Here is a 576716-nt window from a genome sequence, read left to right as displayed (position 1 = left end):
TGTCCGACCTTAGGTTTCAAGGATTTCATATTGCGTAGGTCTATGGCTCCAATTTCACTTAATAATTTCGAGATAGCAGTTTGGTTATTACAGTCTCGTGACATAAAATGTACAATGTTATCTCGTCGATAGGTTAGACATTGTTGGCTCGTGCTTACATTATTTTGTAAGATATATTTTGCAGGTCCTATTGAAGAATTCCGCTCCCGGTTTCACTGCTTGAACTCGGGTTCTTATAGTCTTCCGGTCTTCGACATTGGTTAATTGGTCCTGTCGGCGGCAACGGGAAGAATAATTCATCATCTACGGGTGTTTTCGAGAAGTGTAACTCCACAGGGCTCTTGTTTCTAGGGTCTGACTCTTCGGGTATACCCTCAAGCCCTCCGAATCTTTCCATGAGTCGAGGTCCTTTAACCATAGGAGTAATTCTGGCTCCCGGTATTCAAGTCTTAATAGTCGGGGTTACTGATATCTCTCGATATCGTGGCTGCCTTAAGGTTTCTTCAGCTTTCTCAATTCTCTCGGGACTTTCTTCCTTAGTCCTATCCGAGAGACGTCGATTTTCACCTTCATCCGGGCGATCTGTGTCCGAGCCGCTGTCATGTTCTAGATGAGTTTCCATTAATTTTTGCGAATCTTCCACTAGCTTCGTTATCCTATTCGCCATTACCTCATCAGAATCATTTATTTCATCATATGGGTCAAGCCTCCATAGTGTCTCTTGTAGTTCTAGGGGGCTCGTCTCCATCTGAGAAATGAGAAGGCATTTCTATGGTTCGGTTGTCTCACGCAAGGCCCATATCGTCCCAATAGTACGATTCATTATCTAAACTTTTATGTCTTTGCAAACTGGCTTCGAATTTTTCTGCCGATTACCACACTTCGTTTGTCGACAAACTAGTCCTCTGTGCCGGGGCCCGTTCTTCACATCTTTTAGTAAAACTTTCATTTTCTGATAATTCATCGTCTTTTCCAGAGTTCCCGCTGGTTTGAGATCCACTAACTTCTAGCTCTATTCGTTCAGTGGATTCTGATTTATCACTCTGACCTTCATCGCTTGAGTCGTCCCCTTCCGTTTCGGTTTCTCTTCTCAGCCTACTATGCCGCGGATCTTCTATCGGGGGTCTGTCATCCATACTGTCTTGGACATTTTTCGGACCTTTATCCTCCATCCTAGTTGAGGATAACAAGTGTCCCTGAGAGGAGCTTGTTTGTTTCATTCCAATTTCGCTGTCGGAGTCTGAAACACTGGCACTAATGTTTTCCTTCTCCAGTCGATCTAAAATATTCTGTAGCCGTTTGTGTAAGACAAAAAAGTGCAAAAGACGAATCTTTAACGAACTCTCTGCTATCGATCTCCTTCACGGCAACTTCGATGGCAGATTCATCAGTCGACGTTACTCCTTCCCGCTCTGTAACTTTAGGCGAGGTTTCCTTGTCCGATTCACCGGTTTTCAATCCGGGATCATCTATTGCCGCATCCGATGTAGTTTTTCGTAACGCCTTTAGCCTCTTGGGTAAGGGTTTATCCTTGTCTAATTTAGTCTCTTTTTCAATTCCCAATTTGAGTTTAGAAGTGCTGGGTCTGGGCTCATTCGGTAATCGGAGAGTTTTTTCTGTGGTTTTCACAGGCTTCTTGCTTCGGGTTCTTTCAGCAATGGTACTATGATCTAAATTTGGTTTTTCCTTATTCGTCTTGGCCCTAACAGGTCTTCCTCTTGTCCTTGGCTCATTTGAAATCGTATGATCCCTCTTACGTTTACCAATCGATTCCCGTGGCTCTCCTGTCTCTTGTTCGTCAATTTCTTTTCCTCCGATCTTACGTTTTAGCATCATTACCTGAATCTTCGGAATATTTTCATTCAGCTCTTTCTCTTTCCGAGCCTTCTCGTCCAAATACTCCTGTAAGTTAATCGAATTCCTTGAAAGTGCGTCTGCATTGCAGTTTAATTTTCCAGGTTTATACTTGAATGTATATTGGTAATCTGTGAATTTAAACATCCATCTCATAAGCCCTTGTCCTGGGTCCTTGCGATTATGCATAAAGTTTAGAGGTTCGTGATCAGCAATCAGGGTAAATTTCTTGCATAAGAGATAAGGTCTAAACTGATTCATTGCGTATAAAACTGCAACACACTCCTTTTCCGTGGTAATTTAGTTTCTTTCTGCTTTATTTAACAACCTAGAAAGATATGCTACAGACCTTTCATGACCATCCACTACTTGTGATAAAACCGCTCCTATTGCGTAATCCGAAGCATCTGTGGTTAAGATAAAAGTCTTCTCAAAATCAGGAAAAGCTAGGATAGGAGCCTCACAAAGCATCCACTTCAGCCTTTCAAAAGCCTCTTCCTGTGGCGGTCCCCAGTTATATGTTTGATTTTTTTTGTTAAGTCACTGAGAGGCTTGGCTATCTTCTAGTAGTCCTGGATAAATCGACGGTAATATCCGGAGAGTCCAAGAAAAGATCTGACACTTTTCACTCCATTGGGCGTTGGAAATTTCTTTACGGCTTCAATCAATTTAGGGTCCGGCTGAACTCCTTGCGCACTAACAATGTGTCCCAAGAATTTTACTTCTTGACGTTGGAAATTTACCTTGTCCGGTTGTAAGACTAATCCTGCGTCGGTAAGTCTCTCAAACAACTTCCCTACCTTAACTTCATGTTCGTGTAAATTCTTAACGTAAACTATCACGTCATCCAAATACACTAACATTTCTACATTCAGCAGTCCTCGCAGCAACGCATTCATCATTCGTTGAAACGTCGCTGGCGCGTTCATTAGTCCTTCCGGCATTCTGATATAATGAAAATGTCCATCAAAAATTGAAAATGCCGTCTTCTACCTGTCCTCAACTCTTAAGGGAATTTGTTGAAATCCACTGATTAAGTCAAACGTCGAGAAATACATCGAACCTCCCAACTGATCTAGAATATCAGCAATATTGGGTAAAGGGTAGGCATCACCAATAGTCTTTTTATTTAATTCTCTAAAGTCGATGACCATCCTCCACCTTGGTGTGCCATCACTTGCCGGGCTTTTAAGAACAATCCAGAGCGGCGAGTTATTAGGTGGGTTAGATTCTTCGATTATTCCTTCCCTTAAGCGTTTTTTTATTTGTTCCGATATAAATTCTCGGTGCACAGGAGGATGCCTATACTGTTTGGTATTAACTGGTACTCTGTTTTCTAAGTGTATTTCATGTTCTATCAAGTTAGTACATGGTAAAGGTTCTCCAGAGAGTAGAAACACATTCGGATATTACTTCAATAGCCGTTTAATACTCTTGAGCTCGTGCGAGTTAAGGTGTCCTGTTCTAATCAATTGCAATAATTGATTACGCCGTTTCTCGGGTTGATCCATAGTCCGCGATCCCTGAAGGCTACCTTCGTGATCTGAATTCGTGTCACTAGAGAATTCCGACTTGTAATATTCAAACGGAATAATTTCCTTTGGGTCCACCTCTATGGTTACTTCTCTCTCGTGGGTATTGATGGCCATAATCTTACAGGTCTCATGATCGTTAATGACTATGCCTTCCCCAAGAAACACTTTATCATCCGCCACATTTATTCTGGGTAAATACCCTTCCGCGAGCGTACTCTTCAGCAAATTAATCTGTATAACTTGGCGAGTCCTTGGTGCTAATGTATATCGTACCGTGCCAACCGGCAGTCCCTCTTTGCCATTTGTAGTCTTATTATTCACGTTTTCTTTACAACCCAGTTGTTCTATTCCTCGATCTAGGTCCGCTGCAGTTTCAATATCCGATACCTCATCTTCACGAGCTCTAATACTCATAGCTTGTATCAGATCATCTTGTAATCGGTCAATGGGAACATCATTCGGTAAAAACGATATCGGGTTCATTACGTCGCTATTTACCATTAGGCTGTTATGATAATACGAAATCACTGCATTGGTATCGATCAAGTAATCTCTACCTAACATCCCGTCCTCTTCAATAGGAAAATTATTCCATACTATGTGGAATTTTGCGGATTTTCCATTAATCGTTAATATCGCCGTACCTATGGTCGGAACGGTGTGTGCCGTAATACCGCTCAAGGTAGTGACCTCCCTCGGATCAAACCTCGTAGTCCAATTTAATACACTAAACTTAATTAACTTCACGACCGATCCATTATCAACCATGAACACGGTCCACTTTTTACAGGTCTCTGGTATACGAAACCTTACTCTTGTTGGCTCATAGATCTGATTATTTCCTGTGCCAAGTCCCCAATTTGAGGCAACTGCGATGACTGGTTCGTTAATGATTGTGGATTCTTTAATATTGTCATTACTTTTGCTGGGGGTACTCCCGGTTTTTCGGACGTCGATACTTCCTGAATTTCGGTCAAGATCGTCTTCGCATTCGGTTGAACTTTCTCTTGATTCTGGCGGCACGTCTGACAGGGGCCCGTTCCATTTGTCGCTGGGCGAGCCCCATCTAAGTTTAAATTACTTGCATAATTGTGTTGCTGGTACTTTGGATTAGGTCTAAGCTCGCCTCTTTGCTACTGGTCGTAAGCTATCGTTCCATAGCGTTTTCCAGACGGATGATGATAAGAGTCTGTATCTGAGTTATATAGCCATCCTGCGTGTGGTCCACTGTCCTGAGAATTTTTGTAACGAGGCTTCCAATTCCTATTTTGGTTCGGTCTCTGCCCTTGAGATCGACTCTGTTGCTGTCCTTGATTATTTATATACGATTGCTGTCCTTAATTTCTCTGTACAAATAATTGTTGGATTTCTGCGGGTAATTCATCCCATTCATCCTCTAATTGTTCCTCTTGGTCGTTTTGTTGATCTTGAACGAAGTTAACATTGAGGCTGCGCAATAAATTCGTCCATTTATTAGGGTTCCACTCCCCATGCCTCGTCCTTGATTTGTTTCTGATTTCTATACGTAATGCTTCCTTATAAGCATCTTCTAGGTTTCTAGGCTGTTTAATATCTACTAAATCTCCAATTTCTTTTGGCAATCCATCTATGAAAATCTTGATAGTCGAATTGCGCATTGGGGTCATCATCGTCTCGGTGTAGTCTCCTCCGAGCTTTTCTTTCAAAGCATTCTGTGCACAGTTCAGCAAAATGTTTATCCTGTCATGAAAATCTCCAACAGTATTCCCTTGTTTCATACACAGACTATGGATCTTGGAATCGTAGTATGCGAAGTCTTTACAAGGTGCGAACCGTTTCTTTAAGATCCTGATTAAGTCATCGACTGCCTTAATGGATTTTCCATAAATGCAGTCACGTGCGGGTCCTCGTAGTTTAGCAATTAGTAACCGGACAAAATTCTGTTCCTGTGAATCTGTAATCAATGCTCTTCCATTGCAGATATCTTGGATGAAGTCTTTGAACGGCACATTTTTCCCATTGAACTCCGTAATCCCTTGTACTATATTCTGTAGGGTAAAACTCGCCGACATACTAGTCAATAACTGTAGAGAAGCCGACTCCATTTCGTTATGGTCCTATATACGTTGCTATCGTGCTAAGTATCTTGCTTGCTTTTTCTATAAGGTAGCACTAAATTTTCTCGCAATAGTTTATGGATTTCATGTGGCCCAGGGTCTTATTTTTTTTTTTTTTTTTTTTTTAATAATAATAATAAATGAATAAAGTCAATAATATAGTACAATGATAATAATTCCTAACAAGATAATAATTTATTCAAATAATTATTATCAACAAAATACCAATTATAATTATTAATTAATTATAATTAACAATTAATAATTTATTCAAATAATAATTACCAATAAAATACTAATTATTATTATCAATCAGTAACAATTTATTATATATATATATTTATAAGTTTTTATTTTAATAATTAATTTATATTGTTCCATTAACCAATAAATAATTTATATTAATAAAATATATAAATCATTAATTAATAAATTAATTTATTAACCAATAAAATATATATCCCATTAACCAATGTATATCTATCGTTTAGTAGCAAAAGTAAAAGTAAAAATTATTAAGGGAAATTTTAATAACTGAATGGTACGGGATAATGCCAAGTGTCAGTCCCCTATTACAACAGAATAAAAAAAAGTAATAAAATATTTCGCAAACGCAAATTTTCCTAAGCCGCGTTTCAACTTTCAAATATTTTTAAGCAAAGGATCACGTTGCCAATGCTATTCCGTCAACTAATCATGAAATGTGGGAACGGAAAAAGGACGCACCCGGTTTCAGACGCGAAGACTCTAATTACGCTTACGCGACCAAAAAATGAAACTCTGATGAATTCCTGAGCGCCCGATCGCGTGAAAAACAATTTTTCCATGTCTCCGGCGTGGCTTTAGCCTGCTCAAAAACGAGCTTCCTATTCACCCGTATCGCGTTTCGTACAGCACGGGAAAGAAATTATATTTTTCTAATCGTAATTATTACACAAGACTAAGGTGTGAGATATGAGAGGAAAAAAAAAATATTAATAATGATGATAAAGACGGCGGATTAATTAATATGTATTAATATTAATTAATACGCATATATTAACACTATGTAATACTATATATTGTATTTGCCGGGCTGGTCCAGTGAGTGGTAACACCTCACTGGGCAAATGCTAGCTTCCAACGTCCACGACGTGCCCGGTGGAAACGTTGTCCGTCGCGTCAATGCTCTGAGCAGCAACGCTATAACGGACACGGCCAAGAGGAAGATATGGCTCACAAATGACGCAAAAGATAATGGTATTCTGCCGATGTGTCCAACCATTAATCACTCATACACATACACACACACACACACTACGCAAACACTCACACACACACGCCTTCTGGCAAACCGGAGAAGTGAATGCTCGGTGACCCTATAAACGGGTCTTACCGAAAAGCGAATGGTCGGGGACTCCTATAAACGAAGCCGCCCGAAAGCGAGAGAAGGGGATATCTCTAAACGGACTCTCCCCGTGAATGAACCCCGGTTTCGCCTATGGGCACTCACGTACACGCACACACCACGGGGGGGAACACTGAACACACAGGGTAAACATACAGGGGGGGGGACCTCAGGGGCCGTGCGTTGTCCCAGCGCGGTTCGTGGAGTCGCGACCACGAGGGACCTTCAGCACAACGGGACAAAACCAACAATATGAATATGCACAATGAAAACATTGATGTACCTCAAGTGGTAACTCCTTCTCAGGAGGAATCCACCCCGGGTTCCGATCGGGTGAAAGCCCCGGTGGCCACGGGCAGCGGCACGGATTTTGAGGGCCGCACTTTGTGCACGGGAATGGGGGGAAAGACAGTAAAAAACGACAAGAAACTACTGAACATACCGAGACGACAGAGGACGGAGAGTGGGTCAAGCGGCGGCAGCGGGGTGAGCTACGTCTCTGCCGCTGAGGGCCAAGAACCAACGACAGGACGAACACCGACAAGAACTAGTGATACACGAGACGTGACGGTACCGCTGCGGCGCATACAAGTGCCACCTGCGCGGAAAAACGAGGGCTCCGAAAAGCAGACCTCCAACACTGACGCCGACATGAAAGACGTGGACAATGACAACGGACATATGACAGAAAACCTCCAGCTGTTTCGCACGCAGCTCAGGCGCATTGATGCCGCGCTCGAAAAGATGGAGGCACGGACTAAGATACAGAGAAATATTAGTACGGACATAACGACTAGTATGGCTGTAATAAAGGAGGCGGTGGAGATTGCATGGAGTGAATGCGACCGCCTAAATCCCCTTCTGGAGTCCGTAAACGATAGGAGGACAGAAAGACAGAAAAGAAAGAGGGAGGACACGGGGGCCAGCCCTGAGCAAGCCGTGGCCTATCAAAGGGTTGCGGACGAGTCAGGCTGGACCACGGTGAACTCCGCGAACAGAAAAAAGAGGAAGTCTAAACAGAAGACTAATGACCAAATGACGGAGACGACTTCCCTCAAACAGAAGACGCAACAGACTACCCCTGTGGTGGCGCTGGGCGCGCGGAGGGAGAGGCCACTAGCTTCGACATCCGCAGCGGCGGCGCCTATCCACGGGAACAAACGGCCCGAACTAGACAAGAACCGGCCCAGGGCGGCTAGTTCCCGCCGGAAGGGGGGGACCAACGTTATACTGGTACGGCCAAACGACGGACGAACGTACGCGGATACCCTGCGCCGACTAAAGACGGAGATTAATCCCGAGGGCTCTAAAGTGAGTATCTCGGGATATCGGAAGACTAAGGACGGAGGATTCCTCATGCGCTTTCGCTGTAACGCAGACGCAAGACGGAAGTTCCAGGAGAAACTCCAGGTTACTCTTGGAAATGAGGGTAATGTACGAGACATGACACACGGACAGACGCTAGAGATACTAGACCTCGACTGTGTTACAGACACGAATGATGTACAGAACGCATTGAAACGAGAAACAGGACAAGATGCGGACTTTAAGATCCACATTTTCGGACCGAATAAACACGACGTTTGTATGGCAGTGTTCGAAGCAGACAGAGACACGGCCCACAAACTGCTCAAGAAGGGCAGAATCAAGATCGGCTGGGTCAACTGTCGGCTGAGAGAAAGATTGACGGTCCCGAGGTGCTACCGGTGCCTCGGATACGGACATAGACGAACTGACTGCACAGGACCTGACAGAGGACAGTGCTGTTGGAGGTGCGGGGGGACCGGCCATGTCGGGAGAGCCTGCCCCACCAAACAGCCGACGTGCTTCCTATGTTCCGAGGCGCGTGCAACGGAGAGGGCGCACGTCCCGGGAACGGGAGCGTGCGCGGCCTACCGGGCAGCGCTGGAGGAGTACCGGAAGCAGACACGACAATGACAGGAATCTTACAAGGAAACCTGCGTAGGTGCGAGGCAGCCCAGCTGCTTATATCACAGACAGCGAAGGAACGAAACGTAGACATACTGATACTGAGCGAGCAACTGTGGGACTTACGAGAACAGGACGGCTGGTTCTCGAATACCCTCGGTACGTCGGCCATATGGGTCAAAGGCAAACCGGCTAGGAGAATACAAGCGTCTGGCAGGGGGGAAGATTACGCGTGGGTGAGGGTAGATTCCGTCACCTACGTTAGCGTATATTTGACCCCAAACTGCACGATGGCAGTGTACAAGGAAAAAGTCGGTAAGCTGGAAGACGCCCTCACAGGTCTCCCGGGTGACTTTGTCGTCGCGGGAGACATGAACGCAAGAGCGGTCGAGTGGGGTATGACAACGACGGACAAACGAGGAAGGCTGCTTCTGGAAATGGCCGCAAGGCTTGATCTGGTAGTGGTCAACCAAGGGACGACAACGACCTATAGACGACCGGGCTTCGGATACTCAATACCCGATGTGACGATGACGTCAGACAGGATCTCGTCGCGGATAAGAGGATGGCAGGTGACCGAGGACTATACAGCCAGCGATCATCAGCACATCGTCTTTGAGGTGACAGATCAATCGACGAACATACGAAACGGACAAACTAGAGACAGGACTTCAACGTATTGGAACTTACGACGACAAGATAGAGAGCTGTTTGACAAACTGCTAAGGGAGGCACCGTTACCCGCCGAGTCTGTCCCGGCAGAGCTCGGTCTGCGGGAGCGTGCCGAATGGATAACGGACAAGACAATGGAACTGATAACGGAACTGTGCGACGCCACGATGACTCGACGCAAGGGCCGAACGTACAAACGAGCAATGTACTGGTGGACGGACGAGATTGGCCTCCTCCGTGGGGAATGCATTGCCTGCCGCCGGAGGATGAACCGCGCACGGAAAAAGAGCAGACCAGACACGGACGAACTATCGACAGCGTACAAGATGGCACGTAAGAGACTGACTACTAAAATAAAGGACAGTAAAAACCGATGCGCTAGACAGTTGTGTGAAGAAGTGCAGCGGGACCCCTGGGGACTTGGCTACAAGATTGTGACCAAGAAACTGGGGGCCCTTGGCCCTTCTGAACCAAAAGACAAAGACACCATGAAAGCAATAGTAGATGGAATTTTCCCAAACCAACCAGAGACGGAAGAAATGACGAACGAACAAGAGACGACAGTGCCAGAGTTTGTCGGGGCAGAGCTTATTAAGGCTGTGTCCACGATCAAGCCTGGTAAGGCACCCGGACCAGACGGTATACCGGGAGAGATCCTCCAGCAGATCGTGGGCGTACGTCCAGGACTCCTCCTGGATAAGTATAACGCGGTCTTACGTGCGGGCATTTTTCCCAGACGATGGAAGACTGCTAGACTGGTTCTCCTGCATAAAGGAAAAGGAGAGCCGAATAGTCCGTCTTCCTATAGGCCCCTGAGTCTTCTAGACACAGCGGGTAAACTTTACGAAGCGTTATTGAAACCAAGACTGACGAACGCGGTAACTGCAAACGGAGGACTTGCAGGAAACCAGTACGGATTCAGACGGGGCTGCTCAACTATAGGGGCGATTCGACAAGTGACCGACGCCTTTCGGCGGACGAGGCTCGTGTGCTACGGAGCGAGGCCAATAGTACTTCTCGCGACTCTTGATGTCAGGAATGCCTTCAACTCCGCTCGGTGGGGGGATATTCTGGAGGCCCTACAAACTTTCAGGGTTCCCGAATACCTGATGCGGGTGATGAGGGAGTACCTACACGACAGATGGATTCGATACGAGACGACCGATAGAACAGTGACCAGACGAATCACAGCAGGAGTCGCCCAAGGTTCAATCCTTGGACCCGACTTCTGGAACATACTGTACGACGCACTACTAAGACTACCGATGCCACCGGGGGTGGAGCTGGTTACCTACGCCGATGATGTGGCTGTGGTGATAATAGCCCGTACCCCGGAGCTGGCGCAAATGCTTCTGAACCGCACGATGTTACGAATCAATAGATGGATGACTGAACGCGGACTTAGCCTTGCCCTGGCCAAGACAGAACTCATCCTTCTGACGGGAAGCAGGATTAATACCCTGATTCCCATGACAGTCGGAGAGGTATCGCTGCGGACCAGTAGGGCGGTCGAGTATCTGGGGGTGACCCTAGATACGAAGATGACCTTCTGGCCGCACATACAACAGACAGCGAGGAAGGCGGCAGAGAAGACTTCCACTCTCAGTCGTCTTATGGCAAATACATTTGGACCGAGACAATGGAAGAGACGACTACTGATGACAACGACCCACTCGATCATGCTCTACGGGGCGGAGGTATGGGCCGACGCGTTGAGGGTCAAGAAATACTGCAAACGACTGACAAACGTACAAAGACAGGGAGCACTGAGGATAGCCTGCGCCTACAGGACAGTCTCGGCTGAGGCTGTCCTGGTGGTGGCGGGGGTTATCCCGATAAACATGCTCGCCAGAGAGCGGAAACGCGTGTACGAACGAAACAGCGACATGACCAGAACGGAAGCTGCCCAGGACGAAAGAACTAGGACGATGACGGACTGGAACAAACAATGGAGGATGAGCACGAACGGAGCATGGACTAGACGACTCATTGACGACCTGAGACCGTGGACGGAGAGGCAATTTGGGGAAGTGAATTTTTACCTGACCCAGTTTCTTACCGGCCACGGGTACTTCAGGAAATATCTTTTTGACAGAAACAAAGTTAACAGCGCCGACTGTAAATACTGTGGATACAAATGTGATGACGCAGAGCATACATTTTTCAAATGCTCACACTGGAACGACGAAAGGCAAAGACTGGAGACGACACTTGGAAACATCACGCCCAACAACATTGTGGCAAAGATGCTACAAGACAAAGACTACTGGACGGTAACGGCAACGTACGTTGAGACTATCCTACGAGGGAAAAAGGCGGACGGTTGCCTGGAAGTCGAGTGTTAGACGAGAAGAATGCGAGAGTAAATGGTATGAACAAATGGATGAATGTGAATAAACGGACGTAACGAAACGATACAGGACCCGTGGACAACGAGAGGACTTGACGCGGTTCTCCAGCAGGAAGTAATGCTTACGCGGTTCCCCGCTGGAGAATGGTGTAAGTGGACTTTACTACTCTTCCCCGGATGGTTTGAAGAGAAGCGGGATTTGGGCGGTCAGCTGGTCTTCGACCACCCGGAGGCTCCTTGCGTTCGATTGATAGATCGCTTGAAACAGCCCGGTCTGAGAGGATCAGCGAGTCACGTCACACGGCGGGTGGGAGAGTGTAGGTGGGTAGCTTCGGTGAACTGTCGTCACACTCCAACCGTTATGGTCCATGAGGATTTATCCTGTTTTTTTTACTACCATAAAAAAAAAAAAAAATACTATATATTACACACCAATCAATAATATCTATATACTAATAATATAGTGTATTAATACTTCTTATATTAATCAATGTGTATTAATTTTGTGAAGTTATTCACTTAATTATTAAGATTTTATCAACGCGAGAAAAGCGAAAAAATAAAGCCTGAGAAACCACGCTCTGCTACCAATTAATAGGTGACAACTCGCGAGGCGAGTTTGTCCCGTACGAAGGCCTTTTTAACAGCCGAGCGGCCTTAGACTCGGGCGGCAGTCAGGCTTTCGGGCACCCCGGCCCGTTCGCGCGTCAATAATGAAATCCCCGTTAATTATAATTCGACACTCGATATCGTTTTTGTAAAATAAATAATTGAACGTTTATAACGTTTTTCGCTTATTTATAAAAAGGAAAAATGTAATAGCGATTTTCTTTAATATAGTGGGAAAGCATATGGATACACTTATAGGCGTTTATAATTATAATATTTATTCTATTCTTTTTCACAACATAAATAAGTTAAGCAGAATAGAGAGATATATATATATAAATTCTCAGACGCGTAATTTTCGCCTCGCGATGTCTATTATTATTTTGGTTACATAAAAAGTATTACTCACTCTGTATTAATATTGTAAATATAAATTGGTCCAAAATATTATTCGCTTCGTGATGTGGCCAATCACTTTTTCTTTGAATCTGATCAGATCAACTGGTCCAATATATTTTTTTATACAATACTTTAGCAACACGCAAGAAAATGATAATTCCTATGATTTTCGTTTACACAAAATTATTAAAACAATTGTACTCGATACTTCTAATACTTAATCGCAACTCAAACAATTATATTCTCAAACTCTTATTATGGTTTTAACTTCAATAAAAAAATATGCGGCCTTCTTAATTGAGCGCTCGCTCCTAACTGACTAATTCTCTGGCGTGTTGTTTTTGCCGGTTTATTATATAGCCTTTGTCCCTTGCATACCGTCTCTCTCTCGCGCATATGCTTTAGACGTTTACGCTTCTCGTAGCGGCTCGTCTTACCTAGCTAAGCACGCTGACTACAGCATGCTGCCCCAGCATGCTTACGCAGCGTGAATCAGCCTCTGCCGCTCATTCCCACCGAGTCGCGCACACGAATACTGCTAGCTATACTATGTCCGAACGGAAATCTCGAGAGCAAAATATTATTCGATAGTATATAATTGTAACATAATAAGACGTCACGTAACACAAATCATTTAGCAGATAATTGTTTTTAGCATAACAATGGCAGTACGAAATTTAGAAATGAAAGATTCAATAGTAATGAAGGCCAAAAGCCAATGAATAGTCAAAATACAGCCAATAGAGAAAGAATGAGCCGGTAAGTAGTTCCCATGCAAATCAGAACTCTGCATCAAAAAATCAATACCAGGGAAATTTTAATTCTAATGATCGCGGACCAGGAAATGCAAACAGAGATCCGACTGTTTGTAATTATTACGGTATTAAAGGTCACAGGAAAATTAGATGTAATAAAAGAATTTTTGATGAACAAAACAAACAACAGGGAAGTGCCGGTGGTTTCCAGGTGACGGGCGCGACCCAGGAAACGACCAGCCAGACGGATCGCCGAGCTTTAGTAAGGATACAAAGAAATTAGATGTAACGAAAGGACTGGTGTAGTTAAACTTCATTAGTAAGTCACCAACTTTCATTTAGAAGATAAAAATCAAAATATTAGTCTTTTTATCATGCTAGATACTGGTGCTGGACCATTTCTACTGAAATGGTCTAAGAAACCCAACGAAACATATCTAAACGAATTGAATATTTTAGAGTTGCGAGGTATTACATATAACAGTGTAGTAACATTAGAAAAAATAAATATTAGAATAAAAGATTTAGAATTCGAATTTCATATAGTACCCGATGATTTACCTATGGAAGAAGACTGACTAATCGGCAGAGAATGTTTGCGTAAATTCAACGCTAAAATAGATTATAAAAACAATATTTTAAAAATCACTGATAAAGTGTTTTGTTTATCTACAAACAATACAACAGCTGATAATCAATATATAACATCACAAGATGATAATAGTTATTCAAAATCAATAACAAATTGCAATTTTTACGCTGGAGTAGTCAGAAATCAAGTAAAAATTCGTAACAATTTGGATACATTTGCGAGAAGAGATTCCATTAATAAAGAAAGCAATGAAGAATCAAAGAGCCAGATAAAAACTATGTCAATAGAATTAGACGGAGCGGTCACGAAGACAATCGTTTAAATAAAATTAAAGTAAAATTACGAAAATTCGAAATCTGTAAATTGCCACACAAAAAAATCTGAGATTTGTAATTCCGAAATTGGGCTAGAAAAAGCTAGCGAAGTTAGAATTGGTGAACACTAAATCTGTACATTAGAATTTAGAAATTCGAATGTTGAAAATTGTAAAAAATCAGAAATTATAAAAAACAAAAGTACGTACTCAGTTTGTAATTTGGCATTAGCCAACAAAGAATGCGGGAGTGCACGCCCAATTTCCTCGAAAGCTAATTCATTATCTGTTTATAACAATAAAATAAGTATGGCTGAGAAAAGCCATAATGAAAGGAACCTCGATTAAAATTTGGCAGATGATAAAATTCACCCCACGAAATTCTCAATGACAGAAAATAAATTGAGTATACAGCCATATTATAAGTCGAAAGTAATAGCAACGATCACAAAATTGTAGATTGTTACGATAATACTGACGAAACTACCCTATTGGAAAGAGTTAATAAAGGTATTAACGTATTAAATAATACGAATTCATACACAAGTAATAAACCATATTCCGTGAGCAACTTTTTATCAGTAATTAATTCTGCAATCACCCTGCTCGAAACATTGGACGAAATCAGAAATAAAGAATACATTAAAGAATTATTAGAGGGAGTTGCACAAATAACCAGAAAATATAAAACTATCAGTCACCTTCTAAGGTTCAATAAGCAACGAATGGTTTTACAATTTTCGGTCGCCGTAAAGTTTTTATTGAAGGGGAAGACACAAATGCCTTTTACTATTAACGAACACGTGCGGATAGCCTAAATAAGTATAAATCAGAATACGGAAGATAGGGCATCAAGAATAATCAGCATGTCACAATTAGATCATTTGAATTTAAATGAAAAGGAACATATAGTTGATATAATAAATAAATTCAACGACAAATATCACTTACCTGGAGATAAATTAGGATATACTAATCTACTCCAACACAAAATTCCATTATCGTAGAAAGTACCTATTCGCATAAGACCTTTCAGACAACCCCCGGAGTTAAGAAAAGAAATTAATGCTCAAGTTTTAAATATGCTCGAGCAAAGTATAATTGAAAGATTTCTTAGTCCTTACTCGTCTCCAATATTTTGCGTGGACAAGAAAAGGAATGCTGAAGGCGTAATCAAGAAAAGACCATTAATAGACTTCCGCGCAGTAAATACACTGATTCCGGATTACAATTTTCCAATGCCAAATGTAGATGATCAGTTAGATGCGCTAGTAGGATCCACAATATACTCGATGTTTGATCTTTATTCAGAATATCATCAATGCCTAGTTAAAAAAGAAGACAGGTAGGTGACAGCATTTCAATGCGACCAAGGCCTTTTCTAGTTTACAAGGTCTCCTTTCGGATTGAAAACAAGCGCGCCGGTCTTTCTATCATTAATCCACCTTTAAACGACAGGAAGAAAAGTAGTAGTAACCTTATTCGATGATATTTGCGTATATAGTAAGACTATTGAGGAACATTGTGAGAGTATTACTGAATTAATGGAACGTCTAAGAAAAGCGAATTACTATTAAATCCGGAAAAATGCGAGTATTTTAAATCAGAGATAGTATACCTGGATTACGTAATCTCGAAAGACGGTTTACTACCTCACAACGATAAAATTTTAGCCGTCCAACAATTTCCCGCACCGAGAAACCCAAGGAATATTAAACAATTTATCGTCCTACGTAGCTACTATAGACGAATCATTGACAAATTTTCTGACATTGCGCAACATTTAAACAAACTGTTAAGAAAAGATCAGCAGTTCATATGGGTAGAAGAATAACAGAAAGCCTTCGAACTGTTAAAACGCAAATTGTGTGAGTTCCCTGTATTGGTTCACCCAAACTTCAAAAAACCATTCATTTTAACAACAGATGCTAGTGTAAGATGCATTTTATCTCAAAAACAGGATGAGAACAACTTTGATAAGCCAGTAGCTTATGCATTACGAGCATTAAATGATGCGAAAAGACGTTACAGCACCTTCGAGAAAGAAACCTTTTTGGAAATTCTTAAATTTCGACCGTACTTATATGCAAAAAAATTCACCGTCATTACTGATCATAAACCTCTAGTTGGATTAAGTTCGCATAAAGATGAGAGAATGATCACTCTATCGTACGCTGGACGAAAACCTAGCGCTAAATACGAAGAAGCTATAAGCGCGCTGAAACCTAGTAAACAAAAAAAGAGACGAGACCAAAGTGCCAGTGGGTTAACAACACAACAGAGAGGGGAAGACAAGAGGTCAGAAACCTCTGAGAACACAAATGACAACACACCGTGTACGCTACAAATCGAGAACCAAGCAACAGACGTACAAAGCAAGGGGACAGATGTGCCATTAAAAACCAGTTTAGAAACTATCAAAGAAGAGGATGAATGCGAATCAAACGAAACTAAGATCGACGCAGTAGAAGAGATCATAAATAATGAGAATGAAATAGAAAATAAATTACCACATAGTAATATCATTTATTGTCGCGAAAAATTGTTCATGAGATAAGATAATTATCTATATTTTGTCAATGATAAAGGAGAACCTCTTAATGAAGGAGCACGTCTATTAAAAGAAGTAAATAAATTATCAAGATTAGAAAATTTAAAGGTAGGATACCCTAAACTACTTAGAGTCGGAAAAAGATATCATTTAGTGATGCCGTTAAGGTGCGTACAACGAGAAAGCACCGATGATATCATTATTATGCTTAAAGCATTACTCATGAATTTAAGGAACATCATTGATGAAAACAAGATAGTCACTTTTAGCATCGCCAAAAGTGAGAGCATAGAGAACGTGTTATTCAATAAAATTATTAACTGTATACGAGACAAACTTGGAAAACTAGATGTCAAGGTCATAGTATGTACAGGATAGGTAAAACATCCTCTACCTAACGAGAGAGCGGAGATTATACAAGAAGCACATTGTTCAGCAGTCGGGGGACACGCGGGAGTTAATAAATCATTTAATCGTATTCGGCATAAATCAAACTAGGAACATTTAAAGAAGACGTACTTAGTTTCATACAACGATGTGTTAACTGTCAAACAAAAAAATTAGTACGTGAAAAAACTAAACAGAAGATGGTCGTCGCAGATTCTCCCTCAGTACCATTTTTCAAAATAGGAATAGACATTGTGGGACCGATGCCAACGACCTAACTAAATAATCGTTACTATTTAATATTTCAGTGCACGTTTACACGTTTCGCTATAGGTATTCCAATACCTGATCAAACGGCTATGACTATATATTGAGTTTATTCAACTTAATGTTACAATGTTTATTTATACATTTACAATATACATTTCAATTTGTTGAGTGACGTGTCTTGTTTCTTGTTAGTGTTTTGTGTTGTATTTGTGTGTTATATTTGTGTGTGATCGTGCTTTGATGATTTAGTGTTTTTTCTTTTTCTTTGCGCTTCCTTTTCCTCTTCTTTCATCTGTCCGTATTAGGGCTTTTACACCTTTACTGCGGTATCCTCCGCTCCCTCTGCTTTCACTCATGCTTACTACGGTTTTCTCTTACCGTTTTCTTTCTTCTCTCTTTTCACTTTTCTTTTTCTTTCTCTTTTTCTTCTTCTTTTCTTCTTCTTTTCCACTTTAGATCACTCATCCATGCTATTTTTTCTTTGCTCCCAACCATTATTTCTTCCCACTTTTCTCCTTCTTTTCTTGTCATTTCGCATTTTTCTACTATGTGTTTCCAGTCTTCCTCTTCTTTTTGGCATAATCTATATTTCCTATTTTCCTCTTTTTCCCAGTATCTATACCCTCTTGCCTCGTTCCCTAACCTAAACCTCTCTCTTATCTGTAGCCCTCTTATTTTCCCTTCATTTTGTATTTCTATTAGTCTACTCTTCTTCATTTCCTCTTTTATCCCCTTCCACTCTCTTATATATCTTGATTCTTCCATCTTGTCTTCCATTTCTTTTTCTTCTTTTTTCTTCAATTCTTCTCTTACTTCTTCCCAGAACTCTTCTCTTTCATCGTCTCCTTCTTCTCTCTCTCTGTATTTTTTACTTTCCCCTAGTCTTTCTTCTCTCTCTCCTTTTTTTTCATTTCTTTCTTCTCTTTTCTTTTCGTTTCTCTTCATTTCTCTCCATGCTTCTTTCTTTATTGTTCCATCCCTCTCTTCTTTTATTTTATTTTCATATCTCATCGCTCTCTCTATTGCTTTTTCTTTTAATTCTTTTCTTCCTGTTTCCCATTTTATCAGATAACTCGGTGTGTTTCTGTCCAAACCCAGTACCCATTTTATATATTTCATTTGTAGTCTTTGTATTTCCTCGTATCTTTTCCATCCCCATATTTCTGCTCCATACATTATCACGCTTTTCATTAACGCATCAAATAACATCATCCTTAGCTTCCAATTTTCTTTAAATAATCTTTCTCCCAACCCCCATACTTTTCCTAGTCCCATATTTATTTTACCTTCTGTTTTCTTTATATGTCTCTTATTCCCATTATTTTTGTTTATTATGTATCCCAGATAGTTATATTCTTTTACCATTTCAACTTTCTTTCCTATCCACTCAAAACTTTCTTCCTTTCCTCTTCCTCCTCCTTTCTTACATTTCATCATTTTTGACTTTTCTACGTTTAATTCCAACCCTCTTTCCTCTAAGAATCTCCTTAGTTTTTTCAGCATCTCTTTCATCCCATTTTCATTATTTGCCATCATTACTATATCATCCGCGTATCCTATCGTCCAAATTTTTTTTCTTCCTATTACCACTCCTCCTTCCTGAATTTTACTCATTTTATCTTCTAACTCCGCAAAGGCAAGATTAAATAGCGTGGTGCTCAGCGGGCACCCTTGCCTTACTCCCTTTTCTGTGTCGAATTCACCTATTATCTCTCCTCTAATTTTTATTCTGCATCCTGTTTCCTTGTATATTTCTTCTATGCTTCTTCTGATGCTTTTATCTATTTCTTTTTCCTTCATTATTTCCCATATCTTCTTTCTTCTTATCTTGTCAAACGCTGCTTTCATGTCAGCGAAGAAGACAAACAATTTCCCACCTTTTTCCCTGATTTCTTTTCCTATTGCCGTTTTTAGCACGTATATTGCGTCTGTTGTTCCTCTTTTTAGTCTGAAACCCATTTGCGTATCGCTTAGTATTCCTTTTTCTTCTATCTCTTTATCTAGTCTTTTCCTTACTATTTCTGCATATATCTTATATCCTGTGTCCATCAGCGTTATACCCCTATAATTGCTTACTTCTTCTTTTTTTCCTTTCTTGTATATTGGTATTATTATTCCCTTTCTCCATTCCTTCGGGTATCCTTCTCCATTCCATACTCTATTTAGACATTTTGTCAGGTCATTTATTAGGCTTTCAGTCCCAGCCATCCACGCTTCATTTGCAATCCCATCTTCTCCTGTTGCTTTTTTCTTTTTCATTCTCTTTATCACCTCTACTACCTCTTTTACTTCTATTTCCCCTCTTTCTTCTTTTTCCCCCCTTTTCCATTCTTCTCTTTCTTCTTTTTTATTGTCATCCTTTTCTTTTTCTCCCAGCTGCTTCTTGAAGTGTTTTAGCCATTCCTCATTGCTTATTTTTTCATCTATTTTTGCTCTTTTTTTCTTTCCTCCGCTCACTTTTTCCCAAAATTACCTTATCGTTCTATCTTTGCTTATTTTCTCCGCCACTTACCTTCCTTCCTCTTCTTTTGCCTTTCTTATTTCCTCTCTGTATTCCCTTTTTGCTTCCAGGTAACCGCTTCTATCCCCAATTCCTCTTCTTAGTTCTTTCAGAGCATTCATTACCTTGTCTCTTTTTACCTTACATTCTTCTCTCCACCAGCTTTTTCTTGTTCCTTTTTTACTCCTTATTTTCTTTTTTGTTATAGCGTTCTGCACTCTAATTTTTATCTCTTCCCATTTTTCCGTTCCTTCTACTGCTCCTATCCATCTGTGATACTCTTTTATTCCTTCTTCGCTCCAGTCTTCTCTTAACCTTTCTTCTTCTCTGTTTTCTTCTTCTTCAACCCTGTTTTCTAGCTCCACTTCTACTGGTAGGTGATCCGAATTGATTCTCTCTCCCATTTGCATTTTCTTCACTCTCTCTTCCCCTCCTATATTTCCTATTACGTAGTCAATCGTCGACATCCCTCTCGCTCCTATATATGTAATTTCTCCTTCTTCATCTCCCTCTTTTTTTCCATTCATAATCACTAATCCCGTCTCTCCTAGCCATTTAACCATCTCTTCCCCTTCTGCGTTTATCATACCATCCTTTGTTTTTATTTCTTCTGTCTGTCCTTCGCTATCCCATTCTCTTCCTTCGCCTCCTGTTCTAGCGTTAAAATCACCTCCTATTATTAATATTTTACCTCTATTTTCCTCTATTTCTTCGGTTAGGTACTCATAATTTTCTTTTTTCTTGTGCTGCATGTAGACTGATGCCACCGTGCATTTCTCTCTCTCTATCTCTATTTCCCCTACTATGACTTCTTCTGTCCTTTCTTTCTTCCATTTTACCTTTATTCTCCCTTGTCTTTCTCTTACTGCCATCAGTCCACCCCCTATCTCCCTACCCCTTTTTCCTTCCCTTCTCGAGTCCCTCCATTCAATGATATACCCATTCAGATTTCTTTCTATTCCTATTTCTGCTTCTTCCCTTTTCACCCATGTCTCCGTAAGTCCTACTATATCAAAATTTCTAATATATTTCCAGTCCTCTTCTTCCAAGCTCTTTATTCCCGCCACATTCCAAAATAACATTTTTACTGTTTTCCTTCCCTTCACCTCTTCTCTCCTCTCTCCTCTCCCCCCTTTAATTCCGAAACCCCTCCCTTCCTTTCTTTGTCATTCTCTCCTCTCTCTCGTTCCACCTCCACTCTTCCTCCCCTGCTCTTAGCCCATTGTGCCATATTTTTACTTCCTTACCCTTATTTTTCAATTCCCTTGCTTTTCTTCTTACCTCCTCTCTTATTTTCCTTTGTTTCCACGTCCAGTCGTGATCTATATAAATTTTTTTCTCCCCTAATTTACTTTTATTCTTCATTATTCCCTCCTTTTGCTCCCATGAGGCACACTTTATTTGCCACATCCTCTTCCTTCTATACTCCATCCCTTCCTGTCTCTGATTTGTTTCTGATCCTCCTATGCTCCTTAGGCTTATTATTTCCCCCTTTATTCCCATTCTGTCCTTTAACCATTCCTCTGCGTCTCCTTTTTTTTCCCATTTTAGTTCTCTCTCCAGATCTGTAACAATTATATTATTTACCCTATTTTCTCTATCCATCCTCTCCTTCATGTAATCTATTTCTACCCTATTATCTACTCCTTTTACTTCTACCCTTGTCTCTCTTCCTTCTATGTATTTTTTCATCTTATTCATCTCTTCTTCCCATCCTTTCATTCTTTCTTCCCACTTCTCTTGTCTTCTATTTTCTTCTCTTTTCTCTTTTTTCTTTTCCTCTCTATCTTTCTCTAATTCTTCTCTAAGTTTTTCCAAACCTCTCTCCCATTTTGCCTCTCTTTTTTTCTCCGCCTCTTCCATTCGTCTCATCATTTCCTCTCTCTCCCTCTTCCCCTCTCTTCTCAACTCTCTCATTTCTGCTAGTACTCTTTCAAATACATTGTCTTCTCCTTTACTCTCCCCCACCCCTACCAATGTTCTGTCCATTTCATTCCCTTCGTCCCCCTCTGTTTCACTCCCCTCGCTTTCACTTTTGTACCTTTTCGCCTGTCTCACTTCTTCCTTGTTTCCCCCTCTCATGCCCTCTTCACTCTCTCTACCTCTCACCCCCTTTGCCTTCCTCTTATCCCCTTTACCGTCTCTCTCTCTCACTGTTCCTGGTGTTGTAAACATCTCGTTCCTGTTTCCTATTCCTATTCCCCGTCTTGCTCCCGCCTTAACTTTCTCTCTTATTCCCTCTAACTTCGCCTTTATGCCCCTCTCCTACGCTCCTCTTTTCCCGCCTTCTGACTTATCCACCCTAACCTATCCTTTCTCTCTTTATTTCTTTTTCACCTTTCTTCCTTCACCCTTTACCTCGTTCACTTTTTCTCTTCTCCGAACGTCCTTCCACTCCTCCTGCACCTTTTCTCCACTTTTCTCTTCACTTTCTGCTCTCCTTCTCTCCAGAATCGGCCTATATTCAGCACTCACACAAGACACGTCTACTCTTGTCCAAGTCACAATATAACCCCAAACGGCTATTACTATAACAGATGATTTTATTAAACGTGTGGTCTGTGTATTCGGAGCACCAAACGGTTTGCTTAGCGATTGCGGGCAAAATTTTTTGTAAAAATTAATGAAAAGAGTTGCAAAAAGATTTCATATTAAACAATTTCGCACAAGCGCATTTCATCCTGAATCTAATGGAGTAAAAGAAAGACAGCTCTCCTCATTAAACGAATATTTAAAAGTTTTTACAAATAGGTTTGAAGATTGGGATGAATTTGTAGAAATGGCAACGTTTAATTATAACACTAGCAGACATGAAGCTACGCATTATAGTCCATATGAACTGATGTTTGCAGGAGTTGCAAGAGTACCATCAGCAACTCCGCCAGAACCGAAAGATCTTTTCCTACTTATGCCGATTATATGTCACAGCTAATTAACCGTTTGAATACTTTGCACCAAATTGCTCATGAAAAAATTACATTTGCAAAGATTAAGTCAAAATAATATTACGGCAAAAGAATCAATCCCAGTAAAATTATGATAAACGATTATGTTTGGCTTTTAAGTGGTCCCGATACAAAAAAATTCGATGACCAATATTCTGGTCCATATCTGGTATCGGAAGTATGGCCCAACGGAAATGTATGAATTGAGATCAGCAAAAACCGCAGCAAAATTGTACATACAAACCGTTTACGCATATCACATATAAGGTCAACTGAATAATCATTTCGCAAAATTTAATAAACAATTGCGTCAATTGTATGTTCTGATCAAGATCTATTAAGGAATACCTTAAATTTATTGTTTACAGATGATGAGTCTTCTAATTTCCCTACTGCTCTTGGACCTTGTCACCAAGGCGACGGCCTACATTGCTTATGATTGCGCGCAGGAGTTCGCAAATATTACAACTTTTTCTTTGGTAGATATTGTAGACTACGAATTGCCACTACCAATCGTCAATTCTATGTGGATCAAAGTATCATTATTGCAACTCAATGAATATTCGTAGGTGCAAGTGCGTTATTGCAAAATAGAAATAGATAGGGACGCTAAGAGATGCGGCTATAATAATCATAATAAGGAAGTTGGATTAGGAAGAAAATTTTTACGCGAAACATCAAGAGACGAATGCGACAGAATTCATGTACACAGATCAATATCTATAGGAGATCGCCTCTTTCAATCTTTACTAGTGAATAATTCAGTAGTACACGCTACAACTTTCGCAGGATGAGCCGATAGCACGGGTGGATGCAGTAACGCAGGCTATTATATATAATGACCTATATGGCGAATTTCAAGACGTTTTTGGGACAGGTTATATTAAAATTTCGTTCCAGGAACACTGGGAAACGGTATCGCTAGACAATAAAAAAATCACATTATCAACAGGTATAGTTTGCAAATTCAGTAACGATAAATGCGTAGATAACCATCTCGGTTACGCTTTTTGAGACCCAATTCCCATGCACGAGTGTCAAGAAAACAAATTCACAGAATTTCATAAAGGATATGTAGAAAAAGTTATGGAACAGAGTAGCGAAAGACGACCACTATACGTGTTAGATATACAAGGAGTGTCCTTCATATTTAAAGATCTAGGAGCATTACCTAAATATACGGGTTTGTCTTAACCAGAACAGAACATCCGAGAATTTTTATCCTTGAGCATGAAAATAAACATAACTTTCGGGCAATAAAAGATAAAAATATCAAAAACATCGACTTATTTGCATATTTTAATGCAAAGATACTTTTCTTTGAAAAACACGTAAGAAATAGCTTACAAAAATTATATTATGACGTGTTATTTCAACAGTGCGAGTTAGAAAAGAAAGTTATAATGAATGCACTAAATATCGCGACAATTAGTCCGGATTTATTGGCCTATTATTTGATGAACGGTCCAGGCTATATGAGTCTACTCGCAAGCGAGGTAACCCACATAAATAAGTGCTTACCAGTAGACGTACGCAGAAGAAACTCTTCAGAGTGCTATCTAGAACTACCTGTAGACCGTGACGGAAGACCTATGTTTATGACACCACGCACGAATATATTGAAATTTTTCGGTACAGAAACAGACTGTGATGAGACAGTACCCGTAATGTTTAAGGTGGGAAGTGGATGGTTTAAGATGTTACAACGACCGCCCTATTTTAGTGTGAGACCAAGAGTTTTAAAGCCTCAAACAAAACAAGCGTGGAAATATCTAGCACCCATTGACATAACTAACAGCGGAATTCATAGTTTGTAAGATATTGAAAAATGAAAAAGCTATATGATGTTTTCAAACGAACAAGCCGCGATTTTGAATAAAGTAGTGTGACGGTGTAGGCCTATCATGGCCTGCACCGTGTGCTTGCCTCCCTCTCCTTCTTAGGCAAAGGCCCACGGCCGGCATCAAGCGCACGTTATTATCACGTGCCTGATGCCTGCCCTTTTATTTTTCAGCAACGCACGAGAGTGGAAGGAGAAGCCGTGGACGCGACGACGCGATCGAGTATTGAGAGTGCGAGAGAGAGAGAGAGAGAAAAACTATAGTCTAAGTTGGGCTTGGCGCGCGGCACTTGTCGCGACCGGCATTGCCGCGTGCCGCCGATTAGGAGGCGAGTGGTGGGAGAAGGCGTGAGAAGCCGGCTCTCATGCTCTCGCGACAGGAGAGTGACGCGACGCGCGCGAGAGCAATCAGTCGTACGAGCTAGTTGGTGACCATCGCTGCCTGCCCTTTGTTCGGGAAGAAGTCAGCATTCCTCAGCAGATTGGCCGGACGGGACTTCCTCTGCCAGCGACGCAGTAGTCAAGAGGTTTCCTGCAAGAAGCCGTCATCGAGCCCTTTCTGCCAGGTCGCCGGCCACGCAGCAGCCAGGGGTTTTCCAGCCTAGCCGCCGGTGGGACACCTTCAAGGCTGCCAGCAACAGCGACGTCCACCAAAATTTGGTCAGGTCACCGATTCCTCTCTCTCTATATCTCTTCCTTTCCTCGGCGATTCTCACGGTTCGCGTTGCTACGCCAGGCTTTTCCGAGCCGGCGTAGTTTTCGGCAGTGTGTAATTTAAGTAATTGTTTGAGCCGGTTAACGAGGTGACATGGCGCTAACGTGCCGGTCATCTCGTTTAGATTAAGTTTGCGCGTTATTGTTAATAAGTGTTTGTACTTTCGCCGGCACTCTAGGTAGTGCGTTGTAATAAACGATTTGTCGACGAGTTGTGTGTGTGAAATTATTTGCCCGCTGTTCTCCTTCCTGCTTTGCTTGGAGCGATATACCGCCTCCCTTGCCTTCCCCCTTTATAAATAATTGGTAATAGTAGTGAATATATCGGCATTGCACGCCGACGCTATTACAGTAGCAAAAAGTGTATCATTGAACGGACGTCCCAGAGCAGAATTATAATTTTATCATATGCTTGACGAAAAAGCGCTAGAGAAATTAGCTGAATCCATATGGTCGAAATTATGGGAAAGATTTATGAGTTTTGGTTCGATAAGCGCAGGCATTATTTCCGTAATTATACTTTTTCGTGTGATAAAGTTTATATTTGATACAATCATTCATGGATACGCGCTCTATTCGCTTTTCGGATGGTCTATCAAAATAATAGGTGCAGTGTGGATGTTCGCGCCGTTTGCGCTTCAAGGATAAGAGGGAGTTTGTGTGCATGTGTAAAACGATGCTTCGAGAGCAGAAAATATAGAAACAACCGACGATGGTCCGTAAATCATCATGAATGCCGCGCTGGCCTGCATGACGTCTTTTAGGAATGAGTGCGATTAGAGCGTATCGAGCACTTTTGTCCGTTCGCCTTAACAACCCGCGTTGCATATGTCTTTCGTCTGTTAAACAGCTCGAATTGCTGTCCGCTATTTATGATGTTTTCCAAAAATATAAGAGCGAAACACATGTGCGTAATCCGAGCAATTTTCGGTCTCAGCACGCCTGGGCAAACCCGAATTACTTGTTGACCGACGCGCGCCATAAAATCGCTGGTTTCTGATTCGCCCACAGGGAATGGGCCCAGAGAGTAGGAAGGAGTTTTCTGTGCTTCCCTCGGTTCCCTCGATGCCAAATCGAGTATAGTTAGGAAGTCCCGTTTGAACATTCATCAACTAAGCACGGCTAACTCTGCTTATCCTTGCCGGTGCGTATCTCGCTAAGTTCCGCGCCGCACCTGCATCAACTAACGGTGTCTTGGGTGACACCGCTACTTCTTAGTTCTACAACTCTATAGGTGTGAGTGTGCACGAACGCCGAGTTGCTCCTAAACTGTTGTTGGGTAATCACCGAGTGACGAAAACTGTGTGTTCTGAGAGTGATCGAGCGTGATTGTGTCATCAAAGGAGTTGAGTGTGTGGACATCATCGATAGTAAGGGCCAATTGCGTTGGCTGGCGACGTCTGCGCGTCCCTGAGGTGTTGCTCGGGATTTAACTCTGCCCATCAGCTCGGCAACTTAGGTGTTACCGCAGTACGTGTGTGCCCGAGACGTCGGGGCTGCGGTGCGCCCGTGTGTGTGTAGGGCAACACCTTCCTTTCAATTCACCTGCGAGGACGAGTAAGTGTGAAAATTTACCTGAATGGCCATTCAAGCGTGCGAAGCGTCATAGGCTCTGCGAGCCTCAATTGACCACTGATATATGTATACATATAATTATTTTACGGCTCTCTCTACCTGCATTTACTGTGCCAATGTTATTCCGTCGGCTAAATATAACGCATTCTCATTCATTATTTTTCTCTGAATAAATTACAGTCCCTAGTTACATTAAATCTCAGTGTATCTATTATAAATTGCACACGCCTTCCCATCCTAATCTTCAACTTCCTTTTGTGTGTTATTTTATGAGACTTTTAATTAACATCTTATTTATTAGCAATGAAACTAAACAGTGGAATTGACTTATAAATTGACTTGTCCGTTTAGCTAGGACTCCTACAGAAGAACAGGAACGAGATAAGAATCAAAATAATATCAAGTGGGAATCAGTAGCCAACAAGAGTTATACGCCCCTTCAAATTCCCCATCTGCTCCAAATTCCCCGGACGCACCAACATTGAAAGCGAAAGTAATCGAGTGTACCTTTAAACCCGACACACAGCAGGTAGAAAACAGATTAATAGATACCAGACTCTATCCCGTGTTACAAGAGCCTTGCATTCGATCAATTCCTCCAAGGAAAAAACGAGCTCGTTCAGATAGAGACGAGTAAATAAAAAATTGGTATTAAAATTAGATTTGTCATCATGAATGATTCAGAAAAAATCAACGTATTAGAAAATTTAATTTTTATAAAGACAAAATTAATATGTACGGCCCAAATAAATAACGAATTAACTCATAAATTTGGAAAAATAGTCATAAACTTATTAAAATCATATAATATTGCAGGCCATTTAGCTCAGTTATAGTTAGATGAAGTAACAGACACTATGGAAGAAAGAGAACAATCAGCAACAATGTGTTTTGTTCCGAACAATATCTGAACAAAAGCAAAAAAAGATATATGTGTCAATACAAATTTTATAGTTAATTACAGCAGGCAGTTGCGCACGCTGAACAAATTAGCAACAATCTAAGTGAATGAGAAAATATTGCAAACACAGCAGATTTTACAATTAATCAATATCAAAACATTCAACGATCTTTTTTTTAATTACATAATGTATTTGATTCATTAGGTAAAATTTGTAAAAGAGTATTATTTAAGAAAATTAGTAATAACGATAATACACGATCTAAGCCAAACATGGATTAACAATAGCGTATTTAACGTTAATGGTCCTATAATCTTGTATTAATAATATAATTTATTGAATAATTATTGTAATTTATATCGAATTACATTTTACAGAACACACACACACAAAAAAAAAACATGATGAAAAAAGCAGCAATTTGCCTGTATTTTCTTGTCGGATTTATAGCAATCAGGGAACGAGAAGAAAACCTCGTTGTACATTGATTGAAGATAATCCAGAGATTGCGTTTCATAAAATTGAACTTATAGCCTTTACACGTGAAAATTGGAGTTTACTAACAACAATTGACCTGCAACACAATTTTCATTTGGCATAAGGTGCTTACTAATCAAGTAACTAGTCTAAATAGCATTTTCGTACAAGATAATATGTCCAATATAGAAGCAAGTTCGATTATACAGCATGTTAAGGATCATTTGAGAGATATTAAACGTGTCGACGATTCCCCGAATCGTCTTGTCAACACGTTGCATGTTGAGGGGGGAGTTAAAGAAAGTTAAAGAAGTTATAGAAAGAGTAATTAACATGCGTATAAACGATCTATCTTATGTTATGGGCGATGAACCGAACACTTATTTCTTTGACAATGGCCTGAATGAACAAATTAAATCAGTAAACTTGAAAACTGACTGTCTAAAAAGATGTGTGCAACTGTTAAAACAGAACTCGAATATAACAGACAAAAATCAGGCCGCTAATTTCCACAAAGCAATTTCACTCATCAAAGAAATACAACATGAAGGCAAAGAAATTATGTTATTAATGGTTGAAATTTTTAAATGTAACAAATATTTATTAGCTATGTACACGTTACAAGCAGTAGTACATGAAGTTGAAAAGACATCACTAATAAAATCTATTGTTAAACCTAATAATATTAAAACAGCAAATACTGCTGACAGCACAATTACATTTTATGATGTATGAAAAATTACTAATAGTAGAAATAGTACTACTTTTCATAGATGCGGAACAGTTTGTTGTGTACAAAATGATGTCTTTTCCAGTTTTTCAACAATCTGAGACAAACAAGTCAATCGCTGCACGCATTGAACCACAGAATGATTACATTGTTGTATCAGAAACTAATAACTCATATTTCTTTATGAGCTAAATGGCCTTTGAATTAGGTAACATGGTAAAATATTATAGAATATGTAGTTGCGAATTAATAGAAAATACTAAAGCATCTTGTGAGTTCAACATGCTAATAAAGCCAAAAATCAAAACTTTATATAAATGTAATGTTAAATTGAGTCAAGATGAAAATTATTTTCTAATTAAAACTGCTAGCAGACATCTCTGGTTATTTTCCACGAGAGAATATGATTCAGTAAAAATTAAATGCACAAACAAATTGATATCTATTTCGAAGCTTTCCTCTCTCATAATTGAACTCCCAAGGTCATGTAACATATGGGCCGACGGAAAAATATATAGAGGTGCGACCGGCAATAAAGTAATAAAAAATCTAATTATTCTGCCTGTTCGACTAACCCTTTTAAATATAGACCTGCGGTTAGAGAGTACAACTAAAATTGAGATAAAACCGATCAGTACCCTAACAATAAAAGTAGAATAAAAAATAGTGGACTTGTTAACTTGGAACTTTATTTGTATCAGCATTGCAATTTTATGTTTAATTATAAGCTCTCTAATTATGTTAATTGTATATGGCTATGTCAACAAAAAACAAAGTAGAAGAGGCTTTACAGTAAGCGAAACATATATACCAATGTCGAGATTAGATACCAGATTTAGATACGAATTAACAGAGCCACCGTTGTACGAGATACCCCGTATACCTCCTAAGAAGGTTCATGACTATGAAAATACGTGACCAACTCTATTAGAATCAACCCAGGATGAAGAACTATATATATATATATATGTAGAAGTGTATATCTGTTGTTGAGGGAGTTAGCCGGCTAGTTGCAGTTTTAGCACTTATTAACGCGATGAATTATTTGGTTTTGCGGGGAAACGTTATCCGTAGTATTAGGCCAGATGTGGGTAATAAAATTTCCCTAGTGTGACTAGAGTAGGTCGTGGATTGTAATATGGTAATCATCCAGGAACATAAAAGTAGAAAGAGAGAAGTAGGGAATTAGAAAAAATCAGTATTAAAACGAATGGAGAAAGAGGAAATTGGCTAGTCTATAGAAAACACCAGAGCATGCAATTGATATAATTCAGTGGAAAATGTACACTCAGTGTGTTTGCATCAAACTGATAAGTGCAAGAGCATTTTGCCACGGTTTTCTCTTTAACGAAGAAGGTGTTGTGCAACGAGACCCTCTAGGACCATTTGAAACTAGTGAAAACTACTGTGGAGCCCCCGAACCATTCCATATTTATCGGCTGGGAGCTTGCCGCTAGCTGAACAAAACAGCAAGTGAATATGGATACAAAGTGCAAACTGTTGTAGTATAGGTTTAAGAATAAATAAAGTATACACAAATATAACTTCTGTAGGTTTTTATTAAACGTCTAATCTATTCAAGCTCTAGACTTCGACTGACTTTTTCGTTAGAAAAACAATCCACTGCGTCTCTGCGCAACGCTATTCAACTATTTTACAATAAGACAAAAGAACAATATTGAACATTATAATTTTGTTTAAAGCATAGTTCTAACACTATCTCCCTTTATCAAAATTAATTCATTGTAACTAATTTTAACACAAACATCAAACATTTAATAAAAGCATATGAAAGTCGTCTTGATACAAAAACATCAAAGTATCATCTTGAAAATCAATTTGGAGTTAACTGTGATAACGGCTTATCTGTAAAATATATAACAATTGACAGAAATATAATTAAAATTTGCATCTAACATTCAATATTGTTCATTTTTCTTTTTTATTTCATCTAAATTCCATCTAAATAAAATTCAATAAGTTATCTCTTAAATAATTATGTGCATATTTAGGAAGTGGTTTAGTCATTATATCTGCAATATTTTCTTTTGTCGAAATCCATTTAACCAAGACTTTTCTAAAACGTATGATTTAACAAAATCTCCATGAGTATCAGCCATATGTTTCTTACTTCCAGATTTTTCTCTAGCTTCTAACTTAATTTTCATTGCCTCTAAACTATCGTCAAAAGTTTTTAATTTATGGCTACCTTCCATTTGAGTACATTTATCGCCAGCTTTATTATCACACCAAATAGTAACAGGAAATAAAGTCTTGCCTATCATATTTCTAATAGATTTATCTAATGAAAAGAGTTCTTGACAAGCTTCACTCATGGCTAAATATTCAGTTTGACATGTTGATAATGTTACATATGATTGCTTATGACTTCTCCAAGCTATGGGATCATTAAACAATCTAATTACGTAACCACTGGTTAAAGTTGAATCATTCCAATCTCTAAAACTTGCATCAGTCATAGCATCAAGTGAATCGGTTTTTCCTCTAAATATTAACCCTGTGTTTAAAGTACCTCTAAGATATCTGAAAATCCTTTTTACATCTATCCAATTATCTTCAGTAGTATTTATTTGTTTTTTAGATAAGTAATTTACTGCAAAAGCAATGTCTGGTCTGGTAGCCCCAGCCAGATTGAGTAAACTACCTATTGCTTCTCTATAGGGTACTTTCGTTTTTGATTGTAACACTTTCTCAATTGAATTTAACTCATTCTTACTAAGTTCTCTGTTTTTAACTTGTCTAGTAATCATAGGTGTACTCTGTATTTTGCATTCTTTCATGTTGAATTTCTCTAATATTTTCTCTATGTAATCAGGTTGATTTATAATCATTTTTCTATTCACTCTATCTCTTTCTATTTTCATACCAAGAAATGTCTTTGGTTCACCAAGATCTTTCATTTGGAAAACTTGATTCAATTTTAATTTAATTTCGTTTAATTTATGTTTATCATTACTAGCTATTAACATATCATCCACGTATAAAGCAAGTATTGCAAATAATCCATCTTTTCTCCACGTAAATAAACAAGGTTCATGCATATCATTTTCCAAACCTAATTTTAAAGCTTCTTCAGAAAATATTTTGTTCCATTTTTTTGGACTAATCTTTAAACCATACAATTATCTATTCAATTTACAAACTTTAAATTTTTTAGTATTTTCATCCACTTCTAAATCTTCGGGAATTTCCATAAATATTTCATCTTTTAAAATTCCATTTAGAAATGCAGTTTTTACATCCATTTGACAAACTTCTAAATCATATTTATTTACTATTGCTAAAACTGAACTAATCACAGATAATCTAGACACAGGAGCATAAGTTTCCTTTAATTCATATTCTTTGCAATCTTTAAAACCTCTAATAACTAATCTAGCTTTAAAGTTAGGTTGACCATTATCTCCAGATTTAATTTTAAACACCCATTTCGAATCAATTATGTTATTTGATCTCGAAATATAATTTGATCAACTTCTAACTTATTTGACATGAAATATGTAAAGCTAATGTCTACAATCGTATCGCTAACTCTTCGAGCATTTATGTACTCTTTTCTATTTTCATTTAATTTAGCCTTTTGACTAGGTTGTTTAAGTCTTTTGGTTTTGATTTCGTTTACATCTTTCAATTCAACTTTTCGTTTTAATGACTTACCACTGTTCCTATTATTTTTTAATACTTTATTTTCCTCTATAAGATTATATTTAGGACTCTCTTTATCTACTCCTTCTGTCAGATCATCTTTAACATATTTTACTTCTACTTCTACATCATCATCGACAATTTTTGAATCATCTATACCTTTTCCTTTATAAATATCTTTGTAAACCAATTTTTCATTAAATCTCACATGTCGAGATTTAATAAACTTTCCTGTATTTGGATGCCAAAGAATATAACCAGTAGATGAATAGCCAACCAGAACTGTTTTGATAGCTTTACTAGAGAATTTTATTTTTCTAATTGGAACTTCTGTGTAAGCAATACATCCAAACCTTCCAATTTTGTCAAAATGAAAATTTACTTTTGGAACAAACTTCTGAATAGGTATTTCAAAATTGATTGCTTTATGAGGAGTTCTATTATATAAATAAACAGCTGCTTCTGAAGCAAAAATCCACATACTACTCGGTAAATTAGAATCAATCATAAAAGCTCTAATTTTTTCTTGTATAGTATTATTAAATCTTTCAGCAGTGCCATTTAGTTCTGGTGTATAAGGAGGTGCAAAATCACTATCTATATTTTCTCTTTCCATTACTTCTAAAAATTTTCCTCCGACAAATTCTTTGGCATTGTCGCCTCTAATAAAAGAAACTTTGATATTATCACCTATTAAATTTCGTGAAGAATTAATAAATTTTTCTAAACAATTACCAGCTTCACTTTTATGTTTTATTGAAAATGTTTTTGCAAATCTACTATAGTCATCTATGAATGCAATAATAAAACGATTACCTCCAGGTTATGATACTGGTTTAATTGGTCCCATAATATCAGTATGTATAATTTGTAAAGATCTTTCTGCTCTAGTTCTATTATTTTTAAATGGTAATTTTTTCATCTTTGCTAAAATACAAACTTCGCAATCTTGAATAGATTCATCAAATTTTACATCTTTTAATTTAGGTTCTAATTTTTGTAACATTTTTAGATATCTCAAAGAAATATGTCCTAACCTAATATGCCAAAACATATCTCCACCAAGTTTCTTAACAACTGTATTTTTTAATTCAGATAAATTAGTATTACAAATTTCTTTAATTTCATCAAAATCTTCTAAACTATCTAAATCAATAATTTTTCTATTAAAATTGAATTCATCTAAATTTGAATCTGCTTTGACGAGTTCTTCTTCATTCTCCCTCCCAATCACAGAAGGAGATATATTTATTTCATCTAAATTTCGAACTCCCTCCGAATTTTTGGAATCTAAGTCTAATATATTTATCTGTGATTGTTTTAGAAACTCGTCAACAGAAACTATTCTTGCTTTGCAAGAATATTTTTCATATGATTCTGTTTAGGATCAATGCTAATAAATGAGATGTTAATTAAAAGTCTCATAAATAACAAACAAAAGGGAATTTAGATCAGGATGGGAAGGCGTGTGCAATTTATAATAGATACGCTGAGATTTAGTTTAACTAATGATTGTAATTTATTTAACGAAAAAGAGAAAATGCATGAATGCGTTATATTTAGCCGGCATAAAAAAACCCAGTCATGAGTGGGGGAAAAGCCATTTAAATACAAGCCACAATTACAACTAATGATATAACAATTACATAGATGCAAACCGGACAAAATAGTTGATACGCTGGTAAACTATTAACACCTAAAAGGGAATTTCGTGGACGGAATTACATTAGCACAGCAAATTCAGGTAGAGAGAGAGCCCTCAACTGATAAATATAGGTACATACGATGGTCAATTGAGGCTCGCAAAGCCTATGTCGCCTCGCACGCTTGAATGGCCATTCAGGTAGTTCTTACACTCACTCGTCCTCGTAGGTGATTAGGAAGGAAGGTGTTGCCCCACACACACACGGGCGCACCGCAGTCCCGACGTCTCGGGCACACACACGAACTGCGGTAACACCTAGGTTGCCGAGCTGATGGGCGTCACGTTTGACAAAAGATTTTTGCACAAAGTGACTTGGCCAGCCTCGCGGCTGGCCATATGGTGCACTGTGTGCATCATCCATATTTTTGCTAAGCGGATTATAATCGAGCTTCCTGAGAGTGTCGTGATCGCAACCGCCCTAAGCATCTTTCAATCAAAAAGATCGAGCAAACACAACAAACCGAACCTTTAGTCGGCCGTCGATCGAATCACCAATCGTATTGATCGACACAGCTTGCCGAGCAACAACAAAAACGCGAGCGCTTATTTGGTATTCCATAGCACCCAGCCTTGTGCTACGGCGGCTTGTTTTCCCTAAATCACTTTCACTTTTTCAAGCTAAATATCATTTTCGCGGAAAATAAATTTCATTATTAATTCCATTAAATTATGAAATGCACAATCACATTCACACATTTAATCATCTAAAATTACTTCCGGAAGCATGCGCACCCCTTTTTCATCTAAAGTCAACGTTGAACTTTTTATTGAAACGTTTCATGTTTTTCGCGTGTCGACACTTACATCTAATGGCCATTTTTAACATCTTACTTTGATTAATGCTCTAGGTTGAAATGATTCAAAAATCCTCTAGGTCTACTGCTAACGAACCAGATTCGATACGCCACACGTACGCAGCAACGAGTTCGTTCGCACACCGCAGACGGTTCTTTCTCTTAATCACTTGAAATATCGCCTCTAGTTGTCGTCTAGCGCAGCGGAAGCATGCTGGGCCCATAACCTGTTGTAGTATAGGTTTAAGAATGAATAAAGTATACACAAATATAACTTCTGTAGGTTTTTATTAAACGTCTAATCTATTCAAGCTCTAGACTTCGACTGACTTTTTCGTTAGAAAAACAATCCACTGCGTCTCTGCGCAACGCTATTCAACTATTTTACAATAAGACAAAAGAACAATATTGAACATTATAATTTTGTTTAAAGCATAGTTCTAACACAAACCTTCCAGCCAACCAACACGGATGTATTAATCGGGGAAATACTATACAACAATTCATTGGAATTTCAAGAACTATGCAAAAAGTGTGTAACAAAACTAGGATACTGACTGCTAGGTCCAGTAATACCAGGACTCACAATGGCACAACAACAAGCCAGAGGCAGACGCTTTACATTAAGAAGCAATAATGGGATGTTTCAATATCCTGAATATTCCACTGAACCAAACGATAATTTATTCAGGAACCAAAATTTGCTTCTTCTTCCGTCTTAAATAGTCAGTGAAAGTACTGATATGTTTATTCAGCATTTGTTTAAGATCGATTATGGTAGTCTTAATACAGATAACCGACTCACCTTTGGATATTGTGCAGTATGCCAAGTACCGTTATTAGCAGTACGCGATTGTTGTAACTGCACGGCGTTACACTTAAATAAACAGTATAAGGACGTGTTGGTGCAAATTTTAGAGTGTCCCTTTGCGGAACATCGCAAGTCATTAGAAAATGATGACGAAAGATGCCGGTTCCACCAAGAAGGTAGTGAATTAATGTAGGCGTGGAGTAGGTAAGTAGACGAGTTATATTCGGAGAACAATATTTATTGGCTAAATCTGTTGTGAATACAATTTTTTTGGTATCTTTATATAAAAATAGTAATGAGTAAATAAATTATTATTAGAGTGGATTTTTATTAAATACTGCAATTTCCCGGTAAGGCTCCTTCAAAAACAGTTGACAAATAATACGCTAAACTCGACACTTGGTGTTCGAATAAATTAAGTAGTATCTAGCAGTAGGAAAAAAGTAAAATTAGAATTTTATGGCTAGATTAGTGATTAATCTCCCGGTATGAAGGGTAAGGCTGAATAAAAGGGACTTAGTTGTCAGTGAGACATCATAGTGTCAACTAGTCTTTTCTCAGTGGCTCTACAAGTTCTGATGCAACATGTTCACGAGTAAAGTGTTGGAAAAGTTGGAGTCTGCTTTTAGAGAAGGTCATGGATTTTTCATCACCGAAGAAAAAATTATAAGTGATCCATTGAATTTATTTAGTAACAGTCCGGAACTTTACGACAATATGATCTTACCGGAAATGTATCGACTTGGAATCGACATGTGGCTGAATAGTGAAGCAGTAAAGCTGGGGCGACCATCCAGAGCAGTTAACCCTACAAAATCAAGCCCAAGTCCTAGGTCAGATATGTTACGAAAATTGCGAGGACTATTGAAAGGCATCGGAGACTTGCGCTTGCATAATGGGATACGACATACTCTTGCCGTTAGCATCTGGAACAGATGTAACTAACGAACAACTACAGATCATCATGAAAAGGTCGGAGTTAAGTTATGAAAACGATCAATAACAGTATGTAGAATATATTCCTCGACCACCTGAAGGATGTAGTAGAACGGAGATGCAAATATGGATAGATTATTTAGTAGCATAGTTCCATGGAAAACGAATCGAACGAGGGAGGACATATGCAGAATTTGTCCATCTGCCATATGGAGGTAGGGATTTTGCAGATTTATTACTCTACGATAACTGTGTACAATGTTCTCGACCTTTATCTGTGTGGTGTTTCTGTAAACTATTTAATTTAAAATACTTAAGTCATGGACAGAAGGATATTTTTCTCATCTGTTGGGGCTGCTGGTCAACTGCTCGTCAGTATGCCCTTCAATCTGGAGAAAAGTGCCGTATGTGTAAACGCGGTAACATAGGAGAAGAGATTTTTTTACGAAGACTAAACGTAGTGTGGAGAGGTAGTATTTTGCCTTTCAAAAAATAAAGACTATGTTAAGTAATGCTTCGAAGTGTTTCTGGTTTAAACATATATATGTGTAAAATCACTTTGTGTTTAGTACGTAGTGCTTGTTCTAACTTCGTTATGTGCAAGGTATAAATATAATTATGATATTTTGATGTACGAAATTTCAAATAGGCGGGTAGAACTTGCGAGCGCCCTGCGTCGCTAGTCTTCAGGGGTGGGCGTGTTACGTCGAGAACGAGTCAGACTACATTATAGCGGTAAAATTAGAATTTTTTTTATGAAAGGGAAGTTCCCGTAATTAAAGTAATAGTCATTTAATAGCTGATTTTATTTTCACTGACGCACTTACCCCTTCTGGGTTGAACCCTTTATAGATTAGTTTTTATGTATTTTGTACTATAAAAGAGGACGCAAAGCGATAGTAACACTCACTCTGTATTCGACTCTGTAAGACTACAGATCTTCTGCAATTTGAACAATAAATACTTAAACTCTATTTCCATAATAATTTATTATAAACCAGTAAAGACTTATACCTAATTCTATTATCTAGGTTACATCTCTGGCTTCTAACATACGAGTTTCTGGACCAGTCAAACTACAGGTAAAATTATTTAAATTGTTACTTTTCCAATCGCTGCTTTAGATACGTTGTCAACCTGCTCTCGTTTTAGTCTCGCACCTGTGGTAAAGCGCTTACGCGTTGACTGAAAAGATACAGTCGCGTTTGAGTAACTCTTGTCAATTCACGACCGTTACGTGAGGCGCAACAAAAGATTCAAGTAGACCCCCCTTACCCCAGCAGAGTGTAATGGACAGTGAAAATAAAAAATACCATTCGAAATATCTCTAATTGAACCTTCCAAAAATGCTCATTATTTTAATTAAATCCCTTCAGTTGTCACAAAAAAAATTAAAACTATGACAATTTTCTCGATTTTTGCAACTGCGATATCTTTAATAATACTTAATATTTTTGCAAAGAAGCAAGGCAAAAAAATTGAGCCCTTACACGTTTTAATTGCACCCCTTTTACTATTTCAAAATTATTAATATATATGTCAAAAACAGCAATCTAATTTTATTGTATGTTCTTTCCAAATAGATATATTTTTCGTTCAATCATGCAGCAAAATACAGAAAATGCAGAATTCTTTGCTACTCGATTGAGCTAATTAAAATTCTTATACTCTAGCTTGTCAGCCATTTTAAAACTTGTTTGCTCCAAAAATTTTTTATACATAAACGTTTCGATGCATACATAGCTCTATGACAATACACTGTGATAGGTACTAATTCGCGTAAAGCGAATTTGCCCTATAATTCGGAGGCCTTTTCAACAGCCGAGCGGCCTCAGGCTCGCGCGGCTTCCAAGCTTCATGGGAACCCCGGCCCGTACGCGCGCCAATAGTAAGATTTTTACTAATTAAAAACGGAATGCACGATATCATCATCCTGCCACTTCAATTTTATTATTAATTAATCGCCCCAATTACACCTCAATAGTGATCGGATTTACCTATCGCGAGGGAGAATGAGAAATAGTAAGCGTGAGAAAAAAAAATAATGCAAACACTTATAACTAAATTTATTACTTTAATTTGGGAAAGGGTGTCTCATTTTAACTTTCAGAGCTGAATATCTCGGAACAAGCCCGGAAAGCTAAAAAATGATTCATATGAAAGTTGTTCAGGATCCCGGGGGCCATGCGTTAATGAACTTGGATTTGACCTTGAACGCGACCCGTCAAGATCACTTCAAGTTCAATGTTGTTTTTGAATAGGAACCCCTATTTTTGATCACGGATTCGGATTCCTCGTGAAATACATTCAGATCATGTAATATGTGTAACCAAAAGGTTATTTCCAGGTCCATGTTGTTTTTTGAATGGAAACCCCTATTTTTGATCACGGAATTAGGTTCCTTGTCAAAATCTACTTTCAGATAAAGCTACATGTGTGGGGTACGGATGATCACCCTAATAACCCCCCCCCCCCCCAGGTCATTTCAAGGTCAATGTTGCGTTTCAATTGGAACCCGTATTTTTCACTGAAGATTCCAATTCTGCATACAATTCCACGTTCAGATGATATTTCGTAAATGAATAATGAATTGTGATACCTTTATTTTCATACTTTCTAGCATATTTTTTGGCTAAAAAATTACTCTTAATAAAAAGATTCACTTTAAAAAAAGGTTATTTTCTTATTTTCTTTTAAATCGTGCTTTGAAAGGGTTCCAAATTCGCTATTGACCTGGATCATTTTTAATCAGTAGAATTGTGATGATGCGTCATCACGTAAAAACCCGACCTATAGGGCTGACGCGAAATCCTCTTCCAACAAGAGGATGTAGACACCCGATCAGCTGATGCCGTTAGCTGACATAAGAGCATATGATTAGCCACGAGACCTCGCGGAAATATCTCTCAGGACCCGCCTAAATCGATGCGCACAACCTTTACACTCCCAAGAAGCCAGACGACGAAAAAGATCACAGGCGAGATCAGCTGATCCTGCTGGCCAATGCACAGGAAAGCACCGAACATACACACTAACACCACTGCCCGTCCAATTAGCACACCCGAAGGACCGTCCGAAACAAACACACACGCACGGCTGACCTCACGAGCCCCGGGGAGCAACAGAAATATCAGCAATGGAACGCGATGTTAACGCGTGAGCCAACGGCGGTCATATTGCGACACGTTCGTTAGCAAGCTTGAGCTAAACCGAGAGAGGGGCAACCGAGCGTATGAGTGCGAGTGAGACAACTGATAGGAGGGTGACCGAGCGCGATAGAGGGGCAATCGAGCGTATGTGTGCGAGTGATACAACTGATAGGAGAGTGACCGAGCGCGATAGAGGAGCAACCGAGCGTATGAGTGCGAGTAAGATGACCGATAGGGGAACGATCGGGCGCAAACGGGGGGATAATATAGAGCGTTCGTATAAGCGAAATAGACGATACTGATACTCATGTAGGGGTGACCAGTAGGGCTAACGAGCATGTGTGCGTAAAGGATAGGTGATGACGACGCAAGGCTGACCAACGCACGCGACTAGAAAACCGACGCTATCGAACCGTCAAATAAGGAAATTAGGCGCCAAAACTCAACCAGTAGTTAAATTGCGCAGGCTAAAAGATTAATATAGACGGCGCTGATAATCGGCTTGACAACAATTTAGACCAATGAGATAAAAATCCGCGACAGTAAGGGGAGGTAATCGAGGAGAAGCGACGCGACGCCGTGAAACGTCGAGGCACTCGTAGCGGAGCAGCTTGACGGTGAGCAGTGTAGTGTAGCAGATAAGCGATTAGACAAAGGTAAGTGTAGCAAGTAGCAAATCTGGAGTAATCAATAAGAGGATAAAGAGTGTAGCAATAGCAAATCCAAAGTAATCAGACAAAGGGCAGCAGTAGGCATAGTGCCGGACAATAAGGAGTCAGTATCTCTTTTCTTCCTCTTCCTTATTTCGCGTTCGTCCGCAAACCAGATCGCCGTCAACCGACTAGTGCCGCCTGACTTTCGCGCGATCACCGATTTACCCGCGTATTGACGGGAGTGCCGCCAGACCATTCCGTGGCTATCTTTTGTTATAATCTTCCTGCAATTCCTTTCGCTTCCCCATCGATTTTCGACACAAACCCGCGCTCACTTAGAAGGCAGATCGCGATCGCGTAGTGGTGCGCTACTCGCGAAATTCAGTAGAATCTGGACATTAGGTAGACTGCCGTGAGTAGACACCGACGTCAACCGGAGGATCGACCTCGGGCTGACAGGGGGAACTGACCGTGACTACTTAATAAATGATAATTTCCGGTAATAAGTTGTTATCTTTGACTTAACCTTGCCAAAACTCCGCATTCCCCCGTAGCTAACGCGGTCGGGTTACGCGAAACCGGCTAGCGCGTCAACGCCAAGAAGCCATTTTGTGTGTGCGAAAGATTGAGCCCCTCTTACAACTCTTCACCGTTCCCAGATTGCTGATATGGCATCTTGAGGTACCGCTCCGAAGACCCGCTTCTGAAAAGAGTCCCTGCCCCCGACATTTTTACTACCCACAGCCCGTACTTCTTCTCGCACGTATATTAGGTCTTCGCGCCCATTTTACACATTTATAGATGGCCAAAAAGGCCAGTGCGAAAATAAAGGAACCAGTGACTCGACATTCAGTGACCAGTGAACCAGCCGATCAGTAGCGCTACTCGTCCTGCTAACGCAAGAACAGTAGTTGGTGTCGTATTACAAAATTAAAGCTGCAACGATTAGCTGACTGAGCCGCTGGTGGCAGTTGAGGCCGGAAGAAAAAATCAAATAATTTTTCCATCTCCCTCTCCCCTGTCACAGAATAAATGGATGAACTTTAAGGACGTGTATGTTTGAGGGGATTTTTACTTACATCTTTCCATAATGGTGCCGTAACTGCAAATACGAGGTCTGTCCGGAAAGTATCGGGCCTACCTTTATATTTTCGTGCTAGCGTTATTCTTTATCATCTGGTGAATGACATCCTTCAAAGTGTTACGTCTTACGACGCATCCTTTTTGTAACAACTGCACACTCGTGAAATTCAAAGCTTCTAAAACTATTCGCACGTCAGCAGAAAGCTGACGAAACGCGAGGTAAATGATACTCCGAAATAAAGTTGTTACACCTTATGACACATCCTCTTTTGTAACAAATGCATATTCAGGAAATTCAAAACTGCTAAAATATTCACACGTCAGCAGAAAGCTGACAAAACGCGAAACAAATAGCACTCCGAAATAAAGCCACCGAGCACAAGAATGTATATTCAGCAAAAAACAAAATGTCACAATTCGATACTGACCTGAAAATTAACATATAAAAAGCAATGAACATCATTACGAAGAGAGTTGATCAGTAGTCCGTCAGTCTGTCAATAAGTACCTGTAAGACTCAACTCCGTACACACCGGTCCGACAATTGGTGATCATTTTAATTAATAAACTCGCGACTGTTACAAGTAGTATCGTGCAAGTATTATTCAAACCTATCCTATTCAATTCAACAAGCAGTTAAAGCCTGCTATATTTATTCAATTCAACAAGCAGTTAGAGCCTGCTATATTCATACAATCCAACAAGCAGTTAGAGCCTGCTACATTTTATCAACAATTAAAGGTAGTACAATCATCAGACATACATTTCCACATATATTTATAAGTGAGACATATCCGACCACTAGTCAACATATTGGAACGTCTCATTCATTAGCTATTCGTAGTTGATGCACGAGACGTAACAATTGGTTCCGGTACGAAAAATACATTCGATTGAGATAAAGAAAATTATTTTTATACATATTAAAACTTATTAATGAATTAACGCATCAAACGGAAAAAAGAGAGTTCGAAAACCGCGGATATACGAGTAGGTGTTGTATTACAGAAGTAAACAGCACATGTCACTTTCTTTCATAGTGACCGAATTTCAAAAATTGCAATCTTGCAAAATTATGAAACTAAGACAACAGCAGAAATAAGTGACCGAGAAATAATTTTCAGCCAGTAGGTCAAATACCATACGTAGATAGAATTTCCTTTTTTTTTCTTTTCTTTTTCCCCTTTTATTTTTGCCATCTCAATAAGCAATTGTGTTTCCATATACTTCTACCATAATTTTTTTTTTTTTTTTGCTAACAATAATTTTTCTTATTTTATATATTTTCCCTGCTTCACTCTATTTTGATTTTGTCGAATTACCTTTGTTTATTCCGTTTATTACGAAAGTGCGATAAATGAGCAAGAAGTCCAATACAACGAGGACACATCCTCCATAATTAGGAAACTTACGCGATCACAAATCGACAAGAATCCAAAATTAGAAGACCTTTTAGAAAAAGGACTGGATGAAATAGCTTTCAAAAGGAGTAACAAGCTACAAAGATCGCCGATTAAGACCAAGACTCAAGAAGAAATCGTAAGAAAGAGGAAAAAACACAGGAGCAATAAAGAAAATCATACCAACAGTTGACCAATTAGTTGATTTAACAGAAAAACAAACAAATAAACCGACTGCACTGATTCAGACAAATATTCACTATTAGACCAGACGTTTGACACATTTGACTCAGAAAAACACGATAGATATTCAGACATTGGAGGATTTTTAGGTGAACAAAGCCCTAATATTAGGGACACCAAAAGATATATTATTTAGCATAAACACAAACGAAGAATCTGTCTACACAAAATACACATTATCAAAAAACTCTGACGAACCTATTAACCAACAACAGAACATCGAAGATTCAAAAAAAGACATTAGAAAAATAAACAAAACACAATACATAAACAAAAAGGAGAGTGAAAGAAACACTCAGCAAATTCAAAAACAAATTCAAGAAAACCAACGTATCACAAGTCCAGCAACAAATTCCAATAAACATGGCAAATTCACACCCAATCAAATTATCACTCAAAGAATTGGTTAAATTATGTTCCGGACTTCGATGGCAAAAATATGCCACCCGCAAAGTACATCAGAAGACTACGACGAGTAAAAAATTTAGTAGATGACCAAGATGACCATAATGTAGTAGAATTATTGAAAGTGAGAATGAAGGGAGAGGCAGAAGAAGCTTTAGGAAACAGCTGTGTAGAAACAATAGACGAATTAATTACAGCAATACGAAGTCTGTACCCAATTCAAGAAGACATACACGAACTGCGTGCTAGGATACGCAAAATAACACAAGGAACTACAGAATCAGTTATCCAATACACAAATAGATTATGTCAATTGGTATTAGAAATAAAAGAAATATATAGAATACAAGAAACAAATGAAATAGCCAGGAAGAATTTCTACGAAGAATTAGATGCGGACGCAGCAAAATGTTTTGAAAAAGGAATGCGAACGGAAATAAAATACGAACTGGGCAATGAGACAACATTACAAGAAATGTCCAAAAAAGCCATAGAAATTGAAAATGACATAAATATTAGAAAAACAACAGACAATGTAACAATTAATAACACATATGCCGAATACAATGATTACACAGCTCCACAAAAAAAAAATGAAAGTCGAGTGTCAGAAACCAAAACCTACCCTACCCTATGTTTTTCGGGTCGCTGAACACGAATCCGAAGTCCGTTTCACCCCATCAGGTCCTGATTCCCCATAATCTCAAAGTTTAAACTCCAAAAACCACTAAAAATCGTGATCTATGTAATTCTCAAGCATATTTACCCACAGAACAATATAATTAATCAATACACAAACCATAAGCCCTCAAACTCTGAGACCCTGTGTCGCCGTAACCTCAAAACCCGGGACCCCCGTAACGCCATAACCCCTTAACCCCCATAAACTCGTTTTACAGGCATTCCGGAAAAAAAATTCCGGAAACCAAAACCTACTTACCCTATGTTTTTTGGGGCCGCTGAATACGAATCCGAGGACCGTTTCACTCCATCACATCAGGACCTTCCATAACCTCAAAAATCAACCCCAAAACCCCATAACTCGTGACTATGTAATTATCAAGAATATTCATCCACGTGACACACGAATGAATCACAAACCATACGCCCTGAACTCCTTAGACCCCGTAAAGCCGTTACCTATAAGCCCAGTATACCACCGTTATGCCATAACCCCGTGACGCCCATAAACTCGTTTTACAGGCATTTCCCGACAATATGAATATTAAGTTTCAGTGACTCGGTTACTGTATAACCTTATAGCTCGCTTTGTAACAAAGAATTGAGTCTCAAACACTGCGAGGTTGAAATATGCGCGCTACTCTTTGAAGTGTAGTAATATTTATCAGCTCAAAATCTGAAAACTCCCCAACTTTATCATTTTCCAGAGCCGCAAACCCAAAAATCGAAGAACTCTGAAACGTTCAAGCCTAATCAGCAACAGAGATCTTCAACGCGAGGTTGCAACAGATATTTGCGTCTCCAACGCTAAACTAATGTCCTGTATCTTATTATGTGAGGAACTTTATTAGTTTATGATAAGCGAGAAATATATTCTTTTCTCATGTGTTTAATGTGTCTCGATATAGTACCCACATTCAGCCGAGCCCAGGAACGACGACGTGGACATAGCAGGATTCCGTTCCCTTTGGGGTGCTTTATTTTCGTGAGTTCCCCTCGCCTCTCACAGTCGGGGTACTTTATTTTCGTGAGTTCCCCTTGCCTCTCACAAATAGAAATATGAATATAAATTAATAAAAACAAATGTAAGTAGAATAAAAGTAAAGTTTTTCATTCTGTTTTGCATCTTTTATGATATCTCACTTGCTTACTCTCGAAGGATCGACGAAGTGAACGTCGCTTATGAGTTTGGCTATCCACTTGAACATCTCGTTTCAAATTCCAAACGTAATCTGCCATCATATTTACTCCCCAAACTCCTTGGTATCTTTTTTCCATATCTTTGATATCCTGGTGGAATCTTTCTCCTTGCTCTTCACTAAAGTCGCCGAATTTATCTGGAAAGAAATTAATATGAGAATCTAAAAAATGTAATTTAACGCTCATGTTGCAGCCTAGACTTTCAAAATTGTGAATAAGATCACTCACCAGTTCCTTATAATTTGGACTTTTCATATTTCCGAAGAAATTTGTTGTGACGTTGTAAAAACTTATCCATGCAGCTTTCTCTGTATTCGTCATATGATTTATGAACAATGAATCGTTGAAAAGTTTCCGGATTTGTGGACCATCAAATACACCTGCCTCCAATTTTGCATCACTTAGTTTGTTCATTTTCTGTGCAATATACTTGAAACAGTCTCCTGATTTATCAAGAGCTCTTACAAACTGTTTCATAAGCCCGAGTTTTAAATGTAAAGGTGGTATTATGATTTTCGATGGATGTACAAGCAGTTGATTCGTAACATTCACGGATCCTGGTTTTAACGACGATCGTTCGGGCCAATGTTTCACCTTGTAGTGACTATTACGAGCTCTACTATCAAAAAGGCAAAGGAAACAAGGGAATTTTACATTACCACTTTGCATCCCCAAAATAATCCCAATGATTTTTAAGTCACCACAAATCTGCCACTTATGCTCCGAATATTTAATTTTGTTCAAAAGATTCTGAGCATTTTCGTAATTTTCTTTGAGAACTGTGGAATGAGCGATTGGTATTGGAGCAAAGACATTTGTATTATGGAGGAGGACTACCTTCAAACTACGAAGTGATGAGTCGATAAAAAGGCGCCAATCTTTTGGCCTGTAAAAATCAGCTTTTAAACTGTTTATAAGACCAGCGACATCGTTACAATATACTAAATGTTCAAATTCGTCATGTGTAAAAAACTGTCTTAGTTTCGCGATTTCTGTATATCGTTATTTTAGTACCTTGTTCTAAAAGATTCTTTTCTTTTAACCTAGAAGCTAAAAGTTCATGTGCCTCTTTTGATAAACCCAATTCTCGGCCCAAATCATTTAGCTCATCTTGACTGAATTGTTGTGGAACTTTAGTCGTTTTACAGACGTCATCGCTCAAACTAGATTCTTCGTTCGATTCTTCATCTTCTTCAGTGCCACTGGTACTCACGTTATTTTCATCTTGTTCTACCATCGCTTCTTTACTAACGTTGTTTGATTCCATGGGGCGACAGTATGGGGTTTCCAGGAAGGTAGCAGGCGAAACATTTGATGGGTACCTATACTTTATTTTAGATTTATTTTTCGAATTAAATCCCTTGGTTTCCGTTAAACAGAAAAAACAATCATCTCTTGATTCTGGTTTGCCCCATACGACTGGTGATTTGAATTTTGAATTTGATTTGGCCTTAGTTCTGTGGCACGTAAGTAACATTTTGTGACAATAAGTGCATACAATGTGAGGGACCCAGTCTTCATTTTGATTCGACATATTACGATCGAAGCAATAGAGGTATGAACTCTGAATAGCATCTGTTATGGTTTTCCGACAGCTTGGTACGACGAAAAGACCGCACACATAACAGAAATTGTTTACTTTGTTGGGATTGTCGTGAACATGTATCGATACTTTCGTCTTCGTCGATGCTGGTGCACCGACCTTTTTGGAATTGCGGTTGCTTGATGACAACGCCTGCGGGCCCGCTTTCGCACCCTGACCAGCCGCCGATACTGGGGTTTCCAATCCCTGCATCGTAACTTTACTACGTGTGTTTGCCATGACGGCTCAGACGCCGTTATCCAGGGTCTCTGCCGGATGGCGAAACAACTCCGTTGCCTACCGTCAACCACGTGGAGGTGCCCTGGATTGCAAACACGCGTAGAAAATTACTAGATTTGTCTCACTATCAATTCGTTTACGCCAGCTTCCCGACATTCGATTTCAGATTCCGACATTCGGATCAATTGGTCGTGGGCTTCATTTTTGAGATTATGGGAAATCCTGATCTGATGGGGTAAAACGAGCACAAGATTCGTGTTTAGCGACCCGAAAACTATGGGGTAAGTAGGTTTTGGTTTCCGGAATTTTTTTTCCGGAATGCCTGTAAAACGAGTTCATGGGGGTTAAGGGGTTATGGCGTTACGGGGGTCCTGGGTTTTGAAGTTACGGCGACACAGGATCTTATGGTTTGAGGGCTTATGGTATGTGTATTGATTAATTATATTGTTATGTGGGTAAATATGCTTGAGAATTACATAGATCACGATTTAAGTGGTTTTTAGGGTTGAACTTTGAGGTTATGGGAAATCAGGACCTGATGGGGTGAAACGGACTTCGGATTCGTATTCAGCGACCCGAAAAACATAGGGTAGGGTGGGTTTGGTTTCTGACACTCGACTTTCATTTTTTTTTGTGGAGCTGTGTTATTATAGACCTGAATTACCAAAAAAAATCATGATATGTCAAATTTGCCATGACCCCCAACACGAAGCACTATTTTGCCATGCTGCAGCATGCGTCTATTGTAAAGGATCAGACCACTTTTCTAATAATTGTAAAAATTCATTAGACAAAATCAATTTGATATGCAAATACTGCAGCCAAAAAGGACACTCAATAAGCGCTTGCCCACTGAATAAAAGAAGAAATATCCATTGCCAATACTGTCAAGAATTAGGACATGAGGTAGGTCAATGCCCCTACATTGCCGACTACATAAAATGCTGGAAATGTGGAGAAACAGGACATGAAGCCATTAAGTGTAAAAATAAGATCACACAAAAGGTAAATAAATGCGATATTTGTGACGAAGGAAGTCATTCAACGCAAGAATGCCCTGAGGTCTTTTGTAAAAAATGCAATAAAAAAGGTCACTCTATCAAATTTTGCACAACAGGTAAAAATAGATCACCTTATAGAATATGCACCCTATGCCAAGAACAGGGACACGAAGAACAAGATTGTGAAGAAGCGCGAATATATTTCACAGAACAAAGAAATAAATCAAGTTACAAATGCCAATTATGTAATCAATTAGGTCACACAGCAAAGTACTGCAGAAAAATCGCGAATACACAACAATCTGCAAACCCTCAGCAAAATCAGCAAAACTATAACACTTACAATAGAAACCACAACAACGGATACAGAAACAATTTTAACAATGATCAAAGAAAAAAATTCTGCGCTTATTGCAAAAATATAGGTCACATAGCAAGTGAATGTAGGAAATTACAAGCACTAAAAAATTATCCAACTCAAAATATTTCAATCACATGCGAAGGTTGCAACGAAACTGGACATAACATAGATAACTGTGAAAAAATTAAAAGATTACAAGAAGAAAGAATATTTTGCAGAATCTGTAAAGGTGTCGGTCATACAACAGAACAATGTCGCAAACATGGGACAAACTCGGAAAACTCTGGAGCTCCTTTGGGAAGGAACGCCTAAAGAAAGAGCAGACAAAAACGTTCCACGACAAAACACTCACTCTCCCAACACAAACAAAACATCACATAGATACATACAGCAAATATAAAAATTCAAAGAAAATATAAAGGAAATAGAGAGTACCATGCTACAGACAGATATAGCTAAAAATAGTACTGATATTAATCAACAAATTACAAATGATTATACCAAAATATACATTATCAAATTAAAAAATCTGCTCAAGTACATAGAAATAGTCGAACCAAATTCGAATAATAAACTGCAACTACTAGTAGACAGTGGAGCACAACTAAATATTATCAAAAATAGTAGCATTCCACAAAAGCAGTTAAATAGAAATGAACAAATATCTATATCAGGAATCACAGAAGACGCAATAAGAACAATAGGTTCAACACAAATGTATATTGCAGATGAACCATTTGATTTCCATGTAGCACCAGATAACTTCTCTATTCCTTACGATGGAATAATAGGAATAAATGCCTTATCCAAACACAAATTAAGATTAGACAGAGGATACTTGGAAATAAATAATCGAAAAGTGCCATTAAAAGAAATCACTAGCAGAAATCAAACAAACACATTTACAATACAAACCTCAAAAGAAATTAATGAACATCATGACACATGGAAACCTATAGCATTTGATAAAAGACACATGGTAAACAAAAATGATATTGAAACAAATACGATTACACACAGCAAAGAAGTATCAATACATAAAGATGTAATTCAAATCTTAAATATAATAAGCGACATACAAGAAGAAACGAAAAATAGTACGAATGATCAAATATATGGGAATCCAGAAACAAAAATATCTCAACCTAACTATAACTCAAGCGTAACACAATTTATTGGAAACATTAATAAAGCCCTGGAAGACGAATCCAATGAAACCAAGGAGAACTATACTATTAATGATTATTCAAATTTTTGCGACACATTGAGAGATAACGTTGCAGGAGAGATCGATAGAAAATATGACAAAATGACGAACCTTCACATTATAAATGATATAGAAAATAACTTCAAAAACATCAATGAAAAATTCACACCTAAAGAAACTAATTTAAAACTGACACATATATTTACAACTACGCACAACGAAATTACACAAAAAGAGACACAAGAACATGAAATAACAATACGACGAAAGCAACTGATAGATACAATAAATTTAGAACACCTGACTCAACGAAAAAAAGAAAACATAAAAAATTTAATACTGTCATTTGAAGACATATGCTGGTTAGAAGGAGATAAACTTGGCCAATGCAACATAGAAGAACACGAAATTAATTTAACTGATGATAAACCAGTATATGTTAAACAATTTCCTCTGCCATATACACTCAAGCAAATCGCATGTGATGAGACAAAAAAGCTAATTAAAAATAACTTAATTAGACCTTCAACAAGTGCGTTTAACGCGCCAGTATGGATTGTGCCAAAAAAGGGATTAACAAAAGACGGAAAGAAAAAATGGAGAATGGTGATAGATTATCGAAAATTGAATGCAAAAACTATTCCAGATCCATATCTTATACCTAATATATTGGAAATTTTCGATTGCATAGGAAAAAACAAAGTTTTTACCACCATCGATATGGTTTCCGGATTTCATCAACTAAAAATGAAAGAGTCAGATATACATAAAACGGCATTTAGTATCCCTGGCATGGGACGCTTTGAATTCAAAGTATTACCTTTCGGACTAATAAACTCACCTAGAGTCTTCCAAAGAGCACTAACAAAAGTACTCGGAGACCTATTGGAAAAAGGGTTCTGCTACTTGTACATCGATGATATAATTATCGTTGCAAATACAGTTGAAGAACATAATGAAAGATTCAAACTCATAGGAGAAAAATTAAGAATAGCAGGATTAAAAATTGAAACGAGTAAATGCAAATTTTTCCAAAAGGAAGTAGAATTCTTAGGCCACATTATAAGTGAAGAAGGTATCAAAACAGACCCAAAGAAAATAGAAGCAATAAAGAAATTTCCTATCCCGAAAACTATCAAAAATATCAGAGAATTTTTAGGCCTAACAAGCTATTATAGACGCTTTATTGGACACTTTTCACAAATAGCAAAACCTATCATAGATTTACTACAAAAAGAACAACCATTTATTTGGACTGAAGAAAGACAAGAAGCTTTTGAAAAATTAAAAAACGCCCTATGCACAACTCCAGTTCTTCAATACCCAGATATGGAAAAACCATTCATCATTACAACAGACGCTTCAAACTACGCGCTGGGTTGTGTACTCTCTCAAGGAGAGATCGGTGACGACAAACCAATAGCATTCGCATCAAGAATCTTAAAATCAGCAGAGAAAAAATACCATACATACGAAAAAGAAGCACTTGGCATAGTATTCGCAATAAAAACATTTAAGAATTACATATATGGAAACAAATTTACCGTCGTTAGTGATCACAAACCATTGTTATCCTTTAAATCAGCAGACAACAATTCAAGAGTACAAAAATAGAGACTAAAACTGGCAGATTATGATTATGACATTATCTACAAACCTGGCAAAATAAATACAAATGCCGATGCACTCTCACGAAATCCGATAGAAAATATAAAAATAAACGCAGTTACCAGAGCACAAAAAGCAAAACAAGAATCAAAAGAAATAGTAACAAATGAACAAGAAAAACAAGAGGAACAAATCAAAATAATAAGAAAACAAGACAAAGAAAAAAGAAATAGAAATAAAAAGATTACACAAACACAAGTACATATAGATGACGAAAATACAACACAGAAACAACATAACATAAGATTTACGAAAAAACCCATCGAATCAAGAAAAGACAACATTATACATTTTATCGATTACAAACATCAATCATTAGATAACACAACAGAAATTCTAATGAAAATCAAACATATACAAGCAGACAAAAATCTACAGCCCCAAGAAATTGAAATAATACAGTCAAGAACAAAAAACATCTTCATAGCCTGTCTTGACACAAGACAGTCCGCTATAAGGATAAAGGAAAATCTCAAAAGTCTCTTCAAATTATTAAGAACATTAATAATTCGCAAGAGAATAAAAACATTCAGCATCTCAAAAGACCTAATATTAAAAAACATACACTGGATCGAAATAGAAAACATTCTAGCAACAACATTCAAAAATTCTAAAACTAAAATTATCATTTGCCTAAATTACATCGACTACGTAAAACTCACAGACCGAGACAATATATTCGACCAATATCACTCAAGCGCACTAGGAGGACATTCGGGAATCAACAGAACATGGAACAGAATAAAGAACAAATACTATTGGGAAAATCTGAAAACTGATATAGAGAACAGTATTAAAAATTGTGAAATTTGTCAAAGAAACAAACTAAAAAGAATAAAAACTAGACAACCAATGATAATAACGGATACTCCCATGAAAACATTCGACAAAATCGCAATGGACATAGTAGGACCTCTAAACGTTACTAATAATCAAAACAAATACATTCTTTCTATCCAAGACCTCCTCTCAAAATTCATAATAGTTGTTCCACTCAGTGATCAAACGGCAGAAACAATTGCAGATGCCCTAATTAAAAGATTTATATGTATTTTCAGTTCACCAAAAGTAGTCCTCACCGACAGAGGAGCAAACTTTACAAGTAAAATGTTAAAAGCCATTGCTCGTAGATTTAAATTTGCAAAAATAGAAACCACCGCATTTTCACCACAATCAAACGGCTCCCTAGAAAGAGCACACCACCCCCTTTGTGAATATTTGAAAAATTTTTCTAGTAAAAAAATTGAATGGGACAATTTTTTAGAATTAGCCCAATTTCATTACAATACAAGCATTCACAACGCAAATAGATTTACTCCGCATGAACTGGTCTTCGCTTATCCACCACGATTACCATCTAGTGAACCATTAAAAACTTCAGAACAATTGCCAACATTTAATAATTATCTATCCACACTTATACAAAACATGCAGGATATTGCATGCTTAGCGCGGGAAAACCTCATAATAGCAAAAGAAAAATCAAAAAAATATTATGATCGCCACATAAACCCTTGCAATTTCAAAATAGGAGATCAAGTGTGGCTCATTAAAGAACCTAAACCAGGAAAATTAGAAAAGAATCAAAACCTGGATCCTTTTGAAATATTAAACATCACAGACAAATATAATGTAACAATAAATAAGGGTGGAAAACCGAATACAGTTCATGCAAATAAATTAATATTACACAAAAGTATATAAAATAATAAACCTTTCTCTGTTCTAGGACAAACAAATCATGTATTCAAAAATAACGTTATTCATTACATTCTTTCAAATTACTTATGCATACATTGGATATCACTGCGGCACCACAAACACAAACATCACAACATTCTCCCTACTGGACGCTGACGAATGCGACTTTAACACCAAAACCATAAATTCAACAATAGTAAATGTAGAACTTATCCAAGCAGCCGAATTTAGAAATATTCCAGTACATCAATGCAAAATTGAAATCCATCGGACAGTATACCAATGCGGATTATTCGGACGCCTCGAACCTGAACAAAATGGAGAACAGGAATACTTGTATGAATTGAGCCATGAACAATGCCAAACTATCCACGAAACAAGAATTTTTAAGTATGACAATTTTCATACGATTGCCGATTTAAAAATAAACGCCACAACAACCAAGGGCATAGACTTCGCTGGCGATGCAGGAAGCTGCAGCGGCGTAGCCTACGCAGACAGGTTCGGATCATGGAGTAAGGTACTTGTTCAAGGCACAATTAAAATCACATTAATACAAGCATATGCGAAAATTTGTCTGAGTAATGACAAATTACATTTAAGCTCAGGAACGATATGTAAATTTTCAGACACAACTTGCGTAGACTCTGACGGGGGTTATACATTTTGGAACATTTTACCTCAGGAAGAATGTTTTACTAACACTTACGATATTTTATATAAAGGTCCAGTAACAAAATACTTTAACACACACAATGACGATATAATATACATGGTAAACACTAGCGACACGACCTTTGCTTTAACAGCTAAAGATAAAATACTGAAATGCTACAGAGAATTCATAAGAACAGAACACCCAAAACTCTTTATCGCGGAAGAAAACAATAACTTCAACAAATACAAATTCGATAAAGACACTGTTACTAGCAAAAGCAAGGTCAATATAGATTTATTCACATATGTAAATTCTAAATTTGTATATGTCGAAAAGCATTTGGGCAGACAACTGAACGACCTTTATAGAAAAATCATTACAGATAGGTGTGAAATAGAGAGGAAAACAATACAAAACTCCCTATCCCTTGCAACCCTCTCCCCTGACGAATTCGCATACAACATCATGAAGAAACCTGGATACATCGCCAGGATCGCAGGAGAAGCAGTTCATGTCATAAAATGCACCGCTACTGTAGTGAAGGCACAGCACCTTAACGAATGCTACAGCGAATTACCAGTAATTTCAGGCAATGAAACCTGGTTTCTTACTCCAAAAACGCATATCCTCAAAAGAAGAGGTACTCCAATGAACTGCAACTCCATCATACCTACATACTACAAAGTAAATAACAAATGGATAAAACTAACACCGAAACCAATGGAAACAATATCACCACAAACACTCAAACCAAACACAAACATAAATTGGAAATTTGAATCCATAGAGTCATTAGCAACTAGCGGCATATACTCACAACAAGAATTAGATCAACTACAACAACAAATAATGTTCCCCATGGAAAGAGCATCTCTGCTAAATATTATAGCTAAAGAGATATCAGGAGAAGGAACAACAGGGAATATTTTTACAGAAAATACACTTGCAAAATTGGCAGAAAGCACATAGAATCACATGTTCAACAAGCTAGTCATGTGCGGATCAATCTCATCAGTAATCATCATGATATTAATAATACTGCAAATAACAAAATTGACAATTGACACCATCATCAGAGGATATACGCTGCACATGGTTTATGGCTGGTCTATGAACCTACTATGGGCCTTCTTTAGCTCAATAACCCACCTGTTAGTGATACTAGGACGACAAAACCACAACAGTATGACAAAAATTAATAAACAAAATGCAGAAATTGAACTAGACACAATACACACAAACCTGAACGACACAGACGTCAAGATACAAATCTACCCTGATACCCACTGTCCTATTCCTCAACAAAATTTACCTCTCGAATCAACAATAATCAAATACAAACATGACCTATTTTCAACAAAAATCTAATTGTCATGTCGTTCAGTACCCCAAATGCTTTACGTCATGGCCACATTTTAAGCGGGGAGGGAAGCGAGATATTTGCTTTAGGATATTAGGCTGAGATGACAAAGGAATTGAAATAAAAAACAAAGATTTGTTCTTTTTATCTAAAAACAGGAAAAAAATATATATTTATTTTTACAAAATTACAATTTTTTTTTTTTTTTTTTTTCTTTCTTCTTTCTTTCCCGTCTTCTTTCTTCTCCTTTTCCTCTTTTTTTTCTTCTTTTTTCCTTTCTTTCTTTTCTTTTTCTCTTTCTTCTTCTCTCTCTCTTTTCTCGCCAAATGTGATGTTCGTATCACTTATAAATAAAAATAATTCGAACTCTTGTGATGTAGCTAATGAGTAAGAATTTGTTTCCGATGATTTTACTCTAATTTCAAGATAATAAATAAATGAAACAAATATAATCATTAAGTAAATCAAATATATATAAGTAATTGCAAAATATTGAGGAAAGTTAGACAATGCCCTAGTTTCTTATGGTGCGAGTTGTCCCATAAGCAGAGCTAAAGTCTTTCTTGGATAGGATATAATTCGGCCCAAGTTTCTTATAGTGCGAGATGTTCTATAAGTCGAGCTCAAATTATAAGGAAAGGTTAGTCTTGCTTAGTAAATCACAATGAGAGAAAGAACTTAGGTGTTAATCCAAGTTTATTCAAACTCATGCGCTCACTTTGCAAGGCTAGAAGTGAATGAATCTAGCCTGTGCAAAGGTGGGCCTATTTATACACAGATTTTCCCGCTTATTATTGCAGGAGAGATTTCATCGAAAATTCGAGAGACATTCGCGAATTTTGAGAAATGATTTTTCTTAATTTACAAGTAAATAGCCATTAATATTAAGTTTTTAACACATGTAAATTTTACAGAATTAGTTATTTGTTGATTTTATACAATATACAATTATCGCCAATAGTGTCGTCAAAAGTTATTAACTAATAAAGTTAATTAATGTGATATTACATTATTTACAATAGAAAATTGTTAAAATTTCATATAACCTTAAAGTTGATTAATTTTGGAAGTATTTTCCAAAATTAATTATTTAAATTAATTAATAACATTTGAATTAGGACTAATTTTTCATATTTGTAACGGTTTTCTTCTAATCTTAATATGCGATTATTAGATTAATTATCTAAAATTTCTAAATCATAAAATTGTCATTATTAAGTATTAACTTAATATTTTCGTTCTATATATAGCTTATTGTTTAAATAAATTATTAATTGTTTATTTATTAATAACAGTTGTTATTTAGCTGTTATTAATGAAACCATTTCTTACTCATGTTCTATGCTTATTCATTTTACATATAAATTATTTAAATTTTTCTAATATTTCATATGTTAATAAATAAATTAACTTTACATATCGATATTCATTATAAATTTATAATTGAATGAGATATTGTGAATCTGTATGTTAAAATCTATATAATTGATACTTTGTTATATTCGAATTATCTATAATTAACATATTTTTCTCAATATTATGGTTCATTATATCTATGTCTATTATTTGTGACGTCACGCTATTTGTTTTGACTCGACTCTTATTTGTATACAGTCGCGTAAACAGTGAGGCTGCGCCGCTTAATGTATTGTTTTGACTAACAGATAAATACGTTAGACTAGTTGCAGTCATTTAATAAACAGCTCACAGATAGGACCGTTACAATATTTGCAAATATAATCACACTCAGATACAATTGCAATTATACCGGTGGTCCACACTTGGACCTACAATAACATTATAAAAATCACTAAACACTTCTACGCATACCCTACGGAAACCATTGCAATAAACTAACAAACCATAAAAAAATAAGTCACGAAGACCCCAAGTATCTTCGTCTGGCCCATACTCCCCCAGGAAGAAGGCCGTGATCGTCACTCGGTCGCAATGCCGTAGAGTCCGCACCAATTGCCATCTCTGAAACTAACAAAGCAAACAGGAAACAAATTAATCCATATATATAAAAATACCAATATACATTGCAAAATACTTACATTTATCCTCACATACTTCCGGGTTCCGGGTTCCTGCCCGGCAGGATGGGGCAAGCCCTCTCGTCTGGCTTTCTTCACAGCACGTGAATGCCGCCAATCCGCAAACTAAAAAAAAAAAGCATGGCAACAAGAATTACAATCAATCTTTAATACTTACACAGACCATGAAATAACGTTTCCCGAACATCGTAAACTGAAAAACTTGAACTGTACAAAGTCGAGCAACTGCACTCCTTATATACTAAATAAAATCATATTGCAATGTCTTAGGCCCTGGGGTGTTACGTCTTACGACGCATCCTTTTTGTAACAACTGCACACTCGTGAAATTCAAAGCTTCTAAAACTATTCGCACGTCAGCAGAAAGCTGACAAAACGCGAAACAAATAGCACTCCGAAATAAAGCCACCGAGCACAAGAATGTATATTCAGCAAAAAACAAAATGTCACAATTCGATACTGACCTGAAAATTAACATATAAAAAGCAATGAACATCATTACGAAGAGAGTTGATCAGTAGTCCGTCAGTCTGTCAATAAGTACCTGTAAGACTCAACTCCGTACACACCGGTCCGACAATTGGTGATCATTTTAATTAATAAACTCGCGACTGTTACAAGTAATATCGTGCAAGTATTATTCAAACCTATCCTATTCAATTCAACAAGCAGTTAAAGCCTGCTATATTTATTCAATTCAACAAGCAGTTAGAGCCTGCTATATTCATACAATCCAACAAGCAGTTAGAGCCTGCTACATTTTATCAACAATTAAAGGTAGTACAATCATCAGACATACATTTCCACATATATTTATAAGTGAGACATATCCGACCACTAGTCAACATATTGGAACGTCTCATTCATTAGCTATTCGTAGTTGATGCACGAGACGTAACAAAAGTAATCCCCACTTGATTGAATAACACGGTTCCATCGATGTTTCCACTTTTCAAAACAGTCTTGGAACTCACTTTTAGGGATAGCCTTAAGTACACTCGTCGCATTGTTTTCAACCGTTGTTTTGTCATCGAATCGGTGTCCTTTGAGTGGTATTTTTAGTTTTCGAAACAGCCAAAAGTCACTAGGGGCTATCTCGGGACTGTATGGAGGTTGTCGAAGTAATGCGACATTGTGTTTGCTAAAAACTACTGCACAAGATTGGATGAATGCGCTGGCGCATTATCGTGATGGAGAAGCCAGTCACCACTTTCCCAAAAGTGCAGCCGTTTTCTTCTTACTGCATCACGCAAACTTTTCAAAATTTGAACATAGTATTCTTTATTGATTGTCTGACCTGTTGGTGCATATTAGTGATGTACAACACCTTCACAATCGAGAAAAACAAGCAACATTGACTTAACATTGCTCCGACTTTGACGTGCTTTTTTTGGTCTTGGCGATTCAGAAAGCTTCCACTGTGAAGATTGTTGTTTTGTTTCAGGATCATAACCATAAACCCATGATTCATCACCTGTAATAACTTTTCTAAGCACATTATCATCATTATTGACCATTTCCAGATTGTCCAGCACGATTTCTAAGCGAATGTTCTTCTGCTCTGCTGTGAGCAATTTTGGGATGAATTTCGCACACACGCGTTTCATTCCTAAATTTTCGGTTAAAATTTCTGAAATGATAGTTTTTGGTATCCCAAGGTCTTCTTCTAGTTTTCGCACAGTCATACGACGATCTTGTTCGATTGCAAGTCGCACCCGCTCAATATTATCTGCGGTTTTTGTCGTCGAAGGTCGGCCGGAACAAGAATCACTATCGACAGAAGTACGACCATCCTTGAACCGTTTATACCACTCTTTTATTCGTGTTTTGCTCATACACTTGCTTCCGAAGGCCTTTTGCCTCATTTCAATATTTTCCGAACTCGTTTTTCCGAGTTGAAAGTAAAATTTGATGCAAATTCGTTGATCTTGTTTTTCAGTCATTTTTGACAATATCAAAATCCGACGAACGCGAAAAAGGCACTGTAAACAAAGACACGCTGCGCATGAACTATACGTCCGGCAGGTATCAGTAAGTAACCAATAGATTCGTAAGGCTTTACTGTTGACGTTTCTGTCCGGTAGAGGTTGCCCGAACACTGGCGCGAAGATATAAACGTAGGCTCGATACTTTCCGGACAGACCTCGTATTTTTATGAAATGATTTCAAGGAAAATGTTAAGTTTGAAATAAATTAGTCTACTGACTTGGTCAATGCTACTGCGTTGTTTTGAATGTATTAGATAATACAGTTATTGGATTAACATTTAATATTAAAATAAAATTAAAAATTATCTCACATTTCAATATACAGAAATTTTCGAATTATACTATTTCTAAATAGAAAAACATGAATAGGTAACGATTTTTTTACTCTAAATACGAACCATTGCCAGATGTTACAGTTTTTGAAATCACAGGTGACATCTTCCAATATGAAAAGGCAGTATTTATTGATCTTATACATTATCAACATGACGCTATAGTTCATATTATTTCAAGTGAGATAGGGTAAAAGCACTCGTATCTGACACCTTAAGGACGTTTCCCTGTTTCTAAAAGTAATAATAGAATGCATTAAGCTGTATATAACTGTAGGAAGCTACAAAAAATAAAATTAAGGTAATTCTTGCGTCAGGATATTTGAAGCTGGAATCACTTGACAATTTGTTTTATTTATTCTTATGGAGTGGAGGGGATGAGTGAACGTGAAGGAAAAAATCTGAATCAGCGGCATAAAGTTCGACGCGCGCTCTTTACCTCTTCTTATCATCGCTTCTAATTGATCGATTTCAACGTTTTCTTTTTAATTCGATGTAGCAAATCTTCAGGAACTCAAAAATCATATTATTTTTTACGTTTATTAATTTTACATTTATGTTTATTAGTTAATGAGCTGCGATTGGTATAACAATTTTGTTATTCACGACAAACAAAATATTTTTTTAAATAAGTGTCCGATAATATCGAGATGAAATTAAGTTTATCTCACAAAATCATTATAATTTATACATATATATGTGTGAGTATATACATTTATTTTCATTTATATACATTGATATATACTTATATACATTTATATAAATTTGTTTATATTTATATACGTTACCGTCCATAAAGATTTGCCATCCCCTTGCTGAAATCATCAAAACTTTGAAGATTTTTATCTCCCATTCCGCTATTATTAAAAAAATCTGTGACATGTCATTTTAAAGGTTTTTTGAATACCATTCAAATGGTATACGTAACTTACCTGATTTCATTTTTTTGGGAAGATTATGACGTCATTGAATGTTTGCAAAATTTCAATTTATTTTGTAAATTTCAAGACTACGTATTTTTTAAAGGAGTAAACGGCGTATAAAACGGTATGTACCATTTGAAAGCTTATCCACAAAGCTACAAAATCACCCGTTAAGATTTTTTTTATACATGTTTTTTACAGCGATACACGCCATTTTATTAAAAAACACATGTTTTGAAAAATCATACTGTATTTCCGAAAGTATTAACTTTAGAAAAAAATGATAAAAGGAAAAAATGTTGCAAATGCAGTCAGCAAACTAACTGTTCATAAGAAAATTTAAAAAAAAAATTTTTTTCGCTTTTTACAGGATTGGAAATAAAAAAAAAAGAAATTCAAAACATGAATTTGGATTGCAGACATGATTAATGAAAGCAACGGGTCCCAGCATAAGTACATCAGCATTAGTTTTTTTTTTACTTTTCATCACGGAAAAATCCTTATTCTGACTTTCTAAAAAGGTTTTGATTTCCAAATCTAATGTCATAAAATCCACTCATGAATTTAAGTATTGTTCCTTTTGGAATATCATTTTATGCTATCACCATTAAACCTTTGTATTTATCACTTTGAAAACGATTACATTCTACTATATGAAAAAGAGCGTCTACAGAAATGGCTTCTAGGTTCTTAAGCTCTTATTATTTTATCAATCCATCCTACATATAGAATGTTAAAATCAAAATATAGTTTATAAATTTTTACTAGTTCTATCAATTTATTTTTCAATTTATCCAGAATTTCAGATTTAATTGGTCTATATTTCTTCAGTAGTTTCAAAATCATCTGTTTCTGAACATTATCTGAAAGAATACTAGAATTAGACATTTACATAAATCGTCTGTTCGTGTTAAGCTCCCGCATTGCATTTTGGCCCCTTTCTTGTTTTCTAAATACATTTCGTAAATTATTCATTAAAGTTGAGAAAGAAAACACTATTTACTTGAATAGAAAAATTGAAATATATACACATACGTATGCTACAACTATATATCAAAGGCCTACCATACAACTCGCAGGTTTGGTCACCTTATGAGATTTTCAGTGGAAATTTATAAAGTGATTTCTCAAATTGATTATGATTTGTTGAGGAACACATGTCGCCAAAAAGTCTAAGTTAACAAATAGTATAATAATTTTGATTAGAGAGAGTACAAGGCTAGCAAATAATAATCCGCTCATTTCATGTTCTTGCATGAGAAACCAACTCGCAGGTTTGTTTGAGATTCATCATAGAGAAAATATGCGGCGACTTCGCGGAAGCCCACTCTCTCTGCATGTAAAACTTGCGACAGCCTCCGATGAGTACAAGCCCGGCGCGCATTCATCTAAAGTATCATACTCTCAAATTTCTACAAGTTCTGTTATTATTTTTTTCGACATCCTTATTTTCCAAAATATCAAATACTAAATCTATAAGAATTCTTCAGAGGACTCTAAAGAACAGTTCTCATCGATTTAGTTTGTTTAAAAAAATTATCCCCCTTATATAGCAGTGTCTGATACCTTATCTTATTGGACGCAGAGCTCGTTTTTCGTAGAGGGATATCTTTGTGGGAAAATTGTATTTTCCAAAATATCAAATACTAAATCGATAAGAATCCTTCAGAGGACTCTAAGGATCAATCGATTTAGTTTGATTAAAAAAAGTATAGCAGTACTTAAAGTATAGCAGTACTACGCGCCGGGCTTGTACTCATCGGAGGCTGCCGCAAGTTTTACATGCAGAGAGAGTGGGCTTCCGCGAAGTCGCCGTATATTTTCTCTATGATGAATCTCAAACAAACCTGCGAGTTGGTTTCTGGTGCAAGAACATGAAAAGAGTGGTATGTTATTTGCTAGCCTTGTACTCTCCCTAGTCAAAATTATTATACTATTTGTTTATTTTTACTTATTTGAGACATGTTTTCCTCAACAAATCATAATCAATTTAGGAAATTACTTTATAAATTTCCACTGAAAATCTCATAAGGTGACCAAACCTGCGAGTTGGTTTCTCGTGCAATAACATGAAATGAGTGGACTGTTATTTGCTAGCCTTGTACTCTCTCTAATCAACATTATTATACTATTTGTTCATTTATACTTGTTAGCGATACGATTATATCGACAAATCATAATCGATTTGGGAAATCATACGCACACACACACACACACGCGCGCGCGCGCACACACACGCAGACATTTTCCAAAAATGGTGTATTATGATTCCTGAGACCTCAAAACATACTTCTATAATGATTTTAAGGAAATTTTTTTTTTCACGAAAATAAAGCTTCCTCTATGAGGAAGCAAAAAAAGGGACAATGGCTTGTTCTCATCGAAAAAGTGTGACAAGTACTGTGGGATTCAAAGTGGGAGTCAGGGTTAATACAATTAGATTTAAGACATAGATAGATAAAATTGAAATTATTATTTCTATCCAATACAATTCTAAGTTAAAATGTTAATGCTAACAATTGCTAATGCTAACAATTCAAACGCAAAGGGTAAACCGAGTCGTCACTCGGCTGTGTCTCCCTTAAGACTGTCGCTATGGACCCTCAGTCCCTCTTTCGCAGATTCGGGGGTAAGTCCCCACTTTCACTCTCTCTCACGCCCTCGGATACCTCTCTCGGTAGTTTTCCACGGAGCTCTCTCTTGAGCAAACAACCATCGTATCTATCTTTCGCTCTCTCGCACTCATGCATACTATAGACACGTACACCAGCATAATATACTCTACTCCCATAGTACTTGTGATCATCGAAAAAGAGGGACATATACTTGTCCTCATATAAAAAAGTGACAAGTACATGTTCTCATATAGAGAAAAGGCAAGTGCTTCCTCTTCACATATAAATAGCTGTCTCAAAGTGTCTGATTACGAAATACTGCGAAATTCTTAATTTTATTTTTAGGAGCGACTTGAGACAACTAAAGAGGGAAAAAATAGAGGAAGAATGAAAATTAAATTTATTAGTAATCCTACGACTTTTGAAAATAATTTTATTCAATCAAAAACATTTTTTTTTTTCGTGCTTTACATAGCTAGCGTTGTGTTGTTACGTCTCGTGCATCAACTACGAATAGCTAATGAATGAGACGTTCCAATATGTTGACTAGTGGTTGGATATGTCTCACTTATAAAAAATGTATGTGGAAATGTATGTCTGATAATTGTACTACCTTGATAATCGTAGCTTTTAATTGTTGATAAAATGTAGCAGGCTCTAACTGCTTGTTGAATTGTATGAGTGTAGCAGGCTCTAACTGCTTGTTGAATTGAATAAATGTAGCAGGCTCTAACTGCTTGTTGAATTGTTTTGGGTAGGTTGTTGAATAATTACTTGCACGATATTACTTTGTAACAGTCGCGAGTTTATTAAGTAAAATGATCATCAATTGTCGGACCGGTGTGTACGGAGTTGAGCCTTACAGGTACTTATTGACTGACTGACGGACTACTGATCAACTGACTGAGTAATTTGTTCATTGCTTTTTATATCTTTTATAGCTCTTTTCAGGTCAGTATTGCGATATTGTGTGACATTTTTGTTTTCGCTGATTATAAATTCTTGCGTTTTGGTGACTTAGTTTCGGAGTGTGTTTCGACAACTTTTTGCTGTCGTGTGAATAGTTTAGCAGTTTTGAATGTGCATATGTTACAAAAAGGATGCGTCGTAAGGCTTAATTTCGGAGAGTCATTTACCTCGCGTTTAGTTAGCTTTTGCTGACGTGCGAATAGTTTAGTAGCTTTGAATTTCGCGAATGTGCATTTTATAAAAAGGATGCGTCGTAAGACGTAACACCCCAGGGCCTAAGATATTGCAATGTTTGCATAAAAGTACTTCTGAAATTCAAAGCTACTAGCGGTTTATACAGAAATTTTTGCGGTGTGTGCATTTATTTAATAGATGAGGAGCGCGGTTGCTCGAGTTTGTACAGTTCAATTTTTACAATGTTTGGATTTCCAAGGAAGCGTCATTCGATGGTCTGCGAAAGTATTTTACAAATTGATTTCTTATTCGTTGTTATTATTATCATTATATTTCTTTATTCTAGTTTGCGGATTGGCAGTATTCCCGTGCAGTAAAGAAAACCATCGAGAGGGTTTGCCTTTACCAGCCGCGCCTAAACCCGGGACCCGAAAATATGTGAGAATAGATGTAAGTGTTTTACAATGTATGTTTGTATATTGGTATATTGATATGTCTGATTAATTTGTTTCCTATTTGCTTGTTAGTTTCAGAGATGGAAATTAGTGCGTACTCTGAGGCATTGCGATCGAGTGACGCAGACGGCCTTTTTCTTGGGGGAGTACGGTCCAGACGAAGATACTTGGAATCTTCGTGAATTATTTTTTTATGATTTGTTAGTGTATTGTAACGGTTTTCGTCGAGTATGTGTGGAGGTTTTTAGTGAGTTTTATAATGTAATTATAGGTCCAAGTGTAGACCATCGATATAAATGTAATTGTATATAAGTGTAATTATATTTGTAAACAGAATTGTAATAAATCTTTTTTTTTTGTCTTTTGTTTTTTAGATAAGAAATTTGTTTTTAATTTAGATGCCTAAAGCGAATATCTCACTTCCCTCCCCGCTTAAAATGTGGCCATGACGTAAAGCATTTGGGGTACTGAACGACATGACAATTAGACTTTTGTTGAAAATAGGTCATGTTTGTATTTGATTATTGTTGATTCGAGAGGTAAGCTTTGTTGAGGAATAGGACAGTGGGTATCAGGGTAAATTTGTATCTTGACGTCTGTGTCGTTCAGGTTTGTGTGTATTGTGTCTAGTTCAATTTCTGCATTTTGTTTATTATTTTTTGTCATATTGTCATGGTTTTGTCGTCCTAGTATCATTAGCAGGTGGGTTATTGAGCTGAAGAAGGCCCATAGTAGGTTCATAGACCAGCCATAAGCCATGTGCAGCGTATATCCTCTGATGATGGTGTCAATCGTCAATTTTATTATTTGCAGTAATATTAATATCATTATGATTATTGACGAGATTGATCCGCACGTGATTAGTTTGTTGAATATGTGATTCCACGTGCTTTCAGCCAATTTTGTAAGTGTATTTTCTGTAAAAATGTCCTTTGTTGTTCCTTCTCCTGTTATTTCTTTAGCTATAATATTTAACAGAGATGCTTTTTCCATGGGGAACATTATTTGTTGTTGTAGTTGGTCCAATTCTTGTTGTGAGTATATGCCGCTAGTTGCTAATGAATCTATGGATTCAAATTTCCATTTTATGTTTGTGTTAGGTTTGAGTGCTTATGGTGGTATTGTTTCCATTAGTTTGGGTGTTAGTTTTATCCATTTGCTGTTTACTTTGTAGTATGTAGGTATTATGGAGTTGCAGTTCATTGGAGTACCTCTTCTTTTGAGGATATGTGTTTTTGGAGTATGAAACCAGGTTTCATTGCCTGAAATTACTGGTAATTCATTGTAGCATTCGTTAAGGTGCTGTGCCTTTAGTACAGTAGGGGTGCATTTTATGACATGAACTGCTTCTCCTGCGATCCTGGCAATGTATCCAGGTTTCTTCATGATGTTGTATGCGAATTCTTCAGGGGAGAGGGTTGCAAGGGATAGGGAGTTTTGTATTGTTTTCCTCTCTACTTCACACCTATCTGTAATGATTTTTCTGTAAAGGTCGTTCAGTTGTCTGCCCAAATGCTTTTCGACATATACAAATTTAGAATTTACGTATGTGAATAAATCTATGTCGACCTTGCTTTTGCTAGTAACAGTATCTTTATCGAATTTGTATTTGTTGAAGTTATTGTTTTCTTCCGCGATAAAGAGTTTTGGGTGTTCTGTTCTTATGAATTCTCTGTAGCATTTCAATATTTTATCTTTGGCTGTTAAAGCAAAGGTCGTGTCGCTAGTGTTTACCATGTATATTATATCGTCATAGTGTGTGTTAAAGTATTTTGTTACTGGACCTTTATATAAAATATCGTAAGTGTTAGTAAAACATTCTTCCTGAGGTAAAATGTCCCAAAATGTATAACCCCCGTCAGAGTCTACGCAAGTTGTGTCTGAAAATTTACATTTCGTTCCTGAGCTTAAATGTAATTTGTCATTACTCAGACAAATTTTCGCATAGGCTTGTATTAATGTGATTTTAATTGTGCCTTGAACAAGTACTTTACTCCATGATCCGAACCTGTATGCGTAGGCTACGCCACTGCAGCTTCCTGCATCGCCAGCGAAGTCTATGCCCTTGGTTGTTGTGGCGTTTATTTTTAAATCGGCAATCGTATGAAAATTGTCATACTTAAATATTCTCGTTTCGTGGATAGTTTGGCATTGTTCATGGCTCAATTCATACAAGTATTCCTGTTCTCCGTTTTGTTCAGGTTCGAGGCGTCCGAATAATTCGCATTGGTATACTGTCTGATGGATTTCAATTTTGCATTGATGTACTGGAACATTTCTAAATTCGGCTGCTTGGATAAGTTCTATATTTGCTATTGTTGAGTTTATGGTTTCGGTGTTAAAGTCGCATTCGTCAGCGTCCAGTAGGGAGAATGTTGTGATGTTTGTGTTTGTGGTGCCGCAGTGATATCCAATGTATGTATAAGTAATTTGAAAGAATGTAATGAATAACGTTATTTTTGAATACATGATTTGTTTGTCCTAAAACAGAGAAAGGTTTATTAGTTTATATACTCTTGTGTAATATTAATTTATTTGCATGAACTGTATTCGGTTTTCCACCCTTATTTATTGTTACATTATATTTGTCTGTGATGTTTAATATTTCAAAAGGACCCAGGTTGTGATTCTTTTCTAATTTTCCTGGTTTAGGTTCTTTAATGAGCCACACTTGATCTTCTATTTTGAATTGCAAGGGTTTATGTGGCGATCATAATCAGAAAAACCGATTGTATTGTATGCCATACTTTGATTAAAAAGTAACAAGCCAGACCTAACCTCAGAGCTAATGAATTATTCTTTGTTTGTAAATCTCACTCATCTAATCACCGAGCACTGCATTTCTACTTTCTGTTGTTATTTTAATTATGATGCAGTTTTAATTAATATTCAAATAATTTTCAAGACTTCGATTTAAAGACTACAGTATGAGGTTGCTCTCGCTTTGTACGTTATATTTTTTTTGATTAGTGACAGTTTTTTTTACCTGATACATTTCTCTAAAATTTGTTTGATTTTTTGATTTTCCGATCGTCCGCTAATGTTTCAATTGTCTAGCTAGGATGCATTCCAGCTCAAGGCACAGTACTGCGTTTGTTATTCCATTCGCATGTTCTTCTTGCAGTTTGCACTATTCTACACACAAAGTTTACAGAAATATTAACTATTTTCAGTGCGTTGCTGCTGTACTCTCACTCCTATAAGGCTGTATGTCCAGTGTCCCAATCCAAACTTTGGTTAAGGTTGCGTCATGTCCTTCTCCAGATAGACGACTACACAGTTCATGCTGACAACAACGACTGGTAAAATTTTCTTTGATTCAATATCCAACTAACATCAGTCGCTCTATATCTACTTAAGGTGCAACTTACTAATTGTGTAATTACAAAAACTGCTGAGTACATTTCTACTGTGATTACAGCCAGGCTTACTTTGAAGTAATTTGTACTATATGAAATAGCTTCTTACCAGTATCATCTATTTGCACATGAAAATGTGCTTTGTCTTGGTATATTGGTGTGCATATTACTACTTAAATACAAAATTTTTTATTGGTAACTTTTCCTGCAAATGAATTCGATTCTATCTAATAGAGCTGACTAATTGCAAAAGTACATAATTGCAAAAGTATACTTTTAGCATGATCAATGTAGCATAACTACCCCTCAAGATCCTGTTTCTTAATCTTTGATAATAAATGTAAAATATCTCAAACAAGCATGTGAAAATCCACTTTTTATGAATTTTAGATCATCCTGGAAATTCTAGCTTTGGCATAGGTTCTCAGGTTTTTTCTTGGACGACGAGCTTACTCTGGATGCCATTGACTCCTTGATTCGTCCGTCGCATATTCACATTGTAAGTAGCATCATTACTCTCTTCTTTGTGACCATCGCACTCAACAGTATTCATTTGATCTGCGCCTGTAAGACAGTTAAATGTCTGCCGAGTTCAATAACCCAAATCGCAATATCTGGAGTTCTACTCAAAATAGAAAATCCTACAGGTTCGTTGTAAAATAAAAAATAAGTGTTTATAAGTGTACAAAAGTGTGGAAAAATGTATATAGTGTATCGATGAATTAACTCAATAAATGTCAGAATTTTCAAAGAAGTACTCACTTCTACACACTTTTACACATTTTATTTTCTTTTCGCCAATTTTCTATACACTTATACACACTTATATACATCAATAGAATTTCCACCAGGGTGGCAAGAGGAAATCTTCTTTAAGCTATGTATATTAAAATTAAATCCTCTTGCTTACAAGGGGATTTTTCTTGTTACAAGAGGATGGTTTTTTCAGTGTAGACATTTCACATTTCATTGCCATTATTCCTGTTTTATTATTTCTTTTACTAAAATTATTTAAATCCAGAAAAGATCTCTTCACAATAGTACTCATATTCTACATACAAAATCACGTCGAAAAAAAGTATCACAATATTAATAATAGTTCCATGCTCGGAAGCTTCAAAGAATCAAAAATGTCGAATGTGCACGCAGCGCAATTTTTCCGGTCGATGAAACCTATTTATTCAATGATTTTTTGTTGAGCTATTAGAAATTATTTTCAATAATGACATATATGTTTTCGATGTATTTTTTCACGCAGAATACGACGGTGCTATTATTTTTATTTTAGAAACTATCCCTACAGCGTTAGGGGCGAAAACGATTTATTGTCCAATATCCTAGAAACTTGTTGATAACTCTGCAATGAAACACTGATCTCTTTCACAGCGACTGACAGCGACCTTATGCTCCATCCATGGTCTATACGACTGCCAAATGTACAAAATTTTTTTGATTTTTGTAATTGGCCGCGTCTACAATAAGCGCTGACGGTGGTCGTAGGCGCGGACGAACTCGTCCGCGTGTGGTGAAAATACGATCTGCTTTACCGGCATACGTTACCGATTATAATTTTTAATTTGATTAATTAATGAACTATATATTCATAATTAAACAATGCCAAGACACTGTTACTTGCGATTTAGAGTGTTCAAAATAAAAAGTATATATGTAATTGTAAATTTAATCTGATGCAGCAGCTTGCAATTTTGTGCACCAATGGTTCAAGAAAAATTTCAATATTAAAGCGTTATATGCTAGAAAAATAATTCATGAAAAAAAATATTGAAATTTTTACTATTTTTTTATTGATAAAACCCGCTATAATTAATTTTGTAAGACAAATTTTTTAATTTTGAGCCCGGATTCAGAATTAATAGTACACCTAAAAACATAAGCAACGGTACCTTCTATCAATTTATTGTTTCGTTTTACAATTGAATTTTGGCGATTGAAACATGTCCACAAAATTACGTCTTTGGCCGTTAATAAGTGAATCGCGAATTGTTTATTTAATGATTTTTAGATGGAGTAACGTTAGCATTTAATTTTTGCACAATATGGTTTTTTAACACTGATAAAAAATTGCCTACAGAGGTAAAAGATATTGACTTGGCATTTAAAGTATGTATTTCAAAATATATTTTTCAATTTGCAATGGCCTTACTATTTAATCTATTTTCAGAAATTATTCCAAAAAGCAAGTTTTGAGAATTGTGGAATTGATATAGAAAAAGAAGATGAGAGCAAACACAACCTAAGTCCATCTACAACAAAATTAACCTCATTCTCATCAACCAGTTCAACAGAAAGTCCAACCCCAATCGAAGGTGATTTTATTAATGAAATCCTAGATGATACTTTTATAAAGGTAAGTATTAAAATACAATATTAAACTATAAAAAATGTTCTGATCAATAAATCTTTTTTTTTCCTTTCAGTATGTGATCCAATGCTTTGAAAAAATGAAATCAAGCCCACATATCATCGTCATATACGCGCGTAATGAAATATATGATGTTGTCAAGAGACATCGATACATCAATGTATCTACTGTGAATAGTGCTACCTGCGATGTTGTGTTGATAGATAAAGAGACTGAAGATGTTGTGCATAAGATGAAAGAAGGTGAATTTGCTCACGTTTGTGCATTGAAAAATCCACAGAATGCATGGATAGTTCCGCAGAGAATTCTAAACTTTAACGATAATCCTCCATTAAATTACTATACTGTACCACATTTTAAAATATCTAGTGCAGTTTTCTACGAAAAAAATTGATTTGGATCTTTGTAATCTTATCAATTTGAGTCGAAAGTTAACAAGTCTAGAGAGCTTCTACATCGAATTGTATTACAACGGTATCGTTAATTGGGATCAGGATATTATTTCTTTGCGTGATGGAGCAAAGTCAGTTGTTGAGAAAAAACTAAAGCTTTCTAGTTCAGTCAACCTTGAAAATCCAATCTTGTATGAAAATCCACTCTTGCATGCTCGCCAAAAAGTAAAAACTGTACTTGAAGATATTTTAAAAACATTAGCAACAGAAGGGGAAAATCCAGATCGTAATTTGAATGAGATTGATTTTGAACCATTGTACACAATCTTGAAAACATATTTAGAACTATATTTACAAGATAAATTCGATAGAAAAACAAAATCAAATCCAAAAAATAAAGGTAATGCAAAAATTATTAATGAAAGTATGGTACAATGTCACCTATATAGTATATATTTGATGATATTCGTAATTGTGTAGACACAGAAGCATATGCACGCTCAAGCACACTTGATAGCAAGTTATATTTAGACATATTATTTACTTATAAACATCTTTGTATGGTTATCGAATTGAAAACTCTTCAGGATAATTTAGCCCTCGTACAAGCTCTAGTTCAAAGTATAAGGTACGATAACGAAATGAAAAATAAATTATTGAATTGTCTATTTGTTATAAACGTAATGATACTAAAAGGGAAAGTCAAAGTTCAAATCGGATATCGCTTGTCTTGTACTCTCAACGGAAAGAAACTGTTCTAATGTACCACCTGGTAGATTCTGAAAAGTTGGGACTTGAAGTAATCTTCAAACGTGAGAATATCTTTTTGAAACGACTCAAAAAGAATATGAGTTTATATTTTTGTAATGAGTTAAAAAGATCATGAGTTAAAAAAAAGAGAGAAAGTCAAAAGTGATCGATGTGTCGCAATATACTGTATAAATTTTAGTAAGTCAGCCAAATGAAAAATACAATAAACATATATATTGCTCGTAAAAATTTTTTAAATTCTGATATAAAATTGAATTTGAGATTTACTATTTATATGGGGTCATTGTTCAGATGAAACTAAAAATTTAGTGAAGTCTGAGCACTGACTAGAGAGGTTAAAGAACTCCAGTTGTGACTCATACATGTACTTGCGCACCCCAAAATCGATCGACTTTCATGGTAACTCGTGGAGTCGACCATCAACGAGAGATGTACATGTATGATGCGCACGGTGAACGAATCTTATTTCTCGTTTCGAATTGAAACAATCAATTTTTAATTGTTTTAATTCAGAAGCACGAAACATTACTCTATTAGTTGAGAGGAATATCACCTGGTAATCTATTGAGTATAGATTACAATATAAAAGGTAAAAGAGAGTACCAAAATTCTAAGGAATTTATACATACAATGAGAAAACTGTGAGGTTTTTTTTGGTTTGAATAGAATATCTATCTTGAGTTGAGAGTATAGTGTTAAATATAAATCGATTGCAATGATGATCAATAAAAAATATATATATACTAATTTGAGAATGTTTCTTAATCCTGGAACAGATGATTAATAACAATAATGAGGATGCTATGAGGTAACAATATAAGGAGTATATGCGAATGAAGAATAGTTTAGAGATTCATCATACTCGGGATACCCAATGTAAGAATAAAATTTTATTAATAGTCTGTGACGAAGCCCTGACTAGAATAGCCGGCTCTGTCTGGTTCGCTCTCTCTCTCTCTTTCTCGCAGCTTGCTCCCTCGCTGTTACCCTGGCGAGCGTGGTGGAAATTACGAACCAATACGGATGCTCGCATCGCTTTATTTCAGGGCCAATACCTGAGCAGGGCATCGTCATTGGGAGCCAATTAGGAGCGAGAGCGGCTGGGGCAAGAAGAAGAGAGAGAGATTGATAAGTCGCGCGTAGCAAGTAAGCGAGCGGGAGCGACCCGCGGCGATCCGCTCGCGAGAGCGAAGCCGCCAGCGTTGCTCGAGCCGACGCGCGAACAGTCAGGGAGAGAGTGCGAGCCGAGATCTTGAGTCAGAAGGAACGATTGTGACGGTCGAGATTGTGTGCACGCTAGAAGTCCGAATAGTCAAGCGAAGACAAAGAAGCGAAACAACGCCGAGCAGAGTGCAGTCCGAAGAGAATTTTCAGCGACGCCCGAGGGATCGTGGAATTCAACTGGACCTGCCGCAAGCCTGCCTGCAGCTCCAGCAGCGTTTTCTGCCAGCAGCATTAGCAGTATTTCCTGCCAGCAGTATCAGCAGCATTTCTCGCCAGCAGCCTTCACCAGATCAGGCCGTCTCTCTCTCTTTCTCTCTCTCTATTTGCGAGTGCGCGACGCATCGGCGAGGTGCTCGCGATCATCCGTGAGCACAGTGAAATCGGCGAACAAGGTGAATTTCTCCTTTGAAATCCTCTCAATTATTATAACATGCCCCCGTGTGTCTGTCCGTACCAGCGAAGGCACGCGGTCTCAGAGAACTACGCGTAAAACCACGTCGTCGCTCTTTTGATTGTTAAACGTTGGAGAATAAATAGTGTTAAAGAATATCAGGAGTGATCATTGTGTGCGCCCGTCATTCCCTTCCTCTCAAGTCAAAGCCCAAAACGTCAATTTAGTGACAAGGCCCATCGTCACCGTTCAGAGGAGCGAAAGAGCCTGCCTTACCTTCCCCTTTTAAATAATTTGTGACACGACGCTTAGATATGGGCCCTTGTATGGCTCGTGGGAATTATTAAAAATAATATTTCCCCAAAACGCGTTGGTAAATTTAATCATTAATGTCACAAGTCATAAATCTGACTAACTATTAAGAGAAAGCTGTGAATCTTGAGAATTTTTCTGAGTTGAGATTTGAGTAAGAGTAAGGAAGTCAGATCTGACATTTTCTTTGAGTTGAGTAGAATTAATAAACCCAGGTAATAATCGAGTATTTTATTTCATAGCTTCAATCACAACAACGAGTGGGATCACCGCGTATAGTTCGTTGAATATTTCGAGTAATTCCAGTACTGTGGCTAGAAACATGTCTGCCCAATACAAAATAGAACAATTACAACGGGCTATAGCCAACGCTTATGATATTGCTAAGAGCATTGAAATAAATAATCTGGATGAATAGTCAATGAGTAATATGAAGGATGTTGTTGATAAATTAATATCCATCTAAAAAATCAGCTTAGAGTTTGAGAAATCAAGACTAAAAGTTTTAGAATCGGAGCAGAGAGTAAGCCCGATCGCTGAAGTAAAATTAAATACAAAGAATACCATGTAGAGACCAAAAATACAGAGAACATATAAACTGACTTCGAAAACAAGTTTTGAAGTTTGGTTAGATTGTTTAAAAACTGAATTAACCAGCTGTATGTTAGTAGATCTAGTTGGTAATAATGTACCTAGACCAAATGGTTTGCCAGAAAATGATATGATATTAAGAAAGAATATTGTTAAAGATCATATTGAGATCAATCATATTGACAAAAAATATCACAAGAAAATCCTAGGCATGACAGAGCCAATGGAGATATTAAACAAGCTGAAGGACAGCAGAAAAGGTGAAGTCAGCTTAAATCCAACCTCCATAAGAACCAAGCTCTACAATTTAAGGATGAACCCTGATAAAAGGGTTCACACGCTCTGCGAAAGATTTGACCAAATAATTCCAAAACATGAGTTAAGTGACGATTCAATAAAATTAACGGCTCAAGAAAAGAGATCTACCTTTTATCAGGCCATCATTTGAGTAATGCCTGAAATAAGACGAACAGACTCAACTGTTATTATAACAACAGAAAATGAAATAGATATGGATGCTTTAAGAAAATCCATGCGTCGTATCCAAAAAGACAATGATGTTGAGTCTAGAACGAAGAAAAACAAAGAACTAAGTGCATCAAAAGCAGTGTCTTAGAAATCTAGAAGCAGCTCTGGCTGATATAGATGCAATAAGAATGGACATTAGCAGCAACAATGTCCTTTAAAGGATACCAAATACTGGTTCTGCAAGAACTGCCAAAAAATAACAGATCATAAGGAAAGCGAATGTTCTATCGACCGTTAACCTCAAAGACCAATTAAGGGAACCTTCAATAATGAGAACGAGGCATATGGCTCGTATGGTCCACCTACCAAAAAGAGTTTTACGCCTGCGCAAGGCTTAAGAGGCAGAAACTCTGTAAGCAATCGAGGCAATAGAGCTAGAGACAGAGGAACATCAAGAGGCGGTCGTAGAGGCAGCAACAGATGAAACTATAAAGACAGAGGTAACAGGAGAGGTTCGAGGAAACACTTAACTATTAGAAAAGCTGACTACTATGAGGATCAGTTCCAACCAGCCGATCAAGATGAGTATTTGGATAAGGAAGAGAACGAGGAGCATGACGAAAGTCAAGGTAAAAAATCCATTACTAATATTAATCCCACTAAAACAAGGCGTCACACAAGATTTTTATATTTTCTTTTAATTATAAAAGGAAAAAATTACATTAGTCATACATAAATTATTCACATTTTAATATGTAAAAACTCAATTTGTTTTACCATTTTTTAGAGATTTTTCAGAAGAGCTGCTTAAAGAATCAGAAGAATGAAATGAATCAGACGAATCAAAGGAACTGAAAAGCTTGAGAAACTTAAAGCTGTTATTACAATTTTTTTAGGAGATTGTTTTGGTGGAAATTCCTTAGAAAAAAGTTTTGTTGGAGATTTCTTAAAAGAAGGTAAAGGTTTTGAATGAGATGGTCTATTAGAACTCATGGTACTGTTAATTGAGTTAGAACGAGAAGAAAGTTTGTAGTGTCAGGTTTTTGGTTTTGATTGACGCGTAGTCGTCGCGATTTATTATTTTCGTCCGTGTTAAAGCTCTCTTTACAATTTTTTAGGACGATTTTTTAAAACTATTTTTCGTCATAAATCATTTAAAAAATTATAACATCTACTTAACTTACTTTTATAAATCTATTGCCTCGTGTTTAATCGTGTTATGTTTCGATTGCTCTATTTGCTTTTATCTTTCAAATGTCCTTGATTTTTTGTCTTACGTTGTTCATGATTCCATAAATTTTAATATTATAATTCAATTATGGTAATGGTAGAAGAAAAAATATATGGACAAATATATATACAGGGTGTTCCAGACCACCCGTACACCCCCTCTAGAATCCAAAATAATGGATTAATCAAAAACTGCTTCAGACAAAAGTTGCTGGGCTTCGAGGGGGACATATCCGTACGACCTTGGCTTTGACCTTGGAGGTCATGTTTAAGGTCATTTCAAGGTCAACTTTGTTTTTTTAAATAGGAACCCCCATTTTTGACCCCGGATTCGGAAAGAGCGGGAAATTTTACGTCCAAAACGGTATTTTAAAATTTTTTTTCATGGCCTTGAGAAGGTCGATTTAAGGTCAAATGCTTGAAAAACTGCCTAAAAGCGTTTTTTTAATTTTTAAGATATCGAAAAATGACCTCTACAAAATTTGTTCAGAACAGAGTGGGCCACCCAATGCACCAAAAACCTTTGACCTTTAACCTCATTTTGAAGGTCATTTCAAGGTCGAAGTGTTTTTTGTAATGGAAATCCCTCTTTTTGAGCCCGGATTCGCACATAGCGCGAAACTCAACACAATACCTTATCCAAACGTCGGATTTCGCGCTATGTGCGTATCCGGGGGTGTACGGGTGGTCTGGAACACCCTGTATATCTCACGTTGAGATGCAAGCTGAATATCTTTCTCTTATTCATGTTTTTTCCATTTCCGATATTTTGTCTTACTATAAAATTGATATAAGAAATTCAATTATTATCATAGAAGTTATACCTTTTTAACGAGAACGTATTCAGTATCTGACTGAGTATTTTTTTTTGTTTAATTCCTCCCTATATGTTATATCGAAATGACAGGCGGCAACATCACTTTGACTAGCAGGCTGTTGGAAAAAAACACATTACTTCAAGAGCTTCGAATAAATTATAAACCACTTTCCAATTTTCAATACTCACATTGTTAGGTACAATTTGGACTTCAGTGATTTGTTTTGCAGACGCACACTCGTTCCAAACGCAAACTGCGTTCGTGCACGCAAACTGCGTTCCAATCTCTTTAGTTTCAGCTTTGTATAGATGAAGTGGTTAAAATAATAAATAGTGTAGGCAATCTCGATTTGTACAATGTTATTTTCAGACAAATTTCCAGAGTCAATTTTATTTTATGAAACGGTTCCAATGTTGATACTTAACAGATTGTTAATTTATCCCCAATCCCAGAGGTGTGGAAGTTTGTTTAAATAATGCGTCTTGATTGAAAAATTATTTTTTTCGTAATACCTCAACCGATTATAATTTAGATACAAATAATTCAAACCTTTTTTTTCGACCAAAAATCCACATCGAATGAGAGGTCGCTCGTCAAAATCGATAAATAAGATAATAAGTTATTAACACAAAACGATAAAAAATGACATGTTTATCAATAATTATTTTCATTTGATTAAAAAAGATAATTATACTCAAATAAGTTCAAACATTGCATTCTTATCGTAGAAATAAGTGTAATTTTTTTATTTTTCGAAATTTTGAATATTGAATAAGCTATGACATTATTTACTATAACGGGGTTTTGACCCAGCGCAGGTCACTCGTTATATAATTTACGTGGGAGTTAAAAACAGCTCGGAGTGGGCCTCGTAATAGGCTGCGCGAAGCCTAACCCAGCAGCAACAGGAACGGCGTGGTACAGCGTCTGTTGCCTTAGCCCGCAGAGAGCGTCGTGTGGTCCTATGGGCGCTTTTGAGCGATCACGAAATTCAGGGGCAAGAGCCGGACGGAACGGGATTGATCACGATAGGTAAAGAAAGCACAGAGAAAGAGAGCAGATATACAAAAGCATTGAGTTTTTGCGCAAAGTACGAAGATTTTTCGGGGCTGGGTACTCGAGTATCGATGCAACTCGTTCTGGATCGGGGCGTGTGCCATCGCGATTTACCAACACGCCGAGATAACGCACCTCGGTCGTACAAATCCTAGACTTCTTGCGATTGATCGTAAGGCCAGCTTCATGTATTCTTTTTAGAATATGCGTGAGCCACCGGACATGCTCTGAGAACGTTTCAGTAGCGATGATCACGTCGTCAAGGTACGCGAAGGCATAAGGCTCCATCTCGGGTGAGATGAGCTTGTCGGCCAACATCTGAAATGTTGCCGGGGCACCAGCCAATCCGAAAGGCATTCGAACGAATTCGAATAGCCCGATTCCCGGAACGGTGAAAGCAGTTATCGGAATGGCCTTCTCCGAAAGAGGGACCTGCTAAAATCCGCTCGCGAGGTCAATTGCGCTCACGAACTTGGCGTGTTGGAGCTTCCGCAATATCGCGTCCATAAAGGGCAACGGATATGCGCTCACGCGAGTAACGCTATTTACCTTTCGGTAGTCTACGCAGAATCGGTATTCGCCGTCGGGTTTCCGAGTCATCACCACCGGGCTAGACCACTCGCTGCGGGACTTACGAATAATTCCCATTTGCAGCATTTTATGCACTTGCGCGTGCATTTCCTCCTCGATCTTATGCGACACCGGATAGTATTTCTGCTTAATTGGGCGCGCGCTGCCGATGTCGATGTCGTGCTCGATCCATCCGGTGCAGCCGAGCTGCTCGCAGGAAGGTTCGGGCAGGAGGTCATCCATCACTCGATCGATTTCTTGTCGCTGTTCCTTCGAGATATCTTCGATACCCAAGGCCGCCAGCGACATCGCCTCCTCCGCACGAAGTGAGAAGACAATCGTCGGGACTTCCTGATCGCAATCTTTGATCCTTATCGTGTTGGTCTCGGGATCCAAACACGCGGAAAAGGCTCGAACGAAGTCGCTTCCGAGGGTGCACTCAGCATCAGCCTCGCTCAAGACGAGTACGTCGATCGAATGGGTAACACCACCTATCGTAAAGGGTAATTATACATTACCGATGATAGGGACATAATGACCATCGACTGCTTTCGCGCCGGGCCCGACATACAAGTTGACGCGCTTGTTCATCGCGGCAGTCGGGGCAGTCAAGAGGCGGGCGGCCTTAAAGGCACGCGTGGTCACAGGAACTAGCCCACCAAAGGCGCTAGGGGCAATCTCGGCACCGAAGCCTCACACCGAGTGGACACTCGCGTACTCGCAGGAAACCGAAAAGTCAGTCACAAAAAGTCAGTCACGAAAAGTCGGATAGCAAAAGATCGCAAGCACGTGTATAGCGGTTCGTAACACGTCCACGTGCTTCGAAGTCGCCGGTACAAGAGTGAGTTCTTTGCGCGGGGCTTTCTCCTGCCCCCCTCCCCTTCTCGCGCGCATCGCGCCGGCTTCCCAAATTCTCTCTCTCTAGCTCGCCCTCTATTAGCGCTCTCTCTGACTTACCTTTAGCTGCCATACATGTGAAGTATATACATGATAAGTATACATATACATATGAGGATAATTATAATTATGTATAGAGAGAGAGACATAACGAGGGTCTAGCTACTCGTTATATTACATAAAAAAAGATTAATTACAAATTGCCATATCTTTCTCGATAATTATCGTACAATGCTCACCCACGTCTCGTTCACTTCCTTTTGAGTTATAGTTCTTAAATCCTATAAGAAACATTGTTATTTCTATTTGTTTTTTATTAAAAAATTGATCTCAATTTTACACTGCAATTTGCAATAATATTTTTCAATTATAGATCATTCATATTACATATAGCTTAAGCTAACAATGGGCTCTGTAGCTTTATTAGAAACGAATATACGATTTTTTTATCAAAAAATCGCAGCGCGTTTAATTATTGAGATTAACACTAAACCTACCAGAGTCGTCAAATGACCGCTCCTAAAATCCGAAAAATAAATGTTTTTTAATCATTGTATGATAATTATTTTGTGTTTATTGTTTATCCTAAATTTTGTCTTAATTACAATGAACTGGAAGACTATAATTGTTTATTTCAAAAGCGATCATTTGACCACCATTTGATAGAAATAGGTATATATAATATGTCGGTAGGTTTAGTGTTAAGAAACGAAAATACGTTTAACCTACATTTTTAATGCTAAATTTAAATAACCTATACTTGAAACTTAGTCATTTGTTTAGTTATATGGAAAAATCATTGCAAGACCGAGACGCGTCCTCTATACGACCTCAACACCCAGTGATAGGGGAATGCGCTCTAAAACTGAACGCGTACATGTACGGCTAGAGTTCGAAACTAAAAATGATATACAAGCGGAAACAGCTGCATATTGCTTAATTTTACACGATCGTATAATTAAGTATAATCCAATAAGTGGTTACGTTACAAAACTTATATAAGTATATAATATAATATTCAAATATACATTTTTATCAAATAATGTTTAAAATTTCAAACGTATTTAAAATTTGTTGATTTTTTCAATAAACTAAATCTCCATGGGACATGCACATGAGTATGATCGGGGGTAATAATTTGGATAATTCGATCATGGAAAATACACTAACATTGAGTGTCTCAGAAACATGATCAGTCCACGAAGCAAATTATTTTCCACCAATTGAACTAATACCAAATAAAACTATGTACTTGGTCTAGTAGAGTTACTGATATTCAACTCGATACCAAACTGTGACGTCCGGGTCACTATCTCAGGCACGTCTGAGGCGGACGTTATCTCAGGATCTCTTTTTGGTTTGCGTGCGTACGTATAAACCGGGATGAGCAATTGGAGAATCAGAGCTTCGTACTTCGTGTTTCGCGTTAAAAAAAAAAAAAAAAAAAGTTTTGACTACAAGTCTTCCATCATACACCATGATCCAATGGAATCGGGACTTGTATGTGAATACCCCTGACCTTGCTGGAATTATCACATAAAAGAGAATTTAATTTATTCTCTAACGGCGCGATCGTCTTATAAAAGTATCCCAATTTCTGCTGAAATAGTTTTCGAAGACTTAATTCTTTCGAGCTTCGATTTGGCTACGTTAGGAAGAAGAGGAAAAGGAAGGATAGCAATAAAAAAATTTCGTTTTGACTTACTTTTTCCTTTTATTTGACGTAATTTTCTGACACTTGGGGAGTTGAATCTTACTGGACCTGGCACTTGGTCGAACTTTGTAGAACAAGAAAAAACTGGAAAACTGGTAAAGAGAGTGTGTATTTTTCGCTCGCGTACGCCCTTTTAAAGCCTGGGGGTGATTGGGAGGAAAATCCCTCTCTCAGCCCCTTAGAATTTGAGAAGAGTGGAAATGGCAGCAGACTTTAATTGACTGTTTGAGATTTTCCCACTTTTCTCTTTCGGTTTTCGGGCTCTAATTGATTCAGGGGCGTGGTGAAAATCGAGGGCGTGCGTTCAAGGGCCTATCTCGTTAGATGGCTCTCCAAGTACCATTTTCGTTACAAATTTTCTTATAATTATTAATTTATTGTTTTGAATAAATTGTTGTAATTAATTCTTAATAATAACGCAGTTTTCTCAATATCTAAACATATTTTACGCGAAAATATCTAATCCTACGTGTTTACAATGAGTAACTTAAATAATTAACTAAATTTGTTGTTTAAATAATATGGAATGAGAAAGGAGAGATTATGCATTATTTAAAAATCGTATTCGTTTACAAGAAGCTTAATATACAGGGTGATTCAGAAGGATTATAGTTCCCGAAAATGGGCTATAGAAAAAAATTTTCTGAATCGATTGCCGTTTTCAAAAAATTTTTGTCCTCAATACTTTCTGAGAAAATTAATTTCAAAAACTAATAATTTCAACCAATCAGAGCGCCGTTTCGGTCGACGACCAAATATCTCCTCTTTTGCTGTTTTTCCCTCCACTTGGCCATAGCAACCGAAGCGGTGATTGAGACGACGCGGCAACTAATATTGCAAAATATCATTGGTTACTTAATAACGCATCGAAGAAAGAACCGCCTTGTAAAGACTCCATTTTCTTAGAATAAACCGTCTAACAATGTCTTATAATTTATTTTTTTTATAACTTTATAATAAACATATAAATTTAAAGTAATTTTTCTAATCAATAGAAAAGTGACTCTTTTAGTTATTTTTAGAAATACAAATTATGAGCATTTAAGTAAAAATTTAATACTAAGACTTTTTATTGAGTGAGATTAATTGTTCCTCGCTCACCATTTAGTATTACTGACGGTGACAATACTATTCGTGAAACTTTTGCAGACACTTTTGTCGACACTCGGAAAAGCCTCTTACGTTAGCTACATAGCAAAGGGGAAATACGCGCGAACAAGCGTACGAAAGTACGCGACTTCGATGTCGATCTTGGCAATATTTTGCCACTTTTATTCAAATGAAACCTTTTTCATTCGAATGGTCATGATAAGATGTATCCACCAATCTTTTTCCGACGTTTGGAAAAGCCTTCGACATTAGCTACAGAGAAGAGGGTGAATGGCGCGCGGACAAGCGTACGAAAGAACGCGACTTCGATATCGATTTAGGCAATGCTTTGCCATTTCTATCGGAATGAAACTTTTCGTTCGAATGATCATTAAATTGAAAATTTATGCTACATAGCGTTAAATATACTATGTTATTTAATTTAATCATATTGAAAAATATCATATTGAAGTACGAGGTGTGTTCAAAAAGTAAGGTGACTTTTCAAATTTCACGGGCAACGTACTTTCGATTATTGATTTTTTTGTTTTGTTATGTTGGTACACTCTTCCCTAACATCTGTACCAAGTTTCAAGTGTATAGCATTTTTTGTTTGGTTGTGAGAGGCGTAAAGGTTATAAGTGTTTTGCGTGCTCGGCGATTTCTTGCTATCGAAAAATATGGATCAAAGGATTTGCATCAAATTTTGTGAAAAAAATAAAATAAAGTGCTCTGAAACACATGAAATGTTGATGGTGGCATACGGTGAAACTGTTCTGAGTAAAAAAAATGTTTACAAGTGGTACAAACTCTTCCAAGATGGCCGGAAAGATGCCAATGACGAGCCTTGCTCTGGACGCCCAAGCACGTCAACAACTGATGAAAACGTTCAAGCAGTGAAGAAAATTGTTCTGGAAAATCGTCGAATCACTATCAGAGAAGTTGCTGAGGAGGTTGGTATATCGCTTGGCTCGTGCCATGAAATTTTTTCTAACGTTTTGGGCATGAGACGTGTGCCAGCGAAGTTTGTTCCGAAATTGCTAAATTTTGACCAAAAGAACCGTCGCATGAGCATCGCTCAAGAACTGTTGAATGACGTCAACGACGACCCAGATTTACTCAAAAGGGTCAAAACTGGTGACGAATCATGGGTGTATGGTTATGATATCGAACCCAAAGTCCAATCGTCCCAATGGAAAAGCCCAGATGAGCCAAGACCGAAAAAAGCACGCCATGTTCGACCAAATGTCAAAGTTTTGCTCACTGTTTTCTTCGATTACCATGGCGTGGTACATCAGGAGTTCTTACCATATGGACGTACGGTCAATAAACAGTATTGTCTTGAAGTTATGCGCCGTTTGCGAGAAACAATACGAAGAAAACGCCCAGAATTGTGGAAAAACAATTCATGGCTTTTGCATCACGATAATGCCCCTGCTCACTCATCTTTGCTTGTGAGAGATTTTTTGGCCAAAAACAACACCACAATCATGCCTCAGCCACCATATTCACCGGTTTTGGCCCCATGTGACTTTTTCTTGTTCCCAAAACTAAAGAGACCTATGAAAGGACGGAGATTTGCAACGATTGAAGAGATGAAGACTGCATCGCTGGAAGAGCTCAAGGCTATACCGAAAAGTGCTTATGAGAAGTGCTTTGAGGATTGGAAAAACCGTTGGCATAAGTGTATTGTATCTGAGGGGGATTACTTTGAAGGGGACAACATAAATATTGATAAATAAATAAATATTTTTTCTTAAAAATACAAAGTCACCTTACTTTTTGAACACACCTCGTATATTCAATCATATTGAAAAATTATTTTTTCTTTTGTTGTTGGGAATATTCGAACAAATCGATGTCTTAGTAACTGTTAAATATTTATAACCAAATTGCTGATAGCAAAGTGGTTAGTTGGCTATTGTATTTTCTTTGGCTATGGCGGAAAATAAGTATATTTTGGTTCTGTGGAAAGGTGACCCGAAAGAGTATAGTGTTGTGCAAAGCAAAAACGTGAGAAAGAATAGGAATAGAATCGAAGTAAAATTTGGAAAGAAATGGTTTGAAGCGGAAATAATAGAAACTAGTAGTGAGTAATTAAAGTTATTATTTTATTACATAAAATTATGCTGAAACTGGAGCTTTATGCTTTTTGTGGCGCAGTATGTACAAATTACTTGGTTTAATATGGTATCTTCTGCATCATATAAAAAATAACAATTCTATTATTATTTGGTGATATTATCCGTATAAAAATATTCACTCTGCCCTACGAACTAGCAGATGACCCGACAATTGCTTCGCTGTCGCGATTCACCCGAGAATACCGAATCGCAGCCCGCTCTAATGTACCGATGCGACGGCTGCCCCGAGGAAATCCTGGGACGAAAACGTTAAATACTGCGCGTGGCCGCAAGAACTGCACACCATGTCGCAATAATGGCGCGATCCGGCGACTGCTAGTGTTCGCGCGCGAGCGAGAGAGAGAGAGAGCGAAGGGGCTCACCGTAGTTGACGCTGTTAATACTGTTGTTGCTAAGCTATTGCTGAGTTTTTGTTGCTGAGCTGCGGCACTCAGGTCTAGTTGCTCTCTCAGATGTATCGCCCACGATACTTCGTCGTCGTCGTACACAAATCTTGTGTTGTTCGCTTGTTGCTGCGGGATGCGTCTGCTTGCCACTACCGCCGGATAGAGAAGAACATCTCCGCTCGCGGCGGGGACACAAGTAAAGTCGCCCTCAATGCGCGAACCTCGCTGTATGTGCGGGCACCACACATGCTTTTCTCTTTTTCTCTCACGTCTTGGCTTTACCCTCCTCGTCGCCGTTGTCGTTACCGTTGGTTCGTCGCCACATTACCACGTCGCATCTCCAAAATGAAAACACAACGCATCAGCAAGAATTATCTTTGCTCATGACCTTGTGACGACGGACAGGCACGGTGGAGCGAGAAACTGGGCAAGCTCGTGAGCGAGCATTCCCCGTTACATACTTTATAACTTAGATGTATATGAGATCAAACCCGATCAGCGCTTTGATGATTTTACGTCTTTGCAATCTGTAAATTTCATTTGCTATTAGACTCGATTATCACAAAGCAAGTCGACGCCAGAGAGTGCGCGGTTACGGGATTTAAAGTCAATTATAAAAGATAATCAGCGAGCACTTTTCTTTTCCAACTTGAATTTTACTTCGGCAAACAAAACATTTCGTTTCTCGTTTTCATTAAAATCGCGTGACAATTATATTAATCTTGGAGTCGAGTCTTTATCATCATCTTCGGATTTCCGTGACGCATTAATTCGCAAACATTGCTAATTTACAGACATTATCAAAACCCCGTATCGGAAAGGCGATTTGATGCTTACATGGAGATGTTGAGTCCTCTGTTACCCAAGTTAATCGGGTTCGCTGCGTTTCTGGCGATGATGCGATGTTTGAGATGTTGATAAAGGAAACGGTCTTCGTCCGATGTACGTCTTTTGACATAGCTTGCCAATAGTAATACCGCTTCAGATAGCATATTATTTTATAAATACCGGGGTGTTCTAGTTGCAAATGCCTTATCTCTATTAAATCTTTTTCTAATTCGTTTGGGACTATTATGCGCCAACAGTTGTTTTTATTCTCTTTTATAAGTGGTTTGACATTGTACTCGTTGTATAACTGCAAACAGTTATTTCCATTTCCTTTACTTTCTATTATCTCTAAAATCTTTTGACGGGCAACATCATTTTTTTGCATTTTGCCGATGATTTTTATGATTAGTTTGCTGTAATTATGTAGCGATGAAATAACGATTGTTTTCTTGGTGTGTTGATGTAATGTAATTTTACGTCGGGGTTTCTACTAAAACAATCAACTATTGTGTTGTCCTTTCCCCGGGAATGTACAATTGTGTATGTAAATTGTTGAAGGCAAAGCGACTACCTGATCAAACGAGAATTGTGAAAAATCGTAGAGTTCAAAAATTCCAATGATTTGTGATCGGTCACGATTTTAAATTTCTGTCCCATCAGATACATACTAAATTGTGATATACTGTAAATGATTGCTAAAAGCTCCAGCTCTGTGGTCGTCCACCTTGTTTTTGTATCAATCAAACATCTGCTTGCGAGGGAAACTATGCATCTATCCCCGTTTTCGTCAATCTGAAAAAAGACTTCCAACTACACATTCAGCATGACATGACTCAAACAAACGGCATTATAAAGTTTTGCTTGAAAACGTCAAATGCGTTGGTATGCTCCTTTGTACAAAACCAGCCACTATCATCCTTCAATAGATCACGAAAAGGGGTAATAAAGTCGTTATATCTTATCGCAAAACGTCTGTAGTAGTTGCATACGCCAAAAATATGTTGCAGCCGTTGTTTGTTTCTTGGAATTAAAAAATGTACTATTACCTGAATACGATCCGGGTTAGCTTTGATCCCGTGAAATCATAAAACAAAACTGAGAAAAAGGATTTTGCTTAATAAGAATTGACATTTTTTTAAATTAATAGTAAATCCGCTTACCATTAGTTTCGAGAAAATCACTTGCAGGACTAATATTTGATGTTTGAAAGTTTGCGTTCCGATCGCACAGTCATTTTTCAACGTATGTGGCTGATTCTTTGTGAATATTTATATCCCTGGGACTAGCATTGTCTTTCTGGTCTTTATTAACATAACTCTTTAAATCCAGATGTATTTGTAAGATATCGATTATTTTTACTTCTTTAAGTAGCGGCAAGGAAAAAGCGCGAAAACAAGCGCTGCCCGCAGTACTAATTACAAAAAGGACGCGAATTAATTAGTACATTCTACCTTTGAAAACGAACGCTGTAAGGGGACGTGATTGTCCGTCAAGCAGAATCTGCCTATAGCCCATTGTCATATCTACCTATAAGAAAAATTTATATCTGTAAAAAAATTGCATTTTGTCATCTACAATAGGTTGGGCCTCATGATCAGCTTCTAAGTATTTGTTCAGATTTTAAGTGTCAAGACGGATTCGCACTGTGCCATCGTCCTTGCAAACGATTCGGAGCGGATTGCAGTATGGACTTACTGCTGGTCCGATAATTTTAGCTTCCATCATTTTGTTTAGGCACGCCTCGACTTTGTCACGCAGAGCATACAACACAGGATACTTTTGCTTTAATGTAGAATTTTGATTTTTTTATCTCAGTTTGCGCATCCAGGTTAGTCGGAAAATAGATAATCAAACTGTCTTAACATGGTGAAAAAAATCTGTTTTTGTCTTTCGTCAATATTTGAAAAATTTTTCGTGACTGAATCAAGTTGTTTAGAAAGGCTGGTTCGCTCTTCACTTTTCCACGTGCATGCATTTATTCCAACTTTATTTGTATTCATTATCCTGTCTATTCCATTTATATATTCATCAAGTTCAATTGCTTTATTTCCTTGGATAATTCACTATTATGCTCTTTATTATTTATATCATTTAGTTACAAAGTTTCATCCTTTTCACTTCTTTCTTTTTCTGATATTTTTACATTTTCGATGTATCTATCGCAAATAATTATGTACTACTGTGGGCAAAAAGTAAGGTGAATTTGTTTGTAAAATGAAAAATCTTTATTTATTCTTCTACATCAATGTCATCCCCTTCGAAGTAATCCCCTCCCGATAAAATACACTTATGCCAACGTTTTTTCCAATCCTCGAAACATGCCAAATAGTCCCTTTCCGGTATAGCCATCAGCGCCTTCTTCGATTCAGCTCTTATCTCCTCAATCGACTCGAAACGCGTTCCCCGGAGTGGTCTCTTGAGTTTTGGGAATAACCAGAAGTCACACGGAGCCAAATCAGGCGAATACGGTGGTTGCGGAACGATATGCGTCGAATTTTTGGCGAAATGGTCACGAAGAACGAGTGCAGTGTGAGATGGTGCATTATCGTGATGCAAAAACCAAGAGTTGTTGGCCCATAATTCTGGTCTTTTTAGACGAATTGCTTCACGCAAACGACGCATAACGCTCAAATAATATTCCTTATTAACAGTTTGGCGGGGTGGAAGGAATTCATAGTGCACCACACCACGAAAATAGAAGAAAACTGTCATCATGACCTTGATTTTTGAACGACTTTGACGTGCTCTTTTCGGTCTGGCCTCGCCTTTAGCACGATATTCGCTTGATTGGTCGGTTGTTTCAGGGTCGTAAGCATAAATCCAAGTCTCATCTCCCGTAATCATGCATTTGAGCTTGTTCTGATAGTCAGAAAGCATTGTTTCACACACATCAACGCGGCGACTTTTTTGCAAGAAATTGAGCGTTTTCGGTACCAAACGAGATTTGACTTTTCGTAAGCCCAAATGGTCTTTCAAAATTGTTTTCACAGATCCTTCTGATATTCCGATCATATCAGTAAGGTCTCTAACAGTCAACCGACGATTTTCGAGCACTAATTCCTTCACTTTATTGACGTGTTGGTCATCTGTTGACGTCGATGGTCGTCCGGAGCGCTCCAAGTCATCAACACGTTCTCGACCCTCTTTGAAGTCTTTGTACCACTTATAAACATTTTTCTGCGACATGGTAGAATCACCAAAGGCCTTCCGCAACATCCTCAACGTTTTCGCAGCCGAAATTTCATTCCACAAACAAAATTTGATGGCACTTCTTTGCTCAATTAAATCAGACATTGTAAAAATCGAAACATGCACTCTTGGTCGTTTGGTAAACACAAGCGTAAATATATTACTGATGATGACATTGACATGAAATTTGTCCCAGATGTCATTCGCAGTCCTACCAACTCAAGAAAAAAAGAACTAGCCCGAAATGTTAAGCCCGCGAAGTTTAAATTGAAAATTCACCTTACTTTTTGCCCACAGTAGTATATGCGTGTTTTATCTTTTTCCTTTATTATGCATAGTCTCTCTGACACGCCCAGTTCAAACCAAATCGACGAATTTGGTAATGTTTTATTTTTTATGTGTATTGACATATGCCAGCAATTTATGAGCAAGCCTATCGACGTGTGAATATTATTTCCTAATATGATTTAACTTGTTAAGAATGCAACAACTAAAAAGATAAATTCATAAATGGATGAATTGGATTTTCAATTGTGTTCGCTTTTTTATTGTAGTTTATTTCTTTCCTAAAGCCACTGAAACTTGTATGCCTGTTACTGGAAGCTCTAAACATTTTCTTATTTTACTAATTTTCTTATAAAATTCTTCAGAAATAACGCTGATTTGACTCGCTGTATCCATAAGCGACCATACCGATATTTCATTTACTTTGCACAATAAGTGCAGTGAAGGTAGTATTGTTTCTTTCGGCTTTCCATCACAGGGGTTCTTATCGTTCATTCCCATATATATTTCGGAAACAACATCATTGTGAAATTGACGCGCTGACGGACCGCAACTCAACGTGCGTATTTTGTGTTTAAATTATTTTGTTGTGTTTGGACATTACTGGCTGTGTGATGATTTGTATTGTTATGTATTGGAGGCGGAAAACGAGTGTTGGGTATTAGTGAAGATAATGGCTGTGCGATAATTGAACTGATGGATCTTGCTGGTTTGTGTACATTTGAGTCGGATAGTTATGGCTTAGGGGGATCTGATTAAAAACGTTTCCATTCGACAAATTTCGATGATAAAAGTTTCGATTGTATGAACCACGTGTCCAAAGTCTGTTATAATTTTGTCTACCTCTATAATTTGAATTATAATGCTTTTTTCATGATAAACTGGCTAATTTGAATATTTTCTTGCTTATTATATCCACGTCTATCTTGCCCGAATTCATAGTTTCTTATTCTTTCTGTAAACAAATTGTCTAAATTTATCATTGTCTTTATTAGATCATTTGAATTATTGCAGTCGATAAGAACTAAACTTCTTCTGACTGATATAGGGAGTTGCCTGATTATAGTTATATTCTTTTCTTATAACGTCCATATCGGCCTTAGGAAATTAGCCTGTTTCAATTGTCTATAGTAAAATGTTTGTAAATGTGTATCCTCTCTACTATTAAATCTTGTGCTCGGCAATTAATTTTTGAAATCGATTTGAATGTTTGTATTATCAAATTCGTCGTAAAAGCTAATTCAAAAATGTTCGTATGAGTTGAAAGGAAAATATAAATCGTACCAATGTCTATCCTTCCTAATGGTGAAATGATAGAAAACGCTCTAAAGTGACTTTCCCCGTTACAAAGTGAATATTATTTCTTGTACACTAATAACTGAACGTGCTAGTTCGCGGGCGGAGTAAATATTTTTATGTATTAATGGCGCTGAAGAAAATGCAGTTGTTATTTCGAAAATACCACTTCAGTACATTAATATTATTTGATTAAATCAATGTTAACATTATATTTTTTACATAGATAATAAGATATATCTGGAGAGTCTCGAGGTATTTACAGATGGGACTACATAATCCAGTTACCAAGGTTCGTAAACACGTAGTTACATTTATATAATTGAATAATTCGATTTTTGGTGTAAGGTAGGAAAAAGAAAAGAAAAGAAAGAAGAGATAAACAAGAAGAGCGAAGGAGAAGAACTGGAAGAAGAGATGAAAGTAGAAGTAGACGGAGAAGGAATCGAAGAATAAAGAGAAGACATAGAAGGAGGAGAAAGCAAAGGAAATGGAGGGGAAGAAGGAGTAATGGGAGATAAAACAGAGAAAGGAGAATCTATGGAAAAAAGAAAAAAGGGAAAAGACGAGGAAGAAGATAGTGAAGAAAAAAGAGAAGGAAGGGTAGGAATGAAAGGGACAAAAGGAGACAAAAATAGAAATGAAGACGTGAAAGAAAGAAAGAATATGAAAGGATCAGAATATTATGATGAAAATGGAGGTTTGAATCGTATTTTGAGACGAGAGTTTGCGAGTTGCGAACCAAAGGCTGGCAACGTATGTATGAATATACATATATACATACACTAAAACAAAGACTTAAGCACATACGCATACACTTAAACAAAAACTCACCCAATCATAAACGATTATAGTCCTATTACACTGAAAATTACTATATTTTTATTACTATATTCAGATACGATTAACGAAATGCCTAGAAATTTACGTTTCGAAGATGGAAATTGAAGAAATTAAGACAAAGTTTATGAAAAATAGCCACCGTATGGTCAGCAAACTGATGAATTCCTTGATAAAACGAGAATGTTTGATCAAGATGACGCCAACTGGCACAGGAGATAGTGAACCAACCCCAACGTCGATATTCGAAGGAGTTCTTGGTAAGCACTCATACCACTTATCATAATTTATTGTATTCAATTAAATGAAATCCGAAATGAAATCTGAAAATGTTATATTCTTCTAGAGTTTGTAAATGGCGTAGTCGAAGAGGACCAGAGAATTTCAAGAAATAGATACAGGATCCTGCTCACTAAAATTTGCAATAACTTGCGATATCATTAGAATTAAAAAGATGTAATAATTAAATTAGTAAATTTTTGTTCTCGTTTTATTATAAGAAAAACCCTACAGCGTTTGGATAATTTATTATTCCCGTAAAATGTCCTAGTAATATTCTCAAAAAAGTCACCAACAAAATCTACCGAAAAGTTCTCAATAAAGTCCGCGGAAAACTCCTCAAAAAAATTCTCTAAAAAGTCCTCGAATTAGTCCTCAAATAAATCTTCAAATAAGTCCTCAAAAAAGTCTACAATAAAGTCGTCAATAAAATCGTTATAACCAGACTATAGCAAGTTGAATTTCTTCGTTACTATTTTTGGTTGCAAAACATAATTAAATGATGATCGATAAGTACTCGGAATTATATTGAAAGATGCAAGTTGCAATATTTTGAAAGACGCTTTTTTTAAATGCTAGAAGCATTGCCTCAAAGACATTTTCGATGATCATAAATAAAACTTATTGCTCAATGTTTTAAATATATATTTTCATTATTGCTAGATCTTTCGTTGTCGAGAAAGGTTTCATAGGTCTTTAAACCCCTGGAGAGGTTCGAAAAATACTCCAGAGGTATACCCAGTTGTCGATGCGGGCCCCAAAGGTATACTCAATCGTCTGAAGATTCGAGAAATAGTTCCAGAGGGCTTTGCAGTCCTCGAAAATCTGTGCGGAGGTATTCTTAGTCGTCGAGAGATATTTCGGAGGTATTATCAGTCTTCGAAGAATACTTTTCGCTATCGAGAAATGCTCCGTACGTATTAACAGCCGTCAGGAAATTTTAAAAATACCTCAAAGATTTTTTCAGACCTTGAGAAATAGTCCTTTTGTGAGAGAAGGAGGCCTTTTGTGTCCTAGAAAGATACTCCGGAAATCTTTGCGTTGTCGAGGAAGGCTCCGAAGGTCTTAACAACCGTCTGAAAATTTGAAAAATATTCCGGAGGTATCCCGAGTTGTCGAGTGATACTCCGAAGGTTTTTTCAGTTATCGAAAGGGCTCCAGAGGTATTTTTAGTCATCAAAAGAAACTACGAAGGGTCTCTCAGTCATCTAGAAAGTTTGAACTTCACTATACTGACCAAACAGTAAAAAATTATTCTTTCAAGCATGATGTAAATCTCAGATCGCTTAATTAAAAATTGTTCAGCTTTTATAACATCATTGATATAATTGTCGATTGATTAAAGACTGTTTAACAAACTATAATCGGTAGGAGTTTTAAGAACATTTTTGAGTTAATCTTTTTATTCGTTCGGTGGAAATATAAATTATTTTTCTCAGTCCCTGCCGAAAACCTAATCTACCTGCATTAGTTGTTCTTTTTCTTTTAAAGTCGAATAATAAAAAAAAGGACTTTTTTGAAGACTTTTTTGAGGACTGTTTTAAGGACTTTTCTGAGAACTTTTTCAAAGGCTAATTCATAGACTTTTCTGAGAACTTTATTGAGGACTTTTTGGAGAAATTTTTTGAGGACTTTTTCCATGACTTTATTAAGGACTTTTTTTGAGGACTTTTCCGAGGACTCTATTGAGTACTTTTTTAATGACTTTATTGAGGAATTTTTTGAGGACTTTTCTGAAATTTTTTGGGGATTGTTCTGACGAATTGCCTGGGGAGTTTTTCAAGGATTTTCCCATGGACTTTTTTGACGACTTTTTCGAGTTATTTTTCATGGAGTTTGCTGCACTTATTTCTTTTTTGAATAATTATAATGTGGTTCATCAGGCACCCATGTTTCCATAGATGATAAGAAGGTAACAATGGTATCAGATTTAAGTAACGAATAGAGGCCTGCTGATTGATACAAGCACCACTGAAAAAAGTTTCATGTGCCTTGTTCTCAAACACATTGCAAGCCTCCGTCGCTGATTAGCACTAATGGAGCAAAAATAGAGCGACGTTAAATAAAGAAAAAAAAAAGTAACGAATAATTTTCCATTAATTACAATATACAGTATACAATAATAAATTAAATAGTTACAACTTTTTATGCAATTTTTTATGCAAATAATTAACACATTATTTGTACACATTATTTGTAACACATTATATTTTATAACAAAAAAAAGTGAATGTGTAAATAAGGAACAATAATATAAGCAAATAAGTAAAACAATGAAACACTGAATGAACCAAATTAATAAAACATATATAACAAAGAATGAAACATGAAAATCATGAATTAAAGAAAAAATTGAATAAAAGAGGAATAAAAAAACTGTAATTGTAAATCTTCAAAGCTTGTTCCGTACGACCGAGTATAATTTAACCGTGGTTTGCTTGCAACGAAATCAAGATGCTTGTGTCAAAATCGAAACTCGTCCCGACGATAACGTGTGTCTTAATTTTCATGGTGTATTTCTATTTCAAATTTCTCTTTTTGTCCCATGATTCATAGCCAATATACCATACAATTTGTATACGCATACAAAATCCGATAAAGCCTTCGCTCTCGAATCTACGACCGTACAATCAAGTGTCGCCGAGCCGACACTCGAAAAATTCTTCGGAGAAGAAAAATAAATTGCAACGAAATGTACGCGATTATGCCATCTTTTAATATTATCTCTGCGCCTTTTTAGATTAAGTTTGGCTTGTAAAATGGCAGGTTTTTTCCTCTCAGACGTCGAGGTTTTTTATGCCGGCCATTTATTTAAGATTTGTTTAATTTTAAACCGTTGCACGTTTTCTCTGCAATTATAACTTGTAACCTTCGTAGTATTAATCACCTAGACATAAGCTGAATGAGTGATGCAGAATGATGCCAGCCGAGGCGAGTCGAATTATAACAAACATTGAGTAGAATTTGATCGAAAGTAGAACCGTACAATTGCCACATATCATGTTTAAACAAAAAATACGAAAGCTACTGCCACCTGCTCTCAAGCTTGCAACTCGAATCGCATGCACATCCATAGATCAGATGGGAGCTATGCATACCGCAATATATGCAACCTCGAACATTTATCGTGCAAAGGCACACCACCTTCGAATATTTATTGTGCAAAGGCACATCATTGTTGAATTTTTATCGTGCAAAGGCACATCATTGCTGAATGTTTATCGTGTAAAGGCACATTCTCATGTAAGCATTTTTAGCGTGTAACATTACACCATTATTTGAACGTTTGAAAAGCCGTGCAAAGACACACGATCAATTGATAGAGCGAGCAGTATGGTGCGCATAGCTACGTCCAAATGATAAGCTGAAAACGAAAACTGACGCCTTCCACCTCTAGATCCCTTTGAGGGGAAGAAAAGGATGGAGGAGAATAATGCTTTGGTTTCTCGGCTCGTTCGGCAGGCATCATTCAAGTATTAGTCAGAAAGCTATCAGCGAGGCAAGTTGTCTTTTCGTTATTAACTCGATTCAAACACACTTATAATTTCCGATCGTCTAAAGACATTATTTATTTTTACAATTTGATTTCATTTGTTTATTTATAATTAATAAATACTAATAATTTTTTGTCATAATAATAAAGTAGATATAATTTTGTATCTGTCGCGGCATCTGCGCTCCATGTGCGTAGCACGAAAGTAGAGAGTAATAATTTGTAACATTTTTTTTGGTTATTGTAAAAGTGAAAGTTTATTTGGAGATGCGGTCCTTTGTCGCTTAATGTTTCTTTTTTGCGGATGGGGAAAACACAAAATATGAACATGTGCGGCATTTCCAACGGTGCGCGCGCGATGCAAAAAAAAAGGGTATGGTTGTCCAGCAATTGTCGCGCAGGTAAACGTTTGGAGGGAAATTCGGCACTATAATCCAGGCATCTCTAATTGGCCCCACGAACAGGCCCAATGCTGGAGAAAATTCTCTGATCCTTATTCAGGAAGGAGGAAGCAGTCAGTAGTTCTCGAGAACTCGATCCTTGCACCTCGCATCTCTCTGTTACGTCCTGAGACGTAAAATTAAATCATTTTGAGATCAACGGCAATCATGCGAATTGAAAATAGCAAAATAAGCACAAATGTATATCACCTTTTTATTTTACGAAACGCAAAAATTAATTCAGCAGAAAACCCAATTGAGAAATTGAAACATCAACTTGATTACTCGACAACTAAATGTAAGTCAGTAAGTCAATGTGTAAAACAGCGTTTCAATTTTTAGACAGTTGATTCGCGACTCGCGACAATTCTACTGTACCATTTGACTCTGCCACTCATTGAGTGAAATCCATTTATTAAATAAAGTGTTATTAAATATTATTAAATAAAGTGTATCAAGTTCATTTCTATAATTTCCATACGAAATATTCTCAATAATAAAGAAACCAATTTAAGAAGAAAATAATATAAAGGAACAAAGAGTAAGATAATAATTTATCAACATCTTCAACAATATATATAACCCAGGTAAGTCCTGCCATTATACATATTATATCATAACCATACCGTGGTAAAATAAATTTTACTCATACTAAACAAATACATGTCACGGCTACGGAGTCGCGACATAACATCTCTCTCTCTCTCTCTCGGCACCTCGTTGCACTCTCTTTCAGTTACCTAGTTGCTCTCTCAGTTAACTTGCTGCTTTCAGTTGTTTACGTCGTTGTGATAGTTTATCATAATAGCCTTCACTGGTAACGTGTGTGCTGAATGTGAGTGCGAGTTCCTGGTCTTACATCACGTTCTGTGGACAATAGTTGCGTGCGAGCACAGTGTCGTGCCTTTTATCCTGTGACTTGGCGAACCCACGATCGCAACAAGGGCTACCGGCACCGTTGGCCTAGCTGAAGATATGCGTGATATCCTCTGAGGCGTCTCCGACCCTGGGCAGCTCAAACAGCAGCAACTCGGCCCTACTCTTAGGGGTAGTATAGTGCGGCCCGTGCCCGTGACCAAGACGTTTAAATTGTGCGAAGTCGAGATTGCTGCTATAGTGGTTTGTTGTGCGGTTTCTGGTGTTCGTGAAGTTCATCTGTGTCTCTACGATGGTGATGAGAAAATGACGCGCCCCGGCCAACAAGCAGGGGCTACCTGCGCAGCAAGTCCAGCGAGAGGTTGTCGCAGCTGTGCCAGCAGCTGCACCTGCGGCACCTGCAACTCCTGTAGCAGCTCCACCAAGGGAAGTCACCCGCACGAGGTCAGGGCGCGGTGGTGCGCCAAGGGCACCAAGGCCCACCCGCCGTCAACGGAAGCGAACAACCGAGCCACCTGTAGTATCACTGACAGAATCGACTCCATCTGATGAACGGCAACGACCGCAGCTGAGTCCTTCGTTCGAGCCGGAGGTCAACGTCACTAGTACAGCGTCTCCAACAGCAGCATGAACGAGTTATGTGGTCACCAGCGAGGGGAATCGTTAACTTCACGATCAAGGTAGCGCAAGCGTTAGCGATTTTCAAGGCGTAAATTTACTCGAAAGAGCGGTATCATTGTTATCCGGTAGTTTAATCAGTACAGCCAATGTAATCCGCGAGAGCGCAGCAAATAATGTTCTGGCGAGCGATCAATTAGATTATGACAAGCGATTACCGGAGTTTTTCGGAAAGCCTCTGCAATGGATTCATTTTCATAGGACGTACGCCGAGTCCGCGAGTAATTTTAGCGATCGTCGTAACATCGGGCGCTTAGTAAGAGCGTTGAAAGGACGAGCCTACGACCTCATGAAGACACTTTTGGGAACAACCGAGGATCCGAAAGATGTCATAACCGAGTTAGAAAAATACTTCGGGAATAGGTTTATGATAGCTCAGAATTTCGTTCGTGACCTGTATGCGCTGCCGTGTCTGAAATCTGGCAAAGGCAAATTGGTTTCGTTCGCGACTCAGCTGAAATGCAGTATTGACGGGCTAAAGTTGCTGAAACTGAACGAATATTTGCATAGCATGGATTTGCTATTAACCCATTAACGCTCACAGGACGGTTTTTCGAGACCTGAGTTTGAACTATTCTCATGTCATGAATTCTCGTGAAAAAAATTCAGGAACCATTGTTTCTTATGTTTTCGAGTGTCCTCTTTCCAATGATGCTGGTTAAAATTATCGCTGAAAAACTTTTACGGTCCAAAAATCAAAAATAAATAAAAAAAACATGATTTTCTGATTTAATTTTTTTTTTAAATCGACTTTTCGTTCCCTAAGCATTTTTTTTAATGCCTAAAACCCTTATAGATCGCGGTCTCGAGGTTTTAACTACAAGTTACTATGGTTTTCCGGATATGAAAATTTTTCGTATAAACAAAATGGCGGCCGAAGTGAAAATATTTATCTAAAACTTTACAAATTTTTTTCTCGAATACTATAGATTTTCATGAAAATTTTTAAAGAACAAAAATGTCTTAGAATTAGTTATAAAATACTCTCAAATTTTTTCAGAATCATCCGAGAAAATTTTGGGATTTAGGAAAAGTCTCTGAATTGAAAATTTAAAAATTATGTCGGAAAATTTTGAAATAATTTGACAGCGTTCTTTGTTTGTTTTTAAGACATTTCTATTCTCAGAAAAATGTTCCTAAAGAGTATACTTTTCGAGAAAAAAAATGTTAAAGTTTGCTAAACAAATATTTTGTTTACCAAAAACCATGCACTTTACGAAAGTTTTTCTGAGAATAGAAATGTCTTAAAAACAAACAAAGAACGCTCTCAAATTATTTCAAAATTTTCCGACATAATTTTTAAATTTTCAATTCAGAGACTTTTCCGAAATCCCAAAATTTTCTCGGATGATTCTGAAAAAATTTGAGAGTATTTTATAACTAATTATAAGACATTTTTGTTCTTTAAAAATTTTCATGAAAATCTATAGTATTCGAGAAAAAAATTTGTAAAGTTTTAGATAAATATTTTCACTTCGGCCGCCATTTTGTTTATACGAAAAATTTTCATATCCGGAGAACCATAGTAACTTGTAGTTAAAACCTCGAGGCCGCGATCTATAAGGGTTTTAGGCATTAAAAAAAATGCTTAGGGAACGAAAAGTCGATTTAAAAAAAAAATTAAATCAGAAAATCATGTTTTTTTTATTACAAACACGCGACTTCGTTAGCATTGCGCCCGGCCTCGCCGTAAAAAATAATCATCTCCGTATAATCGGCTCCCGTATACGGTGTACCACGACCGACAGGCCTTCCTCGGCCACCCGCACGACCTCCAGCTCGACCTCCACCTCTACCGCCACGACCCCCGCGATCACTCATAATTAATGCCGGAATATAGTTCAGAAATTGCCACTTTTATTCGCACCGTACGCAACTTAAACAAAATTGGTTGCACACTATGATGAAACTTATTGTAAAGGATAGCGCCACCACATGTTTGTAAAAAAAAACTTTAACAACAAAAACGCATCAAATTTTTCAATAAACATGTTCTGATATTTAATTTTAAATACAAAAGTTTCCGTCAAATTCAAGATTTTAATTTATGAAGATTATGTTTTTTTTTGTACTTTGAATTTTTAAAAATAAAAAATTGTTGAATAATTGATTCAAAATATTTTTTATAAACAACAGCGAATGATAAAGAAAAAAAGTTTTATTCCGATAGAAATGGCAAAAAATTTCCAAAATCGACATCGAAGTCGCGTACTTTCGTACGCTTGTCCGCGCGTATTTCCCCTCTCCTCTGCAGCTAATGTAAGAGGCTTTTCGGAATGTCGGCAAAAGTTTCATGAATAGTAATATCACCGTCAATAATACCGAATGGTGAGCGAGATACAATTAATCTCACTCAATAAGCAATAATTGAAAATAAATAGTCTCAGTATTAAATTTTTACTTAAATGCTCTTTATTTGTATTTCTAGTAATAACTAAAAGAATCACTTATAATTTGATTACAGAAATTACTGTTAATTTATATGATTGTTATAAAGTTATTAACAAAAATAAATGATAAAACTTTCTCTCTCTACTCTCTGGTTAATGTCAGAGGCTTTTCCGAGCGCCGGCAAAATTTTATAGCCTCTCTCCTCTATGATTATTCGAATGAAATAGATTTCATTCGAATAAAAGTGGCAAAACATTGCTAAAAACGCGATTGAAGGTGGATACTCACGAGTGTGCGGCCGCACGGCTTTCTCCCTCTCTTCTCCGGTTAATGTCAAAGGCTTTTTCGAGCGTCAGAAAAAGATTCGTGAACACATCTTATCATGACCTTTTAAATGAAAAAGGTTTCATTCGAATTAAAGTGGCAAAATATTGCCAAGATCGACATCGAAGTCGCGTACTTTCGTACGCTTATTACGTAAAATTATTATAAAATTACGTAAAATTATTTTAAATGTATATGTTTGTTATAAAGTTATAAAAAAATAAATTATAAGACATTGTTAGACGGTTTATTCTAAGAAAATGACATCTTTACAACGCGATTCTTTCTTCGATGCGCTGCTAAGCAACCAATGACATTTTGCAATGTTAGTTACCGCGTCGTCTCAATCACCGCTTCGGTTGCTACGACCAAGTGGAGGGGAAAACAGCAAAAGAGGAGAAATTTATTAGTCGACCGAAACGGCGCTCTGATTGGTCGAAATTATTAATTTTTGAAATTAATTTTCTCGGAAAGTATTGATGATAAAAATTTTTTGAAAACGGTAATCGATTCAGAAAATTTTGTTCTACAGCCCATTTTCGGGAACTATTATCCTTCTGAAACACCCTGTATAGTCGATTTAATTAATTTATTATTTAAAAAAGGTGTTTTGTTGCTTTTTTTTGTTTATTTGAGTTTTGTTGGCTCTTTGATTAACTTAATTTCCACAGAATTAATTTAAATATTCAACGTAAAAGGAAAATTGTTAAAAAGTTGTATTTATTATTTTATCTATGAAATTTAATTTTATTTATTAGAAACATAATTTTAATTTATATCGCATGTTGGACTAATATACTATAGTTCATTTATGTAATTGTTTCTTGAATATCTATTAAATTTTCCAACTTATAGCTTCGAAACTTTGGGATATTTTCGTTAATTGTGCGGAAACCACGTCATTGATCAAAAAGTGTGCGGGAGGTTTCAGGAAGCCGCGAATTTTTCCTATCATGCTGCTATTTTCTCAATTCATTTATACAAAAATAATTATTGAATTTTCTTTCCTGTGGTAAAAGTTTTAGCTTCTAAAAGTGGAAACTTTTGGGAGGAATTGTGTAACAGGATGTAGGCAAAATTCCGCGGCTCCTTTACTCTATATATCCAAACCTACTGAAAAAAAACTTTACGATCTTTCGGAGTAAAATTCGGAAAGTGCGCGACAAAGGGAGAGGTATTTTCACGTGTTCTTTTGCCACTTCAGCTGAATGCTCTCCTTTTTCTCATTCACAGAGTTAAAATCTAAGTCACATATTAAATGCATATACACACAAAAACACACACAAAACATTTTGTTGATAATAAACGGCTCGACGTTACACCCCCACTTAAACGGTTACTTAAGGAGCACAGCCAGGCAAAGTAATCGCTCATTAAGATGTAGTTGCAGAGCATGGCAACCAAGATTTATTAACATTCATTGTCGAGAATAGAAACTATTGTTAGTTTGAATTGAGGACACTGGATTTTCTTTTGGTACATTGGCATCTGTTTCTTGTGTCTTAACTGGTATATAATGGGGTATATAATGGTATATAATATCTGCATTGGCATAGGAACTCTACTTATTTCTTCCTGAGATTTTTCATTTTCTTTCTGCATTGAATGGTCTAAGTGGATAAGGAAAGTTGTGAGACTATTCCATATAGCTCCAAAAAGTTGGTAGGACCACCCATAAATACTATGTAATGCCATACCATTAATGAAGATTTCTATCACCTTTTTAATTATTTATATAATAAAAAGGATAGCTATCACTCCTGCACTGAATGTTCCAAACGTCATGAATTGCTCCACATTCGATTCCAAGTGGTATGAACTAAACGTTCTAAAGTGTTCTCATTAAGCAATTTATTAATTACTCTTTCTTGATCTCTCATCGCATGTCATTTGATGTCTCGAGCAACATCATTGATGACAGCTAATTGTTCGAGAGGGTACATGATTCGATTTAGAAGATCCTGCAGATCTTGTTCAGTATAAATACCACTTGTAGCGAGGGTTGGGATATCTTGATATTTCCATGTCATTTGGGCGAAAGGCTTCAGGATTTCTGGTGTTCTGGCGTCTACAGGACGTGGCATAAACTTGTACCAATTTTCGTTGACATAAAAGTAAGTGAACAGTAAAGCGTTACAATCCACTATTGTTCCTTGACTCTTGAGTATATGTGTTTTGGGTGTCATAAATTTGGTAACATTGTTATGGACCACTTTTAATTCTACATAACATTCGGTCCCCGGCGAAATCTTTACATCTACCGGGATAGATATGACAACGTGAACTACTTCGCCAGCTGTTACCGCCATATATCCAGGTCCTTTCATCAAATTGTACGCGAATTGATCAAATGAATACGTGGCTATTGCTAAAGCATTTTTAAAAATTTCACGTTCTTGCCTACAACGCTGTACAACTACATCTCTGTACAACCTATTTATTTGATTTTTGATATAACGCTCGACGTACATATACAAACTTAGAATTAACATATGCGAATATATCTAAATTACTTAATGATAATTTTTTTGCTATAGCAAAGGTTGAGACTCCTCTAGTGGTTTCAAAAATGAATAATTTTGGGTGTTTTGTTTGAACTATTTCATATCCACAGATTTGTCTTTTCCCTTTTACCATTAACGCAATCAAAGTAATATCTTCTGTTATCAATGATTATATGAGATTTTGATGTTCGTCTACTATTTTGTTGGCTATGCCTTCATATAATATCCCGTAATGATTGAATTTACATATGTCTCGTGGTATCGTTTTCCAGAATGTATTACCTCCTTCCGGGTCTATACAAGTTTCTTCGGTTAATGTACATTTGATACCTGAGCGTAGTCTTACTTGATCGTTATTTAAGTCAACCGGTGCAGTATAATCTTGCACGGTTATTTTTACTAAACCTTGGACTACAACATTCTCCCAGGTACCATATGCATCAGAATATACACCACCGTTGCAACTACCATCGGTTTTTGAACTACCAGCTAATGTTAATGGTCGGATTGTGGTCTGGTTAACTTTAATATCGCGTAATATACGTATTTCATCGAAATATATTGTACCGCTTTCACGAGTCATGGCACGCTAGCCATTTTCACGAGTCGCTTCGATAATGTAATTTTTCATGTCATCTGTGAAGAACATTTCAAATAACTCAACATAGCTAGATCTACAAATTTTTGCTTTTTCTGTATTACTCAGCAATAATTCATTTTGTATATCATTGTTGTAAATTTTTTCCCCATCTACCCACTGATATACGTGTTCATTCTCCAATTTTGTTTGATCATCTCTATAGCATTTAGAAATTTTTCTATATGTGTATTGAGAAAAAAGATCTTCAATATTTCCATCAAGATTGCTGCTATGAAAATCCTCATTATCAGATTCCTCATCTGAGTCTCCGGAATCGTCTGGGTTTGGAAGGTCAATGAGTTCAGCACAATCGTGATCAGAATCATCAGATTAGTATAGTTCATGTTGGTCAGCAAACGATTTTTTTCGTTTAGGCATTTTGTAACTTTTTATATAGGCATGAGATAGCGGAAAAAGAATTTACTCTACGTTGTACACCAAAATGTACTAACTGAGATGTTAGCAGAGTATCAATTCAGACAATCAGGCCAATGGTGGTATTATTGCTTGCTAACAGTGTAATGAAAACTATAAAAATTATAAGCACGTCATATGATTTTACATAGGCAGGTCTACAAAAGTATCGAAAACTATTGATGACCGTATCTCATGATTCCGAAATTTCAAGAATTTTTTCCTGAGAATGTTTGCATCTAATCAAAAAAACGCTAGAGACATTTTTGAATCGAAATAAAACCTAGAATATGATGCAATTTTTTTTATACATTTATATTAAAATTTTCATTATGTCGTCCACCATATTGGATCCGCCATTTTGAATTTCTAAAATCCGTTAAAGTATTCTCTTTTACGATATAGCGAATCATAGAGAAACCTATGTAAACTTAGGATTTAGAACTTTTATGAGTGGAAATGTGGAAAAAACAGGTTAATTTTCCAGTTTTCCGGTCGCCATATTGAATCCGCCATTAGGCATAACGTATATTTTGTTGGAAATTACTTATAAAGGTCAGGCAATAGAACTGAGACAGTTTCAGAATAAAAAAGTCATCCATTTTAAGTTTATACATGAAATAATGCGAAAATCCACTGATTTTGTAAAATTTTGGCAATTAGCTGCCATTTTCGTCATGATAAACAATTTGGAATTGACCAAAAAAATTTTTTCCATAAACTATAGCTATTTTGTCCACCTTTGTCCATAGTTTGAAATAGATCGAAGTTTTTTATGTAATTGAAAAAAAAAAAGTTAAAAAAAAAATTTTGAAAATAGCCTAACCTTTTCTAATAAAGTCCGCCATATTGGATTTGGAATGCAGAAAAATATAATTTTGACGTCAGAAATCGAAAGAGCGGACCGAAAACATAAAGTAAAGTAGGTTTGGTCGATGTATATCTCATTTTCCGATTGGGAAGTATGGCTCGAAAATCAGTCTAAAAGTCTCTGGTTTTCGGCGTTAATGGGTTAAGCGGTGTGACTATTCCTGAGTGTGTTAACTGTAACACAAGCCGATAAGGAAAAAAACCCAGAAACCAGACAGTACGTTCCCAAAGGTTTTTGGTGCGCTGAAACCAAATCTGACCTCAGAATTGCTCCATCACCCTAGGTTTTCGAGAAATCCTAACCTAAAAGTTCAAAAAACACGATTTTTCACTATATTTCGCGTAGTATTACGTCGTAAGCCAATTTTATTTTAAAAAACGAGTATTGCTATCTCAAAGTACTACTCTTACCCTTCAAAACCCTTTTTCAGATTTCAAAAATCTTTTTTTTCCATCGAGATATCGTAGATTGAAGTTGAGTGATTTAGCGATTTCGTTACATTCTCCAAATTATATTCAACCCCTGAGCCCTGCAAGTCTGCAACCTCAAACTCCTTTGCCAGAATTTCCTCAATCAGCACTTAAAGCTGCTATCGTATAACCGTACGTCTCTACATTTCAATCCCTTCAATATCCAAGCCTTGTATTCTACGCAGCTTTCAATTACGCGTTTTAAATCTCATTTATTCAGTTTGTGAGTGTTGCATCTGAATATCTGCAACCCTACAGTTTTTCACTTCTTTTTTTTATGAAAACGCTGTCGTTTATCTTGAAATGAACGTTTAAGAGATTTGCGTCTATGATGATCTGTCAATGTATCGTGTCGGTGTAGAGCCCAGCAATAGTCAGCCATCATACTCTCATTCCATCTACCTTGATAATGTTCCTCTTTGTTTCTGAAATCTTAATAAAATCTTTCACCCATTTCTTCACTGAACGCCCCAACATTGTCCGGAAAGTATTCCAAATGTAAAAAACAAAAAGTGTATTTTCAGACTCATCAAACACCCTAATTTTTGAAAATTCTGTAGCATTGTCGACACAATAGTTTTGTATTTAGGGTCCCGGTGGTTTCCGAGAAAATTCTCGGTGACACTTTTGAAACTTATCCAAGCATTTCTCTCATTAGTCGTCATTGTCAAGAGGAATTCATCATCTTTCATAAGTGCTCGAATGTCTGGCCCTACAAATATACCTTCCTTAATTTTCGCTTCAGACAATTTAGGAAATTTGCCCTGAGGATACTTGTAACATTCGCCTTCCTTATCTAGTGCCTTGACGAATTGCTTCATCAAGCCCAGTTTTATATGGAGTGGAGGTAACAAGATATGTTTAGTATCAACAAGGTTCTCATGGACGACATTGTGTGATCCAACAACCATTCCGATTCTTTTAGTCCTTTCTTTCCGAACCTAATGTTCTTCTCGTGCACGACTGTCCCAGAGACACAAAAAACAGGGGTGCTTCGTATTTCCAGATTGCAAGCTAACTAATATATTATCATCTTGAAATCGCCACAAACGAGCCATTTGTGTTCATTGTAATTAATTTTCTCAAGAAGGAATCGAAAGTTTCGTGAGACTCACAGTGGAATGAGCTATGGGAATAGCTGCATACTCATTCCCATTGTGCAGAAGTACTGCCTTGAGACTTTGTACAGATGCATCCATGAAGAGTCGCCAGTTCTCTGGATTATAACCTCCTTGCACTCTATATAAACTGATGAGATGCTTTATATCGTTGCAGTAAACAAGGTTATCCACGCAAGTAAAATATGGCCGAAATTTAATATCTCTCTTCCTGTAAATAGAAACTTTTGTCTCAGGTAATAAAAGATTTCTTTCTTTTAGTCTTGAAGCTAAGAGTTCTGAAGAATCTTTCGGAAGATTCAAATCACGGATCAGATCATCCAAAGAATTTTGGTCGAAAAGTTTGGGCTTTTCTGAGTCAGAAAAATCTTCTTCATCACTACTGCTGCTTTTGTTACCGGAACTTCTATTGGTTGAAGTTTTTTTGGCTCAGAATCAGAATTTTTTTTCTTTCTATTTTTCCATACTAAGCTGCTGTTACACTAGAAACGTTCAGATAAAGGAGAGAAGCTTTGTTATTATGATTAAAACCTAAAGTATCACATTTACAAAAGTAACAGTCATCATGGTTATTTTTAGGTTCACGCCATATTGTTGGTTGGAGAACAACTTCGGCTTTAGTTTTATTCCAGTTTTTCAAACTTCGGCGACAGTCTTCACAAATATATTTAGGAACCCATGGTTTGTCTAAATTCTTCATAGGTGTCTCGTTACATTCTTCAAACTGATTTTTAATGATATCAGTGATTGATCGACGAAGTCGAGCTACCTCAAATTTACCGCAGATATTACAAAAGGAATCGATTTTTCCTTTGCATGGAATTCTACATGCCGACATCTTCAATAACTTATAAGTTAATTGGAAATCACGAGTAATATTATAAACTTATTCTAATAACGAAATGAGTAAATATAATTAAATTTCTAGAAGACAAAGTAATAATAAAGATCAGTAAAAATACTGCACGCAGTGTTATATGAGAAATAATAGAAAGTATTTAATTCCAGTGACTTCTCCGTTAGCCTGCCGCTCAAACACGATCTCTAACACGGATGAAGAGTAGAACACAAAAACTTGGAGTTTTCGAGCAGTGTTAAAACACGAATAATATTATAAACTTATTCTAATACCGGAATGGGGTAATAATAAAATTTCTGAAAAATGAAGTTGTAATAAAAATCAATGAAAGTACTGCACGCAGTGTTGTACGAGAAATAATACCAAAAATTCAATTCCAATGACTTATCCGTTAGCCTGTCGCTAATACGGATGAAGAACGAAGCACAAAAATTTATAGTTTTTGAGCAATGTCATACACGGTTATCCTCAAGTAAGGAAGTGTAGGCCCTAAGTGAATCCGATATCTGCTAACGTAGATACTTTATTCATCGTTAGTAGACCAGAAAAATGTAAGATTAAAAATCCTAGCTGATCGATTTCGCAAGTTATAGACACTTGTATGTAAACGTAAATTGTACTTGTATACGTAAGTTAGATATGAATTTTCCTATCACAGACACAAATTCTTCTACCTTCTTTTACCCCAGAAATTACGTCTATCGTTGTTTCATTGACCCAGCGATATTCCCCGTCCACCAAAGCCGAATTTCTTTAACCCTCGATAGGGCCGGGGGTTATAGCTTCGCAGGTTAAAGGCTCGAGGGTTAAGGAAATTGGGGTGTGAGGGTCGGGGGTTATACCGCAGCAGGTTAAAGGGCTTGAGAGTTAAGGACTTTGGTGTATGTCGGTCAGGGGTTACAGCGTCGCAGGTTATGCGGCTCTAGGGTTAAGGGAATTGAGATTACAGAGTCATTCTGACGTTAAATTTGGATTCAGTGACCCAAAAAACATATAATTACACTATAACTCCTTATTCGGAAATTCGCCACTATTTCGTGCTGTAACGAAATCGCTAAATCACTCAAATTCAATCTACGATATCTCGATGGAAAAAAAAGATTTTTGAAATCTGAAAAAAGGGTTTTGAAGGGTAAGGGTAGTACTTGGAGATAGCATTACTCGTTTTTGAAAATAAAATTGGCTTACGACGTAATACTACGCGAAATATAGTGAAAAATCGTGTTTTTTGAACTTTTAGGTTAGGATTTCTCTAAAACCTAGGGTGATGGAGCAATTCTGAGGTCAGATTCGGTTTCAGAGCACCAAAAACGTTTGGAAACGTACTGTCTGGTTTCTGGGTTTTTCCATTTTTTAAATTTTGTCGGCCTGTGTTATCCATGAATTTCCAACCCCAGTCGGTAGTCTTCATTTTGTCAATAATGGTTTTATCCCACAACCGGAGTTGATAAAATACTCTAAAAGAATGAAATTTCATTGCAGCTTCCGTTGGTGGCAAAGTTGCTAAATTAAAAGTTTTTTTAGCTGAAGATTTTAAAAAACATGTAAATCGTAGCATGTTTAACGATTCATTGTGTTTTTGTTTCGACACATGCATATTTTATAAATTCTGTGCCAGCTTTTTCGACTTCAGCTTTCGTTGCTGTACTGTTGTAAAATATTTTTAGTTGATCGAGCAGTTGCATGTTGTTCCTAAGAAGATCTACAACTTTGAGTTTACCTTGGTTATAAAAAGCAGACGTGGTATCACAGCCGCTAAAGGCATGTAATAGTGACACATAATTTTGAAGCATTGGGTATTTGACGCTGTCGCATCGATAAAATTTTTTCGCGTCTTTACCTTTGCCTAGTTGTAGAAAGTAAATATTAGTTTTTCCATGAGCCAGCTGACTTAATATAACTATAACGTCTACATCCTCAGCAACGATGCAAGCAAATGGATAGTTATTGAAATAGTTTATAGCCGACCGAACAAGTTCTGCATCGACATCTTCTTCTGCTTGGTTTACCAAAAATCCAGCATTGGCAAGTTTTCTTTTCAATAACTAAATAAAATTATTCTTATTCGTATCATTGCTTAAAAAGTTGCGTTGGTTAATTGTTGGACTATCATCAGTAACAGCATACGCAGGTGATGTACACTTTTTTTTTTGCCGGATTCGTTCTACATTTTTTGTTCCCCGGTCATTTACACTTTCAAGATAACCGTCAAAATATATCATGCAAGTGTTACCAATTTTAGCATAATTTTTCTGGATATAATTAACGTACTGATCACCTACTTTTCCATACGTCAAATTCCTATTCCAAACCACTCGATGTAACAAAAAACCACCATCTATAATAAATATTGAGTCTTTGAATGTCGAAGAGTTGACTTCTAGCGTAAAACAATCATAAAAATCTGATTTCTTGTTTTTACGCATACCAGTTTTATCAAAAATCGACAGTGGGTATGGGACCAACTCGTGTTCTAAATACTTTTGCATATCTTCGTCGTTTCTTTTCCATACGCAAATTCTTTGGAATAGTAAAGCAGGATCTATCACAAGCTCATCTTTCTTCTTGTCAGTGTTGTAGCCTTGCAAAGTCACAACTCGATTTTTCCATTGTAATTCAATATCTTTCCAATTGTTGCCGTATGTTTCTTTCATTAATTCGGAGCCTATTTCAATTGCAATGTGGCAATTCACTTGTTCCTTATCTGTGATCAAGCCAGTGCTTATACAGATAATTTCTTGTGTCGGAGTAAAAGGACACAACGCCAAGCAGCTGCCGCCGCACCGTTTGGCCGGGCGACCTATAGGATTACTGTTCTCTTTTGAATGGACTCATTGACGGGAGAAAAATTAAAAATTGTGTTTACGTTGAGTTGAGATTCGACAACCTAGCGAAGTGATCAAAATTTAAAAATTTCAATCAATATTATCACAGTATCTAACAGACTTTGAATTTGTTTATCTCAGCTTGAAAAAGTCGCATCTAAAAAAATTTTTTTTCAAAATACTCGTCTATCGAAGACAAACAAATTTATATCGTGAAAAGGTATTTTAAACAAATTTTTCAACGCCAAAATGAGAAAAAAATAGATGGAAAAATTTTTATTTTCCGTAAATGTTTTAAAAAATTATGTAAAAAAATTTAAAAAATTTTGTTTATGTCATTTATAAAAATATAACTTGCACTCTGCCGATTGCAACAAACCGTTTCTCAATATCGTTAATGTTCATAAATTTTGACGCGATTGAAAAAAAAAAATTTGCGCAGCCGCCATTTTAAATTTTACAAATCTGAAAAAATGTAAATTTTTAGAAGTTTACCCTCTATGTTTATCTATGTTTTGACCTCGATAATAATATTTTATTTATAATTACTAGCCAAAAATATAATTTTCGAAAATTTTCAAAATTTTTGGAAAATTTAAGATCGGAAAATTTTTTTTTGAAAAAACTTTACGTCACCTTCAAGAGCATAAGATTTGCTTCAATTTTCATCTCTACGATTTTTTTGTAAGAACACATCCAGAAATGACACGAGCATAAATCACTTGAATTTTAGATGGTCTGAGATGTGCTTGCAAGCTGCGTCGCAAGCTCCAGTGGAAATTGTTAGATAATCTAGGAGAGTTATGCTGGGTCAATATATTTTCATTTAAAAATGAAAAATTAGTTATGGGAAAGTTTTGATAGTTACAGATTTTTCGACCTTACTTTCCCGGACTACATGTCCATTGAGACGTGAAGCTATCCAGCCTCGCTTGCTCAAATCTGCATAAATAAAAAAAATATTGAAAAAAATATACATAAAGTATGTTCTATAAACAATAAAACAAATAATTATCTATAGTCAATCTTGTTGGAGCTCACTGTAGAATGTTCGTATAACCTTTTTTTTCTTTCACACTTTACACTAGTTCACTCTGGATGCGAATGCGACTGCTGATGAGATGCAGCTCATTTTTATAAGGGACGATTGAGATTTTCCCCTCCATCCTCCATTAAAAAAATTCCATACATGCCATATGTGCCATACATTCCATTCATTCCATACATGCCATACATTCCATAAAAAAAAAATCATTTAATTTTTATGAGTTATACATACACGTGCGCGCACGCGTGCGCGTATGCGTATGTAAAGCATACAACTTGTGGGGAATTGATTCAACGGTCTATGCGAGTGACGTCATTTAAAACTGTCGCATATACGCACTGATTTTTAGAGACATTTTTGTTGTTGTTGTTTTTTAATAACGATATTTCAGATATTTTAATTAAGAAGGAATTACCTGTCCTTTCAGTTCAATTTAATTGTTGACATTTTAAGTATAAATAATTAATTGTCTACATCTAGTACTCTATAAGAAAAAATTAGTAACATTATTTATCGAATTTTTTTTCTCGTAATAATCTTTCGGTAATAGACATACAGGAGAATCGAACCTAGCCTCCTTTGCATCTATACGACAGTACTCTACCGTCTGAGTCATTGTCGCTCTTTCTAAAGATAGTGCATACTAACTGTATATTACTTCATGATTTAGGAAAAATTATCATTTTTTAGTATTATTTTGTACACTGAATTAAACGAACTATTTTAATTTTGTATATTTTTTTAACTAATTAAAAAATACTTACCTTATACTTACCTACTCGTCTCGCAGAAAATGGAGGGGTAAAAAAATAAAGAAAAAACACAAGGCTGAATTCATTCGTAATTTCAAATTGTTATTGTTTTTTTGTTGAAACGTTTGTTTTTTAGTACTTACCTTTGCGGCTACGATATATTTGCGCATACGTTTAAATAGCACTTAAAAGTGCTGATTTAAAAAAAAAATAATATAAGTTTTATTTTATTGAAAATTTAGCACTGAAAAGTGCTGTTTTAAATTTATCTGATCTGATGATGATATCGGTTAACTGTCAGGATTGTATAGCTTCATCAACTTGAAAAAAAAGTGGCCCAGGAAAGGGCCGATCGTTCGTTCACTGCAACTTGTCACTACCAACGGTTTGCCACCACCTACTCTTCGTCCGTTGCGTGAGAGAAAGAGCGTACGTGCCATCGTGATCCTGTATTAATACAGATTGGCGTCTTTCCTCCGCAATAATCACATTTTCTTTAGCTACTCCCACCATTAATTGTAATCGTCTTATACGCGCGACAAAATCAGTGATGTCGCGTAGTCTCGCATCCCTACTCCCAAATCTTCAACCAATGACCGAAGCGCGGCAAGTGTTTCAAAAATGTGCAAAGGGGGGGGGGGGGGAGAATTTGTCCTCGAAACATAGCCAAGTGCGCCACTGCTATGCCCCCTGCGAGTTAATAAAGGGTCCTTTTCCGGTGAAGAAAGCGCTGACTTCCACGGGAGCGAACCTACCGCGATGACGGAAAAGGTGAACAGGAAGAATTGGTATGAATACAAAGAGGCGATCCCTTTTATTTACGCCAACGAAAGTACATCTACGAATATAAATACAAAGGTGATGAGCGCATTCGCTCAATCCTCCAAACGCGACAGCAGGCGGCGGCTAGGAGCGTAATCGCTCAACTATCATACGCGACTAATATATAATATTTAGGAGCGGATTCGCTCAACTAATGATCGCGACAAGTCAATTCGCGGCGTCATACCGGGCGAGAGCTGGTACGTTAGAGAGAATCGCGGAATAGAGATGTAACAAACCCACCGGGTGGCTCCTCCCGCGGCTCGCTGGTAGAGAGCCGGTGACGGCGGAATCGCAGTCCAGCCGGCAGTGGGGCTCGCTGGATCACCGGCGGCGGCTAGTTGGCAACTGGCAGCCGGGATCGGCTCCTCGATCGTCTTATGATGATCGCTGGGAGGGCTGCTCAAACCGCAGTCGGAGACTTGCCACACAAAGACGTACCCTTGTCCTGGGGTTTCTCTCTCCTGGCGCGTGTTCTAACTTCTCTCGCGCCGTAACCTCATTAGCGTACGGTCACTCTCCAACTGTCCTCAATCTCTCCCGCTCTCTTAATTCTTGCGGCGCGAGCCGCGCTTTCCGCGTTCTCGCCTATTCCTCTTCCTCTCTCGCTCTTTCTCACGCTCTTCGTGCTCTCGCTCCTTCTCGCACCGTCTTCTCCGCCGGCCGCGCTCTCCCCTATCCAGGCCCTGCAACGACACGAGCGCGTGAATGCTATGCCAACCATAGCCACGCTCGGCCGCTACATCCGTGCGAGGAGAGTGCCGCGCACAAGGCTAGCGAACATCGCTATCAGCCCTGTCACAAATGAATAAAATTCGAACGCCTTGCAACGTTACGTCATAGTGATTTTTTTTGGTTGGAAAGTCAACTTTAGTGAAGCAAGATGCAGCGCGAAGGTAACAGTGAAGTGAGAGGGCGAGTTCTGCAGCAAAAAAAAAAGAGTTTGCGCCAGACGATAGGCCGTGGCAAGACGCATTGGATCAAGCTATAGAAGCATTTGGCGAGGACGTCGATATTTCCGAAGATGATGAAGTCTTCGGAATGATGTTACCAGTGAATGAAGCAGCGGTGGACGAAGTCGTCGAGCAGCCGCGAACACCTTCGCCGAGGAGAATCGACGACGACGACATCCACGAAGCGGCAACAATTCGGATGCCGCTAACACCTCCACCTACAATAATAATGTAAGTACCTATTTTTTTTTCATTCTCTTTTACTCTCTCTCTCTCTCTCTCTCATTCTATTTTTTATAATATAAAGAACAAAATTATTTAAATGTAAATAGATATGTTCTTATTATTATAAAATTTTATATATAATTAATACCATTATACTAATAACACAATTATATTTAAATTTTATTAATTTATCAATATAATGGTATTAGTTATACATAAATTTTTTATAATAATAATAAGAGCATATATGTTCTTTACATTAAAAAAGAGGTTCTGTTCTCTTTTTCATTGAATAAGGAATGTGAGAGTATGATTAAGCAATTACAAATTTATATGTCTAATAATATTGTATTAATAAATTGATAAATTGATAAAATTTTATATAGACAATTTATCAATTTATTAATGTAAAAGTATTATTCGTTATATAATTTGTATGTACGTGTGTATATACTACAATTTTAAATTTAATGTCCCTTTCTCTCACGTAATTAAAATTTCTTGTTTTGTTTTGGATCGCATTCTTTTTTTTACGATGTCTGGTTTTCATCGTCTCGTAGTCGTTATCGGCATAGTATACTGTTACTCTCACAGTTTTATTATACAGGGAATTTCAGTACAAATACATGTGTTTCCTATTACAGCAGGCATCGGTCGCCACTTGAATTACTGCCACCGTCTCCATGCTCGCGATTGTTTCCAACGGTGAATGTGTACGTTGAATATTGTTATATATATATAGATAGATATATCAATTGGTTTTTTTCAAATAAAGAATCTTTTTTTTTCAGGTCTGATGACAATGACGACGACGTGGAGATGGTCTGTCAGGTAATTGTCTCGCGTCGACCACCACCACCACCACCATCACGACACATGACACACGTCGACCTGGTGACGCCTAGAGCAGCACCCGTGATCGACATCACAACGCCACAACAGCCGCTCTTGGTGAACTTAGTTTCACCAGAGATACAAGAGACGCCCTGCCGCCGACGAGAACAGGTATGATTTTTTTTTTCTCTTTTCTTTTTTCTAATCGGTGGTAGTATGTTCTAAGTTTTTTTTCATTTTTTGTTGTAGGTCGACGATCACGACGACGACAAAAACAACAAGAACAAGAACAAGAACAACAACAACAACAACAACAACAACAACAACAACAACAACAACACCATGCCAGCATGCGATGGCTGGGTGTGCGTATACTGCGCCGGTGGTCGCTGCAGTCGGCAGCCGCAATTGGTGGAATCATCACCGCAGCGCGGCCGCAGGCGGCACGTCGATCAGAATGGGCCGGTCAGATACGTGGTGCGCAGATTATAGTACATCGAGGTCGTGCAGTCCCGAAAGTTCCCCCGCTATCGCCAGCTTCCTTAAGTAGGCCCGCGGGATTACCCACAACGGCGCTCATGCAGGATCTCCACATCACGGGAAAAAGAAAGCGCCTGTGCGTTATGGACAAAACGGTCGACGGCGCCCCGCGCTATAAAGTTGCTAAATTTTTCCCCGCTGATCACGACGACGACGACGACGACGACAACGACGATAACGATGATGATGACGATGATAGCGATGATGATGACGATAACTAGGCGTCAGTTTTTTTATAAATTTTTGTACATTTTTTTATTTTTTTTGTATTTTTTTGTACATTTTTTATATTTTGTTGTATTTTTTATATAATAATAATTATTAATAATAATATGTCTTTTTTTATTTCAGCGATCAGACACACACACACACGCGCGCGCGCGTGCGCGCGCATATTGAACATAAAACATTATTATTCGTTATATACCAATTATAATAAATATTGATGTATAATATTTATTATAATTAGTATATTTATTAAAATTTATTATCATTTGTATGTTGTATGTATTAGCGCTTGGGCCCTCCCCAGCAACAGCCGCCGGTACCGCCGCCGACGCCGCCCCCCACATATCGTGTAGCTAGTATACGAGGTGTGTTCAAAAAGTAAGGTGACTTCAAATTTTACGGGCAACGTACTTTCGATTATCGATTTTTTTGTTTTGTTATGTTGATACACTCTTCCACATCTGTACCAAGTTTCAAGTGTATAGCATTTTTTGTTTGGTTGTGAGAGGCGTAAAGGATATAAGTGTTTTGCGTGCTTGGCGATTTATTGCTATTGAAAAATATGGATCAAAGGATTTGCATCAAATTTTGTGTAAAAAATAAATTAAAGTGCTCCGAAACACTTGAAATGTTGACGGTGGCATACGTTGAAACTGTTCTGAGTAAAAAAAATGTTTTCAAGTGGTACAAACTCTTCCAAGATGGCCGGGAAGATGCCAATGACGAGCCTCGCTCTAGCCGCCCAAGCACGTCAACAACTGATGAAAACGTTCAAGCAGTGAAGAAAATTGTTCTGGAAAATCGTCGAATCACTATCAGAGAAGTTGCTGAGGATCTTGGTATATCGCTTGGCTCGTGCCATGAAATTTTTTCTAATATTTTGGGCATGAGACGTGTGTCAGCGAAGTTTGTTCCGAAATTGCTAAATTTTGACCAAAAGAACCGCCGCATGAGCATCACTCAAGAACTGTTGAATGACGTCAACGACGACCAAGATTTACTCAAAAGGGTCGTAACTGGTGACGAATCATGGGTATATGGTTATGATATCGAAACCAAAGTCCAATCGTACCAATGGAAGAGCCCAGATTAGCCAAGACCGAAAAAAGCACACCAAGTTCGATCAAATGTCAAAGTTTTGCTCACTGTTTTCTTCGATTACCATGGCGAGGTGCATCAGGAGTTCTTACCATATGGACGTACGGTCAATAAACAGTATTATCTTGAAGTTATGCGCCGTTTGCGAGAAGCAATACGAAGAAAACGCCCAGAATTGTGGAAAAACAATTCATGGCTTTTGCATCACGATAATGCCCCTGCTCACTCATCTTTGCTTGTGAGAGATTTTTTGGCCAAAAACAACACCACAATCATGCCTCAGCCACCACATTCACCGGATTTGGCCCCATGTGACTTTTTCTTGTTCCCAAAACTAAAGAGACCTATGAAAAAACGGAGATTTGCAACGATTGAAGAGATAAAGACTGCATCGCTGGAAGAGCTCAAGGCTATACCGAAAAGTGCTTATGAGAAGTGCTTTGAGGATTGGAAAAACCGTTGGCATAAGTGTATTGTATCTGAGGGGGATTACTTTGAAGGGGACAACATAAATATTGATAAATAAATAAATATTTTTTCTTAAAAATACAAAGTCACCTTATTTTTTGAACACACCTCGTACACAATATGGTATTGGCCGTAGTAACAGTGGCTGTAGCTCTAGCGGTAGAGCATCGGCCTACGGATCCGGAGGACGCGCGTTCGATCCCCCGATCCGTCCGTTTTTTTCCGATAAATCTAAAAATTTAAATTTATCACACACACACACACACACACACACACACACACACACACACACACACACACACACACACAATAAAAAATCAAAACGCATAACACAGAACGCGCGCGCACGCGCATCGAGAATACATCAGATCACGAGGAGAGAGAAGGAGAAGGAGGGAGGGGGAAGTGCAGAGAACGCGCGTCAGAGCATATTAGCATAGTATAGGAGAGGGGGGAGTGCGTAGAACGCACGGATATCACAGTGTAGGAGGGGGCGGGTGCGTAGAACGCACGCACAGCACAGTAGAGCAGGGGGAGGGGGGAGAACGCACGCCACATCAGATTAATTCAGTAGGTGAGGGGGGAGTTCGTAGAACGCACCGGTATAACTCAGTAGGAGAAGGGGGGAGGTGAGTCGACAACGCACGAGCCGATCAGGAGGGGGGGGGGGTGACAGTGCTGAGTTGAACATGCACACACCTCAATTCACGCGCTTCAACTCAGTGATACTCCTCTGAGTTGAGGCCCCTCTGGTTTATCTACTGATCGTATTGTAGAATATAATCCAATTAGTGATGATGTTAAAAAATTAATTTAATATTAACAAGACATTATGTAATCAATGTATACAATGCTTTTCAATAAAAATGAAAATAAAATATGTATATTTTTAGAATTTAATACAAACTACCTATAATCATACTATATAAGCTATACAGGTATGGTGACTATGATGCCCTCTACTTTCGAATGGTGAGGTATGGGTTTTATATAGAGCAAACACGTGCATCTACTCTCTTAATGGCTTTGGTATCTCGTAGAGTTCATATTAACTTCTTCATCTTTTCAAATGGATTTCGTATTAGATATTCAAGGCTTTTAAGGCTCAAACGAGTCTTTTGTATATAAAGACCTCGCCTATCTACCTTTAGATATTGATACTGTTCCAATTGTACTTTTCTTTGAACCAACGTATCATTGGTTTCAACTTCCTTTCACGTGTCGTAAAGTGAATAAATTTTTAAAAATATGTCATCATGGTTTATTATGGAGATCTGGCATTATATCATATAAAAATTTAGCACGTGTACTAAACAATCATTTACATAATTCTAAAAATTTATGTAAAAGGATTGAAAAAGAAACAATGGTTACATAAAATTTAACCTGAAAAGTAAGTATAAAAATTATTTTTTCTTTGTTAGAAATTAAAATCATTATTAATTAGAAACTTTTTTCCTTTTATAGAAAAATTTTAGTTCTTGAAAGCGACATGAGATGTCCACCATTCAGAGTATTACCTTTCCCATTAGAAACGATGTGCATATATCATTACAATAATCGAGCAAACTTTGTATGTGCCGTTAAAAATGCACAAAAATTGTTTTCGTGGATTAAAGATAGAAGATCTGAACTCGAAGGTATCGATAAAGTTGACAGTATTATATATAAAAATTCAACTCAATATTTCGAAATAGCAATGTCGACTACTGAAAATAAACATTATAGAGAGACTGTATTATATTCAATGTATAGATGAACAATAAATTAATAATTAAACGAAAATTCTATCAGTTTTATAAATTAATATTCGAATAAAATTAGCTGTGAGGTCGAAAGGTTCCCGAAATCTAGCTAACATTTGTTTACTGAGTACCCTATTGTTGAAAAAGAGTGAGAGATAGGGAGGGAGGGAGAGAGAGAGAGATATTTTTTTAATTTAAATCAATTTATTTAATTAATATTAATATATTTTATTAAATATATTTTATTAAATACAAAAATTTTTTTTTAATTGTTTCTCCTCCCACATGGTTTGGTAGGATGTGAGTTTCCTAATGAAACAGGAAAATACGCTCGGGTCCGTGATGCTTTGTATCGATTTCGCCTTTGGTACCACTTTCTGTATTTTGGTGGTAGCAGTGGTGGTAAAAATCATGCTGTTGCTGCTGGTGGTGGTAGCGGTGTTTGCCCTTGGAAGGGCATTTTCAATGCTACTCATTGGATGCCTATTCATAGCAACAGTAGCATTGTTCATCTAAAAAATAATATTCATTTTTTTTTAATTTAGTTATAAAATAACAAATTTATTTATCTATAATAATAAATAATCTTACCTTAAGAAATTTCGTTTTTTGTGGAAGAGTTGTAAATGCTGCTAACGATACAGAGTTTACACATCTTTTTTTTGCTGCTTTTACAGCTGTCGTTTCGGCCACAGCCCTCGCAGCCTTTTCGACTACATACTTTGTAGCCCTCGCCGTCTTCTCGGCCGCAGCTTTAGCAGCCCTTTCAGTACTTTAAGCCATATATTTTTTGGCCTTTTCGGCCCTCTCGGTCGCGGCCCTTTCGAGCGCAGTTCTTTCGGCTGCAGCTCTTTCGACCGTAGCCCTTTCCCGAGTTGGTGGCTGTCACATTAACCTTTCGCATCTCTCGACATCGCGCTGTAATCACTACGAACAATCACTACGGACGATCGTCGCTGGCAAAAAGTGGGCAACATTTTTTAGCGATTGGCTGGACGGTGGACCGCACTGTAAAATAGCGAAATTGTTCGCTGACAACGACGACAGCAGCAGTAGCAGTTAAGCTTATATGTATATACGAGGTCTGTTCAAAAAGTATCACGAATTTTGAATTTCAGCGGGTTACGTAAATTTGATTTCTTCTTTTTTTGTAGCGTTATGTTGATACTCATGTCTCTTATTTATGCTGACAAGCTCGGCTATTTTGAATGTTTGGTTAATTTTTGACAGCTGTTTTGCTTGGATGTATTTTGGTTCGTCTTCTATTTTTGCCTATTCAAAAAAATGGATCAAAGAATCTGTATCAAATTTTGTGTGAAAAATAAAATAAAGTGCGTGGATGCACTCCAAATGTTGACTGTGACATATAGTAATGTTACCTTCGACCAAATCAACGTTTATCTGTGGTACAAAATGTTCTCAGAGGGCCGAGAAGATGTGAACGACGAACAACGTGTCGGACGCCCGAACATTTCAACAGACGAAAACATTGATAAAGTAAAGAAAATAGTATTGGCCAATCGTCGAATCACCGTTAGAGAAGATTTGGAGGATCTAAACGTATCGATTGGCTCTTGCCATTCGATTTTAACTAATGATTTGGACATGAGTCGGGTCGCCCCGAAATTTGTGCCAAAACTGCTCAATTTCGACCAAAAAAAAAAAACATCGCGTTAATATTGCTCAGAAGACGTTGGAGTCGGTCCGTGATGACCCAAATGTGCTCCAGAGGATCATAACTGGTGATGAATCATGGGTTTATGATTATGATGTGGAAACCAAAGTTCAATCATCCCAATGGAAGCTGCCGCATGAGCCAAGATCGAAAAAAGCGCGCCAAGTTTGGTTAAACGTGAAGGTTTTCTCGCAGTTTTCTTCGATTACAGGGGCGTGGTGTATCATGAGTTCTTGCCACAGGGTAGTACGGTTAATAAGGAATATTACCTGCAATTTATGCGCAATGTGCGCGAAGGAATCCACCAGAAACGTCCAGATTTGTGGAAGAACAATAACTGGCTTTTGCACCATGATAACGCCCCTGATCGTTGCTTGTGCGTGAATATTTGGTCAAAAACAAATGGTGCCGCAGTCACCATATTCCCCAGACTTGGCTCCCTGTGACTTTTTCCTGTTCCCAAAACTGAAGAGGCCCATGAAAAAACGACGCTACGCCATGATTGAGGAAATAAAGATGGCATTGGAGGAGGAGCTGAACAAGATCAGAAAAAATGATTTTTTTAAGTGCTTCGAGGATTGGAAAAAACGTTGACATAAGTACATTATATCCGAAGGGGATTACTCTGAAGGAGATAAAATAGATATTCATGAATAAATAAATAATTTTTAAAAACATACTAAATTCGCGATACTTTTTGAACAAACCTCGTATATATTATATAATAGTTGTTCACAATAAGATTTGGTGTGAATAAAAAATTATTTCAAAAATATATCTATTTGCGTAATTTATTGATTATAAAGAATAATAAAAGGAAGTCAAATGGATAATTGAACTATTATAAATTTGCAATTATAAAATAAACAATATTTGTAGACAATCGGAAAATTATAAGTACACGCGTTAGTCTATGTAATAGCAACTTACAATTTGTGTCGCTGGTAGCCAAAAGCTTTCTGACTATACTGAATGATGCCTGCCGAACGAGTCATGCAACCGAAACGTTACTCTCTTCCGTCCTTCTCTCCCCCTCAAGGGACCTAGAGGCGGAAGGCGTCAGTTTTGTTTTAAGTTTTTCTTTTAAATTATACACGTAGCCAAACACACCATACTTCTCGCTCTATAAATTGATTATATGTCTTTGCACGATAAATATTCAGGGATGATGTGCTTTTGCACGATAAATGTTCGAAGATGGTGTACCTTTACATAATAAATATTCGAGGTTGCATATATTGCGAGAATTTAGATGAAAAAAAATGTTACCATCTTTGGTAGATAAGACCCAAACACACACACACATACACACAAACACACACACACACTATAGAATGAAAGCGTGTAACGCAAAATGCACGGGCATCAGAGCACATCAGCTTAGTAGGGGAGAGGGAAGGGAAAGTGCATAGAACGCACGGGCATTAGCTTAGTGAAGGAGGGGGGGGGGAAGTGAGTCAACAGTGAAATGCACGGTCACCAGCTCAGTAGGGGGAGGGAGGGTGAGTTGACAGTGCTGAGCTGAAGATGCACGGGCATCAGCTCAGGCAGGTCATGAGCTCAGTGAGCTGATACCCCTCTGAGCTAAGGCCTCCAGTTTACCTACTGCGATTTTCAAAAGTATAATGAATTGGTCTCTAAACAACACCAACTCCTTGACTTTCAGCTATATTTAACTGAAATGTCTGAATAGTTCCACCAACTTTTATGAAATTATTAAATTGTGTTTCTAGGATAATCAAGTGTGTAGCACAAGTTTAAACTCTTTGTAGTAATGCTCGAGATACATTACTCAGCTTCAAATATCGATTAATAGCAGTGAAAGTAAAATTTGCTAAAGTTTTCAATTTGGACAAATTCATCTACGTCGACTCCTTTCTCATGAGATTTATTAATAGGCTGACCATAGATCTTTTACAGTTTTTTCAAAGCATGAAATTGAAGACATTCTTAGTGAGATGCTCGGTAGATTACTTTGCAAACTAATAGTTATCTCTAAGCTATTTTAAGAATTATACAGAGTCTCCAATTACTTTTTCTAACTATTAGTAGTCTCTATAGACTACAGTTAACTTTACTAACTATGGCTACAGACAGTCTTTACAGACTATGTTCTTCCTTACTACGAACTAACTTTTAAAATTAGGCGGTGACACTGTTCGGCGCTGTGAACTAAGGAAGGGTTAGCTTATACTGAAATGTGGGGAGGCGACTGTAGACATATCTAAATAAATAGAGTATGTATTGAATTCTAACATTCTTACTTAATCATTTCTATGCTAGCTATTGTATTGTTCAAATACGAGGTCTGTCCGGAAAGTATCGCGCCTACGTTTATATTGTCGCGCCATAGTGTTCGAGCGACCTCTACCGGACAGAAACGTCAACAGTAAAGCCTCATGAATTTATTGGTTACTAACTAACACCTGCCGGACGTATAGTTCATGCGCAGTGTGTCTTTGTTTACAGTGCCCTTTTCGCGTTCGTCGGATTTTGATATTGTCAAAAATGACTGAAAAACAAGATCAACGAATTTGCATCAAATTTTGCTTTCAACTCGGGGAAACGAGTTCGGATACTATTGAAATTATGCAAAAGGCCTTCGGAAGCGAGTGTATGAGCAAAACGCGAATAAAAGAGTGGTATAAACGGTTCAAGGATGGTCGCACTTCTGTCGATAGTGATTCTCGTTCCGGCCGACCTACGACGACAAAAACCGCAGATAATATTGAGCGGGTGTGACTTGCAATCGAACAAGATCGTCGTATGACTGTGCGAGAACTAGAAGAAGACCTTGGGATAACAAAAACTATCATTTCAGAAATATTAACCGAAAATTTAGGAATGAAACGCGTGTGTGCGAAATTCATCCCAAAATTGCTCACAGCAGAACAGAAGAACATTCGCTTAGAAATCGCTCTGGACAATCTGGAAATGGTCAATAATGATGATAATGTGCTTAGAAAAGTTATTACAGATGATGAATCATGAGTTTATGGTTATGATCCTGAAACAAAACAACAATCTTCACAGTGGAAGCATTCTGAATCGCCAAGACCAAAAAAAGCACGTCAAAGTCGGAGCAATGTTAAGTTAATGTTGATTGTTTTTTTTGGATTGTTAAGGTGTGACGGTATAGGCTGGTCATAGCCTACACCGTGTATGCCTGTATTCTCTCTCTCTCGGGCGAAGGCACGCGGCTGGCATCAAACGCACGTTATTATCACGTGCCTGATGCCTGCCCTTTTTTATTTTCAGCAACGCATGAGAGCGGAGGACGAGGCCAGGGACGCGACGACGCGATCGAATATTGAGAGTGTGAGAGAGAGAAAGAGAGAGAAGCTATAGTCTAGCGGTTGGGCTTGGCGCGCGGCACTTGTCGCGACCGGCATTGCCGCGTGCCGCCGATTAGGAGGCGAGTGGTGGGAGAAGGCGTGAGTAGCCGGATCTCATACACTCGCGATAGTGACGCGCACGCATGCGAGAGTGATTGGCCGCATTAGTCAGTGACCATCTTTGCGAAGCCTACCTCTTTGTTTGGTAAGTAGTCGGCAGTTCTCGCCAGATTGGCCGGACGGATTCTCTCTGCCAGCGACGCAGCAGTCAGAAGGTTTTCCTGCAAGAAGCCACCATCAGGACAGTATCCGACAGGTTCTTCTACCAAATCACCGGCTACACAGCAGCCAAGGGTCTTCCAGCCAAGCCGCCGGTGGGGCACCTTCTGGACTGCCAGCGACAGCGACGTCCGCCGATATCGGTCAGGTCATCTATTCCTCTCTCTCTTTATATCTCTCCTTTTCCTCGGCGATTTTCACGGTTCGCGTTGCTACGCCAGGCTTCCCCGAGCCGGCGTAATTTTCGGCAGTGTTTAATATAAGTTGTCGTTTGAGCCGGTTAACGAGGTGACATGGCGCTAACGTGCCGGTTATCTCGTTTAGAGTAAGTTCGCGTGTTATTAGCAATAAGTGGTTTGTACTCTCGTCGGCACTCAAGGTAGTGCGTGTATAATAAATGGTTTATCAACGAAATCGAGTGTGTGAAATTATTTTGCCTGCAGCTCTCCTTTCTGCTTTGCTTGGAGCGATCCGCCTCCCTTGCCTTCCCCCTTTATAAATAATTGGTAATAGTGGTGAATTTATCGGCATTGCAGGCCGACTCTATTACAAAGGTGTTGTACATCACGAATATGCACCAACAGGTCAGACAATCAATAAAGAATACTACGTTCAAATTTTAAAACGTTTGCGTGGTGCAGTAAGAAGAAAACGGTCGCACTTTTGGGAAAGTAGTGACTGGCTTCTCCATCACGATAATGCGCCAGCGCATTCATTCAATCTTGTGCAGCAGTTTTTGAGCAAACACAATATCGCATTGCTTCGACAACCTCCATACAGTCCGGACATAGCCCCTTGTGACTTTTGGCTGATTCCAAAATTAAAAATACTACTCAAAGGACACCAATTCGATGACAAAACAACGGTTGAAAACAATGCGACGAGTGTACTTAAGGTTATCCCTAAAAGTGAGTTCCAGGACTGTTTTTAAAAGTTGAAACGTCGATGGAACCGTGTTATTCAATCAAGTGAGGATTACTTTGAAGGATGCCATCCACCAGATGATAAAAAATAACGCTAGCACGAAAATATAAAGGTAGGCCCGATACTTTCCGGACAGACCTCGTATATCTATGAAGACAAGTATTCATAATGGAATATGTATTAGATTTTCAAGGTTTTTAGTGTCTGAAAAATCGATTTGATTGTAAATAACTAGCTTATTCAGCGTTGATTGTGATTCTAATCTAAATGTTCTGTGCTTTAAACCTCCATATCACTGGCTAAACCTTTCTAAGAAATATCATATGTAAATAGATGGAATGAATATTTAATAATTATTTCATCATAGAATATTATGGAGATCAGATGTAATACCATAAAAATTGTTATTAAAAGTTTTATGAAATCATTTGTTAAATCTAAAAATATATATGTGAAAGGGAAAGAGAAAACAATGGCTTCATAATATATGGCCTGATAAGTAAGTTTTAGTAATGTGTGTTTGAATATTTAGTCTATGTAGATAATTCTTAATTATATGTTTTATTTACAGAAAAATTTTAGACCTTGAAAGTGATATGGGATGTCTTCCGTTAGCAAAATTATCAAATCCTTAAAGAACGTCATACGTATTTCACTGTTAAAAAGATATTGAATTCATTTGCACTGTTACAAATGTACAAAAATTGTATACTTGGGTTAAGAAGAGACAAAAACAAGCTGAACTACGAGGAATCGACATGATAGATTCATTTGAAGATGCTTATAATTTTTATAAGAATTCATCTGCATATGTTAAAATAGCCATGTCAACTGAAGGGAATAAAGATTATCGACAAAGTTTTCTCTACTCTATGTATAATTAAAAAAGTAAATAAATAAATGCTGATAATTACATTGTCTACTTATTACAAATAAATAAACTAAAGGGAGGTAGGATAGTGTAAAGTGGGAGAGTGGGTGGGCGGAGAAGCGATGAAAAAGACTACTTCTTGAACTAAGTGCAGATGAGGTACTGATTTCTGTCTTTTAAAATAAGCTTGACGCTTGCCGTAGCAAGCATATTTTCTCTATACATATCTCAAGCTAGAGAGAGACCCCGAGTCAACAAACAGCTAAGTCAGTGCACCTCATGCTAGAAATCCTACCCCCTCTCCGATAGCCCACGCCTAGCCTGCATATGCTCACCGAGCGCCTTACCAACTTCTACAGCATCCTACCTTAACAACCTCTACAGGAGGAATCTATCTTGGCAGTCCATATAATAATATTTATTATTTTATTATTTACTAATAGGGGGTGGGTTCTGGGGGTTCACGACTATTAGAAAATGAATCTGGAGGGTTGTCGGGAGGCACCACCCAATCTCCGACCACCCGCGATACTACGCAGCGCGCGCTCGCATTCACAAACCGTATGTTTCAAGCCACCTGGACCTTCATAAACTGGCTTGAAATATGCATTACATACTGTCTTGATTTCCTTATAGTTTTCTTAAATGATAAAATTTGTAATAATGGAAATAAGGGAAATAGTGAGAGCTAGAAATTCACTTAATTTTAATTATATTCAGCAACGTTTCGTCCGCATATTTGTTGACCTCTTCAGGCTTTATTAACAGAAAAACAACAAATTATTAACAATAAATTTGCGAATGTAATTTTAATGGCATATAAGTATATGTATATGTGTGTACCTGATTTCTCTCGTAGTCAAATTATTATAGGCTAAAACGAATAGCTCATAGCCAGTCACGATATAATACAGTAAAAAATCAAGTATTTCAATACATATATATATATATATATATATTCTTCATCTATCATCCCTTCCTCATCGATCTTAATAAAGGCTTATAAATATGATTAAGATATTGTATATCCCCTTTTCTATTTAAAGTGTTTTTATGTAAGCCAATGTGCAACATTTCGGATATTCTGCATTTCTTATAATTCTTTTCATAATCCAAAATCTTAGCTTTCTCCCAGTCAAATTCGTGTGAGAGAGTTCTTCTATGTGTACCTACTACTATATCTGAGTCAATGTTTTTTTTGAGTTCATTTAATCTAATTTTTAAGGATTGCTTACTTTCACCTATGTAGACCGCTGAACATTGTTTGCAGCTAAAACTGTAGACAATACCAGTGTTACGTCTCAAGACGTATCTTTATTCATTTACACTCTCTAAAAAGTGCAATTCCGAATTTCGTAAAATCAAAACTATGTACACGTCCACCGGAAAACTATACGGCAGCAAAACACAAAGACCATACTCAGCATTACACAACGCACATTGAACTCGAAAGGAAAATTACCCAACTACACAGAAACATCAGCGATTAATTAAGCACAAATTCATGTATATAAGACGAACCACCCGTAAAGAGTCGGGCAGTCATTATTGTTTTCCGTACACGTCAGTTCGACAATTGACGAATAAAATTTACGTATCGACGCTACAGTCGCGTGCAAGCCTGTTCGACAATTCGGCTAACTATTCAATTACTACTTGTCAAACTATATTATTTGACCCTAATAAATATCTATTAAAAAGAGATCCATTAAAAAAGAGATCGTGCAACTTCATTATTCAACCTATCCAAATACCGAGATCTACAATACCGAAAGTACTCCAGAGGCAGTAAGTACAACAAAATAATAAAACACATTCATTTCTATCCATATATCGTATATTACTCATTACCTGTGAGTCCCAACCAGCCACTAGTATTATATTGGTACGTTTCGCACATTCGCTGTTCGTAGTCTATGCACGAGACGTAACACCAGTGTTGTCTAATAAATCAGATTTGTCTTTTCCTAAAGGAATAAACTCTTGGAATGGTTTTTGTACTAACGCGATTGGAGTAATTTTATGTTTTCTTAACACAGAAGAACATTTTTTAAAGTGTTGCAATTATTTAGAATAGCGACTTTAGGTAGTTTTTGATTTTTTAATTTTTTAGAATTATTGTTCCCTTTTTTATATTTCCTAATCCGTTTATGTATGCATTTTTTGATAAATTTAGATGGATAATTATTCTTTTTCAGGATATTTGTAACTATTTTTAAATTGCGCGAACGAAATTTTTTGTATGTTCTGAGTTAAAATTCAAAATTCTGTCAGTTTCTGTTGTTTTTTAAACCAGTCAAATTATAATTTATTATTATTTTTGATCAATTTTAAGTCGAAAAATGGAATAAAATTATTCGTTTCAATTCAAACGTTAATTGAAATCTATTATGATAAGAATTGAACACCTCGACAACTAAATCAATTTTATCTTTCGGAAGTTCACATCAAAGTATCATCAAATTTAGGAAAAGACAAATCTGATTTATTAGACAACACTGGTATTGTCTATAGTTTTAACTGCAAACAATGTTCAGCGGTCTACATAGGTGAAAGTAAGCGATCCTTAAAAATTAGATTAAATGAACACAAAAAAAACATTGACATAGTAGTAGCTTTACATGGAAGAACTCTCTCACACGAATTTGACTGGAACAAAGCTAAGATATTAGATTATGAAAAGAATTAGCAGAAACGCAGAATATCCGAAATGTTGCACATTGGTTTACATAAAAACACTTCAAATAGAAAAGGGAATATACAATATCTTAGTCATATTTATAAGCCTCTTTATTAAGATCGATGAGGAAGGGGTGATATAGGAAGAATATATATGTGTGTTGAAATACTTGATTTCTTACTGTATTGTATCGTGACTGGCTACGAGCTATTCGTTTTAGCCTATAATAATTTGACTACGAGAAAAATCAGGTACACACATATACATATACTTATATGCCATTAAAATTACATTCGCAACTTTATTGTTAATAATTTATTGTTTTTCTGTTAATAAAGTCTGAAGAGGTCAACAAATATGCTGACGAAACGTTGCTGAATATAATTAAAATTAACCCATTAATACCCAAGCCGAATCTGGTAGAGATAGCCTTGAAATAACTATTGAGTTCATGTTATAGCTCAAAAATAATTTACACGTGTCTTTTCTTTTTGCATTTCCAATTGTTTATAAAAAGTTATTTAAACAAATTGACAAAAGTTTTAGTTTTTTGAAAAACTATTTACGGCAATTCCGACCACAAGGGATACAACCCTTATTTTTTTTATTTAAAATACTATCTATTTCATGGCTATTTTTATGAAAAAAATTAAAATAACCCGAAAAAAATTGGAAAAAATATTACCCTACATAAAATACAAAAATAAAGTTAATCTAGTCAAGGTTTTTTTTGAAACTACCCCCTTAAAGTTGAAAAACCACCCCTAAAAAATTGTTTTCAATACATTACAGGTGGTGTTGATAATTTAGTGTAAAATACGTTAAGCATCATTTATACTGTACAAACACAACTATCTCGTGCAGTTTCGACTACAAGGGTTGCAACCCCTAATTTCTGTCATCGAAATTTTTACCTTCTTTGTACCTATTTTTGAAAAAAAGTTCACAATGAGCTTGAAAAAATTAGTAAAAATATTACCGTGGATAGAATAAGAAAAAAAATTTACCTATTATTTTTAAAACCACCCCTTATGTTGAAAACCCACCCCCAAAAAATTGTTTCCAATACATTACAGGTGGTGTTGATAATTTACTGTAAAATACGTTGCTCATCACTTATAATGTACAAACACATTTATCTCGTGCAGTTTCGACCACGAGGGTTGCAACACCTAATTTATGTCATCGAAATTTTTACCTTCTCCATTCCTATTTTTGAAAAAAAGTTCATAATGAGCTTAAAAAACTGGAAAAATTATTATCGTGGATAGAATACGAAAAATATGTACCAATTCAAGATTATATCACCTAATAAGACCCAGAACTGGGACAACGTTTTTCCAAAGTATTTTGTTGCGCCGATTCCGAATCTGTCCGGAAAAATGATCCATCACCCAGTAGCAATTTCTAAAACTCCCCTTATATCCCAATGGCAATTTCCCGCACTAACCCGCACTATCAGAATACTTACAACCACCCCTAATAACCCCCTAAAAACCTCCAATGAAAATGCCGTTAGCCCCCCACTAATAGCCCGAAGACATAGCTGAGCCCCCTTGCAACCTTATGGCAATGCTTGCAACCCACCGAATAACATAATGGCAACGTTATCAATCCTGCTAACTACTGGGGTTATTAGGGGGTTATTAGGGGGAGGGTCTTATTGGGGGGGGGGGAGTTATTAGGAGGTTAATGGGAGGTTGTAAGCAATGCCATTGGGGGATATTAGGAGGGTTATTAGGGGGAGGTTTATTACCATCGCCATTCGGTGATTAGGAGGGTTGATAGCATTGCCATTGTTTTTGTTGGTTGAGATTTTCTCCTTTCTTGTGACTAAAATTGTAAACTGCCAAGTAATATATGTTTAATTGATTTTTATATGCGTTACTATAATTCATTCAGAGTTACCAATTAAAAACAATCAAAAAAATTAGGACGGATTTATTGTTCATACTTCTTACAATAATGATATTCTTCATAGAAGTGCTCGAAACATAATGATTTTTTGCACCAACCGCAACGTATAATAGCCACATTTTTGCATCCTTCTATGTCACAATGTGTATTGTAGGAATCTCCAAAACTGTAAGCAACAGGATTGTCAAAATTTTCTGGTTTTTTAGTGAGGTACCACTCTTGAACCAGGAATATTTAAAAAGATTAGTATATCTTGGTGAAGATAATTGATTGTGGACTAACGACTGAAGTTTAATAATGTTGTTTCTTTTATGTAAATCCAAATCAGAATTCATCAAAATTACGGTATCTGAAAATTGGCGGACAAAGTTCTTCCATATGCGAAATCCAAAAACATCAAGTGGCTGAATTTTTCCCGTTGTGCCAGTCGGTATTTTTTTAAAATTTATAATTTTATCACATGGAGTTACAGTTTCTATGGCACTGTCACAATGACCGCTCCAGGAGTCAAGCAACAGCATCGTATTGGAACCTACATTAGGGAAATATACTTTTTGCAGCCATATTTTAAAGAGATCTAAAATCAAAAATCTTATTTGTAAAATCATTTATAATGACATTAATTGTAACTAGATGGGATTATGTATACCTGTAGTCAACTTTCCAGATTTAGATGCTTCTACGTAAACATTTTCGGGTCTAAATAAAGTGGTTTCAACAATGGGTCCAAACTCACCGCTAGATTCCTTCAAAACTAAAAAGAGTGGTGACAGTAATTCTCCTGTGGCTGATATGAGTGGCTGTATAGTATAACTGTGGGTTGTTGAAGAAACTGACTGTACTAAACACTGTACGTGCTTTTCTCCTTCAACCGCAAGCGTTCTTCCGGAGTGCATTTCCAGTTGGAATCCGCTCTGATCAGAATTAAACACATTATGAATTCCAATTATTCTTATGCCTGCTTTAACATCAGCAATAAAAGTATTTGCTTTAATCGTTAGTTCTGAATTACTTTCTAGTGTTTTCTTGGTTATAAACTTATTTATTTTCCGGGATACTATTCTATGAGCTTTCTTGAATTTACAAAGCCAGTTATCCGAAGCTTTGAATCTTACATCTTCTGATCCTATAATCTTTTGAGCTTGCAATGCCCATCGACGTATGTCACGATCATGAATGATGTAACCAGCGTCTACTGCTGCTTTAAAATTATCAAGAGTGTACTGACAAATTCTTGCAATTTTTTCTCTATAAGTACCACCTTTGTTGACTGTATGAGCCCAACGTTTCAACTGACTCACAGATGAAACTTTCTTAAATTTTTGACGTACACTTTCAACACTTAAATTTTTTTTTTTTGCCACTTCTCCAGTATTCTACGGCTCTTTGCTTATATTCAAAACTGACATCTTCATTGTCTTTGGTACAATGGTCTGTGGGTGCTTCGAAATCGTCAGGAAAATGGTGTTGAACTTCATCTTCTACTATTTTTGCAGCATGATCTTTGTAATCTTCTTGAAAATCTAATGTATCTTCAACGATCATATCTACTTCATTGAAATCATTCACGGAATCTATTAAAATGCTTTTAATTCTTTCCGACAATTGAATCTCTTTATAATTTGTCTCACTTTCAGGTATTTGTAGAGTTTGAAAGTAAGCTAATAATAAATTTAAAACGTTCAGAGCGTTAATTTTCATTTTTTAATCTGAAATAAAAAAAAAATATATATATATATATATCTTATATATCTTCTATTATATTAAACAGAAGGCGCGAAATTCTCCGTGCGTCCGTCCATCCATCCGTCCCCTTTTTTTCCCTATTTTTCCTCTGTATAGGTCTCTCCTGATATCGCTGGGGAATAAGAAATAAACTGAATAACAAATAAACAAATTAGGATAAAAACAAATAAATAAACAAATTGATAAGTAAACAATAATGATAAACAAACTTATAGAAAACATTCATGAAAAAAATTAATTAATAAATTAAAAAGTAAACATATTAATTAATAAACAATAATAATAAACAAATCAATAAGTAAACAATAATTATAAACATCATTAATTAATAAATCCTCATAATCAGTGTAATTTCAATTTTTTTAATAACAAATATTAAAAAGCCGTAAAATTATTTGCATATAAAAAATAATTTTATAGTTATACTTACGTAGCAGGTACTACGAAATACGAATTAACGGAATAGTATCTTATTATTATTTGTACTTATAATCTTATATTCTTATTACTATTTATTATGCTGTTAGTTCAATAGTCGATACAATACGTCCAACAACAAGAAAGTTGTGTTGGCTACTGATGAAGAATTACTTACTCATATTTATCAATCATGAAAATAACAGACAATCGTCAGAGACGCTGATAGTAGGACGTAAATAAAATTCTGATAATACTATCATTCATATACCAAAATTTTTGAACATCCGAGAAACTATACTTATCTTCTAGGTATACTTATAATATTATATTATTCTTGACTTGTTTTTTTATATAATAAAAGTTATTTATTTTTTGATAGAATTAATAAACGATAGAACGTAAAAAATTTAAAAGAGAGCAACAAAATAGCTATGGAATCATAGCTTATTTGATTTAGAAGAGATTGCAACGATATGTCAGAAACTTTTTTTAGGATGGTTTTTCAACATTGAGGGTGGTTTTGAAAATAAGTTTGAAAGGGTAAATTTTTTATTCTTATTCTATTCACGGTAATATTTTTTCCAATTTTTTTAAGCTCATTATGAACTTTTTTTCAAAAATAGGAATAAAGAAGGTACAAATTTCGATGACAGAAATTAGGGGTTGCAACCCTTGTGGTTGAAACTGCACGAGATAGTTGTGTTTGTACATTATAAATGATACGCAACGTATTTTACAGTAAATTATCAACACCACCTGTAATGTATTGGAAACAATTTTTTGGGGGTGGTTTTTCAACATAAGGGGTGGTTTTAAAAATAAAAGGTAAATTTTTTTTCTTATTCTATCCACGGTAATATTTTTACTAATTTTTTCAAGCTCATTATGAATTTTTTTTCAAAAATAGGTACAAAGAAGGTAAAAATTTCGATGACAGAAATTAGGGGTTGCAACCCTTGTGGTCGAAACTGCACGAGATAGTTGTTTTTGTGCAGTATAAATAATACTTAACAAATTTTACACTAAATTATCAACACCACCTGTAATGTATTGAAAACAATTTGTTAGGGGTGGTTTTTCAACTTTAAGGGGGTAGTTTGAAAAAAAGCTTGACTAGATTAACTTGCAACGATTACTGAAAATCGTCAGACGCGCGAGGTTAATGAGCGGCTAAACGAGAGGAGCCGCGTTTGGTTCGCGAGGGAGAGAGAGCGCGTAGGGGCAATGACCGGGAGGGGAGGCTCCGACCGGCAGTATGACTGTGTCACTCAGTCAGTGCGTTGACCTAACCTCCGTTTTCCCGAGCCGTTCAAGTTTTCGCTTTGGTGTTGTGAAGTGCGAGGTCGGAGGTGCGAACGTTGGTGTGCTGAGTGCTTAGTGCAGCAGCAACAACAATAGCAGCAGCAGCAATAGTAGCAGCAGCATTAGAGGCAACAGCAATAACGGCGGTAGCAGCAACAACAACGACAGCAACAGTAATCTAGGCGGTGCGGCAAGCAGCGCAGCAGCGTATTAGCAGCGTGTTAATCGGATACGGTTGGCCACTGTATCCTCATCGTCCTTGCGGTAGGTGCACCATCCCTTTTATTGTTATAAGCGTGCGAATCCGCGCAGCGAGCGCGAAGAATTTGTTTGTTGCGCGCGAGCGGTTAGTTCGCGGCGTCCGTGGTTTTCTCTCTCTCTCATTTTCAGCGTGTATTGTCATTCACGCGAGCGTGCGCAAGACTCTTGGCAGATTCCCCGTGTCATTGATTTTATTGAATAAATCAACCCTTAGTTTTATTTAAACGAGTTTCAGTTATTGTGTCATTCCTTTGTCCGGAGGTCGCGTCAGTATTTGCTTACGTTTGATTCGAATTCGCCGGTAGCGTAGCACGAATCACGAAAATAGCGATAGGCGGGAATCGTCAACCTAGGTTCCAGCGGCGGCCGCACGAGCGCTACTAGTAAGGGCGACAGCGCCGCCAAGCGGCGAGTTGGGGGAACCCAACTCGGAATAGTAAGGAGACTCTGCGCAGGCGCACTCCGAGACAAGGAAGGTTGCTGTGTTTTGAGCACAGAGATAACAAGGCGTCGTCTAATCGTAAATAAAGGTACATTTACAGGATTACCGACTAAACGGCAGCCTGTTACAAACTTTATTTTTGTATTTTATGTAGGGTAATATTTTTTCCAATTTTTTTCGGGTTATTTTAATTTTTTTCATAAAAATAGCCATGAAATAGATAGTATTGTAACGGGGATTTAGGCTACCCCGTTAAGGGTGATGCTGTGTAACTGCTCGACTTGCGGATAACTCGTGCGGGGAACGCGCGGGATTCAGCCCAGCGGCTCAGACATGCCCCTCGAAGGCGTCCTGGCCTTCGGCCCGCGGAGAGCGTCGTAGATCAGGTAGCAGCGGACGGTATAAGCCGGCGTGCGCGTAACGCGGGAGGGAGGAAGTGCCGTGAGGAAAGACGCAGTAATTAACAGAATGGTTATTTATTAATATTAAGATAATAAAGAAAGCATACAAATAGCAGTCGCAGCGAGAGAGGCAAGTGGGAAGCAAGCGAGAGAGAGAGAGTCTTGAAATCGAACGGGCACTTACATGGCAAGCTCGATGTGGCGTCGGCTTTAAACTCGACACGCGCAGGTGTCCGGCCTCGAGGCAGATCTCTCGTGCTGAACGGGTGAGATCGGCAAACATACACTTACGCGCGCACCCAGGATCGCACGAACGCTTCGTCCTCTTTTTTTTTGGTGGCAGAACCCAGGCTGTGTAGCACCAAGCACTACTTTTTCTCGCGTCAATCGCCAAACTTGCTTCCTCTTGCCAAGGCGGGCTGTCGCTCCTTACTGGCACGCGGACGTGATCCCCTCCCTCGCGCTAGCTAGCCGGCAGCGGCGCGTCTCAGCCAATTAACTATGTGCGCGACACTCCGGCGTCCACGCTTACACGCGTACACGCGGGTCTCTCTCTCTCTCTCTCTCTCTCTCTCTCCTCGGTGCTCCCTGATTTACCTCGTGCCGCGTCCGCAGCTATGGCAAGACAAAAATACATAAGGAAAATGATACATGGGTTATCCACGAATTATAATTAACTTAAGGGGGGAGAGAGATATAACGAGCCTCAGCTCGTTATAGTTTTTACATAAAAAAAATAAGGGTTGCATCCATTGTAGTCGGAATTGCATGTGCTAGTTTGCTTTTCACATGAGAAGTGATATGAAATTTGTTTGGTCGTAAAATATCAATTAGATGCTGAGATACATTGGAAAATCTATTTTTGGGGGTGAACTTTGAGAGTTGTTTTCACCCCCTCAAAGTGTTTTTCCGCCGATAAAAAAAAAATACGTATGTCTTATTTTTTGATGAACTATAACATATCAAAAGATTATTGAAATCGGTGAGGTCGGGTTGGGAGGGTTTCCTTGTTAGTTATACTAGTTTTTCGAACTAAATGAAAGTATATAGCGACTGCTATTTTGATATTGCAAGATTAATAATATAAAGTTATTTCTCACGTCATGTTATCCGTATGGAAACCTCAATCTAAATATTGCACAAAACCTATATGTTATGCTGTATGATAAACATCTATGCTAACTATCAAAGCTGCTACTATAGGAATGAAAATGAACCGATAATTAAAACATATTATTTTCCTTAATAAAACGGATTTCATTAAAAAATATGTATTCTGGATAATAGTAAATAATAAATAATAAAATCATCTCTGATATTTCTCGATGGATTAAAACAAAATGAATCAATCAAGAGTGCTGCAGTAGATTTTCTAATACGATTATTTATTTTCTGTACTATCCAAGTATACTTTTAGCTTTCTAAGATTTCATATTCAATATATGAAAAATTGTATTGTTATCTAAATGATTTTATGATTTCATTTATTACATATAAAAAATAGGTAGCGCTACTGAGACTATTGCATGCTTTCAACAACTCCAGCTCAATACACTAACTCTGTAAGGCTTTCTACCGTTTCCATTTTATAAAGAAGAGAGGTGGCATTTTTTTACAAAAGTTGCGGCTACTTTAAAAATAAAGTGACAACGGCTAAATTCTATCTAATGATTCCTGCTTCCATAGATAAATTTAGTTTTAAGATAAGTATTGAAATGTTTTACTTGAAAAAATTACTTTTCGGCTCAAACGCCGGAGTCGCCGAGAGATCACCGCAATCGGTGGTCGAATCAATTGCAAATCGATTAATCTATTATGATTGTTTTTTTAGTAAAATAATTAGTTTTAAAAGCACATAAAAATGATAGTATCCTACGATTTGATCATTTGGTTGTTTTTTTTTATAAATGAACAAAGTGGCGGTAGTTTAAGCATGGTTATCCACAACTCCGTGTCGTTTGCACACATTATGCCTGTTAAACCAAGTAATCAAAAGAAATACCTCAGATCTAAATAGCAAACGATAACAATATGGTCAGCATCAAGTAATTCACTATCACTAAATTTCTGCTTTTCATTCTCCTGCTAGTAATCAGTAAATTTGTTCTCCTAATATCTCTCGTTTTCTTTTAATAAAATATACATTTCACTTCTTCATCTCTTTGGAACATAAAATGATAAGAAAACATTTTTTAAAGAATACTTAAGCCTTTTAGATAACAAGAAATAAAACCTAGAAATATAATACTATAGACCGGATCCATTTCAGATCGGGCAGGCCTACGGCAATGATATCTCCGATTGACTCGGCTGTGGAGTATGTTATTCTACTTCAAAAATAAGCCGACACGTATTTTTTTTTTTTTTTTCGATTAGACCACTACATCATTTTTTACGAGTATTTTAAAAAAGTGGTTAAAAAATAAATTTTCTAAAAATCAAATATTAAAATTTAAAAAAATGCTCTATATTGTCTAATTTTTTTACTTAATATGTTATTTATAGCTTATTTTACTGTATTTCTTATACTCTTTCGAATGCGCCATGCAGAATAAAAAAATATTGAAAATTGGCGGGAAAAACTCAATTTTTCGAAAAAATTTCAAACTCAATTTTCTCAAAAAGCCATCGTTTTTTTTTTCAAATTTTTATGATAGATTAAGCATTACAAGACCTTTAAATTGGTATAGGAGTGATCGCGTACTTTTCCGTTTTAGTGATAAAATATCGATTTTTCGTTTTTTTTTTGCCCAAAACATTGATAATTATAGTTTTAACATGTGAAACGTGTTTATATATATATATAGATAGATAGATATTTATATATACATCCATATATACATATACAAGAAGCATGCATGCTTCTCTGTGTGTACACAATTTACGACTGATAGAAACTGAACTATGTGCTATCAGCAATGCGAGCACGTGTATATTTATAAGCTATTTATAGAAGAAGGATGTAACAGGCTGCCGTTTTACACACAGAGAAGCATGCATGCTTCTTGTCTATGTATATATGGATGTATATATAAATATCTATCTATCTATATATATATATATATATATATATATAAACACGTTTCACATGTTAAAACTATAATTATCAATGTTTTGGGCAAAAAAAAAAAACGAAAAATCGATATTTTATCACTAAAACGGAAAAGTACGCGATCACTCCTATACCAATTTAAAGGTCTTGTAATGCTTAATCTATCATAAAAATTTGAAAAAAAAAATGATGGCTTTTTGAGAAAATTGAGTTTGAAATTTTTTCGAAAAACTGAGTTTTTCCCGCCAATTTTCAATATTTTTTTATTCTGCATGGCGCATTCGAAAGAGTATAAGAAATACAGTAAAATAAGCTATAAATAACATATTAAGTAAAAAAATTAGACAATATAGAGCATTTTTTTAAATTTTAATATTTGATTTTTAGAAAATTTATTTTTTAACCACTTTTTTAAAATACTCGTAAAAAATGATGTAGTGGTCTAATCGAAAAAAAAAAAAAAAATACGTGTCGGCTTATTTTTGAAGTAGAATAGCATACTCCACAGCCGAGTCAATCGAAGATATCATTGCCGTAGGCCTGCCCGATCTGAAATGGATCCGATCTATAAGAAGATGCGAAATTTTAGAGTTGTTTTTAACCCTTCAAGATATACTGTCGAGCAATTTTCGACATATACTTTTGAGAAATTTTTGGAATTGCAGATGGTATACGGCACACGGAAGACGCCAGACGGTATATGATTCATGGAAGACAGATCACACTAAATAATGCATGAAAAGCGGTACAGCGTATACTTGAAGGAAGATGGCGGAGAGTAGAGCGCACACTATGTAGGGTACACAGAAAACGACGCACGGTATACTGTACACGAAAGATGGCGGACGGTCGATAGTATGAAGGAGACATTGTACTATAGATCTTTTACAAAATATTTTAGACAAAATTAAATATCTTTTGATCAAAAAAAGATATCGTTATGAATCTAACGCATTTTCAAAGCTTATTTTACATTTTTGAAAAATATCAAACTTTCTCATTTTTTACCTTAAATTGGATGGTAATTTGACATAAAATATCATATTTTTTTAGGATATGGAACGTCAAAATCGGAATCCGTTGTCAGAGTTCCGATTGAATATATTGATCATTAAGAAAAACGCGTCCAATGGCGAGGAAAGTACGGTTTTTAGAATTATATCCTATCAAAGAAAGACTTTAGCTCTGCTTATGGGACAATTCGCACCATAAGAAACTAGGGCATTGTCTGACTTTCCTCGAAATATTGTACTTATTTATATATATTTGATTTACTTATTGATTAGATTTGATTTATCTATCTATTTTATTGACAAGTAGAGTAAAATTATTGGAAACAAATTCTTACTCATTAGCTAGATACGAGAGTTCGAATTATTTTATTTATAAGTGATACGAACGTCACACGGACAGTCGGCTTGTTCTACAGTTGTCACCTCCGGCTCCTACGGATTATCGAGAAGAAAACAATGGTCAGGTTATCTCTCTCTCCCAGTTATTTTCTCTCTCACAGTGATGTGCGGCCGCGCGAATTCTTAGGTAGTCAGGCGATCACTCGCCAGATACTTTACAAGTTTCTTTGTGTAGAATAAGACGCGTTTATTATTCCGTTAAGGTACAGCATATCGTAGACATACGATTAAGATGTTTAAATTTTTGATTAGTTTCATATTGTAGTCGTACGATTAAGGTGTTTACGAGGTCTATCCGAAAAGTATCGGGCCTACCTTTATATTTTCGTGCTAGCGTTATTCTTTATCATCTGGTGAATGGCATACTTCAAAGTAATCCCCACTTGATTGAATAACACGGTTTCATCGATGTTTCCACTTTTCAAAACAGTCCTGGAACTCACTTTTAGGTATAGCCTTAAGTATACTCGTCGCATTGTTTTCAACCGTTGTTTTGTCATCGAATCGGTGTCCTTTGAGTGGTATTTTTAATTTTGGAATCAGCCAAAAGTCACAAGAGGCTATGTCCGGACTGTATGGAGGTTGTCGAAGCAATGCGATATTGTGTTTGCCAAAAACTGCTGCACAAGATTGGATGAATGCGCTGGCGCATTATCGTGACGGAGAAGCCAGTTACCACTTTCCCAAAAGTGCGGCCGTTTTCTTCTTACTGCATCACGCAGACGTTTCAAAATTTGAACGTAGTATTCTTTATTGATTGTCTGACCTGTTGGTGCATATTCGTGATGTACAACACCTTCAAAATCGAAAAAAACAATCAACATTGACTTAACATTGCTCCGACTTTGACGTGCTTTTTTTGGTCTTGGCAATTCAGAATGCTTCCACTGTTAAGATTGTTCTTTTGTTTCAGGATCATAACCATAAACCCATGATTCATCACCTGTAATAACTTTTCTAAGCACATTATAATCATTATTGACCATTTCCAGATCGTCTAGAGCGATTTCTAAACGAATGTTCTTCTGCTCTGCTGTGAGCAATTTTGGGATGAATTTTGCACATACGCGTTTTATACCTAAATTTCCGGTTAAAATATCTGAAATGATAGTTTTTGTTATCCCAAGGTCTTCTTCTAGTTCTCGCACAGTCATACGACGATCTTGTTCGATTGCAAGTCACACCCGCTCAATATTATCTGCGGTTTTTGTCGTCGTAGGTCGGCCGAAACGAGAATCACTATCGACAGAAGTGCGACCATCCTTGAACCGTTTATACCACTCTTTTATTCGCGTTTTGCTCATATACTCGCTTCCGAAGACCTTTTGCATCATTTCAATAGTTTCCGAACTCATTTTTCCGAGTTGAAAGCAAAATTTGATGCAAATTCGTTGATCTTGTTTTTCAGTCATTTTTGACAATATCAAAATCCGACGAACGCGAAAAGGGCACTGTAAACAAAGACACGCTGCGCATGAACTAGGTATACGTCCGCCAAGTGTCAGTAAATAATCAATAGATTCGTGAGGCTTTACTGTTGACGTTTCTGTCCGGTAGAGGTCGATCGAACACTATGGCGCGAAGATATAAACGCAGGCCCGATACTTTCTGGACAGACCTCGTATATTTTGATTAGTTTAAGCGCGCGTTTGTTTGAATTATAAGATAATAAAAGGGTTGTTATTTGGTATTAAGAAATTGGTTTATATTCCCGTCCACTCTTCCGATTGCATTTAGAGCGAAAGCGCCTCTCTTACCTTCCCCTTTAAAAAAAATAGATAGAAAATAGAAAATCAAAATATCTCTATAAATATCGAGGGTTGGAAATGAGCACTTAAACAACTTTAAATTAAAATTATCCACCTGAAACAGTTTTGTATCGATCAAAGTATTTTTACTAAGTGTCTGGAATGGAAACCAGTATAACTTAATCCCCGGGACACCCTCCAATAGAGATTGCAAAACTGAAATATTGATATATTAAGCTGTTACAAGATTGTTCATCTTGTTTCTACTAAATATCATTCTATGGGATTAGGAGAATATGTGATAAAATTCGCAAGTGCTTTTCACCCTATATTTTAGTTTTCAGCCCCGTTTTCGGGGATGCCTTGGGTGAAAAGTGCTTTATCCCAAGTTTCTTAATTTTTGAGATTTAACTTCCTCAATATCTCGAAACCTGTTCTTATTTGAATTTTGGGCCTATAAACACTTTTGACCAGGAAGGTGTAACATACGACATATCAAAATTCAGATGAATCTACTGTGACCTCAAATCCATAAAATTTGTGCGGGGTCCTGTAAAAACTTAAATATCGTTCCGATTTCTACAATAGACTATATGCAAATCAATAGAATTAATATCATATGCAAATCAATAGAATTAATATCATATAAGCAAAACCTATATGCAAATCAATAGAATTAATATCATATAAGGAAATTAATATGCTTTTTGAAAATTGTATAGTTGCACACCAATATAAATGAACATAATGGCCAAATTTTGCCTGAAGGTGATGTGGTAACAAGAATTACTATTGTGATGATCATCACGTGAAAAGCCTGACCTACAGGGCTCGCAAAAACACTTCTCAAAACTCGCCCAATTGATGCGCACCCTTACAGTCTCGCAAACACACTTTCGCACACAGGAACCCGGACCGACGCTCCCCCAGGAAGCCAGGCGACGAGGAAGTTGAGAGCGGAGATCAGCTGATTTTGCTGGCTAACGTCGCAAGAAGAGCACCGCACACACGCACTAACACTGCTGGTCACCCAATCAACATACCCGAGGTCCGTCCGAAGCACACACATACACACACACTAACCGTCCCTCCGAGCACCGGGAAGCAGGTACGGGAAACGGCAACAGAACGCGACGCTTACGCGTGAACTGAGTGACGGCCATGTTACGACGCGCTCGGTAGCAAACTTGAGCCAGAGCAAGAGTGGGGAAAGGAGAGAGAGAGAGTCAGCGTATGAATGCGAGTGAGGCGACCGATAGGAGAGTGACCGAGCGCCAGAGAGAATGGGTTAGGACATGCATCTGAGCGAAATAGGTGCTACCAATACTCTCGTAGAAGAAATCGGTAGGACTGGGAAGTGCGCGCGAGGAAAACGATAACGACGCGGAACTGACCAACGAGCGTGACTTGACCGACCAATCACAAATAGGATAGAGGTATGCTAATAGGTTAAAACCGACGCTACTTAACGGACCAATAATAAAATTACGCGGGCTAATCGACCTAAATAAACGGCGCTGATGATCGGCGTGATGATAGTTTCGATGAATAAAATAAAAACCCGCGACAAAAAGGAGGAGAGGTAACGGAAAAGACGCGACGTGATGTCGCGTAAGCCGCGGCAGTAATAGTTGAGCAGCAGTGTAGTGTGGAAGTTCAGAGGGCTGAACGCGAGAGCAGTTATAGAGACAAAGGACAGGAATATACGTAGGAGAAAGTGCGCGTGTTTGCCGAGGACGCAGAGCCTTATTAGATACGAGCAAATTTTAAGAGCCGATTTGGGGTAGTACAGCTGATTAGAATAGAGCAAGGGGAACCGCGGGGACAGATAAGAGTGAGTACCCTTTGCACTTCTTTGCTTTGCGCCCATCCGCAACCCAGACCGCCGCCAACTGATCAGTGCCGCCTTTCGGATACCGCCGATTGCCCACCGGTTAACGAGAGTGTCCGCTTGACCGCTAATCGCGAGCTTCGTGATGTTGATCGACGATCCGCAAGTGAACAAGAGTGCGTGAGACCATTACGTGGCCATCGTTCGCCTGGATTCTCCTCAATTTCCTTCTTTTTCCTTTGATTTCTGACCCGCGCCGCGCTCGTGGCGAGGATAGATCGTGATCGCGCCGCGGTGCGCCATTCGCCGAATTCGCGGTGGAATTTGAGCGTTAAGTAGACCACCGTGAGTGAACATTGCCGATTCTAACAAAGAATAATTCGATCCGTGTCGGAACGTGACGATTACACTCCTTAGGTATTTTCCTGCGAGTTATAACGTGACCGACCTTGGGCTGACCTGTAGGCCAATCACGCGATATCAATCATCGCAATGAATTCGAACTCAAATAACTTAAAACTAACCGTACCCTATGTTTTCGAGGGTGCTTTTACGAATGGTGATGATCAGAAGTCGAAAAAAAGATTTCTAACCTCTAAAAAATCAAAATTAAAAAAAAAACGTGATTTTGAAAAAAAAAATTTTTTTTTAAACTGATTTTCTGGAGCCTATACATTTTTGTATCGGTCTAAAACCGGTTAGAAAGGTGTCCTCGATATCTGAACTAAATGTTAGTATGATGACATTTATTTGAATAATTTTTCGTCTAAGCAAAATGGCGGCCGAAATAAAAAAATTTTGTTCTAAACTTGATAAATTTTTTTCTCAGAAAGTATAGGTGTTAGCAAAAAATTTATAAGCATAAAAATATCTTAAAATCGGCTAAGAAATACTCTTAAATTTTTTCAAAACGTTTTGAAACAATTTTTGATTTTTGAAAAATTCAAAAAAATGAAATTTCAAAAAAGTTGAAAAAACATTTTGAAAAAATTCAAGAGCATTTCCTGATTAATTCTAAGATATTTTTGTTCTAATAAATTTTTAGTTAAACTGCATAGTTTTGAAGAAAAAATGTGTGAAATTGTAAAAAAGCACTTCTTATTTGTATAGTTGGATACAATTTAATCTTCATGCATTTCAAATCAGTTTTTTAAATTATTATTTTGATAATTAACTGTCAACGTATTGTCAGCTTCACATAATATTATACTACTTTCAGAAAATATATAAAAGAATCTTTGTATAAAATGTAAAAATATGTTATCTTTACACTAAGTAGTTTGATGATTACTAAAGCTCTAAAAATTTTTTTTATTTCTTCATTGAGTTCGGAAACAATTTTTAGTTGTTTAGATAACTTAAATAATAATTTTTTATTGCATTATTACATATTCTTATAAGAAAATAGTAGAATTATTTTATTGTGAAGTCGGAAAAATGCCACCCAAAAAACGATCAAAAAATTCTGATCAACAATATGATATTGAAACCGAAGAAAATGACGAGAATTTTGATGTCATTATGATTCCCAGTTTAGACGATTCTCAAGATTCTGAGTCTGATTCAAATTCAGAAAATGAAAATGATCACATTGATGTATGCTCATTCCTTGAAAATCTTATACCTACTACTTTATACAATCAAGTTCTTGATAGCTACTCGGAAAATCAAAAGAAGTTAGAACCAAACCATGTTTATGAGTGGTTGGATGGCGAAAAAGTTTATGGGGAAAAGTTAACAAGTGAAGTTTTTCTTTCAGAATCTGATCGTAAAAAGATCCTCGATTATTCTCTGACTGATTTGATTGAATTATTTTTTTCTGATGAATTAAAGGCATTTATAGTAGAAGCAACAGTATGCAATGGTGGTGATCTTACTCTACAAGACTTGAACACATTTTTAGGAATTATTATTTTATCGATCTTTAATTCAAGAAAAAGTCAGAGAGATTACTGGTCAAATAATCCTTTTCTAGTCTGCGAATTAGTAAAATTAGCCATGAGTCGTCAAAAATTTGAAAAAATAAAATCAGAAATAAATCTATCAAAAAATGAAGACAAAAATGCAAATGATGCGTATACCAGGTGTGTAAATATGAAACCGGAATTTTTCAATAGAAACAAACATTTATTGTGCGAAAATGGTACACAAATATTTTATTCGAAGTACTTTCCTTCACTAGCTACACATTTTTCCTATCTCTCTGGCAATTTATGGATTCCTCGCCAAAAAAATTGTTCGTTTTTTGAAGCAAATCAATCATCAAGCCATTTTCGTACATCTTCGTAAGAAGTAAACCGCTGCTCAGCTAGTGCGTGTCCCATGGACGCAAACAAGTAAAAATCGGATGGAGCTAGGTCTGGGGAATAAGCCGCATGCGAAAGAATTTCCCAACGAAACGCCCCAATCGTTTCCTTGACCGCTTTCGCCGTGTGTGATGGTGCATTGTCATGAAGTAAAATCACTTTGTGTTGTCTTGATTTATATTCTGGACGTTTTTCAAGTACAGCTTGGTTTAAATTGATCATTTGTTGTCGGTAGCGTGCAGTATTAACTGTTTCCCTTGGTTTTAGCAGCTCGAAGTAGATCACACCCTTCTGATCCCACCAAACACAGAGCATTGTCTTCCGTCCAAAGCGATTTGGCTTTGCAGTGGATATCGATGGTTCGCCTGGAGTTACCCATGATTTTTTACGCTTAGGATTCTCGAAATATATCCACTTTTCATCCCCAGTCACAATTCGATGGAGAAATGACTTTCTTTTGAACCTGTCAAGCAACATTTCGCAGGATGTTCTTCGGTTTTCCTGCTGTCTTTCGTTCAGTTGATGTGGGACCCATTTTCCTACCTTTTGAATCTTTCCCATGGCTTTCAAACGTATGGAGATCGCTTCCCGTGTGACATTTAGTTGATCTGCAAGTTGCTGTTGCGTTTGATAGTCATCTTCGTCCAACAATGCTTGCAAATCGTTGTTTTCAAATTTCTTCGGTGGTCTTCCACGTTCTTCATTTTTCACATCAAAATTGCCATTTTTAAACTTTTTAAACCACTCAAAGCACTGTGATTTACCAAGAGCATGCTCACCGTAAGTTTCTACAAGCATTCGATGTGACTCCGCAGCAGTTTTCTTTAAATGGAAACAGAAAACCAACGCTGTCCGCAAATCGTAGCTTCGCGGCACAAGACTCGACATCTTGGACGCTACTATAACCATGCAGTTGTATGCAACTGGTGACTTCTGTAGCGGCAAAAGGTTTGCGAGATGTCAACACAAGTAAATGACGCCACTGACGAGTTGTGTCGATGGCTTAATTGACTAGTAACGCCATCTATTGAAAAATTCCGGTTTCATATTTACACACCTGGTACGTGTTCCTTTAGATATTTTTCGAAAAAACTACCAACAATTTGCGATTTTTTCCACAGCTTTATCAATTGATGAATGTATGATCAAATTTTATGGTAGGACAGTCTTGAAGCAGTTTATGAAAGGTAAACCTGTACGTTTTGGTTTGAAACTGTGGGTTATTTGCAATAAAGAAGGATTGATTTGATATATATTGTGGGAAAGGATCAAACCATCTCCCTTCGAAGCAGTTAGAGAATTTAAGAAATTGTGCTTTGGGTAGCCGCGTTGTTCTACAAATGCTCCAGAGGCTCCTAACAACTGTGTCACCAAGAAAGATCAGTCGTTATCACATTTATTTCGATAACTTTTTCAGTTCACCAGATCTTTTCGTTCATCTACGAAAAATTGGTCTTCGAGCTACAGGTACTGTGAGAGCAAATAGAGTAAGCGGAGTCACTATTGATCTTAATAATAAATCAAAGAGAGGAACATATTTTGTGAAACATGACAAAAATAGTGGTGTCAACTACATATCAGTCATGGACTCTAAAATTGTCTCATTGCTCTCGACGGCTGCTGGCATTACTCCATTGTCTTCAGCAAAACGATATTCTAAAGATGAACATGGTAAAGTTGAAATACCTTGTCCTTATGCTTTCAATTTGTACAACAATTTTATGGGTGGAGTAGACCAACATGATTATTACTGCAGCAGTCTGTTGCCGTGTATTAGGTCGAAAAAGTGGACTTGGGTAGTTTTAATGAGAATTATTCAAGGATCAATTACAAATGCCGCCGTATTCAAGAATTTGGTGTGTGGTAAAAAAGTTGTAACCATAAAAGACATTGCACTAGCTGTAGCATCAAAATACTTGAATGAAACCAATAATCGACAATCTCACACACACGAAAAAGTCATGGCAAAAAAGAAATGTTTCAACTTCACAAAATGTTCTAAAAGAACACAACAATTTTGCGTTGATTGCCAAAAATATTTTTGTTCTACATGTTTCCTTGATTTTCATAAATAATTTTATAAGTTTCAATTAAATCTAGTTATCAGATTTTATCCAAAACATTTAAGTATAAAAAAAATTTGAATAAGGCGAGAAACAAAAAAAAATAAAAAAAGTAAAAAAACAAGGCAAAAAACAAAAAAAAAGAAAATGTCTCTTTCTATTGTCGACCTCCCCGTGGTAAGAGATGGACAACGGTGATGTACTATCGCCGGCTAACAGGCATAACAATTAGAGAACCGAAAATCCCGTTGGTTCGGCCTTTTTATTTATTTGTTGCTCATTATTTTGAATATACAAATAAGTTTTTTTACAATTTCACACATTTTTTCTTCAAAACTATGCAGTTTAACTAAAAATTTATTAGAACAAAAATATCTTAGAATTAATCAGGGAATGCTCTTGAATTTTTTCAAAATGTTTTTTCAACTTTTTTGAAATTTCATTTTTTTGAATTTTTCAAAAATCAAAAATTGTTTCAAAACGTTTTGAAAAAAATTAAGAGTATTTCTTAGCCGATTTTAAGATATTTTTATTCTTATAAATTTTTTGCTAACACCTATACTTTCTGAGAAAAAAATTTATCAAGTTTAGAACAAAATTTTTTTATTTCGGCCGCCATTTTGCTTAGATGAAAAATTATTCAAATAAATGTCATCATCCTAACATTTAGTTCAGATATCGAGGACACCTTTCTAACGGGTTTTAGACCGATACAAAAATGTATAGGCTCCAGAAAATCAGTTTAAAAAAAAATTTTTTTTTTCAAAATCACGTTTTTTTTTTTAATTTTGATTTTTTAGAGGTTAGAAATCTTTTTTTCGACTTTTGATCATCACCATTCGAAAGAGCACCCTCGAAAACATAGGGTACGGTTAGTTTTAAGTTATTTGAGTTCGAATTCATTGCGAGGTAACAATTCAAACTCAAACTTAAAAAATGTGTCCTGTGGACGTTAACGGGTTAATTTCTTTTTACAGCCGTTTGAAATTTGCAAAAACATGTTTTTCACGTATAAAACCAAAACTATTGAAGTTAGGTATGTACCTCAATGGAATAAGTTATAGATAATAGAATTATCTATAAAATGAGCTATCGCTCATCTCAATCTAGTACTTAATAATCAATATAATTACAAAAAACATCAAAATTGATCAAAAAAGGTAACATTTCAAAAATTCATATCTCCCCATAGAGTGATGTTGAAAGAATTAGCTTATGATATTTTGTAGATTGCATTATCTTCTTCATGTATGCTAAATCTGAGCTATATATAATTATTACTTTCGGCACTACAGTAATGACAATGAAACCTTTTTTTTTAGTACATCTTGCATAATGCCCTGTGGCTCAGCCGTTAGAGTTATACATTATTTGAAAAAAGTTTTTTAAATCTCAATAATCAAACTACAACTTTGTCATTTGAACTTTTGCTCTAAAATCAGTTTAAAAGGATGAAATTTGTCGTTGAATATCGGGCAAAATGCGCCCGAGCGTCAAAGAAAGCGAGCGGTGGGAGATACAGATCCCGCGGAGGGGAAGTATATATAGTAATAGAAAAGCCAGGCGCTCGGTGTTTGACTTTAATATAATTCTATTATCTATAACTTATTCCATTGAGGTACGTACCTAACTTCAATAGTTTTGGTTTTATACGCGAAAAACATGTTTTTGCAAATTTCAAACGGCTGTAAAAAGTTATTAAATGAAAGTTGCGAGTTGGAAATATATACGTTTTCATCTACGGATAGTATTAAACAACTTTGCATAGTCGGTTTGCTGATAGTATTAATGTCACAAAAAAATCTTCATTGATTGGCCTACTGGGGAAACCGACCATAACTTGCCCAATAAATAATTAATTTTCGTGAAAACTCTGTATTGTCATTGGTTTGACCTATGCCTCGAAACTCCATATTTTCCTGTACCTAACACGATTGAATTACGCGGAGCCGGCTAGCGCGTCGACGCTTTGATGTCATTTTGTGTGCGCGTGAGATCGAACCCCTCACTACTCTTCACCGCCCCTGGATTGTTGACATGGTGCCCTGAGACACCGCTTCGAGGAGCTGCTTCTGAGAAGAGCCCCTGCCTCGACATCTTGACTAACCGCCGCCCGCATTTTCCTTCGCAGCAAGATAAGTTTTCGCGCTCCTTCTTACATTTATAAGTAGCCAGCGAGGACAGTGCGAGGAGAAACGATAAGCGATCCGACCTTCAGTGACCAGAACTAGCCGATTCACAGCGCTACTCGTCCTTCTAATACGAGGACGGTAGCTGGCGCTCAACAAATTTTAGCTGCAACAGTTGATTGACTGCGCCACTGGTGGCGTTTGAGACCGGAAGAAATAAAATTATTTTTCCCCTGCCCTCTCCTTGTCACACTATTACAAACTAAATATTTTTATGTATAAAATAATATCTATTTTGAAAATTTCTCTGAAGAACAAGAATGCGTGCTCTAATTTTTATCATCTATCAAGAGGTGATAGACTTGATTCTTCGTTAACCTTTTTAAGTAATTTTTAATAGGTGAAAATATAAATATAGGCTTTTCAAGCACTAAAAAATCATATTATGTATTCAAAATTTTAGCGGAGAGAGATATTTTTATTAATTTTTTTAGAAAAATAATAATTTTGTTAAAAAGATATTAAATAAGCATGGTCAATTGGAGGCCTACTCGTACGTAGCTCCTCGACATAGGAAGCAGGGTTCCCAATATGTATCGCGCTAAAAAAAGAGAAGGCCACAACACCGACACCGGCTGAGCGCTAATTACGCTAGGAAAAGAGGAGAACGCAGGTAATATCAAAGCGTTAGCATAAAAGTAGCATTACGGTATATTGAAGTTAAGGAAACCCTATTACAAACCATGTATTGATTAAACGCTAGAGCAGGTGTTGCCACTGATTTCCTTTCGTGACCATAGCTTGGATTGAAAGACAAAAAAGTAAATTAATTGAAGCTACTGTTGAGACTTAATACGTTATAATAACACTATTATATATAAACTATACTATTATTTTAAAATAAACAAAAATATCCAATAATTAGTATACAGGTTTTTTGTTTAAACTTATATCGGGAAAAGGCCTACTCCCATGGGACTGTCATTTTTTGCCCATATTACCAACGAAAAACTCTTTTCATCTCTGCGACATTGTAATTTTCGCTATTCGCGGTTCTAATCCTTAAGAGCACCTCTAACATCATGTTAGTTTCTTGGACCCGCTGAAAATTTATTTTCTGTATCCCCGCAATGTTTCGATATTGAGGCTGCATGCAAACAAGAACATTCGCTATATATCCATTAGAGCCGGTACCGTTATCCATGTTTGATCAAATAGAACAGGAAGCCAAAAATAAACTTATTTAAAAATAGGGCCGAGTGAGGTATATCTGACCACGAAATTACTTTTGGCTATAAAACAACGCAAATCTGTGGTAGCATCTTAACGTTATATACGTTAAAATAATCTATTAAAACCTATGCAAATTCCGGATAAGGCAGCAACAAAGTAACTAAGCCATCTTTTGCATAATAAAAAAATAAAATATACCTGCTTTTTAATTACCCATTTACAATTATTTATAAAAATTTATTTAAACAGATTACTAAAAAATTCTTAATTTTAGAAAACTGAATGCAGCATTCGATTTTACGGGAAAAATCAAGACAAAAACTTATGTAACATTTTTTTATCAGAGTCAAGTTTGCAGTGTGAAATGAAGATAAGTCGAATTTTCAGTACATTGCATATTCACTTCATTAGCACAGCGGTACAACAGTGATGTTGATTTTGGAATGTTAAAATCACGATCTTTTTTCGTTTGAGATTTCGTACCATTTTCCTGAAAATAAACAAAAATTCAATTTGTTTATATAAATGATTTAGATAAATAATTCCATACACATAAACGATAAAAAATTAGCGGTCGGTTTTACTCCATATACCAATTTTCATTTAACACACATAGAAACAATTTAAAAAATAATTCCAACAAAAACGATACATGCACTGAATAGGTCACAAAATGAACTACAAAAATCTTTTACCTTTTTTTTGCTATCGTTTTATTTAATAAGATAAAACTAGTGATGAAATTTGCATAAAAATTTAATTGAAAAAATCGGAAACACTTATTGTCTTGCTCTTAATGTCAAATGCGGCGAAGCTGTCATAGAATGATCTTTAATTAACATATAGTATATATGACTTCGAAGAGTCAAGCAAATGATATATTCATATTCATCGTTCCAAAAAATATATATCTCATTTTTTTCCGATTTTTTTTCTTAATTAACCGCGATTTTACCTTAAAATGACTTTGAACTTGGCGTGATATAGGTCAAACGACCTTGAATTCATGATCAGCCGTCCAAAAAACATTATTTATCCTTACAACATCGCCTGCAAGGTCTGATGTATAAGGTGAACACGGATTTGTGTTCAGCGCATCGAAATTCTTCGGGATATACTACTGGTATTCTTGGAAAAATTTCATATTGACCTGTGTTATTACCCGTTTTAATTTTGATTCTACTAGAAAATTTTATAATTTGAAAATGAAAAATTTTGAATAATAAATTTATTTAGACTATGTAATTTGGAAGAGGTGTGCATTTATATTGAAATATAGATTTACGTCTATACAAATTTATTGCCAAGTCGAAAAACCGACATTTGAGTTTTTCTTTTGGAGCACAAAATTGCAATTATTTTTATTTGGATAATTAAAGAAAACGTGAAAATACATAAAAAAAGAATATTTCCATCTTATTCACTCAAATCTTTCACCGTAGAATATAATAGTAACTAAGGAAAAAGTAATAATAACAGATAACAGTGATAAATATTGTAGCAAGGCTGATATGAATGCATGCATGTTCGTCAAGATCACGGCAATTATTATGAGTTTCCTTGCCACAATTCTATATATAGGGTATATAGCGCATGATCATGGGTCTACCTCTTCGGCGAACTTTTTAAAACGATTTAGTTAGTTTATTTATTTACAACTTATATGATACTTTTGGTTTTCATTTCTTACATTACAATTGTGTCTCGTGTATAGTTTGAGTAATTGATAATGTATGTGTTTTGTATGTATGTGTGTGTGTGTGTATGTGTATTTTGTGTATAAGTGTACATACATAGGTGTGTCTGCAACTCTTACGTCCCTGTCTCCTGCTTATAACTGTTCAGATTTTCTTCCCATTTTTGTGTTGATTAATCTTCTCTTCTTCTCTCTTTCTCTCTCTCTCTCTCTCACCCTTTCTCCTAGATCTGCATTTTCCATTCTTGTTTTTCTCTTTTTTGCTTATTTTTTTTGACTTCTTCTTTTGTTACTTTCTTTTACCTTTTCACCTCTACCTTTACTTTGCTTTTGCTCTCTTTCTTGCTAATCATTTCATCTGTCTTTCTCCTTATTAGGGCTTTGACATCTTTTTCTCATTTCCTATTGCTCCCTCTGCCTTTCCTTTCTTCAACCTCACTTATTTTCTTTAGTATCTTATAATTTGTCTTCTTGTTTTCCTTTTTCTTTCTCTTCTTCGATTCTTCTTTTTTTCCTTTTTGCTCCTGCATCCAATACCTGCTTCCTCTCGCTTGTGTAGTTGCTAGCACTTGTGTTTTGTGTCTGTGTGTGTATGTGTATGTGTATGTTTGCGTGTGTGCTTGTGTTTTGTGTGTATGTATGCGTATGTAGATGTGTCTGCGAGTCTTGCGTCTCTATCTTTTGTTTCCTTCTGTCCTTAGGGTCTTGAAATTTCGTCTTCTTGTTTTTCTTTTTCTTTCTCCTCTTCGTTTCTTCTTCTTTTCCATTTTAGCTCCATCATCCATGCTATCTTTTTTTTGCTTCCTATTATTATTTTTTCCCATTCTTCCCCATCCTTTTTGCTTTTCTCACATTTTTCTACTATATGCTTCCAATTTTCTTCCTCTTTCACACATATTCTGCATCTCCTATTTTCTTCTTTTATCCAATACCTGCTTCCTCTCGTTTCATTACCTAACCTAAACCCTTACCTTATTTGTAGGCATTTTATTCTTCCCTCTTCTTGAAATTCCTTTAATGTGTACTTTTTCATTTCTTCTTTCAGTTCTTTCCACTCGTTTATGTATCTTGACTTTTCTGGCTTTTCTCCTAGTTCTTTTTCTTCTTTTTTTTTAGCTCTTCTCTTATCTCTTCCCAAAACTCTTCTCTCATATCGTCTCCCTCTTCTCTCTCTCTATATATTTTACTTTTTTCTAGCCTTTCCTCTCTCTTCTCCTTCTTACCCTTTTTATATTTTTCATTTCTTTCCCTTTTCTTTAATTCTCTCCATGCTTCTTTTTTTATTGAGCCATCTCTTTCTTCTCTTATTTTGTTTTCATACCTCATTGCTCTTTCTAATGCTGTTTTTTTCATTTCTTGTCTTCCTGTTTCCCATCGTATCAAGTAACTTGGCATGTTTCTATTGTATAATCCCAATACTCATTTTATATATTTTAGTTGTAAGTTCTCTATTTCTTCATATCTCTTCTATCCCCAGACTTCTGCTCCATACATAATCACGCTTTTCGCCAGTGCGTCGAATAGGTTCATCCTAATAAGAGTCGAGTCAAAACAAATAGCGTGACGTCACAAATAATAGACATAGATATAATGATCCATAATATTGAGAAAAATATGTTAACTATAGATAATTTGAATATAACAAAGTATCGATTACATAGATTTTAACATACAGATTCACAATATCTTATTCAATTATAAATTAATAATGAATATCAATATGTAAAGTTAATTTATTTATTAACATATGAAATATTAGAAAAATATAAATAATTTATATGTAAAATGAATAAGCATGGAACATGAGTAAGAATTGGTTTCATTAATGACAGCTAAATAACAACTGTTATTAATAAATAAACAATTAATAATTTATTTAAACAATAAACTATATATAGAACGAAAATATTAAGTTAATACTTGATAATGATAACTTTACGATTTAGAAATCTTAGATAATAAATCTAATAATCGCATATTAAGATTAGAAGAAAACCGTTACAAATATGAAAAATTAGTCATAATTCAAATGTTATTAATTAATTTAAATAATTAATTTTGGAAAATACTTCCAAAATTAATTAACTATAAAGTTATATGAAATTTTAATAATTTTCTATTGTAAATAATGTAATATCACGTTAATTAACTTTATTAGTTAATAACTTTTGACGACACTATTGGCGATAATTGTATATTGTATAAAATCAACAAATAACTAATTCTGTAAAATTTACATGTGTTAAAAACTTAATATTAATGGTTATTTACTTGTAAATGAAGAAAAATCATTTCTCAAAATTCGCGAATGTCTCTCGAATTTTCGATGAAATCTCTCCTGCAATAATAAGCGGGAAAATCTGTGTATAAATAGGCCCACCTTTGCACAGGCTAGATTCATTCACTTCTAGCCTTGCAAAGTGAGCGCATGAGTCTGAATAAACTTGGATTAACGCCTAAGTTCTTTCTCTCATTGTGATTTACTAAGCAAGACTAACCTTTCCTTATAATTTGAGCTCGACTTATAGAAAATTTCGCGCTATAAGAAACTTGGGCCGAATTATATCCTATCCAAGAAAGACTCTAGCTCTGCTTATGGGACAATTCGCACCATAAGAAACTAGGGCATTGTCTGACTTTCCTCAATATTTTGCAATTACTTATGTATATTTGATTTACTTATTTGTTATATTTATTTCATTTATCTATTTTCTTGACAATTAGAGTAAAATCATCGGAAACAAATTCTTACTCATTAGCTAGATTACGAGAGTTCGAATTATTTTTATTTATAAGTGATACGAACATCACATTTGGCGACCGTGACAGGACTCTTGTTACATTAGTTATTGTTAAGCATTTGTTATTTATTTTATATTAGTTTGTAATTTAATTGTAAATTTTTATTATGCCGAAAAGAAACAAACATATGCGAGCAGTACTATGTAAAAATGCGTCACTGGAAAAAGAAATAAGTGAACTACGTACATTGTATATGGAACTTGCGGAATCGTTTGTTAATTTAGGCAATAATTACAAAAAGAACATGAAATTATTTGAAACTAGTTTGAGAAATATGAGCTCTGATTTAAATCATTTGGCTGACACCGTAGAACATATTTTAGTATCTAGGCCTGCTCCAGGCGCATAAATTGTATTATTATTTATAATAAATTTGATTACTACAATATATAATTTGAATTTGTTCAATTATTTGCTTACTCCTATATACTGTTAAAAATTGATTTATTATTGGTGTTGAATTGATTGTATATTTTGAATTTTCGTTTATTGATATTACAATGTCAAACGAAAAACGTTCAATGTATAATTCTACTGAATGTGCTCCCGAAACAATTCTTAACGAACTTAGTGAATCACTAATTGGTGAAGAATTGACCGTGCAACAAAAGAGAACGCACGAATGGGAAAAAGCCGTAGTAGATGAATTAAAGACATTTCATACTGATCAATTTAAATTACAAAATGATTTTAAGACAATTTGTGAAACTATTAACAATTTAAGTAATAAAGTTGATAGATTAACGAATAAAATGGTTGAACAAGATCAAATAATTAAGAGTTTAGAATCAAATTTAGAAAAGTCAAATGAAATTATTGCTATTTTAAAAGATAGATGTGAAGATAATTTTAATGATATTGTTCGAGCGAAAAATAATGTTACTATGGAAATGAATGAAACATTTTCAGTACTTCGTGAGAATATTGATAAAATTAAGAATAATGAACAAAATAGATCAATTGTTAATGAAACTATTATTGAAACTATTAAGCAACCTGCTTTAACGTGTCCAGTTTTTGACGATAGTTATAAATATCGACCAGTAAAGTATTTGAATGATCTCAAACGTTATTTGCAAGCAAGTAATTATAATACTGCTCAATTATTATGTTTGTTATCTCAATCTATGACGGGAGTGAATTCTTCTTGGTATGATTTAGTACAGCGGGAAATTAGAAATTTTGAAGAATTTGAAATGTTATTTAAAGAGAAATTTTGGAACGCTGAAATACGTAGAAATATTACTCGCGAAATAGAATTTGGAAAATATTTTGGTGGAAAATTATCACGTTATAATTATGCTATTCGTAAAATTAATTTGGCTTTTGATATAAATGAAAATCTAGATGAAGAAGAATTAATAGATAAATTATCTCGACATTTTGATAGAGATGTACGTTTATTAGTTCAAGCTAGACATATAAAAAAGATATCAGAATTTATTAAAGTTTTATCTTCTTTGGATAATGATGATTATATTAGTTCACGTCATGCTCAAAAAGATAGCGGCGGAGAACAACAAATTAATAGCATAACAATTGAAAATAGTAAGTCGAATAATAAGAATAATAAAGCTAATAAGAATAAGAATATTGCAAAACCGATTTTACAAGATGTACCTAGTACTTCCTCGGGAAACGAGTAAATGTTGCTTCTCGGAAATCGGATAAATGCAAAAGCTTGCAACGAGTTGCAACAATAAAATCAAGTAACGATTTATTATCAAAAGAATTATTAACTATTTTTGAAGATCCTAGACATGAAATTAACGGTGAATCATCAAATAACGATAATAGTAATGGGGGCAGAATTTGTCCTGAAATATTTCTTTTATTAGAAAACATTCCAGTAAAAGCTCTACTTGATTCGGGTAGTGAAGTTTCTGCTATTTCAGAAGAATTTTACAATCAAAACTTAAGTAATTTTAAAGATAAACCTACGTTGCCTATTAGTGGACACGTTATTAAGGTAGCTACAGGCCAAAAATCGGTGAGATTGAAAAAGCAAATTTATTTGAATGTAAAATGGGGTAGTCAATACATTGATATTATCTTCATAATTATTCCTAAATTAATAAAAGATTGTATTGTCGGTTATGATACTATGAAAAATATAAAGCTCAAACTTGACACATTTAAAGTGCAAATTTATTTTGAAATTAATAATACTTTGGAAAACATGAAATATAACGATGCATTTATGGATGAAAGTACATATCAAAGCTTAACTATTCAGTATGATACTGTCTCGGATTTTGGGGATGACATACCATCACTCATTGATCTAACTCGTAATGAAATAGATGCAGGTATCACAAATGATGATTCTGAAAATCTAACTCGAGGGGAAATTGATGAGAAAGTTGATGAAAGCTCTAACCTTACCGATGCTCAAAAAAATGAGATAGCTTCGCTTGTGTACGAGTTTAAAGATGTATTTCGTAAAAAATTAGGTTTATTGAAAGTATATACTCATAAATTGATTTTAAAAGATAAAGAGCCATATTTCTCAAAACAGTATCCTATACCGTTAAATTATCGAGAAAATGTTCGAATTGCAATCAAAGAAATGCTAAGAGATGGCGTTATTCGTCGATCAATTAGTAATTATATTAATCCAATTGTTATAAGCATTAAAAAAGACGGATCAGTGCGATTTTGTTTAGATGCTCGAAAATTGAATAAAAAATTAGTTAAAGATTATGAAGCCCCACTACATATAGATGATATCTTTCAACATTGTTTCGGAGTAAAGTTTATTTCTAGTTTTGATTTGACAAGTAGTTTTTGGCAGATTCCTCTCGATGAAGAAAGTAAAAAATATACAGCATTTATTATCGAGGGCAATACCTACGAATTTAATGTAGTTCCTTTCGGTACATGTACTAGTACAGCAGCTTTAGTGAGAGCTTTAAATTTGTCAATTGGCGATTTAAAACAATTCATTATACTATTTGTGGATGATATACTATGTATTTCTAAAACCTTCAATGAACATATTTATCATTTACGAACATTATTTACATGTTGTCGAAGAGATAATTATACATTGAAATTTTCAAAGTCTAAATTAGTTCAAGAAGAAATTGAATTTTTGGGACATATTATAACTCCACAAGGTATAAAAGCTCAAAAAAGCAAATTAGAAATAATTCAAAATTATAAAGCTCCAAAAAATTTGAAAAGCTTGCAGAGCTTTCTTGGTTTTGTTAATTTCTATACAAAATTTGCAAAAAATTATGCTGAAATATGTAGACCTTTAATGAATTTATTGCAACAAAGTAAAGGCTATCAATGGTTACCTGAGCATGAAACAGCTTTTAATAACGTGAAAAAAATATTTATTGATACAATCACTTTAAAATTTCCGAATCCTAATAAACCTTACATATTAACTACTGATGCCAGTTATCATACTATAGCCGCTGCCTTGTCACAATTAAATAATGAAGGTGAGGAAGAAGTTATAACATTTATATCTAGAACTCTAAAAGGACCAGAATTAAATTATTTTACCACCGAAAAAGAATTATTAGCTGTAGCTTGGTCATGTTTAAAATTAGAAACGTATCTAAGAGGTGCGAAACAAATAATTATTCGTACTGATCACGAAGCATTGAAATTTTTAACAACTTGTAAGTTTACAAATGCGAGATTAGTGAGGTGGTGCTTGTTTCTTCAAGACTACAACATTACGTATGAGTATCTACCAGGAAATAAGAATAAAGCCGCCGATTTTCTATCTAGACATATTACAGACTGCAGTAATAATTATACAGATGAAATTGAAATTGCTATGTTGATGAAAGAACCTTCACAAAATTTAATAAAATACTTCAAGAATATGGAGTCATTACAACAAAATGATGGTTTTATACAAAATTTAAGAAATAAAGAAAATTTCAACCAGAGATATATAGTTTATAACAATTTAGTATATAAAAAAGATAAAATTAACAATAAATTATTACTACCAGAAGTAATTATTCAAGAATTGGTCCAAGAGATACATGAAATATATGGTCATATTGGATCTAGAAAAATTACGAAAATGTTACAAGAAAATTTCTATATTTACAAGCTTCGCAAAAAAGTAGCTAAAACTATAAATCGCTGCGATCTCTGTCAACGTACAAAATATTATACGAAGAAGATATCATCCATAGTGCAGCCTATATTAGTTGAAAAACCAAATGATTTATTGTCTTTAGATTTTTATGGACCATTGCCAACTTCACGAGGAGGGGTTAAATACATTTTAACCACAATAGATTGCTTTAGTAAATTTGTAGTAATGTATCCTATAAAAAGATCAACTACATATACTACTATTAAAAAGATATTTGAACATTATATACCAAATTATGGTAAACCATCAGCAATCATACGTGATCATGGAACACAGTTCACAGCTAAAGCATGGAAAGAAAAACTTTTAGCTAATAACATAAAATTAGTATTTTCTAGTATTCGACATCCACAAAGCAATATTGTAGAAAGAATACATAGAGAACTGGGAAGATTTTTAAGAGCATATGCTAACAACAATCATAAAGGTTGGGCCCCACTAATTCCCAAAATACAACAAATAATGAATTGTGTATATCATGAAACAATTGAAACAACTCCTATAGAAGCTCATCTACATATAAAACCAGATAGATTTTGGCATCGGTGGATACCTGACACCAAAACAAAGGCACCTACAAATTATAATCAAGTAGAAAATATTAAGAAAAAAATGCACAATAAACTTATAAAACGTGCAAATAATTTCAATAAAAATATACATCATTATCAATATAAAGTTAATGATTATGTATTATTACGAAGTCAAAATATAAGTAATAAAGAAGAAGAAATTATTAAAAAATTCTTAAACTTATACGAAGGCCCGTATATAATCAAATCCATAATCGGTTTAGATACATACTTATTGAAATATAAAAATGGTAAAGATAGAGGTGTATTTCATACTTCTCTACTAAAACCGTACCAAATTTAGCCACTAGGGGATATATTCTCTCTCCAATCAAATTTGCATATTGATCTGATATATGTAAACACTGGAGAGAGTACACTATCGATCTGGAAAGATGTCTGGAAAGAGTGAAAGCACTCAGACCAATAGGTCTGATCTGAAACACTACATTCCAGCACCATTAGCCAGACCTTTTGTGCCATCTCAGAATATGGTGCCTTGGTCCCTGTGCAAAAGCACACAGACACCATCCAAGCCTACTTGGATGGCAAAGGCAAAAACACAAAAACAAACTACGATTTCTTTCCTACCATCAGGTGTACCACGCTCCACAGCTCAAGTGACCTCCACCCATTCACCTAAAACCTCGAGGAAACAAAAGCGAAGGATCAAAAAGAAAATTGATAAACTGGCTGCAAAGATCACTAAGACAAAGGAAAAAATCGAGGAAATAAAAAAGAAAATGAATTCAAAACAACCAGAACGGCCACCGACACCTGGAAACTTTTTATAATTGTATTAATAAAGAAATAAAGAAAAAATATTAAAAAAACAAACGAAAATATTAATAAAAATCTCATAATGAACTCATTCATAAGACTTCTTATCAGAAATCATTCAGTCTCAAGAGGGGGCTATGTAACGGTCCTATTTATGAGCTGTTTATTAAATGACTGCAACTAGTCTAACGTATTTATCTGTTAGTCAAAACAATACATTAAGCGGCGCTACCTCACTGTTTACGCGACTGTAGATAAATAAGAGTCGAGTCAAAACAAATAGCGTGACGTCACAAATAATAGACATAGATATAATGATCCATAATATTGAGAAAAATATGTTAACTATAGATAATTTGAATATAACAAAGTATCGATTACATAGATTTTAACATACAGATTCACAATATCTTATTCAATTATAAATTAATAATGAATATCAATATGTAAAGTTAATTTATAATTGAATAAGATATTGTGAATCTGTATGTTAAAATCTATGTAATCGATACTTTGTTATATTCAAATTATCTATAGTTAACATATTTTTCTCAATATTATGGATCATTATATCTATGTCTATTATTTGTGACGTCACGCTATTTGTTTTGACTCGACTCTTATTTGTCTACAGTCGCGTAAACAGTGAGGTAGCGCCGCTTAATGTATTGTTTTGACTAACAGATAAATACGTTAGACTAGTTGCAGTCATTTAATAAACAGCTCATAAATAGGACCGTTACATCCTTAGCTCCCAATTTTCTCTAAATAGCTTTTCTCCTAGCTCCCATAGTCTTCTGAGTCTCATATTTATTTTGCCTTCTACCTTCTTTATTTGCTTTTTATTTCCGTTATTTCTGTTTATCACATATCCCAAGTAATTGTACTCTTTAACCATCTCTATATTCTCACCTTCCCATTCGAATTCTTCTTTCTTTCCACTTCCTCCTCCTCTCCTGCATTTCATCATCATTGATTTTCCTACATTTAGCTCTAATCCCTTTTCTTCCAGGTACCTTTTTATTTTGTTCAGTATTGCTTTCATTCCACTATCACTCTTTGCCATCATCACTATATCACCTGCATATCCTAATGTCCATATTTTCTTCCTTCCTATCATTACCCCTCCTTCTTGAACCTGTTTGATCTTGACTTCCAGGTCGACGAAGGCAAGATTAAATAGCGTAGTGCTCAAAGGGCACTCTCGCCTTACGTAATCTTTGTTAGTCTCGAACTCCCCAATTATTTCTCCTCAAACTTTTACCTTACTCCCTGTTTTCTTATATATTTCTTCTATTCATTTCCTAATTTTTCTATTTATTCCTTTCTCTTTCATTCTTACCCATATTTTCTTCCGCTTTATCTTGTCAAAAGCAGATTTCATGTCGGCAAAGAATACAAATAGTTTTCCTCCTTTTTCCCTTATTTCCTTTCCTATTATTGTTTTTAATACATATATTGCGTCCATTGTACCTCTTTTCTTCCTGAATCCCATCTGCGTTTCGCTTAGCGTTCTTTAGCTTCTAATTCTCTTTCCAGCTTTTTCTTCAGTATTTCCGCATATATTTTATATCCCGTATCCATCAACGTTATTCCTCTAGAGTTTTCTACTTCTTCTTTTCTCACTTTCTTATATATTGGTACTATTATTCCCTTTCTCCATTCTTCCGGATATCCTTTTCCGTTCCATATTCCGAATAAGCATTTTGTCATATCTTTTAACAAGCCTTCTTATAGCGAAATTTTTGTATTTTATGGACAGTTTTCAACGAAACAAACTAAAAAATTCTTTTAAAAAATTTCAGCTAAATATATGGATATCGTCTACAGGGGTTGCAACCCCGTAAGTCGCCTGAAAGAAAAGCTATGTTTTCAAATATTTTTTCAGAAAAAATGTATATTATGAAATTCCGTTTAAAATCTAACACAAAAGTATACAGTATCAGTCACCAGGGACTGCTACCCCTTCATTGGAGAGTGAACAGAGCATTCATTTGTTACCCTAATCTCCTACCACCCCGAACCCAATTTCCTTAAACCACGGGCTATTTACCCTGTCAAGCTATAACCCGTAACTCCTACACCTCAATTTCACCAACCCTCGAGCTGGTTACCCTGCCACGCTGTAACCCCAAATTCTTAACCCCAATTTCCTTAACCCTCGAGCTGGTAACCTTGCCACGCTCTCACCCCGAACTCCTACACCCGAATTTCATCAATCCTCGAGTTGGTTACCCTGCCACGCTGTAACACCAAACTCTTAACCCCGATTTCCTTAACCCTCGAGCTAGTTACCCTGCCCTTTCCAATTTTCTAGTTCGAAACCCGGTTCTCTGTTATTCATAATCCGAATTTCGACATATTTGTAATATCTTTGAAGAAAAGGACATAGACGAAATAATTGTAGAAGATAACTTTAAATTTATTTTATTTTTCTGTTATATTTACGTTTCATTTCATCTGATATTGAGATTACATTTTTTGTATATAATAAGATGATCCGCGCTTATTATCACTGTACATATTGGGAATAATAATGATACTCTATAAATAAATGCTGTAGTCATATTAGTTTCTTGCACCATGCACATTTTATAATTGCTATTTTCTCACAAATTTCGCAGATAGACTGTTCTGAAATTTTTAAGCAATATTCAACAGGATTGTCGAACGAATCCGGCTTTTTATCCAAGTACCCACTTTTGTACCAAGCATATTTAAATACGCTTTTGAATCTAGGTGAAGATAATTGATTATGTGTGATAGACTGTAATTTTATAATATTATTCCTCTCATGTAAACTGATGTCTTTTCCGAATAAAATAATGGCGTCAGATATTTTTCTTACAAAGTTTTTCCAAAATCGAAACCCGAATACATCCAGTGGTTGAATTTTGCCTGTCGTACCCTTAGGAATTGTCATTAATCGAAAATTTGTATCTGCTGGTGTCACTTCTCTTACAGTTCGTTCACGATGTCCACTCCATCAGTATAGTAATAAAACTGCTGTTTTCCCATAGTTAGGAAAAAATACATGTTGCAGCCATGTTTGAAGTAATTCACTCGACAGCTTTCCTGATGCACTTGCTCGCAAAAATATATTAGGTGCATTGAATATTTTTTTTGAAACAATGGGTCCAAACTCTCCGTTTGTTTCTTTTAATACCATAAAAATGGGTGATAGCAATGTACCTTCAGCAGATATTGTCGGTTGAATCGTATAACTATGTCGATGATACTGATTGTACTACTGATTCGACTGTCTTCTTACCTTTTTCGCTCAATGTTCTGCCAGTATGTATTTCTAAATTAAATCCACTTTGATCGGAATTATATATGTTACTTGCACTTTTGGTTGATAATTCTGTTTTTATGAGGTTGATAAAATTTTGACAATCAATCTTTAAACTAGCCTCATTTTCAACAGATACTTTAATCACATATTTAGTTATTTTACGAGATACAATTTTATGCTTTTTTTTGCATAGTAATATCCAATTGGGTGAAGCTTTAAACCAAGGCATATCTAACTCATACTTTTTTTGTAAAGCCCATCTTTTAAGATCTAAATCATGCACTGTTAACTTCCGATCTAAAGCATCTTTGAGTTGTTGTAAAGTATATTCTGAAACTTTAAACAGATTCTCTCTTTTGGTCCCGCCTGTCAAAATTTGCTGTTTCCATGTTCTCAACTGACGTTCTGACGAAACATGTTTATATTTACTCTGGGCGGAACTTAAAGACAGTTTCTTTTTCTTACCACTTTCCCAGTATTCAACAGCTTTTCTTTCATATCCATCGTCGAGTACCGTATTTGTTACCGTACAAGTAGGTACCTCGGCATAATCTACACCATGTATTTCTTCAAAGTGATCGTCAATTACTTTTGGATTAATATCAAAATCATCATTCAGGAAACATAAGTTCTCACTTGTATCACATTCAATACCTGAATTCGTTTCAATGCTTTTACTCAATATATCTTCAACATAATCGTGTAGCTGCTTCTCTGCATCGTTTAATATAGGTATGCTTTCTACAACCGCACATATGTGGAATGTTTTCAGTAATTTTTGAATGACGTTGTGAATTTCAATTGCCATTCTAACACAATTTTGATATTCAAAAACGTAGATGTAAAGCGAAGTTCTATTATAAATTTACTGAAGTATACTGATCGAATATGCTTATACGTATATACTGTAAGTGAGCAAAACGGTATTTTGAAGTTGGCACCACACAAACCGATATCAAATAAAGGTGCTCGAGGTTCCTCCACTGTTAGATCTTGGCTTATCACATACGTCAACGATTGCGATTTCTATCAAGAAAAAAAAACAGTTGCAGTTCCAATCTTACTATTTAAATCACATGAACCACATTAGTTTATTGTGGTTTCTATCAAGGAAAAAAACAGTTGTAATTCCATTCTTGCTATTTGAACCACATGTACCGAATTCGTTGATTGTGGTTTCCACGTCATGCCACAGTTTGATTTTGTTTTGCCTCGCACATACTCGAGTATGTTACAGTGGAATTACACATACAGTGTGTTTCAGGTGGAAAATAAGAGTAACATGTCAGTATTTTTATATTGGCTAAAACCACCTCGCGAAATACGTACATATACTTATTAGTATGGTAAAATCAGTTTTTCTAATGAATTTTTTCGTAATAACATAATAATCGAATTTCCTCAGGGATAGTAGTAATATTTGTTGAACATAATGATTTAAAAATGAAATTCCTCGTATATAGCAAATTGTTGCATTTTCTATTTCCCACCTATACATAAATATACGTAATTAATTAAACGTTATCTTCTACAAAAATGTGCTTTTATTTGAAGATACTATAAATATTTCGAAATCGGGATTATGAATGACTGGGAGCTTGGTTCCGGATTTCAGAAAATAGGAGTGCAAGAGTTCGGGGTTACAGCGTAGCAGGGTAACCATCAAGAGGGTTACTAAACTGGGATGTAGGAGTTCGGGGTTACAGCGTCGCAGGGTAACCAGCTCGAGGGTTAATGAAATTGGGGTGCAGGAGTTACGGGTTACAGCGTGGCAGGGTAACCAACTCGAGGGTTGATGAAATTCGGGTGTAGGAGTTTGGGGTTACAGCGTGACATGGTAACCAGCTCGAGAGTTGATGAAATTGGGGTGTAAGTTACGGGTTATAGCGTGGCAGGGTAACTAGCTCGAGGTTTGAGAGAATTGGGTTCAGGGTGGTAAGGGATCAGGCTAACAAATGAATGCTCTATTCATTCTCCAATGAAGGAGTAGCGGCCCCTGGTGACGGATATTATATACTTTTGTGTTAGATTTTGCTTTCAACTCGGAAAAACGAGTTCGGAAACTATTAAAACGATGCAAAAGGCCTTCGGAAGCGAGTGTATGAGTAAAACACGAATAAAAGAGTGGTCTAAACGGTTCAAGGATGGTCGCACTTCTGTCGATAGTGATTGTCGTTCCGGCCGACCTTCGACGACAAAAACCGCAGATAATATTGACCGGGTGTGACTTGCAATCGAACAAGATCGTCGTATGACTGTGCGAGAACTAGAAGAAGACCTTGGGATACCAAAAACTATCATTTCAGATATTTTAACCGAAAATTTAGGAATGAAACGCATGTGTGCAAAATTCATCCCAAAATTGCTCACAGCAGAGCAGAAGAAATCGTTATTGTCATTCGTTTAGAAATCGCTCTGGACAATCTGGAAATGGTCAATAATGATTATAATGTGCTTAGAAAAGTTATTACACGTGATGAATCATGGGTTTATGGTTATGATCCTGAAACAAAACAACAATCTTTACAGTGAAAGCATTCTGAATCGCCAAGACCAAAAAAAGCACGTCAAAGTGGGAGCAATGTTAAGTCAATGTTGATTGTTTTTTTCGATTGTGAAGGTGTTGTACATCACGAATATGCACCAACAGGTCAGACAATCAATAAAGAATACTACGTTCAAATTTTAAAACGTTTGCGTAATGCAGTAAGAAGAAAACGGCCGCACTTTTGGGAAAGTGGTGACTGGCTTCTCCATTACGATAATGCGCTAGCGCATTCATCTAATCTTGTGCAGCAGTTTTTGAGCAAACACAATATCGCATTGCTTCGACAACCTCCATGCGACGAGTGTACTTAAGGCTATCCCTAAAAGTGAATTCCAGGACTGGTTTGAAAAGTGGAAACATCGATGGAACCGTGTTATTCAATCAAGTGGGGATTACTTTAAAGGATGCCACCCACCAGATAATAAAGAATAACGCTAGCACGAAAATATAAAGGTAGATACTTTCCGGACAGACCTCGTACGTATCAGGGAAATTGGCTGTTTTAGGACTGTTAAAATACTTGATTTGAATCAACGATATCTCGATAAAAAAAAAATTACCTCAAATCTGAAATATAAGTTTTACAGGGTAAGAGTATACTTTTTAGATGGTTTGTTCCCTTTTAAGGAAAAAAAGTTTTTCCGCGTTGTTATGTGACCTCAAATATACCAAAAAACTGTTTTTGCCTTTTTAGGTCAGGATATTTAAAAAACTTGACGTGATGGATAAATTCTGACTCCATATTCGAATCCTACGCAAAAAATTAGTACGGAAATTACCTTTCTTTGGCCAACAACAAAACCATGCAGATCTGTGCTATTTTTAACTATTTTATTTCTTAGAGAAAGTTTAGTATGATATATAACAAATTTAGTAAATATATAACAAAAGTATACACTGATTATTAGTTAGGTATAAAACTACATTTTGATAGTCCAACAATGTATGAAGTCAAAGAATTTTTAAATTACTGTATACTTGAAAAACAAAAAAAAGGTATTCCATTCCTAGACTAAATATTTCATTTGAAGAATTGTTGATAACTATCAAGGTGCCTTTGTTTCTGAATTCTGCTAAGGTCTTTGTGACAATTTCTACTATTAAACTACTCTGTAACGCGAAGTACCAGCTCACTGGCTCTTTCTTATTATAAAGTATCCTCGTAAAACGAATTAGCCACAATTGAATTGGCTCGAGATCGGAAATCGAATGCCATTCTCACTTACCTTTTAAATGTTGCATATGCTTTTGCATCGCTGTTGACGCAGGCACAATTTGCAGTTTATCTGCAGATGCGTGCGAATTCATGCTATATTTTGGGTCTTTTTTGCGCGATTCTGACCACAGTTCCTACAAGAGCCACTCTTGGGCTATAAAAAGCACTATTCAAAATTAGTTTTATAATTTTTTCAACAAAGATATGGTTGTTTGAAAAATGTTGTGTTTGAACATTCTACCGTAGGGTTATACTCAATATTCAATGCTTCCTTTAATCACAATTCTCACTTACATGCGCAAATTTTAAGTATTTCATTTTTGTCAGAGATTTGACTTTGCTCTATGATTTCTAATCGAAAAAAGGCTCTAATTAAATTTCTAATGACAGTTTAGGATTTCTCGTTCCAAAACGTATAAGAAATCATCCCAAATTAACTAAAAAAAAAATCTTAATGTAGGAGAAAAGATGACAAATTCTCAATTTTTCTGAAAAAATCCAAATTTAACCTTAATTTTACAACCTAAATAATTTTTCTCTAATCTACGACTATTCAACTACAAAATTCCGTTAAATCTATTTTGCTATCTATTTTCGAGCAAGAAATTTACGATTTTCGAACGAAAAAGTCCGATTTAATACATAGTGCGCCGCCTTCCGTATACAGTGTACTGTTTTCCATCAACCTAACCATATACTAGGGTCATTTGAAAAGTCTGTACAATATCAGACAGCTGATACTGCTCGTATTATCGAGCTTATTTTCAATTAGTAGCATATCTTGGAAGAGCACACACATAATTTCAACCAGATCGGTCTATTACTTTTTGTTTGACATTCGTTTAAATCAAAGAAATCGAGTGTTACTTAAAAAATGGATGAAAAAAAGTTTCGTATGTTGATTAAACATTACTTTATTAAAGGCCAAATGCTTCATAACACTAAACAAAAGCTTAATAAGCATTATGGTGGATGTGCACCTTTGATTTGAATGATTTATGATTAGTTTCTGAATTGGTGAAGTGACCATATGAGCACAAAAGACGTTGGTTGTTCTGAACGCCCTGTTATGGTTACCACACTGGAAATCATTGATAAAATCGATGATATGGTGATGTGTGTCAGAAAAGAGCAGGTGCCTGAGATTGCTAATGCTGTAGGTATCTCAAGTGGACGAGTACGTAATATTTTGTAGCATCATATGTAGATGAAAAAGCTATCCGGTAGGTAGATACCGCGATTGCTTACGTTTGACCATAAACAAGATCTTATGGAATGTTACAAGAATGGTATGCTGCTGTTCCAGAGTAATCCATAGGGCTTTAAGCATCGTTACGTCACTGTGGATGAAACATGGATACATCACTACACTCCTGAGACCAAAGAACAGTCTCCACAATGGGTTGCAAAAGACAAAAACTATGCCTTCGAACAGAAAGGGGACGGCAACTCTTTTGGGATTCACAAGGAATAATCTTCATCGACTATCTACAAAAAGGTAAAACCACTACAGATAAATATTATATATCGTAAGTGGATCGTTTGAAAACGAATTTGCAAGAAAAATACCTATGATTGGCCCACATAAACGTCCTCTTCAATTATTGTCATGATAATCAATTATTGTCATCTGTTATCTCGACCAGTTGCGCTGTCTCTACTCTCAGCCTGGAGAATCTAGATGCATGATGGTGTAGGAGATCTCTAAGCGTTGCCGACTAGAGCAACTCCATCAGGCGATTTGATTGCGTCCTGGTCTACCAACCTTGTTGATTCGAGTCACAGCAATTGTCAAGTTAAATTTCATCAATCATTTTGGTTTTGGCTACGAATTTAATTTAATACAAATTTAATAGTTTGATAGCAAGAAGTACTTGGAGCAATTATCAAACATAGAAAATCGCCTGACTACTCGCGTTTATCGTGAACAACACATCGATCAACTTAGCTACCAGGTATCGATTTCTAATGCAAACCTGGACTTAGTATAGCAGCACGTCACGAAGGTTAAATTTGGGTGGGAGGATGGGAGCAATTTATTTACAGTATCTACGAGATTAAAAAGTGTATGGTTATTTTGTTAAAAGAAAACGAGAGGGAGAAAAAGAATAAAACTTATCGAATACTCGCGAGAAAATGACGAGCAGAAATTGAGTGATAATGAATAACTTCATGCTGACCACATTATTTCCGTCTGCCATTTAGATTAGTGGAGTTGCTTCTGATTATTTGGTTTAACAGTAACAAGTTCTTCGAGTATTTTTAAATTATCAATAATTGCATCGCGGTTTTCTCAACCTATGATATTTTTTAATGGTCGTAAAAAATTCCGAGCAATTAGTTATCATTTCAGGCTCCTTAGCATCGTTGGCCTTCAAGTTCCACATAATTCGTATATAATAACATCACTGAAATTACACAATGCGATTGTACGCAGCAAAACTACATGTGTGAACAACACGAGGTTATGGATAACCATACGCATGCTATCGCAACTTTGTTTGTTTACAAATAAAACCACTAAACGGAGAAATCATAAGCTCCTATCTTTTTCATGCGCTTTTCAAACTAATTATTTTATTGAAAAATCAATCAGAAATTTACTGTACAACAGATCAATTGATTTTAAATTGATTCTATCACCTATTGCGATGATCTCTCATCGACTCCAGCGTTTGATCAGAACAATAATTTTCTTAAATAATACATATCAATCTTAAAACTACATTTTCCAACAGAAGGTGGGATCGTTAAATAGAATTTCGCCGTTGTTATTTTAATATTAAAGTAGACACAACATTTAAAAAAAAACCCACCCACCTTTTAACAGATATACTATATAGCGCTGTACTTACGTCCTCCTGCCCTCTCTAAGTTCAGCGCAACCACGATAGGGCCTCGCATATTTACGCCACGCTATACCTTAGTGTGATTTTAATACGTAACATACTCTCTTGATTCTCTTATAGTTTTCTTAAATGATAAATTTTATAATAATGGAAAGAAGGGAAATAGTGAGAGCTGGAAATTCACTTAATTTTAATGATATTCAGCAACGTTTCGTCAGCACATTTGGTGACCTCTTCAGGCTTTATTAACAGAAAAACAACAAATTATTAACAATAAAGTTTCAAATGTAATTTTTAAAGGCAAATTATATATACATGAGTGTACCTGATTTCTCTCGTAGTCAAATTATTATAGGCTAAAACGAACAGTTCGTAGCCAGTCACGTTACAATACAGTAAGAAATCAAGTATTGCAACACATATATCTACATTTCTTATCTATCATCCCTTCCTCATCGATCTTAATAAAGGCTTATAAATATGACTAAGATATTGTATATCCCCTTTTCTATTTAAAGTGTTTTTATGTAAGCCAATGTGCAACATTTCGGATATTCTGCATTTCTTATAATTCTTTTCATAATCCAATATCTTAGCTTTGTCCTAGTCAAATTTATGTGAGAGAGTTCTTCCATAGAAAGCTACTACTATATCTGAGTCCATGTTTTTTTTTGTGTTCATTTAATCTAATTTTTAAGGATCGCTTATTTCCACCTATATAGACAGCTGAACATTGTTTGCAGTTAAAACTGTAAACAATACAAGTATTGTCTACTAAATCAGATTTGTCTTTTCCTAAACGTATGAACTCTTGTAATGGTTTTTGTAATAAAGATATTGGAGTAATGTCATATTTTTTTAACACAGAACAACATTTTTTAAAGATGTTGCAATTATTTGGAATAGCGACTGTAGGTAGTTTTTGATTTATTAATTTTTTAGAATTATTCTTCCCTTTTTTATATTTGTTAATCCGTTTGTATATGTGTTTTTTGAAAAATTCAGATGGATAATTATTCTTTGTCAGGAATCAGGACATTTTGATGAATTGTATGTTCTGTGTTAAAATTCAAAATTCTGTCAGTTTGTGTTGTTTTTTTAAACCAGTCAAATTCTAATTTATTATTATTTCTGATCAATTTTAAGTCTTGATATGTAATAAAATTATTTATTTCAATTTCAAACGTCAATTGTAGTCTATTGTGATGAGAATTGAACGTCTCGACAACTAAATCAATTTTATCTTTCGTTATTCCACTGAGGTTTATAAGCCACAAATATTAAGTACCATAAAAAATGTAGAAGGGCTATTAGAAAGAGACTATATAAAAACGACTATGATAAACGAGATATTCGCAATAAAATAACGAGAAAATTAGGAAAAGCTAATAAAAACGTAAAACATATATCTATTGAACAAACAAATACTTTATTAGATGATAATATCACTTACAGTGCCGCTCACGCACTTTTACCCCCCCACGGGCAAAATCAGTCTAACTTCAAAGTTTTATATCTCGGGTAGAAATTAACGTACAGAGACGCGCGTAGGTGCGTTTGAAAGGTCTTTCGGAGAGCTTTCAAATGATATGACTCACGGTTGCCATCGATTGTTTTTTTAAATTTTGCAACAATTATGCGAAATTGAAAATTCTAAAATTTTTTTATTATTTTTGACAATTAGCCAATTTTGGAAAAAAAATCGTACGAAAATTTGAAGTACACCATTTTTTAGCTATTACCAAGCCCTATCTGAACCACTCATCAAAAATTTATTTTCGTCAAATATGACGCGCGTACGGGCATTTTTTCCTGGAAGTGACAGTTTTTTTCAACATTTTTTATCTCCGTCAAATTGTAACAATCGAAAAAAATTTAAAGGAGAAAAAATGTTTGTTGTTTCACGTAGAATACTGCAATAATTTTTTTTTTGGTTTTTCGAAAAAATTATTTTTTCTGTTTAAATTATTTTTCAAGGTCGAAAAAAAAAAGATTTTTTTTTTATGTAATTTACGATACTTGTTATGTAGTATTATTGAATGGGTGGAAAAAAATTTTTTTTTTATGGTTTCTCATCTTTTTAGCGTACCGACTGTAAGAAAAAAAAATTGAAAAAAAACCGAAAAAAAAAATTTTTCGAAAAACCAAAAAAAAAATTATTGCAGTATTCTACGTGAAAAAACAAACATTTTTTTTCCTATAAATTTTTTTCGATTGCTACAATTTGACGGAGATAAAAAATGTTGAAAAAACTGTCACTTCCAGGAAAAAATGCCCGTGCGCGCGTCATATTTGACGAAAATAAATTTTTGATGAGTGATTCAGATAGGGCTTGGTAATAGCTGAAAAATGGTGTACTTCAAATTTTCGTACGATTTTTTTTCCAAAATTGGCTAATTGTCAAAAATAATAAAAAAATTTCAGAATTTTCAATTTTGCATAATTGTTGCAAAATTTAAAAAAACAATCGATGGCAACCGTGAGTCATATAATTTGAAAGCTCTCCGAAAGACCTTTCAAACGCACCCACGCGCGTCTCTGTACGTTAATTTCTACCAGAGATATAAAACTTTGAAGTTAGACTGATTTTGCCTGTGGGGGGGTAAAAGTGCGTGAGCGGCACTGTATATCAAAGTTAAATGAATCCCTCTGAAAAAATTACAAGGAGACGTAAAAATAATTTTAAAAGATTCGAATGATAATGGTTTTCTGAATAAATATTAGCTGCAACGATTACCGAAAATCGTTCGACTCGCGCGAGGTTAATTAGCGGCTGATCGAGAAACGCCGCGATCGGTTCGCGAGAGAGAGAGGGCGCGTAGGGGCAATGACCGGGAGGGGAGCGTTCAACAGGCAGTATGACTGTGACACTCAGTCTGTCAGCGTCGAGCTAACCCTTTTCCCGAGCCGTGAGTGTGTTTTCGTTTTGGTGGTGCGAGAGCGTAGCGAATTTGGGTGTGGTGCGTTGGGTGCAACAGCAGCAGCAATATCTATAGCAGCAGCAGCAGCAACAGCAACAACAGCAATAGCAGCAACCTCAGTAGCAACAGCAACAACAGTAATCGAGGCGGTGCGGCAAGCAGCGAAGCAGCTTATTAGCAGCGTGTTGATCGGATACGGTTGGTCACCGTATCCTCGTCGTTCTTGCGGTAGGTGCACCTTCCCCTATTATCGTTAATAGCGTGCGATCCCGCGCAGCGTGCGCGAAGTAATTGTTTGTTGCGCGCGAGCGGTTAGTTCGCGGCGATCGCGGTTTTCTCTCTCTCTCTCTCTCTCATTTAGCATATATTGTCATTTGCGTCTGCGTGCGCAAGACTCTCGGCAGATTCCCCGTGTATTTGATCTAATCGAATAAATCGATTAATAGTTTTACATAAACGAGTCATCGTTATTTGTTCTTTCCTTTGTCCGGAGGTCGTTTCTGTTTACATTCGATTCGAATTCGCCGGTAGCGTAGCACGGATCACGCGAATACCGGTAGACGGGAATCGTCAACGGAGTTTCCAGCAGCGGCCGCGCGAGCGCCACTAAGCAAGGGCGACAGCGCCGCCGAGCGGCGAGTTGGGGGAACCCAACTCGGAGTATCGAAGAGTCTCTGCGCAGGCGCACTCCAAGACAAGGTAGGTTGATGTGCTTCGAGCACATAGATAACTAGGCGTCGTATAGTCATTTTATAGGTACGTTCAAGAGATATTTTAGACTAAACGGCAGCCTGTTACATAGCATAATAATGCATTGACTTAAACCGACACATTTATAGCAAAATGCTATGGATTACCAAAAATACATAAAGAAAATGTGCCACTACGACCAATAACACAGTCCTACAAAAATACCTTAGTTTTTTGCACAAGCAAACCATATATGTTTTCCCAAAGAATTTTTGGCGCTGAAACCAAATCCGGCCTCAGAATTGCTCCAGCACGTCAGGATTTTGAGATATCTTAATCTAAAAGTGTGAAAAAAGCGATTTTTACCTATATTTAAGGTTATGTAGCACCACGACATTATCTACACGTAGAAAACTACAAACGACATATTAACCTATTAACGCTCACAGGACGGTTTTTCGAGACCTTAGTTTATATTTTTCTCATGTCATGAATTCTCGTGGAAAAAATTCAGAAACCATTGTTTCTTATGTTTTCGAGTGTCCTCTTTCCAATGATTCTGGTTAAAATTGTCGCTGAAAAACTTTTACAGTCCAAAAATCAAAAATAAATAAAAAAAACATGATTTTCTGATTTCATTCTTTTTTTAAATCGACTTTTCGTTCCCTAAGCATTTTTTTAATGCCTAAAATCCTTATAGATCGCGGCCTTAAGGTTTTAACTACAAGTTAGTATGGTTCTCCGGATATGAAAATTTTTCGTATAAACAAAATGGCGGCCGAAGTGAAAATTTTTTATCTAAAACTTTACAAATTTTTTTCTCGAATACTATAGATTTTAATGAAAATTTTCAAAGAACAAAAATGTCTTAAAATTAGTTATAAAATACCCTCAAATTTTTTCAGAATCATCCGAGGAAATTTGGGGATTTCGGAAGTCTCTGAATTGAAAATTCAAAAATTATGTCGGAAAATTCTGAAAAAATGTGAAAGCGTTCTTTGTTTGTTTTTAAGACATTTCTACTCTCAGAAAAATTTTCATAAAGTGCATGGTTTTTGAGAAGAAATTTCAAGTTTAAAACCGCAAGGAACCTTGATGTATTCTTGTATTTATATGATACCAGTTAATGATTTCACGTATTGTATATCAATAGCTTTAGGGAATACTCCTGAATAATAAAATTATTAAATTTGTCAATCACCTTTTTGTTTTGTGTTATACAATTTTTGTGCACCATACAAATTACTGTTTTATTTGTTAACCGTATGTAAAGGACCATCCCAGCGGACTTGCGCTCTCAATGCTTGTAAATACCGGTATACAGTGTATCGTATATTTTCTTGATTTTAAAAAAATTTAAATACCTAAAAAATATGCCTAGAAAAAGGAAAAGTGATCTTATTTGTGAGCCTGATCCTACGAAAAAACGCGCTGTTGAATCAACGATAGTAACGCGTACGAAGAAAAAAAGAATAGAAGCCATAGAAAAGGACGATGTTGTTGATGCTGTTTACATTCCGAATCCTGATGATTCTGAAGACTCGGATTTTCTCGAATCTGATGGATGTGATGAGTTTGAAGATGATAACTTTTCTGAGGCTAGTAACAGTGATTCGGAAGTTGACGGTTTTATGCATTACGAATCTTACGAAAAAGTATTGAGTAATTATTCTACAACACAGAAAAAGTTGGAGAATAATTATTAGTATAGATGGGAACCGAAGGAACACCCTTTCAACGAAACTTTGTCCAATGAAATAATGCTCTCTGAAAAAGATAAAACTAAATTATCATCTTACTCGTTTATTGAACTGTTCGAGCTATTTTTTTCATTAGAATTTAAAAAGTACATTATATCTTCTACTCTTGCTAACGTTAATAACCTCACTGAGGATAAATTGAACATATTCATTGGCATAATTATACATACCATTTACAATAGAAGGCTATCTCAAAGAGACTATTGGTCTACTGATCCTATGTTGAAATCAGAAATGGTAATATCAGCAATGTCGAGACATGAATTTGAAAAAATAAAATCGTCTATAAAATACTCAATGCCTGAAGATCAGGACGATAATGACAAAGTGTGGCGAGTAAGAAAGATGCTAAATATTTTTAGAAAAAAACATCAGACAATTTGGATTTTTTTCGACAGCTCTGATGATGGTGAAATGATGGTGAAATATTTTGGAAGGAATTCCCTGAAGCAGTTTATAAAATCTAAGCCTATTAGATTTGGGATAAAGATGTGGGCTTTATGCAGTGCAGATGGCTACTTATTTGATTGCGATATATACTGCAGAAAGAAATCGAATGCATCCGATTTCTTGCCGAACTGTGCTTAGGAGAATACGGTCGTTCTAGGAATGCTACAACAATTACTTATCAGTACTCCACCTAGAAAGATATCTCTTTACCAAATTTATTTTGATAACCTCTTCACAAGTCCAGATTTGCTAGTTCATATGAAAAAAATTGGTCTTAGAGCAACTGGAACAATTAGAAGTGACAGAGTTGCAGAAAAAAATGATATAGATAAAAAAGCTCCTAAAGCTACTTATGTTGTGAAACATGAAAAAGGCAGTAAAATGAATTTCATAACAGTTGTTGATTCAAAGTCTGTATCAATTCTTTCTACAGCTGCGAGTGTCACTTCACTATTAACTGTTAAACGTTACGATAAAATTGAGAAGAAAAAAACCGATTTACAATATCCAAATGCTTTCACTTATTATAATAAATTTATGGGGGGCGTAAATGTACATGATCAGCATTGCAACAGACTCCTTCCGATAATAAGATAAAAGAAGTGGACATGCGTTATTTTCCAACGCTTGATACAATCATTCATAACTAATGCTACTGTTTTGTACAACATGTGCAACAAAAATAGTCGAAAAGTTGGTACAAAAGAATTTGCTCTGGAAATTAGTCGACAATATTTATCAAAGACAAAGAAGTACCATTCACTAAAAAGTTGTGAAACAAAGAAAAATTGTAATGAAGGAAAATGCGCAGTTAGAAGTAACAAGATTTGTGAGGGCTGCAATTTATGTTTCTGTGTCCAATGTTTCAATAAAACTCATTTGTCATAATGGCTGATGATGAAAAAATTACATAAAAAATTTTAAAAAATAAAAAAAATTACAACATTAAAAAAAAAAAAACAAAAAAAACGAGATTCTCGGTATGTCTACCTCCTCGTGGTGAGAATTGGGCAACATTTAGATAATATCAATGGCTGAAGGCGTTTTCATTTTTGGTAAACAAAATATTTGTTTAGCAAAGTTTAACATTTTTTTTCTCGAAAAGTATATTCTTTAGAAACATTTTTCTGAGAGTAGAAATGTCTTAAAAACAAACAAAGAACGCTCTCAAATTTTTTCAGAATTTTCCGACATAATTTTTGAATTTACAATTCAGAGACTTTTCCGAAATCCCCAAATTTTCTCGGATGATTCTGAAAAAATTTGAGAGTATTTTATAACTAATTCTAAGACATTTTGGTTTTTTGAAAATTTTCATTAAAATCTATAGTATTCGAGAAAAAAATTTGTAAAGTTTTAGATAAAAAATTTTCACTTCGGCCGCCATTTTGTTTATACGAAAAATTCTCACATTCGGAGAACCATACTAACTTGTAGTTAAAACCTCGAGGCCGCGATCTATAAGGGTTTTAGGCATTAAAAAAATGCTTAGGGAACGAAAAGTCGATTTAAAAAAAAATGAAATCAGAAAATCATGTTTTTTTATTTATTTTTGATTTTTGGACCGTAAAAGTTTTTCAGCGACAATTTTAACCAGCATCATTGGAAAGAGGACACTCGAAAACATAAGAAACAATGGTTCCTGAATTTTTTCCATGAGAATTCATGACATGAGAATAGTTCAAACTCAGGTCTCGAAAAACTATCCTGTGAGCGTTAATGGGTTAAGAAGCAGTCTAGTCCTTTTAAATGCCGTTGAGTTTGCTCAGTTTGCTTATTTTTTCTCTGAGATATTAAATTTCATTTCATGAATATTGTACCTTTCAGAATATATAGCTTTGAACGTTTCGACGTCGAATTTTGTGTCAAGCGTCTTCAATCAATTACTGTTCTACAACAAAATTAAGATATATACCATGGACAGGCTAACCCAACTTCAACCTAAATTACGTCATCCCCACGAACCCTTACAGCCCTTATAAACCACCCCTACCTGAGGAGGGGTATATCAGAGACAATGTCAATGAGTTACTCATTTTTTTACAAAAAAGCAGTTGATTAAACTCGCTCTACCAAGGGTTAGGTGGGTTAGTTTGTTTGGGGGTTGGTAGAGGGAGTTTCTGAGGGTTGTAGGGTTTTCTGAGGATAGAGTACATCAAGGAGACAACAGGTAAGCCTATCTGGTTGAGATTTTACGTTCCTCATAGAAAAGCAATTGATTAAACTCGTTCTAACCAGCGTTAGGTAGGTTAGCCTGCTTGGGGGTTGGAAGGGCGGTTTATGAGGGTTGTAAGGGTATCTGGAGATAGAGTAAGTCAAGGAGAAAACAGATAAGCCTATCTGTGGTTGAGATCTTAGGTTCCTCATAGAAAAGCAGTCGATTAAACTCGCTCTACCCAGATTTATTGTAGGTAGGTTAGCCTGTTTGAGGGTTGGCAGGGGTGGTTTTTAAGGGTTGTAAAGATTTGTGGGAATGATATAATTTAGGTTAAAGGTAGGTTAGCCTGTCTATGATATATATCTTAATTTTCTTGCAGAACAGTAGTTGATTGAAGTCGTTTGACATAAAATTCGACGTCGAAACTTTCAAAGCTGTATGTTCTGAGAGGTACAATATTTATGAAATCGGAAAATTTTAAAATACAATATCTCAAAGAAAAAATAAGCTATTTTCGCACTTTTAGGTTAGGATATCTCAAAATCCTGAAGTGTTGGAGAAATTCTGAGGCCGGATTCGGTTTCAGCGCCAAAAATTCTTCGGGGAACCATGTATGGTTTGCTTGTGCAAAAATCTTGTCGGACTGTGTAATTAATCAATTAATAGCCCTACTCACAAATTAGCAAAATTTTTGTATAGTGCTCTTAAAACTGTTATAAATAAACCTAACTCTCACATTTTAAACGGTGGACAGTTAAAGCACAAATAAAAAGATATTTTTATTCCAAACGATCACGTTTTAATATCATTCGATGTAGGTTCCTTATTCACGAACATATCTTGTGATTTAGTCTTGGGTGGGATTCGACAAACGTTATGAACAAATTAAAAATTGTGAGATTCCAATAGAAGAGATTCGGAGATGTATAACATTTTTATTTAATAACACATATTTTGTATTCAACAAAATTTATTATAAACGAATATTTGGAAGCTCGATAGGCTCCCCCATCTCTCCTTTATTGGCTGATATATTAATGGAAGACTTAGAGAAACACTGCCTGAACGTGTTGTGTAATAAATATTAAATTAATCCAGTTTTCTACTATAGATATGTTGATGATACCTTGATGTGCGTTCCGAAAGATAAAATTGATTTAGTTGTCGAAACGTTCAATTCTTATCATAATAGATTACAATTGATGTTTGAAATTAAAATAAAAAATTTTATTTCATTTCTCGAATAATAATAAATTAGAATTTGACTGGTTTAGAAAAACAACACAAATTGACAGAATTTTGAATTTGTGATGAGAGCCACGGCTTGCGCCGTTGGCTCCGTCAATGTCTCTCCCTTCCCGGTAACAGAGAAAGAGAGAGAGAGAGAGAGAGAGAAAGAGATAGATAGATAGATAGATAAGAATTTATTCACCGTGATGGCAAAACATAAAATACAATAATATATAAATATATACAGTAATTGTCACAGCTTTCAGTCAGTTTACATTATACCGTACAGGCATCACATTTCATCACAGTTCGATTACAATTGTAGTTCCTCAGTCAATAAATAAAATTATGATTGTAGTCATTACGTTAAAATAAATAGACTAGGATTTGACTAGTTCACAGTTCGATATTCCAGAGGAAACAATAATTCTTATCACTACAGTCTAGCTTGCTTATCTTAAAACTAGTAATGCAGTCAAAAGTTTAGACTAGTTTTCGTCATACAGACACAAAAGAGAGAGAGAGAGAGTGAGAGAGAGAGAGAGAGAGAGAGAGAGAGAGAGAGAGAACAAAGAATATGATTTGGACGCCGCCAACTGCCCAAAACTCAAGGGTTTTTAGTGGGAGGCGATCGGTGACCGGCCGTAGACTGCGACAGCGATTGAGCCTAACACGCTTTGTTCGCGCCGTCTGATTGCTTGGTTTTTGGCCTTTGTGACAGCGTGAGCGAGATTTATTCTGCGACGTGTGTGTAGCGTAGTGTAGGTGTTTACCGCGAGACCTGTGTTTCAAGAAAGAGTGAACGAACTATCAGCATCTATACAACCCAGAGACATCGAGCAGTTTTCCTTCAAGGTTGGTCAAGTCTTTCTCTCTCTCGTAAGATCGCATCGCCGGCAACCCGCGGAGGATAGGAAGGCTCAGCGGTTGTTTCGCTCGAGGGCCTATGGAGAAACGTAGAGAATAGCTCGTAACCGTCGCGCCAGCTGGGTTCCATGTGATTTTCCGCAGGAACTCACGGCTGCGGTAGTGCGAGAGCGCGATTGTTGTTACGAATTACGAAGGTGGATTGATAGTTTCCGGCCTCACCAAGAAAAACAACGTTTTTAAGAATTCTTTTTTATTTCTCAGCATAATCTCTGCCTCCAAGGCATTTTTCATAGCGGTGTTCTAGTCTAGTAATGCCATCTCTATAGACTAATTCGTCAAGCAACTCAAAATACCCATTTATAGCTTCGATTACTTCTTTATTATCCGCAAATCTCTTACCGCCAAGCCATTTTTTGAGGTTAGGAAACAGATAATAGTCACTCGGGGCTAGGTCTGGAGAGTAGGGAGGGTGCGGCATCAATTCAAACTTCAGGTCGTTGATTTTAGCCATCGCAACGATTGACTTGTGCGCTGGTGCGTTATCGTGATGAAACAAGATTCCTTTCTTCACCAGATAAGGTCGTTTAATTTTCACCTCGTGGCTCAAACGTTGCAATAAGTCTGCGTAGTGTTGATCAGTAATAGTTTTACCCTTTTCAAGGTAGTCAATGTATATAATACCTCTTGTATCCCAAAAAACAGTAGCCATAACCTTGTTGGCCGAAAAAATTGTTTTTGCCTTCTTTGGAGTTGGTTCCCCTGATCCAATCCACTGTTTAGACTATTCTTTGGTTTCAGGAGTGTAGTGGTGGGACCAAGTTTCGTCAACGGTTACGAATCGACGCAAAAATTCGCTTGGATTACGCTTATACAACGCCAAATTGGCGGTAGAAATGTTTTTTCGAATCAATTTTTGGTCGACTGTTAGCAAATGCGGCACCCATCTTGCACAGAGCTTTTCCATGTGCAAATGTTGGTGCAAAATATTTAGCACACGTTCATATAACATCTTACAGGTCTCAGCTATCTCACACACTTTTAATCTGCGATCTTTCAGCACTATTTGATAGATTTTTTCGATCATATCTGGAGTTGTAACCTCAACAGGGCGTCCTGAGCGAGGCTCATCAGAGGTGCTCACACTACCCTTTTTAAACTCGGAAACTCACTGCTTAATGGTTGAATATGATGGGGAGGATGTCCCCAGTGTTGAGTCCATCTCTTCTTTGATTTCCTTCAGCTTTAACCCCTTCACATAGAAGTATTTGATGACAGCACGATTTTCCAGCTATTCCATTATTAAGAAAAACACAGAGGCGTCTTGTTCAGTGTGCTCTCAAACCTAAACTAACATGGCGATCAGGCTGAAACTATAGCTACTAGCTATCTAAGGATGGTACTAAAGAACGCCACCTCAAGGTAGGCCGAGTGGCGCCATCTCTTGGTCAGGCCGGTAACTTATCAATCTACCCTCGAACTGATTAGAATTGTTAGACTGTATAGATAAATATATGTATAAAACGAATTTGTTAGTGATAATTGTGTTGACCATTCCTGCCTATTCCTTCCTGCGCGCGTCGAAACGTTGCCTTTCGCGTCCCCCACGAAGCAGCTTGGCATATGACAAATTTTAACTCAGAACATACAATTCATCAAAATGTTAATATAGTTTCAAAGGGTATCCTCTATTAAGAGAGTGAAAAAGACACCCGAAATGAATCTTGAAATTAAGTTTTCAGTAGCATTCTACATCGGAAAGAATAGGTTTGCCGCCAACTGGACCTTCCTAGACCGTCCCGATGTATATATATATATACGAGGTCTGTCCGGAAAGTATCGGGCCTACGTTTATATTTTCGTGCTAGCGTTATTCTTTATCATCTGGTGGATGGCATCCTTCAAAGTAATCCCCACTTGATTGAATATCACGGTTCCATCGATGTTTCCACTTTTCAAAACAGTCCTGGAACTCACTTTTAGGAATATCCTTAAGTACACTCGTCGCATTGTTTTCTACCGTTGTTTTGTCATCGAATCGGTGTCCTTTGAGTGGTTTTTTTAGTTTTGGAAACAGCCAAAAGTCGGAAGGGGCGATGTCGGAACTGTATGATGGTTGTCGAAGCAATGCGATATTGTGTTTGCTCAAAAACTGCTGCACAAGATTGGATGAATACGCTGGCGCATTGTCGTGATGGAGAAGCCAGTCACCATTTTCCCAAAAGTGCGGCCGTTTTCTTCTTACTGCATCACGCAAACGTTTTAAAATTTGAACGTAGTATTCTTTATTGATTGTCTGACCTGTTGGTGTATATTCATGATGTACAACACCTTCACAATCGAAAAAAACAATCAACATTGACTTAACATTGCTCCGACTTTGACGTGCTCTTTTTGGTCTTGGCAATTCAGAATGCTTCCACTGTGAAGATTGTTGTTTTGTTTCAGGATCATAACCATAAACCCATGATTCATCACCTGTAATAATTTTTCTAAGCACATTATAATCATTATTGACCATTTCCAAATTGTCCAGAGCGATTTCTAAACGAATGTTCTTCTGCTCTGCTGTGAGCAATTTTGGGATGAATTTTGCACACATGCGTTTCATTCCTAAATTTTCGGTTAAAATATCTGAAATGATAGTTTTTGGTATCCTAAGGTCTTCTTCTAGTTCTCGCACAGTCATACGACGATCTTGTTCGATTGCAAGTCACACCCGCTCAATATTATCTGCGGTTTTTGTCGTCAAAGGTCGGCCGGAACGAGAATCACTATCGACAGAAGTGCGACCATCCTTGAACCGTTTATACCACTCTTTTATTCGTGTTTTACTTATACACTCATTTCCGAAGGCCTTTTGCATCATTTCAATAGTTTCCGAACTCGTTTTTCCAAGTTCAATTCCGCATTGTGAATTGAGGAATAGCTTCACATTACTAATATTACAATGATCAAAATTACTAGAATTAACACTCCCTGAACTTTTACGTTTAGTTTGAAAAGCTAAAATAACAAAGCGAGGCTTCTCCAATTGATTGGAAGTCTTGACACTCCAAACATGCTTTGATGTACGTGGTAATTTTGGATACTCATACATTTCCCAAATACGATAACTCATTGTAATTGCACGATCTCGTCTAATCTGATTGAGTAATTTGATTTTTTCTTTGTCTGCAACCATCACATATGGCATCAACCATTCAACCTTAATTAAAGTAATTTTTTATTTTTCTGAAGCATCAGGATTCCTTACTGGAATACTTAAAATAGCATTCAAATCATCTCTTGATCTTGTGAGAACAAGTTCATGCTTGACATTGACTACAATTTTCCAATAATCTTCAGCAAAGCCCATAAACATACTGAGAGGGATAGTCATATCAAAAAAACCTCGAGCATTACATATTAAAACTTCATTGTTATCACCATTCCATCCGGCATTTTCAGCGATAGAGCTCTGACATGGATTGAGTGAAAGCCAATTTTTCATGAGGGTTGTTAAGCCTACATTTTTCACTTTAGCAATTTCAATAGCATTTATTTCATATCGTATTTCCTAGAACAAATGACAGAGGGCGTTGTTGACTAATAAAGTGTTCTCCACTGGCGTAGTACCGTCCGGCTTGGTCAACCTACCACAAATATGAATCATACTGCGTGATGGAAGCAGAGATAAATCTTGATGTTGAATTGCTATATGGATTTCATCGCTATTATTGAAATATGATAATGAATAAGGCTGATGCGCATGAACTTCATAATGAGCTATAGACTCATCGAAAGCGACAGCTGAACGAATGTCTAGAATTCTCTCCATATTGTTGTTGTTGTTGTTGTCTTATACAACACACTAATATGCATAATATTTTCTTCCACAATTTTCGACGACTTTTGGTCTCAAGCTTTTCAGGAATTGAATGTTCTGAGGTGTGAGCGATCTGATAGCTCGCTGTTGCCTGGCTGCTGTTTGACATTTTTGTCTTTTAATATAGCCTCGGCCGCTCTTTATATTGTAAATGATACCCATTACTAAGATATGGCCTTTATATGTACTCGCACTGTGATGACTTCTCCTCGAACGTTAACTAGGTTTCCGTCTTGAACCAACTATACGAATTTGAAAATGATCAATGCTCCTCACAGCGACTGGAAGGTTAATGACGTGAGAAGGAACTTCTATAATCTTATATCCAGGTGGGACTGCTGGGAAAAATTCATATATAGTATGTACTTTGCGATCGTTTATGTAAGAGCCTGTAGTAATATTACACTCTACACGTAAGGTGTTGACTTTGAGTATAGTGACGGGTAAGTCAGAACTATGTGTTTCGTTTTCAACGAGCGTGCGTTTAGTGAAGCCTAAAATTGATTCAATAGAATCTTCTGGTTCAAAATGTATTTTTTGACTGCACTGAATGACACTATGTAAAGTATTATTATTTGGTTTCAGGCTAAAATTATACCTTTAGGTGCTAATGCTTCTTTGAGAAACCTTTCAATATCTTCTATTTCGTAGCGACCAGTCGGTAAAGTGATAGCTTCTTGACCTTCAATGTAAAATTTATTATGACCAACGTCAATGTTTGGTATTGAATTAAATGTTAATAGCTCAACTAGACCGAGAACGTATTTTTTGTTTGGTATCAATTCGATCGGTGGAAAATAATATGAATCGAGTACGGATGACGTTCCCGAGAGACTCAATGTCAATGTATTCTCCATGACAGATTCATATCAAATGATAGTCATGATGATAGTCATGATGATAGTTATGATGGAAAAATGAATATTTTTTATACTAGTTGTCTTTTTTATAGTTTGATTAAAAGAAATTTGAGACAAAGATGGCCGCAATTATATGTATTAAAATTTTGATATCTAATATAATTATACATGATTCTATTAACTTTGAGATAAAGCAATAGATCTATAGGCGGCTGCAGATTACCAAAACTACCAAAATACATAACCTCATCACCTTTCTTTTTATATGCTATCCAATGAGTACCTGGTCCACGTTTATTATCTAAATTTACAATAGCTGTCTCTTGATATCGAGGTCCATCGATTGGTAGAGCATCACACATGAAAACACCTTGAAAATTTGCAATTTTTAGTATTTTAGCATATTTTCTTACATCATGATCTGTCAGTGCTCGATTAGGGAAAGTTACTTCGAGCTTTTTTTTTAAACCTTTTCCACTTGAATATGGTTTCAGATGAAGACCATAACTTTTACGATGTGGTTTCAAATAAAGTTCTTTACCAATAGTAATAGCTTCCATAGTTTTATTGTGTCTATGAGCTTCTTTCAATTAATTTTGAGCGGCCTTAGCACGGTATACGGCTTTTGCTATTGAAGCAGCTCCTTCAGCTAAAGCTCCAATGGCGCTCAAAGCGGCAAATAATGGAATTAAAAAAGGAAGAGCTCCACCCATTTTACTAGGAATTGGTAGAATACGAGGCATATTTATTTTTCTTCTTCCTCCAGACTTCTTCACAGCTTCTTTAGCGCCTTTTATAGCCGAACGAATGACAAAGAGTGATTTATTACTAGGTACAACACTGCTCGAGGCGGCGTTAATAATTTCTTTCAATGCAATTGATAGATTTTTACTTTTTACATGTGTTTTTCGTCGCTGTCGTTGTTGTTGACGATTTTTTAATCCCTTACCTCATTTCTTTCCTCGTTTTAAAATTTTAACACCCATACCAAGTTTACTTTTAACTTTCATTATGTTGGCTACAGCAAACGCAGCAACTTTTTCACCAAAACTACTATCTTTCGCTTGCACTCTATTCCACGCCTGTTTAGCTAGAATTTTGTCGGCTTCGTTTCTCGCCTCAATGTAATCTCGATTCTAAGAATAAGCGATATCGTGATCTTTACAAGCAGCGTCTAGCGGATATTTTCCAGGATTACCACGAGCAAGTCGTTTTTTCAATTTAGTTCCCGGCCCGCAGGCAAATGAGCTTCGAATGGTAAGTTATTAATGATCTTATTCACTAAGTCAACACCACCAGTCTTTCTTTTGTGACGAATGATCATACTTCATCAGAAGACAAAGTCTTAATGAAACTAAAAAATATATAAACAGTCTTTTTATAGTTAGTAGTCTCATTCGTTGTTCGATCGGTGACTAGAAAACAATATGGACTTCAAAGGGCAACCACTTAAGTTGCAAGTCATAAATTTTGATAATGTGGTCGAGACGGAAAAACGAGAAAAAAGACATGGTGAACTACTTCCTGACAGTATACGAGCAGTTTTCTGTGGTCCTAGTAACTCTGGGAAAACTAACTGTTTGCTAACACTAATCACACATGTGACAGGGTATAGCGATGTTCGCTAGCCCTGTGTGCGGCACTCTCCTCGCGCGAGCGCAGCGACTAAGTATACGCTATATGTCGACTACATACTTGTGTCGTTGCAGGATCTGGAGAGAGGAGCGCGACGATTGGCGAGGTGTTGCCGTGAGTGCGAGTGAGAGCGAAAAGAGCGAGAGAGAGAGAGAGAGCGATTTTGACTGATTTTTGACAGCGAGAAAAGTGGGAGCGCGGCGGCACGAGGCTTAGAAAATTAAGAGACAGGAAGGGGTGTTAGGCGCGAGCTCTCGAGTAATTAGGGCCGCCTAAGGAGAGACTGGTGGAGACAAGATTCCGACAGGAGAGGAACTACTGCCAGGAGTGCGACTGCCACTTGCCAGGAGAACCAGGTGTTCAAGGCCGAGCCCGGACAAACAGCAACTATTCGCCGTCCACGAGGCAAAGGCCGTGCTGCGGCCCTTCCTGCAGCAACCTCGACCGTCGCCAGGGCACCGTTTCCGGCGGGTCTACGCTTTCGCCGGCGTCGCCTCTCTACCGACGGACCGTCGGCATCCGGTGGGTCTAAGACCAGTTTATCTCTCTCGCGCCAGCACTCGCACGATTATAGACATTGGCGTATTGTGAGAAATTTATAGCGCACGCTGAGCGATCTCGCTCGCGTGATCTCACGAACTCTGGTCGCGGAAAGGTTGAGCGAGTGCGCTTACTGCGGTGAAGTAGATCTTGTAGCGATATTTGTGAAAAGGCGTCAATAAATGGGATCGCCATATGTAATATAAGAGAATTAAAGTGTTCGATTATTTGTATCAACCCCCCGAACCAGAGCGAACTTCGGCCTGTGAAAGTCAGCGCCGGCTTTCTTTACCGAGAAAGAACCCAGAAAAATTAGCAGAGACCAGCCCAAGGCGCACGGTGGCTGTCCCCTCTCGCACACATCCTAATGGACTTAGATTCGAAAACATTTATGTTTATTCAAAGTCCCTCAATCAACCAAAGTATAAGTTTTTAAAAGATTTATTGGAACCGATTGATGGTATACAGTATTATATATTCAGCGAGCATGAGGCAGTTGTTTCACCGGATAAAGCTAATCCAAATTCCATCATGATTTTTAACGATATAGCCATTGAAAAACAGGACAACGTAAGAGCATTCTTCTGTATGGGAAGACATAAAAAAGTAGATAGTTTCTATCTCTGTCAATCATACGCATGCATACCGAAGCATCTCATTGCTGTACGTAAAAAGATCTAGAATGTTACGTATTCTTCTTTTAATACTACTACTACTTCTACTACTGCTCTCACTCCTGTTGGTGTTGATGCTGCTGTTGCTGCTGCTGCTGCTGCTACTACTACTTGATTCTTGAGACAGAATGAAGCTCTTCGAGACTCACAGCTCTTTTAAAACCTTTCCCCACTACTTTGGTTTTCGTGACGCCACAACCACCTCCCTCTACTTTAAATTAGATTTCCATTTTATTTAACATATATATAGTGTGATGATTTTCTAATATAGGACCAAGCATTTGATTCATCATCAATATACGTTTCTTGAGTAATACTCGTGATATAACTTTATTCAATTCAGCAATACGTCTTTGGAAATGTTCATGATCTCGTGCTATCTGCTCCCAAATACCTTTTCTAGTCTTTTTCTTCGTATGCAAGATGATGTATTTAAACTTTCTTCGCAAACCATACATGCTTAGAAGAGGAGTGAGATCTCCTGTTGTCTCTTATAGCTGGCATGGTTAAGCTTCTACTACTTCTTCTTCTTACCACCACCACTGCTTCGAACAAAATGGGCTTCCTATTAACATCTTATCGCTATTTTAGAATATAACCCCACTACCTCGCTTTTCGAGCCGCCGAAATCCCCCCCCCCTTTTTTATTTATTTTTTGTTAGAAAATGGTGAGAGCCCCAACCATGGCTCTCACCTGTGAGGTGTTTCCACTACTAACATTGCTTATGCGACCTTTACGCTAGTTCCAAACTCAGCGGAAAAGACGCAGAAACAATTACTTGAACCTCTTCAAAAAAAAGGATTTAAAAGAATAATTAAATTAGGATTAAATACTTGGTTAAAATTAAAAATATAATTTTATTTACTATATATACATTTAAACATAATACTAATTTAATTTTTAAATTCAAAATCTTCTTTCATTATTTCATATATATCAACATCTTGAAATTCATATACGAGGCTATCTGTATCAGTATAAAGTAATTTTGCTTTATGAGGTAGTCTTTCTTTTAGGTAGCCATAGTGGAAGTCATATACTAATGTTTTTGAGAGATCTGGCACACAAAGTCCAATATATATTGGTTTTTCAATACTAATAGACGTCCATGATAACTGTATTGCTACTAAATTTTTATCAAAGATTGAACTACTATGAAAGTTGGGTTGGGCGATCCGTGCTTCTGCTCCATACCTGCCACTCCATGCACTAATTAATTTAACATCTTTTCGTTTCCTTTCATCCTCCATAGTCTTTCCATGTACTGCATTAATCATGAGTTCATTTTTACCTTGTTTTCATTTTTCCGTACTCAAATCTACATAAGTTTTAAGCCAAGACTTTTGATTAAACTGAATTGCTCTGTGTATTTGTTTTATCTTGAGGCAGTATTTATTAGCCTGCTTTAGCGCTCTATAATGAATGACATACCGTTCTTTATTATACAGTGTTGTTAAAAGTTTTTTTTGTCTTGATCCGGGTGGTGTGTTATGTTCAGGACAAAGTGGAAGGTCCTTATGTTCATCGTGTAGTTCTTTTGGATACTCTAAATCAACTTCTAAAATATATCTAACCTCATTATTATCGGAAACATTGAAAAAATGAGGCTCATCGATGTTAGAGACCCACTTAAAATTTTTATATGTTAATGATTGCGTCATAGCCTATCCATATAAATTGTTAACATCAAAGTATATCAAAGTCTTGCTAGGTTCTTTTTCATTATATACTGAGCTCATATATCGATTATTAGCTTTTGAATATCTATTACAGCATTGACTTACACCTCCTCGAATACATTTTTGGATGAATAAAACCTATATCGGTGTGTCTATATTGGTTAAAAGTTCTAGCTCAATTTTTGTACACTTTAACATAACATCCCATGTTAATCCAGCAGTAGTATAATAGTGTGCTGGGTCGAGTTGATACGCATCCATACAAGTTTTACGAAAATTTTCAAAAATATCGGCCAAGAGTAATACGTCAGTTTTTAAATATAAATCAGAATACTGTCCTAAATGAATGATGTCAAATGCATTCCACACTTTTTGTGCATGCGCATAGTCAGCTTCAGAGATGTTGCTATCTATCAATTAACTATGAAAATCTTCGATAGGTGGTGATTGAGTCTGTTTTAATCTTTCAAAACTGTTAACATACTCATAAGGAAAAACGCCTTTTCTCTTCAATAATTCTATTTGTGTTTTTGTATATTTATCTATCTTGAATTCATGCTCCACGATATTTAGTTTGGTTAAGTATGAAGCCAGTTTTTCGAGAGATGATGGTATAAAACGAAACGAATCAATAAATCGAAAATTTATAGTACTACCGTCCACGTGTTTTGTGAAAGCTATATATCTTTCCTTGTTTTCAGCTAAAACAGTCACATTTCCCTCGAGATCAGAGCTAGTAGCTATTTCTTTTATTATAAAATGAGAGTCATATCTAGTAAGGTTATGGAAGACGACTGGTTCTTATTCTTATAATTTAAATTACAGGATGCGTGAGCAGTACCTCTAAATCGGCCCGTCGAATGACAATAATCTCTAACTCTTGTTTCATCACGTTGAAAATATTTTCTACAAATATGACACACTTTGCTCATTTTGAAATCCATTTGATTACGCCATGAAAAATTCATTTCTATTGCATTCTTATATTTGATGCATTTCATCTAACAAAATCTGAAATTGATTGATAATCCATTGTGCGGGTGATTGTTCTTCATTCAGTTTTTTTCTATACATCTTAAAAACTGATTAGGAATCATCATAACTACATTTTATATAAAGCCCCACACTAAAGGCTTCATTAATCTTGGAAGGATCATCCATTATTTACTGGTTTCAATAAGTACTCTAAATCAGCACATATTATAAACGGAACCATTTCTTTTCGATTGTGACGGAGAATCTTGGCTAGGCCGATCTCGTCCGTTTAGCTCTCGCAAATGTCCGTGCGCCGCGCCAGGCTGAGAGTGTGTACATTTGGCAGACACACTCATGCTTGGACCTTTTGTTTGCGAGGTGCTGAACACGGGCTGAGCTGACGATTGGAGCGACGCAGATGGCGCAGAAGAAGAGAGAAAGAGAGAGAGAGAAAGAGAGAAAACGCTCGAATTGCGGATCGCCGCGGAAAATTAGAGAGTCTCTGCTAAGCGATGAGCAGAGGAAGTCGCGCGCGCGGATAAACCAAAAGGCCACGGTTTTTTCGAGTTGGCCTCGCGACCTCGTCTGCGATCGTTCGTTTTGGAGACACGCCCGGTGCGCGGACGAGTATCGGAGTGTGAGGCTGGGTCGCGCCCAGCCGTGTCCCGAAGTATACCCGGCACCGGTGCGTGTGAGTTATCGGCGAGGTGCGCGGGTGCGCGCACGAGCAGTCAGGACGTGCTGTCGTCCAGAACAATAAGGAGGCGGCGAAGACAGCAGCAACAACGATCAACGAGCAGGTTGCGGTTGAGGCAGCTATATTGTGGAGCAAGCGAGGAGACGAGCGAGAAAACAAATAGCGGCGACAACAAGTATCAGCGAGACGGTCACCAAGGGGCACACCAGTGACGTCAAACTGAAGAGCGCTCTAGCCGTCAGAGAGGCTGAAGGTCGAGGTCGGTGCCGTATTTTTCTCTTGATTCTCTCTCTCTTGCATGTTTGGGCGTCAGTCTATGGTTGGTAGCACAGCAGACCTGCTGGCTACCCGTTAATAGCCTATCAGCGAAAGTGTTTGTCGGGCATTTGTATAATATCTAGTTTTTATAAGGGAATCGGCAGGCTGACCAGCCACCGATTCACCTTCGCGTTCACGTTTGTTATTGTACCGCTCGTAGTGTGTAAGTCCGAGGTTGCCGTATTGTAATCGTTTGTTGACAATTAAAGACTAGCGTATTAATCCGCTCTTGTGTTTATTCGCCGCTGTATCACTCCTCATCCCGACTTCGAATCTGTGCGTTTAACGTGTTTATGCTCGACGCGTTATTCAGTCGTGGGAACGTCTTTTGCTTCCCGAATCCCCGAATAAATAATTTGTGCGGACGGTCGAGAGCAACCCAGACGGGTACGGCCGGAATTCTCCGTTACACGATCATAATGATTAAATTTCAGAAGAAGAAAATTAGGTATATTATCTCTATATTTATTTAATTTTAAATAATCTGTTTCATGAATATTCAATTTTTCTTTATTATTAAAATAGTGGAAACAGCGTTCACATAGATAAATTTGTGCAGTATGTATCGTTACTTGACTTCTAACAAGAGCAGATAAGTTTTTAATCCATACATAGTGGAATTTTAATTTGAAATTATCATTGTTATTTGATCTATTAGAATTTTCTGTTTCATTCTCATCAATATAATCGCTTTGTAGTAACAAAAGATTTACATGCTTATCTTGTTTTAAAGTTGATATATAATATGGTGAGACATCGAATTTAAAACCGTATTTTATTAGTATGTATAGATTTACTGAAATACTATTTAATTTTTCAAATTTAGGAATATTCTTTACCTCAACAGGAAAGTTTACGATATCATCGAATTTCAATTCATTCGCAAAGGGCATATAATTTTGAACTCTTTCGATATGAAATCTAGCTGGATGAAGACAGGCAATCACATTCCATTTAAAACATTCATTATCTGTATTTTGTACGTTGATAATTGCTTTTTTATCTGCTATTTGTTTTGGTAGTTGAATATATGAGCCAAGTTTGAAAGGATTAAATTTATTTATATTAACAGTAATACCGATGATAGTTTTTAATTGCCAACTGGAATCTTTTTCTTGAAATTGTTCTAAATTTTTAAGTATAACATCTTCAATATTTTCTGTAAACCATAATTTAAGATCTATCGTTCTATAAATTGAAGCATTTTCGGTGTTGAAATACTTTACTTGAATGTCCTCTACATTATCTTTCATTACGGTTAATTGAGCTGACATTTCTATATTTATTTTTAGAGCATTATGAATTGAAAAGTATTTTTGGTATTTGTAATTGTAATAGTTTATTTGCTGCTTTTAAGAATGACTTTATATCTGTATGTTCTTGATTGGCTATGAATGCAGTAATGATACGTTTTTCAAATGCTGAATTTATTTCACGCCAAATAACTCCGTCCCCTTCAATTTGGTTTGGAATGACTCGTAATGAATTAACAGTTCCTCAGACTTTTATGGAATTATTTCAATTAATTTCGATTGAATTCAAATGAGTAGCGCATGTTTGACATCTCTTTTAAACACTCAGCATGGCATCTCACCTTAAATTAAAAGGTATCACTACCGTGACGCCTTCATCGGGCGGCCTCTTTGTGTCCCAGAACATACACATATCCCTGATACATAGGCGACACGCGGGAGGTGTCAAACGAACATCAAATGCCCTTTAAACACTCAGCATGGGGCCCACTGGCACGCGGGTGGTGTCAAAGGTACATCAATTGCCTTTTAGAAACTCAGAATGGGGTCTGACGATAAATTAAAAGGTGTCACTACCGTGATACCTTCATCGGGCGGCTCCTTTGTGTCCCAGAACATACACATATCCCTTATACATTAGCGGCATCCTTTGTTGGCTCCTTTGTGTCCCAGAACATACATTGCTTATCTACTAAGAATATATAAAAAACATACGTGTAGTACGAGGTAAGAGTGTTTTTGAGAAGCAATGAGGGAATCGACGAGAAGATTGGTTTTTTCGTAGTTCTACAGCAGTGCGGTTTTGCGTCATTGGATTTTTTAGATGGTCGTAATAGATCTATAAATGGAGTTACACATGTTTTCAATGTCTTTTATTCCATTTAATATGATGGTGATGTTATTTTTACCGAAGCTGACTTTTGCGAAGCGCTAACAGCGAAAAGCCGCTGATAAACGACTGAAAACATTATTTATACCCGGTTTTCGTCCGTTAGCTGTTCACGAAACTCAATAATGGTAAAACGAATATCGCCATCGTATTGTACGAAAAAAATCTCGGAAGAATATATGTAAGGATCGATAAAGTCTTTAATAATTAGCTTTAAAGGTATGAGTCATGAGAGGTAGGAGGCCATTTTGGCATGCCTGGCATAGCCGCCATTGTTAGTCTTTTGTTTGTCGCAGAGTAGAAAATAGTAGAGAGATCATATAATACATGTTTTTGATGTATTTTTCCCGTAAAATACGATGGTGACATTATTTTTACCAAATCTGTAGTTGGTAAAGTGCCAAGGGCCAAAAACCACTACAAAACGGTTTTTTTTTGCATTTTTGAAGGTGTCGCACCACTGGAACCGGCTTCAAACCAATTTAAGTAGATTTCTTAGATAATTTTGAATATCTTCTGAAAATTTTATGTCTGTACCTTAATATGGCTGAATTTTAGAGTTTGAAGTTTAAATTTTTTTTTTTAGCTTAGGTCTCATAAATCTCTAATCTTGGAAAAAATCACAGTGAAACTACATTTTCCAGAAATATGAATACCGGAAACCTGGTGTCGATATCATTTTTAGATCCGAAGAAAAAAATAAAATGTGAAAATACCTGTTTTTTGTATTTATATATACATAGGGACGCTCGAGGAAGGTCTGGTTGGCGGCAAATCTAATCTTTTTCGATGTAGAATGCTACTGAAAACTTAGTTTCATGATTCATTTCGGGTGTCTTTTTCACTATCTTAATGGAGGATACCCTTTAGTTGACGGGGTATTTTTACTTGCTGACAAAAAATTTCGTTTACGCAATTTAAAAATAATTCCTCATATACTGAAAAAGAATAATTATACATCTGAATTTTTCAAAAAACACATACAAACATAGGAGAACTTCAAACCAAAACGCTTTATTTTCAACAGTTTTGATCAATGATCATACTATTAATCAAACCTATCAATAACTAATTATGAGATTATTACTCGTTATAAGTTTATCGTTAGATCCCATCATCGTATCCTAACGTCACCAACAGCTTCCCCTTATTCAAAAAATAATGATAACACAGTCTGACAAGATTTTTGCACAAGCAAACCATATATGGTTCCCCGAAGAATTTTTGGTGCTGAAACCGAATCCGGCCTCAGAATTTCTCCAACACGTTAGGATTTTGAGATATCCTAACCTAAAAGTGTAAAAATAGCGATTTTTGCCTATATTTGAGGTTATGTAGCACTACGATATTCTCTATACACAAAAAACTATAAACGACATCTTAAAGTAGCAGCCTAGTCCTTTCAAATGCCGTTGAGTTTGCTCAAATAGCTTATTTTTTCTTTGAGATATTGTATTTTAAAGTTGTTCGATTTCATAAATATTGTACCTCTCACAAGGAAACCCCCCCAACCCGACCTCACCGATTTCAATAATCTTTTAATATGTTATAGTTCATCAAAAAATAAGACATACGTATTTTTTTTTATCGGCGGAAAAACACTTTGAGGGGGTGAAAACAACTCTCAAAGTTCACCCCCAAAAATAGATTTTCCAATGTATCTCAGCATCTAATTGATATTTTACGACCAAACAAATTTCATATCACTTCTCATGTGAAAAGCAAACTAGCACATGCAATTCCGACCACAAGGGATGCAACCCTTATTTTTTTTATTTAAAATACTATCTATTTCATGGCTATTTTTATGAAAAAAATTAAAATAACCCGAAAAAAATTGGAAAAAATATTACCCTACATAAAATACAAAAATAAAGTTAATCTAGTCAAGGTTTTTTTTGAAACTACCCCCTTAAAGTTGAAAAACCACCCCTAAAAAATTGTTTTCAATACATTACAGGTGGTGTTGATAATTTAGTGTAAAATACGTTAAGCATCATTTATACTGTACAAACACAACTATCTCGTACAGTTTCGACCACAAGGGTATGCAACCCCTAATTTCTGTCATCGAAATTTTTACCTTCTTTGTACCTATTTTTGAAAAAAAGTTCACAATGAGCTTGAAAAAATTAGTAAAAATATTACCGTGGATAGAATAAGAAAAAAAATTTACCTTTTATTTTTAAAACCACCCCTTATGTTGAAAACCCACCCCCAAAAAATTGTTTCCAATACATTACAGGTGGTGTTGATAATTTACTGTAAAATACGTTGCTCATCACTTATAATGTACAAACACATTTATCTCGTGCAGTTTCGACCACGAGGGTTGCAACCCCTAATTTATGTCATCGAAATTTTTACCTTCTCCATTCCTATTTTTGAAAAAAAGTTCATAATGAGCTTAAAAAATTGGAAAAATTATTATCGTGGATAGAATACGAAAAATATGTACCAATTCAAGATTATATCACCCAACAAGACCCAGAACTGGGACAACGTTTTTCCAAAGTATTTTGTTGCGCCGATTCCGAATCTGTCCGGAAAAATGATCCATCACCCAGTAGCAATTTCTAAAACTCCCCTTATATCCCAATGGCAATTTCTCGCACTAACCCGCACTATCAGAATGCTTACAACCCCCCCCTAATAACCCCCTAAAAACCTCCAATGAAAATGCCGTTAGCCCCCCACTAATAGCCCGAAGACATAGCTGAGCCCCCTTGCAACCTTATGGCAATGCTTGCAACCCACCAAATAACATAATGGCAACGTTATCAATCCTGCTAACTACTGGGGTTATTAGGGGGTTATTAGGGGGAGGGTCTTATTGGGGGGGGGGGGGGGAGTTATTAGGAGTTTAATGGGGGGTTGTAAGCAATGCCATTGGGGGATATTAGGAGGGTTATTAGGCGGAGGTTTATTACCATCGCCATTCGGTGATTAGGAGGGTTGATAGCATTGCCATTGTTTTTGTTGGTTGAGTTTTTCTCCTTTCTTGTGACTAAAATTGTAAACTGCCAAGTAATATATGTTTAATTGATTTTTATATGCGTTACTATAATTCATTCAGTTACCAATTAAAAACAATCAAAAAAATTAGGACGGATTTATTGTTCATACTTCTTACAATAATGATATTCTTCATAGAAGTGCTCGAAACATAATGATTTTTTGCACCAACCGCAACGTATAATAGCCACATTTTTGCATCCTTCTATGTCACAATGTGTATTGCAGGAATCTCCAAAACTGTAAGCAACAGGATTGTCAAAATTTTCTGGTTTTTTAGTGAGGTAACCACTCTTGAACCAGGAATATTTAAAAAGATTAGTATATCTTGGTGAAGATAATTGATTGTGGACTAACGACTGAAGTTTAATAATGTTGTTTCTTTTATGTAAATCCAAATCATAATTCATCAAAATTACGGTATCTGAAAATTGGCGGACAAAGTTCTTCCATATGCGAAATCCAAAAACATCAAGTGGCTGAATTTTTCCCGTTGTGCCAGTCGGTATTTTTTTAAAATTTATAATTTTATCACGTGGAGTTACAGTTTCTATGGCACTGTCACAATGACCGCTCCAGGAGTCAAGCAACAGCATCGTATTGGAACCTACATTAGGGAAATATACTTTTTGCAGCCATATTTTAAAGAGATCTAAAATCAAAAATCTTATTTGTAAAATCATTTATAATGACATTAATTGTAACTAGATGGGATTATGTATACCTGTAGTCAACTTTCCAGATTTAGATGCTTCTACGTAAACATTTTCGGGTCTAAATAAAGTGGTTTCAACAATGGGTCCAAACTCACCGCTAGATTCCTTCAAAACTAAAAAGAGTGGTGACAGTAATTCTCCTGTGGCTGATATGAGTGGCTGTATAGTATAACTGTGGGTTGTTGAAGAAACTGACTGTACTAAACACTGTACCTGCTTTTCTCCTTCAACCGCTAGCGTTCTTCCGGAGTGCATTTCCAGTTGGAATCCGCTCTGATCAGAATTAAACACATTATGAATTCCAATTATTCTTATGCCTGCTTTAACATCAGCAATAAAAGTATTTGCTTTAATCGTTAGTTCTGAATTACTTTCTAGTGTTTTCTTGGTTATAAACTTATTTATTTTCCGGGATACTATTCTATGAGCTTTCTTGAATTTACAAAGCCAGTTATCCGAAGCTTTGAATCTTACATCTTCTGATCCTATAATCTTTTGAGCTTGCAATGCCTATCGACGTATGTCACGATCATGAATGATGTAACCAGCGTCTACTGCTGCTTTAAAATTATCAAAAGTGTACTGACAAATTCTTGCAATTTTTTCTCTATAAGTACCACCTTTGTTGACTACATGAGCCCAACGTTTCAACTGACTCACAGATGAAACTTTCTTAAATTTTTGACGTACACTTTCAACACTTAAATTTTTTTTTTTGCCACTTCTCCAGTATTCTACGGCTCTTTGCTTATATTCAAAACTGACATCTTCATTGTCTTTGGTACAATGGTCGGTGGGTGCTTCGAAATCGTCAGGAAAATGGTGTTGAACTTCATCTTCTACTATTTTTGCAGCATGATCTTTGTAATCTTCTTGAAAATCTAATGTATCTTCAACGATCATATCTACTTCATTGAAATCATTCACGGAATCTATTAAAATGCTTTTAATTCTTTCCGACAATTGAATCTCTTTATAATTTGTCTCACTTTCAGGTATTTGTAGAGTTTGAAAGTAAGCTAATAATAAATTTAAAACATTCAGAGCGTTAATTTTCATTTTTTAATCTGAAATAAAAAAAAAAAATATATATATATATATCTTATATATCTTCTATTATATTAAACAGAAGGCGCGAAATTCTCCGTGCGTCCGTCCATCCATCCGTCCCCTTTTTTTCCCTATTTTTCCTCTGTATAGGTCTCTCCTGATATCGCTGGGGAATAAGAAATAAACTGAATAACAAATAAACAAATTAGGATAAAAACAAATAAATAAACAAATTGATAAGTAAACAATAATGATAAACAAACTTATAGAAAACATTCATGAAAAAAATTAATTAATAAATTAAAAAGTAAACATATTAATTAATAAACAATAATAATAAACAAATCAATAAGTAAACAATAATTATAAACATCATTAATTAATAAATCCTCATAATCAGTGTAATTTCAATTTTTTTAATAACAAATATTAAAAAGCCGTAAAATTATTTGCATATAAAAAATAATTTTATAGTTATACTTACGTAGCAGGTACTACGAAATACGAATTAACGGAATAGTATCTTATTATTATTTGTACTTATAATCTTATATTCTTATTACTATTTATTATGCTGTTAGTTCAATAGTCGATACAATACGTCCAACAACAAGAAAGTTGTGTTGGCTACTGATGAAGAATTACTTACTCATATTTATCAATCATGAAAATAACAGACAATCGTCAGAGACGCTGATAGTAGGACGTAAATAAAATTCTGATAATACTATCATTCATATACCAAAATTTTTGAACATCCGAGAAACTATACTTATCTTCTAGGTATACTTATAATATTATATTATTCTTGACTTGTTTTTTTATATAATAAAAGTTATTTATTTTTTGATAGAATTAATAAACGATAGAATGTAAAAAATTTAAAAGAGAGCAACAAAATAGCTATGGAATCATAGCTTATTTGATTTAGAAGAGATTGCAACGATATGTCAGAAACTTTTTTTAGGATGGTTTTTCAACATTGAGGGTGGTTTTGAAAATAAGTTTGAACGGGTAAATTTTTTATTCTTATTCTATCCACGGTAATATTTTTTCCAATTTTTTTAAGCTCATTATGAACTTTTTTTCAAAAATAGGAATAAAGAAGGTACAAATTTCGATGACAGAAATTAGAGGTTGCAACCCTTGTGGTTGAAACTGCACGAGATAGTTGTGTTTGTACATTATAAATGATACGCAACGTATTTTACAGTAAATTATCAACACCACCTGTAATGTATTGGAAACAATTTTTTGGGGGTGGTTTTTCAACATAAGGGGTGGTTTTAAAAATAAAAGGTAAATTTTTTTTCTTATTCTATCCACGGTAATATTTTTACTAATTTTTTCAAGCTCATTATGAACTTTTTTTCAAAAATAGGTACAAAGAAGGTAAAAATTTCGATGACAGAAATTAGGGGTTGCAACCCTTGTGGTCGAAACTGCACGAGATAGTTGTTTTTGTGCAGTATAAATGATACTTAACAAATTTTACACTAAATTATCAACACCACCTGTAATGTATTGAAAACATTTTTTTAGGGGTGGTTTTTCAACTTTAAGGGGGTAGTTTGAAAAAAAGCTTGACTAGATTAACTTGCAACGATTACTGAAAATCGTCAGACGCGCGAGGTTAATGAGCGGCTAAACGAGAGGAGCCGCGTTCGGTTCGCGAGGGAGAGAGAGCGCGTAGGGGCAATGACCGGGAGGGGAGGCTCCGACCGGCAGTATGACTGTGTCACTCAGTCAGTGCGTTGACCTAACCTCCGTTTTCCCGAGCCGTTCAAGTTTTCGCTTTGGTGTTGCGAAGTGCGAGGTCGGAGGTGCGAACGTTGGTGTGCTGAGTGCTTAGTGCAGCAGCAACAACAATAGCAGCAGCAGCAATAGTAGCAGCAGCATTAGAGGCAACAGCAATAACGGCGGTAGCAGCAACAACAACGACAGCAACAGTAATCTAGGCGGTGCGGCAAGCAGCGCAGCAGCGTATTAGCAGCGTGTTAATCGGATACGGTTGGCCACCGTATCCTCATCGTCCTTGCGGTAGGTGCACCATCCCTTTTATTGTTATAAGCGTGCGAATCCGCGCAGCGAGCGCGAAGAATTTGTTTGTTGCGCGCGAGCGGTTAGTTCGCGGCGTCCGTGGTTTTCTCTCTCTCTCATTTTCAGCGTGTATTGTCATTCACGCGAGCGTGCGCAAGACTCTTGGCAGATTCCCCGTGTCATTGATTTTGTTGAATAAATCAATCCTTAGTTTTATTTAAACGAGTTTCAGTTATTGTGTCATTCCTTTGTCCGGAGGTCGCGTCAGTATTTGCTTACGTTTGATTCGAATTCGCCGGTAGCGTAGCACGAATCACGAAAATAGCGATAGGCGGGAATCGTCAACCTAGGTTCCAGCGGCGGCCGCACGAGCGCTACTAGTAAGGGCGACAGCGCCGCCAAGCGGCGAGTTGGGGGAACCCAACTCGGAATAGTAAGGAGACTCTGCGCAGGCGCACTCCGAGACAAGGTAGGTTGCTGTGCTTTGAGCACAGAGATAACAAGGCGTCGTCTAGTCGTAAATAAAGGTACATTTACAGGATTACCGACTAAACGGCAGCCTGTTACAAACTTTATTTTTGTATTTTATGTAGGGTAATATTTTTTCCAATTTTTTTCGGGTTATTTTAATTTTTTTCATAAAAATAGCCATGAAATAGATAGTATTGTAACGGGGATTTAGGTTACCCCGTTAAGGGTGATGCTGTGTAACTGCTCGACTTGCGGGTAACTCGTGCGGGGAACGCGCGGGATTCAGCCCAGCGGCTCAGACATGCCCCTCGAAGGCGTCCTGGCCTTCGGCCCGCGGAGAGCGTCGTAGATCAGGTAGCAGCGGACGGTATAAGCCGGCGTGCGCGTAACGCGGGAGGGAGGAAGTGCCGTGAGGAAAGACGCAGTAATTAACAGAATGGTTATTTATTAATATTAAGATAATAAAGAAAGCATACAAATAGCAGTCGCAGCGAGAGAGGCAAGTGGGAAGCAAGCGAGAGAGAGAGTCTTGAAATCGAACGGGCACTTACATGGCAAGCTCGATGTGGCGTCGGCTTTAAACTCGACACGCGCAGGTGTCCGGCCTCGAGGCAGATCTCTCGTGCTGAACGGGTGAGATCGGCAAACATACACTCACGCGCGCACCCAGGATCGCACGAACGCTTCGTCCTCTTTTTTTTGGTGGCAGAACCCAGGCTGTGTAGCACCAAGCACTACTTTTTCTCGCGTCAATCGCCAAACTTGCTTCCTCTTGCCAAGGCGGGCTGTCGCTCCTTACTGGCACGCGGACGTGATCCCCTGCCTCGCGCTAGCTAACCGGCAGCGGCGCGTCTCAGCCAATTAACTATGTGCGCGACACTCCGACGTCCACGCTTACACGCGTACACGCGGGTCTCTCTCTCTCTCTCTCTCTCTCTCCTCGGTGCTCCCTGATTTACCTCGTGCCGCGTCCGCAGCTATGGCAAGACAAAAATACATAAGGAAAAGGATACATGGGTTATCAACGAATTATAATTAACTTAAGGGGGGAGAGAGATATAACGAGCCTCACCTCGTTATAGTATTTTACATAAAAAAATAAGGGTTGCATCCCTTGTGGTCGGAATTGCATGTGCTTGTTTGCTTTTCACATGAGAAGTGATATGAAATTTGTTTGGTCGTAAAATATCAATTAGATGCTGAGATACATTGGAAAATCTATTTTTGGGGGTGAACTTTGAGAGTTGTTTTCACCCCCTCAAAGTGTTTTTCCGCCGATAAAAAAAAATACGTATGTCTTATTTTTTGATGAACTATAACATATCAAAAGATTATTGAAATCGGTGAGGTCGGGTTGGGGGGGTTTCCTTGTCAGAACATACAGCTTTGAAAGTTTCGACGTCGAATTTTAAGTCAAACGACTTTAATCAACTACTGTTCTGCAAGAAAATTAAGATATATACCATAGACAGGCTAACCTACCTTTAACCTAAATTATATCATTCTCATAAATCCTTACAACCCTTAAAAACCACCCCTGCCAACCCTCAAAAAGACTAACCTACCTACGATAATTCTGGGTAGAGCGAGTTTAATCGACTGCTTTTCTATGAGGAACGTAAAATCTCAACCAGATAGGCTTAGCTGTTGTCTCCTTGATGTACTCTATCCTCAGAAAACCCTACAACCCTTAGAAACCCCCTCTACCAACCCCCAAGCAAACTAACTTATCTAACCCTTAGTAGAGCGAATTTAATCAACTGCTTTTCTGTAAAAAAATGAATATCTCATTGACATTGTCTGTGATATACCCCTCCCCAGGTCGGGGTGGTTTATAAGGGCTGTAAGGGTTCGTGGGGATGACGTAATTTAGGTTGAAGTTGGGTTAGCCTGGCCATGGTGTATATCTTAATTTTGTTGTAGAACAGTAATTGATTGAAGACGCTTGACACAAAATTCGACGTCGAAACGTTCAAAGCTATATGTTCTGAAAGGTACAATATTCATGAAATGAAAAACTTTGAAATTTAATATCTCAAAGAAAAAATAAGCAAACTGAGCAAATTCAACGCATTAAAAAGGACTAGACTGCTTCTTTAATATGTCGTTTGTAGTTTTTTACGTGTAGATAATGTCGTGGTTCTACATAACCTCAGATATAGGTAAAAATCGCTAATTTCACACTTTTGGATTAAGATATCTCAAAATCCTAATGTGCTGGTGTAATTCTGAGGCCGGATTTGGTTTCAGCGCCAAAAATTCTTTGGGAAAACATATATGGTTTGCTTGTGCAAAAAATTAAGGTATTTTTGTAGCACTGTGCAATTCGCTAAATTTTTATGTTAAATTATTAAAATTAAATTTTAATATACATTTCAATAAATTAATTACATTATCAAAACGAGATAGAATTAGGAACCCTAAGTACTACGGCTTTTCGCCATCCCCAACCGCGTGGCCCTTCAGAGAAAGTGGCCCAGAATATACGTTGCTATACATTCTAGGTGCTGTCAATATGACACATTGGGTACATCAAACATAAAAGATCCAGTATGTTTGAGCTACGTTGTGTAATCAGTCTATCATATCATGTAATATAAGGAAAGTGTAGCCGGATCCCATGACTTCCTGAACAAAATTTTCGAATCTCAAATATACAAATTAATTCATTTTATTTATTAAGAAGGAATAAGTTATGTTTTATTCTACGTATGGAAATAATTTATTTGTTATTTTATAGATAACATTGTATAACTTTAAGAAAATATTACATAAAAATAATATATATGATATTATTGCCATCCCAGGATTGAGAGAAATAACATTGCATATGTTTTTACAGTGGTATTCCTTATAGGTTAAATTACATCTACTAAAATTGTTTACTCTATGATTTGAAATTAATAATATCTCGACATATATGTATTTATGTATGTCGAGACCCAAATAAACATATTATCCTTAATAATATTGTAATATAAAATTTTTATGTTACTTTAATTGATTAAGCCTATTAGGAATAAAACTATAAAAAAACGGACCATGATATCTACCTTAATGGTAGTGTGAAAACAATATCATTCATTTTTATGTAATATATTCATATTATACTAATATTTTTATATTTTCATATCAAAATTAAATAAATAACATTATAGATTTGAAATAGTATTAATATTCGAATTTATTATTTGACATTCAATCTAAACTATATTTGGCTGATCAGGAATAAGAGAGATAAAGAATGAACTGAAAAATGTATAAATAACTCGTATAGTTCTAGGCCACTCCAGCTGATGTTCATCGACAGGATTCAAGTGAGGTTGACGTATGTCTGCATCTACTCGCTGATTTTGATAATGCTGAGGAAGTAAGTTTGCAGGATTCCTATTTTGTTGCTCTTCTTCATTATGATAGATATTATTATTGACATTTTGAATAACTCCAAGCAGTCCGCTATGATAACTGAAAATATAGACATGATGTATTATATACAAATATATATTCATTTTTAGTAAAATATTAAAGTAATTTATTAAAAAACTTATTGTGTCAAATGTAACTAAAAATTTTTAATCAGTCTGGGAATAGAAAATAAATAGCAATAAAATAAATCTTATTTCAAATAAGATCAATAGAAATTTATCAGAATAATCAAGTAAATCTCTGTTGGCATCTCAAACTGAATATTATAATTTATCTTTATTTTTCTCTTTTAATACATATATTTGATCGAGATAACAATGGTTGAAATATGATTGATTTTTTCAAAAAACAAAAAAAAATATTAGCTTCGTCTTCATTTATTCCACCCGAAAACTGCTTTTTTGAATTGATATCCCCACTCCCTCCCCAAAAAATTAAGAATAAAAAGATATTTTCGTACAGTAGTTTAGCAATTCAAATTAACTTATTAATGAGTATACGTGGCAGAAAATCTATCTTCCAGCAGAAAAATATTCGATTCTGAAAAAAAAATTATGAATAGCTTCATCTTAATTTATACCATTTCAAAAAACATAAAACTAATTTGTACCTTGTAGTATTTGAATGATAAGATGTTTTTGTACAATCATAATATTGATAAATTTTACAGGAAAATCACTTATTTTCTAAGAAAAAATAATCTTCTAGTTTTTCCTTAACTTATAAAAACTGCTCTTGGTGAGTTCTTCTTTGGAGTCTTTATTAGATGTTTTCATAGCTACCTTGAACTGTTTATAGTGTTACAAATGTGATTTTGAATGTCTAATTCGAACGTTTGTATTCGTGGCAACGTCAGAGTGAATGTTTTGTTTTTGTTCAGTTAGTTGACGTCTGAGCGTCAAGTTAGAGACATTACGTTTATGTTTACGTTTTACATTATATTTGATAAAGTTTACGCTATAACTTAAAAAGTTTAAAGTCTGTGTTTTGCGTGTTTTATTTATTATACGTGAACGTAACATTTTGGGGGCTCGTCCGTTCTGAATTTGTTCGGGTTCTGTATATTTTCGTGACAGTGAGCCGTTTGTATCAAACGACAATGAGTTTCCAAAAGTCCGGAAAAACAACACGTTCACCAGTACGCGTTCCGCTGCAGACAAAGACGAGGGCGCAGTCTGCGATTGAAGCTGCGACCGCTGCTGCTACTTCGGACGACACTGCTACAACGAATATTTCGAAGTTGAGGCCACCATCGAAAATGCAAATAGATCATTCGTTGATATTTCTAATTGTATATCTGCTCAACAAACTATTTCGCCTTCGAGCTTGCTGAACGACCCGCTGTTGCTGGATTAAGGTTCACGCTTGTTAGCTTCTCTGCCGGTGGATGAGATACAAGTTTTACGTCAAGAACCATCCGTGCAATGTGGTGTGCTGTCGCTTGATGGGCCACAGTCTTTTCTTCGCCAACTTGATACAGCGAAAGCGGAATCGGGAAAGTTACGTCTAGAAGTTGCGGCTTTACACCGTCTTCAAGAGGAAGATGCACAAGCTAACCGGGAGGAAAGTGAGCGATCAACTCGACGACAATCTACATTGGAGAAAGCTAACCAAGACGAACATCGCCTACGAACAGACATTAAGTTGCAGTTTCACAGAGAACTAGCAGAGATGCAGGTACGATTGACGCAGCTAAGGAATTGCACCACATCTGTCATTCCACCATCGATTTCTTGTAATGTTGTACCGGTTCCATCTACCTCTATTCTTCAACCGTCCCCACAAACACATAACCCTACTCTTACACATGCATCCGTTTCAGTCCCTCAACATTCGCTATATCTTCCTATATACTCGCTATATACTCCTGTATCAAATACAAATGAAAACACATCTAACATTTCTAACATTCAACCACTTCCAATTGTAAATCCCTATATATTAGGATATAACTAACAACCCGACACTCTTGATGGTACTTCATCCGTCCGCGATTTCATTCATCAGTTCGACATTATTACTTAGTTTAATATGCAGATGAGATGACAACAAAAGTGGTATTGCTTTAGTTCCTTATTTACGTGGACAAGCTAGAACCGTGTTAGATAGTTTTCAGCATGGCTGTGTAAATTTTGTAGATTTACGCTCAAAATTAGACCTTCGTTTAGTCTAATTTTCGGTGATAGTTTTCAGGCATTGAATAGTTTTTCATTATTTCAAAATAGACGTCAATAAACGAATGAAGATTTCGCTGTACTGGCTATGGATTTAGAGAGATCAGCCAGATCAGTATTTGCTTGTTTTCCACCGCAAGAGCAGGATAAAATTGCTTGTTCGCAATTTATCCTTGCTTTGTTTGATGATTCTATTCGTGAACAGTTACAGTTAGAACGTGTAGTCTTTTACAAAATGCCTTTGAGATAAAAGCTATTAGGGAACAGAATCGTAGATTGACCCCACAGGTTCCACTGCCATTGCTTGGTTTTGCTCCTGTTCTATCAACTATGACTGCCCAATATTTTCATCAACCACAAAAACCTCTTCCCGGTAACCAGCATCCCCCCACTTGGAAGTTTACTGATCCTGGGTGTTGTTGGGAGTGTGGTTCCATTAATCATATCCGTGTTAATTGCTCTAAGTTTACTAGAAGGGAAATTAGAACGTGTCAAACTTTTTGGGGCGAGTTTGACAGATCGCGACAAAGCCCCATTGCAACCATATAGTCCTAATTCTTTTCATTTCGGAAAAATTTCGAGGAATTCGAAAGTTTTTAATTTTTCTAGCAAAGTTAATGGAACTTTATGTACATTTGGAATCGATTCCGGCTCTGATCTTTCAATTTTTAATTTTAAATTGTTTGATCCTAGTAAAGAAAGAATTCCTTGTGGTTCTTCTAACCTTAAATACCCTTCAGGTGAAAATGTTCCTGTGTATTTTAAGACGCCTGTTAGTGTGGAATTAAGAAAGCATTATTTGAATTTAATTACCTATGTCGCTGACATAGGAGATGATTGCATTTTAGAGTTAGACTTTCTTGATACTGCAGGCATTACTTCCTGTATAGAAACAGGCCTATTTGGTAGTTTCTCAGTTTCTGAGCAACGAATTTGTGGTTGTATTTCTTCCTCTTCTTCTTCCTCTGAAATTCCTGAATAATAATTCCTTGTATGAGAGAAGTTGTATTGAATTGAATATTTCTTCGAAAGAGAAGTTCAAAGAGTTCCTTGTTCAACATGAGTCATCTTTTACGGATGGGTCTTGTAATACGATTAAACATAAGATAGAGCTTTCTGACCCATGTCCCATTAAAAAACCTCTTCATAGACCCCCTTTTCACTATAATGCAGAAATCCAAAAGATGATTTTGGAGATGCAAAAGCATGGAGCTATTAGAAAATCTAAAAGTTCTTGGTGTTCCCCTGTAGTTATAAAAAGAAAGAAGGATGGCACATTATGGTTTCGTGTAGATTTTGGAAAGTTGAATGCTGTTACAATTAAAGATTCTTTTCCTTTGCCAAATATTTCAGAAATTCTCAATGATCTGATAGGATATTCTTGGTTTTTGACATTAGATTTAAAGTTAGGATATTGGCAAATTAAACTAGGGTCTTAGGATAAAGAAAAAACAGCATTTTCTGTAGGTCTTTGAGAGTTTGAGGTTATTGCTTTCGATTTATGCAATGCTCCAGCTATTTTCGAAAGGTTATTGGAGGATATTCTTCAAGATTTGATCCGCAAAGTTTGTTTAGTTTACTTAGACGATATTATGGTTAAGGCTAAGAGCTTCGAAGAAATGTTAGATAATTTAGGTAAGGTTTTCTCTCGTTTAGATGAGGCGAATATGAAGCTTAACCCGAAGAAGTGTGAACTCTTTAAGAGGCAGACAGAGTACCTGGGTCATATTATATCTCAGAAGGGTATAAGTATGGACCCTAATAAGGTTTCTGCTGTCTTGGTATCTAAGACAAAGAAACATATTAGGAGTTTTATTGGATTCGCTTCATATTCTAGAAGGTTTATCCCAAAGTTTTCTGACATAGTCAAGTCCCTTTATAAGTTGACTGAGAAAAACATTCCATTTGTTTCGACTTCAGAATGTCAGAAAGCTTTTTTTTTTTTTTTTTTTTTTTATTTATTTTTACAGGAAAATAACTCCCTTTCAACACATTACAAATTAAAAATAAGATTACAAAAAAATATAAAAACAAACGTATATATAATAACATACTAAAAAAAAACAATAACTAAATATAGAAAATACAAAACTTAATCTAATCTATCAATCGTGACACGAAAATTGGAAAAAAACAGAGTAATAATACTAAAGAGGTTTAGAACTAATTTATAATGGCAAAATATACTAATACTAATATCGCAACCAACAACAAAACTTATACACCTAAGAACTATAATTAATAAATGAATTAAATAATTAAAAATAGCTAACAATAACGCAGGAGTTTAGTGCTAATCGCATTTTTAAATTGTCTCACGGAGCAGGACATTATAGCTGGTGGATTTTGAAGATCGTTTACAATCCTGCACGCCCGATCAATCACCGAAATGTGTCCCAAACCGCCTCTCCTCATGCAGACAGTGAAGGTCACATGACGCTCACGCAATTCTCTCGAACGCTCAACATATCTGATCCTGCCCAAGAGATAATCCACGCCTACCAAGCCATGGCAGATCTTATAAAGGAATAATGCAGTTTGATATTCAATAACTGATGATATTGAGCCAATACTAAACGTTCTAGCCGCAGCAGAGTAGTCATGTGACAGGGGGTGCATCCCTGCGCCAAAACGATTTGAGAGGAAACGGATAAATCTATGTTGGATAGACTCAAGCTTAGCTCTATTATACCGCTGTTGCGGCGCCCATACAACTGCCGCATATGTCAGAATGGAACGCACGTGAGCATTATAGAAGACAACGAGTGTGTTCGAGTTACGAAAGTCACGCGTGCCCCTGAGGACAGATGACAGTGCCCTAGATGCAGACAAGCAGATGCGACTTACGTGGCAACTGAATGTCAGCCTCTCATCAAATGTCACACCAAGATCCTTAACTACCGAGACACGCTCCAAAGCCACACCACAGATCGAGTAGTCGTATCGTGTCAGTTGCTTAGTGCGCCCATAGGACATGACCACACATTTGGAGGCATTTATGCTCATGCCATTGCTCACACACCACGAATGGAACGAATCTATATCATCTTGCAGTGCACGATAGCCAATCGCCTCCGAGGTATTCCTAAAAATCTTCACATCATCGGCGTAAAAAAGTATAGTCGAGTTCCTTATCGAAGCAAAACAATCATTCATAAACAGAATGAAGAACAGTGGACCCAAATGAGAGCCCTGAATCACACCTGATGAAGCGGGATATGGGGAAGAGCATACCCCATCCATCTGCACGCAGTACACGCGCCCAAACAGATATGATGTGCACCAACGCAATAAAACTCCAGCACAGCCAAAACACTCCAATTTACTTATCAAAAGCAAATGGCTAACTCGGTCAAATGCACTGGTCAGATCAGTGTAAACAACGTCCATCTGCTTCCCAGCATCCAGAACATCAACTACATTCTCCAGAAACACTGAGAGGTTAGACACTGTGGAGCAATTGGGACAAAATCCATGCTGAGCGGGACTAATACCACGCAGCAGAAAAGACGAAATTCCAGCCGTCACAAGAGCATCGAAGAGCTTAGAGAAAACACACATCTTGGCAATCGGACGATAGTTTTTGATGTCAGCCTTATCACCCCTACCTTTGAACACTGGGATTGCATAAGATTTCCTCCAAACCTCGGGAAACACACCCCGAGTAAGAGACTGATTTAATAATAAATAGAGCGGCTCAGTAAGCGCCAACCCGATCCGCGAGATGAAACCCGCTGGTAAGCCATCCGGTCCCGGCTTCATGGAGTCACCAATGCCGGTCAAGCTACGTTCAATATCCTGTATGCTGAGAGTTAATGCAGACAGAGAGCTGTCATCAACCCTAAAACTCGCAGGATCAACAGGCGAATCCGTCGACTGAAAAACCGATGAGAAGTGCCGTGCAAACAAGTCCACGATATGCTGAGTATCATCTGCCCTTTCATCAACAAGAAACATCGACGATGGATAAGAGGTGCCACCGGAATTTCTATTAATAAAGCGCCAAAATCTGCCAGGATCCGCGCAAAGGGAGTCCTCGGATGCACGCACATACTTACAAAAATCAGCTCGTTGCTTACTCTTACACAACGAGCGTAATCGACGAAACTCAGACAATGAACATACATCACCATACGCCTTATAGCAGGCATGAGCAACCTTCTTCTTAATGATTAACTCCCTTAAGCCATGGGACATCCATGCCGGATATGTGGATACCACCCTCCTCGCTCTAGGAGTATGGCAACCAATCGCTTCAATTTACCATAGAACACGCTCACATTGTTGTCCAATGGAGCTTGGTCATCCATCACTTCGCCCCACTCAACCGCACACAACGCATCCATAATGGCCACATGATCTGCCAACCTAAAGTTAAAGGATGGAGGTTGTGATTTCACAACTCCATCCCTTGCCGCACAGCGCTGGCCCACCTCGCGAACATACAGCAGATGAGAAGCATGGTGACCATCTGATGGAGATAATGGATCCAGCGGAGAAAGCACCTCGAAAATCCTATTCGTGAAGGCCAAATCTAGTGTATACTCATTCAATCCTTTCGTTGTTATCCATTGGGAGCACTGAAGACACACCATGCAACACTGCAAACACTCCGCCGCCGCTCGAATCGATGAATTTACACGACGATCGTCCACAAAGCCCAGTCCAGAGCCCCGCGACCATGTGCACAGCGGCAAATTGAAATCGCCCAGGATCGCAACAGGCATATCAGGAGACGATAGGTAGATGCCCTCCAGTGTCTGGCAGTATAACTCCATGGATGAAACAAATGCGTGCCCAGATAATGAAGCGATTGGTGGCAAATACGCAACAGATAATAGCAGCTCGTGAGGGCAAATCAGTCGCAGGATCAAATACTCTAAATTAAATGAAGCAGAAGTTATTATTTTTAACGAGTATTGATCATTTAACCAGATAAGCAAACCACCTCCTCGTGTTTTGCCACTCCCAACGCTGTCTCGATCAAGACGAACCAAATTATATTCCGGTATCCTGAGAGCGGAATCGTGCACAGACGGGTCCATCCATGACTCTATGATGACAATCAAATCCGTCCTGGGAGAGCACATGAGAGCACCATGTATAAATGATTCCAATTTAGACTTAAGGCCACCGACATTTTGGTAGTATATGCTGATTGCCGGCGATGAAATTGAAGTGGTTGCGTTCATTAGTTTCCCTGAGTCACAATCTTTGCGATGCCATTTACCGTTCTAATCTTCAAATTTCGCTCGCCCGCCTGCTCGCGCAAATTCAGCTCAGCGATACACTTTTTCAGCTGCTCACGTTGCTTGGGTATCCGATCGGGACCACATTTGACGCCATTCTTATCTTTGAAAACCGCTGACGAGTTCCGAATAAGCCAAACCGCATCACTGGATGACATGAATACAATCTTCATTGGCCTGACTGTGGACTCTGATTGTTTACCAAGTCGCACCACCTGCAAGCCAGCACGATCGAAGGGCGCATCACAAAGTAATGCCTGCAAAGAGGCAAGATCCGCAGCTGCCGATCCCGCCTCGGCAAAGCCATATATTATACAGTTTCTTTCCCGCCTTCTAATTTCCGTGCATTCAGCAATTATGGCATCCTCCATATCACTTGGCATGCTCAAGGCATTTGACTCCAGCTGTGATATTCTCTGCTCATGCTGGTCAATCAATCCAGCATTGTCCTGAATCGCGGAATGCAAATCATCAATCTGCTTCGTCAGCGCTCCACAAGTGTTGTTTATTTCTTCCTGCAACCCCGTTATCTGTTCATTTATAGACGAGAACTTTTCGTTGAGGGAGCTTGTTATTTGCTCAACAATCTGGGACTTTATATCTAATATAAAGCCCTTCATCTCATCCCACGACGATATTGGTGCCCGCTGTGGAGAAGCAAGAGCCTGCATGGACTGGCATACCGGCATATTATCCTTCGATTGGCTAAAGGAACAATTTGCTAATCCGATATGTGATAATCGCCCTTCACCACCAATAATGTTAGGCGGATTAGGGGACTTGGAGGGATTAGGCACCACATCCTCGCCATCCATGGAAATCTCCAACTCCGTCCCAAGCAGAGACCCCGTCCCGGGTCGCGCGATGTCTTTCCTTCCGCAACATTTCTTGAATGCGCCGTTTGACAGCTTAACCGCTTTTCCAGCACAGCTGCGATGAAAGTACGATTTACAGCCCGGGCACTGCACTGCGTCAGCCAGATTGATAAAACCCTTATTCGGGCAAGAGAAACATCGATGTTCGATTACAGGATTCTGAGGAGGAGCCATCCTTAACAAGGACTATTAACAGAGTCACAATGCGAAAACGAAAAAGTCACAGATAACTGGTCACGAACTATTAACTATTAACACGAAGTTCAGAACTAATATTCACAACAATTAAACTGTCACTATAACTGTCATTTACAACCAACACAAACAAATTAATAATTGTAAACATAAAACTGTAAAATTATTCAATTAGTAATAACTAAACCGTCTATAAAGATTTTTTGTTCGAACAATCGAACAATCACAAACGATTTTTCGATCGAATAATCACAAACAAAATAGACTAAATTGAGCGAGGCTTAACTGCTAACCACAATTAATAACACGTCTTACTCTGACAGTAGCTAAGACACGACTGATTTTGATAAGTTAAAGCAGACCTTGACCTCCTATTTTAGTATATCCAGATAAAGATGGCGAATTCATCTTAGATACTGATGCGTCAGGACATGCGATTGATGCTGTTTTTCTACAAATTTAGGATGGTGTAGAACGAGTAATTGCGTACTATAGTAGGATTTTATCTAAGGCTGAAAGCAATTACTGTGTTACTAGAAGAGAACTTTTAGCTGTTATAGATTCTTCTGAATATTTCTCCCATTATCTCATTGGTAAGAAATTTTCAATTCGTACAGATCATTTAGCTCTTTAATGGCTAATCTCTTTCCGGAATTTCGATGGTCAGTTAGCTAGGTGGTTAGAAAAATTGAGTAAATTTAATTTTGAGGTTATTCATAGGAAAGGATCTTCTCATAGTAATGCAGATGGACTTTCATGTCGTCCCTGCGATGAATCGTTTTGTAGATATTACTCAAAAATTGAAGACAACTATACTGTTGAGAAGGTAGTTGGTCGAATCTGTCTTCTCGAGAATAATTCCATTGATTGAAAAATAGAACAAGAAAATGATGAGGACATTAGTGTCCTACTTAAATTTAAAAGAGATGATAAACGCCCTGATAGACGTCATATTTCTTCAAAAAGTCCTTCGTTTAAATTTTATGTTCTTCAATGGGATTCTCTCTTTGGTCGTAATGATCTTCTTTTTAGATGTTGGGAATCACATGATTTGAAAACATGTGTGTGGCAATTGATTGTTCCATAAAGTAGGATCAATGAAGTACTCAAAGAAGCCCACGATTCTTCTACTAGTGGCCACTTTGGCATAAAAAAGACTCTGGACAAGGTTTGACGTCGTTTTTACTGGGGTTTCTGTGAAAGAGATGTTGAAAATTGGTGTAAGAGTTGTGATGTTTGTATTGCCAAAAAGGGACCACCAGGAAGAGGTAAAAGTATCTTACAGGTTTATAATGTTGGAGCTCCATTAGAAAGACTTCAAATTGACATTTTAGGTAAATTACCTCCTTCTTCATCGGGTAATAGGTATTTAATGGTTATAGTTGATTGTTTAACGAGATGGCCTAAAGTAATTCCTTTAAAAAATATTCGGGCCAAAACAATTGCTCGAGCGTTAGTCTCCCAGGTCATTTCCCGTTATGGAGTTCCCTTACAGATTCCCTTAGAAATCCATACAGATCAGAGTAGGAATTTTGAGTCAAATTTGTTTAGAGAATTAACAGTTTTATTGGGTATCCATAAAACTAGAACTACACCTTTACACCCACAATCTAATGGTCATTATATTTAATAAAGTTTATGCCACAGCTCAAAAAGTTCAAAGTCTGTGTTTTGCGTGTTTTATTTATTATACAAGTATGTGAACGTAACAATAGTATATTCTATCAGCCGTTTTCACATTTTCGTTTTCTTTATAATGGACTTTCGCAGGTGTTCAAATAACCCAGACGATTTTTGTTACATCTGCGGTCGTTTTATGTTTTCAAAGCAAAAAATTGACATCAATGGAAATGTCAAACAGTTTTACAAATGATATTTCAATAAATCGATTTCAAGTCAAGATAAACCTTGGGTTCCATATAAAGCTTGTAAACCCTGTGTTGAAACTTTAAGTCGCTGGAATAATGCCACAGATACAGTTACACCCACGTCTTTCAAAACACCAATGTTATGGCGGGAGCCTTTTAGTCACGATGACTGATATTTTTGTTTAACTAAAATTATTCACTTCAATTCTAAAAATTCTCATAAAATAGCGTATCCAAATGTATCAAGTGTCACGAAACCTGTGATGATGAAACCTGACGATATCCCTTCTAACCATACAAGCTGGAAGAAAAATGCTGATACTAATATGAGTAGTGAGAAAAGAGATCTCAAAGAGTTTCTTTCCCAAGATGAGGACTATGTTTTGCAACGGTAATCGATTCAATTAATTGAACCGTTCGCGATTCTGATTTTCGCGCGTTAGTTCTAAGTATTGAGAGAGAGAGGGGGCGCGCGATCTTTTAAATTAGCAGTTACGTCTCAGCTGTTGTTACGAGTAGATATCGCCGAAGTTTATTTGCACTGTTTTTTCTCGCCGACTAATAGTTTCTTGTCCAGAATAATTACGCGCGTGAGTGCAACAACGTGATCTACGGATTACAGCTAATAACCTAGGACCAGAGGCAGTTGATAATTTATTAACATCAACAATTACGGCCGTAATTGCACCGCAGGGTAGGTGCACCTCCCTTAATTATCGCGTGACAAAATACATTTAGTATTTTGTTCAACCGTGTTAGCGTTGATATTTTTTGTATTTGCGCCGAGCGTTAGATCGCGCCAATTTTCGTATCTTCTCTCTCTCTCTCTTTCTCACCGAAAGTTATTTAATTGTAAATCCTATTCGCGTGCGTCAGTCTTTCGGCCCGACAAAGACTGTAGAGATTTTTATTAATAAAATCTATTAAAATTATTCGCCGATTTCGTCATATGATTTTTCCTAGTAGTTTAAACAATTAAAAAGCTTAGGTTTTAATCCTATTATAGCTAGGGGATTAAGTGGATTTGGAGTAAAGTCGCTTACACTTGAAACTCATCGTGTGCAAAGTCTATGATATTATAAATACAAGCCCTTGTTATAACTGTGCTAGGTTTGGACATAGTGGGAGCAGATGTAAAAATGAAGCCACGTGTTACAAATGCGGCGGTAATCACACTGGTAGTCAATGCAACAATAAAACACAAATATGTCCTAATTGCACATACCACAATACTAAATACAAAACTAAATTTGATACTAAACACAGTGCAATTGACAGCCAATCTTGTGAAATTTTAAAAGCAAAAATAAACAAATACATTGAAATGACAGTATACCCGATAATGCCAACGCACCAACGCTACTTCGGAAAAATAGAACACCCGGCTGCAGAAAAACCAACAATTAACGCGCGTCCTGCTCTATCAAGCGGCGCATCATTAGCGTCATTAGCCTCCATATCCTCGCTCAACTTACATGGTAACAATAATACGAAATACAAATAAAAATGCATCCCATCGATGAAAATATTAGCAACGAAATTATTATTAATAACACTGATGAATTAAATGAGCACATAATAACAGAAAAGGAAATTATTATCTGTGTTAATATCAGAAGTTTGAATGCCAATTACACCAAACTTCTAACATTCATAAACAACCTACAAAAAAAACCAAGTGTTATAATATGTACTGAAACATGGAATTTACAACATTTCCTAGTCTTCAATATTGAAGGATACAGTATGTACTATAACAACAGTAGTATTAATAAGGCTGATGGCGTGGTGACCTATATCAGAGACGACATAATTGAATCAACAGAAATAATTCAAATACAAAATTTAAAAATTTTACAAACTACAATACAGTTAGAAAATGAAAAAACTATACTGTTAGCAGCTATATACAGATCACATGACCTACACAAACCACAATTCATACAATCGATCAAAACATACATAACTCAACACATAAAGAAAAAAAATTCAATACTAATAGGCGATTTCAACTGCGACATTTGAAGCCAAGATCCTTGGGATCAAGAATTCTTGCAAATGTTAATGGAAAAAGGACACCATCCAGGATTTAATACGATTACCAGACCTTCGCTGGACAACAACAACAGTGGAACATGCATAGATAATTTTTTTATAAAAATGGAAAATAACGCATACAAAACTTTCAACGTCAACACCCCTTTCAATGACCATTATCCACTAATAATGGCGTTGCAGAACCAAACAAAAAGCATAAATCACTCACATAATAAAAAACAAATTAATTACCGAAAACTTCAACATATAGCTCAAACTATAAACTGGAATGAAAATAGTGAAACTAATGATACAAATCAATCTATCAATAACTTAATCACGAAAATACAATATTGCCTTAAACAGGCAGAAAAGAAAAATGTCACAAACAAAACTATTAATAGCTTGAAGCCAAGAAAAAAATGGATGCACTCATCAAAAAGTTAAGCAATTATTATGGACTTACGATCAGAAGAAATGATAACTCCGTTGAAGACATGAAAAAAGCTATAATAGCAACATACTACCACATGTGTTCAACTGACGAGAACCCGCAGCACGAAAACTGCCCTGCTGGAGTAGACAGTTGGTGCGAATGGCAAGCCTCACAATGTGTTGGAGCAAACGTCTAGGAACATCCTCCGCTACTGCATCCGGACGTTCAAAAACACCTTCTTTCAATCTACCATGATCTTTCCAAAGATGATTTATTGGAAAGATGTTTAGGTGGCTACACTCAAAACGCTAACGAGAGTTTCAATGCGCTCGTGTGGCGTTTTGCACCAAAATACTTGCATTGTGGCGCAAAGACCTTGGAAATTGCTGCTTATATATCTGCCGTAGTTTTTAATGACGGATTCAATACAGTTTTGAAGATGATGAAGTGCCTGGAGTTCAAAATCGGATTGCCCAGTGCCACTTACGCCAAGAACACCGACGCTGAACGAGTAACACGGCAAAACATCAGAACGGAGAGCGCATCCAAGGAAGCTCGATTGGTCAAAAAAAGGAAAACTGCATCTGAAAATCAGAATTTCGAAGAAGAAGAAGGGTTTCTTTATGGAGCAGGCATTGCTGAATAGGGCAAAAGTCGATTAGTAGCTGTAAGTATGAAAAAATTCTATTAAAAAATAATATATTGTATACCGCAAATTTTAAACGCGTTTTTCTCGAAAACTCAATTTTTCGATTTTCCCAATTGTATCGTTGGTCTATCTACAATAACCCAATAACCCAATAACAATTAATTTCTCGTGTTCGAAGCGTGCATGCAATAGCTCTGTTAACAAAGAGCACCGAGCGTCCCGACACTGCGTGTTGTCGATGAGCGAGCGCCGATGTCAACTTAAACACGCGGGCCGATCCAATGTAGCATTTGATAGACAATAAAAGGTTCTGTTCGTGTTATTAACAAGTGCTTTCGACTCGCTTATTCCGTATTGCTTCCACTCATTTTCGTAGATTAGTAGATCTATTGGTTGACTGACGCCTGTTTCCCCATGCTCTCCGGATTATGTATTGAGCATAGGTGATTACATTCGCCCTTCAATAAATTCGCGCGAATTAGGTAATTAAACGGTACCCACCCCGTTACAGCATTAATAAAAAAAAAACTTTTATGAATTTTTTTTCAAAAGTCCGCCATTTTTTCAAAATTTTTTTTGACATTTCAAAATTAGGTAAATGGACGAGGAATTGGTATAATAATGTCAAAAAACTTTGTTTCTTATGTTTCAGAATGACACAGCAACAACGAAACATGGCGCCAATTGAGACCAAAAAAAAATATCTTCACCTTTGTATATATAAAAATTGTTCATGTTTCTACAAACTATAAGAAACCACGTAATAAAATTTCAAATAAAAATATTGAATAGTTTCTTTTAATAAAATTCCTAAATCTTGTCTTCACTTTTCGCGATCTATACGAGGATACCCCCTTAATGAAAACAACTAATTTTGAAAAGGTGATGAGTGTAAAGGAAAAAGATGCCTGAATAAGTTTCAAAAAAGTTGTGAATGGATTTTTGAATAACAAAAAAGCTCTTAATTTACAAGAGCTGATAAGTGGAATGCTAACAAGCTTCAAAAATTTAGGTTGTAATATGAGGATAAAGGTACACTATTTGATTTCTTATTTGGACTGGTTTCCTGAAAATTTAGGTGATGTTAGCGAAGATCAGGGTGAGCGTTTTCATCAAGGTATAGTAGAAATAGAAAGGCGTTATCAAGAAAAATGGTCTACAGCTATGCTAGCTAGTTATTACTGGTCATTTCAACGCTATGAGCCACATAAACAATATGAAAGGCTATCTGACACAAGATCTCTCGAACAAAAGCAAAAGAGATTTCACAATAGTCAAGAAAATTAGATATGCTTAACAAAAGTCATACGATTGAAAATATAGTGCTCCAAGATAAAAAATATTGTTTGAAAGTTAACATATATGGTTACTTTCTGCGTATCTAGCATAAGAACCCAATCTTCCTTACTTCTAACCATCATTTCCGTGACATTATTAACCGTAATATCTATGCCTATAAATTTTTCTAGATACTGTATCTATCTTCATTCTCAATAGGGGTACTCAAAGAAGGTGCGCTTTAGGCTGTACCTTTCGTGACCACAGAAAAAAAAGCTGTTTGCCTTCTTCGGGGCACTTTCGCCGGGTAAAGTCCACTGTTTTGACTGTTCCTTGGTCTCTAGTGTATACCAGTGGATCCACGTTTCGTCGACTGTCACGAAACGATGTAGAAACTCCTTCGGATTGCGCTTAAACAGCGTCAGACATTGCTCTGAAGTTGTCTCACAGTTGCGCTTGTTGTCCGGAGTGAGCAAACGCGGCACCCATCACGCTGACAGCTTTCTCATGCCCAAAATTTCATGCAGGACATGACCCACGCGGTCTTTTGAGATGCCTACGATCTTAGCTATCTCGCGCACCTTCAATCGTCGATCTGCCAATACGAGATCGTGAATTTTTGTCACGTTATCCTCCGTGGTAGCCGATTTCGGAGCACCTGGACGTGGCTCTTCAAAAATCGACGTGCGACCACGTTGAAACTCGCTAAACCAATTTTTGACGGTCGCCATCGAAGGAGACGAGTCACTGTACACAGCATCCAAGCGCTTTTTGATTTCGCTGCGCGATTTCCCTTCCAATAACAATTATCGAATCACCGATCGATACTGCTCTTTTTCCATTTTTCAAAAATCAACGGACACACTTGCTTTCACACGCTCTCAAAAATAAACTACAACTCCGATCCGGCTAAAATCTTGACAGTAACCATCGAGAAGGTTGTACTACGTGATAGAATATTTCTTTTGCCAGAGTGGCGCCATCGGGCGGTGAGGCTAAGTACTTATCGGACTACCCTCGTATATGCATATAAATATAATATATATGCCTTGCATATGCGTATCAGGGAAATGGGCTGTTTCGGGACTGTTAAAATACTTGATTCGAATCAACGATATCTCGATGAAAGTTACCTCAAATCTTAAATATAAGTTTTAAAGGGTAAGAGTATACCTTCCAGATGGTTTTGCCCCCATTTCAGAAAAAAAAATTTTCCGCGTTGTTATGGGACCTCAAATATACCAAAAAACTATTTTTGCCTTTTTAGGTTAGGATATCTAAAAAACCTGTCGTGATGGACATATTTTGACTCCAGGTTTGAATTCTACGCAAAAAATTATTACGGAAATGACCTTCCTTTGGCCAACAACAAACCCTTCAGATCTGTGTTATTAATATTAAAAATAAACTATACAGCTCACAAATCGTCGGTATAAAAAACCCTAGCCTTAAGTAGGGAAAAAACCGGACTTGGTTAGGTGACGCGAGTGTGAGTGGTAGCATGTGAGGGAGCTCCGTGGTATTTATTTCTGTAATTAGATATTTCGGTGTTTGATGTAACAATTTTCGTGTTTTGTTGTAAAGTTGCGTACGTCGATTGTATAACGTGGCCGCATGTGCCATTGCGCGTGGCATGGATGTGATATGTATTGAAAAAGAGTTATGCGTGTGTAGAGGTTAGGGTAGTTGGATAGGAAGGCAGGAGCAAGGAATTGCGTAAATTGGAAAAGATGTATGGAAAAGTCAAGGAAAAGGAAGATAGAAAAGTGATGTTCACTAAGAGAAGTAGCGATAGAGGTAAGAAAAGTGAGAGGAGTACATGTGAAAAAAAACATTGGCGGCATTGCGGAATTCGAGAGGAAGGGGGAACTAAAAGATTCTAGAGAGTCAAAGCGTGAAAAACCCGATGCGGCCGGAAATAAACAGGTGCCGATAACGGAGAGTTTTGCGAAGGTAGTGAAATTTTATAATAAAGAAAAAGTGTTGGAAAGCCGAGGATGCGAAGGTTTAAGGTTAAAGATAAGAAAATTGGAAGAATTTGTGAATAAGGAGTTGGAGACGCTTATTGTAGGAAGAGCAATTGTAAAAGAAAGGATGGAGATGGAACTTAAAAATATTAGGCAAGAAAATGTTACGGAATAAAAAAGTAAAGTAGAGATTAAAGCATTGGAAATAGATCTGAATAAAAAAATTGAGAGATTGGAAAACGAATGGCCGGAATTTAGGCTAAAAATGTGCACTAGATTCGATGAGTTCGAAAAGCTAGTCAGTATCCTCACGCATGCATGTTTAAGAAACGAAGGCAGTATAGCTAGTAGTATAGAGACGATAGGAGTACAAGGTGGGTCGGTAAATGGGGATGCGAAATCGGTGGCCGGTACAAGTTGTCTCTTGGAATTCAAGGTAGGCGCAATGAGAAGGTTAGTTAAATGGCAGGGTGAGATAGATAGGCAAGATAACGTGGTTTTTAGAGGCCTGTCTCTAATCAAGGAATGGCGTATTGGTTTAAATAGGTTTATTAAAGAAATGCTGGGCATTGAGGTGAAGATAGTAGAGGTAAGGAAAAGTGATAGTGTATATATAGCTAGATGTGGAAATAAGGAAGAAAGAGATTTGATTTGGAAGAACAAATACAAACTAAAAGGTTCGAAAATTTTCATCGAAAATGACCTCAGCTACGAGAATAGGAAAAGAAAAGAAAGTGTAGCAAGATGAATAAAAAGCAAGAAAGTGACTGGTGCGCAAATAAGTTACGGTCTTGGAGGTTTTTGGATCAACAATAGATGGTATAAGTTGCTTAGTGAGGAGGCGACGGAGAGAATATGCGACAAGATCCTTGGCAGCGTTGCACTTCTAAGGGATGGCAATATTCGGACGAATGGACTGACGGAAGGCATGTGAATGAAGAGGGCGAAGAATCCGTGCATAGGAAGAAGATGAATATGCAACAAGAAGTCAACAAGGACACATAGAAAAATCTTTTCAATAGGGCCTAGAAGAAGGCTACAGACTTCAGGTGAGCAGCCGGTAGGTAAGAGAAGCGTTTATAAGTATAGTTGTGTAAATAGAAAGCTAATTTTTTGGAATTACGCAGGCGTTTTAAATAAAGACACAGATTTTTGGAACTATACAGGGTGTTTCAGACCACCCGTACACCCCCTCTAGAATCCAAAATAATGGATTAATCAAAAACTGCTTCAGACAAAAGTTGCTGGGCTTCGAGGGGGACATATCCGTACGACCTTGGCTTTGACCTTGGAGGTCATGTTCAAGGTCATTTCAAGGTCAACTTTGTTTTTTTAAATAGGAACCCCCATTTTTGACCCCGGATTCGGAAAGAGCGGGAAATTTTACGTCCAAAACGGTATTTTTAAATTTTTTTTCATGGCCTTAAGAAGGTCGATTTAAGATCAAATGCTTGAAAAACTGCCTAAAAGCGTCTTTTTAATTTTTAAGATATCGAAAAATGACCTCTACAAAATTTGTTCAGAATAGAGTGGGCCACCCAATGCACCAAAAACCTTTGACCTTTAACCTCATTTTGAAGGTCATTTCAAGGTCGAAGTGTTTTTTGTAATGGAAACCCCTCTTTTTGACCCCGGATTCGCACATAGCACGAAACTCAACACAATACCTTATCCAAACGTCGGATTTCGCGCTATGTGCGTATCCGGGGTTAAAAAGAGGGATTTCCATTACAAAAAACACTTCGACCTTGAAATGACCTTCGAAATGAGGTTAAAGGTCAAAGGTTTTTGGTGCATTGGGTGGCCCACTCTGTTCTGAGAACAAATTTTGTAGAGGTCATTTTTCGATATCTTAAAAATTAAAAAAACGCTGTTAGGCAGTTTTTCAAGCATTTGACCTTAAATCGACCTTCTCAAGGCCATGAAAAAAAATTTTAAAATATCGTTTTGGACGTAAAATTTCCCGCTCTTTCCGAATCCGGGGTCAAAAATGGGGGTTCCTATTTAAATAAACAAAGTTGACCTTGAAATGACTTTGAACATGACCTCCAAGGTCAAAGCCAAGGTCGTACGGATATGTCCCCCTCGAAGCCCAGCAACTTTTGTCTGAAGCAGTTTTTGATTAATCCATTATTTTGGATTCTAGAGGGGGTTTACGGGTGGTCTGGAACACCCTGTATATATAGGTATGATTTTGTTAGCTTATGCGAAACATGGTTAGAAGAAAAAAATTGGCAAAGCTTCCACTGCAAGCTGTCAAACAAATTTATATGGAAATGTATAGCCGTAGTCAGGGAGAATAAAAAAGGTAGAGCAAAAGGCGGTTTTTTGTTAGGTGTAAGTAAGAAATGGTTGGATGAGGAAGGTGTATGGAATGTATCGGTAGAAAATAATATTGTAATTGGTAGTTTCAGGATAAAAGGCGGCAGCTGTAATAATTTTAATGATAATATTGTAAATATATGGTCGGTGTACCATTCCGGTAATTTAAAGGAGGTCTTAGAATTTATAGATGTATGAGTATAAGTATGAGTTTGTAGAAGGGAAAAAGGATCTAATAGGTGGAGATTTTAATATCAGAGCAGATAATCTAGGTAGTTTTGTAGGGAGGGATCATAGTGAGTTGATTGAAAGAAAAAGTGAGGACACGGTAATTGGAAACGAAGGAAGACAATTTATGAAGGTAATAGAAAGTAGAGGTTTATATGTGCTTAATGGGTGGTTCGAGGAGGCTGAGGAGGTGGAATTCACATATATATGGGGGAGGGGGAGTACGGTAATTGATTATGAGATAGTTAATCTGTATGCTTTAGATTGTGTTAAAATTTTTGAAGTAAGGAGCAGAACGGACTTGGACCATATGCCCTTTTGTCTACAGTTGAACGAATTTTGTGCAGCCTCGGAGTTGGCGAGTGAAATAAATTCTAAGAAATCAATAACAACTTGGTCGGAGGAGGATATTGTGTGTTTTCGACAGGCGGTAGAGGATTTGTTCGTAAAATTTAAGGCTTCGGCCTTGGAATCGGTTAAGGAAATACGGTACGGTATTAGACATGTTGTTAAAAACGCTGTAAAAAAAGTTAAAAAGGAAATCAAGTGCAAAATATATAGGTTAGGGGAAAGATAGTGGTGGGACAAGGAATGTAAAAAGAAAAAAAGAAGAGTTAAAAAAATATATTTAAAAATGAGAAAGTATCTGGTAGATAGAAACACTTACTTAAAAGAAAGAGGTGAATGGAGGGAGCTGTGTAAAGAGGAGAGTTTTAAGGAAATGGAAGCGGCACAATTAAGGAACATTAAACATGAGAAAGATGTATGGAAGTTTTTAAGACGTGGTAAGATGAGGAATACAATTGAAAATGATATGAAATTAGATGAGTGGAAGAATCATTTTAGAAAGCTGTATACAGGAAGCAAGGAAAGATTAGTTGATATAAAAAGGAGAGTTGAAGACTCGGAATCGGAAAATTTAGCGGAGGGAGACGTACTACAGACTGTTAAATCGCTGAAAAGGAGGAAAGCCGTTGGTTTTAATGAGATCCCTAATGAAGTGTAGAAATTTTGCGGAGAATAGCTGTTTAACAGACTGGTTTCCTTGATTAGGAAGATATGGGCAGGTCAAGGTATACCAGAGGATTGGAAGGTTACAGTTATCGTACTACTACATAAAAAAGAAGATTTAGAGGATGTAAAGAATTATAGAGGGATATCCTTATTACCGGCGGCATATAAAGTTTATACAGAAATTTTAAGGGATAAACTAGTAAAGGAGGTGGAAGAGAAAGGAATCCTCCAAGAAGGACAAGCCGGTCGATAACGGACAATATTTATATACTGGACCACGTAGTGCAAGTATCTAAGGAAAAGAATTTTACGCGTGCTTCGTGGATCTCTCGGCTGCCTTTGATACTGTGAATAGAGCAAAACTATGGAAGGTGCTGGAGGAAGAAGAAGTTAGTGAATACCTGATTGAAAGGTTTAAGGAAATCTATAAAGAAACAGTTATTACGGTGTTATTAGGTTGACAATAATTACTCGAGTCGGTTCTAGAGTGCACATGGCGTGAGGCAAAGGTGTGTTCTAAGTCCGATCCTGCTTTGTTTATGTATCGTAACATTGGAGAAAGGTTTTTAGAAAATAGAAATACAGGAGGTGTAGTTATTGGAGGGAAGAGGATATGGTCGTTGGCATATGCTGATGACCTTGTTCTTATAGGACTAAATAAGGAAGCAATAATAGATAATTTGGGAACATTAAAAAAGTTTTTGGAAGTAAGGGATCTAATCTTGAGTGTAGGAAAATCAAAAATGGTGGTTTTCAATAAAGGTAGAAGTAGTAAAAAAGAAAATTTGTCGTATAAGGGAGAGGAAATAGAAGAGCTAAATTCTTTTAAATATTTAGGGTTTACTTTTGACAGTGATACTAGTTACAAAACTCACATGGAGGAAATAAAAAAAAAGGGGATTGTCGTAGCAAAGAGAGTGTGGGAACTGGAAGAGAGAAGATGTAAAAATGACTTTAAAAGAAGAAAAATGTCATTTAATTACCTAGTCAAAAGTGTTATGGGTTATGATGCTGAAATACGGGTTATGATGCTGAAATATATGATTATCATTACCCCATTCCGGTATTAGAATAAGTTTATAATATTATTCGTGTTTTAACACTGCTCGAAAACTCCAAGTTTTTGTGTTCTACTCTTCATCCGTGTTAGAGATCGTGTTTGAGCGGCAGGCTAACGGAGAAGTCACTGGAATTAAATACTTTCTATTATTTCTCATATAACACTGCGTGCAGTACTTTTACTGATCTTTATTATTACTTTGTCTTCTAGAAATTTAATTATATTTACTCATTTCGTTATTAGAATAAGTTTATAATATTACTCGTGATTTCCAATTAACTTATAAGTTATTGAAGATGTCGGCATGTAGAATTCCATGCAAAGGAAAAATCGATTCCTTTTGTAATATCTGCGGTAAATTTGAGGTAGCTCGACTTCGTCGATCAATCACTGATATCATTAAAAATCAGTTTGAAGAATGTAACGAGACACCTATGAAGAATTTAGACAAACCATGGGTTCCTAAATATATTTGTGAAGACTGTCGCCGAAGTTTGAAAAACTGGAATAAAACTAAAACCGAAGTTGTTCTCCAACCAACAATATGGCGTGAACCTAAAAATCACCATGATGACTGTTACTTTTGTAAATGCGATACTTTAGGATTTAATCAGAATAACAAAGCTTCTCTCCTTTATCCGAACGTTTCTAGTGCAACAGCAGCTCAGTATGGAAAAATAGAAAGAAAAAAAAATTCTGATTCTGAGCCAAAAAAACTTCAACCAATAGAAGTTCCAGTAACAGAGAAAAGCAGCAGTAGTGATGAAGAAGGTTTTTCTGACTCAGAAAAGCCCAAACTTTTCGACCAAAATTCTTTGGATGGTCTGATCCGTGATTTGAATCTTCCGAAAGATTCTTCAGAACTCTTAGCTTCAAGACTAAAAGAAAGAAATCTTTTATTACCTGAGACAAAAGTTTCTATTTACAGGAAGAGAGATATTAAATTTCGGCCATATTTTACTTGCGTGGATAACCTTGTTTACTGCAACGATATAAAGCATCTCATAAGTTTATATCGAGTGCAAGGAGGTTATAATCCAGAGAACTGGCGACTCTTCATGGATGCATCTGTACAAAGTCTCAAGGCAGTACTTCTGCACAATGGGAATGAGTATGCAGCTATTCCCATTGCTCATTCCACTGTGATGAAAGAGTCCCACGATAACTTTCGATTCCTTCTTGAGAAAATCAATTACAATGAACACAAATGGCTCGTTTGTGGCGATTTCAAGATGATCAATATATTAGTTGGCTTGCAATCTGAAAATACGAAGCACCCCTGTTTTTTGTGTCTCTGGGACAGTCGTGCACGAGAAGAACATTGGGTTCGGAAAGAATGGACGAAAAGAATCGGAATGGTTGTTGGATCACACAATGTCGTCCATGAGAATCTTGTTGATATTAAACATATCTTGTTACCTCCACTCCATATAAAACTAGGCTTGATGAAGCAATTCGTCAAGGCACTAGATAAGGAAGGCGAATGTTACAAGTATCTTGAGGGCAAATTTCCCCAATTGTCTGAAGCGAAAATTAAGGAAGGCATATTTGTAGGGCCAGACATTCGAGCACTTATGAAAGATGATGAATTCCTCTTGACAATGACGACTAATGAGAGAAATGCTTGGATAAGTTTCAAAAGTGTCACCGAGAATTTTCTCGGAAACCACCGGGACCCTAAATATAAAACTATTGTGTCGACAATGCTACAGAATTTTCAAAAATTAGGGCGTTTGATGAGCCTGAAAATACACTTTTTGTTTTCACATTTGAAATACTTTCCGGACAATGTTGGGGCGTTTAGTGAAAAAATGGGTGAAAGATTTCATCAAGATTTCAGAAACAAAGAGGAACGTTATCAAGGTAGATGGAATGAGAACATGATGGCTGACTATTGCTGGGCTCTACACCGACATGATACATTGACAGATCAACATAGACGCAAATCTCTTAAACTTTCATTTCAAGATAAAGGACAGCGTTTTCATAAAAAAAAGAAGTGAAAAACTGTAGGGTTGCAGATACTCAGATGCAACACTCACAAACTGAATAAATGAGATTTAAAACGCGTAATTGAAAGCTGCGTAGAATCCAAGGCTTGGATATTGAAGGAATTTAAATGTAGAGACATACGGTTATACGATAGCAGCTTGAAGTGCTGATTGAGGAAATTCTGGCAAAGGAGTCTGAGGTTGCAGACTTGCAGCGCTCGGGGGTTGAATATAATTTGGAGGCTTGAAGTATTCTGCGTAGCGAATTTCGGTATGAGGGTTGGGGGTTATAGCGTCGCGGTAATAGGGCTCGAGGGTTGAGGAAATTGGGGTGTGAGGGTCGGGGGTTATAGCTTCGCAGGTTAAAGGCTCGAGGGTTGAGGAAATTGGGGTATGAGGGTCGGGGATTATACCGCAGCAGGTTAAAGGGCTCGAGGGATAAGGAAATTGGGGTATGAGGGTCGGGGGTTATACCACAGCAGGTTAAAGGGCTCTAGGGTTAAGGGAATTGAGATTGTAGTCATTCTGACGTTAAATTTGGATTCAGTGACCCAAAAAACATATAATTACACTATAACTCCTTATTCGGAAATTAGCCACTATTTCGTGCTGTAACGAAATCGCTAAATCATTCAAATTCAATCTACGATATCTCGATGGAAAAAAAAGATTTTTTAAATCTGAAAAAGGGTTTTGAAGGGTAAGAGTAGTACTTTGAGATAGTATTACTCGTTTTTTAAAATAAAATTGGCTTACGACGTAATACTACGCGAAATATAGTGAAAAATCGTGTTTTGTAACTTTTAGGTTAGGATTTCTCGAAAACCCAGGGTGATGGAGCAATTCTGAGGTCAGATTCGGTTTCAGCGCACCAAAAACGTTTGGGAACGTACTGTCTGGTTTCTGGTTTTTTTTCCTTGTCGGCTTGTGTTATTTTAGATGGGTTTTGAAGCTGGATTTTTGTACACTGAGATACAATGTGTATAGGGAAACTAGCGTAGAGAAACTATGTAATGCATGGCGAGCGAGAGCATTAAGGTATGAACAAAAGATTGTAAGTATGGAAGAGAATAGACTTGTAAAATTATGTTGGAAAGAAAAGGAAAAACTAGGAGAGATAGATGCGTACATTGTGGAAAGAAAACAATTTTGCAATTCAATAGGTTTATGCACCTCAGTTGTAAATGTAAAACTAAAGTCAGAGATGGATGTGACTGAATAAATTGTATGTAGGATGAAAGACATTGAAAATCAGGTATTAGATGGTAAAATCAGGGAGTCTAGATATAATGTAAATTTTAAAAACATAATGTCCAAAGAAATACTGAAATACCTAGGTAGATATAGGAAGGACAGTGATATTAGTATAATTGCGAGAATAAGGCGTGCAAGAAGCCCTACAGGATAATAGGTATATCCTCTGCTATGCCGCTTTTGGCGATAGCTCTTGTGGTCACCAGCATCTCCTTTACACTAGTAGCACTGGTTCGAGTGGATGCAAGGGTCACCGTTTCTATATGTAAGCTGTAGCGCTGACTCAAGCAGTTAGAGCTAGTACAATACTATCACTTCTTGTAACACACTGCATATGACACCCACGAGTAAACCTAACTTCAATATTCCTAGTAGACCGCAAACGACAAAAAGCTGAGTGCTATGCACTGTGCGCGTGTATCGCAATTAAACTCAACACTAAGAAACGAAAGCTAAACTAAAGAGAGGTATATGTCTTTGATGTTCCTAAGATCACATCTAAAGCCCCCTTTACTTCCAATTTTTCTAGAAAAAACAGAGAGAAGAAAAGGGGGCGTACCTAAACTTATAAAGAGGAGAATGTACCTAACCCTTTACTAATGGTGCGGGGCCAGTTGTAACGCATCGGCTATTGTCCGGTGGATAATTACGAAAATGTGTGCTTTGGTTTTTAGTCTAATGGTGACTGGCTTCTCCATCACGATAATGCGTGAGTACAGTCATTAAAACTTGTACAACAGGTTCTGAATAAACATAGTATCGTATTTATTCGACAACCTTTGTACAGTCCCGACATAGCCTGCAGTGCCTTTTGTCTGTTTCCAAAACTTAATGAATTACTCAAAGGACAGCATTCGATGACAAAACGACAGTTGAAAATAATACGACGAGGGTACTCAAGGTCATGCTTAAAAGTGATTTCTAGAATTGTTTTGAGAAGTGAAAACATCACTGGATTCTATTATTCAATCAAGGAAGGATTACTTTGAAAGATGGAACACCCGATCATGAAAAATAACACCAGCGTGGAGCTATAAAGGTGGGCCGGATATTTTTTGGACAGACCTCATATATGATGTCACGCATCCATATATCTGTGAATTTGATACTTTACATTTTGGCAAAGTAAATCATTTCAATACCCTAAGAGTAAAAAAGATAGTGGTTGGACCAATGAAAGATAAAAGCAACGGTTAAATCATTTGGAGTTTATCGGATTTAGGAGTAAAGTGTATAGCGTTAGAGTTCAGAATAAAAATCCAATCGAATAGGTAAAAAGTCTAAAGAATTTCCTATTGAAAGCTACGATTGTATTCTATATTGGACGTGATTTTAAGTCAAGAGTCGAAAATTATTAGATCTCTTCATTATTAGTTATTTGGCGAGAGGCAAACAAACATGGACCCACCCTAGTTCTGCCAGCATTGGTCACTGCTGTTGAACCGCCGAACACAAAGAATAGAGAAGATAATGAAGTAGAGCTCCTTCTCGTCGAGAAACCAGCAGCAGAAACTAGTGAGTAATAGCAGCAGTAACCTGCTTCTATTCTATGTCAACTTGCATCAAGAATATAAAAGTTACTGGAACTACTAATTTTTTATTAATTACTATTTTTGTTTTTATTCCAAAGTTTATTTACAATCTGTCTAACATTTATAAAAACAATAGGTACATTTTATTGCTATACAGATGTCTTTACATCAATTTAACAGACTACTCTAGTCAGCATTCTATTTTAATCTTAAAATTTGTGGGTAATTGTATGGTTGTTATCTTGAGGTTTGATTATGCTTTCATTATTTTATATTTCTTGAGACTAGTTTTTGTAATTGATTTCAAGAGAAGTTTGCTGATAACTTTGTTTAAGTGATTTTATATTATAGCCTTATATTGAAATTTACGTAAAAATTTTTAAGTTCTTCTTTTACTGATGCAATCTGTAAATTATTTCGGATAACTTTGTTTGGAATGAACCATGACGCATGTACTATGTTCGTAGAATTTTCGATTAAAATTTTCCTACGTTTGAATTCGAAGCGACTCCCCAAAGTTGAATATCATAGGTCCAGACTAGTTTGAGTACAAATTTATAAAGCAGAAGTTTATTTTCGATTGTTAGATCTCATGAGCCAATTTCTCCATTTCAATCCCCACTGTTTTCGTTTTGGGAATATTTTTTTTCTATGTCAATCTTCTGTTCAAGAATATGTTTAAGTATTTAACATGGTCTTTTTGCGGAATGTATTTGTCGTTCAGTTTCATACGCAGACAAGTATCTTTACGAAAAATAAATTTGATGTGAATTGTTTTACTTTCGTTTGGTATTATTCTCCTTGAGTTTAGGCAATTTTGAAGGTGGCTATTTACGTAATTTTGTAGTTTTTTTATGCTATTGTTGTTTCTTGATGTGTTGTTAATATTGGTGTCAAAATATTTGAAGACTCCGGTGGGTCTAATGTATATAAGAGATATACTGTTGGATCTAAAACCCTGCGATACTCCTGCTTTTGTTATTATGCGTGACGAAACATTTTTATTACTTTTTGATTGAAAGGTTCTATCTTATAGGTATGATTGTGACAGGTCGCTGTAACTTTCAGGAAAAAATTCCTTCAGTTTGTGTAAAAACCCCTCCTGCCTGAGCAATGTCGAGAAATATGTCTCTGCAGTGATGTTTATTTTCGATGGATTTCCTCGATACAGATACTATTCTGTTTACTTGTTCGATCGTAGAGTGATGATAACTAAAATCGAATTAGTGATCCGGGAGAAGTTTTCTTTTTATGATAATTGGGTTTTGTTTTAGCTACTATGATTTTTTCATAAATTTTTTAAAGTACTGGCAATAGACTAATCGTCTATATGATGTCACGAGTTCCGTTTCTTTACTGGGCTTAGGTATTAAAATAATCTCCGCTACTTTCCATTAAGAAGAAAAATAGAAAAGACTATTATCATAACCTGGAGCATTTTATATAATTGATATTAATTATTTTGAATACTTCCTTTATTTTAACTGGTTTGGTTTAAGTGCTGTACTAAATATTAGGATCCTTCAGTAACGCTTCTTCTTTTTCAGAGATTATCCTTTGATGAGGTTTGAATAATTCGCTTACATGATTTACAAAAAGTTGCCATTTTTTGGCAACTTCTAATTTGGCCTATATTGAAACATTTCTTTCAACAATTTCTTTGAATAAGTGATATAAATGAAGTTTGTCTGTTTAGCCTTTTCGTGGATTTCCACAATGAGTAGTCTGTTGCTTCGGTTGAACTAAGTACTCTGAGATTCTTCTGCATTTTGGCGTTTTTTTCCTTAAATAATACTTGCTTCAGTTCTTTAACTATTATATTTATTTTCATTTTATCTTGGTTCGATCTAGTAATCTGATTTAATGTGATCTGAATTAATAATTTTGTGCTATTGTAATGGGAATGACTTGTTGAGGAAAACACTTTTGTTTCTCTTCATTACAGTAGTAGAGCATTGATTAATGGCTTCACTCAGGAGTGAATTGAATGATTGAATACTTATGTTTCAATATTAATAGCTGATTTAAAAGGTACATTACATCTAATACGTCCCTCTATGAAAGGTGTATATTTTTTCTAGTCGGTTATTGTAAAGTTATTTATAGTTTTCAGTACTTTACAGTAAGAAGTGACTAATATCGAGGAATATTTTGATGTAAGGTTTAAGCATAAAGACGCTTTTGTTTATGCCTTTTGTTACTGAAAAATTAGTATTATCAGGTAACTTGTTAATGTCTGTTGGCTAGTGAGTCAGCTCACAAGTGGATATTGGTATACAGTTGATTTTCCGAAGAATTTCATAAAGTAACTTGTCTCTATAAGTTGAAGTTAACGATCCTGATCCTCACCATGTATGTTTCGCATTATAATCTCCTCCTGCAATAAAGCGATTTCCTAGTGTTTTGAAAAGTGTCTAGCTGTCTTTTGCTATTGTTTTATTTGGGGGACAATAAACAACTGATACTGTTATTGGACCGTTATTGTCATATATGATTACACTAGTTCCTTGTAGGTAAATTTCGCTAGTGTAGAAGTAAATGTGAGGATTTATTTTGTTTTAATTATAATCACCATGCCCTCGCGTGCTCTTTTTAATTATTGATCTGTTTTATGTATGATGTAATTTCGTATATTTAAAAAATTCTTACTTGTAAAGTGAGTTTCTGATATTAGCATAACATCAACATTTTCAAAAAATAAAAATTCTCTTACTTCCTGATGTTTGCATGAGTCCGTTCGGGTTCCAGATAGCAATTTTTAATGAGTACATTGCGCCATTTTATTCATTAATTTAGCATGGTGTCCATCCTATTTATTAATTGCTCTATCATATATTCCAATTTATTTGTATGTTTTTTTTGTGTATTTCCTTGACTCAGTTTGATCATTTGTTTATTTTAATTTTGCTGTCTTAATTTGTTTGATCTAATTTGCTGCTACTTGGATGTATGTAGTGTTTGGCCTGTCTACTCGCATTGCTATTTGAATTAACCCATTAACGCCCAAAACCAGAGACTTTTAGACTGATTTTCGAGCCATACTTCCCAATCGGAAAATGAGATATACATCGACCAAACCTACTTTACTTTATGTTTTCGGGTCCGCTCTTTCGATTTCTGACGTCAAAATTACGTTTTTTTGCATTCCAAATCCAATATGGCGGACTTTATTAGAAAAAGTTAGGCTATTTTCAAAATTTTTTTTTTTAACTTTTTTTTTCAATTACATAAAAAACTTCGATCTATTTCAAACTATGGACAAAGGTGGAAAAAATAGCTATAGTTTATGGAAAAAATTTTTTTGGTCAATTCCAAATTGTTTATCATGACGAAAATGGCGGCTAATTGCTAAAATTTTACAAAATCAGTGGATTTTCGCATTATTTCATGTATGAACTTAAAATGGATGACTTTTTTATACTCAAACTGTCTCAGTTCTATTGCCTGACCATTATAAGTAATTTTCAACAAAATATACGTTATGCCTAATGGCGGATTCAATATGGCGACCGGAAAACTGGAAAATTAACCTGTTTTTTCCACATTTCCACTCATAAAAGTTCTGAATCCTAAGTTTACATAGGTTTCTCTATGATTCGCTATATCGTAAAAGAGAATACTTTAACGTACAGTGCCGGTCAGCCACTTTTACCCCCCCACGGGCAAAATCAGTCTAACATCAAAGTTTTATATCTCTGGTAGAAATTAACGTACAGAGACGCGCGTGGGTGCGTTTGAAAGGTCTTTCGGAAAGCTTTCAAATGATATGACTCACAGTTGCCATCTATTGTTTTTTTAAATTTTGCAACAATTATGCAAAATTGAAAATTCTGAAATTTTTTTATTATTTTTGACAATTAACCAATTTTGGAAAAAAAATCGTACGAAAATTTGAAGTACACCATTTTTTAGCTATTACCAAGCCCTATCTGAATCACTCATCAAAAATTTATTTTCGTCAAATATGACGCGCGCACGGGCATTTTTTCCTGGAAGTGACAGTTTTTTTCAACATTTTTTATCTCCGTCAAATTGTAACAATCGAAAAAAATTTATAGGAGAAAAAATGTTTGTTTTTTCACGTAGAATACTGCAATAATTTTTTTTTCGGTTTTTCGAAAAATTTTTTTTTTCGGTTTAAATTATTTTTCAAGGTCGAAAAAAAAAAAGATTTTTTTTTTATGTAATTTACGATACTTGTTATGTAGTATTATTGAATGGGTGGAAAAAAATTTTTTTTTGTGGTTTCTCATCTTTTTAGCGTACCGACTGTGAGAAAAAAAAATTGAAAAAAACCGAAAAAAAAATTTTTTCGAAAAACCGAAAAAAAAATTATTGCAGTATTCTACGTGAAAAAACAAACATTTTTTCTCCTATAAATTTTTTTCGATTGTTACAATTTGACGGAGATAAAAAATGTTGAAAAAAACTGTCACTTCCAGGAAAAAATGCCCGTGCGCGCGTCATATTTGACGAAAATAAATTTTTGATGAGTGATTCAGATAGGGCTTGGTAATAGCTAAAAAATGGTGTACTTCAAATTTTCGTACGATTTTTTTTCCAAAATTGGTTAATTGTCAAAAATAATAAAAAAAATTCAGAATTTTCAATTTTGCATAATTGTTGCAAAATTCAAAAAAACAATCGATGGCAACCGTGAGTCATATCATTTGAAAGCTTTCCGAAAGACCTTTCAAACGCACCCACGCGCGTCTCTGTACGTTAATTTCTACCAGAGATATAAAACTTTGAAGTTAGACTGATTTTGCCCGTGGGGGGGTAAAAGTGGCTGACCGGCACTGTATTTTAGAAATTCAAAATGGCGGATCCAATATGGCGGACGATATAATGAAAATTTTAATATAAATGTATAAAAGAAATTGCATCATATTCTAGGTTTTATTTCGATTCAAAAATGTCTCTAGCGTTTTTTTGATTAGATGCAAACATTCTCAGGAAAAAATTCTTGAAATTTCGGAATCATCAGATACGGTCATCAATAGTTTTCGATACTTTTGTAGACCTGCCTATGTAAAATCATATGACGTGCTTATAATTTTTATAGTTTTCATTACACTGTTAGCAAGCAATAATACCACCATTAGCCTGATTGTCTGAATTGATACTCTGCTAACATCTCAGTTATTACATTTTGGTGTACAACTTAGAGTAAATTCTTTTTCCGCTATCTCATGCCTATATAAAAAGTTACAAAATGCCTAAACGAAAAAAATCGTTTGCTGACCAACATGAACTATACGAATCTGATGATTCTGATGATGATTGTGCTGAACTCATTGACCTTCCAAACCCAGACGATTCCGGAAACTCAGATGAGGAATCTGATAATGAGGATTTTCATAGCAGCAATCTTGATGGAAATATTGAAGATCTTCTTTCTCAATACACATATAGAAAAATTTCTAAATGCTATAGAGATGATCAAACAAAATTGGAGAATGAACACGTATATCAGTGGGTAGATGGGGAAAAAATTTACAACAATGATATACAAAATGAATTATTGCTGAGTAATACAAAAAAAAGCAAAAATTTGTAGATCTAGCTATGTTGAGTTATTTGAAATGTTCTTCACAGATGACATGAAAAATTACATCATCGAAGCAACTCGTGAAAATGGCTATGATCGTTCAGAAATAGATTTGAATACTTTTTTAGGTGTAATTATTCTATCGTCATTCAATGAAAGGAAATCTCAAAGAGATTATTGGTCATCTGATCCTCTATTGTCTTGCGATATAGTTCAACAAGCCATCACACGCAATACATTTGAACAAATCAAATCTCATTTGAAATGCTCTAAGCCTGCAGATAAAAATCCCAACGATAAGGCATGGAGAGTAAGAGTTTTGATGAATAAGTTTAGAAAAAATATTCAAAGGTTTGGTTATTTTCAAACAGCCTTATCCATAGATGAAATGATGGCTAAATCATACGCCAGAACATCCTTGTTACAGTTCATTCGAGGAAAACCTATACGCCGTGGTTTGAAGTTTTGGGGATGCTGCACATCTGACGGATTTTTATTAGATTTTGATTTATACTGCGGTAAAGATTCAAATGCAAATCTTCTGAATAAATGTTCTCTTGGTTCTCGAGTTGTGATGAATTTACTGGTACCATTTTTCAAGAAATTATCTAGTACAGAAATTCCTTGATTCCATCTTTATTTTGACAATTTTTTACGAATTTTGATCTTATTTTACATTTACAAAAACTAGGACTAAGATGCACGGGAACAATAAGAGACAATCGCATACCCAAAGAAGCCAGAAATGTGATTGATAAAAAAGCTTTAAGAGGTACATGTATTGCAAAACACGATCAGAACAGTGGAATAAACTATATAAGTATTAAGGACTCGAATCAAGTGTCAATAGCATCATCGATTGCAGGTGTTAGCCCAAAATTATCATCACAAAGATATAGCGCAGAGAAGAAAGCAAGAGTTGATGTACATTTTCCATGTGCCTTTCATACTTACAATAAATTTATGGGTGGTGTTTATTTACACGATAATCATTGCAACAATGTTCTACCATGCATACGTTCAAAAAAATGGACATGGGTAGTTTTGATAAGGCTTATTCAATCTGCAATAGTCATGGCACTGGTGCTGTATAACTTTTGTAAATCAGAAGATAAAAAGGTAGTATCTAAAGATCTTACAATGAGTATTGCCAGACAATATCTTGAAAATGGTAAGAAACATAGATCAAAGAAGCACGAAGTTTCGTATAAAGAACTAAAAACAAACTGTTCCACTGCAAAATGCTCGATCAGACCTGCAAAATTTTGCAACACATGTTCTCTATATTTCTGTAAAACATGAAAAAAAAATAGATAATTTAAAAAGTTCGTGATTCTGAAATTTCAAGAATTTTTTCCTGAAAATGTTTTGTTCTAATCAAAAAAACGCTAGAGACATTTTTCAATCGAAATAAAACCTAGAATATGATGCAATTTTTTTTATACATTTATATTAAAATTTTTATTATGTCGTCCGCCATATTGGATCCGCCATTTTGAATTTCTAAAATCCGTTAAAGTATTCTCTTTTACGATATAGCGAATCATAGAGAAACCTATGTAAACTTAGGATTCAGAACTTTTATGAGTGGAAATGTGGAAAAAACAGGTTAATTTTCCAGTTTTCCGGTCGCCATATTGAATCCGCCATTAGGCATAACGTATATTTTGTTGGAAATTACTTATAAAGGTCAGGCAATAGAACTGAGACAGTTTGAGTATAAAAAAGTCATCCATTTTAAGTTCTTACATGAAATAATGCGAAAATCCACTGATTTTGTAAAATTTTGGCAATTAGCCGCCATTTTCGTCATGATAAATAATTTGGAATTGACCAAAAAAATTTTTTCCATAAACTATAGCTATTTTGTCCACCTTTGTCCATAGTTTGAAATAGATCGAAGTTTTTTATGTAATTGAAAAAAAAAAGTTAAAAAAAAAAAATTTTGAAAATAGCCTAACTTTTTCTAATAAAGTCCGCCATATTGGATTTGGAATGCAAAAAAACGTAATTTTGACGTCAGAAATCGAAAGAGCGGACCCGAAAACATAATGTAAAGTAGATTTGGTCGATGTATATCTCATTTTCCGATTGGGAAGTATGGCTCGAAAATCAGTCTAAAAGTCTGGTTTTGGGCGTTAATGGGTTAAGTTGACCGTATGATTCATTCTGATTCTGAGTGTTTTTTCTTTTAATCAGAGAAAAAGTTTTTGTTGCATCTTTATAGACATCCTTTATAGCTTACTATATGATTTCCGTTGCAGTTTGCATAAGGTACTCCTTTCTTTTTTTCTTTTATTGATCTTGCTAGTTACGTGATATTTTGTACATTTCATACAAGCTACTCTTTAAAACAGTAATTTTCAGTGTACCGAGTTCATGATAGTTTTGACATTGGAGAATGTCTCTTTTAACGTGGGGCAATTTAAACTTGACTACAGTATAGAGTAATCGATTTATTTTGTACACTTCTTCTCTCTTGTTATTGTACTCAATTTCGACGGTGAATATTGATAACAGTAGTTTTGTATTACGGTGTCGGTTTTGTGATAATGTTTCAAATTTTAATCATTTTATGTCTGTATTTCTCAAAGGGATTTTTAACTCTTCAATATCGACGAATGGGCACATACTTATTAGAATGATCTCGAAACCTGTATATCTGTACGCATATATGTGTACAACTGCGTGTTTTTTTCCTTGAGTACGCTTATTATCTATAATTTCTGACGTGGATGGTTGAATTTTAACTTTATTTTGCGCTAATACTTTCAAAGTATATTTGTTCTTGGTTATGAAGTTTAACAAGGATACCAATGGTTGAATGTCCGGAATTGTGGGAAAATAATTCATGGATTTTGCATCGCGATAATGCACCTGCTCACTCATTGTTACTTGTGTCGAACTTTTTGGCCAAAAACAAAACCTCAGGCACTATATTCACCAAATATAGACACCTGCGATTTTTTTCTGTTCCCAAAACTCAAGAAACCTATGAAAGAATGGAAGTTTGGAATGATTGAGGAGATAAAAACTGCATCGGTGGAAGAACTCAAGGCTATACCAGAAAATGTTCATCAGAAGTGCTTCGTGGATTGGAAAAAACGTTGGCACAAGTGTATTATATCTGAGGGGGATTACTTTGAAGGGGATAAATATTGATGAATAAACAAATATTTTTTCATAAAAATAAAAATTCACTTTATTTTTGAACACACCTCGTATACTGTAAACGTTGTTCTAGCTGTTTTTCAATTATTCGACAAGGAAAAAGTCATGTGTGCTCTAGATCTCAGCGTGTGAATAGTACCAATAGTTGCATAGAAGAAATATTTGAGGCGGAACAAAAATAATAGTTAGCTAGTTTTTTATTAAAAGATATTAATACTAGAAGCAGCGATGAGCATTCGGTCACCCATCCCATACATCTTTTTTTCCTATTCATAACGCATCTAGGTCTGCTGTACACTAGAGGCTGTTCTATCATTATACCGTGTCCGAATTCCGCATTTGAAATTAGTTTTGTTTAAAAGAGGGAAAATAAGAAAATTCTCAATGTACAATATATAGATATTGTTTGGTCATTAGCATATTAAATTGATGTTAGCCTCAGGAAGTACTGATTATATATTTTCAAGTACAATTCGATATGTAGCCTAGTAGTCCCTACTAAAAAAGAGAATGATGAAGAGTGAAGCCTCTATTGATTCTGATTGGTCAGTTTGAGCTCTGACGTAAGAATCTGGCGGTCGGTTTAAATTTTTAAAATTTTTAATTTTAAATTATTTAATATAATATTTGTTAACTTTTGTTAATTTAAATTTTTGTTTGTTTAATTTTTTAAACTAAAAAAAATAAAATGATAATATTAAATTAGATTCAATGAGACTGAAGAAAAAGATTTCAATTATTTATTTGCGATTATAAAAAGATTGAGATCACAAAAATGAAAGAAGTGACGTATGCGTGAAGCGCCACCTCTGTCATCATGTTGGTAGAGCTAGAGACGACCAGTCTGCTGAGTCAAGCACTGGAAACGTGTGTGTACTGTGTGTTTAGTTGTAGTGTGCAAGGAAGGAGAGCTAAGGAAGGAGCCGTGCTAAAGAAGGAGAGCTGTTTTTACTTTTTTTTTACTTTTATTTTTGTTTCTACAGCAAAAAATTAGGTAAGTTTCTCATTTTGTTAGGTAAGTTTCTCATTTTGTTCTGTTTTTTTTATGTAATGAGTAAGAAAGAGACTATAAAGTTGAACATACACGTGGCTGCTTCGTGATTTCACTTTTGAAACCCCCATTTTCATGATGCAATAATTGTTGCTTGTTGACCTTGATTAACCTGCATTATTTTGTTTAGAACTTTTTCAACATATACTTATTAAATCAATTTACATGTTAAGACACTCAATTTTTCTTAGAAATATCATTCAAAATCAATATGTTTGCTCTTTATTTACTGAGTTATTGGTTTTAAAACTTCTTTAAAACTGAACGGATAAATCAAATTAAATTTGGAACAAAGCCTTTTTTTCTTGGGACAATTTGCTATGCTTTACTTGTTTTAGATTTTTGACATAGGTCTTTATTAATTTCACAATGATTGTTTTATACCATTTTTATTTCAAGTACTTTAGAATTTTGTTGACAACAAGACTCTACCTTTGTAAGTATAAGTTGATATTACTTTTTTTTAAAACTTAGTATTTTTTACAAGTGGCCTTGATTATGTACATAAGTGGTATGCACATAGTTTATGTCAAAAAAGTATCGTACAACAAGTGTGTAGAAAGTGAAATAGAGTTTACTATGTGAGATACAACATGGGTTTAAATGACAAAGCAATTTTGGGTGACCAAGATAAAATATTGACTTTTTTTGTGTTTCAAAAGACTTAAGTGGTGATGATTGATAAAGTAGCTGATTGCACGTTTTACACGTTTTTTTACCAAACTATTTGTACAGGTATATTTGATCTCTAACAATGTCTGCAACAGAGCAAAAGAAAGTAATCGATGTACAATATGATACTCAGGAAAACAGTCCTGAATATACTTCGGATGAAGAGGTTGGCTATTTGATGGACAATGGTGATACGGTTGATTATTCAATGTTAGTAGTTGTTTTTAAAGATAAATTTAAATTGTACCAAGCTACAGATTCTTAAATAATTGTATTTTTAGAGTGAATATACCGGTTATTTGTGTGAGATTTTTGGTGCTAAAAAAGTTGGCAACAACGACAAGCTGCTTTTCAAAGCTATAATTAGTAATGGCAACGAAAGATTGAATCTACTAATCTGGGATCAAAGAATTGTTGATGTACTTTCCAAAGATCTTATTCCTGGAAAAGTACGCAGTAAAATGATTTTTATTTATGTTTGATTTAAATTTGAATATTTTATTGATAAATTTACATCTTCTTTCAGGTGTTATCTCTTGATGGGGCTCAAGGTCAAGTAGTTCAACAAAGAAAGTTTCACCGAGACATGGACGTGCTGAATTATGCGTTGATCATACAAAGAAAAACTAAAGTGATTTTCTACGAAGCAGCAGACAAGAAAATAGAAAACAAGCCTGAAATCAAAGTGACTAATGTCAAATTTGAAGAACTTGCTAAAGTGGAAGGGGAGATCAGTGAGTAGCATTTAGAGTTTTAACATTTATTCTGTTTATCATGGTATCAATGAAATTGTCTCTCTTTTTACAGTAGTCAAAGCTTATATCAAAACAGTTCCCTGTACTGCAGAAAATAAGTCAGGAATGATGAATTTTGGTTCAGGAACGATAACGGAAGGCATCCACAAAGTGGACTTACAAATTTCATCATTCGCAAATGCTGATGCTGCTCAGTTCACAAAGGGCATTTGTGTTTTGATTAGAGGACATGTAAGCTCTACAGGTATGTTTCACTTGCTCATGAATATATACATTGTGTTAACATTGTGTTACTAGCATAATTTTTTCATGTGGGCAACTGCTATCTATGTTAATTAATTATTGTAGTTAATTCAACATAAAAAATAAATGCACTTTTGTATTTTCAGGTTCAAAAGTAGTGGTTATTTGTCAACACTCATCTTTCATTACAATTTCACGCGAAGATGAACCATTGCCTTTAAAGGTAGTAATGAAGGCCAATAGACCACTGCCTAAGAGATCATCAAATGATGAAGTTGGAGATCATGCGATTGCACAAAAAAAAATGTCTGGTAATGGAGTGATCACTGATAAGTCTGAAGAAAATTCTGCTCTTCCAACCATGGAGACTTCAGTTTAAAAAATTTCGGTAGTAGTATATGCAAAGTTTGATTTTATAATTAAAATGAAGTACATTTTAATGTTTTACATGCTTTGCATTCAAGATGATATACTTTTTCATACTTTTTCAAATGTTCTTAGTTTTCAGATTTTTTTTTGTCAGTTTTTTATAATTTTTATAAAGTTACAAAGTTAGACAAAGTTTCCTATAAAAGTATTTTGCAAAAATGGGTTTACTTGAAGCTATGCTATTTATTTAAATTATTTATGAAAGTTTTTTTTTTTACTGAAATAAGTTATAGATAAAACCTGATAGGTGAATATATTGTTCATAATTCTCAATGATTAGTACAATAAGATATTTAATTAGTTTATGTAATTAGTTAGTACATAAAAGTTACATAGCGATAAACATAATTTATATTAAATAATTTATGACTGATTTAAAATGATGCTTAAAAATACTTAAAGATTAATAATAATAAAGAATAAATACAGTATTTTCTCTAAGTCAGACACGCTGGGCGAAGCTTAACTTATTGATATGAAAATATTTTGTATCATCATAATGTACTTGTGATCTTTTGAATAAGATAAATAATATAAGTAGCTTTCTTAAAGTGTGTTCACATTTGATATTATAGTACAAAAGTTTGGAAATGTATAATTTAAACTGCGTGAATGTGTACATATAGCTGTCTGCATGTCTGATAATAATTTAACTTGAAAATTTAATTAATTTAAATTCTAAAATGTTCTAATATAATTTAACATACAAAAAATTTTATAATTTGAATTTTAATATGTTTTAATTTGTTAATACAAATATCTATCATACTTTTATATATGCCAATAATAAAGTACTTTCATACGTATTTCCATTGTAATGTCAATAATTATTTCATTTATCACACATTACTTATCACCCTATTCCCATGTCAAATTTTGTCGAATACTAATATATTTTTTTTTTATTTAGTGGGACAAAGATATAATCATGCAATATTGATATTAATGAATGAAAGTTCCATTTAGCATATTGTACAGTACTATCTCCATTTATCTGAATTTATTCCTTGTGACGGTAAACGTCAAATTAGCGCTGACTATTTAGCTTAATTGCTGCCTGTGAGGGCAGCATCTGCCGGGGGGACAAAATAGGTAACGAAGGAATTTGGCACGCGAGCAGACGAAACGCGCGCGACGGAATTTGAACCAGTGAAGCAAAGACCATTGTCGTGTCCGCTCGCTTTCGCTACCGCATCTGCCGATTCACGTGCCCTTATCAACTATACGCCAGCTCAGCAATAACCGAGAGTGCCAGGTAGCCGTGACAGCTGCCTCCAAGGAATCATCCAGCCGCCAGCTTAAGGCCAAGCAGTGTGTGTGTGAGTGAGGTTTCGCCATCGAGGGCGAAACCAATCCGTGCGCGCATTCGCGACCCGCGAGCAAGACAAAAACAATATAAAAACTGTTCCGTGCTGTGCGAGTTGTCGCCGTTTTTCTCTGATCGCCTGCAAATATAAGGTAAGCTGGCCAGCTTAATTTCGCGATCGCGATCGTATGAATAATAATTTGATTCTAACATTCGATGCGTGCATGTAACGGCTCTAATAACAAAGAGCAGCGAGCGTACCGGCAAAGCGTGTTGTCGACGAGCGAGCGTTCATGTAAACAAACGCGCGGGCCGACCTTTTGTGAATTTTGAGGAATAATAAAGGATAACATTCATATTACTAACGAGTGCTTTTCGATCCGCTTTTACCTCATAGCTTCCACTCATTTTAGTATAGGTTATTAACAATTATTGGTTGACTGACGCATACTTTCTCGTGCTCTCCCGGATATGTAGTGAGCATTGACAATTACGCGCGTCCTTTTAATGTAATTGCGCGAATATAATAATTAAACGGTTTTACCCCGTTACATCCTATATCAAATACTAATTTTAATGTGATTAATTTTTGTGTATCAATAATATATTGGATTGGACTGATCATTAAAAAGCTGCTTTTGATTACTATTTCATTGAGAACTTCAGTTTAAATAAAATTTTGATGGTGATTCGATTATTAATTCTTTACTACCGATAAGATAAGTAATTATTTATAAATAATGTAATAGTTTGTAACGAGTTTAGACACTCGTTACGTCCCTCTCTGCCCGGTCCGCACTACTTTATAACTATATTGATAATCTAGATGTTCACAGGCAGAGAGAGGCGTGCGAGGGGCTAGCGGTTGGCTATAACCGCATTCTTCAGTTGGTAAGAAAGAGAGGGAGAGCACTATAGGGCACTCGAGAATGCGGGCGAGCGAGAGAGAGAGAGCGCGAGCACGTGTGCGCGGCAAGTGCCGGCTTGTCGCGGCCGCGAGAGAGCAAGCGCCGCGGCAATGGGAGCCCGCCTTCGAGAGAGAACGGACGCGCGCCCAGCTGAGCGACCTGGCAGAAAGGGAAGCTACCCCCGCAATCGCCGACCTTCCGTGCTCCCGCTTGCGTTCGCGACTCGCGTGTGAGTGTGTGAGAGACGACGTGCCCCGAAGCCGTTCCTGGTGCGCCCGTTCGACCCCAGGACGACCGAGCGAGAGAGACGAGTCGTGAGCCGCTTGCTGCGACAAGCCTCTGCCGAGTCCCGCGAACGAGTGTGTGTGCGAGCAGCCCGCTTCGTACTGTAAGTACCGGCTAGTTACTTTGCTTGCTCTCTCTCTACGCTACTGCAGCCTGCTCTCTTTATTCCACCGCTGTACCCTGTTCATTCTTCCGACATAACCCTTTTGTTCATTTTGTTCTGTATCACTTATGATTCTACTAGTTAGTAAACGCTCTTATCTATCAACCTCGCTCTTTATTTGACGCGCCTGGCTCTTTCCCCGATTCCTTGCGTACGCAATCGGAACCGCGACCTATCGCCGATTACGACCGCACCGCGCCCGCTACCAGATTCGAGCACCTGTGGCTGCAGCGGGTCGATTGCCGACTTCAAGGACGGGCACACGAGGCCCCAGGTAAGCGGTGCCGTACCCCCTGCGACGAGCTGCCTAACGCGCAGCTCGTGTCTCTCCCCTTTGTAACGGGAAAACCTAAAACCCCGTTACAAGTTTAAACATTTATAAAAAGTTAATTGTTGGATTTAGCAACATTTTTTAATTTTTCACACTTTCCTTATCTCTCATAAAAGACGTAGGTTTTTTCAGATTGAAAAAATCTCGAGTAGAAGCCGAGATATTATTATTTGTGTATCAATAAAAGTATGAGCCCCGAGTGCGGCTGCTCAAATTACAATTTCTCGACTCCTACTCGAGATTTTTTCAATCTGAAAAAACTTACGTCTTTTATGAGAGATAAGGAAAGTGTGAAAAATTAAAAAATGTTGCTAAATCCAACAATTAACTTTTTATAAATGTTTAAACTATTACATTGTTTATAAATAATTACTTATCAATTTTTGAATGATTTAAGGCCCAGATTTGTGTTAAGCAGGTCAAAATACATTAAAATATTCTTGGAACTCAATTTTTATCTCTGCTGTTATTAATTAATCCCTCTTGACAACATATTTTTTCATACAATTAAAGTTTAGTAATCGAATTAAAAAAAAACTAAGCAACTTTTCTATTTTCTATAACTTTTAAACTCTAAAAAATTCAGCACGTTTTCTTCTGTCGATTTCAGGTGGTTTTTGGGGATTTAAAACCGAGGAACATTTTTTATATACCTTATTCGTGCATTTTCCAATGTTAATTTTTGAATCTTCAGGTGTATGTCGGGTTTCTTTTTTTGCCACCAACGCGACGCAGCAGTATCGTTAAATCGCGAATGTTGGTTCAAACAGCCAATCTGCCAGTTAGGTGCATTGCGTTTGCAGTTTTACATGTGTTTGTAATAACTACTGAGTACTAAGGAGCTCGCTGCCCTGTACAAAATTATATTGTCTTCTAAAAATTAGGTAAGTATTTTTCTTTCGGCAAGCGTTTTTAATTTTGTAGTTGTCGTATGTGTAAAAAAGTTGATTGATGTTATATAAAGGTTACATAAACATGTGGGTGATCCGTGATTTCTTTTTTGTTTGATTTCATGTGGCAATTACAAAATTCTAGATGAAATTTAGAGATTTATTTATTAATTTTTGTATAAAGGTAACATAAACACCTTGGTGATTCGTCATTCCTCTTACATATGCAATTGCTGTCGTAACTGTAAAACCATATAGTAAATGGATAAGCTTCAAATTCATCGATAAAACTTGCTGTTAATCTAATTTTCAAACAGGTCATGGGTTTGGTATTTACAAATTCATTTTTGTTTTCCAGATTGTCTATAGTTTGATAAATTTATTTGGGTAAAATTCAACAACACCGGTTATTTTGGTGGACAAAGCTATTCAATACCCTACTACTATAGTTATTTGGAAAAGCTGTTAAGATGATTGTCGATAGTCCTCAAAAAATCATAAGCTATTAAGAAAAAGGTAAATTCAAATCTTTTTATATACTATTTTGAAGTTTTAATTGCAATAAACATAATTCAATACTACATTTTAAAAGACTACACATGGATACTTTCATTTTTATTCAGTGATTATGGATTTTCCATTACTTAAAATATTTATGAATTTTTATGGTTTCTACGTACTTCTATCCAATTTAATGTAGAAGTGGTGCAATTATATTTTCAATTCTAAGACTTATTAATCAATTTGGGTCTTGTAATGAGTGATGGATTAGCTTAATACTCTTCCAGAAAGCATGCTGCTAACGTAGTTGGCAGCCAGTTCATCAGTTTGGTGTTAACGAGTTCATTTTTTTTTCTAGATTGTCTATAGTTTGATATAACTGCTCATATCAACTACTTAGCCTTGATATGTATATAAGTGGTATGCACATAGTTTATGTCAAAAAAGTATCGTACAACAAGTCCAATATTTTATCTTGGTCACCCTATTTTCACTTTCTACACACTTGTTGTACGATACTTTTTTGACATAAACTATGTGCATACCACGTATATACATAATCAAGGCCACTTGTAAAAAATACTAAGTTTGAAAAAAAGTAATATCAACTACTTAGCCTTGATTATGTATATAAGTGGTATGCACATAGTTTATGTCATAAAAGTATCGTACAACAAGTGTATAGAAAGTGAAATAGAATTTACTATGCGAGATACAACATGGATTTAAATTTCAAATCAATAATCTGTGATAAATAGTACACTACAGTGCTATATACAATGAATTTATTTTCAAACATTTTTTTTCTTCCTTTAGCGCACGATAAGTTTGAAACAAAAGTAATATCAACTAAGTAATTTTAGAAGACGTGATAACTACACAAACATCTAAACATTTTCATTCACACATTCTCTCTTGCTATCACCGCAGCTGAGCAGAAGACAAATTGTTTGGTTCTATGCTGCCGTAATTTGGCGTTTGAGTTTCAAATTGAGATTTTGTTGTAATTCAAATGTGTTTCATTTAATACGTATATTATGTAAATTTAAAAAACGTATTCGTGTTCAGCTTTGAAAAATATATAAGAAAAACATAAATTTTACATGTCAAAAAAAGCAATTTTGGGTGATCAAAAGGCTGAAAATTATTGCAATACTTGATTTAAAAACAAATATAATATAAAATAATTTTTTTCTGTTTCAGGATTCCATTTTTAAGTCAAAAGTGGTTACATATTCTTGGTTATTGGATCATCATTCTACGCACAGATTTTCAATACTGTATTTTTTCATTATAATTATCTTATGTTATATGTAACAAAAGTAGTTAAATAAAAAAGTAACATTTATTAAAAGCAATTTGAAATTATTTAAATACTTTTCAGGAAACATTTGTAACTATAACGTACGATATTAACAAAGATTTGATAAATACACATACAAACAAATTACAATGATACGAAATTAGAAATATACGAAATTGAAACCAATTTACGAGAACATCTTATACGAAATTGAAAAATATACGAAATAGAAAGTCTTATACGAAATTGAAAAATATACGAAATAAAAACTATTATACGAAAATGAACCTATATAGTACATGAAATAAGATTTTTTTACGAATGCTTTATACGATCTCAATTTTTTAAACGTCAATCTTTTTTTATTTCAATTTTCCAATTGTTGATTCTCTAATAAAATTCAATTCTTCCTTGTATTTCATACGGTTACGGTAATTTTTCAATAATATGATTTAATACATATAATCTTATACATATATTACTTGACAAATTATCTACTTTTTTTTGATAATGATATATTGAACAATCATATATAAATATTATGACTAGAAAAAAAAATCGGTCACAAGAGGAAGAAGAGGTTTTTCAGTTGAATCGTCGACGAGAAAGAGCAGAACGTCAGAAATTCAGACGGCAACAAGCTCGACAGCTTATCCATGAAAGCAACAGGACTACGCATAGTTCGACACAAACAAATGTACAGAATAATACTATACCAGATTACCTAGGAAAATTAGAAATTCCGTGTACACATTGTCATGCATTACATTTCAAAGATGAGAAAGTAAAGGGTAAAGGATTGTCGTTCAATGACTGTTGTGGTCATGGATCAGTTTCTTTAGATCCATTATGGGAATTTCCTGTAGAACTTCAGTTATTACTAAAAGGAGAACACCGCAAATCTGTTCTATTTTTTGAACATATCAGAGCATATAATAATTCATTATCTTTTGCGTCTTTTAATGCTAACTTGGTTAATTTTCAATCACGTCGACCAGGTCCATATTGTTTTAAAGTTCAAGGACAAGTTTATTATCAAATCAATACATCATTGTATCCGTGTGATGATGAAAATCCATCTTATGGTCAGCTTTTCATTGTTGATCAAGAGGAGGCTGTCAATTATCGAATGAACACATTTTCAAATTTGGATCAAGATCTTAACTTTACGTTAGATACAATAATTCGAGAAAATAATGCTTTTGCGCAATCTTATCATATGATGAGACAAGAAATTGAATATCAGCAAGCATTATTTAACGAAACTAACCAGCCTCGACCAGAATTACAATTACTTTTTTCTTTGAAACCAGAGCAAGATAAGGGAAGGTATAATTTTCAGAGAGTTAATGAAGTAGCTGCGATATTTGCTACGACAGCTGATGGCGAAATCCCAGAATCATATGTAACTATTAGAAATAAAAATACGAAATCATTACAATACGTAAGTACGATGGATCCCAATGTTGAGCCGTGGATATATCCATTATTTTATCCGTATGGTTCATCAGGATGGTTTAGAAATTTACAACACAAAGATAATAGCAACAGACGTGTAACTCGTATGGCATATCACAAATATAGAATGGCAATAAGGGCCAATGAATTTAACCTATTTATTTTGGGTCGACGATTATTTCAACAATGGTCTGTTGATAGTTATGTAAAAATTGAAAAAGACCGAATTCAGTACTGTAAAGATCACCAAAAAGAATTGCGAGCAGATACATATAAAGGTGTCAGTGATTACATGCAAAACTCTGCTGATACTGTAAATGGTCAAGTTGGTAAATCTGTCATTCTTCCATCGACTTTCATAGGATCACCACGATATATGCAACAATGTTATCAAGACGCAATGGCCTTAGTAAATAAAAAAGGAAAACCTGATATTTTTCTAACTATGACGTGTAATCCCAATTGGGTTGAAATACAAGAAAACCTTTTACCTGGTCAACAAGCATGTGACAAGCCTGATCTTGTTGCACGTGTATTTAATTTGAAAAAAACACGTTTGCTTGACTTAGTCATAAAAAAAAAATTATTTGGAGAAGTAGCAGCTCATGTATACGTTATTGAATTTCAAAAAAGAGGCTTACCGCACTTGCATTTACTAATAACTCTAGCAAGAGGACATAAATGGACTACTGCAGAAATTATAGACAAATTTATATCCGCAGAAATTCCTAATAAATCCGAAAATCTACACCTGCAAGACCTTGTGATAAATCACATGACACATGGGCCCTGTGGAGACTGGTGCATAAAGCATGGAAAATGCTCAAAAAATTTTCCAAAGCAATTTCAAAACGAAACAACCTTGGATGAAAATGGTTATCCACACTATCGAAGACGAAACGATGGCGTTACTGTTAATAAAACAAATAATCACGAAGTAGATAATCGTTGGGTGGTACCTTATTGTGCAATATTATTAGAATTATTTGATTGTCATATTAACGTTGAAGCTGTATCAAGCATTTGCGCTGTAAAATACTTATATAAATACATTTATAAAGGCCATGATGCAGCAACAGTTGTAATTCAAGATTCTGAAAATGGAACTGTGGTCATACATAATGAAATCTGTCAATTTCTTGATGCACGCTACGTTGGACCTGTTGAAGCGTGTTGGCGCATGCTTAGCAAAACTTTACAAGATAAAAGTCATTCCATTATGAGATTACCTGTACATTTACCAAATGAACAAAATATATATTTTTCTGAATCAGTTTATGAATTAAATTTAGAAATATTACAAAAAACCAGTAGTTTGCTATTAGATTTCTTTCAATTAAATAGAGATGATGAATCAGCGAGACAGTATTATTACAGTGAAATTCCATCTCATTTTACACATAAGAAAACTAAAATAAATGATGTCACTGTTACAAAGTGGCAGCCTAGAAAAAAACATTTCAATACAATCGGTAGAATGTATTCTGTCAATCCAGCTGAATTAGAATTATTTCATTTAAGATTATTGCTATTGCATGTTAAAGGTGCGGAAAGTTTTGGGCATTTAAGAACAGTTGATAACGCCATACATCCAACTTTCAGTGCAGCTTGCTTAGCTTTAGGTTTAATTGAAAACGATGATGAATGGAATAGAGCAATGAATGAAGGAGTGCAGTGGATGATGCCGCAAAGACTTCGTTGCTTGTTCGTTCGGATTTTAATACATTGTCAGCCGACTAAACCAGAAGAATTATGGATGACTTTTCAAGACGCATTGTCAGAAGATTTTTCTAGAACACGGGAGAAAGATTTAGCTTATCAAATGGCGTATGCAGATATTAATAGAATATTAAACGATGAAGGTAGAATTTTAGAAGATTTTCCTTCAATGCCACCACTATTGCGAAACTCAGTTCACGTTCGAGAACATTTCTTATTAATAGAAATGGCTTATAGGGGGAATGTAAAGTATAATAACCTAAACCCTTTGCAGAAAGAAATAGTTGATTTAGTTCGCAATACTGTACATGATGAAAATTATAGTGGACCCCGTTGTATTTTCATGGAGGGACCGGGAGGATCAGGGAAAACGTATGTGTATGAAACAATGTATGATTTACTAACATCTAAAAATATAGAAGTATGTACAATGGCTTATACTGGTATTGCTGCAACTCTACTCCCTAACGGAAAAACAGTGCATAAGATTTTTGGTTTGCCAGTTCCAATGTTTATTGATTCAACGTCTAATATCAAAGCTCAATCTAAAGAAGCTAAAAAGCTTAGGAAAACGGCATTTTTCATTTGGGATGAAGCTCCAATGGCTCCCAGATATGCATTAGATATTGCAAATAAAGTTTTGCAAGACGTTATGGGAAATAATTTACCGTTTGGGGGAAAAATCATGATTCTAGGTAGGGACATCAAACAATTATTACCAATCAAAGTGAGAGGAACAAGAAATGAAACATTAAATCTTTCTATAAAATACAGCCCATTATGGAAACATTTCATAAAATATTTATTAACAACTAATATGAGAGTTTTATCAAATGAAATTGAATTTTCTAATTTTTTGTTGAATGTAGGAAATGGTTCACTGAATGATAAAGATGATTACATAGATGTTCCTGATCATTGTATACTCCCCGAAACTGTAAGCATAATAGATATTTTTGGTCAACTAATTCGAGACAAAAAATTTGATGAAATGAGTGATTGTGCAATTTTATCTGCTAGAAATGAAGACGTAGATAATATTAATGGAGAAATAACGGATTTATTAGATGACGTAGATCAGCATATATATACTGCTATTGATACTGTTATAAACAATAATAATGGAGATTTCGATGATGTTATTATGCCTGAACATTTAAATGCTTTAAACCCACCATGTTTACCACCTTACAAATTACATTTAAAAAAAAATTGTATCGTAATGTTGATAAGAAATATCAGCATTAATGAAGGTCTATGCAATGGTACAAGGTTGCAATTAATAGATTTATCGAATCATTTATTGAAATGTAAAATTTTAACAGGTGATAAAAAGGGCCAAGTAGTTTTCTTGAACAGAATCACTTTATACTGCGAAAACAAATATCCATTCGCCTTTAAAAGAAGACAGTTTCCAGTTAAATTAGCATTTGCTATGACTATTAACAAAGCTCAAGGGCAAACGTTCAAAAAAGTTGTCATTGATTTGCGAAAGGATGTTTTTAGTCACGGGCAATTGTACATAGCATTCTCGCGTGTTAGATCTTGGAACTCTATAAAAATCTATTTTGGACAGCAAATGTATTCAAATAAAATAAAAAATTATGTCTACACAGAATTATTCAAAGATTGATTACATTTCTGAAAACAAATATTTTCAATTATATTATTTATATGGCTTTATTTATTTATAACTTACTCTATACTTTCATGAATACTTCATTAATAAAATGTAATTACAGTTTTTTAATATAACAATTTATATTGGAACATTTCGATATAACTGCGCGCAAAGCGCGCATTTAGACTTCTAGTAAGAGTAAAAGTCCAAAGAAAGAGATATTGTAACAAATATAATTTATATTCTCATACTATTTTTCGAAGAATTAAGAAAAATGTAAACATATCATAAATTGTCAAATCCTAATTAATTTATTGTGATGTTCGTATCACTTATAAATAATAATAATTCGAACTCTCGTATCTAGCTAATGAGTAAGAATTTGTTTCTAATAATTTTACTCTACTTGTCTATAAAATAAATAACTAAATCAAATGTACTCTAATAATAATAAATAAATCAAATATATATAAATAAGTACAATGTTTCAGGGAAAGTCAGACAATGCCCTAGTTTCTTATGGTGCGAATTGTCCCATAAGCAGAGCTAAAGTCTTTCTTGGGTAAGATATAATTCGGCCGAAGTTTCTTAAAGCGCGAGATGTTCTATAAGTCGAGCTCGAATTATAAGGAAGGAACAAAACTATTTAACTCAGTTAATTACAATAAGAGAAAGAACTTAGGTATTAGCCAAGTTTATTCAGACTCATGCGCTCACCTTGCAAGGCTAGAAGTGAATGCTAGCCTGTGCAAAGGTGGGCCTATTTATACACAGATTTTCCCGCTTATTGTTGCAGGAGAGATATTACATCGAACATTCGAGAGACATTTGCGAATTTTGAGAAATTAGTTTTCTTAATTTACAAGTAAATAACCATTAATATTAAGTTTGTAACGGAGAATCTCGGCTAGGCTGATCTCATCCGTTTGGCTCTCGCAAATGTCCGTGCGCCGCGCCAGGCTGAGAGTGTGTGCGTTTGGTACACACACTCATGCTTGGACCTTTTGTTTACGAGGTGCTGAAAACAGGCTAAGCTGACGACTGGAGCGATGCAGATAACGCAGAAGAAGAAGAGAGAGAGAGAGAGAGAGAGAGCGCTCGAATTGGAGATCGCCGCGGAAAAGTTCGCTGCTAAGCTATAAGCAGAGGAAGTCGCGCGCGCGGATAAAACCGAAATGTCACGGTTTTCCAAGTTGGCCCCGCGACCTCGTCGACGATCGTTCGTTTCGGAGACAAGCCCGGTACGCGGACGAGTATTGGAGCGTAAGGCTGGGTCGCACCCAGCCGTGTCCCGAAGTATACCTAGCACCGGTGCGTGTGGGTAACTGGCAAGGTGCGCGGGTGCGCGCGCGGGCAGTCCGGACGTGGTGAAGTACCGAGCAACAAAGAGGCGGCAGAGATAACAGCAACAACAATCAACGAACGAGAGGACGAGAAGAAGGAAGATAGCGACGACAATACACATCAGCAAGACGGTCAGCGACGAGCACACCAGTGACGTCATACTGCGGAGCGCTCTAGCCGTCGGAGAGGCTGAAGGTCGAGGTCGGTGCCGTGTTTTTCTATTGTCTCTCTCTCTTGCATGTTTGGGCGCCAGTTTATGGCTGGTAGCACGGCAGACCTGCTGGCTACCCGTTGATAGTCTATCGGCGAAAAGGGTTTGTCGGGCATTTGTTATAGTATTTAGTTTTCGCAAGGGAGTCGGCCGGCTGACCAGCCACCGATTCACCTTCGCGTTCGCGTTTGTTATTGTACCGCTCGTAATATATAAGTCCGAGGTCGCCTTATTGTAATCGATTGTTGACAATTAAATGACTAGTGTGTTAATCCGCTGTTGTGTTTATTCGCCGCTGTATCACTCCTCATCCCGACTTCGAATCTGTGCGTTTAACGTGTTTATGTTCGACGCGTTATTCAGTCATGGGAACGACTTTTGCTTCCCGAATCCTCGAATAAATAATTTGTGCGGACGGTCGCGAGCAACCCAGACGGGTACTGCCGGAATTCTCCGTTACAAGTTTTTAACACATGTAAACTTTACAGAACTTGTTATTTGTTGATTTTATACAATATACAATTATCGCAAATAGTGTCGTCAAAAGTTATTAACTAATAAAGTTAATTAACGTGATATTACAATATTTATAATAGAAAATTGTTAAACTTTTATATAACTTTATAGTTTATTAATTTTGGAAGTATTTTCTAAAAATAAATATTTAAATTAGTTAATAACATTTGAATTATAACTAATTTTTCATATTTGTAACGGTTTTTCCTAATCTTATAATGCAATTATTAGATTAATTATCTAAGATTCCTAAATCATAAAGCTATCATTATTAAGTATAAAATTAATACTTTCGTTTTATATACAGCTTATTGTTTAAATAAATTATTAATTGTTTATTTACTAATAACAGTTATTATTCAGCTGTTATTAATGAAACCAATTCTTACTCATGTTCTATACTTATTCATTTTGCATATGGATTATTTACATTTTTTGCAACGATTACCGAAAATCGTAGACTCGCGCGAGGTTAGCGAGCGGCTAAACGAGAGTAGCCGCGCTCGGTTCGCGAGAGAGAGAGAGAGCGTAGGGGTAATGACCGGGAGGGGAGGGTCCGACCGGCAGTATGACTGTGCCACTCAGTCTGTTCGCCGGCCGATATAACCTCCATCCTTCCCGAGTTTTCTCGCGAGTTTGTTTGCCATTGACGTTGCGATTTGCGTGGGTGAGTGCTAGCAGCAGCAGCAGCAGCAGTAGCAGCAGCAACAGCAACAGAAATAGCAGCAGCACCAGTAGCAGCAACAACAGCGGCAATAGTTGAGAGGCAGCACAGCGAGCATCGAGGCGGAGTGTAACGACTTGTTGTTCGGATACGGTTGGCCACCGTATCCTCATCGATATCGCGGTAGGTGCACCTTAATTCCCGTTGTTAATCGTTCTGTTAATTTTGGCGTGCGAATCCGCGCAGCGAGCGCGAAGAATTTGTTTATTGCGTGCGAGCAGGTAGTTCGCGGTAATCGCGGTTTTTTTCTCTCTCTCTCGATCAGCGTGTGTTGTCATTCACGCGTGCGCGCGTGAGTCTCTCGGCCAATTCCCCGTGTAAATTAATTGCCTAAATAAAGTACATCTTTGTCATTATTTTCGAGTTCGATAGTCGTTATTGTGTTTTCCTTTGTCCGGAGGTCGCGCCAGTGTTTATTTTCAGGGGATTCGAATTCGCCGGCTGCGAAGCACGAATCTTGCGATTATCGATAGACGCGAGTCGATGACTTAGGTTCCGGTGGCGGCCGCACGAGCGCTACAAGTAAGAGCGACAGCGCCGCCAAGTGGCGAGTTGGGGGAACCCAACTCGGAACAGCGAAGAGACTCTGCGCAGGCGCACTCCGAGGCAAGGTAGGTTACTGTGCTTTGAGCACATAGATAACAAGGCTTCGTCTAGTTGAAATAAGGGCACTTTCTGGAGATTATCGACTAAACGACAGCCTGTTACATGGCGCCCAACTAAATTAGGACTCATACACGAGGGAAATTGCCTGAAAAAAGAGAGCAACGCGCGCGAGAGAGAGACGTTTGCGCGCGTGCGTAATAAGGTGCGAGCGGGTAAAGTAACGCGTGGCTCGTTCGGTACGTGCTCTGCGGTAGGGGAAAGACGCCTCTCCGACCCAATAACACCTGCTTTTGTGAGCCGAGAGCACACTAACCCCAGGGGTCGAAGAGACGTCCGTAGTCGCTCTAACGCGAATATAAAAGGTGATTAATTGTATTTTGGGTTAACTTTTTGCTTTTTAAGTGTTTTATTACACATTAAAGTAATTAAGTGGGGGTCAGTCACCAAGCGACAGTACCAGCAGAGCGCGCAATTAGGGTGTGTGTAGGGTTAGATTAACTAACCCGGTGGAGCTAACAAACAGTTAGCCTCCACCTATAGGCAGGTAGTTGCGAAGCGGAAGTTCGTACTTCCTTAGAGTACGCGATACCTGCACACACCCACAAGCCACGCGTATTGTTGCCTTGTGAATAAAGACGTCATTGGGTAGTTGGCGATAAAAATCGCAACACCCCGCTCGCGCCTTGGGCGATAGGAGGCGGTAGTGGTCGAATAGGGAAATTAACCTCAACCGTCACCTACGCCCCAGCATAAGCGTCATGGAGGATACCGCCGACGCGATAACCCGGTGGGCTTCGGAACTGCCTTCGACACAGCTGGACAGGTACCTGACGCAACTGGAGTTGCGAACAGATGGTCCTAAGCTGATGCAGGCAGTTCGATTAGCATATTGGTTGCTAGGCGAGTATATCGACCTAGACTTCCAAGGAGCGGCGTTGGATAGGGAGGCCACACAACGCAGGCGACGGAGTCGAGAGAGGTGGCTGGAGTCAAGGCGACAAGAGCTAGAAGCAGCTGATGCGGAGGATCTTGTCGCCCACCCACTCATGCTGTTATACAGGGATGAGGTGGTGGAGGCCAACCTGACGCGGACTCTCGCAGTCTATGACAACTTTGAAGAGGAGAGTCAGAGTGAGACGGGGGAGCGAGAGCCCGCAGAGGAAGGGGGGACCGGCGAGGTCAAGGGGCCCACGGAGGGGGTCGGTAGTGAGCACAAGGGCTCCACCGGATCGCCGGATAGGCGAAGAGCTCGACGCTTCGAAAATGAGGAGCTACAACCTCAAGAAGAAGAAGAGGAACGGTGCGTGACTGAACGATTAAAAGAAGAGATCGAGCGCAACCGTGTCGGGATCAACCGCATACTTGAGATGCTGGAAAGGCACGACCAGGTATGCGCGCGGTGGAGCGACCAGGTGACCGCTCTGCAGGTGGAGGTCCAGCAGTTGAGAAACAGGGACCCCACCAATCGACGAACGGTCGTACCAGAGCGGCCCCGGAGGACCGTAGATTTCCAATCCACATATACGTGCCACTACGACCCAAGGGTACCAGGTAGTACCCCGGAACCCCAGCGACCGACCCCTGGCGAACCTCGAGAGGCTCCCCAAAGGCAGGTGCCTTCAATGACGGAACAGCCACCGAGAAGAGGACCAAGAGACGCCGACATGGATGAAGGGCAGGCGATCCCTGAAGGATCCGCCTGGTACGACGCCAATGCGGCGTCGGGGTACTACGCGACTCGGGACGCGGGTAAGATTGTGAGAGGGTGGAAGCTGCGATACTCTGGCACGGCTTCAGAGTGCGTAGACACCTTCCTATCAAGATTGGAAGATCTACGCGCGGGTTCTGGGCTAACAGACGGCGAAATCTTGTGCTCGGTATCAGAGCTCCTCGAAGGCGTTGCGAGGACCTGGTATGAGCTTAACAAGCTTAAGTGGAGAAATTACGCCGACTTCGTGGCAGGCGCTCGACGTTGGTTTGGGTCGAGTGAGCTTCAGCAACAAAGATTGCTGCAAGAGGCCCAAGCCCGGTACCAGGAGAAAGGAGAGCTGGTACGAGAATACGCCTACCTCCTCCTCTTCATGTTGGCCCAGCTACGTCCGCCGTTACCAGAGCAGAGGCAGTTAGATTTGCTGTATGCAAATCTCCTACCCGCCATCCGGATGCAGCTGCGGAGGAATGCGTTCTCCAACGTGGACGAATTCCACGCCCGGGCGACCGAAATCGAGACCGCCTTGCGGGACGACGAGCGCCCGAGGACCAGGTTGGAGCCAACGTCCACGTTGTACCCCGAGCACATGGGGGTGTCAGCTAAGGCACCACCGCCCCGGGCAGGACCCCGTACGGCGGCCATGTCCAACAAGCCTCGGGGTAGGGATCAGCGGCAACCCGAGTCGCCGGTTAAAACCCCGGCCAAGAGACCCGAGGAACGGCCCACAATCGCTGCAACGCAGGCCACAGACCCCATTGAGGATCTGTCGTCGCAGATCGCGACCCTGCGACGCGATATGGACCGGTACTTTAAGGAGAGGAAGGCTAACTCTCCCAGGCGGCCGAGGGGTCGGCCGCAAGAAAAGGGGAGGACTAAAACCCCCCAGGGTCTCCTGGCCAGCGACGAGAGGGTCAGCGGAGGAAAATAGATTACTCCCAACCGATCAAGTGCTCGTCTTGTGGCAAACTGGGCTTTACCAGAAGGTACTGCCCGGATTGCAACAAGGGAAACGGGCAGGGAAGCGAAGGACGGAGGTCCCCTCCGCGTCCCCAGTAAAGGTGACCTCTCATCGCGGGTCGCTGGAACGTGGCAAAGGCCTGTCAGCGACCCCAGGGTTCAGGAAGGTCTCGTCAGGGATATCGGACCCCACGAGACCCAGCAGTGCAGCGGCGTTAGAAGCGACAACGACCGAACAGATGCCTGATCTGGGTAACCGGGCATTTTGTATCCTCGAAGGGTACGGAGGCCGGATTCAGGTGGTGGAGCAGGGGTTTGAATGGGTCGGAGAGGAGACCATCAGACCCAAAAGCTCCAGGAGACCACCTGACACTCCGGAGGATACACCGGCGACACAGACACCTGCGGGTGAGAGCACGTCGATGCGAGTAGCGGCTGCCCAGGGCAAGAAGAGCCGTGAAAGCCTCCCGTCCACAGAGGGGAGAGAGACGGCGAAAGCTCCCCGCAGGTACAGACCCGAGGATGAGACCAGATGGTGGCTTCAGGTGGGGATAGGTGCCTACAAGTTAAGGGCACTCTACGACACCGGGGCCTCATCAACGGTAATGGGTCAACTCGGGCTTAGGTTGGCATCAGACATGGGGCTGGGCCTGGACGTCACGCGAGCGGGAGAAGCGAAGCTCGCTGACGGTCGCCCATGTCCCATCTTGGGTCATGTGATTTTCCCCTTCACAGTAGGGGGAATCACGAAAGATGTAAGGGTCGCTATAACGCCACTGCTGTCTGATGACTGCTACGTCGGCGCGAATTTCGTGAGGGAATTCAGCGCCAACCTGAACCCTGATACGGACCAGCTGTACTTGGCGAAAGCCAAAGTGGCGGTACCGTTGGAAGTGGCAAGCGTCACTGGTACGTCGTGCCTCGCACCCGTAGGCCTGGTAGAAGCCACGGAAGCACAGCGTCAAGAAGTGGCTAGCCTCGTCGATGGATTAATTCCAGACGGAGGCGAGTGTTTAGGCTGTGCTGTGGGGGTCGAGCATGAGATTGACATCGGAGACGCTCGACCCTGTAAACAGAAATACTACCCGGTCTCCGACAGGGTGCGAGACGAAATGCACGCGCTGGTCAAGGCCATGCTGGACAACGACGTCATTGAACCAGCAACCAGCGGGTGGTCAAGTCCAGTGGTGATGGTTAAGAAGGCAGACGGCAAATATCGGTTCTGCGTGAATTACCAGAAGGTAAACGCAGTAACCAAGCCGGACGCCTACCCATTACCCTTCATGAGCGACATCCTGCGAAGGATCAGGGATGCGAAGTTCATCTCGACACTGGACTTGAGTAGCGCGTACCACCAGATACTTCTTAAAAAGGAGTCGCGCCCCATTACGGCGTTCACAGTCCCTGGCCTGGGGCATTTTCAGTTTAAGAGAATGCCCTTCGGATTGTCTTACGCCGGCGCGACCTTCCAGAGGTTGATGGACAGAGTGATTGGCCCGGATTTAGATCCTTTCGCTTTTGCGTACCTCGACGACGTGATTATTATCTCGCCGTCTTTTGAGGAGCATAAGCGACACCTGGGATTGGTTTTACAACGAATCCTGGGTGCGGGCCTCACTGTGAATAAGACCAAAAGCCACTTCTGTAAGTCGGAAGTCAAGTACCTGGGGGTCCTAGTGAACCGTGAAGGGGTAAGGCCAGATCCAGAGAAGATCAAGCCCATTATGGAGTACCCAGTACCACGGACGATCAGACAGGTGAAGCGATTCATGGGGATGATGTCGTGGTATCGTCGCTTCATACCCGACTTCGCAACCATCGCTGAACCGATAAACCGCCTGACGAAGAAGAGCATCCCGTTTGCGTGGCAGCAGGAACAGGAGCAGGCTTTCGAACGGTTGCGAGACGTAATGGTCTCGGCACCGATCTTGCAGTCGCCAGATCCCAACGCGCAGTTCGTGTTACAAACGGACGCGAGCGATAGCGGGATAGGCGCGGTATTGACGCAAGAAGTCGATGGACAGGAGCGCGTAATTGAGTACGCCAGTCGCTCCTTAAATAGTGCGGAAAGAAACTATACAGTCTCCGAACGAGAGTGCCTGGCAGTTGTATGGGCCATCGGGAAGTTCCGGCCTTATGTTGAGGGACACCACTTCAAAGTCATCACCGATCATAGTTGCCTTAAGTGGCTCCACAGTATGAGGAATCCTACAGGAAGGCTAGCGCGTTGGGCGTCAGCACTACAAGGCCATGTGTTCGATATAGAGTATCGAAAAGGAGACCTCAACGTGGTGCCAGACGCTTTATCTAGGGCCTATGGGAAGGGGGTGGTAGAAGTGGGTGCCATGACTCATCAGCCGGAAACTGCCGATGCCTGGTACCTTCAGAAGTATAGGGAAGTATGCCAGGATCCACATCCTCAACCTACCTGGAAGGTAGTGGGAGGGAGATTGTATCACTACAATCCGGCTGAGGAGAGCGAAGGGTCCATCGACAACGAGGAAGCCTGGAAGCTAGTAGTTCCTGCCGAGAAGAGGCATCAAGTACTTGAGGAGGTGCACGATGCGCCAGCAGCGGGACACCAGCGGAGAGAACGAACGTTCTCCCGGGCTAGGCACCTGTATTTCTGGCCAAAGATGTACGATCAGGTCAGAGAGTACGTGAGGAGTTGCCCGGTATGTCAGCAATGCAAGGCGGAGCAAAGGCCGCCTTGCGGGCTGATGGGTCGTCGAGAGGTCTCGCGACCCTGGCAGGTGGTGGCCAGTGACATTACTGGCCCCTTCCCGAAGAGCTCGAGAGGGTTCGAGTACATTTTGGTCTTTTTAGACCTGTTCACTCGGTGGGTGGAGTGCGTACCCGTACGTAAGGCCAACGGAAGGACCATCGTACGGGAATTGCACGAGAGGGTGGTAACCAGGTTTGGGGCGCCAGAGATTTTTCTTTCGGACAACGGGACCGAATTTAAAAACCAAGAGGTCGATGCCTATCTGTCGAGGAACGGCATCCGGCGCGCCCTTACCCCAGTTTACCACCCGCAGGCGAACCCCACAGACGACAGGCCAACTCACAGCGCGACAGGTTACAGCCCGGCCATGCTAGTCTTCGGCAGACAGCCCACTCCCCCCTCGACCTTTAGGAGGGCCCAGGATCAGTTGGCCCGGGAAACTTCCGAGGGCCAAGAACTGACCGAATGGGGCGACCACATGCGCCAGTTACCCAATTTGTGGGAACGTGCTGGCTCTAAGTCCAGGGAGGAGGCGGCCCGTCAGGCGGTCTACTACAACCGGAGGAGACGCCAGGCCGACTTTAGGGTTGGGGACTGGGTGTGGAAGCGGAACCGCATCTTGTCATCCGCAGCTCAGGGCGTTTCGGCGAAGTTGGCGCCGAGGTATGCTGGTCCCTACGTAATTCAGGAGGTATGTGGGACGAATACCTATCGCCTAGGTAACCAGCAGGAAGAGTTGCCCGAGCTGATCCACGCCAAGGACCTCAAGCCCTATTTCGGTCCATTCTCAGATGAGGACATCGTGGAACCAGGAGGCGGGGACTCAGCACCGTTGGAGGAAGAGGAGGGCGTAGGCGACCCGCCAGCGAAGATCGAGGAATCCAGCGAGGATCCGATATGCGAGCGCGTCGCGAATGCAGCCCCCGCGAACGAGCGTGAGAAACCCGCGGCGGCTCCTGAGGTACCGATCGAGGCGCCGGCTAAGCGAGGCCGAGGTAGGCCGCGCAAGAACCCCACGTGCGAACCTCGGGAACCAGGTGGAGACGACCTGGATGGCAATGCGGTAAGGGGAAGGGGCAGACCACGTAGAACCGCTCAGCACGTGCGGAAAGTGGTACTGCCAACTACCCCCGCAAATGGGCCATGTTCGCGAGGAAAGCGTCGGGGACCGGGACGTCCTCGTAAACAATAGCGTCGAGCGTCACACGGCGACGGGTAGGTTAAGGGCTGAGCCTGAGAAATCCCTTGACCCCACTTCTTCTCTTTTACAGATGGAGAGGAAGCTGGTCATCAGTGAGGAGGCCCTCGAGATGGCCACCCAGCTGCTGCTCGACCTGGGATTGGGTCCGGGCGCCGATCGGCTGATCGGCGACCTACGAAGGTTCGTCCGGGCCCAGGTCGAGACGGCCGCCCGCGAGGGCCGCTCGCGCCAGCGGGTGGACGACTTCCTCCGGGAAGGTATGAGGGCCCAAACGTCCAAGCCCTCGACCCGGGAAGTGTCCACCCAGACCGACGGCCCGTCCGAAGAGGGTCGTCGGTCTCAGTCCACGCGGGACCAGGGTATGCAGACCCAAGGGTCGAGCGCGTCAACGACGGAGAGCTCGACCCAGTGCCCCGGGCCAAGGGAGGCCTGCGGCCAACAGCACTGGGTCTGCAACCACCCACGAGTCTCCCAGCAGGTAGGCCTCGAAAACTCCTGGAGGCACGTGAGGTTGGGCCTCCAGGAGCTCGAGAACGCTTGGGAATTCGTCGGGGAACTCCAGCGCCAGGTACACGCACACCTGGGGGAGTTCCTCGACTTCCGTGGCGCACAGGAAATGCTGGGGGAGTGGGCTCCGGTAGTCCGGCGGCAGAGGGCCTACGGTGAGGCCCTCCTGCGCATTGACCGGGGGCAGGAGTCTCCAGAAGCCGCGGGCCCGCCGGCGGTGTTACCACCACCGGCATCAACGGGTAGGGACGCGGCCAGGACTCCTGCCAAGCCCCCGACAAAGACTCAGGCGAAGAGAGTCGCGGGGGCCCCCGGCGCCGGACAGGAGTTCATGGTCCGCGTGGACGGGTCGGTTTCCGACCCTACCGTGGTGGTGCGAACCATGGGGGGACGCACATCCGCCACGGTGGGCAGCGTAACATTTATCGCCGCCCCGGCAGCAGCAGCCACGCCGCCCCAACCACCAGTTGGAAGCCAGGGCCATGGGGCGGAGCCCGGCCTCATCAGACGACCGGGCAGGGGCTGCTACATCTGCGGCCATCCCGGGATCACGACCACGTCCAAATGCCCCAACAAGTCGGAGCACTGGCGCTACCCAAGACATAAGGCGCCAGGGGGCTCCGGCAGATGACGTGGGGGGGGGGGGGGGGGGGTGGCCCGGGATGGGCAAATAAAGCGTATATTATTGAGGATAGATTGTGTTGGTTTCTCTCCTTTCCCAATCCTGTCCTTGGGGTCGCGAGTCAATAGGGTAGTTCGATCCGGTAGTTCGAAGCTAGGAGGGGGCTGCAACGATTACCGAAAATCGTAGACTCGCGCGAGGTTAGCGAGCGGCTAAACGAGAGTAGCCGCGCTCGGTTCGCGAGAGAGAGAGAGAGCGTAGGGGCAATGACCGGGAGGGGAGGGTCCGACCGGCAGTATGACTGTGCCACTCAGTCTGTTCGCCGGCCGATATAACCACCATCCTTCCCGAGTTTTCTCGCGAGTTTGTTTGCCATTGACGTTGCAATTTGCGTGGGTGAGTGCTAGCAGCAGCAGCAGCAGCAGTAGCAGCAGCAACAGCAACAGAAATAGCAGCAGCACCAGTAGCAGCAACAACAACAGCGGCAATAGTTGAGAGGCAGCACAGCGAGCATCGAGGCGGCGTGTAACGACTTGTTGTTCGGATACGGTTGGCCACCGTATCCTCATCGATATCGCGGTAGGTGCACCTTAATTCCCGTTGTTAATCGTTCTGTTAATTTTGGCGTGCGAATCCGCGCAGCGAGCGCGAAGAATTTGTTTATTGCGTGCGAGCAGGTAGTTCGCGGTAATCGCGGTTTTTTTCTCTCTCTCTCGATCAGCGTGTGTTGTCATTCACGCGTGCGCGCGTGAGTCTCTCGGCCAATTCCCCGTGTAAATTAATTGCCTAAATAAAGTACATCTTTGTCATTATTTTCGAGTTCGATAGTCGTTATTGTGTTTTCCTTTGTCCGGAGGTCGCGCCAGTGTTTATTTTCAGGGGATTCGAATTCGCCGGCTGCGAAGCACGAATCTTGCGATTATCGATAGACGCGAGTCGATGACTTAGGTTCCGGTGGCGGCCGCACGAGCGCTACAAGTAAGAGCGACAGCGCCGCCAAGTGGCGAGTTGGGGGAACCCAACTCGGAACAGCGAAGAGACTCTGCGCAGGCGCACTCCGAGGCAAGGTAGGTTACTGTGCTTTGAGCACATAGATAACAAGGCTTCGTCTAGTTGAAATAAGGGCACTTTCTGGAGATTATCGACTAAACGACAGCCTGTTACATTTTCTAATAATTCATATTGTTAGCGTAATAAATAAATCAACTTTGTATATTGAAATTCATTATTATTTAATAATTAAATGCAATTTGTGTTATTATATTCTAAATCTGCGTACTAAAATCTATATAATAAATACTTTGTTATATTAAAATTATCTCTAACAAACAAATTTTTCTTAATAATAAAAATTACTATATCTATATCTATTACTTTGTGACGTCACGCTATTTATTTTGATTTGACTCTTGGCCGATTCCATTTCAACTCAGGCAGGTATGTAGCACTCATGTCACCAAATGCTACGAAACTCAAAGGACTTTTTTTAGATATAGAAACAACTTTTATTTTTACCTCCATATTGTTAAAATTGCATATTTTATGCACTTGAGAAGTAAGCTATGCATTTTTCGATTTCTAGAAAAATTGTATTTTTATTTTGTAAATCTTTTATATCTCGCTCAATTTTTGAACTTTTTTCACCGCTCCGGTTCCATTTGGTAGCTTTTTACCCCCAATTCAAACCCTTTTTCCAAAAATAAAAAATATGCATAAACAAAAAAGTTTATGCACTTTTTTAAAAAAACAAAAAATGCATTTATCTCGAAAACCCCATTTTTTTCTGGGCTGAAAAAAATCCACATGATTCTTCGTCCCTCGAGATAACTAATCCCATTATCAGGTATGTGCATACATTTTTTTAAAAACATAAAAAAAATAAAAATGAAAAAAAACTCGGAGTCGAAGTTGTATCATGTATTAATATTTTTTATTACTTTTTTTTGTTCTTACATGATTTTTTCGACTGTCTACCACGTTTTTTGTTGCTAAGTTTACCTGCAAGCACCTTTGGTCCTTTCGAGCTTTTAGAATGTTTGAGTTTTTTAAAGGGATGATTGCCAGTACGAGCGATGTAACTTTCCCTTCCATTCTCGCTGACAATGCATCTCCACATGTGGCACTTTTGAATCCCTGCCTCTTTCTTAGCTTTTTTCCATTCCGCCAATTTTTTCTGCCTAAAATCTTCTAACCGCTTACTGTTTAACAATATCAACTTTATAGCTGTTGTGTAATTTTGCACAGTCGTAACAAATCCATTTGCATTTTGAATGACATTGGTTGAATCACTTTTCAAATTGTCGATAGTTGCATAGTGTTTTACTAATCCACCTATACCGTCAACCGCACCTTTCCCATGCCCTGTGGCCAAGAATATCCAATTTTTATTACACAAAGACTTTTTCAGTTCATGAAGCTGGAAACGATTTTTGAAATGGGCAGCAGCTCCATCAGATAAAACGGTTATACTCTCAAAAGTACCAATAGAGTTTTCCAAATATTCAACAACTTTATTCATAGCTAATAAAGCGTGCGCTGAATCATGCTTACTGTCTTCGGACACGACAGCAAAACATCTCACTCCATCACCAAAGTAGCACACAACGGTAAAAATAGAAACTTGTTTATTTATCCAATGATTACCTTGAACTGCATGATTGAGTATAACTGTCCAATTTTCAGCAAAGTCAACGTGCATGAGTAAATTTCGAGAAGATGTCAAGATTTTTTGTTTCATTACTTTGACAACATTTCTTTGAATGTCACGAACGTGTATGTGAACACTTGTAGATAAAGCACATTTAGCTAACTCTTTGATGAAAGTAGATACTGTAACCACTATTTTTATCAGTTCTCCTTTCACCCACTGAGCAAAATAAATTTCTTCTGAAGCATCAGTATCTTGCAAATTCAAGGATGCTAAAGTAATACCTTTATCCCGTGGACACGACTTACATTCTTGAAAACGATATGCTTCGTTCGGAACGGAACACAACAAAGCTGATATAACTTCATTACGAACATTGTCCAAGTCTGTACAACTCTTTTCTCGAAACGCAATCAATGCTCTCAAATATAATTCAAAATTGGCGCAATAGATGCAAAGGCAAAAGTCCTTCATACTTAGGATTTGTCATGACATGCTTTGGTTTCAGCGTGTAGAATTTCGATTTTCCTAACTTTAAATCTGGATTTTCTTTTTTACACAATGAGTAAGTTTCCTTTATGCTCCGAGTCATAAAACGCTTGACTTTCTTCTCTTTATCACCATTAATCTTCACGGATATTACGTCGTTTTATTGGGACTCTGGATTGAGCAATTCAAGTCATCATTCAAAAAATATTCAGTTGCTATTTTTACGTGATTTTCATCTACAGAATGTCCTACATAAACATCTGGTTTTGTATAAATTCCTTTTTCGGTTACAAGTTTTTTTGCCTTTTCAATCATATGTTTCGTAACTCCAGGAAAAAGAAGCAGTATGTCACTTTTTGAATAACAAGACGGTAGTAGTGTCAATAGACGAATTTTTTCCAAATAGGATGAACAATTTTCCAGAGCTAGTTTATAATTCATAATCCAATCTTTGTTATGTGGGGTGTTTAAAATAGACTCGTTTTTTGTTTCTACAATATCATATAATTTGCGTAACTTTGTAATGGTGGCTTCCGAATATGCAGAAACTATTTCACTTGTTTTCCTGTTTACATAAGACGTTAAACAGGATTGATTGATGTTTCTTTTTAATTTTAAAGGTGACATCATTTGTGGAAAATTGAATGAAATATCTTCGTTCATTTTATCTACGTCCTCTGGAGTAGTTGGTTCAAATTTTACATCATTCAATACTGTTTCATTAATATCGGAGCTAGAAGAGTCACTTTCGACATTTTTAACATCGCTATTTTCCTCATCTGCATCAAATTTAGCCAACATTTTTTAGATGAATGCATAACAGTTACCACACACATTATCAGTTTCCAAAAATATTTTTTCATGATATAACAATTTCATTGATGCTGCCAATTCTTTTAATGGTCGAAACTTAGTTCTACTACTACTGTATACGCTTTTCGTATGTCTATTCAGAATATCTGGGCATTTTATGCGATCTTTAGAAAAGATATTCATTTTTGTGGATAATAGAGTAGAAATGTCGACTGGAAAATGTTTGACTGCGCGGATCAGCACAAATGATTAATCACTATCACAATTTAAAATACTGCACGTAGAGAGAACAAAAGAAATGTGTGTGATCACTCATAATTGATTAAAACAAAAGGTTAGATTGCGGTGAAAAGCGCACCATCTTATATACTAGTATCATTACTATAATTTATAAATAAGAAATTCTATCTCCGAGAAAATTAAAGTGGTACGATTTCATTTTATACACTAATTTTAAGTATTTTTTGAAAAAAAAGTTTTTTTTTCATTTTTATTTTTTTTGTCTTTAAAAAAATGTATGCACATACCTGATAATGGGATTAGTTATCTCGAGGGACGAAGAATCATGTGGATTTTTTTCAGTCCAGAAAAAAATGGGGTTTTCGAGATAAATGCATTTTTGTTTTTTTAAAAAAGTGCATAAACTTTTTTGTTTATGCATATTTTTTATTTTTGGAAAAAGGGTTTAAATTGGGGGTAAAAAGCTACCAAATGGAACCGGAGCGGTGAAAAAAGTTCAAAAATTGAGCGAGATATAAAAGATTTACAAAATAAAAATACAATTTTTCTAGAAATCGAAAAATGCATAGCTTACTTCTCAAGTGCATAAAATATGCAATTTTAACAATATGGAGGTAAAAATAAAAGTTTTCCGGCTCATTCTATATCTAAAAAAAGTCCTTTGAGTTTCGTAGCATTTGGTGACATGAGTGCTACATACCTGCCTGAGTTGAAATGGAATCGGCCTCTTATATGAATACACAATCGAGTAAACTGTGAGGTAGCGCCGCTTAATGTATTGATTTGAATAAACAGATAGATGCGTTAGACTGGTTGCAGTGATTCAGTGATATAATAAACTAGCTCATAGATAGGACCGTTACATAGCCCCCTCTTGAGACTGAATGATCTATGAGAAAGAAGTCTCATGATTCAGTTCTCTATGAGCTTTTTATTATTGTTTTTTTTTTTAAATTTATATTGAGGGAAAGGGATAAAGTTCCTTAGATCGGATAAATCCGTCTAATTGTAAGTTGATTATATCCCTCCTTGTCTCAAAATCATTACCACACTTTCTCTAATATTTACATATATTGTGAACTTGTTTGGAGAGAAGATAAATCTTCTAGTGGCTAAACTTGGTATGGATTTACAGGTCTTTTTTGTATAATACTTCATGTGCTGACATAAATCGCAACGATTTATTGTTACAGCTACTTTTTTACGAAGTTTGTAAATATAAAGATTTTCCTGTAACATCTTTGTAATTTTTCTTTTTCCAATATGATCATAAACTTCATGTATTTCTTTGATCAATTCTGGAATAATTATTTCCGGTAATAATAATTTATTGTTAATTTTAACTTTTCTATATACTAAATTGTTATAAACTATATATCTATGATCAAAATTTTCTTTATTACTTAGGTTTTGTATAAAACCATCATTTTGTTGTAACAACTTCATATTTTTGAAATATTTAATTAAATCTCGTGAAGGTTTTTTCATCAGCATAGCAATCTGAATTTCATCCGTATAGTTGTTACTGCAGTCTGTGATATGTCTAGATAGAAAATCAGTGGCTTTATTTTTATCCCCTGGTAGATACTCATACGTAATATTGTAGTCTTGAAGAAACAAGCACCACCTCACTAATTTCGCATTCGTAAATTTACAAGTAGTTAAGAATTTCAACGCTTCATGATCTGTAAGAATAATTATTTCTTTCGCTCCTCTTAGATACGTTTATAATTTTAAACATGACCAAGCTACAGCTAATAGTTCTTTTTTAGTAGTAAAATAATTTAATTCTGCTTCTTTTAGAGTTCTAGATATAAATCTTATACCTTCTTCATCACCTTCATTATTTAATTGTGACAAAGCAGCGGCTATAGTATGATAACTGGCATCAGTAGTTAATATGTAAGGTTTATTGGGATCAGGAAATTTTAAAGTAATTGTATCAATAAATATTTTTTTCACATTATTAAAAGCTGTTTCATGCTCAGGTAACCATTGATAGCCTCTGCTCTGCTGCAATAAATTCATTAAAGGTCTACATATTTCAGTATAATTTTTTGAAGCTTTATAATTTTGAATTAATTCGAATTTATTTTTTTGAGCTTTTATACCTTGTGGAGTAATAATATGTCCCAAAAATTCAATTTCTTCTTGAACTAATTTAGACTTTGAAAATTTCAATGTATAATTATCTTTACGACAACATGTAAATAGTGTTCGTAAATGATGAATATGTTCATGGAAGGTTTTAGAAATACATAGTATATTATCCACAAATGGTATAATGAATTGTTTTAAATCGCTAATTGACAGATTTAAAGCTCTTACTAAAGCTGCTGTACTAGTACATGTACCGAAAGGAACTACATTAAATTCGTAGGTATTAACTTCGATAATAAATGCTGTATATTTTTTACTTTCTTCATTGAGAGGAATTTGCCAAAAACTACTTGTCAAATCAAAACTAGAAATAAATTTTGCTCCGAAACAATGTTGAAAAATATCATCCATATGTAGTAGGGCTTCATAATCTTTAACTAATTTTTTATTTAATTTTCGAGCATCTAAATAAAATCGCACTGATCCGTCTTTTTTAATGCTTATAACAATTGGATTAATATAATTATTAATTGATCGACGAATAACGCCATCTCTTAGCATTTCTGTGATTGCAATTCGAACATTTTCTCGATAATTTAACGGTATAGGATACTGTTTTGAAAAATATGGCTCTTTATCTTTTAAAATTAATTTATGAGTATATATTTTCAATAAACCTAATTTTTTACGAAATACATCTCTGAATTCGTACACAAACGAAGCTATCTTATTTTTTTAAGCATCGGTAAGGTTAGAGCTTTCATCTACTTTCTCATCAATTTCCTCTCGAGTTAGATTCACAGAATCATCATTTGTGATCATCCCCAAAATCCGAGACAGTATCATACTGAATAGTTAAGCTTTGATATGTACTTTCATCTATAAATGCATTGTTATATTTCATGTTTTCTAAAGTATTATTAATTTCAAAATAAATTTGCGCTTTATATGTGTCAAGTTTAAGCTTTATATTTTTCATAGTATCATAACCGATAATACAATCTTTTATTAATCTAGGAATAATTATGAAGATAATATCAATATATTGACTACCCCATTTTACATTCAAATAAATTTGTTTCTTCAATCTCACCGATTTTTGGCCTGTAGCTACCTTAATAACGTGTCCACTAATCAGAAGAGTAGGTTTATCTTTAAAATTACTTAAGTTTTGATTGTAAAATTCTTCTGAAATAGCAGAAACTTCACTACCCGAATCAAGTAGAGCTTTTACTGGAATGTTTTCTAATAAAAGAAATATTTCAGGACAGATTCTGCCCCCATTGTTACTATCATTATTTGATAATTCACCGTTAATTTCTCGTCTAGGATCTTCAAAAATAGTCAATAATTCTTTCGATAATAAATTATTACTTGATTTTATTGTTGCAACTCGTTACAAGCTCTTGCGTTTATCCGATTTCCGAAAAGCAACATTTATTCGTTTCCCGAGGAGGTACTAGGTACATCTTGTAAAATCGGTTTTGAAATATTTCTATTTTTATTTACTTTATTGTTCTTATTATTCGACTTACTATTTTCAATTGTTATGCTATGAATTTGTTGTTCTCCGCTGCTATCTTTTTGAGTATGACTTGAACTAATATAATCATCATTATCCAAAGAAGATAAGACTTTAATAAATTCTGATATCTTTTTTATATGTCTAGCTTGAACTAATAAACGTACATCTCTATCAAAATGTCGAGATAATTTATCTATTAATTCTTCTTCATCTAGATTTTCATTTATATCAAATGCTAAATTAATTTTACGTATAGCATAATTATAACGTGATAATTTTCCACCAAAATATTTTCCAAATTCTATTTCGCGAGTAATATTTCTACGTATTTCAGCGTTCTAAAATTTTTCTTTAAATAACATTTCAAAATCTTCAAAATTTTCAATTTCACGCTGTACTAAGTCATACCAAGAAGAATTTACCCCCGACATAGATTGAGATAACGGACATAACAAATGAGCAGTATTATAATTACTTGCTTGTAAATAACGTTTGAGATCATTTCAATATTTTACTGGCCGATATTTATAACTATCGTCAAAAACTGGACACGTTAAAGCAGGTTGCTTAATTGTTTCAATAATAGTTTCATTAACAATAGATCTATATTGATCATTATTCTTAATTTAATCAATATTCTCACGAAGTACTGAAAATATTTCATTCATTTCCATAGTAACATTATTTTTCGCTCGAATAATATCATTGAAATTATCTTCACATCTATCTTTCAAAGATCTTTTAAAATAATCTCTTTTGACTTTTCTAAATTTGATTCTAAATTCTTAATTATTTGATCTTGTTCAACTATTTTATTCGTCAATCTATCAACTTTATTACTTAAATTGTTAATAGTTTCACAAATTGTTTTAAAATCATTTTGCAACTTAAACTGATCAGTATGAAATGTCTTTAATTCATCCACTACAGCTCTTTCCCATTCCTTCCTTTTTTGCCGCACGGTCAATTCCTCACCAATTAGTGATTCACTAAGTTCGTTTAGAATTGTTTCGGGAGCACACTCAGTAGAGTTATAGATTGGACGTTCTTCGTTTGACATTGTAATATCAACTAAAAAAAATTCAAAGCATAAAATAATATATGGATGATATCAATCAATTAATTTTAACAATATATAGGATTTGACAAATAATCAAACAAATTCAAAATGTATATTCTAATTAACAAATTTATTACATAAATAATAATACAGATTACTGTAAAATTGACTGTTACTCAAATTATTGATTACTCAAATATATTAAATATTATACAATGTTAGTGCAATAAGCCTTAGGTACCTATTTACTTATTTATAGTATTAATTTTACTTATCTTACTATGTTTCCATACATTTGTGTAATTAATCGAACATATATTGTTTAACAGTTGGTAACCTGAATAAATTAATTGCGAAACGTCGTTTTACATATAAAAAGAAATTTCTTAGTATTTTATTTCTGTAATTGAATAATGGGATGGCCCTTAAAAACTGATAGCACGCGAGTGAAAATTATGAACATAAAAACGACATTTATCAATCTTTATGATATAATGAGTTCATATTAAAAAAAGAAGAAAAAACAGTTCAGGCTCCCATTTTCGTTTGGGTCTTAAAAAATTCTTGAAAAGCGACAGACGAATATCCCGAAAACAACGGTGGGGTGCAAGTATTTTCGGTTTGAATTATATCTCACAAATATGGAATAACTAATAGGGGGTTAACGAATTAACGACTACTCTTTTTAGGAAGGGAACAGATAAAATTTTTTTAAAATTTTCTTTTTAAAAACACAGTAAAAACACCCTAAAAATGCAATTTCAACACTTATACAAAAGAATATGGTGTGGAGGGGAGAGGCCAAAACTCGTGGGGAAGGGGGGAGGGAACAAAACTGGAGACCCGTTTACGTCTATATATATCGGAGAATAGCAAGATTTTGATGTTATTGAATAAGGTTGATAATTAACTGTAATGTATAATTCTTAACAAATGAGTATCGACGTATGTGATCAACATCTTGAAGATTGCGTCTAGTCTGTCTTTCGCTAACTTTCGTTTGAGTTTGACGTTTGTAACTTAATTGAATAAAACCATCTATTTTTGAGTTATAATTCTGGCATAATCATTGAGATACAATAATTGGCGACGGGGATGAACTGGTGATTTAATGGAAATGTAGAAGATTCTGATTCAGAGGACAATAATACCGTTTTTGTCAATGAGGCTGTGAGTGAGAAAAAGGTCGATGATACGATGGCTGTCCAAGCTTATATTGACACGATTGCTGAGTATGATCTGGCGGAAGATTGGGAGTTGTGGCAAGAGCGATTGGAGCAGTTTTTCATGGCTAATGAAGTCAAAGATGAAAAGAAGGTTCCTTTACTAATTAAATTTTTGGGTAACAAAGGTTATGCTTTATTAAGAGAATTATGTACGCCTGATAAGCCCGCAAGTAAAAATTATGCAGCGCTCACTGAAACTTTGAAAAATCATCTCAAGCCTGAACCTAGTGAAATAAGCGAGCGTTATGCATTCAAAAAATGCCGACAAAAAGAGGGCGAAGATATTAAAACGTTTGTTGCCAATTTGAAAAAATTGTCTATGAATTGTAATTTTGGTACAGAATTGAAAACTCATTTGCGAGACCAGTTTATTTTTGGCGTTTCATGCAAATCAACAAAGAAGCAGCTACTCAAAGAAAAGGCGTTGACGTTTGATTCAGCGGTGCTACTGGCTCAATCCACGGAAACGGCGACACGCGATGCAGAGGGCATGCTGGGAGAATCAATGGCAGCGGCATATTCAACGACGGTCAACTATGTAACGGATAAGAAGAACAAGAATACGTATCAAAGCGATAAAGCGAGCGCAAGCGATCAACAGAGTTATAGTAGTGGTAGTGGTAATAGATGTTATTGTTGTGGGAAAGCTAACCATAGAAAAGCAACTTGTAGGTATCGCGATTATAAATGTAATAATTGTCAAGAAGTAGGTCATTTGGCTATCGTTTGTAAAGTAGCAAAGTCACAGTCAGGTTTAAATAATCGGAGTGCAAGTAATTTTCGGTTGAATAGTCAAGCTAATTATGATAATGGACGGACAAATAATCAGGGTTATAGTAATAATAGAAATGGAAATAGAGCTAATAATTTGAATAGAACGAATTTGAAACAGAATTATATTGATGAGGTAGATAGCGTTGAAGAAGAAAGACAATCTGTATCACTTAGTTGAATTTGAAAACAAGATGAAAGTTAAACCGTTAGAGATTAATTTAGTTGTTGAAAATGTTACAAATACTTTTGAAATTGATACAGGATCACCAATTACGGCAATGTCAAGTTCTTATTTTTTTAGTAGACAATAATTGAAAAGATTGGAAATGAATGAAACGAAGCGAATTTTTAAAAGTTACTCTGGTGATGTTATTGTACCGATTGGTTTGGTTAAAGTTAGGATATTGTTTTTTGAGAAAGATTATGATTTGCTATTGTATGTTTTGCCTGGTAATAGTAAGCCAATTTTAGGTAGGGATTGGTTGGAGGTGCTAGGGATTATTAAGAACTTTGAATGTAAGATGAATGAAATCAAAACAATCAATGAATGTGAGAGTAGATTTGCGGAAATTCTTAAAGAATTTGGAAATGTATTTAACGATGAATTAGGAACGTATAATAAGCGTACATTTAAGGTGGAATTGAAACCGAATGCAGTACCGAAATTTTGTAAACCGCACCCTGTGCCGTATGCATTGCGAGAAAAAGTGGAAATGGAAATTGATAGGTTAGTTAAGTCGGGAGTTGCAGAGAAAGTTGAGTCAAGTGAATGGGCAACACCAATAGTGCCCATATTGAAATCTAATGGTCAAGTAAGAATTTGCGGAAACTATAAAATTACTGTGAATCGATATTTAATTGTAAATAGGCATCCTATTCCAAGAACACAAGACTTGTTAGCAATGCTGAAAGGAGGAACAATTTTTACAAAACTTGATTTGATGAATGCACATCAACAATTTTTACTCGATGAAGAATCGCAAAAACTAACAACAATCAATACTCACAAGGGACTTCTTAAATATAAAAGACTTGTTTTTGGCGTAGCTACAGCACCTGGTATTTTTCAAGGAGAAATTGAAGAAATGTTGAAAGGCATTCCTGGTGTATTAAAATTTTTTGACGATATTCTGATTATAGGAAAAAATGTTCAAGAGCATGATACTAGATTGAGAGAAGTTTTATTGCGATTCAGTGATGCAGGGTTGACAGTAAGAAAAAGTAAATGTATTTTTGCAAAACCAAAGGTTGATTTTTTAGGTCATACGATCGATGCCGAAGGTATTCATGTTTCGGACAAGAAAGTTCAAGCAATAAGAAAAGTTGAGCCACCAAATAATGTAAAAGAACTCCAAGTCTTTTTAGGAATGATGAATTATCATTCAAAATTCATTCAAAATTATTCATTCGTTGTTAGCCCGTTATATAGGTTACTCAGACAAGATGTTCGTTGGAAATGGACTGAAGAGTGTCATCAAGCATTTGAACAAGCGAAGGCGAAATTGAGTTCTCACCAGGTTTTGGTACATTATGATACGCAGTTACCTGTCAAAGTTACCTGTGATGCATCACCTGTGGGAGTTGGAGCGGTATTATCACATATTTTTCATGATGGCAATACGAAACCAATTGCATTTGCGTCAAGATCACTTTCACCGTCCGAGCGGAATTATTCGCAGCTTGATAAGGAGACTCTCGCTTTGGTATTTGGCGTAAGAACTTTTAATCAATATCTATATGGTAGGCATTTTATTCTCGAGACAGACCACAAGCCACTTATATATATTTTTGGAGATAAGAAAGGGTTACCGGCAATGGCCGCGAATAGAGTACAACGGTGGAGTTTAATATTAGCTGGGTATGATTATGAAATTAGATACATTAAAGGAGTTGAAAATGAGAGCGCTGATTTTTTGTCGAGATTTCCTATTCAAAATAATAGCAACAATGAGACTGAAGAATATTCGTATTTGAATTATTTTAACGAAGGAGTGAGAACGTTTTCATTAGATACTATTCGCAGTGAGACAGACAAAGATCTAATTTTGAGTTTAGTGAAGAAATATTTATTGCATGGTTGGCCTAAAAACGTTCACGATAGATTGTTGCCTTACAAGCGAAAAGAACAAGAATTAACATTGGAAAATGGTTGTGTTATGTGGGGTTATCGTGTATGTGTGCCTTCATCTCTCAGAGAAGATATGATAAGTGAACTTCATAGTTCACACATGGGTGTTGTACGTATGAAAATGTTAGCTCGCTCATATATCTGGTGGCCAATGATGGACTTACAGATTGAGAATAAATGTAAACAATGTGAATTGTGTCTTGTTAGTGCTACTAATCCACCTATAACTTCTTTACATGTTTGGAGTTGGCCAGAAAGTGCAAATCAGCGTTTACACGCAGATTTCTGTGGTCCAATTGATGGAAAAATGTTTATTGTTATTCTAGATAGTCATTCAAAGTGGATTGATATACGAGAATTGAATAATATTATAACTGAAACAACTATAGATGTTTTTAGAGATTACTTTGCCACGTGGGGAATACCAAACACATTGGTTACAGACAATGGCCCAACGTTCACTTCTAAGTTGTTTGAAGAATTTATGATTTCTAATGGAGTTTCACATAAAAAAACTGCACCTTACCATCCAGCTAGTAATGGAGCCGCTGAAAATGCAGTGAAAACTTTTAAGGCTAAGATTAAAATACTGAACAAAGAATGTTCATCAAGAAAAGAAGCCCTTGCTAAGTATTTGTTTCATTATCGATCGTCTCCACATTGTACAACAGGTGTAAGTCCAGCTGAGTTGCAAATTGGCAGGAAATTTCGTACAAGATGGGACTTGTTAAAAGAGAAAGTAAAAAATAACGTTTATCACAAACAACAAGAGCAAAGAAAATATTTCAAGGGTAACAGGAATGTGACTTTTGATGAGAAAGAAGTAGTTATGGCGAGAGACTATGCGAATGGTAATTGGCGAAAAGTTAAAGTTGATAAGCAGGTCAGTCCGGTTACCTATAATGTCACAACGGATGATCAACGAGTATGGAAGCGTCATGTAGATCAATTGCGAGCATGTAATTTGTCAATGAGCGATAGTCATAATTTAAGAACACCAGAAAAATGTAATAGTCCTATTGCTATTGTAACTCAGAATGATTTGAATGACAGAGAGAAGTTGATAGAGTGTGAGAGCAATTTAGAAAGAGCAGCGAGTAGAGATCAATCACAAATTATAGAAAATGCATGTAGTCCGAAATCGAATATTGCTATTCCAAGTAATCGCGTGTTAGAACCTCCAACCAATGTTACAGAGCTAACAATTTTACGACGTTCAACTAGAGTAGTTAAAGCTAGAAAAGTTCTTGATTTATAATGTTCTATGACGTTTATATGTCTATTCTAAAAGGTGGAGGAATGTAATGTATAATTCTTAACAAATGAGTATCGACGTATGTGATCAACATCTTGAAGATTGCGTCTAGTCTGTCTTTCGCTAACTTTCGTTTGAGTTTGACGTTTGTAACTTAATTGAATAAAACCATCTATTTTTGAGTTATAATTCTGGCATAATCATTGAGATACAACATTAACAATAATAATTTAAGATTACTTCTTCCTGAAGTAGAATAATATTTATAGACGATACAGTTATTTTAACATCATACCCAACATCAAAACTAGCGTCTGAATCATTAAAAAAATTACACAAATAATTACCTTCAATCTTGAGGCAACTATAGTAAATCAAATCAGATCAATACATACGACATTCAACTTCAAAAAGATGTCTGCCCACATATTCAACTCGATGACAAATACATTCCACAAAGCAACTATGTAAAATATTTAGGCATATATCTAGATAGCAGGTTTACATGGGAAGGACACATTAACAAAATAGGACTAATTCATAACTAGAATTGAAATGAAGGAAAATGTACTGAATCGTCGAAGAAAAATTAGAGATATCAACTGAAAACAAATTACTACAATACAAAGCTGTCTTGAAATTAATTCAGACTTATTCTTCTATGGAATGCTTCTTCAAATTCGTATATTGCAATCCAAGAAAAATTTCAATCGAACATCCAACGTAATATTGTAATCCGCCCCATGATTTGTCTCAAAAAAAATTATTCAAAATAATCTGCAGATTCCAACAGTAACAGAAGAAATTGAAATGTGTTACACAAAATATAACATCAAACTTAAAAAATATAAACTAATTAATGTATAAGTAATTCATAATCTATTTATGACATGGGCATTCTAAAATAAAGACAGAATATCCACTGAAATATTCTTCTAAATTTAATGTTTATATTTTATTAAGTAATCTTATTTACTTAATATCTTAATAGACTAGCAAACCGTAAATAAACATGGAGCAAATAAAATAAAGAAAAATTTCATTCTATGATACTACTCTACTCTTTTATTTTCAAAGGATCTGTGTAATAAAATTCTTTTGCGCTTGAATTCACTACGTTCAATGTCAATGTCACTATCCACTATGCAACAAATCAGGCATCATGTTTACACTTCAAACGCCTTTGATCGGTCCTCCATTACTCTAAGATAACCATATTAGAAATTATGTTGTTGTAGTTTCTATATTTTTATATCCTAGAACATTTTTAATGTCTTTAAAATTGAGCCATGCAGCTATTTTAGTCACAGGTGTAGTCACTTTAAATGTCTCGAGAATCAATATTTTTTCTTTTTGTGGTCCGTCAGATATGGACAAATTTCTCTAATATCTCACTAGTTTTGCAATTTTAAAATATTTCCAACTTCTCTCTGATAACAAAAATTCATAAATATACATTCTTTTTGTGATACTTCATAATTTTAAAATATAAGAAACATGCCAGATAATCAAATAAAAATTTTTTTTGTAGTTGCTGTAAAATTTGTAGCAATATTTCAACGGTAATAAAATAAACTGAAAACAGATTGAAGACTGTAATAATTCATACTTGACTGGGGCATCAAATTAATTTTTGTCCTTTCGTATACTATTGTCAAAAATAAGTTACAATGGTTTGAAGTAATCTAACTATGAATTCATTGAAATTCAAATTTTTGTATTTCCTTAAGAATATTTACAATCTGTATAACAAGAATTTGTAACTTATATTTACAAAAATGAATACATTATAATTTTAAATTTATTACACGAAGGTACTTTTACAATTTGTATTAAAAAAAAAAATGTGACATAACTTTTATTTTACAAAATTGACTTCAAATTTTATTAAATAATGCTTTGTGTTTTTTAAATCTTGATAGTCTTGGAGTTATGTACATTATATTCTTCGCTTTCAATCAATTTGGATGTTCCATTAGTTGGTTAGTGTACTTTCTGTGAGCTGCATCTATTTCTTTTTTTATAATTGAAATGTTGACATCCTTCCTGATTACTTCGTTTATAATGAACCTTAATGCATTTTTATAAGATTTTAAAGTCTTATTCTGGAATCATGCAATCATATTCATGTTTAATTTTGCAGCAGTGCCTTAAAACTGAATTCCACATATCCATACTAGTTTAATTATACATATGTATATTAGTAATTTATTTACGATTAGTCCACATATATTTCTATACTGCTGTTTTTTTTTTGTTTCTTCGATTTTTCTGACTGTTTTATACCAGCCAGTTAACTGAATTAGGTTTATTATTTTCACTATGTATGTTGCTTTTCACTATGTAACGGGGGAGGATATCTGAAAAAATTGGAAATTTATTTAAGCACAAACTCCCACGATGCAAAGCTAACCGCCGCTCCGTCAAACACGTATAGTTGTACGTGTATTCGCCTTTACGTCAGATGATTCCGTTTAAGTGTCTTCTTTCCAACGGAGCTGAAATTACCTTAAGTAACATGACTTGTGACACTCGATGTATCTTAGGTGTGAGCGACTTTACGCCTAATCCGCTTAATCCCCTAGATGAAATCGGATTAAAACCCAAGCCTTTACAAATCGCTTCAGCTAATGGGAAATTAAATGACATAATCGGCGAATGAAATTAACTAACTTTAATTAGTAAAAAAACTACAGTCCTTTATGGGCCGAGAGACTAACGCACGCGAACAGGATTTACAATGAATTATTATTCGGTGAGAGAGAGAGAGAGAGAAGATTCAAAAATTACCGCGAAACTGACGCTCGGCGCGAATACAAAAAAATCGCTATCACGGTAAATACCAAATATACATTCGGTATTTTGTCACGGAATAATAACGGGAGGTGCACCTACCCTGCGGTGGAATTACGGTGATCAGCCGTAATTGATGATGAGGTAAATAAACTGCCGCTGCTCCTCCACTTAATCAGCTGCGCTGCCTCACTCTGCCTCCAATCAGCTACGATGCTGCTTCTGCACTGCTGTTAATCTGCTGCTGCTTTTTGCCGCGGTAATACCGATGCACTCTCGCACGTAAGAATGTCCCAAAAAACTTGATAATCGGCGAAACACAGTGCAAACTGAACTCGGTGGTATTGTCGCGTAAACAGCTAAGGCGTAACTGCTTATTTCAAATGCTCGCGCGCCCCCTCTCTCTCTTAATTGTTCGAACTAACGCGCGAGTTACAGAATCGTGAACGGATCGATTAATTGAATCGACTACCGTTGCAGCCCCCTCCAAGTCCTGACTTCCGGGCAGGACAAATACCCGCGATTCGCCACCATCAGGAACCTGAAAAGTAAAGAAGGAAAGGAACCAAATAATTCCAAATTCACTTCTTTATTTTGGCTACTTTATTAGCCGTCCAGGGCCTACATCATCTTTTGGATACACCTGGTGCTCGATGTTTAGGGTAGCGCCAGTGTGTAGCCTTCTTTGGGCACCGCTGGGAGTTGGTAACCCCGGGCTCCCCACATATGTAGCAGCCCCTCAGCTGCGATCGGGATTGAGCAGACTCCCGATGTTGTGTGGCCTGCACTGCAGACCGAGGGGACTGCTGGGCGCTAACTCCCTTGGAGGCAGTGATGGTAACGCCTCCCACCGTGGCGGTCGCACGTCCATCCTGCGACCTGACTACGATTGTGGTATCAGGATCTACACGCCCGTCCCACATGCACCGTGAGCATTCGTCCAGAGCCAGTAGCTCCCGGGGCTCTCTTCTCCTGAGCCAGCGCCAGCAGCGCTGCGGTGGACCCCTGTCCATTGTCCACCTGCAACAAGGTCTCTCCGTAGGCCCTCTGGCGCTGAGCCATCTCTGCCCACTACCCGAGCAGTTCTTCTGCGCCCTGACGGTTCATGTAGCTCTCAGGTGCTCCTGTACCTGAGACTGGAGATACCTTGCGAACTGCCAGGCACTCTCCACCTCGTTGATCCCCAAACGTATGTGTCTGGAGTCGAGGAGGAGAGTGGGCTGCTCCGGGATACGGGGATGGTTGCAGACCCAGTGCGATGCCCCACAGGATTCCCTGAGTCCTAGGCACTGGCTCGTACTGTCCGACGTCTGGGGTACGCCGAACTTGAGGGTCTGCACCGCCTGGTCCACGGTGGACTTGGGACGCTTGACCTCTTCTTGGTCCTCCGTTTGGGTACAAGCGTCCAGGTAAGCCTTCTTCGGGGCGACCCACGATGCGTCCCGGAGAACGTCCGCTACCGAAGCGTTGTGGCGCTCCCTTCGGGTGGTCCCCTCAAACTGGACCCTGGCGAAGCTCCGCAGATCTTCTATCACCTGCGTCGCATCAGGGCCCAGCTGCAGATCTAATAACATTTGTGTGACCACCTCGAAGGTTTCTTCTTCCATGACGATTCTCCGGTCCATCTGAAACATCTAAAACAAAAAATCTCGGATGAAACTCCCTGCGCAAAGAAATACCCTATTAAACGCCGCATCCCACCGAGTTATATGTTCCCTCGCGATTCCTTGCGGGAACGTCCTGGCCCTCGTCGGTTACCGTTCGGGTTTATCGGCCCAACCGTCCTCTGCACGACGGGCACGGTCTTTCGAGGCCTACACCTCTACCTCTAGATTCCTTTAAGGGAAAGTTATTGCCTCTTGTTTGACCGGGGACTGTCTCTGGGACCTTTCGAGGTCGACCTCGACCTCTCTTGGTTGGGGCAGATACCGGCAAATCCGACGTCTCGGTGGGATCATTATCTACGGCCGTGGGGGCTGCTAATTCGATCCGCTGGCTATTCGATAAATCCCCCCTCAGATCGTCGCACACGTTCGCGAAATCGTTCGCCTCCAACGGTTGTTCCCTTTGCGGCTGGCGAGGATCGTTGACTTCCTCGCTTTCCTCTTCATCACCCGGATCGTAGTACGGCTTAAGGTCTTTGGCATCGAAGAGCTCGGGCAGGATATCCAGCTGATTGCCTAGTCTGTATGTGTTGGAACCACAAACCTCTTCAATCACGTACGGATCGGCATATTTCAGCGCCAATTTAGCTGAAATGCCTTAGGCAGCCGAAGAGAGAATCCTGTTCCTCTTCCAAACCCAATCTCCGACCTTAAACTTGGGTTGCCGTCTCTTCCGGTCATAATAAGCCGCGTGACGCGCAGCTTCCTTCTTTGATTTGGAGTTGGCCCGCTCCCATAGATTACGGAGCTTCTCCATATGTTCAGCCTAATCTACCACAGCTCGACCCTCCGAACACTCAAGGGCCTGCTGATCTTGGGTTCTTCTAAACGTCAAAGGAGGTACCGGCTGACGCCCAAACATAAGCATCGTAGGACTATATCCAGTGGCGCTATGAGTTACCGAGTTCAACGCGAAGTTGAACTCTGACAAGTGTTCGTCCCAGCTCTTATGATCATGATTCACGTAAGACGTGATCAAGGTTTTGAGTGTCCTGTTTACTCGCTCATTGGGATTCGCTTGGGGATGATACACGGTCGTCAAGGCGTGCTAGATGACGTTCATCTGGAGGTATGAATCGACTTCCTGATTCTTGAATTCGTTTCCATTATCCGACAAGAATACCTATGGCACGCCAAACCTAGTGACAATCCTCTCGTGTAATTCCCTTGCGATTGTCCTCCCATTGGCTTTGCGTATCGTAACGCACTCTACCCAGCGAGTAAATAAGTCTACAAAGACTAAGATGTACTCAAAACCTCGAGAGCTTTTGGGAAACGGACCAGTGATATCACCGGCCATCACCTGCCAGGGTCGTGACATTTGTCTACGACCCATCAGCCCGCAAGGTGATCTTTGTTCCACCTTGCACTGCCGACATACCCGGTAACTCTTTACTTACTCCCTGACCTGATCATACATCTTAGGCCAGTAGTTCAAGCGCCTAGCCCTGGAGAACGTACGCTCTCGTCCTTGATATACTGCCGTAGGAGCATTATGGACCTCCTGGAGCACCTGGTGCCTTTTTTCCCGAGGCACCGCAAGCTTGCACGCTTCATCGTTGTCGATGGACCCTTCACCGTCCTCATCAGGCTAATAGTGATACAGTCTCCCTCCCATTACCTTCCATGTGGGCTGTGAGTGTGGGTCTTGGCATATGAGGGTGGTTCGATAAGTCCTTAGCCTCACCGCCCGATGATGCCACTCTAGCAAAAGAAATATTTTATCACGTAGTACAACCTTCTCGATGGTTACTGTCAAGATTTTAGCCGGATCGGAGTTCTAGTTTATTTTTGAGATCGTGTGAAACCAAGTGTGTCCGTTGATTTTTGAAAAATGGAAAAAGAGCAGTATCGATCGGTGATTCGATTCTTGTTATTGGAAGGGAAATCGCCCAGCGAAATCAAAAAGCGCTTGGATGCTGTGTACGGTGACTCGTCTCCTTCGATGGCGACCGTCAAAAATTGGTTTAGCGAGTTTCAACGTGGTCGCACGTCGATTTTTGAAGAGCCACGTCCAGGTGCTCCGAAAACGGCTACCACGGAGGATAACGTGACAAAAATTCACGATCTCGTATTGACATATCAACGATTGAAGGTGTGCGAAATAGCTAAGATCGTAGGCATCTCAAAAGACCGCGTGGGTCATGTCCTGCATGAAATTTTGGGCATCTGTCGGCGCGATGGATGCCGCGTTTGCTCACTCCGGACAACAAGCGCAACCGTGAAACAACTTCAGAGCAATGTCTGACACTGTTTAAGCGCAATCCGAAGGAGTTTCTGCGTCGTTTCGTGACAGTCAACGAAACATGGATCCACTGGTATACACCAGAGACCAAGGAACAGTCGAAACAGTGGACTTTACCCGGCGAAAGTGCTGCGAAGAAGGCGAAGACTGGCCCATCGACCGGAAAGGTGATGACCACCGTTTTCTGGGATTCACAAGGTGTGATCTACATCGACTACCTGGAGAGGGGCAGAGTGGTTACAGGGCTGTACTATGCCAAATTATTGGGCTGATTCAACGTCGAATTGCAGAAAAAACGGCTCCATTTGGCGAATAAAAAAGTGCTCTTCCACCGGCTCACACCTCCCGCCGTCGCCATGGCCAAATTGGTCGAATTAGGCTACGAACTGCTGCCCCATCCACCGTATTCTCCAGATTTAGCCCCATGCAACTTCTTTTTGTTTCCAAACTTGAAAAAGTCACTCGCCGTGCAGAAATTTGAGTCGAATGAGGAGGTAATCGCTGCCACGGAAGCCTACTTTTCAGACCTTGAGGAAACGTATTTTTCAGACGGGTTAAAGAAGTTGGAGCATCGCTGGACCAAGTGTATCGAACTAAAAGGAGACTATGTAAGATAAGTACTTAGAGATAAGTACTTAGCCTACAAAAGAAAAACGAAAATTTTAGAAAAGTGGACTTTTAGTTTTCAACATACTCTAAAATCCATCGTATCTTCTCGTGATCTGGTCTTACTCTGTCCTGGTTCACAAGAATTCCGAAGTACCTGACTTCCGTCTTGCAGAAGTGACTTTTGGCTTTATTGATGGTTAGGCCCGTACCTAGAATTCTCTTTAATACCATTTCTAGGTGCCGCTTATGCTCCTCAAAGGACGACGAAACCACACTTACGTTGTTGAGGTAAGCAATAGCGAATTGATCCATATCCGAGCGTATCACCTTGTCCATCAACCTCTGGAAGGTCGCTCCTGCGTATGGCCGTCCGAATGGCATTCTCTTGAATTGAAAGTGCCCTTATCCAGGTACAATAAACGCTGATATCGGACGCGATTCTTCTTTTAGGGGAATTTGATGGTACGTACTGCTCAAGTCCAGTGTAGATATGAACTTTGCATCCCGTGTCCGGCTTAGGATGTCGTTCATATATGGTAAAGGGTAGGCATCAGGTTTGGTGATTGCGTTTAACTTTTAGTAATTCATGCAAAACCTATACTTTCCATCAGCCTTCTTTACCATCACCACTAAACTTGGCTATCCGCTGGTCACTGGTTCGATTACATCTTTTTCCAGCATATCCTTGACCAGCACGTGCATTTCCTCTCGCACCCTATCAGAAACTAGGTAGTACTTCTGTTTGATGGGTCGAGCACCTCCAACATCTATTTCATGCTCAATCCCCACGGCACAGCCTAAAGCCTGCCCTCCGTCAAGAATCAATCTTCTAACGAGGTCTTCTATTTCCTCCAGTTGTGTTTCCGTGGCCTCCCGTAGTTCTACCGGTGCGAGAAATGCCGTACCATCAATTCCAGCCATTTGCATTGGTACTTTCACCTGGACATCCTTAAGCCATAATTCATCCTCATAGGGATTCAACACTGCGCGGAACTCTCTTATAAAATTCGCGCCTACGTAGCAGTCATCCGTGAGCAGTGGCGTAATGGCGACAATAATCTCCTTTGTGATTCCCCCTACCTTAAAGGGGAACATTACGTGACCAATTATGGAGCATGGGTGCCCATCAGCGAGCCTTGCATCTCCCGCTCTGGTCACATTCAATCCGAGTCCGGACTGTGGGTCTCCCTCTTTCTTCGCACGCGCGTTCCCTTCGCTGGCCAGTGCAGCGGTTTGGGATTTACTACCAGCCGTTCTTTTGCTCGGCTGGTATACGTGCTGAGGGAAGATCGTCGAGTTGGGGTCGGCGAATACACGTGGACGACGACCGTAAGATAAGGTGTTCTGTACCTCGGTCGCCCTCCTGTTGAATTCACGTATCGACGTCAACTTGCTCCGAAGCAGCTGAATTTGGATGTTTGGAAGGAGGTTTGCATGGAGCAGGTCTAATAACCTCTTCAAGGGCATTGGTGATTCTAGTCTATTGACATGAGCCACCACGTTGGACACGTAGTCTCGCACTAATTCGTCCTCACCCTCGAATCGGTTCTGTGCTTCCTACAACAGCCTTTGTTGCTGTTGCGTACTTGTGCCGAACCAATCTCGGGCGTCACCGTCGAATTCTGCATAACTGAGCCACTGATATTTATTGTTATCGTACCGGGTCCTCGCGTTATCTTCGAGGATCTCTGATACGGAACAAAGTAATTCATTATCAGTCAGCCCTGCGCCCACACGCAGATCTTCCAATCTCGACAGAAACGTATTTACGCTCTGTGCCCTACTGCCCACAAACCTCAATTTCCATCCGCGGACGATTTTCCCAACGTCCCTGGTTATGGAGAGCCCTGAGGATAATTGAGAACCGGAACCAGACGATCCGTTTCGACTCCTCTGTCGAACAGGTGCGGATCTCTCGTACTCCTCCGGATCCTCTTCACCTCCTCTTCTTTGAAGAGCTCCCGGTGGGGTGACGTCTCTTCTCCTGGGCACTGGTCTTGGAGGAGCCGGTGTGCTACCCGGAATCTCAGAATCGTAGTGACAGGTGAATGTGTCCTGAAAGTCTACATAACGTCTGGAGCGCGGTTGAACCGAGTCGCGCTGAGAAGAATGGCTAGCATTGGCCATTTCATGCATTCCGTCTTCCAGCTCTCGTATTCTTTAGCGCATGTCTTGTGCCTCGCGCTCCGCACACACCTGCATTCCCTGCAGAGTCTGAAGCGTTTCTAGGATTCGACCTACTAGCTTGCAGTTACGGTCGACTCCTACCTTCAGGTACTCTATTTTCCGGAAGGCTTCGCTCAAGGATAATGCTTCCTAAGGTTCCTTCCAGGTGCAGGATTCCTGCGACCTGAAATCCGGATTGCTCTGTCTCCTCTCCCCCTCCTCCAGCTCCTAGGTGCGGAGGGCCGTCAAATTCCTCCAGGATTTTGCTACACTGGCTACGTCTCTTACGTCTTTTACGAAAAAGGACACCAAGTACGTATGGATGAAAGATCACCATACCGCTTTTACACAGATAAAAGCACTTTTAGCTACGGTCCCTGTCTTAGCAAGACCTGATTTTTCTGCGCCATTCATTCTGGAGTGTGATGTCAGTGATACGGGCCTTGGCAGTGTTTTACTTCAGAAGACAGAAGAAGGGGACCGCGTCCTATGTTTTGCTAGTCGCATCCTCACGCCTACGGAACGCCGACTATCGGTTACTGAAGGTGAATGCCTTGCAGTCATATGGTCTATAGAAAAATTCAGGCCATACATTCAGGGATATCGCTTCACAGTGGTGACTGACCACAGCCTAGTATGGCTCCAAAATTTGCGGAGCCCCAATGATAAGTTAGGCCGATGGTCTTTGCGCCTCCAGGTATATGTTTTAACATCGTACACCGCAAGGGCAAGGATAATGTCGTGCTTGATGCACTTTCTCGTATGTACGAGGCAGATGAAGACGTAGTAGCTTCGCTAGCGTCTTTCATTGTTGCAAAAAATATAAAGTATCTGCCGTACTGGCGTAAGTTTCTGCAGGTCGAATGGGATCCAAAAGCACACTCTTACTGGAATATTGTTGGCGGTCGTTTGTATCTGTATAGACCCGACCATATGATCGGCGATCTCTTGAAAGACGACGACGCCTGGAAGCTCGCCAAGAGAATAGCGCTGGCTATTTAAGCCGATACAAAACTCACCAGAGGGTGGTACTACGTTATTACTGGCCAAGTGTCTACAAAGATACCGCACACTTTGTACGTAACTGTCGAGTGTGCCAGCAAATTAAAGTCCAATAACCAGCCCCTGCTGGACTGATGGGAAAACACGTTGTTTCCCGTCCATGGAAAATCGTCTGTGGCGATACGATGGGTCCCTTTCCGAGATCGCCTCAAGGAAACAAACACTTATTCATCTTCATGGATATCTTCACAAGATGGATAGAGTGTATTCCAATCCGCAAGGCCAATGCCAAAACAATCAAAAGAGAGATTGACCATCTTTTTACGTTTTGGGATCCCTGATAGATTTTATCAGACAATGGCACGCCTTTTAAAAAATCATTAGTCGACTCTTTCTTAGATGCACGTGGCGTCTTTCACGGCACATGCGCTCCTTCTTCTCCCAAATCGAACCCGACAGAGCGAGTAAACCGCATCGTCAAAACTATGATCGCAGCATTTATTGCGGATAAACATAATAAATGGAACGAACATATTGGCGAGTTTGCCTTTGCCTAAAATACTGCTATACACGAAACTTCTCGCTCCAGTTCCGCCTTCTTAAATTACGGACGGAATCCAGAACCACCATATAACGTTCGACGCAGGGAAGAATGCGCTGCTATACAGCAGCTATAAACTATGGCCCGTGAAGAATGGTACTCTCGCATGCAACAGCTTGTCGAATTACCCGCGAGAGGAGTGAAGCTGCTCATCTGCGACAAGAGAATTACTACAACCGGAAACATCGCGATATTAACTACGACATCGACGATAAAGGTTGGGTAAAGAACCGAGTACTCTCCTCTGCGGCTAAAGCCATAGCAGCTAAACTCTGCCCTAAATACGCTGGCCCATTTGTTGTGATATCTCGCCTTGGCATGAATTCTTATCAGCTTCGGAACGAGAATGGAATCGATATAGGAAAAGTCGCTGCCTGTGATATGAAGCCCGGTTTCGATACCGAGCAATTTCCCTCGGACGCGATACAGGATGAGGGTAACGTTCTGTACGGAGGAGATTTAAAGCTTTCCATTGATGAAAGCGCCCGCACAGATGTTTTAACAGTGATGGAGGAATCAACGGTAACAGCTTCTTCTGTGCCTGTAAATGATGATGCGTAGACTCAGTTGAGTCCAAGCCCAGCTCCTCTGGTACTAAGGGTCATTGCTCATCGCAAAAGAGGCCGACCACGTGACTCCAAGAAAGCCATACCGCTATTGGTAACGACCTCGCCCCGGCGGCTGCGCCCTAGAGGCAAGCTTGACGCTTAACATCCGTCTATCACAGCGTACTTACACTACACGACACCATAACAACACTAAGCCTACGCTATACTCTTCAAGACATTCCACAGTCAATAATACTCGACAATAATAAAAGAAGTACAAAGATGAGGATTTGATGTTCCTTATAGAAATAAGGAGTTACTGTCCGTGAGGAAAGAGTATACTATCAAGATTCTGGGGATCTCACAAAGATCTCCTATAATGAACTTGGGATGCGAACTCAACAAAGGAGAGAGAATAAGATTCTTCTTAGTAGATACGGGTGCTGAAATTTCCACCATAAAATTAAGTGGCATAGTTTCAAGCGCTCGCGTTAATAGTCGCGAAATAGCACACATATTGGATATCTGATGATTTTCTCACTGAAATGGAGGAACTATAACGATGAGCTGTTTGTATGAAATTAGGAACTAAATGAACGCAAACGAAGGCTACGTTGATTCTTTTCATTTACGACTATCTTGTAAGGGACTTAGTCAATTGACTATACCCATGCGCATATGGAAAATTATATGTGCCTGTGTCAATAGCACAGGCCATCAAAATTTTACAAACGCAAAAACCTGAAACCAGACATAGCTTACTTAATAGATTTTCATACGCTGCTTCCGAATATAAGCTCAGAATTGCTCCATCACCCTTGTTTTTCCAGATACTTAACCTAAAAGCGTCAAAAAACACGCTTTTTTGTTATATTAGACCACCTGTAACATGACGGAAGATTTTTTATACGCAATTCTGACCATAGTTCCTAAAAGAGCAACTTTTGAGCTACAAAAAGCACTATTAAAAATTGATTTTATAATTTGTTCAACGGAGATATAGTCGTTTGAAAAATGTTGGATCTAAACATTCTATTATAGGTTTATAATAATACGAAACTTTTGAAACTAAATGAGCAGTTCCTGACTGGGCGTCGACTTGATGTAATTCCGTCAAATATTCTGGTTAAGGATGACTCAATAAAACATGTGAATTCCTACTGGCTTAAAAACACAGGGTTAGGGATATGCTTTAAGGGCGGATTTCACTCCCTAAAAGTGTTTTTTCGGCAGATTAAAAAATACATGTTACTTATTTCTTTATGATCTATACATACGAGGTGTGTTCAAAAAATACCCGGAATTTTTAAATTTCGCGGGTCTGGAGAGTCCGATTGTCAAAATTTTTTTTTATTGTGTTGGTATACATGCCCCTGAAGTATGATAAAATTTTCAACTATATTCACTGTTTACTTTGTCTGCAGTAGTCGCTAAGGTTTGACGTGTTTTCATGAGCTCGGCGATTTTCGTTTTTTAAAAGAAATGGATCAAAGAATTTGTATTAAATTTTGCGTAAACAATGAAATAAAGTGTAACAAAGTGTGTGAAATGTTACAAAAAGCCTATGGTGAGTCTGCTATGAAAAAAACAAGTGTTTACGAGTGGTATAAGCGTTTCCAAGATGGCCGCGAAGACGTTGAAGATGACGAACGCTCCGGTCGATCCAGCACGTCAATAATCGATGAAAAAAGTGGAAAAAATGGTTCTGAATGATCGCCGAATCACAATTAAAGAAGTTGCTGATGAAGTTGGCATATCAATTGGCTCATGTCATAACATTTTTTCAAATGTTTTGGGCATGAAACGGGTGGCAGAAAAATTCATTCCAAAAATGCTGAACTTTGACCAAAAAAACAATCGCATAAACATCACTCAGGAGCTGTTAAACGACGTCAACGACGATCCAAGTTTGCTTGAAAGGGTCATAACTGGTGATAAAACATGGGTGGACGGTTATGATGTCGAAACCAAAGCACAATCGTCCACCTGGAAGCATTCAACGTCACCAAGAGCGAAAAAAGCACGTCAAGTTCGATCAAATGTGAATGTTTTGCTTACAGTTTTCTTTGACTGCAGGAGCGTGGTGCATCATGAGTTCTTATCACAAGGTCGTACGGTTAATAAGGAGTATTACCTTGAAGTTATGCGACGTTTGCGTGAAGCGCCTGCTCACTCGTCGTTGCTTGTTCGTAATTTTTTGGCCAAAAACAATACCGTAGTCGTGCCCCAACCTCCATATTCACCAGATATGGCTCCGTGTGACTTTTTCCTGTTCCCAAAGTTGAAGAGACCCATGAAAGGACGGCGTTTTTCCTCGATTAAAGAAATAAAGGCCGAATCACTGAGAGTGCTCAAGGACATACCAAAAAGTGAATATCAAGAGTGCTTCGAAGATTAGAAAAAACGCTGGCATAAGTGTATTATATCTGGGGGGATTACTTTGAAGGGGACCACATGGATGTTAACGAATAAATAAAAATTTTTTTGGAAAAACGATAATTCCGGGTAGTTTTTGAACACACCTCGTATCAAAAGAAAATTAAAATCAAACATAGTAAATCAAACATGAAACACTTCATTATATTTGAATCACTCCTGGACCACTAGTTTCTTGTCGTTTTGGTCGTTTGAACCATGAACACTTAAAAATCGCAAAAAGAGAATTTTCTGAAATGTTACAAGCTCGTACTATTCAAGTTTTGCAAAGCACATGATCGTCTCTATTACATTTAGCTCGTAAGGGTGAAACTGGATAGCGATCCTGCAAAGATTATCGAGTACTAAATGCTCGAACAATTCCAAATCGGTATCTTGTACGCCATATTCATGACTTCACTGACTCTCTGGATGGTTACACTATATTCTCTACGATTGACTTAGTGAAATCATATCAAGATATGTCTGTCAATTCTAATAATATTTGTAAAACAACAAATAATTCTTTTTGGACTCTTCGAATTTCCATTCATGACGTTTGATCTTCAGAATGCTGGCTAAACATTTCAACGAGTTATTGGTAAAGTTACTTGTGAATTGGATTTTTGCTTTCCGTATATCGATGATATATTTATTTTTTTCTGAGTCTCCTGAAGAACGTCAAAATTATTTGCGAACATTATTTACATGCCTTTCGAAGTATAATTGCGTCATAAATCCTATAAAATGTACATATGGAAAAGCTGAAGTTATATTTCTTAGTTACACTGTTCTACATGATTAAAATCTTTGCAAAAAAGGATTCAAACATTATGTGATTATTCATTACCAAAAATCACTCAAGACTTCCATCGTTTTCTTGGTATGATTGGTTTTTATAAAATTGATTTATAGAAGATTTATTCCGCATACATTGGAATTTGAAGCACCTTTACATGAAGCATTAACCTCTTGACTGGCAATGGATCATATATGTACAAAAAATGTCGTGCCTTAACTAACAATGAATCATATCGTATGTACATATTTGAATAACTTTCATAGTTTTCATTGGTTGTGGGCCATATTTGGTATACAACTATTTTTGAAATTGTTAAATCCAAATCTGGCATAGAATTGCATAATTTCAATATGGCGCTCTCAAAACGGTATTTTTGAAATCCTCAAGAGAGAAAACTTTCTCAACATTTTTCACTAAATCTGGTATCCGCCGATATTATGTGACGGTGGGCCATATATGATCAACATTTTAAAAATTTTAAAAGAATAATTTTTCCTAATATTAAAACCAACGGCAGAATTGAAACCGTTTCCCATGAGCTGTGGGAACCGACTCGAGTGTCGTAGGGAAATTTTTCTTGATAGTCTGCAAACGGCAATAAAATCTACAGTCTACATTTATGTAAGCGTGCATTCCGTTTTTTCATTACGCTCTTCTGCCCCTCGCACTTGCGTATAAAGTGCATGCAGCCTCCGAACACGTGGGCGCTGAGATGCCGATAAGAGAAGAAGGCCATGGGATCGCGTCTACATCCTATTCACATCATAACTAATGAATTTTTCCCTTTCCAACTAGAAATTAGGCATTAGAAATTATGAAATAATATTTTTTGATCTTGAATATTTTGACTTCAACAATATATCAGAAATAATTTGGGCCTCTCAAAACCTCTTATCGAGTTTTCGCTCCGGAGCTTAGTTTAAGCAGAAAATAGAAAAAATACGTTAATTCTAATGAATTCACTATTACTTAGCGAACTTTTATATTATAGGAAATTAATCTACGAATTTATACAACGTAGCGTGCGAGATAACAAGCATCGCTCTATTTTATTATATTTAATTATTAGATAATTATTGATAACTGTATTTTGCGGCGAATTTAATTATAATATTGATTGTTAATATAAGTAGTGCATAAGCTATATGAGGAAATCCACGGAACCTTTGATTTTTGTGTTACTCAAGGATCTGCCGAGGAAAAAATTTTTTTTCTATGTCTATCAGACGTATAAACCTCCATTCTAGTCTATAGTTATCCAACTAAATCATTTTTATAGGTTCAAAAATTATATAGCCTTAACTAGAAGAATTCCAAATATAAAATCACTAATAAATCGCACATTTTTGAACGTTACTCTTGATTTTTTTTTCGTTTTCTTCCTATAACTTTTTGAGGGAGCTTCTAATCGGTCTGAAAATTTAACACAACCTTTTTTTTATAAAAAACTTCATTATCATTAGAGTTTCATTAGTGTGCCTATCAATCTCTTGCCATGGTATCCCCTCAAAGTAGCGTTACTTGGTTTTGGGCCGCGGACTTTTTTTTTACATTTTCACTTACAACTTTTTGAGGGATGCTAAGGTTGTAATTTGGATTCGACAAGCTATTACTGTATTTAAAAACGAATAAAACTGCGGCTCCAAAATCGATGTGCCATCAATAATGACTATGTTGTGAATCAAAATGTTTGAAAATATCTCGCGTAACTTTTTGGAAAATTCATGTTTTTTTGGAGGCACAGCTCCAATTTCAAATTTAATTCACTCAAACATCTTGTAATCGCTAAAGTTTCATTCAGGAAGTATACTATCAAAATCCTGTTTCCGTACGTACGTGCCACGTGTGTGTACGTTTGTATACAGTATCGTGATTTGTCATTCTCGAGAACAGTTGCAAGTGAGTGATCGTGTTTAGTACAACGCACAGTTAAACTATGGAAATAAGAAAATGGGTAAGTAGTTATATATTGGATAAATTATGGAACGTGCAATCAATTCGTTTTTTTTTTTTCATAGATAATTCTTGTATAATGCGAAAACAATTTTTACTTTTATTATTTTTTCTGTATTCGACAGACTGTGCTGATAAAACCAGAAAAGCCAAATTGCTTCTAAAAAGATAAAAAATAAGAGAGAAACGAAAGAAAGACGCTGAAACTAGAATTCTGGATTTACTCTCTAAGACAGAATATAATAAGAGACGAAAGTAAAAAAAATTTGAGACCTTTGGTGAAAATGGGTTAGTATTTTGAATCAGGACGCAATTTTAAAATTATTAACAATGACTTATGATGATTACTTCATTAATTTTTAATGTTTCAATTATATTTTCCAGCTGCTAACCAACATCAATTACTTCTTCACAATCCAGTTATTCCCTGAGAAACAGGACAACCACTGGAGCTACTACTACATCGCAGACGAAAGATAAATCAGCACCAAAAGAAAACAGACAGAATGTAAACACATCCCATACTACTACTAATTTCGAGTTAGACGCCGACAGTAACACAAACGCGTATGAAAATGAAAGTGTGCGCGATGATACGATTGGACGTTCACAAAATTTGGCAACGAAAGGCAACGAAAGAGTTCTGGATAAAAAAGGAGATTTAGTTTCAAAGCAGCAAAAAATATTGAATACTCTAAAAAGACGAGAAGCCAAATTACGTCGAAAAATAACGGCGATAGAAAAACTAATTATAGATAAAGATAAGCTTACAGCAAAGTGGAAAATAAAGTATTATCGATTTCTACGTAAAAATGTTGAACCAGATGAAATTTTAGAAAATGTAAAGAAAATAGAAAAGGGCGGTCATGATGAAGTGCGTAACAATTTAGTGCAATTTGAACTGGTCAAAAAACAAATCCGCGATAGATAGCTGCTACTGAAAAATGAAAAAGAGAGGTCAGTGTTTAATCAATGTTTAGCAGGCAAAATAGTAAAAAAGTACAAAGGCATGCGCAAACTATTACCGTTTGTATCTAATTATCTATTAAGAAAATATGGCAATTCTGAAAGGATCAAATTGCAAAGAAGTAACACAAAAAAGAAATTATACAAAGATGATATTGTTGAAAGAGTAAAGATATTCTTAGAAAAGAATGAAAATTCTTCACGAGCTCCTGGGGTTCATGAAACAATTAAAAAAGATGGCATAATAAAAAGAAAGCGTTATTTATGTGATTCCATCGATAACTTATACGTAAAATTCAAGATAGAAGAAAACATAAAAATTTCTCGTTCGTCGTTTTTTGCTGTTAAACCTTTTTGGATTTTACAAAAAAAATTAACTGGAAGAGATTCTTGTCTTTATTAGTTCAAAAATTATTTCAATTGAAAATGTTTCCCAGTATTTCTGTTACCTCATTCGTAAAATCGCGAGTTTGTTCCATGTTTAGCAAAGAATGTTTTTCTGGAGATTGTGAAAAGTGTGGAGATAAAAAAATATACTCTAAATCTAATCAAGAACTAACAAGGTAATATAAGTGGTCAACAGAGGTTAAAAGTGAGTAGACCTGGAGCAAAAGGGCTTACGTACAAAGTCAAGATTACGTCAAAAGTTAAAGTGGATTGCACTATCGATGAATTAATTTCAGAAGTTAATTCACAAATACCTGAATTTTTCAAACATGTCTACATTACGTATCATCAGCACAAGGCCACCGAATGTATAAAAGAAAACTTAAAAAAAGGTGAAGTTTGATTTTTATTGATTATTCACAGAATTATATCTGTAAATGTCACGAAGAAATTCAGTGTGCACATTTTGGTGCGTCTAAAAAGCAGGTTTCTTTGCACACTGGAGCTTTTTACGATAGAGATTTATCTTCTAATTTGATTTGTACATCTTTTTGTTCTGCGTCCGAATGTCTTCGGCACGATGCTGCATCAGTCTGGGCGCATCTTGATCCAGTTTTCAAATTAATTAAAGATACCGTACTCGATTTACAAACAGTGCATATTCAAAGTGATGGACCATCCACTCAATACAAAAATAAAACAAACTTTTATTTGTTTAAAGAACATTGCAGAAATGAACAGTTGATCGATGCCTCTTGGAATTTTTCATCCCCAGGGCATGGTAAAATTATTGCAGATGGAATTGGTGATACCGTTAAAGGATTATGTGATAGAGTAGTATTGCAAGGTTCGGACATAACTAGTGCAGAAGACATGGTCCGTATTGTTAATTCTAGTGGCTCTAAGATTCATGCATTCTTAATTTCGCAGTCCGATATTGAAAAAATTGATGCTAAGATACCCGATTCGTTGAAAGCAGCACCCAATACACAAAAGATTTTTCAGGTAACTTGGTCGAAGTCGGACATGAATAAATTATATTTGAATGAACTGTCTTATTGTATAGTTAACAAATTAAATCAGCTGTCTTGTCAACACTTTCAACTGAAACCAAATAATTGCACATTTATAAATTCTGGATCACGTTGACGAAAATCCTGCCAGCAAGAAGGAAAAAATTAACCATAAAATTGTTTCTGAGCCTATTACCAAAGACTAAAAAAACGAAAAAAATTTACGAAAAAAGACCAAGAGTAACTTAGATGAAAGAAAAAATTCAAACAATGTAACAAAAACAGCAGAGCCCGTGATCCGAAATAAACGAAATGTTGGTTCCACGAAGAAAAATGATCAGCTAGTTTCAAGTCGTTCAAAGCGTAAATCTTAGTGATAAAAATGTGATTATAGTTTTTTCATTACTGTATGTTTTATACAATACTGATTAAGTGCACTGTTATTTTTTATATGTCATTTGGTAGGTATAAAATACTCTACCAAACGTTGTCTGTTATGTTTATGTTGACGTTAGTTAATAAAATTAATTATTACAGTATTTTGAACGTTTTTTCCAGAAATTTTTTCATAATTTATAGCAATCGAATCAAAGAAAATCGATTCGTATGTTAAAAAAAATTTTTTTTTGATTTTCTGCTATAACTTTTTGAGGGATGGGTAAAAAGGAGTTACGCGGATATATTCTACATTTGTAGGCTACAAGAAACACGTCTGTATAGGTTTTAGAAGTGTGCCTCTAAAAAAATTTTTCGATTCTACTTTTTCGAAAAATCAACGGTTCCGTGGATTTCCTCATACATATTAGTCGATTATGTTTGTTCCGACTTCAAGTAATTAATAATTACGAAATTTTAAACTAATCTTGGCTGTCAATGATACTTGAAGAGCCATCTTACGAGCTAAGGCCTGTACCCTTGCGTCCGCGCCCCCGAATTTCTCCACGCCCCCGCTGCAGTCAGAGCTTGAAAATCCAGCGAGGAAAATCAGAGGAAACAAACGGTCCAATTAACACATCATTGCCTGCCCGAAACCGAAAGGCTGAGAGAGGGCATCACCCAACCACCCACCTAATATAAAAAGGGCTGCACAAGACCCAAAGTTGCAGTTGTTGTCAGTTGTCGTAGTGTCTGTGCAAAGCAGAGATTGAGTACCAGTAAGTGAGTGCTGAAGGAAGCACAGAAATCAGTAGTGTCAAGAAGTCAGCCAAGGGGTTAGCAAAGAAGTCATCCAAGAACTCAACAAAACTCAGTCAAGAAGTCAGTCAAAGAGCCAAGCAGCCAAGTAGCGGAACAAGAAAATCAAGAAAAATCAGTTAATATAAAATAAGGACGCGCAGGCCGAAAAGAGTGAATTATTCAATAAAATAAAAGAGTAAGCAACAAAAAAAATTTTATTGGTAATTTATCTATCTCTCCACTTTCTTAGAAGTAGCTCGTGACGTAAAATTCTTCCTTTTTTTGTATCTGGAGACTACTTTTCATAGGCTCTAGGTACAATTTTGATAGGAAAACCGGGTTCTACTATTGATAGGACCCAAGGTACCTCCCGCTCTCGGATCATAACTATTGATTGGAATGCAAGAGCACAGGTTTAGTGGCACTGCCCCCTTCGGTATTAATAATTTTCGAATAGTGACCAGTTTATGCGAGAAATCGCAGACTAGCAACAACAGAACCCTGAGACTGCGCCAAGTAAAAAAACTGAACACTGGGCTATAAGCGGACTCTCGTACTTCTAATGCTATTATGTGTGTACATTTACAAGCATGAGAAGTGAATATTGAGTTTCGTGTTATTATAAGCCTAAAGTAGAATGTTCAGATCCAAAATTTTTCAAACGACCATATCTCCGTTGAATAAATTATAAAATCAATTTTAAATAGTGCTTTTTAAAGCTCAAGAGTTGCTCTTTTAGGGACTGTGATCAGAATTGCGCAGAAAAAATCTTTCGTCATGTTACAGGTGGTCAAATGTAACAAAAAAGCATGTTTTTGATGCTTTTAGATTAAGATATCTGGAAAGCTAAGGGTGATAGAGCAATTCTAATCCCAGATTCAGAATCAGCGCATGAAAATTTAGTAAGTATGCTATGTTTGGTTTCAGTTTTCTAAAATTGTTGGCCTGTGTAACCCTGCAGAGTAACCCCTATAAAAATGTTCTTACCATATTATTCTTTTTACCAATATTCTGTCTAATGTAGATATAAAGCGCATTAGTATAAATCCATATCGTTTAAACATACCCGAAAAGGATAGAATTGATGAAATTCTGAAACAATCAATCAAATGTTATAAATACTAATGAATCCAACAATTGAAAAAAAATCTGCCAGTAAGACAGTGGTTTCTACGACCAATACCTTTCAAACTATTGTCAGTAATGGCTCGGTCGGTAGGACAATGAACTCGCACCCGGTAGGACCGGGCTAGGTTTCCACTGATTCCCTCGATTCCCTGCTGATTGATACAAGCATCACTGAGAAAAATTTCATGTGCTTTGTTCTCGAATACATTGCAGGACTCCGTCACTGATTAGTATTACTGGAGTATAAATAGAGCGACGTTAAACAAAATTAACAAAAAAAAACTATTGTCAACAAAAATACAAGATGGCTGTCACGAGAACGTAACCATTTCTGCGGGAAGTAATCATAATCGGCGATACAGAGGTAAGCAGTGATCATATAGATTTAGAAGCAACCAACGAAAATATTGATGATGAGTCACGCAAGTCATCAAGTAACTTAAAAGAAAGTAATTAAAATGTCAATGTGACGAATTCCTATCTTTCTGTGATGTTCACGAATTGTGGTGAATTTACGCGTTTCAAATTTTGAGTTCCAGAAAATAGTGTGGTCAGCAAATCAAAAGCTCAGCAAAAATCTATACATGTGCACTTAATTATGGACACAGGCAAAATGAACGACTACCTGACTGGTCCCGTGAAAAATGTCGATTATTCCTCTCCCGATCGCTAAGAAAAATATTCATACATAAGAATGAATAATTCGGATGTCTGATGTGCTTTCTAAATCTCCCCTCCGCCGCGATTTAACGGTATTTCATTTCTTTTTATCTACCACGCGGTCTGCTAATCTATTTCAAGGTCTGTTAATATATGTTTATAATCAGTTACTACTATCTCAGTGCGCATTGGTCATGAGGGTTTTTCAAACTCGCTCTCATATCGGTATATCAGGTGACATTAGCGGTGCATTTTCTTATTTTTATTCGAATTCGCCGAATTGATGTATAACCCATTAACATTCAGCTGGACAGGTTTAGTATAATTCTTTTCCTCCGCTCATAGTTATTGCAATTCGTAACACGAAAAGTCAAAATAAATACATTTTTATAGCTTAAAGTGTACTTTTTCTGATGGTATCATTCAAATCATTAAAGGATTTCATTTTCTATCGATGTTTAAATCTCTCTATATATATTTGAATTTAACTTAGAGGGAATAGGGAAAGAGTGTGTACGACTCAAATGATAACTCGCGTGTAAAAATAATTGTGGCTTTAATGAAAAGAGATAATTTAAGTACAAATAAGTAGTACTTAGCCGGCATAAAAACCCCAAGTTAAAAGTTAATAAAAATCACAAGTAGGGAAAAGCCTTTGAAGTACTACTTTAACAAAGGATACAAACGGAAAGTAACAAAACAAGGCAGTTAAGTGACTAAATTCAATACAAGGCTTACGAATGACTAATTTTAAGAGAGCTGCTAAACGAAATCAAGCACACGAGAGCTTATTGAAGACTCGCTGAACCTGTAAAATATTTGTACGCGTTGAATGGCCACTCAAATGATGCTCGCTTACCCGTTGGCTTCATTAATTGGATGATGAGGTAGAAGATGCTGTCCACACACACACACACACGGACGCACCGCAGCCCCGATTCACGCATTCACGCGACGTAGGCGATGAGCGAGCGCTTCATAAGTCGGAAAGAGAGTGGCTCCAACAAATGTGGTGAATAGTTTGAAGTAGCAGGAGAGCCATATGAAATAGCCAAAAGCAACTTAATATGCCTTCGCCGTTAAGATTCTGTTAGGTAACGGAATCATGTGCAATTTAGATTATGAAAGATGAATAGAGGAGACACGAAATACGCGTACTTTATGGCAAAATAAACAAAGGATGAAATTCGAAATACAACATTCCGTACGCATATAATATGACTGCGTATTGGTATCGTAACTACTTCGTGAAATGGACAATGTACGAACCTTCGCGGTTTCAATGGCCCATTCACTCTAAGGTAACCTAAATGCTCAGCTCGCGCATTTGCCGGTAAGTTGCAATGCTAGTTAACTTGTACACATGCGACAACAGCGTAAACATACACACGACAGAGAGAGAGAGAGAGAGAGAGAGAGAACGAGAGAGAAAGAGAGAGAGAACAAAGGACTCTTTTGCTGGTATTGAAGCTTCATACGATTGATGTTGCTGTCCGCAGCAGTGAATGGCTGCTCTCGGTAGTTAAAGTCAACTACTATGCCGGATGACTGGTGGTCGACGTGCTGCTGTTGATGTCGCGTTGCGCTGTGGTTATATCGGTTTTCCAGGTCGCTGTTACTTGCTATAGTGTAGCTTTAGTTGCGGGAAATCTTGACAGTCGGAAATTGAATCACGGCTCATGTGCCATTGTGCTGCTCACAGTCTGCTCTTAGGCGCAAACTACAGCAGCCGGATTATGACTGTAGTTGCTCAGGCTGTTACGGCGAGAATGGGTGTTATGTTCTCAGGCTGCAACTATTGGGCGAACTCTCTCTTTCTCTTGCCGCTCTCTTGCTCAGATCAAAGCCTAATCGTTACTGCTTTTCCTTCCTGCTAGAAATCTTCCCGCGTCCCTTACGCACCCTTTCCTTTCTTTTTGTCTCTGTCATGTGTTTGCAGAACGCGCTCTCTCTCTCTCTGTCACTCTTTCCTTTTTTCAGCTAGACACCCAAGATATCCAACGCATCTCAACAGAATAAAATCAACCGAAGATGCGTGCGTACGTATACATCCACGACTCGGTAGCAACATAACAGGACAGAAACTGAGTCGGGTAAATAGTGGGATCGACTCATAGAGTCAATGTACCATCACACTATGCTTTATGAAAGTAGACAATCAGCTAGTTGTACTCTGTTAGTATTAAATTTTTTGGATGAAAGGATTGTTCGTGAATGTATGTGTAGTTTATGAAGGAATATGAAATAATAAATGCGTAGTTAGGCCAATATGATCGATATATTATAGGCCTAAAAAATTGGGAAAAAAGCTCCACAAGGTTCGGTTAGGTTTGATCTTGCGTGCAAACTATGTTTGCATGTAAGCGCAAACGGAAACCGCCTAAGTGGAGAAAAACCCTTGGTTGATTTACATTGATAAATACAAACTGAAATTGTGATTACATGCGATCATGCGTTCAATCGTTGTGTAAAGAATAAAACGTGTTATGATTAATTTATTACAATTGATACTTAAAGATATGCATATACTCGTATGTGTCGGATGTAAAAAATTGAAATTGGTTAATTTGTGGCTAACCGACCAAATGATATGTGAAATGAAAGGATGTTGATTGATTACTTTGTGGCTAGTCGACCAATATAATGTAGGTAATGAATTGATAGTTTTTTTAGACACTGTGGACTTGATTAACTATTTTGTGGCTAGTCAACCAATGATACGTATAAGTGTTTGTGTAAATTGTGTTTGTGTTACCTGAGTTCGATGAGGATTTGTCTCGCGGTGATTGTTAAATTAATACAACTCAAACAAAGAGAACTTATTGGAAAGGTTCTTTAGAAACTGAAATAAATACGTATCTATAAAAAAAACTATTTTAATTGAAATTAATTAAGCTCAACTACACTATATTGACAATTTAAATGAGTTAAGGAAATTCTGTTTAAACGAAGGTAGAGTTCAAAACGTGCGATTAGTTCGGACGAATGATTTATACTAACTTGACCTCCCCAACTAACCGATAATGCGCCGCCACACGAAACGCATACTCTCCCCTACTCTCCTTAAGTAAGAAAGAAAGAAAAGTCATATAGTTAGATCATAGTTAGGCATGCTGAGTAAGTATATCGAAAAAAGGAGAAGAGAAAAGAGAGAGAAAGAAATAGTACGTGGCCACTAGGAGAGAGGAGAAAGCGCGACTATATTACAACCTTATACTTCCCCTTTACTATATCTGAAATACGTTCGTCTTTCGACGAAACATACTCTGAGCTTAAAAATTGTGTCTTTTTTGTTAATCGTATGTTTGTTGATTTTTATATGAAACTATTATTATTTCTTGATGAATTTATAGGCATTTATACATACTCCATATTTTTGTCGGAACGATTACTGTATGTTGGAACCTCAGCAAAATATTTTTTGAAAACAATTTATAATTATAATTAGGAAATTATGATTGTAATAGAGTTTTTATTCAAAGAAATTTTGAATAAAATCCAGAATATAAAGATAGAATTTAATTTAATTTTTTCGCAGATAAAATCAACGATAAAAAATAATATCGGACGATGACGCTTTTCAGTGCAATTCTGCGCTCCAACGCAGACACGGTCTAGGTCAAGCTGCCGCAGATTGCCTTCTTGGTACGAGAAATCGGTCCACAGAGTGTCGTGAATTACGCAATATTTTGGTGAAAGAGAGATTGAGGTACGAACAACAATGCGATAAAATACTAAAGCAAAAGCAAAAGCGGTAACGTAAATAATAATCCCTGACCTTCGGAACAACTAATAGTGTATCAATAGAAAAGCAAGAGAAATTGCACAAAAAAAGGTGTACAAACTCGGCGCAGAAAAAGAGCGACGCGCTCGCATCGTACAGATCGGTGCAACACGAGCACTCGAGTAAACGTGCACCTAAAAAAAGTGGGCGCTGTACTCGCGCCATGTGATTAGCTGGCGAAAAGAGGGATCTTGAGAAAGAAAGCCATGTAACAATCTAGTACTCACAGTTCTTGGTTGTCAGCTGAGAAGCAATGACGCGCTCGCTTTACAATATTTAGTCTCGAGTTATTTCAATTAGTATAAGCGTTTCTCCTAGCATATTAATTTCATTTTCCATATACGCTCGGGTGTCTGATAGTATATAATCATTATTAATATACAATAAATTCCTCTAGTATATAATCATGAGCGTTATTGCTATAACTCTGCGTATTTTGGAAAATTTGAGTTCGAAATTACATGCGTAGATGTGCAAGATTTTCCCCAAGCAAACCTCTTGTCGATCGAATACTAATTGTCTATATTGTGCCTATCCTCACTCTCCTCGAGACAATCGCATCTCCGCGAGGACCGCCTCACTAGTTTCTCATTAATCGAACATAGTGTTCGTTACTTACCGGACCGCTGACGTCTGCTGTGTGCTGTAAACATCTTATGAGTGCGTGTACGTAATTAATTATAAATGATATTATTACTGGCTTCGGGAAGAGAGACATAACGAGCTACAAGTCGCTCATTATATGGTAAAAAAACGATTTTTGAATTAAGAGATCCATATGCAAAGGAAAAACCTTTCGCTTATATGATTTCTATCAATTCATTTTTAAATTAATTAATTCTTTGAAAATTTAAACTTTACAGCTATTGGATTTTTAAAAAAAAATTAATTATTATTAAAGGCGGTTTGAAAAAGTTCTTTAATTTAATATTGATGTTCAAAAATAATAAAACTAGAGTGTACCTTTGTTGTCAATCCTCTCTATTGCATTATATGCAGTAATTCATTATTTTTATAGAATAATTATTTCAATTGATCAAATATTAAGTCTTTAAGAATTGAAAAAACTTACAGATAAATCAAAAGTCCCAAAATGGTGACCACCAAAAATCTTATAGGAGAAGAATAGAAATAAATTATGCTGAAGAGAATAAAAATTCTAGATAAAATATAAAAATTGTCAAGCCAATCTCTATTGCCAATTTCCATATCTTCATTGTCGAAATCGTTCATAATATTATCATCTCTATTATTATTATTATTATTATTGTTACTGTCATTACTATCTCTACTATTATTATTATCTATACATGTGAAGTGGTTATTTCTATCGATTAAATAATTTGTATTTAATGATGAATAATATGTATTCCAAGATAATTCTTCCTGGACAAGCTTTCTGCGTAAAAACCTGCATAAAGAAATACATAAATAAATAAGGAATTCTTTACAATTGAATCTATTGACTTATAATAATGAAGGTGTTATGTAAAAAATTAGGAATTGATTATTGTAATCTTACGGACACGCTTCGAGTAAGAATGGAAATTACTTTATATTCCAATGTATTTATGATGTTAATAATCATAGGTATTGGATGAATGTTTATAATTATTGGACAAACATTATTAAATATTAAATAGATTTTATGTAACTCATGATTAGATAGTCCTGTGTTACTCTCCCCTTTAATTTTCTTCTGTATACTTTCGCACTCTTTAATGTCCAGATAGAAGACAGTGTAAGTATTGTACTACACGTTTTTAATATCTTCACTTGGTTTACCATCAAAGAGATTATAGATGAAATTTTAAGTCTTCGTTAATGAACGATAGTCAAGAATAGAAATGTAGAAACAAGGATCTAGAATTTATAAAAATTCCGAAAATTATTTCCCCTCTAACTCTAGTCAATTACAGCATATCAAACAAACATCTTCTCATTTCAATTTATTACTAATATTTCCCGGTATTTTCCGATCCAATTATTATCGAAAATTATGACATTTTTTAGTAGCTTTCAACATCTGGAAAATTTGAAAAACAAAGACGGTAATGAAAAGTGAATTAGAGTAAAATTTGGTGTTTGTAAAAACTAACATAAGAGAGAAACGGTAAAACGTTGTCACTTATCAAAACAATCAACAAAACGCACGGTGAAGAGTACCAAATAATAAGAAATTAAATACACTAACCCACTCAGGGATTTAATTTGCTGAAATAGATAAGAAGGAGAACAATTAATTACTTATGGCTAATAATTCTGAAGGCCATCTGTAATGGCACTAGAATCGGACAAAAATATTTGTGTAAATCGTTGTGCATTTTTGTGCTTCTTAAAAATAGGAGAGTAAATCGTCTATTACTTTTCTCGTTAGTACTTTTTTTCTTATTTATTAACAATTTTATATTGTTATTGATTACATAATTGAATTCACTGTCTATTTTCGAAACTATTATTTATTTAAATGAAATGTATATCGAGTAAAGTACAATCTGTTCATAATATTTGTGTTGCGCGGTTGACATAACTGCTTGTGATGTTCGTATCACTTATAAATAATTCAAACTCTCGTATCTAGTTGCGCTAATGAGTAAGAATTCGTTTCTAATATATCTACTCTACTTGTCAAATAAATTGAAAAATCAAATATAAGGTGATAATAATAAATTGAAAAATCAAATATATACGAATATTGCTAAGGTTTTAAGGAAAGTCAGACTATGCCCTAGTTTCTTATAGTGCGAATTGTCCCATAAGCAGAGCTAAAGTCTTCTTAGGATTGGATATAATTTGGCCCAAGTTTCTTATAGCGCGAGATGTTCTATAAGTTGAGCCCGAATTATAGGAGAGGAGAAGTCTTGTTCAGTTAATCACAATGAGAGAAAGAACTTAGGTATTAACCAAGTTTATTCAGACTGACTTTGCAAGGCTAGAAGTGAATGCCAGCCTGTGCAATAGTGGGCGTATTTATACACAAATTTTCCCCCTATTTTCACAGGAGCGTTTTCTTCGAGAAGTTTTCGAATATTCGCGAAACCTTCGCGAATTTTGAGAAATGAGTTTTCTTAATTTACAATAAATAAACATTAATAATGAGCTTTTAACACATGTGAACTTTATAGAATATGTTATTTGTTGATTTTATACAATATACAATTATCGCCAATAGTGTCATCAAAAATTATTAACTAATAAAGTTAATTAATGTAATATTACAATATTTACAATAGAAAATTATTAAATTTTTACATAACCTTATAATTATATTAGTAATCTTGATCTTAGGAGTCGTCCCTATAATATATAGGGACGACTCCTAAGATCAAGATTACTAATATAATTATCAAACATCAGGAGTGGAAAAAATTAACAATAATTTATACATAACCTTATAGTTAATTAATTTTAGAAGCAATTTCCAAAAAGAAATATCCAAATTAGTTAATAACATTTAAATTATAGCCAATTTTCATACTTGTAACGATTTTTTCTATAATCTTATAACGCAATTATTAGATTAATTATCTAAGATTCATAAATTATAAAGCTGTCATTATTAAGTATAAAATTAACGCTTTCGTTCTGTATACAACTTATTGTTTAAATAAATTGTTAATTGTTTATTTATTAATAACAGTTATTATAAAGCTTTTATTAATTAAACCAATTCTTACTCATGTTCATTTCTTATTCATTTTGCATTTGGACTATTTACATTTTTCTGATAATTCATATTTTTAGTGTATAAATATATTAACTTTGCATATTAAAATTCATTATTCTTTAATAATTAAACGCAATTCGTATGACTATATTCTAAATCTACGTACTAAAATCTATAAAATAAATGCTTTGTTATATCAAAATTATCTCTAATTAACATATTTTTCTTACATAACAAAAATCATTATATCTATATCTATTACATTGTGACATCACGCTCCTTATTTTGGTTATGAAATTAGCCTCTTGTACTAATACAATCAAATAATCGGTGAGGTGGCGCCGTTTAATGTGCTGATTTGAGTAAACAGATAGATGTGTTTGACGGGTTGCGATGATTAAGTAACATAATCAACTAGCTCATAGATAGGACCGTTACATGCTTCAAAATATTTGAAAGAATTGTTATAAAAATTACAATTACATATAAATATTTCTACTGTATTTTTCTCTTCCGATCTCGTTTCTGTCACCCATGTTGTAAAGTCCATTTGCTTAGTGTTTTTACATGAGTTACAGCATATATAATTTTGCAAATCAACTCATCCAGTGGTGGATACTTGATTTCAGTTTCGAGCTTGAAATTTTTATGTAATTAATCAAAATAAAAATTGTTCTCTCGTATGAGAAATAATATAACATAATATACATATGACTTACTTTACTGGAATTGTTTTTTGAATGCATTGTTTCTTTTTTTTTTCTAGGTCTTTTACATAATTATTGTTATAATTTTTCAAACTATTACGCATGATAAGATTTTGTATGGCAATACACTAGAACTCCATAATATGAAAAAATTTTATTTTAGGTGCAACGATTGCCGAAAATCGTTAGGACTCGCGTAGACTGTCGAGCGTGGCTGAGTGTTATAGCCGTGATCGGCTTAGGTAAGAGAGAGAGAGAGAGAGAGAGGGCGCGTTGGGGGCGATGACCGGGAGGGGAGAGGTAGCGAGCCAGTATGACTGTGTCCTTCAGTCCGGCGACATCGCAGCGTATAGCATTTGAAGCAACGACGTGTGTTTTTCCATCTGAGTGAGATACAGGAAAGTTGAATAGATAATTTGTGAGTGGAGTGTCGAGTGCGCACACTGCTCAACGTGTGCGACGTCGGCAGCAGCGAGCTCAACTTCGGCAGCATCCACAGCTACGCAACTTCGGCAACGAGAGGCGGTTGAAGAGGTAGTTGAGGAGGCAGCACGTACTTTAGTATAATCGGATACGGTTGGCCACCGTATCCTCATCGATTCTGCGGTAAGTACGCTGCACTTTGTATTACGTTTAGCGTGCGATCCCGCGCAGCGTGCGCGGCGAGTTTAGGGTAGCGTGCGTGCGACTAGTCCGCGACGTCCGCTAATTCTGCTCTCTCTCTCCCCATTCGAATTATTGTGTTGATATTGCGTGCGTTTAGACTCTCGGCAAATCGTCCCTTGTACAGATTTAGTTTTGTTCAATAAAGTAGTCAGATATCAATAAGAGACGATCTTATTATTTCGTCTACCCTTTGTTCGGTGTCGGTGTTATTGTTTACATTTGGTTCGAACGCGCCGGTAATCCAACGTGGATCGCGAAAGCATAGAAGGAGCTGTTCGTCACCCGAGGTGTCGGCAGTGGCCGACGCAGCGCTAATAAGCTAGCGCACCAGCGCCACCTGGCGGAAAGTTCGCACACCCAAGTTGGATAGCTGAGAGAACACGGCGCATGCGTACACCGGAGCAAGGTGAGTAAGTGTGCTTGAAGCATACAACTAACAGAGCACCGTTTGGCCGTACTGTTAACTACCATTGCCCGGGATTTACAACTAAGCGGTAGCCTGTTACATAGGATACATTTTTTCTAAACAAATAAATACTAGATACCAATAAATAGTAAGTAGTCTAATCAAATAGTAAGGAAGAAATAGTTATTAATTTTTTAAATATTATTGAGAAAAAACAAATCGGGCTTTATTAGTCATAGTGATTCATTTCAAAATTCATGTTTGAAATTTGGAATAATTTCGTAAGACCGAATAATTTTTCTAATTTATGAACAAGGACTAATTTGGATACAACTTAGCATCAAGGGAAAGATATTATAGTGGCAAAAGAAAAGATAACCATCACAGACGCTTACGAGAACAGTGAACAGACCGCTACCAACCTCGCGATAGAGCGCCTCCAAAGATTACGTTCGAAAGACAAGATAGGCCTCCGAAGCGCATGTGCTCACACTGTGGAGTACGAGGTGTGTTCAAAAAATACCCGGAATTTTTAAATTTCGCGGGTCTGGAGAGTCCGATTGTCAAAATTTTTTTTTATTGTGTTGGTATACATGCCTCTGAAGTATGATAAAATTTTCAACTATATTCACTGTTTACTTTGTCTGCGGTAGTCGCTAAGGTTTGACGTGTTTTCATGAGCTCGGCGATTTTCGTTTTTTAAAAGAAATGGATCAAAGAATTTGTATTAAATTTTGCGTAAACAATGAAATAAAGTGTAACAAAGTGTGTGAAATGTTACAAAAAGTCTATGGTGAGGCTGCTATGTAAAAAACAAGTATTTACGAGTGGTATAAGCGTTTCCAAGATGGCCGCGAAGACGTTGAAGATGAACGCTCCGGTCGACCCAGCACGTCAACAATCGATGAAAATGTGAAAAAAAGTGGAAAAAATGGTTCTGAATGGTCGCCGAATCACAATTAGAGAAGTTACTGATGAAGTTGGCATATCAATTGGCTCATGTCATAACATTTTTTCAAATGTTTTGGGCATGAAACGGGTGGCAGCAAAATTCATTCCAAAACTACTGAACTTTGACCAAAAAAACAATCGCATAAACATCACTCAGGAGCTGTTAAACGACGTCAACGACGATCCAAGTTTGCTTGAAAGGGTCATAACTGGTGATAAAACATGGGTGGACGGTTATGATGTCGAAACCAAAGCACAATCGTCCACCTGGAAGCATTCAACGTCACCAAGAGCGAAAAAAGCACGTCAAGTTCGATCAAATGTGAATGTTTTGCTTACAGTTTTCTTTGACTGCAGGAGCGTGGTGCATCATGAGTTCTTATCACAAGGTCGTACGGTTAATAAGGAGTATTACCTTGAAGTTATGCGACGTTTGCGTGAAGCGCCTGCTCACTCGTCGTTGCTTGTTCGTAATTTTTTGGCCAAAAACAATACCGTAGTCGTGCCCCAACCTCCATATTCACCAGATATGGCTCCGTGTGACTTTTTCCTGTTCCCAAAGTTGAAGAGACCCATGAAAGGACGGCGTTTTTCCTCGATTGAAGAAATAAAGGCCGAATCGCTGAGAGTGCTCAAGGATATACCAAAAAGTGAATATCAAGAGTGCTTCGAAGATTAGAAAAAACGCTGGCATAAGTGTATTATATTTGGGGGGGATTATTTTGAAGGGGACCACATTGATGTAAGCGAATAAATAAATATTTTTTTGGAAAAACGATATTTCCGGGTACTTTTTGAACACACCTCGTATATGGCCATGACAAATATACGAGTAATTGCTATAGATTAAAAAATGTACAAGGCAAAAATTTTCTCAGACCAGCCTCAAGTCAACACTTGATGAACGAAGAGAATTGCTGATGGTCCGAGGTTGACCCGCCTCAATCCTTTTGAAACGACATGCAGACGCAATATACCCCTTAAATGGACCACACTGGTATTCATAGCTTAAGCCAACAGGTACAAGAGGACGAATATTAAAATTCTTAGTAGACACCGGCACAGACCTTTCAATAAGCATAGACTCAGTATTGGATAAAAAAACATGTAATCCCATTAAACAGTTCATACATCAGAGAAAAACGATTCAAATAGTGCCTCTTTATAAGCTGCCTCGTAATCTTCAATAAGTTTTGAAAGTTGTCGAAGAATAACAGCATTGTATCCGTTGGCCCTGGGAAAATACTAACACCGGCAACATTCAAAATAAACAAACACAACTCAAATGTTCTCTTTCGTTTTGATTTCAATGTAGTCATATCTTTCGATTATTGCTAACTGTAATTATTGGTGATTGCGAAGAGATATGCTCGCTATATTAATTTAGAAACTAACCAACACATCCGCGTTAACAAACAGTTATTGCGCCTGATAGGCAGGATTATTATATTGCGCAATAGCGAGCAAAAGAGTTTTTCGGCTAGCGCAATAGTAAATAACCTTTGGTGAACCTTTCGTTGGCTAGTAAAATCTAAATTTTTGTTTACAATACATTGATTGTAGCACTCGCACTCGCATCGTCCTTCAAGGAAGTGTATAATCCATTAATAAAATTAATCGCGTCAATAGCAAAACAAAGCGCGATATAATAAATAAATTAAAATGGAAAACACTCAAAAAGAAGTTGAAAACTGGATATTGTCGCTTCAAGAAGAAGAAATTAACGAGTATCTCGAACAATTGGAGCTAAAGCAAAACGGGAGTAAGCTCTCGCGAGCTGGAAGATTGCAAAATTGGCTGCTAGGCAACTACTCTGCAGCAGATTTCGTCGAAGTTGGCAATCAAAACAGCAACCCAGCAAGAAGGGCAGCCCTACGCTCAAAGCTTATTACGTTCATCTGCGCGGAACATACAGCATCTCAAGAGGAAGGAGAGCACCTATTATCCCAGTTGATGCAAAGTGCAGAAGTCATATCGCGAGTACAAGAAACAGCGATAAATGTTACTGATGTATTAGACAATGGCAGAAACAGTAATAGTAATAAAAATATTACAATAACTGCCAATGATGGTAGCCAGTTTCAACTTCCGCCTGCATTCGCTGTAATGATCCAACACCTCATTTTCCGGTCCCGAGAGAACGAAAAGAAGCTCCAGTTACTAGACTAGCTAAGAGTAAATATATCAAGTCTAACAAAGGTGTTAGACAAAATATATAATAATTGCAGCAATGTTAAAACCAACTTGATGACTTATCCGCCAGAATAAGCATATTGGAAAATGCCGAAAATAGGAATGCACAGCAAGATGACGCTAACTATTCAAGTGAAATACAGCAACAAGAAAACACGTGCAGGAGCGTTGCATTTCAGGATACCTTCACCTACCATTACGACACACGGTTACCTCAAACTACTCCAGCTAGACCCAGACAGAGGACCATGGGGGCCACCGGCAGGACCCCCCGCCGGACGCTCCCTTTCGGAGAGGGTGGACAGCATCAACTTAATGGAGTTAATGCAGAAGCGGATACCCACACGCCGAGCATATGGTTACCTCAACAAACAACAAGCCCTTGGTTGACTACAAGGGATGTTGGTTGCATTGTCCGGGGATGGAAACTGAAGTGTTCCGGAGAGGGCAACGCGAGTGTGGACACCTTCCTATCTAGGCTGGACAATTTGAGGAACGGTGCAGAACTCACAGAGGATTAAATGCTCTTAGCAGTTTCAGAACTACTCGTCGGTCCCGCCCTTACCTCGTACGTGGTGATGAAGCAAAAATGGCTCTCCTACGCTGAATTTGAAACAGACGCACGGGAATGGTTTGGAACCAGCGTGCAACAACAACAGCGACTGATGAGGGAAGTACAAATCCGATATCAGGGCCCAGATGAACCGTTCAACGTATACATTATCAACATGATGGGCCTAATGAGACGACTGAATCCACCAATGGCGTATGAACGCCAATTGGATCTGTTACACGCTAACCTCCTCATAGATATTCAGAGCCAAGTACGTAGAGTGGAAGTAAATTCCATACGCGTTCTGAATACGTTAGCTACAGCGGCGCAGAATACCTTGAACCAAAGGAAGATGGAACGAATGGTACCTGACCGTAATCGACTCTGTGTCCGGAGTTAGCGTACTACCCTTACACCGATGGAGGCAAGGGCCGTAAGGGCAAGGTAGCAGCAATATCCAACGATAATCCAGAAGTTAGTGATCGATTAGATCGTATGGAGAAAGTGCTAGAAAAGGTAACACACCAGGTTGTCTATACACCAACGCCGACGGGGGCACACCTGGTCCGAACATCGAAGCGGTCGATAGCGAAAAGAAAGCTCCGCCAGTCGATCTATTGAACCAAGTGCTATTATCCCTCAAAGAAATATCAGAAGGGATGAAGCACAATTTTGTTGGGAGAAACTCGACCTCGGAGGACCGCACTAAGAAGCAACAAGCTCCACGAAAGCGGGAAAGAGATTTTTCCAAGCCACTTAAATGTGTTAAGTGTGGATTGCTGGGGTACAGTAAAAGGTACTGTCCCCAATGTAATAAAAGAAACGAGGAAAGAAGTGGTTAGGAGGGGTTAACCCTACTCCTTTGTCCCTTAAACCAACCCCGTAAATGAAACCTCGCGGCCCTCGCCAACACAATCAGTACTGGTAGTAACGAATACGTTGAGCGATGAGAGCGAGAATTGCTATGATTATGTTATTGATGAGAACGTCGGTAAAGTGAACGCGGAGTAAGGGGGTATTGACGATAGTAAAACCCAAGTTCATAGACCGGCCGAGGTGGTGGAGAGTGAATTGCCCACGCCCTCGGAGGCGCTGGTAACGGCAGATAAACCGTCAAGGTATACTCCCAAAGGACCTCCGATAGTCTGAACCGAGGTGGTTCGAACGGATGTTGACGTCGCTTTACCACGCGAGAGCACAGTAGCTAGCGCTATGGTATGCCAAGAGCAAGGCTGTGGAGCCGATGAATCAGTTTCGCTATATTCCCCGGAACAAGAAATGCGCTGGTGGCTACCGGTGAAAATAGGATACTTCCAAATAAGGGCTCTCTATGATCCGGGAGCTTCCACCACAGCAATGGGTAGTAATGCTCTACAGATAGCGTCGGCACTGGGCATCAGGTTGGATACCACCCACGCGGGTACGGCAGCACTGCTAGATGGACGAAAATTGACGATAGTCGGTCACGCAATGTTGCCGTTCACCGTGGGTGATATGACGATGCCGACGAGGATAGTTATACTCCCAACCCCCGTCGATGAATGTATTCTAGGAGTAAATTTTGTTAGATTATTTAGGGCGGTTCTTGATCCTGACGATGATACGTTACTGCTCAAGAAATCACAAACGAAGATGAAACTAGAGGTAGCTAGTTTAGAGGCTGGTCCGAGATTAGCTACGATTGGACTAGCCGAGGTAACAGCCTCTCAACAGGCAATATTGCAGAAGACTATCAGTGAGGCCTTATCGTAGGCCCCAGCGGGACTGGGATGTGCGGCAGGAATCAAGCACGAGATTCGAGTCGGTGATACGAAACCGATTAAGCAGCACTAATATCCAGTGTTACACAAGATCGAGCAAGAAATGCATAGATTGGTAAGAGAAATGTTAGCCCAGGGGGTGATTGAGCCGACAAATAGCGGCTGGTCGAGCCCAGTGGTTATAATACGCAAGAACGATAGCTCATATCTATTTTGTATAGACTTTCGAAAGGTTAACAAGGTCACCGAGCCAAACGCATATCCCCTACCATTTATACAAGATATATTGAGACGTTTGCGAAACGCACGCTATATCTCCACGCTCGATCTTAGTAGCGCATATCACCAGATACCACTCAAACCCGAATCTCAACCCATCACTGCCTTTACCATGCCCGTATTGGGACACTTCCAGTTCGTACGAATGCCATTTGGTCTCTCGTACGCCGGCGTCCAACGGCTAATAGATAGCGTGATCGGACCTGAACTTGGCGATTTCGCCTTCGCCTATTTGGACGATATCATCGTAGTGTCGTTCAAAATCGAAGATCACTTGCGGCATCTTAGAACCGTGTTGGATAGGTTAAGCCGAGCTGGACTCTCGATTAATCGAGAGAAAAGCATCTTCTGCAAGCCGGAGGCTAAATATCTAGGTTTGCTCATTAACCGAGAGGGTATCAGTCCCGACCCAGAAAAGGTGCGCTCTATCGTGGAATACCCCCGACCAGGAAACGTGTGACAGCTGCGTACTTTCCTGGGGGTTGCTTCATAGTATCGCCGCTTCTTGATTGACTTCGTCACACACGCTCAACCGTTAACGAAATTAAGGGGAAAAAATGCGAATATGTGTGGGGACCAGATCAAGAACAAGCCTTCGTCAAACTTAAGGCACTCATGATATCCGCACCATGCCTCGAATTACCTGAACACGACGGACTGTATGTGCTGGAAACAGATGCTAGCGTTACGGGAATCGGCGCCATCCTGATTCAAAGAGTACGGGACGAAGACCGAATCATCGAGTACGCTAGTAGAGTCCTTAACCCGGACCTTAAGGTTTCCGGACCCTGATTGGAGCGGGTGCGCGGAGAAAATCGGGGGCGCGGACGTAAGGGTACAGGCCTTGGCTCGCAAAATGGCTCCTCAAGTACCGTTCGCAGCCAAGATTTGTTCAAAACTTTTGTTATTGTTAAATAATCGAAGTCGGAACAAATCTAGTTGACTATACATAACTTATACACTACTTAATACTACGAACAATATTACAATTAAATACGCCGCAAAGTATAGTTATTATAAATTATGTAGTAATAAAATATAATAAAAATAGAGCGATGCTTGTTATCTCGTACGCTACGTTATACAAATTCGTGGACTAATTTTTTATATTTAGAGTTCGCTAAATAACAGTGAATTTATTTAAATTAACATATATTTTTTCATTTTTTTTCGATTTTCTGCTTAAACTAAGCTCCGGAGCGAAAACTCGATAAGAGGATTTGAATGGCCATCTTCTCTTATCGGCAACTCGGCGCCCTCTGATCACGTGTTTGGAGGCTGCATGCACTTTGTATGCAAGAGCGAGGATGCAAGGGGCTGAAGAGCGTAATATAAAAAGGAATGCACGATTACATGAATTTGGACTTTAGATTCTTATTGCCATTTGGAAATTGCGTTTCCAGATGCTCTCTCTCTCTCTCACTCCCTCTCTCTCTACTACTACTACTACTACTGCTGCTGCTGCTGCTGCTGCTGCTGCTGCTGCTGATGCTGCTGCTGATGCTGCTGCTGATGCTGCTGCTGCTGCTGCTACTGCTGCTGCTGCTGATAATGCTGCTGCTGCTGCTTCAGAAAAATAAAAAATTACTTTAACTAAAGTTGTATAGTTGATGCCATATGTGATAGTTGATGACAAAGAAAAAATCAAATTACTCAATCAGATTGGACGAGATCGAGCAATTACAATGAGTTATCGTACTTGGGAAATATATGAGTATCCAAAATTACCTCCTACATCAAAGCATGTTTGAAGTGCTAATACTTCCAATCAATTAAAAAAGCCTCGCTTTGTTATTTTAGTTTTTCAAACTACACGTAAAAGTTCAGCAACTGTTAATTCTAGTAATTTTGATCATTGTAATATAAGTAATGTGAAGCTATTCCTCTTTCCCGTATGGAAAGCTCAATTTTAATATCACTCAATATAAGTATGCTGTTCTCTACCATATGGATACTAATTTTCAAAGCGCTTACTATGGTAAAAAAAAACGAACCGTTACTCAATAAAAAACGATTTCATTTATAAAGTACCGCTAATAGTTATGGACTGCTCCAAACAAAATGGAAAATAAAAAGCGCACCAGTCGATGTTCGCCTAGAATTTGAAACTCGAACCGATTTTCCTGAAAATACTGCGGCCTACTATTTAATATTACACGATCGAATTGTACAATATAATATATTTAGTGGTGATGTTAAAAAATTAATTTAAAATTAACAAGACATTGTGTAATCATTGTACACAATGCTTTTCAATAAAAAAGAAAATAAAATATATACATTGTTAGAATTTAATACAAACTACCTACAATCTTATGATATAACTGGGGGAGGGGGGGTTGTTGACTATGACGCCCTCTACTTTCAAATGCTGAGGTATGGGCTTGATATAGAACACATGCATGTACTCTCATAACGGCTTCGGTATCTCGTAGATTTCACATTAACTTCTTCATCTTTTTAAATGGATTACGTATTAGATATTCAAGGCTTTCAAGGTTCAAACGAGTCTTTTGTATGTAAAGAACTCGCCTATTTACCTTTATATATTAATACCTTTCCAACTGTGCTTTTCTCTGAACTACCGTATCGTTGGTTTAAACTTCCTCTCATATGTCGTAAAGTGAATAAATTCTTAGAAATGTTTCATCATGGTATATTATGGAGATCTAGCATATAAAATTTTACCACGTGTACTAAACAATCATTCACATAATTCTAGAAATATTTATGTAAAAGGAGTGCAAAAGAAACAGTGGTTACAAAAAATATTACCTAAAGAGTAAGTATAAAAATTATTTTTTGTTAGAAATTAAAATCATTATTAATTAGAAACTTTTTTTTTTTTCGTTTTCCTTTTAAAGAATAATGTTGGATCTTGAAAGCGAGATGTGATGTCCACGATTGAGAAAATTACCTTTGCCATTAAAACATTGTGTGTATATTATTACTATAATCGAGCTAACCTTGTATGTGTCGTTACAAATGTACAAAAATTGTTTATATGGATTAAAGATAGATAGAAGCAATCTGAACTTGAAGGTATCGATGAAGTTGACAATAACATATGGAAAAATTCATCTAAATATTTCGAAATACTTTTGTCAACTAGTGAAAATATAGATTATAGATAGACTGTTCTATATTTAATGTATAATAGAACAATAAATTAATAATTAAATGGAAATTCTATAAGTTTTATTAATTAATATTCGAATAAAATTAACTATGGAGTCAAAAGGTTCCCGAAATCGAAACTCTATAGGTATAAGTTGTTGAATGAAAGAGAGAGAGAGAAGCATCTACACTATTAGGAAGGAATAGGAAAATATTATTACACAAATTTTTTTAGTTATTTTTCCTACCACATGGTTTGGTAGGTCGCGTCGGTTTCCTAATGAAACAGGAATATATGGTAGGGTCCCTTATATTTTCTATACACTTCACTCTTAGTACCACTTTCTGCCTGCTAGTAGCTCCTCATAGTAGCAGCTCTCTCGGCCACAACCCTCTTAGCTGCAGCTGTTTCCTCCGCTGCTCGCTGCCTCGTTAGTCTATCCATACTTTCGAAATCGCACTGTAACTAAAGCAGAAAAAAATATATACATATGATTATATTTATATGTATGTGTGTATGTTTGTGTGTATGTGTGTGTGTATGTGTGTATGAGAAGCATACCTCAATAAGTACTTTCAAAACATGCTGGATATGTTGTTTATGTAGCGGATCCAGCATAATTATATTTAGCTGAAAAGACAAAAAATTAATTAAATAAAAATAAATATACTTTTTATATTTATAATATTTTGAAATAATCATTTTGCTCAAAATTATTCAAGAACAAACTTCCACGATGCAGAGCTATCCGCCGCTCCGATAAGAACGTATAGTTATACGTGTATTCGCCTTTACGTCAGATGATTTCGTTTGAGTGTCTTCTTTCAAACTGAGTTGCACTCACCTTAAGTCACTTGGTTTGTGACACTTGATCTATCTTAGGTGTGACTGACTTTATGCCTAATCCGCTTAATCCCCTAGATAAAATCGGATTAAAACCTAAGCCTATATAAATCGGTTAAACTAATAGGAAATGAAATGACATAAACGGCGAATAAAATTAACTAAGTTTAATCAATAAAAACTACAATCTTTTATGGGCCGAAAGACTAACGCACGCGAATAGGATTTACAATTAATTATTAATATTCGGTGAAAGAGAGAGAGAGAGAGAGAGAGAGAGAGAATTAGAAAATTACCGCGAAAACTAACGCTCGGCACGAATACAAAAAGATTAAAGATCGCGATTGACAAAATACTTTTGAACGTATTTTGTCACGCAACAATAAAGGGAGGTGCATCTACCCTGCGGTGCAATTACGGTGATCAGCCGTAATTGTTGTAGAATTAACAGTGCTCCTCAAATAAACTAGCTACGCTACCTAACTTCCAATCTGCTACTGTTTTTTTATTGTTGCTGCTGCAATGCTGCTTCCTGCTGCCCCTACAATGCTGTTGCACTCACGCACGTAAAAAGATAGTTCCAGAAACTTTAATTGAAACGGCGAAACACAGTGCAAAACGAATTTGCGGTATTCTCGCGAAAACAGCTGAGGCTTAGCTGCCTATATCAAACTCTCGCACGCCTTCTCTCTCTTAATTGTTTGAACTAACACGCGAGTAATAGAATCGCAAACGGATCGATTAATTGAATCGACTACCGTTGCAACACACAGACACACACACACACACACTTACGTTTACCATGAATACAATCATGGCATTGACTGTAGCTATTATTTGAAAATTATTCATTTTTTTCTTCTTTCAAAATCATAAAAAACACGATAAAAAATCACAAAACAACACAATAAATATTCACTTCTTCTAAAAAAGAAACTTTAAAGAACGCGGTTCACTCTCGTCGACAACTGGTGAACAATTACAGGAAAATATTTTCTTATAAAATCAAGGTGTCAAAAAAATCAAGAGGTCATTTCTGCCTTACCTCGTTGAAACTAGGGACACATTTAAACCTTTTTTTTCATAAAAAGAATTTTATTGAATAGAATTAAAGTCGATATCTCAAAAGTGCCCATGTAGTCCAATCAACAGAGACAAAAAAGGCCTGTTTCAGACAAAAAATCCGGGATGGGTTTTCTCGACGAAAATCGCTTCAGTACAATGTAAATAGAAACTCTTGATAAAATGCAACTCCTAATTTTTTGCCAGATTTTTCTTATGAGCGCTCAAAGTTGGCGAAATATGGTTTTTTCAATCTGCAAGCCACGGTATGCATTTTAGCTGAAAAAGTTTGATATAAAAGTTGTAGGCAATAGCAAAAGCTACAATTTGAGCTGTCCTGCAATTTTTTTCGTTTGTTAGTTATTGAAGAAAGCCCCAAAAACCCTTAAAAATGGCCATTTTTACTATATCGAATATTTATTGCAAAAAGAACTTTTTTTAATGTTTATGGCTCTTAAAAGAAAGCTCTTGTGATTCTAAAAAAAATGCATCGTCGCACGACTATTTATTTTTATTAGTTACTGATATATTCTAATTAGTTAATTAAGAGACGTCCAAAGTACGGGGCTGTAAAATTTTTTTGACCGAAGATATCGAGTTGTAAAACAACTCAATCTCTTTGTCAAAACGTCAATTTTAATAAATGATTGGGAACGAATCAAAAAATTAATTTGCAACCCCTAAATTTTGACTTTAAAAAAGTGCGCCTTTTTTCTTTTATAAACAATTAGAATTGCGGCTTCCCTATGCATTATAGAGATTTCTTTTTTAGAAATTCACATATCTGAGATCAAGATGCATATTTTGAAAAAAAAAAAATTGTTTTTCGACCAATAGGAGCCGAGATAATTTTTTTTTTTGTAACGGGGGGAATAAACCTGCAAAATGAGAAATTTATTTAAGAGCAAACTCCCACGATGCAGAGCAAACCGCCGCTCCGTTAACACGTATGTTAGTACGTGTATTCGCCTTAACGTCAGCTGACTTAACTTGGTTGTCTTCGATCAAGCAGAGTTGAACTCACCTTAAGTCACGTGCCTTGTGACACACGATGAGTTTCAAGTGTAATCGACTTTGCTCCTAACACACTTAATCCCCTAGCTATGATCGGATTAAAACTTAAGCCTATTTCAATTGTTTAAACTATTGGGAGAAATCATATGACGAAATCGGCGAATAATTTTAATAGATTTTATTAATAAAAATCTCTACAGTCTTTATCGGGCCGAAAGACTGACGCACGCGAACAGGATTTACAATTAATTAACTTTCGGTGAGAAAGAGAGAGAGAGAGAGAGAAGATACGAAAATTGGCGCGATCTAACGCTCGGCGCGAATACAAAATTATCAACGCTAGCGCGGCTGAACAAAATAATAAATATATTTAGACACGCGATAATAAAGGGAGGTGCACCTACCCTGCGGTGCAATTACGGTGATCAGCCGTAATTGTTGATGTCAGCAAAATATCAACTGCCTCTGTCCTCTGAATAATTGGCTGCGCTGCCTCACTCTGCTTATCAGCTGCAAACTGCTTCCGAATCCCCGTACTTGCTGTAATATCGCTATCACACTCACGCACGAGATTGTCCCAGGAAAACTATTACTCGGCGAGAAAAACTGTGCAAATAAAAATCGGCGATGCTCGTTCGAATACAGCTGAAGCGTAACTGCTAATTTGAAAGATCGCGCGCCCCCTCTCTCTCTGAATTCTTAGAACTAACGCGCGAAAATCAGAATCGCGAACGGTTCGATTAATTGAATCGACTACCGTTGCATTTTGTTTAAATCGCCATTGTTGTAACAATGAAAATTAACAAATCGGTCCAAGGGCATTCGATCGTTATTAAGTTATATTTTCTCATTACGATACAAGGCTTTACATATTTTGGCTTTTTAACAATTAAAATGACGTTTCATTTCCAGCACGAGAAAAGTCAAAGGCCGGAGGCGGTGGTTGGGGGCCTCCCTCGCGCGCTTGGAAATACTGAAAGTCCGCTTTCAAATCGACGCGCTTCCCAAAAATCAGGCTTATCTCGCGAACTATTGCATCAAATTCGATCATTTTTTTAAAATTTGGGGTAGTTTCAAAATTTATTGAGATTGGTGTAGTTGTAATTACTATATTTAGTGCCAATCGTTTATTATTAACTTAATTGAATTCATACATATCAGTGTATGTATAAATTCCAATTAATTATTACTTGCTATCCGTAAATATGGATAAGGATAAATAATAATCAATATATTTTCAATTATTAATAACAATATTTTAATTTATATGCATACGTAGGCTATAGTTTACATGATTTCTTATTTTCTAATCGTGCCTAGTTCTTTTCGGTGCAGACTTATTTATTTCGTTTTCATTGCATTCTTCATTCAACATTACTTCTACAAGACTACTTAAATTATACTCTTCGTTATCAATATGATCATATTCATGTGCTGGAAATGAAACGTCATTTTAATTGTTAAAAAGCCAAAATATGTAAAACCTTGTATCGTAATGAGAAAATATAACTTAATAACGATCGAATGCCCTTGGACCAATTTGTTAATTTTCATTGTTACAACAATGGCGATTTAAACCAAAAAAAAATTATCTCGGCTCCTATTGGTCGAAAAACAATTTTTTTTTTTTCAAAATATGCACCTTGATCTCAGATATGTGAATTTCTAAAAAAGAAATCTCTATAATGCATAGGGAAGCCGCAATTCTAATTGTTTATAAAAGAAAAAAGGCGCACTTTTTTAAAGTCAAAATTTAGGGGTTGCAAATTAATTTTTTGATTCGTTCCCAATCATTTATTAAAATTGACGTTTTGACAAAGAGATTGAGTTGTTTTACAACTCGATATCTTCGGCCAAAAAAATTTTACAGCCCCGTACTTTGGACGTCTCTTAATTAACTAATTAGAATATATCAGTAACTAATAAAAATAAATAGTCGTGCGACGATGCATTTTTTTTTAGAATCACAAGAGCTTTCTTTTAAGAGTCATAAACATTAAAAAAAGTTCTTTTTGCAATAAATATTCGATATAGTAAAAATGCAGGTATCCTGCAATGAGTCCCGATCTGAATCCCATAGAGCACGTCTGGGACATATTGGGCTGCCAATTGCGTCAAAATTATTCCCATCTGAATAATTTAGCAGAATTAGAGAACGCTTTGATAACAGTTTGGCGTCAGATCCCTCAACGGATGATCCGAAATTGCATTTCGAATATGTGACAAAGGTTGCAAGCTGTAATTAGGAGTAGAGACGGGAACACTCGATACCGAACACATACACATTACACGCTTTAGAAAATGAGTTTGGAGTCGTAAAATACTGTGGAGCTGACGAACTACGGGGTCTCATTTCTTCTAAAAATTGCTTACACGACACTGACACATACACCCTTCGGAAAAAGAGTTTGGAGTCGTTAAATACTGTGAAACTGACAAACCACAAGGTCTCATGTTTTCCGAAGAATCAAACACACGTGCGTAAGCACAAAAGAAGCGTCAATCCGACCGTGCAACTTCCACATATTTCGGTATGCTTTGGATAACGCTAATGCCGGCAGTAAATCAGTAATCAATCAGAAATCTTGTTTATCATGAAAACGAAAAAAAAAATTTTTTTTCCAATCAACCATGATAGATTTTTATAAGAAATCTTCTTCAGAAAACGAAACCCCCTGTCCGTTAGCTGGGCGACCAGTAGTTTCAGAGATATCAGCAGTTGATTGAAAAAGGATCCTTTTGCATTAAAAATTCGATATCTCTAAGACAAATGGTCGTATCTGACTCCCACAAAAAGCACATTGAAGCTGAATGAACAGGCTATGCGACCTATGCATTGATCTAGCTCGAAAAAATTTTTTCATGCCCGTAGAGTAAAATAATAAGGTAAAAATTTTAGAAAATTTTTTTTTGTGCTTTATCCAAGAATCGTATGGCTACAGGTGTTTCGAAAAATTTGTAACCAAAAAATTCGAAATCTGGAATCTTCAAGTTTCAAAAGCTATATTTTTTTATTTCCTGTACGACTATTTCTCACTGAAATACAGCCTGTTGAAAATTGCCAAAAAAATTAGAAACTTTTTTTGTTCCTTTAATTTATGTGAGAAGTGTATATTAAATTTAAATTTGATAATTCAAATGAATCAATGGTTACTTTAAGCCGAGACAGATCGCATTCCTAGCAAGTGGATTCATGAACGCATGCAGGCAAGCAAACAGCTCATCATGCGCATAATGCATCACGCGTAAAAAGTATAACAAAGGCTTCCAATTTAATAATCCAACATGGCATATGTCTAATAGATAGAGGAAAACTTAAAGAATAAATGGATTGTTTAACTTTTGATCATTCTTGATCAAGTCGGAAATTATCAACAAATTTGTAGAAAAACGTTAATTTTTTAAAATAATTTGATCAAATTTGAAATGGAAATTTATAATTTGTTTTCACATTTGCTAACAAACTTTTCAAGGAGCTCTTGATTCTCGTTACCAATAATGTATTTTATATTTATTTATTTACTTAAAAAAAACACTAAAGCACTTTGTTATTCAAGAAAAATTTTAAAATAAATGGAATAACTTGTTGAAACATCTATTTTACAATAAAATTCATTTTCTATCTAGCCTCCTATATTGTTGCTATAAAAATAACACAGGCTGAAAAATTTGAAAAAAGTCCTCAACTAGAGATATATGAATGAATGAAAAAACCTATTTATCCTGCAATCAATAATTATTATTAAAAAACGAAATATATGATTTTCTGGAAAAATTTGTTTAAATTATAATTTGCTTGTTTATCAATTTCTCATGAAAAAATATCCATATGTTTTAGGTCTTAGATTTTTTTATTTTATAACATACATGAAATATGTTTCTACTATAAAAAATATTGATTTTTTCGTCGAATATTAATAGTAATCCATCTTAGTAAAAGTTCAAAAGTAAAGAAAAATTCTATTCTTTATTAAACTTTTAATTTTCAGTTTTACTGGGCGATACATACCTCTACCCTTTCATACTACGTATACCCTTTACTTATGAGCATACTGCTTTATCTTACTTACGTATGTAATCTCGTTTAATAAATTTTTATTTAATAACCTATAATTTTTTATTTCAGAGGCATTTTCAATTACTATATAAAAAAATCTTATCTTCGAGATTCCCTGGAAATTATAAATAGCATTAAAGCTTATTATTTGAATGATGCAACAGAATATTACGTAGCGTTATAAAAGAATTGTAACTTAAATTTTCTGATAAATCATCTGTGTTACCATTCAAAAAAGTATTGTGATTTATGATGGATGGCCCACCTTCCACGAGTTCATTTTAGACTTCTATCACCAATTCTGTCGGACGATGGATCTAGAGGAGTTCTATTGTAAGTTGGATCTTCGGCTGCGGAGTGCGACTAACGATGATTGGTCTGAATCTGGAGTACAGACAATATCTCCAAGATAAACCAATTTTTTATTTCTACGATTTTCGCTTCTACTAAGACAGATTAGAGAGGCATTACGATCACGAGAGGAGGTGGTACCTCCCTTTCAAATAAAATTGCTGTTTACCAACGACGCAACAGGCAGAGTACCCACGCACGAGTAAGTGTCGAAGTAACTCAAGTAAGCGAACAGAAGATCAACAAGATCAAATCGAAGAAGGAGAGAAAGGATGCAAGGACCTCAGAAGCATCAGTGTGGAGATGTTCTTCGAGCAGTAACACGGAGTGGGAACAGTATGTGGCACCACTTCAATACTCAACGATCGCAACAATCTATTTCACTAATAACGGTGAAAATCTGCAGGTAACAGCATCGGGGCTGGCGTTGGTGTAAGTTTCGTCACAGCGAAAAAGCCGAATAGAGACCTAAGATTTCTTTATATCGAGATATATTTCCTAGAATCTGCATCATTCTAACGAGAAATTCTATTAACAATTATTTGTTACATATCATTTCTATCATGAGACGTTTAGATTTGAAACTCACATTTTTGTTGTTGCCTACAGTCGAATGTCTGTCCATTTTTCGCAATTTGAAAGCAAGGAAAAACTCGTTTCTTTCAGATTTTTCTTTCTCTTTTAAGTTTTCTATAATGGTCAAATTGGAGTTTTTTGACGGTAATGTAGTAATCTACATGGATTTTGCAATCTGTGCCTAATCTGCATACTCTTTTTTATTGCTTGCACTGCAGTACATCACGTATTAAAAAAACTTGGAATGTTACTAGGATAAATTGGATTAATTAATGGTGATTCTTCCAATTACTTTATAACATTAAAATATAGTTAACTTTTGGCAAATAATCCTCTTTTTTTAAAATATCTGAAAATATTTTCAAAACTCGGCGAGCAAAAAGCTAAAGTTTTTGACAACGAAAGAAAATGGAACTGTATTTACTCTCGATGTACAAAAACGTAAATATTACGACTATGTGTATTAGAATCTCATATAATTTGGTTAAACATGTTAATTAATATAGAAATTATTTCTCTTTCGTGTATAAAATTTAAATTGGAAAATGATTCGATTAAAAGCAAGAAGATTGTACGAGGTGTGTTCAAAAAATAACGAGAATTTTCGTTTTATGAAAAAAATATTTATTTATTCATCTACATTAATGTTGTCGCCTTTAAAGTAGTCCCCTTCGGATACAATACACTTATGCCAACGCTTTTTCCAATCCTCGAAACACTTTTGAAACTCGATCTTTGTAATAGCTTTTAGCTCTTTCAGCGATTCGCTTTTAATGTCATCTATGCTTGTAAAACGACGGCCTTTTAATGTTCTCTTTATTTTTGGAAATAGAAAAAAGTCACATGGAGCCATATCTGGCGAATATAGAGGCTGAGGCATCGTTACAGTTTCGTTTTTGGCCAAAAATTCACGAACAAGAAATGAAGTGTGAGCATGCGCATTATCGTGGTGCAAAAGCCATGAATTGTTTTGCCACAAATCCGGGCGTTTTTTTCGGATTGCTTCACGCAAACGACGTTGAACTTGTAGGTAGTACTGCTTATTGATTGTTTGACCTTGTGGCAAGAATTCATAATGCACTATGCCATTAAAATCGAAGAACACAGTGAGCATAACTTTCACATTCGACCGTACTTGTCGAGCCTTTTTCGGTCTTGGCGATCCAGAATGCCTCCACTGGGACGATTGAGCCTTAGTTTCGACATCATATCCGTAAACCCATGTTTCGTCACCTGTTATAACACGTTTTAGTAGTTCTGCATCGTTATTGACTTCATTTAGCGACTCCTGAGCAACTTCCATTCGCCGCTGTTTTTGTTCGAAATTCAACAATTTTGGAACGAATTTTGCTGCCACAGGTTTCATACCCAAAACATTCGAAAAAATTTGATGGCATGAGCCAACTGATATGCCAACATCATCAGCGACTTCTCTGATTGTGATTCGGCGATCGTTCGTAACCATTTCTTTCACTTTTTTCACGTTTTCATCGGTTGTTGATGTGCTTGGGCGTCCGGGTCGTTCGTCATCTTCAACGTTTTCGTGGCCATCTTGGAAACGCTTATACCACTCATAAATCCTTGCTTTACTCATAGCAGACTCACTATATGCCTTTGTTAACATTTGACAAACTTTACTACACTTTATTTCATTTTTTACGCAAAATTTAATACAAATTCTTTGATCCATTTTTTTTCACAAACGAAAATCGCCGAGCTCGAAAAACACGTCTAACGTTAGCGGCTGCCACTTAAAAAGTAAGCAATGAATATTGCTGAAAATTTTATCGTACTTCAGGGGCATGTGTACCAACATAATAAAAAAAAATTTTATACAAGCAGACTCTCCAAACCCGCGAAATTTAAAAATTCTCGTTACTTTTTGAACACACCTCGTATTCGTACAAATGTAAAACTTGCATTTATTTGTTGCATAACCTCTCTGTACCCAGAGTGTATGTATTACGAGGTCAGTCCGGAAAATATCGGATCTACTTTTATATCTCCGCATTATAGTGTTTGAGCGATTTCTGCAAGACATAAACGTCAATAGTAAAGCCCTAAGAACCTATCAGTTTCTTGCTAAGATCTACGAGGGTGGTCCGATAAGTACTTAGCCTACAAAAGAAAAACGATAATTTTGGAAAAGTGGCGTTATATTTTTCAACATAGTCTCCTTTTAGTTTGATACACTTGGCCCAGCGATGCTCCAACTTCTTTAACCAATCTGAAAAATACGTTTCCTCGAGGTCTGAAAAGTAGGCTTCCGTGGCAGCGATTATCTCCTCATTCGAATCAAATTTCTGCCCGGCGAGTGACTTTTTCAAGTTTGGAAACTGCAAGAGCGGTCAGCCTCCGTGCGCCATGGGCTGGTCTCTGCTAATTTTTCTGGGTTCTTTCTCAGTAAAGAAAGCCGGCGCTGACTTTCACAGGCCGAAGTTCGCGCTAGCTGGGGAAGGTTGACACAAAGAAACGGACACTCTAATTCAATGATATTACATATGGCGATCTCATTTATTGACGCCTTTTCACAAATATCGCTACAAGATTCACTTCGCCGCGGCGAGCGCGCTCGCTCAGCCTTCCCGCGACAAGAGTTCGCGAGATCACGCGAGCGAGATCGCTCAGCATGCGCGATAAAATCGAAATACGCAAATGTCCGTAATCGAGCGAGAGCTGGCGCGAGAGAGATAAACAGGCTTTCGACCCACCGGATGCCGACGGTCCGTCGACAGAGAGACGACGCCGGCGAAAGCGCAGGCCCGCTGGAAACGGCGCCCTGGCGATGACTCGGACTGCTGCAGAAGAGGCCGCAGCACGGCCTTTGCCCCGGGGACGGCGAATGGTCGCTGTTAGTCCGGGCTCGGCTCGGAACACCTGGTTCTCCTGGCAAATAGCAGTCGTACTCCTGGCAGTCGTTCCTCTCTGGCCGAAATGTCCTCTCGTCCAGTCTCTCCTTAGGCGGCCCTAATTACTCGAGAGCTCGCGCCTAACTGCCCTTCCTCTCTCTTAATTTTCCAAGCCTCGCGCGGCTGCGCTCCCACTTCTCTCGCCGTCAAAAATCAGTCAAAAACGCTCTCTCTCTCTCTCTCGCTCTTCTCGCTCTCACTCGCACTCACGGCGACACCTCGCCGATCGTCGCGCTCCTCTCTCCAGATCCTGCAACGACACAAGTATGTAGTCGCTATATAGCGTACACTTGGTCGCTGCGTTCACGCGAGGAGAGTGCCGCACACAGGGCCAGCGAGCATCGCTATAGCCCTGTCACAAAACAAAAAGAAGTCGCACGGGGCTAAATCTGGAGAATACGGTGGATGGGACAGCAGTTCGTAGCCTAATTTGACCAATTTGGCCATGGCGACGGCGGAGGTGTGAGCCGGTGCGTTGTCATGGTGGAAGAGCACTTTTTTCTTCGCCAAATGGGGACGTTTTTTCTGCAATTCAACGTCTAATCGGCCCAATAATTCGGCATAGTACAGCCCTGTGACCGTTTTGCCCCTCTCCAGGCAGTCGATGTAGATCACACCTTGTGAATTCCAAAAAACGGTGGCCATTACCTTTCCGGCCGATGGGTTGGGGCAGTCTTCGCCTTCTTCGGAGCACTTTCGCCGGGTAAAGTCCACTGTTTCGACTGTTCCTTGGTCTCTGGTGTATACCAGTGGATCCATGTTTCGTCGACTGTCACGAAACGACGCAGAAACTCCTCCGGATTGCGTTTAAACAGCGTCAGACATTGCTCTGAAGTTGTCTCACGGTTGCGCTTGTTGTCCAAAGTGAGCAACTGCGGCACCCATCGCGCCGACAGCTTTCTCATGCCCAAAATTTTGTGCAGGACAAGACCCACGCAGTCTTTTGAGATGCCTATGATCTCAGCTATCTCGCGCACCTTCAATCGTCGATTTGCCAATACGAGGTCGTGAATTTTTGTCACGTTATCCTCCGTGGTAGCCGTTTTCGGAGTACCTGAACGTGGCTCTTCAAAAATCGACGTGCGACCACGTTGAAACTCGTTAAACCAATTTTTGACTGTCGCCATCGAAGGAGACGAGTCACCGTACACAGCATCCTAGCGCTTTTTGATTTCGCTGCGCGATTTCCTTTCCAAAAGCAAAAATCGAATCACCGACCGATACTGCTCTTTTTCCATTTTTCAAAAATCAACGGGCACACTTGCTTTCACACGCTCTCAAAAATAAACTACAACTCCGATCCGGCTGAAATCTTGACAGTAACCATCGAGAAGGTTGTACTATGTGATAGAATATTTCTTTTGCGAGAGTGGCGCCATCGGGCGGTGAGGCTAAGTACCTATCGGACCACCCTCGTATTGGACGTATAGTTCATGCGTAACGTGTCTTTGCTTACAAAGTTATTTTTGATTTCGGTGGATTTTTTGATTTTTAAAAATATCTGAAAAATAAATTCAACAAATTTTGCTTTCAACTGGTAAAAACGAGTTTAGAAACTATTTAGATAATGCACAAGGTCTCTGGGAAGGAATGTATGTAAAAGAGTGGTACAATTGTTTCAAAAGAGGCCATACTTTTGTCGCTAGTGATTCCCCTTCTGGTCAGTATTTGACGATAAAAATATTGGATAATATACTGTGTGTGTGACTTGCGATTGAACGAGATCGTCGTATTACTGTGCGGGTACTACGAGAGGAGGTCAATAAGTCTTTACAAAATCCAAGAGATGGCGTTCGTCACGCTTAAATTATGATGTTTTTGGCAAGCAATACTACTAACTAGATATCGTACAAAGTTTCAGCTCGATTCATGAAGTCATTTTTTTAGAGCGTTTGTTGAACCAAACGTTATTTTTTTATTTGTAAAATGGTAAAAACTGAATTTCGAGCGGTGATAAAACATTTTCATTTGAAAGGCCTTACACCAAAAGAAATCACAGTTGAGTTGAACACCGTTCATGGCAAGTCTGCCCCTGTATTTAAGACTGTTTATAACTGGGTAAATGAATTTAAACGCGGCCGTACAACAACAAAAGATCAACCTCGTTCAGGACGCCCCTTAGAAGTGTATATGCCCCAAATGATCAACAAAATCCACAATATAGTGTTGAGTGATAGAAGATTAAAATTTCGAGAATTAGTTGAGGCCACAGGGGTATCAAAGGGTACAATCATTTCAATTTTGCATGAAAAATTGGGGACGAAAAAAATATCAGCAAGATGGGTACTGCGTTTGATCACTGTTGAAAACAAACGAACCCGCGTGGTCACCTCTGAGGCTCTTTTGGCACGCATACGTCGTAATCCGGAAGACTTTTGGCGTTGACTCGTAACTATAGACGAAATATGAGTATACCTACACCACTACACTCCTAAAACCAAAGAACAGTCCAAACGAATGGCTTACCGCAGGAGAACCAGCCCCAAAGAAGGCAAAGTCAGTAAAGTCAGCTGGCAAAATTATGGCCACGGTTTTCTGGAATGCGTATGGAATCATCTACATCGACTACTTGGAAAAGGGCCAGACGATTACTAGACAATATTATCCGTCATTATTAGATGAGTTGAAAGAAAAAATCAGAGAAAAACGTCCTCACTTGAACAAAAAAACATGCCTCTTTCTTCAAGACAATGCTCGAGTTCACACGAGTGCAGTTTCGATGGCAAAAATTAACGATTTAAAGTTCGAATTAATTGACTATCCACCATATTCGCCTGATTTGGTTCCCAATGACTTTTTCTTATTTCCTAACCTCAAAAAATGGCTTGCCGGAGAACGATTCACGTCGAATGAAGAAGTCATCGCCGAAACAAATGCCTATTTTGAGAGTTTTCAAAAATCATATTTTTCTGATGGCTTGAAAAAACTGGAAGGTCGTTTGATAAAATGTATCGACCTTCAAGGTGATTATGTTGAAAAATAAACGCGGGATGAAAGGGGAAGAAGTCGAAAAAAGAGAGAGAGAGAGAGAGAGAGAGAGAGAGAGCTGCGAATGCTGCAAGATGTTGATGATGGCTACGGCTATAACTGCTGCCGTTGTCGCTACCGCTGCTGCTACTGGTACTGCTGCTGCTGCTGCGGAGGATTCCTGTTGAGCTTCCCGATAGTTTCTCCATCGGCTCGTTATTGGCCCAAGTCGGCCACCTGTGAATATCACGCGAGGGTGGGAAACACGAAAGGGCTATTAGACGAGCGGCGATAAAATTAGTAGAGAATAAAAGAGGTAAAGGGGGGGCTTGGCTAGCTGGTCCAAGAAAAGATGCCTCGGTGAGCGGGCTCCTGCTGAAAACCGGGTAGTCGGAGTGGCTCCTTCAAGGTTGCCTTGTTAGCGGGTAGTCTTACGGGTGATCGAAAGTGTTGAAACGCAGTGGCGCATGGTTGCGATGTCATTATACAGATGCATGCTAGCCTACCTCTCCTACGCGGCAATCCGATTGCGAAAGTTACAAAGGGGAGGTAGATTACAGGTTACGCAAAGAGAAAACGCAGATTATCGAGAAAAAAAAGATAAATAAGCCAAAGAAATTTAGAAAATGGTCTACACAAGATCAAGCTGTTATGTTCGCCTACTATTTCTATGTTCCCTTATTACTTGGTCTGCCTAAAGTCAAACTATGCTGCATTCTTAATTGTTATTATGCTCCTATGCTAAACTGTCTGCCAAGGTCAAGATACTCAATATGCCTACTGTTGCTATGCTCTTATGCTAAACTGTCTGCCAAGGTCAAGCTACTCAGAATGCCTACTGTTGCTATGCTCTTATTTTCAATATGTGTACCAAATACCAAGCTATTCAATATTCCTACCTGTTGCTATCTTTCTATCTTATTAATCTGTCCAAAGCTAATTTACTCTATATTCCTACATTCGCTATTTTTCTATTTTATTAGACGACGCGACGATCAATTTATCTATCTGCGCCGACGCTATTCTCATTGCAACACACGAGTAGTTTCTTTTGTTAGGCGCACCGCGATGCGATCGCAGCCCGCACTTACGATAATTACAGGTCGGGTCGAATAGTCGGTCAGAGCACAAGGCGACAACTTATCACGCAACCGCAGATTAGCCGTGGGTCGATCAGAATGATTCACAGATCCGCGGGGCCTTCTCTCTTTCCGCGCATTCCCGTTTACGATTCAAACATAATGGGTACTTTCCGGTGCCGTAAGTTCTCCGGTCCGTGGCTCTCGCCCTTGCCTCTCGTTCTCGTCCGCACTAGTAGCACTTAATACTTTTGTTGGCTTGCAATCTTGTTCATCACGTCCGTCCACGGCTGCCCTTCAGGGAAATTGGCCACGACTAACGCGGTGTCGTATTGCGTACCTTCGGTTACATCTCCTTTTTTCTCGCGGATTTTTATCCTATTGGTAGAAAATGTCGTCAATCCGATCAACAGTCTATTTTGTTAAGTTACTGGTTAGTTAGTTAGCGTTGATTTTATCCTTTTCGTTATCTTACCCCTATCTCCGTTATCATTGACTTGTCGGGAGTGCGCGCGCCGATCGGTCTAGCGTTACCCATCGTTTGTCATCTGTCCTTTTTTCTCTCGCGCTCATCAGTCCTACCGGTCACCCCTATTCCCATATCAGCATCCCCTCTCACGTCTACTCTATCAGTGTACTCGCTCGCACTTATGCCCCCCCCCCCGCTCTCCCTGGCTCATATTCGTTGCCGATCGCGTCACAATATGGCCGCCGCTCGGCTACCACGTTAACGTTGCTTCCCGTCGCCGCTCTCCGTGACTGCCTCTCGGTGTTTGGAAGATCGGCCAGTGCGTGCGTATATGTGGGTTGGGTGTGTTCGGCTGCCCTTTGGATGTGTTAATTGAGTGGCAAGCGGTGTTAGTGTTCATGTGGTGCTTCTCCTTGCGAGGTCAGCTACCAGAATCAGCTGATTTCGGTTGCGAACTTCTTCGTCGTCTAGCTTCTTGGGGGAGCATCGGTCCGGGTGTGTAAGTTTGGAGCGCATCGGTCGGGGGGTCCTGAGAGATAATAATTCGCGAGGTCTCGAAGAGGTAACTAGGCGTATGTGAGCTAGTGAGATCAGCTGATCGGTCAGTTGCACCCTCTTGAGCGAAGAGGATTTCATAAGTCGGGAGTTGCGTAAAAAATAATTCATAATTCATAAACAAACAAAATGTTTCATAAAGATAGACAAAAAGTATTAAAAAACAATATAATTATAAATTTTATTTAGACCGGGGTGCTTCCGCCTTTCCATAGTACGCTACTGATATAAGACACTCGGTAACGCTGTTTTATTCGATGGTATAGTATAGTGAAAGAACACACGACTGTTGCTATGTGAAGTGTTATTGTAAACAATAAAAATAATACTTGGAAAGGGACTGTTGGAAAAAAAAAGGAATAGTACATTACGATACAAGTGCTGGAAAAACTGGGATTCCGGGAAGCACACCGGCTCCTCCAAGACCCGTACCCAGGAGAAAGGACGTCATCCCACCGGAAACCTTCCAGAGAAGAGGAGGTTAAGAGAATCCAGAGGAGTACGGGAGATCTGCACCAGTTCGACAGAGGAGTCGAAACGGATCATCTGGCACCGGTCCTCAATTATCCTCAGGGCTCTCCATAACTTAAGATGTTGAAAAAATTGTCCGCGGATGGAAATTGAGGTTTACGGGCAATAGGGCACAGAGCGTAGATACGTTTCTGTCGAGGTTGGAAGATCTGCGCGTCGGCGCAGGGCTGACTGATGGTGGTTGTGGGTAGACATAGGTGACTTTAAAATTAGAGCACTCTATGATACCGGCGCCTCATCTACGGTCATAGCTAAGAATGGCATCGGACTTAATGTGACCAGGGCTGGCGATGCAAGGCTCGCCGACGGGCGCCCATACCTCATAATTGGTCACGTGATGTTCGCCTTTAAGGTAGGGGGATCACAAAGAAGATAAGAGTCGCCATTGTGCCCCTGCTCACAGATGACTGGTACGTAGGTGCGAACTTTATAAGAAAGTTCCGCACAGTTTTGGACCCCGATGAGGATGAGTTATGGCTGAAGGACGCCCAGGTAAAAGTACCAATGGAAGTGGCTGGAATTGATGGTACGGCATTTCTCGCACCGGTAGGACTGTGGGAGGCCACGGAAACACAGCTTGAGGAAATCGAAGACCGCGTCAGAAGATTGATTCTTGACGGAGGGCAGGCTTTAGGCTGTGCCGTGGGGATTGAGCATGAAATAGATGTTGGAGGTGCTCGACACATCAAACAGAAGTACTACCTAGTTTCTGATAGGGTGCGAGAGGAAATGCACGTGCTGGTCAAGGATATGCTGGAAAAAGATGTAATCGAACCAGTGACCAGCGGATAGCCAAGTTTAGTGGTGATGGTAAAGAAGGCTGATGGAAAGTATAGGTTTTGCGTGAATTACTAAAAGTTAAACGCAATCACCAAACCTGATGCCTATCCTTTACCATTATGAACGACATCCTAAGACGGATAAGGGATGCGAAGTTCATATCCATGCTCGGCTTGAATAGCGTGTACCATGACATTCTACTAAAAGAAGAATCGTGTCCGATATCAGCGTTTACAGTACATGGATTGGGTCACTCAATTCAAGAGAATGACCTTTGGACTGTCATACGCAGGAGCGACCTTCCAGAGGTTGATGGATAAGGTGATAGGCCCGGATATTGATCCATTCGCTTTTGCTTACCTCGACGACGTAATAGTGGTTTCGTCGTCATTCGAGGAGCATAAGCGGCACCTAGAAATAGTATTAAAGAGAATTATAGGTACGGGCCTAACCATCAACAAAACCACAAGCCACTTCTGTAAGACGGAAGTTAGGTACTTGGGAGTTCTTTTAAACCAGGACGGAGTAAAACCAGATCCCGAGAAGATAAGACCGATACTAGAGTATCCAACACCCCGGACTGTCTAACAGGTGAAGCGATTCATGGTGACGTCATGGTATAGACTTTTATACCCGTCATGATCGCTGAACCTATAAACCGCCTGACGAAGAAGAATGTACGTTTCTCTTGGGACGAGGAGCAAGAACGAGTTTTCATGAGGTTGCAGGAGGCGATGACTTCCGCCCCAATACTGCAATCACCCGATCCTAGCAGTGAGTTTGTACTACAAACTGATGCCAGCGACAGTGGGATCGGGGAAGTCCTCACGCAGGATGTCGATGGACAGTGTGATCGAATACGCCAGCCGATCACTCTATAGCGCTAAGAGAAATTATACAGTCTCCAAGAGAGACTGTTTGGCAGTTTGGGCCATTGGGAAGTTCCGGCCGTACATTGATGGGCATCACATCAAGGTCATCAGTACTCATAGTTACCTGAAATGGCACCACAGAATGAGAAATCCCACGGGAAGACTAGCGCGTCGAGCGCTAGCATTGCAAGGCAATGTCTTCGATATCGAATATCGACGGAGAGATATTAATGTGGTGCCGGACGCATTGTCTAGGGCCTATGAGGAGGAGGGTACTGAAGGCAGTGCCATAAATAGTCGACCGGAGACCACTGATGCCTGGTATTTATAACAATACCAGGAGGTATGCCAAGAACCACATTCACACCCCACATGGAAGATAGTTGGGGGAGGCTGTATCACTATTAACCTGATGTGGACGGTGAAGGATCCATCGACAACGAGGAAGCCTGGAAGCTTGCGGTGCCTAGAGAGAAAAGGTACCAAGTGCTCCGTGATGTCCATGATGCTCCATGATGTCTTGATTTTATTCACCATATTAGGTTATTTCTTTTCCCTTTAGTTTAACGGATCCATCACCGGATATTTTTTTAAACCGATTTCATCTAGGGAATAATGGAAAGAAACATTAGCCTTTTTACACCTAAGAGAAAGCAAGTCTCACAAGTCCGGTGACTTAAGGTGAGTTCAACTCTGTTGGAAAGGAGACATTAGAGCGAAAGTATCAAACGTAAAGGCGAATATACGTATACTCATACGTGATTAGCGAAGCGGCGGTTAGCTCTGCATTGTGGGAGATTGTTCTTAAATAAATCCAAGTTGCATCTGTTAATCCACCCCGTTACATATTTCATAACTATTTTTTCATAAATGATATTTAAATGTCTAACTTCTTATTTCTTGGTATAATACAAAAGATTCATTTTTTTATTTGAAAAACTATTTAGTAAAAAGTAGCATATCATGCAAGTTCATAATTTGCACCATTGTTGTCGACTAACTCTGGTACGACCTGGCATATGATGGAAATGCGCAATGACTACTGATAAAAGGTCCGAGTGAAAAATGTTTATCTTTGTAAATTATTATTTACATATTATATTATTTACAAAAAAAAATTTAACCAGTCTTTGAAGTTTAAATCGGTAGGTTAAATAAGTTAGTGAAAGATTTTGAACAATTTGAAACGAAAAAATAACATTTGTTTTTTTTATAAGTGATATTCTAATACTATTCATTCTGATAGCGATATTTCCTCATTTGAACAACGTAAAATTCAAATTGGTCGACTATTTGGACACTAAAATTTCGAATTTTCCGATGATTCAAACCATAAAATTTTGAATGAGAGTTCGAATTATCAAGGTCTTTTTACACGCGTAAGTACAGAAATGTCACGGGACCGACACAATTACCGAGGAATTCAAATTATCGGTGTTCGAATTAACCCAACCCAACCCAACCCTTCATAGTCCTTACTTTCTCTATCGTCACATGATAAACAAGGACAATATAACACTAAGCAATTTTAATGAATAATGTAATAAAAGTCGATGAGCAACTGTAACGTATTTTTAATTTGAAATTGATCGTATATAAAAACGTTCGACAATCCTAGTGATAAATGTAATCAATATGTATAATATTTTTTGTTCTAAATATTAATGTTGTAATAATATATATTTTACTTACAATTGTCCATAAATTCTAACAAAATGTTTATGTGCTGTATGAAACCAAATCATCTGTACCGGACTTAGCTCGCACAAGTTGTGGCATAATTTTTTTTTTAACATAATTGACTTTGGTAAAATATGACTCATTTCATTTCTTTTTAAAAACTTCGATGCAGGAATGAAACAGACATTGCAGAAGTCGGGATCACTATAAGGGCCATGCATGATAGTTTTGGCATATGCCATTAAAATTTTTGAGCCTTGATAAAATTTATTTATTTGATCCTATAACATAAAAAATGTTTAAGTTTAACAGTATCAAATATTTTCATATCAGTTTTTACATAGATTTAATATATTAGAGTCATTTCGTGAAAAGCTTCATTTAATAAATTATTGATGACTTGAATTATCTTAAGTTAAGAAACGAAAAAGCCATTGCTAACGCAAACAAAACATTTGAAGAGAGAAATACTGATAAAATAAGCTTTCTTATTTAAGAAAAAATAGTAAATAGAAAATTCAAATTACACCAGCCGACAAAATTTCAAAATGGAAAAAAATCCAGAAAATGATGGTATATTTCCGTAGATTTAGAATTGATCACCTAAGATCCTCAAGATATTCTAACCTAAAATTACATACATCACAATATTTTACTTTGTTCAATGTTATGTAACATAGTGAATACATTTTTTTTTCAAACCCAAGTAGAATCATGAAAAAGCAGTACTCTGCCGATTAAAACCCATTTTTCGAATCAGAGTTATCTTAGTTTTCTGCGAGATATCATTGATTGAAATTAAGTGTTTCAGCCATTTTACCACTAAATTAAAACAGCCAAATCGCCATGCTTTAACTCGCGACCCCTGTAACCTGTAACCATCTAACCCAACTTCCGATTACCTTAGCCATGGACCCCTGTAACCTGCACGGTTAGAACTCTAGAACTTTGAACCCTCATTGATTTAATCCAACCCCTGTAACTTGTGACCTTAACCCAGCCCCCGACCCTTGTAACCAATGATATTTATATTTTTGCAAATCTGCTAAAATACTTAATATGAATTAATGATATCTTGATAGAAAATAAAGATAACTCTAATGCAAAAAATGGGTTTTAATGAGAAGGTACTGCTTTGTCATAATTCGACTTGATTTTTATTCATATTTTTAGGTTAGAAAATCTCATAAGTCTTAGATATGCATCAATTTTGAAATAGATTCGGATTCACATTTTCGAAAACCTTTACAAAATATATTATCGTGTTTCTGGATATTCTGGGATGTCAGCCTGTGTTATAGAATGTATTAAATTATTCAGTTCTTTTTCAATTGTTAATCCTTACTTAAGAATATGTTCATAGTGATACTTTATCTTTTTTAAAGTGGTCGAAAACGTAGATATACAATTCAATTTTTTACGTAAAATTAGAAAGATCTGATGGTCGAAAACATTATTTTATATAATGTAGTACTTAAAATTAATTTTGTAACTGACAGCGATGGGGTGCAGAGTGAAAATAAATCAATACACTTCAAGAACCTTTATTACAAAGGTATTGAAAAACAAGGCAGGTGGAGTTGATAAAATAAAATAAAGTATATTGAAAAGTATTATACATTATAATTGAAATCTGTGCATGCCTATTTCATTGTGTATAGTGTCGCATAAAACCGCGTCTCCGGTAATCATGCCGCAGGTCGCTGCCGCGACCCTTGATGAAAGAAGCTTTATAATACATATTTATTTGATGCATAGAATAAGCAATCTGACCAGATCAACTTAATCTTTAGAAATGGTTCCGGTTTATAAAACAGAATTGAAATCGGACGTATAAAAATTTATAAGTCATTATTGCTAATATCAACCATTGCAAAAATATTAGAAAAGATTATTTTGCAACGATTACCGAAAATCGTTCTACTCGCGCTAGGTTAATAAGCGGCTGAACTGGAAAAGCCGAGATCGGTTCGCCAGAGAGAGAGGGCGCGTAGGGGCAATGGCCGGGAGGGGAGAGTTCAACAGGCAGTATGACTGTGTCACTCAGTCCGTCCGCATAGAGCTAACCCTTTTCCGAGCCGTTATCGCGTTTTCTTTTGGTGGTGCGAGGCTAGAGGTGAGAACTTTAGTGCGGCGTGCCGAGTGCAGCAATAGCAGCAATAGCAATAACAGCAGCAGCAGCAACAGCAACAACAGCAGTAGTAGCAGCCGTAGCAGCAACAACAACAACAGCAATAACAGCGGAGAGCGGCGAGTAGCGGAGCAGCTAATTAGCGACGCGTGCTTCGGATACGGTTGGCCACCGTATCCTCAACTATCTCGCGGTAGGTGCACCTTCCTATTATTGTTGATAGCGTGCGATCCCGCGCAGCGTGCGCGAAGAGATAAATTGTTGCGTGCGAGCGGTTAGTTTGCGGTGATCGCGGTTTTCTCTCTCTCTCTCCCATTTAGCGTGTGTTGTCATTCGCGCTAGCGCGCACAAGTCTCTCGGCAAAACCCCCGTGTAATCGAATCGTTTAAATAAAGTGAACGATAGATTTACTTAATCTAGTCATCGTTATTTTGTCTTTCCTTTGTCCGGAGGTCGCGTCTGTTTACATTTCGTTCGAATTAGCCGGTAGTCTGTCACGGATCGCGCGGAGGTGATTAGAGGCGCCCTGCAAACCAAGTTTCCAGCAGCGGCCGCGCGAGCGCTACTAAGCAAGGGCGACAGCGCCGCCAAGCGGCGAGTTGGGGGAACCCAACTCGGAGTAGCGAGGAGACTCTGCGCAAGCGCACTCCAAGACAAGGTAGGTTGATGTGCTTCGAGCACACAGATAACTAGGCGTCGTTTAGTCATTATATAGGTACGTTCCAGAGATATTATAGGCTAAACGGCAGCCTGTTACAATTTATAAAAAACTTTTTTCTTTTGTTGCAAAACATAAAATAATATCGAACAACAAATTTGGATTTGTAAAAAATAGGGGTACAACTGATGCATAGCATTACATTTGTGATATTATATGTAGGAACCTAGACAAAAGTAGACCTACTATTACTAATTTTCTAGATCTAGCTAAGGCATTTGATACTGTTGATCAATAAATCCTGTTAGATAAATTGGAGAAACATGGAATAAGGGAACATGGTCTAGAACTAATGAAGAGCTACCTTTCCAATAGACACCAACTTGTTAAAATTAATAATCACATGAGCGACATGAAAATAATTACCACTGAAGTTCCACAAGGAACAATATTCGTACCACTATTTTTCAGTTTATATGTCAATAATATACTGGAAGACATGCTGGATATAGAAATTATATCATATGCTGATGACACTGTAATCATCATGCAATAGATGTGACTCGGTGCTATTAATTTGAAAGGGGACGGCAAGAGAGGCACTTTCACTTGAACTAGCAAGTTATCGTCAGACTACCTATGGGTTCGCGCGGCCACATATCTCCGAGAGAGAGATAACGTGACCTCGAAGTCTCCTTGATGAATCCTGTGAGACGAAGGTGGCAGCGGCAACAAAGATCGATCACCGGGCTTCTCACCGTCGCTGTTGTTGTCGACGTGGATAGACGTCGAGTCGCACTTTATGATGGGCTGACCCCGTGAAAACTGCGACGCACAGGATGACACCTACAGCCTAGTATCCGCAAGAACAACCCAATGAACAAAAACGAGCGAGAGATAAACTGTTTCCTGTAGGCAGGAAGGCTAAGAAACTCTTTCCTCAAAGATCACCGATAGAAGAAGGAAAAATGCAACGTGCGGGCAATGACCACGCTCTTGCCGCACGATCCTTTCTTATTAGACCATTTTATAGCGGCGTGCGACGAAAACGCTAACTGATCGCGCGTCGCACACCTGCCTCAAACTGCATAGTGCGTACAACCACACGCGAGCTCTCTCTCTCTCTCTCTCTCTCTCTCTCTCTCTTTCTCTCTCTCTTTGGTGAACGCCGTATGTACTTTACATCAGCTCCAAGTTTTTACACTTTATTAATATTATTTTTAGCATTTCTGCGAGGAACTTGTTCCAGGTGATGTATTATCCAAGGGGTAGCTAGGTTTATGCTAGTTATTACATTATTTGCCGAGGAATTACACATTACCTCAATCAACATTTGTCACCTAACCCGATCCATCTTCAATCTCAACGGACGTGAAACTGCAATAGCTATTGGTATCATCTGGCACCATTTGGCATTATTTTGATTTCGCCTGCAAACCGGTTTTCTGCAACGCCAGCTACTCAATCACGTCTTGCCGCGAATCAAGATTACCACCAATCGTCGTTGCGCTCAATTTCACATACTCATCAAGGCATAGGTCACTCTAATACCATGGCGGATGCACCTAAGTAGTTCAAGCGAGAGGCCCAACTAAATGCCAGCAGGCATCAAGAGATGCGCGACTTGTGGTCCCAATTGCGTTCGTAGCACCAGGTTAGAGATACTCTCTTCGGTATTACGGATGAACCTGAACTTCTCGTCCCGAACTTCTCAGCCACTTCATTGCTTGTTGTGCTTGGTTTTGGTGGGATGCACAATCTTCCGCATATCATTCATACTCGTGAATGGAGCCCTCCCCCTGTCTATCCCCAAAGCGCGCACGCGCACACACACATACACACACACATACACACACACACACACACACACACATACACACACATACACACATTCGCCCTCTGATCGCTGGCGGCCTCTTGGCACTGCTAGTCAGTCCACTTGCTCATTCGCATTTCTTGTTGACTCTTCCTTGATCTGGGATAGAATCCTTTGCTTCTCCCCGAAATTGAAGGAGCACACCGCCTAGTCAATTTTTGGTACTGGTGGACCTGCGAGAGTCTACGTTCGTCCCATATGGCCGAAGCCAGTTTTCGATCTTCTCACAAAAGCGAGAAAGGTCAGTGCTGAGCTTGGTTATGTCTGGTCAGTGGTTCGTAACTTGAGGGTGTTCTGTAGGCACACTCAGAGCTCAGAGCTGATCCCCATTTTTACTGAGGCTGACCTCCGTCGGCTCGTGCCTTTTCAACGCGTGACACCACCTGCTGTGAAACCACCCTCTCAATCAACTCATAATCCGTCTGACATACGCAGACATGTAACAATTTAGCTGAATCAAACTCATGCTTTACTGTTGTGCACGTCAATATAAACGGATTAAATGTACGTTCATATTTCTCTCTTCTCAAAGCTAAATTTCAAGCTCTCCCTTATGACCTAATAGCGATCTTCGAAACCAAGCTCAATGAATTCGTATCAGATGTGCACCTTTCTCTTTCGGATTATAATTTTGTGCGATATGATCGTGTGGGCAGGGAGGGTGGAGGTGTTGGTTTCTATGCGCGGAACTCCCTGATGATCAAAATACTGACTAAGTCTGATCCTGTCTATGACAATACTCCTAAATTTATAATAGCTGATGTTCAACTGAATCACCATAATTAACTACTTTTCGCTGTAGTTTATCGTCGTCCCTCAACCTTCATTCCCTTCTTTTTTAACTCCATCTCTACTTTTCTTCCTTATTATAATAATGTCCTTATCACAGGTGATTTTAATTGCGATTTCACCTCTGATCTTCCACATGTTCGTGCTTTTCGTGATCAGCCGGACTCTCTTGCTTTAAGGGTTGTTTCCACCGAACCTACACATCATCCTATCTCAACTACTGGAAAAATCACACATACTACCTTTGATTTATTTATCACCAACCACTCAACTAATATCATACAGTTTTCTCAGTCTCATTCTTCTTTTGTAACCTATCATGATTTAATTGCTATCTCAATCTCATCTTCATACATCAAAAATACTATGAAAACCTTTTCCTCCCGTCTTCTACAGCACATTAATCCTTCAGCTCTTAACTCGATAAACACCACCATTCTCTCAGTATTCTCCTCCGGACCTTTGCTAGGCCTCACACCTTCACTTGATCAGGTCGAATCTGTGTTCACTCTCAAAGTACTTGCCGTTTTAGATCACCTTGCTCCACTTTGGAAGATTGCTATCCCATCTAAGAAAAAGCCCTGGGTCTCTGAAGAGCTTCGAGCCAAGATACGCACACGTGATCACCTTTTATTCTTCTACAAAAAAACAGGTTCCATTGAAATACTGTCCCAATGCCGATCACTTCGCAATCAAATCTCAAATTCCTTAGACACTGCAAAGAATTCTTTCATTTATGATTCCATTCATAATGCAAAGTCTATCACTCACAAATGGAAAGCCCTCCGTGACATGGATGTAGCTTCCAATCCTCTTCCTTCTCCACTACTGTTCTTCTCCCCTGACATCCTGAAAAATTACTACGTTTCAGTAGCCATTCGTCACTCTGCTCTAATTTCCACAATCTTTCACCTTCTCTACTGTCTCTCAGCGTGAAGTTGAGTCCGAGGTTTTGGCCCTTCGTTCCAAAGGCAAAGGCAGTGGCCTCTCCGCTCAAATGCTAAAACTTGGTCTTAGCTCCCTAGCTCCCCTACTCACACTCATTGTAAACCAATCCATCCTCACTTCAGCTTTTCCTTCAGCCTGGAAATGCACTATCATCTGCCCTCCTTCAAAAATTAAAGCTCCCCAGTGTCCCGCTGACACCCGGCCAATAGCCCAGCTTTGCGAGTCCTCCAAAGTCCTGGAGCGCTTACTTCATAAGCAGCTCTCGGACTATCTAGATATCAGCAATCTTTGATTCTAGGCAGGCTGGTTTTCGCAAGGGGCATTCTACCGAGACCGCCCTGGTTGGTCTGTTGGAGGATTTCAGACGCGCTGTTGAGATGCATCAGCTCACGATTCTTGTGTTGTTCGACTTCTCCAAATCGATTGACAGTATTCCTCATGACTTGCTCATCCGAAAACTGCGAGCCTGTAACCTGGCAGACTCAACACTTCGCTGGTTTTTTGGTTACCTATCAGATCGGTTGCAGGCTGAGGTTGATCGGGATGGCTCATTGTCCAGCTGGCTGCGTGTCCATTCTGGAATGCTCCAGAGCAGCGTCCTTGGATCTCTTTTATTTTCATTTTCATAAACGATCTTCCCAAGGTACTGCATTTCTGTCAACATACGAGGTGTGTTCAAAAAGTAAGGTGACTTTTCAAATTACACGGGCAACGTACTTTCGCTTATCGATTTTTTTGTTTTGTTATGTTGGTAAACTCTTCCCGAACATCTGTACCAAGTTTCAAGTGTATAGCATTTTTTGTTTGGTAGTGAGAAGCGTAAAGGTTATAAGTGTTTTGCGTGCTCGGCGATTTCTTGCTATCGAAAAATATGGATCAAAGGATTTGCATCAAATTTTGTGTAAAAAATAAAATAAAGTGCTCCGAAACACTTGAAATGTTAACGGTGGTATACGGTGAAACTGTTCTGAGTAAAAAAATGTTTACAAGTGGTACAAACTCTTCCAAGATGGCCGGGAAGATGCCAATGACGAGCCTCGCTCTGGACGCCCAATCACGTCAACAACTGATGAAAATGTTCAAGCAGTGAAGAAAATTGTTCTGGAAAATCGTCGAATCACTATTAGAGAAGTTGCTGAGGATGTTGGTATATCGCTTGGCTCGTGCCATGAAATTTTTTCTAACGTTTCGGGCATGAGACGTGTGTCAGCGAAGTTTGTTCCGAAATCGCTAAATTTTGACCAAAAGAACCGTCGCATGAGCATCGCTCAAGAACTGTTGAATGAAGTCAATGACGACCCAGATTTACTCAAAAGGGTCATAACTGGTGACGAATCATGGGTATATGGTTATGATATCGAAACCAAAGTCCAATCATCCCAATGGAAGAGCCCAGATGAGCCAAGACCGAAAAAAGCACGCCAAGTTCGATCAAATGTCAAAGTTTTGCTCACTGTTTTCTTCGATTACCATGGCGTGGTGCATCAGGAGTTCTTACCATATGGACGTACGGTCAATAAACAGTATTATCTTGAAGTTATGCGCCGTTTGTGAGAAGCAATACGGAGAAAACGCCCAGAATTGTGGAAAAACCATTCATGGCTTTTGCATCACGATAATACCCCTGCTCACTCATCTTTGCTTGTGAGAGATTTTTTGGCCAAAAACATCACAATCATGCCTCAGCCACCATATTCATCGGATTTGGTCCCATGTGACTTTTTCTTGTTCCCAAAACTAAAGAGACCTATATAAGGACGAAGATTTGCAACGATTGAAGAGATAAAGACTGCATCGCTGGAAGAGCTCAAGGCTATACCGAAAAGTGCTTATGAGAAGTGCTTTGAGGATTGGAAAAACCGTTGGCATAAGTATATTGTATCTGAGGGGGATTACTTTGAAGGGGACAACATAAATATTGATAAATAAATAAATATTTTTTCTTAAAAATACAAAGTCACCTTACTTTTTGAACACACCTCGTATGACATATGCTGACGACACTCAGATTTATCATCATTGTTTTCCCTCTGAAATCATTCTAGCCCTCACCAATGTTCAACTTGACGCGCAGGCAGTCGCGAATTGGGCTGCTTCTAATGATTTGCAACTAAATGTTGCCAAGACACGTGTCATTGTGATCGGCAGTGAGCTTTACCTATCCTCTCTACATGTAGATTATCTCCCTCAAATCTCCATCAATAACATCATCATTCGATTTTCCTCATCCGTCAAAAGTCTTGGACTCACGATATCCTCATCCTTACACTGAAAAACTCACATCAACAATACACTCAAAAAGATCTACATGAATCTAAATTCGCGTAAGTTTTACAGGAAATCTCTCACGATTTTCACCAGATCCTACCTAATCAAATCCCTCATCCTCCCTTATTTCACTTACCCCTCTATTGCCTTCCACAACCTGGATAAAACGAGGCAGCTTGCTCTACAAGTTACTCACAACGCCTGTGTCCGTTTCGCTACTGGTTCCATCCCTTTCATCCCATTCCCTGACATTGAAACACACGTCTCCTTTCATATACTACGACTTGGATGGCTCTCCCTTGAATTTCACAGAAACATTTCATTAATCCTTCTTGCTTACAACACAGTTTGTTTTTCACATCCCTCATACCTTACCACCCATTTTCAATCACCAAACTCTCTTCATATAAAACGTTCCTCCCGCAACCCACCTTCAGCTTTCTCATATCCAGCTCCGCGTACTTCGACTTGGAATCTCTCTTTTACAATTCGTCCCATGCTCCTCCTAAATCAACTGTCCATAACTAACTTTGACATTTTCAGATATATGGAGTTCAAGTCATGGCTGTTCTCCCTCTTCATGGTCCTGGAACATCAGCACTTCATTCAAAGGGTCACGTCCGAATCTTTAACGAACCTCTCATCCCTTAGAAAATTACCCACAGTATCCCTTTCTTTCAACGTCTCAGCCTTCACTGACAGTTCAAATTACCTGCAAACACCTGGTTCTTACCTCTCTTATAATTTCCCTCCCTTCAAACACATAAAAGCTGCAATATTGAATTTTCCTCCGTTCTCTGTCCAGCTTTTATTTCTTCTTATTTCTCTTCTCTTCCTTTCATCCTTATTATGTAGTTTTCACATGACTCGCAGTATCTGTCGTTGCCGGTTAGATTTATCTGCCTCCTTGAGGTCTTTAATTGAAGCCCGCCTATCCTCGTTGCTCACACGATTTTCTTCTCCCCTTTTCTTTATGCGACTTATTTTTCTTTTGTGTTCTGCAACCTGCGTATCTTTATTGTGTTTCTCTTATTGTCATATCAGTGTGATATTATTGTCCCACACTCTTTCATCTCTTATTGCTTTTCTTAGTGCGTTTTCATCTTGTTATTTTTCTTATAATATTGCCCATGTATTGCGTATGTTACCTAGTTTTATTTTTATTTATATTAAGATTTTAACCAGCGACCGAAATTTATTTCAAATTATGTATTTATTGTACAACTGATATATGCACATAAAAATTCTTAATTGTTTAATTGTTTAATGTTCATTTGTTATTCATATTATTGTTGTTTTATTATTATAATAGCGACCTTATTATTCTTGAAGCCTACGGGGTTATACCTCATGGCTAAATAAAAATTGCTTAATCTAATTTAATCTCTCTCACTTTCTCTTTCTAACTCTCGCTTCTTTTTCGGGATATCTAGACCGGGCTCGGCAATCTTTGAAGGCTGGGAAAATACAAATACCATTAGTTAGGCGCTATACTAAAATGCGCCCAACGCTGGCCACTCTGCCTTTTCGAGCAAATGGAAAGAGAGAGAGAGAATAATAATTAGCTAAAGCAATCAAAATTTTTAATAAATTACCAACAGAGTTGAAAAATATAAAGGGGGGTAAAAAAAATATACAAAACAAATTGAAAAAGTACATACTAGTAGAATTATGGAAGGAAAAATTAACTGTAGATTTTAAACGAACGCTGGAAACGTGGTAAGGAAATCTGTATCCTACATCGGAAGTCCATGAAGATATAAATATTCAAACAAAAAAACCACCAGATGTAATAACTTATATTTATGCACAAAGAAACTGCAATCTGAATTACAAAAGATCGCATTCTGGAATAACAATATACAGTTACAACAAAATTTCATCAAAAACTAACTAAAGTGAATTTGGCAAATGATTTTATAAAATTGAGAATAAATGAAACAGAACCACTGCAGCAAATATACAAACACACACAACAAATGGACAAGAGTCTCAAGACATATTTACAAGTCTCACATGTTGAAATAGGTATAGCACCTGTATCTAATAGTCCGGTATACAAACCTATTGAAAAAGTATTTGACAAAATAGAGAAAATATCCGAAAAAAATAACATCAAGGCTCTAAACTGGATAGCACAACCAACACCAAGTATGCCGATTACACAAATTAATCATATCAGAAGGACGTATGGGGATATAAATTACATTTGCAATAACCAAGCAATACTTTATTTTGACGTATTAAAGAGAAATAAATTTTTACGAATTCTGTATATTCACTAAAATTAGAACCTATATATAAAGATATCTTAATTGTAGATGATATTTTTTTTACATCTTCCTGCAAATGCGATTCGATCTTTCAACATCGAGATATATTCCCATATTATAGAGTAACATGTGCAGTTGGATTAACCTGTTCTGCAAGATTAAACCAAATTGAAATATTCGTATTTGCAAGAAATATGAGAGCACCTACAGGAATCTTTTGTACCGCCACACAAATGTTCATCAGATTCTAGTGAACATATAAAGACATATTGCCTAATTATGAGAATATAAGTTTACTTATAACAGCAGTATAATACTGCTGAGTATAAATAAAAGAGATAATACCTGATTAGTAAATAAAAATATTATAAAACTGTTAAAAATTGTAATATATGTATTCTATATATAATTCTAATATAGTTTGTTGTCCGTATTATGTAAGTTTTGTTTATGTATCCGGTCTATGTACAGGTAACTTGTTTATCTCTTTAAATAATTACAAATGTATGTAGAATAATCCATAAACTTTGTATTTTTGGATCAATCAATTCAATAAATTCAAATTGAGATACTAGGGGTCGTTTGCAGCTAAAATGTGGCGGGGTACGGAGTTCTAGGTACGAATGATTTAAGAGAACTTGTAAGAACTAACTTGCAAGCCTATGCAAAACCTTTAATAATCGATTGTTTTTCGATATGTGCAATTAATGTAATAGATCGCTTTGCTACATCGTAATTCGCTGAGTACAACATCTTTTGTTTCGCAGTGTATTCACTTGTGGTGTTCATGTAGGTTCAGCTTGAATTTCGGGATCGTACATGCCATGTTAAAAGATTCTATGTAAAAAAATACGTTGTGAGAGGTAACAAATTAATTAAACACATCGCGTGGCTTACTTTTGCTTGAGCAATGATACTTGAGAAAAATAATCGCGAGTCCAGATACAAAATAATGCTATTCGTGTGAATTGAAAACACGTTCCATATTCGGCTTCTGTGTTCTTTTCTGATTGTCTCTGCACCTCGCGTAGTCACTTTATTTAAATTCTTAGTTTCTGTATTTCTTGTAGATAGCATAAATTTGAAGGGAATCGACTTCATCTCGCAGTGTAGCAATAGCTTACTCAAAGCTTCGGCAAGAGGCTTGCGATTTAACGTTTATTGATATAACGATATGTTGTGTCACCCCCGGAAATGCTAAATGACGCATCGCTTCTGCGTTTCCATGTTTTTATTGGTGAGAAAGATGTCATACTACCAAGGTAATAAGCGTTTTGTGATGCAACATGCTAACCGAACACACAACCAGTGAAACGTTCGAGGCCATGGTTCTTCATTCTGAACACGAAACAGATATAAACGGAAGAATCAGAGATCCTAGTACAGGGTAATGCGCGACATATGTATACAATAAATTACGTGATGCTAAGTTTAACATCTGTTTTCTATGACTAATCTAATATTTATGAACTGAGCCTTGAGGTGGTTGGAGTCAGCTGAACGGGAGGGTGTTCTATATATTGTACGTGCTAGTGAGTGCATGCGTGCTTAATTGAGGTAAAACGTGAAGTTATCGGGCTATTACTTATCGTTACCACTGACAATTTTTGTTTTGATCAGTAGTATAGGAATTTATGTTCTTGATCACTTTCTTCGCGATAAAAGTGAACGAGAACATACGTATGTTCTGGCTTACGAGGGCCATGTGGTGAAAATCCGTAGAACTTAAAGATCCAAGTGCTGTTGGTTTCATTTGGTAATTGATTTAAATGTATATTAAAATTTAAATAATTATAAAATATTATTAATTAATTATACTGTTAAATTGAAAATGTAAAGAAAGGAGCAATTTAATAAAATAAAGGGACAGGTCCGGGAATTGAATATGCGTGCTCTGGATCGGCAAGCTAGTATTCTATCACTAGAACCACTGCCACGTGTACGTTGAACAAGCTCTATTGAGCATATTAGCTATACATTTGGTATAAGGTCCAAGCGCGCAGAAGGCAGCTTGTGCTCTCTCGCTCTCTCTCGCGCTCTCTCTCTCTCGCTCTGTATAGATTATTAGATCATTATAATAATTATATCAAAAGTTATAGACAATTGAAAATTTGTTACGAAAAATGTTCAAACATTTATATCTCCGCAACTATTTAAGTTATCGAAACGAATTTTTTTAAACTACGTGTAAAAGAGTGTACTTTGAAGATATTAAGCGAACAATACTTTAATATCAATTTTTCCAAAAGATATCAAAATTTTTTAAGCAATTGACCATATCTCAAAAAGCGTCAATTTAAAAAACAAATTTTTTTTAATGAATTCCTTGACATTTTTTCTTTAAGAATTCGTTCTAAAATTGATCTAGCGATCATTAGATGCGATACAGTGAGCGATAATAGTGGATACTCACAGGCCTTACGACGCCGATAAGTCGGTAAGTTCGGTGTCAACGTCGATCTAGCGCTGACCCAGCACCGATGCGCGGAAGAGTATTAACCCATACTTAAGTAAACTCCCATATAGCCAACATTTAGATCAAGTTTCAAGAAAGCCCAAAACCTACCCCTGATAAGCTGATCTTTATAGTCTAGAATGTGCATATTAGCTACACGTTTAATAGAGGGCCCGAGCACGCGAGAGCGAGCTGCTAGTGTCCTCTCTTGCGCAAGATATATATATGTATTGTGACGGTAATCGTCAAGTTAGCGCTAGTCACTTAACCTTATTGTTGTCCGTGAGGGCAGCACCTCCCGGGGGGGACAAAAACATGTAACGAAGGAATTCGGCACGCGAGCAGACGGAACGCGCGCGACAAGATTCGAACTAGTGGAGCCGAGACCATCCGAGAGTCCGCCCGCTATCGCTGTTATCGCCGCCAATTACCGTGCCCTTGCCACCCACACACTTTGAAAACAGCCGAGATTAGCGAATCCAGGAGTGCTGCCGTCAAGGAGCCAACAAGCATCTGTCGGAGGCCACTGCGAGGAAGAGAGAAAGTGTGAGAGGTTTCGCCATCGAGGGCGAAACCAGTGCATGTGCGCGCCCGCGACTCGCGAACACTATAAACAACAATAAAACTGTTACGTGCTGTGCGTAGTGTTCGTTGTTCTCTTCGATCGTCTGCGAGTAAAAGGTAAGCTGGCCAGCTTAATTACGCGATCGGAATTGCATGTCGGGTAAATAATTTTCAGTATTCGATACGTGTATGTAAGGCTCTAACGTCAGAGAGCGGCGAGCGTACCGGCAAAGCATGTTGCCGATGAGCGAGCGTGCGTGTAAACAAACGCGCGGGCCGACTCCGTGTGAACTTTGAGGAACAATAAAAGATCCGATTCATACTATTAACAAGTGTTTTCGTTTATTCTCTCGATTCACATAGCTTCCACTCAATTTAATTTAGGTTATAGACGATAATCGGTTGACCGGCGTATGCTTTCTCGTGCTCTCCCGGATAAGCAGTGAGCATTAACGATTCACGCGTGTCCCTTTAGTATAATCACGCGAAATATTTATTAAACGGTTTAACCCCGTTACATGGCGCCCAACGTTAAAGAACCTACGGTGTTTTTGATTGTGCAAAACACCGGTTCTTTATATTAACCTCGCGCTCGGTCAACCAATAGCTCAGGTGACAGTCAAGTGTTGTTGTGCGCACTCGACACCGAAAGCCACAAGTGTAAACAATACCTGTTAGCTAGCTTGCGAAGGCCCGCCGCGGCGAAAATTTGTAAACAAACCTGTGAACGCGTGCGAGTGCGACCGAAAGATTCTCGAGCGTAAACACCAACGAATTTTGAAAGTTGCCGTAAATAATATTATACCCGTTGGCCCGGGGAAAACTAACAACGGCAATTTTCAAACGGAATTAATTTAATCGAATAATTTTATTTGTCATTGTCGTAACATAAAAGTTTTTTTTTAATATTATTAAAAGCGGTTATTGGTGTTTACGCACAACGCTCATTGCAACATTTTAGATACTAACTCACACAGCCGTGCTAACAAACAGTTAGTACGTCTGATAGGTAGGATCGTTAAATTGCGTATTTACGGGCAAAGAATCTTTCGGCAATTAATTCATTAAGCGCCCTTGATCAAGCCCAGTGTTGGCAAATAAAAATTTTTTTTTATTTTTCAATTCGGCGCACGAATTTTAATATAACACTCGCACGCGCGTATAATACCTGTATTTTTTTTTACAAGCAAATCCAACGCAAGTAACCTAACAGAAAATCATGGACCGCACTCAGAGTGAAATAGAAAATTGGGTGTTGACGCTCCAGGAAGAGGAAATCGAAGAGTACCTCGAACACCTGGAGCTCAAAACTGGCGGAACCAAGCTCTCGAGAGCTGCACGTTTACAAAGCTGGTTACTCGGGGACTATTCCGCAGCGGACTTCGCGGAAACCGACAACCAGAACAGCAGCTCAACCAAAAGAGCCGCCCTACGCTCGGAGCTAATAGTATCCATATGCCAGGAACACACAGCATCCGAGCAAGAGGGAGAACATCCGCTAGCCCAATTACTACAGAGTGCGGACGTGATATCGCGAGTTCAGAAAACCGCGATAAACAGCGCGAATGCCCTGGACAGCGGAGAAAATAGTAATAGTAATAAAGAGATTACTATAACAACTGACGAAGGATACCAGTTTAAACTCCCGCCGGCATTTGCAATTATGATACAGGACCTCATCTTCCGATGCAGAGAACATGAAAAGAAATGGGAAGTACAAGAATCGCGAAACAGAAATGCGTCTGACCTAACCCAAGTGATGCAAGAAATCGTCCAGACCAACATCAGGGTGCAGGAACACATGGACACCCTCGCAACCAGGATCACGGAACTGGAAAATGCAGGAAGCAAAACTACGCGGCGTGACGATTCGCACAGCTCCAGCGAGGAACCTCGACCGGAAAACACGCGTAGAAGTGTCACATTCCAGGACACTTTCACATGCCATTACGACGCAAGACTACCCCAGAGCACTCCAGCCGGACCCGGACTGAGGCCCACGGGGGCCGCTGGTAGGAACCCCCACCGGACGCCCCATTTCGGAGAGGGTGGACAGCATTAACTCGGTGGAGTTAATGCTGAAGTGGATAGCCACCCGCCGAGCATGTGGTCATCCCATCAGACGACAAACCCATGGTCGACTACAAGAGACGTTGGCCGCATCGTCAGGGGATGGAAGCTCAGATTCTCCGGAGAAGGCAATGCGAGCATTGACACCTTCCTATCAAGGCTGGACAGCTCGAGGAGCAGCGCGGGACTTACGGAAGACGAGATGCTCTTGGCAGTATCCGAGCTACTCGCCGGTCCCGCCCTCGTTTGGTACGAAGCTATGCGTAACGAATGGCTCTCCTACGCGGATTTCGAGGCAGACGCCAGAGCATGGTTTGGGACCAGCAGGCAACAACAGCAGCGCCTAACCAAGGAGGTCCAAGGCCGATACCAGGGCCCAGACGAACCCGCGAATGTGTATATCGCGAACTTAATGGGTCTAATGAGCCGGCTGAACCCCAGGATGACGCATGAAAGCCAGCTGGACCTACTACATGCCAACCTCTTACCGGAAATACAGAGCCAGATACGGAGATCAGAAATTGACTCTGTACGGACCCTAAACGACCTGGCCATGACGGCCCAAAACAACTTGCATCAGCGGAGGACGGAGCGGACGATACCAGACCCTCAGTCGACCTTGTATCCTGAGATGGCATACCATCCCCGCACCGACGCGGGCAAGGTTCGTAAAGGGAAAGTGGCTTCCATGTCCGGTGATAAACCGGAAGTCAGCGATAGATTGGAACGCATGGAGAAGGTACTCGAGAAGGTGACGCACCAGGTCGTCTACACACCGACGCCCCCGGGGGCAGCACCTAACCCGAGTCTGGAAGCCGTCGATGGTGAAAAGAAAGTCCCACCCAACGACGCGTTCAACCAAATCCTGTTATCCCTTAAGGAAATATCGGCGGAAATGAAGAGTAACCGCACCGATAAAAGCTCGACTTCCGAGGACCGAAGTAAAAGGTCAGAGACTCCCCGTAAACGAGGAAGAGAGTTCTCGGGGCCGATCAAATGCCACGAGTGCGGCCTACTGGGCTATTATAGGAAGTTCTGTCCCCAATGTAATAAGGGAAACGAGCAAAGGAGTGGATAGATGGGGTTGATCACACTCCTCATTCCATTAGCCCAAACCCCGCCGAAGAGATCTCGAGGCCTCCGCCAACACAACCCATGCCGTTAGTAGCGAGCGTGTTGGGCGTCGAGGACGAGAACTCCATTAATGACGCCAAAGATAAGCGTGGCAGTGGAGTGCGCATGGAGGATGAGGGCATCGACGCTAGTAAAGCCAGGGACCCTAGACCGACCGAGGCGAAGGCGAAAGAATCGCACACGCCCCCGAGGATACGGGTAAAGGCGCACAAGCCGTCGAAAGGGAGCCCCAAGAAAACTCCGACCGTCCGAACCAAGGAAGCTTGGACGACGAGTGACGTCACTCGGCCATGCGACAGCACAATGGCTAGCGCTAAAATGAACAAGGGGCAAGGTTGTGGAGCTGTCGAAACTGTTTCCCGATATTCACCGGAACAGGAGACGCGTTGGTGGCTACCGGTAAAAATAGGGGAATTCCAAATACGGGCCCTCTATGATCCGGGAGCTTCCACCACAGCCATGGGAAGTAATGCCTTGCAAATAGCGTCTGTGCTGGGCGTCAGATTGAACACCACCCACGCGGGTACAGCGGGACTACCAGACGGTCGCAAAGTAACGATCGTTGGTCACGCCCTGCTACCGTTCACCGTGGGAGGGTTAACAATGCCGACGAGAGTAGCCATCCTCCCTACTCTCGCCGAGGAATGTATTTTAGGAGTGAACTTCATCAGGTTGTTCAGAGCGGTACTTGATCCAGACGATAACACGCTGCTGTTCAAGGGATCGCAGGCCAAAATGGAGCTGGAGGTAGCTAGCTTGGAGGCTGGTCCGAGATTAGCCACAATCGGACTAGCCGAGGTTTCGGCTACACAACAGACCATACTGCAGAAGACCATTGACGAGGCCCTATCCCGAGCCCCGTTGGGCTTGGGATGTGCGGCAGGCATCGAGCACGAGATTCGGGTCGGCGATACGAAGCCGATTAAACAGCGTTATTACCCAGTATCGCACAGAGTCGAGCAAGAGATGCATAAACTGGTAAGGGAAATGTTGACCCAAGGGGTAATCGAACCAGCCGACAGTGGCTGGTCGAGCCCAGTGGTCATGATACGCAAGAAGGACGGCTCATACAGATTTTGTATTGATTTCCGAAAGGTCAATAAAGTCACCGAACCGAATGCGTATCCCTTACCGTTTATGCAAGATATATTAAGACGCTTGCGAAATGCGCGCTATATATCTACGCTCGACCTCAGTAGCGCGTATCACCAGATCCCGCTCAAGATCGAATCTCGGCCGATTACGGCATTTACCGTACCTGGACTGGGACATTACCAGTTCGTACGAATGCCGTTCGGCCTCTCGTACGCCGGTGCCACCTTCCAGCGGTTGATCGATAGTGTGATCGGTCCCGAACTAGGCGAATTCGCCTTCGCCTATTTGGACGATATCATAGTGGTATCGTCCAGTTTCGAGGATCACCTACGACATTTAAAAACCGTGTTGGACAGGGTGTGCGAAGCCGGTCTCTCGATCAATCGAGAGAAAAGCGTCTTCTGTAAGTCTGAAGCCAAATACCTCGGCCTGCTGATCAACCGCGAAGGGATCAGACCGGACCCTGAAAAGGTGCGCTCGATCATGGAGTACCCAAGACCAGGAAATGTGCGACAGCTGCGCACCTTCCTTGGGGTAGCTTCGTGGTATCGCAGATTCTTGACCGACTTCGCCACACACGCTCAACCGTTAACGAGGTTAACAGGAAAAAAGAGCGAATATGTGTGGGGAGAGGAACAGGAACAAGCCTTCGCCAAAATTAAGGCACTCATGATGTCCGCACCATGCCTGGGATTACCAGAACCAGATGGGCAGTACGTGCTGGAGACAGATGCTAGCGCCACCGGAATCGGGGCCGTCCTGTTACAAAAGGCAGGAGACGGCGACCGAATCATAGAGTACGCTAGCAGAGTCCTTAATCCGGCTGAGCAAAACTACTCAGCTACGGAGCGCGAATGCTTGGCGGTCGTGTGGGCCATCCAAAAGTTTCGCCCGTACATAGAAGCGTACCCGTTCAGGGTGGTAACTGACCACAATAGCCTGAAATGGCTATACAACCTGAAGAATCCAATTGGACGTCTTGCCCGATGGGCCTTACAACTTCAAGGCCATACTTTCGAGATTGAATACCGAAAGGGGGTAGACAACGTATTGCCCGACGCCTTATCACGCGCTTTCGAGCCCACGAAGGCAGAGGTTGGCGCGATGGACCAGCCGAAGCCAAGGGACAGCGCCTGGTACACGGATCAATTCCGACGCGTCGAGGGTCAACCAGAGCGATACCCGGATTGGAAGGTGGTCGGCCGGGTGATGTATCACCGAAAGCCGAATTATGACCATCCAGGAGGAGATCAGTATGGCGAAGAATGGAAACTCGTCGTGCCCCCAGAAGAACGCAAAGCGGTGCTGTTCGAAAATCACGACCTAGAGACAGCAGGACACTTAGGACGCGAGAAGACCTTCGCCCGAGTCGCCCAGTCCTATTACTGGCCGGGAATGTACTCGGACGTGAAGGGATACGTCCAGAAGTGCCAGGTCTGCCAACAGTGCAAGGTCGAGCAACGGCCACCGCGCGGGCTCATGCAGGACCGAACATGGTCTACGCCTTGGCAAGTGGTTGCGGGCGACATCGCCGGACCCTTCCCAAAGAGCCCACGAGGGCACGAATACGTCTTGGTATTCATCGACGTATTCACACGATGGGTCGAATGCATACCCATTCGTAGTGCTAACGGCAAGACGATCGTGAAGGAACTTCGGGAACGAATAATCCTACGTTTCGGCGCACCCAAGATCTTCTTGTCCGACAACGGCACCGAGTTCCGCAATCAGTTGGTGGACGGATACCTGAGAGACCAGGGGATAAAACGGACCTTCACCCCAACCTATGCCCCACAGGCTAACCCTACGGAAAGGGTTAACCGCACCCTGAAGACGATGATAACGTCGTATCTGCGGGGGAATCATAGGGAATGGGACCGAGCGCTACCCGAACTCATGTTCGCGCTGAATACGGCCGTTCATAGTTCCACCGGGGTTAGTCCGGCCATGCTCAATTACGGCAGACAACCGGGAGCCCCGAATACTCTCCGGAAACGGATGGACGAGCTCGCCGAACAGGAAGAGAGTTTGCTTCGAATCGGACAATGGAACGAGCACATGCAGAAGAGCCGTTCCGCCATTCAGCGAGCTCACGAGAGCGCCTCGGATGAGTCCCTGAGGCAGGCTAAGTACTACAATGCCAAACACAGGGACCACAGGTTCGAAGAAGGTGACTGGGTGTGGAAAAAGAACCGCATACTGTCCTGCGCGGCACAGGGCATTTCCGCGAAGTTAGCACCCAAGTTCATCGGCCCCTTTATCGTCACAAAGGTACTCGGCGCCAACTCATATCGCCTCGCCAACCAACAGGAAGAGGTCACAGAGCTAGTACATGCTAAGGACCTCAAACCCTATTATGGACGAGACGACAACATACCGGCAAATGGGCCTCGAACGCGAGATGACGACGAGACCTCAACCACCGAGGGAGCCGAGGCGATGAACGTCCCGCCTAATGCGAGCGATACATCGGTACACGGAAACGGGAGCGCCAACACTTCAGATAATACACTCCGAAATGACGACGCGACAATCCCGAACTCACCTCGCCGTACTCGCCGTAATCCCCCCAGCCGAGTCCCGCTACACATCCCTCCTACTAACCCGACGAAGCGCCCACGAGGAAGACCTCGTAAGTCCGCGCTAACAACACACACCACACAACATCGACAAACGACACGAGCCCCTCCTCCCATCATCGTGAAGAGGAAGAGGGGCAGACCACCGAAAGCGACAACCGTGGATGCATGATACACGGCGAACGAAGGACCTGGGAGACCGACGCCAAGGACCCCACCTTCGATTCCGGCGACGAAGGCCCTGGGCAGCCGAACAGGCGCCCACCTTCGATATTCAAAGTTGTTTGTAGGATACTAACTCGCCGGACATTTACAGGATGCAGATTACTCTCGATCAGTTCGAGCAAGCGGCAGCCGCCCTCATCGGCTTGGACTTAGGTCCCGCCGTCGAGGGGGTGGTGCATGCCGCGCTCCACCTGCTTGGCCAAAGGAAGGAGGAAGAGGAGCGAGCACGGGTGCGAGCTCACGAGAGCTCGTCATCCGTGCTCATTGAAGAGCTCCCGGCCGACGATTCGACCGCGATGCCGTCGGAGACTCACGGCATCGCACGAGATGACGCCACACCGCTGCCCGGACCCCGGGGAGGACCAATTCCCCGGAAAGCCCCGACCGCGACCATCGGCACCCAGACGGAGGAGGGTGCCACCGACGCGACCTGGCGCCCCAGGTTCACCAGTCAGACACCCCCGTCTGGCGGGCGGACTTGGGGAGACATCGTCGAGGGGTTGAGGGAAGTCGAGCGTGGCTGGACGACCCTCAACACCCTCCAACGGACTGTGTACGCAGAGTTCGATGCGTACACAGCCGCGGGACACCACCCGGAAGACTTGGACTACTGGGAGAAGGTGGTGTCCCGCCGTCGCCAGTTCGCGTCGGCGATCAGGGGCGTGCAGCAGCGCCTCCGCCAGGCCATCGAGGGCCCGGCGAGTGGCGACACCAACAACCTCCCCCAGTCTCCGGCCGCCGGGACCAGAACAACGGCTCCGGAAACCAGGTCGGAGATGACGCCGCACCAGGGCTCGCAAGAAGGCGGGGTAACCCTGGTGGTCAACGTGGACGGGAGCCAAAGCGGTCAGGCGACGGGGCCCATCCACATTAATGTGGTCCTGGGCCCCTCGGGTGCGGATTCCACGGTCGAAAGACCATTGTGGTCCGCCCCGAACCGTAGGAACGGGTTGCCTCTGACCCCCCGTGAGCGAGGGCTCCCAAGGGGCACCCTCTCCCGCGCTCAGTGGGAGGGGTGCAACGTGTGCCACTACCCCGGGGTGACCCGTACGGACCGCTGCCCACGCGTGCGGCAACACGCCGACCTGGTCCAGGAGAGACTGGGGTGGGAGGCACGCGGCAGACCTCCATTGGACGACCAGGGCCAGGAGATATCACCAAGGCCAGCTAGGTGATGATGTCCTGCCCCCGTGGGCAGGACCACCGACACGTCGCCCTGTCGTCCAATAAAATATAGATTTGACATTACTCGGATTATGATCCTTTATTATCCTTCCTCACCTCCTCCTCGGAAAGTATGGCGCTAACGGGATCATCGTCAAGGACCCTATAGGCCCAGACTGGAAGGGGGCTGTGACGGTAATCGTCAAGTTAGCGCTAGTCACTTAACCTTATTGTTGTCCGTGAGGGCAGCACCTCCCGGGGGGGACAAAAACATGTAACGAAGGAATTCGGCACGCGAGCAGACGGAACGCGCGCGACAAGATTCGAACTAGTGGAGCCGAGACCATCCGAGAGTCCGCCCGCTATCGCTGTTATCGCCGCCAATTACCGTGCCCTTGCCACCCACACACTTTGAAAACAGCCGAGATTAGCGAATCCAGGAGTGCTGCCGTCAAGGAGCCAACAAGCATCTGTCGGAGGCCACTGCGAGGAAGAAAGAAAGTGTGAGAGGTTTCGCCATCGAGGGCGAAACCAGTGCATGTGCGCGCCCGCGACTCGCGAACACTATAAACAACAATAAAACTGTTACGTGCTGTGCGTAGTGTTCGTTGTTCTCTTCGATCGTCTGCGAGTAAAAGGTAAGCTGGCCAGCTTAATTACGCGATCGGAATTGCATGTCGGGTAAATAATTTTCAGTATTCGATACGTGTATGTAAGGCTCTAACGTCAGAGAGCGGCGAGCGTACCGGCAAAGCATGTTGCCGATGAGCGAGCGTGCGTGTAAACAAACGCGCGGGCCGACTCCGTGTGAACTTTGAGGAACAATAAAAGATCCGATTCATACTATTAACAAGTGTTTTCGTTTATTCTCTCGATTCACATAGCTTCCACTCAATTTAATTTAGGTTATAGACGATAATCGGTTGACCGGCGTATGCTTTCTCGTGCTCTCCCGGATAAGCAGTGAGCATTAACGATTCACGCGTGTCCCTTTAGTATAATCACGCGAAATATTTATTAAACGGTTTAACCCCGTTACAGTATATATAGATATATATAAAAATTTTTTTAAATAAGCTACGATTAGATTTTTTTTAATTTTATTGAAACGTATTTAAAACCTGTTTTTTTACTTGTAAAAAGTGTTTACTTGGAAGCAAAAAATTTTAAATATGGAGAACATCGTCGATACCTACCAGTTTCTGTAAAATGTAAGTATACAAGTATACTTAATAAAAATAGAAATTAGAAATAACAAGCCGCGCAGCTGTCGCATATGATAGATTTTGCGAAAGAAAGTTTTATTATTATTATTATTTATTATTTAAAAATGATTTTCAGATTTTAATTTTCTTTTTTTCTTTTTCAGTAGATCAAGCAATTGACAGTGGTGAGATTGGTAGCACAGTAAGTTGTATACCAAATTGAAAAGACAGTCACTGAAGGAGTGAGGGTGTATGTATAAAAACAAGCAAAGGTTATGCGTAAAAAACAAGAATCTGCTCGAATGGAAAAGAAAATCGAAACTGGCCAAGGTAGAGCAAAATAAAAGAGCTGAGAAGGTGAAGCACATGGAAGTTTTGACGACAAAATCTACGAAAAATGTAATGCTTTCATATTAGTAGCTGTTATTCTACTATTGAGATTTTTCGGAAATTCAAGATGACAGCTACAAAATGGCGCCCTAAAAGTAAAAAAAATCTTAAAATCGCGGATTTCTTTATAAATACTATATTTTTTTAATGCAAAAAACAATGTCTTATCATTACAGTTATTACAAATTGTAACAATAACATGTTTTTGTCGAAATTTAAATGAAATTTTCGTAAAATTCAAGATAGCGACGTGAAAATGCTGTTCATAACCTACAAAAAGCCATATATATTTCTAAAAATACATATATATTTCTAACGTATAACAACTGTAAATATTAATTTTTTTGTGAAAATTATTTAGATGGCGTTGGATCTGATAAGGCTGGAAAACTAACCAGCAAAACGTCGTTATAAATAATGGAATAGTGTTATTTTATTTGGAGCATTGAGATTTACTCTCGAATTTCTTTGGTTAGAATTTTACAACATTTAAAATGATCGAGAGTAACAATATGATTGATTAGGTTGATTATAGCAAAGGTTGTTTTAATACCTAACCCAGTAAATTCATATCAGCCGATTAGCCTTTTATCAGCATTTTCTAAACTCTTTACAAAACTAATCCTAGCTAGAATTAATCCAATAATACTACATTAAAAACTTATCCCTGACCATCAATTAAGTTTCAGGTATAACCACGACATTAAGCAAGTAAACAGAATAGTATCTGTTGTGAGGAAAGCCATTGAAGATAAACATTACTGCATTGGTATATTCCCGGATGTCATCCAGGCTTTTGACAAGGTTTGGCATAAAGGTTACTACACACGCTCAAGAGATTTTTTCTCAACTCCACTACGAATTGTGAGAGTAATATTTACAGAATAGAGCCCATCAAGTTAAAAGCAATAAAAACGTATCAAAATGTCAGTTAATAAAAGCAGGAGTATCGCAAAGCAGTGTTCTAGGTCCACTATATCTGTTGTGACAGGGCTATAGCGATGCTCGCTGGCCCTGTGTGCGGCACTCTCCTCGCATGAACGCAGCGACCAAGTATACGCTATATAGCGACTACATACTTGTGTCGTTGCAGGATCTGGAGGGTGGAGCGCGACGATCGGCGAGGTGTCGCCGTGAGTGCGAGTGAGAGCGAGAAGAGCGAGAGAGAGAGAGAGCGATTTTGACTGATTTTTGACGGCGAGAGAAGTGGGAGCGCGGCGGCGCGAGGCTTGGAAAATTAAGAGAGAAGAAGGGCAGTTAGGCGCGAGCTCTCAAGTAATTAGGGCCGCCTAAGGAGAGTCGGAACGAGAGGACTTTTCGGCCAGAGAGTAACGACGGCCGGAAGTACGACTGCCATTTGCCGGGAGAGCCAGAAGGTCCCAGCCGAGCCCGGACAAGCAGCGACCATTCGCCGTCCCCGGGGCAAAGGCCGTGCTGCGGCCTCTCCTGCAGCAGTCCCCGTCACCGCCAGGGCGCCACTTCCAGCGGGCCTGCGCTTTCGCCGGCGTCGTCTCTCTGCCGACGGACCGTCGGCATCCGGTGGGTCGAAAACCTGTTCGTCTCTCTCGCGCCAGCTCTCGCTCGATTACGGACATTTGCGTATTTGATTTTATCGCGCACGCTGAGCGATCTCGCTCGCGTGATCTCGCGAACTCTTGTCGTGGAAAGGCTGAGCGAGCGCGCTCGCCGCGGCGAAGTGAATCTTGTAGCGATATTTGTGAAAAGGCGTCAATAAATGAGATCACCATATGTAATATCATTAAATTAGAGTGTCCGTTTCTTTGTATCAACCTTTCCCAGCCAGCGTGAACTTCGGCCTGTGAAAGTCAGCGCCGGCTTTCTTTACCGAGATAGAACCCAGAAAAATTAGCAGAGACCAGCCCATGGCGCACGGAGGCTGACCACTCTTGCACTGTTATATACCTCTATCTATCTGAGGTCTATTAATACATTGACAGCAACATATGCACATGATACAGCAAATTTAACAATATACTTAGAAGCAACAATAGCAACCAAAACACCACAAAACTACATAAAAATTCACCTTCAGAATTGATTTAACTTCTGGAGAATAATAGTAAATAAAATCAAATCAATTCATACGACATTCGAACTTCGATGATAAGGGTAAACTTCTCGTGGTACAAATTAGTACAGCGTGAAATTAATGATTTCGATGATTTTGAGTGATTATGCAACAAAAATGTCGGAACGTCGAAATTACGACGAAATATAATTCGAGAATTTGGTAAAACCTTTGCAAACGGAAAATTATCTTGCAATAATTATGCATGACGTAAAATAAATTTGGCTTATGATTATGAATTGAATGAAGAATAGTTAATTGATAAATTATATTGTCACTTTGACAGATATGAGTTCATTAGTTCAAGCTAGACACGTCAGAACAGGTGTTGTGCAAGGAAAGGTCGGCGTTTTTTCGACTCACATTCCCGATGACTGCTGCACCCAAGAAGAGCAGTCTGACGCTCCATAACTAAGTCGGGAAGACGAGTCACCAAAGGCGATTTGGTGACGAGATTTAAGGTGACGGTATATCCTCCCAAGCTTTTTCCTTAGTTGGATATTGATTTACCATGTACGTCGGCGATTGCAGTTTCGAAGCATATCAAGATTCAACTTGACACTAGCGGTTTTTATAATATCTGAAATAGGTTGCCAAATATATTTACGCATATACCAGGGACTTTGAAAAGTCCGTGCAAAAATAAAATCTGCTTGATTTATTTTAACAAATCTTTTTTATTTTTCAACATAGTCTCCTTTTAGGCTTATACACTTCATCCAACGCTGCTCTAGTTTGTTAATCCCTTCCAAATAATAGGATTTGTCCAAGTCTGTAAAATAGGCATTCGTTTCTCCAATCACCTCCTCATTTGAATAAAATCTTTTCCCCGCCAGCCATTTTTTCATATTAGGGAACACGAGGTGTGTTCAAAAAGTACCCGGAATTATAGTTTTTCCAAAAAAATATTTATTTATTCGTTTACATCAATGTGGTCCCCTTCAAAGTAATCCCCCCCAGATATAATACACTTATGCCAGCGTTTTTTCCAATCTTCGAAGCACTCTTGATATTCACTTTTTGATATGTCCTTGAGCACTCTCAGCGATTCGGCCTTTATTTCTTCAATCGAGGAAAAACGCCGTACTTTCATGGGTCTCTTCAACTTTGGGAACAGGAAAAAGTCACACGGAGCCATATCTGGTGAATATGGAGGTTGGGGCACGACTACGGTATTGTTTTTGGCCAAAAAATTACGAACAAGCAACGACGAGTGAGCAAGTGCGTTATCGCGATGCAAAGGCCATGAATTGTTTTTCCATAAATCGGGGCGTTTTTTTCGGATTGCTTCACGCAAACGTCGCATAATTTCAAGGTAATACTCCTTATTAACCGTACGACCTTGTGATAAGAACTCATGATGCACCACGCCCCTGCAGTTAAAAAAAACAGTAAGCAAAACCTTCACATTTGATCGAACTTGACGTGCTTTTTTCGCTCTTGGTGACGTTGAATGCTTCCAGGTGGACGATTGTGCTTTAGTTTCGACATCATAACCGTATACCCATGTTTCTTCACCAGTTATGACCCTTTCAAGCAAATTTGCATCGTCGTTGACGTCGTTTAACAGCTCCTGAGCGATGTTCATGCGATTGTTTTTTTGGTCAAAGTTCAGTAGTTTTGGAATGAATTTTGCTGCCACCCGTTTCATGCCCAAAACATTTGAAAAAATGTTATGACATGAACCAATTGATATGCCAACTTCATCAGCAACTTCTTTAATTGTGATTCGGCGATCATTCAGAACCATTTTTTCCACTTTTTTCACATTTTCATCGATTGTTGACGTGCTGGGTCGACCGGAGCGTTCGTCATCTTCAACGTCTTCGCGGTCATCTTGGAAACGCTTATACCACTTGTAAACACTTGTTTTTTTCCATAGCAGACTCACCATAGGCTTTTTGTAACATTTCACACACTTTGTTACACTTCATTTCATTTTTTACGGAAAATTTAATACAAATTCTTTGATCCATTTCTTTTAAAAAACGAAAATCGCCGAGCTCATAAAAACACGTCAAACCTTAGTGACTATCGCAGATAAAGTAAACAGTGAATATAGCTGAAAATGTTATACTTCAGGGGCATGTATACCAACACAATAAAAAAAAATTTTGACAATCGGACTCTCCAGACCCGCGAAATTTAAAGATTCCGGATATTATTTGAACACACCTCGTAGTAGTCCAACGGAGCCAAGTCTGGAAAATAGGGGGGATGTGAAAAGAGTTGGAACCCTATCTCCATCAGTTTTGCGACCACAACTGCTGAGGCGTGAGCTGGCGCATTGTCGTGGTGGAAGAGGACTTTTTTGTGGGCCAATCGTGGACGTTTCTCTAGCAACTCGGTTTTCAAACGATCCAATAACGATGAATAATATTCGCCTGTAATGGTTTTACCCTTTTCCAGATAGTCGATGAAGATTATTCCTTGCGAATCCCAAAAGACAGTCGCCATAACCTTCCCGGCCGAAGGAATTGTCTTCGCCTTTTTCGGAGCAGATTCCCTCTTGGTAACCCATTGTTTAGACAGTTCTTTGATTTCAGGAGTGTAGTAATGTATCCATGTTTCATCTACAGTGATGAAACGACGCTTAAAGTCATGCGGATTTTGCTGGAACAGCTGCAAACCATTCTTGCAACACTTCACACGATCTCGTTTTTGGTCAATTGTGAGCAATCGCAGCACCCATCTAGCGGATATCTTTTTCATGTCCAAATGTTGGTGCAAAATATTATGTACCCGTTCGCTCGAGATGCATACAATACTAGCAATCTCACACACCTTCACTCTTCTGTCAGCCATCACCATATCATGGATTTTATCAATGATTTCTGAAGTCGTAACTTCAACAGGGCGTCCAGTACGTTCAGCGTCTTTTATGCTTATATGGCCAGTCCGGAAATTTTGAAACCACTTATAAACCATTCTAATCGAAGCTGCATAATCACCATAATGTTTATCAAGCTTCTGTTTAATCTCCTGAGGCGTTTTGCCTTTGAAAAAGTAATGTTTCATCAATACACGAAATTCTTTTTCGTCCATTTTTTTTACAACCACTCGATTTCTTTGATTAAAACGAATGTAAAACGCAAAATAACTGGCCAATCTGGCTGAAACTTGGTGTGTGCTCTTCCAAGATATGCCACTAACTAAAAATAACCTTGATACGCACTAGTAGCGTCATCTCTCTGACTTTGCACGGACTTTTCAAACGACCCTCGTACTATCAAAGAAATGAAACATAATTTTTAGTTTGAATCACATGAACCGCATTGGGGTTTTGAGGTTTCTTTGGTCATGCCACAGGTGGATTTCATTGTCAGAGTAACCTGCTCGAGGGTTAAGGAAATTGGAATGTAGGGACTCCGGGTGGTAGAGCATCAGGATCTCAAATAAATGTTCTATTCCATGTATATCATAAGGGTTGGAAGCCTGGGCAACGAAAGCTGTATACTTTTATATTATATTATATAATAAAAGACTTTTATATTAGATTTTATATAGAGTTTTACGGCGAGTGACTTTTTCAAGTTTGGAAACAAAAACAAGTTGCACGGGGCTAAATCTGGAGAATACGGTGGATGGGGCAGCAGTTCTTAGCCTAATTCAACCAATTTGACCATGGCGACGGCGGAGGTGTAAGCCGGTGCGTTGTCATGGTGGAAGAGCACTTTTTTCTTCGCCAAATGGGGCCGTTTTTTCTGCAATTCGACATCGAATCGGCCTAATAATTCGGTATAGTACAACCCTGTGACCGTTTTGCCCCTCAACAGGTAGTCGATGTAGATCACATCTTGTGAATCCCAGAAAACGGTGGCCATCACCTTTCCGGGCGATGGGTTGGGGCAGTCTTCGCCTTCTTTGGAGCACTTTCGCCGGGTAAAGTCCACTGTTTCGACTGTTCCTTGGTCTCTGGTGTATACCAGTGGATCCATGTTTCGTCGACTGTCACGAAATGACGCAGAAACTCCTTCGGATTGCGCTTAAACAGCGTCAGACATTACTCTGAAGTTGTCTCACGGTTGCGCTTGTTGTCCGGAGTGAGCAAACGCGGCACCCATCGCGCCGACAGCTTTCTCATGCCCAAAATTTCATGCAGGACATGACCCACGCGGTCTTTTGAGATGCCTACGATCTTAGCTATCTCGGGCACCTTCAATCGTCGATCTGCCAATACGAGATCGTGAATTTTTGTCACGTTATTCTCCGTGGTATTTTATTTCTATTTATTGTAATAGAGCATTTGTTCATAGTATAACGGGGTTTTGGCTAACCCGCCGTTATAATCGAGAGGATGGATTAGTTAACAGCTCGGCTTAATAAGCAGCTAGTGCCACGAGGCTGGTACACTGGCACCTGTGTGGCCAAGCCTTTTTAACCAGCCACGACATCAAGCAGCCTCGTGGCCCGCGTAGAGCGTCGCAGGTAGCAGTGGCTGAAAAGCGCGAAAAGTAGTGACGAGCGCAGAGAATTCGCCAAGGATTGGGAGTGATAGTCGGGCGCAAAGTCAAAGAACGCAGAGAGTAAGAAGGATAAGAATAATTTATATAAAGTGTCACAGCGAAAGCGTACAGAGTAGCAAATCGGCAAAGAGAGAGAGGAGCGAGCAAGCAGGCAAGAGAGAGCTAATCGAGTCGGTACTTACAATGAGGCGACAATGGCCAGGCTCTCCGTACTGTAAACGCTCGCTCCTCTCTCTCTTTACCGCTTTACCACTCTGTACGCTTTCTTTTTGAGGCCTCGTATAAATTATTTTTTTATCCTCCTTGTTCTCTGCGTTTCTTTGACTTTGCGCCCGACTCTCACTCCCAATCCTTGGCGAATTCTCTGCGCTCGTCACTACTTTTCGCGCTTTTCAGCCACTGCTACCTGCGACGCTCTACGCGGGCCACGAGGCTGCTTGATATCGTGGCTGGTTAAAAAGGCTTGGCCACACAGGTGCCAGTGCACCAGCCTCGTGGCATTAGCTGCTTATTAAGCCGAGCTGTCAACTAATCTATCCTCTCGATTATAACGGCGGGTTAGCCAAAACCCCGTTATATTGGCGCCCAACCTCTGATTTGGCAATTTTTCTTTGTGTGGCAGATAGTGCGACGAGAGGGAATCTTCGAGAGCGCGGACGTTTTTCGAGAATTCCAGCGCCTATGGAATTCGAAACTCGGCGCGGACAACAACGTGCGCGCCTTCCCCCCTTTGTTTACGCGCGAGAGTCAGGCCGCGCAAAGTAGTATATACGCAGCGAAGTATAAGCCGTGCTATACTCATAAGCTCCGAGCTTGGCCTTGAGGCATTTAGAAACAAAATTTTATATACTGAAAATTTCAATTGTACGTCCTCAAGGCTTGGCCGAATTACGAGTAGAGCACGATAATCGACTCTACCGAATTTTGTTCGTCGGCCAGTCAATTCATGCGACGTGCGCACGGTTATGTGTGTATATATATATATATGCGTAGACACACATAACAGATATAGTTTGTAATTTGCGGCGTTCAGCTTTTACAACAATTAGAATTTTTTTTTCTTTCTAAAAGTAACTTGTTGTCATTTTCTTTTTTTCCTCTCCTTCGTTCTCTACTGTTGTTGTTGTTACGAGTGCGTTCAAGTATAAAACCTCTTGCGCATTAGTTTTTTTTGTTACACTGACTGTACCGTATAGTCTAGTTGTCTTATAAAATCCACGTTATTTTGGCATTGCCTTTTTCGTTCCTTTTTTTTTTTTCTTTTCTTCTGTTTTGTTTTATTGTTGCAAATAACATAACTCTATTCTATAATAATGGCTTCCAATTGGTCGCTGAGCGAATTAACAATATTTAAAGAACAAATTGACGAAAAAATTTGCAAGTGGATAAAAGACCTTTCTAGTACAGACGTGGATTGTATGCTAACTCAACTGGAACTACACACGAACGGTACACTATTCGAACGCGCGAACCGCTTGTACCGTAGATTGAACGGCGATTATACCGCAGAAGATTTTGTAGCGATTGAAAACCAGGATGAAAATATGGCGTACGAAAGACGCGAAGACCTCACCCGTATATTCTTCGAGTCAGAGGCCCTGCCAAAGGAAGTCCGCGCCGACTTGCGCGCGGCCATGGATGCAAATGAACTTCTCAAGTCTTTTGAAAATTCAAAGCTCGAGACGGGCAATAGCGCTCGAGAGAACATTCAGACGAGTTCGCCGACAAGTACACAAGACGATATGTCACTTACGTTAGGCGCGAACGCTACGCGCAACGTAACAGATATGTTCCAGCAACAAGAATCAACGATAACACAGACTATCGGCTTGTATGAGCGCAATGCTTCAGCAGTTAAGACAAGTAGTGGCCACAACCTGACAACAAGCTGCAGAGCAGGCTAGATTAGACGCTAACCAAAATAAAAATGTTCAGTTCGCGGATACATTCGAATTAAATTATTACGATGTATCAAACCAGCTCGACGGCTCGCAAAGATATAACATGCCGTTGTTCCTCGATCCTCAAGCGCCGATTTTTCATTCGACGACTAAACCGTCATCGGCGACTGCATCACAGTCGTCGCCAAACTTTTCGTCGGCCCCTTCTCGCGTCCCTGGGCCCTTTTACGCAAGCTCGCTCACCCCCGTAAGCTCGTGCTGGGGGAGGGGGGACTTGCCCAGCGCTACACCAGTGCCGCCGACACAGCAAGGGCCAAGAGGCACGCCTGCTAATGGCACAGAGGTCACGACATTTAACTCTTCGTTTCACTTTCTTCCTAGCAAACATCTAGGAAAAACAGTCAGAGAATGAAAAATTAAATTTTCCGGAGGCGAAGGCCTTAGTATTGAGGAGTTCTTAGAGAGGATTGAGGACAACAAGCGATTAGATAAAGTAGCGGATGAGGAATTACTCGATTCTATGACCCCTTTATTCGAGAAGTCAGCCCTCTTTTGGTACCGTGGGATGAGGCCTGCGTGGTCCACATTTGCCGATTTCAAGAGCGGCTCTCACCGCTTACAGCAAGTCCAAGAGAAATAAAAGGACTATGACAGTGGAGGCTCACTTGCGCACCCAAGGCGCCGATGAGCCTGTACTGGAATACGCAGTCTCGCTACTCACCATACTAAGAAGGATGAATCAGCCTTGGGACATTCGGGATCATATCAACCTCATTATTGACAATATACTCCCTCCACTCCAGAAGAAGTTAAAATACCTCAGGGATAATCTCACTGACGTGCAGCTGCTACTGACCCGGGCCCAAGAGGCTGAAGACGATGAACAGGGGCAGTGGAAGCCACCGCCTGCGGCAGACCAAAGTATGTGGCCCGAAGCGGCTTATAGGCCACGGACCAAATCTGCTAAGATTAAGCCAGTGAATCTGTCGTCTTTGTACGACATGGCTTCACCAGCCCACGAAGCCGAGCTGGAGAAGCTAATGTCAAAATTTTTTGATAAGAAAGCCAAGGAATTTGGCCTCAACAGGCCTCCGACCACCTCGGCAAATGCCGAGAACTCTGCTGAAAAATCAGAGGCGGCGACAAAGAAATCGCGGAACGGTCCAAGTGGTAAGCCGTCCCGAGGTAGCTGCCGTGGCCGCGGCCGAGGCGGCCGGGGAGGCGAGGGACGGCCATCGGGCAGTCGTGCTCTGAAGGTCGCCCCCAAATCAGATAAAAACAAAGATAAGGCATCTGGTCCTGACGCTGACAAGGTTTTCTGCTGGGAGTGCAGTTGGCCAGGCTACACCAAGTTTACCTGTCCCGAATGCTCGCCCAAGCAGACAAACCAAGGAGAACCAAAAAACGCCAGCGGGAGCCAGTACGTGAGGTCCAGACGGCTGCCCCTATCACCCGGACCTTTGAAGTCAGTGGCGTGACGGGAGTAGCGCAGGCGCTGTGCAACACGGTGGGCGACCCAATGCTAGCCCCGGTTAGCCCTTCCGACGTGCAGCCAGCCGGCGATGGAGGTACTGTCTCAAGCGCCCTGATCGATAAGTCACCTAGGTGGTGGCAGACGGAAAATGTTGGCGATTATAAGTTTAGAGGTCTCTGGGATACCGGAGCTTCCCGTACTGTCCTCGGCCCGAGTGCCATTTCGATGGCTGCAGCCTTAAATAGGCGTGTACATCGGTACGTGGGCCCTGGGGCAAGAGCGGTAGATGGTCATTACGTGCCCATTGTTGGTGGCGTAAAGTTACCCGTCACGATCGGAGGGGTAACTCACATTATCGATGCTCTCATTCTAAAAGAAGTCGACACAGAGTGCACCCTTGGCGCCGACTTCAAACGCGCCTTTTCGGCTTATTTGTGTCCAAAAACAAATAAGTTGATATTTGATGGCTGCGAAGAAGGCGTGCCCGCAGTTCTCTCGTCGGAGAAATCTAAGGAGGCAACGGCCTTAGCCTCGCTGGGGATTGAAGATCTCACGGACGAGCAAAGAGCAGAGATAGAAAAAGTCATGCACGAGTTGCTCCCGGAGCCCTCCGGTGAACAGTTAGGCTGCACAGGATGGATCGCGCATGACATAAACCTCACCAGCACGCGCCCCATAAAACAAAAGTAGTACCTAGTATCTAAGTAAGAAGATAGAGGACGAGATGCCCGCTCAAGTACACAAAATATTAAGGATGGGAATTATCCGGAAATCCACGAGCGAGTGCTCAAGTCCAGTAGTTATGACTCTAAAGCCCGATGGCTCGTATCGATTCTGCATTGACTATAGAAAAGTCAATGCAGTGTCGAAAATTTCGGCTTACCCCTTGCCCTTTATGGATGTTATTTTGCGCAAAATCCAACACGCAAAGTACATTAACGCTATAGATTGCTCTGGAGCCTTTTGGCAAATACCTCTCACGGAGAGATCGGTACCGATTACGGCCTTCACGGTTCCTGGTATGGGCCTGTTTGAGTTCGTGCGAATGCCATATGGCTTGGCCGGAGGCCCTGCCACTTTTCAAATGCTGGCAGATAAAATTATCACGCCAGAAATGGAACCTTTCGCTTTTGCATATTTAGACGACCTGATCATCGCCACCGAGACATTTGCCGACCATGTGAAGTGGCTCACGTTGATTTTAAAAAGACTCAATGAGGCAGGCCTTACGATAAATCGTAAGAAGTCAAAGATTTGCATGTCCGAGATTCGCTATCTCGGCGTGCTAGTTAATCGTGACGGCTGCCGCCCTGATCCTGAAAGGGTACAGCCCATATTAGACTATCCTGCGCCGAGGAATTTGCGACAATTACGTCGTTTTCTTGGCATGGCCTCTTGGTATCGCAAATTCTTAGGAGATTTTGCGACCTTGGCCGAGCCCCTTACTTCACTTACCCGAAAAGACTCTACTTATGTGTGGACTGACGAGCACTAGGCGGCTTTCGAACAAGTAAAAGCATTACTTGCGTCGGCACCCGTTCTGGCCAGGCCCGATTTCAACGCGTCATTCATCGTGGAGTGCGACGCCAGTGATACCGGCCTTGGCAGTGTTCTTCTCCAGAAGATTGGCGGAGAAGAACGTCCTCTTTGTTTTGCTAGTCGTGTCCTCACAGCCACTGAACGAAGGCTATCAGTGACGGAACGTGAATGCCTCGCAGTTATTTGGGCGATAGAAAAATTTCGACCATATATTGAAGGCTATCACTTCACCGTCGTGACCGATCACCATAGCCTCGTCTGGCTGCAAAATTTGAGAAGCCCAAACAGCAATCTAGGCAGATGGTCGTTGCGTCTACAGGCCTACGACTTTGACATCGTGCATCGAAAGGGCAAGGACAATGTCGTCCCTGATGCTCTGTCTCGTATCTACGAGACCGACGAGGACGTCGAAACTTCCCTCGCCTCCCTCAATGCCGACGAGCCCAGTAAAGATAAGTGGTATTTGCGCAAGTTCAAGCAAGTATCCGACGAGCCGCGGGCTCATCCCTATTGGAAAATTGTCGGCAGCCGCTTGTTCGTTTACCGGCCGGACCCTATCGTCGACGACTTGATGGGCCACGACGAGGAAGCGTGGAAGTTAGTGCTTCCGCGGGAACAGCGCGAGCAAGTTCTCGCGGAATGCCATGATGAGCCTACGGCCGGGCATGTCGGCCGCTAGAAGACTCACCAAAGGGCAGTGCTCCGCTATTATTGGCCGGCCCTTTACAAAGACGTTGCACATTTTGTACGCAACTGTCAAGTTTGCCGGCAAATAAAAGTTGAGCAAAAGCCGCCCGCTGGACTTATGGGCAAACATATTGTTACCCGTCCATGGGAGGTTGTCTGCGGCGATCTGATGGGCCCTTTCCCTCGTTCGCCTTAAGGCCATGAACATCTATTGATCTTCATGGATGTTTTCACTAGGTGGATAGAATGCATCCCATTGCGTAAGGCCAATGCCAAGACAATTAAAAAGGAAATTAACCATCGTATTTTCTTACGTTTCGGGAAACTGGAACGATTCCTGTCTGACAATGGCACGCCTTTTAAAAACACGATGGTTGATGCATTTTTGGAGGCTCATGGAGTTGTCCATGGGATCTGCGCTCCGTATTCACCAAAATCAAACCCGACAGAGCGGGTCAATCGCACGGTCAAAACCATGATTGCTGCATTCATCGAGAATCACACTCAATGGGATGAGCTGATCGACGAGCACGCGTTTGCTTATAACACGGCCATCCATGAAGCTACGCGCTCTAGCCCGGCTTTTTTTAACTACGGGCGGCACCCAGAGCCGCCAAGTAATGCTCGACGTGCGGAGGAGCGCGCGGCTGTCGAACAGCTCGAGGCTGTCGTTCGAGCCGACTGGCACTCCCGCATGAGCAAACTCGACGATTTTCGAGCAAACGCGCTAGAAAACTCTAAGACTGCTCAAGCCAGGCAGGAGAAGTACTATAACCAGAAACACCGCGACATCGATTATGGTGTGGGCGATAAAGTATGGGCGAGAAATCGCGTGCTCTCTTCTGCTGCCAAGGCCATAGCCGCTAAGCTTTGCCCTAAATACGCAGGGCCTTTTGTTGTAACGACTCGTCTAGACATGAACTCGTACCAACTCCAAACGGAAAATGGGGTTGATATCGGAAAGGTGGCCGTATGCTTATATTATACTTAAAGCCTTGCTTCGATGACGAGCAGTTCCCTACAAATGAGACATTTGACGGCAGAGACGCCTCTAAGAGTGAAACCGAAAAGCTCTTGGATGACCAGGCTGCTGAGCAGTTTAAGGCCAATGAATCAGCAGTGGCCCCTTCATCTTCTCCATCGGCGGACGCCTCAATTCAGCTTAATAAGAGCCAGGCCTTGCCAGACCCGATAGTAGCCGTTCCGCGCAAGTGAGGACGGCCACTTGGTTCGAAAAAGACGGCTCCGCCACCTGTCGCGGCTTCGCCCCGACGCTTACGTGCGAGAAACAAGCGCGACGCTTAAGTTTTGTTTTTTTTTTCTTTTTCAAGCCACTCCCGGCTACTCCTGCTTCTGCCCGCTTGAGCTTGCCGCTATTTTTTTTATTACTATGCCCTATATCGCTCCATCATTCCAACGCTTTGCAGAGAATGTGGCCTGCTAAGCAGAATCAGGAGAGAGTCACCCTCACCTTGGAGGGACCGATGGAAGCGATGCTGAGGCTTCAGAACTGGGTCGCCCAGCAGCTCTTGTCGTTGGGCGATCCCCAAGACGCTCCCGCACCCGGAGCCCCGAGCATCAGCGATCTTCTGCAGTGCTGGACACGAAGGCAAGGCCAACCGGCGGACAACAATACTCCCGCATCAGCCCCAGTCGGAGGGCGTATGCTGAAGGGCGGCACTGCCTCCTCCTCGACTCCAAAGGCACTGGCCCAGGGAGTCCAGGACGTAGAAGACATCAGCTGGTCGGACCGCTGGGCCGCCGTGGAGGCTGCTGCGCGCACCGCCCGCCGAGCGAGGCTGGCTGCCGAGCAGGCCGAGTGCCTGGCATTTCAGGACGTTCTGAACTTTACAGAATATCCTGACGCACGCGTCAGGGCCTGCGCCTCCTCGGATTTTGTCAGGAAGGTCGAAAGAGAACTCCAGAAGAAGGCCTTCCTGGCAGAGGCAGCCACTCGATGGGTAGAGGCAAGAAGGGCCCAAGATGAGAGCGCCCGCCTTGCGGCTGAACAGGAGCAAAAGCGTCAAGAGCTTTTGGTCCTTCAAGAGAGGATCGAGGCCCTCAACCTTCGAGCCTCGACCTTACTAGGTGCCCCCGGTTCTTCTGGCACTGCCTCTAGCGACCGATGATCCTCTCTCGGCTCGGTCTCCCAGAGGTACGCCCGCCCTCTTGGCACTGCCTCGAATGCAGCAGGATCAGCCGCTCAGAGTAACGGGCCATGGACCAAGGAGCAACGCCTTGAAGCGGCCAGGGCGGCCCAAGACGACCGCCGGACGTACTGCGCGGCCAATGGAAACCTGGTCCCGCAGTACTTCGCCATGCTGAACCGTTTTAAGGAACAGCCTTGCGGCAAATTCGAAGGCCCTACTCCCACAAAATACGGAGTATGCTTCTGCTCCGGATGTAATCTGACTTCAGTGTCAAGGTCAGACAACTGCCCGAATTTCTTCCAACACTGGAAATTCGAGCAGGGCCTGGAGCAGAAGTACGATTACTCCGCCGAGCTAGGGTCTCGAGGCGCTCCCCGCTAAGGCCATTCCACCGCCGTCTTCTCTCCGTCGCCAAAAAGGAAGAAAGTAGATTGCGTCTTCGGCGCCTAGACTTTGACACGGCCCTGCCTTAATCAAAAGAAGAAAGAAAAGATTGCGCCTTTTGCGCCCGTTTTTTTCTGTTTATAGCCGTGCCTATTTAGTTCCTTTTCTTTTGCGTTTTGTACTCTTATGTTTTTCCCCGCGCCGTTGCGCGTATAAAATATGCGTTAATGTAAAATTGCTCTTGTAAAAAGAGAGAGAGAGAGCAACATATTTATGCACTAATGTTCTTTTATTTTTCTATAGACTTTACAAAATAAAATGCTATTTTGCGTCATAAGTGGAGTTTCCCCTTCCCTTTCCTTCCTCAAGAGAGAGACTACTTTTCGAGTTGGTACCGCTCCCGTTACCAACGTCTGGGGGAGGGGCATATAACGAATTTAATTCATTCGCTATGTCTCTCTCTTCCCACGCATGTATATACATAATTCATATACTTATACTATATTTGAATACACATTATATTATACAGCAGCCTGCAGCAGCCGACAACGTCGAAGTGTAAGGTAAGAGAGAGAGCGCGGCATGTCTATTAACGAGCCTATAAGCAGGGAGAGTCGCGTCCGCGTGTATGCGTGTATGCGTGTGGTCGCGCTGCCGAAAAGCGCGATGAAAGAGTGGGGACGCCTCCCGCGGTAATTGACTGGCGGACGTAACGCGAGCGACACGTGTTTGAGCGCGCGCTAAAGAGTTTGCCTTTTTTGCGTACTCCGACTTCCGACCTGGCGTTGCCTTGGTTTGTTCGCGAATGCGTGCAGTGGTGCGGCCTCTTGAGGAGACTGAGTGTGTGCGTGCAAGAACATAGCGCTAGGTAGTCCCACACTTCGTCACCACTGCGACCGGCGTCCGGGAACGCTGTTCAGCGAGCGAACGTTATTTGTACGGAGGGCCTGGCCATTGTAGCCTCATTGTAAGTACCGACTCGTTTAGCTCTCTCTTGCTTGCTTGCTTGCTTCTCTCTCTCTTTGCCGATTTGCTACTCTGTACGCTTTCGCTGTGACACTTTATATAAATTATTCTTATCCTTCTTACTCTCTGCGTTCTTTGACTTTGCGCCCGACTCTCACTCCCAATCCTTGGCGAATTCTCTGCGCTCGTCACTACTTTTCGCGCTTTTCAGCCACTGCTACCTGCGACGCTCTACGCGGGCCACGAGGCTGCTTGATGTCGTGGCTGGTTAAAAAGGCTTGGCCACACAGGTGCCAGTGCACCAGCCTCGTGGCATTAGCTGCTTATTAAGCCGAGCTGTCAACTAATCCATCCTCTCGATTGTAACGGCGGGTTAGCCAAAACCCCGTTATAATAATTTCAGTTAGAATTACGTTGAGTGAGTTGTAGCTACTTTCTATATTATTAGCTGTTTTAAAAGGAACGTTGTACGTTATGTGTTCCTCTGTGTAAAGAGCATATTTTTTCAGTCGGCTCTTATGTTATTGTTTACTTTATTAAATACTTAGTGATGTAAAGTAATTAGTACCGACAAATGATCTGATGATAAATCTAAGCACGATGACACGTCAAATAATTTTTGCTTATACCTTTTACTATAGCGAAGTCATTCAAATCCGGAAATTTGTTTATATTTGTAGGCAAATATGTTGGTTCTCCGGTGGATATCGGAATGTAGCTATATAAGTTGATCCTGTTTATTTCAGATTAGCACAGCAGTATACGAATAGATATTCTGATTCGGATATTATCGGTGACTGCTGTTTGATTAGTCATCCAATACCACACGTCCTTTCGAAACTTATAACCATCCTTTTTGCCTTCAATATCAGTGGTATCGATAAGCTTTATATTCAAACTTTGATTCAAAATCAAGCTGCTCATTATATTGCCTGTTATAGATGTTTATGAAGTATTTTATAGAAGGAAGAATCATGCTGTATTTTATATGCAATACCTCATTTCAAAAAACTATCTGAAATTTTTTCATCACTTTATTTTCAACAATAAAATTCATATTCACACATTAATAATGATATATTCATTTGAAGTACACTTCCCTAATTCAATATTAACAATACATAATAATGTAAAACAAAAAATTATATGTTATGTTGTAACGGGGGAGGTTATCCAACAAAATGGAAAATTTATTTAAGAACAAACTCCCACGATGCAGAGCTAACCACCGCTCCGTTAAACACGTATGATTGTACGTGAATTCGACTTTATGTCAGATGATTTCGCTTAAGTGTATTCTATCCAACGGAGTTGAACTTACCTTAAGTCACGTGTCTTGTGATACTCGATGAATCTTAGGTGTGGGCGACTTTACGCCTAATCCGCTTAATCCCCTAGATGTAATCGGATTAAAACCTAAGCCTTTTACAAATCGCTTAAGCTACTGGGAAATTAAATGACTTAATCGGCGAATGTAATTAATTAACTTTAATTAATAAAAAGGAATCTACAGTCTTTATTGGGCCGAAAGACTAACTCACGCGAATAGGATTTTACAATGAAATATTTTTCGGTGAGAGAGAGAGAGAGAGAGAGATTCGAAATTTACCGCGAACTAACGCTCGGCGCGAATACAAAAAATCGCTATCACGATTGACAAAATACCGAATGTATTTTGTCACGCAATAATAACGGGAGGTGCACCTACCCTGCGGTGCAATTACGGTGATCAGCCGTAATTGTTGATGAATAAGATCAACTGCCCCTGCCTTCCTATTTATCAGCTACGCTGCCTCGCTCTGCCTCTAATTTGCTGCAATCTGCTGCTTCTGTACCGCTGCTTGCTGCAATAACTTTGTTGCACCCACACATGTAACACTGTCTTAAGAAAACTTTAATTACAGCAAAACACGGTGCAAAACAAAATCCGCTGTAAAGTCGCGTAAACAGCTGAGGTTTAACTGCTTATTCAAATGCTCGCGCGCCCCCTCTCTCTCTTAATTATTCGTACTAACGCGCGAGTTACCGAATCGCGAACGGATCGATTAATTGAATCGACTACCGTTGCAATGCACGAGTATATATAGTATAATTCATACATATTTCTATGAATTTTATTAAATCTACAAATGGACTCACATGCCCTTAGAGGATAAGCTTATTTCTGCAACTTATTGTAGATTTTCTTTAACTAAATAAACAAATTTATAATGTATGATAAATGAATATACAATTGATTGAGATTATTGCTGAACTATTTCAGGAGTAATAAATCAAGGTGTAATCTCCAAGGAGGAGAGTACTCAACTCACTTCTATACTCTTTATGAAATTTTAGAAATAAAATTCTACATCATTATAGTAAAAAGAAGTTTATAAAAGAAAATTAACCATTGAAAATCAGTTAACTATTTTTTTTGGAAACAATAGCATTTGACAATAATAATCTTAGAAATAAATAAAATTAGGAATAATTATTTCATAAGTAATACCTTTTAGATATTTAATAAATATTGTACTTTTATAAAAATTATTTAATTGATAAACTTATTATTTAAATTATATTTATATTTTTATTTGCTTAATTATATATTATTTCATTCCAACTTTTGTTATATTTTGTTTTACATCTCCTACTTCACTATTTGTGTCTCGTGTCCAGTTTGAGTAGTTGCTAATGTATGTGATTTTTGTGTGTATGTAGGTGTGTCTGCAAATCTTGTGTCTCTATCTTCTGTGCCTGTCTGTTCAGCCTTTTTTTCCCATTTTTCAGTTGCTTAATCTTCTCTTCCTCTCTCTCTTCGAGATCTCCCTTTTCCACTCTTCTGTTTCTTTCTCCTAATTAGGACTTTGACACCTTTTTCTCATTTCCTATTGCTCCCTCTGCCTTACATTTCGTCAGCATCACTTATTTTCCTTAGTGCCTTATAACTTTATCTTGTTTTCCTTTTTCTTAATCTTCTTCGCTTCTTCTTCTTTTCCATTTTAGCTCCATCATCCACGCTTTTCATTGCTTCCTATTATTATTTTTTCCCATTCTCCCCCTTCCTTTTTGCTTTTTTCACATTATTCTACTATGTGCTTCCAATTTTCTTCCTCATTCATACACATTCTGCATCTCTTATTTTCTTCTTTTTCTCAATACCTGCTTCCTCTCGTTTCATTACCTAACCTAAACCTTTCCCTTATTTGTAAGCCTTTTATTCTTCCCTCTCCTTGAATTTCCTTTAATCTATACTTTTTCATTTCTTTCAGTTCTTTCCACTCCTTTATGTATTTTGACTTTTCTAGCTTTTCTTCTAGTTCTTTTTCTTCTTTTTTCTTTATCTCTTCTCTTATTGCTTCCCAAAATTCTTCTATCTTCCCTCTCTCTGTATATGTTACTTTTTTGTAGCTTTTCCTCTCTCTCTCTCTCTCCTCCTTTTTAACCTTTTTTTTTTATCTTTTTCCCTTTTCTTTAGTTCTCTTTATGCTTCCTCTTTTATGGAGCCATCTCTTTCTTCTCTTATTTTGTTTTCATACCTCATTGCTCTTTCTAATGCTGTTTCTTTCATTTCTTATCTTCCTGTTTCCCATCGTATTAAGTAACTTGGCATGTTTCTATCTAATCCCAATACCCACTTTATGTATTTTAGTTGTAATCTCTCTATTCCTTTATATCTCTTCCATCCCCCATAGTCTTCCGAGTCCCATATTTATTTTCGCTTATACCTTCTTTATCTGCTTTTTATTTCCGTTATTTCTGCTTATCACATATCCCAAGTAGTTGTACTCTGTAACCATCTCTATCTTCACACCTTCCCATTCGAATTCTTCTTCCTTCCCCCTTCCTCCTCCTCCCCTCATTTCATCATCTTTGATTTTCCTACATTTAGCTCTAATCCCCTTTCTTCCAGGTATCTTTTTCATGTTTTCAGCATCGCTTTCATTCCACTATCATTCTTTCCCATCATCACTGTATCATCTGCACATGCTAATGTCCATATTTTCTTCCTTTCTATAACTACCCCTCCTTCTTGCACCTGTTTGATCTTTACTTCCAGGTTGGCGAAGGCAAGATTAAATAGCGTGGTACTCAAAGGGCACCCTTGCCTTATGCCTTTGTAAGTCTCGAACTCCCTAATTATTTCTCCTCCAACTTTTACCTTACTCCCTGTTTTCTTATATATTTCTTCTATTCTTTTTCTAATTTTTCTATTTACCCCTTTCTCTTTCATTGTTTCCCATATTTTCTTCCTCTTTATCTTGTCAAAAGCAGACTTCATGTCGGCAAAGAATACAAATAGTTTTCCTCCATTTTCCCTTATTTCCTTCCCTATTATTATTTTTAATACATATATTGCATCCATTGTTTCCCATTTCTTCCTGAGTCCCATCTGCGTATCGCTTAGCGTTTCTTTTGCTTCTAGTTCTCTTTTCAGCTTTTTCTTCAGTATTTCCGCGTATATTTAATATCCCGTGTCCATCAGCGTTATTTCTCTGTAGTTTTTTACTCCTTCTTTCCTCCCTTTTTTATATATTGGTACTATTATTTCCTTCCTCCTTCTTCCGGGGATCCATCTCCATTCCATATTCCATTTAAGCATTTTGTCATATCTTTTAACAAGCCTTCCGTGCCTTCCATCCACGCTTCATTTGCTATACTCTCCTGTCGCCTTTTTCTTTTTCATTCTTCTAATTACTTCAATCTTCTACTTCTTTTACTTCGATATCTTCACTTTCATCTCCTTCGCTGTCTTCGGTTTCTTCCCCTTTGCTTTCTTCCTTTTCTTTCTCTCTCAGTTATCCCTTTTAGTGCTTTAACCATTCTTCTTTTCTTATATTTTCATCTAATCCAATTCTTTTCTTCCTATTGCAATTCACTTTATCCCAGAATTTTCTTCTCGTCTTATCTTTTCTTATTTCTTCTGCCACTCTTTTCCACTCAGGTCCTTTCGCTTTCCTTATTTCCTCTATGTATTTTCTCTTCCCTTCAAGGTATTTGCCTCTGTCTCCTTCCCCTTTTCTTACCTTATTTACCTCTGCCAACACCTGAGCCCTTTTTATCCTACATTCTTCTCTCCACCAGCTTTTTTTCGATCCTTTTTTCTTCTTATATTCTTTTTTATGACTGCATTCCTCACTCTATTTTTTATCTCCTTCCATTTTTCTGTTCCCTCTCTTGCGTCTATCCATCTCAGATATTCTCTTATACCTTTGTAACGGAGAATTCCGGCAGTACCCGTCTGGGTTGCTCGCGACCGTCCGCACAAATTAGTTATTCGAGGATTCGGGAAGCAAAAGACGTTCCCATGACTGAATAACGCGTCGAACATAAACACGTTAAACGCACAGATTCGAAGTCGGGATGAGGAGTGATACAGCGGCGAATAAACACAACAGCGGATTAACACACCAGTCATTTAATTGTCAACAATCGATTACAATAAGGCGACCTCGGACTTATATATTACGAGCGGTACAATAACAAACGCGAACGCGAAGGTGAATCGGTGGCTGGTCAGCCGGCCGACTCCCTTGCGAAAACTAAATACTATAACAAATGCCCGACAAACCCTTTTCGCCGATAGACTATCAACGGGTAGCCAGCAGGTCTGCCGTGCTACCAGCCATAAACTGGCGCCCAAACATGCAAGAGAGAGAGACAAGAGAAAAATACGGCACCGACCTCAACCTTCAGCCTCTCCGACGGCTAGAGCGTTCTGCATCGTGACGTCACTGGTGTGCTCCTCGTTGACCGTCTCGCTGGTATTTTCTTTTTGTCGTCGCTATTTTCCTCCCTCTCGTCCTCTCGTCCGTTGATTGTTGTTGCTGTTACCTCTGCCGCCTCTTTGCTGTTCGTTGCTGCAGCACGTCCAGACTGCTCGCGCGCGCATCCGCGCACCTCGCCAGTTACCACACGCACCGGTGCCGGGATACTTCGGGACACGGCTGGGTGCGACCCAGCGTCACGCTCAAATACTCATCCGCGCACCGGGCGTGTATCCGAAAACGAATGATCGTCGACGAGGTCACGGGGCCAACTTGGAAAAACCGAAACCTTCGGTTTTATCCGCGCACGCGACTTCCTCTGCTTATCGCTTAGCAGAGACTCCCCGAATTTTCCGCGGCGATCCGCAATTCGAGCGCTCTCTCTCTCTCTCTCTTGTTCTGCGCCATCTGCATCGCTCCAGTCGTCAGCTTAGCCCGTGTTCAGCACCTCGTAAACGAAAGGTCCAAGCGTGAGTGTGTGTACCAAACGCACACACTCTCAGCCTGGCGCGGCGCACGGACATTTGCGAGAGCCAAACGGACGAGATCGGCCTATAGGCCAAGCAACAGGTATTTTTTCGTGACATTAATCCTAGTTGCAAGCCGACTGTACCATCATGAGCAGGCCATACCAGACTTCATTAGGTATATGTTTTGGACAACCAAAGCTCATCAGCTTTTTTTTTATTAACATTTTTAACAACAAAATAGCACTTTTTTCGGTTTTTTACTCATAACTGAAAAAGTAATTATGCTAGCTCAATATTGTCAATAGACAAATTGTAGCTAATAATATAACGAATAAAATGCTTTTTCAAACGAATCAATCGGATAATTAGAAGCTGAGAAAACTTTGGAAAATCCGGAAAATAGAGCACATTTTAAAAAATTCATAAAACCGCCATTTTTTAAGTTGGAGAGCTCAGCTTTAGCAGAAATGTAGTATTTGATGTCTAGTTTATGCATGCGAAAGATTGGCGGTATAGGATGATTAGGTACCGAGTTATTGCAATTATAATTTTTTTTATGCCCTTAATTGTAAATCGCTGCTTGCTCCTGAGGTGGTCCAATTTCAATTTTCAAAACCGATTTGGAAAGTACGTAATCCACGCAACAAAATGTATATTTTCATTTTCTATGCAGAAGATGTTAAAGTAGAGAAAAACGCGCTCAAAGACAACTCTGAACCGACGCTCGCGCGTTTGTGGTCGTGTAGTGGGGGGGGGGGGGGGGGAGAAGCGCAGGAGAGGAGACGCAGCAGTATATAGTAATACAAGCGCGCGGCCCGGCACTACACGCGTCGCGTCGTTATCTTTTCAATCAATATTTGTTTTTGTATTACTTATGCTTTTTTTACGTTATTTCATGTGTGGGTAATCGATAAAATTAAATATGCATAGCGTGCAGTATGAGAAGGAATGTTGTTTTACTAGGAAGTATTAAATTCGTGATGTTCGTATAATATACAAATAGGTTTCTCTATTATTGTAATGTTTGAGAAATACAAAACATTATTGTGTGAGTACATTTATAATTAAAAACATAGCTTTTATTCAAAAAGAAAAAAATAGTAAAACGTATAAACATTTTTTTTACAGCAGTACATATAGAATTTTTCTTTATTATTTTACAGTTTGCTAAAAAATATTTATAGAAAATGGATACATTTTTTTCTATAGTTGAGCGCATACAATAAACTATTTAGTGAGTGTTACGAGTAGAAGTTACAATTTGTCAATCTTATAAGTATTAAGTAAATCTTCTTTTCTTAGCAGACGGTACGATTTCTGCCTCAATATTTAAATGGACATTATCCACCTGTAGTTCGTCAAATTCGTTATCGTCATGCATTAACTCTTCTTCCGACACATTGTCATCGTCGGGCGCAATCGATTGGTTATTCGCATCTAAGTTAGAACATGTAGTATCATCGTGGCAATGTGCACATAAGTTAGATCATTTTAAACCGTGTTTTTTGCAACTGCACGAATTGTCTACGCACCCTTTTTTGCTACACGAACACGATATTTGATTAAGTATTTTATCGGGGACCGGAGGATCGCGAGTACCGACAGGAAATAAGTTATTATTTCTAACTTCCCAACCATAGTCTGTTGGTCGTAGGTTTTCGTTACCCAGCCATAGCTGCAGCTGATAATAAACGCGATACGCATGTTCTTTGGCAGCCCCTTCTGTAGGTGGCAATCTTTCCAATGAAAATTTTTTCTTAATGTTACTGTAGTGTAAGTAACGAAAGTCGCTCAAGCTGAAAATCTTAGCTTTATCTATCAATGCCTTCTCCATTTTCGTACTGTATAAGCTAATGATTATTTGAAATGAAGCCCAAGCTATTTTTTCTCGAGTGGCCTGGGCGTCGTAAAATATAGCTGCTTATTCAAATAATTTTTCTTGTTCCATGGCCTCAATAATTTTGTTTTTACCAAGACTGTAGAAACAAGACGTCGTATCACAACCACAAAAACAGTGTAGAAACGCTACAAATTTTTTTAATGAAGGAAACTTAAAACTATTGCTGCTATAGTACTCGTCGGGTGAATTACCTTTCATTACTCTCTTAAAAAATATATTGTTCATATCCTCAGACAATTGCGAAAAAATCACCAATAAGTCCGTATCTTGTCCTACAATAATTACTGTATTATCCGAATCCATACGCGCATTGTCCACTGCTGTTGTAACTATCAATCTGTCTGCGTCTTCGACGGCGACTTTCGTTCGATAACCTGCTAAGTTCAATGAATTACAAATTAATTGAATTAACCTCGATTTATTCTTTTCGTTATTGAGAAACAGTTTTTGACTAGTTGCTATTATCGTGTTCTCATCGAAGGCGATTTCACGGCCTATATTTTTTAATGTTCTGCGCGAACGTTCAACTGATTTCGTTGACAGAGTATCATCGTCTGAGTATCCATCGAATATTACGTAACTATTGAGATCGTAATTGTTTTTTACGTAAGTTATATATTTGTCTATTATATCTCTTATCATCGTATTACTTTGCCAAAGAACTTTGTGCAATAAAAATCCACCGTCAACTACGTACGTTATAGTCCCGAGTGTGCCAGATAATTGATGCGTAAATTCGAAGTTGGAAACAAATTCTGACTTTTTTGTTTTTCTCATGCCATTTTCATCAAATAAAGATAAAGGAATAGGTGCAAGCTCGTAAAAGCTAGCGTACTCCTTTATATCCTCCTTCGTTTCAATATTCAATGAAATTTTTTGAAAAATAATTAGTGGTTGGATATACACTTCTTCATTGGATGAATTTTTTATCGTTGAATTTGCTGCCGATAAATGTACAATTTTATCTTGCCTTTTGAATTTAACGTCTGTGAATTTCTTCTCAGACGTATTTTTGAATAAAGCCGTGCCGATCTCGAAAGCTTTATGGCAATTCACAGAAGAATCTGCAACAACGCCGGAAAATATTCCGATGAGTTTGTCCAAATCAGGGACAGGATCGTAAGTTTCGAAAAATTGTAGCACCTTCGCTAAATCTTCCGAATCTTTGGACATGCGTGACACACGGTTGTCAACATGCTGCTCAGATGTTGAAAAAACGACGTTGCAAAATAATTCCATCGAGTTTCCGATTTCTAACACGGCCATTCTAGACAAAATCCATTTTGCTATAACTCCTTCAGTTAATCCACGGCCATGCGTCAAACCACCAGAACACTTCATTGCTCGCATTAACACCTGCTCAATCGTCATGTCTGACCAGATTCCAGACCAAAACCGATTAGAACGCCTTATAGTAAAAAACCCTTGTTTACAAAACTGATCGTATTCGTTCAAGTCCATGATTTCTGGCAATTGTAGCATTTGTTGAACATACAAAAGACAAGCTTTAGCGTACAAATGGTGGCCAGAAGCGAAAAAGAAAGGAATCATCAACAAAATTGTTTCGAGGTGTTGTTCGAAATTTCCTGACCGTTCAGCATCGACGAATCGTTGTAATAAACAAATAAGTTTAAAGTAGCGAATCCACAATTGACAAGTAGGACCTTTTTGTTCAAGCGCATCGACAGTAGCAATGAATTTTTGTTTTACATTTTCCATAATTGGATGAGCTAAATAATCATCGAAATCTGTTTCTCCATTTTTTGTCAAGCCTGTTTCTAAGTAAGCTCTTTCAGTATCATCCAGGTCCATATTTTTCAAAATAATACTTGCAAGAGCAGCTTGCACTATGAGGTGGCCTCTTACCGCCCTTGAAAACGCATGGCCTGTCAAAGCTTTCTCAGCGGATAACTCTGCGTACATCGTGCAAAATGCCTCGTAAAGGCCACTACCTTTCATTATAACATTTATGCTTCCAATGAATGACATCAGGAGGTGAAAACCCCCTAACCGCAATATAATGGAGCGCAGATTGAAGGGATCGTTAGATGGATCTATCGAAGCTATTATTTCGCTGGCTTTCATGAACAAGGGTAAATCAAAAGTTACGAAGCAATGCTTCATTTTCTTTTCGTCGGCTCTATGTCTAGCGTCGATCAACGCGGTCAAAATAGTTTTATGTTCACTCAGCGGTGCTTTGATGAATGGCAAAGGTATAACTTTCGTTGTACAGTAGTCGGTGTTGAAATGATGGTAGGTATTCATGAAACCATGCCAATTTGCTGTGCTATTCGGTGCTCTATATTTTCCGAAAAAATAAAGCACATCAATCGGTTTCAATGTCATCGAAAAGTCATTACTAGAAACTCCTTCCCAATCGCGAACAGTTACGCTATCTAACTTGAAAGGTTTATTAGTTTTGAAATCGCTGAGCGGCACAAAGCCCGATGACGTTGCTGTATTTATTTTCGGTAAAACTCCTTTCAAGCGAGGAATTGAATTCTTGCATGTTACGGAAGACCCTGGCGTCGCACACATTATACTTCCCATACAATGAAATGTATTTTTACCGTCTATTGTTGCAGTATTGTGATCTGCGTTGTCATAGATGAATTGAATATACGTGTCGTCTTGTATATCATATTGATCTGGAGCATTGATAATTGAACTCTCCAACCGTACCGTTTCAAAGTATGATTCGCAAAGACCTATGGAATGCAATCCGTCAATCAATCCTCGCGCAGAATATTTGGTATGTATTGTACTTGCAAGCCCAAGTAATATTGAAGATCTAAATGATTTCGGTCTAGCGGATGACATTAAGACGTGAGCAGCAGTGACGATTTTTTTCTCCCACTTATCCCAAGAGCCATTTTTAGGCTTGCGTTTATGTGTTTTAATTAGTATATCAAAAAATAGCTGTAGCGATTGTGGAACGTCGTTTTTAGCGTTTTTCAAAAAATCAGATGGCGAATTGTAATTATCTAGATCGAATTCCTTTGCTCGAATATCTTGGAGAATAATGTGCGCTGCCATTTCAACGATCCGTTTCTTTTCGTTCTCTTCGTTCTTACTACGATTATTATACCAGCTTTCGTGAATGGATTGGCCCAATGTGCGCTTAAAACATATGAACCGATCGTTTCTGCTTTTGTAAATAACAATTTCATCGTCGAAATGTTCTATTAGCTGATTCTCAATTCTATCAAATCGCGGTAAATCGCAAACCCCACTTTGTTCAGTATAAAGTTGTAACAGTTTTTTCATAGAAAATTGACACTCTTCACTATTTTCAACTATAAAGTTGATCATAAATGAAACTACCATAGACATGCTGTCGCTAATTGGTTTACCTCTAATATTACTCGGATTGAACGCATAAAAAGTAGGTAAACACTTACGATGGTAAGAAACATCATTAACAACGTAATAATCATTAGTGCAGTTTTCTAAAATCTTCAAACGCGATGCTATAACTTTATTAATTTCGATTTTCGGGTAAACTTTTAGTTGTTCAATAACATTGTCAATAGTACTTTGTGTGGATACTCTCACACATTTTTGGCCCAGACTTAATTGATTAGAACAAAAAAAGCAATGCGTAGAAAAATTGAAATTGCGCCCGAGAACTTGTCTTTGCCGATCGTCCGACCTTGTTTTCGTTATATTTTGTAAAGCAATTTTTATGTTACATTCCTGGCAGTACGTTCTTTGACACGACTGATGTACGCGCATTGTCGCTAAATGTTGAAAACCTAGGTATTTTTTATCTTTTCTTTTAATGCTTGCATTAACTAGTTTCGCAATCGCACGCTCTTTTACTATACAAGACTTTGATGGTTCCATCGGCCAATCGCACAACATACATATTTCTAAATACTCTGTTCGACATGTTTTGTGGACTGTTATTTGTTTTAAGTTTTCGATTTTTAAATGTAAATCATTTTTTCGCTTCTTACTTGCTGCTACTAATGCATTGATGTCATCCTCCGTTAATACATCTGCTTCGGAAAGATGCAATGGCTTGTCGCACATAGGACACGTTTCAATTGTTTGCTGGTGTGCTGCATTATCATCGTTGCTAGAAAAAAATCATAAATATATATTTATAATTACACATCACGTGTACATAAATCACAAAGGGCGTCTTGAATACATTCGATAAATAATACTTTAATTAAAATGATATTAACCTGGCTTTTCCAGAAACGGAATCTTCATCAACTCCTTCATTTCTTTCCTCGTCGTTAATTTCGTTGTCACCGCTAAATATAAGAAAAAAAAATCAATCTGAAAGTATTTTTTGACTAGAGCTATCGAAAACTATGCATACCTATCGTTTCTGGCTGACTCTTCATCCATTTTAGTTGCAGAGTTCTTCGTTTCAATTGTAGTATGATTCACTAATACAAAACATTAACTTGAAGGGCCAAAAGGTTCTCTCCTAAACACGTTGACAATTTTTATGCAACTTCAACAATCAAAACAAAAAAAAAATAGGTAATAGTCTTGTTGGCGGCACGTATTACATCCAACTGCTTTCAACACGTGGTTACGACTGAGCAAGCAGCGCCAAGCAAACAACCGTTGGCGTCGCTTTCTTTTTGCTTCAATTTAAAATACTATACTATATACCGCTATACCTATACAGCAGCTGGGCCTGTAGTAAGAATGAGAGAAAGCGAGAGAGAGAGACGCCACGGGATTACAGAACAGCTGCTCCAAACTCCGAAATATTTCAAATATAATTATAACTGTAGATGATTCCTGTTTATCGTTAAATAATTATGAATATACACACATATACACATTATATATATATATATATATATATATATATATATACAGGGTGGCCCATTTTAAGTGATCCACTCAGATATCTATCCACTCAGATATCTACACAATACCTTATCCAAACGTTGGATTTCGCGCTATGTGCGTATCCGGGGTTAAAAAGAGGGATTTCCATTACAAAAAACACTTCGACCTTGAAATGACCTTCAAAATGAGGTTAAAGGTCAAAGGTTTTTGGTGCATTGGGTGGCCCACTCTGTTCTGAACAAATTTTGTAGAGGTCATTTTTCGATATCTTAAAAATTAAAAAAACGCTTTTATGCAGTTTTTCAAGCATTTGACCTTAAATCGACCTTCTCAAGGCCATGAAAAAAAATTTAAAAATACCGTTTTGGACGTAAAATTTCCCGCTCTTTCCGAATCCGGGGTCAAAAATGGGGGTTCCTATTTAAAAAAACAAAGTTGACCTTGAAATGACCTTGAACATGACCTCCAAGGTCAAATCCAAGGTCATAGAAACATGGCCCCCTCAAAGTTGAGTAACTTTTGTCTGAAACTTTTTTCGATAAAACTTACTCCAATCTAGATATCTGAGTGGATCACTTAAAATGGGCCACCATAAATGTATATATATATATATATATATATATATATATATATATAAAATGTGTATATGTGTGTATATTCATAATTATTTAACGATAAACAGGAATCATCTACAGTTATAATTATATTTGAAATATTTCGGAGTTTGGAGCAGCTGTTCTGTAATCCCGTGGCGTCTCTCTCTCTCGCTTTCTCTCATTCTTACTACAGGCCCAGCTGCTGTATAGGTATAGCGGTATATAGTATAGTATTTTAAATTGAAGCAAAAAGAAAGCGACGCCAACGGTTGGTTGCTTGGCGCTGCTTGCTCAGTCGTAACCACGTGTTGAAAGCAGTTGGATGTAATACGTGCCGCCAACAAGACTATTACCTATTTTTTTTTTGTTTTGATTGTTGAAGTTGCATAAAAATTGTCAACGTGTTTAGGAGAGAACCTTTTGGCCCTTCAAGTTAATGTTTTGTATTAGTGAATCATACTACAATTGAAACGAAGAACTCTGCAACTAAAATGGATGAAGAGTCAGCCAGAAACGATAGGTATGCATAGTTTTCGATAGCTCTAGTCAAAAAATACTTTCAGATTGATTTTTTTTTCTTATATTTAGCGGTGACAACGAAATTAACGACGAGGAAAGAAATGAAGGAGTTGATGAAGATTCCGTTTCTGGAAAAGCCAGGTTAATATCATTTTAATTAAAGTATTATTTATCGAATGTATTCAAGACGCCCTTTGTGATTTATGTACACGTGATGTGTAATTATAAATATATATTTATGATTTTTTTCTAGCAACGATGATAATGCAGCACACCAGCAAACAATTGAAACGTGTCCGATGTGCGACAAGCCATTGCATCTTTCCGAAGCAGATGTATTAACGGAGGATGACATCAATGCATTAGTAGCAGCAAGTAAGAAGCGAAAAAATGATTTACATTTAAAAATCGAAAACTTAAAACAAATAACAGTCCACAAAACATGTCGAACAGAGTATTTAGAAATATGTATGTTGTGCGATTGGCCGATGGAACCATCAAAGTCTTGTATAGTAAAAGAGCGTGCGATTGCGAAACTAGTTAATGCAAGCATTAAAAGAAAAGATAAAAAATACCTAGGTTTTCAACATTTAGCGACAATGCGCGTACATCAGTCGTGTCAAAGAACGTACTGCCAGGAATGTAACATAAAAATTGCTTTACAAAATATAACGAAAACAAGGTCGGACGATCGGCAAAGACAAGTTCTCGGGCGCAATTTCAATTTTTCTACGCATTGCTTTTTTTGTTCTAATCAATTAAGTCTGGGCCAAAAATGTGTGAGAGTATCCACACAAAGTACTATTGACAATGTTATTGAACAACTAAAAGTTTACCCGAAAATCGAAATTAATAAAGTTATAGCATCGCGTTTGAAGATTTTAGAAAACTGCACTAATGATTATTACGTTGTTAATGATGTTTCTTACCATCGTAAGTGTTTACCTACTTTTTATGCGTTCAATCCGAGTAATATTAGAGGTAAACCAATTAGCGACAGTATGTCTATGGTAGTTTCATTTATGATCAACTTTATAGTTGAAAATAGTGAAGAGTGTCAATTTTCTATGAAAAAACTGTTACAACTTTATACTGAACAAAGTGGGGTTTGCGATTTACCGCGATTTGATAGAATTGAGAATCAGCTAATAGAACATTTCGACGATGAAATTGTTATTTACAAAAGCAGAAACGATCGGTTCATATGTTTTAAGCGCACATTGGGCCAATCCATTCACGAAAGCTGGTATAATAATCGTAGTAAGAACGAAGAGAACGAAAAGAAACGGATCGTTGAAATGGCAGCGCACATTATTCTCCAAGATATTCGAGCAAAGGAATTCGATCTAGATAATTACAATTCGCCATCTGATTTTTTGAAAAACGCTAAAAACGACGTTCCACAATCGCTACAGCTATTTTTTGATATACTAATTAAAACACATAAACGCAAGCCTAAAAATGGCTCTTGGGATAAGTGGGAGAAAAAAATCGTCACTGCTGCTCACGTCTTAATGTCATCCGCTAGACCGAAATCATTTAGATCTTCAATATTACTTGGGCTTGCAAGTACAATACATACCAAATATTCTGCGCGAGGATTGATTGACGGATTGCATTCCATAGGTCTTTGCGAATCATACTTTGAAACGGTACGGTTGGAGAGTTCAATTATCAATGCTCCAGATCAATATGATATACAAGACGACACGTATATTCAATTCATCTATGACAACGCAGATCACAATACTGCAACAATAGACGGTAAAAATACATTTCATTGTATGGGAAGTATAATGTGTGCGACGCCAGGGTCTTCCGTAACATGCAAGAATTCAATTCCTCGCTTGAAAGGAGTTTCACCGAAAATAAATACAGCAACGTCATCGGGCTTTGTGCCGCTCAGCGATTTCAAAACTAATAAACCTTTCAAGTTAGATAGCGTAACTGTTCGCGATTGGGAAGGAGTTTCTAGTAATGACTTTTCGATGACATTGAAACCGATTGATGTGCTTTATTTTTTCGGAAAATATAGAGCACCGAATAGCACAGCAAATTGGCATGGTTTCATGAATACCTACCATCATTTCAACACCGACTACTGTACAACGAAAGTTATACCTTTGCCATTCATCAAAGCACCGCTGAGTGAACATAAAACTATTTTGACCGCGTTGATCGACGCTAGACATAGAGCCGACGAAAAGAAAATGAAGCATTGCTTCGTAACTTTTGATTTACCCTTGTTCATGAAAGCCAGCGAAATAATAGCTTCGATAGATCCATCTAACGATCCCTTCAATCTGCGCTCCATTATATTGCGGTTAGGGGGTTTTCACCTCCTGATGTCATTCATTGGAAGCATAAATGTTATAATGAAAGGTAGTGGCCTTTACGAGGCATTTTGCACGATGTACGCAGAGTTATCCGCTGAAAAAGCTTTGACAGGCCATGCGTTTTCAAGGGCGGTAAGAGGCCACCTCATAGTGCAAGCTGCTCTTGCAAGTATTATTTTGAAAAATATGGACCTGGATGATACTGAAAGAGCTTACTTAGAAACAGGCTTGACAAAAAATGGAGAAACAGATTTCGATGATTATTTAGCTCATCCAATTATGGAAAATGTAAAACAAAAATTCATTGCTACTGTCGATGCGCTTGAACAAAAAGGTCCTACTTGTCAATTGTGGATTCGCTACTTTAAACTTATTTGTTTATTACAACGATTCGTTGATGCTGAACGGTCAGGAAATTTCGAACAACACCTCGAAACAATTTTGTTGATGATTCCTTTCTTTTTCGCTTCTGGCCACCATTTGTACGCTAAAGCTTGTCTTTTGTATGTTCAACAAATGCTACAATTGCCAGAAATCATGGACTTGAACGAATACGATCAGTTTTGTAAACAAGGGTTTTTTACTATAAGGCGTTCTAATCGGTTTTGGTCTGGAATCTGGTCAGACATGACGATTGAGCAGGTGTTAATGCGAGCAATGAAGTGTTCTGGTGGTTTGACGCATGGCCGTGGATTAACTGAAGGAGTTATAGCAAAATGGATTTTGTCTAGAATGGCCGTGTTAGAAATCGGAAACTCGATGGAATTATTTTGCAACGTCGTTTTTTCAACATCTGAGCAGCATGTTGACAACCGTGTGTCACGCATGTCCAAAGATTCGGAAGATTTAGCGAAGGTGCTACAATTTTTCGAAACTTACGATCCTGTCCCTGATTTGGACAAACTCATCGGAATATTTTCCGGCGTTGTTGCAGATTCTTCTGTGAATTGCCATAAAGCTTTCGAGATCGGCACGGCTTTATTCAAAAATACGTCTGAGAAGAAATTCACAGACGTTAAATTCAAAAGGCAAGATAAAATTGTACATTTATCGGCAGCAAATTCAACGATAAAAAATTCATCCAATGAAGAAGTGTATATCCAACCACTAATTATTTTTCAAAAAATTTCATTGAATATTGAAACGAAGGAGGATATAAAGGAGTACGCTAGCTTTTACGAGCTTGCACCTATTCCTTTATCTTTATTTGATGAAAATGGCATGAGAAAAACAAAAAAGTCAGAATTTGTTTCCAACTTCGAATTTACGCATCAATTATCTGGCACACTCGGGACTATAACGTACGTAGTTGACGGTGGATTTTTATTGCACAAAGTTCTTTGGCAAAGTAATACGATGATAAGAGATATAATAGACAAATATATAACTTACGTAAAAAACAATTACGATCTCAATAGTTACGTAATATTCGATGGATACTCAGACGATGATACTCTGTCAACGAAATCAGTTGAACGTTCGCGCAGAACATTAAAAAATATAGGCCGTGAAATCGCCTTCGATGAGAACACGATAATAGCAACTAGTCAAAAACTGTTTCTCAATAACGAAAAGAATAAATCGAGGTTAATTCAATTAATTTGTAATTCATTGAACTTAGCAGGTTATCGAACGAAAGTCGCCGTCGAAGACGCAGACAGATTGATAGTTACAACAGCAGTGGACAATGCGCGTATGGATTCGGATAATACAGTAATTATTGTAGGACAAGATACGGACTTATTGGTGATTTTTTCGCAATTGTCTGAGGATATGAACAATATATTTTTTAAGAGAGTAATGAAAGGTAATTCACCCGACGAGTACTATAGCAGCAATAGTTTTAAGTTTCCTTCATTAAAAAAATTTGTAGCGTTTCTACACTGTTTTTGTGGTTGTGATACGACGTCTTGTTTCTACAGTCTTGGTAAAAACAAAATTATTGAGGCCATGGAACAAGAAAAATTATTTGAATAAGCAGCTATATTTTACGACGCCCAGGCCACTCGAGAAAAAATAGCTTGGGCTTCATTTCAAATAATCATCAGCTTATACAGTACGAAAATGGAGAAGGCATTGATAGATAAAGCTAAGATTTTCAGCTTGAGCGACTTTCGTTACTTACACTACAGTAACATTAAGAAAAAATTTTCATTGGAAAGATTGCCACCTACAGAAGGGGCTGCCAAAGAACATGCGTATCGCGTTTATTATCAGCTGCAGCTATGGCTGGGTAACGAAAACCTACGACCAACAGACTATGGTTGGGAAGTTAGAAATAATAACTTATTTCCTGTCGGTACTCGCGATCCTCCGGTCCCCGATAAAATACTTAATCAAATATCGTGTTCGTGTAGCAAAAAAGGGTGCGTAGACAATTCGTGCAGTTGCAAAAAACACGGTTTAAAATGATCTAACTTATGTGCACATTGCCACGATGATACTACATGTTCTAACTTAGATGCGAATAACCAATCGATTGCGCCCGACGATGACAATGTGTCGGAAGAAGAGTTAATGCATGACGATAACGAATTTGACGAACTACAGGTGGATAATGTCCATTTAAATATTGAGGCAGAAATCGTACCGTCTGCTAAGAAAAGAAGATTTACTTAATACTTATAAGATTGACAAATTGTAACTTCTACTCGTAACACTCACTAAATAGTTTATTGTATGCGCTCAACTATAGAAAAAAATGTATCCATTTTCTATAAATATTTTTTAGCAAACTGTAAAATAATAAAGAAAAATTCTATATGTACTGCTGTAAAAAAAATGTTTATACGTTTTACTATTTTTTTCTTTTTGAATAAAAGCTATGTTTTTAATTATAAATGTACTCACACAATAATGTTTTGTATTTCTCAAACATTACAATAATAGAGAAACCTATTTGTATATTATACGAACATCACGAATTTAATACTTCCTAGTAAAACAACATTCCTTCTCATACTGCACGCTATGCATATTTAATTTTATCGATTACCCACACATGAAATAACGTAAAAAAAGCATAAGTAATACAAAAACAAATATTGATTGAAAAGATAACGACGCGACGCGTGTAGTGCCGGGCCGCGCGCTTGTATTACTATATACTGCTGCGTCTCCTCTCCTGCGCTTCTCCCCCCCCCCCCCCACTACACGACCACAAACGCGCGAGCGTCGGTTCAGAGTTGTCTTTGAGCGCGTTTTTCTCTACTTTAACATCTTCTGCATAGAAAATGAAAATATACATTTTGTTGCGTGGATTACGTACTTTCCAAATCGGTTTTGAAAATTGAAATTGGACCACCTCAGGAGCAAGCAGCGATTTACAATTAAGGGCATAAAAAAAATTATAATTGCAATAACTCGGTACCTAATCATCCTATACCGCCAATCTTTCGCATGCATAAACTAGACATCAAATACTACATTTCTGCTAAAGCTGAGCTCTCCAACTTAAAAAATGGCGGTTTTATGAATTTTTTAAAATGTGCTCTATTTTCCGGATTTTCCAAAGTTTTCTCAGCTTCTAATTATCCGATTGATTCGTTTGAAAAAGCATTTTATTCGTTATATTATTAGCTACAATTTGTCTATTGACAATATTGAGCTAGCATAATTACTTTTTCAGTTATGAGTAAAAAACCGAAAAAAGTGCTATTTTGTTGTTAAAAATGTTAATAAAAAAAAAGCTGATGAGCTTTGGTTGTCCAAAACATATACCTAATGAAGTCTGGTATGGCCTGCTCATGATGGTACAGTCGGCTTGCAACTAGGATTAATGTCACGAAAAAATACCTGTTGCTTGGCCTATAGGCCGATCTCGTCCGTTTGGCTCTCGCAAATGTCCGTGCGCCGCGCCAGGCTGAGAGTGTGTGCGTTTGGTACACACACTCACGCTTGGACCTTTCGTTTACGAGGTGCTGAACACGGGCTAAGCTGACGACTGGAGCGATGCAGATGGCGCAGAACAAGAGAGAGAGAGAGAGAGCGCTCGAATTGCGGATCGCCGCGGAAAATTCGGGGAGTCTCTGCTAAGCGATAAGCAGAGGAAGTCGCGTGCGCGGATAAAACCGAAGGTTTCGGTTTTTCCAAGTTGGCCCCGTGACCTCGTCGACGATAAAATAAAAAATAAAAAGAAGTTTTAGTTTTTTTTACAATCAAAATAAGAAATAATGTATAATTGAATTGAATACCTTGAATTTTTTGACAATTATTTTCATTTAAAATTTAAAATAAAAAAAATGTAATTAACGAATTATTTTTAGCAATACAGTTAGCTAAATAAAGTTACCGTAATTTTCCAACATTTTTCCTTTTTTATTTAATAGTAATTAATAGCTGGTTCTGAAATGGCTGACTATCCACCCAACGAGATCGTTGATATGATTTTGGTTTTAGGAGCAAGCCAAAATTTTTATCGTGGTGCGGTACGACTTTATGCTGAATGCTATCCTGGCAGATGACACCCTGATGATAGAGCTATCAGTCATTTAACCCAAAGAGCTCGTGGTAGACACATGGTTCGTCAATGCAGGCGCGATGAGTATGATGAAAATAATAATCGAGTTGTAGCAATCCTTGCAGTAATTCATCTTGATCCACACATTAACGCTAACCGAGTGGAAAGGGAAATTTGTATTTCAAGAAGTACTTTTTTAAGAATTATGACAAGGCTTCGATATCACGCCGATTATATCACTTCGGTTCAAGAGATATAGTTTGAGCATTTCCGACAGCGGATTGTATTTTGCCAATGGGCTTTACAAATGATACAAAATGATCCAGACTTTTTTAACTTTGTTTTGTTTTTTGATGAGGCCAAATTTCAAAGTGATGGGGAACTGAATAGGCATAATTTCCATTACTGGTCTGATATAAATCCTTATTGGTACCGAACTGTAAACCATCAAAGACGTTGGAGTGTTATGGTGTGGTGCGGGGTTGTCAATGGACACTTGATTGGTCCTTATTTTTTTAAGGAAATGTAAATCAACATAGTTACTTGTGGCTAATAAGAGATGAACTGCCTGGATTGCTGGAAGATGTGGATTTAGAAACGCGACGAAGGATGTGGTTTTTGCAGGATGGCGTAACACCACATTTTGCTCGAATCGTAAGGACTTTTTTGAATGAGCACTATGATATCAGATGGATTGGGCGCGGAACTCCGGTTAACTGGCCTGCTTGCTCACCCGATCTTACATCACCAGATTTTTATTTATGAGGGTACTAAAAAATGCTGTTTTTGAGCAAAAACCCACTACAAGAGCAGATATGCAAGACAGGATTCGTCAATTATTTTATTTTAATTAACTTCTTTTAAATTTTATTAATTTCTTTCAAATTAAAGGAAGCAAATTTTCTTGCAGATCTATCAAAAATATGCGAGACTTGGCTGTTTCAAGTAGTTTTCAAGTAATTAACAAAAGACTATTTTGATTAATAGTTTTTGTTTATTGCTCGAATAGCTTTAGTTTTTAAATAATTCATTATATATTTCCATATTAATTTAGATTTGTAGTTATAAAAATTTGAATTGTGAATTTTGTGTGTTCAATAGTTGAATACACTCAACTTTGCGTTAAAAAATTAAGAATGTCTTAAACGAAAGTTGATGATTATATTCATAATAATTAACTACGATTTTCTAGTATTTCTTATGGGTTTTTGGTAATTAATTAATGGTTAAAACTATTAAAATCTTGTTTGTTTCCAGATAAATATAATCCTTAACTTTTGTTCTGTACTTTAGTTTTATTGTAGATTAATTAATATTTTTGTATTAGCTAGATTAGAGTACCATACACACAATTAATTTAAATAATTAAAGATGAAAATGGTACATAGAGGGCCATCTGTGTGAAGAGGGCCCAAAACACTTGAATGAGGCCACTCCCGCATACTCCACCCCCGATCAATTAGGGTTCGGATTTTGCTTACGCTTAAGACACTTCCCAAATTTTCTAACTAATTAAATCCGGAAAATTTGAGTTCTTCCTGTCCAAAAATGACAAGAAATTTAGAGTGGGGCTCTTGCGAAAAGCATAAAAGGAAGCTCGTGAAGAAAAATAGGCAGTTGTATCTCAGTTCGTTCCAGTTCAATACTTAAAAAAAGGGACGTTCCGTTTTTATCTTGTGTGTTTGGGAAATAAGTGGCAAAAGTAAGTAATTAAATAAATATTAAAACTCTAATTCGGTTTAATCTGTCTATTTCTTTACTCGTTGTTTCCTTCTTTAGTTTCGCGTACGGTTTATATATATATATATATATATATATATATATATATATATATATATATATATATATATATATAGTTACACTTGATTGCCAAACGTGTGGTCGAGTGCATATTAGATAGGCTCCCTGTTGCATTATTTTATCTCCAAGAGTGTGGTAAAATAATGCGAAGCACAACTATATTGCCAAGCGTGTAGTATAGTAAAGATTCAATCCTTCGTCGCCGAAAAGAGAATTTCCCACGATAGTGGTAACGCACGTCCCGGTTATTGTCTGAAAGGATAGATCAAAAGGTGCGCCTGAGATATATGTTGCGTCAACCGACGTCACAGTTTATTCAAAAACATTCGAAGAACATCTACAAAATCTGCAAACTCTGTTTCAACGACTCAGAGAAACAAAATTACAGCTACAACCAGATAAGTGCGAGTATACTATATGAAAGCTGAATTAGAATACCTTGGACATTTTATTACACCAGAAGGAATTCTACCAAGTCCACGAAAAATAAACTGCATTATAAATTACAAGCAACCTACGAATCAAAAGGAAGTGTGACAATTATTAGGCCTTTGTGGGTACTACAGAAAATTCATTAAGAACTATGACAAAATAATCGTACCACTCAATAAACTTATGAGAAAGGATCAAAAATTTGAATTCATAGATAGTTGCTAAAAGGCTTTCGAAACACTAAAAGAAAAATTAACGTCAGCTCCTATTATACGTTACCCAAATCTTGAGGATTTGTTTATTCTCACAACTGATGCAAGCGATAAAGGGCTCGGAGCAGTACTGAGCCAGGGCGACTATAAGAAAGGACAAGATCTTCCGTGCGCATTTGCTTCGCGGGCATTAAATAATGCAGAAAATAATTATTTAAATACAGAAAAGGAACTATTAGGATCAATCTGGACTATACGACACTTCAGGTACTTTTTATATGGAAAGCCATTTCTCCTCATAACCGATCATGCGTCTTTGGCAGAACTAATCAAAACAAAATCTCCCGAAATAGGTTCAAGAAGATTTAAAATACTTCTCAAAGTAGCAGACTTTCAATCAGTGTTTGAGTATAAAAAGGGGAAGCTAAATACAAATACAGATCCACTTAGCAGAGCATTCTGCACCGAAACTCTTTGTAACATCATTTGGACACGAAACAATTATCCAGATTTCATCGTCACCAAAGAAAAATGGAACTCAACACCTGCATCTAATTTAATAGATGAATCCTTTAAGCAAGGAATTAAATCGTTCGAATTTAACGACGATTGTACTCCTCAAAAGATTGAAAATTTAATCAATCTTTTGAGAACAGTGGCAAAAACGAAAGGTGTCAATAAATTATACGAGGTCTGTCTGGAGAGTATCGGGCCTACGTTTATATCATAGCGCCATAGTGTTCGAACGACCTCTACCGGACAGAAACGTCAACAGTAAAGCCTTACAAATCTATTGGTTCCTTACTGACACCTGCCGGACGTATAGTTCATGCGCAGCGATCTTTGTTTAGAGTGCCTTTTTCGCGTTCGTTGGATTTTGATATTGTGAAAAATGACTGAAAAACATGATCAACGAATTTGTATCAAATTTTGCTTTTAACTCGGAAAAACGAGTTTGGAAACTATTGAAATGATGCAAAAGGCCTTCGGAAGCGAGTGTATGAGCAGAACACGAATAAAAGAGTGGTATAAACGGTTCAAGGATGGTCGCACTTCTGACGATAGTGATTCTCGTTACGGCCGACCTTCGACGACAAAAACCGCAGATAATATTGAGCAGGTGCGACTTGCAATCGAACAAGATCGTCGTACGACTGTGCGAGAACTAGAAGAAGACTTAGGGATACCAAAAACTATCATTTCAGAAATTTTAACCGAAAATTTATGAATGAAACGCGTGTGTGCGAAATTCATCCCAAAATTGCTCACAGCAGAGCAGAACATGTGCTTAGAAATCGCTTTGGACAATCTGGAAATGGTCAATAATGATTATAATGTGCTTAGAAAAGTTATTACAGGTGATGAATCATGGATTTATGGTTATGATCCTGAAACAAAACAACAATCTTCACAGTGGAAGCATTCTGAATCGCCAAGACCAAAAAAAGCACGTCAAAGTGGGAGCAATGTTAAGTCAATGTTGATTGTTTTTTTCGATTATGAAGGTGTTGTACATCACGAATATGTACCAACAGGTCAGACAATCGATAAAGAATACTACGTTCAAATTTTAAAACGTTTGCGTGATGCAGTAAGAAGAAAACGGCCGCACTTTTGGGAAAGTGGTGACTGGCTTCTCCATCGCGATAATGCGCTAGCGCATTCATCCAATCTTGTGGAGCACTTTTTGAGCAAACACAATATCGCATTGCTTAGACATCCTCCATACAGTCCCGACATAGCTTCTTGTGACTTTTGGCTGTTTTAAAAAGTGGACACATCGATGGAACCGTGTTATTCAATCAACTGGGGATTATTTTGAAGGATGCCACCCACCAAATGATAAAGAATAACGCTAGCACAAAAATATAAAGGTAGGCCCGATACTTTCCGGACAGACCTCGTATGTAAAAAGGAAACATCACTATTTGAAGCAATCCGTAGTTTCTTAAGATAAAAGTTTCGATTCCTCTATCAAATTGATCACAGCCGCCAAAGAATCCGAGAGCTATGAACAACCATTATCTCCAGCAGTCAATGACATAAACTAGGATTTACCCCTAAGATGACAACAGTCGCGATCCCGTGGAAGACTGAAAATCAAGTCAAAAGTCATTAATAACAAATGTAAGGGGGATATAATTTTAGAACTTTCCATAGAATTTATCACTAGTTCAATGCCTGTAATAATAGATATACTGAACAAATTGAAAATTGACGAAACATTAGAGCTGAGAAAGATTGACCCAAATACTTCTCAAAAGTTAATACAGAAATTCTCTGAAATGGCTATAAAAATGAGACGGCCCTCTCTGTATATCAAAAGTAATGAGCAACAACATTAACATTAACAACGTCTAGTTTAATAGATAACACACTGGTGCTCTATAACTACTAGCAGTAGAAATAGCATGTGAGGCAGCCCTATCAGTTAAATGATATCTAGAAGCTGTAGTACTGGGATTAGGAGCAGCATGAGTATTTATTTTTCTCGCTTCTTCTAGCTACTTCGTCAGCATTTCTATAATTTTATCTTTCTCAGATAACAGCTGAGTTATAGGAGTGTTCAAATCTTCAAATTGCAAGTTCTGATTTAAAACCTGAATCATCTCAGACATGTCATTGCATACTTTGTCAATTGGTGGCACAAGTACCTGAACAGAAATTTAATATCATTTTTAATTTTACATTCAAATACCAGGTTCATTAATATATGATCATAATGTATCCTTGATTATACAAATTAGATAATAATACTATGATATTTAATTTTATTCTATCATTTGACTATTTTTGGGTTTCTATTTTTTGAAAACTGTAATACATACCTTAGCAAGTTTGATTTTATCTACAGCCCTTTTTTTGCCTGTTCTTTAGATTTTGACACAAGTGCTTTTTTGGCTAGTTCAGCAAAGACAGCACTTTCCTAGTATTAAGCTTAACCCATCAATTTTTTGCGTGCAACTAAATCATTTTTACTGGTTGATGTAACCAAAATTACAGCTGGTTCAGAAACAGGACGTCTTTTTTTATCATGACCATACCTCACCATGGCATCGTAAGGAAACTTCCTATTATTGACATCAAAATTTTCACTGTCTTTTACAGATATGAATTTCACCTTAGAGTTCTCAATATAGAACCGAACAGCAGCAAATAGTTCATTAAGATCTGTACAATCTGACATAAGGCCACTGTCGTCACTATTAGCCATTTTAACATAAAACTTTAAGTTTTTATCACTTTAAAAAGTAAGTTTTTTTAACTATAATTTGTTTATGAAAATCCTTGTTTAAAAAAATTACAAAGAACTAAATGAGAATCTAATAATTTCACAAACCTAAATACTCTTCTAAGTACAGTCAACACAATCAACAATAGTGAACGAACAATGAGAGTTAGTCAAACAAAGTAAGTCAGTTGTGTTTCGAATGATTAGTATATCACTTTAAGAATATTCCGGCATATACTTCAATAGAGGTATTCAACTTATACCTCCAGACAACTTTTTTAAAGAAAGAAAGAGATAGCATAATTGCTGTTATTAACTATCTCTCTCACACGGTGCGCTATTGGCGATTAGTGTCTATGACCATTCCGAACATGTATACAGACACCATGATTCTACTTCACAGATAAACACTTCTGTTCAGCTTCATCGTATATTCTCTTAGTAGGTAAACCAGAGGGGCCTCAACTCAGAAGGGTATCAGCTCACTGAGTTAAAGCGTGTGAGTTGAGGTGTGTACATGTTCAACTCAGCACTGTCTGTCCCCCACCCCCCTTGCTGATCGGCCGTGCGTTGTCGACTCACCTCCCACCTCCTCCTACTGAGTTATACCGGTGCGTTCTACGCACCCCCCCCCCCCCCTCCCTTACTGAGTTGATCTGATGTGGAGTGCGTTCTCCCCCCCCCCCCCTGCTCTACTGTACTATGCGTGCGTTCTCTGCACATCCCCCTCTCCCAGCCTACTAATTAGATTCCTATGCACTGTGTGCTGATGTGTTCTGACGCAACGTGCGTTCTCTGCACTTCCCCCTCCCTCCTTCTCCTTCTCTCTTCTCGTGATCTGATGTATTCTCGATGCGCGCGCGCACACGCGTTCTGTGTTACGCGTTTTGATTTTTTATTGTGTGAGTGTGCGTGTCTGTGTGTGTGTGTGTGTGTGTGTGTGTGTGTGTGTGTGTGTGTGTGTGTGTGTGTGCGCGCGCGCGCGAGTGTGCGTTAAATTTTTAGATTTATCGGAAAAAAGCGGACGGATCGGGGAATCGAACGCGCGTCCTCCGGATCCGCAGGCTGATGCTCTACCGCTAGAGCTAAAGCCACTGTTACTACGGGCAATACCGTATTGTGTATACTAGCTACACGATTGATATGTGGGGGGCGGGGGCGGCTGCTGCTGGGGAGGGCCCAAGCGCTAATACATACAACATACAAATGATAATAAATTTTAATTAATATACTAATTATAATAAATATTATACATATATATTTATTATTATTGGTATAATAACGAATAATAATTTTTTTATGTGCAATGTGCAATAAAGTAACGGGTTATCCAAACCAAAAGTCAAGTTGTTTTAAATGAGGAGCAAGCAGAGACATAGGTACAGTTTTTTTGCCGGATAAGTTTTTTCCACTCACTGCGTTTTGAATGTTTCTTTCTGATTTCGCGCTATATGCGAATCCGGGGTCAAAAAGAGGGGTTTCCATTACAAAAAACACTTCGACCTTGAAATGACCTTTAAAATGAGGTTAAAGGTCAAAGGTTTTTGGTGCATTGGATGGCCCACGCTGTTCTGAACAAATTTTGTAGAGGTCATTTTTCGATATCTTAAAAATTAAAAAAACGCTTTTAGGCAGTTTTTCAAGCATTTGACCTTAAATCGACCTTCTCAAGGCCATGAAAAAAAATTTAAAAATACCGTTTTGGACGTAAAATTTTCCGCTCTTTCGATTGCCGTTGTCAAAAATAGGGGTTCCCATTTAAAAAAACAAAGTTGACCTTGAAATAACCTTGAAGGTCAATCTCAAGGTCAAATCCAAGGTCACCATCGGATTCCGCGTTGAAAGTTACTAAAGGAATGACCTTGACCTTGGTCTAATAATCTGTACCTAAAAAGCTACAGCCTTGTTCCGTTACTTATTTGACACCTTGTATAACGAATAATACTTTTACATTAATAAATTGATAAATTATCTATATAAAATTTTATCAATTTATCAATTTATTAATACAATATTATTAGATATATAAATTTGTAATTGCTTAATCATACTCTCACATTCCTTAGTCAATGAAAAAAAGAACAGAACCTCTTTTTGAATGTAAAGAACATATATGCTCTTATTATTATTATAAAAAATTTATGTATAACTAATACCATTATATTGATAAATAAGTAAAATTTAAATATAATTGTGTTATTAGTATAATGGTATTAATTATATATAAAATTTTATAATAATAAGAACATATCTATTTACATTTAAATGATTTTGTTCTTTATATTATAAAAAACAGAATGAGAGAGAGAGAGAGAGTAAAAGAGAATGAAAAAAAATAGGTACTTACATTATTATTGTAGGTGGAGGTTTCAGCGGCATCCGAATTGTTGCCGCTTCGTGGATGTCGTCGTCGTCGTTTCTCCTCGGCGAAGGTGTTCGCGGCTGCTCGACGACTTCGTCCACCGCTGCTTCATTCACTGATAACATCACTCCGAAGACTTCATCATCTTCGGAAAGATCGACGTCCTCGCCAAATGCTTCTATAGCTTGATCCAATGCGTCTTGCCACGGCCTATCGTCTGGCGCAAACAATTGCTGCAGAACTCACTCTCTCACTTCACTGTTATCTTCGCGCTGCATCTTGCTTCACTAAAGTTGACTTTCCAACCAAAAATAATCACTATGACGTAACGAATTTGGCGTTGGGAATGTGGCGAATGTGGCGTTCGAATTTTATTCATTTTTGAAACACTTGCCGCGCTTCGGTCATTAGTTGAATATCTGGGAGTAGGGATGAGAGACTACGAGACAGCACTGATTTTGTCGCGCGCATAATACGATTATAATTAGTGGTGGGAGTAGCTAAAGAAAATGTGATTAGTGCGGAGGAAAAACGCCATTGTATATTAATACAGGATCACGATAGCACGTACGCTGTTTTTCTCATGCAACGGACAAAGAGTAGGTGGTGGCAAGCCGTTGGTAGTGACAAGTTGCAGTGAACGAACGATCGGCCCTTTTCTGGGCCACTTTTTTTTTTCAAGTTGACGAAGCTGTACAATCCCGACAGTTAATCGATATCATCATCAGATCAGATAAATTTAAAACAGCACTTTTCAGTGCTAAATTTTCAATAAAAAAAAATTATATTATTTTTTTTATAAATCAGCACTTTTTAGTGCAATTCAAACGTATGGTTAAATATCACATAGACTAACTATTTGTTCAATAAAAAACTTATATAATTTTTTAAAAAAGTCAGCTTTTTTAAGTGCTATTCAAACGTATGTGCAAATATATCGTAGCCGCAATGTTAAGTACTAAAAAACAAACGTTTCAACAAAAAAACAATAACAATTTGCAATTACGAATAAATTCAACCTTGTGTTTTTTCTTTATTTTTTTACCCCTCCATTTTCAGCGAGACGAGTAGGTAAGTATAAGGTAAGTATTTTTTAATTAGCTAAAAAAATATACAAAATTAAAATAGTTCGTTTAATTCAGTGTACAAAATAATACTAAAAAATGATAATTTTTCCTAAATCATGAATTAATATACAGTTAGTATGCACTATCTTTAGAAAGAGCGACAATGACTCAGACGGTAGAGTACTGTCGTATAGATGTAAAGGAGGCTAGGTTCGATTCTCCTGTATGTCTATTACCGAAAGAGTATTACAAGAAAAAAAATTCAATAAATAATGTTACTAATTTTTTCTGATAGAGTATTAGATGTAGACAATTAATTATTTATATGTAAATTGTCAACAATTAAATTCAACAGAAAGGACAGGTAATTCCTTCTTAATTAAAATATCAGAAATATCGTTATTAAAAAACAACAACAACAACAAAAATGTGTCTAAAAATCAGTGTGTATATGCGACAGTTTTAAATGACGTCACTCGCATAGACCGTTGAGTCATTTTCCCACAAGTTGTATGCTTTACATACGCATACGCGCACGCACGCGCGCACGTGTATGTATAACTCATAAAAATTAAATGATTTTTTTTTATGGAATGTATGGCATGTATGGAATGAATGGAATGTATGGCATGTATGGAATGAATGGAATGTATGGCACGTATGGCATATATGGAATTTATTTAATGGAGGATGGAGGGGGAAATCTCAATCGTCCATTATAAAAATGAGCTGCATCTCATCAGCAGTCGCATTCACATCCAAAGTGAACTAGTGTAAAGTGTGCAACGATTACCGAAAATCGTTCGACTCGCGTGGGTTAACAAGCGGCTGAGCGGAATAGCCGCGATCGGTTCGAGAGAGAGAGGGCGCGTAGAGGCAATGACTGGGAGGGGAGAGTTCGGTAGGCAGTACGACTGTGTCACTCAGTTCGGTAGCATCCTAGTGAGTGAGCGTGGTACAGACATTGTTTTTGTGGTTTTGCGAGCGAGAGCCAAGGGTGCAGAAAACAGTTAGCGATAAGTGAGCGAGTGGTGCGTGCACTGGTAAACATGCGCGCCTATAGCAGCAACACCAACGGCAACAGCAATAACAGCAGCAGCAACAACAACCACAGCAATAACAGCGGCAGTGCAGCGAGTGGCGGAGCAGCTACTCAGCGGTTTGTGCATCGGATACGGTTGGCCACCGTATCCTCATCTATCTCGCGGTAGGTGCACCTTCCCCTATATTGTTGTTGGCGTGCGATCCCGCGCAGCGTGCGCGAAGAGATAATTTGTTGCGTGCGAGCAGTTAGTTCGCGTCGGTCGCGATTTTCTCTCTCTCTCCCACCCAGGCGTATTGTCAATTGTATTTGCGTGCGCAAGTCTTTCGGCAAATCCCTCGTGTATCAGATTTATCTAATAAAGCGATCAATAGTTATTACTAAATCGTGTCATCGTTTTGTCTTTCCTTTGTCCGGAGTTCGGGTTTGTTGACGTTCGATTCGAATAAGCCGGGAGCGTAGCACGGATCACGCGGAGATCGGTAGAAGCGAATCGCCAACCAAGTTTCCAGCAGCAGCCGTAGGAGCGCTGCTAAGCAAGAGCGACAGCGCCGCCAAGTGGCGAGTTGGGGAACCCAACTCGGATTGGCGAGGAGACTCTGCGCAGGCGCAATCCCGGACAAGGTAGGTTGACGTGCTTTCGGCACGTAGATAACAAGGCGTCGTTGGCCGAGTTAACAAATAGGTTTAATAGGTTAAACGGCAGCCTGTTACATGGCGCCCAACAAATATTAGGACTCACACACACAAGGGGAGTCAATTTTGCACAAAAAGAGAAAGCGACGCACGGAAGAGAGACGTTTGCGCGCGTGCGTATTAAGGTGCGAGCAGGTAAAATAACACGTGGCTCGTTCGGCACGTGCTCTGCAGTAGGGAAAAGGTGCCTCTCCGACCCAATAACACCTGCTTTTGTGAGCCGAGAGCACACTAACCCTAAGGGTCGAAGAGACGTCCAGAGTCGCCGAAACGAAATAAAAGGGGTGACAAATTGTTGTTTTTTTCGTTTTTTGTCAAGTGGTTATCCACACCTCAGAACATTTAGGTGGGGGTTAATCACCGAGTGACAGTACCTGCAGAGCACGCAATTGGGGTGTGTGTAGGGTTAGATTTACTAACCCGGTGGAGCTAACAAACAGTTAGTCTATACCTATAGGGAGGTAGTTGAGAGTGGAAGTTCGTACTTCCTTAGGGTACGCGGCACCTGCACACACCCACGAGCCCCGTGGATTGTCGCCTTGGAATTGAAGGCGTATTAGGGTAGTTGCCGATAAAAATCGCAACTCCCCGCTCGCGCCTTGGGCGATAGGAGGCGGTAGTGGTCGACTAGGTAAATTAACCTCAACCGTCACCTACGCCCCAGCATAAGCGATATGGAGGATACCGCCGACTCGATAACCCGGTGGGCATCGGAGCTGCTTTCGACACAGCTGGATAGATACCTGACGCAACTAGAGTTGCGTACAGACGGTCCCAAGCTGATGCAGGCAGTTCGGCTAGCGTAATGGTTGTTAGGCGAATATATCGACCTGGACTTCCAAGGAGCGGCGTTGGATAGGGAGACGACACAACGCAGGCGAAGGATCAGAGAGAGGTGGCTGGAATCCAGGCGACAGGAGTTAGAAGCAGCTGATGCCGAGGATCTTGTCGCCCACCCGCTCATGCTGCTATACAGAGATGAGGTAGTAGAGGCGAACCTGACGCGGACTCTCGCGGTCTTCGACAACCTAGAGGAGGATAGTCGGAGCGAGATGGGGGAGCGAGAGCCCGTTGAGGAAGGGGGGACCGGCGAGGTCAAGTGGCCCTCGGAGGGGGTCAGTAGTGAACACAAGGGTTCCACCGGATCGCCAGATAGGCGAAGAGCTCGTCGTTTCGAGAACGCGGAGCTACAACCTCAAGAAGAAGAGGAGGAGCGGTGCGTGACCGAGCGATTAAAGGAAGAAATCGAGCGCAACCGTGTGGGGATCAACCGCATATTAGAGATGCTGGAAAGACACGACCAGGTATGCGCGCGGTGGAGCGACCAGGTGACCGCCCTGCAGGTGGAGGTCCAGCAGTTGAGGAACAGAGACCCCACCAATCGACAAACTACGATACCGGAGCGGCCCAGAAGAACCGTGGATTTCCAGTCCACGTATACGTGTCACTACGACCGGAGGGTACCAGGAAGTACCCCGGAACCCCAGCGACCGACCCCTGGCGAACCTCGAGAGGCTCCCCAAAGGCAGGTGCCTTGACGGACGGAGCAGCCACTACGAAGAGGACTAAGGGACGCCGACATGGGTGAGGAGCAGGCGATCCCGGAAGGATCCGCCTGTTATGACACCAATGCGGCGTCAGGGTACTATGCGACTCGGGATGCGGGTAGGATAGTCAGTGGATGGAAACTGCGATACTCAGGTACGGCTTCAGAGTTCGTGGACACCTTCTTGTCAAGACTGGAGGATCTACGCGCGGGCTCCGGGCTAACGGACGGCGAAATCTTGTGCTCGGTATCAGAGCTCCTCGAAGGTGTTGCGAGGACCTGGTACGAGCTTAACAAGTTTAAGTGGAGAAGTTACGCCGATTTCGTGGCTGGCGCTCGACGTTGGTTTGGGTCGAGTGAGCTGCAGCAACAAAGATTGCTGCAAGAGGCTCAAGCACGGTACCAAGAGAAAGGAGAGTTGGTACGAGAGTACGCCTGCCACCTCCTCTTCATGCTGGCCCAGCTACGCCCGCCGTTACCGGAGAAGCGACAATTAGATTTGTTATATGCAAATTTCCTGCCCGCCATCCGCATGCATCTAAGGAGGAACGCGTTCTCCAACGTGGACGAATTCCACGCCCGGGCGACTGAAATCGGAATGTCCTACGCTGGCGCGACCTTCCAGAGGTTGATGGACAAAGTGATTGGCCCGGATTTGGATCCTTTCGCTTTTGCTTACCTCGACGACGTGATTATTATCTCGCCGTCCTTTGAGGAGCATAAGCGACACTTGGGATTGGTTTTACAACGAATTCTAGGTGCGGGCCTCACAGTGAATAAAACCAAAAGCCACTTCTGTAAGTCGGAAGTCAAGTACCTGGGGGTCCTCTTGAACCGTGAAGGGGTAAGGCCGGATCCGGAGAAGGTCAAGCCTATTATGAAGTACCCAGCACCACGGACCATCAAGCAGGTGAAGCGATTTATGGGGATGATGTCGTAGTATCGTCGCTTTATACCCGACTTCGCGACAATCGCTGAGCCGATAAACCGCCTGACGAAGAAGAGCATCCCGTTTGCTTGGCAGCAGGAACAGGAGCAGGCTTTCGAAAGGTTACGAGACGCAATGGTCTCGGCGCCAATCTTGCAGTCGCCAGATCCCAGCGCACAGTTCGTATTACAAACGGACGCGAGAGATAGTGGGATAGGCGCGGTGTTGACGCAAGAAATCGATGGACAGGAACGCGTAATTGAGTACGCTAGTCGCTCCCTAAACAGTGCGGAAAGGAACTATACAGTCTCCGAACGAGAGTGCCTGGCAGTAGTATGGGCCAGTAGCCTTAGCGTAGCCAGTAGCCTTATGTTGAGGGGCACCACTTCAAAGTCATCACCGATCATAGTTGCCTTGGGTGGCTCCACACTATGAGGAATCCTACAGGAAGGCTAGCGCGTTGGGCGTTAGCACTGCAAGGACATGTCTTCGATATAGAGTATCGAAAGGGAGACCTCAACGTGGTGCCAGACGCTTTGTCTAGGGCCTATGAGGAGGGGGTGGTAGAAGTGGGTGCCATGACTCATCAGCCGGAAACTGCCGATGCCTGGTACCTACAAAAATACCGAGAAGTATGCCAGGATCCACATTCTCAGCCTACCTGGAAGGTAGTTGGAGGGAGATTGTATCACTACAATCCGACTGAGGAGAGCGAAGGGTCCATCGACAATGAGGAAGCCTGGAAGCTAGTGGTTCCTGCCGAGAAAAGACCTCAAGTACTCGAAGAGGTACACGATGCGCCAGCAGCGGGACATCAGGGGAGAGAACGAACGTTCTCCCGGGCTAGGCACCTGTATTTCTGGCCAAAAATGTATGAGCAGGTCAGAGAGTACGTTAGGAGTTGCCCGGTATGCCAGCAGTGCAAGGCGGAACAGAGGCCGCCTTGCGGGCTGATGGGTCGTCGAGAGGTCTCGCGACCCTGGCAGGTGGTGGCCAGCGATATTACTGGCCCTTTCCCAAAGAGCTCGAGAGGGTTTGAATATACTTTGGTCTTCCTAGACCTGTTCACTCGGTGGGTGGAGTGTGTACACGTACGCAAGGCCAATGGAAGGACCATCGTGCGGGAATTGCATGAGAGGGTGGTAACCAGGTTCGGCGCGCCCGAGGTATTTCTTTCGGACAACGGGACCGAATTCAAAAATCAGGAGGTCGATGCCTACTTGCTGAGGAACGGCATCCGGCGCGCCCTTACTCCATTTTACCACCCACAGGCAAACCCTACAGAGCGAGTGAACAAAACCCTCAAGGCCATGCTCATGTCTTATGTGGAGCGGGACCATAAGAGCTGGGATGAGCACCTGCCAGAGTTCAACTTCGCGTTGAACTCGGCAACTCATAGCGCGACAGGCTATAGCCCGGCTATGCTAGTCTTCGGTCGATAGCCCACTCCCCCCTCGACCTTTAGGAGAGCCCAGGATCAGTTGGCCCGGGAAGCTTCTGAGGGCCAAGAACTGACCGAATGGGGTAAGCACATGCGCCAGTTACCCAACTTATGGGAACGCGCTGGCTCTAAGTCCAGGGAGGAGGCGGACCGTCAGGCGGTCTACTATAACAGGAGGAGACGCCAAGCCGACTTTAGGGTTGGGGACTGGGTGTGGAAGCGGAACCGTATCTTGTCTTCCGCAGCTCAGGGCGTTTCGGCGAAGTTGGCGCCGAAGTATGCTGGTCCATATGTTATAGAGGAGGTATGTGGGACTAATACCTACCGCCTCGGTAACCAGCAGGAAGAGTTGCCCGAGCTGGTCCACGCTAAGGATCTCAAGGCCTATTTCGGCCCATTCTCGGACCAGGACGGCGAGTAACTGGAAGGCGGGGACTCAACACCGTTGGAGGAAGAGGAGGGCGCAGGCGACCCACCAGCAAAGGTTGAGGATCCCAGCGGGGATCCGATATGCGAGCGCGTCGCGATTGTAGCCACCGCGAACGAAGGTGAGAAGTCCGTGGCGGCTCCAAAGACGCCGATCGAGGCGCCGGCTAAGCGAGGCCGTGGTAGGCCGCGCAAGAACCCTGCGAGCGAACCTCAGGCACCAGGTGGAGATGACCTGAATGGCAATGCGGCAAGGGGAAGAGGCAGGCCCCGTAGAACCACTCAGCACGTGCGAAAGCTGGTCCTGCCAGCTACCCCCGCAAATGGGCCATATTCGCGAGGAAAGCGCAGGGGACCGGGACGTCCTCGTAAATTGTAGCGTCGAGCGTGACGCAGCGACGGTTAGGTTAAGGGCTGAACCTGAGATATCCCTTAACCCCCCTCTTCTCTTTTACAGATGGAGAGGAAGCTGGTGATCAGCGAAGAGGCCTTCGAGACGGCCACCCAAATGCTGCTCGACCTAAGGCTGGGTCCGGACGCCGATCAGTTGATCGGCGACGTACGCAGATTTGTCCGGGCCCAGGTTGAGGTGGCCGCCAGAGAAGGCCGCTCGCGCCAGAGGGTGGACGACTTCCTCCGGGAAGGCTTGAGGCCGCAATCAAGAAAGCCAGAAACCCGGGAAGCGTCCACCCAGACCGATGGTCAGTCCGAAGAGGGCCGTCGGTCTACGTCCACGACGGACCAGGGGGTGCAGACCCCGGAGCCGAGTAAGCCAGCGACGGCTGACGGCTCGACTCAGTGCCCCAGGCCAAAGGAGGCCTGTGGCCGGGGGCAGAGGGTCTGCAACCACCCCCGGATCCCCCAGCAAGTCGGGCTCGAAAATTCCTGGAGGCACGTGAGGTTGGGCCTCCAGGAGTTGGAAAACGCGTGGGAGTTTGTTGGGGAGCTCCAGCGCCAGGTACACGCACACCTGGGGGAGTTCCTTGACTTCCGCGAAGCCCAAGAAATGCTAGGGGAGTGGGCTCCGGTAGTCCGGCGGCAGAGGGCCTATGGTGAGGCCCTGCTGCGCGTTGACCGGGGGCCGGAGTCCCCAGAGGCCGCGGGCCCGCCGGCGGTGTTACCACCGAAAGCACCAGCGAGTAGGGCCGCGGCCAAGACTCCGGCCAAGCCCCCGACACAGACTCAGGTCAAGAGAGTCTCGGGGGCCTCCGGTGCCGGGCAGGAGTTTACGGTCCGCGTGGACGGGTCGGTTACCGACCCTACCGTGGTGGTGCGCACCCATGGGGGACGCACATCCGCCACGGTGGGCGGCGTGACTTTTACCGCCGCCCCGGTAACTCCAGCCCAGCAGCCCCTTCCGCCAGCGGGCAACCAGGGCCAAGGGTCGGTGCCTGGCCCCAGCGGACGGCCGAAGAAGGGCTGCTACATTTGCGGCCATCCCGGGATAACCACGACATCGAAGTGTCCCAACAAGGCGGAGCACTGGCGCTATCCGAGGCATAAGGCGCCAGGAGGCTCCGGCAAATGACGTAGGGGAGTGGTGGCCCGGGATGGGCGAATAAAGAGTAACGTTGATCAGGATGGATTGTGTTGATTTCTCCCCTTCCCAATCCTGTCCATAAGGTCACGAGTCGGCGAAGTATTCGGTCCGGTAGTCCGAAGCTAGGAGGGGGCTGCAACGATTACCGAAAATCGTTCGACTCGCGTGGGTTAATAAGCGGCTGAGCGGAATAGCCGCGATCGGTTCGAGAGAGAGAGAGGGCGCGTAGGGGCAATGACCGGGAGGGGAGAGTTCGGTAGGCAGTACGACTGTGTCACTCAGTCCGGTAGCATCCTAGTGAGTGAGCGTGGTGCAGACATTGTTTTTGTGGTTTTGCGAGCGAGAGCCAAGGGTGCAGAAAACAGTTAGCGATAAGTGAGCGAGTGGTGCGTGCACTGGTAAACATGCGCGCCTATAGCAGCAACACCAACGGCAACAGCAATAACAGCAGCAGCACCAACAACAACAGCAATAACAGCGGCAGTGCAGCGAGTGGCGGAGCAGCTACTCAGCGGCTTGTGCATCGGATACGGTTGGCCACCGTATCCTCATCTATCTCGCGGTAGGTGCACCTTCCCCTATATTGTTGTTGGCGTGCGATCCCGCGCAGCGTGCGCGAAGAAATTGTTTATTGCGTGCGAGCGGTTAGTTCGCGGCGATCGCGATTTCCTCTCTCTCTCCCACCCAGCGTATTGTCAACTGTATTTGCGTGCGCAAGTCTCTCGGCAAATCCCCCCGTGTAATGGATTCATTTCAATAAAGTGAACGATAGTTATTACTAAATCAAGTCATCGTTTTGTCTTTCCTTTGTCCGGAGTTCGCGTTTGTTTACTTTCGATTCGAATAAGCCGGTAGCGTAGCACGGATCACGCGGAGATCGGTAGAAGCGAATCGCCAACCAAGTTTCCAGCAGCGGCCGTAGGAGCGCTGCTAGGCAAGAGCGACAGCGCCGCCAAGTGGCGAGTTGGGGAAACCAACTCGGATTGGCGAGGAGACTCTGCGCAGGCGCAATCCCGGACAAGGTAGGTTGACGTGCTTTCGGCACGTAGATAACAAGGCGTCGTTGGCCGAGTTAACAAATAGGTTTAATAGGTTAAACGGCAGCCTGTTACAAGTGTGAAAGAAAAAAAAGGTTATACGAAAATTCTACAATGAGCTCCATCAAGATTTTTGTTTTATTTTTTATAGAACATTCTTTATATATATTTTTTTCAATATTTTTTTTATTTGTGCAGATTTGAGCAAGCGATGCTAGATAGCTTCACGTCTCAATGGACATGCGCACACGTACGACCAGCAGATCTTGCTGCGGCCGGCTTTTATTATACGGGGCAGATCGATCAAGTGCGCTGTTTTGAATGTGGTATGGAAGTCTGTCGTTGGGAAGAAGGTGACGACCCTATGACGGAAAATAAGCGCTGGGATGGTGGCTGCCTTTTCATTCGTAACAGAAGTTGCGGCAATGTACCGATCGGATATAGCCCCGTACCGGTACCTCCTCCTCCTCCTCGAAGAAAAAGTAAAGATGTTTGTGGACCGTATAAGCTCGAGTATCGGGCAGCAACAGCGTGCGCAACAATTAGCCCACCTTCGAGTACAAACGAGCCTGCGTTATCGTTATCGATAGAGGGTCTTGTTACAAAGCTTTTTTCCGATTTACATTTGACGGAGAAATGTGCTTCGAAAACCATAGCAAATGCAACTGTTGGTATGGTATCTGTTTGCGAAGAATTTGTACGCGGTTATAAGAAGAGTATCGATAAACAGAATGAATAAATGAATAAAATTCGCGAAAGGGTTGAAAAGTCGCAACGAGATATAGGCAATATTTTGCGTCAACTTGAAATTACCAGATGTAAGATATGTTTGAATGCTAGGGTCGCTGTACTTTTTTTACCTTGTGGACATATCACTGTATGCATGGAATGTGCATCAAGAATTGACGATTGTCGAATATGTCATCAAACTATTACCAAACGCGTTCATACATATTTTGCGTAAATTTGTTCTTGTTTGGTTTTAATAATGTTCCTATTATTTGTAAAAAATGTTTGTGTACTTTTTTTCTCTTTTAATCTAATATTTTTTGTATTTCAATGTTAAATTTTTTTTTGTTTCTTATATATATATATAATAATAATACACATTTCTAAAAATTATATACAGTGCCGGTCAGCCACTTTTACCCCCCCCCCCCCCCCACGGGCAAAATCAGTCTAACTTCAAAGTTTTATATCTCTGGTAGAAATTAACGTACAGAGACGCGTGTGGGTGCGTTTGAAAGGTCTTTCGGAGAGCTTTCAAATGATATGACTCACGGTTGCCATCGATTGTTTTTTAAATTTTGCAACAATTATGCAAAATTGAAAATTCTGAAATTTTTTTATTATATTTGACAATTAGCCAATTTTGGAAAAAAAATCGTACGAAAATTTGAAGTACACCATTTTTTAGCTATTACCAAGCCCTATCTGAATCACTCATCAAAAATTTATTTTCGTCAAATATGACGCGCGCACGGGCATTTTTTCCTGGAAGTGACAGTTTTTTTCAACATTTTTTATCTCCGTCAAATTGTAACAATCGAAAAAAATTTTATAGGAGAAAAAATGTTTGTTTTTTCACGTAGAATACTGCAATAATTTTTTTTTCGGTTTTTCGAAAAATTTTTTTTTTCGGTTTTTTTCAATTTTTTTTTCACACAGTCGGTACGCTAAAAAGATGAGAAACCACAAAAAAAAATTTTTTTCCACCCATTCAATAATACTATATAACTAGTATCGTAAATTACATAAAAAAAAATCTTTTTTTTTTCGACCTTGAAAAATAATTTTATCAATAAATAAATGAAATAGCAACAAATGTGAAGTCAGAAAATAGCAATAACTACGTATTATAAATTCACGTAATAATATTTACATAGACTAAATACTTCAATTATCAAAATAGCACCGATATAATTGGATTAACGCGTCTTAATTTTTTTCAATCTTAATAATGTTGGAATACGTAAATACATTTCATAATGCTTCAATATCAAGTAACAATATTAAACGTTCAATTAATAAATACATAAATATCCATACAATAATCAGAATAAATTAAACTTTTTTTTCATCAAAATGTCCTCCTTTGTGCTTAATCACTGCTTTACAGATTCTTGGCATTCTGGCAACCAGCTTATCTAAAGTCTCCTGTTTGATGTTTACCCACTCTCTTTTCAATACTTCCCATAAATTAGTGGCAGAACTTGGGCTATTTTTTCTCACGGCTCGATCGAGTTCTTCCCATAGTAATTCGATGGGGTTCAAATCAGGCGACTGAGGTGGCCACTGCATAACTTTTAGCTTCTTTTGTTTTTCTAAATTAGATAAATAATTTTTGCATATCGTTGATGTATGCTTAGGGTCGTTATCGTGTTGGAATTCAAAAGGTTGTCCAACTAATCGCAAACCTGATTTTACTGCATGGTATTGGAGAATTTTTTTGTAACCTTCTTTGTTCAAAATTCCATCAATTTTAACGATATCGCCTACTTTTGAACCAGCAAAACATCCCCATACCATGACCGAGCCGCCACCATGCTTAACACTTGGAATTAAACAATCGTTATTGTATTTCTCATGAGCTCTCCTTCTTACGTAGACTCTCCTTTTATTCCCAAAAATTTCAAACTTCGATTCATCGGACCAAAGAACTTTTTTCCAATCGGCGATCGTCCAGTTTCTGTGTGCTCTTGCCCACTGTAGACGTTTCCTTTTATTCACACATCGCAGTAAAGGTTTTTTAACGGCAACTCGACCAAACAGTCCTTTTTCTCTTAAACGTCTTTGTACGGTGCTTACACTCACGGATTTTTCTAAATGTTCGTTAACATGAGCAGTTATTTGAGGAGCTGTTAACTTTCGATTACGTACACTTTTTTTGGCAAATATAGTTATCTTCTTTAACAGTAGTTTTCCTTCTTCGCTGTGAGCGTCGATTTTGTACAGTACCTGTTTCATGGAATTTTTTGATGTTATATGCCACTGTACGCCTGTCTATGTTCAACTTTTTTGAAATTGCATGGTGACTCATATTGAGTTCGTATAGTGCAATAATGCTATTACGTTCACGCACAGTTAAATTCCTCGATTTTGCCATGGTCACAATACATAGACACTACACAAATAATTACTCATACTGTAACTGTTCGCTACCGACTGATAAGCTTGTGATCAGAAGTACAGAAATATTTGTAGAAGAATGTTTGATTTGATGAAAGTAGGGATATCACTTTGTTTGTAAATACTGCTAGTATTAATCAGCGTGTTAGATAGTACATATTCTCTATGAAACAAGTAATCATTTCCAACTTAACATCTGAAGTAAATTTATAATACGTAGTTATTGCTTTATGTGAATTCAAAAAAATTTCTGACTTCACATTTGTTGCTATTTCATTTATTTATTGATAAAATTATTTTTCAAGGTCGAAAAAAAAAAGATTTTTTTTTTATGTAATTTACGATACTTGTTATGTAGTATTATTAAATGGGTGGAAAAAAATTTTTTTTTGTGATTTCTCATCTTTTTAGCGTACCGACTGTGAGAAAAAAAAATGGAAAAAAACCAAAAAAAAAAATTTTTCGAAAAACCGAAAAAAAAATTATTGCAGTATTCTACGTGAAAAAACAAACATTTTTTCTCCTATAAAATTTTTTTCGATTGTTATAATTTGACGGAGATAAAAAATGTTGAAAAAAACTGTCACTTCCAGGAAAAAATGCCCGTGCGCGCGTCATATTTGACGAAAATAAATTTTTGATGAGTGATTCAGATAGGGCTTGGTAATAACTAAAAATTGGTGTACTTCAAATTTTTAGTTATTACCAAGCCCTAAAATTGGCTAATTGTCAAAAATAATAAAAAAATTTCAAAATTTTCAATTTTGCATAATTGTTGCAAAATTTAAAAAAACAATCGATGGCAACCGTGAGTCATATCATTTGAAAGCTCTCCGAAAGACCTTTCAAACGCACTCACGCGCGTCTCTGTACGTTAATTTCTACCAGAGATATAAAACTTTGAAGTTAGACTGATTTTGCCCGTGGGGGGGGGGGGGGGGTAAAAGTGGCTGACCGGCACTGTATATTATAAGTGAGTAAACAAAACAAGGATTCATCGATACATTAATTTTTTAAATTTATTTTCAAACTTAGATATAAAAAAATCATATTACATATCACGACTTTTGCGAGCGAGGATCCATCTACTGATAGCCAGCGCGTTTTTAAAGGCACACGGTGGATTTGATAGATACGCGTTGTGGTTACTGCATACGAAAATGCTATAGTTTGAAAGATTCTTGAGTGATGAATAACCCAAATCTTCAACGTTAACCACAGTCGTTGTGTAAAAAAAAAATCACTTACTGTAAAAAAGACACTTACTGTGCATCGGTCAACAAATTTCTCAGCCATTTTGATTTTTCAAGACCTTTGACAAAAAAGTTCCCTTTGACGATCAACCATGTTAACGCTTCAACGATCATCGAAAGACTGTATACCGCATAACTATCGTGATATATTTATAACAAAACAATCAAAGCCCTTTCGATATCTTCCACAGTTTATAGCTCTGTCTTTGTCGATCACTAAAAACCCATATTTGTCATCCAACCAGCATTTTGCACAAAATTCTTTAAATTAACTGTAAGTCATATCTGAATTCACATGATCGTCGTATATATGTTTCACATTTGCTTCGTTTTGTCGAAAAATTGCCAATAAATTGACATTATCTCTCACGAGATGCTTAGGAATATGCGCGTACGTTTGCGAGAGATAGAAACAGTTGATGCTCCTATGTCTGCCCATACAAAAGAAAGCGCGTACATTGTCCTGTTTCTCACAGGCGATGTCGTCGAATATCATAATTGAATTAGGCAATGCATGCTCGGGATCGATCACGGATTCGTGCTCCTTGAACGAAAAATACTTCACTCCGTCTATCGGTTTTAACATCTCTTCCAATAATTTATACTTTGGCTGATCGAGGGATTTCGAATACACGTAAACAGTTTCGAATCTAACGCCATTGGGGTGAGTGATAAGCGCCAAAAGACTGTTGGTCTTACCACAGTTGGACGGACCACAAAAAATAGCTCTGATGCTATTCGGCAGTAAATCTCCGTGACGCTTTGGTTGCTTATTCTCCCGCACGATGACGTCAAAATTTTCTACGGGAAGTTTCACAGTTTGTTTCTTGAAATTCATACTCACGAGACAGAGTTCGAACGATAACTGACCACATGGCTATATATATACCTGTTTTTATAGTTTCAAACGTTAGTCGTGTGTTGGACTTGGTCGAGTGATGATCATATGCAAACGTCAAAGAGCAAAGAAAGGACGAGGATTCGTCAATGATATCATTAATAAACTTCCATTTGAACTCCATATTCCAGGCTATCAATATTGCGGACCAGGAACTAAGTTACAGACACGTTTAGCTCGCGGCGATCCAGGAATCAATCCTCTCGATGCAGCTTGCAAGCAACACGATATAGCGTACTCGAAAAATCGAGAAAATATCCAGGCTAGAAATATCGCAGACGAAATTTTAACTGAAAAAGCGATCAAAAGAGTCTTCGCTAAGGATTCTAGTTTTAGTGAGAAAGCAGCTGCTTACGCTATATCTAACGCCATCAAATTAAAATCAAAGTTTGGTATGGGTCTCACGAGGAAAAGAAAGAAAACCAAGACGAAAGGACGCAAGAAAACGAAAAAATTAGTTAATTTGAAAAGCGTGATCAAAACGGCCACATTCGAATGGTCCAAGAGTAAATGTGCGCGCAAAGTCATCGGTTCTGCTTTGAAAAAAGCTCGTACAACCGTTAAAAAGCTGGTGGAAAAGCAAACTTCAATGTTCCACGAATTTTGCCAATATCAACTAAGATGGGTGGAGCTTTGCACTTCCTCATACCACTTTTCGCAAGCTGAGTGCAACTGGCGCTCTAGCTGGTGGCGCCGCGGGAATCGCAAAAGCTGTGAACGATGCAAAGTCTGCAAAACAGCAATTGGAAGAGAACAAGAGACACAACAAAACGATGGAGACCATTACTCTGGGAAAAGGCTTGTATCTCAAACCTTATAAAAAAGGCTATGGACTTTATCTCAAACCTTATCTGGGATCAGGTTTGAAAAAAAAGTTCAAAATAAATTTACCGGATAGAGCCCTCACAAATGCCGACTTGAAAAGTTTTAAGTATACCAAATTTTAGCGGAGTCTTCATGAGAAATGACTTACTGAGTTCTGGACCATATTATCACGAATCAGCTATAGTCAATGTTGATGGCGTCGAAGGAACAGGAACGCACTGGGTGGCTTATCGCAAAATCGGAAAAAACATCACATATTTCGATAGCTTTGGAGATCTTAGACCACCTATTGATTTAATGATGTATCTTGGCGATATCGAGATCAAATATAATACGAAAAGATATCAAGATTTCAATTCTCACGTATGCGGTCATCTTTGCTTACAGTTTTTGTGCGAGGGTATAAAAGTAAAGGCAACGTCAAAATATCGGTATTCATGTTCACACAGTCATGCAGGATTCGTTAACTCTGATGCTCTCAGGTAATTCTTCGCTGTTGGAAGCGCACTATTTCCCACCAATCGAACTATCACAGCATAAACATTACAAGTTGGGCTTAGTCGAGTTTTTAACGTTCAACTCGATACCTAATATCGACGTACATAATAATAAATTTTACGTCGCAAATCAAATTATCGACATATACCTATCGGGACTTACGAGATCGACGACATTGATAAATTTCTTCGCAAAGCTGTGCAGCCTCTCCGTAATGATAATAATAATAATATAATATTAAGTTTGAAACCAAACAACAACACCTTGCATTGTACAATCAAGTGTTCCGAACCTATCGATTTTCGTCCGCAGAATTCTATCGGACGATTGTTGGGTTTTTCACAACGTACATTAGAGGCAAACGTTTCTCGCAACTCTGATCTGCCCGTCAGTATTCTCAGAGTGAACGCCGTGAGAGTCGAGTGTAATATAAACGCTGGAGCTTACTTGAACGGAAACACCGTTCAGGATATTCACGAATTTTATCCAGCAGTACGGCCTGGATATAAAATTATTGAAATTCCCTCTCACGTGATTTATCTTCCAGTTACGAAAAAGTCTATAGATTATTTACAATTACGCATCGTCGATCAAGATGGAAATTTAATTAATTTTCGCGGTGAAGTCATAACCATCAGATTACACCTCAAAAGCGTATAATGGGAATTGTTTACAATTCAAAGAGTGGTAGGGGCTATATAAGCATTGAAAAATGCAAACCCATCATCAGTCGTCGACTGAAATTGAAAACATCAACAGAACAAACTCCAGTCATCAATCGTCATCGGAAAGCGAAAGCTTTAACACGTCAAAGCATAAAGTTCCTAAACAGTCTTGGGTTGGGTTAAGAGTAGTTCCAGGTGGAAAATAAATTGCCTAATCTTTTTTTTTTTGCTGCTGCTTTCAACGAAACAATGGAGAACATTCTAGAAATACAGTCACCTGTCGTCTTCGATGAATCTTTGGCTCATTACGAGATCCACGCTCATCAACCTTACACCAATTCATCGTTCAAAAATAGTGACGAGATTCGTATATCAATTCAACATCAAGACTTGTGCCTTTTACTATCTCGCAGCTCGTTACACATTTATGGACGATTACGCAGCAACAATAACACTTTGTTAACAAATAATGATTTTGTTAATAATGCCATTTGTCACATGTTTGAAGAAATTAGGTATGAGCTGAATGCTATAGAAATAGATAAATGTAAAAACGTTGATCTCACAACCGTTATGAAGAACTGGTTATCTCTCACTCCAAGTCAAACCTTGATTCCCGAAAATGCCGGATGTATAAATACCTTAGAACAAGAGGACCGTGAAATAACTAATGCGAATGGCGACTTTGACATTTTGATTCCTCTGAGCTTCATACTTGGATTCGCTGAGGACTATCGCAAAGTGCTAGTGAATATGAAACATGAATTAATTCTCGTAAGATCGAGTACTGATTTAAATGCAGTTTATCTAACGAAGAAGACCGTGGCCGACGTTGAAGCTTACGAAGAATTCAAGATTAATGTAACACGTCTCGAATGGCTTATGCCCTATGTGACTGTATCGAATGCAAAGAAAATACGTCTACTCGGCTTTCTAAAAAGCGAACGAAGTATTTTAATGAGTTTTCGTAGTTGGGAGCTGTACGAATATCCAGCGCTGCCTACAAACACAAATCACGTCTGAACAGTTAAAACGACAAATCAGTTGGAGAAACCACGCTACGTCATCTTAGCCTTCCAAACCAATCGAAAAAATGAACCAAACTCTAACGCTAGTATATTTGATCATTGTAACATCAGAAATGTAAAACTGTACCTCAACTCTAAGTGCTATCCATACGGTAATCTCAACATTGATTTCAGTAAAAACCAGTACGCAATGTTGTACGATATGTATGCCAATTTTCAAAACGTATACTACGGTAAGTATGCCGAACCGATGCTCAAAAAACTCGAATATAAAAATTACATGACACTCGTAGTGATTGACTGTTCGAAACAAAACGAATCATTAAAAACTGCTCCAGTAGATGTGCGCTTGGAGTTCGAAACCAGAGAAAATATTCCCGAAGGAACTACAGCGTATTGTCTTATTCTACACGATCGCATCGTTCAGTATAATCCGATAAATGGAGGTGTTAAAAATCTTATTTAGGAGGGGGGGAAGGGTATTAAAGAATTGACTCTTTCCTTAAGCAGCTTAGTAGTAGCTTTTTATTGCAATGGAGTACATAGTGGATATGCAAGGCTTCATGATGCCTGGCGAAACTTATGCTGTGAAAGAGTTAGCAATACTTCCACTTAACTACAACGAAGAACAGCTCGTATGCTTGTTCAAACCTCCCTTTCCATGGCGAAGACTAACGGAGAAATATAAGCGAGAAAATCTCTGGTTAGAACTCTACTATCATGGATTTACATGGAACTCTGGTGATTATAAATACGAAGAGCATAAATTCATCATCACAGATACACTCAAAGATGCCACAAAAATTTTCGTTTCCGGAGATTTGAAAAAAGAGTGGTTAGAACGATATGGCCTCAAAAGTTTTCGATTTGAATGATTGGGGCTATTCGCCTTTCGAAAAATTAAAATCAGTTACCGTGTGCCCTAATCATAATGGCATATACGTAACGACATGTGCACATCAAAACGTTAAATTAATGAAAAAGTTTTATATTGATGGCTGTTGTATGGATTGGGAAGAGAGCAATGAAGTCGTTGAAGGATTTCTATAGTGATTTTGTTTTTTTTAAGTAAATACTTTGTAGAATAATATGTATTTTTTAAGAACATGTAGAATAAGATATATTTTTTATCAATAAAAAATTTTTGTTTCAATTGATACAAAAAAATATTCTTTTATTTTTTTATTAAACCATCCAAAAAAAAGGGAAATTCTTCGCTGACTCTGACGATGACAGCAGCAACAGCAGCAGCAGTTCATCTTTTTTTAAAATAAATTTTATATTTTTTATCTACAAAAAAATTTATACAACATAGAATTTAGATGAAAAAAATGTTTATTTATTAGTTGAGGTGGTGTACAATGATGACATGTATACATATGATTATTATTTCTTCTTTTCGTTATTGAACTACTGATAGCCTTTTTGTTCAGGAAAATTTTTAGTATTGCTCGAAAATTTAGAAATACTTTGTTTCCATGTCGATGATTCTTTGTTCTTCTTTTTGTCCGGGTCTTCCTGTGGAAGACGAGAGTACTTTACTTTAGAGTAGCGATCCATTTTATTGGAATGCTGGTTGATGAATGATTCGATAATTCTTACACTGTGCTATTTATAGTAGCTTACAACCACGAAGTCTACAAATAAAAGAAAGTAAGCAGGTACTTGCACGTTTTTTCTATTAAACCATCTTCGGTAGATGAGACACGCATGCACGCACACACATGCGCGCGCACATTGAACATCAAAAAAATTAATATTCGTTATATACCAATTATATACCAACGAACCGCGCGCTAGCCGCTCGGCCGTCTGCTACTCGTGCGGTTCCAACGTTGCTTGCTGCAATTGCCTTCTTTAAAGAATAAATAATTACATATTCTAACAGCTATATGTATTTATTTAAATAATATATAAATTAATTAATTAAATAATGCAACGATTACCGAAAATCGTAAGACTCGCGCGAGGTTAACGAGCGGCTAAGCGAGAGGAGCCGCGTTCGGATCGTGAGAGAGAGAGAGAGCGCGTAAGGGGGAATGACCGGGAGGGGAGGCTCCGACCGGCAGTATGACTGTGCCACTCAGTCCGTTCGTGCCGATCTAACCTCAGTTCCTCCGCTGTTCAAAGTTTTCGTGTGTTTTTGCCAATTGACATTGCGAACTTGAGTGCGTGGGTGGGTGTGCAGCAGCAGCAGCAATAGCAGTAGCAGCAACAGCAGCAGCAGCAATAGCAGCGAACTCAGTGGCAACAACAACAACAGCAGAAACAGTAATAGAAGTGGTGCAGCGAGCAGCGGGTCCGTTGATTAACAGCGTGTTATTCGGATACGGTTGGCCACCGTATCCTCATCGATATTGCGGTAGGTGCACCTTCTTCCCCTCTTTAATTATTGTTATAATTTGCGTGCGAATCCGCGCAGCGAGCCCGAAGAATTTATTGGTTACGCGCGAGCAGGTAGTTCGCGATAATCGCGGTTTTCTCTCTCTCTCAATTTGCGTGTCTTGTTATTCACGCGTGCGTGCGTAAGTCTCTCGGCCAATTCCCCGTGTAAGTCAATTGCATTAATAAAGTACATATTTATCGTTTCTATCGAATCAAAGAGTCGTTATTGTGTCTTTCCTTTGTCCGGAGGTCGCGCCCGTGTTTATTTTCAGTGTTTACGTCGATTCGAATTCGCCGGTTACGTAGCACGGACCGTACGAGTACAGGTAGACGCGAATCGACGCCTTGGGTTCCGACGGCGGCCGCTCGAACGCTACTAGCAAGGGGCGACAGCGCCGCCAAGCGGTGAGTTGGGGGAACCCAACTCGGAACGGTGAAGAGACTCTGCGCAGGCGCACTTCGAGGCAAGGTAGGTTACTGTGCCTTGAGCACAGAGATAACAAGGCGTCGTTTAGTCGCAATTAAAGGTACGTCTGCAGGATTATAGACTAAACGGCAGCCTGTTACAATAAGTAATTATATTTAAATTAAATTTAATGACTTATTTACTTAATATAACGCAATATAAAGTAATATAGGTAAAGTAATATAAGTAATATAAATCTGAAACAACATTGAATGAAACATTTGCTCTGTGCGTTAGATCGTGCGTGAGAATGACGTATATGCAAAAATATATGGTAGAAAATATAAACACCAATTTGTAATAGCTTCTAGAAGTCTTTAAAAGTCTTTGAATTTCTTACGAAAAAGAATTTATGCTAAATATCAAAAAAAATTATTTGAATTCGTCAAAAATACATTTCAAAATACTGTAAAAAAAATTATTTATATTAGTGATGGTGCCGGAAGCCAATATAAAAATAGAATGAATTTTCTAAACTTAGTTCGATATTACAGCATTTATTCTATTAGAGCAGAGTGGCATTTTTTTGCAAGTTGTCATGTTAAAAGTCATGATGGAATTGGTGGAGGTATAAAAAAATTAGCTCGACAAGAAAGCTTACTCGGTAAAATCATAAGTAATTCTGCAGAATTTTACAAATGGGCGAAGCAAGCTATGCCTAAAATAACGTTTATTTACTGTAGCCAAGAAGAATATGAAATTTTTGAAAATAACATGAATAGTCAATTAAAAGATGCTCTTACTATACAAGGAACACAATCACAACATGCATTCATTCCAGTTAGTGATGACAATACAACGGAAATTAAAGTAAAAAAAACTTCATACTCTTCTGAATTTGAAATAAGACGCATAATTTAAAGGGTTTTTTTTGTAAAATTACTTGTAAATAACTTATTAAGAATATTATGGTGTAGGTCCGATAAAAAAAACATTTTTAATGCGGCCGCATCCTAAATATGCGTCTGTCTCAAGCCCGCTCAAACGCAGAGAGCAAATGTTTAATTTCAATATTATATCAGATTATTTATTCTTTAAAGAAGGCAATTGCTGCAAGCAACGTTGGAACCGCACGAGTAGCAGACGGCCGAGCGGCCTAGCGCTGGGTCGTTTCATTTTAGTGCAATCTTAATCCTAATAGCGGGCACTCGATTTTCTCATCGGTTTCTTCTGTAAAAAATGACAAGGAACACGATAGTAAAAAAAAAAAAAAAAAATATCGTTTTTTGAGATATCGTCGATTTTTTGAAAAAATTGTTTATAACAATGGCATAAATGAATGATTTGGTATTTTATTATTTATATTTTAAAAGTGAAACTCTTTCCGCGTCTTTTAAAAAAAGAATCATGTCCATATCTTTATTAGTCTCCGAGAAACCGAATTAATAAAAAAAAGTCCAATATTTTTTCAACAGTTGATAAGTCGGCCCCTTATCAATATTTTGATCTAAAACTCTGCACAGATGTTGACCTCTGTATAGGTAACAAGTCTACCAACTGAACAAAATTGGTGATTTGAAGTTTTAACCTGTTTGAAATAGCCAAGAATTGCCCATCTGAATTTTTAGAAAGCTCAGATTCATCACTTAATGACATCAATGATCATGCATTAGAAAACTCATATCAAGTAAGTTTAAAAAAAATATTTCAATTCAAAAAATAACAAGATTTGCTGTATGCAACTTTTCTACCACGGAATTAATATTATTTTATGTAAAATGCATACAAATTATTCAGAATTAATTCAAAATAACGTTTGTCACTTATAATCACAGAATTTAAAAAGACAAATATATTTATTTCCTTACGTTATAAACATGGAACATTTAAAATAAATAAAAATTGAAATATTTGTATCAAAGGTCGCGGCAGCGACCTGTGGCATGAATGCCGAAGGCGCAGCTCGCGCGACCTTATACACAACAGCTTTCGTGTTATGTAGGTGAAAATAATTTTTTTTTACGGAAATAACTACAGAATTATAATAAAGAGTTGCAAAAATTTGTCAGCCTTATCCTAACTTATTTATTAAAATATATTATTTGCTCAATTGTTTATTAAAAATTATTATTTCATTATTCATGTGTGCGATGGTCCAAACTTTTTTTCCTTTTCATCTTTCCACACTCCACAGTCGTCAACAGTCCACATACGCTATTGCGCATGTCTGTCGAAAATTGGTGTCTGCGGACAGACACTGTACAGTCGTTCACGCCAGTCTGGCTGAGTGCTGAGTCTAGTGCTGTAGTGCTGATAGTTGCCGTTGTTTTCAAGCACATTTTTTTGTTTAATCATAATATTGCTATTCCTACACATTTTTTTGTTTAATCATAATAGTGCTATTCCTATAGATAATAATATCAATCAAAGGTATAAACAACCACACTCTGCTGTTTTGGTAAGTGTTTCTTATTATATATTATTATATACTTATATTAATAATTAATATATAAACGTAAACGTGATAATACATGCGATCATGTCTTTTACAAACACGAGGGTGGCCCATGATGTTACTTTTGTAAGCCATGTATTTTCATCATTTCACAATTTCACAATCATTAATTAGTGTTCTTATGTAATCATTAATTAGTGTAAATGATCTATTTCAATATATTTTTGATTTCATTAATTTCTTCATGATATACATATATTGTAACAGGCTGCCGTTTAACCGTTGACCTATTAAACCTATTTGTTATTTCGGTCAAACGACGCCTAGTTATCTACGTGCTGAAAGCACGTCAACCTACCTTGTCCGGGAGTGCGCCTGCGCAGAGTCTCCTCGCCAATCCGAGTTGGGTTCCCCAACTCGCCACTTGGCGGCGCTGTCGCTCTTGCCTAGCAGCGCTCCTACGGCCGCTGCTGGAAACTTGGTTGGCGATTCGCTTCTACCGATCTCCGCGTGATCCGTGCTACGCTACCGGCTTATTCGAATCGAAAGTAAACAAACGCGAACTCCGGACAAAGGAAAGACAAAACGATGACTTGATTTAGTAATAACTATCGTTCACTTTATTGAAATGAATCCATTACACGGGGGGATTTGCCGAGAGACTTGCGCACGCAAATACAGTTGACAATACGCTGGGTGGGAGAGAGAGAGGAAATCGCGATCGCCGCGAACTAACCGCTCGCACGCAATAAACAATTTCTTCGCGCACGCTGCGCGGGATCGCACGCTAACAACAATAAGGGAAGGTGCACCTACCGCGAGATAGTTGAGGATACAGTGGCCAACCGTATCCGATTTACAAGCCGCTGATTAGCTGCTTCGCCGCTCGCTGCACTGCCGCTGTTACTGTTGTTGTAGTTGTTGCTGCTGTAGTTGTTGCTGCTGTTGCTGCTGTGAGAGCGCACGTTCACTCGCACGTCCACTCCGCACTCCGCTCACTACACCAAAGTCCTCGTCTCCCTGGATCTCGCACCACCAAAAGAAACGCGTTGACGGCTCGGAAAGGTTATCTCGACGTAGACGGACTGAGTGACACAGTCATACTGCTTACCGAACTCTCCCCTCCCGGTCATTGCCCCTACGCTCCCTCTCTCTCTCTCGAACCGATTGCGGCTATTACGCTCAGCCGCTTATTAACCCACGCGAGTCGAACGATTTTCGGTAATCGTTGCAATATATATACATACATACATATAATATGTGACAGTCATTACAAATATGAAATAAAATAATTATTAAAATAAGAAGTGAGGTGAAAACAAGGTTTTATGTTTTGAATATTAATCATATTAATTTTTTGTATATACAACAGAGATTAATTCAACAATATGCCGGTGAATTCAGAAGGAGTGGAGGTGGATGAGACAATAGAAGACATGTTGGATGGGGAAAATGTAGACTATTGTCTGTACGTATATATATATATATATATATATATATATATATATCTATTCTTAGTACAGAATTTTATTTTTTATCCATGTCAATTCTTAAATAAACTGGCTTCAATTTTATTTCATTTTAATTCAGAGAATTTGTTGGCTATATTGCCAAAAGTCTTGGTCGAGCTTATATCGACTCAAGAAATTCAGAACTCTTGAAGTGCATTATTACAAATGGATCCAAAAACATTTATTTGTTGCTTTGGGATGTTGACCAACATGAAGATCTGGCATCGAAGCTAGTCAAGGGTAGAGTACGTACAATTACTATATATGTATAAATTGAAATATTAACTTTGCAAGCAATATACATCAATATTGAATGAGTATATTTTTTTTAGATCCTACATTTGGATAATTTCAAAGGCCAAAAAAAAGTTGTACGCAATTACCATGAACAGTTGAATGTACTTAACTATGAAATTTTAATAGAAAAGAAATCTACAGTTACATCCATGGGATTCCATATCGAGCCTAAAACTACTCCACCTATTCCTATTGTAGAATTCATTGATTTGCCAAAAGCTCAAGGGGAAATTAGTAAGTATAATTTTATTTACTTCCAATAAAATTGCAAAATTTTTCGTTGTTTTCTAGGTAATAATTTATTTATTTTATACTTACTTAGTGGTCAAAGCATACATAAAGACTGTTATTGCATCAACCTCATCTCAGTCTGGAAATATGAGCTTCGGTTGTGGTTCTTTAACCAATGGAATACATAAACTACCTTTACAGGTAGCATCACACAAATCAAATGACTCAGCACTTTTAACAAAAGGAACTTGTGTACTTGTTAGAGGCACTATTAGTCGTAAAGGTACCAGTTGAAGCTTATATATAAATATATAAATAATAAGAAATTTCTTTTTAAGCTAACTTTTCTATAAATTTCACAAAATATGTACTAATTTAATTTTTGCGTTCAATTATTTTGACATTGAATATTATTATTTTACACTTTTAGGTCCTATTTCGATTGCTTGTCTAGATATCTCTTATATTAAAATCTTAGATGAACCAAAGATGTCGGAGAAAACTATAATTCAAGCCAATAAGCCACTGAAACGGTACAAGCCAGACGAGGAAGAATTAAAAAGTCACAAGAAGCCATGTAAAGAAAATCTTTCTAGCTCAGCCAACTCTCTGAACATACATGATAGGAAGAAGAGTGTCTAGTTTTATTTGATTATGACATTTTTTCAATAACTTGAATTTTAATAATTCAATTTCCTAATTTAATTTTTTTTTTAATTACTTCATCGTAATTATTTCGTTCATTGATCTTATCATAAAAAGCAGTTTTTTTTTAGAAATTGTTCAACTGAAATTACGACCGTTAATTACATTTTTTGCCAAAAAGAGTAAATAGAGACTTATTAACTTGAAAGAGTGATATCTAGTATCTTGCCGCATTTCAGTGTAGTATTTGACGAACAGTCATTTGTGATTTTATAGTTAATGCGTGCAGTTGCTGTACAAAAATAATACTTTTGTTATTAGAATAGAATATTTCTATTTATAAATAGTCTGTATACGGGTACATAAAATGTAAATTAAATGCTGTACGTCTTTTTAGGATATTTTTAGTATACGTTATATACAGATGAAAAATGCATGTACCTAATGTTGAATTGTTGGATAGATGCATTTAAACTGTAAAAAAGTAATAACTGCAAATTATAATTAACATGTAATGTTTTAACAATCGCAATAGTATTTTTATACTACTATATTCAGTTACTTTTGTCCAATTCTTGAATTACTTTAAGTATTGAAAATTTTCGTTCTATCTCAAATTTGCTGTATGTATGTTGAATAAAATGAACAGAGTTTTAAATTATAGAGAAAGTTGAAATTAATATTTATATTTATTTTTGTTATTCTATTATTATATAAAAAAACAATCGAATAATTATTTTGCCTTTGCTTCATTAAAAAAAAATTGAATTTCCAATGAAGTGCCTTGTCATCATAGATAAATATACATATATAATGACATCTGCTGGTAAGTGTAAGTAGCGAAGACTATTAATGAATCAGCCCTAACTTTCATATTTTTAAATATTAGAGATTAGATATATAACTGCGGCTCTTGACATTATTAATAAACTGGCTAATAATGTTTGCTTCGTTTACCATTTTTTCATAACAAAATCCATTGTTTCGTGCATCGGGCTCCTGCATAATTTTTTATCGTGTTTCTTCAAGTGTTGATTAATTATTGCGCGCGCATACATCTATTTTGATTTTGATAGAATACGATCAAAAAATTTATTACTTTGAAGAGGCGCTTCATGATAATCAAAAACGTAATTTTTAGTATTACAGAATAACAGGTAAATTTACTCATTCATTATAATCGACTTTTTCATAATTTGTTTTATATTTTAATATCCTACATCAAAATTATTGTAGACTTTATATAAGTATAACCTAGAAATGGAATTCAATGTCAACAATCTACTATTATTTTAGATTGGTAGAATATAAGTTGTATGATGATGTATTTTTGCACCTATCTCATGGATAAATAATAATTGTTTTGCAGATCATTTTGAATACAGTATGATTTTATTGAAGAGTTATGCTTTGTAACATTTAATAACTGTCAGTCATTTGAAACAAATTGGAATTGCTATTATTATTCTTCCATCTTCGACTGGTACTACTGATTTAATAACTACAGTCATTTGTAACAAATTGGAATTGCTATTATTATCCTTTCATCTTCGACTGGTACTGCTGAGAGGTTTGTAATATTTGAAATAAATTTTCTCATTTTCAATGTATGATAATCGATGTTGGTAATGATGAAAACATTTTGTTTACACAAAAAGTTGATTTTGAGTTCATGCACTCTTTTTTTAAATTGTATAAGTCTACTAACATAGTTATATTTGGCTTTTTTTTTCTTAAGCTGATCAAAAACAACTGTATCAGCAGATTATTTTTGTTACAATTATTGTTTACAATGTTCAAAAAGTCTCAATCCTCATGATTATGATAAATTTCACATTAGTGATTATGACTTCCATAAATCAATACACAGTAAGCAATTGGCACTGTATCGTGTTTTATACTGTAAATCACTTTCATTTTTAATTAATTACGTAAAATTACACCTATCTTTAGGTACGCTTAATATTACTTCAAACATTACACTGTGTACATCTATTCTCAAATTGTAAAAGACAAAAATCTGCACTTACAATTCAACTTTGACTTTTCACTTTTACATGAGGATAATTATTGACAATGACTCTTTGATTTATTATTGTTGTTATGCCGTCATTATTCGTTATATGATGTCATTAGCAACAATTCCTCTTTGATGATATTGTTTTTTATTAAAAAACATCATGATAAATGTTTTAACAAATGTAATTAATTATCTAAAAAGAAATTTTCAACTATTATTATCTAAAAAAATTATCTAAAAAAAATTTTCAACTACTATACATCAAAATCGTAGAAATTGAAAAGATTGAAATAATGAACTGCCTTTTTCTGTGTGCAACGAATTTTTTTTCTATTCTATAAGATAAAACATATAGAATGCATTCTGCCTCAAACTACTTATTATGTCCAATTTCTCTTAGTCATATAAAATAATAATGTAAACTATTCATTCTAGTAATGAACATAAATCTTTCTCTTTCTGTTTCAGGTTTGTTTCATCAAGTTACCAGAGGCTTGATGTTTGTTTAGAATGTAACGACAGCAAATATCAACGCTATTGAAAGTTTATACCCTTATGTACCTGACCTGATATACCAAATAGTTATACTTATACTGTTACTTATTAATTGAACTACAAATATACTTATACTTTATACTTATACACTTATATAAACTTACATATTTGTAATCAATATCAATCAATATATTATTATACCCACTTTATACTTGTATTTAATACTTGCATTATTGATAATTATTTAACGACACAATATACTCTATGCAATAAATCTATATATCTTATCACTATAAATATTATTACTATTAATATTTATCACTATAAATATTATTTACTATATATTACTCAATACTGCAACTATAGAGTATTTTTTTACATCTCTTCAACAAAGTATCATACCCTGTACGTACAAAAAATATTAATAACGTAATAGACCACTAGCTTTTTCCGCGAAATCTTTTAAAGAACCAAATATTGTTTATACGTCTTGAATTGAAATTAAATACATGATATCTTGTACATGTATGAAATTTACCCCAAGTATTCTTGGTGTTAATAAAAAAACATAGTTGATAATGAACAGAATCAAAATACTTTTCTGAAATTTGCGTTTAAGATGAATACTACCATAATGAATAAGACAAAATTTTTTAGATACAAATTGACCTGCGCAGATAAGTTGATTATTGAAAATGGATCTTTGTTAAAAGACACTCATATTGATCTTTTTCATGCTATACTGAAACATTGTTCAATAGAAAAGCCACCTATTATTCAGCCGAAGTCTATCTTGATTATACAAAATATTATGAAAAATCCGAAAAAACAATGGCTTCGACCGGTTCTAATCAATACGGTACACTTCCAAATATTACATAGTTGTAATGGTAATTGTCCAAAATGTGTGGGAGGCCATTGGATTGGCTGTCATTATGACACTGAATTTGTACGCATCTATGACTCGTTGAATTCAAATGATTTACATCCTTGCATTGAACAGTTTCTAAAGCAATTATTTCCTTACTTTATAAAAAATGATAAATTGGACAAAGAAAAAATTATTTTTGAAAAAGTACAGTACCAAAAAAATGGTAATGATTGTGGTGTGTTTGCAATTGCATTTATAACATCTGTATTTTTTCATGAAAATCCTTCAACAATACATTACATTCAAAGTAACATGCGTAATCACCTTCAAGAAATGTTCAAAAATTATAGATTAACACCTTTCCCTTCGATACCGAACAATAACGAAAGGCTGAATCCTCTTATACAGCATAATGACAGTAACTGCATTTCGATACAGCCTGTAAATAAATTTTCGAAATGTGATGATTTTCACAAGAAAGATACCAGTTCTAAAGCGCACTTGAATACGATATGTAATTCAAACGTTTCTTCAAAAACCTACTGGCAAATAACTAGCCTTCCTAATTTAGATGGTGTATCTTGTTACGCAAATTCTTCTGTGCAAAGTTTATTTAACTATTCATCTATAAGAGATATTCTCGAGACAACTGACCAAAGTATACTTAGTAAAATATTTAAGAATTATAAACTTAAATGCACTGAAAATAATGTCTATATACAGGGTGTCCCATTTTAACTTACGCACCAAGATAACCCAAAAACTATGAGAGCTAGCGAAAAATGTTTCGAATAAAAGTTACTCGTCTCCGAGGGGGACATATTATGGTGACCTTGACTTTGACCTCGAGGGTCATTTTCAAGGTCATTTGAAGGTCAACTTTGTTTTTTCAAATAGGAACCCCTATTTTCGACCCCGGATTCGGAAAGAGCGGAAAATCCTACGTTTAGATGACCTACAATACGTGGGGTCCGGGAGATCCGCCAAGGTCATTTGAAGGTCAACTTTGTTTTTTCAAATAGGAACCCCTATTTTCGACCCCGGATTCGGAAAGAGCGGAAAATCCTACGTTTAGATGACCTACCATACGTGGGGTCCGGGAGATCCGCCAAGGTCATTTGAAGGTCAACTTTGTTTTTTCAAATAGGAACCCCTATTTTCGACCCCGGATTCGGAAAGAGCGGAAAATTCTACGTTTAGATGACCTATCATGCGTGGGGTCCGGGAGACCCGCCAAGGTCATTTGAAGGTCAACTTTGTTTTTTCAAATAGGAACCCCTATTTTCGACCCCGGATTCGGAAAGAGCGGAAAATTCTACGTTTAGATAACCTATCATGCGTGGGGTCCGGGAGACCCGCCAAGGTCATTTGAAGGTCAACTTTGTTTTTTCCTGGAGTACCCTACTTTTTTTATCACGGATTCGGAAACAACAAAAAATTCTACGTTCAGGCAAGGTGTAACTTGTGGGTGATCACTCAAGAACATGTGAAGGTTAACTATTTTTCATAGGAATCGCTATTCTCGACCCCGGATTCGGAAAGTATGGAAGGTTGTCCGTTCTGTCAACGTAGAGATGTAACGGGTATTCAATTCTTTATGCTCATTTAGAGGTAAAAGTAAGTTTTTGAATAAAAACGTCGATTTTTGTTTTGAACGGAGTGACGAATTTAGTGTTGAGATGAGTGATTATTAATAGTAAGCATTTTTTTAACAACTGTTGAAAAAGTCATTGAGCGTTTTTCATGTAAGTATTAACAAATTATTACCACTCTTGTGGTTAGTGTTATCTTTCAAATATGCATTACGTCTTTGATATTTCTTCACAGAATGACCAATTATTCAGGAAATGAAGTCGTTGAAGTATTGTTAGTACTTGGTGAATGTCGCCGGAACTACCGAGCTGCTGCTCGGTTCTATGCTGAACGTTTTCTGAACCAGCGCCATCCTAATGACAGGCAAATCAGAAATATCGAAAGACGTTGCCGTATGAATGATCTTCATCGACAGGGAGGTGGAAACAGAAATGTGAACAACAATGATCCAAGACTTCTTGCTGTGTTAGCAATGGTTCATGTGAATCCTCACATCAGTATAAGAGAAATCGAACGTCGGTTGGGCGTACCTCGTACTACTGCTCATCGGATGTTAAGATCCGTGGGTTACCATCCATACCACATCATCCTGCACCAAGAACTCAATGAAAATGATTATTTACTCAGAATGAATTACTGTAGGTGGGCTCTTAATAAACTGGACGAGGATCCCAATTTCTTTTGGAATGTTTGTTTTAGCGATGAAGCTACCTTCAAAAGTGACGGTAAACTCAATAGACATAATTGTCATTATTGGTCACCTGTCAATCCTCATTGGCATCGTCAAGTGATAAATCAACACCGTTGGAGTCTTTATGTTTGGGTGGGAATATTCAACGGGCATATTATTGTTCCCCATTTTTTTGATGGCAATGTCAACGGCCAAGCGTATCTTGATTTTCTGGAGAATCATCTACCTGAATACTTGGAGGACATCCCACTGAATGTTCGGCAGCTCATGTAGCTACAACAAGATGGTCCTCCAGCTCACTTTGCTGTAAACGTTAGAGAATTTTTGAATGCTCAATTACGTGATCATTGGATAGGTCGAGGTGGTCCAGTTCCCTGGCCACCTAGGTCTCCTGACCTGAATCCACTAGACAGCTATTTCTGGGGATATTGCAAGGACGCTGTTTACAAGGATGCACCTACCACTAGATTAGATATGATGGATAGAGTGAGAAGAGCTTGTGCAGCTGTTACGCCTGAAATACTTACAAACGTTCTCAATAATTATCATCGGCGTTTGGAAACATGCTTAGCAAACAATGGGGGACCTATTGAACATCTCATGTAATTGTGCGTGCGCATCATTCATCACCAACTTATTGCCAGATCATTATTATTGTTATTATTGAGTTATTCCTCATCAGATTGACTAATACTGTTGATTATTACTACTAATGACTAATATTTTTTTGTTAAACTCTGTACATAAAAAGTTGAATAAATTTAGTGTGTTCTAAAATTTACGCATACTTTATTTCTCATATGAAAACATGAAACTGTTCTGAGTAAAGTAATTTGCCATTAATTTGACGTTTAAATGGCCATGGAAAGTTGAATTAATTCATTACATAAAATATTTAGGATTTTTTGTACTTTTCGAATCCGGGGTTAAAATTAGGGATTCCTATTTGAAAAAACAAAGTTGACCTTCAAATGACCTTGGCGGGTCTCCCGAACTCCACGCATGATAGGTTATCTAAACGTAGAATTTTCCGCTCTTTCCGAATCCCGGGTCGAAAATAGGGGTTCCTATTTGAAAAAACAAAGTTGACCATCAAATGACCTTGGCGGGTCTCCCGGACCCCACGCATGATAGGTCATCTAAACGTAGAATTTTCCGCTCTTTCCGAATCCGGGGTCGAAAATAGGGATTCCTATTTGAAAAAACAAAGTTGACCTTCAAATGACCTTGGCGGGTCTCCCGGACCCCACGCATGATAGGTTATCTAAACGTAGAATTTTCCGCTCTTTCCGAATCCGGGGTCGAAAATAGGGGTTCCTATTTGAAAAAACAAAGTTGACCTTCAAATGACCTTGGCGGGTCTCCCGGACCCCACGCATGATAGGTCATCTAAACGTAGAATTTTCCGCTCTTTCCGAATCCGGGGTCGAAAATAGGGGTTCCTATTTGAAAAAACAAAGTTGACCTTCAAATGACCTTGGCGGATCTCCCGGACCCCACGTATGGTAGGTCATCTAAACGTAGGATTTTCCGCTCTTTCCGAATCCGGGGTCGAAAATAGGGGTTCCTATTTGAAAAAACAAAGTTGACCTTCAAATGACCTTGGCGGGTCTCCCGGACCCCACGCATGATAGGTCATCTAAACGTAGAATTTTCCGCTCTTTCCGAATCCGGGGTCGAAAATAGGGGTTCCTATTTGAAAAAACAAAGTTGACCTTCAAATGACCTTGAAAATGACCCTCGAGGTCAAAGTCAAGGTCACCATAATATGTCCCCCTCGGAGACGAGTAACTTTTATTCGAAACATTTTTCGCTAGCTCTCATAGTTTTTGGGTTATCTTGGTGCGTAAGTTAAAATGGGACACCCTGTAGATATTGTTCCCCTAAGACAATTTGTGAACGAAGAATATAGAGTAGTTCGACAGCAAGATGTCCCAGAATTTATTGGTTTTCTGTGCAATAAATTAGAAGCTATAAAATTAGTTATTCGGCATAAGTTACAAACAGTATTGTCATGTACCAATTGTAATAAAGTAAAGCTCCTTTGTCCTTATTACAACAATATATTTCCTCTATCCATTTCTTTAGATAGATTAACGTATAATTTACAGGAGTTGATTGATAGCAATTTAGGAACGGTAAAGCCAAGCGATATATTTTGCGATCATTGCAGCATTAATTCAAATAAATTTGATGAATCATTGTTTTTAACCACTAATAGTGATATTTTAATAATGCAAACTAATCTATTTGGTTTGACCGGTACGGAAATCTCAAAAATTAAAAATTTTGTGTTAAAAGACGTAATGACACCAGTTACGATCAACAATAAATTTTACAAAATTAATAGCGTGATCGTCCACCTTGGTCATTCCAATAACAGTGGACATTACTTTAATTATATTAGACAAGGTGACAATTGGTGGATAACACAGGACCACAAATGGTAACCGGAAATAGTCCTTCGGCAAAATTGATACCCTATATGTATTTCGACGCGCTGATTCCAAATCCGAGGTCCACATAACCCCAGCACGTCGTGTTCAAGGACATTTGAAGGTCAAACGCATTTACTACGGAAAAACATAAAATCTGACCACGGATTCGGAAAGAGCGGGAAATTTTACGTCCAAATATGTATTTTCTATTTTTTCCAACATGACCCTCCAAGGTCATCTGAGGGTCAAATGACTCACCGATCGATAAAATTCATGTATTCCATATACATCATTACACTACAGATTTTTAACTATAATTTGGTCACGTATCTTTAGGTATTTCGACGCGCTAAATCAAAATCTGAGGATCCTCGGTCTCAAATTCAAATATGAGTTACGGTGAGAACTTAGTTCATGGTTGTGTTAACTCTCTTTATGGTTTTCTCGCGCGGATATTGCCAATCGATTCCAGCAATTAAAATTCACCTAGCTTGATATATAGACTTGATTTCAGATAGTGATGTCGATCAAAAAGATTTACGAATGACGCGTTCTTTTATTAGCAAACGATCTGCGGAGCGCTTTTCTTTTGTGTGGAGTAGTAGTGTCTCTTTTAAGAGACCAACAATAGTCTGACATCATGTTCACATCCCAATAGCCTTGATATCTTCTTTCGATGTCTTTGAAGTCTTGGTGGAATCTCTCTCCTTGCTCCTCGCTAAAGTCTCCTAAATTTTCAGGAAAGTAATCAAGATGAGAATGAAGAAAATGAATTTTCCAATTCATCAAGCAACCCATTATTTTGTAATTACCCAACATCTCATTTACTATATCTTCGTAATCGTCGTCTTTATTATTTCCTAAAAATTTATGCTGAACTTCTCTAAAGCTTTGCCACGCGTTGCGTTCCTTTATCGTCATTCTTCTTTCAAATTCTTCATCTCGTAATAGTTCTCTTATTTGTGGACCATCAAAGACTCCTTCGTTGATCTTTGCTTCCGAAAGTTTTGGAAATTTCTCGAAGAGATACATAAAAGCGTTGCTTTCGTCTTGTGAATTTTTCATTGCTTTAATGAACTGTTTGACCAAACCAAGCTTAATATGCAAGGGTGGGAGGATGACTTTATTTGCAGGTATAAGACTTTCGTGTAAAACATTTTTATTACCTGGGGTCAAATTTTGTCGAAGTGGCCATTCTTTTCTCACATAGTGTTGATCTCGGGCACGGCTATCCCATTCACAAATGAAACATGGATATTTCGTGAAGCCACTTTGTTGACCCAACAAAATTGTTGTTATTTTCAAATCTCCAACCAACTGCCACCCGTGAGTATCATAATGCAATTTCTGTAGCAGTAAATCGAGATTACTATATTCCTCTTTCAAGACAATGGAATGACCAATTGGTATAGGGGCGTATATGTTACCGTTATGGAGTAAAACTGCTTTCAAGCTTCTCGTAGAAGAATCAATAAACAGACGCCAATCAATAGCTTCATACTCTACGTTTCCAAATTCATTTATCAGTCCTGCAACGTCGTTGCAATAAACTAAATCGCATTCTTTCGAAAAAAATTTTCTAAATTGTTGATCACGATTTCGGTAAAATGTGATGGAACTACCAGGAGCCAGACAAGTTTTTTCTTTCAATCTAGATGCTAATAGTTCCGAAAGTTCTTTTGAAAGTGCTGTGTCTCGAACTAAGAATGATTAAACCCATGAAATGTCTGGTCTTGCTCATCATCTTCTATATCTTCCATTCCATCAGTGCAACCTCTTCTACTTGGCCCCTCTCTCGTTGATTCTTCTGTTTGCATTTCTATATTCTCAGCACCTACATCGGACACATTTCTACTGATCGAAATCTCAGGTTCTTTAGCATCCAAGGTGGCGAGGACATTGTATTCGTGTGCCGAAACCCAGGGCACCTCCTCGTGGTGGCGGCGGGTAACGGCTTTTTTTGTCTTTTTTTGTTTTCCGGCAAAGCCCTGGGGTGAAGGCATTATGCCGTCATGGTCGGCACACGAAAGAGTACGATGCAGGGTTTCGGATGCCCAGTATCGGCGGTTGGTCGGGGTGAGCAAGCGGGCCCGCAATCGTCGTCATCATGCGACCGCAGTTCCAGTTCTACACTGGTGGATAACTTGGCCTGTGTAGGATCTACTGCTACAAGAATAGAATTGGCACCATGCAAAGAGCGTATTGACAACTTTTGTGTTGTTTGTGGTAAATTTTGTTTTAAAATTCAAAGAGAATCTTTCACTGATAAACTGCTAGAAAATTATAAAATAGTTTTCCCTTTAATCACTGAACAAATAAACAACTGTTGGACTCCAAAAACTATATGTTTAAAATGTAAGATACAACTGCACCAGAAAATATCGCAATACATCTCGCCAATGATTTGGCGTAATCCGACAGATCATAATACAGACTGTTACTTCTGTTTGACTGATACACGTGGATATAATCGTAAAAATGTATCCCAATTACGTTAACCATTCGTTACGTCTGTAACTCTTCCTGTTCTCGCCACCTTGGATGCTGAAGAACCTGAGATTTTAGAAATGCAAACAGAAGAATCAATGGGAGAGGGTTCAAGTAGAAGAGGTTGCACTGATAAAATGGAAGATACAGAAGATGATGAGCAAGACCAGACATTTAATGGGTTTAATCAAGAAGAGCTGAGTGATTTAGTTCGAGACACGGGACTTTCAAAAGAACTTTCGGAACTATTAGCATCTAGATTGAAAGAAAAAAATTGTCTGGCTCCTGGTACTTCCATCACATTTTACCGAAATCGTGATCAACAATTTAGAAAATTTTTTTCGAAAGAATGCGATTTAGTTTATTGCAACGACGTTGCAGGACTGATAAATGAATTTGGAAACGTAGAGTATGAAGCTATTGATTGGCGTCTGTTTATTGATTCTTCTACGAGAAGCTTGAAAGCAGTTTTACTCCATAACGGTAACATATACGCCCCTATACCAATTGGTCATTCCATTGTCTTGAAAGAGGAATATAGTAATCTCGATTTACTGCTACAGAAATTGCATTATGATACTCACGGGTGGCAGTTGGTTGGAGATTTGAAAATAACAACAATTTTGTTGGGTCAACAAAGTGGCTTCACGAAATATCCATGTTTCATTTGTGAATGGGATAGCCGTGCCCGAGATCAACACTATGTGAGAAAAGAATGGCCACTTCGACAAAATTTGACCCCAGGTAATAAAAATGTTTTACACGAAAGTCTTATACCTGCAAATAAAGTCATCCTCCCACCCTTGCATATTAAGCTTGGTTTGGTCAAACAGTTCATTAAAGCAATGAAAAATTCACAAGACGAAAGCAACGCTTTTATGTATCTCTTCGAGAAATTTCCAAAACTTTCGGAAGCAAAGATCAACGAAGGAGTCTTTGATGGTCCACAAATAAGAGAACTATTACGAGATGAAGAATTTGAAAGAAGAATGACGATAAAGGAACGCAACGCGTGGCAAAGCTTTAGAGAAGTTCAGCATAAATTTTTAGGAAATAATAAAGACGACGATTACGAAGATATAGTAAATGAGATGTTGGGTAATTACAAAATAATGGGTTGCTTGATGAATTGGAAAATTCATTTTCTTCATTCTCATCTTGATTACTTTCCTGAAAATTTAGGAGACTTTAGCGAGGAGCAAGGAGAGAGATTCCACCAAGACTTCAAAGACATCGAAAGAAGATATCAAGGCTATTGGGATGTGAACATGATGTCAGACTATTGTTGGTCTCTTAAAAGAGACACTACTACTCCACACAAAAGAAAAGCGCTCCGCAGATCGTTTGCTAATAAAAGAACGCGTCATTCGTAAATCTTTTTGATCGACATCACTATCTGAAATCAAGTCTATATATCAAGCTAGGTGAATTTTAATTGCTGGAATCGATTGGCAATATCCGCGCGAGAAAACCATAAAGAGAGTTAACACAACCATGAACTAAGTTCTCACCGTAAATCATATTTGAATTTGAGACCGAGGATCCTCAGATTTTGATTTAGCGCGTCGAAATACCTAAAGATACGTGACCAAATTATAGTTAAAAATCTGTAGTGTAATGATGTATATGGAATACATGAATTTTATCGATCGGTGAGTCATTTGACCCTCAGATGACCTTGGAGGGTCATGTTGGAAAAAATAGAAAATACATATTTGGACGTAAAATTTCCCGCTCTTTCCGAATCCGTGGTCAGATTTTATGTTTTTCCGTAGTAAATGCGTTTGACCTTCAAATGTCCTTGAACACGACGTGCTGGGATTATGTGGACCTCGGATTTGGATTCAGCGCATCGAGAAACCTAAAGATACCTGACTCATTTGTACGCATGTCTTTAGTTGTGATGATGTATGTGGGAAATACGAATTTGATCTATCGGTGAGTCATTTGACCCTCAGATGACCTTGGAGGGTCATGTTGGAAAAAATAGAAAATACATATTTGGACGTAAAATTTCCCGCTCTTTCCGAATCCGTGGTCAGATTTTATGTTTTCCCGTAGTAAATGCGTTTGACCTTCAAATGTCCTTGAACACGACGTGCTGGGGTTATGTGGACCTCGGATTTGGAATCAGCGCGTCGAAATACATATAGGGTATCAATTTTGCCGAAGGACTTTTTCCGGTTCCCATTTGTGGTCCTGTGTAATTAATGATAGCAATATAACTGGTATTTCCTCTCCAAATGTTATACAAAATGCTTATGTTATTTTCTTGGAGAAAGTTGAACAAACTGAGTCAGGTATGCAAAATATAAAGATATCAGACTGGACAAATAGACTCAGTAACTTCAAAAATAGAAAATTAGAAAGTTAGCCTTCATCAGATCTTATGTTTCCTGATGTGAAGCACAGGCGATAAAATATAATTGAAATTATTACTCCATTTTCGTTGAATGATGATGAGAAAATGTGTGATAAAAGTTTCAGTAGAAATTCAGTTGATCCTTCTTGCATTTTACAAAATACAGTTCAAAGCTTTATTGATCGAAAAAGAAAATTGATTGAAGTCGAAAATTTTAGCCACGCGTGTAATAATAATAAAATACGCAGCTGACCAGAGAATTCAGTATTGAATAATGAAATTCTTGATGATAATCAATCTATTACTTTCGAAACAGTAATAACTAGAGACGAAAACAATGATAGGTCATTGAAAAATAAAAGAAAAAATTATCACGCAGAATACTATGAGAAAAATAAAGACAAAATACGCGAAAAACGACGATTAAAATCTAAAGAACATCCCCAAACTAAAGTTTTACAAAATACAGTTCAAAGCTTTATTGGTCGAAAAAGAAAATTAATCGAAGTCTGTTACGTGACGCTTCATTGTATTATAATTGTATTTTGTTTAATAATATTTCGGACCCGAGATTTCCGTTCGGACATAGTATAATCAGCAGTATTCGTGTGCGCGATTCGGTGGGAACGTGCGGCAGAGGCTGATTCGCGCTGCGCCAGCATGCTGCGACGGCATGTTTCGGTCAGCGTGCTTAGCTAGGTAAGACGACCCGCCACGAGAAGCGTAAACATCCGAAGCGTATACGCTTCGGAGAGAGACGCTATGCTAAGGACAAAGGCTATATAATAAGCCAGCGAAAGCAGAGCGACAGAATTAGTTAGTCAGGAGCGAGCGCTCAACCAAGAAGCCTGCATTTTCCTACTAAAGAGTTTTGAGAATATAATTGTTCAAGTTGTGATTAAGTGTCGAATTCAATTGTTTTAATAATTTCGTGTAAACGAAATCATAGGAATTATCATTTTGTTGCGTGTTAGTACACTATTGGATAAAAATACATAAGACCACGAAAATCATAGGAATTGTTATTTTATTGAGTGTTGGTACACTATCGGATAAAAATATATTGGACCAGTTGATCTGATCGGATACAAAGAAAAAGAATATATTGGACATATCACGAACCAAACAATATTTTGGACCTAGACAACAGAGTGAGTACTTTTTGGCTCTATTCTCGATAAGCTGAAATCTCTTCTTCCTTGTAATTTTAATTATCTCTCTCTCTTCGCTCTAATTCTACTAAGCATATTCAAGGTTCCCCTTTTGGTGAATCCACGTGATTGCGTACCGGGACCAAGTGTGTAAACACCACTGACCGCGCGAATTAAAATACTTATTTAATAAATCGCGAACCAAGTAGTAGCGCAATATTATTACTAGAAGTGTTATCCGACGTATTAAAATATATATATATATAAACCTATCTAACGTACCGGTGTAAGTTCATTTAAGTAAACCGGCGAAGCCCCCTCCCTTTTTCCTTCCCGATTACTGCCGCCTGCCCCTCGGAAGGACGAACTTCGGATATTATCGGTAAAGACGAGATCCATTCGGTGACACGGTCGGGGTACCGTACTGAAGGTCTAGTCCGCCCGAGTCAGGACCACTCGGAGCTAAAAACGGTCTAACACGTGCCCGTTTTGAAGAGACATCAAAACTGTCACGTAACAAATGGTAGCAGAGCATGGTTTTAGTGCCTTCGATTAGTTGCCGTTGAATAACCATATAAATTTATTCATATGTCGAGTAGCACGAGTACTAATGTAACAAGTTATAATGGCCGGGGCCGTTTTCGCGGAGGATCGGTCGCGCACGAGTCCGAGCGCGACCAAGGGGACAAGCGAGCGAGGAGCGAAGGAGAGAGAGATAGCGAGACTAGAGCAGGCGCGTGCCGTAGCGGGAGAGTGGGGGGAGAAAAAACGATTTGAGGACACTTCGACTAAGACCGGCAAGCGAGATTGATCACCACGTGCTCCCGTGAATCCAAAAAGAAAAAGGTGTGAAGAGCCAAGAAGGAAAGTGTCCGAGTGTTGAAGAAAAGTGCGAGTGTGCGAAAAAAGAAAGCCGATCCCCAAAGGTCGTCGCAGACCGTGGACAGTCGTCTAAAGCGGGCAATTACCAGGGGCAGACTTTGCCCGCCCGAGTAAGGGCGACGACGCGAGTGACGAATAAGAAGTAGTCTGGCTGCAGCAGCCACTTCGCGGTGAGTTCCTCTCTGTTAATAAGTGCCGAATTTGCGTGCGTTTAGTTACGCGAGCGAGCGCCTCTCTCTCCCTCCGGATTAATACGCGAAGCGAAATCTCGGCGTGCGAATTTGTATAGAAAGTCACGTAAATAAAGCCTGGTTTAACCCGTTCATGTGTTGACGTTGTGTTGAGTGTACCTGGGGAGGCACCTCTGTCCCTTCCTACGCCCGTGATTGAAACTCACGCACGCTCTCGTGCATTAGCCGTGCTTTCGCGATCCCTTTTCAGGGCAGCGCGTGCCCGCCCGTATTCGGCGGAACGCCAGCAAGCGGCCAGCTGACCGGGGCGGCGGTGAGCCCCGCACCGACCAGTTGAATTAAAATCTCTAACGGGCCACTAAAATAATTTGATTATTTAGCAGACCGTTACAGTGGCGCCCAACTAGCTAAAATCACGGGCAACAACGGTTGACCGGCGCGCGGCAACCTTCGACAGGTCGAAACCGGCGCGAGAGAGAGAGAGAGTCTTTGTGTCAGGCGCGCGTGAGTGTTTACAAACACGCGGCTTGAGTTAGAGTTCGTGGGGAAAACAGCGGCCTTGACGACTTTTAGATCGTTCAAAATTTTATCATTGTAGCCGAGTATCGCGATTACTAAAATTTCTAGTCGTCAACGCCGCTAGATAGGTTCGACGGCAGTCGCGCGGACAGCGAAAATTGTGCCGCCGCCCGCGCGAGCAAGGCAACCGACAGTTGCGAGAAGTTTTTTTTTTCTCTGCCATTGTTTTTTTTTGACTTTACTTGTTTCCTTTTTTTTTTTCTCTGATTTTCCCCGTTGATTTTTTTTTTGAGTAGTAGTGTGTGACTCCTCGCAGCGGTCGATATATATTTTTTTTTCTGTTTTTGCTTTTGCTCCGAGAATTTTCCTTTTTTCTCAACATTTTGTTTTGACTCGTCGTAAGCCGCCTTGCTACGCCGAACTTATAAAAGACGAAGCGAATCGAACTTTTATCGAATTCTAGCTATCGTCACACAGTAACCCCAACGAACTACAACACCGGGCGCGCCCAAAAGAAAAATAACACAGCGGCACTAACAAACAGTTAGTACTGCTGATAGGTAGGAATATTGTTTTTTTGCGTAGAACGGCGCGCCCTAAGCCGTGTGTTGAGAGGCCATTAAAAGAAAAGCTCGCGTTAGAGCATTGAATTCGTGCGAATTTAAGACGCGAATAATTAGTTTGTTGTTGGTTGGCCACCAATTAGTCAAAATACACTCACGTGCGCTAGGTTGTCGAAGCGAGGTTGTAAACCGTACTAGGAGACGATTGACATTTACAACAGCGCTCGCAACCAATTAATAATGGAAACGCGACGAGACCCGGAATTAAGCGTTCAGCAATGGGTCGCCGAGTTACAAGAGGAGGGGCTACACAGGACACTGGCAGCCCTAGATTTAAAGGAAGACGGCGACATAGTAATACGGAAGAACCGCCTGCAAAAATGGATACTTGGAGACTATACCGCATCAGACTTTCGGCAGACGATGCAAGCGTCACCAGCGTCGGCTATGCGAGCCAGGATGGAACAAAGGACAACGTTTATCCTGCAAGAGCAAGAAGCGTTAGCGGAAGCAACAGGCGTAGCAGAACATCCACTGCAATCAGCATTGACCGATGACATGCTCATATCAAAAATGGATATGCAGCTAACGAGGCTGATTCTGGAGGAGTCGATGCACTCGGGCGAAGCACCAACATCGCCCTCAAGACCAGAGCAACCTGCAGATGAGGCCGACGAATTGCTAAACACCGGAGGAGACCCAGTGCAGGTCTCACGGGAGTTCATAAAAGCGATAGGAGTCTGGCTGAAGCAACTCCGAGCTGTGGAAAAGTCCGTAGCCCTAAACAATCAGAGGGTTCGGGAAGCGACGCAGCTGATGCAAGGAGTGTGCGCAGCACAAGCCAAAATCGTCAGCCAAATCGAGACACTCCAGCACAGAGTCGGTATGCTAGAAAATGACATGGATGACCTGCAGGAAGCGCATGAAGTACAAACACATGCTGAACAAGACGCCCCGCCGCCCGACAATCCGCGCCCAGGCACGCGCTTCCAAGATACGTTTACGCTTCACTACCCGAACGATACGGGCAGCAGCACGCCACTGAGGGGCAATCAAATGCCCGAGGCGCGATTGCCGCACCAACCACCCCTGGCGCAGCCCTCAGGAGGGGGCGGACAGCGGAATCCCCATCTGAATTCCACTGCACCGAACCCAGGAGGACACCCGAGGATTCACCATAGCACCGCAGTCGGACGGAATTTTGGGCAGGTTGAACCGACCAGCACCAACAGACTGGGACGCTGTACAGGGCAGAACAGGTTTAACAGCACCAATCTGCCCAGGTACAGCATGGGACCGTCGGCAGGGTCGCACCAAAATACGACCGGCGGGTTTTCCACGACTCGAGACGTGGGAAAAATGGTGAGAGGATGGAAGGTTAGGTTCGCCGGAAGTGAAGGCCAAAGCGTGGACGTCTTCATAGATAAGCTGGAAGCGCAAAGGATAGCCGCCGGAATTTCCGAGGAAGAGATGCTGATGGGCTTGCCCGACGTCCTAACGGGGGCGGCCCAAACCTGGTATTTAAACAACCACCAGGATTGGGTCAGCTATCAAGACTTCCTCGAGGACGCACGCCAATGGTTTGGCACCAGCATCGTGCAGCAACAGAGGTTGAAGAGGGAAGTGCATGCGCGCTACCAAGGGCAAGATGAGCCGGTAAGGGATTACATTACCAAGCTCCAAGCCATGGTGAGAAAAGTGCAACCACCCATGCCCGGGTCAGAAGAACTCGAGCAACTATACGCCAACTTGCTGCCAGAAATTCAGCGCCACATCAGACGCACGGAAGTAACCTCGGTGCGGGAGTTATGCCGTCTGGCCACAGAGGTCCAGAACGACCTGATCCACGCGAGCCAGAAAAGAGTGATGCTGGAGCCAAAAGCCGCCCTGTTCCCGGAATGGACTTATACCCCACCGGGGGCGGGGGCAAAAAAGGCAAAAGTATCCGCATTGAATGCCGAACAGCCCGAAAAAGCAGAAGAGCCGGCCGAGGCAGAGATCGCGGCAGTCACTCAGAAAGGGGCATCGAGCCAGTGGATGGAGAAGCTGGAGAAATCCATAATGGATAAGATTAATGAAAAGCTCGTCCAGATTCCTTCCATGACAAGAGCACCTCCCAAGCCGCAGGCCCAGGGCGAGACGGCACCCAGGCCAAGAGGTCAGCGAAGGACCATAGACTATTCGAAACCGTTGAGCTGCTCCAAGTGCGGCAGGCTCGGTTTCAGTGTCAAGTATTGCCCCGATTGTAACCCGCCAGAGCCGGCGGGAAACGGTGCGGGAAGCGGTTAGAAGGGATCACTGCCGCTCCCCCCAAACCCCAGATCCCACAGGTAGGGCAAGCTCCGGGCGATAGGGATCGCCCGACGCCCCCGATGCCGGTCACCAAGATAAACCCGCAATCGGCGGGCAACCACGACTCGCTGAAGCCAGCGAGCGCCCAGCCGACACAAGGGCGAGGAAGCGGTGACGACGGGAACATCGGCTGTGGGACTACGGCAAGTAGCGAAGATTCAGCTACAACACAGGAAACGAGAGTCAGCGGACCCAGCAGCGCCGACTTAGTCCTCACTGACGAGCGCGACGGACATTCTTTTCTCAGCAATGGCAAGGTATCGGCCTCGACACTAGGGAACCCGGAGATCTCAGGATCCCGCGCATCTACGCAAGCCCAGACGGAGCAGGCAGCGAGCGAGGGGCTCACCGCAGCTACTGGAGCTTGTGATTTGGGCGGCGAGTCTTCGGCGACTGCCGCGGTCGCAAAGGAACGCCATACGGTAAGCCGTGAAAAAGAATACGCGCCGGAGGACGAGTCAAGGTGGTGGCTCACCGTGCAGATCGGGACTTTCCGAATTCGTGCCCTATACGATTCAGGAGCCTCCTGCACGTCGATGGGAGCGTTAGGTCTGCTGATCGCCGCTGAACTCGGACTTAAATTGAAGGTAACCAAGGCTGGGTCGTGCAAGTTGCCGGACGGCCGATCAGTGCCCGTGATAGGCCATCTAGAGATGCCTTTCACAACCGGAGGCGTGACTAAAGATGTCCGCGTCTCCATCATCCCAGAGCTCGCAGATCAATGCTATGTAGGGGTCAACTTTATGAAAAAGTTCAAGGCAGTGACTGACCACACCGATAATACCATTCTCCTGCGAGACGATAACGTGACGGTACCAATGGAGATGGCTGGCCTGGAGGGAGCCGCCGAAATGGCCTCAATCGGTATCGCTGACACGACAGAAGAACAGCGTACCGAGATAGAGAACCTGGTGAAAAGTATGCTGCCACCGCCCAGCAAACTTCTAGGGGCGGCGAGGGACGTCGAGCACGACATCAGGCTGACGTCCACCAGGCCAATCAAGCAGAGATATTATCCGGTCTCACTTAAGATCGAGCAAGAAATGCACAAGCAGGTCGCAAAGTTGCTCGAGGCCGGAGTAATAGAAAAATCGAAAAGCGGTTGGTCAAGCCCAATCGTGATGGTGCCGCGTGGCAATAAAGAAGAGTACCGGATGTGCATCGATTTCCGCGAGGTGAACGCGATTACGGAGCCAGACGCTTACCCGATTCCCTTTATGCAAGACATACTGAGGCGGCTACGCGACGCTAAGTACATATCAACAGTCGATCTGAGCCTCGCCTATCATCAAATTCCGCTAAAAAAGGAATGTCGCCCGTATACAGCTTTCACCGTACCGGGTTTGGGGCATTTTCAATACGTGAGGATGCCTTTCGGCCTTGCATACGCAGGGGCGACATTCCAACGCCTGATAGACAGCGTCATCGGCCCAGACATGAACCCTTTTGCGTTCGCGTACCTAGATGACATCATCATCGTCTCTTCGTCATTTGAAGAGCACAAGCTCCACTTAGCAAAAGTTCTGAACCGCTTGATAGAGACAGGGCTCACGGTGAGCCCGGACAAGAGCGTGTTTTGCAGGTCGGAAGTGCGATATCTCGGATTACTCGTTAATCGCGACGGAATCAGACCGGATCCAGAAAAAGTCCGGCCGATTGCAGAATACCCGAGACCCAGTAACTTTCGAAAGCTCAGGCGCTTCATGGGCATGGCCTCGTGGTACCGGCGATTTATCGAAGACTTTGCCACGATCTCTGAGCCCCTCGTCAAGCTAACCAGGAAGGCCGAACCATTCGTGTGGGGAACCGCACAGCAAGAAGCGTTCGAAACTATCAAGAACTTGATGATGTCAGCCCCAATTCTACAGCCACCAGACCCCAAGGGAGACTACGCACTACACACAGACGCCAGCGACTCAGGGCTCGGAGCCGTCCTAGTTCAATCGGTTGGCGGTGAAGAGCGCGTAATTGAATTCGTGAGCCGCACTTTGTCGAGAGCAGAACGTAACTATTCGGTCTCGGAGCGGGAGTGCCTTGCAGTGCTGTATGGAATTGAAAAATTCCGACACTACATAGAGGGCTACAAGTTCAAAGTGGTAACGGACCACAGCTCTCTACGCTGGCTAAGACGCATGAGAAACCCGACGAACCGTCTAGCGAGGTGGGCCCTACGACTCCAAAGATACCAATTTGAGGTCGAGCACCGTAAAGGAGCCCTGCACGCGGTCCCCGACGCACTGTCACGCGCGTTCGAGGACAACGACGAAGATGGGCCCACGGTATGTGCCCTCACGTGGTCCAAAGAAACTAAAGACGAGTGGTACCTCTCCAAAATCGAAGAGGTCAAGAATGAACCTGGTGCCCATCCAATTTGGAAAATCACGGGCGGTAACTTGTATACTTACCGCCCCGACCGAGCTTTTTCCGAACTGCTTGAGGACGATGAGGCGTGGAAGCTAGTGGTCCCCCATGAGCAGAAGGGGAAAGTTTTGGCCGAGTGCCACGATGCAGTGACAGCAGGACACTTGGGGCGAGACAAAACACTCGCCCGCGTGCGCCGCCTTTACTTTTGGCCGGCACTTAAGCGCGACGTAGAAGAATACGTACGCGGCTGTCAAATTTGCCAGCAGTGCAAAGTGGAGCAGCGACGCACTTATGGACTTATGGGGGGACACAAGGTTGAGCGCCCTTGGCAGGTAGTAGCCGGCGACATTACCGGTTCGTTCCCGCGCAGCCCCCGGGGCCACGAATACCTCCTGGTCTTTGTCGACTTGTTTACGCGTTGGGTGGAGTGCGTACCAATCCGCCGAGCCAACGCCAAGACCATCGTCAAAGAGCTCAACGATAAAATTGTAATGAGGTTCGGAGCGCCGGAACAATTCCTCTCGGATAACGGGACGGAGTTTAAAAACCATCTCGTCGAAGACTACCTGGCTAAGCAAGGCATAAAGTCCGGGCTAACCCCCGCGTATAGCCCTCACGCCAACCCGACAGAGAGATACAACAGAACTCTCAAGACGATGATCGTCACTTATCTCGAAGACCACCATAGAAATTGGGACGAAAAGCTCGTCGAATTGTCCTTCGCCCTAAACACGGCAATACATAGCACCACTAGAGTCAGTCCGGCTCTTTTGAATTATGGTCGACAACCAATCCCGCCCGGCACTCAGCGCCGCCAACAAGACTCCGCAAGCGCTGAGAACGAAGAAGAGCAAGCTAGGGCAGAATGGGCCGAACACCTGGGGCTACTAAGTGACTGTTATGATGAGGCCGCAGCACGCACGAAGGACGAGCGGGAGCGCCAGGCACCCTATTATGACAAAAAGCACCGGCAGCATAAGTTCAAGGTCGGAGACTGGGTGTGGAAGAGGAATCGGATCCTCTCCTCGGCGGCCCAGGGCGTGGCAGCAAAACTAGCACCGAAATATACCGGACCGTACGTTATCACGAAAGTTTGCGGCAACAACGCGTTCAAACTGGCTAACCACCAAGAAGAGTTAGACATCCTTGTCCACGCCAAAGACCTCCGCCAGTTCTACGACTCGGCCGAGTGCAAGGACCAAACCCAGCCGGAAGATGGGGAAAACGCGACTCGACCGCCGAGGGATGTAAGGGCGAACGGCGACCCGCCCGAAGCGTGCGACCAAGCGAGCGAACGCGAGTCCGACGAACAGGACGAGCTTTCGGATCCGACACCCGCGCCGGCGCCAGCGAAGCGAGGACCAGGGCGGCCGCGCAAGGTCCAAGCGGCGAGCCCACAGCCCGCGGTCGCGAGAAAGCCTCGGGGCCGGCCCCGGAAAACGGCACGCCTGGTACTGCGCACAGCGACGCGGGCCATACCGAATCTGAACCGAACCGTCGAAACGAACAGGCGAAAGCCTGGAAGGCCGAAAAAGACTTAACGACCGCACCCGCGCCATTCGCAATCATTATCCCCGGCATTCATGATCATTCATCCTCCTCATACCATCTATCGTCACCCCATAACAGATGGAAGACGCAGTCACGGAAATCGCCGCTTGGTTCTTCGGCCACGCCCGTCATGAGGACCTCGAGCGATCGGAGAAGGCAACCCTCTTCAGAGCTCGCAAGACCTTCGAGCGGATGCGTGTCGACGCCCTCGAGTTGGAGGTCGGAGAGAAGAGGGACGCTCAGTTCGCCCGCATCTTCGACCGGGTCACCTGCCAGATCCGGGAAGGCGTCGCGCAGGACACCGTGCTCCGCCGGCTAGATGACGCCCGAGCCCGACTCATCCTGCGGGTACAGCAGTTGCAGGAGGAGGGCGTCATCACGCCACCATACCCAAGGCCGCGCCCAAAGCTCACCCTGGAGGAGATCCGTGAGACCCCGGAGGGCTGGCCGACTCGTGGCGGGCACATAAGTCATCCCGCCCCGCCACCAAAGACCTCGGTACACGCGTGGGTGTACGGGCGATACGCGTCCCAGGGCATACCCACTGGGCGACCCGCCCCAAGTTCGAGTCGCCCCACGCCCAAGGTCCAAGACGCCTCCTCGCAGACCACCAGCGAGGAAAAGGACGCGGCTACCCAGACCCTCCGTTCTGCAGTCCACCGTGGGATCCAGGTCAGGCCAATCCGCTGGGCGATGTCCACGCAGGCGACGCCGACCCGTTTGGACCGATCGACGCAGGCCTATCCCGACCAGCAAGAGGTGGCCTCACAAACCTGGCCATCCACGGGCGCGCCAGGAGCCGCGACTCACCGAGAGGAGACCCCGAACCGAAGGGATGCACCCCCCGAATGCGGTCGGAGGCCATGGGACATGGGCGGCAGCCCCGAAAATACCCCGAGGCCCGCCCGCGTGTATCCCTGCGTCGACCGGCCGTATGAGAGTGCAGATTGGCCCACCTCCCCGCTGAGCAAGTGGGCGAGCCAATCAAGTGAGGAGGACTGGCCGACCATCGGGCGAGCGCTGGCCGAACTCGGGAACACGTGGAAGTTCGTTATGAGCTTCCAACGCCGAGTTCTAACCAGGTCGGCGCAATTCCTGGAGTTACCCGGTGCAGGAGTCTTCCTCGGCCCATGGCTCGACAAACTCGAGCGGTGGCAGCGCTATGAGCTAGCGGTCCGGGCAATACAACGAGGGCAGTCACCCGTATTCTCGGCTCCCCCTCCAGTATTGCCCTATCCGGAGTTCCGCCGGGCGCCCGGCACGGAAGGCCAGCGCCCCCAAGGGCCTAGAGCCCCTAGGCCCACAGCTCGGACGACGCCCGACCAGGACAGCGAGGACACACCGGCCCCGGAGCCAGCCCATCATGGTCGCGTGAATGTGGACGCCAACTCCTCCGGGGGAAGCACGGTGACGGTCAACATCAGCCAGCGTCACGGGCGCTGGGCGGAACACCATCATCCGCAGAGGGCCCATTCCCTGGGGAGAAGGGAACGGAGTCGCGCGAGGAGCGCGAGCCGCGCCCCAAACCCCAACATCGTTGACCCGGAGGGACGCCGGGAGGGCCAATCACGCCGAGACGCCGAGGGATGCTACGTTTGTGGGCATCCCGGCGTCTCCAAATCTTCACGTTGCCCGAATCTCACCCGCCACGGCGAATTCCGGCGCGACCGCAGTCACCGGTGCCACTGATAATTGCCCACTGGGACAACGAAATAAATGATTTTTACCTCATATCACTGCCACATTCATTACACTTCACCCCCCTCACCTCGCTAATCCTTACCCTCGTATAGTCACTCCGCGCTATAATCGTCGAATATTTCCCAGGGTATCATCCGACTAGGAGGGGGCTATAACGGCCGGGGCCGTTTTCGCGGAGGATCGGTCGCGCACGAGTCCGAGCGCGACCAAGGGGACAAGCGAGCGAGGAGCGAAGGAGAGAGAGATAGCGAGACTAGAGCAGGCGCGTGCCGTAGCGGGAGAGTGGGGGGAGAAAAAACGATTTGAGGACACTTCGACTAAGACCGGCAAGCGAGATTGATCACCACGTGCTCCCGCGAATCCAAAAAGAAAAAGGTGTGAAGAGCCAAGAAGGAAAGTGTCCGAGTGTTGAAGAAAAGTGCGAGTGTGCGAAAAAAGAAAGCCGATCCCCAAAGGTCGTCGCAGACCGTGGACAGTCGTCTAAAGCGGGCAATTACCAGGGGCAGACTTTGCTCGCCCGAGTAAGGGCGACGACGCGAGTGACGAATAAGAAGTAGTCTGGCTGCAGCAGCCACTTCGCGGTGAGTTCCTCTCTGTTAATAAGTGCCGAATTTGCGTGCGTTTAGTTACGCGAGCGAGCGCCTCTCTCTCCCTCCGGATTAATACGCGAAGCGAAATCTCGGCGTGCGAATTTGTATAGAAAGTCACGTAAATAAAGCCTGGTTTAACCCGTTCATGTGTTGACGTTGTGTTGAGTGTACCTGGGGAGGCACCTCTGTCCCTTCCTACGCCCGTGATTGAAACTCACGCACGCTCTCGTGCATTAGCCGTGCTTTCGCGATCCCTTTTCAGGGCAGCGCGTGCCCGCCCGTATTCGGCGGAACGCCAGCAAGCGGCCAGCTGACCGGGGCGGCGGTGAGCCCCGCACCGACCAGTTGAATTAAAATCTCTAACGGGCCACTAAAATAATTTGATTATTTAGCAGACCGTTACAAAGTATTAATAATCTATACTATTAGAATATATGTATTATTCATTAGTGTGCGATATATATAATTATGTAATACTATATGTATTGCATAGTGTTAATATATTGACGCGTATTAATTAATATTAATTCATATTGATTAATCTGTCGTCTCTTTTTTTTTCATCGTTATTAATATTAAATTTTTTTTTTTCCCCTTTCCTCTCTCTCATATCTTGAAACGCGATACGGGCAATAGGACGCTCGTTTTTGAGCGAGCTAAAGCCACGCCGGAGACGCGGGAAATTTTTTTTTTCTCACACGGAATTCGTCGGAGTTTCGTTTTCAATCGCGTAAGCGTAATCAGAGTGTTTGCGCCTGAAACCGGGTGGGTCTCCTTATCCGCTCCCACATTTTGTGATTGGTTGGCAGAATGGCATTGGGAACGTGATCCTTCGCTTACAATTGTTTGAAAGTGAAAACGCGGATTAGAAAATTCCCTTGATTTATGGACGATCGTTTGTAATTTTGATATGCGGGTCAGCGAAATGTTTTATTTCTTTTTTTTTTTCTTTTCTCTGCTGTAATAGGGGACTGACCCTTGGCATTGTCCCGTGTCGTTCGGCTATTAAAATTTCCCTTAATTATTTTTGTGTTTACTTTTGCTACTAAAAGTATTTATTAATATAAGAATAATATCTTTATTAGGAATAATATTTTATTAATATAAATTATTTATTGACTAATGAAACAATGTAAATTAATTATTAAAACAGAAACTTATAAATAAATATAACGGATTGTTGCTGATCGAGGATAATAAATGTTATTTTGTTAATGATAGTTGTTCGAATGAATTATTAACTGCTAATTATAATTAATCAATAATTATAATTGGTATTTTGTTAATGCAATGATTATTTGAATAAATTATAATCGTTGTATTATCAGCTTTATCCATTTATTATTGATTAATTAATAAAATAAATAAAATAAATAAAAAAAAGTATATAAAAAAAAAATTTTTAAAACATAAAATTTAAAATAATAAAATAAAAGAAGAAAAATATAGGACCTAGGACCTAGACCATAACGAAATGGAGTCGGCAACCCTCCAATTATTGACTAATATGTCAGCAAGTTTTACTTTGCAAAGTATTGTGCAAGGAATCACGGAATTCGACGGGAAAAATGTTCCCCTAAAGGACTTTATTCAGGACATCCGCAACGGAAAGGCACTTATAGCTGATACACAAGAAGCAAATTTTATTCGCTTGATTATAGCGAAATTAAAGGGACCAGCGAGAGATTGCATTTACGGTAAGACCGTAAATACAGCCGAGGGACTAGTTAAAATTCTTAAGGAGCGATTTGCCCCGTGTAAGGACTTCTCTTACTATGATTCAAAGATTCATAATTTGCGAATGAAAAATGGGAACACGGTCGGAGATTTTCACGACCGTATCAACATCCTATTAAACTGCGCACAGAACGCGCTGAAGGAAGAACTTGGAGCTGATTATAGTGATGTCATGATGACCCCGATAAAGAATTCCACACTTAAAACCTTCATTGACGGGCTGCCGAAAGAAATCGGGGACTTAGTCGATATTAAGCAGCCGAAGTCTCTTGAGGAGGCTTACAAGGAAGCCCTTCGCATAGAGACTAGAAATAAGAACAAGCCAAAAAATGAGGACCTTAGTATGGGTAAGTGGCTGTCGATTAACCGTGGATTTAATGTTGGGTATATTCAGGATCAGCAAGCTGAAGCTGAGGAACCATACTACGAGGAATGGCAAGAGGTACCCGCGGAAGTGCAACAATTTCTTATCCAACGACAGAACGGAAGATTTTATCAGAATAATCAACGACAATACCAGAATCAGAACCAGGAAAGCCAGGCTCGACAACAGGAAAATCAGTCCCAGGGGCAGAGGCAGTTTATGTTTAGAAATTGGAGGGGACGCCAGCGGAATAAAAATTTTCAAGATAACGGCAGTCACCCAGGACGATTGTACAATCCTGATACGGACATGTATCAAAACCCTACGGGACGAAGATACGGGGCAATTGCCTACGACCAACAACAGAGATTCAATGAGTTGAGACCGAACCCACCGTATCAACACTTTGGAGGAAATCCTGGTAATTTAAACTCCGATGGGGCTCGCCCTGGAGTGACTGCGGCGGGCCCATCTCAGACATCCCCGGCTCAGAATTATCGGCAGCAACAGGCGAAAACTCTGATAACGGAAGTTCGACAGACGCCGGAAGCGGAGAAGCCGGGAGTACCGCCAGCGAAAGTGATGACGATACTGAAAAATTCGGAGACGTTGCTTCCGAGTCAGTCGTCGCAGTTGCCGCAGATCGGGGACCTGGCGCAAGAGATAATAAAATCCATGCGCCTACAAGAGTAAGATTTCGAATACCCGAGACCGATAAACGGTGGACCGTATTTATGGTCGATAATGGATCAGCTGTAAATCTTATAAAATTTAATGCTTTACATTGGACTACGAGGTTCGACCCAAGAGAGTCGACTACGCTGAGCGTACACACTGTTCCGACTCTTGGCACTGTATTGCTAACAATAAATGGCAAGCCTGCAAAATTCCATATAGTGTGGAATAATTTCCCCATTGAAGAAGAGATGGCATGCTAGGAAGGGACTATTTAATAGACACAAGTGCAGTTATATCGTATTATAATGGAATATTAATGGTAAACAGTGATTTAATGAACCCGATACCATTTCTACCTACTAATGTGCCCATGGAGCACTTACAAAACAATCTTATCAAAGCTATGCGCATAGTACCGAAAGACGATGAAATATCAGAACTTGAAACTCATTCGGACCTGGATTATGCGATAGAGCAGCTTGCAAATGAAAGGATTAGTAACTCTAAGCCCGGACGAGTGAAGAACGTGGTCAATCACGGTACGGTCAGATACACAATAGGACCAAGATCTCGTCAAATTATTCAAATTAACTTGATCGAAACCGAGTTGACAGAAGGCTACCTGCCCAGGATTGACGTGAAGGACGAAAAGGTATTTCTTGGAGAGGGAGTAGTTGCAAATGCAAATAATACCTGTAAAATCATGGCAATTAATACACACGATGACGAGGAAGTTACTATTGAAGTGGACCCGAGAGAAATTTTGCCATTCGAGCAGTTTAAATCGCAGTTTTCCAGCTCTGACGGCGAAGGTGTTTCGGAATCTAAAGTTGCCAGGCAGATCAATGACCTATATAAGAAGAGGGGAAAGAATCTCTTACAATTGATCAGGACCGGACATCTTAGTCCAAGCGAGCTCCAAAGCGTTCAGCGATTACTAAAAAGGTACCCACACGTATTCCTACTACCCGGAGAACCATTGCCCTGCACGGACTTAATAGAACATGAAATTCATCTTGAAAATAGAATTCCCGTAAATACCAAACAGTATAGGCACCCTCCTGTTCATAGACAATTTATTTCTCAAACGTTAAGAAAACGACTGGAAGACGGAATAATAGAGGAATCGAATTCACCATATAACTCGCCACATTGGATAGTACCTAAAAGCCCGGCAAGCGATGGAACCCCGAGGTGGAGAATGGTCATGGATTTCCGAGAACTGAATAAAAAAACTGTCGGTGACGCTTACCCTTTACCGAATATAGGGGATATATTAGATCAACTAGGGGGAATCCTTTATTTTTCAACATTTGACCTTGCGAATGGATTTCAACAAATACCCTTAAGAAAAGAAGACAGGCCCAAGACAGCATTTTCGTCGTTTGATGGGCACTTCCAATATAAAAGGATGCCGGAAGGATTAATGAACGCGCCGGCAACATTCCAGAGAATGATGAATGTATTGCTGCGCGGGCTCCTAAATGTAGAGATGCTAGTGTACCTAGACGACGTAATAGTTTATGCTAAGAACCTTCATGAACACGAAGTGAAGGTTAGTAAACTTTTTGAGAGACTATCGGATGCGGGACTAGTCCTACAGCCCGACAAGGTGAATTTCCTTTGTAGGGAAGTAAAATTCCTTGGGCATATTGTAAGTGGTCGAGGAGTCGAGCCAAACCCTAAATTAGTCGAAGCTGTAATGAAGTTCCCAAGGCCAAAAGGAGTGAGAAGTGTTAGGTCTTTTCTAGGACTGTCCGGATACTATAGGCGATTTATTCAGGATTATTCGAAAATTGCCAAACCCCTCAGTGATCTTACCAAAAAGGGACAAGAATATGATTGGGGACCTGCACAGGAAGAAGCCTTTGAAAAGCTTAAAAAACTCCTATGTGTAGCTCCGATTCTAACATTTCCGGACTTCAATAAACCATTCACGCTAACTACAGACGCCTCAGATTACGCGATTGGAGCGGTACTTTCACAAGAAGAAGATGGAGTCGATAGGCCTGTAGCCTATTTGTCAAAACTGCTAAGTAAACCTGAAAGAAATTATACGACCACTGAGAAGGAGTGTATCTCAGTTTTATACGCGATGAATCAGTTCCGGCCATATCTCTTATGCAACAAATTCACGCTAGTCTGTGACCATGAACCCTTGAACTATATGCATACGCGCAAGGACCCTGGACAACGCCTTATGAGATGGATGTTCAAGTTCACGGATAACCAATACACCTTTAAGTATAAGGCGGGAAAATTGAATTGTAATGCCGATGCACTGTCAAGGAACCCGGTAAATTTACAAGAATACTTGGACGAAAAGGAACAAAAAGAGAAGGAACTGAATGAAAACATACCGAAAATTCAAGTAATGATGCTGAGAAATAAAGTGAGTAAAAGGAAAGTCACTAAAGAACAGACCGAAGAAGATCCAGAACAACCGGTAGCGATTCGAAAAACAGCGCATACCATATCCAACGAGCCTAGACCGAAAGGCAGGCCAGTAGGGTCCAAAACGAATAAAGGGAGACCGCAGCTGGACCATAGCACCGTAGCAGAAAGAACCAGAAGTAAAAGGCCTGTACCTACGACCTCGAAATCTACTAAGAATGTTCGCCCAAATGCTACCAATACTGAAATACACGAGAAAACCTGGGCGCCAGCCGATAAAGAAAAGATGCGACCAAAAAGAGCCCAAGAGCTAAAGAATTGCGAAACGGAACTTTCTACAGACGACTCGAGTACAGAAGCCATCAAGGAGACCCAACAAAGAAAACAACTGACCAACCAAAACTATGAGTCCGTGGCGAATACTTCCGGAATAGAAATAGTTGTAAACAAAAATGCAAATGAGGACGAAAAACGAAAGTCGGCTCGTCCTGAATTACATTGGCGCGTGCAGGAAATTTTAAATCGATTGGACCGAGAGAGTCAAAGCTCGATTATGTCGGACTCTGAGGCGGATATGAGCAAACTACGGGCCAGTTCCTCGAGACGTTCGGTGATATCCTCTACTGGTGTAAAGGATAGGGACGCGAAAGAAGCTCATGACAGTACAGACAACCGGCCTCCCATAGAGGACCCGCGATATAGCGGACTAAGAAGAGGTAAAGAAATGGAAATAGAAGCGGATGAGGATCAAGAATCTGAAATGAAGGGTCCGAAGACAAATAAGGCTAGCGGTACGACGACTGAGGGAGTTCTATCTGAAACAACCGAAGAGTCAATTGAAATACCGATCACTGGACCCCAAACTAGCGCGAGTTCTGAGGAAACTGAGGATGAAACCTCCGAGGAAAACGCAAACAGCGCAGGTCGAGGGGACCACGACGATTTAGAGAAGGGACCAAGGACCAGTCTGACACCAGACGAAGTCTGGACATCGGCAGAGAAATTCGAAGCCAGTCTACGTCGACATAGGAGCTGAGATAACGTATCGTACTTTTGGGACGATTTGGGTCTAGCCCAAGATAACAAAACCATAGAAATGCCTTCTTATTTCTCGGACGGTGATGAACCGCTTCCAGAAATACAGGAAACACTATGGGAACTCGACCCGTATGACGACAAAATCGAGACTAATGAAGAAATGGCTGGACGAATTAAAAAATTGGTGGAAAAATCTCAAAGGATCGTTGCCTCTCAAATTGAACAGAGTAGTGATAGCGATGAAAATGACGCGTCACGTGAAAACCAGAGGCAACACGCAGAGTATTCAAGCGAAATCAACAGAGAGAACCGTGACGACGTGACGGAAGTGTCGCGTCATAGAGAAATTTCAGTGACTCCGAGCATAAAGGTAGGAGCACCAACTGCCAAAAGTACGCCCATGACTCAGGGGCGACGCGCTGTAGTGAAATTCAAGGGACTAAACGCTATCACTGAGGAATCGGCTACGAAAGATGAAACGCCGGTAGAATTACATTTTTCACAAGCACCCGTAGAGGATGAATTGTTTCTCATGGTACCCCCACCCTTGGGACCATTAAATCGATATAAAAGACCCGAAAATTATCGAAATCCGACTTCTAGCAGCGAGGGTACTAGCGGTGATCAAACGTTGGGACCCGCGAATTATATTCTTCAAAATAATGTCAGCACGAGCCAACAGTGTTTGACTTATAAGAGGGATAACATTGCTCATTTTATTTCACGGAATTGCGACAATAAAACCTCCGTCTCCAAGCTATTAGAGGAAATTGGAGCGATAGACTTACGGAACATGAAGAATCAAAAGCCAAAAATTGGACAGATTCTAACGACCGAGTACAAAAATAAATACATCTTCTCAATCGTCGTTAAGGACAAGTACCACGACTCCACTAGTATAGAAGCCATTAAAATAGGGTTAATAAACTTAAAAAAATTGCTCCTGCAGAAAAAACTGAACAGTTTTCGTATAGCTCGGAGAGGAGATTATTCTGATGACTTAGGGCCCGGACTATTAACCGAAATATTAATAAGAATATTCGAAAACAGTCCTGTAAAGGTCACAATTTGCTATGGTAAATCCATTATACCCCCAGAGGACGAAAGAAAAGAGATTATCCGAACTCTACATGATAGTCTTATTGGAGGGCATAAGGGAGTCAATCAAACTTATCAAAAGATAAGGGCCCGGTATCATTGGGCTGGACTACGCAATGATGTGTTGGATTACGTCAGAAGGTGCCCGAGATGCCTCGAGAAAAAAATTGACCGGCATAAAACAAAAGAGCAAATGTTAATTACAGATACGCCGATAGAGGCGTTTGATAAAGTATCAATTGATACTGTAGGAAAGCTCCGGACCACCCCTGGTGGAAACTCTCACCTGTTAACGATGCAATGTAATTTGACTAAATACTTAATTGTAATACCGATAAAGGACCTTAAAGGAACCACTATTGCTGACGCGCTAGCCAGACACCTAATATGCCAATTCGGTGCCCCTAGAGCAATATTGTCAGATCGAGGTACCAGTTTCTTGTCGGAAATTGTAGAATCACTTCTACATCTATTCAAAATCCATCATTTAACCACTTCCGGTTATAGGCCTCAGACCAATGGGTCACTCGAAAGGAGCCATGCACCCTTGATAGACTTTATACGTATATATTCAGAGCGCTTTGACGACTGGGACCGCTTGACACCGTTCGCGGTTTTCACATATAATACTAGTATCCATAAAGCGACCGGTTATACCCCGTTCGAATTAGTGTATGGACGAATTGCTAGATTCCCGATGAAAATACCGCGAGAAGAAAAATTACGAACGTATAACCAATATTTGAAAGATCTTGTTTTACGTCTTACCGAATTGAAGACAGCGGCCGGCGAAAATCAAATACGTGAGAAAATCAAATCAAAAGGGCGGTATGACAGACATTCTAACGCGTTCAATGGGAAGGTAGGAGACTATGCATGGGTCCTAAACGAACCGCGAATAGGAAAGGCCGATAGTTACTACAAACGACCTTTGAAAATCATCGAAATTTTAAATCGAAAAAATATTTTATTAGAATTTCCGAATGGAAAGAAAGTACCCAAGCACGTGGATAAGCTAAAATTGAAACATTGACTATATGCTATTTAAGCTCTACCTTTTAAGGGCCATAAATCTACACTTACTATCTCGTACCTTACAGAAAAAAAAAAGGTTCTTCCTTTCCAACATGCAAAACTTTCTCCTTCTTCTCCTATGCTCTTTACTCGCATTATCTGTTACGGACCCCCAAGCTTACACGATAGAAAATTTCAGCCAAAACCCAGGATTATATTATGAAAGATTGGACCCCATAAGAATAAAAAGAGCGGATTGGAAAGTATACCTTACGGTTGATACGAAGTACTTCTTGACAAGGACCACCATAATACATGACTTTCATATATTACTTGGGAATTGCACCAAACACCTAGATGGAATTACGTGTAACAACCTGTTAAATAGAGATATTTTGGATATAAAAGAGCTCACGCTTCAACAGCTACAAACGGAAATTACTGAATCAATCGGAAACATGGGAAACATCCAGCCACCCAGGGTTCGGGGGCCCGGAAGCATCAGGAACAAAAGACTAATACCATTTGGAGGGATAGGAAGTTTAAGCCACAGTTTGTTTGGATTGGTAACTGTGGACGAAACGAATAAAATAGACGCGAACATCGATCAATTATACCAAGACCAGAAATCGTTAATCAACCTCTTTAACAAAAGGACACACATTATTACCACGGGAATAAACAAATTATTCAAAATGATAGACATACATGGTGACAAAATCTTCCAGCTTGGAACCCAGATGCAGCAAAAATTTGAAAAATTAGAAAATGAAAACGCACGCTTAGGATAGATGATTTCTGTACAATCTTTTGGAAGAATGTTGGAATCTAGATTAGATTATTTCATTAAAGGTTCAGAAAGATTTCTAGAAATTCTCCGCGCATTAAAAGAAGGAAAAGTGCACCCTGATTTAATAAGCACTGATGTGCTGCACCAAATAGTTAATGATATCAAACATACTGTAACGGACCTTGATTTTCCTATCCCAACGGAGCATCTCAGAGTGGAAGAAATAGTTAGAATTTCGAAAATCGATGCATCGCATCGCGAAGGAAGGACATATATAGTAGTGCACTTGCCCCTTGTGGACAGAGATTACTATAATTTATATAGATTGCATTCTATATTAGTACCACAATTATCGATCTCTAAAAAAGGGTCAGCATACATAAAATATAATTACCCTTACTTAGCCTTGAGCTCAGACCAAAAACAGTATATGCAAATGGACCATCAATCTCTATTAGATTGCACTCGAACTCACTACACCTTTGTATGCTCAGTAAAAGGACCCCTTCTAGATGTTAATCTGCATAAGAACTGTGAATTAGGAATGCTAATACAACCATCCGCCCATGAATTGTACCATTGTGATATAGTACTGAAAAGTCAGGAAACGACGCAATGGAATTATATTTCGATGGACGGATCGTGGATTTTCTCTGCTCATCAATTGGACACTATACGAATCGCTTGTCCGGACCGAATGGACCAGATGATCCACATACAAGGGCTAGTGATACTCAAAATCGCCCCAGGCTGTATTGGATACTCGAGTGACGCGACTCTGTTAACAGAAGCAAAAAGGAATGACACGAACATTTATCTATATAAACCAGAATTGAACCTCAACTTAACGACTCTATACCCTACCGTACATCACTTATTCGATTCAGATATAAAATTAGAAAAATGGGTCCCGCAATCTGGAACGTGGACTAGCCAGGAAAAAGCCTTAAATGATATTATAGAAAAAGCAGAAACTATAAGTCAACACAATAAAATTACTACCTATCAAACCGGACTGATCTACGGAGAACTAAGTATCAATATTATTATGATAATGTTACTAATTGCACTTGCGTATAGTTGGTGCACTAACTGCACATGGACCTCGCATAGCATCAAAACTCACAAATCACCCGACGCTCGTAAACCTAACCGAGACTCTATAGCAAGAACCACATCGATTTTCCAAAGTCTAAAAATGACTAGGACCAGGAAGAATTCTAAACGGACGGATGAACCAAGACAATCTATTGTTCATACGTTAAGCGACAATTCATTGGACCAAAACGAAACAAAATCAAAAGCATCATCTACACCGAAACCTAACCCCCAAAAGCGACACGACAATACCCTTGCACTGCAAACTCAAATCGCAGAATTAACTTAATGACTATTAACATATTTATATGACCAACTCACGATCTGTTTCAGAAAAAAAAGGAGAAGAAAACACGACATGAGTGAAGTAATCAATAATACGGTACAGGAACCTAAAAGTATAAAAATTCTTTACCCTGACCACCTGCCATTAAATGGACTTCTATGCAGATTGGAACAGATCGGACCAGTTCAAGAGTTTCATATACTAAAAAAAAGGGCCAATAACTGCATAAAAGTTGTGTTATGTAAATTCGTTCAGGTCGAACATGCTATAATAGCTATGAGGACTAAATCATGGACCCCTGACCTAATAACTAAACATTCGCCGCGCACAAAAAGGACCAGAGTTTTTAGAAAATCTTCACCAAGACCAATTGATAACACACGCTTATTCTGCAGACTACCGTGGAGTATCGAAGAAAATCGAAGAAAAGTAGCCTTTTTCGAGCATTTCGTAGAATTCGGACCCTTGCTGTATCATAAAGTATTAAAAGATAAGTCTGGATCATTGGCTCTGGGATATGTCCAATACTACAATGCGACTGACGCAGACAGAGCAGTAAAAAGTTGTGACCCAATATATGGCGCAGAATTCGCGCAATTACAGAAACGACGTTGGAATCAGGACTACGAAATCAAACACCACTGGTTATGCGACGAACAAATAGAGCTTACGATTTACGCAGACCATGACAAGACTTGCACGTGGCAGCATCAGAAAAGGATAAGGGAGAAAAAGGCTAACAAACATTATCCAAAATCAGAAGTTAGAAGACCACTGTCAAACCTTATAGTTATAAGCACGAACAACACCACAATTGATCCTGAACCCAAGCACGTGAAATCCGAGGACCAAGCTGATACTCCACCTGAAGACGAAATAAACACAAACATTGACCCGGAACGAGAATATTTAGAAACTTACGTATAAAAAAAAAAAAAAAATATATATATATATATACACGCGCCGGCGATGAGATAACCTGAATAACTGCATATTTGTAGACACTACCTGTGAACTAAGATAGAATACAACTCGAATCAGCCGTATAAATGATAAGCCACAAATTTATTGACCCTTTAAATTGTACTATTACTATGTTATTTAGTGGACCCACAACTCTTGATCTGTGACCTATTTTCTTATTCTTGCCCATGCCTAGTCTTAAATTTATGTACTTTTCTCTTGACCACGCAACTAACCGGACCATATTTTATCTTAGGATGGAAGAAATTACCGGGATTCGCCTCCGAGCTGTTACACCGGCGGACGACTCCCCCACCGCACTTCGAGTCAAGTTTGATGACCCACAACAAGAAGCTGCGGTCATCAAACTGTTCAGTACCGTGGGAACCATACGATCTGCTACAACGGTAGCAGGCCCATCCTACTCATCTTATGGAGAAACCATCGTCGATTACCTTCATGAGCATGATTACGCTGCGGCAATATTACGATTCTTCCCGTGTACCGCGGGGGAATGGTCATCTCACCATTCGGACGAAAACTCTTCAGAAGATAAAGAAGAAAGAACGAACCCAACTGGGTTCACACCGCGATTAACCACCACAGCCTGCGCGAGAGAAGATGATGCCGACCGAAGACTGCACTTCCTTATACCGCACCGAGACGAACAGAACAAACCGTGGCCGGAACAACGGGTCCACGATGATTTCATGCGGTTCGGACCGGTCGACTACATTAAAATATGGGAAGACTCCTGCGGTCCTATGGGAGTAATAAAGTCCATATTCGGATGGAGCATCACTTCGGCACTAAGTAACCTGAATAAGCGATATAAGGTGAAACATTCGCAACCTCGTCGTCTCACCGCCAAGCTCAGGAACAGGTCCATCTATGTCTACCATAGTGCCTGCGGACATTAAGTCACTAAGACAGAACTGGAAGCACATGGGACCATTTGCCGATATCAAAATAGACATGTGCAGAGGACACATTGGTTCTGTGGAAGGCCGGTGTGTCTTTCAGAGTGGGATCAACATCTACGAGAGTGCAACTTAGGGACCTACGATTACAACGGGTCCCCCTTCGACGATGTCAATAAGCTGACCTTATTCCTACAAGCTCCCTCAACCAATCCGAAGGACCGAGATTTATTACTCCAGGACCAAGCTTCCTGTCTACTAGATTTGGAAGGACTAGACTTAACAGCCGGACATGATAACCGTCAACTTGCGTTGCGCAAGTAATAATTGGACCTAATTAATGAGCTTTTGCCTTCTTCTTAATCATCTTGTTATATATGAAAAAAAGAGGACCATTTACATTATTTTATTGTTATTTATCATTACTATGTATATTGTTATTTTATTCCTGTACTACCCTAATTGGACCTAAAACGTTGCCGAGGACGGCAACGATTCTAAGGGGGGAGGGATGTTACGTGACGCTTCATTGTATTATAATTGTATTTTGTTTAATAATATTTCGGACCCGAGATTTCCGTTCGGACATAGTATAATCAGCAGTATTCGTGTGCGCGACTCGGTGGGAACGTGCGGCAGAGGCTGATTCACGCTGCGCTAGCATGCTGCGACGGCATGTTTCGGTCAGCGTGCTTAGCTAGGTAAGACGACCCGCCACGAGAAGCGTAAACATCCGAAGCGTATACGCTTCGGAGAGAGACGCTATGCTAAGGAAAAAGGCTATATAATAAGCCAGCGAAAGCAGAGCGACAGAATTAGTCAGTCAGGAGCGAGCGCTCAACCAAGAAGCCTGCATTTTCCTACTAAAGAGTTTTGAGAATATAATTGTTCAAGTTGCGATTAAGTGTCGAATTCAATTGTTTTAATAATTTCGTGTAAACGAAATCATAGTAATTATCATTTTGTTGCGTGTTAGTACACTATTGGATAAAAATACATAAGACCACGAAAATCATAGGAATTGTTATTTTATTGGGTGTTGGTACACCATCGGATAAAAATATATTGGACCAGTTGATCTGATTGGATACAAAGAAAAAGAATATATTGGACATATCACGAACCAAACAATATTTTGGACCTAGACAACAGAGTGAGTACTTTTGGGCTCTATTCTCGATAAACTGAAATCTCTTCCTTGTAATTTTAATTATCTCTCTCTCTTCGCTCTAATTCTACTAAGCATATTCAAGGTTCCCCTTTTGGTGAATCCACGTGATTGCGTACCGGGACCAAGTGTGTAAACACCACTGACCGCGCGAAATAAAATACTTATTTAATAAATCGCGAACCACGTAGTAGCGCAATATTATTACTAGAAGTGTTATCCGACGTATTAAAATATGTATATATATAAACCTATCTAACGTACCGGTGTAAGTTCATTTAAGTAAACCGGCGAAGCCCCCTCCCTTTTTCCTTCCCGATTACTGCCGCCTGCCCCTCGGAAGGACGAACGTCGGATATTATCGGTAAAGACGCGATCCATTCGGTGACACGGTCGGGGTACCGTACTGAAGGTCTAGTCCGCCCGAGTCAGGACCACTCGGAGCTAAAAACGGTCTAACACGTGCCCGCTTTGAAGAGACATCAAAACTGTCACGTAACAAAGTCGAAGATTGTAGCGACGCGTGTAATAATAACAAAAAACATAGCTTACCAGAGAATTCTGTATTGAATAATGAAATTCTTGATGATAATCAATTTATTACTTTCGAAACAGTAATAACTAGAGACGAAAACAATGATAGATCATTAAAAAATAAAAGAAAAAATTATTACGCAGAATACTATGAGAAAAATAAAGACAAAATACGCGAAAAACAACGATTAAAATCTAAAGAACATCCCCAAACGAAATTGAAAAATAAAAGAAAAAATTATTACGCAGAATACTATGAGAAAAATAAAGACAAAATACGCGAAAAACGACGATTAAAATCTAAAGAACATCCCCAAACTAAAGTTTTACAAAATACAGTTCAAAGCTTTATTGGTCGAAAAAGAAAATTAATCGAAGTCGAAGATTGTAGCGACGCGTGTAAATAATAACAAAAAACATAGCTTACCAGAGAATTCTGTATTGAATAATGAAATTCTTGATGATAATCAATTTATTACTTTCGAAACAGTAATAACTAGAGACGAAAACAATGATAGGTCATTAAAAAATAAAAGAAAAAATTATTACGCAGAATACTATGAGAAAAATAAAGACAAAATATTAGAGAATAGAAAGAAATATTATAAAACTCACAAGGAACAAATTTTGAAGTACTGCGAAAAATATTACATTCGTAATAAGGAAGATAAATTGATTAACTCGAAGCTTAAACGTGCTTTGAATATAAAAAAAAAATATTTCGTCATAACTGTCAAACACAGTACAAGAAAATTGTTTCATGAAAAACACAATTGGATTAATAAAATTATACCACATTTAAATTTACTATCTATGACCGAAGCTAGAACTAGAGCTGAGTGTTTAGTTTCTAAAGTTATTTCCGTTAGAGACAGATTTATATCAGAAGCCAAATATACATTGACAAAATTAAAAGATAAAGCGACTATCGGACTGAGTCGTTTACAGAATATCAATATAACCAACGTTAATATTAATAATGCAATTACAGCCTTGTGTGGAACTTCAATGCATTCTTCGCTTTCAGAACCATATTTTTCTGAAGCAATTTATTACTTCGGAAACGGATTACTTATGACGGATTCGAGTAAAATGAATGTCATAGTGATCAATGAAAATGGACAGTCAACTAATATCATACCTTTACTTGAAGGTATAAAAAATCCAAATACTTGGTTATGCAGTCAATACTGTAAAATGCCTGATATTCACACTGTGAACGAGATTAAAAATCTTTTCGAAAATTTGATTAATTTAGTTTATGCAGATGCTTATAATTTTTTGAAAAATCTTGACAAATGTAGCGCCGAATCACAAAATCCTGAAAAACTTGGTTATCCTATTGTTTATCATATCGGAATTTTTTTGTGCAATTCAACATTTTGGAAACTACGAACTGTTGCTAGTCACTTTCCTTTTTTGCGAGCAATCAAAGATATGATATATGCATTACTTAAATGTTACAGGAATATCCAGGATGTTAATGAAGCTTTGAATAATTGTGATTTGGATAAATTGGATGATATTGCAACGAAAGCCGCATCAACGTATTCAGTATTTCAATGCAAAAATACAGATGAAATGTCATTAGATGAAAGTGAAATATTAAAAAAACTTCATGAAGGCGTTAAAATTTATTATAACACTTTGAACAATCTTCCATTAAATATTTGTTTATCTTGCGAACGATTATGTGGCAATAAAAGTATAGTAGATGTTAAAAATAATGAACCAAATGTTGCATGTGAATTATTAGGACTTACGAATGATGCTTGGACAAATTTAAAGCAATACTATCAAAACAATAATTTGATAGGAGCATTTAATAATGGTAAAATTTGCAAAACTTGTTTGGAAAAACTTAAAAAAAATACTATACCCTCTACGTGTCTTTTAAATAATCTTTATTTCAAACCTATTCCTGACGAAATAAAATGTTTGAATATGTATGAAAAGATTTTAATCCAGCGTGTAAAAGCATTCCAAGTTCTCCAGAAAAAAAGTACTGTTATGAAAAAAAATCTACCTCATTACGCTCGCCATGACAAACTCGTGGGGAAAGTGTTTCATTTACCTCTACCTTTAGATGAAACATTACGAAAATTGTGTAAAGAAACCGATCCATTGAACACTGCTCATGAGTTATATATATTGGTTAGAAGTATTCCTACTAAAGGTAAGATTATTTGGGAAGAATACGTAGATGTAAAAAGAATATGGGATGCTTTGAAATGGCTCAAAGAAAACAATCAACTTTATTCAAAAATTAATCTTCCTACTAGTCCAGAAGATTTACTGACTGAACTCAAAGATACAGATTTAGAGTATGTTGAAGAAAATTCTGTTGACAAAGTCGATGAAGACAGTAAGAAAGCTGGTATTTCTAAAATGGAGCCAGAAGCATTATTGACAGCAAAATCGCAATCGGACACATTTTACGATGAATATACAATACATGCTTTGCATGTAAAAAAACCGAATGAATCAGATACAAAATTATATCAAATGAAAAAAATTTATGAAACTCCTTTGGCTTACAATGAGAAGGACTTAGATTTGAAATGTTTTCCAGACATCTATCCCTATGACGAATGTGGCCAACGTAGTCCCAGAGACATTAGATTACGAGATTCTGATTTTATTAAACATATATTAACATCTAAACATTCGCAATTTAGAGAAAGCAAACAATTACTTTTTTATTATCTACATGATAGCAATATGAGAAATCTCAATGCAGGAATTTATCACATGTTACATGTTTTGGATACACGTTACAAATATACTGCAGGAAGTTTCAGGAAACAATTGGACGAAAATGTTTTAGAATCAAATCTTTATTCTATTTTTTCTCGCTTGAGAGGAACTGAAGCATACTGGCGAAGACCAAGAAGAGAACTGAATTGTATGACGCAAGAATATGGGCCAGTTACATTTTTCGTTACGTTAAGTCCGGCAGAATGGAACTGGCCCGATTTAGGGGAATTCATACGAAATTATCAATCGCTGGATAATGATTGTAGATCTAACAGTCAACTCATCGTGGACTATCCTGATCCAGCTGCAATTTACATCGAACAAAAATTTAAAGCTATAATGGCTTATTTGCTTTCTGACGCAAAACCTATAAGAAAAATTGAGCACTACTATTATGTTCGTGAGTATCAAGGTCGAGGATCACCTCATTTTCATTGTATTTTCTGGATAAAGAATGCTCCAGTATATGGCATATCTTCGAATGAAGATGTAAAAAAATTTATAATGCAAAACATTACATGCCGTATACCCAATAAATATACATCTCCAGATATATATCGTAGAGTTATGGAATATCAGCAACACAAACATAATGACTACTGCATGCGTAAAAATAAAACACGAAGTGGTTTTATAAGTACTTGCCGTTTCGAATTTCCGCGAAAGATAACAAAAGAGTTTATTTTACGTGCTGTTATCATGGCTATAACAAATCGTAGAAAGTTGAAGAATAATAGTAGGCTTTATGATTTGCCTCGAAATTTCAATGAACGATTTACAAATGATTATATGCCTGCTATATTAGTTTTATGGGAAGGAAACACTGATGCTTAATTTATTGGTGAATCGACATATCTTTTGACACATTACGTTACATGTTATGGGACAAAAGGTGAAAAAAGTAATATTGATCTTTCTGATATAGCATTGAATAGATCTCTTGCTAGTAGACTTTGGACCATAGATTTACGCGGACTTACTCACAGAGAATGTGGAGCTATCGAAGCTGCTGAAACTTTATTAGGCCATCCACTTCATGAAACTGATCCAAGTACTTTTCTATGGGTTGACGTTGGTTTTGAGAAAAAGAGAAAATTAAAACGAAAAGATGTATTGGAGCTATTGCCTGAAGATTCAACTGACATTTTTTGTGATAATTTAGTAGATACGTACTATCCAAAGCGTCCTAAAGAGTTAGAAACTATGTGTTTATACGATTTTGCTAGATTTTTTGATATACTATATGGAAAAAAGAGCCAATTCGCAAAGCTGAATTTTATAAAATGGATGAACATTTATATTGTAGAAAAAGAAAACAAGCACGTTTAATTCTTCACATGAAATACAATCCTCAAACACAACCTGAACCTTATTATTTTTCTATACTAATATTATTCAAACCATGGAGAAAAACTGAGGAACTAAAAGGAAAACAAGACACATATCATAATGCTTTTATTGAAATAAAGGATGAATTATCTGCAGCACTTAAATATCATGATAAAATGCAAATGATTCAAAATGCCATGGATGAGGCTAATAAATTAATTGAGCAACAAGAATTAGCAAAGACGTTGACCCAAACGTTAGAACATCTGGAAAATACTGATCCTCTTGATGCATTACAAGTTATAAAAGATGTTCAAGATTTGATTGAAAAGGTTTGTGAAAAAGAAAATGATAGTGACTTAGATGAATCTATCAAAAATTTCAATAATGATCAATTGAGAATATTTAATACAATTACATCTACAATATCATCCGGCAGTAAAGTAATGAGAATGTTCGTTAGCGGATTTGGAGGTACTGGTAAAAGTTATCTGATTGAAAACTTGGTTTTATGGAACAAACGAAAGAGAAACAAAAATACCGCTGTTGCGGCTCCAACAGGTATCGCAGCATTTAATATTGAGGGATTAACAATCCACAGATTATTACAATTACCTGTAGAGCAAGGAGGCACGGCAAAATATAAATCTCTATCCGATAATACGTTGAAAAGAGTACGGCAAAGTTTTAAGGATGTAGACTTTATTATCATTGATGAGATTTCGATGATATCAAATATAACCCTTATATATATCCATTTACGTCTGGCAGAGATTTTTGGTACATCGAACAAAGAAGACGGTTGGTTTCGTAAAATACATATTATAGTATTTGGAGATTTACTGCAACTACCACCTGTGCGAGAAGATTTTGCTTTCATTACACTTACAAGATCGCAAATTGAAAAATATATTAAAGGAATGTCGTCATTTAATTTATGGGCCTTGTTCGAATATGAAGAATTGACTATAAATATGAGACAGAAAAATGATAAAGTTTACTCAGAAATTTTAGCTAAATTGAGACTAGGTTATTCAACCAACTCTGATATAGAAATATTACAAAAAAGAAAGATTTCTTTTTCCAGTCATACTCCTTCAATTTCTCTTCATGAATTGTGCGAATATTTGAACAATTTACCTAACGATACAGTATGCTTGATGCCAACTAAAGATATGTGTACAATACTTAATAAAACCATGTTGGATAAGTTACAAGCAGAAGAGATAAAGTTAATTGCGAATGATTCTTACAAGTGCCCCAAAAGATTAGAAAAAAGGGTTTTGAAAATTTTAGATCAAGGCGATGACAATGCATGCGGTATTTCTCCAGTGATCGAAATAAAAATAGACTGCAAAATTATGATACGAAGGAATATTGATGTTACTATCGGATTAGTTAATGGAACGATAGCAACAGTTATTGCAGTGAGCAAAGGAAAAACAGGTATAGATAGCGTTACCATTAAACTTCAATCGAATCAAGAGTATTCTATCAAACGATTACAATACCAATTCCAAATAATGGATCAAGTATTCATTACTAGAGAACAGTTTCTTTTTTGTCTCAGTTATGCTATTACTATTCATAAAAGTCAAGGTTTAAGTTTAGAAAATGCTGTTGTAGAAGCAGGAAATAGCATTTTTAGTTGTGGTCAAACGTACGTAGCTTTATCCAGAATTACTAAATTAGAAGGTTTGCATTTAATTAATTTTGATCCTTCTAGTATCAAAGCTGACGAGGCAGCTATAAGAGAATATAATAGATTGAGGAAAGAACATCGCCCAGATCTTGATATTTATAATATACCAGACATTGATCCATACATAAATAATAAAATATTTGACAGTATATGGTCTGTTTCACGTCATGCACTGCAGATTCAAGCAGACAATCGTAATAGTATTCTTGAATGCCCATTGAATGACTTTATTATACCATTAAAAGATAAAAATAGCTTATCTTATGCAAAATCATGTGTACAAAGTCTATTTCACTGTCAACTTATCAGAAAATGTTTGCTTGAATGTAAACATCAAGACATTCTTCTACAAATATTCAACAAATATATTTCTAAAACTTCAATTGATTTGGTTCCACTTGCAAATTATCTCAACACGGATTATTCACTGCTTATTCAAAATGATGCTGCAGATTTTTTGTTGGATATGTGCACAAAATTTGAAATAATACGTAAACTTACTGAACATGAACTAACAATTGGAATTAGATGCCCGGGATGTGATTTTAGACCCGACCCTATTACAAAATCTAATTATATTTTAACTTTGTATTTAAACACCGAAATTAAGGGCGCTTATACATTGCAACAAATTATTGATGAGAATATTATTGTATGGCGTGATGTTCGAGAACATTGTGGTGATAACTGTAAATATGAAAAACAACATAAATTATCTCTTTGTATTCAGCCCGAAAAAATTTTGATAATCAGACTATCATTATTTTCAAACAAGACAAAATTAACTGGATTTAAGATTATGAAGTGCCAAAGACTAAACTTTCTATCGGTGATAAATATTTTAGAGTAATAAGTGGAATTTTCCATAGTGGGAAAGATGTTGAACATGGACATTATTTCAATGTATTACGCGAAGAGACAAACTGGTTTCATGTTTCTGATTCTTCATGTGTTAAAAAGCCATGGCCTAAAGGATCGAAAGACATTTACATAATATTTTTAGAGCAGATTAAAGGCCCTAAAAAAAGACAATAATCTTTACCATCACATGATTGAAAAATCTCAATCAATAAAAAGTACTTGGATTGTAATCATTGAAAATAAATATAAAAATATACGCCAGTTGATCAGCTTATGCAATGCGTACGTAAGGTATCATAGCTTGCATTGAAAGAAGTGAAATCTAAAAAAAAAAACTTTTGACAAAGTAAAACGTTGCATGAATGCTTTTATAACTTTTATTTCTCAAAATCTCACAATTGGTTGATAGTGATTTATATAAAAATTATACGGGCAATGTATATGACCCTCCAATAACACATTTTTTCTCTTGGACGATTTCTTAATACTCACGCTCACAAGCAAGCTCAAACAATAAAAGCTTGATTTACATCCGTATTGTAAGGGTTATATGGCATCCCTAACGAAATGATTATCTAATTCGTTTTTAAACTTTCGAAAGTAATGAAATCAACATAACAATAGCACGGATGCTCTCGATAAGTGTCACAAATATGTATTTAACCATCAAGAAAGGTTAAAAATTGCAGGTCAGTAGGCATTAAAATCTTATTCATTGACATGCATACATCTTTCAAAGTATTGTAAGACAAAAATTTTTGATTAACTTCGTTGACCACTAGGTGACGTTTACATTGATTTTTTTACTACTATCGAGTAAATTAATTTTTCAATATACTATAAATTCAGTTCCATTGATCTTAAAAGATATAATTCATTAACGGATAATTAATGCTTACTTGTATTTATCCCGTCTATAATTCAATTATACACTTTACAGCTCACTGTGTCTCAATCAAAAGTTTTCAATTGTTTCTGAACTTTTGAAAGTAGCGAAATCTAAATAACAGTAGCACGGATGCTGAAAACTATTATTTATACCTTAAAATTTTCTATTATTTCGATCAATTTTTAGCAACTTTTATTCTTGCTGGGCCTGTCGCCTGTAATTGTAATAAAATGAATATTCACAGCTAGATATTTTATTATGCGTACACATATCATTATGTAATACGTCAATATTTGTCTTGAGTAAAGCTATAATTAATTTGTATTCGTAAGAGTTCAATGAAATGATCAGATGACTTTTATACTCAATTCATAAATATGTAATACTTTTATATTAAGTATTGCATGGTTAAGCGACTTCTAAATTCAGTTTAAAATTGTTTACTATAAAAATTGTATCGAAATATTCTTTTTGAAACAGAGCAACTTATAATTTTTTTTATATTATGTAGACGTGTAAATTTCCTGGTAATTTTACAACGGTAAATGTTTCTCAGTTATACGCACCTAGGAAAAATCTATTTGTCTTATTTCATATTTTACCTGATAATACTACTATTGGCGGACAGGCCCAGCAAGAATAAAAGTTGCTAAAAATTGATCGAAATAATAGAAAATTTTAAGGTATAAATAATAGTTTTCAGCATCCGTGCTACTGTTATTTAGATTTCGCTACTTTCAAAAGTTCAGAAACAATTGAAAACTTTTGATTGAGACACAGTGAGCTGTAAAGTGTATAATTGAATTATAAACGGGATAAATACAAGTAAGCATTAATTATCCGTTAATGAATTATACAATATCTTCTAAGATCAATAAACGTCACCTAGTGGTCAACGAAGTTAATCAAAAATTTTTGTCTTACAATACTTTGAAAGATGTATGCATGTCAATAAATAAGATTTTAATGCCTACTGGCCTGCAATTTTTAACCTTTCTTGATGGTTAAATACATATTTGTGACACTTATCGAGAGCATCCGTGCTATTGTTATGTTGATTTCATTAGTTTCGAAAGTTTAAAAACGAATTAGATAATCATTTCGTTAGGGATGCCATATAACCCTTACAATACGGATGTAAATCAAGCTTTTGTTGTTTGAGCTTGCTTGTGAGCGTGAGTATTAAGAAATCGTCCAAGAGAAAAAATGTGTTATTGGAGGGTCATATACATTGCCCGTATAATTTTTATATAAATCACTATCAACCAATTGTGAGATTTTGAGAAATAAAAATTATAAAAGAATTCATGCAACGTTTTACTTTGTGAAAAGTTTTTTTTTTTTTTTTTAGTTATTACATACGACTCATTGCTGTTACAAAATTAATAAAATATATAATTTTATAGGAATCAAGTATGTCACCTATTATTGCTGCTAATCATATAACAGAAAATAATTTATCTCCTGAATCAACGAAGTCAGACATAGTAAGCATAAATTTTCTTATAATTAATACTACTTTTAAAACTAAAAAAAACTTTCGGAATTTCAAAAGAATAATTTTGAAAACAACAAAATGGAAACGGGAAACTGTCCCGTTAACATAAAATATAATGATAGAAGAGGGAAACAAACGAATCGGTTAGGTTTGAACGGCTCGGCTTATCTCTAATTGGTGACTCCCGTCCACCAGGTGCTGTCAGGGCGTCGTGGCTCCAATGCCAGGTCGCGGCGCTAGACCCGCACGCTTAGATGCGAAATTGAGGGATCAACAGGATAGGCGAAAGAACGAATTAATATAAACGTGCGTAAAGAACAAACGTGATATTTATTAGTGATATGCGGATAAATAATAATAGGAAATACATATGAGAGCGGCGAAGCAAAAGGAGAGAGAGAGAAAGCAAGAAGCTAAATTAAGAGAGAGATGAGGTACGCAGCGGTACTTATAAATCGCCGGCCCGTAGAAGTTGATTCGTAGCAGGCGCTCAGTTCACAGAGTTAAAGGCCCCGAATAGGCAGGCGTCGATGGCAGAAGGCCGTCACACCACACACAGGAAACTCGGTCCGAGATGGGGCGGAACGCGCGCGGAGAGAGAAGGACGAGAGTGAGTTAATCGCTGGCATCGGCAACAGACAGTGCATGTGAATGTGATATCCTCGGAAACAAAAAAGGATATAGAAATTAGTAAATTGGAATTGACCTGTCGCTGCTGTGAACATTACTTCGGGAAAGCTAATACGCCATCGTAGGCCGATCACTAAGTTGCCGAATCGACCCGATGGTAGCAGTAGGACAACCGAAGAGGCCTCGTTACGGCGAAAGCGGCAATCTGAGCTGTAAAGCGGAAAACCTCGACAGATTGCTCCCCCTGATAACACGTCGAAATAGTTAAGGTTGTAATGCGGTACATTACAAGGCCTTTTCTGGGTGCTGCATTATTTGCAACACCTCAGAAAGGCCATCCCCGTCCCTTGCCGTCCCGTAACCGGTTGAATTAAATAAAGATAAACGCGCCCTATACAGAACAATTACTCTTTTTATGTCCAAACAACCACGCCGGAGATATGGATGAAACAAACTTGTCAAACGCGATCCGACGGACGCTCAAAGAGCAGACAGAAAAAAAAAGGAGCGCACCACGGAAAAAGAGAGCGCACGCACACACTCACTCACATACACTTCCGACCACGTGTTGCCGACCGGCGAAAGAGAAATGCAAAACCTGACTGGGAAATGCACCGGAAATGCATGTTGATGACACATGCAGATCCGTTACACTCCCAGACACCCACACTAACAATCACGAGGCACTGACACTCCTGGGGCGAGCAGAAAATCGCCGATGAAGTGGCAGCCGGCAATCAGCTGTGTCGGGCTGCCGAACACCATCGGCGACATCCTGAGCGCCACACACAAGAAATACAGCAACCACACACACAAACACCCGGGAAAACATCACTGAACCGACACGGGAGCGCCCCAGGAGGCGCTCCAACAACCGACACAAGGACACGAGACGTACGCGCTAGAAACGGAGCGGCCATCTTGAAGCGCCGAGACAGACTGAGAGCGAGCGAGCGAGACAGAGCGAGCGAAGTAGACTAAGCAAGAGCGAGCGAGACAGACTGAGACAGAGCGAGCGAGACAGACTGAAACAGAGCGAGCGAGACAGACGATACAAAATGATAGATAGAATAATATGCAAATGCGAAGATGAGGGCGCTACAAATGAAACGGCGTATATTATATACGTATCTATGACAATAAAATTAAAATTATAATTGGAAAATAATGAGCGTGGAATAAATACCGAATTGTAAAATTCGCACGCGACCGACACCCCTATTATGATAGCGAGCGACAACTACCCCCTTTAGGTTTAAATAATAATTTAACTGACCGAATTCGAACCTCTGACAAAATTCGCTAGTGACGTCACGACCAATGAGCAAATTAGAATAAAATTTGATTTCCGTCCGGATAGACAAATAGATAAGAGTAGGGGTAGATCTTTTCCAACAACTAACGATAGCTACCTTAGTGGGGGGTGAGAGAGGGTAAATAACGACGAAAGTAGGAGAGTTAAGGAGGGCGCTGTATCCTTCTAATTTAGATACGGACCAATAATAAAATATTCGGAGGGCGCTACCGATATCCGAATTAGCATACCGACCAATAATAACATTTCTTCTCGGAAAGAGAAGAAAAGCGATCTTTGACCGCGAGAAGCCGATTCTCGTCCATTTTGCCACTGGATTTCTCCATAGAAGGAGCCTCTGTCAGATAATCTTGCTACAGAATTATTAGCGCTAGACGCCTTTCATATTCTTTTTGCCAATTTTGTTTGTCAGTACCGCAAGGAAAAATTGTAAGTAGGCAAAGTGCTATTCACTTTTATTTAATCGCGGAGTGCGGGGATAAATCTATCAGTGCTGTAGGTCGTCGCGACGCGCGGATCCGTCGACGCCGGTGCCTATCGAATCGCGCTGACCTGTCCGCCATTCCGTATATCTTAAAGTGAGTGTTAGATGTTACGAATGAAAATTGCGAGTTAGGATTCGCGCTGACCTTTCGTTAACTATTTATTACGTACGTAGGTTTAGCCGAATCAAATTGTCTTGATTATTTAGTTGTGTTGATCTTCCCGCTATTTAGCAAACCGGACGTGAGCGTTATGATTAACCAATGAAAATTGTGATCTAGGATATTAGATAACGTAGAATTAGCCAAATAAACTCACCCTGCCTATTTAATCGTGCTGACTTTTTCGCCATTTCATAAATCTAACGTACGTGTTAGGTTTATATGAATTAGAAGCAGTGATTGAGTATTCGCGCTGACCTTTCGCTGACAAGTTATCACGAGAGTAGGATTAGCCGAATAGGATTACCGTGCTGACCTTTCCGCCATTTCATGAACCGAGCGTGAGCGGTAAGATCAGACAAAGGAAATTCGCGATTGAGTTATTTGCGCTGACGCTCCCTCTTTGTTAATCGAAGACCGACCGGAAAATTATTAACGTTCCGATTAATTTGTATCCTTACGGATTTATGAGTATTCAGAATTTTACCGACCATATTCACTCCGACCTCGTATGTGAGAATTATTAATGCATCAATAAAGTGATTAATTATCTTTATATATAAAATTTACTTTGATATCCTACCTCTATTGCATGCTAGCGATTTTCAGCCGCGAGCGGTTACATACGGGTACCACTAATTCGCTATATTTTCGGGTCACTCGATAGGTAACATACGCGCGAATTCGAACGTCCTCACGACCTGAATCAAGGAGCCATCACCTGAGCTGCCGGCATACCCTAATTAAGGAGGAAAAATAGAGAGGAGAGTTGGACACCAAGTCCTGAAGTGAGGATACAACGCGTATCCCCCGTTTGCCCACTCTGCGCAGTCGCCGTTAAGCAAACCGGGATACGCGATAACCCTACTGGCTTTACCCCCGACGATCGCCGTAATCAGCCGACGGTCTGGCGCCCTAAATAATCGGGGGTAGAGCCAAACAGGCCTTGTGGCGGAAGAAACTCGGGGCGCGGTCAAAACCCCCGAAATTCCCTGCCACAAGGTAAGCTGGCCAGCTTCACGTCATAATTATGTCGACTAGCCACGCGTAATATTATAACTTTCCCCTCACAAAGCCGCGTGCGAGCGTTACAAAACCGGTAGTGAGTGAGCGAGCGAGTGAATAATTCGGATGAGCAACGGCGAACAAAATGGCAGAGCGCAACGCTGTCGCATATTTAAAATAAATGTTTAAACGCGGGCCAAATGCGTTGTAAAAGTAACGGAAATAAACGAATCTGTACGATCAAAACGATAATTTACTTTCGTTCTTTGTTTGTTATCTAGTTGGTTGACTGTTATCCTTCCCCGCTTTTCGATTACTTAAAATCGTTCGTCTTCGAATTTTTCGTGCTTCAGTTCTAATACTCCCCAGCTAAACATTAAAATACGTGCGATATCTTTATCGGGGCATAGACACACGCGTGTAGAAATTCAACCCCGTTAGAGTTTCATATTCATATGTTATAATTATAAATAAATATGTGAATTTTTTTTATAATAATTATATTGAAAAAGATAAATTTACATTGAATGAGTATTGAATAAGTATTTTCAATAGACTGAATGTTTTTAATTGTTTAAAAAATATCACTAAAATAACTGTTTCTTGCCGAAAATGTTATCTCCAAGAAATAAAATTCTATAAAAAATTATATAACGTCGCTAAAAAAACTTCTATAAAAAGATCCGTGGACATTTTGTCTTAGTCTAAATTTTAATTGTTATTTTCCCTAAATAACGTTATTGCAAATAAAATTAACATTTTTCTTTATGACAAGAAAATGAAAAAATCGAGTCTTTTAAACACTTATTTATTAAATGGAATGTTACTTATATTAATAATATTATAATTACCAAAAAAATTTACGATAAGTTTATTTATAATTATGAAAAATCAACATGAAATATGAATTTGAAATTAAGTTAATTTAACTAATTGATGTTTAACACTTTGACGTCATTCTAGTTATTAAGTAGAATATGGTTTATTGCATATTATTAATAAATTATTTACAGTTTAAAAACCATGTAGTACAAGATAAAAATTGTATGCATCGTAAAAATTTTAAACGACGTAAGTAGTAGAGTAAAAATCTAGTAATATCAGGGTCTACGGGTTAAAAGACAGCTATATTATTATTTTTTTCCCTATACTCTTAAGTAAAGTAATGGATTTTTGTTTACTTGAAATAAGGCGGGGAAAGTAAATATTTTTCATATAAATCGATTATAACGCTTTAAAAAGTTTTTTAATGACGTTATTTTTTTTACAATTCAAATAGAACTCTATTGGAAATAGCGGTATTTGTCAAAATATACGTTATTTATTGAAATAAAATAACGTTATTTAATGTTCTAAATCAAAACGAATAAAATAATGTTATTAATGACGTTGTTTACAATATTATTTAGCATGTAATTTTTTTAACAAGCATATATGAATATTGGAGGGATAAACATTTAAAAAAAGAAGTAATAACACCTTATTTCACAGAAAATATTTTAAAACAAAAGGTATAAAGTGAAAAAACTTAATTTGTACTCCTTGCTAAAAACGTTTCATTAGTAATTATTAAAGATAATTCAATTTAAATATTATATAATCATTTTTTATATCATTGATTATTTTTGATGAACTCGTCGATTAAAAATAACCCATTAAGTCTTGAATAGCTACATTTTCAACGCTTGTATTTTTTGTGAAAATGTTTTAGGAAAAATATGTAAATAAGCGTATTTGACATGAAATTTAATGTACTTTCAGAATTTTTGAGCAGATTTCTCTAAAAATGTAATATTCATTAATTGTGTGCGAATTTTTTGCTATAATATAATGCAACGGTAGTCGATTCAATTGATCGAACCGTTCGCGATTCTGAATTTCGCGCGTTAGTTCTAAGTTTTGAGAGAGAGAGGGGGCGCGCGATCTTTCAAATTAGCAGTTACGTCTCAGCTGTTGATACGAGAGGATATCGCCGGAATTTTGTTTGCACCGTTTTCTCGCCGAGTGATAGTTTTACCAGGAGTAATTACACGCGCGAGTGCAACAACGTGATCGGCAGATTACAGCATCACGGGAGCAGCATATTTGCAGCTGATAGGCGGCACGAGACAGCGCAGCTGATATAACAGTTCCGGAGGCAGTTGATATATTTTACTGACATCAACAATTACGGCTGATCACCGTAATTGCACCGCAGGGTAGGTGCACCTCCCTTTATTATCGCGTGTCAAAATATATTTATTATTTTGTTTAGCCGCGTTAGCGTTGATAATTTTGTATTCGCGCCGAGCGTTAGATCGCGCCAATTTTCGTATCTTCTCTCTCTCTCTTTCTCACCGGAAAATTATTTAATTGTAAATCCTATTCGCGTGCGTCAGTCTTTCGGCCCGACAAAGACTGTATAGATTTTTTATGAATAAACTTTGTCAAACTTATTCGCCGATTTCGTCATATGATTTTCCTAATAGTTTAAGAAATTGAAATAGGCTTAGGTGTTAATCCTATTACGTCTAGGGGATTAAGCGGAGAAGGAGTAAAGTCGCTCACACTTCAAACTCATCGTGTGTCACAAAGCACGTGACTTAAGGTGAGTTCAACTCCGCTTGATCGAAGACAACCAAGTTAAATCAGCTGACGTTAAGGCGAATACACGTACTAACATACGTGTTAACGGAGCGGCGGTTTGCTCTGCATCGTGGGGGTTTGCTCTTATATAAATTTCCCATTTTTGCAAGATAATCCCCCCGTTACAATAATTATAACTCTTTTTAAGGATCAACGAAGAGTTATACGTGAACGATTACTCTATAAGTACGATGATGAGATGCGAGCGATGATGATGTCTTTGACTATCGACCTATTCTGGATATCCCAGTCATAAATTAGAATCGAGAAAATCATTTGCAGCAAATACTTAACATTGAAGATGATAATATCATTGATGTTAACGTTAAAAAAAGTAAAGCTGAAATATTGTTAGCTGTTTTGAAATATTCATTGGTCTACAAGCTACTGTAATCTGCAATAGCCGATTTGTTCAAAATGTTAAACTTTTTTTTTAATGCCTACTTTTTTAACTTTAGCTGAAGTTGGGGGTCAGCCGATCGTGGCGGCGATTTTTTCTAGGGTAGGGTATGATAAATGAGGCCTTTTGCCGCCCGCAGAATTTTTTTTAAGGCCTTATATATGTACGTATATATATTTTCTCAAAGGGTTAAAAAAAGGCCTTTTTTGGACTATTTTTGAAAAATCATAGCTCCGCGAGTTTTTAATTTTTTTTGACGTGCGACATCTTGCTGGATCCGTCTACTCTTGTTCTTTAAAAAAAATAGTCCAATATCAAATATACATATATACACTTTGTTCCCATGAGGTATCGAAGTGGATACGAGGCCGATTTCATGGTCATCTTTGAAGCCATATAACTTTGTCAAATTTCAATATTTTTGAATGGAGTTTTCGGGATTCTCTTCTTCTTTTCAAGAGCTTTAATTTGAGATCCCACCTGTTTACCCGTTTTATTTGATGCATTAGAACCGGAGTTATATTACTTCAAAGATGGCGGTATTTTCAAAAGTGGAAATTTTCAAAGTGATTTTAAAAAAACTCTTTTCTTTTTTTTTCTACTTATATACATTTTTAGATAGCTTACACCGAGTACAAAACTCCCTGGAATTTTTGGGATGTTGTTTTTTGTTCCTTTTTAATAATTGAAGTTTCAAAATTTCGAAATTTCAAAATTTCGAAAATTTCAAAAAAACCACCATCTTTGAAGCAATATAACTCCGGTTCTAACTCATTAAATTAGACGGATGGGATCTTAAATTAAAGCTGTTGAAAAGACAATGAGAACTCCGAAAACTCCGTTCAAAAATATTGGAAATTGACAAAGTTATATGGCTTCAAAGATGACCATAAAATCGGCCTCATATCCACTTTGATACCTCATTGGAACAAAGTATATATATGTATATTTGGTATTGGACTATTTTTTTTTAAATAACAAGAGTAGACGAATCCAACGAGACGTCGCACGTTAAAAAAAATTAAAAACTCGCGGTGCTGTGAATTTTTAAGAATAGGTCAAATAAGGCATCTATTTATCACTTCAGTGAATATTTTATAACAAAATTTTTTGAACTATTCTGAAATGAGTTTTTAAAAAGTAAATAGGGATTTTATTGTGATTAAAGTATGGAAGTCAAAAGGAAATAAAGATCGTATTTTGAAAGATTAACCAATGTTTATTTTCACAGCCTCACGAGTTCAAAATAACTATTCTGGAATACAGTAAATTGCACTAATTTAAAGCGAATCCAACGAGATGTCGCACGTCAAAAAAAATTAAAAACTCGCGGTGCTGTGAATTTTTAAGAATATAGGTATAATATTTACATGCTCGGCCCCATGTGTTGGCGGGAGGAATTAAGTCCCCAACCATAACTCAATCAAAGCGCATCTCGAACGGTCTCTTTGATAAGTCTTGCGTGCCACAATATTGGATATTCGCTCCGTGGATAGTTTACAGTCAGCGCCATCATTGGCTGATTTATAACTTTTGAGACGCCAAAATACGTGACAGTGAATGGAATGATATGAATTTTTAACGTGTTATTAATAATCTGTTGTTTAATTTAAAAACAAACATTTACATAGGAACATCCTGTTTTAATTGCTGCACTCGATGCATCAGTTGAAATTATAACTTCACACTTCAATAATAAATTATTTGACGTTTCACGACATACAACCTTACTGTTTTGTATGCGTAACTGATGTATTGGATGATTTTGTACTATACTTTAGCACTATACTTGTTATTATACTTCATCACTACAATTCTTGCTCTTATTATTCGAATATATCGAGGTTTATCGTGATATTTAAATCTTGGTTTGTGGTTATATAGCGTGAGGTTGCCAGTATTTGATCATTTATGTATCAAACTATACTTTCAGATAACGAACTAAGTGCGGCAATCAAAATAGTATGCTCCCATGTAAACGTTTTTTGAAATTTAATTACAGATTATTAATAAAACGTTAAAAACTCATATCATCCCATTCTCTATCATGTATTTTGGCGACCCAAAAGTTATGAATCCGGCCATTGATGACGCTGACTGTAGACTATGTACGAAGCGAATAGGAACCAAGAATAGGAACATTCCTCTTTACGGACATTTGTTGCAGAGTTATATGTACTACCGCGGTTGTACTTATGTAAAATTCATACTAATTTTAATTTTTGTGAGTAACGTAATGTGCATGACGCACAAATACAATTTTAGTTAACTAACGGATGCATTATCGAATGACCTAATAATTTATTTACTTATTCTGAGTTTATTATTTTTGTAAACCTACATCATTCAATTACTAATGTTGTAAAGCAGTCTATAGAGCCTACTGTTTGTTTGGACCTAATTCATAATAAATAATAAGTAGTTGTCATTCTATTTTTTGTAAAATATTATCTACCTTAACTTCTTTAATACGAATCGCAGTTTTTTATTTGTATAATGTAAATAAAAAATAATAATTTCTAATTTGAAATTTTTCTTCAATGGGTAGATAGTATGATGGTGAAAGTAAGTAATAGTTTTTTTCATTATTCATATTCTTTATTAATCAGTTATTTTAAACAAAATCAATAAAATTAAATTTGTACACTCAGCCAATTTATTACTTTAAAAAAATGTAGGGTTTATTATTTAGCAAAATGTCATAATGTAATTATGATTGTTTTCAATATACAGTCATTTTAAAATTGATTTTATGTTGAACAGTTATGTATAAAATGTACCAATATACATAGAAGTAACAATAATTATTCACTTTTTCACAATAAATTCCATAAAATATAATCAAATTAAATATTGGCATATTTTTATGAATAGCAAATTTTTATAGTTTCTCAATATTTCAGAACATCTAGTGGAATTATATGAATCTTAAAACTAATTTATATTAATAAATGTGCAAAGTTTGAAAACTGTTGTTGATTTCATAATATAGTCTGGATATGTTTTGGAAGTATCCCTTTTATTAAATGAGATTGTCACGTGACTGAACGTATTTTATTCGTGCTTGGATTGGCTGTGTGTGACGTGACGTATTTTATTTGTGCTTGGATTGGCTGCAGTCAATGTGTGTGGCGTGATAAAGATGTCATTAGTTTATGGTCAGTGAGATGGCGCGCGTGCAGCGTTTAAAAGTGACATGCGATTGATTAACTGTCTTAATTGAGTTTTGTTCTTATGGCATTATTGGCAGATAGTGCAGTGTACTAAGACTATAAGTGTATCAAATTCATTCCAATTAGATCTATTTAATTAATCAAGCTTCAAGTGAACAGGTAAGCTTTTTAAATAATTATAACAATGTATATTTACTTTACAGTAATATTTCTCGAATCAGATGACTTTCATATTGAACACGTGTTCTTTCGCGAAATAAATAACTTTGAGGTTAAGCACGTGTTCATACCAGAATTAAATTCAAATATTTATTGATTGTAATACACTTATTTTTCTATACAGAATAGAAATAATGGCGTTTGAATACATAACAGATGCAGATTTCAGTGAACTTAGAGACAGAGATGAGACAACGTAAGTTGATGTGTATATATTATTATATAAGTACTATTTATCTCTATCTCATGAAAGGATTGTGTGCTCATTCCTCTTTTTGTATTTTTTCATATGAAATGTTTTTTTTTACAGAGAACTGATTGGCTATGTGGACGAAGTCCATGCACCAGCTGTGGTTGGGAGTAAATCTAAATACGATTTATTCAAATTTGTTTTGAACAATGGTAGTTCAAAAAGGATTGTGTGCCTGGTATGGGGAAAATCGGTAATCCAAAAGCATGAAGGGGATATTGTTATTGGACGTGTAAGTTAATCTATGTGTACATTGCTGTATAATAACACTATAAAATATTTATTATAATAAATTTTATACTTTTTTCAGATTTTACACATTGAAGGTGCTTATACTAAGGCTGTATCGATGAATTATTATAAAGAAACCAATAAATACGTTCCCTTTGAACTACTAATTAAAGATTCTACTATTTTAAACAATCTTGGAACTCATCAGTTGAATGCAAATGCAGATAAACTCCTTCCTCAAGAAGTGACATTTAAGACTATTGGTAAAGTTCAGGGTTTAATTGGTGAGTTTCTATTTTTGAATGTTTACACATACCAATTTTAAAGTTGAATTTAAAAAAAAATGTGTTATCATAATTAAATGACTAATTTGATTATCATTATGTTTCTAGCTATCGAAGGGTACATCAAGATGAAGTTTGTCAAAGCAAAGAACAAATTCAACAATGAAGTCTATGGTTGCGGTGCAATTACCGATGGCAATTATAAGGTTACAGTCCATGTAGCCAACTACACTGAGATGGATTTGGAAAAGGGAGTCTTCGTGAAAGTAATTGGTGAAATTGAAAAACTTGGTTCGTAACAAGAAGTACAACTTAGTGAACTATTTTGAATTCGTGTTTCTTTAACAAATGTCATTATATAATTTGCAGGTGGTCCGGTTGTTATAATGTGTAGAGATGCAAATTCAATTACTCCTGTAGAAAATACTGAACCAATGACACTTACTCAGTTGGCTCGAGGATTAAAAACACCTAAAAGAGGACTAGAATAATTTGTTTCCATTACGAAATATTTTCACTTATTTCACGTGTTGCTTAATTTAATTTATTAGCTTATTTAATTTATTTAAATCAATCATCTTATCTTATAGAAAAATTTTAAATTAATTATTAAATGTTCATTTACATATTTCACATTGCATGAACAAAATTATGTATTACAAAATGTATTGTGTCTATATTAGCTAAAAATAATTCATCTTATGTTATATAAATGACTTCCATGACTGTTAGCTTGCTATTAATACTTACTTTCTAATTGAATAAAGTCGACTGATTGAAATAATAATATTACTATGGTATAAAATAGTTGACTAAAAGTGTAACTTGAATGTACAGTATCTTTTTAAAATAAGCATTGTCATTGTAACTAATCATTAGAACATAAATTGTTATACATATTGTAAGATCGTGATACGTATTTATAGTAATTTCTAAAAATTAGTGCAAATGTTTTGTATATGAATATGTGTCATGAGATTTTAATATACATTAATACATGTGATATTATTTTTATGATGAAAGTTTGTACGTCAAATGTAAATAAACATTTTGTACATCAAATATGAATAAATATTTTTTCAAATTTGTTCTATTTCATTTATTACACAATATACAAGTAAAAAAATTAGTAATTTTCAAAAATATATTACACTTATACGTTTGATTCAAATCCATGCTTAATGTCATTTATAATTAAAACTAGAACACGACAGCGCGCTTCATGGATCCAAACACACGCATATATAACCTAACCTAAACTACTGGCAGATTTATCGTGCTATTAGATCACGAATAGCTTGGCTTCACATATCACTTTTCTATAATCACGTCTCCACCTTTCAGCTAATTAAATCACGAATAGTTTGTCTGCACACCACTTTTTTATAAGAAGATAGATAACAAAAAACAATTTTTTGGAAAAGTATTCTCCAGTTACAGGGTTTAGCTGCGATTTGAAAACGGTAAGTAACTATATTTTCCCATTGAAAATTAGCTGCAGTTAATTTGAGCATTTGCAATAAGTTATGTTTAGTAATTGTATTGTATGACGAATTTATTATTTATAATCTACGAAAATCTTACATTATTAAAATAATAATTCTAAATAAAGGTCACAAGTAATTTTAATAAGTTGATTGTTTCGTTGTTTGTTTTATCGGAAGTTTAATTATACTTAATTCTTGTAATATAGATAACAATGATTTTTTTCAGGTTCCCAATTCCTTCATTTACATTGTATAAGATTTTTTCCAAAAAATATTCTTGGTCACGGCAATAGTATACAGTTCAGATGAAGAATTCAAAAATATTATCAATGCAACTCCTGGTACAGTGTAAGTAGATACAAAAATCAACGGCTATTATTCCACCCCCAGAGTCTAATGCTACTCTTTTTTTTAAGAATTGCTTCTTTCGAATCACACACATAACTTTTAAAAATAAACTACATAAAATAATTTGTGTTCCAATTACGTAATACACATTATTATCAATATAATTTCAGTAAATTAACAGGATAAATTGACGATGTAGAAATTTCACATGCTGGTAAAGATAAAGAAATGCCGTTGATAAAATTTAAAGTAAGCAATAACAATAGTAAGATTCATTGTGTGTGATATGGGGCCAGCCAATGATTGACAATTATAAGAAATTTATTTTGAAAAACAAGGTTATAATTTAGTTGAATTTATTGACTTTTGTATCTTCAAATACTCAATAATCTACATTGCATTCTATTGCTGATTATCAACATTATTGGAGCTTTCTTTATTGGATGCCTTTAATTAATTTTCTTTTTATGTTTTAAAAAAATTATTTATTTAATGAGAATTTTCTGATATTTCAGTTTCAGATTACTTTCTAGATTGAATGAAAAGTTTTCCATAAAAAATGAATATTGAGAAATGTGTAGTAAAACAATTAGTAGACACTCAATGTGGTCAACATCAATTTTTCAAAAATGGTGTTGATGTAGAAACCTTATCACAGAATGACTTGAAAGCTCTCAAATAAAGAATACCAAATTTCCCAGAGTGTCCAATTGGTGTGATATGCCCCAAACATTACAGTAAAGCATCAGCTAATTATTCTATTGACCAGAAAAGAAGTTGAGATCCGCTTAGTAAACACAAAAAGGCTATTACAACATCATTGCGAGATGTTTCATTAGAAATATGTGAAAAGTTTCTTGAAGCTAAGAAGATCCTAATACCTCCTGGAAATTGTGTGTTAATTGTACCATACTTGTCAATGAAGATATTAAATGGCATGCAAAACTGAATACGCCTAATTTACAAGAAGAAACTAACGTTCATACTCAAACCGAACATGATTCACAAAATTCGACTAGTACAACAAATAGTGAAATAATGAACGATATAAATTTGACATCTACAGAACAATCAGCATCCGATAGTAGTTCAGGGTTTCTACCTGAAAGTGAAGAACAGAAATTGAAGGATGAAAAATTAAAAAGGCTTCTAGCTAGTATTGATTTACCATTGCCAAAGCGACCAAAGCTGTATGGAGAGCGCTTAGGAAAATGGACTGAAGATTTTGCTCACGAAGATTGTGAGCAAGTAGTAGATCAAATTAATGAAACATTCCAGACAAATGTTAACATGCTGGAAGTAAAAAATTTAAGAGAAGATAAAAAGTCGCTTGATTCAATACTAACAAATATAACAAGTGTTTATAACAATCAAACAATACCTTCTGAAAAAATTAAACTTCTAACTTTATTTCCAACTCATTGGAGGTACACAGATATCAAGCAACATGTAGAATGCAGTAGTTATATGGTCAGAAAAGCTAACTTACTTCGACAAAGTCATGGTAAATTTTCCCTATAATTATAATGTATAACAGTTTTTTTATTCTTTATGAATCAAATCATTTTATTTCAATTATGAACAATTAATTGATTATAATATTCTAAGTAGCTTTTAAATGTATTGATGGCAAGAACATTAATATTTTTTCTTAATTTTAATAAATACTGATTTAACAACTTTTAGGTGTTCTGGAAAAGCCGAAACGTAAAAAATACCTTCATTATTCGGAAGAATTTATGGAATCTGTTGAAGACTTTTATAGAAAAAATTCCACTGTAATTCCTGGTGCAAAGGAATGTGTATCTGTATATAATTGAAAAACCAAACAAAAAGAAATGGGTTCAAGTAAACTCCTGCTCTACACCTTGAAAGAATTGTACAATAAATGGATTGAAGATCACTTGTAACAGTATGAAAAAATTCCTGGATTTTCGTTTTTTGCTAGTATAAAATCCAAGGACTGCAAATTTGCTGGAGGTCCAGGAACTCATACTGTTTGCGTTTGTAGCGAGCATCAGAATGCAAAATTGAAATGTAGAGCATGTTGTCTTACTTTAGAATATAGAAAATTATTGGATTTGTGCGTATATTCAGTGGAAAATGTCGGTTGTATGCTCCATGAATGTTCTAAATGTCCAGGTCCAGAAGCTATTCGGAATTTTTTGAAAAGTAAGGATTTAATTAAATCAAGTGGTACTATCACATACTTCAACTGGACATCAGCTAATATTGAATCTAAAAATAACGATGAAACTGAAGCTAATAGTAGAGTGACTCTTCGTGAATTTACAGAATACGAGGTGTGTTCAAAAAATAACGAGAATTTTCGTTTTATGAAAAAAATATTTATTTATTCATCTACATTAATGTTGTCGCCTTCAAAGTAGTCTCCTTCGGATACAATACACTTATGCCAACGCTTTTTCCAATCCTCGAAACACTTTTGAAACTCGATCTTTGTAATAGCTTTTAGCTCTTTCAGCGATTCGCTTTTAATGTCATCTATGCTTGTAAAACGACGGCCTTTTAAAGTTCTCTTTATTTTTGGAAATAGAAAAAAGTCACATGGAGCCATATCTGGCGAATATGGAGACTGAGGCATCGTTACAGTTTCGTTTTTGGCCAAAAATTCACGAACAAGCAATGAAGTGTGAGCAGGCGCATTATCGTGGTGCAAAAGCCATGAATTGTTTTGCCACAAATCCGGGCGTTTTTTTTCGGATTGCTTCACGCAAACGACGTTGAACTTGTAGGTAGTACTGCTTATTGATTGTTTGACCTTGTGGCAAGAATTCATAATGCACTATGCCATTAAAATCGAAGAACACAGTGAGCATAACCTTCACATTCGACCGCACTTGTCGAGCCTTTTTCGGTCTTGGCGATCCAGAATGCCTCCACTGGGACGATTGAGCCTTAGTTTCGACATCATATCCGTAAACCCATGTTTCGTCACCTGTTATAACACGTTTTAGTAGTTCTGTATCCTTATTGACTTCATTTAGCGACTCCTGAGCAACTTCCATTCGCCGCTGTTTTTGTTCGAAATTCAACAATTTTGGAACGAATTTTGCTGTCACACGTTCCATACCCAAAACATTCGAAAAAATTTGATGGCATGAGCCAACTGATATGCCAACATCATCAGCGACTTCTTTGATTGTGATTCGGCGATCGTTCATAACCATTTCTTTCACTTTTTTCACGTTTTCATCGGTTGTTGATGTGCTTGGGCGTCCGGGTCGTTCGTCATCTTCAACGTTTTCGTGGCCATCTTGGAAACGCTTATACCACTCATAAATCCTTGCTTTACTCATAACAGACTCACTATATGCCTTTGTTAACATTTGACAAACTTTACTACACTTTATTTCATTTTTTACTCAAAATTTAATACAAATTCTTTGATCCATTTTTTTTCACAAACGAAAATCGCCGAGCTCGAAAAACACGTCTAACGTTAGCGGCTGCCACTTAAAAAGTAAGCAATGAATATTGCTGAAAATTTTATCGTACTTCAGGGGCATGTGTACCAACATAATAAAAAAAAATTTTATACAAGCGGACTCTCCAAACCCGCGAAATTTAAAAATTCTCGTTACTTTTTGTACACACCTCGTACGTTGATAGCTTTTACGATCAGTTCATCGAAGATATTTGGAATTTGAGAAAACACCATTATGTAAGTGAAAGTCAGAAGAATTATTGCGAATATGCGAAAAACAGCCTAGCATATGACACAGGATTACTAATGATGGATTTCGCTGAGAATTATTCTTTTATAGCCCAAAATTCTACTCAGGCCTTTTACTACAATAATTCACAAGCAACATTACACCCTTTCGTATTATACTACAGAGACAACAATGGTGATCTAAAACATCAAAGCTTCTGTGTAGTAAGTGATTACTTGAAGCACGATGCATATGTTGTTAATATTTTTCAAGAAAAGGTCATAGAAATTATAAAACAACGCTTTCCGTGGATAAAAAAGATGATATACTTTTCAGATGGCGCTCCATCACAACATAAGAACAAGTTTGTGATTCTTTGATAGTTTTCCATTTATAATAATTTATTAAAACATTATGATCTGTAGTAATGTTTTTTTTTAATTTACAGAAACAATTTCAGCAATATTTGTGCACATGAAACAGATTTCGGCTTAAAAATTGAATCATACAATTTTTTTCCAACAAGTCATGGAAAAGGGCCGTGCGATGGTATTGAAGCTGTAGCAAAACGTGTTGTAAGAGATGCATCGCTAATGTTACCTCCTGAGAAGCAAATTCTTAATGCTTACTGCATGTACACATTTTTGAACGAAAAAATCGACACAACGAGGTAAATGCACACTATTATTTATATCAATTTATTAATTAGTATCTCTTATATTACATTCTTTCTTCACAGATTTATATGGCTCAGTAGTGCTGAATGTAACCAACGAGAAAAAAAAATTAAAAATGCGATTTTTGAATGCACAAACCGTTAAAAATACACGTAGTCCAGTAGGGTTAGCAGAGAAACTTCGAGAACATGGATGTAAGAGCCAACTCCGAGATTATTGTTGGAATCGCTCAAGAATAATGTCAGAAACATTATCTGATACCCAGCGCCTTTTTTTTTGCGGAGCTTTTTGCACCAAAAATCGGAGAAGGTGAAAACACGCAAAAATGGCCTGTTTTTCATCACGTTTCTGCATATTACTCGTGAAATATCAAGTATTCGTTAAAACATGTAATAAGCAAAGTTGTAGAGCGGGAAATTTCCTACAAAATGGTGTATTTCAAAGTTGAAAAATTGCATTACCGTCCGGCGCAGCGGCCGAATAAAAAAAAAAAAAAAAAACACGAAAAAACGGCCTATTTTTCGCAATCGAAAATCGAATTGACAATTCCGACGAACCTATAACATATTACACTTTCTGAAAACGCCTTTTTTCAACGATCAAATCCGTGAAAGAACGACATCGCTATCTTTTTTAGTTCTCGACTTATCGTATTAGTTAAGTAAATTTTCTTTCAAAAAGGCGATATTTTTAACGCAAAATAGAGATGACAAGCCGGCCGATGACATTGTCGCCAATTTTTGTCATCATTGTTAGAGCTTTCAACTACTTAATTCCGTAATTTAATGTATGATTTTTAATTATTAACCACCCCGTGCGACGTTTTCTTTGAAAAATTCAATTTTCGCCTTAATTGCAAAATGAATAGAGCCACAGTAGTTGACTCGAATGGAAAGCTTGAAAATTCCTCGGAAAGTGCTTGGAAAAAGGAAACTTTTGGCGCTTTAAACGTTCGATTCCGATCATTGTATCCAAAGTTATGGACTCTCAAAGTCAAGCACGTGTACGCGGTTACACAACAATTTCGCGATGAAAAAAATTTACTCGTTTTCCTGTGGGCTTGCACTTGCCACGAACATGAAGATTCAATACTCGACCCTGCTACATTTCTTTCAAATAAATCACAAAGGAGAAGCGACGCACGCAAAATTCGCTCGCCGACGGCCGAGGCGCGGCGGTGGGGGAACCTCGGCGCTCAGCCAGAAAAATGAGTCGGCGAGCTAAAAATCGTTGCGCGCTCTTAAATTGAACTTATCTCCGTTTGTTTTCATCCGATTTTGACGTTTTTTTTTTTAATTTAGTATAGCGAATCGAGAGGAATCTAAATAACCCATTAATTTGTCCCTACGATACATTACTCACCGGCGGTGAGTGGGACTAGAATTTGTAACATTTTTGGTGCGATATAATAACATTGTTTATAAAAATAACGTACCGACACATGAACTTACTTTCAATATCTGAGTCGGTCAATTATTTTTGCTATTAGTTCATACACTCTTACGGTCCTTCGGTATTTAAATCAAGACAATTATTATCAGACCGTTGAAAAACATGTACAATGGGTTTGGAAAAATAATTGTTCATAATTTTACCTTCTAATAAGGCGCTGAAAAAGTGTCATAAAAATAGTAATCAACGTATATCATATATATTATTTTTTCAATAACTCCAATTCGAAATTTTCCGGCAATATTGAGGGACTCTGTTGTGGAGAAGAAAGATGGCGCATCAGTTGCCAGGTGAAAGTTGTTACCTGCTCTATGGCACGGAGCTATAGCCAGATGTGCGGCCACGGAGGGTCAATATAGTTTGGAGTTTGGCGGGAGACACGTGTTCTAACAATTTGTGCTTCTATGTTACGGCATCATACGTTGCGGCGTCCTTGCTAATCGCGTGTTTATTCAAACATCGATATCAAGTTGACTTGAATATTTACTCTGTTACATTATAAAAAGTAAGTACCTTTCAGTTCAATTGTAATGTGCGCGAAGCAATTCGACTTTAACTGTCGTACTCATTTGGCAAACTATCATGCAGTCGCGAATAATAGAAATGCTCCAATGGATTTACATTATATTTGTGTTGATCGCAATTTGAAGATAGATACTTGTATTCCGACATTATAATTTTTAAATTGCGAATCAATTTTCTGAATTGTCAAATTTTATTCCAGAGTGTTCTCATAGACAAGCCAAACCAAGCCAAGCTGTAAGGTAGCATCGGTCGCTCTCTCCGTGCGGGTTCGTCTACCTGGCTAGCCATCTACCTAAAGCCGTCGCCACAGGGGGTCTGGACATGCACATTCTATTGAGAGATAGTTCGTAGCGTGGGTAAGAGTTGAATCGTTTGGTCAATTATTTGGAATGGAATATTATATGTAGTTTCATGTATTCTCAGATATTTTGTCGTGCAATTGTAATTTTGAATGACTCTTTTTAATGCGGCGATCAAATACTCATTTATTCATGTTTAGGCCGATAAAACTAAGTCATGTTTTGATATTTTTACGAACGGTCAAATTCGGGATCTTATATAATATGTGTCATTCATTGTAGGAAAATAACATACGTTTAAATAATTGTAATACAGTTTGTAAATAAATTAATTGGTTCCGTTCTAGTACAGCGCACGATGGCTGACGATCGAGCTGACAATGCAGTTTCGGAGCAGAACATTTGTATACTATGTGACAAACCAATTCTTCCGCAATCCAAAGTTCGCGAGGTCAAAGATGAGGCGTTGAAGAGAGTTCTGGAGGCAAGTAAAAAACGAGATGATAACCGGCATGACAATATTAAGCGCAATAAGTCTATCACCGTTCATGAAAACTGCGCAAAGTCGTATACTAAGCAAGAAAAAATCGACCAATACATACGAAAGGTTGAAAAAGAAAAAAATAAAGCCGCACCTTCGCATGGCACACGCTCGACGTTATCAGTTCCGTTCGATTACATCAATCTTTGCTTCTTTTGCGGAAAAGACGCGTCGAAAGATTTTATTCATCAACAAGTAAAAAAGCCTATTCAACGTCGTGAGAAAGTCTCCTATGTAACCGTTCCCGAATTTCAGCAATCAATAATTGAGAGATGTGGTATATTAAAAAGTGAATTAACTGTACAAGTATTACGTCGTATCGAATCTGTATCAAATTTAGTTGAAGTTCAAGCTAGATATCATAAATCTTGCTTACAACAATTTCACTATGAGACTAACACTCAGACTTCGGCAGAAGAGTCTCATACTGCTAAAGTTGCTCAATTTATAGCGTCGTACATGATGGAACATCGAGAAGAATGTCAATTTTGTTTAAAAACTATCTTGCAACATTTTGATGGTGACCGTGACGTAGGCATGAAATATTTGAAAGAACATTTGTACACATTTTTCGGTAATGATATTGTCATACATCCTTCGAAATGTGGTCATATTATCACTTTCATCGACGCCGGCGCAAAGATGTTAACTGAAAGTTGGTATGCAAAACAAAAAACACTGAATGAAGAGAAAGAGCGTGAAAGTATTTGTAAATCAGCCAGAAAAGTAATTTTTCAAGATATTCGAAAACAAGTTTACGATACGCATACTTATCCTGCGCCGGAAAATTTTCTTGATCAAGTTAATGCTGATATACCCAATTCTCTACGCGTTTTATTAGAAGAAATTATTCTAAAGAGCAAACGTAAGCCTCTTGATTTTGAGCCGTTAATTGTAACTATAGCACATATGATTATCTCTGCTACTCGTCCAAGATCATATCTATCACCTATCATGATCGGCCTCGGCGCTATGTTTGATAAACTGTATGACTCTCGAGAACTCATACAGACTTTGAACGCAGCAGGCATTAGTGCATCTTATGATGAAATTAGATTATTTCAAGCTTCGTTGTTGAATTATCTGGGAAGTGAGGAAAAATCCGATATTTATAGCGACGCTTACATTCAGATGGTATTTAACAATGCTGACCACGACGTACGGACAATTGACGGACGAAATACTTTTCACGTAGAAGGCGGCATAGAGATTCTCACACCTGGTAATGTAGTTACTTCAGTTGAACGTGTGCCACGATTGGCAAAATTACCAAAATCAATCGACGTCGGAAAATTTGGTAAAATCGCTTTACAATATATTTCAAAAGACGCATGTCAAAAGGTATTAAAGAACGTGGAAGTTGTCGATTTGAATAAATTTGTAGAAGTTAATCGCGTAGTTAAATTACGCGCCACAGATTTACTGTGGTTGTTTGATAGAATTAAATATCCGAATGATTTCAAAGGGTGGAATGGATTTATGGAGACTATAACCCAACATCAACCATACGAGAAAAGTAAAGTTCGATTTCTCCCATTCATTAACAATCCACCAAGCAATTATGAAACTCTATACACTGCCTTGCGAATAGCTGAAGACAAACGTATTCTGTTGGGTCAAAAGGATATTTTTGTTACATTTGACGAGCCACAATTTCGTAAATCTAAGCAAATTTTGCTAGTTTGTCGGGATAGAGGCGAGCTTTCACACGTGCACGTGAGGTTGGGCGGGCTGCATTTACTTTTTTCTTATTTAAAATCTATTGAATTTTTTACAAAAGGCAGCGGTATCAGAGATCTGTTTACGAAAATTTACGCCGAAAACTCAGTAGACAAAATTTTAGATGGTCATGCTTATAGTCGAGCCGTAAGAGGACACACACTTGCTCATTTGGCTCTGGGTCGAATAATTCATTCTTCTTTAGAGTTAACGCAAAATGAAGATAATTTAATCACAGAAATGCTTGATAATATTGACGATATATTATCTACGGTTGAAAATGAAGATTTTATAAAAATTCATGATAAATTTGTTAATCATCTGGAAAATTTGAAAAAAAGGGGACCTACTGCTAAATTTTGGGGACTTTATTATGATTCAGTTACCTTAGTTAAACAATTCATCGAAGCCGAGAGATCCGGTAATTGGGAACTACATTTGTCTACTGTCCGTAAGATGCTGCCTTTTTTCACGCGACAGGGTATTTTAAGTACGCTGAGTCTTCCCAAATCTATTTACAAGATATGTACCAACTTAGAGACAAAATGGATGCAGCCGAATTTGAAAAGTTTGTGGATAAGGGGTATTTTACAATTAGACGTTCGGAAAAATATTATTGCGGAATTTGGAGTGACATGGCGATCGAACAGATCTTGATGCGTTGCATGAAGACTAGGGGTGGATTAACGCGCGGAAGGGGCGTAAGTGACGCGGTCCTGGCCAAGTTCATTTTGAATATGCCATCTTCAGCTGCACTAACAGAAGTAGTCCAATCTTTTTATAATGTAAACTTTGCATCATCAGAGCAACACGTAGATGCTCGACCGAGTAGAATCGAACGCGATGCTGCAGATGTCGAAAAAATGTTAGCATTTTTTATTACATATAATCCCTTTCGTAAATAACGTCCGGCAAAGAGGGGAATGATAAAGTGAACGTTCACAATACAGCGGAAATCGGTTATGACTTAATGAATAGCATCGTGGGTGGAACATTCGGAAACTTGAAATTTAAACGAGTGAATAGAGTCGTTTCTTTGGAAAGCCTTTCCGCTGTAAAAATAGATGGTAAAGAGGTAATTATTAATTCCAATTTGATTTATCAAAGAATAATTGTTGGAATGAATCAAAACCCGGATTTATGAAGCTACTTTGATTTCGAGTTGTCCACATTTCCCTTGTCTCTCTTTGAAAACGGTTCATTTCGTAAAACAAATAAATGCAAACTGTACGAATCATTCTTACCAGTCAATGAAATGCCTCAAAATTGTATAAACGTGATTTACGGTGGACTCTTAATGCATAAGGTTGTATGGCCAAAGGACGTCACTTACGACGAAGTAATGAATCGCTACGTAGAATTTCTCAAAAAATTTTCTAAAAATAGTTATGTAGTTTTCGATGGGTATCCGGAGTCCAAAGGGAAATCTACGAAAGTTATTAAGCGACAGCGCAGACAAATAAAATACTGCACAACAATAAATTTCGAATTGAATATGATAGCTGATGTCGCTCAGGAATCTTTCTTTGCAAACGAAAATAATAAAAAAAGGTTTATTGAAAAATTACGCGTTAAATTAGAGCAGGCCGGTTACATAACAAAGCAAGCATATGAAGATGCTGATAGACTCATCGTTGAAACCGCGATTGAAATGGCAACAGATACGACCCCAGCTGTGATAGTAACTGAGGATGTAGATATTTTGATTATTTTATCTTTACTCGCTAATAGTAATAAAAAAGTTTATCATTTTAAGCCAAGTAATGGCAAAGTTGAAGAAGCGTTGTATACCTCTGAAAGTTTTGCATATCCAAATTTAAAATGTTTATTGGGTTTTATACATGCCATGACTGGGTGCGATACGACCTCAGCCTTCTTTAATTACGGTAAAAATAAGCTTATTAAATTACTTTCTGATAGGCATGAACTATTCCCAAAATCTTTGATATTCAATGATAAAAACTGCAATAAAACCGATCTTGTTAACTCGGGTCTATTAATAATTGCTTCAATGTATAGTAGACAAATTAAAGATGTAAATTTGAATGAGCTACGGTATAAACTCTTCAAGAAAAATTCTAGCAATAAATCGTTTCAATTAGCTCGTCTACCACCCACTGAATCAGCTGCCATCCAGCACATTTACCGCGTTTACTTACAAGTTCAGTATTGGTTGGGTAACGATCTAAATCCTGAAGATTGAGGTTGGGCACTGAAAAATAGTCGTCTAGAGCCTATCTACGGTCCGACAGAATTTGTTCCTAAAAATTTTCTTCGGGACATTAGTTGTAAGTGCAAGAAAGGATGCGGCAAAAGATGTAGTTGCGTTAAACACGGTTTAAGGTGCTCGGAGTACTGTGGGGGGTGTCACGGGCAGACATGTAATAATGTTGAAACAGTCGCAGACATTGTAGATTTAATAGATAATAACAACGACAACTTTGACGAGACAAACGAGACAAACGAGATAGACTACGATGACTGTAACGTTGTTTCCAGCTTGCAAGATGATAATGACGAAGCTATTCCCGATAATTCTGGTGACGAAAGTAGTGGCGAGGATGACGGTCATGATAGCGATGATAGCGATGATGATAGTTTTAATGGAATGCGAGAGAGTGTGAGTGAAAATGATTCCGATAGCGGACTGCTGCAACAAAAGCGAGCGAAAATGATGGATGAATGATTATTTTTATAAAGCGTTTTGAATGAGTGATACTTATTTTTAATAGTTCATTTGTATTTTTTATGTTAATAAAAGACTCTAAATGAAATGTTTTAATAATTCATGTTCCCCATAACACTATAAACTATTTTTTTTTATGATTTCAGTATTTCATATCATGATTTAAATACCGAAGGACAGTAAGAGTGTTTAAACTAATAGCAAAAATAATTGACCGATTCAGATATTGAAAGTAAGTTCATGTGTCGGTACGTTATTTTTATAAACAATGTTATTATATCGCACCAAAAATGTTACAAATTCTAGTCCCACTCACCGCCGGTGAGTAATGTATCGTAGGGACAAATTAATGGGTTATTTAGATTCCTCTCGATTCGCTATACTAAATTAACCCATTAACGTCCAAAATGTCAAAATTTCTTGCGCGTTTTCAAAGTGATTTTTTCCTATGTAATTGGCGTTGAAAAAATTCTTGAACCACATATTCTGATGTAAAATTGCATGCTCTTTCAGAATCCGTTGCCAGAATCATGATAAAACTCACAGGAAAAGAGATATGCTCGATTGAAACATAAAAACACCTAAATTTTCGAAAAAAAAAAATTTTTAGGATTTTTTTTCGAAGTGTTACGGTGAAGATATCACCTTGCGACCGTGATCAAAGGTGATCATGGGATTTGAAGTTTAACAGGGAATTTTTTTGTTTACCTTGAACCATCGCTTCTTTACAAAATGGCGGAAAAAACGAATTTTTTTTTTTTCAATCTTCATCAACTTTTTTCTCAAAATCTATGGTCTTTAGAAAAAAATTCATAAAAACAAAAATGCCTTAGAATCGCTCGAGGAACATTCTCAAATTTTTTCAGAATTTTTTGAGACAATTTTTGATTTTTCGGGAAACTTGGGAAATGGAATTTTCAAAAATGTCTCCAAAAATTCTGAAAAAATTTTAAGATGTTTCTCGAATGATTCTAAGACATTTTTGTTCTTATGAATTTTTTTCTAAAGTCCATAGATTTCGAGAAAAAAATTGATAAAGTGAACATAGCGGCCGAAGCGAATTTTTATTTTTTGCTTTTTGGATTTATCGGATTGTTTGAAAAATTAAAAAACTTCCAAAGATCTTTTACAAAAAATCGCTCAAAGGAATTCGAAAAAATTCACGCTTGTGTTTTGATGAATTTCAAGCAATTTTGTTCCTTAAATTTTTTTTCCAAAGTCATTTCCTTCTGAGTAAAAAAATCGCAAAGTTTTTTATTTTTGAAAATTTTCAAAAAATTATAACTTTTTTATTTTTCATTTTAGCGAAAGTGGTCTCTGTTACTTTTTTGTAGTAAATGAGCCAGATTTTCATAAAAAAATATGAAATATTAATTTTTTTAACATTTATTACTAAAAATTTGAAAAATAAAATTTTTTGTTTACGAGTTTGTCTCTTGTAGCCGCTATATTGGAGCCGCCATGTTGGATTTTGCAAAGGCGCACACAGCATCAGAAAGTAGATATCCTAAGCTTTAAAATGAGTAAAATGAGTATATATATATATATATATATATATATATATATAATGTTATTGAATGTATAAAGCTATGTTTTGTAAAATAAGAACTCTTTATATATGTAATTTAAATATACGACGTCACTCAGAAAATTTACACAAAAAAGCGTCAAATTCAAAATAAATAGAGGAAGAGCTTGAATTACTGTCAAGGAAACAACGTCGTCACTCTTATATCGCTACCGCCGTAGATTACCTGCACTACGCTGGATATATAGCACTCACGCTTATAGCAATTTATATCGGTTACAAGGTAGGGTTGTTTAGCAACATAGCTGTGATTTTACAATATATTTTTAGACGTCTTATAGGACATTGTTGTTATAATCGTGCATCCCTTCCGATATACGAGTAGTTACCTACTTCTGTTGCTTTAACGTTCAAACTGTTTCTGATCTGATTAATAATGGTATTGTCTGTAACTCTTTTGTACTGCACAATGTGCCTCCACCACTGGTCGTGAATATATTGTGACATTCTTGAGGACAAGAATCAGCTTAAGAAATGGACTGTCATGCGATTTATAGTTATTTCCTATAGTTCTAAGATCATATGTCATACACGTGTATTCGTCGCACATGCGGTCCAAGCGCAGTACTAATAGAAATATATAAGATATGCCGTAATAAACAAACAACATGTACGCGGAATATATACGCTAGGCCGAAAATGAAACAGAACATAGATACGTAGAGATAACCGCCACCCGAAATAAATAATTAAGCTACACGCATCTCTGGATTCCTAAGACATACTTGCTCCTAAAAGAAGTGATAAGTACATATCTTCTAGCACCGACGGCAAGTTTGTAAGCCCCCGAGAGGGACAAGCGTAGGTAGTCTTGTACACGATCTCACCATGTAAAGACATCTCTCTGGAGCTCTGTCATTTCTTAATAAAATTATCAGTACATAAATACTGTCCTTTACGTCTAGATTCCTATAAGTACCCGCATGCGCTCTTAACTCTCGACCATCGCTACTGTAATGTGCAAAATTTATTCATAAAAATAACGTCACCAATAAAATAGATAACATCAAACTTTATTTGATAAAAATCAGCACACACCAATGTAAAGGAGCTTAAATGCAACATTCTTTCAATATCTTAAGTCGTTAATAACAATGATCTTGAACTAATTGTTATAATTTTCTATTTTAGATATTCAGTTCTTGAATAATCTTTTGAAAACTCAAAATAAAAAATTGTAACTCTTAACTTAAAATCAATGTTATTAACAATTTAAGATATTGAAATATATTACATTTAAGATCCATTACATTGGTGTATCTGCTAATTCATATCTAATAGAGTTTGATTACTATTGGTTTTTTTTAACCTTTACTTAACTCGTTTCGGCCAAAAATTATTATTAGTTTCTCTTTCATGTATTGACATACTGGATATTTATTTAGATTCCTTGTCATTGCAGTAAGTGCCTGCATTTATTATTTTAATATCTGTCCAATTGGAAGAGCAAATTTTCAAACAACGCGGCTGCGGACGAGCGAGACGACGAGATGCGAGGTCGCGACGTGGAAAGGCTGACTGGTGCTGCGCGCGGCGGCGGACGGCGCGATCTATCGATTGTCACCACTCGGCCGTCGGTCGGGGGGGCGCCGGCGTGTGCCGCTGCTCGGCACATAATAAAAAGGAATATATTTTTTTTTTTTTAATTCTTGTTCCTGCGTGTTCCTGAGGATTTTTGCTTGCGAAATCAATCATAAAATTCAAGGGCCCGATATATCGGAAGGCGTAGCCCTAATCAAAAGAAAATGCCTCGGTGTACGTCGCAACGGCAAAGGGACGTCTTCGTGGTCTTACACTGAGGCGTTTTCTTCTAATTAGGGCTACGCCTTCGAATATGTTGGGACCTTTAATTTTATGATTGATTTCGATAGCAAAAATTCTCAGGAACACGCAGAAGCAAGAATTTTTCAAAACAAAATATACTTTTTGAGATATTAGCATTTGTTTAAACAAAAAGTTAATAACTTTCGAAAAAATATTTTTATTATTTATTGTTATAATTATTTCGAAATTTTAAGATATAAGTTTTTTGAAAAAAATCCGACTTCGATATCTTTATTAGTTTTTAAAATATAGCCGTTTGAAAATTTTTTATCATTTTTCTTTAATTGTTAATTAATGTATTGTCATCAAAATTTGGAAAAAATCTCACTTTCATGTGTACAACAATTGTGCCAAATTAAAAAAAAATCTGTAACCTAAGGGTTATAAGTCAATCGAAATAGCCAAGAATAACAATTTCATCATTCAAGATACACTCAAAGATAATACTAAAATTTTGGTACCTGGTGACTTGAAGAGAACTTGGCTAGAGCAATTCAGCTTCAAAGTATCAAATTTAAACGATTGGAGCTAGTTTTTTATTAAATGTTTGAAATCTATTGTTGTATGGTCATACCACAATGGCAGATCCAAACTACACAAGCACAATACTAAAATCAAAACGTCAAATGCATGAAACTGTTTTACATTAATGGCAAGTATGTGTACTGGTAATGGAACGATAGAACTATTGAAGCATTCTATAATATTTTAAACAAAAATTATATTAAATTAATTAATGTAAGCTTTTTTCTAATGTAAATTAGGTTAGGTTTTTATCGAATAAAAGCACCAAAATTCAATTTGTAATTTCTTTATTTTATTCCTTTATTTTTGTTTATTTAGTTTTTTACATTCTTTCCTTTTATAATTCCAATTTTTACTTCTTTATAATCTACGTATAACAGCTGTGGAATATGAATTTTGCAATTTTGAACAATTTTCTAAGAAATTTTATGGAGAACAACTACTTCTTTGTATTTTTATCATTGTATAAATATATTTTGAGGCAGATGTATTATAAATAAACGTTTATTATGTAGAATCCACAACAAAATTAAAAGAAGCTCTACCTTCTATTTACTCTGATTTCTTTGAGTGAGTGCATCAATAAAATTATATTTGAGAAGTACAATAAGGTCAAATCATACTTTGAAATAATAAATATGGAATTTTATAAATATATAAACCATAAAAGCCATTTTTACAATTAAATATTTAAAGTTTATTATTTACCCAAAAGTATCAAATTAAGGATTACTATTGATAATCACTTTTGGAATCGTTATTTATAAATAAATCATTGATAAAGAATATTACAAGAAAAATGAGAATAAGCAATTGAAACAAACTTAAGTAACTGCATTTATCAATTCTATAGCTTTTCTTTTGAATAAAGAAGAACTAGATAAATTTTGATGCATTAATATTATTGTTAACAACAATTTTTGCAATTATACTTTTAAAATAAATCATAAGCAAACTAGAGATGTACTTCTGTAAATCACTATGAAAATAATTTTTTTATTATTGAAATAAGCAAATTTTTAAAACAATAGTATTTTTAATTTTATGATAAAATTATCATTGTATAATAGGCCAACTTTACTTAAAAAATTGAATTTATTATCAAGAATATTGAATACGTTATAATCAGTGTATTTGATTGATAAACTAATTTTTTTTATTCAAAAGAGAATTAAAGATTAATTTATTTGTAACATATTTAAACTAACTTTTCTTGAAATCATAATATCAATAATTTTTACTAAAAAATTTGATAGCTATTTAAGATGAATTGATTGTATGCTGATTTTCAAATACATTTAACAAATCCTAGATATTTGCTTGAAGAAAACATGTACAATACAAAAGTTTTCAAGTTATCTTTATTAATGCAATCAAATAATTGAACTTTTATTGGTAAGTGCCATTGAAAATAATCAATAAATTTATAAATTCATTTTTTAATAGTATAAAGTTTACAAAATAATCACAATGATAACTTATAAGTAACTAATACAATGTTGTTATTCAATTAAACGTACTTTTGATCATTTGATATACCTCATGTGATATTCAAGAATAAATATTTTAAAATTTTAGAAATAGTTCTAATAGAAAGTGACATTAACCTTATTTTTAATATATAAAACCGTCACAGTTTAAATTAAAAATACCCAATATTTTTGAATTATTCAAATTCAGAAAAGTAATACATTACTATGTGTATTGTAATAAAATAAAATAATCTTCATACATACAACAACATTTTTGTAAAAAGAATTTTGAAAAAAAAATATATGTTTAATAAATAATCAATAAAACTGAAGAAATATTCCAAATATTTCAAAAGTATAATCAAGTACTCACGCTTATTGAAATTAAGTCCAAAACAGTATCTGAGCCTGTTAAATTTTATCAATTTCAAATTACTTACGAAAAAAAATATAAATTTAATATTTGTATGCAAATGAAAAAACTAGTATTGTTTAATTTTAAATTATTACTTATTATTCAATATTGAGGCATTTTATAACAACTGATCAGCCCGTGAACTAGTCACTCATTTATTGATTATTTCATGATTTGTAAATTACCCTATAATAACTACAGTTATGCCAACGTAATAAAAGAAAACGAATAATAAATAATACATGTCGGCGTATTTCTGTTTGAACATTCTGAAAATGCTCTTTATTTCAATTGCACCCCTTCAGTTGCTTAAAAAATTGAAAATCAACTGCTAATTCTTAGCTTTTTTCAAAAGCGATAATTTTATAATTACATAAATATTTTCAGAAAATGATTAGATAAAAAAATGAAACCCTAGAAGAATAAAATTGCACCCTCTCCACTTTTTCAAAAGTATTGAATATATAAAAAATGATGGAAAATCAAATACTTTTGTATGTTATACGAAACACGTATACTCATTTGGCTATTAAGAAGTATGCGTATGTATAGATGTGTACGAGGAGTCTCATGTAAAAGGTTGGTCGCAGTGTGAGGTAGCCAGGCTCACACTCGGGAGGTTGGTAAGGTAGAAAGCGTTTCGTCCCGATGCTACCGGCTGGACTCGTCAATGAGGCTCGACGGCCGGTAACATCTGCCTCATACGCTCGAAGTGCTTGTGTCGTTATATGGAGTTATATATGCAGTGAGCATATTTCATGCCGCTCGTGGCTGGTCGTTACCATCTAGATGCGGACGGTCGAACCATGAGACTGCCACACTCAGCTAATAGCCATGTGACGTCGGGAACAGGTCAGGCCATATAAAAGCGGGAAATTTAAATTTTTATGAAAGGGGAATTCCCTTAATTAGAGTAATGGTTAATTAAAGTCTGACCTTGTTCTTGATGACGCGCGTTCCCCTTCTGGGATTAATTCTTTATAGCCTACTTTTTATGTGTTTTGTCTTATAAAAGAGGTGGGAAAGCAACTGTCGAAAGAACTCTGTATTCTACTCTGAAAGACTCCAAAAATCTCTGTATCACTTATGTTGAGTAATAAATACTAAAATTAAATTTCTACGAATCATTTATTATAAATTAGAAAAGTCTTACACCTACTCTATATATAGCTACGATACATCCCTGGCTTCTGTAGTACGAGTTTCAGGACGAGTCAATTTACAGGTAATTTTATTTAACTGTTACCTTTCTGATCGGTGCTTTAGTTAGATTGCCAGCCTGCTCTAGTTTAGTCTCGTACCCGTGATAAAGCGCTTACACGTTGACCGAAAAGAGACAGTCGCGGTTGAGTAACTAAAGTCAATTTGCAGCCGTTGCGTAAGACGTAACAGCCATATCGCGGCTATCGTCTGCTCTGAATTTTTGCGGCTTTTTAGAAACAGCCATAAGTTTTTGAATATGATGGAAAGCAAAACGAAGAACACAAATATGTAATGGCTGCGGGAAAGCGAAAGTGAAGTGCGTACTATACTCATCGTGCGCCTTGATCTCTCTCTCTATAGAGCCTCGATCTTCTCAGGGCAGCAGGACCGTTTTTTTTTTATTTTCAGTTTTCTTTTAGTTTTCACTTCTCAGAGTGCTTTAAACTTATAACATGGTGAGAAAGTACGTCGTGACCACCACTGGAGGCGCCACCTTCTAGCGGCTCGGTTTTGGCGCGGCTCGGAGGGAGAGAATAAAATGCTCTCTCTCACTCTCTGCTTAACGCTGATTACGAAAGCAACGTTTAGTCTTTGAGAAAATTTTTAAGAGTTTCTTCTAGTTCAATTGTAACTTAACAGTGTGCGCAGTGTTTCTTAAGCCTATATTTATATTTAAGAGTTAATAATAAAGAGCTCAGTTAATAATCTTGTGTCCCTTAATTATATATTTATATAAGTGCCTATATATAAATAAAACTAACTACTATAACAGGTTGTGGGCACCCAGCACGCTAAACTCTTCGTTTTTTTTTCTTTTTCGAAAGACGAGTGTAAAAGATTTCAGATTACACGTAAGTAAAGAGTAGTAATTAAGAAGTGAAGTGAAGTGAACGTGGTATATTTAAAAAAAAAATTGAAATAAGAATCCCACAAAAAGGGAAACAGGCTTCCGTGAACATAAAGAAAAAGTTGATTGAAACGATTAACAGATATTTCTAGATTTTTCTTAAAAACTCATTAATAATATAAAAGAAAGAAGTCAACATAAAAAAGTCGTAACAAAAAGAGAATTCAATTAATTCAGAGCAATAAATTCAGAAAAACGTGTTAAAACCGGCACCTTAAGGTAGGTCGAGACAAAAGCCGCTTCGTGGAATTCGAAGCAAAACGCGCGCGGCAATGTTTACAGTTGCTGTGCAGTGTGTTTATGTGTAACTAAGCAGATATGTACATGATTCTCTCTCAGTCTACGGGACACTGTTCACTTGAGAGCCGATTAGTGTTGTACACAATCTTGTTAATAAAAATGTACAAAGACTGCTACACATAACAATTAATACCGAGTGAATTTTTTTTCTTCCCTTTTCTTTCTCTAAAATTAGTCTGCTTAAGAAGTAAATCTAGAAAAGCCAATTGTTTCACTTTGCGTGTGAAAAGTTTTTGATCAAAGTGACATTAAAATAACAAAAAGAATTACTGTTTATAAAGAAACAGTTTAGTCATTTTTTTCAGACATATTGTTATTCAGAAGTGCAATTTTCTTCAGACGAGTTATTTTTCAGACGTGTTATTTTTTTTTCTCCAGACGCGTTATTCTTATTGTCACTAAAATCAAAACAAAATTTGCACGAATGTAATATTCTCACGTATGCGGCCGCCTTCTTCTCCCTAAAAGTAACAACGAAACCTATATATGGCTAGTTGGTTTGGGAGGGAGTACGTGTGATTAGGACAGAGTGTAAATTTGATTTTTAAAATCGTAGTACCTTTTAACATTCAAAACAAATAAAATATTTATCTTATTAAAGAATGTCAGAGACACGTGAAGTGTTTCCTGAGGGCGACAACACCAATGCCTCGGACGAACCAAAACAACTGCCACCATCTCCACCTCTAACACCCATAGAACAGCAGGCAGGAACATCTGCGGGTGAAAGTGGCAGCAACACATCGCAACAAGTGTTAACACCAAATTCAGAGAGTATTCAGATGAATGATGGTAAGACAATTCAGAATAATAAGATAATACTAAAAAGAGATGTAACAGAAGCTGGATCCACGTGTATGAGTCTGTCCTCAAAACGCAGAACAGACTTATACGACAATAAAACTGAAGAGAATTTTTATAGTAAAATAAATATTTCAGAAGCACCACGTTCAAGCAATCCAAACAAGGCTTCTAGATGTACTAGAACACCTAAACACCTCCATCAACCGCATGAACCAACAGCGGCAAGAGGCAGTAGCGACACAGAAAGAGACCATAAGCCTAGTGAAAACGTGCCTTGCAGAGATTCGCACACTATCTGCACGAGTTTCGGAGGTACCAGATTCTGCACCAATTTCACTACATAACTCTACCTCAGTCACACCCTCACAAAACATACAGAACGACACAAACGACGATATACAAATTAATTCAGAAGGTCAAACTTCAGACAACACTCAAACACTAATACAACTTAACTAAACAGTTGAAAATATCAACAAACAATTGACAATTCAGAGTAACCTCAATAACTCTCTACAGAATACTTTGAACGTTTCAAAGATTCATGTAAAGAGAGAATATTTATTAACCAACAAAGGCAGTCTAGATCTTTGGTATGACAGGCTTAAATTAGAGTTAGCGACAAATGGCTTAATAGATTATATAACAAATTCAGAACAATACAGAAATGACAATTCAGAGGCTGTTGTAAATAAAAAAAGCATAATAAGAGATCTAATCGTAAGCTTTTTGGACGCTAATTACCATAAGAAAATCTTAAACATTTCAGAGCCAGTTGATATTTGAAATAAAATAAAAGATATTAAGAGGATTGAAACAAATACTTCAGAAATGCTGATTCTACAACAAATCTATAATTTAAGACTGACAAATAAAGAAAAATACACAGACTTTATAGACAGGTTGGATTCACTAATCTCAAAACACGAAACATGCAATCCACTATCTCCTATTTCAGAAGAAGAAAAGAGAGCGGTATTTTACCAGGCTGTTGCCAACACATGCAAAGAACTTGCATCCGCATACCTGGTAAGATGCCAAACTGACTCCCTTATGACTCCCTTATTCCAATCAAGAAGATTGGATACAAGCCATGAATGAAGAATTAAACTCTATGATAGAAAAGGAAGTATGGAAAATAACTGATTACCCTGCCTCAACTTCAGAAGTATCCAAACTCAACTTAATAGACTTAAAATGGATATACAAAAGGAAAATTTCAGATGGAAAAATTAAGCATAAAGCGAGACTGGTCATAAGAGGCTTTAAGGATAAGAATGAATACGAATTAAGAGAAACATGCACCAGTATCTCGCATAGCTATCATCAGATCTGCACTTGCTATAATAAATCAAGAAGACTTAGATGCAGTACAACTTGATGTGAAAGTGGCTTTCTTAAATAGTACACTAGATGAAGAAATCTACATGAAAATTCCAGAAGGCTTGAATATTCCAGAAGAACTAAAGAAAAGAAAAATCTGCAAGCTTAAGAAAACACTGTATGGACTAAAAATCAGTCCAAAGAAATGGAATGATAAATTTACTGAAGAAGTTAAGAAATTAGGTCTAGAGAGAGACATCAATGAAGCATGCCTATTTACGTGGAGAAAGGAAGGAAAAATGATCATACTTGTACTCTATGTCAATGACATAATCCTAGCAGGTAATAATCAAGAAAAGCTGCAGGAAATAAAATCCAGACAGTGTGAAGCATTTCAGATGACAGACATGGGAGATCTAAACATGTATTTAGGAATGAAAATTCAGAGAGATAGATTAAATAAAGCCATGACCCTAACTCAGACAGATTATACAGAAAAGATATTAGAAAGATTCAACATGAAGGACTGCAAGGCACAGAATTCTCCAATGATAACCAGACAAGCCAAAAGAAAAGAGATTGAATCTAATTCAGAAAGACACGAAGACGGAGAGATACCATGCAGAGCACCATACAGAGAAGCAATAGGCAATTTGCAATACTTGACAACAATGACAAGGCCAGATATTACTTATGCTGTAAACTTCATGGCCAGAAAGCAAGCTGCACCCACAGAGAATGACTGGAAAGAAGTCAAAAGGATCTTTAGATTCCTGCAGAAAACTAAAGAAGTAGGGCTAATATACAGAAGAAGAGGAGACAAATTAGAGGCATTTACAGATTCAAGCTTCAGAGATCAAACAGACTCTACCTCCACAAGTGGATACATAATCAAATTATATGGAAATACAGTAGCGTAGAGAAACTACAAACAAAATTATGTATCACTTTCCACCTGCCAAGCAGAATATCTGACGATGAGTAAAGCATGTCAAGAAATAATATCACTTGACAAAGCCATAAAAGACATGACTGGAAAAACATACTTTTCAGCCACCAACTGGTGTGACAACGACTCAGCTAGAAAATCCACTCAGGAGGATCGATCTCATAAGTTGAAAAACTTTGATGATGAAGTTCCAGAAATTCAGAGAAAATTGAAATTAAGAGAACAGACCGGAAGCAAGATTCACATGGCAGTAACTCACGGAGATTATGTTAAGAAGTATGCCTTAGAAAACAGAATAGTGGTCAAATGGGTAGAAAGTAAAGAGAACATAGCTGACATTATGACGGAACCTTTACCAGCACCACAACACATTATTATTATTATTATTATTATTAACCAGAGTATAGTACAAAATATTACAACAAGTAGTAATAATTATACAATTATACATTACAAATTTGTAACCCGGCAGAGGATAAACCTGTTCGCTGGTCTGGTATTTTAAAACTACTAAACACTTAAAGAAAATTAAGAAAAAAAAAACAAAAAACTTAAAACTAAGAGTTGGTTTGTATAATAGATTATACTATTTCACAAATGAAGTATGGCTTAATATTGGTAGCAAGAATGCTTCCAATAAAAGCTTACTTCACTAATATCTTAAATTTTGTTCTTCTATCTCCAATATCTGATTAACATTTGTCTGGCCGTTACGATTGTCGTCATTGATGCTTTCATTTTTCTTGCATATGATATTCTTTCATATGTATTTAGTCTAGCTGGACAAGTAAGTCCTGTAGCACACGTGACTCTATAATGAGGGAATAATTCAGTATGTTGTTTATGTGAATCGCATTTACATGTTGCTGTGAATACTATGTCATCTAAGACTATCAAATCTTTATATTTAGGTTGTTGTTCCAGTGAGTGCAATGAATTAGTGAAAGTTTGATATCCTCTGATACCTCTATAAAAGTATAATAATGCTTTATTGTTTCCAAGATAATTGATGTCTCCATAGGTCATTCGAATATTATTTGTTTGTTGAATCGGTTTTCCTGATGTATTTTTTGGTTTACTTGTTTCTATTTGCATACTATTGTTGTCTGCAATGTCATCTATTTGTTTAAATACTGTTTCTATGGGTTTATATCTTACTTTATCTATATTTGGTTCTTTGAGAACTTCTTTGTTTTCTTCTTTTATGAAATGTATATGTTTTTTACCAATTAATTGTTTGTATGTGCAGTATTCACATTTATTAATGAAATGTATGTTGGTTGTATCTGTTTTTGTTAGAATGTAAGTTTCGTTTCTTTTTCCCTCTTTGAATCCGTTTTTTGTTTTGGTATTAATAGTTATCCGTTGTGAGTTCCATGCTATGTCAATCACATTTGCAATTGTTTCAATTATTTTTCTGTAGTTATCTGATGCTTTCATTTTTTTCATGTTATATTCAGACATTCGACGATGAGAACGATTTTGATGAAGTGTACAAGTGCCTTGTGAACACAAATATGTCCTTACATCCAAGAGAAACTTATCCTTATCCTCATCCACATGGACTTCCAATGCTGAATTTAGACTATCAAAGTTCCCTTGTTGCTTTAGTTTGTAATAGATTTGTTGTAAATTGTTGCAGTGTATTTTGTGGTTCATTGTATTCCTGTATCTAGAATCTAGTATGGATGGCCTTTGATCCATTTTTTTATTTTGTCCTTTATTGTTTTTATATTGCTGTTTAAAGTTTTGAGGTGAGAAGGTAGTTGATTGAAGGTGGCTAAAGCTCTTGTATAGCTATCTTTAATGCTGATTGTTAATTTTCTTTTAAGGGGCTGTATAGTTTTTTTCCTTGTTACGGAATTTTTCTTTAGGAACATATCTTGCAGGTTGACATAGTGATACACTAGAGATTCCATGGTGAATGTTTGATCTATGTTTAGTGGATTTTTTTCATTTATAAACTTGTTTTTATTTATTATTTGTAATAGTCGCGTTTGTAGAGTTTGTATATATTTGAGTCTTCCAATGTATGCTCCACCCCATGCTATAATACCATAGGTTGTTATGCTATGGAAAAGTGCATAGTAAATCATACGTAGATTATCTGTGCTCATTATCCTAGATAATTTGTGGAAAATATAAGTTAGATATTTTAGTCTATTGTATAGCATGTTTGTATGCAGGTCCCATCTCATATGGCTATCGAAATGCACTCCAAGGTACTTAGTATTATCAACTTTTCGAATGGGTGCACCCTTTATATTTATATGTAGATATGTTGAGTTGCTATTGCAGTTATTTCCAAAAGCCATATAAACTGTTTTGTCAATGTTTAGTGACAGTTTATTCAATGCTAGCCAAATGGATATTTTGTTTAAGTAGAAATTCATATTGCTTTCGACTTCATGCCATGTTTCGCCTTTCACGATAATTACCGTGTCATCAGCAAAAGCCGACACACAATCATTTGGTAGCAATTGTAACATATCATTTATATAGATTATGAAAAATAAAGGTCCCAATATTGTACCTTGTGGTACGCCAATGTTGACTTGTTGATATTGACTATATTCACCATTGATTTTAACTCTTTGTTTCCTATTACTTAGATAGCTTTTGATAAGTTCATACGCACTTCCTCTAATTCCATATCTATAAAGTTTTTTGAGTAGAATTTTGTGGTCCACAGTGTCAAAAGCTTTCGCTAGATCCAAGAAAGTTGCTGCTATTGATTTACTTTTGTCTAGTTGATTGTATATTGAGTTGGTTAGGTAGTATAGGGTACATATACTTAAGAGACAAAATAATTAATTCAGAGTCTACTCAAATAAGTTAATAAAATTTTATATGTATCTATTTTACAGGATCCCCTAATAAGGAAAATCCAGAGTGAGGCTCACGACGGGAGGGAGTGAGAAAGTACGTCGTGATCACCACTGGAGGCGCCACCTTCCAGCGGCTCGGTTTTGGCGCGGCTCGGAGGGAAAGAATAAAATGCTCTCTCTCACTCTCTGCTTAACGCTGATTACGAAAGCAACGTTTAGTCTTTGAGAAAACTTTTAAGAGTTTCTTCTAGTTCAATTGTAACTTAACAGTGTGTGCAGTGTTTCTTAAGCCTATATTTATATTTAAGAGTTAATAATAAAGAGCTCAGTTAATAATCTTGTGTCCCTTAATTATATATTTATATAAGTGCCTATATATAAATAAAACTAACTACTACAACACATGGGATAGAAATCTGTTGTACTTCGTGAAATGAAAATATTCTAAGATATAAGACTAGATATAAGAATGAGCTTTATTCTATATAAGAAATTAATGATAGGTGTGATTACATGTCGAGAATCTGTCTACTGAAAACAAGCGAAAACAGCGTGATGCTTAAAAGTGAATATTGATACTCGAATATTTATTATAATTCTCCTACGCTTATTTTGAAATTATAATTTTGTTGATAATTAAGTTTATAATAAGATTGTTAATCATTGAAAATTGAAAAAAAAAATGAATTGAATATAATACATTAACGTGTATAATAATCTCGCAGGTGTGTAGGCTGTTGTCGCATTCTACTTGACTGACGAAGAACTGGTTCTTCTGGTGGTTGTTGTTGACGTTGTTCTTGACGTTGATCTTCTTGTAGGACTTGATCTTTTTGATGCTGTGGTGTATGCAATGGAAAAGAAACTAAATCTTGAATGTTAGATTTTTCTTGATAATCTTGATGTAGTTATAATAATTTGCATTCTGAAATGATTCTGCGTAATCAATGTGATTGCGCTGCCAGTTACATGCAGGCTCTTCCCACTGATGAAAAGGTGCTTTGGCTGGGCTATTTTTGAGTGGCACGCTAGCTTTGCAAACTCTAACTAAGTGTTCGATATCTTTGTGAATTGATTTCCAGTAAACGTAACGTCGTGCAAGCTGTTTTATCTTTGATGTGCCAACGTGCGTTCGATGTATTCTTGAAGAACTAAAAGTTGTAAGCTGGATAGAATGACAACTCGTTGACCTCTGAATAAAATGTCATTGTCGATTGTAAATTCAGAATCACAGTTTGAATTATTTTTAAGGTCTTGTAAAATTTTTGATAAAGTGTCGTCTTTATATGTTTCATTCCGAATTGATTCGAAAGATATATTGAGTATTGAAATATTCGAGATCAAACTTTCACAAATTTTATTGACTTCTTCATTGATTACAGCTTCTACTTTTGAACTTGAAGGAATGGGTACTCGAGATAAATAATCTGCATTTGCGTTTTCGATGCCTCGTTTGAATACAACTTCATAATTAAATCCTGATAAAAATGCTGCATATTGTTGTAAACGTGCTGGTGTCATGCGTGGAATGTTGGCATGTTGATGAAAAATTCGAACAAGAGGTTGATTGTCAGTTATAAGTTTGAATTACCTTCCGAATAAATATTGATGAAAATAATCCACACAGAATACAATTGCGAGTGCTTCTCGATCCAATTGTAAATAATTTTGTTCAGCTGAAGTCAATGATCGAGAGGCAAAAGAAATAGGTCTTTCCGCATCATTATCGATGTGTGAAAGAACACCTGAAATTCCGAAAGGTCTAGCATCGCAGGCAAGTTGTAGAGGTAATTCAGGATTATATGGCTTTAACACTCGATCGCTTGCTAATTCTTGTTTGAAACGAATAAAAGCTGTTTCACATTCAACATTCCATTTGAACTTGATGTTCTTTTTCAAAAGATTTTGCAGCAGTGCACTGATAGAAGAGTGATCTGAAATAAAACGACTATAATAAGTTACCATGCCTAAAAAAGTTTTTATTTTATCACTAGATGTAGGCCTCGGCATTTCCAAAACAGCTTAGACATTTTCAGGTGATTTGGAAATTTTATTGAACTTGAATAGTGTGACCTAAAAAATTGATAACTTCTTGAAAAAAGAACATTTCTGGAAGTTGAGATGTAAATCCTGCTCTTGTAGTCGGTTCAAGCATGTTATCAAGTTTTGTTTATTCTTCTTGTGTGCTGCCATGTATGATGATGTTGTCAAAGTATTTTTCAGTTTTCGGACATCCTTAGAGAATTCGATCCAAAATTTTATTGAACTCAAATGGAGCTGTTGTTATACCGAAAGATAATCTGTTTACTCGGAAAGTGCCTTGATAAGTAAAGATTGTTTGAATAATGCTTGACTCTTTATCTACTGGAATGTGTAAGTACGCTTTGTATAAATCAAGTTTGCAAAACCAGCGAGAATTTCGTAGGCTGTTGAATATATCGTCAATTTTTCAGATTGGATAGTATACTTTCATAAAACGTTGATTGACTTCACGTTTGAAATTAACACACAAACGCACACCTCCGTCTGCTTTCGAAATCACCACTAACGGAGAACCCAACCCCAATCGCTCACTTCAATTTTCTCAATGATGCCATTCGCTTCTAATGCCTCAAGTTCTTTGTCAACTCGTTCCAACAGTGCATAAGGAATGTCCATTTGTCGATTAAAAACTGGTTTTGCATTTTCACGTAATTTAAAACTAACCTGATAATTAAATAATAATTAAAAGATAAACGTACGGAGCCGACTTTTTATTCGAAAACATTTTGAAACATATTGATTATTTCATCAATATCATTTTTGATAACGTTTTTTATCATATTATTTGAAGAACTTGATGCTCTATCTTGATCTATTTTAGTCAAGTCGATTCCCAATTGACTAATCCAGCTTCGACCCAATAATGCAGAGTATTTGTCTGGTACAATATAAATTTCATCTTCGATTGAATTGCCGTTGAATTCGGTGCGTATTTTAATTTTCCCCTATGGTACAAAAATGTTCTGAGTATAAGATCGAAATCCAATCGATGTTTGAAGTATTGGCACATTCAAGTTGAGCTTAGAAAATTGATCCTTCGGCAAAAATGTGTAGCCAGAACCAAAGTTAAACAGAGTCACCAGAGTCAACCTCAAATTTGACAGCTTTGCCTTCGATGATGATATACGTGTAGAAACGCTTGTTTGATTTTTATGTCGCTTGATCATTTTATCATTTTGATAAACATCAATAATAGTATTAATACCATAATCAGCAAAACTTACTTGATCTTATATAGTTAGTAGTTGACGTACTTGATTTTGCTTTGTTTTTAAGTAGTGTACGGATGCTAACCTTACATGAGAACCCATTTTATCACATTGAGTACATTTGAGCTTTGACCTGTCAACTCTGAAATCTTTGATCAAGTGATTATTTCGCCCACATCTGAGATACAGTCCTTCAATACCCAAATCTTTGTAATCGATTTTCAATCTTAAATTTTTCTGGAATTACTGTTTCTTTTGTTTTTGGCCCGAACGTTGTCGAACTTGATTATAACCTTTCGAATTGTTTTCAGATTTCTTTGGGCTCTGTGAAATTTTATTTATATCAGTTATTCGATGAGTGGAAATCGATTTATGACCAATTTCTTTTGAATCCATTTTCGATGCTTCGAATGCAAGAGCTTTTGAAATAATATCTTCAAAAATCAATTTCTCGCATTGTAAAAGTTTTTCTCGTATGGAGCCATCTTTTATACCACGAATAAACTAAGCACGTAGAAAAATATCTGCTATTGAAGATTTACAGTCATAGGTTGAAATGAAGTTACAGTCACCTATGTCTGTTCGTAAAGTTGCTACATACTTGGAAATTGATTGTTGTTCTGATTGATACTTTGAAAGAAATTGATGTTGCATTACTAAGACATTTATTTTAGGTGCAAGATGCGTTTCCAAAAGCTTAATAAGCTCGTCATATTCAAGCTCAACTGGAGCTTTCGGAGCTGGTAGCGCCGTGACTGTTGTGAAATTTTTTGCTCCTATCGAATTTAGTAATAATTTAGCACTATATGCGTTGTTATTTTTGATATTTTTCATATCGAGGTAATTTTCAAAACGCTGCATGTATTACGAAATGATTCCTTTTTCAAATCAAAATTCTCAAATCTTCGAATTATTGTTTTGAATATTTACCGAAGAAAATTTAAATTCTTGAACGTCGAGGTTAAGTGCGTATCAGCTCAACAATTTTTTTTCGATCATTAAAGGTCACAGTCGGAAAATTCAAGCCGGAAGACATTTCTATTTTTCACCTCGTCGCCAATTTGTTGTATTTCGTGAAATGAAAATATTCTAAGATATAAGAAATAAGCTTTACTCTATATAAAAAATTAACGATAGGTGTGATTACATGTCGAGAATCTATCTACTAAAAAAAACGAAAACAACGTGATGCTTAAAAGTTAATATTGATGCTCAAATATTTATTATAAAATCTAAAATTAATTATCTTTCTTTCAATGTTGAAATTTATACTAAATTATAGACAAAATTTACGACTCTCAGATACCTCTCATGCATTTTTTTTATTAGAACTATAGTTTCGGTGTAAATAAATGAAAGCCAACAAAAATATCGATGTTTTTAAATAAAATTTTGTAACTAACTGATTTAATTATTATAAATATTGAAATGTTTCTATTGTAAACATGTTGTATAAACATTCGATATAAAATGATATAACAGAAAAATTGAAATTCAATAGATACAATAAACTATAGCAAAACAATATAATAATAAGTCAATATAATAAAATAAAAGCAAGTTTCGATACGGCATAGACTTTGAAAATAATTTATGTAAAATAATTCTAAGAAGGATTAAAAGAATTTCATCTTGTTTATAGTAATTAAACAATTCGCTGTATTTTGTTATTTATTAAGATATTCTTAAATAGGCCTTGAAAATCATATTTCTCAAATCATTGTGGATGTAAACTTGACAATAGTCTTAACAATCTTTTGCCGTAATATTGCTTAAATAATTATTTAAACTAAAACCTAAAGTAAAGTTATCATGAAATATAAAATTTGAAGGTTTAGTTAATAATTTAGCAGTAAGACACTGTAAGCTATCAAACCTTTATAATAAAACTATGTAAGTTTTGTTGAAGATATTGTTTAAAGAAAATATTAATATTTAGTCAGAAATAGGAGCATCCAGGGCCATCTCTCGTGTAAGGCCCAAAGTTCATAAGAAACGCCCTTATTATCTCACTGCCACGCACCAATTAGGATGTGAAAATAGGACAAGGAAATTGATGGAAATCTTTGTGGCCAATGAAACTTTTGCCGCTAACTTCAATTTCCTTGAGTTTGAAGATGTAGAGAGGGATTTTCCACTGAACCACCCCGAAGGGTTATTGAAGCACTTGCGCGGGCACCATATAGTTGTCTACTGACCAGAGCAAACTTAAGAAACGAACCAGTTAAGCAAAACCATAATTAAGAAATGAAAAGTGAGTAACAAATAAATTAATTAATTTTCTGCTTCTTTTCTCTTCTATTTAAGTTCGTGAGTAAGCTCTTTCTGGAAAATTTAATTCTCCGCTACTACTCTGTAAGAGAGAGTAACTTTTTTTTTCTTTTATTCGGATAGCTTGTCCAAATCCAGCTGTGATTTTGTTGATTCATGATATAACGCAGTATACCTGGTTAGAGTAAAAACTTATTCCTTTTTGTGATCGGAGCTTTCGAATTCACACATTATCTGTCCCGGTTTAGGTACAACGAGAGCTAACCAAATAAAGTTACCAAAGATTACGTTAGCCTCGACGTACCTGAGAGCTATCCGGACGTAGCATGAACATTTTGGGAGGCCCCGGAGTGATTCTCGTGTTGAATATGAAAGCTAGTACGCTATTTATATTCTTTAAACCAAACAAACTTTTCTTATCAATACAGGTTTTGATATTTGTTGTTTTCCTCAACGTTTATTACGAGAACGTTCGTCTGTCACTAGTTCTAATTTGAGTACAGCTAACTGCAGTAAAATCAAAACATATGGTTTTCTGACAATGAATCTTAATTTTCGTCTTTGTAGGGAATTCAGATGGAAGTTTGTCATCGCTGACATTGATGTTCCTATCATCGGGTCTGATCTTCTGTCGCATTTTCATTTGCTATCTGATTGACGAACAAAACAGTTCATTGATGGAATTACTGGCTTATGAACAATCGCGCAGGTTCGGAAAATTTCTCAATTAAGTGTAAAGACGGTCGATATATGCTGTTCTTCTGAATTTTCGATTATCCATGCTAAATTTCCTGAACTGATTCGTTCTTGTGGCAAAGATCGTGAGATTAAATACGAAACTGTTCATCACATTCAAACAACTTCGGGTCCACCAGTCTCCAAAATGCCTCGTTGCTTAGCTCCGGATCAATTTAAGATCTACACAAGGTAGTTTCGGTTCGGATCGACCTCCAGACGAAATGTGCATGTAAGTCGATGCCGTTTCCCGCGGAGAGTGACAGACACGTATAGCCTTCTACCTAATATACGTTTTTGACAAAAGCACATCGTGAAAGTAGCAGAGACACAGTTTTTTTCTCTCATGCTCTCGCGAGAATTGCTGAATGGGATAATGAATGACTCGTGAAATTGAATAAGCAATTAGCCCATTAGCCGGAGACATTAGTTATCATGCCAGTGGGCGGGCCATTGCTGGCTTTTTTTCGATTGCGGATAGGACTAGAAGGTACTCCGCGACCACGAGCAAAACTATAACGAGCTAGATGAAACGTCTAAATTGCTAGAAAGATTAACAGTATAATTCTAATAAAGGAATCGATAGCATTAAAAATCAGTAGAGCTTCAACTTAAACCGAAACATTCCGCTAATCTCTCTCGACTTGTAAAGTGTAACTGGTTGTGAGCGGTGCTTTAGGCACATTCCACTATTCTCGCCAACGCCGGACTGCAATTCGATAAATCGTAGAACATCTTCGCCACCTTTGGTCTACAGGCCTTTGGGTAACCCACCATGACATGTTTTTTCTTTCAATAATCCTGCCTAGCTTCGCTCGCTCTAGACCGATTTTCTCAGTAAATTACGACAGATATAGTCCAGATTAAAAAGGGAAAATAATTATTTGTAAATTCCGAATGAAACAGTTCCAATTTACTTTCCTTTCGAACAAAAAGGTTTATTAGGAATCAGCTTTTTCACTCAAACTGGAGCATTACTGAACTTTAATAATAAGGTCCTTAAGCTAGATACAACAATATCACCGTTCGCAATCCATACATAAAAATTTTATAAGTATTTTAAAAGTCAAATGTTACAAAAAAACTTCTATGTTTTTATCAACGTAATCACAAGAAACCAACAAAAGAGAGCTAATGATTACGCAACACCGGTATCTAATTAAATAAATCTCAATATATTTAAACAAGTGAAAAGGCCACGAGGCCACCCACGTAAAACGGATCCTAACATATCAGTATTGCCGCAAAACCTAATTAAGAGTCCTAGAGGAAGACAGAAAAAGATAGCTTAACGTGATTCGATCATTGAAGAAATGTCTTGAAACCTTGTATACGAAAATACACAAAATAAATATCCTAAAAAACGAAAAAAATAATTACCAGACTAGGAAAATGTAGAAAATAATGAGCCAGAAAATGAATGTGAAACATTTAAATGGAATACCGATATATCCTTATCTGAATCTGCAATTTCTGAAAACAAAGAAGGTTCTGAGATTGAAATTTTTAAGGAAGAATCTGAAAGTCCTGTGAAAAATGGCTCCGCAAATACGAGGGTCTTTGAAAAGTTCGTGCAAAAATAAAAACTGCTTAATTTTTTTTAATAAATTTTTTTTATTTCTCAACATAGTTTCCTTTTAGGCTTATATACTTCATCCAACGCTGCTCTAGTTTGTTAATCCCTTCCAAATAATAGGATTTGTCTAAGTCTGTAAAATAGGCATTCGTTTCTGCAATCACCTCCTCGTTTGAATAAAATCTTTTCCCCGCCAGCCATTTTTTCATATTAGGGAACAAATAGTAGTCCGACGGAGCCAAGTCTGGAGAATAGGGGGAATGTGAAACGAGTTGGAACCCTATCTTCATCAGTTTTGCGGCCACAACTGCTGAAGCGTGAGCTGGCGCATTGGCGTATAGGAAGAGGACTTTTTTGAGGGCCAATCGTGGACGTTTCTCTAGCAACTCGGTTTTTAAACGATCCAATAACGATGAATAATATTCACCTGTAATGGTTTTACCCTTTTCCAGATAGTCGATGAAGATTATTCCTTGCGAATCCCAAAAGACAGTCGCCATAACCTTCCCAGCCGAAGGAATTGTCTTCGCCTTTTTCGGAGCAGATTCCCCCTTGGTAACCCATTGTTTAGACTATTCTTTGGTCTCAGAAGTATAGTGATGTATCCATGTTTCATCTACAGTGATGAAACAACGCTTAAAGTCTTGCGGATTTTGCTGAAACAGCTGCAAACCATTCTTGCAACACTTCACACGATCTCGTTTTTGGTCAATCGTGAGCAATCGCGGCACCCATCTAGCGGATATTTTTTTCATGTCCAAATGTTGGTGCAAAATATTATGTACCCGTTCGCTCGAGATGCATACAATACTAGCAATCTCACACACCTTCACTCTTCTGTCAACCATCACCATATCATGGATTTTATCAATTATTTCTGAAGTGGTCACCTCAACAGGGTGTCCAAAACGTTCAGCGTCTTTTGTGCTCATATGGCCACTCCAAAAATTTTGAAACCACTTATAAACCATTCTAATCGAAGGTGCACAATCACCATAATGTTTATCAAGCTTCTGTTTAATCTCCTGAGGCGTTTTGTCTTTGAAAAAGTAATGCTTAATCAATACACGAAATTATTTTTCGTCCATTTTTTTACAACCATTCGATTTCTTTGATTGAAATGAATGTAAAACGCAAAGTAATTGGCCGATCTGGCTGAAACTTGGTGTGTGCTCTTCCAAGATATACCACTAACTGAAAATAACTTTGATACGCACTAGTAGCGCCATCTCTCTGACTTTCCATGGACTTTTCAAACGACCCTCGTATAGTCAAAATCAAAGAATCAATTCATGTTCATAAAAACAATGTAGTCTATTTCATCAAAAATAATGGTAAATCATGCGATGAAATTGTACGTTTAATGATAGAAAATAATCAAATAGAAAGTAAGCAAATTATAAGAATTGGAGAAGTTTTAATGGAAAGGAGTGATAAAAAGTATTATTGCTTTGGGCTCTGTATCTGTGGTGAAAATCCTGAGTTTATAAGCTACATAAAAACTCAAATATTATCCACTTTGTATATACTTCGAAATCTCTTGATTAATTTGAACCGGACTTAGAATTTCTATTAGGAAAATTTAAATGTGATATACAAAGACCAATACTGCGATATTTAGAATGTCAACTGAAGAAATTGACTCATTTACAGACAAAACAACCAATGATTATAAGTAACACTCGTGCTACGATATTTGATGAAATTGCAATGGATATTGTGAGTTCTTAGAAGAAAACTCCCAAAGGCAATGAATTATTCTGACTCTACAAGGTCAGTTAAGGGGACCTATCAATATGACAGTCCAAAAAAAAAGATTTTTCAAGAATTTTTTTCTCAGCAACTACTGCATATAATCAAATGAACCTTTTTTAAAGGTATGATTCAAAAAAAACAAAAAAAAAAATTTTTAGTTTGATAAAATGTTTATTTATTTATTTATAAAATAATTAGGCACCATGGAAAAAAACAGTTATTCGTTGGCGTGCATGATTCTGGCTGTTCTGGTCATCTGAAACAGAAATTTCAAAAAGATTCTTAAATTGTTATGTAAATTAAAGGTAATGAACCTCTGAATAATTATTTTATAGATAATTAACAAAATGGCGGCGTTTCTCGCAAAAATGGAAAAAAGGTCTTTTTTTTGTACGATTAATCGTGTGTAACTTTGATTAGGTTCAAGCAAACATTTAGTTCTTGTGTTCTTGAGTTATCGTGCACGCCAGTTACAAAAAAGTGGTTTTGAGAAAAACGCGCGCAGGTAGCCAGCGCGGTACGCTCTCACTTTTGAAGCAGTAAAATCGGTCAATAAGGTAGAATTCGACCAAACCGACTGTGGGACATCAATTCTGGAGGTAAATACTATCGAAAAATGCAACAACAAAAAATCGATTTTTTCAACCCGTCACATTGAAAGGTCCCCTTAAGTAAGTTTTGCCTAGTAGTTCCACTATCTAATATATCATGTTTTATAATTGCTGTTGCTTTCATAAAGAAATTTATATGCATATTTGCTTGCCCTAAATCCGTCTTAACAGATTAAGGAAAAATTTTTTAAGCTATTTTATGAATCGTTTTGTCAAACGATTTAAAATTAAGAAGCTGAAAACAACTGCGTTTATGTCTCAATCAAATGGGTCACTCAAACAATTACATGATGCATTAGCGGAATTTCTCAAGCAGTATACAGGATGTGATAATAATTAGAATGAATGGTTGGATTTAGTAATGTTGATTTATAATACACATGCATAGAAGAAAGTACTAAACATACACCTTATGAAGTTGTGTTTGTTTGTTTAGCCAGATTACCATCAAGTATTCACTTGCGAAAAGACAACCTTTTACCTACTTATAAGGGCTATATAACGGATTTAGTTACGCGTTTATTAGGTATACAAAAATTAGTGGATAATAATTTAGTAGCGTCAAAGGAAAAATGCAAAAGATATTACGATAGACATATAATCCCACAAAATTTCAGATTAGGTGATTATGTTTTTCTTAAGTCAGGTACTAAACCAGCAAATTAGAAAATCATTACATAGGCCCCTTTAAAATAGTAGCGAGAATGCCAAGAAGTAATGTCAAAATACAAATGAAAAAGGGAACTAAAGCTGTTCATGCTAATCGGTTAAGAGTATCTCATATTAGTCAATCAGTTAACAAAAGAGACTTAGAAAAATAAAAGAAAAACAAATTTCTTAAATCTTTTATAATTACAGATGGAGATATCAAAGCGTGTGGATTTTATATTTATGATAACCTTAATAGCGCGGGAAGGAAGAGGATTTTGCTTAAATTCATACCAAATATTTATTATGGTGCAACACGTTACTGGTTAAAGGTTGGTGAGGCCTAGTCATATAGATCTAGTCGCCATTTAACGGTATTTTGGAAACATTTCCAATTATAACAAAAAAACGGCTCTTTGTTACAAAAATAGTATGATATTTTTAAAAAATTAATAAAGATGATATCCAAAAGTCAGGAAGCCTACCGTCACCGTTAGCGAGATATTTTAATATAAAGTTTGATATTTAGTATTGGATTGATTGCCTAAGCCGCATGAGCCGAGGAAAGAGCAGACAATGTGGCAACACCGCCGATACTTCAAACTTGCTGCTATACATTGTCACGGGGTATGATTTCCGTGTGTTAGTACCTATATCTCATCTGGTACGCAGTTGTGCTGGAATGCATGTGAGGAGAACAAAAATAAGCGATTTTAACTAATCGAGGAGCGGGGAACGACGGGTAACAGTCAACCAACTAAATAATAAAAGAGACGAAAGTAAATTATTGTTTTGGTAGCACAGAATTACTTATTTGCACTATTCTTACAATAGATTTAGCACGCAAGAACATTTATTCGAAATGTACGACAGCGTTGTCTACCACCATTTATTTGTCACCGCACATTCAATTTGCTCGCTCGCTCGCTCGCTACCGGTTCCTTAACGTTCGCGGACGTGAGGGGAGAGTTAAAATATTACGCGCGGCTGTTTGATATAATCATGACGCGAAGCTGACCAGCTTACATTGTCGCGTTTTTTGTGACAATTCGTCGCGTTATCAGGGGGAGCAATCCTTCGTCGCCTTTCGACGTGCTGCTCAGGTTGCCGCCTTTCGTCACAAAACGAGGCCTCCTTGATCGCCCTGTCTTTTCCGTCGAGCCAATTAGTCGGACTAATAACCAGCCTACGATGGCGTATTGACTATCCAATAGTAATAACAGCAGCAACGGGTTGATTACAATTCACTTGCTTCTGTGACTTCTCTTTAGTTAAAGAGGTTATTACATTCATATTCTCTCTCCTTCCGATGTCAGAGGTTCACTGCCACACATCTCGGACCGAGTTCCCTTTTTCTTTCTCCCGGCCGGCAAGTGCTCTCGCGGGCAGCCACGCGATCGAGACGGTAGCGCGAACCGGACGCTTACCGTCACAGTCTTCTTCCAATCTGGACCCTCGGGGTTCATGACGAGAGAATCGTTTGCGCTACCCGCGTCGGGATAAGGTAATAAAAAAGCAACGCGGAATTATGTTTATTGGTACATTGTTTATTGACCGGGTATGACCCGGGGTAGGTCTTGCCCACGGGGGTAGGTACCTTTACAAAGATAGTCGACAAAGTCCTAGGGCTGTTTCTACATCTCCTTACCGTTCAGACTAGGGCATCCTCCCGCCTCCCAATCCACGATCTCCCAATCCACGATCTCCGGATGTTGTCGAGCGCGAGGGCACCGATCTGCATGGGTCACGCCGAGGTAGTGGCAAATGTTGCACCATTCCCATTGTGCCCGCGACATGCTGCCTCGCGGAAGTCCTCTTTCTCGAGGGGTTAGCGGTAGCCCATACCGTCGATTGGGTGCGGACCAGAGCGGTCGTTCCGATAAAGGCGCTTCGTTCGTGGATCTCACCACCAGATTGATATGGATAGGTCCCGTACCTTGGTCCACGCTACCGCTGTTGAGATTAATCACAAGGTTCACCCCGCACGTCCTTTGATTTTGTTTGACGGTCGCCATGGGGGTGGATACTGGTGCATTGATTACCGGAGGTCGGTTGGTAGACGAAGGTCGGTCGATAGCCGGGCCCTTGAGGGTCTGGCGGTGTCGGCGTTGTACCTCCTTCAACGCTGCGGCCAACTGGCAACGACGAGACGCCACCTTACTCCAGTTGTCTAAATCGCTGGGGCGGTGTCCCTTGGCCGTGAATTTGTCGAATTCGGTGTACATGGCTCGTTGAAGTGCGTTGAGGGTCGTTCAGCTTGCTCAACCTCCCTCAAGCCCTTAACGATCTCCTCCCACGACCAATGATCACCCGGCGCTGTTGGCTCGTGGAGGAAATCCGGGCGCCAGACCGTATCGATGGGTGCACTATCAGTCTGAATGCTCGTCGATACCTTCCGTGCTGCCGTCGGAATGGTTCCAGCTGGTGGTCCTAGCAGCAACGGAGTCTCCTCATACACGATGCCCGATGCGGATGATGAAGTCTGGGGCTCATCTTCACCCACCTCCTCTATCAGCACGGATGACGAGCCCTCGCGGGCTCGTGCTCGTACTTGTTCCTTCTCTTTCCTCATTTCTTCGATGATGTGGAGGACGGCATGCACTACTCCGTCGGCGGCAGGGCCCAAATCCAAACTTATGAGGGCGGCCGCCGCTTGCTCGCATTGCTCCTGTGTGATTTCCATCCTGCAATATTCCTATATATCAATAAAAGTAATGTTTTCCTTTCATATCGAAGGTGGCCACCTGTTCGGCTGCCCAGGACCTTCGTCGCTGGGATTGAAGGTGGAGTCCTTAGCGTCGATCTTCCAGGTCCTTCGTTCGCAGGGCTTCATTTATCAGCGATCGGCGCTCTCGGAAGTCTTCCCGTCTTTCTTTTTATGACGATGGAAGGACAAACGCGTTGGCGTTGTTGGCGTGACGGGGCCTGAACGGTCAGCGCGTTCTTGCGGGGTCGCCCCCGTGGGCGCTTTACCGTGCTACTTGATGAGGCTCTTATCGGGGTGATCGAAAGGTGTACGGCGAGGATGGCTCAAACTTGTGTTCTCGCACTGGGGCGTATTATTCGCGGTAATGGCGCATTCCGTCCTGTGAGGTGTTGCATTGCTCGTTATAAGCGGGTGGTTCGTCGCCTCAGCTCCCTCGGTGGTCGAAGTATCGTCATCGTCTCGCCTTCGGGTCTCGCCATCCGACAAGATGTTTTCCTGTCCGTAATAGGGTTTAAGGTCTTTGGCGTGGACCAATTCTTTGACCTCTTCCTGTTGTTTGGCAAGGCGGTACGAATTAACTCCGAGTACCTTGATGATTACGTAAGGGCCCATGAATTTCGGTGCTAGCTTCGCGGATTTACCCTTTATCGCACTAGAAAGTATGCGGTTTCTTTTCCACACCCAGTCCCCTTCCCTGAATCCTGAAGCCCTATGCTTAGCGTTGTAATATTTCACCTATCTAAGGGATTCGTTAGAGGCGATCTCTCGAGCCTCCTGATTGACGAACCGGTTGTTCTCCATATGTTCGTTCCAGTTCTATATTCGGAACAAGTCTTCCTCCTGGGCTGGAAGCTCGTCCCTCTGTCTACGGAGGGTGTTCGAGGCTTCCGGTTGTCTCCCGTAATTGAGCATTGCAGGGCTGGGTCCCGTGGAGCTGTGGATAGCAGTATTCAGTGTGAAAGCGAGTTCAGGTAAGGGACAGTCGCACTCCTTATGATTCCCGTGAAGGTACGAGATAATCATTGTCATCAGAGTCCTATTAACACTTTCGGTAGGGTTAGCTTGGGGAGTATAGGTCGGCGTAAAGGTCCGGTTTATCCCCTGTTCCCTCAGGTATCCGTCTACAAGCTGGTTGAGGAATTCGGTACCATTATCGGACAGAAAAATCCTGAGTGTGTCAAAGCGCAGGATCACTCGTTCCCGGAGTACTTTTACGATCGTCTTACCATTGGCACTACGTATAGGTATGCATTTGACCCATCGTGTGAATAAGTCGATGAACACCAATACGTATTCGTGCCCTCGAGAGCTCCGCGGGAACGGTCCAGCAATGTCGCTCACCACAACTTGCCAAGGCGTGGACAACATTCGATCTTTCATGCGTCCGCGCGGCAGTCGCTGTTCAACCTTACACTGCTGACAGATTTAACATTTTCGGACGTACTTTCTGACATCAGCATACATGCCTGGCCAATAGTACGACTGTGCAACGCAGGCGAAGGTTTTCTATCGCCCCGGGTGTCCGGCGGTCTCAATATCGTAGTTCTCGAACAGGATAGCTTCCCGGTCTTCCGGTGGTACGACTAGCTTCCAGGTATCCTCGTACCCATTCTCGTCTCGGTAGTCACTGTTGGGTCGTTAATGGTACATTACTCTGCCCATTATCTTCCAATCTAGGTATTCTTCTAGATTGGCTTCGATTCGTTGGAACTGTTCAGAGTACTAGACGTCGTCTCTTTCTTTAGACTGGTCTATCGTGCCGACCTCCGCCTTCGCGGGCTCGAACGTACGCGACAACGCATCAGGTAATACGTTGTCAGACTCCTTTCGATATTCTATTTCGAAAGTATAGCCTTGGGTTGTAGTGCCCACTGGACTAGACGTCCTATGGGATTTTTTAAATTATACAGTCATTTCAGCCTGTTGTGATCCGTCACGACTTTGAATCGATACGCTTCTATATATGGGCGGAACTTCTGCATAGCCCATACGACCGCCAAACATTCACGCTCCGTGGCAGAGTAGTTTTGTTCCGCCGGGTTAAGGACTCTGCTATCGTACTCGATGATTCGGTCTTCGTCTCGTATCCTCTGAATCAGGACAGCGCCGATTCCTGTAGCGCTAGCGTTTGTCTCTAACACATATAGTCCATCGAGCTCTGGCAATCCGAGGCACGGTGCGAATATCATGAGTATCTTAAGTTTAACGAAGGCTTGTTCCTGATCTGGCCCCCACACATATTCGCGCTTTTTCCTCGTTAATTTAGTCAACGGTTGAGCGTGCGAGGCGAAATCACTCAAGAAGCGGTGGTACCAAAAAGCAATCCCTAGGAAAGTACGCAAATGACGAACATTCCCCGGTCGGGTATACTCCATGATAAAGCGTACCTTCTCAGGGTCGGGTATGATTCCCTCCCGGTTGATCAGTAGTTCCAGGTACTTCGCCTTCGGCTTGCAGAAAACCCTCTTCTCTCGATTAATTGAGAGTCCGGCTTGGCTCAACTTGTCCAATACGATTCTTAGATGTCGTAGGTGGTCTTCAAATCTGGATGACACTACGGTGATATCGTCCAAATAGACGAAGGCAAAATCGTCAAGCTCAAGACCCATTACGCTATCTATTAACCGTTGGAAGGTGGCGCCGGCATATGAGAGGCCAAACGGCATTCGCCCGAACTAGAAGTGCCCCAATCCGGGCACAGTAAAGGCAGAAATGGCACGAGACTCGGGTTTAAGTAATATCTGATGATACGCGCTACTAAGATCGAGCGTGAAGATATAGCGCGCGTTTCGCAAGCGCCTCAATATATCCTGCATAAATGGTAAGGGGTATGCATTTGACTCGGTGACCTTGTTGACTTTCCGAAAGTCTATACAAAATCGATACGAGCCATTCTTCTTGCTTATCATTGCCACCGGGCTCGACCAGCCGCTGTTCGCCGGCTCAATCGCCCCTTGGGGCAACATTTTCTTTATCAATTTATGCATTTCTTGCTCGACCTTATGTGATACTGGATAGTAGCGCTGTTTGATCAGTCTCGTATCACCGATTCGAATCTCGTGTTTAATTCCTGCCGCACATCCCAGTCCTACGGGGGCCTGCAATAAGGCCTCGTTAATGGTCTTCTGCAATATTGCCTGTTGTGAGGCTATTACCTCGGCCAGTCCTATAGTAGCCAACCTCGGACCAGCTTCTAAACTAGCTACTTCTAGTTTCATCTTGGTTTGGGATTTCTTAAACAACAACGTATCATCGTCAGGATCCAGAACAGCCCTAAATAATCTGATAAAATTCACTCCTAGAATACATTAATCGACAAGGGTTGGGAGTATAGCTACTCTCGTCGGCTTCGTCATATCACCTACGGTGAACGGTAACATCGCATAACCGACGATTGTCAACTTTCGTCTATCTGGCAGTCCTGCCGTACCCGCGTGAGTGGTATCCAACCTGACGCCCAGTGCCGATTCAGCGGCTCCACGGGCTCGCTCTTGGCATATTATAGCGCTAGCTACTGTGCTCTCATGCGGTAAAGTGACGACAACATCTGCCGTTACCAGCGTCTCCAAGGACGTGGACAATTTCCTCTTTACCACGTCGGCCGGTCTATAGTCCTGGGCTTTAATGCCGTCAACACTCCCTCTCTCCGTGTTCACATTACCGACGTTATCTTGGTTGGCATTATCAGTGCAATTCTCGCTTTCATCGCTCAACACACTTGTAACTATCAATACTGTTCGTGGTGGCGAGGGCGACGATATTTCATTTACGGGGTTCGTTTTAGAGGACAAGGGAGTGGGGTCAACCCCTCCGAACAACTCCTTACCGCGTTTCCTTTATTACATTGGAGACAGTACCTTTTTTCTATACCCCCGTAATCCACACTCGATACATTTGAGTGGTTTGGAGAAATCTCTTTCCCGCTTTCGAGGAGCTTCTTGTCTTTTGGTGCGGTCCTCCGGGGTCGAATCTCGCCTAACAAAGTTATGTTTCATCCCCTCCGATATTTCTTTGAGGGATAACAGCACTTGGTCCATTAAATCGACTTGCGGAGCTTTGTTATCACTATCAACCGCTTCGATACTTGGACCAGGCGTCGCCCCCGATGGCGTCGGTGTATAGACGACCTGATGTGTTACCTTTTTGAGCATTTTTTCCATACGATCTAATTGATCGCTAACCTCTGGCTTATCGTTGGATATCGCCGCCACCTTACTCTTGCGGTTCTTGCTTCCATCGGCGTCAGGGTGGTATGCTAACTCCGGATACAGGGTCGATTGGGGATCAGATACCACACATTTCACCTTTCTTTGGTTGAAGGTGTTCTGCGCCGCCGTAGCCAATGTATTCAGAATGCGTATGGAATTTATTTTGGCCCTACGCACCTGACGCTGAATATCGATGAAGAGATTTGCGTGTAACAGATTCAATTGACGTTCATATGTCATTGGTGGATTCAGTCGTCTCATTAGGCCTATCATGTTGGTGATGTACTCGTATACGTTGACCGGCTCATCTGGGTCTTGATATTTGCTTTGTACTTCCCTTATCAGTCATTGTTGCTGTTGCACGCTAGTTCAGAACCATTCCCGTACGTCTGCTTCGAGCTCGATGTAGGTGAGCCATTCTTCCTTCATTACCTCGTACCAGTTAAGGGCGGGACCGATTAGCAGCTCCGATACTGGTAACCGCCTCTCCGAAAGGGAGTTTCCGGCAGGGGGTCCTGCCAGTAGCCCCTGTGAGCCTCTGTCCGGGTACTGCTAGAGTACTTTGAGGCAAGCGTGTGTCGTAATGGTAGGTGAAGGTGTCTTGAAACGCTACGCTCCTGCGCGTATTTTCTTGCTGTCTTAATTTGCTTTAATGGCTCGCGTCATCTTGCTGTGCATTCCTATTTCCGGCATTTTCTAATGTGCTTATTTTGGCAGATAAGTCTTCTAGTTGGCTGTTAACGTTGCTGCTATTACTATATATTTTGTCTAATACTTGTGTTAGACTTGATACGCTGTCGCTTACCAAGTCTAACAGCTTAAGCTTCCTTTCATTCTCTCGGGAGCGGAAGATGAGGTCTTGGATCATTACAGCGAATGCGGACGTAAGTTGCAATTGACTGCCTTCATTAGCTGTTATTGTGATATTTTGATTGCTATTATCGTTTCTTCTATTGTCCAATACTTTTGAAACGTTTATCGCTGTCTCTTGTACCTTCAATATAACCTCTATGTTTTGCATTAATTGGGTTAACGGGTGCTCTTCTCTTTCTTCAGATGCTGTGTGCTCAGCGCAGATGAACGGTATTAGTTCTGAGCGTAGGGTTGCCCTTCTTGCGGGGTTGTTATTTTGCTTGCTAGTTTCGACGAAAACTTCCGCTGAATAGTCGCCTGACAACCAATTTTGCAATCCTCCAGCTCGCGAGAGCTTGCTCCCATTTTTTCATAGCTCTAGTTGTTCGAGATACTGGTTGATTTCTTCTTCTTGGAACGACAGTACCCAGTTTTCTATTTACTTTTGGGTGTTGTCCATACCCTGCTACAACAAGGACATTCAACCGGATTGAAAATCCAATCCGCTTTGAGTCTATTTCTGAATCCTACAAATGACAATGGAAATTCATTAAAGTAGAATGGATCTTAATTCACTTTAGTTTGAACCTGCGGTTTTTGTCACTGCACACTCTATATGCGCAGAGTATGCAACTTACTGCGATTATGGATGCGATAACGATTACAATGGTTACTCCTAACGCTAAATACGCGTGTAATAATTTCGCTCGGTCCGAGTGTTCGTATCTGTTCTGATTATTATTTGTTTTTGGGCTTTTTATTACTATTTTGTTTGTAGTTATCAGAGAGATTTTCGGAATTACAAAATTTTCCGCCTTTAGTTTTTTCTTAGCCCCTAAATAAATATGGTGGTTTGTTCTAAGCTCGCACAGCTGGGGAATCTGTATTAATACAGTGCCATTCAAAGGAAAGGGTTGTACTACGCCGTTACAATTCACATCAAAGGAAGTATTGAGAGTCACTGAGTATAGCAAAACATTATTTTGTAACGTCGGTAGAAGATAGTAGTCAGTTTAGGAGCTAGTTTCAAGTTGGCAAAATACAAGATTTGACTCTTCCGGTGATGTTAACAGACTAAACTCGCAGGAATTATTGTTTGGCTTGCGTATAGTCGGACGCAGGCATAGATAGAAGGAAAAAATACGTTTACACTTGCTATCAATTAAATCCTTGCTTACAAAAGCATGGGTAGTTTCTCCCTCTGTCACAATCAGATAATCACTTTGTGGTCAAATGAACTTAGCGATTTGGTTAGTTTTGTTAGGATACTGAAATACCGGCAGCGAATATAATTTGAAACTCTGTGTATTGCTGCTTGCGACAAGGGGAAAAAGCACTTCGACAATGATGTTCTTACGAAAGTAGACTACGTTAACTTCTGCAATTTGTTGTAGTGTTATGATATTGATTTTTGACATATGTACTGGCAACTTTGAATTAGTAATTGCCTTGATAGTTTTTATCGTGTTTAGAAATTGCGGATTGAAAGAAAATTGTTTGTTTTGCAGGGGTTGACATACTTCAGTTGATATGTAAGTAAACTTATGTAAAATGTCGTTAATTTCGGCTAAAATAAGGCTAATGTGTGTAGAATTATATACTGGGCTCATTGCGCTAGTAATGAAATCTGCGCGAGTTTTTCTAAAAAGCAAAAGATTTGTTTCTGATTGTAAATTATTTTCGGTAATATAAGATAAGTCATACTCCCATTTGCTCGGTCAAATTACTCTCACGCATATACAAAACATCTTCAAGGGCCTTATCGGCATGTTCGAGTAAGAGGCTGTCTGGTGATGCTAGGGCATCCCGCCCCCCGTTGGGTATGTCAAAAGCGTACGCGTTGAGAGAGGTCCTGACTGCTTCGTTGATGTGTTGGAGTTTTTTTGTTTCTTCGTAGGCTGTGTATATAGAACTTTTGATGAAATCGTTTATCTCGATTGTGTTGCAAGCTGCAGATATTTTTTCCAGTGTTTGGGTGAAATTGTAATGAGAGTTAAGCACCAAGTTGATGTCAAGAGCAGTGATAATATTCCATTTTTCTTGAATAAATCGTATGGTGGGTCCTTTTTCAAAAGCGATTCCAGGTTGACTATCATATTGCTTTGTAGTTGGCTGGTTTTGGCATATAACGGTAGTTAGTAGACTGATGAAAAGTACTCTGGGTAGGGGCATTTTGCTGGTGTTAGCTGGAAGAGTTGTTTTTTTTTTAAATTTTTGTCTAGCGTTGACAGCGATTTTGTTAAAAAGCTCAATCAATTTCCAATTGTCTATTTGGTCAAAAATGTTTATTAGTATGGTTCAAGAGGTGTTATAGTTTCTACGGAGCAAGAGCGGTGCTACTCGTGGGGGCGATTCAGAAGGGTAACTAGTACTGGGTTTGAGTAGCTCGCCGAGCATTGTGTTTTTATCTTGGATGTCGCGATGATGACTAGCGGTGTAATGTGTTTGAGTAGGGGTGTTTTGGTTAAGGCATTTCTCAAAGATATCTCTTATCTCTGTTATATATTTCATGGCTATGTGTAAGCAGTTAGAGTAGTGTTCGTGAAATTGTTTTAAAGAGCGGATGTTTTTTGTTCGAAAAGGTAAAAGGCTGGTAATGCCGGGTGTTTAGGAATGGAGTCTATAGGTAGGTCGAGGTTAGGATAGTGTAGAACGACATGATGTATGCAGTCTGTGCATTTAATGCATCATATGGTGGTTTGTGAGGGCCGATGATTTTGACATAGACAAGGTTATATGACAATTGTTGTTGTATGGGTAGAGTGTAATGACAATTTGTGCAAGTAGATGAAAAGTTACTATTTACATAATAAGTAACTTTTGCTTCCATTAAATTTGATTTGTTATGCAATGTGTTTTTAGTATGAGGTACTTTGCTGGGGGGGGGGATTGTTCATTAGTGTTATTTTTGTACATTTTTGTGGGATTATACGGAAGGAAATTGATAACAGGTGAGGTCTTTCGGTGTTTAGCAGCTGGTGGCTACTGCAATGTCTTGTAGCTACTTGTCAGTATCCTAAAAAAGAAAATAATGCAAAACAGTTGTTTTTTTTGTGTAAAGTTCAGTGTTGTTATTTTCTAAAAGACTCTGATATAGGGCGGATCGAATTTCTTTTGATGCGATTGATGTCTATTAGATTTTTTTCTATTTGTACGGCATGTAAGCGTGCGTCTTGTAATTTGTCGTAAAAAGTAAAAGGGTAAACGTAACGTCTGATTTGATCTTTGAGGCCCTTAATAAAATTGTAAATAACTAATTTTCTCTCTGAGTTTCGTCTTCTGTAACTTCATATAAGAACATTTACGCGGCCTTTCCCATGACAATGTATTTTTGTAAATATGTATTTATTCTGTGTTCGAATTCCATTGCGGTTTCTTCCTGCATTTGTGTTGATACACTTAGTCTCTTTTTTTCTATTATTAAGTTTTCGAGTAATTTTCTTTTGGCTCTATTATTCATGCTTTCAGACATATAGCTATTGTTGACTTTTATGTTTTGTTGATTAATGGTGGAATTTCTGGTTCTGATAACACTGGATAGATCTGTCTCTGTGTGTAGCTTGGTTTCTGGGTCAGTTGATCGTCACGTTCGATTTTAAAGATAGTAGTTCGCTCTTCGTGCTGTATTGCCGGCGGGGCTTCCTTGTTTAGCTTGTCTGGGTTTGTTTCTCTTTCAGGTTTCCTAGCTAGGTACAGTAGCAAGTTAGTCAGAGAATTCCAGAATGCGCCAAGTAGGTGTATGATAAAGCTATAGAGGGAATGAAGGGCATAACCACGTATAATGTACCAAGGTATCAAGGACAAATTTCATTGCTCTAAAGATCATAAGGATAGCCAAAATAGTGGCACTCGCTGATCCGAATGTGAGCCGCTTATTTTGAAAGTGGCCTAACTCCATTCATCTTCAAATCGAGATATTGAAAGTTTAGGCCATTTTCAAACTACACGGCTCAGTTATTCAATTAATTCAGAAAACTTATGTGTAAAAAATGTATCATTTTCTCTGAATATACGCAGTCTCAAGTGCGTCACTGATAAATAACATGAAGTTGTACATGTAACCATTGTAAGCGGTAGAAAATTGAAAAACGGAGTTAGGTCACTTTCAAAATAAACGGTTCATGTAATGAATCGACTCCATAGCGATTCCCACGTTGAATTCGCAATACGATTAGAGTATCTTCGTCAAGTAGTTTAGATATGGAAATCCCCGGAGCTAGATTGGATTTTCCAGCGAAGCCGAGCGTGATTTGATTAAGGGCCGCGTTCCGTTCTGTAGGGAACATTATGAACGTACGGAGGTGTTCGACGTCGTTATATGTGTAAATTCCGCTTGTTGCCGTGTTTATGGGGCTATTATATTCCCAACTTTGCTTGGCCTGCAGTTTGATTACATGCGGGGTTTCTTGACTAGTTACGTCCGGAATAACTTTTACCCATAAGTCACCGAACTTACCGACATTTCAGTATCGCAAGCAGTTTTTGTTCCGTATTGTTTTATTATATGCGTACGAGGTGTGATAAACATCGGAGTCTCGCCGCGCGTGACCGATAATTCTTGGTAGCACGTTTTGGCCTTTCTAGCATTGACTTCTGCAGGTACGCATTTGATAATGTGTACTACCTCACCCGCCATCATGGCCATGTATACGGGTTCTCTCATTAAATAATATGCTGAAAGGTCCGGTGATAAAGTGGCAATATTTAATGCATTCGTAATAACCTTTCTTTCTAATTCGCATTGCTGTAATAGTACGTCATGGTATAATTTTTGCAGATGATTTTTAATATGTTTTTCAACAAATAATATTTTTGAATTTACATAAGTGAAAAGATCTAGATTGTGCATATTTTTAACTTTGTTAGAAATGAAATGTTCACCGAGCCGATTTTCTAATATGAATAATCTCGGGTGTTCTGTTTTAATAATTTCAAAACCGCACTGTATCATTCTACCGAGGTCTTTGAAAGCAAAAGATATATCCTCAGAATCTAATATATAAAGTGATCTTCGTTCATTGCCGATCTCTGTTACCTCAGTGACGGGTCCTGAATATAGAATAGTATACTTGCTGGCTTGGTATGCCTGAGACTCGGTTCTGTCCCAGAATGCGTATCCGAATATGCTAACAATGCAACGTTCATCAGTTAATTGACAAGAAGTTCCGGACTCGAGTTTGATTTTATTTGTTTCCAGTGTTATGGAGTTAAATCTTTCTTCGAGTGATACTTTAACATAGCCGGTAACGTGTACATTGCTGAATGTGCCGTAAGGGTTGGAGAAACTTCCTGCGTTAGTGTAAGTGCCGTCTGGGGCAATGTATCCTGCTAATTCTATCGGGTGTTTGATTTATCAATAAGTTTTGTACTAGATTACCGTCTATCATCATTATTCGATAAGAGTGCATTTTAATGCATTCTTCTCGTATCACTTCCTTAATATATTCTATTTCGGAAAAAGGGGGGGACCATTCGTGCGAGAGCGCGCCGCATGTCTTGGCTGATCGTTTGACCTCTATTTTGCAATAACGAACTTTTACAGTTGCAAAATCATTAAGTTGGAGGAGGGATATTTCAGTTACAGTAGAATTGATTATCGGATTAGAAATGTCGCATTCAGCAATATCTACAAGAGACAAGGTAGTGAAGTTAGTAAAACGTTGAAAACAATCGTAGGCTATGAAAGGAGTGACTATTTTGAAGTATTGTTGGAAAAAGATGCTGAGAATTACTGGTTTCATCTGAAACATAATTTTTCAATTACTACTTGTTTCGATGTACGATTTTTTTAAACGATTGGCGTGGACTGTTCGAGTTTCTTTTTCGTTTATTTTTGTTTTAATATTTTCTTTTTCTCCTACTTCCAGGACCAAGTAGGGACCGGCAAAGTGACTGCCTGTGAGATTATGAGGCTTTGGGCCGCTTTTTAGAAAAACCTATTGACCGACTTTAAATTTGCTAGGATTTGTTTTTTTATTATATTGCATTTTGGTTTTTTTTTTAAATGTTATTAATTTTTTTCTAGCTATTTCATGTATATTGTGTAATTGTTGGCCAAGTTTTCTACGTAGCCTTCGTAGGTAGGTAGTAAATCTTGCTCTAGTAGGGGCTCTGCGCTTGGTAGGCGTGGCTTGCGAGCGAACAGCAGTTCCCATGGCGAGAACTGGTGGCTGCTGTGCCAGCTTGTATTATAATTAAACATAGCAAGTTCGATATACTCGTCCCAATTTTTAGTCTTGGAAGTGAACATTTTTAGATATTCAATTAATGATAAATGAATTCGTTCAACATTGTTAGCCTGCGGGTGATAAGCCGTTGTAGTAATATGCTTAATTTTGAAGCGAACTGCAATACGTTTCATTAGGTTTGAAGTGAAGTTAGTGCCTCTGTCATTTACTATGACGTTAGGTGCTCCAAAGGTACATATTAGTTTTTTAATAAGGTTTTCAGCTACAGTAGTAGCTGTTTGATCTGGCATGGGTATCGCTATGGCGTATTTGGTAAACGTACACATGCAGGTAAGTAAGTAAGCGTTTGCCGTTTCGGTAGGTTCGAGTGGGCCTACTACGTCTATGTTGACTTTAAAGAAGGGGACCGGCGGGGTATCGGTTATGATCATTTTTTGTTTGACATTATGTCTATTTAATTTTCTCAATTGGCATGGTAAGCATTTTTGAATGAACTCTTGCATATCTTCCTTCAAATATACCCAGTAGTATTTATTCTTGATACGTTTGTAAGTTCTATTGCAACCGTTATGACCACCTATCGCTGAACAGTGGGCCTCTTCGATTATTTGTTGACGATGCTCGATGAGGGCGAACACTATAAGTCCCTGACAAACTATAATCTTGACTTCAGAAGGTCCCAGTGTATTTTTTATCATTCGTAAAATTTCAAAGAAATCAACGAGTTCAATTTTTTTACTTTGGGCTATACTGACGGTTTTAATTTTATTTTCAGTTAAATTTATTACTAATTACTTCAGTGCCTGGTATATATAACTTCTAATGTTTTCCGTAGTCTCTCTATTTTCATGACGGATTGGGATAATAAAATGCATCTTGTTTCCTATTTTGATTATAGTGGGAACGGCTAATTGTAATTTGTTCATTTGTGGTAGTTTATCATGTTTAAATAATCTGAGTGCACCTTCATCCAGGGGGGTACCAAAGGTGTCAGTGAAGTACAAGTAATTGTCTCGCCTCAAAAATAGTGCGAGCCGACAATAGATAATGTTTTCATTGGGTAAAGTGACGGGTTCGGTAGGAGAGATGATTGAGTCTCCAAGCATCACGTCTTTTAAAGAGGTCATATCCTGTTTTGGTTGTGAGTCCTGTTTATTTTTCGAGTCTTCACTATGCGTATTATATTGTGTGCCAATTTTATTGCCTTCGGAGCAGTACGTGTTTTCAGTAACTGTAGGATAATTAATATTCGTGTCAGTTTCCGTTCCTGACGTGTCTACTTCCTGAGGAGGCGGATTCTTTTTCTGACGCGGCAGGAGAGACTTGATGGCTTCCAAGTATTTTGTACTTGGTTATTGGCCCGTCGCGCGTCGCATGGTCATGGCGTGCGCATTTCCTGGCCTTTCTGTGTCATCATCTAGTTAAGCTGTCAAGACCAGTGCTTAAACCGGATCTTGCCTAGTTGCTCGTAAATGCTCATTGAGCTGTTCGACTTCCTGTATAGGATTTCGAGAGAGTGCATCTACATTGACATTCGACGCGCCTTTTTTATATTTGACTTCGAAATTAAAATTTTGTAACAATAGTCGCTGATGAGTTGCTTGCGAATTTGGGTCGCTTATCGAGTATAAATGTACCAAAGGTCTATGGTCAGTAATGATGATGAATTTTCGGCCGTACAGATAAGGTCTGAATTGTGAAATACTCCGTACTATTGCTAATAGTTCGAGTCGGATAGTGGGGTAATTACTTTCAGCACGTGTGAGGGTACGTGACATGTATGCTACAGCGTGTTCTCGCTCTTGTTCGTCAAATTGAGAAAGCGACCCTGCGATTCCGATTTTGGATGCGTCAGTAGTAAGAAAAAATGTTCTGCCGAAATCCGGGTGCCTGAGAACCGGAGGTTCACATAATTTATCGCGTAGTGTCTCGAAAGCTTTTTGCTGCGCTTCCGGCCAAACGAACGGCTGGCGTTTCTTTAATAGAATAGTAAGTGGTTTAGCGGTTTTAGCAAAATTTTCTATGAATCGTCTATAGTATTCTGCCAGGCCGAGCCATTGTTTAACATTCTTTGGCGTGCGTGGGACTGGGAATTCTTTTACTGCACGCAGTTTGTCGTTACACGGGCGTAGTCCGTCTTTCGAGATTATATGTCCAAGATATTCGATTTCCGGGAGTAGAATTTTGCACTTCTTCGGATGAAGGACCAGATTAGTTTCACGAAGGCGTTTCATTAACTCGATGATGCTCTCGCAGTGTTCTTCGAATATTTTAGAATATACGCAAATATCATCGAAAAATGCTACTACATTTTTTAAATCTGATACTAGTACATTTATTAGTAACAGAAAAACTGTTGCGCTAGTTTTAAGTCCAAAGGGGGAGCGACAAAACTGATATAGGCCTGACTCGCATTGGAATGCCGTTTTATGCCTGTGTTCCTTTTTAATGCTTATTTGATGATATGATGAATACATATCGAATGATGAGAATAGTTGTGCACCGGCCATTCGTTCAAATAAGTCGACAGGTAGAGGGACTGGGAAATTATAATCCGGAATAATTTTATTTAACGCGCGATAGTCAAATACGATGCGCGGCGGTTGCGATTCGCCATCTTCCGTATTGTTCTTGGGCACGCAAAAGACTGGTGCGCAATATGCGCTAGTTGATTTTTCGATAATACCTCTTTCTAGTAATTCCTGCATTTGTTCATTTATAAATTTACTGATCTGCGGGGGTGCCTAAACTGTTGGCGTCTGATTGGTACTTCGGAGGTAGTATAGATCTCGTGCTCGATAATACTCGTAGCCCCGAGCTTGTCGCCCTTAACAAAAAATCTGTCGCTGTAATTTTCGACGATTTTTTCAATTTTTGTTCGTTGATCTTGTTTGATATAGTCCAATTTAATCAACTGAAGTAACTGTTTGACTCTTTCGTGACGATTATGAGTTTCTGGGTTTATTTTTGAGAGTTTTTATTTTTGGTAGTTTATTTTTGAGAGCGTGTGAAAGCAAGTGTGTCCGTTGATTTTTGAAAAATGGAAAAAGAGCAGTATCGGTCGGTGATTCGATTCTTGTTTTTGGAAGGGAAATTGCTCAGCGAAATCAAAAAGCGCTTGGATGCTATGTACGGTGACTCGTCTTCTTCGATGGCGACCGTCAAAAATTGGTTTAACGAGTTTCAACGTGGTCGCACGTCGATTTTTGAAGAGCCACGTCCAGGTGCTCCGAAAACGGCTACGACGGAGGATAACGTGACAAAAATTCACGATCTCAGATTGGTAGATCGACGATTGAAGGTGTGCGAGATAGCTAAGATCGTAGGCATCTCAAAAGACCGCGTGGGTCATGTCCTGCATGAAATTTTGGGCATGAGAAAGCTGTCGGCACAATGGGTGCCGCGTTTGCTCACTCCGAACAACAAGCGCAACCGTGAGACAACTTCAGAGTAATATCTGACGCTGTTTAAGCGCAATCCGAAGGAGTTTCTGCGTCGTTTCGTGACAGTCGACGAAACGTGGATCCACTGGTATACACCAGAGACTAAGGAACAGTCGAAACAGTGGACTTTACCCGGCGAAAGTGCTCCGAAAAAGGCGAAGACTGCCCAACCCCATCGGCCGGAAAGGTGATGGCCATCGTTTTCTGGGATTCACAAGGTGTGATCTACATCGACTACCTGGAGAGGGGCAAAACGGTCACGGGGCTGTACTATGCCGAATTATTGGGCCGATTCGACGTCGAATTGCAGAAAAAACGGCCTCATCTGGCGAAGAAAATAGTGCTCTTCCACCATGACAACGCACCGGCTCACACCTCCGCCGTCGCCATGGACAAATTGGTTGAATTAGGCTACAAACTGCTGCCCCATCCACCGTATTCTCCAGATTTAGCCCCGTGCGACTTCTTTTTGTTTCCAAACTTGAAAAAGTCACTCGCCGGGCAGAAATTTAAATCGAATGAGGAGGTAATCGCTGCCACGGAAGCCTACTTTTCAGACCTCGAGGAAACCTATTTTTCAGACGGGTTAAAGAAGTTGGAGCATCGCTGAACCAAGTGTATCGAACTAAAAGGAGACTATGTTGAAAAATAAAACGCCATTTTTCCAAAATTTTCGTTTTTCTTTTGTAGGCTAAGTACTTATCGAACCACCCTCGTATGTTAAAGTTTACAAATATTTAACTCAAACTGTTAAGTTAATTGATATGGTCTTATTTATTCAGAAAGAGATTTGTGAAAGTATTAGCCAACGTTGTAACAGACATTCAAAAGCAAATGATAAGTATATGAGTATAGAGTTTGATGAGAATGAACAAAACAAGATTTTGGTGTATTTTGATGTAAAAAATCTATATAGATAGGTAATGACACAACCTATATCATATAGGAAATTTGAGTGGATTTAACATATTAGCTATTTAAGATTTTTCAATATTGATGATGATAGTGAATAGGATATATATTAGAATATTATAAGTAGATCTAGATTATCCGAAAGAGTTACATGACGAACATAAGGATCTTTCTTTTTGTCCTGAACATAGTCAACCACCTGGTTCGACTTAGAAAAAACTTTTGACTACGCTTTATGATAAAGAGCGATATATCATTCATTATAGAAAAAAGATTCATAGAATGTTAAAATTTAATTAGAAGCCTTGGCTTAAACTTTATCTAGATTTAAATACAGTAAAAAGGAAGCAAGATACAAACGCGTTTCAAAAATTATTTTATAAGCTAATGATTAACGGCGTTTATGGGAAGACAAGAAAAAACAAAAAGACGTTAAATTAGTTACTCAATGGCTCGATCGGTATGGTGCAGAAGCGCGGATTGCCTAACCTAATTTTCATAGTAGTTCTATCTTTCACGAAATTTTATTTGCAATAGAACTATCTTGGACGACTATTTACATTAGAAAACCCATTTATATTAATCTTTGTGTGTGTGATCTTTCAAAAATATGTGTCTATGGGTTTCCCTATATATATATATGAAGCATGCAATCGGTGAAAAATGTAAATTACTTTATACTTATACTGACAGTCTCTTGTATGAAATTCAAGACGTTGACATGTATAGAATAATGAAAGAAGAGTTTGATAAATTTGACACATCTAACTATCTGAGTCGACATCTAATTACTGATAACAATCGATTTGGTATACTTCGATCAAACAAAAAAGTTCTCGGTATAATGAAAGATGAATGTAATGGAAACATTATGAAGGAATTTATTGGCTTAAGAAGTAAAATGTATAGTATTGAAGTAGAGAATCAACTAACGATGAGAAAGGTGGAATGAGTCAAAACGCATACATTTAAGAAAACAATTTTACATGAAGATTACCGCAGCTGTTTAAAAGATTTGCGAATAGATATGCTTCCTTGGGGGCATTAAAAAACGTTAAAAATCTCAAAACTGAAAGATGAGTTACAGCGCTGCACCGAAAGAGAGGTGGAAAATAAGTGTAAGATAAAGAAAATGACCATAGAGGGCAGAATGAAAATATTACTTCAGTAATAGTCAATAGATCTCACTCAGTAGAAGGTAGTAGTAGGGAAGAACGACCTCTTAGGAAAAGGAAAAAGATGGAAAAAATCTATAGATGTCGCTTAGGACAGAGTAGAGGGCGAAAAGAAAGGGAAATGAGCAGCTCTAAGAAAAGGGATGCTGGTTATACAATGGAGAACACGTTCCAGTTCAACGCAGTTGTTTAGCATTTACTTAAAACAGTAGTCTTTTAATAATCCTCCTCTTCCTCCACTAGTAGAAGCTCTCCAGTAAATTTAATATAAGTATGTTTCTTGTATAGTTCTCTAACACAAACTCTAGTAGTAACAAAAAAGTATATAGTCAATTAATGATTGATCTTTTAGTTGTAGAATGGATTTTTCATCAATCAATAAGATTGTAAATACAACTTTTTACCTAGAAAGGCCATGTCACAATTAGATAACCATTGTACGTATATGGTAATCAAATTGAGATGGCTAAATACTTGCTATGAATTTAACGTTGTATTGACAGTAGATGATGAATTTGAGGTATTTCTACCGAAGCGAGTAAGCTTAGCATTAGAAAAAATGATAATATGCTACAGAAGATGTACGAGTCTACCGAGAAGAAGGGATTGTTTCTACTCCATCAAGAAAGCTCTTTGAATTTAAAAATTAATTTAGAATAATGAATAAACGTTTATAGTGAATAAGTAATAAATTTATATTTTTTAATTTTCATCACGTCTTTAATCCTAATTTAATTATTCCTTCAAATTCTTTTTCTGGAGAGGTTGAAGTAATTACTTATGCGTTCTTTCCGCTGAGTTTCGACTTAGTGTACAGGTCTCATAAGCAATGTTAGTAGTGGAAGTGCCTCACAGGTGAAAGCGATGGTTGGGGCTTTCACTATTCCTTAACAAAAAAAAAATTAATAAATAAGAAAGAGAGAAGGGGTCGATTTCGATGGCTCGAAAAGCGTAGTAGTGGGGTTAGATTCTCAAATAGCGATAAGAAGTTAATAGTAAGCCCATTCTGTTCAAAGCAGTGGTACAAAGAAGTTATAGAAGCTTAGCCATGCCAACTATAAGAGGTAACAGGAGATCTCGCACCTCTTCTAAGCATGTATGGTTTGCAAACAAAGTTAGAATTCATCATCTTCCATTCGAAGAAAAAGGTTCTACAAAAGGCAGTTGGAATGACGAGATCGTGTGCACTTCCAAAGACGTATTGCCGAATTAAATAAAGTTATATCACGAGTATTGTTCAAGAAACGCATACTAATGATGAATCGATTGCTTGGTCCTATATTAGAAAATCATCACGTTATATATATGTATATATATATATGTTAAATAAAATAGAAATCTAATTCAAAGTAGTGGGAATAGGTTTTAAAAGAACTGCGAGCCTCGAAGAGCTTCATTCTATCTCAAGAATCGAATAGTAGCTGTTAGGCAGTAATAGTAGTAGAAGATGGAACATTCTCTATCTCTTTGCCTGTAACAAATAAATTTTGAACTGTTGAATAACATTGGAATAAAGCTCTTCGAAGTACTTCTGAAAAGAGTCATCATGAATCGTATGAAGATCAGAATTACCTAATAACATGTATGAGGCAAGATATAACTCGAATTATTCTTGAACTTGATTATGAGTTCCAAATTATTCTACCAGATCGGATTTTAAGAGCGACAATCCATCATTAAGATCTTTTTATTGATCTTTCAGAGAGAATTCAAAGATATACAATATTTATACGATATCATGGATGCGACAGATTTTAATTCATTATATTTAAATGTATAAAGAGTCTACTTATATTCCAATGATCTTTATGTTATATAAATTTGTATTGTGGAGAAGTAAATGAGTCATGAGTCTCTCTATTAAAGTAGGTTTCAACTTGTCTTCATGGACTCGCAAGTGACGAAGATAAAATGGAAGTGTCTGACAGGTAAAAGCGAATGTTGGGGTGCTTGTCCGTAAAATAACAAAACAAAGTAATATAAAAATGAAAAAAATCTATTTATTCGGATAAAAGCTAGATGCATATAAATTAATATTTGTAATTTATTGAATTATAGTCTCCTTATTTATCCAGAAATTGTGAATATTGTCAAAACCGAACTATTTTATGAAGACCTGATTACCCCGTCTTCTGAAAAATTTATCTACAAAAAGCCATCAGGGTACACAGCTTTCTATAGTTCTTGTTCCTAAAAACCACCAATAATGGAATTTTCTTGGTAATCGAACAGGTGATATGTTATGGGTTTGGAAATACGATGAATAGTAATAATTTCTGTAGACCAATTCGGCGTATATCCTTTTTTAAAAACGTGTTTAAACTTGCTTACTCGCACTTTATGTCTTACTTCCATACTTTATGTATAAAATTTTAGTTTTTTGAAAAAACGTTGGTCATATGAGAATAGTGTCAACGCATGAATATCGCGTATACGTTCGAGATACGACGGATTGACTAACACCCATCTGGATAGCAACATCACGTTGACTGTAACCTTCTTCAAGCAGGGTGATCAAACGAGAAACCTCTGGTTCTGATAAATTCCGTCTAACCATGATCGAAAATCAAAATGAATTTTTGATTTTTGCAAATTTATGAAATTTTTTTTTGTAATGCAAAAGGAGTGGTTTTGAAAAAAAACTGTTTTTTTTTAGCGTTGAATGAGTTTACCAAAATTAATGATAAGCAATTTCTGAAAAGTGTGTAGATCGAGTTCGAAATTCGATTGGGTATATCAACTTTATTTAAAATTTAATTAAAATTTTAATTCAGTTCAAGTTTACAAATCAGGAAAATTATGAAATGCAATAACACAACCGCGTTAAAAAGGGCAAAGATTATGATCATTTATGATGGTAAATCCGACCGAGCAACCTCCATGTGGTATGCTTCAAGTAATGCTGATGCCGGCGGTAGTTTTTGTTCAAAATTTTTTGGAGTCATTAAAAAAAATGTTTCAAAATTAAAAATTTTTTTTACCTTTTTTTCAAGATTATGATCATTTAAAGTCAAAATTGTGATACTTTAATTTTTTTCAAAAATTCGATTAAATAAAACAAAAAAACGGCTTAATCGATTAAATTGAAACTTTGTGGGGTTTTGTGGACATATTGAACTGTAAAAGACATACTTAACATTTCTGGTTTTCTCGATAGTTCCAACTTAGTGTTTGATTATCCCAAAAGCCACCAAATACTCTTTTTTTCTTGATTTTTCAACCATGCGAGGGCAGCACCTACTGGTTGGAGAAAAATAGAAAAAGGGAACCTTGTATGAGACGGGACTGAACGCACGCGAATACAAATGAGCCAGTCAAGGATTGGTAATACAACCATCTAGCCGCAGTAGTAACCAGAGGTTTTTTTCCAAAGTTTCCAAGTGCGGAAGTAAGCCAGCTGAATAAGAGGCACATCAGCGAAAACCGTGTTTTTGTCGTTACTATTACGAGTGTGTGCGAGTGTGTGTGGGTGCAGCCATCGAGGGCGAAACCGTGTGCGAACTGAGATTCCGGAGGCTGATACATGAACTTGCTTCCTCTCTTGCTAATTGTACGATCACTAATAAGGTAAGCTGACCAGCTTAGTATCGCGACTTTTTGTAGAACTGCGCGGAGCGAATTATTAATCCCTCGTAATCAATAAAAATCGGTAGCGTGCATGTATTAACTCTGTGGACAAAGAGCTGCGAACGCTCCGGCACTGCATGCTGTTGACGCGCGCGCGCTTCGTAAATATAAACACGCGGGCCAAGTTTACTGTAGAGAATAGGTAAATAAACTAACTCGCATGTGATACAGATCATAATTTCGCCGTTATTATTTCTAACAAGTAGCAAGTTGGTTGACTGACTCCAGTCTCCTCCTGCTCTCCGATTAAAACGGAATTCACACCCCGTTACAGTAAAGTATAAAAAAATATTTTTTTTTTCAAAAACAGTATTTCAATTTTTTTGGGAAATTTATTCAGGATTTCAAAACCTACCTTCATTTTTTTGTACAATCAGCGGTTGCTGAGATATTGATTGTTAAAGACAAAAAGATCCTTTTCCATTCAAAGTTCGATATCTCAACAAGAGGTGGTGGTATTGAACTTTTCTAAAATGCAAATTAAAGCTGAATAAACAAGTTATCCGATCCATATAGTGGCTGAGTTAGAAAAATTGTTTCCAAGTTTGTAAACTAAAAAAAAAAACTGAAAAAATTTAATAAAAAAATTTCTTTTGGTATTCATGAGGATTGAGCAGAACATGTTGCTTGAAAAATTTTTTGATTATAAGATCTCATAACTAGAACCTTCAAACTTGAAAACGCTTTTTTTTTAATTCAAGTACGACCATTTTCAAGAGAAATACAGCCAGTTAAAAAGCGTAAAAAAATTGGAATTTTTTTTTGATTCTTTAATTTTTTCCACTAATGTATTTTTTCATTAAAACTTTTTGCCTCTATCCATTTGCAGATTTTTAGAAATGAGCCCCTTTTTTAATACAGAGTCCATTGCGTTAGTAACATCTGTAGCAGTTTTCGGTTTTACCGGAATGGCCCAAGCACATTTTGCGAATGTATCTAAAATAGTTAATAGATAGCGAAAACCTTTGATTGCTCTGGAATAGCAGTAGTAACATCTCAACAAGATCAGATTTCCATGTATCGTCTATTCCACGTATATCGACTTTTCGATATGAATAGTTACGACGTGTTGGTTTGTGTTACTCATCAACTACTCTTTGATGTTTAATTTTTAATACATTTCTTATTATTGATACAGAAAGTCAAACGATATTTTCTCTAAAACTCTGTTTTTATTATTTTCTTGTAAATGCATAATTGCTTCTTGATACCCTTGTAATTCCGATCTTATTATATTTAGAGAATTTTTCAGATTATTTATTGCAGTTGTAAGCGTAGTTACGTTAGTTTCACTAGTATTTCGCAACGTTTGTTAATTTACAACATCGTTACTCTCCTGAGGTTTGGCTATATTGTAAATTCTTTTGTTATCCACATCTTATTATCTATTTTTAATGATGTTATACGCTACACCAGGAGAATCTCGATTGCCCTCCTTTTTATTCAATTTACGTCCAAACACATCAACACTCATTTTATTACTGAGGAATATTCAGGATTTTCTTGATATATATATAAACGGCTTTACGTAATTCTTTTATGATTGAAGGTATTTTATTAATATGACTAGGATTACCTGCGGTTTGTTTGGCAATAAGCAATCTTAATCCATTAAGGAGCTCGTTTGGATCATCCCAATATACATAATCAAATAATGTTCGTGTTTTTGTAATTTATAATTGGGTAAAAAAATCGCTTCCATCAATGGTCGATTTTCGCTTCTTAGCACTACCAATCAGTGATAAATTTGGACCAATGTACTTTTTGAATTTGTTTACGTGCTTATTGCGATATTCTCCATTTGTTTTATATCTTTTACGATGAGCATTAGTAATTTCAAGAATTTTTATATAATTTTCAATATCCGATGAACTGATCAATTTAGAATCGCGTTCTTTACGAAAGAGAAGTTCCATTAAACCAGGCGTCTTGCAGTATGCTTGATCATTCACAGTTATATTACTGTTTTTGAAGGAAATTGGAGAATTGCCTATAACATATATATTTTTTTGCAGGCGGACACTAAATGTCTTGTCTAAATTACTTTTCTGTTTAGGTTCATGTAATAGTCGAATATAGTTTTCTACAATCGAATCATCCAATAGCTGTTTATGTTGTTTTGTAGTTACATTTAAACTAAATTTGTCTAAATTTATTGCAGTTGTATCAAGTGATGATTCACTAGTCTTATTAAATTCGTCTTCATTAGCATCATCATCATCATCAGCAATAGACATAGTAGATTCAAATGTAGAATCAAGCGGATGCAATGTAGTATTTAAGTCATTAACAGTACTATTGAAATATTGAGATTTATAGGGAGTGTCAGCTGTTGTTTTTGACTTGAAAACTTTATCGAACGTAATTTTCTTCTCCTTTATCGTTGCCTGTTTAGTAGTAGTGTTAGTTTTATCAATAGCAACTCTTACAAGTTTCATTAATGGTGTGACGAGAGCAAGCGTTACGCTTGTTTTCGTCGGTATTTTCCCCAATTCCCCCTCTCTCTCGGTAAAGCACGGTGACCAGCGTTAGACGTATTTAAGAATGCGCCTAATGCATGGTCTTTGTTTAAGCCAACAGAGATTAACGAGCGATGCCGAGCCGGCCTGAATCTATTACGCTGATGACAGAGTATAGAGGTGTTAGAAAGAGAGAGAGAGAGAGAGAGAGTGCCCCACGCAAGATTAGGCAGGCGCTCGTCGCAAATCAATTAGCGCATTTGTCGCGCACCGCTTAATAAGTAGGTTAAGTGGGGAGAGAAAGAACGAGGAAGAAGCTGTCAATCGCGGAAGAAAAAACGAGCGACACAGACGGTAGTAAGTCGAGCAGTCAGTCAGTCAAAAGGTTTTAGTCGATCATCTATTAAGACGGTTTAGATGGTCATCGGTGCAGAGTCGAAAGTGCAGTTGAGAATACAGGGTCAGCCAAACGCACACGCCGTCAAGAAGCCGAGAAGGACCGAGAGGAAGAGGACGACTGCCTTGTTCCAGTATTTGCTCAGGACGCTACCCGGAGAAGCCGGCAGGAGTTGCCCAGCGACGGCCAGCAACATCGTCCGCAGGGCGCAGCCAGACCTCCTATTCTTGCATTGAAGGTAAGGCTCGTAATCTAATTTCTCTCTCTCTCTCTCTTTCTCTTCAACGGTATGGCACAGCGCGTAATTGTGAGGATCAGGTAGGTAGCAAGGCGTGCACACGTCGGCTACGTGCCCTAATTACGGTCGGTGTCATAAATTGTTCAAATAGACGATCCCTCGCCGGGCGGCTTTCTCTTTTAGTTCGTCATGGCGGTCATCTGCTGGGCGACGCGTGCTGTATATCGTTTAGATTTGTAAGTGCGACAAGTTAGTTAATTTGTTCATTATATTGGTATTGTAATAGGTGTTAAGAACACCGTTATGTTCGTTAGTGTTAAGACCTGTTTACAACACCGTTGTGTTCGTTAGGTTAAGAGTTCGTATTATTATACGGTTTATTATGTACGGTATTTGTGAAGTTTAAGTGTAATTTTGACTTTGATTTGATTAGAATTAGATTTCATTTGAATGCAAATTTTGTTGTGTATATAATTCCCTAATCACTTTCATTTTTTTACCTTTCCCCCCCTTCCCGCCTCGATTTCTATGAGTGAGTGCGCCTCACTTGCCCACCTTAAAAATGGATAATGAACGAGCTTTCGCTACATGGCATCCCTTGTGGGCCTAGCAATTGAGGTAACGAGAACGGAAACGGTAAATTAATAAATGACCGGATCCATTTCAGATCGGGTAGGCCTACGGCAATGATATCTCCGATTGACTCGGCTGTGGAATGTGTTATTCTACTTCAAAAATAAGCCGACACGTATTTTTTTTTTTTTTTTCGATTAGACCTCTACATCATTTTTTACGAGTATTTTAAAAAAGTGGTTAAAAAATAAATTTTCTAAAAATCAAATATTAAAATTTAAAAAAATGCTCTATATTTTCTAATTTTTTTACTTAATATGTTATTTATAGCTTATTTTACTGTATTTCTTATACTCTTTCGAATGCACCCTGCAGAATAAAAAAATATTGAAAATTGGCGGGAAAAACTCAATTTTTCGAAAAAATTTCAAACTCAATTTTCTCAAAAAAGCCATCGTTTTTTTTTCTTCAAATTTTTATGATAGATTAAGCATTACAAGACCTTTAAATTGGTATAGGAGTGATCGCGTACTTTTACGTTTTAGTGATAAAATATCGATTTTTCGTTTTTTTTTTGCCCAAAACATTGATAATTATAGTTTTAACATGTGAAACGTGTTGATATATATATATATATATATATATATATATATTTATTTATTTATATATACACCCATATATACATACCCAAGAATTGTACGTTTGATAGTAGTCTTGCGATTTTGATAGAATTACATTCCTTGCAACGATCTCCGAGAATCGTTTTGACTCGCGTAGGTTACGAAGCGGCTGAGCGTAGCAGCCGCGATCGGTTTGAGAGAGAGAGGGCGCGTAGGGGCAGTGACCTGGAGGGGAGGGTTTGCTCCCCTCCAGGGGGGGGGAGCAAAAAATGATGGCTTTTTTGAGAAAATTGAGTTTGAAATTTTTTCGAAAAATTGAGTTTTTCCTGCCAATTTTCAATATTTTTTATTCTGCATGGCGCATTCGAAAGAGTATAAGAAATACAGTAAAATAAGCTATAAATAACTTATTAAGTAAAAAAATTAGACAATATAGAGCATTTTTTTTAATTTTAATATTTGATTTTTAGAAAATTTATTTTTTAACCACTTTTTTAAAATACTCGTAAAAAATGATGTAGAGATCTAATCGAAAAAAAAAAAAAAATACGTGTCGGCTTATCTTTGAAGTAGAATAACATACTCCACAGCCGAGTCAATCGGAGATATCATTGCCGTAGGCCTGCCCGATCTGAAATGGATCCGGTCAAATGGTTAATTAATTGGAGCGACTCAGGCCGAGCAGCAGGCTTCTTTGCCACTTCAGGCCAAGCCGCTCAGTGATCTCGCGGCGCTAAACATGCCAGCGATTGTGACTGAGCCACCGGCACACGTGACTGCGCCAAATAATTTAGCAGGTAGTGCGTCCATCTACGCCGATTCAGATAGATCGGCGAGTACAAAGTACCACGCGCCTAGGGTAAGTTCTTGGGTAGAAGACTGGGAACGCGGAGTATGGACAATTATGGCAAATGAAACGCGGGTACCAGCCTCCTTAGGCAAAGGTAGCGTAGCCAGCATGAAGCGATCTAAGAGAAGACAAACTAAAAAGATAGAAACTTTCGGGGTTAGCGATACGAGTACGTGCCCGTCGGATACTGATAGTTGTGATACGTGGACAGAAAAATCACTTAGAAAAAAGGTAGAAAAGCCAAGTAGAGAAAGCGGTCCACCGCGAATAAAGTATATCAATGGTATACCTGCGGAGTGCGGGTAAGCGCACTCAATGCATGGTCTTTCCGCTTTTCGGGTAAAGATGGTATGAACGCGTTAAGTTTTCTATCGGGCTTAAGCGATTGTCAGCGCTATCACGGTATTCGCGACGAAGAAATGCTTATCGCGATAGGCACTACGTTTCGCGATCAAGCGCGCTCGTGGTATGAGGTTAATCGCGGTATGTGGAAGACGCTGAAAGACTTTAAAAGAAGTTTTTCTAGCGAGTTCTGCTGGCGATTAAATAGAGAGTAACTCTACGGTGAGTTGCGTCAACGGACACAGTGTGAAAATGAGATAATAACGGACTACGTTGCGGCTTTCCAGATGATTTTGCGTCTTTTTGATCTGCCGGTGTCAGTAAAATATCAACTAGCGATGATCATAGAGGGTCTACATCCAAGATATAAGCGATATCTTAAAACTAAGATCTTCTTTGATCTAAATAATTTTGAAGAGGCTGGTTTGGCTCTCGAAGATCGTATGGCTGGTTGGAAAAGGTGACAAAAGCCGTCAACGGCCGATGTGACGTTAATTCCCGAATCGGCGTATGCAGACACGAAGAAGTCTATCGATACACAGAAATCGGTCGAAACTATAGACAGTTTAAACGACGCGATTGATGAGGTCCTAACGGTTGAAACTTCTAAAAAAAAAGCGCAGCAGCAGAGCAAGAAGCTAGGAAAGAAGGGCAAGAAGCAAAACGGTGAAATTGCCGTGGCTATAGCTGATAAGCAACAGCCACAGGCGACGAACCAGCTTGCAAACGGAGCCGTGCTTGCTCGTCAGAGCGCGCAGGCTTCGTGGACCCCGGCTGCAGGTGTAGCCCCTAGCTTGGTTCCACAGCAGCGCAATCAAGGAGGTAGCAATTCATATAGGCCATTTACGGGGGCCCTGTTTCAATTGCAACGCGTTAGGGCATAGGAAGGCTCAATGCCCAGTAGCTTAGGTTAATCCGCGGGTAGTTTGCTACAAATTTTGACAACAAGGGCATTCTGCTAACAACTGCCAGACGGGAATTTCGGAGCCGATGCTTTACTATCAGGTTTGTGGGAAAATTGGCTACGCGTATAGAGATTGCCCTACTTGCAACCAGGTGAAGCAGGGAAACCTCAGTGCGGGAGCCGTCGACCGCTCGACGACTCCTGTCTAAGATGGATCGAGCGGGCCATTGAGGTAGAGAAAGTGTTTCGCGCAAGGAGCGAAGGCACCATGGAAGAAAAGAATAGAGTTAAGGCAAAAAGGGAAGGCAAGAATAAGGCAGAAATTGCCAGCTCTGCGCCTCCTCTCTTGGAGTTGGTAAAAGAGGAAGGCGAGAACAAGGCAAGAACTGCCAGTTCTGCGCCTCCTCTCTTCGACGAAGTAATAGGGGAATATTAGAAAGTCAAGGCTAAAATCAAGCGTGCAGTATTTGTAGAATATGAGGATCCGGAAAAAGGTAGTAAGGAAATTCTAGAATTTAAAAACGTGTTTAAAGGCGAGTTTAGTACATTGAAAGAGTTTCGGGCGTAGAGTGACGAGGGCGTGAGTTTTCCTAATAGGACTAGCAATGAATCCGAAGAGGTAAATAAACACGATTCGTTATAGCAAGACACGGAAAGTCTTCAAAAAGGTTGATACACTACGCGGGAAATTTGGCCCGATAAGGATGCGCATGATGCGATCGGGTTTAACAAATTTTGCGCGATAGTTAGCTCGTTCGAGAAGGGGCTAGTGAGGCAAAGTAAGTTGCCATCGTTGCGCACGAACACGAGTGAGGCAGGTTTGAGTATTTCGCCCAGGGTTGGTAGCCTTCGGAAAAGGCTGTTGCTTTAGGAAATCAGGGCAAACCTGCGGTAAAATATGTTGGTGAGAAAGCGAGCTCAGGCGCTGCGCTCCCGTCGGAGCGAGCTGCTATAAGGGTCACGGTCACGCGCGATAGAGGTGAACTTGTTGATAATAGGGTTTTGTTGTATGGATGTTTGATCGTCGGTGTCGGCGCACTTTCCGTTTTGGTGAAGGGAGGGTCTGAGTGGAACTCAGAAATCCCGAAGAAAACGGCGGATGAATCGGATCCAGCGTTAGTCGCAGTCTTAGAGAACAGGTTCTTTATCAAGGTCGACATACGCAGGCAAGTCTATACAGCGCTGCTAGATTCAGGTGCTGAGGTATCAGTAGTGGGACCGAATCTCGGCTTACGGTTTAGGGACCGATTAAAGCCACCTACGATATTCGTACAGGGCATCTCGGGTGAGAAGCCGCGAACGTGGGGCGCATTAAAGCTGAGTTTTGAAATTGGTGATAGGACGGATTGTTTAATTGCGACGGTAGTATCTACGCTTAAGCACGGCTTGATTTTAGGAGCCGACTTTTGGATAGCGTGGGATATAAATTTTAGCTACGGTAATCGCGCTTGGCGAACAGGTGACCAAGGCGATCGGTATCCGTTAGCAGAAAAGAGTAGTAACGAGGTAGTCGTTTTCGCAGAATGTGCAGGTTTAAGTAAGTACGAGGATGCTCAGCGAGAGACAATCTTGACGTTAGTTCGCCGAAGTCTCCCTGAGCCTGGTAAATCTCCGGCGGTTACCAGAGTTATCGAGCACGTCATCGATGTAGGTGATGTGCGCCCTATAAAGACTCCGATGCGTCGAATGTCGTCTCCGATATTAGCGTTAATGCATTAAGAAACTATGCGCTTATAGAAGGCGAAAATAATTAGGTCATCGAATAGTCAATGGATTAGCGTGCCGGTAATCGTACGTAAACAGGACGGTGGTTATAGATTTTGCCTCGATTTTAGACCGGTAAATAAAGTCACGAAAGTGGATGCGTATCCGATGCCTAGCATTAATGCTATCTTAGGCAGATTGCGCGGAGCAGTCTACCTGTCGAAGATAGATCTGCGGCGTTTTGGCAAATTCCGCTATCGGAAAATAGCAAACACTATACGGAGTTTGCGGTCCCTGGCCTTGGTTTATGGGAGTTCGAGCGAATGCCGTTTGGTTTGATAAATGCGCCAACTACTTTCACGCGTCTGATGGATGCACTTTTTGGTCTAGAATACGAGCCACATGTTTTTTGATATCTCAACGATATGCTGGTAGTTAGCGAGGATTTCGATAGCCACGTGATTTGGTTAGAGAAGGTTCTGAAGTGTTTAGTAAGTGTCGATCTAGAAATCAACTTCGTAAAGTCTGATTTCTTCTGTACCGAGGTAACTTATTTAGGGTACAGGTTAGATTTTCAGGGTTTGCGTCCGGATGAGGACAAGGTAAAGCCAATAGTAGATTATCTTGCACCAAGTAACGTAGCTCAATTGCGCCGTTTCCTAGGTATGGTAGGATGGTACGCGCGTTTTATCGAACATGAGAGTGAGATAAAGGTCCCGTTGACCAAGCTTATTCCGAAGGACTAGCCATGGGAATGGAAATTAGAACAGCAAGTTGCTTTTGAGAGGTTGAAGCGCGCATTAAGAGGCGTCGGTACTCGCGCCCCCTGATTTTAAGCGCCCTTTTTACTTGCACTGCGATGGCCTTTCCTTCGCGGTTGGCGCGTGTTTGGTCCAGGTATTCGACGACGGCGAGCATCCCATATGCTACGCCAGTCAGATGCTAAACGCGCACGAGAGAAATTACACGGTAAGTGAAATCGAGTTTTTGGCGGTACTTTTTACGGTAAAAAAGTTTAGGCCTTATATTGAAGGTTCACACTTTGTTATCGTTACGGATCATAGTGTGCTCACTGGGATCCAAAATAAACGCGAGCTAACAGGTCGATTGGAAAGATGGGTACTAGAATTTCAGCAGTTAGATTGCGAAATAGTACATAGACAGAGAGCGCTGCACCATGTGTCGGACGCACTTTCGTGAGAATTTAAGGACGAGCTCGAGGTTTGCGCATTCGATAAGATACAGGATGCTTGGTATCTACAATGCGTGAAAAACGTTCTTCAAAAACCGAAGAAATTCGATAATTGGAGAGTAGAGAATAACATCCTGTATCGGTTCATGCGCCATCACTTGCTCGATCCGGTAACTAATCGCGAGGAATGCTGGCGCATGGTGGTGCCGCTGGAGTACCGGGAAAAGGTGTTGAGAGAAGCTCATTGCGAATCGTCGTCTCGACATTTCGGCTGTGAAGACTTACAATCGAATTGCTCGCTAGTATTACTGACCAAGAGTGTGGTATGATATGAGGACGTTCGTAGATGAGTGCTCTCATTGTCAGAAGTATAAGGTAGTCCAGCAGGCGCCTCAAGGCCTAATGGGTAAACGTGTAGTAGAAAGACCACGGACCGTGTTAGCGATTGACGTGGTAGAGCTGCCTCGTAGCAAGAATAGGTTTAAATACCAAGTGGTTTTTCAAGACTGATTTACCAAGTGGGTCGAGTTAAAACCGCTACGTTCGGCGGACGGATCTGCTCTTGTTGTCGCGCTTGAGGAGTTAATCCTGTTTAGGTGGGAAACTCCGGAATATATTGTTAGTGATAATGCGAAGGCATATAAGAGCAAAGTGTTTCAAGACAGGTTGCGAGAATACGGTATCGAACACGTATTTTGACCTGCGTATCATCTGCAAAGTGACCCGGTTCAGCGTGTAAAAAAATTATATAGGAAAAATTAATTTATGTATATATAACAATATATTAAAAATTATATATTAAATATCTGTTCTTCATATTGAATTCTCTATATTAAAAAGAATGAGAGTGCACGAAATAATCATGCACTATGCTGATAACGACGACACCGAGATGTCAAGTAGTAGATGCGATAGAGAACAAAGAACAAAATAAGAATTGTACATAAGAAAGAAAAACTAAATTTGAATTAGAGTATATATACTCTCTCTCATATACGCACGTATGCACGCCTGGTACTTCTTCATGCATTCTTTTTTAAAATTTAGAACAGAATCTTTTTAATATAAATTACAAAAATATATATTAAAAGAGAGAGAGAGAGAGTAAGAGAAAGTAAGAGAAAGTAAGAGAAAGTAAGAGAGAGAGTAAGAGAATGAAAATAAATACTAACAATATTGACAGCGGAGGTGTCAGTGGCATTTTGATAGTTCTCGCTTCCGAAATCCCAATATGTGAAAGTGGTATTTGCAGCAATTGCTTTTCTTGACACTGTCAAGCAGTGATCAGCCCATTTCAGGGACACTTATTGTCCACGTTTAAAACTCTTTTGTAATAAAAAATTATTGATAAATTTGACCAAATAATATATTAATTATAAAACAGTACTCTTCAGTGCCATATATATCATAACGCATGAACAAAGAAAAAAGATAATTATTGATAAACTGTAATCTTGCATTTTTTTTATTTATCCCTATTATATTTCTTTTCAGCTGAAGCATCAGATAAGTATAAGGTAGATATCTTTTAACTTATATTTATTGTATTAAAAACAATTGGTAATAATTTTTTTCTTATTTATTAAATCAAAAAGTAATGTAGTCAGAACGCACTCTACCTATAAGAGTTGTCATAGGTCAAGTGGTAGAGTGTTGACGTGCGGATACTCGGAGCGCAGGTTCGATTCGTCGTAATATCAAAATTCTTCAAAATTTGTTTTCAATTATTTAATCGAATCACGATAATAGGTTTTATATAAATTTTGCAAATTTATTTTAAAAAATGTTAAAAATATCGACTTTTTTTTCTGTAATGTATGCAAGGGTTGTAATTTTTCTAAGAAATGTATGGAATGGTTGGAATGGTATGGCATATATGAAATTTTTGTAATGGGGGGGAATATCTCAGCTATCAACTATAAATGTAATCTATATCTCATTAGCAGTCGCATTCGCATCGAGCGTGTACTACGTAGTATGTAAAGTGTAAAAGAGAGAACAAGGTGATGAGGATTCTACAATGAACGCCAACAAGATTGACTATGGATAATTATTTTTTTATTGTTTATAGAGAATATTTTATATATTAAATATTTTTTTTTATTATTTTTTTTTGTAATTTTTATTTGTACAGATTAGAGCAAACGAGGCTGGATAGCTTTACATCTCAATGGACATGCGCACACATACAACCAACAGATCTTACTGCAGTCGGCTTTTACTATACGGGGAAGATTGATCGAGTGCGTTGTTTCGAATGTGGTTTGGAAGTCTGTCGTTGGGAAGAAGCTGATGACCCTGTGACGGACCATCAATGTTGAGCTGGCATCAACAACGTGGGTAGAGTCAGTGCGCGCAACAACTAGCGTACCTACTGTTAACCCGCATGCATGTATAGACGAGCCTGCGTTATCATCGATGAAGAGCCTTATTACACAGCTTCCTTTGACTTACATTTGACGGTGGAATGTGCATTGGAAAACGAATCGAATGTAGCCATTAGAATGATATCTACTTATGAAGAACTTTTACGCGATCATAGGAAGAGTATTAACAAACGAAATGAAAAAATGAATAAAAATAGCGAAAGAGTTGAACAGTCGCAGCAAGATATAGTCAATATTTTGCGTCAACTTGAAATTGCTAAATGTAAGATATGTTTGGGTGCTAGGATTGCCGTACTCTTTTTACCTTGTGGACATACAGCTTATGCATGGAGTGTGCATCAAGAATTCATGATTTTCCAAAACCAAGTGTGTTCATGCTTATTTTGCGTAGATTTGTTCTTTTTTCTTTAATAAAGTATCTATTATTTTTCAAACGTGTTAAATTTTATTAAAAAATCTATTCGAGTTAATTGGAAATTTTGGAAATGTGATTTTTTTATGTCTCTTACATATACGCGTGTATGTGTGTGTGTGTGTTTATATAAGAAACAAAAAAATCAATAATACACATTTCTGAAATTTATATATATATATATATATATGTTTTGAGTTAACAAAACATGTTTTAAAGTTTGGGCCACATAAAAAGCAATTGATTAATCTTGAGTTGCCGTATATATATATGCCGCCTACCATTGCAGTTAACGTGATAAATAAACATTCAAATTCGGTTTGATTGCGGTTAATGAGACAAACCAAAATTGAAATTGTATCATAACAGTTTCTTCCTATTCAGTAAAATAGGTCGACAGAATACGATAGCATACGTAACTTGAGTGAACAAAACAATTTTTGCAGTTAGAACTATATGAACAGTAAAAAACGGGACTGTGGATATTCTAGTAACACTGGAAATAATTTCTGAAGCAATTATATGCGTAAAATTTGAATCCATCCTCAGAATGGAGCCATCACATCACGCTTTCGAGATATCCTAACGTCAACGTGCTAAAGCCTTTAAGCTAGATTTTTACCTATATTCAAAGTTATTTGACCTCATGACTGAATTTTATTTCTACAATAAGACCATAGACCATAAAGTAGTACTCCTACCCTTCAAAATCCACTTTACAGATTAGGAATCCATTTTTCTTTATCGAGACGATCGGAGATTCCCAGTGGGCTTAATCAGTGGCTACGCGAGTGGAGTTTATCAGGGGTATTCCGGGGGTAAGCGAGTGAAGTTAATGAGGGAGTGTTCAGGGGTATGCGAGTGAGGTTGATCATGGGGTATGCGAGTGTGGTTGATCAGGGGCTGAGCTGAGAATTAATGATTCTAGAATCATTATCCAAAAAATACTAAGAAATATATCGTATTCTTCCAGGACAATTGGCCGAATTTTTAAGCTCATGGTGAAACCTCAAAAATGGCAAATTTCCATTGATGATATCTTGATGAAAAAAAATGATATCTTAAATTTGAAAAATGGGTTTTGAAGGGTAAGAGTGCTTCTTTATGATGCCGTCAACCGTTTTTGAAAAGAATATAAACTCACGATGTAATCAAGCCTTGAATATGGCCAAAAAACGTGTTTTTTCGACATTTAGGGGACGATTACTCAAAAACCTGACGTGATGAAGCAATTCTGACGACGGATTCTAATTCTACGCCAAAAATTACTTCGGAAATAACCGTAAGTTGTAAAAGAACAGTGACGACTCTCTATTTTGCAGGCCTGTGTAATTCATATACCTATACTATATTTGAATTTACATTATATTATACAGCAGCCTGCAGCAGCTGACAACGTCGAAGTGTAAGGTAAGAGAGAGAGCGCGGCATGTCTATTAACGAGCCTATAAGCAGGGAGAGTCGCGTCCGCGTGTATGCGTGTATGCGTGTGGTCGCGCTGCCGAAAAACGCGATGAAAGAGTGGGGACGCTTCCCGCGGGAATTGACTGGCGGACGTAACACGGGCGACACGTGTTTGAGCGCGCGCTAAAGAGTTTGCCTTTTTGCGGAACCGGACTTTCGAGCTGGCGTTGCCTTGACTTGTTCTCAAGTGCGGCGGTGGTGCGGCACCTCGACACGACGGTGTGCGTGTGCAAGGACATAGCGCTAGGTAGCCCACGTTTAGTCACCACTGCAACCGGCGTCCGGGAACGCCGTTCAGCGAGCGAGCGTTTATAGTACGGAGGGCCTGGCCATTGTCGCCTCATTGTAAGTACCGACTCGATTAGCTCTCTCTTGCCTGCTTGCTCGCTTCTCTCTCTCTTTATCGATTTGTTACTCTGTACGCCTTCTTTTTGACGCTTTATATAAATTATTCTTATCCTTCTTATTCTCAGCGTTCTTTGACTTTGCGTCCGACTCTCACTCCCAATCCTTGGCGAATTCTCTGCGCTCGTCACTACTTTTCGCGCTTTTCAGCCACTGTTACCTGCGACGCTCTACGCGGGCCACGAGGCTACTTGATGTCGTGACTGGTTAAAAGGCTTGGCCACACAGGTGCCAGCGCACCAGCCTCGTGGCATTAGCTGTTTATTAAGCCGAGCTGTCAACTAATCCATCCTCTCGATTGTAACGGCGGGTTAGCCAAAACCCCGTTATATTGGCGCCCAACCTCTGATTTGGCAATTTTTCTTTGTGTGGCAGATAGTGCAACGAGAGGAAATCTTCGATAGCGCCGACGTTTTTCGAGAATTCCAGCGCCTATGGAGTTCGAAACTCGGCGCGGACAACAACAACGTGCGCGCCTTCCCCCCTTTGTTTACGCGCGAGTCAGGCCGCGCAAAGTAGTAAATACGAAGCGAAGTATATACGCCGCGCTACACTTATAAGCTCCGAGCTTGGCCTTGAGGCATTTAGAAACAAAATTTTATATACTGAAAATTTCAATTGTACGTCCTCAAGGCTTGGCCGAATGACGAGTAGAGTACGATAATCGACTCTACCGAATTTCGTTCGCCGGCCAGTCAATTCATGCGGCGTGCGCACGGTTATATATATATATATATATATATATATATATATATATATATATGCGTATACACACATAACAGGTATAGTTTGTATGTTGCAGCGCTCAGCTTTTACAACAGTTAGAATTTTTTTTTCTTTCTAAAAGTAACTTGTTGTCATTTTCTTTTTTTTTCCTCTCCTTCGTTCTCTACTGTTGTTGTTGTTACGAGTGCGTTCAAGTATAAAACCTCCTGCGCATTAGTTTTTTTTGTTACACTGACTGTACCGTGTAGTCTAGTTGTCTTATAAAATCCACGTTATTTTGGCATTGCCATTTTCGTTCCTTTCGAGTCAGAGGCCCTGCCAAAAGAAGTTCGCGCGGACTTGCGCGCGGCCATAGAGGCGAATGAACTTCTCGAGCCTTTTGAAAATTCAAAGCTCGAGACGGGCAATAGCGCTCGAGGGAATATCTGGACGAGTTCGCCGACAGGCACACAAGACGATATGTCACTTACGTTAGGCGTGGATGCGACGCGCAACGTAATAGATATGATCCAGCAACAAGAATCAACGATAACACAGACTATCGGCTTGTACGAGCGCAATGCTTCGGCCGACCCGGCAATCGCAACATCACACGGCGCGCAAAAAGTGATTTTTATGACAGGCGCGCCGGCTTCGACATATGTGTCGACTTACACACATACAACGACGACAGCAACAACCGAACACAGCAAGACAGTACGAATACGCTTGCCAAATGGTGCAGTAGAATATGCCTCCCCGGCCATTGCGCGCGAGCTAAACAGAACTTGGCGGAAAGAAGCTGAGGCCAAGAGGCATATAGAAGCTCAGGATATAGAAAGAGAGAATTTAAAGGCGCTGACCACTTACTACAAAAATTTAGCCACCGGGTTACAAGCTAACCTGGTCACGCTACAAAAAGAAAAAGAGAGTGAAGTTGCACTCAATAAAGAGCTGCAAGAGCAGTTAAGACAAGTAGTGGCCACAACCCGACAACAAGCTGCAGAGCAGGCTAGATTAGACGCTAACCAAAATAAAAATGTTCAGTTCGCGAATACATTCGAATTAAATTATTACGATGTATCAAATCAGCTCGACGGCTCGGAGAGATATAACGTGCCGTTGTCCCTCGATCCTCAAGCGCCAATTTTTCATTCGACGACTAAACCTTCATCGGCGACTGCATCACAGCCGTCGCCAAACTTTTCGTCGGTCCCTTCTCGCGTCCCTGGGCCCTCTTACGCAAGCTCGCTCACCCTCGTAAGCTCGTGCTGGGGGAGGGGGGACTTGCCCAGCGCTACACCAGTGCCGCCGACACAGCAAGGGCCAAGAGGCACGCTTGCTAATGGCACAGAGGTCACGACATTTAACTCTTCGTCTCGCTTTCTTCCTAGCAAACATCTAGGAAAAACAGTCAGAGTATGGAAAATTAAATTTTCCGGAGGCGAAGGCCTTAATATTGAGGAGTTTTTAGAGAGGATTGAGGACAACAAGCGATTAGATAAAGTAGCGGACGAGGAGTTACTCGATTCTATGACCCCTTTATTTGAGAAGTCAGCTCTCTTTTGGTACCGCGCCATGAGGCCTGCGTGGTCCACATTTGCCGATTTCAAGGGAGCGGCTCTCACCGCTTACAGCAAGTTCAAGAGAAATAAAAGGACTATGATAGTGGAGGCTCACATGCGCACCCAAGGCGCCGATGAGCCTGTACTGGAATACGCAGTCTCGCTACTCACCATACTAAGAAGGATGGATCTGCCTTGGAACATTCGGGATCAAATCAATCTCATTATTGACAATATGCTCACTCCACTCAAGAAGAAGTTAAAATACTTCAGGGACAATCTCACTGACGTGCAGCTGCTACTGACCTGTGCCCAATAGGCTGAAGACGATGAACAGGGGCAGTGGAAGCCACCGCCTGCGGCAGACCAAAGTATGTGGCCCGAAGCGGCTTACAAGCCACGGATCAAATCTGTTAAGGCTAAGCCAGTGAATCTGTCGTCTTTGAACGACAAGACTTCCCCAGCTCACGAAGCCGAGCTGGAGAAGCTAATGTCAAAATTCTTTGATAAGAAAGCCAAGGAATTTGGCCTCAACAGGCCTCCGACTTCCTCGGAAAATGTCAAGAACTCTGATGGAAAATCAGAGGCGGCGACAAAGAAATCGCGGAACGGTCCAAACGGTAACCCGTCTCGAGGCAACTACCGGGGCCGCGCCCGAGGCGGCTGGGGAGGCGGGAAACGACCATCGGGCAGTCCTGCTCTGAAGGTCGCCCCCAAATCAGATAAAAACAAAAATAAGGAATCTGGTCCTGATGCCGACAAAGTTTTCTGCTGGGAGTGCAGTTGGCCAGGCTACACTAAGTTTACCTGTCCCGAATGTTCGCCCACGCAGAAGAATCAAGAAGAACCAAAAAACGCCAGCGGGAGCCAGTAAGCGAGGTCCAGACGGCTCCCCCTATCACCCGGACCTTTGAAGTCAGTGGCGTGACAGGAGTAGCGCAGGCGCTGTGCAACACGGTGGGCAACCCAATGCTAGCCCCGGTTAGCCCTTCCGACGTGCAGCCAGCCGACGATGGAGGTACTGTCTCAAGCGCCCTGATCGATAAGTCACCTAGGTGGTGGCTGACAGTAAATGTTGGCGATTATAAGTTCAGAGATCTCTGGGATACCGGAGCTTCCGGTACTGTCCTCGGCCCGAGTGCCATTTCGATGGCCGCAGCCTTAAATAGGCGCGTACACAGGTACGTGGGCCCTGGGGCAAGAGCGGTAGATGGTCATTACGTGTCCATTGTTGGTGGCGTAAAGTTACCCTTCACGATTGGAGGGGTGACTCATATTATCGATGCTCTCATTCTAAAACAGTCGACACAGAGGGCACCCTTGGCGCCGACATCAAATGCGCCTTTTCGGCTTATTTGTATCCAAAAACAAATAAGTTGATATTTGATGGCTGCGAAGAAGGCGTGCCCGCAGTTCTCTCGTCGGAGAAATCTGAGGAGGCAACGGCCTTAGCTTCGCTGGGGATCGAAGATCTCACGGACGAGCAGAGAGCAGAGATAGAAAAAGTCATGCACGAGTTGCTCCAGGAGCCCTCCGGTGAACAGTTAGGCTGCACAGGATGGATCGCGCATGACATAGACCTCACCAGCACGCACCCATAAAACAAAAGAAGATAGAGGACGAGATGCACGCTCAAGTGCACAAAATGTTAAGGATAGGAATCATCCGGAAATTCACGAGCGAGTGGTCAAGTCCAGTCGTTATGACTCTAAAGCCCGATGGCTCGTATCGATTCTGCATTAACTACAGGAAGGTCAATGCAGTGTCGAAAATTTCGGCTTACCCCTTGCCCTTTATGGATGTTATTTTGCGCAAAGTCCAACATGCAAAGTACATCAGCGCTCTAGATTGCTCTGGACCCTTTTGGCAAATATCTCTCACGGAGAGGTCGGTACCGATTACGGCCTTCACGGTTCCTGGTATGGGCCTGTTTGAGTTCGTGCGAATGCCATATGGCTTGGCCGGAGGCCCTGCCACTTTTCAAATGCTGGCGGATAAAATTATCACGCCAGAAATGGAACCTTTTGCTTTTGCATATTTAGATGACTTGATCATCGCCACCGAGACATTTGCCGACCATGTGAAGTAGCTCACGTTGATTTTAAAAAGACTCAACGAGGCAGGCCTTACGATAAATCGTAAGAAGTCAAAGATTTGCATGTCCGAGATTCGCTATCTCGGCGTGCTAGTTAATCGTGACGGCTGCCGCCCTGATCCTGAAAGGGTACAGTCCATTTTAGACTACCCTGCACCGAGGAATTTGCGACAATTACGTCGTTTTCTTGGCATGGCCTCTTGGTATCGCAAATTCTTAGGAGATTTTGCGACCTTGGCCGAGCCCCTTACTTCACTTACCCGAAAGGATTCTACTTATGTGTGGACTGACGAGCACTGGGCGGCTTTCGAACAAGTAAAAGCCTTACTTGCGTCGGCACCCGTTTTGGACAGGCCCGATTTCAACGCGCCATTCATCGTGGAGTGCGACGCCAGTGATACCGGCCTTGGCAGTGTTCTTCTCCAGAAAATTGGCGGAGAAGAACGTCCTCTTTGTTTTGCTAGTCGTGTTCTCACAGCCACTGAACGAAGGCTATCGGTGACGGAACGTCAATGCCTCGCAGTTATTAGAAAAATTTCGACCATATATTGAAGGCTACCACTTCACAGTCGTGACCGATCACCATAGTCTCGTCTGGCTGCAAAATCTGAGAAGCCCAAACGGCAAGCTATGCAGATGGTCGTTGCGCCTACAGGCCTACGACTTTGACATCGTGCACTGAAAGGGCAAAGACAATGTCGTCCCTGATGCACTGTCTCGTATGTACGAGACCGACGAGGACGTCGAAACTTCCCTCGCCTCCCTCAATGCCGACGAGCCCACTAAAGATAAGTGGTATTTGCGCAAGTTCAAGCAAGTATCCGACGAGCCGCGGGCTCATCCCTATTGGAAAATTGTCGGCAGCCGCTTGTTCGTTTACCGGCCGGACCCTATCGTCGACGACTTGATGGGCCACGACGAGGAAGCGTGGAAGCTAGTGCTTCCACGGGAACAGCGCGAGCAAGTTCTCGCGGAATGCCATAATGAGCCTACGGCCGGGCATCTCGGCCGCTATAAGACTCACCAAAGGGCAGTGCTCCGCTATTATTGGCCGGCCCTTTACAAAGACGTTGCACATTTCGTACGCAACTGTCAAGTTTGCCAGCAAATAAAAGTTGAGCAAAAGCCGCCCGCTGGACTTATGGGCAAACATATTGTTACCCGTCCATGGGAGGTTGTCTGTGGCGATCTGATGGGTCCTTTCCCTCGTTCGTCTCAAGGCCATGAACATCTATTTATTTTCATGATTGTTTTCACTAGGTGGATAGAATGCATCCCAGTGCGTAAGGCCAATGCCAAGACAATTAAAAAGGAAATTAACCATCGTATTTTCCTACGTTTCGGGATTCCGGAACGATTCCTGTCCGACAATGGCACGCCTTTTAAAAACACGATGGTTGATTCGTTTTTGGAGGCTCATGGAGTTGTCCATGGGACCTGCGCTCCGTATTCACCAAAATCAAACCAGAACCCGACGGAGCGGGTCAATCACACGATCAAAACCATGATTGCTGCATTCATCGAGAATCACACTCGATGGGATGAGCTGATTGACGAGCACGCGTTTGCTTATAACACGGTCATCCATGAAGCTACACGCTCGAGCCTGGCTTTTATTATCTACGGGCGGCACCCAGAGCCGCCAAGTAATGCTCGACGCGCGGAGGAGCGCGCGGCGGTCGAACAACTCGAGGCTGTCGCTCGAGCCGACTGGCACTCCTGCATGAGCAAACTTGACGATTTTCGAGCAAACGCGCTCGAAAACTCTACGACTGCTCAAGCCAAGCAGAAGTACTATAACCAGAAACACCACGACATCGATTATGGTGTGGGCGACAAAGTATGGGCGAGAAATCGCGTGCTCTCCTCTGCTGCCAAGGCCATAGCCGCTAAGTTTTGTCCTAAATACGCAGGGCCTTTTGTTGTAACGACTCGTCTAGGCATGAACTCGTACCAACTCCAAACAGAAAATGGGGTTGATATCGGAAAGGTGGCCGTATGCGACTTAAACCCTTGCTTCGATGACGAACAGTTTCCTATAGATGAGGCATTTGACGGAGGAGACGCCTCTGAGAGTGAAACCGAAAAGCTCTTGGATGACCAGGCTACTGAGCAGTCTAAGGCCAATGAATCAGCAGTGGCCTCTTCATCTTCTCCATCGGCGGACGCCTCAATTCAGCTTAATAAGAGCCAGGCCTTGCCAGACCCGACAGTAGCCGTTCCGCGCAAGCGAGGACGGCCACTTGGCTCGAAAAAGGCGGCTCCGCCACCTGTCGCGGCTTCACCCCGACGCTTACGTGCGAGAAACAAGCGCGACGCCTAAGTTTTGTTTTTTTTTCAAGCCACTCCCGGCTACTCCTGCTTCTGCCCGCTTGAGCTTGCCGCTATTTTTTTATTACTATGCCCTATATCGCTCTTTCACTCCAACGCTTTGCAGAAAATGTGGCCTGCTAAGAAGAATCAGGAGAGAGTCACCCTCACCTTGGAGGGACCGATGTAAGCGATGCTGAGACTCCAAAACTGGGTCGCCCAGCAGCTCTTGTCATTGGGCGATCCCCAAGACGCTCTTGCACCCGGAGTCCCCAGCATCAGCGACCTTCTGCAGTGCTGGACACAAAGGCAAGGCCAACCTGCGGACAACGATGCTCCCGCAGCAGCCCCAGTCGAAGGGCGCATGCTGATTGGCACTGTCTCTTCCTCGACTCCAGAGGCACTGGCCCAGGGAGTCCAGGACGAAGAAGACATCAGTTGGCCGGAGCGCTGGGCCACCGTGGAGGCTGCTGCACGCAGCGCCCGCCGAGCGAGGCTGGCTGCCGAGCAGGCCGAGTGCCTGGCATTTCAGGACGTTCTGAACTTTACAGAACATCCTGACGCACGCGTCAGAGCCTACGCCTTCTCAGATTTTATCAGGAAGGTCGAACGAGAACTAGAGAAAAAGGCCTTCTATAGCCGTGTCTATTTAGTTCCTTTTCTTTTGTGTTTTGCACTCTTATGTTTTTCCCCGCGCCGTTGCGCGTATAAACTGTACCTTAGTTTAAAATTGTTTTTGTAAAAAGAGAGAGAGCAACACATTCATGTATTAATTCCTTTTATTTTTCTATAGACTTTACAAAGTAAAATGCTATTTTGCTTCATAACTGGAGTTTCCCCTTTCCTTTCCTTCCTCAAGAGAGAGACTACTTTTCGAGTTGGTACCGCTCCCGTTACCAACGTCTGGGGGAGGGGCATATAACGAATTTAATTCATTCGCTATGTCTCTCTCTTCCCACGCATGCATATACATAATTCATATACTTATATTATATTTGAATACACATTATATCATACAGCAGCCTGCAGCAGCCGACAACGTCGAAGTGTAAGGTAAGAGAGAGAGCGCGGCATGTCTATTAACGAGCCTATAAGCAGGGAGAGTCGCGTCCGCGTGTATGCGTGTATGCGTGTGGTCGCGCTGCCGAAAAGTGCGATGAAAGAGTGGGGACGCTTCTCGCGGGAATTGACTGGCGGACGTAACACGGGCGACACGTGTTTGAGCGCGCGCTAAAGAGTTTGCCTTTTTGCGGACCTGGACTTTCGATCTGGCGTTGCCTTGACTTGTTCTCGAGTGCGGCGGTGGTGCGGCACCTCGACACGACGGTATGCGTGTGCAAGGACATAGCGCTAGGTAGCCCACGTTTAGTCACCACTGCAACCGGTGTCCGGGAACGCCGTTCAGCGAGCGAGCGTTTATAGTACGGAGGGCCTGGCCATTGTCGCCTCATTGTAAGTACCGACTCGATTAGCTCTCTCTTGCCTGCTTGCTCGCTTCTCTCTCTCTTTATCGATTTGTTACTCTGTACGCCTTCTTTTTGACGCTTTATATAAATTATTCTTATCCTTCTTATTCTCAGCGTTCTTTGACTTTGCGTCCGACTCTCACTCCCAATCCTTGGCGAATTCTCTGCGCTCGTCACTACTTTTCGCGCTTTTCAGCCACTGTTACCTGCGACGCTCTACGCGGGCCACGAGGCTACTTGATGTCGTGACTGGTTAAAAGGCTTGGCCACACAGGTGCCAGCGCACCAGCCTCGTGGCATTAGCTGTTTATTAAGCCGAGCTGTCAACTAATCCATCCTCTCGATTGTAACGGCGGGTTAGCAAAAACCCCCTTATAAAATATATACTCTAAATACAGTTTCACCCCTGCACAACGTAGGGCTAGCAACTCCAAGTGGCAAAACTTGTATGGTTACGTTTCTCTTTTATATAGATTTTTTCAAATTTTTTTGTCGAAAAATAGTCATAAATACCAAAGATATTGCTGTAACAGCGCTTTAGGGGTGACTTTTGAGGGTGGTTTCCAAACCCCAAATTCCTTTTCTAGCACAACAGTAGAATTCTCTTATCAATTTTTAAGTGTCATAGTAAATGAAAAATCAACGAAATTAGTGATTGGTAACTATTCATATAGCAATAGTAGGGTTTAGGGGTGTTTCACCCTCGAAATACTGAATAACGAAAAAACTCCGAAGCTAGTCAACATTATTTTATCATATTCTAGATGAAAATTTATTTTTTAATTTTTAAGGTATTTTTATGTTTTTTTACGCGAAAAATCTAATCAAAAAGGTTGTTCTTTCCCTTTCCTTCGCAGGAGTTGCAATCCCCAGAGACAAAACTTATATAGTTATATTCACTTTTTATTACGAATTTTTCAAATTGTTTGTTGTCCAAAAATATTGATATAAACCAAAGATATTGCTGTAATAGTGTTTTAGGGGTAGTTTTTGAAGATAATCTTCAGCCCTTACATTTATTTTTCTACAGATTAACAGTATCATTGTCTAGCCCACTTTTAAACGTCATAGCTTATGGAAAATCAGCAAAATTGGTGATCGGCAATTATTCATATAGTATTAATATGGTTTAGGGGTAGTTCACCCTTGAAATACATAAAAATGAAAAACGCCGAAACACGTCAATTTTATTTTAACATTTCCTAGATGAAAATTTATTTTAAATTTTTTATAATAATTTTATGATGCTGTATACGAAAAATCTACTCAAAAATGTAGTTTTTTCCCTGTATATCGTAGGGGTTACAACCCCCGAGTCTAAAACTATCCGATTTTGTTGTTTTTTAAGTAAGAATTTTTTTTCATTTTATTTCATCAAAAAAGATTCATTGTAATCAAAGTTACTGCTGTTTAACTGTTTTTAGGAGTGACTTTTGAAGGTGTTTTTCATCCCCTAGACAGCTTTTTCCGTCAATAAAAAAAATACGTGTATCTTATTTTTTCTATAAAGTATAACATATCTCAATAGTAACAAATTTGAAGGCGGTTGGTTGGGAATGTTCCCTTGTAAGTACTTGAAATGATTCTTACTTCTCGGAAACTCAATCACGTCTGCCGTTATTACCAATCATGGTCGGTT

General features: G+C 38.4%; 1 protein-coding gene across 1 annotated transcript; it reads right to left on the bottom strand.

Annotated features, from left to right (window-relative positions):
- Positions 1-203982: 203982 nt before the first annotated feature.
- LOC131668536 (homocysteine-responsive endoplasmic reticulum-resident ubiquitin-like domain member 2 protein) lies at positions 203983-510887 on the bottom strand. Its single transcript, XM_058942820.1, has 4 exons — positions 510675-510887; positions 338461-338729; positions 305476-305814; positions 203983-204663 (listed from the first exon to the last, which is right to left on the bottom strand). The coding sequence occupies exons 2-4, from the start codon at positions 338688-338690 to the stop codon at positions 204402-204404; spliced, it is 831 nt and encodes a 276-aa protein (XP_058798803.1). The 5' UTR covers positions 338691-338729; positions 510675-510887; the 3' UTR covers positions 203983-204401.
- Between the last annotated feature and the right edge of the window lie 65829 nt (positions 510888-576716).

Source organism: Phymastichus coffea, unplaced genomic scaffold (genome assembly GCF_024137745.1).
Source record: "Phymastichus coffea isolate CEN01 unplaced genomic scaffold, Cenicafe_Pcof_1.1 PCOF00006, whole genome shotgun sequence".
Classification (NCBI taxonomy): domain Eukaryota; kingdom Metazoa; phylum Arthropoda; class Insecta; order Hymenoptera; family Eulophidae; genus Phymastichus; species Phymastichus coffea.
The sequence above is the reverse complement of the archived record's forward strand: the minus strand, read 5'-3'. Positions and strand labels throughout refer to the sequence as shown.

Bases quoted from the DNA above. Each gene is read 5' to 3' on its own strand.
- LOC131668536 (XM_058942820.1), bottom strand. From the start codon at position 338,690: ATGGCATATGCCAAAACTATCATGCATGGCCCTTATAGTGATCCCGAC. The intron at 305,815-338,460 runs GTAAGTAAAATA...TTCTTTATGCAG, and splicing joins GTTAGAATTTATGGACAATT to GTTTTTACGCAGAAAGCTTG. The intron at 204,664-305,475 runs GTAAGTTTTTTC...CTATATTTTCAG, and splicing joins TTGGGACTTTTGATTTATCT to TTATCATAGCGGACTGCTTG.